At 40.8% G+C, this 576,716-nt stretch overlaps 4 protein-coding genes, 2 long non-coding RNA genes and 2 pseudogenes across 43 annotated transcripts; 5 read left to right on the top strand and 3 right to left on the bottom strand.

The window, feature by feature from the left end:
• The first annotated feature begins 6,088 nt into the window (after positions 1-6,088).
• Positions 6,089-221,956, top strand: PPM1L (protein phosphatase, Mg2+/Mn2+ dependent 1L). 5 transcript variants are annotated; one of them, XM_070583054.1, is made up of 4 exons: positions 6,089-6,475; positions 143,705-143,879; positions 213,137-213,298; positions 216,464-221,956. In XM_070583054.1, the coding sequence occupies exons 1-4, from the start codon at positions 6,470-6,472 to the stop codon at positions 216,808-216,810; spliced, it is 690 nt and encodes a 229-aa protein (XP_070439155.1). In that variant the 5' UTR covers positions 6,089-6,469; the 3' UTR covers positions 216,811-221,956. The 5 variants fall into 5 exon arrangements, with proteins under 5 accessions (XP_070439155.1, XP_070439158.1, XP_070439157.1 ...); XM_070583057.1 differs by lacking the exon at positions 6,089-6,475 and adding an exon at positions 13,017-13,118; XM_070583056.1 differs by lacking the exon at positions 6,089-6,475 and adding an exon at positions 63,081-63,233.
• On the top strand, positions 14,893-25,022 carry LOC139077084 (uncharacterized). The gene is made up of 3 exons (XR_011529298.1): positions 14,893-15,125; positions 23,685-23,823; positions 24,852-25,022. It is a non-coding gene; the product is annotated as an uncharacterized lncRNA (long non-coding RNA).
• Positions 221,957-239,168: 17,212 nt separating the features above from the next.
• On the bottom strand, positions 239,169-258,617 carry B3GALNT1 (beta-1,3-N-acetylgalactosaminyltransferase 1 (Globoside blood group)). 30 transcript variants are annotated; one of them, XM_070583040.1, is made up of 8 exons: positions 258,443-258,603; positions 257,127-257,220; positions 253,491-253,516; positions 250,573-250,736; positions 246,694-246,758; positions 244,178-244,240; positions 243,884-243,974; positions 239,169-241,267 (listed from the first exon to the last, which is right to left on the bottom strand). In XM_070583040.1, exons 6-8 carry the CDS (start codon positions 244,184-244,186, stop codon positions 240,231-240,233), a joined length of 1,137 nt encoding a protein of 378 aa, XP_070439141.1. In that variant the 5' UTR covers positions 244,187-244,240; positions 246,694-246,758; positions 250,573-250,736; positions 253,491-253,516; positions 257,127-257,220; positions 258,443-258,603; the 3' UTR covers positions 239,169-240,230. The 30 variants fall into 30 exon arrangements, with proteins under 30 accessions (XP_070439141.1, XP_070439142.1, XP_070439134.1 ...); XM_070583041.1 differs by having other exon boundaries at positions 253,477-253,516; positions 258,443-258,487; XM_070583033.1 differs by lacking the exons at positions 250,573-250,736; positions 253,491-253,516.
• A 62,599-nt stretch (positions 258,618-321,216) lies between these two features.
• Positions 321,217-322,967, bottom strand: LOC103567359 (RCC1 and BTB domain-containing protein 1 pseudogene; annotated as a pseudogene).
• A 59,420-nt stretch (positions 322,968-382,387) lies between these two features.
• Positions 382,388-384,192, top strand: LOC139077069 (small ribosomal subunit protein uS2 pseudogene; annotated as a pseudogene).
• Positions 384,193-387,121: 2,929 nt separating this feature from the next.
• On the top strand, positions 387,122-426,678 carry NMD3 (NMD3 ribosome export adaptor). Of its 3 annotated transcripts, none has more exons than XM_070583022.1 (16): positions 387,122-387,282; positions 387,637-387,827; positions 388,704-388,838; positions 390,612-390,708; positions 400,969-401,049; positions 402,051-402,179; positions 402,440-402,530; positions 410,887-410,965; positions 411,646-411,742; positions 413,907-414,024; positions 415,006-415,151; positions 421,203-421,315; positions 422,157-422,229; positions 423,501-423,607; positions 424,542-424,612; positions 425,310-426,678. In XM_070583022.1, the coding sequence occupies exons 2-16, from the start codon at positions 387,784-387,786 to the stop codon at positions 425,438-425,440; spliced, it is 1,512 nt and encodes a 503-aa protein (XP_070439123.1). In that variant the 5' UTR covers positions 387,122-387,282; positions 387,637-387,783; the 3' UTR covers positions 425,441-426,678. The 3 variants fall into 3 exon arrangements, with proteins under 3 accessions (XP_070439123.1, XP_070439125.1, XP_070439124.1); XM_070583024.1 differs by having other exon boundaries at positions 387,163-387,282; positions 400,929-401,049; XM_070583023.1 differs by having other exon boundaries at positions 387,219-387,292.
• A 23,676-nt stretch (positions 426,679-450,354) lies between these two features.
• LOC139077085 (uncharacterized) lies at positions 450,355-455,877 on the top strand. Its single transcript, XR_011529299.1, has 2 exons — positions 450,355-450,635; positions 455,731-455,877. It is a non-coding gene; the product is annotated as an uncharacterized lncRNA (long non-coding RNA).
• A 60,222-nt stretch (positions 455,878-516,099) lies between these two features.
• Positions 516,100-545,048, bottom strand: SPTSSB (serine palmitoyltransferase small subunit B). Of its 3 annotated transcripts, none has more exons than XM_008533950.2 (3): positions 543,416-545,048; positions 533,938-534,030; positions 516,100-517,679 (listed from the first exon to the last, which is right to left on the bottom strand). In XM_008533950.2, exon 3 carries the CDS (start codon positions 517,645-517,647, stop codon positions 517,417-517,419), a length of 231 nt encoding a protein of 76 aa, XP_008532172.1. In that variant the 5' UTR covers positions 517,648-517,679; positions 533,938-534,030; positions 543,416-545,048; the 3' UTR covers positions 516,100-517,416. The 3 variants fall into 3 exon arrangements, 2 of the variants coding, with proteins under 2 accessions (XP_008532172.1, XP_008532169.1); XM_008533947.2 differs by having other exon boundaries at positions 533,934-534,030; XR_011529060.1 differs by lacking the exon at positions 516,100-517,679 and adding an exon at positions 532,054-532,294 and having other exon boundaries at positions 533,934-534,030.
• Positions 545,049-576,716: the final 31,668 nt, after the last annotated feature.

The raw sequence follows: 576,716 nt of genomic DNA on the forward strand, positions 1-576,716 counted from the left end.
TTCATTCATTCATTCATTTAAAACCCATTCACTGAGCACCTTCTCTGTGTCAGGCACTGTTCTAGGAGCTGGGATTAGAGCCGTAATCAATGCAGGCAGAAACTCTGATCTTATGAGATCTGCATTCTAGTGCATAGGTAGAAAGAGATGAAAAGCTAGAAAATTTCAGGTGGTGATTAGCAATGTGATAAAAGTATAAACAAGGAGAAATAGAAATAGAGTGTTAGAAGTGCTCCTTTAGATTGAATGGACAAGAAAGGCCTCTTATATAAAGTGATGTTTTATTGAGATTTGAATAACAAGAAGGAGCCAGCTATGTTAAGATCTGAAGAAGAACATTCTGGGCAGAGGGACCAGCAAGTGCAGAGGTGGCAATGAGCCTGTTATGCTCCAGGACGAGAGGGATGGAGCTGTTCAGACAAGGGCCAGATCTCAGAGGCCAGCATCTGGAGTTTGGTGTGAAGGGAGTTTGGAGTTTTTCACAGGCCTAAGATCTATGGGTGTGTGTTGATTTTCCTGGCTGAACTGTTTCGTAGTAGTCTAATCTCAGCATGCACCCAGATAATACACATAGTATTATCCTTTGGGGAGAATGTTACGTAGAGGCAGAGAATTCACTGCTGGGGAGAGAGACTGCCACAATTCAGGTGCTGCATTTACAGGCTTCTGTCTCAAGTTGTTATCTGTGGGGTGTGAGGTAACCCTGAATAGAGCTGTCAGTACCCCCCAGCCCTCTAATTTGTTTTGTGATAGCAAACATGGTGAGAGCTGCTGCTTTGCCATGTGTAAAGTGGTGTGCATGTTATTTAATTTCAGCTCAGTAAAGGAGTGTGTGTTAATTTCCATGAAATTTAATTCTTCCGTGGATTGACTTTTAGAAGTTGAATTTTGGAGGTTTTGTTATTGTTGTTTTTATCTGGGAAGATTCAACTTCTGGCTTATGGAAGGATTGTTTTAATGGTAATGTATCATGTATGTTCAGGTTCTGTAGTCTGGGATGTTAAATTGCTTGTAGAACTACTTAGGGAAAAGATGATCACCGTATTAAATCTGATAGTTGGTGAGACATGGAAGTGCTTTCTGAGTTGGCTGGAGGATTTGAGAACCCTGCTGTGACTGGTGTCTTCATGCAAACAGCTCTCATGATAAAACTCTAGCTTCCAGCCATATGTAAATAATATGAAATTTTAAGTCAGAGTATTCACTGGAAGCATTTGGTGTGGGGGAAAGAGATGTTGTTCACCTCATGCTTTGATTTGCATCTTTTTATTATTATTATTCCTTCAAGTGCTCCAAGCAGCAAGCATCATTAGTAGCATCCAAAAACTCTCAGCCCCTTTTGTCTTCATTATAAAGCATGCAGTTCTTCATGGGCTGATTAATCCAAACGGCAGCCTTTGAGAGCAAAGTGTTATCTTCACTTTTCTGAGAAGACACCCAGGGTGCGGTGGTGAAATGCTCCCATTTGAGGTAGTGGCTGAACCTGGGAGAGATTAGCCCTGTGCCCTGACGGGGTCCAGGTCTAACTGAAAAGAAAAGCTGCTGCTTCTGCTTTAGCTGGTGAACCTCACCCACTAGGCAGGGAATAACTCACCTGGGGAGCACTGGTGCTTATGGGCTGGAAAATGGGGAAGTACCACCTAGATATTGACATGCCTTTTCTTCTTCAAAATTCTGATCCATCAGTATTTTTTCCAACTTTATCTTTTTTTTTTTTTTTTAAACAACAGATATTCCCCTTTTCTAATTAACTTTTAACCAGGGTATCTGATCCTGGACACTGTTAGCATTTTGGGCTGGATGAGTCTTTATTGTTGTGGAGGCTGTCCTGTGCACTGGAGGATGTATAGTAGCATCCCTCCCACCTGCTCAGTCCCCCTCCCCCAAGTTGTGACAAACAAAACTGTTTCCAGACGTTGCCAGATATCCTTTAGGGAGTGAGAGGGATCAGATTTGGCCACCTGAAAATGTGTCTCTTTGGCTTGATTATTTTTAAGAACAAAAGACTCTGAAAGAAACTTGGACCTTCCCCCTAACTGCCTAAAAAGAATTTAAAATAGAAGGGCCTGTTCCTGGAAAGAGCCAATACCATAAGATAACTGTAATGTAATGTAAAATGTGTTTCTCAGGTCACATTGCCCAGGTCACATTGTCCATAGTTGGCCCGTTTACATTTACATCTCCATGTAAATTGCTTTCCTCCCCCTTGATGTCCCAAACTCCTACCCCCAACACCCTCCTTTGTCTTTAGCTGAAAATGGTATTTAAGGTGGCTACCTTGGCCATTCTTGTGAGTTATTCAGTTTTTCTGGGTTTCTCCCATGTATACGTGTTATAAAGCTTTGTTTGATTTTTGACTGTTATTCTGTCTCACGTCAGTTTTTTTCTTAGGCCAGCCAGAAGGACCTAGAGGGTAGAGGAATTTTCTTCCTCCCCTATAGGGGCAAAATTGCCTCTAGGTGAGGACCCCTGCTGTACCGTTAGCAAAGTAAACTTTCGACCCCAGTTTGACTGTGATATGTAACTTGGCAGTGCCACGCATCACCACCAGCCTCCTTTTCTCTAGCTGTGAAACGGGGTACATTGTGTTTCTGGATTTGGTTTAGAAGATAAAACACTAATGAGTAACTTTGTACAGCAAATTTATTTTGACAGAACGTTAAACAGTTTTAAAGTAATCCAAATCAGTTATACAAATTAAGTATGTTTCCCCAGGAGAATTTAAACTATCTGCAGTCACTGCTTGATTGTAATCTTGTTATCTTTTTCCTTTTAGGAAAACTGCAAACATCTCCCACTTAACTCTTTGCAAAGCGTTACAGGGCTCCCCCTGCAGTTTTGGTGCGCAGCTCTTTGATCTCAGAGTGGCTTTGCTAAGCAGTCATGCTCAGTGCTAGTGGTTTCAGCTAGTTATTTCCCTGGAGAAAGTCCTGATGGGGTCAGTCTCAGAGAAATCCCTTTACTACTTTCCCCTCTGCACTTAATGCAGAGAAAGGGAATACTTTCTCTTCAATCAGGGAACCAACCAGCATCCATGGACTTCCTCCTCTCAACTGCCTCCTAATTCAAATCCAGGAGCTTAGGAAAATGCTGGTCTGGAAATACTTAAAGGAATAAATCTCTACTACTTTCTTGGAACATGTTATGCACGTTGGAGACACAGGTATATGGTGTTTGCTTGGATGCCCTTATGGAAAAATGCAGTAAAGCAAAAGAAAAGCTGCAGACATCTCTTGCCTCCATCATTTTTTCCTTTAGGATTTCCATATTTTACCTCTCTTTCTGGGAGGTTGCTTCTGCCCAGAGGCTGGAGGGAGGGTGGGCCTGGAGGAAGGGGTGGAATGAGCTATCCAGATGCTGAGACAGGTATTTTTGGGCTGCATCTCTCCTACCTTGCTTCCTAATCCACCCTTCATCCTGAATTATCTTTTACGTCAATTAACATAAGTGTCTTCTTTTGGGTGATCTGAAAAATGAGAAACCCTGAGTAGCGTGTACATGTGGAAGTATTGCATGGGTATCAACCATGTAATTTTTCTTTTCTCTCTGTGGGACCTCAGTTAGTTTGGATGCTCTCCATTTTGCAGCTGGCACCTTTGGCTTCCTCAGGGAAGCAAAGGAGCATGATGATTAAGGGCTTCAGCTTTGGAGTTGGAAGGATCTGCATTTAAATTTGTTTCTGCCCATTGGTGGCTCTGTCTCCTAACTTTGCCGTGCCTTGTCTGTAAAACAGGTGTAACGACACCGTTTGGTAGGATAGGAGTGTGGATTAAATGAGATAGTGTTCTTTATCAAGTACTTAATAGGAGCTCAGTGAAATGTAGTTCCTGTCCTTTCACTCTCTCTTCTGCTTCTCTTACCCTTCACCTGCTGAAGCCAGTTAATTCTAGATACTTTGGATAATCCAGAATAAACAAAAGGGCCTCATCTCCCGCCACTCCGCCATGCTCACTCTGTGTACCCTTTCTAATCCTCAACTCCCTAAGTATGTTCATACCCCAGGGTCTTTGCATTTGCTGTTCCCTTTGCCTGGAACATGCTTCCCAGATATCCATATGGCTTACTCCTTCATTTCCTTCAGGTCTCTATTCATATAACACCTATCAGAAAAGCCTTCTCCGACCACCATATATAAAATATGACCTGGCCTCTATTTCCTGGTTCTTCCCATCCCCCTTACCCTGCTACTTTTTCTCTGTGCCACTCAGTGTCTACTATTGGTGTATTTTTGTTTCTGTATCGTCTGTCTCCCCCCACTAGAATGTAAGCCTCGTAAGGACAGGGACTCTGTTAATTGCTGTATGCTTAATGCTGAAGGACAATACTTGCCTGTATTTGGTACTGAATAAACATTTATTGAATGCATGAATAAATATTTTTTATTCATGCTACATTTTTATTGAGTTTTTCAAGAATAAAATGTGTGTATTGATTTTAAAAATAGTTAAAATATTTAAATTGTCTCTTATTGTTATTGCCTCAAAATTATTCAATTTAGAGGTGACCATTTTTAGCCTTCGCTATTTTATATTAAAATATGATTTCATCTGAGGCTTTTTTCCTTTATACGGTTTTAATTTTAGAGAACTTTTAATTGTATCATTAACATTCCTGTCTGTAGGTCACTGTTGTGTGGTGGATTGGGAAAACGGAGAGACCTACGTTCTACTTATATCAATTTTTTGTGACCTTCAGCTGATTGTCAAAATCCCAGAATTTTTTTCTTTTTATGGAGAAGTTGAAAATACATGATACGTTGAGGTAGATTTTCTTAATAACCTAAAATGGTACTGAGAGGTATTTTGTGGTATTGAGAGATGTATCTTTAAAACTCTCACCTAAGAGGCTGTCTTATTTCTGCTCTCTTTGGTCTTTTACCTCTGATTGCGCACCTAGACTCCTTTGGATTAGTAAAGTACTCTAAGAACAGGAATGTCTGGTACCCTTATAATTTTATGGCTTTCACATATTTTCTGTATTTTCATTTCAGGTAGAGAACAATTATTAACAGTTTAAACAATTTTTTAAACAAACTTTGATAAGATAGAATTTTTTTAATGAGCTAGTTCATAAATTCTGTATTATTTTTATAAGACTGCATAAAGTTTTCATTTTCTACTTTAATTATTGTGTATAAAGCCTGTTCAGAGAGTGTTGCTATACTTTGCTATAGGTCAGCTTTCACGATTTATTTGAGAAAACATAGACTAATAAATGTCTTTTCAAAGTGGGAATGATGAGAGAAAAAGCAAAAATATTTACCAGATTATTTCCTGTATCTACTGAGACCATCCCAAACATTGGTGATTTTTATCTGGGAGATTTATCTATTGTAGGGCCAAACAAACTTTTCTGAATGTGAACATAACACCTTTGCTTTGAAGGACATTTTGCACTTGGAGCAAAGCAAAATTTGTTAAGTAAATGGATTTTCTATCTTCCAGGGCTGCAGAAGTAGTAATATTTTATTTCTGGCCATCTGGGGTGGAGAACACTGTCCAGTTTAAGACTTGTAGTCCACGGCCATTCACATGATGAGGAGTGTTTAAAGCAGAACCATCTGCATTTCCGAAGTGTTATGTACATCAGCAAAAGATTCAAACTCTGTTCCCACGTGCCAAGGGGTTCTTGTGTCCATGGGGTGAAATTTGGCACAGCAGTCTTCAGTGGAGCAGTGCCGGGCTGTGCCCAGGTAACTTGTACTCTCTTGACTTTACTCAAGGGAATTCTGCAGGGTTTTGTTTTTTTTTCCTTTCCCAACTGTGTCCCCCGCCTCCAGTGCATTTCTGTTTTAGTATTTTTCCTCTCCCACAGTGTCTCAGCCTGAGATAATTTAACTTTCTATAGTGTATAGGAATTTTCGGGCATATATTTACAGATTAGGATGTTACATATGTTCACATTGCTCAATTCTGATTGGCTCGGTGTCACACATAGTTTGAACTTATATAGTCATTTCCGGCTCTCCTTCCAGTTTCTCCTTTGAGCTGCTGTCTAATCTGGGCTAGAGCTATTTCTGTCGCCTTGGTCACTGGGAAAGCAAGCTCCACCCCGTCCCACGCTTAGCTTCAGAAGTGCTTTCTTTGTCATTTCCCAGGAGGCGTCTTGGTGCCGAACCTGGGTTGTGCCCGGCATCCCCTGCTTAGAGGTCTTGTTCTAGGAATTAGTTCTACAGAGCTCTTCCTCCCTGAACTCACTCCTTACAGTGGAAAGGCCCATCTTTGTCTTTTGGTTCCTCGACGTTTTGGAAAGCTGTAGTTTTCTTACAACTCTGCCCTCAGGGTTTTGCCTTACTTTCTCTTCACCAGGGTCCCCCACCCCACCCGAGGTCTTCTCTGGGGTCTGTGACAGTGTCTACTCATGTGATTAGGAGAGAAGGATGTGGTCATCATATGGCTAGGCTGTGGTATGCCATCCAAGCAAGTGGCCAGGAACCTACCAGCCAGAGTTCAGAAACGAGGTGATTTTTATGCAGGTGAGCAATCCACTCTGCCTTAGAATCCCCCTCCTTTTTAACAGGGAGGCAACAGGGTCTTAGGAAGAACACTAATGTTTACTGAGCCCTGTTCTCGTTCAGCCCTCACAGCATTCCTCTGGAGGGGCAAGTGAGTGGCAGATACATTTAGGAATTCATGCATGTGGGTACAAACAGGTGCACACATTACTTATACTGTAAATTCTAAATGTACCAAAAAAGTCACAGTGTGGTATGGTAGAAAGACAGTGCGGTGTGATAGGGGCTTTGAAAAGTCCCAGATGCCTGCGTTTAAATCTCACTTTTATCCCCGGCAAAAGCAATAGTCCTCTTGGGGCAATGTACTTTTTAAAAGTTAATTTTTTGAAAAAATAAGTATAATTAAAAGATGTTTTTTAATTAAAAAAATCTCAGTAGTCATACCACTGGTGTAAGGTTGTACAGGCTCTTTGGAGGTAGAACTGGACTCTATTAAGAAAGAGTATAGTAAATTTCCTCCGTGGATTAACTGCGGTATTCTTAGATTTTTTAGGAAACCCGAACAGGTGAAAATGGAAGAAACAGCGCTGGCCAGCTGGTCTGGCTGCAGCATTGAAGGGAACCCTGGGGGAACACAGTCCTGTGGTGTAAAACCTGCAGAGGGGAAATTCAGGGTGCTACTCAAAAGTGAGTCTGGGAGGAGTGGAAAGAGCTCTGTGTGTGTGTGTGTGTGTGTGTGTGTGTGTTTCCCCAGTAGGCAGTCTCATACTCAGACGGTTCATTTTCCTTCTTGCCCTTGCGGTGTCACTAAGCTAGGCATCTCTCGTTGGCTGGACCATCCCTATTCCAGCAACTGATGATTTGTGTAATCAAAGTTACATTCTCTCTGAATAAGAACTTCAGAAATTAAGAACTTGTGCCATATCTTAAAGAAGGCCCTGGTAATTTTTGCACAAATATTAATTTCTGTATCAAAAAAATTAGCATATTGGACAAGTTTAGATAAAACCTTATGAAAAATGGTGTGTTACTGGTACCTTCTAATATAATACATCTTAGTACATGCTTTATGTGTTCACTAAGATGACTCTGTTTTCTTGCTGAAAAAAAAACCTAATGATTTTACTGCTATTTCTTTATTTACCTATTTAATTATGCATGACAGTTGACGGATGGAGAACAGTTTTTCAAATTAAGCTTTAAGCCTTCATATTCAAAGGTATTTTCCCTTCTCTGCCTTCAGAGATCTTTTCGGAGTTTATGTAATAGTTAATTTTTAAAAAATATTTGAGAGACTCTTAGAGATTGTTAAATGTGATTTAACTTTAAATAGCCTTTTCCTTGTGCAGGAAAGGACCATTGTTTTTGCTGAATTATAAATGTTACTGTATGATTTCAGGCTTTCAGAGATTCTCATATCTTGTAGTTCACCAACCCCTCTTTGAAAGTCAGAATGCCTGAGAGAAGCCTGTTTCCATATCTAAAATTAGAAATGACATGCAGACGCTACAGGCATTTTACCAGACATGGTAATGATATGTTTTCTCTTTCCATTAAGACCTGAAGAAAAAAACCCAAGCAGTTAGCTCTTTACTAAATAAACTTTCTTTGGACAGGACTTGTGTCCACTTATTTGTTTTGAGAATCAGTTGTAGCTGTGTATCTATGATGTGTTTCTTACCACTGCCCTTTTTTTTTTTTTTAAGATTGGCACCTGAGCTAAGATCTGTTGCAGTCTTTTTCTTTTTTTTTCCTTCTTCGCCCCAACCCCCCCCCCCCCCCCCCCCCCAGTTATAGTTGTATATTTTAGCTGTAGGTCCTTCTGGCTGTGCTGTGTGGGTCACCACCTCAGCATGGCCTGATGAGTGGTGCCATGTCCGCGCCCAGGGTGTGAACCAGCGAAACCCTATGCGGCCAAAGCAGAGCGCTCAAACTTAACCACTTGGCCATGGGGCCAGCCCTGCACTGCCCGTTTTTTGACTTAGGATTTTTTTCCCCTCATGAAATCTATGAGGTCATACAAATGTTATTTCCTAATTTTGTTTATAGACAACTATATTTGTGAAATATACCAAATTTAAGCCAAGTGCCTTTTTATAGATTTTTAGAGAATCTTCTATAAATGCTCTGTTTACCATGCACAGGGCTTTGCTTTGTGACTTTAAATAGATACCAACTTCTTAGAGAAAATGTGGAGAATTCCCATTTGCAGTTGGGCCTTATAGTATTTGACAATTGATCACCATGTGTAAGAGATTGCCTTCTCCCTTACATTTGGGAAATTAACCTTGGGGAGGAGGTGGAGGTGGGCTCCAAATGGAGGAAGCAAAGATGTCTCTGGGGACTCGGTGACCTTCTCCTGGCATCTGGGTTTTTCCACCCCCTCCTGTCTGGCTATATTCCCAGCCTACAGAGGATCATTGCCAGGGACCTAGAGCCCTAGCCCAGCTTGGCAGATCATCTGTGATTTTTGATTACCACCTCTGTACTCCAGCAGCACGTATAATTCAGATCTGACTGTAGTTTACATCACCTTGAATCCTAACAAGTCTGGTCTTTACCTGTATCTTAATATTTACCAGATTGGTTTTTCTCCCTACAGTTAAAAGTAAGAAGGTCATGGGGCTGGCCCAATGGTGCAGCAGTTAAGTGCACACGTTCTGCTTTGGCGGACTGGGGTTCACCGGTTTGGATCCCGGGTGTGGACATGGCACTGCTTGGCAAGCCATGCTGTGGTATGCATCTCACATATAAAGTAGAGGAAGATGGGCACCAATGTTAGCCCAGGGCCGGTCTTCCTCAGCAAAAAGAGGAAGATTGGCAGCAGTTAGCTCAGGGCTGATCTTCCTCAAAAAAAAAAAAGTAAGAAGGTCCTGTATTGAATCTGAGAAATGAAAAAGTAGGGGCCTAATTTCAGAACAGTGGCACCTTGACTAGTGTTTCTGTGGGGTGGAAAGCTTTGTACTATTAGAATTGTCAGATTGCTGTCCGCGACACTGCAGTTCAGTTTCACATTTAAAAATGTACTTGAATCTAAATTGGACGTTACCACCTTCGCTCCTTTAATTTTCCGTAATGTAGTGGAAAGGTGTAGCCCATACCTGCAACCTGTTAGACAGTATCTGACCTGCAGACTTGTTTGTTTATCCTGCTGAGCATTTAAAAACCTGTAAATTTCACATAAGGACTAGATTCTCGGTATGCCTTAAAAATCTGCAAGATGTGTCAATACTGAGCCTTTATTCTCACATTGGCTGGAGCAAAGAAGCAACAGTCCCCCTCCCTCTGCCTTGGGTTAGGCAATCCACCACTCCAACTATTGCCTTACACTCAGAGGATGTGGTCCATTTACATTACCAATTATGGCCCCCTAGGCACCCTGGGACGCCCCTGCAGCCTCATTTACCTCTTGTACTCACATCCACCCTCTACCTCACCTGTAACTTGCAGAGCTCCAAGGAAGGGGCCATGCTCTTCAGCTCCTGGGCCTCTTTGCACATTCTAGTCCCTCTTCTTGGGATTCCTTTCCCCACTCTCTCCTCCTGGCAGACTCTTACTTAGCCTTTAAGACCCAGCTCCATCACGGTACTGAGAAGCTGTCCCTGACAGCACTCCCTCTGCCCGGTTGTGTGAGATGCCCCTCTCCTGGGCTCCCCTCATTGCTCCCTGAGCCTGCTCCTGGCTATTAGCACACTATGCCGTAACTGTTGAGTTGTTGACTGAGGGCGTTGAGGGCAGGGTTATCCTAGACTTTTCCTTTTCCTCAGTAACTCACGATTCTTGGCACAGAGTAAGCTCACAATATGTAATTTTTAATTGATATGTTTCATAATGTCAAAGGCAGTGGTTGTCCACCTTAACTGCATATTAGAATCACTTGGACAGCCCTAAAAATCCCAGTATCCAGGCCTCACCTCGGGCCAGTTACATCAGAACCTCTGGGGGAGTAGGGCTCCAGGCATCAGTAGTTTTTAAAGCTCCTTAGGTGATTCCAACGTGCAGCCAAGGGTGGGAGCCCCTGGTCTGAGAGCTTTGACTAGGGTAATCCAAAGAAAAGCAGTTTGCCGTGAGTTTAGTTTGGGATTAGAACATTTGGTAATGGTTTTAGAAAAGTCCACCTGGGATGAAGATTTTTATTTAACTTTGGTAGCACATGGGCATTTAAACAAGTAGGAACCTGTCTTTAAGAAATCAGTTTCTCCTACAACAGTCAGATAATTCTGCAAGCTATAATGGGGCCAGATAGCTAATCAGCAGTGTCACTGCAGGACGTTAACAACTTTTGATAATTTGGGTAGTTTATGTTGTGTGGCCATGTGCCATTTTCCACCTTGCTGCATTTTGATTTAAAATTCAAGTGGGTGATTTTTGAGTCACTCTGTAAATTAGCTTGGGCTTTTGTTGAGTTTCCAGCACCAACTGCTTCTCTTTTCTGCACATTCTTCCTTGTTTTATGTTGGAACTGCTAGTTGGAAAATAGACAAAAACAAAACATTAACTGGTGTTGTGTAGAAAACACACTTGGGATAGAAGCCACTTTAACCTAGTGAAAGCTCTGACCACCTGTTTTGTCGAATAATTAGATGATCAGTCCTGAGCTCATGACTAGTTTGGAGAGGGTTCAGAGAAAAAACAAAAAAGAAAATAGTGAAAGAATTGAGGAAACATTTATGAATTAGGATTGTCTTTATTTTGGAGAATAAGAGACTGAGGTGAAAAAATTTCTGTCTGGGTGCTTCTTTTCTGGATAAATAACTTTTGTTTCCACTGAGTATGAGGTAGTAGACGTTTGGTTTAAAATTAAGGGAGTTTTAGAGATTTATGGCTAAACAATTAGTTGGTGTTTATAAAGACTGTTAGATAGTGGTGTTAATTGTGTTCTTTCTTTTCTAGGAGAGTTTTCTGAAGAAGACTGCCTATTGTCTATCTGACCAGACAACTTCTTGAGATTTCTTTTATCTCTGTTATCAAAAAATCTCTTCCAATTTATCTTTTATATTTGAAGCAAACTATCTTTTACAAACTGCCTTTTTTTTTTCCACTGAGAAAGCTGATTTGTCTAGATTGAATCCGGCAATAGTTCCTTATTGGTGTAGTGTTTTAGATTTTCTAAAAATTTTCTGCTTATTCAGCTCCGTTTCCCTTCGGGCTAACGGAGGTTAGAAGGGAGGGATCTGGTTGTTCTGAGCTGCCTTCGCTGGAGGAATGAGGGGGTTGCTGGGCTCCCGGAGACATGCTGTGATAGAGTGAGATGAGCGGCTGCTGGAGGAACTGACCGGGAGCTTTGGCCTCACCTTCCAGCCCCACGCCTTGACCCCGGCTGGTTTATTCCCAGGCCAGTAGCAGTGGCATCACTGACCTGGAGGGAGAGGCAGCCAACCCAGAAAGGGCAGACTCAAAGCTCTGCCCAGCCTAGCTGTCACCTTCAGGTACCTGAGGACACCCAGGCTGCAGATACCTGCCTTGAGACGTTGGCTTCCGTCAGAGAGCAGAGAGGGGACTGAATAATCATCTAGTTAGCCAGAGCACTCTCCTGGATGTCTCTTCAGTCACTCACCTCATGAATCAGGGTTGAATTTTGCAGTCTTGTCCCCCTCCTCCCATATTTGTAGATTATCCTCCTCCTTCTAGAGAGAAGAGGAAGGTCACCAGTGGGGACATTTGCTTTCCTGGACACCTGTCCTGCTCACTGCTCCTGCTGCCAGCTTCCTTCTCTTCCGCTTCACATGATCCAGGTCTGGCTTAGTCTGTTTGGTCAGATGACTTGGGTAAAGAAGTAGTGGCAGTAGCCCACTGCCACTCTCACCTGCTCTCACCGAGGAGCACTGCCAGCTGCTCATATCGGCGTGCCTGGCACCAGTGTTCGCCCAGAATCTGCTCCCAAGGCCCAGCTCTGCCAGCATGAGGCTGCTGTTTGGAAACACAAAATTCTGATCTAATTCTGGCAGACTACTTTTTTTTCCCCTTGAGTTTGCTTAGATTATAATCTTGATTTCCTTTGTTCCTTTGATTGTGGAGATTTGGCGTTCTGTAGAGGTCATTGACATGAGGAAATGTAAAGGAAGGTTGACTGTATTTGCTGTGGCCCTGAGCTAAAAAACTGCCAGTTCTGCCTCATAACCCTGCCCTGCTCCCTCTTCTTCCCCACGTCGAGGTTTTCACCTGAAGGCTTGACTGTAGTTCCTGGACCAATCTGTAGCCAAGACAGTATTTAAACAGCATCAGCCTCTCAGTCGATGGGGTCCAGGTTACATTTCCGGACAGGTGACCCCCTTGGCCTCCTGTGGTACCAGCTGAGTCTCAGCTCTCCCTCTTCCTACTTGGTGCCCTTGTCTCTAGCTTCTTGTTGACAGCACTGGGCCTTGGGAGCTGACTTTGGGAAGATCATTGGTGGCAAGTATGACATCATTTGCAACTATTGGACTTACGTCCTGGCTTGCTCTTGCCATCTCTCCGTGGGTCAGTAGATTCCTGGCCTTAGCTTGGCCCCTGCTGCTTAGCAACACCACCTGCCTGCCTGCCTCCTGAATGTCATCTACTCCATGCTCTGTTCTGGTATTTTTTCTGTGGGAGACGAAGCCTGATAGAATGAAAGGGTAAATTGGATCCCATACAGACCCAGTTCAAATGCCAGGCCTAGCACTTCTTACTTGTGTGATCTTGGGTAAGTTTCTCTCTGAGCCTCAGTTCTCCATCTGTAAAATGGCAGTGCTTTTTCCTGTCTTACAGGTTAATGACGATTATATGATATACCATATGTGAAATGCATATTCACATTTATGTGGTTATAAATGCCTTTAGGAGGAACTCACATCTAGTTCCTTTCCTTTCTCTGCTTGGTACCTTCATCATGACTGAAGTTGTCATGCCCTTTGTGCGTGGAAGGATGTACACAAGGAAGCGCTCTCCTGCCTTGACTATGCCCTGTAATTGACTTTTACAGTGCGCATTTTTTCGGTTTTGTTTAATCTGAGTTAGTAGGTCTTGGGCCAGGTCTTTTTTCCTGACTGTCCTGAGTTTCACAAGAGGGGATTATGCAATTGGACAAAAGTGGCAAAATCCAAGAAGGGAGCTGCTTTTATTGCTTTCTCTCCTGTCCCAGTGATTAAAATCAGCCTGTATATATTTACCTGTAGGATGGGCTGTGTGGTTCCACACACAACCTTATGGAATAAGGTACCAGCCTTTGGAATCTGCAGTCTTCTGGTATCCAACTTGTTTAGCTCAGCAGTGAAAATAACATTTGTTGCTATTAAATTGGTCTCTAGTGACCACCTTCTGTTTCCACTCTGTAGCTACCAAGCAGCTGGGCATGAATCAGCAGAGTTGAAAATATTTTAACCAGAGATGCTTGGACCTGGCGCTAAAGTTGTATTGCCCAGGCCAAGGCAGAGAGGTCAGCCAGCCAGCAACTGACAGGGCACATGGCTGGTGTATGCTTATGGATGGTCCGAGAGCACATCCTGCATGCAAGTTCAGTGTCTAAAGAGAAAAATTAAAGAGGTCATAAATGGTAGATTATTTTGCCTTGCACACCAGAATCTGAACGTCATTTACAATACTTCTCATATATGCTCTAGTGTTGATGAACTGGATCCAGTTTGCGACCTCTGTTAGGTTGACTTGATGGTTACTGCAAATTGCAGGGAGTGTTCAAAAGCCTGTTTTACAAGTGTCATAAAGTGAGTGGAAAATATTTTCTATAATTTCATATAACAGAACCCCAGAGGCCTTTGATCATATTAAAAGAGCCCATGGTCAGCTCAAATATTCCTAAGTTTCTGTTCATTATATTATGGCCCTCTAAAATAGTTTTAATTAGACTGCAGAAAGCATTGATTTTCAGTGACATATTAGTGCCTAAGTTGGAATATGCAAAGGCATGTAGATAGAATAGGAAATAAAGGAAATAAATGCCACATAGCCTCTAAAACTATCTAATGAAGGAGTCTAAGTAAGGGGCCTCTATTCCTTATACTTTACTTAATAATGCAATGTGTATGAAGTGATTAGATAGAGTCCTGATTCTCTTCTAGCCTCCTCTTTTCCCCCAATCCTGAAATGAAAAGTACATTGGTAAATCAGCACGTTGAGTCATTGATACAGGTCTCATCCATCAGAATCACTGAGCCTTGCTTGGACCATGCATTCTAACACAGGGTCAGCAAACTGTGGCCCATGGCCAGTTTTTGTATAGCGTGATGAGCTGAGGTGGTTTTTATGTTTTTAAAGGGTTGTAAGAGAAAATGAAAATGAATATTCAACAGAAACCGTAGTGGCTTGCAAAGCCTGAAATATTCGCTGGCCCTTTATGGAAAAAGTTTGCCAACTCCTGTTTTAATATATTATGATTAAGATCTTTCTCTTTATGAGCTTAAGTTGAATGTTCTAAACTCTGCCCTCTGTGAGGTCAGCGCAGTGGAAGAGAGGTGGGCTTCAGAGCTGGGCAGACCTGGTTCTGAATCCTGGCTGTGTGCCTTTCTACCTGAGAGCCTCAGGAGAGTTACATTGTTCCTGTTGGCCTCAGCTTCCTCAGGATTGTGGTAACTCCGTGCCTTGCACATAGTAGGATCTTAGCAAACGATAATTCTTGACCACCTGGAAAGCCTATGAAGAGCTGTAAACAGATTGCAATGGGCTTGTGTACACATGGGCAAAGAGGACATGCCAGGCACGTGGTGTGGCAGTGAGCGGGCACCATCTTAGTCATTTCAGTCTCGAAGTGGGTTCCCCTGGACTGTGGTACTGCTGTTGCTCTTCCCAAGCTAGCTCTGCTTCAGACCTCACTGAGCTTCAGACTTTCCTCTAGGCTCACTGCTTTGTGCCTTCCGTTGCCCTTCAGCTGCCTGAGTGTCCCATGTCTTTGAGCCTCAGTACTGGGCACTTATCCAAATATATGTGTACCTTTGGGCCTTTGCTAGTGATTTGCTGCCAAGAACTGTTCTGTCTTCCCTCTTCTCTCCTCTCCCTTTTCCTTAAAGACATTGTGTGCATTAATTGGGTCAAAAAGAATTTGATCCTTCTTAACTGTTCCTTTCCTAAGTTGTCACTGTGATTTCCAAGTGACTTAAGGTAAGGCAAGGGGGTTAAACTGGTGTTCCTTTTTCTTTCTTCATAAAGTGAAGTGGACAACATCTCTACTTTGTACTAGGAGGATTCAGAAGCATAGCATTCTGGGACGGGTGTGCCTGGGTACCTTTCTGTGGAGGCTGTGGGCGTGGCTTTATGCTTGGGGCTGAGAAGTTCTCTGATTGTGTAGTTACACACTGCTTGATTTTCTGAGAAAAAGTTTGATAGGATTGTTCCTTTCAAGATAAGATCAGACTGTTCTCCTTTCCCTGGAAGGATGGTGCTGCTTGGCAAGTTGGTCCTTACAGGAGTGCTTGGTGTATGACATCAGAGATGGGCCGCTGGTCAGGATTTCTGACTCTGAGTACAGGTAGCAAATGCTAAATCCAGGTTCTGCACCCCTAGCACATGGCTGCATTTAGCAGAAGTGAAGAAACCTAAATGTAAGAAAGTCCCAGGTCCCGCCAACCTTATAAGAAAGTAGAAGATGTTTATAATGCCTCTTACTTATGTAGCATTTTCCCATCAAGGACAGAATGGCTTTGTTAAGATGTTAGTTAAGGGGCTGGCCCCGTGGCGCAGTGGTTTAGTTCGCACGTTCCACTCCGGCGGCCTGGGGTTCACCGGTTCGGATCCCGGGTGTGGACACAGCATGGCTTGGCTTATGTTGTGGCAGGCGTCCCACATATAAAGTGGAGGAGGATGGACACAGATGTTAGCTCAGGGCCAGTTTTCCTCAGCAAAAAGTGGAGGATTGGTAGCAGATGTTAGCTCAGGGCTAATCTTCCTCAAAAAAAAAAAAAGATGTTACTTAAATAGTCTGTAAGGGTCTTCCTTTTATTCCTTATGTACTATTAATAAATAGTGTTTTGTTGTTGTTTAAGGGCCAAATGGCAATTTTTTTCTGAATTGGCTTGAGAAACCCAAGTTTTCTGGACGTCAAAATCTATTTTAGTACTTAATGCCACCAAATTGTACATTTAAAAATGCTTAAGAGAATTTCACTCGTATGTGGAAGATAAAACAACAACAGCAAACAAGCACATAGATACAGAGAACAGACTGGTGGTTACCAGAGGGGACAGGGGTGGGGGAGGGTGAAAGGAGTAGTGGGGCACATGTGTACAGTGACAAATGGCAGCTAGACTTTTGGTGGCGAGCACAATGTAGTGTACACAGAAGTCTAATTACAGTGATGTACACCTGAAATTTATAAAGTGTTATAAACCACTATTATTCAATACAAAAAAATGCTGGCAAGATACAGCTGACAGGAAAAAAGAGGCAGCCATTGCCTACTAAGAAGTAGGAAGACACCAACTCAAGATTTTTAAAAAATTGCATTGATGATCAGGAGCTGACTGCCTACCAAAATAATTAAAATTATTCTGACCTTTAAGACTCAGTCATCCTATGAGGCATCTAAGCTTATAGGAGACTAATAAGCTATTAATCTTCGGATGATCCCAACATTTTTGCCAGTCCAGGGTCTACAGAGACAGGCATGATCCATCTCTTTAGACGCAATGACTTTGGGCCTTGAATCCAAAGGTCAAGATAACCTCTCACAGGAGCATCTGCCCCCCCCCCCCCGCCCCCATCTTCCCATTTCCCTTACACATCCTTTATTGGTAGCTTTTCCCAACCAGGAATGAACCCAGAGTAATTACTTTAAAAAAAATGGTTAAGAGAGTAAATTTCATGTTATGTGTATTGTACCACAATTTTTTTTTTGAGGAAGATTAGCCCTAACATCTGCTGCCAATCCTCCTCCTTTTGCTGAGGAAGACTGGCCCTGAGCTAACATCCGTGCCCGTCTTCCTCTACTTTATATGTGGGATGTCTACCACAGCATGGCTTGCCAAGTGGTGCCGTGTCCACACCCGGGATCCGGGCCAGCAAACCCTGTGCTGCCAAAGCAGACGTGCGCACTTAACCGCTGCACCACCAGGCCGGCCCCTGTACCACAATTTTTTTTTTTAAAGATTTTATTTTCCCCCTTTTTCTCCCCAAAGCCCCCTGGTACATAGTTGTATATTCTTCATTGTGGGTCCTTCTAGTTGTGGCATGTGGGACGCTGCCTCAACATGGTTTGATGAGCAGTGCTATGTCCGTGCCCAGGATTCGAACCAACGAAACACTGGGCCGCCTGCAGCAGAGCGCGCGAACTTAACCATTCGGCCACGGGGCCAGCCCCCTGTACCACAATTTTTAAAAATCTATTTTAAATTACCAAAAATTAGTTTTAAAGAAATTACTAAATAGTAGTTATCTCTTGGTCGTTTTAGTTTTCTCTTTTGGGTTTTTTAGGTTTCCAAGTTTTTTCTTTTTTTTTTTTTAATACAATACACATGTATTACCTTTATAATCAGATAAAATAAAAAAGGCTTTTTTAGCACTATTCTACAAATGCTAGAAGTACTCCCTATCCTCTCCCACTTCTAGAGCAAATTTGGCCCATTGGTTTAGCTTCATGCATGCATTTAAGCCATAATTTTTTTTTTTTGAGGAAGATTAGCCCTGAGCTAACATCTGCTGCGAGTCCTCCTCCCTTTGCTGAGGAAGACTGTCCCTGAACTAACATTCGTGCCCATCTTCCTCTACTTTATATGTGGGATGCCTACATGGCTTGTCAAGCGTTGCCATGTCCGCACCCGGGATCTGAACTGGCGAACCCCAGGCCGCCGAAGTGGAAGGTGCACACTTAACCGCTGTGCCACGGGGCCGGCCCCCAAGCCATAAATTTTTGTTTTCAAATTCAGAAATAGTATTCTCTAATAATTCTTGCCTTAGAGATGTAGAAGTGAAGGGATTGAGTTTGAGTGGAACAGTCTGCACATTATACATCTACTTTATTCTAGAAAGCAGTAATTTTTGATAACTTGATATACAGATCTCTACATTTGAAACAAAGTGGGGCAGTAGTGTATTTTACACATTTGAGAAACTTTGTTTATAGATACATAGAAAAGTAAAGATCTTTTTACTCTCAAGGATTTAATCTTTTAAATTAAAGAGTGCAACTGGGGGCACAGCCCGGTGGCGTAGTGGTTAAGTCTGCACGTTCTGTGTCGGCGACTCGGGGTTCACCGGTTCGGATCCCAGGTGCAGACATGGCACCGCTTGGCAAGCCATGCTGTGGTAGGCGTCCTACATATAAAGTAGAGGAAGATGGGCATGGCTGTTAGCTCAGGGCCAATCTTCCTCAGCAAAAAGAGGAGGCTTGGCAGTAGTTAGCTCAGGGCTAATCTTCCTCAAAAAAAAGATGATAAACTTTTTAGTTCTTAGAGTTACTAGGGATTAGAAGTTCCTCTTGGTGCCGTCAGCATATATGAAGGTGAAAAAGAAATTAAGTATAAGAAAGTAATAGAAAAGAGGTAAAGTTATGAAGAGAAAAACAAAAAGAGAATAAAAAGGATGCTTTTAGATGCGAGTCGATTCTACCAGTTATTTTTTGGTCTCACACCTGCATGGATACTGTCACTCTGTGAACTGTGAGGATGTGTCTGAAGTGGAAGGGCTCCCAAACCCCAACGCCAGGGGTGGAGTAGAAGATTATATGCCAGACTCAGGAGTTTGAGGAGTCGTTGGAAGTCTTTGGGTAAGTGAATGGCATAATACGTTTTAGACACTGGTTGATGTCAGACCTTGATGGGCAGAATGGATTGGACGAGGAGCAGGACTTGCTGAGCTGTGAGGTGATGAGTGCCTGAACTAGAGCAGTGGTGTTGGTGAGCAGAGAGGAGGGGCCGGCTGTGAAGACAAGGATTGCCAGAATGGGGTGACAGTAATTGGATGTGTCTGATAACTGTACATCTGGATTTTTAAATGGCACGAGTGTCAAATATTCTTTCCTCAAACTGTGGTAATATTTGGGAAATCCTAATATTTTAATATTCAGACTTCTGCTTTGATTGCTTTACTTGTAGGGTGATACTTTTCTTTTTGCTTATTTTTGTAGATCATGTGCAAATTTTGGCTCTGTAAGTAAAGTTTATACTTTACCTATATGGACTGAAGGAGACACAGAGGCAGAGGTGACTCTGCATATTTGTGTCTTAGTGACCAAGAGAGCTCTGGTCCCATTGACAAAGAGACGCTGAGAAAGGGGGTTGGTTTGATTGGGGGAGGGCGGTGGTTTGGAAGGCGGAGAGTTCCGTTTTGACCATTTAGATTGAACCAGATAAGGGTGTCGTACTGGCTATAGCCTGGAATGGATGGGAGAGACAGGGACTGGAACTTGCAATTTCAGAATCAACTGGGTGGAGTTGTTGGTTAAAACCATGGAATGCAGTGTGCATCAGTGGATAATTAGCAGATGGAAGGAAAGGAGTATTTAAAGAGAGATGGAATCATCGTATGGGAAAAGCAGAAATGTATAAGTCAAGGAAGCTCAAGGAGGAAAGAATTTGAAGGAAAAGTTTAATATTGCCAGATGCTGCAAAGATATCAAAATGAACTAAGTACACTGGATTTGGCAAGAAGTTTGAAAATCTTCAAGAGCAATATTAAACACAAAGGAAAGGCTGTGGAGCCAAGATAGAGCTGCAGCCTAAGAAAGGTTGGTGGTGATGTTGAAACCAGTGTAAATTTAACAAGAACAATAGTCCAGGGTGTGTTGTCTAAAATCAGTGCCTCACTCAGACTGCTGGGACAGTGTATTTGTCTGGAAGCCTTCATCTGGTGTTTGTGACATAGTCCTAGTAAACTGGAATGTCTTTGATCTGATGTCCAGCTAAGTTATTGAGCTCACTTCCCTACATTTCTTTCAGTTCTTTACTCCTTTTAGTAGCATTTCTAGTATGTCAAAATATTGACTAAAATAATCAATTGATAATTTTTTAAACTGTGAAAATTAATACAGCTCACAGAAAAGTGCAACAGTTGTTCTGTAAAAATCTGACTTTTCTTGGGGCTGGCCGGGTGGCATAGTGATTAAGTTTGTGCACTCCACTTCAGTGGCCTGGGCTTTGCGGGTTTGGATCCTGGGCGTAGACCTACACATTGCTCATCAAACTATGCTGTAGTGGCATCCCACATATAAAACAGATGAAGAATGGCATGGATGTTTGCTCAGGGACAATCTTCCTCAAGCAAAAAGAGGAAGATTGGCAACAGATGTTAGCTCAGGGTCAATCTTCTTCACCAAAAAAACCCAACAACAACAAAAAACCAAATTTGACTTTTCTTGCCTTTCAACTTCCATTGGTGTTGTCAGACAGCTTTTCTTTCTGCTATCATTTTATGGCATCTTCTGATATGTTTTGGGACAAGCAAGCACAAACAAGCCTTCCTTTGTTTTACCTGTGCACAGTTCTAACTTATGCTGCCATCTCTCTTTTGGTGAGCTGCCAGAAGTCTTGCCTTGATATTTAGTTTGGTCAAAGTGATAAAGAGAACCAGTCCTAATTGCTTAGTGGTTAAAGTTTGGCATGCTCCACTGTGGCAGCCCAGGTTTGGTTTCCTGGCGCAAAACCATACTACTCATCTGTCCGTAGCTGTGCTGTGGTGGTGGCTCACATTGAAGAACTGGGAGGACTTACAATTAGAATATACAGCTATGTACTGGGGCTTTGGGAGGTGAGGGGAAAGAGGAAGATTGGCAACAGATGTTAGCTCAAGGTGAATCTTTCCCAGCAAAAAAAAAAAAAAAGAGAGAGAGTGCTTTTTAATTACTTGGTTGGCAAAGTTGAATAGCAGATGAAAGGAACTGCAATATTATAAACTGGGTATCATAATTATGGTACACAGTAGCACTGAGTCTAAAATGATATTCTCAGTCCAAGAATTCTAAACTGGTTTTAAATAGGCCTGCCTTCAGGCAGATTGCTTAATGTCAGTAAATCTAAATTTCTTCTTTTTAATTATGTATATATTTTTAAATTGAACTTTGTAAGGTACGCTGAGATGTGTGGTTTAGTGACATTACGTAGTCTCATTTAATATAGGATAAGAGACTGAGTAGTTCAAGTCATAAGAATCACTTGGTGGAGGTCTAAACTGCAGCCTTAGTTTTCATTTGGGTTCCAGCAGTGTTGGAAGGCAAGGTGTTTGCCTTTCCAGAATTCATTTTCCATTCATTATCTAGTATGTGTAGTAGAGAAGGCCATACTACAGATTCAGTGATAATGGCAATAGCAGTTAAAATTTGTTGAACACTTATTTTGCCATATATTGTTCATTCATTCGACTAATATTTATTGATTGCCACTGTGTGTCAGGCAGTATTCCATGTGCTGGGGATACAACAATGAAAAAATTCTTGCTCTCTTGGAGTTTATATTTTAGAGATGGTAACCGGTCAGTAAACTAAATAAGTTTCACTGTCTAATGTATTGTATATTTGGTGTATTTATTTAATTGTCTTTATCCATCCACTATCATGTAAGATCAATGAGGGAAGGGAGATTAGCCTGGACAGCTAGGTTGCTATCATTATTATGATTCTTATGTTTTTTTTATGAGGAAGATTAGCCCTGAGCTAACATCTGCCGCCAATCCTCCTCTTTCCACCGAGGAGGAGCCACCCCGAGCCAACATCTGTGCCCATCCTCCTCTGCTTTATATGTGGGATGCCTACCACAGCATGACTTGCCAAGCCGTGCCATGTCTGCACCCAGGATTCGAACCAGCGAGCCCCGGGTCACTGAAAGGAAACGTGCAAACCTAAGTGCTGCGCCACCGGGCCGGCCCCAATTATGATTATTTTTAAATAGACCTCAGCAAATATATAGAATTAGGTTAATCATAAGCTTTACTTCGTGACAAACAGCGTCATTGGTCATTTTATGGTTTGTTTATTTATGTACTAATAATGTAAGGAAAATCTATGAACCCATCACTGATGCCAAGAATTATAACACTGACAGTAATTTTGACTTTGTAGGTAAGTTTTGTATGTGTTTTATTTTGAAGTGATTTTTTAAAAATCAGCAGGCAGTGGGGGCAATGTGGAGTCCAGGTAGGAGGTGGGCAGAGACTAGTTAGTTGAGGACACCAGTTAGAGGTGAGAGATGATGAGGCATCCCTTAGCAGAGACAGTGGCGTGAAGAGCTGGATGGGGTTGGATGTAAGAGAGAGTACCTTAATACTTTGTCATCATGGCAGAGTTCTTAGTCACCAGCTCCTCACGCGTGTTCAGATAAGGTGCGTGATGATGAAATCGTCCTTGGTTTTTTGCTTTTGTACTTTCAATATTTAGAGCTACAAAGCTCTCTAGAGAATCTCAGCATTTTTGAGATTTAAATTTTTATTGTAAAATATTTGACATAAAAAGTATGCAAAATGATAGGAAATTTACTGCTTCAGACCCTTATAGTCACACTACTTAGTATAAGTTAAATATATTAGCCCCTGTATTCTGCTCTTTGATGGCGTTTCTTTCTCGTCAGCCTCAGTAGTAATTCCACTATTTAAATTGGCTGTTTATAGTTTCCTTAAAAAAAAAAAGCCGAAAACGTTTACTGCATATGTATATATCCCTAAGAAATGTATCGTATTATTTTGTATGGTCTTAAACTTTATGTTAATGGTGTTGTGCTGTATATATGCCTTGGCAGCTCTGTTTAGCTCAGAGGTTATGAGATTCATTCATGTTGATGCATGTAGCATTCATTTTCACTGCTGTCTATTGTGTGAATATACCATGATCTGTTTATGTCTTTTCCTGTTAATGGACATTTCAGTGTTTTCATGTTTTGGAACTATAAACAGTGTTACTGTGGATATTATTGTCCACTTCCTTGTATACACGTGCAACAGTTTTTTAGTATATCTTTGTAGGAGTGGAATTATTAGGTGATAAGATATGCACACCTTAAACTTTACTAGATATTACTAAATTGTTCTCCAAATTGGTGTCACCAATTTACATTCCCATCAGTAGCGCATTGTAGTGAGTGTTCTTGAACTTCACAGCTGGAAAGAAAGCTTATATTTCATAGACTAGTGATTCTTTTTTCTTTGTCTTTTAAAGGATTCCATATGCCTTTCCTTCTTTCTTTCCCTTTCTTTGTTTCTCTCCTATTCCCCCCTCCCCCCCCGCTCCCAACATCTGTTACAGTCTTCCTCCTTTTGCTTCCTCCTTTTGCTTGAGGAAGAATGTCTCTGAGCTAACATCTGTGCCAATCTTCTTTTTTTTGTATGTTGGATGCCACCACAGCATGGTCCAATGAGCAGTATGCCGGTCCATGCCCAGATCCGAACCCATGAACCCTGGGTCACCAAAATGGAGTGCATGAACCCAACCACAACACCATCGGGGTGGCCCCCAACCAGCGCTTCTTAACAGGGACAAGGCGGTATGTGATGTATGAGAATCACCTCCCGAAGTACACCCCTTTCCCTCCCTTTGTTTCTCTCTGGGTTTTGACCCCTTGGTGTGTATGTGTTGTTGGTACTGGGAAGTGGGAAATGTCATTATAGAAAGTCTTACTTTGGTGAGCCTTACTTGCTCTTTGAGAACCTTCAAATTAGTGGCTAATTGATTTAATGGCTTATTACCATCCCTGAAGACATTGTAACCACTCATTTTCATTTGTTTTGTTTGTTGGTTATTCTGCCCAATCTTAATCATTTGTGTTTTCTTTATTTCTGCAGTTTTAAAAAACTGAAATGTGGTAGAATCCTTGGCTCCAGTCTTATTGTCATATACTGCCTGAAGCAATGGATTGCAGTTTTCATATGTAACCTTAAAAAAATTTTTAAGCTGGCATTTTAAAGACAGGAACATTTTAATATAACAAAACTATAATAAATAGTTAGTTTCTCTGGTAAATTTTAGTTTAAAACTGCAGCTAAGAGTCCTGGAAGAGGTTTGCTAGGTTAGTTTTGACTCATCCATCTGTTTTCCAGCTTCCAAAATTTTGTTGTTTTTGTCTTCTCTTTTCATTATTTTTGTAGCTTGCCCTCTTTGTTTTTAATCCCATTATATTCTAGAAGAATTTTTGGAGAGTACAAAACGAAATATGTCTTCAATGTGCCTTCTTTTAATAGTACTGGTGTTATTATTTAAGGAGCCCTTACCATGAGTCACGCACTGCACTAAGTACGTTATCTATGTAGTTTTATTGAGTCCCCTTGATAGCTTTGGGAGTAAAGAGGCAAAGGTGCAATCAGACGTGAGGTTTTCTGGCTGCAAAGCCTGTTTCCTTCCCACTATACCATAGAGCCTCCAGACTTTTTTTTATAATTTGGAAAAGATTCATAATACCATGTGTAAGTGTTTGCTTTTTGTACTTTTTTGTAACAATGTTAATTATAAGCTATTTAAGATTGAGGAGAAATCACCCAACATAATTGTCATTCTTTTGAAATCTTTTCCTTTTAGTTTCTCTTTCTAAAAGCTGACTTCTTGGCAAATCATCAAAAAAGATATTCTTTGTATGAAGAAATTAGTGCTCTTTTAATGAAAATATGAAGTCATCCCAGGATTCTGGTTCTAAAGAAGACCTCAAGAACTCAAGAATGGTATCATCTGAATAAACTGAAATATTTCTTATCTTCCCTCATCTTTGTTCCTTTAATTATTGCTGTTCCTTACAGGATACCTGCTATGATTACAGTCCTCACAGGAAAAAGCTTCTAAGGATATTTTATATATATTAGAATAAATATACATATAATTTATATATGTGTTTATGTATAACAAGTGTGTTGGTCCACAAATTTTGGTTTGTGCATTTAGTATTTAATGTAATGCCCTTGTCCTTAGGGTCTTTAAAAGTCTCTGTCTTTTTAAAAAATTGCCTATTTATTGTCCATAAATAAACTTCCTTCCTAACTTTATTGAGCATCATAGTAATTATCCATCCAGCAATATAGATGGGAAGGCATATTTCAATTTGAAATGCTGTCAGGTAGAAATTCCCCTACTGCACGTGATAATTTATGTAGTCCCAGGATGGTGGAAATGTGTTAGTAGTAATGAGCACTAGTGTGCACCCAGATCTAAGAATGTTGCAAGTGGTTAAGAGGACCACAGACCTGTTGCTACAATTATTTAACAAATAGCTAAAATATCTACTATGTTTAAGGCACTATCCCAGGCCCAGGAGATAAAATTGAGTGCTAAATTAAAGAAAGTTGAAGTAGAATATTGAGAAGGAAGAATTTTTTAACAAGGACTGTGTTTTGTTCTTCTGTTTTTTTTTGTGTCTTTTGAGGAAGATTAGCCTTGAGCTAACTACTGCCAATCCTCCTCTTTTTGCTGAGGAAGCCTGGCCCTGAGCTAACATCCATGCCCATCTTCCTCTACTTTATACGTGGGACGCCTACCACAGCATGGCTTGCCACACGGTGCCATGTCTGCGCCTGGGATCTGAACCAGTGAACCTCAGGCCGCTGAGAAGCGGAACGTGTGCACTTAACCGCTGTGCCACTGGGCTGGCCCCAACAAGGACTATGTTTAAGGAAGGTAACATGAGATCAGAAAGTGAAAAGCACACAAACAAAAACTATGAGACAAAAGGAATATGAAAAACGAATCTTAGAAGACAAAGAAAATTAAAGTCACTACTTATAACAATAAGATGGAACTGTCTTTTCCTATCTCAAGAGTGAAACAAGCCTGATTTACATAAATTTGTATGCATAATTTGTACAGGCACTGGATGCCTGGAAGGTTGCCAGCATAGCCTTTGGTGAGACAAAGTTCAGGGGAGTCTGAATTACAGGAAACCAGTTAGTGGTGTTGTCTGTTCTTTATCTAGTTGCTTACTTCCTTGGTTTTTCTTAATGTTCTTCTTGATTACAGAGGGCTAGAGTAGTGAGGGAGGTTTAAAAAATAGCTGATGTGTGATATATTAGTATGAAGTAATGTTAAGGCTCTTAATCTGTTGTGCAAATGAATAAACGATTATACATTTTATCTTCATATATAATTATTCCTCTTTGTAATGTTTATCATTCATTCTCTATATTTATAACATCGTTGTTAGTATAGATAAGACCAGTGGTAGTTAGTGTAACACTAATACTAACTCCTCTCGTTTCTTCAACATTTACTATGTGCTGGGTCCTCTGCTAAGCACTTTTCATATGCAGCAGCCTATGAGGTCAGCATATTAGTACCTCGCCCCCGTGCGCCGACAGATGATGGAAGTCTGGCGCACAGAGGTTAAGTGATTTAAGTTCCTGTAGCTACTAGGCTACCTGGGATTTAAGTTCAGCAGTCTGACGTAGGCCCTTTTATAACTGTGCTCTCCAGTACAGATGACCAGGTCTGATTTACTCTAAAGTTGGTTTATTTGAATCACTGAAGACATAATATCCAGAGACCAGAAGAACTCTCACTTTTATTATGCAGTTCATATCTAGACATAAAGTTCTCGTTGAGTTTCAGAAAAAGTTACTTACTAGTGCTTGTTGAAGTACTGAATCATGACTGGGACGGTGTTTTGAAGGCATGATTTAGCACTGTTTGAGTGTGATTAGGGCAGGGAGTTCCCTTGTAAGGGAAAGGCCATGGGCTGGAATCCTGTGGGTGTCAGTTAGCTTGCTCGCCCTATGGCCAAAGCCTGCCCTTTTAACTCTAGCTCTCCCCCAACAAAAAGGGGCATGTCAGTATAAGGGGTGCCAGATGTGAGGATGTAGATGGGCCAGTGCCCATCCGTCACTAGGATGATGGCCAAAAATCAAAGCTCTGTCACTGAAAGCCTCAGTGAAAGAATAGATATTTTTATATATAATATATACAAATATTTTTATTTACTTGAAAATATATTTTTTCATATAAGATGACAAGATGAGACATATATATATATAGTCTCATATTTTTATACTCTCCTTTCTGTTTTGGGCCAGATTTTATTTTCTTTTAACCTAGACTTATTTTCGAAATTCCCCCTTTTGGGGTCTCTAAACCTCCATATTTGAATTTAACTTTCCGTAAGTAGGACCTAGGACAGTGCCATAAGCATAGTAATGGCTCAAATGGTTAAACTGTGTAGCAGAAAAATCTTGTGGTCACCTCAGCCATTTGTAACATCTTGTATCCCGATGTAGGCTGGCTTTCCTTATTCTTGACATATCTTTATGGGAATATCAACAAAAGATAGGTAGAAAGATTGATAGAGAGGCCCTTGTAATGGAGTAGTTTTCTATTTGTTAACATTTCCGAGTTGAAATGAGAGCATCTGGGAACCTAAAGTAGGAACTTAAGTCAAAAATCTGTCAATAATAATACTATTATTAATATTAATACATTGATCATAATTATTGATATAAATTTTAGGTTGAACCATATGAAATTGCCAATATTGAACCATTTTGACCTATGAAAATGGCCGTTTTTGTGGTTTAAACTAAAATGCTGGTAGCAGCTCCCTCGTATTGATTGCTTACTATGTGCCAGGACTGTTCTCCCTGATTTCGTGCAGAACTGCATCCTCCAACCTCATGAGGCACGTAAAATTACTTCCCCCATTTTACAGACAGTAGAACAGGTTAGGGAAGTTAAGTAACTTTTCCGTAGTCATTTAGAGCAACACTTTAATGTTTAACTCCGCTGTTATTTTCCTTGCGATGCTCATTGAGTCAGTAGAACATGATGAGATGAGAAGGAAGATAAGAATGTTTTACTGTTAGAACAGCTCTGACACTTTTGAACCAGTGTCAGCTCTGAGGCGTTTTGAGCCAGTGGTGTTGTGAAGTAATTGTATCATCAGTTAGCAGAGAAATGCACAAAGGCTTTAGCTTCTGTTTGGCTCTGGCACTCGTACTCAATAACTGCTGTAAATCAGGGCAGGGTACAGCAGCTTCTGCCATATGAGCAGGGTTTATTATTACTTCTCATTCTGGTTGCCTTTGCCAGCCTTCCACTTTTCTAGGTGAGAGCTTGCCTTTCTGCTTAGACTTTTGAAATGCAGCTGCTCCTAACTGCCCAGCTGATCTGCATCACTTTCTGCCTAGTCTTTTGCTGTCTTCTGGACCCTGTGTGTGAGAGGATGCTTAGTCTTGCCCCTCCTGGTTCAGCCCGCTACCCTTGCCTGGACTTGACTGTAGAATTCCATTGTTTTCAGACATGGCCTCACTGCGGGTAAAAGCAGTAGTCTTGCCTCTGAGCTGAGTCTTAGGACGGACGTGGGAATGCATAGGCATTTAGATGTCTTACCCGTAATCGCTGAAAGAATGTGATGAACTACGGCTTGGGCTTTATCGTGGCTTTTGGTCCAGGGCTCAGACCATGGTTTGGGGTCTATTTTAGACCCTAGCTTAATGATGCTATTTGTTGTAACTTTTTCTTTTCTTTTTTTTTTCCCACTTCTTTTTCTCCCCAAATCCCGCTAGGACATAGTTATATATTCTAGTTGTGAGTGCCTCTGGTTGTGCTATGTGGGATGCTACCTCAGCATGGCCTGATGAGTGGTGCCATGTCCGCGCCCAGGATCCAAACCAGCGAAACCCTGGGCCACTGAAGCAGAATGCGTGAACTTAACCACTCGGCCACGGGGTTAACTTTTCCCATCATTAGAGGCCATTAGGACAGTTGGTAAATTGAGTATAGTAAATGAAGTAAAATGTTTTGTGAAATTAATGAATGTAGAGGTATATTAATAGCAACAACAAAAAAGTCACACTTGACTACTGAGTATTATAGATGAGTTTCTTTTTCTTTCTTTCTTTCTTTTTTTTTTTTTGAGGGAGATTAGCCCTGATCTAACATCCGCTGCCAATTCTAATCTTTTTGCTGAGGAAGACTAGCCTTGAGCTAACATCTGTGTCCATCTTCCTCTACTTTATATGTGGGACGCCTGCCACAGCATGGCTTGACATGTGGTGCATAGCTCTGTACCTGGGATCTGAACTGGCAAACCCCAGGCTGCTGAAGTGGAACGTGTCAACTTAACAGCTGCACCACTGGGCTGGCCCCTATAGATGAGTTTCTTTGGCAGTTTTACATATTAATTGCTAAAAATATGTCAGCGCCTTTTACATGATTAACTTACCAGGTGCAAATGAATTCCTTCCTTCATAGAACCATTATTCAGTCTATTTAGATTTATTCTATTTTTTGTCTCTTAAAGTTCATTTTTAAGGTAACATGATCTTGGAGTAGGGAATGAAGCAAATTTTGGAAATATTATCTCATGATACTACTCAGCCTAGTTTTTCTTATTGAAAAGTACTGTCTTAAAAAAATGTATATTTACAACACTTACTGAAACAGGTTTATTGGATAATGGCAACAGTGCTTGGGTTGAAAACAGCAATGCAAAATTTGACTTAGTTTTCTCACTCTCAGGAATTTTCATTAGATCCCCTGTACAGCATTATCAGCTATAAATAGAGATCAGCTAATTTGATAAAGAGGCTGTAGGTCTGCAGATAATTGAACAAATATATCATGGTTTAAAAAAGCTCACATGAGATGACAGTAATAGTGAATAGGACAGAGGAGAGAAAAGAAGGGGGAAAGAAAAGAAAAAGAAAATAGGAAGGAACAATGATGGATTTGTATGCAACAAAATACAGTGCCAATACCGACCTACTTAACACGCTTTCTCACTAGGAGGCCATTGTTCTTTCTCAAACTCTTTTTGCTTGGCTGCTTTCCTTCCCCGTTTAGAAGGAGGACAGTCCCCCTCTCTCCCCCTCTTGTCCTTTGGCCAGAGGCTAATGTTGTGGGGGGAGTAATGGAATTTTGCATCTGCAAATGTGGTCAGCCTCTGCAAGGGCTGGCTTCCAGAAGAAATCCTCTTATCCTCTGAGTTACTTTTACATTGGCTGATTTTTTTAATCTTAATGTTTAAAATAGGCTTCTTTAGATAGATGAGTAATATTTCTTCTTGTTTCTCTCTCCCTTTACGCCCTTTTGGGGGTATGCATGTCTTGATATACATAATGCCTACGGGGAAAGTGTTTTGGTATAAGGTGTGTGTATGCGTGTGCTAAATTCCAAGGGTAGGAGTGGCAGGACTGGGGAGAATATGTGCATACTGTGGTATCCAGAAAGACTTCTACTTTTAGAAGAGACACTTGGAGAGTTAGGACAGAAAGTATAAAAATATGTGGCCAAATCACAATGCCCGACAAAGGGCTGGCTGTTAGATGGTGTGTTCACACAGGCCTCTGCACTCCATCCAAGTGACTAATCACTTAATGTCATTAGTGTAGATTAACGTGTGTAGAAACCATGTGGGTTAGTGGGTTGGTACTTCTTGATGCTCTGAAAGTATAGGGTTTAAGTATCTCTACAAATAGCAGACAACAGGATACTTTGGACCTTGAGTAGCAGATACCAAGCTGCTTTACCTGTACACGTGTGTATTCCGTGTCTTGCTTGACCATATTTGCCAAACCCTAACATGACACATGCTGTAGGTAGGGATGTGCTTATGGGGACAGCGCGATAAAGTATTTAGAATTGGGACTATCCCATAGAATTCATACATTCTGCATGCATTCAACAAGTACTTACAGAATGCCTACTATATGTCAGGCATCATTATGGGTGCTAGGGTTGCAGCGGTGATAAAATAAGAAAAATCCCTCATGCTCTAGAGGGGGCAAGAGACAATAAATAGATAAATAAGTAAAAAAGTAGGGTAGGTCAGATAGCGATGGGTACTAGGGAGGAAACAAAGCATATAGAAGGGGGCTAGCAATTGTTGCTGGGGTGTGTAGGAATTGCAGTTTGGTAGGGAGTGAGCCATATTCCTCCCTGGGACATGTGGTCCTCGTAGTACCTATGTGCTCTGCCCAACCACAGCTCTTAAGTCTCCTGCATTATTTCCCTTAGATTCCCCAACCTGCTCCCACCTCAAGAAAAGAGAACTTTTCAGCATATAGAGGTAGATAGAACGACTACAAATTAAATCAAAGCACAACACCCCAAACTCCTTTTGTTTCTGGCATAATTAGCTAAAATAACTCAGTAACAAATATCCAGATACCCAGAGAGAGATGTCTGGCAGGTTGTTAAAAAAAATTGCTCTTAATCTGAACATTTGAGTCTGAATCTTTGTAGCTCCAATAGGATTGTCATTCTTAGCTTGATTAAGGAGACCAGTGATTAGAGGGAACTAATATTTCCAGGCCAGGGATCTCACACAGTGAGAAGATGATACATGTTGTCATTACTGGACCAGGGAACAACAAGCACTGTAGAAGCCCCTGGTCTCCTTAGTGTCCAGAAAATTCTGTGCTCTTGCTGCCTACCTCTGCGTATGTTGTTTCTCTACCAGCTAACAGGGTTTCTTTTACCTGGAATGCCCTCCCTCCTTGTTTTTGTTATCAAATCTCCACCCGTCTCCTGGAGGATAGGGACCCAGCTCTTTATCTGCATATCCGTAATAGCTTCTGTGGTATCTGGCCTCAGTTAAGTGGTCAATAAATGTGTAATACATGAATGAGCAAACGGAGTGAAGAAGGGGAGCACAACTGGCATTTACCTACCTCACTTTTCAGTCCAAAAATCACTGTTAAAGCAGCATTTCCAAGCTTCGTCCTGTCTCTGGCTCGTCTCAGGCTCTCTTTCCTTTCATGTTCCTCTAATTAAAACAAAGGAAAATTGCACTTAAGGAAGCTGACAGACAACTCACTCGGCTACCAGAGAGGGAGGCTCCTTTGCTTTCGTGCTTCTAAGTGGACATCAGATACAGTTTACTCCTTTCCCATCTACCTTTAAAAAATGGCTGATTTTCCCTTATCAGGGACCTTCTTTCTCTTCTTGCCCTACTGACTCCCTTTGCATCCTGCAGGTAGATGGGCTGGAACAGGATTTCATTTGTAGCCTGTCAGCTCTCTTTGTCAGCTGGCAGAGATATGGCCGAGCACTAAGAGGGGTTTGGGAGGTAGAATTATTAAGGGAGAGGAGCAGCTTTGGTTTATCGGGGTGAGAGGTACAGGATGAATACACATTTTCCAGGTCAGAAAAGAGAGCAAAAATCCCAAGCTTTGGTCCCATCGGCACACCTTTCCTGGCTTGTTCCCTAATGCATTGGGGTGTCCGTCACACACGCTGCACCTCAACCTGCGAAGGTGCAGCCTGGCAGCTGCTTCTCAGCCCTGGGAAACTCAAGTGGATAGGCCTGTCACATAAACAGGACTGAATTCCTTAAGGCAGTTGAGAAAACAAGAAGGAATTTCAAAAGCCTGGAGTGATGACTCTTGGCATTTTGAGCTGACCTTGCTCTCTGTTTAGGCATTTCATTGGGTACAGTGGTTTTTAGCTTAATTTAAAACAAATATAAGGATTTTGTCTTGTTATCATCATCTTTCTCATCCTCTTTATCCTTTCAGTCGTTGTCATAGCTGCTGTTTATTGAATGTCGCTTCTGAGCTAGCCAGGGTCCTCATGTTTTACATGGACTAGCTCATTTAATCCCCCAGTAACCTTCCCAAGGAAGGGTTGACCCTGAACTTTAAACCATACTCCAGTTCTAGATCAGAAAGAAAAACCATATAAATTTTCCTATGGAGGCATAAGTTTGAAGTACGGTAACACCACAGAGGGGAGTCATTTTTAAACTTTTTCTTAGGAGTGAGAGTATTTTATATTATTCTCACCCTACCCCAAAGTTTAGTATTTAGTTTTCTAAATGGATTAGAGAAGTTTAGATTTACATAGAAGAATGTCAAATCAAATTATAATTACACTTTTTTGCTCTGGAAATTAGACTGTAAAGTCTTTCCATTTATTGCTGCATATTTTGGTCTCAAGATCCACATGAGATTGATGGGTCAGATTTGATCCTCAGTCTTCAATTGCATATTTTGCAATGGGGGAAAATTGTACCTCAAAATTGTACTCAAAGCTTTTTTTCTAGTGAATCTTGATGTTATATTTTCTCATGCAGTTTCAAAACTATTGTAAATAGTTTAAAAGTAGCCTTAAGTCTGCTATTTGTAAGTGTGCATAAGATTACAACAGTGTAGACTTGAGTGTTTAAGAACTATTTAAAGAAACTTTTTAATTGCCCACTTTAGCACAAATTATAAATCAACAAAATATTTTCCAAATTCCTGTTTCATGCCAGGAACTGTTAGGTGTTGGGATGGAATTCAGTTGCTTGGTACCAGCTATAGCCTGCACCTACCTTGGACAGCACCCAAGAGGGTTTAATTTGGATGTATTGGAATGCACTTGTTTAAACACGTTTTGTATGTTGCCAGGGAGAACTCACGTTTTTCATTAGTGGCCACATGGTTAAAAATCAACCTATGTGTGATCTGAATTAATTTTTCAATACAAATCAGTGATGAGTTAGGGGCAAGGGAGTATTAGGTGTGATGTGAATATGAATTAATGGCAGTAGACACTTTGTTAGTGTATATATATATTTTCTTTTTGTCATCAATTCTTCATGGTGTCCCAGTATTGTGATCTGTTTTGAGTGGAATTCAGCTTAAACAGCTCAAAATTATATAATTAAGACATTCTGTTTCAAATACTATTCCATGTTACTCTAAGTCAACTAGTGTGACTTCCTGCTACACAAAGACTAGTACAAAAAGGTTGAGGGGCAGCTGGCTATGGTCCTCTGCATTGGTAGTTCATGGGAACTGATTTGATGTTTTGTTTTTTTCCACTAATAATCTGTTAGGCCATCTTCTAGGGTCAGATAGGTTGTTTATGCTCAGGATCTGTGAAGCAATAAGCAGAGGTATGAGAAATTGAGACTTGAGTCCCAGCTCCCTCTTATTTACCACCTATGTTAATGGGGCTTAAACTCTCTGAGATTTGGTTTTCTCATCAGTAAAATGAATATAGTAGTACTTACGTAGAGGTTGTTGTGAGTATGTAATCCAAAGCACTTAGCACAATGCCTGATGTGTTCAGGCTAGTGTTGGCAGTCTCTTCTTGACTCCTAGTTACCCTCAAGTGGGAAATGGTGCTAGGACAGGTACCATGTAGTGTTCTACAAGTAATATTTATGTTGTTAATAACAGTCACCAGTTCTTATATTGACTGCAGTTTGGAATATAGTATTTTCATTATAAATCAGGTGTAAATTAATCCGCATTTCCGTATTGAATACTTTCTATGCAGCAGGCTTTGTGGAATATGAGAGATATAAAGATGAATCAGACTTCATTTTATTCAAAGAGTTCGCAGTGTATTGAGGAAAAAGGATGCTAAGTTAACTAACCAGAGTACAATGTGGTGAAATGTTTTGCTCTCTGAATGGATGCACTGCTGTGGATTATGGGGATGGAGGAGAACTGTCAGAAATCTGCCTGGTAGGGTGGGGGAGCTCAGGCCAGGCAATGCTTCTCAGAGATGTCCATGAACTGGGCCTTCAGATATGATGGAGTGCATTCTAGGCAGAGGAGAACGCGTGGAGGAGGCGTGGAATGCTGGCCAGGGACTCAGGAGCCTTCTGCTCTAGTCCTGATCTTGTAGCTCTTTAGCAAGAAGTTGTATGCTGTTAAGCAAGTCATTTAACCTGATTTTCATAACTTGTAAAATATAGGGGCTAGATGAAATTTTTTAACTTTAAAATTTTGGTATCTGTGATCCAGAGATGCAGAGAAGCTAAATGAGTGGTTTAATTTCATAGTCCGTTTGGGCTGCAGTAATAAGGTACCTTAGACTGAATGGCTTAAACAGCAGATATTTATTTTTCATAGTTCTGGAGGCTGGGAAGTCCAGGATCAGGGTGCCAGCAGATTTGGTGTCTGGTGAGGGCTTTCTTCCTGGTTTGCAGATGGCTACTTTCTTGCTGTGTACTTATGTGTTAGAGAACCAGTGAGTGAGCGAGCGTGTGAAAATTCTGGTCTCTTCCTTGCCTTATAAGGGCACTAATCCCCTCATAGGTGCTCCACCCTCAGGACTTCATCTAAAAGTACCTGTCTCCCAAAGGCTTCACCTCCAAAAACCATCACATTGGAGATTAGGGCTTCAATGTATGGATTTGGGGGGACGGGACACAAACATTCGGTCCATGGCACTTAAAGTTACATGATTCACCAGTGGCAGGGCCAGCATTGAAACTCTGTATCATTGCTGCATTCCATTCCCCTCTGTCCTCCTGGTCCCTGTAGTGCCTGCCTTGTACATGGATAGTAGATTAGTTGAGTAGAGGTTGGACACCTTCTGTGCTTTCTGAATGGACTCCTTTAGCCCACCAAGCTTAGTCGACCAAACTCTCTTGGTTATTACCATGTACATTCCTAGCATTTAGGCTCCTTATACTGGTAGGTTTCCTTTTGACCTCTCAGTAGATTTTTAGCAGTCTCATTTGATAAAGGTTATGGAAACCCTAAGTAATGTTCTCTAAATGCAAATTAATATTCTACTTCTCTTCTTGAGAGACTTTTACTCCACTAGAGTAAAGCTTATTTCATCTTAAGAATCAGAGTTCTCTTCCCCTACAATCTAAAGCAGTATTTTCTACATTTAAATTATTTGAGTCCTACCTTGACATTTTTTCCCTTCGAGTGCCACCCCTACTGTTATTTCCTTAATATTTTTCATTAAATTGACTTATTTTATTTTACTTAAATATATTTAAAAAATTTAATAACCATGAACTCACAGGTGGATTTCATTATATTGTTCATTATATTTGTTCATTGTATATTATATATTGTTCATTATATATATTTGTTTCATTGTATCGTTTCCAAATCACTTTAAAGTAATTAACTACATATGAAAAAGCATCCTTGTACCATCTAATATCTTCTCATGTGTGTGTATACTATGCTGGAAAACCTTACTGAAGACCATCTGGGTCTATTGGTTAGATAGTGAAAGAAGGAAAGAATAAAAAAGATAAATAAAAATGATACATCGTAAGTGTATAAGTTAAATGGGTGATAAATGAGAATAAAATGGATGAATGAATGAGAATTAAAATGGGAGTTTATAAAAGACAAACAAATGAGTTTCCCTGACTTCAAGCCACTGTTATTGTTGAGGTAAAGTTGTGCATGTAAAGAAGGAAGTCTAACTAAATCACATTCATTTTGGGCCTTAAATGCTTGCCTTCTCTTTTTTTTTTTATCACTCTTGCATCATTGAATAGCACCGAGGTCATAAGACCATATAGATGTAAATGCTGTGCTGTACATCTTGTCAAGAAGGCCTGTCTTTGTGCCAGTGAAAGAAATGCATGTCCCTGTTGCAGAAAGGGAAACCAGAGTCGGAAGCAAGTGAGATCAGATTCAGATTGCCAAACCAGGGCAGGACCCTTTGAGGCCAGAAAAACAGATTGGAGAGTTTTGCTAAAAGGAAGGGAGAGGGTAGGGCTGGCTTCATGGGCATGTGACCTGTGTGGTTGCACAGGTTCCCATATTTAGAAGAGCCGTGTACTTGGTACACTTGTAATGCTCTGCTCTTGCTGTCTTGAAATTGTTATAATTTTTGAGAAAGGGGCCCTGCAAATGTAGCCATTTCTTGGGGTGGAGTAGGGAGATATTTATAGAAGACTTCATAGTTTAGGTTCATGGGGTAGAGATGGAAGAGTGAAAACTAGAAACGAGTTGCAGAAAGGTTTCAGGTACTACCCGGTGGGTCCCTTCTGATTGATCTTAGCTCGTAGGTTAAGGATCTAATACTGGATTCCAGGATTCTTTTTGCTTTAAACTCCTAGGCTTGCTGGCTGCCTTCCTGTCTTCCTTTCCTGTTTACAGGGTAGTAGAGGGATCAGCAGATTATACAGGGAAGACTTGGGCAGTGCGATGAACTCACCCTTAAGAACTTGAAAAAATTATGCAGTAAGATTGTTTTCTGTGAATTAAATTGTAAAATCAACCCGTGGTGGATCAAGCAGGGGCTGGCAAATGTAAATACCCACCAAGAGTGGCTGTAAGACAACAGGAAGTGGTGGGCAGTGGGGGTGGGCACCAGAGGAATCATCACCTGTGTAAAGGAAAAGCTGTGTTCTGCTCCAGCCTGTTAGGGCCGTGTTATGTTCCCCCATGTCATGTCGAGTGTGGCTAAACCCTCCAGGTTTTTGAGAGGAGCCAGAAATCTGGATTTTTTTTGACTGTGACATTTTCCATTTAAAAAAATAGTGTGTGAACTAAAAAAATGTGTTTAATTCAAGTCACTTCAATCCTTAAGCAGACATTTAAAAATAACTTATTTTTACAGGTAAACATGGGAAGTGACCAAATTACTGTTTTAGGGGAAGGAGCGATAGCTGTGGACCTAATTTTAATATCTTCGATGAGACCATCACTAGTAAGGAGATGGAGTTAGGGCAAGAGTTGCCCATGGATGTTGAGGATTATGATACAGAAGGAGCCCCAGGTTTTCTGTATTGGAGGGGCTTAGGGGTTAAAAGGGAGATTGGTTTTGGGAGACCTATTTCGGAGCTGTGTTTGTGTGGCAAACTCACTGTTTTTACTTAAATTGTATGACATAGACCATAAATAACTGAAATTTGTAATACATTTTCCCCACATTTTAGATAAGATTTAAAAGACTGCCAATCTCCAGCAGTGGACAGAGGAGTTTTAGGGCTGTTGGAGATTAAAGAGGAGTAAAAGCTTCTCATATCCCAGACCAATCTTTTGCCCATTCTTGTTATGGTTTATTGTTAAAACAAGATATTATGAAGAGGACACATCTGGCTTTCTTAGTCTGATGCTATTAAAAATGCAGTTTGTCTACGACGATTTCCCCCTGATGTGTTCTCTCCTTCTGAATATAATTTGGCTCCCCAAGTAGATCTATCAGAGGAGGGATGGGTGGGTTCTGCAGGTTAGAATACAGGTGTTTCAGTGACTATTTATTGTTAGTTGTAATTTAATAAATTAACATTCTGGTGTTGTACTTATGACTGTGCTTCCTGTGGATCTGCCAGTGAAATTTGGAGTCTCTGGTATGCTGATAAACTCAGTTTTGGACTTGTACAGCTCAGGGCCAGACCCTATACTATGGCCAATTTGCCAAAGTAGTGAATGTCACTTTGGGAGGCCCTTGGGAGGCCTTTCCCTAAGAGACACCAAAAATATACATTGAATGTTTGCATCTTTCCTATTTGAATTTCTGTAGTGATAGAGATGAGACACATAGAGCATAAAAATCATGAGATGAAGACGGATAGCCCCGGAAGTATTAATAGAATTTCAGGTAAGCTTAGGAAATGCTGGTTTGAGTGACGGTAAATTGATTTCTTTTCTTTCTTTTTTTTTTTTTGGTGAGGAATATTTGCCCTGAGCTAACATCTGTTGCCAATCATCTTCTTTTTGCTTGAGGAAGGTTGTCACTGAGCTAACATCTGTACCAGTCTTCCTCTATTTTGTATGTGGGATGCCACCATAGCATGGCTTGATGAGTGATGTGTAGGGCTGCACCCAGGACCCGAACCTGTGAATCCCGGGCCGTGGAAGCAGAGCGTGTGAGCTTAACCACTATGCAGTCAGGCTGGCCCCTGATTTCTTTTTAAGAGGATTTTTTCCAGAATGTTTCATCTTCTAATGAGTGAGCTTAGTAGGAACACATGGTAAGTAGTGTTTCTTAATTTCATTTGCTCATGGTACCTTAAAATGTTTCCTTTGGCAGTGATTTGCTAAGCATGGTCTTAAGAATGTACTGAAATTGAAGTATTTCTCGAATTCTCCTGGCGGAGACATGTGTGTCTAATCACTTTGGGGGAATTTTTGTTCAATCCCAGTTTGGATTTCATAAGATCTACCAGTTTGGGTTTCATAAGATCTGCCTGAGTGTTCTGGAACCCACAGGAAGGAAGACCTGTTAGGACCATTTGCTTACTAGGTATCTGAACCTGGAATTGTCCCAGTGTAGACCTGGGCGGAAATGGAACTTGGCAATCTGGCCTTGAGAATTTGATCCACATATTGTGAGTCAGCCTGAAATTCCCAGAGTGCAAGACTTCCCTTTTCTGTATGTGTCTTCTCCTGGTAGCTCACTTCTTAAAAGGGAACTTAGGAGTTTGCTTTTGAGACTTGTTCCAGAGCTCAGCCATATTCTCATAGGACCTAATAAACAGTTAACTAGCTTTATGGAAATTATTTTCAGAGATCAGATTATAGAGTAATATGGTTTTGTAGACACTCATGTCGTTTTCTTTGATTCTAGAATAAGGAAAATGAATGCAGAACTCTATTTCCAAATATGAAATGATGATTGTAGGTAGAACTCAATTGTGTATTCTTAGTGTGTAATGACAACATTGAAAGGAAAATTGATTAGTATTTTTAAAACAGCAGGAAAATTATTTCCTGCCTAAACATTGATCAGTCTTTGAATAGGCTTCTTATAATCCTTTTTTTCCATAGACTGCAGGGTGCAGCAGAGTCATATTTTATGTGGAGTCAAGCAGAGAAACCTACTTGCTGCAATTAGACTTAGTGCTGCTTTTTCAGCAGGTGCAAATAGCTTTGTCTTCAGTAGTTACACTTTCTTGGCTTGATAACACATCAGGACTTCTTTAGTTTTATTTTGATTAAAGAGATTAAAGATACTATTGTCTTATATTATGAAATGTGGAAACAATGAAATATTGGAATTTTCTGATGATACATATTTCCTCCCATTGGCTTCTAAATAGCAATTTGCTTAGCATCCTTGCATGAATGCTTTAAAATGCTATAGCTGAAGCTCATGTAACATTAATTTGTTCCTGGTTAGATGTAAATATATGTAAAATATAGGGATAAAGAAGACTGAAGTCCTTCCCCCCCAAGGAACTTAAGATCTTTTTGAGGAGTTAAGACATTTGTTGTTAGTACTGTTGAGTCAATTCCGACTCCTGGCGACCCCGTGTATAGCAGAATTGTGCCATCCTCTCACCTTCCACACTGTATCAGATGATCCTCCGCTCTAGTCATAGGGTTTTCATGGCTAATTTTTCCGGAAGTGGGTGGCCAGGTCCTTCTTCCTATTCTGTTTAGTCTAAAAACTCCACTGAGACCTGTCCACCATGAGTGACCCTGCTGGTATTTGAAATACCTGTGGCAGAGCTTTCAGCATCACAGCAACATGCAGCCACCACAGTATGACAAGCGACAGACAGGTGATGTGATTCCCTGATGGGGAAAGGAGCCCAGGCTGTTGTGGTGAGAGCGCGGAATCTTAGCCAGTAGACCACTATGGCTGAGAGAGCATGAGCGTTACAATGAGTCCCACATGAGTGGTTTAGAGTATTACCTAACTGACATAGGATTTCAGAGGGAGAGAGACTTTGTGTGCATCTCAGGTGGTTGGGGAGGACTCATGCAGGAGCTGGGATTTGAACTGGTCCCTGGAGACAGGAAGGATGTAGCCAGGTGGAAGGTTTGAGGGATGCTGGTGACATTACCTAAGGCATCTAGGCTGGAATGTGCATGCCTAGACCTGTTTGGCTCTAACAGAGGACTCATGAAGAAGAATAATGGGAAATAAAGCTGGAGAGGTAGGTTGAATTCAAATTGGAAAGGGCTTTGAATGCCAGGCAAAGGAATTTGGACTTTATTCTGTAGAAAATGGATAAACAGTGAAGGTTCTTGGACAAGAATAGGTAGAACATGCAAGAAATGGCCTTGTCGTTAGAGCAGAAGCAGCACACAGCTCTGAACTGAGGTGCCGTGTGGTGGAAGACAGTGGTGACAAGAACTGTGAGTGAGCTCGGCCTTCATTTCTGATGGGGATGTAGGAATTAGCTGTTTAATTTTCATTCTTCTCTCTATTTTTCCTGTTCTCTTTGAAGGCTTGTATAAAACCTTTTTCAGTCTTAAAATAAATTAATTCAAATTTGACCTTCCTTACTGCATGAAGTTTGAATACCCAAAGCTATTTTCAGTTGTTCCAGATTGTCGCAAGCATTTGATGTCCAGGTGCCAACTGGAAGGGCCAATCCTGGCCTGCGGAGGATTGTTTTTAAAATCTGATACTAAATTAAGCACTCTGGGACAGAAAAATGAGATGTGGCCTACTTCTAACTTACCATTTAACTAAAAGTATATGTGTTTTTCTTCTCTGCCTAAATATTTGTCTGACTTTTTCAGACTCAAAAGGCATATAACTCAGAGCCAAGAATATTTAGATTCCCCTTCACTCCATTTTTTCCAGAGTAGTTTTGGCTCCCATTGTACTTAGAAAAATACCTGTAAAGGAATTTCTCCAAATATTAGATAATAATTATTTTAATTTTGTTTTATTCCTGGTCCTCCTATTCCATATCTCACAAATTATTGAAATGGATTTTAATTTCTTTGAAGTGTGAGCCATCGATAGAAGTTAGACTTTTAAACATCTAAAATCAAGTTCTAAATGACAGCGTCCATATTAGCAACAGGAGCTGTGGTGTGGGAGGTAGATCCTAGTGCAGGCTTTAGAGCCGGAAAAGCCTGGTTCACATCCTTCCCCTGTCAGTCACTACCTGAGTGACCCAAGTGTATTACTGTCACTACACATCGTTTTTCAAGCTCCATGGGTAGAACTTAAAGCAGGTTCTTTTCTCTCTGTATTATTGGAAGACTCACATGACAGAGTATGGATAAAAACAAACAGACTTTTAAGGGTGTCTCAGCCTGGAGACCTGCTGAAATACAGAGTGGAGGAAGTAGAGAGAGTCTCTGGGCAAAAGGGGAAGCTAAGGGTTATGTGTCCTCAGATTGCAGGCTCTTATCCTCTCTGAGCCTCAGCTTCTTCATCTTTAAGACGGAGAATAATACCTTACAAAGTTGTTATGAAGATAAAAATAGATTTTAAAAAAACAATGCTGGACCCATACTAGACACTTAGTAAAATAGTAACTGTTACTATTGCTGGTGGTAGGATTTGGGTGGGTTTAATTTAATTTAATTTATTTTTTCCAGCTGTGCCACTCTTTTTTGTGTATTTTATTTACTTTCCTACCATCCTAGAGGATGTGAATGTGTTCAGAGCCTAGCATCTTGAGCTAGGAGAAAGAAAAAACCCCAAAAAATCCCCTTAGGGACCAGAGTAGTCTTTTAAGGAAGGTGCCAACAAACTATCATGTGGTACTTACACTTCCATCCCATTGGCTAATACTTAGCCACATGGCTGTACCTGCCTGCAGTGGAGGCTGGGAAATGTAGTCTCTTCCCTGGGTGGCCATTACCATGGAAGAAGGGAAGATCAGATTTTGATGGATAACTAATAGTCTCTGCCAAGGTATTCAGTATGCTCCTGTGACTTAGGCCATCATCCCCATGAAAACAATACCAATTATGATGTTTTTCTCCTGGACATATAATCATCTTAAATATTTTGTATGTGTTTCCATTTCATTGATAGGCTTAATGTAGAATATTTTACCCTCAGTTTTTAATCTACTGTAAAGCATTTTGACATTCCAGTGTTAAAGAGGTTAAGATTTTGTTTGTAGTCATTCAGTCTAGTATTCCCATTATTCCTTTTTATAGTAATGAGGTCTTAGAATCTGGGATCTCTTCTCCTCAACAGAGTCTCTCCTCCCAGTCTCAGTTAACATATGCTTTGTGCCAGTTTCTGCTTTGCAGCCACAGGTACACGTATATGTCTCAAAATGATTACCACAGTAGGGTTAGTTAACACCTCTATCACCTCACAGAATTGCCATTTTGTTTTTGGAGTGAACGTTTAAGATTTACTCCCTTAGCTACTTTCAAGTAATACAGTATTGTTAACTATGGTCAGCGTGCTGTACATTAGATCCCCAGAACTCATGTATTTCTTATGCTTTTTTCTAAAACTTTTGTAACTTTATGTTTAAGGCTGTGATCCATTTGAGTGAATTTTTATAAAAAGTGTGTCCAGTTGTGCCAGTACCATTTGCTGTACTGACGTAAAATTTTCAGGTTAAAATTTGACTGTTCTATATGCAATTAAACTTCAAGCTGGTTTTCCATCTGAGATGGAATCTCCTACTTATTAGCCTTTAAAGAAAAAAAAAGGAAGTAGAGGTATCTAGAAACTAAGAAGTAGGTGTACCACCTCAGATAATAATTTCTTCTAAAATAAAAACATGAAGATTAAAATCAGAAATACCGATTTCTTGTTATAAAGGCACTTTATAATGCCACTCAAAAATAAGACTTATGAATGGAATAGTATTTGATAAGATTACCTCCCAATAAAGAAAATGAAAAGGAAGTTTCTCCTTGAAGATGAAAACAGATGTATTATTTTAAAAGTTCTAAAGTCTTCAAGCTAAAATAATGAACTACAATGAAAAAAGACTTGGCTTTTCATATTTCATGCCTTTTTGTCTAGAACTTTGTTCATTCGTGGCCTTTATCAGATTGTTTGTGAACAGTTGGTGGACATATGGTGAAGTTACACCTCATTAATAGAATGTAAATTTTCCATGTGGTTTTCTAGCGTCTTTCTGTGCAGTTGTTTTGCTTTAAGACAAACTTCTGTTTTATAAAAATTTGACCTTTCTGTTGGGAAATCTCTGCAGATCCTTTGTATTTGTTTTAAATTACCCATCGTCTCTTAAGTTTTGCAGTCATGCATTAGATACTTTATGCTTGATTGTGTACCGTTAAAAATTTGTATCATTGGGTTCCTCAATTTGAAAGATATATTTCAAAAAATGATTATGACATGTAAGATAAACCTTTAAAAGTACAGCAATCTCCTGTTTTCTGAGGAATAGCTGAATAACAGAGAACTACCGTATGTACTGTAGATGAGTTACCAGTGAAATCAGTTGGTTAGTTATACGGTATATTTGACAATGTGCATGGTGCTTTTCCTATACTCTTTTTGAAAGATTTTTTTATTGGCATATAATGTTATAATTTACATACCATAAAATTTACTGCTTTAAAGTGTATAATTTAGTCTTTTTTAGTATGTTCACAAAGTTGTGCAGCCATCACCACTATCTAATTCCAGAACATTATGATGTTGATTTTTCATTCCCTTATGACATACTTTTTGCTAATTTTATGTCTAGTTTACTTTAAAATAGATTTGAGGTGGTTTACAATAACAGACTCATCATAACAGGGCCAGTATGATGTAAGAGATAAAAAACATTAGTAGCATGGGAGGAGTAAATATGCCAAAAACTCAAGCTAATCTAATGGAATATTGCTTTTAAGCAAAGCTTGTAAATCTAAAACTCCTAATCTGCTAGTATTTCATTCTATCATGGATCCGCAATTACATTCCTAAAAACAAATCACATCACACTGCTTCTCTCTGTAAAACTCCCTGCTGATTTCCACAGTCAAAAGTCACATTTCAAGTTAATGTATTAGACTCATTCAAGATCTCCTATGTTGAAACTCTGGTGGGTGGGTAGGGGTTTGTGTGTGGGGCTAAACATAGAGCATCTTCTTGTTTTTACCTTCTTGTTTTTATCAATTTTACCTAAAATGTTTATAGAAAAATCAATATTTTTTATTAACTTGAAAGTATTGCTTACATAATAAATAGGTATGGGGAAGAATGCAGAATTTGCATGAATTGCAACATAAGACTTCAAATAAATGTTGTGCTTCATTTCAGTTGATAAGAGGTATAATCCCAGGAAGCCTTTCACCCTTCTTAGTACACGTTCTTTCTTTCCCACTTGTGGTTCTGCCTTGGAAATAACTGTGAAGTTCTGGCATACCAAACCAAACAAACTCCAAAACTCTACCCCCAGATCCTTAGACTGGATCCTTCACAATGTGCTAAACTTCTCACACACCTGGGCCAATACCCAGCTCTTTCCAGATTCTTTCTGCCTGGAATGCCCCCACTGTCAACCCCCTCGACCCGTCCTATTCCCAGTTTGTGTAATTTCTGTCCAAGTGTCCCCTACTACTATGCTCCCCAGTACTTTCTTCTTGCCTGTTGCTGTAATGACCACGGGCTGTTATCGTGGAATCGAGGACAGTCTTGTTAGATAGAGAGAGGGTAATGGGTGTGTGTTCCCCACAACTGTAGCCTCCTCAAATGCAGGGCTCATCTTTTATTCATGTCATATCCTGTGCCTCGTGTGGGTTCTGACACATAGTAGTAATTTAGTAAGTGTTTTCTTGAATTAATGAGTGAATTCTGAATGACAGTGATTTGTGGAGTCTGGTAGTGCTGATGATTGTGTTTATTTGGGCTTGGTAGATTTTATTTTTTATTTCAGGATAAATGGAGTTTGGTATACTTCTTATTCTCTCTTCATCCACTGTGCGCAGATTCCTAGCACCTGTCAGAGTACTGAAGTTGCTCTTGCTAGGTCAACAATGACCCAGTTTCCAAATCCAATGTGCCTTTTTTTTTCCCATTGCTCTCTCTCTGAAACTCTCTGCTGTATTTGACCTATTATAACTTCTCCACTTTGGAGGCTCTTTACTCTTCTTGTTTCTGGAATGGTGCTCTTTCCTGCATCTTCTTGTGTCAACCATCATGTCTCCACAGGCTCCTCTTCCTCTGCCTGCGTCTTAAATTTTTGTTGATGTCCCCAGGTTGTATCTTCGGCTCCCACCCTGCTCTGCACTGCCCTGGGGCATCTCAGCTACTCTCCCTGATTTTCTTCTCTGACCATAATCCCCGGAGTGGGGTCCTTAGTCCAGTCCCCTTGAGTGAGTATTCTTCTCATCTCTGTAGCTGCCTCCTTGCCATTGCCACCAGGATAGTACAAAGCTTCACAAACTCTACATGTCTAAAATACAGTTCCGCTTCTTTCCTGCTGAATTAGTTTTTCTATATTCTCTCTCTCTCAGTTAGCGAAACCACCATCTACTCAATACCGAAGCTAGAAATGAGCAGTTCTCCAGGATCCTTCTTTCTCACTTATACCCTTCAAATTAACCATGAAGACCTCTCAATTTTATTTCCAGATATTTTACAAATTAATTTAATTATTCCAGAGCTACTCCTTTCTTTCTCCAGGACTGCTGCAGAGTGGAGAGTGCATCTAGGGAGTGGAGAAATTTATACGCTTTGGCCCAGTGAGTTCATTAGGAACCTCAGGCTGGTACTTCAGAACTCGTCAGTTACATGAGCATGTATCAAACATTAAAATGTTGTTTTCTGGTCCTGACATTTCTGGGATTACTCCCTCTTTTTTCTCCTCTCCTATACATGCACTGATTCTTATTTTTCCTTTCTTTTCTCCCCAAAGCCCCCCGGTACACAGTTGTATATTTTTAGTTGTGGGTCCTTCTAGTTGTGTCATGTGGGACGCCGCCTCAGCATGGCCTGACGAGTGGTGCCAAATCTGTGTTCAGGATCCAAACCGGCGAACCTCTGAGCTGCTGCAGTGGAGCACATGAACTTAACCACTCGGCCACGGGGCCGGGCCGGGCCCCATGCACTGTTTCTTGATTTCCCTGCTGGCCTGGATGGCCCTAAAATTCTGGTGCTCCCCTAGACCTGGAAAGACGTGGGTCTTTCCCAGAGCCACCTGGCATCTCCTTTAGGGAATGTTCTCCAGACCTTCTCTCACGTTCAGCCTGCCCTGTATTTGAGTGGCAGACAGAGGCCTTTGCTGTGTCCAGGAGACCTGCATTCTCTTGGTTGTCCCAGAGCTTGGGCGGAATTGGAGACAATTTCAATTTTTTTCTGGGCTGGGCAGGTGACTGGGCTCTTAGCCGCCTCTCAGTCTGTGGCTCCCTGTCGTGGCTCCACTGCTGATTCCACGGGAGGAGGGAGCATCCTCATTTTCAGGATGGTTGCTTTTTCATCGTTCTTTGTTCTCTCTGTGTCCTTTCCCATACTTGTCAGGGAGTCATTGCCTTCCTCACTCATTCCTGCAAGGGTTTCTACGTCCCTTCACTCTCCGAGTCCCATCCTTCTCTTAAAGTCATCCTTGTAAATATTGTCATTTTACACATTCGTTTTTATTCTCCTCCTTCTGTCACAGAGGATATGAAATATTATACAGTGGTAAACCCTGACAGATGTTAAATTTTCCATTAAAATTCACTTATCTTGTAGGCAGAGTTTGCTGTTTCAACAGGAGTGTGTGATGATCTTGTTTAGGAAACCAGAGGTACCCCTGCCATCAGAGATGAGTAAAAATTAAAGACAGTACCTGCTTCCGATTAATCTGTGTTTACTGAGGTGGGTGTATTTTTGATTTCCTATTGTCTAGGGTTAGAAAAAGGCATCAAAGCAGTGACTCTGTTCTTTTCTTTGAATGAATATAGTCCAAACTTGAGGTAAAACCATGTGAAAATAGGCAATTCAAATGCCTGTTTTTTTCTTAGAAATAAATTACCTCTGCCAGTAGATGCCATGGCTGCTTGACAGGAGTAATTTACTCCAGTACAATGCTTTCCAAGTTGAGGTAAATTATTCCTTTTAGTAAGTTAGATCTTCCTGGAAGAAGTAAACACTTCATCTTTGAGAAAAATAACTTATTAAAATATTGAAAGCGTTAGTTGAACATCTAACATGAAGCTTTGATGGGGAAGAAAAAAGATAACTTTTAGAAAATAGGACTTTTTATTGAGAGGAGGCCTTGGGCAAAGTGCTTAGTAGGAACTCTAGTTAGCTAGAGGGAGTGATCAGGGAATGGAAGGAGGCAAGGCGAGGAAAGGGGAAGGAGGAGGAAGGTGAGAAGGCACCCGAGACACACTCTGCTGTTACTCCTTACAGTGAGCCTTGAGGAGCCCGTATTCTTAGAGTCCAGGCCTTCCATTCTCTTTCAAGTGTGAGTCCTGGTTTTGCTCTTCATAGAAAATAAGTTCAGGGGCCGGCCCTGTGGCCAAGTGGTTAAGTTCGCGTGCTCTGCTTCGACAGCCCAGGCTTTCGCCAGTTCGAATCCTGGCCACAGACATGGCACACTCATTAGGCCATGCCGAGGCGGCGTCCCACATGCCGCAACTAGAAATACATAACTCTGTGCCAGGGGGCTTTGGGAGAAAAAGGAAAAATAAAATCTTTAGAAAAAAAAAAGAAAGAAAATGAATTCATTGTTGTTTTTGACATCATGTCAGTTTTTTCCCCTAAGGCATAGATAATTAGAACTCTCTGATGAAGGAACAGTCCTATGGTCTGTTTTATAGATTATCATTTTCTGAACCATCAAGTGAAATTCAGCTTTAATCTTCAGGGCAAATGAAGATTAGTTAGGTTATATTAAACCGTGAGTGTAATGTTCATGACAAGTGTTTTGTAAAGGAAGATGCTGGCTATTATCCCTCCTCAGAAGGAAACTGTTGATAAGAAACCATTTTGAGGGGCCAGCCCTGTAGCCAAGTGGTTAAGTTGGCCCACTCTGCTTTGGCGGCCTGGGGTTTTGCTGGTTCGGATCCTGGGCACAGACATGGCACCGCTCATCAAGTTTTTCTCACACTGAGGGGGCATCCCACATGCCACAACTAGAAGGACCCACAACTAGAAATACATAACTATGTACTGGAGTGGGCCTTCTGGGAGAAAAAGGAAAAAGAAAAAAAGAGAGAGAAAAAAACTTTTTGAGAGTAAGATTTATGGCAACATCAGAAGCCAGAGAAGCTGGGGCAGCTGAGCATCCGGGACAGTAAAGGCACCTGGGACAACTGAATTTTTCTTGTGCAGTCTTCTGTCTTACCAAAAAGAAGCATATTTTTATAGTCCGCTCCCCGCAAAGCAACCAAGGAAAATATTTACTCTTTAAAAGCAGTACTCTATTTTAATGAAACATGTTAATTCCTGGCAGAGATGGTTCAGTGAAAAGGGATACTGCTGAGAGAGCTTCCCCCATTCTTGTCTTACTATTTTTCCCCTCAAATAAAATCCTTATATTTGAATAATCTATTGATTCAGGACACAATGGACTGGTAATTTTTTTTTTTTAAAGATGGGCACCTGAGCTAACATCTGTTGCCAATCTTCTTCTTCTTCTCCCCAAAGCCCCCCAGTAAATAGTTGTATATTCTAGTTGTAGGTCCTTCTGGTTCTGCTATGTGGGTTGCCTCCTCAGCATGGCCTGATGAATGGTGCCATGTCTGCACCCAAGATCCGAATTGGCGAGACCTTGGGCCACTGAAACAGAGTGCGCAAACTTAACCACTCGGCCACGGGGCTGGCCCCTAGATTGGTAATTTTATCTTGACCTCATTCTTCCAAAGAAGCATATGACCCAAAGGCAAAAAGTCAGACCCTTATGCTGCAAAAACCCAGCTCATCCCCTTTAAACAAACTGGTTGGAAGGATCTCAACTTTTCCTCTCAGTCAGCAACTGTGCTTTTAATATTCTACTTTTCCAATTGTATTCCATGGACAGTTGGTCCTCTCCAAAGGTACTTCAGGTGGTTTATTATAGAATTTATGTTTATAATGCAATGGTATCTATATTTTATTTTCTTTGGAGTTCACCAAAAGCAGTGCGATTTCCCCAATTAACTGAAAACAGATATCATTTTGGGTACTGTATTAGTTCCCTGTGGCTGCTGTTACAAATTACCATAACTTTCGTGGCTTAAAAGAATAGAAATTTATTCTCTCACAGTTCTGAGGCCAGATGTCTGAAATCAAGGTGTTGGCAAGGCTGTGTTCCCTAAGAAGGCCCTAGGGGAGCATCCGTCCCTTGCCTCTTCTAGCTTCTGGTGACTCCTGGCACTCCTTGGCATGTGGCTACGTGCTCCAGTCTCTGCCTCTGTGATCACATTGCCGCCTCCTCTGAAAATTCCCTCTGATTGCGTTTAGAGCCCACCTTGATAATCCAAGGTAAACACCTTTCTCCAGAGCCTTAATTTAATCACACCTGTTGCTCTATAAGGTGATATTCACAGGTTCCAGGAAGTAGGACGTAGACATGGCTTTTTTGGGGACCATCATTCACTCCGCTACAGATACTTTGTCCTTTCTTATTGGTCTGTAAGATTTAGAATGTTAATCTACCTATTCTACCTGAATTAAGAATGTATCATGATAATCTTTCTAAAATTCTGAGTAGATCTAGATGGAAGTAAAAATATGAACTTTTGCCTTTCCCAATCAGCCTAGATTTAATTATCCATGCTATAGACTGCATCAATGCAATAAAAAATAGAAAATCTGAAAGGGAAGATAATCTCAGTGTCATTTATATTTGACCTTGGTCAATTATAAAAGTATAAAAACATTAAAATCATTAAAATATTAAAAAAACATTTTTACCATTATTTATGCACCTGGAAAGAATACTTTCCATGAGTGATAGGGGATACATTTGGGTTATGCTGAATGAGTGTTGAAAATAGTTTATTTGGGGTCAAACTTTTGTCAATGAAATAATCCATAAAGTATATACATTATGAGCAAGTTAGCAGGAGTATTTTGATGCAAAATGTTTGTGAAATTAAAGATAGTTTGCACTGGGTTTGTTTACAGTTTAGTTCATTTTGACAATGCCGACAAAATATTTCTCCTTTTCATGTGTTCAGAAACAAGAGAGCATGTAATGTCAAACCTTCATTAACCTTCCTCTGCGTCTACCTGGTCTTTCCCTACACAAACAGGTATTTATGTTATAATTGCAAATCCACATACATCGGTTGCTGATAGCAGTGTCAAGTCAGTGTACCCGACTAGGGAGACTTACTGAATTTTCAGGTGGTCTTGGCATGTAGGCAGGCAGTGCCAAGTTATATAGACAGATCTCTCTTCTATGCCTTAGAAATGTCTTCTACGTGTAAACCAGATGGATGTCTTGACCCCATTATGAGGTTCAGTTAGTTTAAAAATAAAGACTGGGGCCTGGGGAAGAGTTAGTCTTCTTGCTCATGTTTACCTGAAATTCAGGGAACTTGTTTTGAAGGAGCCAGAACTGGTTGGTATATCTCTGGGGACTGTCTTTAGGCTCTGGGCTGGGTCACATTTTCCCAGTCCTTCTGTATAGGGTAAAGGTGGTGGAGTGTACAGGGTGAGGTGTTTTCAGGATATACCTCTCTGGGTGCCACAGAGAACACAGTGTGTGGGGAACAGTGAAAGATGAGGGTGGAACCATTCATGGAGTCCTAATCATGGAGGGCCTTGAATACTAGGCTTAGAGATTTAGATTTTCTTCCTTTTCTGATCCTCTCCCTCTCATTTAATCTTTCTCTGTATTTATTTTCATCTTAGATGACAGTGGATTTACTTACATTAATTTTCCTTTCTATAATTTTAAACAAGTTTCTGAAACTCCTTTCCAAAAATGTATTTTGATGTTTAATTCTAAACTTCCTATCCTTTACTTGGCCAAAAGCAGCAAGCAAAAAAAACCTGGATCTGGAGGTGGGTTTTTTTTTTTTTTTTTTTTTTTTGCTGAGGAAGATTCACCCTGAGCTAACATCTGTGCCAGTCTTCCCCTATTTTATATGTGGGTCGCTGCCACAGTATGGGTGACAAGTGGTGTAGGTCCACTCATAGATCCGAACCTGTGAACCTGGGCCACCAAAGTGGAGCATGACAAACTTAACCACTAGGCCACTGGGCCAGCCCCTTGGATTCTGACTTTTAAAAGTTTTCTACCACTTTAAAAAAAAGAAAGAGGTTAGTATTTTTGATATTAAACTTCTCTTTAAAAAATGCATTTTTCAGACAAAATACGGGAATTTTGCTTCCAAAAGGTCATGGTTTCTTCTTTCTAATTACGTTCTTTAAGATTCTGACAGTGTGTGCCCTGAAAATTATCCTACTATAACTCTGAAATGTACTTTTCACAGAATTCAACACATTTCATCTTTAGCCCAGCAGTCTTAGGACTTAAACCATTATTCATAGAAACCACAGGTTTAGAATTAAAAAAACCAAAATTCCTGCTTTGACATACAACTAAAATTGTTCTGGTTGTGTTTCTGGTTGGATCCTCAAGGTTGGGCTTGGTGACTAAGTGATGTAATTAAGATGACTGCCTTAAAAATACAATGTAAAAACCAGTCATCTCTTGTCTTTTGTCTTACAAGTGGGACCATATCGTTTTCTGAACTTGGTGTGTATAATGGTCCTTTTGTGTGTGGATTCCATTCATTTATATTCTACTGTTTGTTCATTCATTCTTTCATATTGAGTTCTATTCTACACCAGTCCTGTGAATACAGAAATGCAAGGCATGATTGCTGCCCTTAAAGAGGTTACAGGCTTGTGGGAGAGGCAGGCATATAAACAAATAATTACAGCCTAAAATAATAAATGCTATTATAGTGGTAAGACAAAGTCCTCCTTGTGGCTTAAACTCTCTGCCCACATTCCTAAACTGATTATTTTCTTCTGTGCATCTTTTCTCCTTGTCCCTCAACCTCTTTTTCAGATAGACGTGTGTGCATATTGCTTGCAGGCTCTTTCCTGCTCCCAGAATTCCGTGTTTTAGGTGTGAAGCCTTTTCCTGTGACTGCTCCTTTGCTGACTCTTTTGGTAGCCCTCTCCAGTATCCCAGCTTTGCCTTTAAATGTTAACAGAGAGAAAAATAATGTGTCTTCTCATTAGTGATGCATTTAGGGTGTCACAGTTGATAGGAAAAATGACGAAGCCTACTGTCCTGAAAGAGAAATCATCTGTTGTGTATAGTGTGAACTTTCTGTAGAACCTGGAACCAGGTCTGTACATATTTGTACATCTATATGCAGTAAGTAAAGCAGTGCCTTCATTTTAGGACAAATAAAATGGAGGATTGTCTGTGTAGGTGGTATTAATTTATCTGTGTGAATTCTGAATGAATTACTGAAAGCTTGAGCTATAGCCCTCCCTCTCTGAGCCTGGGCACTTCGCTTTCGCACCTGCAGTAAGGGGTTGGTGTCGTGGACATTTGTTTTGTCTGCTCTGCTTCCATTGCTCGCTATTCTTAGGGAGTTGCTACTTTCCCTCATCTGGTCCTCATTGTTCAGGTGAGTCCAACCCAGTCCAGGCCCTTTTATCCTTTTATCCACGTGCATGTGACCTAGGCCAGGTAAATGAATCACCCCCTCCCTGGACACTGTGGTGGGTTAGGGCCAGCAGGCAACCAGGCTCCATGAATCAGAAGTCGGCTTCTGGGCTTCGTCTGCAACAACTGAGAAGAAGCTTATTTTCCAGGAAGGTTCATGGAAAGCTGGAATTGTAGGGAACCTCCACAGGGGGAGAACTGGAGATGGAGCCTACACAGAGGAAAGGAGATCCAATGGATATCTACATCTGCTACTGCCTTTTCACATCTTTGACCAATAAAGGCTTTTTTGTTGTTTTTCTTAAGCTGATTTGAGTTGTCCTTGTGGCTGTCACATGCAAGTGGCAAGGTCCAGGCTAATTCACCTGGGTTAGTTAACCTCCAAGCCCTTTCTGTTTTCCACAGTCGGTGATTCTCTACCTTGCTGTATCACATGCAGGTTAGCTTACTTTGATAGAATGAGGTTAGGCAAACAGTAACTGGACCTTCTCAGGAGGAGCAGCTTCTCCATCCGAGAAGTATCAGTGGAAGGGGCAAGAGTAGTAGTTCTATATTTTGATCTCATTTATATTTATTTTACAGCGTACTTCACCTTTTATGACTCTTATCTACTACCTTTTATCTAGTTATATTCACGCCTAGTAGGGCCTATAAAAAAAAAAAAGAAAAGCAAAATTCCACTTGAGGGGATGCCCGGTGGCACAGCGGTTTAGTGCGCACGTTCCGCTTCGGCAGCCCAGGGTTCGCCGGTTCACATCCCGGGTGTGGACATGGCACCACTTGGCAAGCCATGCTGTGGCAGGCGTCCCACATATAAAGTAGAGGAAGATGGGCAGGGATGTTAGCTCAGGGCCAGGCTTCCTCAGAAAAACGAGGAGGATTGGCAGCAGTTAGCTCAGGGCTAATCTTCCAAAAAAAAAAAAAAAAATTTCACTTGATGTTAGAAATGACAAGCAAAAATTATCCCTTTCTGAGTCACATACACAAATGATCCCATTCTGAGCCACCCCACCCCTCGGTTAATATGTGCGTTTGTGATGATAACTTTTTAAGACTAAGAAAACCCTGCGCGATGCCTGATAAAACTGTCAGGTGTTTGTGAGAGGGTTCATGAGGTAGGGAGGTGGAGTAGAAAGAACATGGATGCAGAAGTCCGAGGGGAGTCCTGGCTCCACCCTTATTTAGCTGTAACCTTGATCGAGTCATGTAAACTTCCTTCGCCTTTGAAATGTTCGGGTTGTTGTGAGGATGGTGTGTGTGAAAGCAGTTTACGTCTGAAACCTGATGATGACTGAAATCAGTAAGGAATGAATGAGCCCAGCTATTCAGTGAGTTTCATTAATGAATTTGTGATAGAAGCAACAGACTGGGAAATATTGGGAGATAAGATTAGGCATGAAGATAGTTTCAGATTTTGAAATCCCTCCTGAGGAGTTTGAATTTATTTAAAGAAGCGAGTGTTTGTTACCTCTCCCAGGTACCCTCCTCCAGATCATTTCTTAAATTTTTTTCCTTTTTCTTCGTTCCCACAGCCAGGACAAACTCCTAACTCATCCTGTGGATCCCAGCCTATTCCTTATCCAACATCCTGTTACCACATTTTCTTCCTAAAAATAATATACCCTATTTACATGAAGAGGGCAGCTGGATATAGTGTCTGATAGAATATAGAGGTGAAAGATGGACTGAGTAAAAATCTATCTGAGAGATGGGATAATGGTGTCCCTGTATGGACCTGGAAGTTATGAAGTCAGTCCACTTTATGAGTCCGAAGGTCCTGTCTTAGTCAGTTTGGGCTGCTATAACAAAATACGACAGACTGGGTGACTTCAGCAGCAAACATGTATTTCTCACACTTCTGAAGGCTGGGAAGTCCAAGACCAAGCTGCTGGTTGATTCGGTGTTTGGAGAGGGTGCTCTTTCTGGTTTGTGGACGGCTGCCTTCTTGCAGTCTCCTCACATGACGGAGAGAGAGAGAGAGAGAGAGAGAGAGAAGAAGCAAGCACTCTCCTGACTCTTGAGGGCTCTCATCCCAATCATACGGGCTCTACCTTCATGAACTCATTATCTACCAAAGGCCTTATGTCCGGATGCCATCACATTTGGGATTGAACTTCTACATAAGAATTTTGGGGGGGACACAAATGTTTGGTCAATAGCAGGTCCTTAAGACATGGCTTGGCTTTAATTTTTTTTCAGATAAGAGGTTGAATCAAAGTGGAAGGTCACATAGTGTATTGTTAGTAGCACAGCTAGGAAGAGAATCTTTATTTGCTGACTCCAGGGCCAGTGTTCTTTCTTCTCCATCATACAGGCTCCCTGTGACATCAACCGAGAGATTACAGTGGAAGCTTTAATATTAGAGTAAGGATTATAACGAGGGCCAACTGTATACTAGGCAGAATATAGTATAATTTCCTACCATTGGCTGGATACAAATCTGAAGATGCTGATAGCTTTGGCATGAAAAAGCCAAGATGTTGGACCCTTTAGGTAGGGTGGGTGATAGGGAAAAGCTGCCTTATCAAGTGCTTAGTGGCTGAGATAAAGAAACACTGTCATTCTTTTTTTCATGCCAACTCATCTTATAGGCATTATAATGTAACTGTTATCTAGAATGTGAGTTTTGATGCCAAATAATCCTGTATTCGATTCCTGGCTCATACTTGCTGTGTGATATACCTTTGAGCTTCAGTTTCCTAATCTGTAAAGTGGGGATAATAACAACTATCTCATAGGGTTTTTGTATGTATTGATGATTATATTAGTTTCCTGCTGCTGCTGTAACAAATTATCAAAAATGTCGTAGCTTAAAATAGCACAGTTTATTTTCCTAGTTCTGGAGGTCAGACTTCTGAAAATGGGTCTTATGGGGCTAATTGAGGTATGAGCAGGGCTATGTTCCTTTTGGAGGCTCTAGAGGAGCCATGTAAGGTAACATATTCATAGGTGTCAGGGATTAGGTAGAGGAAATGTAACTCTGATGGTCCTGCCTCCTCCTTATAAGGACCCTTGTGATTATGTTGGGCTCACTCAGATAATACAGGAGAATCTCCCTATCTCAGTATCTTTAACATCATCACATCTGCAGAGTCCCATCTGCCATGTAAGGTAACATATTCGTAGGTGTCAGGGATTAGGTAGTGGACATCTTTGGGGGATCATTGTTCTGCCTACCACACTGATGGTGACAATACTAAGGAAGATGATGGAGCATGGTAGCTACTACTATTAATATTTCACTTTCTTCCCAAATTACTTCTAATATTTTGTCAAAGAAGATAAGCTCTTCTATCCCAAAACATGAAAGAAGAGCAAGGGTGGCCTAATAAGGGGCTTTGATAAAAGCTTCTTCACCCTGCAGTCGAAAATGGCTCCCTTCACAGGGCTGCCTGGAAACCCCTGCAATGTTTACATTAGTTGTCCTTTTGATTCAGGCAGTGAAAGGCTAGCAAAATGTAATTATGTTTTCTGGAAGGAAACGAACTGTCAGTCTAGCACAAATGACTGTTAGGATTGACTGAGGCTCTGAGGAGATGTGACAGGACGTGGGTTTTGATTTAGAATGAGATAAAGGAGTCGTTCATAGCAGAGGGCTAGTATTCGTATTGGAAATATTGGCCAGTCTGTTTGGCTCAGGTCCTGGTGAGGGAACGATGTAACACAGAAGATGAACAGAAAGTTTTAGTCTCCATCCCTGATCCTGCACACTGGTGTGTGTACACACACACACACAGTTCTAAAACCATAATATTGCCAAATTCCCAAGTGAGCCTTAGTTTTTAGGGAAAACTATGGATAAAAATGAAGAGGCCAAAAAAACTTGAGAGAAGTGGCAGCAGAATAAAATGATGATCAGCTTTTAAAAAATACTCGTGTAAAGAATACCTCCTGCTGGGGGGCCGGCCGGGTGGTGCAGTGGTTAAGTTTGCACGTTTCTCTTCGGCGGCCTGGGGTTCACTGGTTCGGATCACAGGTGCGGGCATGGCACCGCTTGGCAAGCCATGCTGTGGTAGGCATCCCACAGATAAAGTAGAGGAAGATGTTAGCTCAGGGCCAGTCTTCCTCAGCAAAAAGAGGAGGATTGGTGGCACATGTTAGCTCAGGGCTAATCTTCCTCAAAAAAAAAAAAAAAGAATACCTCTTGCCTTAATTTCCTTTCTAATTTATTATAAATTGTAAGTATACTGAGGAGAAAAATAAAGAAAAGGCTGTCATTTTCATTAAAAACACAAGTCACACAAATTGTTACACAGTAGGCGGATACTCCACTAATTTTGACAGCTACTCCATGTGTTCATTTTACTAGCCTTTCTCAGATGCAATACCTGTGTGGCTTTTAGGTCAACAATATGCATAAACCACACATAAACCAGACATGTCCACTAACGCATTTTCTCATGGCAGGTGTTTTTGTCAATTGGTGACAAGTATAAATTAGAATTTTTTTGGCTTCAAATGAAATACCACAGGTTAAAATAGTGATTTTAAACTAAAGTCTAGAATTTTAAAAATGAAGACTTGGAGACCACATTAAAAACAGTCAATAGCAAACCAGAGGCCCTTAGTTTCTGGTCCTACCTTAGCTTTCTGTCCTTCTTTCTCAGCTTCTGGGCTATCAGTGTTGCCTACTGGTCAGCTAAGTTTCCTTTTTTCTGCCTGGCATGTGTGTATTTTCCTTCCCCCTCTAAATGCCTTTTGTGATTAAATTATTACATCCTACAGAAATTTCACTGCATCTCTATTATTGCTATCTTGAGAAAGCTTTGCTCTCATCACCCACTGGTGAAACAGGTTACATTTGTTGTTAATGCTCCAACCCCTCGTCCTAGCTCAGATAAATCATGTGCTGTTGTGCAAAGTGTGTAGTGCTTGTACACGTGTGACTCTGAAGTTATTAAGCTGTGAGAGGGGCACCCTGTAGACTGGACGTTGTCAAGTGTGTTGTTGCAGTTTTAACCTTAACAATTTATAATTACTAGTTGGCTCCTTGGTCACACACATACGCCTAAGTCTTCACGTGAGCCGTTCCTCCCGCCTGAAGCCCTCATGCCCTCTGCTCTCCTTGAACACTCTCATCTGCCAGATGCCAAGGGGGTGGATTGAGGGATTTCTCGTCCCCTGAAGGACGCCTGTGGAGAACTCAGGGTGAGAATGTCCATTCTGTGAGGAAGTTAACTAGTCTAATTGAATGTTGAATTGGAAAACCAGCTGGATGGAGGTAGGAAGATGAAGGAACCCTGTGTAGGTAAAGAAGCTGGTTTCAGCCTGAAAGTCTTGTGACAGACCGTCTCCGAATCTGTACCTCCCTCGCTCGTAGTTTTACGTAGATTTGCTACCACCTATATTGAACTGTGTAGGGATCCTACTGACTCTTTTATAAAAGTCACATCCCAAGGAGATCTTAGAACCTCAGTTCTCCCTTGTCTTTCTTGACCAGCATCTGCTTCTGCCCCAGAAAGAAGGTGTGAAAGGATATATAAATGAAAATTAGAATTCCAGAGTAATCCGTTTATCTCTATTTAGTCATAGTTAATTTCAAATCTTGATCAATTCTTTCAGCAAGTATTTTTTTGAGCAGCTGCTATTTGGCAGGTGCTGGGCATAAATGGATGAATAAGACATGAATCTTGTCTACATGGATAACCGCCACTGCTGACATGGTGCTATTTCTGCGAGAGATCCTTCCTGTCCCCAGGGAAAGGCCTAAGGCTCAGTCTTCATTGGGGAAGACTGTTTATTCTCAACAGGCAGTAAAGGGTAGAAGGTTGCAGAAACTTCTGGATAAAGTATCAACCAGGATTGTCTAGGAAGTTTATGTCTTAGGAGGGGCTAGGAAAATTGGCAATGACTCAGAGTTGCAAATTTAAAGAAATACGTAACTTAAAAAACCCAATGATATTTATAAAAAATTGAACTTTAATCTACCATGTGTTGTCTGCAGATGAAGACAACCCAGTGTACCAGTTTACACAGGTCAGGAAAAGCTAGCCAAATAAGGAAGAGTGTTTTGAAAAACAAAGCAAATTTAAAAAATTCTAGTATCTTTGTCCTAGCCATAATTTGTTTCTGATGTATCCAGTTCTGATGCCAAATATCAGAAAGCAGAGAGCTGAGGTGTTCTGGAAAAGTCAATAATTGAGGCTCTCAAATGGCTTCAGTATAATGACTAACCAGGAAGACTGACTTTCCAGAAAGATGAAATTTCAGAGGAGACATGATCCAGGTTTACGAAATCATGAAGTACGTGAATAGGTCAGATATGAACTTGTTCATCAAATTCTAGAAACAGTTTAAAGCTTTGAAAAAGTAATTTTAGGGTAGATGAAGGTCACAGGGATTTTAGTTTATTGTTGACCTTAAGGCACAAGCTGTAGGATTGCCTAATAGAAAACCACTTTAAGGTAAGTATCTTTTGCTATTGTAGTAATTAGCTCCCCTTAGATTAGTTTCAAAGTTGTTTGGCCTTTTTCTGAATTTAGTTATGAGCCAAATGAGTCTTTTAGCAGATTTTCAGATCCAAGTAGGAAATTCTTTATTTCAGTGAGTGATATAGACTTATTAAATTGATACCCATTAAGTACTGGATGGTGGATTGTTAAAGAAATAATGTTAAATAGAAATAATGTTAATAAGTATCTCTTAGTTTTCATGGAGAGCACATGTATTTTTTTCTTAAAACGTGTTTTGATATTTCTGTTAGAGACCAAATACCAAGTTGACTACTGATCTCATTCAATAAGGAATCTTACGTTATCCTGAACTGTTACAGCCGGTATGGCTTTTTTTCTCCCCCTATTAGACGCAGTCGGGGAGTTTTCTCCTCTCCATGTCCGGAAAGGTACTGGCTAAATTTTAGCTCTTCTGAATATCAAGAGAGTAAAGCCTTCGACTTACAAAATACCTGCTTTGTATTTAGTACCATGCAGAATGGTCAGGCAGACGCCCTCTTTGGGTTTTTAATATTAATGAGATGATTTCACTTTATTAGTTTTATAAATTATAAAGGCCAGTGGAGCTGTTTGCTAGATTTTACCATCGGCTCAAGCTAGTGAAGCCTTAGTCCATGAAAACATGACAAACTTTTACAATGTTATTCTGCTTTGTTGGAAAGATCCATGTCACATACACACTTGATGGCTTACTCACATTTCCTTTAGAAATACCGAACAGTTAGTACTTGATTCCTAACATTTTAGATGATGTGCTCATGATGAGAATAATACTGAAATAGTGATACATATCACTACATAGTATAAGCATTGAATGTCTTTGAATTTTAAGATTTCTATCTTAAAACCACTTTAATAGATCTCTCTTAAAAGTTGAAGGTGGGGGCTGGCCCAGTGGCTCAGCGGTTAAGTGCGCACGTTCCACTTCGCTGGCCTGGGGTTTGCCGGTTCGGATCCCGGGTGCGGACATGGCACCGCTTGGCAAGCCATGCTGTTGTAGGTGTCTCACATATAAAGTAGAGGAAGATGGGCACGGATGTTAGCTCAGGGCCAGGCTTCCTCAGCAAAAAGAGGAGGATTGGCAGCAGTTAGCTCAGGGCTAACCTTCCTCAAAAAAAAAAAAAAAGTTCAAGGTGACGTCCATGGTGCTGTACAACGGTGTGATAATGGTAAACTACCAGTCCCCAAACAGCACTCAGGGGCTGGCTCCGGGGCGTAGTGCTTACGTTCTCGTGCTCTGCTGCGGCTGCCCAGGGTTCACCTTGTCAAGCCATGCCGTGGTGGTATCCCACATGCGAAGTAGAGGAAGATTGGCACAGGTCTTGCTTCAGGGCCAGTCTTCCTCACCAAAACAACGACGGCAACAAAGCATTTATCTCCCCTTCTATTTTAGGGGCCTTATCTTTATTCATGAGGTATTTTGAGCATCTAATATGACATCTGATTACCTTTTTCTACTTCGTAATCTCTCAGACTAAAGCTCTTTTTCATTGCCTTTTATAGTCTTGGAATCCATTTATCTTAAACTTTTAAAAGAACTGAGAGAAAAGATGATAAGCAAATATGTAATTACTGGAAATTACTTGACTATTTTTGAATTTTTCATGAACTCTTAAAAGTACCCGTAGTCTTAATTGATTCAGCAGGAATCTTAAAAATCAGATTTCTATTTACTATTTTGGCCGAAAAAATCAGTTCCATATTCTGTTTCTTGCAGTAGGGCAAACAGGCTTGTTAAGTTGTTTGCATTTCTGTCCTGAGGACATACATCTAAGTGTTACTCCAGGTTGTCTGTCTCCCCGTCTTCTCTCCTTCCCCCATCAGACACCTTGTACTGTTACAATGTAACCAAAATCATACTAGTTCTGGGGAATTTTCCTTGACACCTCCTATTTCCTAGTCTTCTTCCCTTCCCTCTGTTTCCTGTAGATGTTTAAATGTAGAAGAAACTTTTGTCCTAAATAAAATATTTTTTAGTCAGTATTGCAAACAGGCAATTGTAAACCTCATCTTTGCTGAGGAAGTACTTGGAAACAGGATTCATTTTCTCCTTTGTTATTCTGGTTAAAAAATAGTGCTGATGCTTTGATGAATGGCTGGTGAGAGCAGCTGGCACAACGTTGGTGGCATGCTGTTCTGCTAAAGGTTAAACAGCTGTGCTGAAATGAGTCATTTTGGTTTAGTCCTTTTAATTGGGAGCTTTTTGGAGGCTGAATTGCAAGATACAACGTCTATGACACTAACACATTTAACATATTTTCAAAAACTATCAGAACTCAGGCAATATAATCTAAACCACTTGACTTCCTACTGGATTAGATTTTGGTTGTCAAGAAAAAATAAAGCCAGTTTTTAAGAGAGCAGGCTGGTCTGCAAAAAGGCTATGAAGAAATAAATCTTTGAATTATAAGCGTTAGGCTGATATTGTAGAATGGCTTCTAAGACTGAGGAATTGGAGATATTCTGTTTTAATCCTCTGTAACCCAGCCACATGCGTCAAACCGAGCACTCTTAAAACCTGATATTTTTTAAAAGGGTATAAGAGACCTATTTTTCTTTATACGGTGGATAAATACACAAGTGACACCTATTGCCCGTCCCCTCTGTTCTCCCAACCCTGGTCTCAGGGAATGAGGTCCTGCTCTTTTTCACCTAGGGATACAGGAGGCTGGTGGCAGATGTAATATTTGTGACTTCCTGGAGTGTGGCTTGCCTTCACGGTACCCTGCCAAGACTTCACTGTGGGGGGATTTGGAAGATGAGGGTCAGGAAGCAGGGTCTCACCTGTACAATGTGGCTGTAACATCGACTCCAGCAATCCTGGCATGTGTCAGACTATTTAGTTAGCACCCCTTCCCTCTGGCCACCAGAGCAGGGCCTGCTTGTCACTGGTCCCTCTTCCTTGGATGTGTTTCAATAAAAGTATGGATTTTTTTCCATTAGCTTATTTCCACCTAAAACCCAATCTGAGGAATAAGGATCTAGTTATTCTTGATGCAACTGCTTTATTTTTACTAAAGTGGACAGAGTTTTGTGACACTTAAGAATCAAGTTTTTTTTCAAGTCATGGTTTCACTATTAGTACAAAGTTAATCTATATTTTAAATTAAACACAATCTTTGAATCTAAACGTATTTAGTATGACACTTAACTTCTCCTTTTCCAAACTGAGAAAATTGCAAGCAGAACTGAAGGAAATTTCTCATGCAGCTGGATACAAACATTTCAGATTCGTGAAACGTGATCCCTCTGGCCTTAAGTTACTGCTTTGAGTTTAAAACTCTGAGGTCCAGCCCCTTGTTCTCAGGGGAGATCTTTCATGAGTAAGTTTCTGAAATTATGCTGTGATCAAAAGCTGTTTCAGAGTTGGAACTTGGGATCTGGGCTGTATCATACCTGCTTGGGGAATTTGCTTAAAGCCCCAGCCTCTCTAGTGCTCGATTTCCTGCCCTGTACAGTGATATCTAGCTCAGCGGGGCTGTGCGGTTGTACTGAGCTCCTGTCTGTGAAATCTGCTAGTCCAGCCCCTGGGACGGAGGAGCTTCTTTTCCTCTTTCCCTTTCTTCAGCCTACGTTAAGAACTGGACTCTGAGGAGCGTTAGGGTAGAGGTAGGGCTTTAAAATTATTATTAGCATAATAATAACAACATAACTATTTAGATATAAACATTTTCGGTTTCTTATGAATTTCCCATTCATATCCTTTGCCCATTTCTCTATTATTTGCTCAGCTTTAGTGTGATTTGTAAAAGCTCGTAGCTATTAAGGATATAAACCTTATCAGGCATATTGTGAATATTTTTTCTGTTTTGCCTTTTAACAGAATATATGGTGTTCTCTACTATGGAAAAATTTAAAATTTTGTTTTCATGTCTTGAGATCTGTTGTTTTTCCTTGAATATAAGAACCATCGATTGCATATATATATTGATTTAGAGATATCAAAATGTGGAAAAACAGTCTTAGATTCAATGAAGTAGAATGCTAATCTTTTCTAGTTCCTGCCTTTCACGTTGCATATGCTTGTGTGTGTCTATACAGAGGTTTGAATGTATGTAAATTGGGCTTATTTTCAATACTCAAAAGAAAGATATTGCAGATATGACTGAGTATAGGAATGTTCTCTCCATCCCAGAAAATTCTAGAAAGAATGCAGTTGCATACAGCCCAGAAGCCCTGGTGACTTCAGGTATTACTATGGCATGCTTTAGTCTTGGCTTGTCCGTTGTTGCCAGAATCACATTTGCCCTTGCTGCTGCACTTGTCCATCTGTCACTGTAACTCTGTCCCTCCTAATATCTATCTCCATGGTAGCAACAATTCAGAATTTGCCCTCAGGACAGGGTTAGTATGTCCTGCCAGCACCTGCCACTTTCCCTTCCAGACCCCGAGTATAGGAGAAAGGGGAGGAGGAGGATGACAAACCCTATAAAGCACAAAGTAGACAGCTAGAACACCGGGTAAGGACTCAGGGCAGAGTGCTGTAACTCCCCCCTCCCCATTGAAGAAAGTTGGCCTGATCTCCTCTCCAGGAAAGACTCAAGGTTGGTTTGTGTCCTCCTAAAGTAATGCAAGAACATAAGAGTATAATAGAAGATTGTTTATGTGGGAGTCAAGACACTAGAAGTATCTAAATGGTTCAAAAAGGACTTTAAATTCATTATCCATTTAAAAAATCAGGGGCCAGCCCTGTGGCTGAGTGGTTGAGTTTGCGCGCTCCGCTTCGGTGGCCCAGGGTTTCGCAGGTTCAGATCCTGGGCGCAGACATGGCACCACTCATTAAGCCATGCTGAGGTGGCGTCCCACATAGCACAACCAGAGGCACTCACAACTGCAGTATACAACTATGTACTGAGGGGCTTTGAGGAGAAGAAGAAGAGGGAAAAAAAGGAAAAGAAAAAAGATTGGCAACAGATGTTAGTTCAGGTGCCAATCGTTAATAAAAAAACACAATCATGCCACTGTAATAATTAAGAGCCACTTTCTCTGGTGCAGGATGTAGTAATCACCATCACATCATTAGTGGATGATGTCATGGTGGCCTGAGACCCACAGTACAGACAGGGTGTTGGACATCCATCGGAACATTGCTGTGTCTCCATGCTAATCATGAACTGCGAGAGTTCTTCAGCATTTCTATGTTTTGGCAGGTAGTGGTGGCTTTAAAGCCACTGAATCTAAAGCCTTAAAATTGTAATTCATTGTCTGAAGCTGATAATTAGACTTACTGAGGTCCTCCCACATGAAACAGGTCTTTATCCACAATTTATGAAAACAGAATAATTAATAGATAATTATTTAAATTTGTCTTCCGTTAAACAAATGTAGCATGGTTTTAGCTTTTGGCAAATCCTGAAATAATAATAAAAAAAGAGTGAAGGCAGCTGTGGCAAAGAGTTTTTTTTTTTTGAAAGAGTAGTTATTTTGAAATCTCAGTAGACAAGTGGGACCTGCCCACTCATCCATTGAGCACATCTTTGTAATTTCTCAGAAATTAAATAGCATGACCCTTTGATTGAATCCAAAGCTGGAAATTTAAATAGGTAACTTCAGAGTAATTGGTTTGAGATCCAGGGATCTATTCTAGAAAGCTTTAAAAATGTTTATTTCCTTTTTACCCCAGCTTTAAAATGTATATAAATGTCAAGGCTTCCGTTTCAAAGTCTGCTGCTATCGTTCTTAAAACTATTTTCGTATAATTGGCACTGTTCAAATCCTTTTCAGAATAGGATTTGAACTTGAGTGGGAAGACAAGATGCTTTGGAAGAATGAAGAATTATATAACAGTGAATCTAAAAACCAAAACAAAAGGAGGTTGAAGGGACAGATCTGATTTATTCCAGAGGAGCAAGAGTAGAAAGGTGGTATATTATCATAACTGTCTTGATGCACATGAATTGTTTGATTTTAGACTTTGGGGATTAGCTATTCTTAAATAAAAGGAAATAGATTTAAGGCTGAAACATGAAGAGGTTAGAATTAGGCAAAGAATCATTCTGTTTGTTAAACTGAGTTCCTCAACCATCTAAACACGCTGCAGTATACCCATAATTCTATCCTATTGGTCTGATTAGGTTGTAGAATCTTGAGTCATCCCTGGATAGCTTTTAAACTGACCTGAGATGCTTAGGTATGTCTCAAGGTTGTTTCTAGCCTTAAGATTTAGTGATTTTATTTCAGCAGGTGCTGTAGCTAAGTTATATGCTTGTTTCCCTCCCTCCTTTCTTCCTTCATCTTTCTTTCTAATTTTGTATAATATTGAAGAGTATTTCATATTTAGGTGTCATTTCAAAAAATTCGTATTAAAGCGTCCGTTTTTACTGTGATTCATGTTGTATATTCAGATAGCATAATTGGAACATTTTTATTGAGCAAAAATTGTCCATTTTTGTGTTCTAATTAAAGCCTCCTTTTAATCTATTATTTATTTTTTCAAGCAGTGCCTGAACACTAAAGTTATGTTATATGCAACACAGGTCTCTTCTCTATCTTATTCAGAACCATAATTTACAGAGAAATATTTCAGTCTTTGCCCAAAGTGAGACACTCTTGTAGTGTTGAAAGGTAATGCAGGCTTTTAGTGAATACTAGCTCACTAAAATCACTCAGCAGTTTAAGTGTATGTTGGCCATTTTCTGTCATTTTGGGGGGCAGAGGTGAGGCAATTGAAATTTTGGGGACAGCGTTTAGGGGCTCATAGCATCCAGCTGTCCATAAGAAATGAATGAACCGTCCTTACAGAGCATATCATTGGCCTGAATATCTTTACTAAAATAATCCGTTATTACTTGCTTTGCTCTTTTTGCTATTTTCTTATCCTTTCCCTCTTCCATCCCTTTAAAGCTTCGACAACCACAACTGATCAGTCGAGCACCTGCCATATGCCCCATACTAGGAACCTGGGCTTATAGCAGCGAATAAGACAGACAGGTCCCTGCCATCATTTCTTGTTCTCCATTATTTTGTGCTCACTTATATGGCAAGGAGCAAACTAGAATTTTTGCCCTGGTGGTCTAGTGGTTAAGATCTGGCACTCTTGTTACTGGACCAAATGTGGGTCACTTCTTGGGAGTTAAATCAAACTGCACCAGAAGTAGTTATTTCACAAAGTAGAATTTTTATTTGTGGCATGCAGCAGAGAAAGATGGAGACCATAGAGAATAATTTCACAAAGCTGTGGCCCCCCGAGCACAGGAAGATGGGTATCTTTATTTGGAGTAGGGAATGAATATTCAAAGGGGAAGCTTCATCATTGCATATAGAGGTGGGCATAAGCTTGCATATGTGTGGTTTGAAATCATGCTTTTATATACATCACGTAACAAAAAAAATGGCTACTCTGCCCCTCCCAGAGGAGGGTAATTTACAGTGTTAATGAGGGCAGGTTACTTTAGTACAACTCTCTGCCTGTCTATGCAGGTGTCAGTCTTGCAGTTGTGGTCTTGGCCAGTCTGGGCTGTTTCAGAGCCACTGGGTCCAGGGTGGTTGTCTCTTAGAGCTTCTTCGTGGAACATAGCTGAAAACCACATAGGCTCAAGGCCTCAAGGTGTTAGATTAAGGAACACCTGCACCTTTCAAAAAGACAGGAGAATTAGGTCAAACACAAAGGTCAGAGTTTAGGCAGGACAAAAGAAATGGGTTAGGGTCCATATCTGGCGACACTCTCACCGCCTGCTCTCACCAAGCATCCGGCATTGGTTTCCTGGTCAGGGAACCACACTACCTGTCTCTTGGTTGTCATGGCAGCTGTGTGTTGCTGTGACACTGAAAGCTGTACCACCAGGATTTCGAATACCAGCAGGGTCACCCATGGAGGACGGGTTTCAGCGGAGCTTCCACACTAAGACTAGGAAGAAGGCCCTGGCCAACCACTTTCAAAAAAGACTGGCCCTGAAAACCCTATGACTAGCAGTGGAGCGTTCGTTGTCTGATAGAGAGCCAGAAGGTCAGAGGATAGGGCAGAAAGACTGAGCAGGGTTCCACTCTGCTGTCCACAGGGTCCTAGGAGTCAGAATCAACTGACGGCACTAACAACAAAACTAGAATTAGTGACTGAGACATAGCACACAGTAAATATTTTGACTGAATTTTAATTTATTGTTAAAGTGATATAAGAAAAACAGTAAATACTAGTTTTACACATTTGAAATGTATATAAAGATATTAGCTGTTGTGTTTAGGATTTTAGGAGAATCAGTTACTTGTCTGTCAATATTTGCTTTCAAAAGTTTGTGGAGGATCTGGATAGATCTTTTATCCTAATATGTAGTAGTGTCTCAGATGATTTTTTTAAAAACGTGAATATATGTGAATTTCCTTCCATACGATCAGTCATCTTGGCACGGAAAGTGTTTTCTTCCCACCACAACAGGGCACCTCCTTCCTGCTGCCAGTGAAGCCAAGCAAGGAGAGTCTCCCCTGCTGATGCCAAGGCCAGGGTATTCTGGGTTCTAAGGATCATGTGGGCAGCCTTCCCCCACAAAAGTCATGTTCTAAATACTGCTTATATGCTGTATACAGTATTACTGGCTGCAGTCAGTGGCATAAAATTTTAAACTAATTAGATGCTTATATGCCAACCTGGCAATTTAATAATAGTTTGGAAATTTTTGTTTTAAAGTCAGAATAACTGCCCTCTGTATAGGTGACCTCTGTATAGATGGACTTTGGGATGTTACCCACCCTTGCACTGGGTAAGTGCAAGCCCATCCTCTGTGAAGAGCACAAGCACATCTCGATTTGTGGGATGTCCATAGTGTTAGACTCCAACCTTGCTCCAGTAGAATTATGATCTTAGTTAACTTAATACACTTCACTCTGAGGAATTTTCTTTTTTTTTTTTTTTTTTTTTTAAAGATTTTATTTTTTTCCTTTTTCTCCCCAAAGCCCCCCGGTACATAGTTGTGTATTCTTTGTTGTGGGTTCTTCTAGTTGTGGCATGTGGGACGCTGCCTCAGCGTGGTCTGATGAGCGGTGCCATGTCCACGCCCAGGATTCGAACCAACGAAACACTGGGCCGCCTGCAGCGGAGCGCGCGAACTTAACCACTCGGCCACGGGGCCAGCCCCTCTGAGGAATTTTCTTATCCTAATGGATTGCATCATGGATTGAGGATTTACAGGCTAAAACCTGCTTACTAACCAGGCTCTGTTCTTACTCTTTGCTGCCCGAAGACAGTATGATGTTTCATTTCAAAGGGGTAAAGGACTGTTTTCCCTGTGGATCAGACATTTGCTGGACTTTTGGCTACCCAGCATCTGAACCTCTATTCTTATTTGGGTCAAATTCTTTGTTGTATAGGCCTTTGTGGGAGGTAGGATTTCTCCTCCAGAAGGGGCTAGATCCTGCCTCCTCTTGTCCCAGGATACTAGGTCTCGGGCATGTGACTTAGGCTAAGCCAATCAGAATCACTCATTCAGAACTTTGAATCTTGAGGGCATGACTCAAAGAAGTGGAGACAGTTGATTCTTGTTAGCAGTGGTGGGGTTGAGCGTCCAGCGACATCACCATCCAGTCACAGCAGTGGTGGTGAGGGAGGTGTGTTAACAGGCCTTTCCTGTGACTGAGGCTCCTTTTCCCGGCCTCCCTTCAGTCTCTTGATTCTGGCTCATTTCCAGGCCAGGTTTCGAGCTTTTCCTTTGAGTCTTAGAATTCTCAATATCCCTCCGATAAACTCCTGTTTGCCTTTTCAGTCTGCCAAAGTTGGTTTCTGTTGCTTGTAAACAAGAACCTGACTAATTCAGTGTGTGAAAGCTAATGGTGGCAGGTTATATTTTCCCAAAATGGTCCCACCATTGTATACCCTATCCTATGTGCCCTTCTTACAATGTGGTTTTCCAGTCTTTCAGTGAGAGGTCGGGGGTCTGTGTTTCCACATGTTAAACCTGGGTGGTTTGCTAGACTGTGGTGGAGTTGATGATGGGTGACTTCCAGGGTGAGGCCATGAAAGGCAATAGAGTGTCCGCCTGGTTCTCTTTCTTTCTTGTGACCTCTGCCTTTCGAGCCCTGAGTCCAGGTGCCCTGAATCTGCCATGTTGGAGCGATCACATGGAAGAACTACGTACAGTTAGAGGGGATGCCGGAGGAGCCCCAGCTGTTTCAGCTCCCAGCTGTTTGAGTTTTCTCAGTTTAGTTGACAGACATGTGAGCGGGTGAGCTCTCAGATGATTTTAGCCCCCAGCCTTTGAGCTGGCCCAGCAGATGCCGAGTGGAGCAGAAATAAACTGTCTCCATTGAGCTCTGTCCAGATTGCAGATTCGTGAACAAAATTAACATTGTTCTTGATTTAAGCCACTTTGGGTTTATTATGCAGCATTATATATCTGGGACTGCAGCTATTATAAATATTCAAACTAGAACACCTAAGTTGCAATTCCTAGTGTAGACTCCTGCCTTCAGATTCTTAAAAGACAGGGTTATTGATATGGAATGGACTTAGTGATCTAGTTTCCCCCTTTTGTGGTTTACAGATTGAGTGGTACTTATTTGGTCTTTTGTAGAATTACTTGGCTGGAATAACATTACAGAGTTTTAATGTTGTTGGAAATATAAAATAGCAAGGCTATCTTCAGTATCGAAATGTTACAAATATTAGTTTTCTGGGTATTTATAACCGCTCTACGTTTGATTCCACTGTGGCCGTGATAAAATGTTGCTTGGCATTCCCCTGTTTAAGGATGTCTCTAAATGTAAATTCATTCCCTCTGTTAAGACCCTAACACATCCTTCAAGAAGCAAGATGAAAATGCTGCTTTTCTTTTGGGTCGGTTGTCCCAGACCTACAGAGGGATTTAGAGGGAGTTTTAGAAATGAAAGAAAAATAGCCGAAAGTTAATGGGGATTTACTGTGTGCCAGGCCCTCTGCTAAGTGCCTGCAGGTCTTCTCATTTAATCATCACAAGAATGTTATGAGGTAGGTTTTATTACTCTATTTTATAGGTGAGGAAACACATTTAGGTTAAGAAAACTTGCCCAGGTCACATAGCTGGCAGCTGGGATTGGAGCCCAGGACTCTGTGTCTCCAGGGTCAGTGTATTTGTAACCACCATGCTGTACAGCCGGAATGCCTGTGAGTGATACTTCAGCACGTTAGCTCCTGCTTTCCCTCTAAGGTCCCTCGTATTCAGTGAGTGCACACACAAACTCTAGCCGTTTCACGCATTTCCCTTTCACGTTCAGACAAGGATGCACTTGTCACACCTTTCCTATTTGCTATAAGCCCTGGACTTGAAGGGGCGCCACTTACTCTCTTAGGAAAAGTGTGAGAACGTAAGCTTTATGGGGATTTTTTTAAAGATTGGCCCTGAGCTAACATTTGTTGCCAGTCTTCCTCTTTTTTTTTTTTGTTTTGTTTTCTCCCCAAGGCCCCCAGTACATAGTTGTAGAATCTAGTAGTAGATACTTCCGGCTGTGCTGTGTGGGATGCCGCCTCAGCATGGCTTGATGAGCGGTGCCATGCTGGTGCCCAGGATCCGAACCAACGAAACCCTGGGCCACTGAAGCGGAGCAAGCAAATTTGACCACTTGGCCACAGGGCCAACCCCTAAGCTTTATGGATCTTGATGGCCTCTGTGGCACCTTGTTTCCACCAATTCTTTGAATCACATGTACTTTTTGTAGGAAGCATATAAGTTATATACAAATGATGCAAAATAATTTATCCTTCGTGATGACACTAATTGCTCAGTGTTTAAAGTAGAAGATTCCTACCTCTAATCAAATTTGAATGACTTGTGACAGTAATTCCAGGGTTCGTGGGCCTCTGAGGGAAGAACTTGGAGGCTCTTCTGGTTTTGTGTGTGTGTTTGTGTACTCTCCCGTCACACTTGTTAGCAGGAATGATGGCAAACTGTTCCCCCCTGGAGTCCAAAGAGAACAAGGAAAATGATGTTGAATGAGGTCCTGATTACCTTAGTGTCTTTTCATATGTACGTCATGCCTAGCTTCATCAGCATAGAGGATTTACAGGAGGAAACTGGCAAACCAGATATTAGAAGAAATTCATCTCTGTGCTCTTCACAAAGCCCAGGTCTCCTCTCTGACAGTACTCCTGTACGTTACTGCAGACACTGTGCTGTTACCATATGCTGTCACCACTGCATTTTGTATTTAGAGGAATTGATTTCCTAGCAAAGAACAAGTGCCGGGAAACTGAGCACTCCCATGTACTCTGCACTGAGTTACCAGAAGTCCTTTTAATGCAGAGGCTCGATGACGGCGCAGCGACAATGGTTGAAGTGCTGTATTGCGAGAGGGGCATGTTCTGTTTCCCCAATAACACAGAGGGAAGGAAAAAAGGCTTTATGTTGTTTTTGAGTCTTGCACACAAGAACCTGGGCCTAGCATGTAACAAGAAGCCTTTGCTGTTTCTATATCCTTTGAGAATGACTTTTGCACCTAGGCAACCAGTCATCGGCTGTGGACCCCAACTATGGGGGAAAAGGAAAGTTTTGCTAATTAGCCACAGAGACGTGGACATTGCCTTATTCTAGAGCATCTGGGTTTGCAAGAATCTAGCCAAGGACAAAGCTTTCTTTTGTTTTGTTAAGGCTGATATCTGCTCTGGTGTTTCACTGCAGAGACCTAGATTTAACCTGCATACTCCTCTAAAGACAATTTATTATGAGTCATGTGTGTCCTAGGTATAAATCTGTCTTCAAACTCAGATTGGTAGGAAATACTTACAATTAAAAAATTCTTTTTGGATAGCTTAATTTTCAGCAAAGGACCTTTCCCCTTCCTACCACACTGGAGAAAAATGACTTTTGTCATCTTTAGAGTTCTTCCCAACCCCACATTCATGGCAACCTGGGGATGGCAGTTGTTTCAGCTGAGATGACTCTTGCCTCAGAGTGCACATCCTCTTCAGCTCTGGCCACTCTGTTGCTTTCTGATTATGCCTGGCTCATAGAAATCACTTTGGCTTTTGAGGCTGAGCACCCTGTGCCTGCCATCTCTTCTCCATAGGTCACCACTTACATTGGCCCAGTTGGACTGCATGCAGTTAATTCAGCTCACACATGTGCTGACATAGGCAAACAGAAGGTTTTCTTATCTTTACTAAGGATTTGGGGTCAGAGATCTAGTGAGAAGCCATGGAAGAGAAATTCAGAGTGGGGGGCGCTATTAATCTGCTCAGGCTGCTATAACAAAATATAATAGACTGGGTAACTTAAACATTTCTCACAGTTCTGGGCAATCCGAGATCAGGTGCTGGCAGATTTGGTTCCTGGGAGAGCCCTCTTCCTGGCTTAGAGACAGCCGTTGTCTCGCTTTGTTCTTACGTGGTGGAGAGCGTGTGAGCAAGCTCTGGTGTTTTATGAGGGCACTACTCCCATCATGAGGGCCCCACCTTCAAGACCTCATCTTAACCTGATTACCCCCTAAAGGCCCCATCTCTAAATACTGTAGGGGTTAGAGTTTCAATGTATACATTTTTGGAGCATACAAAGATTCATTCCCAAATAGAGCCCCTTTTCAGATTGGCTTAAAGAACTTGGAGATGTAACTGGAGAAGTAGGAAAGCCTAGAAGCCTAACTCTTAAGTGTGTGGGTACTTCTCAAAAATACCAGGTGCAGGGCGGGGGAGGCACAGGTGATCCATCATAATGTGGAACGTCCCTGCACAGTATTTAATAGGGCACATACTCAATGCCAGCAGAATACATCTGAGCAAATTCCGTGTATTTATTATGCCAGGTGGAGGAATTCCCCTGTGGTTAGATCCTCCCCAGGATCCACCGCTAAGCTCCCAACATTTGTTAAACTCAGAACCTAAGTCTGCTAGCAACTGAGCAACTAGTTCAGCTTTGCTCAAGGAGAGTGATGCACCTGTGTGCAGGGAAATATTTATTTGCATTTCAGGTTTTGAATGTAGCTAAGAAAGAGAAGGCAAACAAAAACAGCATTTCACATTAAAAGAGTTTGGAAGGTTACATCCTGCCACAGGGGTAACTCAGGAACCTTCCCATGTATCTGGCCCCACCGGGTGCTTCTGAGAAAGAAGTGCAGCCTCTTCTTCCTCCCCTCTCTGTTTGAGGTCGCCAAGCTGTTGGGGGAAATATTTTATGCAATTTTAATTTGTTTTCCAGTTGGATTATCCAAATTCTGAAGCTAAGCAGTTCCATCCCAAGAATGAATGAATCCTCTCTAGACTGTAAATTGGAGAACTAGGGCCTTTTATTTCTAGCTGATAATTAAGGGAAATAGATAATCTCAGTTGGATGGAGTATCACATTCAAAAAGGGAGAACTCTCCCCAAGGCCCCTCCCCTGCTCCTGTCAGTCTGAATGCTTATTATGTTTCCTTTAGCTCATTAGCTCTGTGGAAGGTACTGGTGGGTCAGGGAAAGCAAAGGGGACAAGGGAAGAGAGAGAACTTTTGCCCCAAGGATCTTATAAATTAGTTGGAGAAGGTATACACGTGAAAATGTTTAGTAACAATTCTGGCAACATATGATTAAAAGCCGGAAAGAATTGGCAGATAGTAGGTTCCTGTGGGACATGGTTAATCAAATCAGAATCTGTGGAATGCTTGTTGAAACAGATTCCTGTGTCCTACCCCTAGAGTTTCTGATTCTGCAGTTTAGTGTGGGGCCCGATAATTTGGATTTCTAATAAGTTTCCAGCTGGTGCTGATGCTGCTGATCTGGAGACCACAATTTGTAACTGCTCTGGGAGGTCAGGAATGGAGAGATGATGACAAGGGTATGATTGATGCGTGTGGAGATGGTGCTTCCTGTCGTCACGCACGTGCTGCAGTTACACACGCTTCTCTTTCCTTGCCCCATTTTAAGAGGACAGCTTGTAGCACTCTTTAAAATATCCACATTTGGTATCATAAGCAGAAAGCCTGCTCTTTCCTATAATTAGGTAATTTTCCAAAAGGAGAGGAAATTTATACCATCTTCTTGGCAACAGTAGGAGGAGAGAAACAGCATTCTTGCTTTTGCTTTGACCATTATTGTTTTATCTTTTATCGTTCTCCTGCTTCCAGCATTTGCCCCTAGATTCCCTAATGTACGTTAAGAATTGTTTTCTGTAGCCAAATGCAAATAGGAAACACATGTTTTTGGATTCACAACCAATTAAGTTAAAATTAGGGAAATGGAGAGGAGAAAAATTCAGAAGTAATGTAGGGTGAAGAGTTCAGAAAACAAGCTTCCTGAGAAACGGTTATTTGGTGCTTTTGAGAAGAACACTTGCTGATTGAGTATATACATTTCTGGAGAAGAAATGAATAAGGTTTTTCCATCCTCTAGACGGGGATTTGTCATAATGTTTCCTGCAGCAAAGTGGGAGGTTTCATTGCTGTTAAGTCAGTAGCAGTCCAAATTATTCTACTCCCAATATGTGTTCCTCCTACTTCATATTACTGCAGAAATAGCATTCTGCAGTGGTGGTTGTTTTGAAAGCAAGGAGTTGTTACTTAAATGCATTTGAAGTTTCTATCAAATACCAGTACAAACAGAAGAAAAAGTTTTCCTAATGTATTTCTGTCCCTTGCTGAAACCAGCTCCTAATTTTCTAATAATTTTTAGGTTGATCTAATCAAGTTGAATTGGGGCATTTTGAGCAGGACCAAGTTACCACAAGTCCTCCTCTCCAAACCAGATTTTCCTCCATTCTCTTCTAATGATACACATTCATCTCCCCAAATACAGTGATCTTAGGATTTGGGGATATAGTGAAACTTACCGTGTGTTTCATAGGACAGTAGGTCTTTGTTTTACTTTATGGTAATTTTTTAAATGCTTGTTGCATGTGATTCTTAATAGAGAGAGCAGCTTGTTATTTTTTTCCCACTTTTTCAGCAACATTTTAAAAATACCACTCTTCTAAGGTATTGTTCTTCTATCTTGCAGCATACCAATGCATACATGTAGTTAGGCCCTAGGGAGGAGGCTACTATTTTTTTGCCAAAATTTTAACACAGGATTCAACAATAATCTTTTGAATGTGAAGACACACGTTATATGATATCTTTCACTTTTGTTCTATTTTTACTTCTAAGAAGATTGAGGAACTGGTTCTAAGAGAGGACACCATTTCTTTTAAATGTTTTCTTCCAGTTTTTTTCATGCTAAGGTAACAACTGAATTATGCTGTCAATTCTGGAAATGGAGTTATCAATTTTTTTTTCTTAATTTGGCAATAGCATAAAGACAGAAGGTTAGGAGAGAAGACAGTGTGAGGAAGTGTGTGGAGTCTGATTTGTACATAATTCTGTTCTTGACCAGCATCGTTTCAGAATAATTTTAAGACACTCCTCCCCTTCTTTCTTAAGATGGTAGAATCCTCCAGCATGGCTCATTCTTCTCCAGTTTTCATTCTCTTAACACTAGAGTTTTAATGATTTCAGGATCTGCTTCCATTTTCAACTATTCTCTCGAGTGTTTTGTCTTTTTAATATTTATTCTTCCTTTTCAGAATTCTTGAAAGGGTTTTCATGCCATGGTACATATTCAGTGACATCCGTCTCTTCTAATTTGTGTCCGATTTTCTCGAGATGCATCTTGAACCAGTCAAGTAATTAATTTATATTTCATATCCTTAATCTTTGAATAGAGGGAAGGAGAAAGATCATCTGTCTCATATTTATGGTTAAATAGCACTTAAAAATTTGATCTTAATATATATATATATATTTTTTCCTTTTTCTCCCCAAAGCCCCCTGGTACATAGTTGTGTATTTTTAGTTATGGGTCCTTCTAGTTGTGGCACGTGGGATGCCACCTCAGCATGGCTTGATGAGTGGTACCATGTCCGCTCCCACAGTTCAAACAGGCAAAACCCTAGGCCACCGAAGCGGAGCGTGCAAATTTAACCACTCCTCCGCGGGGCCGGCCCCTGATCTTAATCTTAATTCCTCAATATACCTGACTAATGCCTTCCCTACGAGTTGATGTAATCTGTTTCCTCTATGATTATTAGAGTAGACATCATCCTAAAGGACAGGAAGTAGCTGATTTCTGGATTCTCTAGAACCTTTCCCAGGCTACTACAGCTGGCACAGCGTAGCACTTAGTTGAAGTTTGAGTGAACAAAGGAACATGTAAAGCTTTGAGGAAAAGTATACATATTTTCGTCATGGGTTCCATTTGATTACTAAACTGTAATATAAAAAAGGGCATAACTTTTGGCTTACTTTATGATTTAAAAATACTTTTTTTATGAGACTTTATTTTTTCGAGTAGTTTTAGATTCACAGCATAATTGAGTGGAAAGTACGGAGATTTCCCGTATACCCATACCCCCTACACATGGATGGCCTCCCCCATCATCAACATCCCCCACTAGAGAGGTACATTTCTTACAACTGATGAACCTGCATTGATACATCATTGTTACCCAAAGTCCATAGTTTACATTAGAGTTCATTCACTCTTGGTGTTGTACATTCTGTAGGTTTGGACAAATGTGTAATGACATGTATCACCATAATAGTATTATAGAGAGTAGTTTCACTGCCCTGAAAATCCTCTGTGCCCTGCCTCTTCATCCTTCCCTCTACCCTAACCCCTGGCAACCACTGATCTTTTTACTGTCTTTACAGTTTTGCCTTTTCCAGAATGTTATATAGTTGGAATCATACAGTATGTAACCATTTCAGATTGGCTTCTTTCACTTAGTAATATGCATTTAGTGTTCTTCATGACTATTCATGACTTGATAGTTCGTTTCTTTTTAGTGCTAATATTCCATTGTCTGGATGTACCAAAGTTTGTTCATTCATTCACGTACTGAAGGACATCTTAGTTGCTTCCAAATTTTGGCAATTATAAATAAAGTGCTATAAACATCCTTGTGCAGGTTTTTGTGTGCATATAGTTTTCAGCTCCTTTGGGTAAAAACCAAGGAGTGTGATTGCTGGATTGTGTGGTAAGAGTATGCTTAGTTTTGTAAGAAACTCTCAAACTGTCTTCCAAAGTGGTTGTATGATTTTTCATTCTCACCAGCAATGATTGAGAGTTTCTGGTTGCTCCACATCCTTTCCAGCATTTATTTGACGGGGTGTCTGCGTCCTAGAGGGTAGCCATTCTAATAGGTGTATAGTGGTATCTCATTGTTTTAATTTGCATTTCCCTGATGACATATGATGTGGAGCATGTTTTCATACACTTATTTGTCATCTGTGTATTTTCTTTGATGAGGTGTCTGTTAAGGTTATGCCATTTTTAATTGGGTTGTCTGTTTTCTTATTGTTGAGTTTTGAGAGTTCTTTGTATATTTTATGTAACAGTCCTTTATCGGGTATATAGTTTGTTAATATTTTCTCCCAGTCTGTGGCTTGTGTTTTCATTATCTTGAGCTTGTCTTATTTTAATTTGATTAATTCTTGAATGCATGGTAGAGTCACATTGTGTAAAATTTCAAAGGTAGCATAGTTTCCTAGAGTTGCCATAACAAAGTACCACAAACTGTGGGTGGCTTTAAACAACAGCAGTTTATTCTCTCGCAGTTCTGGAGGCAACAAGTCTGAAATCAAGGTGCTGGCAGAGCTGTGGTCTGTCTGAAGGCTCTAAGAAAGAATCCTTCCTTGCCGGTCTGGCTTCCGCTGGTTGGGGGAAATCCTGGGTGCTCCTTGGCTTGCAGCTGTATCACTCCAGTCTCTGCCTCTGTCATCGCAGAGTCCTCCCTGTGTGCCCCAAGCTGTGTCTCTATCCAATTTTCTCTCTTTTTATAAGGACATTAATCATTGGATTAGGGCCCACCCTAACCTACCATGACCTCTTCTTAACTTCATTATATCTGCAGAGACCCACTTTCCAAATAAAGTCACCTTCACAGATATGAGGGGGTGTTAAGACTTGAACATATCTCTTTTTGGGAACACAGTTCTACCCCCTACAGATACAAAAGTGTATAAATGAAAGGTGTCCCTCCCACTGCTGCCCCCAGGTCACCCAGTTGCCCTCCTCAGAGGTTACCAGTGTTATTTTAGACTTAATGTGGAAAAAGTCTCATTTTCTCCTAGAAGAGTCAGTCTTGTTCTCATGTTTCATTCATCAAAACTTCTTGAGTTTTAGTCATTGAATTTATCCCATGTCCTTACCGGGGTTCAGAGATGGGGAAGAAAAGGTTCAACGTTCAAGTAGAAACTAAATATAGTGAACCTGTATTAATCATTGAGTGAAGCCAGTGTAGGTCCACGTGGCTCCCTCATTCAGTGTCAGACATCGTGTGGGTAGCACTTCATCACTCACTTGCTGGCACAAAGTAGGTTGGTGCTAGCTTTAAATCCTAGTAACATGAAATCCCATAGTATTTGGTTGTGAGATTTCTTATTTAGGTGCATGTTATTAAACAATTTTGAAATGAATTTGTTGCTGTGCATGCATTATATTGCGAAAATGATGCTGTTAAAATAAAGCTCTTTGTTACGAGGCACTGCTCAATTGAATTACATGAAATTTATGAAGGATAGTTCTGTTCCACGATATATAACAAAATTTGTATTAATATCCTGTGCCTGCTAAAATATATATATAAAAATGATGTATAATGCTGCACAGCATATTAAATGATCTGTAAAATCCTGCAGTAAGCAACCAACATGTTTAACTTTGTTTAGCCTACAGTTTTCCATCAAGCTCTTTTTAAAAAACAGTTACATTTCTCATTACGACAAATAAGGTCTGAAAGGGGAAGGTAGACTTAAAACATTGAGTCAGAAGCCAGGCGGTGAGTTAGGGCAGAAGGTGGAACTTTCATGCTGCCTGTCTCCAGCAAGGAGGTGACTTACGTTCTTCCTGTTGCCGTGGGAACCATTGGCTTGCTGTTTCAGAGGTGGAGGAGGGCGGTGGATAGGGGAGAGAGCCTGGGCTTGGGGCTTAGACAGATCTGGTGTGAATCCCAGCACTGCCGCTTACTAGTTACGTGACCTTGGACAATTTACTACGTTTTTCTAAGCCTAAATTTCTTCATCTATATAGGGGGAAGACACAGTTCCTGTCCCTAAAGAGTTTACCACCCTAGTTGGAGGATGAGTTTCAAAGACGTGTGGTTATGTAACGAGAATATGATTGTTGCTTTAAGAGATGTCCACAGTGGTTGGAGGGTTTTAAAGGAGGTAGAAGCCAGCCAATCTTGGACAGTCTGGAAGGGTTGTGTGGAGGAACTGGCGTTTAGGTCGGTAGGTCTACATGGGTTAGTAAGACTGACACTTGGAGACCTAATAATGGGGAGCATGTTCCAGGCAGAGCAAAAAGCAAGAGCAAAGGTATGGAGATAAGAAAGAAAAGACATTTAAGGACTAGCAAGTGGCCTTCTTTCTCCAGGGACGGTAAGGGTTAGGCAGCTATTTTAGCTTCATGGCCCATATGCTGTAAGGGACCCGGTGGTCCAGATAGTTTCAGCAGTGCTAATGGTGGCTTTTGAGTAGACTGATACACTTAATGATCACTCTGACACCATTGCCAAGTAAATACCCTTGTACTTGAATAAAATGTAGCTTTTTCTGGATGTTCTTAAAAATCTGATCACTGTACTATGGTGCCAGTACACGTATAATCTGGCACAGAGCCCCCAAACAATGGAATAGGGCCATTTTCAAAACTATTTCAGGATTTCTAAATTATCTTCCCAAATTAGTGTTGAGAGAAAGCTTAATAGATGAGTAAGATTTTAGCACTATTGGGGCCAGCCTAGTGGTGCAGCAGTTAAGTGCGCACGTTCCGCTTTGGCAGCTTGGGGTTTGCAGGTTCGGATCCTGAGTGCAGACATGGCACCGCTTGGCAAGCCATGCTGTGGTAGGCATCCCACATACAAAGTGGAGGAAGATGGGCATGGATGTTAGCTCAGGGCCAGTCCTCCTCAGCAAATAAAGGAAGATTAGCGGCAGATGTTAGCTCAGGCTAATCTTCCTCAAAAAAAAAAAAAAAGAAAAGATTTTAGCACTATTAAATAAAGTAAAACAGGTTTCTTTACTCCTAAACTTCTCTGAAGGCTTACTGTGCTAATGTGCAATGTGAGTCCCCTGGAGGGAGATTAGTGTGTGGTATTTCCTGAGCTTGTTGGACCTCAGAACCCTCTGTTCCCTGAGTTTATATTATACCTCTCAAAGATGTTCTCTTCCAGTTGTCAGGGTCAGCATTCTTATTACCTGTGGACCTTTTTTCCTTACCACTTCCCCTTCCAGCATATCAGACTCTCCAGTAGGGGTGGGACAGGTGCTCAGAAGGGTAGGAGCGATGAGGCTCCCTGGGAGTCTGATGTCTCCTGTCCACCCCTCCAACTTCCCACTCCCCATCTCCACCCTTTCTCTGACCCAACCTGTGGTGTTAGAAATCGTTCGGTCAGGTGCGTGAACAATTAAGGCTCACATTCTCCTAATCCCTAATTGCTAAACTTTTGCAGGAAAAACTTTATTAAAAAGTTGTGAAGAAAAATATAAATACGCCATGTAAGCAAAGGCGGAGTAAGTTAGAGCTCCCCTCCAGAATAGCAGCAGACCATTGGGATAGGGTGTACCGTGCCTGGACTGTCATCGTGCGAGGGCAGTGTGCTTGAGAGGTTACAGGCTCATTTTTAAGCCCAATTTACATTGATAGGAATATCTTAAACCCACATTAATATATCTTCCGACCAAACAATGCAATGTGTAAACACCTTTCTGCTACAGATTGAGGTTTGGTTTTTTAAAATTTAAATAAAACAAAGAGGTAGTTTGGTTCAGGATTATCAAGGATCTGCTCTGCAACTGATATACTTCTCTTGGTTGTTTCTTTTGTTTCTTAGGTTCTTAAGACTTTTTTGAGAGATCGGAAAGAGGATAAAATTCAAGTTTTTACTACATGTTAACATGTAGGAGAAGAAGAAGCAGGGGAGAATACAATTAATCATTAGATTCCTGGAATTTATTGATGATAATTATCGATCATTTCAGTAGAAATCATTATTCTTTTGGCTGTATAACTGTATTTCTCTCTTTGATCTGTTTGGTATTTTGACAAAGATCTCCATACATATACATAATATGTATATACATATAAAATAATAATCAATGCTTGTTAAATGTAGCATCATGCAGTAGGCCAAAGAAGGCTGTCTTCAGTAATTCTTTTTCTTTTCTTTTTGGTGAGGAAGATTGGCCCCAACTGATGTCTGTTAGCAAGCTTAGCTTACTCTTTTTCTTTTCCTCCCCAAAGCCCCAATATGTAGTTGTATATCCTAGTTGTAGGTCATTCTAGTTCTTCTATGTGGGATGGCACCACACCGTGGCTTGATGATTGGTGTGTAGGTCTGCACCCGGGATCCAAACTGGCGAACCCCAGGCCACCAAAGTAGAGCCCTCGAACTTAACCACTCCGCCACAGGGCGTCCCCGCTGAGTAATTCTTAGAAGGAAGATGTTTTCACTTCCAGACCAAGTACCTCAAAATACACTGCAATTGCTTTCCTCTCATCATCCAAATGCATATACTTTCTGTTGGAAATTATAACATCTCTCTCTCCTTTTTATGTTGGATAAAATTTTTCTCTACATAGAAGGCAGGGAACCAATATAGGGAAATGCCTAAAGGAATGTGTATAAGTTGCCAAAATTTATACCTCCTGAGACGTTTCTGAAAGCATCATAAATAGCCTATAGTGAATGCCTTCCCTCCAGCTGAGCTTTTGAAATGGCTCACTCAGCATTTTTGTTAAATAATATCCTTGGGACATGAACCAAATAGCATTTCCTGTTTGGTCTCATGTGTCATTTTCCAGATTCCACAAACCAGTCTCCAGATGTCAAAATTTGAAGGTGAAAGTGAATGAAATGTTTTTATTTATAGAGTGCTCTAAATAAAACCAACAGACCAAGAGTATCCCCTGCACCCTGCCCTAACAAATTGATCAGTGGTCCCAAAGTAAAGGCTTGACCCTCAGAGTTTTAAATCATCTTGAACCTTTGTTGTAGTTTAAAACAAGAGTATACTGAGAGGCCATTTTAGCTGAGTTGTGTAATTTGTTTTATAAATTTTGCCATAGTGAAACAATGATGGGCCCTGGGTAATCATTTGTAACAGATACTTCTAGGACCTTTACAAATGCTCCACTGACACTCTGGTGCTATTTTAATATCTCCAGCATTGCAAGAAAGGTTTAGGTCGTTGGTTTCTGTTTCTCTTGCAAGTATTTATGAGTGCGGCTTCTAGGGGTGGAGGAAACATGAAAGTGCTCTGTGGACACCCAAGTGCTGTGTGAGTATTGAGTCTTATGTTGATTTTGTGGAGCTTGACTTATCTGTTCTGTGTTTTCAAATGTGCATGTTTTATTATATTCTGTTAGATGAAAATGGCCTGTATAGTCTTTTGAGTTGCCTCTCATATGTCCAAAAGCTTGAGAATTAATAGACTCAATTTTAGAAAGAAGGATCCATAAATATCACCTAATTGTGTTGACGAAAATAATCCATAACCAATCTATAAATGAAAATTTGGGTGAGTTTATTCTGAGCTGAAATCTGAGGACCATGGCCTGGGGCCTTTCTTCCCAAAGGAATAAAGGGCACCAAAGAAGTGGGGTGCACAGAATGGTTATATACCCCCAGAGAGGATGTTTCACATAGGATTGAAATGTCCCTTTTACAATAGTCACGAGACTGCTCTGTCGGCACAGCGATTGATGGAAACAGCAGGTAGGTCTCCTGTCTCGGTGAACACAGCAGGGTGGCAGTCTGTTGTCTCCAGCTGAGTGGTCACAGGTGAGCTGGGTGGTCAAAGGTGAGTGCAGCAATCAGTTCCTAGCCTAAGGAAAGATGCTTATTCCTAAGGAAATGCCAATGTGGGGGGAAGTTGCATCTTTATCTCAAGGGCCTTTGTTCTGGACATAGGAAATGTCTAAGCAGATATACAATGCGTGCTCAATAGCCACAGTCAGGCCCTTTTGAATAAAACCAAGTCAGGCTGAATTAGGTTTATACCAAATGGCTTCCTCGTATACTCCAATATATCCTATTGCTTGCCATTTTTATTTGACCCATAAATATCACCTAATTGGGTTGCTTCATGTCTCATATCAGAAACAAAGGCCTCGAGAGGTGTCCTTTGCCTCAGGTCACAAAGCCGGTTGGTGGCAGAGCTGAGAGAGGAACCCCCGAATCCCCAGGTCCTGGCTTATTATTCGTTCTTTGGTTCAGTAGATGTGGGATCTTATTTAGCAGCAACATCAACACCACAACGCATGTTGGCTTTGCCCATTTTATTCGTATACTTTTTTGGGGGGAGTAAGTCATATACTCAATAACAAATTCAGCAGATTTGATTTTCCCACAGTCAGGCATCATGATCAGTTTAGAAGTGTGGATCTAAAGATTTTGAAATTCTAGAGTCCTATGATATTTTAATTCATTTCATAAGAACTTGTTAACTTATCTGTTTTTATTCCTTCTTGCTAAACTACATGTCTTCTACTTTTTTCTCCCATGCCTTTTATTATACTGAGCCTTGGGGAGGAAAAGGAAGTTTTCATAGCTTGTATCTGATGACACATTAGCATTATTGCTTAAGAACAAGGTTCGCTGTAACTTGGGACTTGACTGTGCAGGTGCAGCCTGACTCTGAGTTTCGTCCTCACGTTGGTGAGCGGGTGAGAAAGCGCTCCACGCGCCGTTGGAAGACTTGGCTGAGTTCCTGCCCTGCTGCTGTTCACTTGCTGTTTTCGTTTGGGATGTCGTTATCCCTGCAGAGCCTGTTTCGTGATCGATACAATGGGAACAATACTTATCCATTCTGTATTTTAGAATGTAATGCTCACAGAATTTCTGAGAAATTTATAAAAGAGTGCTTTGTTTTGTTTGGGGTCCCTGGTCCTTTGGGTATGTTTTCTCAGTAGGCACATCAAGAGTGTCACCCCAAACTCCCAATATCTGTTCATGAAGAAGGGGGGGGGGGAGAAAATGTTCTGTAAGTTATAAAGTGTAGCCTGAAGGCAGTGTGAAGTGGTCTAATATTGTTGGCAGGATCCCCCACCCCGCCCCCAAGTTTTTAAACTGATACCTTAGGACCAAGAAACGCTGCAGTCTATTTGCCATCTCCTCTTCTCTTTCAACGTCTCACCCTTCCCTGAAGCCCCTCTCTTCTTCTTCACGCTGCTCTGACTCCCCTCTCCCTCCCTCACCAGGTTGGTGTGCTGTTATCTTTCTGTACTTGGTCCAGACCTAGATTAAGAGCTCCTTCTGGGGCTGCTCTCCTACAGCATTTAGGAGAAAGCCTTGTACATTGTAGTTACTCAGTAGTATTTGTTAAGTTGATTCTGGGGGAAGATGCGTTTTTAAGTATTGTTTCTCAATTCCTTCCTTATAAGTTTACTTTGAGCTATTTACTTAGAGTTCAAACAATAGTGTGGGGAAAATATCTTTAATTTCAAGTGCCTTTTAGTATATATTCTTTTAACTGGAATTTGAGAGGTTGGAAAAAGGTGATATTTTAGAGGATTGTAGTTTATTTTATAAGTCAGTTCTGCTGCACATCTTTTTTGAAAGTCATAATTTTTAGATCTTATTGTCCTTTTTTCTCTAGTGATCATATTTAAGTATTCAACATTAAGAGCTGAGTCTTGGGCAAGTAACTCCTCAAAAATTCTATTTATTTTTAAAAAGGAAGTTTATTTACTCAGAGCAAACTAATTTTTTGGATAAAAATGGATTGTCTTAAAGATTGATGACATGTTCAAGATGGTAATCAGAGCCTTCCTACCCGCTTCCTACCCCTTTAAAAAGTGAGCATAGGAGCTATTGTGAGAAATGATGCTTCACATTTCATTTTCCACTGCTAGAATGTTTTAAAATGATAAAAATCATTTTTTATAATATTGTAAAAAAGAAAAGATATTTATTGGCTGAGAGCCTTGTGTTTCTGATAGCTTTGCCTGGAGTTATGATGGAAATTTTGACAGAATCATAACTTAAGTTGACATTAATAACAATCGCTTCATTATGATCTTGTTTGGCCTTATTAGAAAGTCATTTGGAAATTTTAGATAATCAAACGGTTCTGTGACCAAGTAGAAATAGTGCTTTACTTTTTGTGTTTTAATCTTTGCGTGCTTCCACTAAGTGTGGCTTTAGTGTGTACCCTGCCTTTACTGTTAACACCTCGTACAGCTATAATGATTACTCGTCTAGGCACAGTGAATGGCTGACATTTCTTTTATTACTGACTTTTGTAAAGATTCATTATCAGATGATGACGGTAATCCTGAAGTCTCTGACTAGGTAGTTCCTCTTTGTTCTTCTTAGTCTTCTGCTGTGACCCCTCCGTGCACCTCTGTGGTGGAGGTGGTCCTTACTGTCTTAAGGCATGTGGAACATGGCAGAGAGAATAAGAGAGCTCAGTGCTAGCATTGGCTCTGACAGCTAATGAGCTTTAAAGCTTTGTGCAAAGGACTTCTCTTCTCCAGACTTCATTTTCTAGATCTGTAATATGTGGGTTGTATTAGGTGATCTCAAAGATGCCTCTGACTCTAAGATTCTATAATTCATAAAGTTCATCTGCCAGAATGGCACTGTGGTAATTAGAAAGACTGACAGCTGGGTGCAGGGAAATGGCAGAGCTGAAAGCTTCAGTCTCCGCTATCCCTGGTGAACATTCATGTTTCCATATTTTAATGACAACATTCTTAGCCTCCCACCTCCACCCAGTCCCACACTTAGCAAGAACCTTTCTCTCTCTCAACATTTTACAACTGGATAATTTAATGAAATCCATTAGTACCAACAAAATGGAGTAGCAGTGATATTTTAATATACCTTTAATATCATATCTTGTATTTGAGAAACCAAATGAAAGATTTTTAGCTTTGATTTTAAGGAAGGAAAAAAATCACCCATCTTTATTTGATAAAGGAAAAAAGATCTCCAATAAAGATAATGCCCCAGAATTTTCATTGGTGTCCCACTTGCTCCTCTCTTGGCATGCAGAGCCTCATGTGTTCTTAAGCATATAATGGAAGGTGACACATTAAATTAAGAGTCATTCTGAAAAATAAAGTAGACAAAAATCACTTTACTCTCAAGGATAGTTGCGGAGTAAAAACAAAAATAATAGCTTATTCATAGCTAATATTTGGAGGTATTCCTTAAGTTCAGAAAGGTCAGAGGGAAATCCGGTAGATGTCAACACTGTTGGTCAGGTGGGGAGACTCATAATGTCTCTGAGGAATTTAATTTACATTAATGAGAAGCGAGGCCTGCCTAGGGCTCTCTCAGAAGTTGCTCTGGAGTCAATTTTAACGAGGTAGCTTCATGAAAAGGATTCCTAACAAATTACTCAGCAAGACAACCTCATACAAGATTGCTTTTTAACTGTGAGCCCTCAGTTACTCTGACCCCTGCTGAAGTCACATACTGGGCCTTCTTGAGCACCTGCCTTGCTAAACTGATAACTGGCTATCATTTCTGGCCCTTATTGGGTTATCAGGGGACCAAGCCAATCCAAATGAGATTCTAACAGTAAAGATACATTCAATTCGGCAGACATTCATGAAGACCTGTAATTGAGGCAATGTGGGAGTGACAACAAGACCTATTTATGAGCACTTACTGTGTGCCAGGCTCCCTACTAAGTGTTTCTTATTCCCAGTTTCTAAATTTTACTTAATTACAGATGAGGAGAAGGAGACTCAGAGATGTTAAGTCACTTGCTGAAGATCACACTGTTAAGTAACTGGCAGAACCAGGATTTGATACCTCTGTTTCACTCCAATATCCATATTCTGCATATTCTTAGGTTTTTCCTTTATTCATTTAACTTACTAATGTTCATAATAGTTTCCCTTCATCTGGTACCAGCTATGTTCCAGATACTGTTTTATTCTGTAAACCTACTAAATAGATGATACTAGTTCCACTTATAAAAGACAAAGGAGGAGCTAGATGGTTAAAGCAGGTTGCCCCAAGTCGTATAGCTAGAAAATAACAGAGCTGGGATGCTAACGTAGGTCTATCTTACCTTCCAAATCTGTGCCCTTTCTCGTTAGAGAACAGTGACTCTAACAGCGCTGTGCCTGGAGTTGGTAGAAAGGTGGTAAAGCATAGTCCTACACTCTAGTAGTGGGAGGTCCACTGAATTGAGATGGACATGAACTCAAGTGTCTGTAAAGTCGCACAGAATGATGTAAATGTGAAATAAAGTGATTTTAAAAGGTGCTGGGGAAGTACAGATGTAGGAAAATTAATGCCAGATAAAGGGTCCAGAATGGTTTTGACAAGATGGAGGCATTTAATGAATTGGATGTCAAAATACAAAGAGTGAAAGCAAACACATTTTAGGCTGAGGAACTGGTTTCCCCTTGAGTACAGCTTTGGCCTCATTTCTTAGATTTGAATGCGTAGTGTTTGTGTTATTAATTTCAAATCGTTTGTAACTTGAGCTTTAATTTTCTCATTGGCTCAGGACTTAATTTTTAGTTGTCAGAATCTGTAATTCGTTAGATGATTTTTGTTATCAAGTTGTTTTTGTTTGTATTGCCTTTGGGTCAGAGAAAATAACTGAACCATCCTTAGTTTAGGGATTTATTAAGATTTTCTTTGTGGCCTATTACATGATCAATTTTTATAAATGTTCCATGGATATTTGAATTGAATATTCAAATGTGGATGAATTTTCTAAGGAGTCAAAGGCACAAACTTGTTTATTGATCAGGTTTATTAATTGGATTATTCTGATCCTTGCATATTTTTTCTTTGCCTGAGGAGCTAACAAATTCTGAGACAAGAGTCTCCTACTGACGTTTTGGATTCATGACATTCTTCTCATACTTGTTACTTTTTATTTCATGTAATCTAATACTGTGTATTTTGTTGTATAAAAGTTTGTAGTTATTATGCCTTCTTAGATTATACCTCTTATCAATATGAAATATCTTTGATCTATTTGATGTTTTTGCATTGAATTTACTGTAATATGAACATTGTGTAATATAGCTATATTATATATATTAATTTTAGCTATAGGTAATCTGTTTATATACAAGATACATTATTCCCACCCTCTTGTGTCATTTGGTTTTAAGGTTGTCTTTTATATTAACAGCTTTTTACTCAGTCAGATGGTCTTTACAAAAATTTAACAAATTAACCTTTATTTTGATTGCTCAAACGATAGAGCATTTTATTCTGTGTTTTTGGATATTTTTTTGGTGTGTTTCATTTTAGCCTCATTTTCTTTGTTTGACTTTATTGGTTTCTTAAAAAAATGCATGAAAATTATGTATTCTTTTTCTTTTTTATAATGTTGGCCTTTTAGTCAATACATATATACTTTATCAATATCAAAAATAAAAATATCTGTAACCTCCGAAAAAACAAGAAAACATATTTAGCATGCTTTAATTTATCCTTTCTTCTTCCTCCCTTCCTTCAATTCTTCACATATTTTATAGAAATAATCTGAAATTTTATTTCCACATCACTATCATGTAGGTATATTTTACTGATATGTTTTGTCTCTTTTAAAAACATTTTCTTGACAATTATGTGAACATTTACAGCCATAGTATAATAATACGTATATTTAACTTTGACTTTTACTGGGTTAATTGCCTACAGTCATTTCATGCCTGCTGTAACATCTATTTCTTGAGTTTTTTATTTGGATTAACTTCTCATTTTGTTGGAACGTTTCCTCAAGTAATTATTCCAGAAAGGGTAAATGAGTGCCCAGTATCATTGGTATCACCAGTGACTTCCATATCACTAGGGCTAACAGTCCGTTCTTTGTCTTCATCTTACTTAAGCTCTCTGTAGCAACTGAAAAACTATCACTTTCTCTTGTCTTCGTTTGCCTTCTGAGATGTGACTTTCTTTCGATTCTCCTTTTTGCTCACCGGACACTACTTCTTTGCTAGTTTTTCTTCATCTCCCCAGTCTCTTTATGTTGAAATATCCCGGGGCTTGTTCTTTAACTCTCTTTCCTTCTGTTTACTCTCATTCCTTAGGTGATCTCATCCAGGTTCGTGGCTTTAAATGCTGGCTGTACAAATCCAGAGTGTACGTCTTTAGCTCAGATCTCTCCGGTGAATGCATCTCTCCTATTGTGTACTTCATATCTCAAACTTAACATGCCCAAACTGAACTCCCAGTTTCCCCACCAAAACCTGAAGTTTCCTGAGTATTACTTATCAAGTGACAAATCCAGCATTCCAGTTGTTCAAGCCAAAAACATTGGCGTTATCTAGTTCATCAAGCAAAATAAAATCTTGAGATTATCAAATTCATTGGGAGGTCTCATAAGCTCTACCTTGCAAAATATATCCAGAATTAGACCGACCGTTTCTTCCTCCCATTCTAGTTACCACCCTCGTCCAAGCTACTACCATCTGTTGCTATTACTGCATAGCCTTCTAGCTGGCTTCTCCACCTCCGCCTTTGGCCCTCTACAGCCCATTCACACAGCAGCCAGCCAGCATCCGTTTCACTGTAAGTCCATATCCTTATAATGGCCTATGAGATCTCTACCTGCTCCCAACTCTGAACTCATCGTTTCTTAGGACTCTCCTCCTTACCTACTCTTCTCTAGCCACATTGATCTCCTTGTTGTTCCTCCATAGCAGCAAGTATTTATTTCAAGGCCTTTGCACTTGCCCTTTCTTCCGTCTCAATGCTTTCCCCCAGGTTTCAACATGACTCCCTCCTTCACTTTCTTCAGGACTCTGCTCATAGATCACCTTATCTCCAGTGTTTGGAACTCACCTCATGTGTTGTAGTTCCTCCATACATGTTTATTGATGTCTGTGCATAGTTGAAAAATGTTTTTTTTATCAAGACTGGGTGTAAAATTTTATGTCCTAATCTTTTTTTCTTAGAATTCTGATCAGACCAATTTTTAAGAATCTTTTGGGGAAAACTGTTGACCTTACTTCATAAGATGTGAAGTCACTTCTGTGCTTCTTTTGGGTAGCAGACAACTTTGATTAATCTGGGTCGGGTTTTTTTTTTTTAAACTTCTGGTCTGTTGGTGATGAGCAATTTAAGACTTGCACAACTTCAAATAGTAAAGCCTTCAAATACTTCTTCTTCTTCCTCTTTTTTTGGTGAGGACACTTGGCCCTGAGCTAACATCTTTGCCAATCTTCCTTTGCACTTTGCACGTGGGACGCCACCTCAGCATGGCTTGATGAGCAGTGTGTAGGTCCATGCCCAGGATCCGCACCTGCCAGCCCTGGGCCACCTCCAAAGCAGAGCCCTCAAACTTAACCATTATGCAACCGGGCCACCCCCCAACCTGTTTTTGGAGAAGTTTGATCTTATTTGTTCATATCTTCCAAAAAATTCTTTAAAATTTCCAATGTATGGATGGCTTCCCGAGTTTTTGATGCCATAGTTCTTCTTATAATTATTGTTTGTTATTTTTGTCATGTTCATAGGATTTTTTAGAAGGATGGGAGGTAAATGTGTGAGATCAATTCTGAATCTTTAAAATAGAAATATATAAAATGTGTTTGGATTTAGTCAATTACAATCATATCTATCCATTTGAAAAATTAAGCATTTCTCAGAGTGTTTGTTTTAATTTAATTTATTAAGTCCTATAACAATGCTCAGTGGTGCATTTGGATTTTCAGAACCTTTTGCCATAACTCTACAGCCCTGGAATTTGGAAACCATTGCTACAAATATATAGCAGAAACATAATTGTTAGGAATGGTGTCTCTCATATTGGTTATCTCTAGAAAATGGAGTAAGATTCATTTTCATCTAGAGGAACCCAGTCTTCTTGTTTCACATTCAAAAACTATTTTCGGTCATTCCCTGGTAGTATCTTAGAAAATTCAAGGTAAGGAACACAGATGCAGGAGAAAGAAAGGGCAGACACCTCTTTAGAGACGTTATACAGATAACGTTTTCTTTTATTTTCTGATGACTGTAGAGAAACGGTTGACAAGAGAGCTTGAAAGGTACTGTTCTAGCATAGTATGTGAACTATACCTATTTATGACACCTATTTTACTTTTCCATTTTTGTTGTTATTGTCAAAAGAAAGCCAGAGTTCTCCATCGGCTAGATATCTGAGACAGTTCACCCTCAAACAGTTCTATGATGCTAAATATTTAAGTAACTTTTTGTGTGTTTTTTGATCCTTCTGAATATGGAATTAGCATGTCCTAAAAATGAATTTTGGAAAGAGACAGCTTTTTTCCAAAAAGCCTTGTTTATTTACTTTTTTATACGTTTAGTTTTTCTTTCAACATTTTTACATTCAACCATCAGATGCAGAAGACGTTTTTGCATCTGTGTGGTTAAGCTTGAGTTGCATCTGCTGTGTTGGTTGTGGATGCCGGTTCCTCCTCTGCCTCTCATATATACACCACTAAGGCATTCCCCTCGCTGGACTAACACTGAATATCATAGTCTGCAAAGTTACACAATTGAAAGGCTTTAGATAACATTTCAGTCACTCTGAAAAGAGAGAGAGCATGAGAGGAAAGGCATGAATTCTGGAATCATACAAACTGGAGTTTGGACCCAGTCCTGCTACCTGTGAACTCAGTTGTGGAACATTGGGCAAATTAATTAATCACTCTAAGCCTCACTTACGTATCTGTAAAAAGATGGATAATACCACCCACCTTGTTAGATTGTTGTGGAGACTAGAGCTAATGTATATGAAATTCATTGCCAAAGATTAAGTATGGAATATTTGGTGTGTCAGTTAGGCCTCTCCAGAGAAACTGAATCAATAGGATGTGTGTGTGTGTGTGTATGTATATTAAGAGATTAATTTTAAGGAATTGGCTCATGTGATTGTGGGGGCTGGCAAGTCCAAAATCTGTAGAGCAGGCCAGCAGGCTGGAAATTCAAACAGGATTTTTGTGTTACAGTCCTTAGGAAGAAGTCTTTCTTCTCTGGAAAAGTTGTCTATGCTCTTTAGCCTTCAACTGATTGGATGAGGACCACCCACATTATTGAGAGTAATTTCTTTTACTTACAGTCAACTGATTATATATGATGTATAACTGATTAAATTGATGTTTAATCACATATACAAAATACTTTCACAGCAACATCTAGACTAGGGTTTGACCAAACAACTGGACACCATAGCTTAGCCAAGTTTACACATAAAATTTAGCCATCATAGTAGATATTTAATAAATGATAGCTATTATGTTTAAGGATGATATTTTCTATTACTGATTTTTTATTCAGTAAACATTTAGTAGGATCTACTATATATCAGGCATTTTTTTCATTCATTTTTTATGCAGTAAACATTTAATAGGGTCTACCATATATCAGGCATATATTGGGGTGTGTGGGAGGGATAAAGCTGGATAAGATATGTCACTTGTTCTCTAAGAGTTTATGTTCTAATGAGAAAGACAGCAAGTCAAAGGAAAATTATAATATACTAGGAATTATGGATAGATGTATGACACTATAAATACGTATGTGTGCTATTGGTATATGTTTATATTTATATCTATACCTGTATTATCTTTACCAAATTCTATCCATGTATCCATCCATTCATCTAATCAGTGGGACTTTGTTTCCGTCTTTGCCATGAGTTGAAGTAGAAGAGAAAAACTGTCTTGGATGAACCTACTCTGGATAAGCATAGGTGGATATCAATGGAGGAATGAATCCCTACCATGGTTATAGTGGGTCAGGCAGCTATGTTATTTAAAAAGGTGTTGCAAAGACCCTTTTCAGAAGCAATGCATGAGTAAAATACTCTTCCTCTGTGGACCAAGGCTGAAGTTGTACTCTCCATGTGTTTTGTATTGTTCATCTAGATAATGTGTACTGTTAAATTATGGTTCATCCATGTGATAAAATATGAGGTTATCAAGTCTTTCTTTCTTTTTTTTTTTTTTTTAAAGATTTTATTTTTCCTTTTTCTCCCAAAGCCCCCCGGTACATAGTTGTGTATTTTTAGTTGTGGGTCCTTCTAGTTGTGGCATATGGGACGCCACCTCAGCATGGCCTGATGAGTGGTGCCATGTCCACGCCCAGGATTTGAACCGGTGAAACCCCAGGCCACCAAAGTGGAGTGCGTAAACTTAACCACTCAGCCACGGGGGAGGCCCCTATTAAGTCTTTCTAAAAGAATATTTGACATTCTTAGAATTTCTAAGTAGGGGAAATTGATATAAATTTTTAGTGTAGTCTTTATATGAGTTAGAAATGACTAGAAGAGAGTACACCAAAAAGTTCACAGTAGCTATTTTCAGGTAAGGGGATTATAGTTTGTTTTGATTGACTCCTTTATGTGTTTCTGTATTTCTTAAATTTTCTAACGTGAATGTCTATTACTCTTTTTCCTTTTTTTAAATTGTAATAAAAATCCCTTGTATGCATTGATTCACTTCTCTCTGCTTTCAGGATTTGCTTTTTGTTTTCTGAAAGTTTGATTATAGTGTGAGTGGACTCTTTGAGTTCATCTTGCTTGATGAACTCATTGGGATTCTCAGATGTTTATATTCATGTCTTTCATCAACTTTGGGAAGTTTCCAGCCGTTATTTGTTCAAATATTCTCTCTTCTCCTTCTGGGACTCCCATGATACATATGTTGGTTTGCTTAACGGTGTCCCACAGATTCCTTAGACTCTTGTTCACTTTTCTTCACTCTTTTTTGTTTGTCTTCCTCACTCTCAATAATTTCCATTGTTCTATCTAAGTTCACTAATTCTTCTGCCTGCTCAAATCTGCCTTTGAATACCTCTAGTGCATTTTTCATTTCAATTATTGTACTTTTTAGCTCCCAAATTTCTTTCTCATTTCTTTTTAGGGTTTCTATCTCTTTATTGATATTTCCATTTTGTTCACATGTCGCTTTCTTGACCTTCTCCACATCTTCCTTTAGTTCTTTGGGCATCTTTCAGACAACTGTTTTAAAGTCTTTGTCTAGCAGATTTTCAGGGACAGTTTCTGTCGATTTATTTTTTTCTTTTGAATGGCCTTACTTTCCTGTTTTTTGTATGCCTTGTGATTTTTTTGTTGAACACAGGACACTTGAATCTAGTAATGTGGTAACTTGATATCAGATTTCCCCCCTTCCTCAGGGTTTGCCATTTTTTGTTGTTGGTTTTGTTTATGTTTTTGTTGTAGGCCAACTCTGTGCCAGGGATCAGCCTAACGTGTAAACTTAATGTCTTCTCAGGTCTTTTCTGAGCCTTTCCCTGGGCATGTGAAGTCACTTTCTAATTTTCCTTGTGTATACAGTTGTTTTTGAATGTTCTGGTCTTTAACGTGTGGCTTCAAAATGGGGAAAAGTGAAAAATGAAGAAGGAAAAAAGGGCGCTAGCTTTTTTTTTTCGAGGAAGATTAGCTTGAGCTAACATCTATGGTCAGTCCTCCTCTTTTTGCTGACAAGGACTGGCCCTGAGCCATCCATGCCCATCTTCCTCTACTTTATATGTGGGATGCCTACCACAGCATGGCTTGCCAAGTGGTGCCATGTCCACACCTGGGATCCGAACCGGCAAAACCCCGGCCGCCAAGGCGGAATGTGTGCACCCAACCACTGAACCACTAGGCCGGCCCCAGGCACTGGCTTTTTAAGTCTCCTGAAAGTCACTTCAGCTAGAGGGGGAGGGGCTTGGAACAGTGGCGGGAGGTGCAATAACAATGGCTGCCTGCCTTTTTGTCTGCACCTCTGTGATTAGAAGCAGCAGTCAGTGACTGGTCCACAGATTCCCATTATTTGGAGGACAGTGTTTTTTTTGCCTATCCTAGCTCCCACAAGCTGTGTTCAGACTGTTCCAGGAACAAGTGCACAACTACCTGCTATGTGGTGGAGGTAGGGGATGGGCAGGTGCTACTGTGTTAACAGCTGAAATTGATTGTCCAAGTCTTTCCCTGGAAGTAGGAAGCCTCCAACACAGTTCAGAATTCCAAAATAGTTATAGCAGACAGATTCTGCCAGTGTAATTGTTGTTTTAGTGGGGAGACAGATTCTTGGTGCTCCCTACTCTGCCATCTTCCCAGAGTCATCTCCTATTACTTTTGTATCAGAAAAAATATATATATAATTGAAGGGGAGCAGTTAAGTTTCTTTGATATAATAATATATGCTTAAGCAAAATACACAAGTTTGTATAAAATACAGTCATGCGTTGCCTAAGTATGGGGATATGTTCTGAGAAATGCATTGTTAGGCAATTTTGTCATTGTGCGAACATCATAGAGTGCACTTACACAAACCTAGATGGTATAGCCTACTATACACCTAAGCTGTATGGTGGTACTAATCTTATGGGACCACCATCACATATGCACTCCATAGTTGCATGAAATGTCATTATACAGTGTATAACTGTAATGTGAAAGCTACCTGTATTTACAAAATGTCTTGGTATTTACTTTAAGTACTGCAGCATTTGGCATTACTAAATTCAAAAAAGGAAAGACAGGCACCATATACAAATTTTTGTGAGCTTTTTGAATTGACAATAATGAGTGGAAGAGAGGCTGCCTACCAAAAAGTAATCAACTTTATTAAGAAACTTATTACTTAGAGTTTGTGGGAAACCTGCATAATGAAAGCATCCATCTTTCACTTTATAATGAAATGAACTTGAGGGTGTTATAAAATTTTCTTGTGAATGAATGAAAGCCAGAGAGAGAGAAAACTGGGTATTGCGTGGGTGGATAAGAATCTGTTTGATTGCTGGTTATCTACCCGAACCCTTCCAGGTCTGGAGACAGTGTGGATGGTGGATGTGGTGTACCATCCAGCATTCTAAAACAATGTTGTCAAAATGTAGTGCCCTCATTAGCTCTATCAGCACCAACATTAGCATCACCAGGGAACTTGTGAGAAAGGCAAATTCTATTCAGGGAGAGAGTCTTATGCATTTAAGAAGTTCTCCAGGTGATTCTGTTGCACGCTAAAATTTGAGAACCATTCTTCTATAGGAAGGGGTCTTTAACTTGAAGTTTAATATCTATGCTATTTTTCTCTGTTTTTTGCTCTGTTTGAAAGTTTTTCCTATATATGTATTATACGAAGGGGATATTTCATATCTTTTTACTTTATCGAACTGCTCTTTGCAACATCTGGCTGAGGTTGCCAGGAATCTGAGGGATAAAACTTAAATAAATATTCAAAGGCTATGGAGGCAGTGTCAGAAATAGGATCAGATCTTCAAATTCTAGGTTCAGAACTCTATCCACAGGAACAGTATGTGCTCAGATTTTCCTCTCAACAGACAAATTGTAAAAACTAATCATGGAAGATTTTCGGGTTTTTTTTCTGTTTTTCTTTTATTTATTCAAAAGTTAATTGATATTAATTAATTAAAAATCATTAATTAGTTAAAAATTGTTTTGCTATCTGTATTGTCACACCCCATCGCTTATTCTTAGTCCTAGGTACCCTGCACTGGAAAGAAAACCATTTTGGGGCCTTAGGATGAGTCTAGGGAACCAAGACCCTCTAGCTGTTACTTTTTTTTTTAAAGATTGGCACCTGAGCTAACAACTGTTGCCAATCTTTTTTTTTCTGCTTTTGTTTTTTTCCTCCCCAAATCCCCCCAGCACATAGTCGTATATTTTTAGTTGTGGGTCCTTCTAGTTGCAGCATGTGGGACGCCGCCTCAACGTGGCCTAATGAGCGGTGCCATGTCCACGCCCAGGATCCGAACCAGCGAAACCCTGGGCTGCTGAAGCGGAGTGTGCAGACTTAACCACTCGGCCACAGTGCCGGCCCCCGTAGCTGTTACTTTTTAACTGAGCCCTGTCTTACCTTCAAAGGGGAAGACAAATCAAGATCAGTGCTTTAAGATGTTTACTTGATCTCATCTTTATTTTCTATCTTCTTTTGAAGTTATGTTTATTTTCCAGTAGCTGTGGTGAAGTAAAAGTCAACAAAAAAATCAAGAACATGGTGTTGGAGGACAAACATCAGTTGAGATTAGAGCAGCGTAACGTGTGAATAAAATATACTCAAACTCATGCCACGTAGAGCACATAGGTCGAACAGCGGACACTCACTGTGTTCCATGAGTAATATGAGTGGAAGACTCATCAGCTAAAGCAGTTTACCAGCCAAATGAATCCTTTTTCTTGCACAAAATAGATACAGAGTATATACCATATAAGAGCAAGGTTTTCTTAGATTAATATTCGCTAGAAGAACAGGTTTGTTATTTTTAATACTCATTTCATTGTCACTGAGTTATATTTTCTAAAGTTGAAGTGGTTCTGTGTTTGGAGATTAAATTACTCTTTGATGGACAGAAGCTAAGTAAGATAAACATGCTTTTATGTTCTTTCTTATCACAATACCTTTTAAAATAATTTATTTTTAATTAACTCTCTTGTATGGCATAAAAGTTCTTGTCCTGAACATATTAGCAGAATTTGATCCTAGGCATTTTCATCTCTTTTTCTCTCCCTTCCTTTTTAAGTCTACCTTTTAAACTTAAAAAAAAAATTGATAAGAAGAGAGTATGTGATTTTTATAGCAGAATAAAATCCCGGATAACCTTTGACTTTTTCTGAAGTAGGCAGATGATCTCAGTTTTAAACAGGTTTTCTATTTCCATGTGAGCACAGGCAACTATCCGTACTTTGGAAGCCTGTCCTAGACCCTGAAGCCAGAATCGACACAATTCCTTGGACAAGGTTTGGTTTGGAGAGTCATGTGGATTCGCACAAGGAGCTAATGAGGCAAGGGTGTTGTCCTTTGCTTCCCGTTCTTCTGTTCTGTAGGTAAGGCCCGGGGCTTGGAGGTATGGAGACCGTATGGATAGTGGACCCTAACCAGACATTTAATACATTTTTACTCCAGTAACAACATCATCATCCTCAACAACAATAACAACACTTATTTAGAGCTTACAATGTGCTAGACACTGTACTAGGTGATTTATATATATTATCTAATTTATTGTCACAGCTATCCTATTACAAATGGGATATTATTGTCTCCATTTTAAAAGAGAAAACAGAAACTCAGAGAGGTTAGCAACTTCCCCTATGTCACGATTAGAAAGTGGCAGCACTGGGATTTGAACCCAGATTTATTGGACTTCAGAGCCTAAGCTCTTAAGTATTAGGCTGTAACACTTCACAAGAGATTTATTATAGTACCAGAAAAAAAGAATTCAAAACATGATACAGTGCAAGATAGAGACATAATCCAAAGCTGAAAATTACCTTGGAGAGATCACTGTCTGGAATAATATGCTTATATTTCTGAAAAGAGAAAGCTGAGGCCTAGAAAAGTCACGGGACTTGTTCTTGTTCACACAGCTAGTGTAGGGTAGAGCTGATCTCAGAGCCCAGGTCTCTTGACTTGTAGAGTGGTGCTGTTTCCATCTCCCCTTGATGTGTCTATCCTCCACGATAGGGGAGTATTTATTATAGTCCCAGTGTAGAAGAGGAACAGATGGTAAGAGTGTGACTTTGGCCTATTGTGTTGGGAAGTTGGGTCAATGAGCCAAATTCTTACTGACCTTGTCTTTTGAAAGTATCAGTGCTGCATTGCCGTCAGCTGCTGTTGTAACTAAATCTTTTTCACCCTGTTCAGCTGTGGTGGTTTATTGTCATATGCACATGATGGCATAGGAGTGGAAAGAGAGAAAGAAGACAGAGGGAGGGAGGGAGGGGGGGAGAGAAAAAGAGATTGAGAGAGAGAGAATATAACATCTTTCATGTTATGAGTGATTCCCCTGTGCTCTTCCTGGAGCGAGACTGTGATGTGAGATGTGAACCTGCTGTTCCTCAGTCATCTCGTGCCTCTCATATTATGAACCTCTTGCCATGATGGGTGTGATTTTGGTGTTGAAAGATATGTGATTTTGTACAGCATGCTCCAGCTTCTTCATCTCATTCACAGTAGAAAAGTAAAGGTCTGTTCCAGTCCTGGAGGAAGGACTGGCTGAGTTGGACTCCCTGAGAGATGTTACAATTTATGTTTCCATGATTCTTTCTAAGGGATCTTAAGGGTAGTTTTGACTGTGTGATTTGCTAACCTAACCTCATAGAAGGTTACTCTACTGAATTTCTTTTTGTGTTTTCCCTACCAGTTCTAATATATAACAATGTCTTTTTGAATACATGTTCTTTCCATTGTGGCCCTACTTTGATACCACTCACCAATTATAAAGAGCATGTTCTGCTAATTGGTCATTCTCAATCTCATTACGCCACAAATTGAATCCTGTTCACCTTGGAACATTACGTTCTTACAGGTTGACACTGGTTCATTAATAAGTGTGGAATATTGACCTTCCAATCACTTGAATGCCCAGGTAATAGTTCCGAGAACTATATCTTATTTTCCTAGTTTTTTACTGACTCTTCTCCCTCCTCCCATCATTGAAGTTAAGCCTCCAGATCAGTAACTTCTAGGATTATTTTCTTTTGATAGTCGTAATAAAAATCATCGTAATTTTTGTACATTATAGATATTTTGTTTTAAACGATTAGGACAAGTGGTCATCAAGAGACTTAGGCAATTTATTTTAGTACCCTAAGAGCAAGTCGTCACATCTACAGATTGAAATCTACAAAGCTTTTTAGATTATATTTCATTAATTCTGTTTCTTCCTCAGTCCTTGTTCCCTTTAAGAACACTTTTCTGTTCTTAAAATTCTAGTATTGGTTAACCCTATTCCCATTTGCTTTTTGTTGAGAAAAGTAGAACTAAAGAAAACATATTTTAAAACCTTTAAAAAGTATCACATTATTTGTAACACAATTTTTTCTTTTCATTTGGGTGCTTTACATTTTAATTTCTCATGTAAGCCTTTTAAAATCTTAGCTCTAGTTTTCCTTTATTAATCAGTCTTAGCCTCCCATTTCTCTGTTGTTTCCTTTTAGGCTTCTATTCATCGAACAATTCCTAATTTTAGCTCAATTTCTTTCTATTTCCTGACCCTTCCCAGCATTAAATTTTTTTTTTAAGCAAAAACCACATGTTCTGATGTTTAAAGTGTTATGTCCTTCACTTAGTGCTATTAGTTTCTGCAGATTGTATTTCTATGGGAATATTAATTTAAGAAAAAACCTGCGATGTCGGTGATACATGGTCTATTAGTCATTTATTGCTACATAACAAACTACCGTAAAAGTTTACAGTTTAAAACAACTACTTATTTTCTCATAGTTTTGCTGGAGTAGGGCTCAGTTTACCTGGATGCTTCTGACCCAAGATACCTCATGAGGCTGCAGTCAGGGTGTTTGTTGGAGTAGCAAGGTCTGGCAGTAGTGCTCCTTTATTCAGAGAATAGCATGGAGTAGCATGGGGACAGGACCCAAGGGCAGTGAAGAGCTGCAGCATGGGGACAGGACCTATGGGCAGTCAGAGCTGCAGGCATGGGGACAGGACCCATGGGCAGTGAAGAGCTGCAGGCATGGGGACAGGACCCATGGGCAGGGAAGAGCTGCAGGCATGGGGACAGGACCCATGGGCAGTCAGAGCTGCAGGCATGGGGACAGGACCCATGGGCAGTCAGAGCTGCAGGCATGGGGACAGGACCCATGGGTAGTGAAGAGCTGCAGGCATGGGGACAGGACACATGGACAGTCAGAGCTGCAGGCATGGGGACAGGACCCATGGACAGTAAGAGTTGCAATGTGTTCAGGGTAGGGCTAAATTTAAGGCAGAGGTATGTGAATTATCTCTTTACAAGACAAAGGAAAGATTATGTAAAAATGTCATTAAAATGGTATCAGTGCAGGTGGGATCTGGTTATTGGGTGGTCCTATAACTTTAGATAAGAATCAGATCAGATCAGGTCAGGACATCCTATGCTTCCTGGAGGATGATATGGATCGGTATATATGGCAGCACGCCTTGGGCTTCTCTCCCTGGGGCAGCTTTGATCCTCATCATGACCTAAAAGTTCCTTTTACTGTAGATGTTTGACCTTAAAATGACTTAAAAAGAAGAAATATAGATCCTTGTTACATTTGGAACAATAAGAAATGGATTCTATGTTGTTTATACAAACAAATAATTTTTGTCGGATAGTTTTGCTACCGCCCAAGTGGGCTCTTCTACTTGCCGCAAGACATGCTAATAGTCAGGAGGCAAGGTGGTAGGAGAGAAAGGACTTTATTGCAACTTGCTAGCAAGAGGGAAGATGGCCGACTCATGTCCAAAAGCACCGTCTCACAGAAGAAAGACAATAGGCCAGTTATATATGAGGCCAGTCTCCAGGTGGGGGAGGTGGCTGGTCTCCGGGTGGGGCAGACATCTGGTCCCAGTTCCTGATAGTCCTTTGTTTTACTGCATGTGCATCAGAGAATGGACAACTGCCCTATACCCTTAACTTTCAATTGTCATTGCTGATGGCTATCAACATAGGCTCTCTGGCCAGGGGTCATCACATTCCTAAGGAACTCAGAAGAACCAATGTTATCTTAAAGCAGCTTAGAGGGGCCCCAAAATCTACAGAGCATGTCTGGGCTAGTTAGTCAGAGGTCGTTTAAAGTTAGAATATGGTTTCTTTTCTACAATATGGCTTCCCTTATGTCAACCTTGTGTTGAACTGGTATCAGTTGTTTATTAGTTTCCTTAAGCCCTGTTTTATAAATACCTATAAACCTGGAGAAGAAAGCCTACTTGACAGAATTTGAGATTCTGTGTAATCTACTTATCGCTACTTTCCTTTTTTAAAAGCATATCTTATATTTAGAAACAGTGATCATAACACAGAAGCAAAGAGGATTGATGAAATCTATTCAGCAAATATTTGTGGAGGCCCGTCTACTTAATGTGAATGTGCAGAGATAAATAGTGTAGGAATATCAAATCATCTCAAAAAAATCTTTGGTGATTACCAAAACAGTATCCTTGCTCTTAAGCAGTTACCACCAAGTAGGGCCGTTCAATGCATAAACAACCAACTATGATGATGGGCAGAGTCCCATACATACTCTGTTAGAGGTACAGGCTCTCTGCACTCCTTTAGAAGAGTACAGAGTGAGCACAAAGGGACCAGTATTTGAACTGAGCCTTGAATAGTGAGTACATTGCAGTAGAGGAGAGGGGGATTCATTTTGGGTTCTGGGAATGGCATGAATAAGGCACAGCTGAATAAAAATAGAAAAGTGAAGGTGAGTGAACTCCTGTATGTACAAGCAATGACCATCATGAAGGGTGCTCGGAAACATTTGACAGACGATTAGGCCAACAAAAGAGAATAGTAGGGCTGGCTTGTCAAGGTCCTTGAATACTTGGCTAAGAACTTTACATGTTCCATATAGCCTCTGAGGATTTTTTTGAAAAGGGGAGATCAATAGTGGTAAAGTAAGGGATAAGCTGGAGATCACAGAGGCTGTTAGCAGTAGTGCAGAAGGAATGAGGAGGGATTTTTCATGAAGGCCGTGGCATGGGAAACCACAGACATGAGACATCATAGGTGTTGATAATAGATGTTGGGGGGCGGGGTTCTTGATTTTCATTTGAGATGATTGGTAGAAGGTGTTGTGTTACCTGACAGGCAATAGAAGAGAAAAAGCTAACCCTAGAAGAAAGTTAACAAGTTCAATTTCAGACTTGCTGAAATTGTACATTATGTCCTCTTCCGTGCCTGGCTTGTTTTTGCTCAGCATGTGTCTGAGGTTCTTCCGCGTTGTTGTGTATGTCAGTAGTTCATTCCTTCTCATTTCTGAGTAGTATGTATCCCTTCAGCTATTGATGGATATTTAGTTACCAATTTTTGACTCCCATTAAGAAAGCTGCTATGAACATTCATTTACAAATCTTTGATTGAAAATGTGTTCGTTTTCCTTGGTTGAATACTTAGGAGTAGAATGGCTAGGTCATATATTAAGTATATGTTCATCTTTATAAGAAACTGACAAACTGCTTTCTAAAGTAGTTGACCATTTTTCATTCCCACCAGCAGTGTTTGAAAGTTCAAGTTCCTCTACATCTTTGCCAACACTTGGCATGGTGATTCTTTTTAATTTAGCTATTTTAGTAGGTCTGTAGGGGTGTATCATTGTAGTTTCAATTTGCGTTTCCCTGATGACTAATGATGTGCCTGTTGGCCATTCGTATTATCTTCTTTTGTGAAGCGTCTGTTCAAGTCTTTGGTCAATTTTTTATTGTGCGTTTGCCTTCTTATTATTGAGTTCTAAGAGTTCTTAATATATTCTGGATATAAATTCTTTACCAGGTATATTGCTGTGAATATTCAACCTAATTTCTGGCCACTAGAAATTACTGAAAATCTTGCTACAGAGTGGTTTTAATGCATAATTGAAATAAAAATAATGGTCTAGATGCTAAAATATAGCACATCTGCTGTGATGTAGCTCATTTGAGTATAATAGAAAAATACAGATTAAAAATACTCTTTTTGTCATCTTCAACTTTCATGATCTCAGATTTCAACCAAGATGCCTGCCTACATATCTCTCTTATGAGTACTCTCCAAAATTCACCTTATTAAAAAATAAATATATTTTTTAGACAACTGCCGGATGAGTGCCAGTTTTATATTCCAGGATTTTTTTTTTTTTTTGGCGGCACCTTTGGAAAACATATGCTTCCAACTTTAGCAACTGCTTTTTGCTCCATGTGCTTTTTTGTTTGATTTCTAGGTATGAAAAAGGCATTTGGACAGAATATGTGTGTGATTAAGATCATAGACCTTATTGGTGGAGTCAGGCTTTCCAAATAAGAGTGAAAAGAGAACCTGACCACCACCAATTTTAAAAAAGTGACTTAGAAACATATGGCACCAAACCCTTTTCTGACAGTGACTTTAATTTTTAAGCTGTAGGAACACTTGCTCGTCAGCTGTTTTGTGCCATCTCTGTGCATTGTTCTAAGATTAACTTCATGTGAGAGAACACAGACACTTCTCTCAAGAGCTTAGAGAACAGGTGCTGAAGACGAGAAAGGGAATTAGGATTCTTGATTGCTTCTAATGCCATTCATTTCTGTTCCTCTGAGACTCTATATCGTCTGCTCTCGTTGACATAGAGGCTTATATGACAGTATCTGGTTCAGCGACATTGAGTAGGCATTCTGCAAATGCATTAGTGGGACAAATTTGATCTCACAATCCCACTAATGCTTAAAAGTATTAAGGAACTCTCCCAATCTACTGGCATTATAAACAGCCTGTTCTAGCTAGATTCATCTAAACTTACATTGTTATGTAAACTATAGAGTGACAGGTCAGTGAAAGTGTTTCTGCTTTTAGAAATTGTTGACCTTTCTAGAACTTGTGTTTCTGGCCTTGATGACTTTGATTATACCTAGTCAACGGACAGTAAGCAAAGCGATCATCAATGTTTTTTTTGTTCTTTGTAATAAAATTCTAGATAGATTCCAAACCAAAATGATTAAATAAAAGTTGTTATGCATCGAGATTTAAGCTCTTGACCATCAGGAGAACTTTCTCCTGTCCCTGTCCTGGTGTTTCTGTGCCCTGTCTCTGGTGCCCTGCACACACACATGTACACCCTGACTCCTCACCCAGGTCCCACCTGCTAAAGGCATTTCCGCTAGGAAAACTGCGTTAACTGCTCCTCCTGCGAGGGCCCTTTGCTTGTACTCTCATGACATTCAGAACCCTGTATGATAATTGCCTATTTACTTACTCATGTTTCCCACCAGACTAAAAACTGTTCACTGATGTATATGCCTGGCGCTTAGCACAGCAGTACCGGGCACATAGTAGATGCCTAATAAATAGTTCTTGAGTAAGTGAATGGCTGAATAAATGTGAGTGAATCCAGAAAACTTCTGGGTAGCCAAGATTTGTCTGTACAGTACTTTGGAAAAGCAGCATGCCCAAAGCTTTTGAAAATTTGTGTTCTAATCTGTTTGGAAATTTTTATTACAAAGTATCACAGTGGATAAGAATTCAGAGTAGGATCAGGGATATCTTTCAGATGTGAAAAACAAAACTGAGACTAAAAAGTGGTGCTATGCATAATTAATATAATAGAGAAGTTGCGGATTACAACTGTATCTTTCCTTAAGAATTCTTGTTTGGGGGCTGGCCCCGTGGCCGAGTGGTTAGGTTCGCGCGCTCCGCAGCAGGCGGCCCAGTGTTTCGTTAGTTTGAATCCTGGGCGCGGACATGGCACTGCTCATCAGACCACGCTGAGGCAGCGTCCCACATGCCACAACTAGAAGAACCCACAACGAAGAATACGCAACTATGTACCGGGGGGCTTTAGGGAGAAAAAGGAAAAAATAAAATCTTTAAAAAAAAAAAAAAAAAAAAAAAGAATTCTTGTTTGATATTAAAATATCCACATCAAATTGCAAAATTGGGTAAACTATATTCCTATAATTTAAAAAATTATTTTGGAAAGTGATGCTTTAAGAACTATTAAGAATTCATCATTGACTTGGCCAAAAGAGAACAATAAGAAACATGTTATTTCATGGTTCTTGTAACTAATAAAATGCTCTTATATGGAATAATTTGAATCCAGAAAAGGGAAAAAGCTTATTGCTGACAAGTTTGCTAATAATCAAAATTAGATGGTGGTAGATAACATTAGCAATAGCAGTAAATTTCAAAATGCCGTGTTCAAGTCATTAGACTTAGAAACATAATGATACATACAAATGAGGAGGAGACTGGGTTTAAAGTACAGTGCCAGGAATAACACAGAGATTACAGAGAAGGGTTATTAAACCCTGGATGGTTAATGAAAAAGGTTATGAAATCTTCTCAAGTTTGGATAGTGGCTTTGAAATGCCTTTTATTTGTCTGAGTGAGAACCATAACCTTTAGTACTATTTAGTTTTAGAATAAAATTGGTGAAACCCACTAAATACAGGAAGAGTTGTGTTAGACTGGATATTTTTAGAGCCAGCTGTATGAACCCTTTCATTTAGCAGGCTGACTGCCCGAGAAGCCTTTTCTGAGGGCTTTTTCCTTCTTTCTTTTCCCCTCCGTCTGGCTTGTGTCAACTGTGTTCTACTGCTTCTCCATTTTTCTGAGAGCATAATTGGACCACTTAAGAACTGGGCTTTCTTCCAAAAGAGGATATTTGATTGTGGCCATTTTGACAGTGTTGTCTTAAAGATAAAAAGGCACACTTTTTGTTTTTTAAATAACCAGTGGATATAATAGGTATGCCCAGGTGCTGTCTTCATGCCCCCTATAGTGGGCACTCTTATAGGCTTGGGATGGAGGAAGGCCCTTGGAAAGGGAGAGGATGGCTGTTGTACATATTGTCTTACTTGTTCCAAAAGCTCAAAGTTTAATAGTTTTTAGACTGACGAAAAATTTCCCTGTCAGAAATAGCTGTACTAAAATGTCAGATACCTGCTTTCTCCTGTTTTGCATTAGAAAGTTAATAAGTAAGTAGCTGGTATGAATTGCTCTACGAAACTCCGGTTCAAGAAAACATTACTTGTCTTTATTTTTATCGTTGAAATTAAATTGATTTTTGAGCCCTTTTTTTCCAGAGCTGCTGAGGAATCTGATGTCAGTCATTATTGGGGTTCCCCCCTCGCCGCACAGACACACACATTGTATTGTCCTGGCCTCCTAGGGCTTACATGGTCCTGGGAACACAGGGAGAGGCCTGTCTTGAGCCTTTGTCATGGTCACTATGTCTCCGTCCATCCACTTGGCCAAGGCTGAAATGGCACTCCACTGCTTAGGTGAGGGGAGCTCTCAGACGTGCCTGCCCACGGTCCTTGTCCCTGTAGGCCGGCTCCACAGTGCCAGCCAAAGGCAGCATGCTCCAGAGCCAGCCATTGTCCACATCCATTTGTGGGTTGCCCTGCTCAGAGATCTGCCACCTCCGGGAGCTCTGTAGGAAAAAGGTCCAGGCCCTCCAGACCCAGCTCAAGGGACCCACTGCACCCCCAGCCTGTCCCTCTCCCTTCCCAGCCTCCTAGGACCTCAGCTCTGGAAGAACCTTTCTTGGCCTTTTCTTTCACAGTGAGGTTTAATGACCCATCTGGAAGCTCTAAATGGATAAAACTCTAGGACTACAAAAGCCTGTTTACTTTTCCTGCTTATAAGATCTTAGTTTTTAGGAATCTAGTATATGGTCTCTCATCCCCCAAGGATGGACTGCATGTTTCCTTGAGGCAGCTGAAATCCAGGAATTGCATTTATGCATTTAATTTTCATATCCTGTCACATTAAATTCTCAACCACCTGCATATTTTCCTCCATGTTTTTGCAGAGCTAATCATGGCGTGCTCTATAGCTTAAGGATTTAGGGTCTTGTACTCTTTACAGGTCTGTGGCTGTTGATAATCTTAACAAAGACTGACCTGTCTCTCTCTCTCTCTCTCTGTGTCTTTCTCCCTCTTTGTCTCTCTCTGTCTTTCTCTGTCTCTGTTACACGCACACACACATACTTTTTAAAAACCCGAGGATATTGTTTTGAACAGCCTGTTTTAGTAACTGTGGGGACCTGAAATTGGCCACCCCAAGATATGTCTCTTTGGCATCAGGATTATTTGAGGCTGATTGCTTTTGATAAACTGGGACAGGGAAGGAGGCTCTGAGGAATGGAATTTGCCCTTCCTTAGGACACATTTACATTTGTAAGGTAAATCTCTATCTGTAAAAGCTGCCTCCCTCTCTGTACCAGGAAGAAGAAAGGAGATGACCTTCTCTCTAAAAACTCTTAATCAATACCAAAGGCAAGGACTTAAAATCTGCATTTTATTGTGCTTGTCTGGTAACCTCCTGTAACTGACTTCCCTCCCCCTCCCAACGTTGGCATCTCCTTAAAGTTTAAGCTGGGAACGGATTGCGGATTGCGGTGCTCATCTGTGACCCCCCCCACCCCAGCCCGAGGCAACACACCTGCCAACCCCCCCCCCCCCCCCCCCCCCCGGCGTTCACTGGGACAGCAGACCTATCTGTCGTTTCCATCAAGCGCTGTGCTGACAGAGCAGCCTTGTGACTATTGTAAAAGGGACATTTCAGGGGCTGGCCCCGTGGCCGAGTGGTTAAGTTCGCGCGCTCCGCTGCAGGCGGCCCAGTGTTTCGTTGGTTCGAATCCTGGGCGCGGACATGGCACTGCTCATCAGACCACGCTGAGGCAGCGTCCCACATGCCACAACTAGAAGGACCCACAACGAAATATACAACTATGTACCGGGGGGCTTTGGGGAGAAAAATAAAATCTTTAAAAAAAAAAAAAGGGACATTTCAATCATATGTGAAACACCCTGTTTGGGGGTATATAACCACTCTGTGTACCCCACTTCTTCGGTGCCCTTTCTTCTTTCGGGAAGAAAGGCCCCGGGCCATGGTTCCTCATAAAGCTTTTTTAAATTTTCTCTTGCTATTCTGTCTCATGTGAATTTAATTCGTTCTCTGGCCAGACGAACCCACATTTGGGGAGAGGAAATGTCCTCCTCCCCTGCATAACCAAAGAGTGGTGGTGAGGGAATCTTTACTTCAGAATACTAATGATATGAAGTTATTTTACTTATCCCCCAAACTTTCTTCATACACTGGAAACTGATTATAACATGATCCAATTTTAGTACAGAATTTAGCACGCCCAGGTGTTCCCGGCAGCTCAGAAAGCATAGTTACTAGAAGGCCCTCAGGCTAATGTGGCCATACTTGTGAGACAGCACACAGTAGTGACCGTGACAGCCTTTCCTTCTATTTTATTTAGCTTTCCAGCCCTATCTTGCTTAGCTTACATCATAAATTTTCAAATCCCTTTTTTAACTCTAATTTTGCCCAAGACATACAAATCTGATCAGATTTCACTAGTCATAACTCATTGAAATTTCTGAAACTTAGATATCTAATAAAGCAAACATACAATCGTGATCCTCAAGTTTTCTCTAATGTCCTAAATCATCAAATTCCAGAAATATAGATTAGACAATCCTAGCTTTTCATTGTAGTGTGTTCCTATAAAGGATGTCAGGAGTTTTGGGGCATAAAAGACACAACTACATTTAAGGAAGGTAGTTAACATCTCAGTTAAACTAGGATGCTTATGATCAGGGATTTCCGTCAGTCAGTTCAAGTCCTAGAGTTGCAGAGACCCAGAGCACTTCTCACCACCAACTAAAGGAATCATCAAATGACAAGTAATTCAGGGCCATTTCTTGGTTTACTGAGGTTATGCTAATAACCAGAGATTTCCATCTGGATGCTAATTAGATTCCCACTGATTAGGTATCAGTCAACCTGGATGGGACTTGTAGAAATTATTTTATAGTTCTCTCAAGGACTTCAAAACAGGCATTTAGTCTTTTATGTCCCTATGTTACTGGATTTAAATTATATGCACATTACCAAGTTCTGATTACTCACAAGAGTCTCCATCATACACCAGTTTCATTGCTTGCATCCTTTTAGTTCCTAAGTTATATAAATGACTGTTCCATCTAAGTGTAAAGACTTTTGAACTACACGAGATCTTATATTCTTTCATATTCTTAGGACCGTACAACTCTAACTTAAAATGATATAGATTGAATTTGGATATTTCACTATCTACCTTGAAGTCACCTCTCATGAAGTCATGGTTCCCATAGCAGTAAAAAGTGAAAAGATGTATGCATCTTTGGTATTTGCAGATAAGCAAACTTATGTAATAACTTTCATTTTTTAAGAACCATCTGTATGTCGGACACTGTGCTAGGCAAAAGGGATGCAGTCATAGTGAAGACAGACTTGGATTCTGTCCTCTTAAAATGAGAGAGAAAGTGAGGTTGACCATATCCTAATAGTGAAATTTTGGGAATATAAGGACAAGTATTTATGTATTGGGCCTGATTTCTGCCAATGAGTAGACTACTACAGGTACTAATTTTTCCGTTCTCTGGAGTGAAGCTAATGCCTGTTCAGTTGGATTTGCTATCAAATTAATTTGGAGATTATTACCAGCAAAGTAACTAGAATTTGTGTCTGGTTACATCAGGAGTACCCTTCTAAAAGCAATCGATTTATTCCCTGTTTATTGATGAGCTTTATTTTAAAATGAAGCTGCTCTGCCTTTTCAGATCTCACTATAGATTGTGGTCAAGCTTGATTATAAAGAGTTCGGGCAGCTCCTCTTGAATCCAGTCAGGAAATTGGAATGAGTCACACATTGCAGAAACCAGTTATTTCCTTTTCAAGATATTTTGTAAATGAATATTTTATTGTTCTGAAAGAGCTTCATGGAAACCATATGTTTTGTTTCCTGATTCTCAGAAAAGGGCTTTAGAAGTTGTTCTAGTCAGTCAAGATGACTTATAAAATGTAGCCTTATTTTAGCAAGTTTTAGGTCATTGAATAGAGTATGCATCTGGTTTATTAAGTGGGTTCAACTCATGGCAACACTTGGGAAAGAGCTTTATTCTCTCACCACTGCTCTCAAATTACATCACATCAAAGAGTATTGAAATGGGTGATAGAACATTAAGTAGAATAATAGTTAGCCGTAGAAAACAACTGCTTCCTCTTCAGTCATCCTCCCTTGTAAGTGAATATTAAGGCTGAGTTGGAAATTCAGACAGTGTAGAATGTTACCTGTGTTTAATATGACCCAAGAATGATTCTCTGCTGGGCAAAATAGTCTTTTTCAGCAAACGATGTAGGGATGCATTTGAACCTTTGAGGATGGTAAGGTCTCAGGACAATCTTCTCCTTGGGCTCTGGGACTCCTGACACCTTCACAAGATGATTTTTTCTTCTCAGGGGAAGCAGATGGAATTAATAAACTCTATCATCTGCTGTTCTTAGGCAAGTTAAACCATGGTCTGTGTGCCCATTTCCTAGAGGATGAGCAACTTTAGCAAAAAAGTATAAATTTTTCTGCAAATGTCTTGTTAAAAGGCTCTCTTTAGAAATTATATCCACTTGTTTCCGTTTCTTTTAGGAAAGAGGTTAAGGTTTACCCTCTCTCCCAAATGATGAAGGAAGATGTGATCGGATGCTGCCATCGAGCCAGGATTTCCGCCCTAGGGAAAATATCCTATTTGAAAGTCTACTGGTGCTTCACACAGTGCTTGGCTGTGAGCTGTGAGCAAATCCAGCCACATCTGCTTAAAGCCTAGAAATTTTGGATGCACTGAAGAATCTAATCTTTTGCAGAGTTAGAAGTAGTGTGGATAATAGCTAAATGTTGTATTTGAGAGAGACCTTCAAAACTTGTGGCTGTTCTCTATCTCTTTATATTCTGAAACATCCAGAATCAAAGGAAGGTCTAGCCCAGAGAAGGAATCATCTGTGTTTTTGGCAGGTTCCATCACAAGGAGTGAGAGAATCAAGCGTAGCCAGCCAAACTAGCCTGATAATGAATGGGACAACCTCCAGATGTGGAAGTCAGAACCTACCTACACATTGTTCTCCAGGACAGTATAAAATAGTTTAATAAGCCACAGAGCTTTAAGTGTTAGAAAAATGCAGGATCCTCTGTATGGTTGGTGCTTGGAAAACATTTACTATTTCAAGGCTTGATAGAGGTACTGGTGCATGCCCTCCTTGATCTAAGTGTAATATGTAGCACTTTGTGGCCTGTCATAGACAAAAATTTCTAGAGCAGATGGAGCAGTTGTAGCATAATTATGCTAACTTCATAATGGGACTGAGATAGGTCAATTATGATGTTTTTGCAAAGTGAACCTAAAATTACAAGGTAAATTCTGACTTATGTCTGATGATAGCAAATAATTCACATTTAGATTTCCTTTCAGATATGTTGTCCTTCTGTCAGCTCTTTACTGACATAAAACCTCATTGTAGAAGTGCTAGAGGTTCATTTTTACCTAGCTCAGCACAAATACGCAAACAACTACTCTCTCCTGTGTGTTTTATTTTCCCTTTAAGAATAAACTGCATCTGTTCAAACAGACTCAACTTGTAAATATCAGAAAATCAGGAAGCTATTCCTAATCATTGAAGCCAGTTCTTAGAATTCTAAATGTGAAAACTACGTGTTATTATCAAATGAGACACAGTCATCACCATTTGCAACAGCCGCTCTTCTGCAAATCTGATTTACCAGTTCACTAAAACCCCTATTTATAAGCGTCACATTTGGTGGCATAAAACTGAACTTCTCATTCCAATTCATGCTGTCAGTGAGTTTTGGAAGTAAGAATCCTGAAATTTTTGAGCGCTTTGAAATTTATTTAGTATCTGTATGTTATAGAGCACATAGATGGAAGTACAATCTAGTTTTACTTTAAGCTAGCCATTTGGTGACCAAAATAACAATTTGGTTGAGTTTAACATAGTGTTCTCATTTGGTCATTATTAACAAAATTTGTGGTCTTGAATGTTTACAGCAGTTGTAAAGTGTGTTAGTGAGTCTTTGTGTTCCCAGGAGGCTGTTTGTTTTGCTGTAAACTAGACCACGGTTACTAGAATGCCAAACTTTTTAAATTCATCATCTCGTAAGTGCTCACATCTATACCATTAATAATAATGATAAAAATAACCACCTTATGTTTTTAGAGAACCTTAAGGTTTAGTCACACCTGTTATCTCGTGTAGTTTCCTCACATGAAATTGGTGATATAACTAAAGCAAATATTCTGAAGGGGGAAGCTGAAGCCTAGGGAGGTAAGTGGCTGGTCCCAGGCTGAAAAGTTAGTTAAGGGGAGGACCAGACAGCAGATAAAAACCTCACTTTCTAGTTCTGCTCATTCCACTCTTAGAGGTGCTAGCATTCTTTAAAGGATGGTCTTGACAGGGTTGATGGTGGTAGAAAATTAAGCCTGCCCTAGCCGTAAGGCAAGCTAATCTCACAGCCATAAACCTCTGGATTCAGAAATCTAGCAGCAAGGAATGCTATTTTTCGCAAAGGTGGAGGCAGAAGTGAGGAAAGCAGGGTGAGAGAGAGATAGCCTGTAACTAGGAACTTTGAGACAAGGGTCCTGACTTAGCATCTCCTTCAGTGACCTAACGTAGATGGAGCCAGCAAACCTGGCTCTGTACCTACGTGCTCCTTTGCCCCTTTCATCTGGTTTCTTTTTCTCTGCCAATTCATATCATAGCTCAAATGAATCCCTCTCTTTCTGGAGGGCTCCAGCAGCACCAGCCCTTTATGACTTCTGAACCTTAAAAGATTATACCATGCATTTTGATGCTTGACTAGAATTCTAGAATTTGGGAACTGAAGTTACAGATCATCTAGGCAGGTTCTTTGTTCAGAGGAGGGTATAGAGAGGAGACTGCCATGTTTCAGGTGAAACCACTAATAAATAGTAGGCCTGGAACCAGACCTCCTATCTCATCTCTCTTTCTGCCGCAGGATTGCTCTCTGTAGTTTCTTTTCGATAAGCCAGACTTCATACCAAGAATTTAAGCTCTTTGAGGACAAGGACCTCTTAGATCTTCCCATGACAGCTACACAGTGCTGAGTACATTCCAAGGTCATGAAAGTACATATTGAACTGACTTGGGAGAAAAAGAATTCTGCTAGCTGTGCAACCTCTGGTGCCCTCCAACCAAGTTGGAGGATATTTGTCTTAATTTGGGAAATCGCTTTTCTGGCTCCGCTATGAATGAGCTGTGGCAGTGACATCTGTGGGTGATAGGTACAAAGTCCCGTACTAATGTCAAAGGACTGCACCACAACCCAAATAGATGGTCATCGTAAAAATATCCTCCTGAGCCCTCTTGACTTGTTTGGAATATTGGATGTACAGAGCATGAGTTAAGAGGAGAACTTCTTTAAAAGGAGACAAGGCGCTTCTGCTTCTTTTATTTGAAGTATGTTCCAAGGAGCTTGTGATAACCCTATGAATAATTATTGATCCTCCTGGGATGCCTCACAGCAAGGATTTCTGTTTTGCAGATGAATCAAGAAAGCCAGAGCTGTTAGATTTTCTGCCTAAGGTACATGGGTGGATATTGTAGATAGTCCAAGCAAGTAGGTGCTCTGAAGAACGATGGGGCAGGGGACTGTTTCTGCATCTTTGCCTTTGCCAGCTGTGTGTACAAGGAATATCCCATGCCTGAAAGGAAAGACAGAAAAAACCTAATCTGTGTCACTTTAATACACCAACATCAGCTAAGGCCCAGAATCAAAGCCAGGCCGTGTTATCGCTTCTAACCAGAAGCTCTTTCAAAAAAGTACAGTTGGAAAAGCAAAATAATTTCCAGTTGTGTCTTTGAAGTTGTCTGGTGTGATATCATGGGTGTTTAATACTTACTATGGATGTTTTTAAAATAGGGAGAAATTATAATGTGATAGATAGGGGAACTGTTTGAACAACTACATTTAAGACCGAAAACATCACCTACATAAGATACTGTTTTTCTCCTTTACTTTGTACTGTGTCTGCACTCTGATGCTGATGAATCTCCTTTTTAAATTTGAGACTTATGCATGCCGGTGGTGTAACTATTATGCATTATGTGATTTTTATACCATGATTTCTTGGTTTCAGGAAATATACCATTTCCTGTGTGTGTGTGTGTGTGTGTGTGTTTGTGTGTGTGTTAGTGATGAATATGTCTGTAAGAAAATTTATTTGCTTCTGTCTCCTCCTCTGGCTGGTGAAATGAAACTTGCCACTAATGGCTAGTTTTAATTGGTGACCATATGAATTTATTATACTAATTTTTCCATTTTTTTGTCAGGTGGCTGCTATGTGGCTCAGTGGTTTAATTTGGGTTTTGGGCTCTAGATGAGCAATATGGCAAGACAAGAGTGCCTGGCACATAGTAGGTACTCAGTAAATGTGTACTGAATGAATTAAGTCATCAGAGGAATGAATGACTTCAGAGCATACCACAAAATCTGGAATAAATCAGTTAGTGACCTATTTTAGAATCATGGAATGTTACAGCCAGAAGACGTTAGAGGTCACTTAAGCTAGTTCCCTATTAGGAGATATCAAATAAATTATATCTGTTTGCTCTAGAAAATCTTTAAAAGAGAGATTTGGAGTATTGGAAAGGATACTAGATTTACATACTGTTAGATTATCTAGTTCCATAGCCAGCTAACCACTTGCTTTTTTGTATGACCTTGGATATTTACTCAGTTTTTCCCCTCTAAAGTAAGGACAAAATGAGACAATGGATGTAAATTGTGGGGTTCATGTATTTAATCTGCCTGGTGCCCTTCCTCGCTTCTAACAATGGACAACACACCCCTGGTGTGTACCTCACCCTATCTGAGCACAGTGATTGATCTGGGAGGTGGAAACATGATTGAAACAGGAGCAGCTGGAATTTTTCTGTGAGATTCTTCAAACCAAACTGACAAGGCCTTTCTTCTAGTACAGTACTGCTGTAAGGCTTTGCACTTGGATCTGCTGGTAGTCAGTCCCTCCTTTCCTACTCCCACTGTTGAAGAGAATCAGATGACAGGGAGTGGTAGAGATATAAGGCAGATGGGGCTTAAGTTCCTTGGCCCTGAGGCAAACCTAACTCTTCTCTTTACAACAGTTTTCCTTGTTCTTAACCTCAAAATTCCCGCTTAGGATTTAAAGTAGTATATTAGTTTGCTGGGGCTGCCATAGTAAAGTACCACAGACTGGTTGGCTTAAACAACAGAGATTTATTTTCTCACTATTCTAGAGGCTAGAAGGCCAAAATCGAGGTGTTGCCAGGCTTGGTTTCTTCCGAGGCCTCTCTCCTTGGCTTGCAGGTGGTGTCTTTTTTCTTTCTCTTCACACGGTCTTCCCTCTGTACGTGTCTGTGTCCCAGGCTCTTCTTATGAGGACACCAGTCATAGCGGATTGGGGCCCACCTTAGCGACCTCGCTTTAACTTAATCACCTCTTTAAAGTCCTGTCTCCAAATACAGTCACATTCTGAGGGACTGAGGGTGACAGCTTCACCCTATGAATTTTGGGGCATACAACTCAGCACATAACAGGTATTTTGTTGGGTTTCTATGACTTGCTACTAAAAGAGCTTCAGTTAACCTAGTAACCATAAATTGAACAAATAAGATTCATAGAATGTAATCAGAAAGCTGCTTTATTTTTGTTTCCCACTGTCCAATTAGAATGTATTCAGTAGAGGAAGTTCTTCCCCTACCCTGGGATGAAACCTGTGGCAGGCCTATGACGTTTTTGATAATTTGTGAGTAATATCCTTGACTTTTAAATTGCAAATACGGTCTCAGATCAGAGAGTACAATGGCCAGTTCCATGAGGTCATCAAAACTTCAAACTTGATTTGAAATCGAATCTTCTTCCTTCTTCCCTTCCCCAGCTAAGGCCTTTGCCAATTGGGAGCCCTACCTTAAGTTTCCGATCTTGTCAGAGTATGCTGAAAAGGAAGGAGAAGAAGACTGAAGGTGACACAGAATAACTTCATGCTCTCAGCGCCTTGAAAGTATTTAATGCTGACTCTTTCTTTGCTGGTCACTTTTGTGAGTTTTTCAGCCACTCCCCAGCCCCCTACTTGTAATGTAAGCAATGCATTTTCCTTACCTCCTGCTTTTCAACAGTCCATTCCATACAGACTTCATCGTGGACTCCTTTCACCCCCTAGGCAGTCCTCTTGGGCAGGATCTAAGTGACTCTCCCCCTTGTGGCCCGCATCAGCCACAGGAAGTACTCAGGATCCTCCGACAGACAGTGCTGGGAGCACGGGCCAGTCTAGCCCAGCCGCCTCAGCCTCCCGCCTCTCCTTCAGCCCTTGTCCTTTCGGCTTTCCCAGGGAGGAGTTGGACATGCATCCACTGTGTGCGCCTAGCTGTAGGGGCACGTGCTGGGCTCTCTGGACGGTTCATTGAAGCCCATCTCTCCTGACATGAAGTGGAGGGACATGCACCCCCCACCTTCACCCCTCCCTCTGTGTTATATGTAAGACGGGACACACAAAACAGCACTCTTCCAAGAAATCTTCTTCAGAAACCCTTAATCTTTGTAACTCCCGACCCTTTCCTTTTGAATGTGGGTTAGGTCTTTTTAGAACCACAAAGCTGGTTGTTAAATGTTTCTTTTACAAATTTGCATGTGGGCCCGGCACTTCAAGTTGGAATTTCATGACTATTATATCTTGTTATCTCAGTTAGAACTTCCAATTTAACAGACCTTAATAGGAAAAGTACTTCCTAAACTGTGAAGTGCTACACAAATGTAGGGAATTAACTTCCTTTGTTCTGAAGAGGTACAAGGACCAAATAGGAGAGAACAGAGAATAAGATGTGGCTGTACTTCTTGAAGAAGCGAACATTTCCAACAGATTTATATGGGTTAGTCTGGGTGATATTATTTTGTGTCTGGTTAATACAAACTTTATTACTTAGTTAAGGTAGAATTGTTAATAATAACACAGCTTCCAATTTGTGCTGCTCTCCTAAATCAGTGTATAAATGGCGGTAATCAAGGCAGTAGGGGATGAACATTTGAAATGAAAGTGAGAGTCTCCCAGGGAGCCAGTGTTTCTCTGCTGTTTAGTGTATGCAGCCTGCAGCTTAACAAATACGCGCCGTGTCCACACTTTCAGTGGAGGTTTTTGTGGTTGCGGTACTTTGCCAAGGTGCACAAACTGACAGACCATCCTACACCTCACTCGAAGAAGCACTTTCTTCACTCAGGGGATGGGGATATTGTCAGAGAAAAGTAGAGATCCAGAGGGAAGCTACACCCATCGCTTGGAATCCACAAGTCCCCGTTCATTTATTTAGTTCATTCAGCAGTTATTTACTGAAAACCTGCTATTTTTCTCAGGCACTTGTGCTAGCCACTAGGTCTACAGTGGTGAGCTAAACACACAGCTTGCAACTTAATAGGAGAAACAGGCATCAAACACTTAAATGTACACTTGCAGATTGTGCTAAGTGGAAAGAAAAAAAATTGATAGCATGGGGGAAGGCAGGGTCTCCTACCTTAGTCTGGGGGCGGGGGGAGGCATTCATGGCAGAGGCAGTATGAGGGGTGGGTCCCACTATGTGTCCAAGTTTGCAGTTCACACGTACTCCTAATTAAATGCAGTGGTCAGTAATTCTAAATAAAACATTACGTTTGATTAGGACAGTGTTTTCCAGGGTACGACCTCAGCCCGATCTCCCAAATGTTGTCTTCTTCAGGTGGTGCTTGACCCTCTTCCCAGGTGGAGCTCAGAATTTGTTTGAAGAGACTGCTTTGGGAATCATCACTGTTTATTGGAATAGAAGTGTGTGTATATTATTTTCTCTAAGTGGTTAATTCTGCCGTTGCAGCTTCTTGTTATCCGAAACCTGAAGAGCTCTCACAGAGGAGTCGTTCATCTGTTTTCTGCTTTCTCATCCTCTATGGTTAATCCCTCTGTTCATTTATTCTGTTTCAAAGCAGGGATCCTGGGGAAGTTGAAGGGGTCAGGAAGGATGTGAGGAAAGCCTTTTTGGCTATGAATAGTTTACTAATAAGAATGTTTTCTCTTAAACAAATGACCCAAGGTTTTCTTTGTGAAAGCAAGAAAATGAATATGGTTGTGAGCGTATTGTGAACATTGAACAATTTGGCTAGACTGAAATGGGATGAACTGAGAAAAAGCCTTTATTTCCACTGCGATGTAATGTTTAAAGTGTGGACTCTGGGGAATGCTTGACCCCTGTTCAAGCTATGAGTTGCCGGTTTAGTTTTGATAAAAGTTTAATTCCCAAATACTGTATGACATAGAGGTAGCGCTGGACAGCACATTAAGAAACTTGGTTTCTGGCTTCTGTTTTGCCTCTCACTATCCCTCATCTTTGGTGAGTCACCTGGTGCTCTGTACCTCACTTCCTAGCTGCCAGATGGGGAGTGGGAAATACCTGCCTCGCTGCCTCTCAGGATTATTGTGTGGTCAGTGAAGTAACCTTCAGATGTTTTTGATAATAGAAACCTTCACATTTGATAAATTACTCTCAGTGCCATTTGTCTTTTTTTTCAAGTTTTATGTTCGTGACTAATCTTAAAGCCTATAAAGCCGTTCTGCCCAAGTTCATTTATCCTGAGGCCAAGATTCATGACATCTCACCTGTGTACCTGGCTGGCTAAAAGTTTCATGACGTGGCTGCTGCTAATATGGGTATTCCTGGCGGTCATGGATGTTAGAAAAGTATGTTTTTTGAAGCAGGAAAGAACTGGGTTTGAATTTCAGCCCAATCGTTCACCGCTAAATGGCCCTAAGGAAATTTACTCGTTCTGTGCTTCAGTTTCCTCATCTCTGAAATGGCTTTGAGGATTAAATGATAAAAATTATGAAAGCACTTACCACACTGCCAGTTGTTATCATAGGCTTTTAATAAGTGCTAGTGTTCTTCCTCTTTAAAACAAACAGTATAGGCCCAGTATTTGCAAAACAGATTATTTTTTTCATAAAAGGATCTGTGAGGTTTTATGATTAACAGAAATTCAGTTCCCTTTCAGATTTGGCTGCAGCTGAGAAAATAAGGCACATCTGTGCTTGTTTTCTAATAAAATCATATTTTTAAACATTTTAGTCTTTACCTATTATTTATAGGGAACTGGGTATCGCTATTTTTTGATAGAAATATTATAGGAAGCAATTTATTTTTATTTTATTACAATTTGAAATGTTATAATGAATAAGTTTTTGTTATTCATGTGGGATTTATATCCTACCTATTTTTGTAAAAGTTTTAACATTGTTTACAAAATTGAGCCCAATAGAAAACAAGGTAATTAAAAGCGAAATTGGAACAAAAATGAGAAAAGCAGATAGGTCTCTTCAGACCCCTGTGATAAGTGATGCAGCATAGCTGGAAGGGAGGGGAGAAGAGGTCTTGTTTGTTGTGTTTCCGCTGTTCGGCCACCAGTTTTCATTGTCCCTCTTTGAGTGTCCCCACCTCCCTCCCTGCCCCGTGCCCTTATCCTTTGCAGGAATGGGAGCTGTGGGAGCCTAGGAGGCTGGTGGGAGATGGCCCACAGCTAACCAAAAGCTCGCAGCTCACAAATAGAAAGTGTGCATTCTTTTTGTTGCCTTGACAATTTTTCCTGAATTGAGAGCTTCAAATATTGCATCCGCAAGTGTGGAGTCTCTTGCCTAGGATATAACCTAACTTTCTCTCTTTATCTGAAATGTTTCTACGCAGGAATGGTGGAACAAATGACTTTAAACAATGTGATTACAGAAAAAAGGATTTGAAACACAGCTTTCTGTTTAGGAATTTAAAATGAAAATGAGGGCCTGCCCTGTGGCACAGTGGTTAAGTTCTCACGTTCCGCTTCTCGGCGGCCCAGGGTCCGCCACTTCGTATCCCGGGTCCAGACATGGCACCGCTTGGCAAAAGCCATGCTGTGGTAGGTGTCCCACATATAAAGTAGAGGAAGATGGGCATGGATGTTAGCTCAGGGCCAGTCTTCCTAAGCAAAAGGAGGAGGATTGGCAGCAGTTAGCTCAGGGCTAATCTTCCTCAAAAAAAAAAAAAAGAAAATGAATTTCTCTTTAATAAAAGTGCCTCTTGAGGAATGTGTTTAATGGAGGTTTATGCTGTTCGGATATTTCAGTCTAATGGTGTAATTACCTTATGTCATTAATCCTATTCCTACAGGGAATTGGTCTTTCTTTTTCTTTTAAAGCTAGAGGGTAACAAGAGCAAATGTTTTCAGCTTTAGCACATTATTCATTTTAAATGTAAGTTGACAAGTTGAGAATATGAAAAACAAGAAATTTAGATTATCTGTTTCTTAAAAAGTGGAAACCATTAAGCTGTGATCAAAAAGAACGTCTCCCGGCATCTGTCCCGTGTGCTGGTATTAGCGTAAGACACTTGTTGCTGCAGCTTCTATTTTTAGACTTTGATTTTCTGTGGATTACATCTGTGCCTGCTTTGTTCTTCCCCACCCCAAATAGCTTTTTGGTAGATTCCCTACTGTCACCAAAATCAAATGATTAGAAAGGAGAGAAGGGTAACATTTAAGGGGTAAATTTCAGAGATTACATAGGCAGTGTTCCCCTGCTCACTCTCCTCTGGGAGAAAGAGGTGGTATGACCTGTTGTTTTTTCTTCCTCCTTCTCTTTTTTTCATCCAAGGTTATTTTATTACAAAAGTAATATGTATTCATTGTAGAAATCCTAAAAAAAAAAAAAACCCAAAAAACCTAAAGAAGAAAAAAAATAGCATGTAGTTCCTCCACCCAGAGAGAACCACTCTTGACAGTGGTTCTATGTGGTGGTATACATCCTTATTTTAGGTGTGGGTGAGTTCACACCATAGGACAGTTTGGTAAACTTTTTCAGTTAGCAATATCCTGTAAATATTTCGTGTTATTAAAACTTATTTTACATCATCACTTTTGGTGGCTGTATGGTGTTCTATCATATGAATGTATCTAGATAGGGATAACACATATTTATCTGAAAGCAAAAGCCTTCACACCCCGGACCCCAAAGGCAGGTCACCAACCGTATAACCCAGGCCCCAGTGAGGACCTGTGTGTTCTTCCCTGAAGGCCTGGCTGCTGGAACGGTCCAGAGAACTGGTAGGACTTTGAGAAGGCTCTGGACTGCTCCACCTCTGCTTCTTCGTGCCTGATGCCTCACTTCCTTGGTGGCTGAAAAAAGCCTTGGGAGAGGGTTTCTCAGCTATCATTGCTCAATGCAAAGAAGAGAATTTACATGCAATTTTTCTTTCTTTAAAGCCATGAGAATGTGTAGTCTGTGGGGACTGTTCAACTCTAGATAATGACTTCTGTGAACTTTACATTGGCAATCACTTAATTCACTCATCCTGCAGGATGTAGTTTAGATTCTGTTCTGTTAATCTAATCTCTACTCCAGCTCTGCCTTTAAAGAATTGTGGAATTTGCAACAGCTAGGGTAACTTTCTGGTGGGGAGGAGGCTTAGGGAGTGACTGGCTGCATCCATCTGTATGTATATAAATGCCTCTTTTTTGTGTTTGGTGTTGTGTAGTCAAGAGTCGTGATCCGTCAGTTACAGTTTGCTAGGCCAGAAATGCTGCACTGCAGCAGAGACACTGGAAAATGTGACGATAGGGTGTGCTGGCAGTGCTGAAGGAGCATTGCATAATTGTGGATGCTGTTTGTTTTTCCCAGCTGACGTGTCCTGGGGCCTGGAGCTGTGCACCTTAGGAAACTGAGAGCAGAATGAACCTCAGTGAAGGAGTCCTAATTGCACCAAATCAAAGCTCACTGAGTCAGCCAGGTCATTAACTCCTTGATATTTAATTACTAGCTGCTCCACTGCTGGAAAATGTCATCAGGCCCTTGTACTAAATCTGCTCCTCAAGAATGCATTTCCGTTTTGAATGGTTCATGTTTTATTGTACTATGAAAAGATCAGAAAAACATTTTGACAATCTAGTAAAGCTGGAGGTGCCAGCTGCTGTGTCCTCAGCCACCATTGCCCTTCCAGGCCCACATCTGACTGCCGGCAAGGCCCTGCAGAAGAAACACAGTCCAAGATTTGGCAATAACCTGAGACTCACCTGGGTCTAGTTTGAGGCAGATCCTTGACCAAGGCATTTTGTCTGTTTCTCTCCTCATGTGTTGGAAACTGGGGGAGAATTTTTAAGCGAATTTCTTCGCATGATTTTAACGGCCCAAGGTTCATTCCACGTTAGGGATCAATCTAATGACACGTGAAGACCTTATGCAGGATCTTTTCTAAACAGCGTAAGTAGAGTTTCTCAGATGTTTAGTATTCCCAAGAGTGTGTTTTGTTTTGTGTTTTGAAATATAGTTTCCATGTCAACAGAATTATTTCTTAACACACTGGGTATTTTACTTGTGTAATTATACCAGTTAGCTAATGGCAGAAATGTTACAATGTAAAACAACCTAAAAAATGAAACATTAGAAATAGTTGTGAGATTGATGTTTCCCAAATGGACTTAATAAATCCTGCCTAATATTATTATATTTCATTTTTAGGAGAGTTTATTTGTCATCGTAATTATTTTATTGATCATGACCTTTTAAATGATTTTCTTATAGTTTTCATCATTTCACATAGGTGGAGCACCATGTGTATTAATAATTATGCAGTGTTTGATATAGCTCTGAAGTGGAATGAATTTAACTTGAGAAAACCAATCTAGTGTAATTTTTGTGTTGACCAAGTGGGTTTTTTTCCTCCCAATTTTAGTTTACTTTCATTGTGAGAATACACGTCTGGTTCTTAGCTCAGTGCCTGGCCTATGTAAATGGTCAATAATGTTAGCACTTGTGAACATTTTCATTATATACCAAAATATTTCAGTTCATTTTTTACCTTTAGTAGCAGCTTGTATGTTTTTGTGTGAAATAATTAAATCTCCAGCTATTTACACAGTCTCACAAAATTAAAGGAAAAGTAACCTCTCAATAAATTTTAATAAAATGTGTTTCCTAGGAGCTAATAAAATAATTTAAATTCATTTCATAGTCGTCTCTGAATTAAAACTCTTCTCATTTATCATCCATTTCATTTAATGATAAAAGAAGGCAAGGCCATGTAAGGGAAATCTTTGATACAACAGGAATAAAATGCCTATTGTCTGGTTAAAGCATTGTACTGTTTTTAAAATTCTCTATTTGTCTAGATCCCAAATGTTTTGTGCCCCAAAGTGCAATGAATTAGCATAAAGAGTACATTGAATGGTGGAAACTGTTGTGCCACAAGTTCAGGATACCTTCTAATTGTGTGTATTTCACTATTTAAATTATTATTCAATATTATTTTCTACAGGTATAGATCGCCATAAAATTAAGAGTGTGTGGCTCAAGTTTGATGATATGTCAATCTTTTTAAAAAACTGGCATCAAGAGTGCTTGCCCTAAAGTGTTATATTTTTAAATTCTTACAGGTATTTTTCCTGCTTCATTCTTATATCATGACTGCTTTATTAATACCACACTCTTGTAATGTTGAAAATCAGTCACATTAGGTCTCCTTTTTGCTGCCTTAGTTAAGACTCATTTGAACTCACTTGAAGATCCTCCAACCCAGTCTTTTCCCTTCAGCCCCCTGCCATGTCTTACAGATGAGGAGACTAAAGGCCAGAGAGGTTAAGGAATGTGTTCAAGAGCACACAGCAGCAGAGCTTGCCAGTCGTATTGTGACCTGGAACCCAGGTTTCCTAGTCTTCTTTGGGACTTCTTCCAGAAGAAGCTGGAACAATGGAAAACTTTATTGTCCCACAGTTTACTATGGAATAGAATGAATTGCCCAAGGAAAGCATGCCTAGCACACTTCCAAAGGTTTTTTAAGTAGGGGCAGGTGGTGGAGATAGACTGTTATTAGAGTGAGTCCACAGTGGGAACCCAGGACAGGCCCAAAATACTGTGTAGAATAAGTTCTAGGAATTAGCTGTGAATTTTTTTTTTTTTTTTTGAGGAAGATTGGCCCTGAGCTAACATCCGTGCCCACATTTCTTTGCTTTATTTGTGGGATGCCTGCCACTGCATGGCTTGATAAGTGGTGCGTAGGTTCATGCCCAGGATCCAAACCAGTGAACCCCGGCTGCCAAAGTGGAGCACGCGAACTTAACCACTATGCCACCAGCCAGCCCCGAAATTTATTTTTAAAAATAGCATCCATAAATTGGTTCAAGTATTCTTTAAAGATCATAGAGAGACGACAAGTCCATTCCTTTATGTATTCTCACCCTTTGATCCAGCACATTTCATTCACAAGTCTATGAAGTAGCTCTGCAAGAATCTTATTTTTCTGCCTTCTTCCACCTTGCGTTAGGAAAGTTATCCTATAGGTCATCCTTGTAAGTCATCCTTTCCCTGTTTATTGCCTCCGTAAAGAACAATTGAATTGTATAATTGAAATTTGCAGAGAGAGTAGAACTTAAATGTTCCCACACACAAAGCAGCAGCAGCAGCAGAAGATAAATATGAGGCAACGGATGTGTTAACTAACTGGGCGGGGGAATCGTTTCATAGTGTACATATATCAGAGCACCATGGTGTAAACTTAATATCTTACAAGTTTATATGTCAGTTGGACCTCAAAAAGCTGAACAAAGAACGACTGGAACTTGACTCAGTTATACTGTGGAACTTCTCTGGGAAATGTGTAGTTTATAGGGCCCGAAAGCATAATTAACTATGCAGCCTGGAAATTGTTTTAAGAAAAATTTTTAATCTCAATATGTTAAAGTCATTTTAAGACCTCGGTAGGCAATTGTGTTTGAAAATAGTTTATCTGTTTCCATCTCACTTAATATGATGAACCTAACACATCTACCTCAGCTCTCCTTTCTGGCCGATTTTTCCTGTGTCAGTGCCTCCTCCACACCGCTGCCCCACGTGCTGTTTGAAATCGCAAGCCTAGTGGTCCTTTCCTTTATTTAAAACACTTCAGAGATTTGTTTGTATTGTAGACTTTGCAGGAAGATTCTTTACAAGCTATGGATTTACTTATTTGGTCCTAGAATCAGGTAGTGACTTGGGTTGAAATCCCAGCTGTACCATTTACTAAGGTAAGCAAGGTAACTAAGCTTTCTGGGCCCTATCTGAAAAATGGGTATAAAAATAGTACGTACTTGTGAGAGTCCTGATGAGGAGTGAATAAGATAATGCATTTGAGTGCTTAGCCTAGCTTGCAGCATGCAGACAAGTTTCAATAAATATCAGCTACTGCTGTTTATCATCATAGAATTAATATCCCTAAGTTACGTACGTGGTTCCACGCTGGTGTTAGTTCTTCATCTTCTGCCCTTTCCTCCACCTTTCCCTCTCTCTTGAAACACTCATACACACTCTTCACTCCAGCCTGAAAACTCAGTTTTAGCCTCAAACATAGCAAGCTTTTCGTGCCTCTGTCTTTTGTGGGCTGTGCTCCCTGCCTGGACGGCTCCCCGAGCCCACTGTTCTGCTCTTCCCTGATTCCCTCAGCCCTCCGCTCTCCTGTCTTCTGACATGGTGCCTGCAAGGCTTCTCAGTTAGAGAATTTATTGTACTCTTCTGTAGTGATCGCCGTCCCAGCCATTAGCTTCCTTAAATCATAAGCTGTTTGAGGGCAAGGACTCTGTCCTTTTGCTCTCTGTATTCAGCATGATGCTGGGAGCTTCATTAACACAAGAAATGTTGAAAAATGAATACTCAAATGAATTAATGGGTTTGCTTTGTAACTCAGTGCAGGCACCCATCTGCTTTTCATAGCTGAATTTTGACAATTGCTGGTCTAGTAGACAAGAGGACAACCACTTCTTACTACATTTATTCAGTTCCCTCTGGAATATCATAGAAGTTAGGCATTTCACTTGATTCAGGGATGCCATCTGGTGGAGAAAAGGGTAACCACGGGGGCAAGCTTACCCCAAATCACTTGGAAATTAGGTTGATTACTCTTCATTAATATGGAAGTTTCCACTGTTTCATGGCGGTTTCCAGAAGCATAGTCAGGAAAAACTCCCTGATAATTGTTCTTTCATTCTTGTACATTTGGTTTCTTAACATTTTAAGAAGTTGGTCAATCATGAATAATGTTTGAAAACAATTTGGCTAATAAGATATATGTAACTAAATATTGTTTACCTGTTCACTCAGTGTGTGATAGAATAAAACTGGAAAGTTTTATAATGTTTGTTTATAAAAATACTTAAACTGTGTGACTTTAGGAACTTTACAGACCCTAATTGCTTTTCTGATTGCTTTAGCTCACATAGAGAATAGTGAAAATCAGTGGCAGAGATCCTACAGCAAATGGTCCATCCAGTGTATGCAGCTCTAACTTCCTAGATTACATAGATTTTTTTCTTATAAAATAGTGAAAAATACAGTGTATAACTTAAGCAATTCAAGGTAAACTGATTATCTAAAATTTGGATATTGAATTTTCTAAATGTTTCGGTGACACTGAAGTCTTTTGATTCATTCATTTACCAAGCATTCATTGGGCACCTACTGAATGTCTGCTACTGTCCAAACTGCTAAAGAACCAGAGATGAAAGATATAGTTTCAATTTGGGCCCAAATAATGAATAATTTAGGTAAGAATGTAAAGCTGTATAAGACAAAAGGATATATTTGCATGCTCATTGTTTCATTATTCTTCTTCTCCACCTCCAACATGCAAGCATTTAATTCATATTATTATTCTCAGTACTAATTTTTTCATAATATACCAAAAATGTCATTTGATGAAATCTCTATCTGCCAGAGAACCAAAAAAATACATGTACCACATTAGGCAGCATTTAGGCATCCATTTAGGTTTTCATAAGAGTTCCTTATGTTCATTGACTCAGCCATGTGCATTATAAACATCATACATAGAAAGTTACCAGTTTTATTCATGCCATTTTGATGGATTTTCTTAGAGTATATGAATCTAAAGGGAAATTATGGTTTCTGATAAAACTACATATGCATTCAACATTCACATTTCTGACTTCTTGGACTCCACTTACCTGGAGGATAGATTCCCCCCATTTCAACTATGTGGAGCACTATCACCAACCAGGGAACGAGTGACGAAGGACGAAGGGGAGAGTAACAATCACAAAGCCTGTGCGTCTTTCTCCAGTAAGAAGCTTAAACATTTCCCAAGTCTCTAGGCTAGATAATTGTGCATAAAGTAGCCGCTTAGAAGCAGGATTCTCTGCCTGTGCAGGGAGATCAAGAGCTGCTTACGGTATCGGGTAGGTTGGTGTCAGGAGATGTGCCTCCCTTCATGCTCCAAAGACGGCCTTAAATACTCAAAATCTGCTGGGTTTTCTTCTGTGTATTCTGTGAGAAACTGTGAAGTATGTGTTTCACTTCAGAAACATTCCATCAAAAGAGGTTAAGGTAACTTTGTATCGTTTAGAGCATTACAGTTGAGTTAAACGGGACATTGACTTAGTGGGACTCTGCATTCCCTCACGCCACTTGTTAAGTGAGGTGTTCCAGAATTGAGCTCTCATTGGTAGGACTTTCATTTGAAAAATTACATAGGACATGTGCATGTATATCCAGATCTAATTTTCTCTTTATCTGAAGAAGTAGAAAGGACCCTGAGAATTCCCCTAGTTCTTGGGAAGGCTGCCATTAAAGTACTCTATTAAAATGTGTTACATATAAAATTTTGTACAGCTCTTGAAGGAAAGATTTCACACAGAGCTGGCAACTCACTTATTTTATAAACAGCTATTCAAAGCAAAAATGGCCAGCCACCTGTCTTCTAAAGTTCTGTTACTTTCATTATTTACTTGCCTGAATGTGGATATATGATTTGTGTTAGAAAAGAAAGCTTGGTTTGTTGAGTGTGTCTCACAAGTCCTGTTGACTTGCTTCATGACTTCCTTATCCTAAGGCACTAGATCAACACAACATGTTTTGAAGAGGAATCGTAAGTACCACCTTGGGGAATAAAAAGAAATTAATAATTGAGTATTGTAGATTGCAAAGTTGATAGTTTTTCTAGTCTGACAATTTCCATACTGATTTATGACATTTGGAAATTGTTTGTTGCAACAGTAAATCTTTAGGTAGATCTTCCTTGGATGTGGACCGTCTGGTGTAGGAGATAAAGACAGGATGCTGCTCCACAGCAAATGGTTTTTTGCTTGCCATTTCAGAGACACCAGCCCTCACTAAGCAATTTATTATTTTCTAAAGTTGAAGCAGCTGTGGATTACTATAATTATGAATTTATTATGTCCTTGCCAATCTACTCTGAATCCTAATTCAGATTTTACATGTCTCTTTGGAACTCTGTTAATTTTCTTGTGATTATGTGGTTCCTAGCAAATGACAGTTTTGAGAATCCAAAGTTGCTTAAGTTAGTTTTTCATGTGACATCGCCTAGTTGCCTATTGTTTTTAGAATGCCTGATCACCTTTTCCTTTAAATGTTACATCATGTTGAAGCAGCCACTCTTTATAATGTCTGGCTGCATTTTTATTCACCCATTTCCTCTAAGGATTGCTACGGAGCTACAATTTCCAAGGCTCCCTCTGACTTTTTAGGTTGTATGGTCAAATGGAAAGCAATAGAATGTTTAAGAAATCTCTCTGGGGTGTTAGAATTTTTAAATCACTTTGTTGGGTTCACATAGTAAACTATACATACTTATGTTTTAGAACTGATCAAATTGTTTTAGTTATTTGTTGTCTTTAGTTATTTCTGTAGCTAGATTGTGAGCTATTTCAAGGTGACAACTTTCTACAACTTATTTTTATACACCTAGAACCCAAGACAGGGCTCAATACATGAAGGCAAATAATAAATGCAGGTGAACAATATAAATAACATATATATATATATATATATATATATATATATATATATATAAACACACACACACACACACCCCTGCTAATTTTGCTTTGGTTTGGCCGTTCATCTATACCAGGGTTTGGCCAACCGTTTCTGTAAAGATCCATATAGTAAATATTTTAGGCTTTGTATATCATACATACTCTGTCTCAGTTGCTCAGCTCTGCCGTTGAAGTTCAGAATCAGCCATAGACAATACGTAAACAATTGAGTAGCACTGTGTTCTAATAAAACTTTATTTATGAAAACAAGTTTGGGCTGTAGTTTGCCACGCTGGATTTAGCCCAAGTCTCATAAACAGGTTTCATCTCGTGTGCTAACTTTGATTGATTGGTGGAATACTGTGTTGAGAAAGATTCTCAGGGTGGGTCTGGGCTCAATGGTAAATTCTTTGATTAATAATGTCTGCCATAAGCATTATTTTGATCCTTACTATGATTTATTTTAAGGACTCTGTGACCTATGTAGATGGTTGCCTTTATTTCTTTGCTTTGGCTGCCAGGAAACTCAGTTTCTAATTCATCTCTAACAAACAGAAGGAATCTTAAGGCATATATTTTGTCTCAACTTTATCCCTGTCTTCATTTCAATTTTGCTGTCTTATTTTTCTTAGCCTCAAATTTCTAAAACTTGCCTTCGCAAAATATTTATGAAACTATAGATTTTGTTGAGGAGCAGAGGACTATCAGAGGTGTACAGGAGCACATGTGCAAGACCCTGTGAGGATTAAATGAAGTAATTTATATAAAGTACTAAGCATAGTACCTGGCACACAGTACGTACTCAATATATGGTAGCTGTTAAATATATGTCAGCTAAAGAGCTGGGCCAGCTGACCTATAAGGGTAAATTACATTATTTATGATTTCTCCAGCCCTCCTCCCAGCTGGGAGGGAAAAACCCAGGAGATGTGAATGCTCTCTCAATTATCCAGATTTCATCTTTCTGAATTAAGTTCCTCCCAGTGGGAAATACTAGGCTACACCATACATTTGAGTCTTTTTTTTCCTACTCCTCTGTTTGTGAGGAACTTTCTGCATGGAATAGGACCGTGTATCCACATGGAGGACAGTGAAGTCGGCTTTGGAGTGGGGAGACCACTGGACTTCTTTCTTACCCTCCTGTGGCAACTTCCATACATTTCTTAAAAGAGAAAAGCACATTTTAGTTTTATTCCTCTTTTTGGCACGAGTTTTACAACTTGGGACAAATGATTCTAAGCTAGTTGATTATATCAGTTGACACTATTTTAGCTCACTATTCTTTCATAAGTAAACATCTTTTCTGACTTAAAAAAAGTGAATAATGTAAGTTACCCAGAGTCTTATGACTCTGTGTATTATTGCAAAAAGGTCAAAACTTGGTGTAAATTTGACACTTGAGAGTGGTGTGGAAGAGAGCTAAGGCTGTCCCACTTGCTACACTAAACAAAGATCAGCCACAGTGTGAGAACCAGGTGAGAAAGAGAAAGAATGAAAAAGACATGAAGTGTTGACTGGGGCGGGGGTGGGGGAGCAGTCGAGAGCTTCTGGGGACCTAACGTGGTTGTCAACTCAGATTCTTTATAAGAAACCCATTATAATGAAAAGAAATTGAGAAACTAATCGCCTCCCCACACACATCAGAACTTATTATTGGTTTTGTTTGGGCAGGCATAGTCACATCGCTCCCTTCCTTAGGCTCCTTGACAGACCCAGTGGCTGGTGTCTGACACCTCAGAGCACGAGCTCGTCTCGAAGCCTTCCCTCCTGTAAAATTGCAGCTTTTATTCACTGTGGCTCTCGTTTATTCACATTTTTGAAGGTTCATGTCAATAAAATCTGCTTGTCCTTACTGCCTCTGTTGACTTCCTCCTCCTCCCCCCTCGGTCTGTGAGCCTCCTGATGGTGTTTTAGACCTCAGCTCAAGTGGCTCTGTCTCAAGGAAGCCTCCCTTCTCCCCACCAGGCTGTTTAGGTTCTCTTGTTACATCCCCTCAAAGAACCTCTTCCTCTCCTTAAAGCACTTCTGCATATATCTATATATCTATATCTATATCTATCTATATATATATATAGCATATAGATCATAAGCACCATGAGAGCAGAGACATGTCGACTTTTGCCCGCCATTTATTTCTGGCACCTAGCACAGTGCCTGCCATGTAGTAGGCACTCAGTAAATATTGACTGAAAGGATGTTCTAGCCCGTGCCCATCCACGTGTTGTCTTTTGGAGCCGAAGCAGGACTTGGGAAAGGATGTATTTTTCCCTGTAAGGCCCATGAACTGTTTGCCCATTCATATTTTAAAATATATCATCTTATATGTACACAAGCAGGTGCATTCGCTGCTGAAATTATAGCTTTTCCACCCAGTTAGGTATCCCATTTTCCTCTTACTAAAATAAGATACGCTTTCAAACTCCGTATGCAAAGTTATGCAACGCTGCTGGTGATGCCGATTGGCTTTCCTTTCTGCTGCATTTTGCTGCAGCTCACTGGGCTTCAAAATTCCACTGGCAGTCCCCGGCAGAGGGCAGGTCAGTGTTCTGACCGTGCCTGGGCATGGTCAAGAGGAAATCGCCTTGCTTTCAAGGTGCTTTGCCACAGGTCACTGAGCCCTGTTTCACACAGCTTGCTGAGACTTGCTTGATTGCCCACAAGCTGTTGGAAAAGGGTTCCAGGTGCTCCTGGCAGCAGAAGTACTCAAGGTCAGGGAGCTTGCTTCAGGGAAGGGGTCCGCCTTTCAGAGGCCGAGCAGATTGGCAATTCTATACGATCAAAAAAGCCTGTGGCATTGAGGGTAGGCACATGGGAATGTCACTGCATACACTCAAGGTTTTTACAAGAATTAAAAACATTTGCTTTCCAAACTGAGTCCCGGGGATGCAGAATGGCTGTTATTGTGGGGGGTCTGGTAGAACTCGGGATGTACAAAGACTCCATTGTATAGCTTTGTAAAAATACACGTGCCTAGACCATGTAAAATCAGAACTCTAGGGGGTGGAAACTGGGGGGCTTCACCCTTTTCGTGAGCCTGTTAAAATACAGCACAAACTAAAACAGATTCCAGAGTCCATGGAGCAGGCCCCATATTCTACAATTTTAAGAAGATATCCCCTGCCCCCACCCCAGGTGATTCAGAAGCAGTTGGTTGGAATCACCACCCTTGAGAAACGCTGATGCGCTCCACCACCTCATTTTGTAGGGAGAACTAAATTGGCCTTGTTCCTAGGGTCCCTCCCATGCGTGGATCTAATGAGGCCGCTGTTCCTGAACTTCATAGCTGGGTTCCTAAAATGGGACACTAGATACTGTGTATGTGTGCACGTGTTTCTGAGAAGAAAATCCATTGCTCTCAGATTTTCATTTAGGTTCAAAATTACACAAAAATAGTAGGAAACTTTCTTAGTTTCTTAGTTTCTTATGGGATACAGCTTGCTCTGGCCCTGCCCAGACCGGCAGTCCTCCTCCTTGTGGTATTAAACAAGACTCGTGCTCGAGAAGTAGAAGACGGCATGGCATTTTTATGCCATATGGCAGAAGAGTGGCCAAGGTCAGAGGGATGGGAAGAAACACAGTGGGCCTGGGCTTTTGGTCTTTTAGTTTGTGTCATGTAGAATTATTGCTCACGGAGTAATAAGCCTCATTTTACAGACCCTTGCCCATCCTTTTCTTCCAGCCTGCCTACCCTGGGCTAAGTGTTAGGGAGGACCGTGGATGGGGAAAAGCTTTTGTTCTACCGGCTAGTTACTTGTGAACTAGTGAGGAGGCAAAGACGTGACCAGATGGAGGCATTATGAAGTGACTGAGAGCTGGAGTAGCGGTCTCGACAAAGGACAGTGCGGTGGCAGCCCAGGTGAGGGAGCAGGAGCTTTTGCTCTGGAGAAGACTGCTTTTGCAAGCCAAGTGGTGACTGCTGTTTGTACAGAAGTTTTAAAACTATGTGCATACAATAGATGCTACTGAATGCATCTTTTATTACCCCTATGTGAGATGCAACAAATTGTTTTCTTTGTCAGGTTAGCCTCAAAAAAATTTTGATCATAGGTCTTGCAGGTAGAGCCGGAGATGGAGAAGAGTAAATGAAACCTTAAAGCAGTACTGACCTTGGTGTTTTCCTCTACGGACGGTTACATTTCAGAGTAGGCAGCGTCTGCCTTTCCTGGCCTACACTTTCCCCTTTATACCTCACTCCCAAGAAGTTCTCTGGGTGCTCTGCTGCTGCTTATTCCACTTTCCTGTGTATAAACATCTCGGCAACTCGTCCATACTATCTGGGTGTTTTTTGTTTGTTTTTGGTGAGGAAGATTGGCCCTGAGCTAACATCTGTGCCAATCTTCCTCTATTTTGTATGTGGGACTCTGCCACAGAATGGCTTGATGAGCGATGTGTAGGTCCACACCCAGGATCCACACCCATGAAGCCAGGGCTGCTGAAGTTAACCGCTACACCACCAGGCCAGCCCCATAAAACATCTGCTTTTGATAGGGGAAGGAATAGCATAAACTAGAGGTTGAAAGCTGTAATGACTGAATTTTGGAGATCAAAGAAAGCCAACAGGGAAAATGATTTGGAGCAGGGATCCATTTTGGGTTACTCAAATCACATTACATAAGACAGTTACCAGGTTCCTGGACAGAAAGATGGACCCTTCTCCACACCCCCGCCGCACAGACAGCAGCCTAAATCCAATGCTCGTTTTGAAGACACTTCTTAAAGGCCTGTGAGGCTGGGGACGTCAGCCCAACTGGCACTGGCTTTCAGCTTCCCTGACACCGTGGCCACACCTGCTCTCTGGAGGTGCTCCCTAAATAGGCTGATGGGTAACTGTGGAGCAGAACCCAAGTGAGGCCCAAGAGGGCTTCTCTGGCTGTATTGGTAGCCAAGAAACATTTTGTCTGACTCTGTTTTGGCTGCCTCCCTGAGGGCACTGCTCTATTGTCATGGCTGTAGAGTTCTTTTTGGTTAGTGACACATGAGTGTTTTATAATTCATTTATGACAGTTGGTCCCATTAGCTCCCTGAATCCTCCAGGGCGTTTTCAGTTAGCATTCTGTATGGAATCTTCTAGAACACATTTGGATAGCACTTAGGGAAGTTAATATTTCCCCCAAGCTTTATTGCCCAAGATTCAGAAATGGAAGGAAATTCTATCAGTAATTAACCATAATTTCCTAGAAATATGAAACATTTTTCTGTCTGTAAACAAATATTACCTCACATTTTTCTTCTGTAGAGCTCAAGCGTATAGAATGTGAAACAATTTCTTCCTTCTATAACTGTTGACAAAATAGGAACTTACCTTTCACAGAAATTTAACAAGCCTGTTTTGACTGAGTGCTACTTGTTTTCTCAACAGATTTATGATAAAAAAGAAAAAAATTATGGGGGGGTTGGCCTGGTGGCATAGTGGTTAAATTCACACACTCTGCTTCTGTAGCCCAAGGTTTGCAGTTCGCAAGTTCCAATCCTGGGCACAGACATATATACTGCTCATCAAGCCATGCTGTCGCAGCATCCCACATACAAAACAGGAAGATGGGCACAGATGTTACCTCAGCAACAATCTTTCTCAAGCAAAAGGAAGAAGATTGGCAACAGATGTTATTAGCTCAGGGCCAATCTTCCTCAACAACAACAACAAAATAAAAATAAAAATTATGGGGCTGGCCCTCTGGCATAGATCAGTTCAGTGTGCTCCACTTCATCGGCCCAGGTTTCTGGATTTAGATCCCAGTGCAGATCTACACTGCTTGTCAGCCACGCTGTGGTGGTGACCCATAAATAAAGTTGAGGAAGACTGGCACAGATATTAGCTCAGGGCTAATCTTCCTCAGGAAAAAAAAAAAATTAAAAGGAGGACCATGGAACTAGTATAGCCTTTTCCCCCTGATTCTCTGGAATATGTGTGGTCACTGAGGGGCAAAGAATTCATTAATCATCAGTTTCTTAGTGGGGAAATAACTTCAGCTTTTCTTCAGATTGTAAACAGATGTATGTTTCAATCCCTTAGAATTTGAATGTAGATTTGACCAAAATAATAAGATTAGGAAAACAGACCACATGGGTAAACAGCATTTGATACCTTAGCTAATTATATGTCACTGGGATTAGAGAGTAGGGATCTAGACAATGGAGGTATATAGACAATGGAGGTAAGTTAGTTTTTATGTATAGAAAGCAACCGTCTGCAGCCTGGGAAGCCATCATTCAGGCGTTGGAGTTTGAGTTCTGTTTTCACACTGTGACTGGGTTGGTGCTACCATGTGAATATGGCCTCTGATTAAATATTGATCAGATTACTGATAAAGTTACTAAGGGTTTGTTATTTGAGGAACCCCAGAGAAATTTTCCTGAATAACCCATAACTTGGCAGTTGTCACCTTAATGTTTAAACTAAATGAAAACTTCAGGCTCCATATTAAGCAGGATATATGATTTCAAGTTCCTTGCATGCTGGGTGTTAGGCTCTCTGTGGCGGTTGTTTTGCCGCATGACTGATAGCATCTGCATGTCCACAGCTTTGGTTCTTCAGAGGAATCTCAAATCTCCAGAAGAAGCATAGGATTTCATTTCTGTATTTCAGGTTTAGGCCTGGGACTTTCTCCTGTTGCTGTCCCTCTTGAAGGAATCAAATTTGCTTTCTTGAGGCAGAATTATGAATTCAGGACTGCAAGATGGTCCTCTGAAAGATGCTTTTCTTATTTAAATAGCCCCTCCAGGTTAGAAGTGTCAAGGACTGAAAATAGCAAGAAATGATGCTCTTGGCAGGCATGAGAGAGGAACAACTCTCTGGCCATGTGTCCTCTGCCTGGTGGGCAAGGGCACTCACTCGGACTTTCCTTTAAAGTGCCTGGAGCCAAAGAACATGTGTCAGAAGTTAATGACATGTTACTGTAAGAAAGATGGACTCCAAGGTGGACCTCGGGAAGTTACCATTTGGTCTGTGCCGGCTGCTACCTGATCAGCACCTGCACAGTCACTCCCTTCAAGGGCAGGGAAACCTTGTCTGCAGTAAAAATATGACTTCCTTCTCTCTTCTCTCTTCCTGTGGCACAAATTTTGAAGGATCTCCTTTATCTCATGAATACCTAGCAATCATCCCTGAGCTACCATTTCCCAAAATTCAGCTCTTTTCCTACGCAGGATTTGCAGAATTGATTTCCCATCCTAGCTGCCCTGTATGTCTTCCTCGGTGCCAGAGTCTGCTGCTCACCCAGAGGGTCCCTGACAGGACCTTGGAGCCAGATCCAGCCCCTTATTGTGAGATCAGTGCCAACTCTGCCATTGACACAGGTCTGAGGATCAACCCCTTTGCTTTAGGCACCTTTCGATCCAGTTTAGAAGCCTGTGTCCGTTCACAACCAACACTCAGATCCGAAGCAGTAGCACTGTGTTCCAACTCAGGCGTCTGTGTGGTTGGTGTAAGTATAAAGTGAAAGGCGCAGCCAGCAGTTCTCTGTCCCATTCATTTCAAGGAGCTTGAGGATTTTGAGGATTTCTCTCTGCCACATTATTCTGCGTGTGTGTGCGTGCGTGCGCACACATGCGCGCGCGTCTGTGTTAAATAAAATGAAGAGGAAGGGTTATTTATAAAATCAGAGAATTTGAAAGATATTAAAATTCTGAAACTTACTTTTATCTTGGCAAAGCACACTCTAGACTATCCTTGAGGCAAAAGTGGGTATTTTTTCTGAAGATGCATTTCCTAGTTTTGTAATCTTAGAATCTCATCTGTTGGTTTTTCAAAGTTGCTTTGAAATTGTGTCAGGACCAACATTTATAACATAACTCATTACAAACTTAAGTGATAAAATCCATTCCTTGATTTTAAAAATACCTTCTAAGTAAGAATTTATTGAATATAGGGAAAGCTTGCTTTCTTTTGAATATTATAGCTAAAACTTCTATGTATAAAATTACATACTATAGACTAAGTCTTAGAATTGGTAATAAAAGTGAACATTTGATTTAAAAGGAGGGGGCAAAAAATAAAAAACTCCTGCAACGATGAAATATACAGTATTAAATAAAAATTATAAGGCATATTTTCATGGTTAAGGACATCAGAAGCCTGTTTTTACTTTAAGCATATTAAAGTTCAAAATGAATAGTAACTTGATTTTTGTGAATTCCCAGAGAAAAAATAATAAAAGTTATTTGAACATAGGTCTAATTTACTTGCGATCTTTCTCTAATGGAGGCTGTATTAGAATTTAATTCAGTATCTCTTAATATGTTTTCTTGAAAATAACTTTTGCCTCCCTGGAACTTGTAACCAAAATCATTAGTCTGGTATTTTTCTTTGGAGTTCTATGAAATAAGTTTTCTCATGTAGGTTTTTCTTTTTTGAGGGGTGGTGGTGAGTATTCCATAAAATACAGAGAGGTGGATAGTTTTCAGGCTTACAGTAAATGTTCAAAAGTAAATTTAATACATTATGTTGCACCGTACTGCATTTTCCCCTTACTCTCAATAGCACCACTGTCATCTTTAGCTTCTGGTTTTGCAACATGGAAGCCATTTGACTGTTCTTCTTTCCCAGCTGTCACCAGGCTTTGCTCATGTGCTCATCTGTTCTCTTCTCAAGGGCGCTATCCGCCCTGCGCTGCTTTACCTTACAAGTGAGTGACCACAGCATGCGTCTCTTTCTTTTTAAAAAATTGTGGGTTTTCCCTTTCTTTTTCTTTTCTGTTTCAAAAGCTGTTGGCATTTTCTGCTCCACCACTCACTGCATAACCAAGGGTAAGTTACTTAACTGTCTCTTCATCTGTAAAAACCCATTATGGTTGTTGGGAGGATTACATAAACAAACGTACAATAAACATAAAGCATTCAGCACAGTACCCAGCACATAGAAAGTGGGCAATCGCTTTTCTGTTATTTTTATTTTAGAAAACTTGGAAAATGCAAAAAACCACATGGAGAAAAAAATTATCACCCACCCAAACTCTTTACTCTGAGATAACTAATGATACATATTAATATGATTCAGCCAGTTTTTTTCTCATACATGTAGTATTCAAACTATTTTGCAATCTGCTTTTCATTATGGACATTTTCCCATAATTTAGTATTCTTTCATAACATGATTTTTAATAGCTGCATTGTATTGCATTGCATGGCTATCTCATAATTTAATCAATTTCTAGACAGATTTTCATTATCGTGAATAATACTTTGATCAACATGTTTGCACACAAGTCTTTATGCTCATCTTTAACGTTTTTCTTAAAATAAATTCCTAGAAAGATTGCTAGGTAAAAGGCGTAACTGTTTTAAAGTTTTTGTTACATCTTTTTCATTTTCTGTCCAAAACGATTGTTCGATTTATACTGCCATCACAGTATAGAAGGCCAGTTTTCCTTTCCTTCAGATGTGTTACTTGTCTCCCTCCTTCTATCTCATTCTATTTTAGAGCCTTTTAAACTCAGCTCCAGGCACATTCTTCCTCAAACAAGATTTGATCATTGATTTCCCTTTTTAAGATGTTTAGTGGTTTCCTGTTACGAACTGCTGCCAATCCAGACTCCTGGTGTTAAACCTGTTAAAGGCAGTTAACTTCCCCAGCTGCCAGCTCTCGCATATTCCTAGTTTTATCAGCTTCACTTCTTCTTATTTCTCCTATGAACTCATATTCGCTGCTTTCTGGATTGCTTTTCTTTTGTCCAGTAAGTGCTTCCTACGTCAGAACTGATCTGTAAATGCCACTGGAATGATTTCCTGACTGTTTTTCTTGTTCCCTCTCCTTAATTTCTCTCCTCAGAGGCTGCTCAGCACTTAACATAGCTCTTATATTTAAGTAAATGTGTTAATTCCTCTCAAGATTCATGCCCATTGTTGTATTGCCTTGTCAGATGTGTTTTCCAGTACTGCACGTGTGGGTTCGGTGTCTACGTTATATTGCAGGTCCCTTCGTGGCAGAGGTTTGTTCTCCCAACACTGTCGAGTCTAGTGTGCTGTGCTCACAGACACTCAATAAATTGGAATTGGCTGGCGGACAGGTTTTCTTTCTAAGATGAGTTGTGAACCATTTAGCACCTTTTAAAATACACTCCTCCTCCCCCTGCCAAATTCTTTCATATATGTTGATTATTTCTCAAAGAACGTACCATTGCGATAGCAAATCGTTTTTTAGCATAATGACTAGTATCAGCCTTCTACCTACTAGGTTCCCAGAATCTAGATTCTTGATCGTTCCACCTGTTTTCTTCTGTCCTTTTCATCCATTGAGTACTTTTTTGCAGGATCTACTCTAGCCCTTCACTGTCCTCCAGACTGAGGTTGGCATGGGTAATAAAAATGGATGCAAATTCTGTAAGAAGGTGCATTGGGCACCCTTTGTGCCCTGCCTCACAAGCTGTTTATTCCAGCTGGTAACTGTCGTTTCAGGTACAACCGGAAGAACCTGTGAACTATGCAGCTTCCGCTTTCTGCCCTGAGTCTCCTCTATTACTGCCAGGCTGTGTTTGGGAACCTACTCAGCAGGTCAGATGAGCACAAACCTGAATGTGCAGGCAGAGTTAGCACCCCACAAGACAACTCTTAACTCAGGGGCACAATTCTGAGGTACATTCTACATGACTCCTCAGGGGGCCTCTAGGAGAATCAAGCGCATTGCCAAATGAAGAAATAAAGGCAACAATGGGGACGATCAAACAGTTATGGAGAGGAAAGCATTAAAGCTTCATATACAGCTTTGTATGTGTCAAGTACATAATTTATCATTTTTGCATCTGAATGATGATTTGGGTTTCAGCTGTTTACTTTCCTAAAATAATGGCATCAATAATAATTAAAGGTGAAGTGTAGGGGCCTGCCCTGTGGCCGAGTGTTGGGTTCTCGCACTCTGCTTCGGCGGCCTGGGGTTTCACTGGTTCGGATCCCGGGTGCGGACATGGCACTGCTCATCAGGCCATGCTGAGGCAGCGTCCCACATAGCACAACCAGAGGCACTCACAACTAGAATACACAACTATGTGCTGGGGGGCTTTGGGGAGAAGGAAAAAAAGACCAAGTGTAGTTCCATTCGCCAGTAGAAAACCAGACTCTTATGCTGTATCTGGAATCATGAAAGGAGGTTCTTATTGCAGGCAAAGAATTATGAATAGTCAGAAAGCTTTCTCCAACAGCTATCTCAAAGTCTCTGATTCTTGGATACAGTCAAGATATTAAGCTTCTATGGTGCAAAACGCTGAACCAGATGCTGAGGGGGGAACACAAGAATGTGTAAAATACAGTCCTTATCTCAGCCAAACTGGAGAGCTAAAATACCTATACCTATACGAAGACCTATATAAATACTTGAAAGACTGTTGGGTGCTATTAGGTGTGTTCACTATCGGTGTTTATAGCGTTTGAGCTGAACTTTGAAGGATGTGAAGGATTAGCCAAAATCAATAATTTGTCTACTTTCACTCAAAGATACAGATTGATAACAGATAAGAAGAAGCTGTATCTGTGAAGATACAGAATGATATCATAAATTACTCCAAAAAGTATAAATTACTACACAATGCAACATACTAATATCGGTAACAATAATATTGTTTCTGGCACAGTTAGGTAATGAGAATATGCAATTTAGGATTTAAACTCCAAGTAGCATTTATCATAGATTAAAGAATAAATAAGTAATCCTATATTTTAATTTTGTTTTTCACTTCATTTTTAGAATTCCAGTGAAATTCTTTAAATTGCTCTTTGTATTGTTTATTACTTGTGGAATAATTCCAATCTCAGCTAATAATATTTCAGCCTTCTTTTTAACATAGTTCCTGCTTGAACCTAAGGTTTATCTGCCATCTGAGTACATTTGGAGTACTACCTCAGTATAAAGGTGACTTCTTGAAATATATTGACAGAATCTAGTATTTGGCTAGAGTTGTTTCTTTCTGTTCCTCTTAAGAACAGACTGTTTTCGAACTGAAATGCCAAAATATAACTCCAATATAGTAAAAAATATAGGCCCTATTCAAAAACTATATTATGATTTTAATTAGAAAAGTAATGTCCGTTTCAAATACAATCAGTGGGCATGACTGGAAGGGAATCTGTGGTATGCCTTCAGTGATACGGGTACTGGCAAAATGCGCGTTACAGAATTATTCCCTGAACCCCATAGTTTTTTCCAAGGAAAAAAATTAAAGACGTCTTACACTGAATAGCAAGGTGTAGTATGAGTTTAAAAACAGTTATTCTGCAGTATGCCTCTTCGTTTTCCAGTGTCGGGAGAAAATTTGTTCTGAAACTCTAGAATTAAATATGTTGTGCTAATGTGCTGAATCCATTTACATTTTATGGAATAATTTTATTTGTTCTGCACTTGCTGGCTGGCAGAGAAATTGAACAATGTTGGTTGTATTTAAAAGTTGTAGTTTCATCAGCAGCTGACTTAGGGAATCTAAATATAAATCTGGAAACAAAAAGTGTCATGTGCTGTATTTGGCTACTCTGAAGACTGAAATAGAACTTTGCCCACCGCTTTTCCTGGAAAGTCAGTTGTCCTTGTTCTGGCAAGTTTCTTTGCATCCTAAATTTTGCTAACGTTTGAAAGGAAAACTATGAAAGTTACCCCCCCCAAAATTTTAAAGATAATTTTTAAAAGTTGAAATAATGAGAAGTTTAAAATAATACAGAAATGTGGAAAATAGAAAGTGAGTATTTTCCACAACTGGAGTATATCCTTCCATATCTTTTCCCATGTGTATATGATAATACAAAATGCAGTATATACATATACGCATGCATTACATAAAAAAGATATACTATCACTGGTATTGTGCAGCTTCATTTTTTAATCTTAACAATAGATCATGACATTTTTCCTTGTCAGATCATAAAGACCTATCTCATTTTTTCCAAAGGCTTTAGAGTATACCAGTCTATAAACGAAAAAAACTGAGCTCCTGTTGATGAGCATATGCTGGATATATATTTTGTGTCTGTTTAACTCAAACTTGTCTTAAGTTATACAATTAATAGCTGTACAGGGTTTTTTAAAAAATATATTAAACTATGTAGATGGGTCTTCACCATATTCTAGGCTCATACCCCAGAGACACTCCTTTTTAACAGTTTCTTTTATTTGTGTTTTCTAGTGGTTGTGAGTATAATTTTAAACAATATGTGTGCGCCTTCGTTTGTTGTTTTCCCACTTTAGACCCTATGCATGTGGTCCAGGACTGCACTGCAATGAGATGCCCCACTCTGGGCATTCTCAAGAGAGACGTTTTAAGAATTTCGAAATTCCCCTAATCTGCACATGCCACTCTATCAGTTAATTTCTCCCTTGAAGTTCTATTTAACTTTAACTGTGATTCTCAACTGGGAGGGAGAAGAGGTTGCTCTCTTCCCAGCCCACCAGAAGAGCATATCAGAGTCTTTGGGAAGGTCTTTTTCAAAGTAGACATGCCTTCCTTCCTGCCTCTGAGGGCAGCATGCTTGCCTGGGTGAAAGTCACTGCTTGCACTTTCACATGGTACTAGCTGGGAGTCTGTTGCGCAGATAGTATGGAAGCAGGAAAAAAATGAGTGATATTTATAAAGGCCAAGACATTTAAGTAGCAAACAGTTCTTTTTTCAGGTTAAGGGCTATCATTGTCTTAGATTTCGTCATTTCCATTTATCCCATTATTCCATTATTAGCCCTACCAAAGAGCCTCTTCTTTCTCTTCACTTCACAAGAGTTCCCGTGTACACATTAATGAGTGGAGAACAACAAGGCAAAGCAGGCATGGGGGTGCCATAGCATGGGTGGGTGCACTGCTGAGGTGAGTGACGGGTTTCTGCATTCTAGACAAGGGCAGGTCAGATTTATATCCAGTAAAATTAGTGCCACGGGGCCTTCAGTGTTCACTAGAATAGTTGAAACTCTGAGTCCTAACTCTGTAGAATGCCAAACCGAATCCATCGTCTTTTATACCTTTAAACCTGATAGAAAACTCTTAGACGTCTGTGATTCTATTTGAGGATCCACCTTATTTGGCATAGTGGAGTCTAAAAATGACAATGACAAGGATATGCTTGTCTGGAGGGTCGGCTCCACAGTGCTTTGAGTTCTCACTACAGCACCTGAGGGGAAGTGAAAAGCCTAAGATGAGAAATTCTAATGGGGTTCTCTGTCTGTTTTATCTGCAGACTGCAGCTGAATATGTAAAATCTCGACTCCCAGAGGCCCTTAAACAGCATCTTCAGGACTATGAGAAAGACAAAGAAAATAGCGTATTGTCTTACCAGACCATCCTTGAACAGCAGATTCTGTCAATTGACCGAGAAATGCTAGAAAAATTGACTGTATCCTATGACGAAGCAGGTATGTTTGCCTTTAATACACATGCATGTGCGGGCGCGTGCACACACACACACAACTTTTTTCCCCTGCACAAATTTCTTCCTAGACCTTGGTTAAAGGCCCTTTTCTGAGGTAGAAGATGAAGGGCACTCTGGATTCAAGGTCATATAAACAGTAAGTTTCTTCTCTGCAGTTTTAGTATCAGATATTTCATCAGGAGATTCCTAAAAATGGCCCTTAAATATCAAATCCCCTTTAAATTTTTGATCTTTTTAAAATGGGATTTTTCGGGCCCTTTATCAACCATGTACTCCCATTGATTTAATCTTTTAAAGTGTCACTTCAATTTTGAATTCCAGCTGAAAACTCTTACATCCGATAATCTAATAACTGTTACTTGCTTCAAGTATTATTTTTTTAATTCCAAAGATTTTCTTTCCTCAAGAGGAACTATTTTTTTCTTGAAGTTTCAAGCTGAACTTGACTTTCTTTTAGCTCCTTAGATGAATCCTAGCCCCTAATACCACACTGCCAGACTACCAGACTTTGGTTCACTACCTGCCATAAGTTCATTCCATCCAAGGGACTTATTAATGAAGGCATGGACAGACCTCCTTATAACACCATTTTAATCTATTACATAGTCTGTCAACTAACACTCAGTTTTAATGAAACCAGTGCCGTATTACTTGGAATTATTAAAATCCTTTTTTTTAAAAAAAGATTTTATTTTTCCTTTTTCTCCCCAAAGCCCCCAGTACATGGTTGTGTATTTTTAGTTGTGGGTCCTTCCACTTGTGCTATGTGGGATGCTGCCTCAGCGTGGCTTGATGAGTGGTGCCATGTCCATGCCCAAGGTCCAAACCGGTGAAACCCTGGGCAGCTGAAGCGGAGCGCGTGAACTTAACCACTCGGCCATGGGGTTGGCCCCTAAAATCTTTAATGAAATTAAACTTACTCTGGAGCAATACCCTGATTAAAATTGTCATACCTCCTCTCCCCCAACCCCCAAAATAGAGAAAAAAGTACAGGAAAATATATTTCTGATGGTCAAATGTTGGTAGCATTAATCCATATTTCAATACCAGGAGCTTCTGTTTTTATTTCCACAAGAAAGTTGTTAGTATGCATCTTATTTTCTTCATTATGATCTAATCAGTCTCAATGCTGATATTCTTAACATTTCATTTCAAGCTTAAATAGCAAACAGAAGAGCAAATTAAAAAAACAAAACAAAACATTATGCTACATATGCCTAACCACTAATGCAATTTTTCTAGTTGGTAAGCTGTTCTCATTTACGTTCCACCCTCTGACCCTTTTACAGCTCTCTCAGGCAGGATCCACATTTCTAGCCTTGCCCAGGACATCTCTACTCCTTCTGATCCTCCTTTGCTTTATGAATTTTCCAGACACATTGGCTTTCTTCTGCCTGTTGGGTGGTTAGTTATTTGGTCTCTGTATTTATCTTGTTTTTAACATTCTTGACTGCGGGATTCACATTCGTCTCCTCTCTCATCCCTAATGGAATAAAGTAAGGCTATGATCAGCCCAATCAAGATAATAATTAAATATTCATAGCATTTTAGAGATTGTAGAACTCGTATAGCCCCCCACTTCCAATCCCTATAACCACTCTGTGGGGAAAGAACTGGGACCCGCAGACTTGTCTACAGTAACACAGTTGCTTAGTTGTAGAGCTGGAGCTCCAACCTCCTAATTACCAGCCGGCCTGGGCTCCACCACACTAGATTCTCACTCACTCAGCAGGTGTGTGTTGGACGCAGAGCCATATACCAGGCAGTTGGGAGAAAGAGGAGTGTTCAAAAGGTGGGGAAAATCTGAAATGTGGAAAACATCGATTTTCTTTAAAGTCCAGCTGGGGAACTAAAACATAGATGTATGACTTCTAGAGAAAAACTCCTGAGGAATCAGAGAATAAATACACTTTGTAATATCTACAAGATTCTAAAGAGAAGCTGAGCGGGTGTGGGGTAAAGGAGGAGTGAAAGTGGCTCAGGTTTTCGGTGGATTCTTTAGGGGAGGGCATGAGTTTAACCCCTGCAGGACAGATGAGGAGCGTGGGTTTGTGGAGAGAAGAGAGACGCTGTCTGTGTGGATGAAGGGGTGGGAGTGAACATCAGCCGCAGCCTCCCGCCACCCCATTCTCCTTCTTCGGAGTCATTTTCTGCTCACCTGCACTGTGGCTGAGCAGGTGCTGGTCCTCAGAGGAACACTTGTGCACGGCCTTTAGGGGCCAATACTTTGCACACAGTTATCTGACAGTAAACTGCAGCAGGAAACGGTGGAAATAAGTGCAGGGTTGAGTGTTGGAGGATCTAAATTCCAGGTCTTTCCTGTAGCTTAATATTGGTGTGATCTTTAGCAAATTAATCTCTTAGGGTCTCTGTTTCTTCATCTGTGAAGCTGGGCTAATGATGTCCCACAGGATTATTATGATAATAAAATATAGCATATTGGGGGAAGTTCTTAGAAATCCTATTGCAGATGCTGATCATGCTGAAGGACAGTAGACTTGGATCTTGTCTGTTCTAGACAAATTTAAAGACTCTTGGAGTGTTGTCTTGGCATATAGTGTTTGGAGAGGCAGAGGGAAATTTTAAAAAATGATCTTCAGAAGCTTTGACAAGTCAAGCAACATCTATTAAATCACCCACTCTGGGCTCTGTTTGCCCTTGGTCATTCCTGCGTGAGGTGACACATTTGGTGGGGGCTGCGTGTATATATGAATAAAATAAAAGAATGTCACTGCGTGTTGTAAAATCTAAAGGTCGCTCTCTCCTCCTCCATTACTGTATATTAATGATTTTTTTTCAGGGAAAGGGGAAAATATGAAAAGATGTTACTACTTAAAGGAAAAATATTTCATTGTAATACCAAGGAATCAGGATAGATTATTAGTGATAGTATCCAATACCTTCAGATGTAAGACACTCACTTGCTTAGACTGGCTTAGCTTCTTTCCGTGCTATCCCAGTTTTGACTTCCCCACATTCCTAATTCAGCTCTCCCAGTTTTGGGAAGTAGTTAGCTGTTAATTGGAAGATGTTTCACTCTCTAGAGAGGTTAATTTGTCTCTAATGCTCATCTACTGATAAATCAGCCTGAGTGACTTAATGACAGTTACACCATCTGTGGCTTCTAAACTACTGAAAACCAATTAATGAAAAAAATATTTAGACACTTGTCTAAAAGGATTGGCTCAGAATCTTTCTCCCTCCCTTCTCTTTCTCTCTCTTTCCCTCTCAGCGTCCTCTCTTCTCCTTTACATATCTACATACCTTGATGCTTTACTCATCCACAGTTCAGCTGTCCAGCAACCTGACATACCTGAAATTCAGCAAAGAAATGGAAAGTAAGCAAGAACCACGTGCAGCCATACCGTGTCCCAGAGTTTGTGGACAAGCCTGTACAACAGAGGCTTTAGATTCTCACCTCGAATCTATATATTTTTATTTTATATTGTTCTGACCAGTTAGGTTGTATTTTCCAATGTGATAGTTTCTTTTTTAAAATTCTTTTTCTGACTTTCAGAGTGTTACACTTTTATTTCAGAAATATATAGAAATAAGTAGAAGGGTATAATAGAATAATAATTATCAATAATCCTACCATTGTAAACATTTTTGTATATTTCATTCTAAGAATTTTTGAAATGTGGTTGATGTCTTGCAGTTCTACATTCTGCTTTCTTCACTTAACGTTATTACATAAACATTTCCTCATTTTATTAAAACCTCTTTATTTGAAGATAATTTTAATGGCTGCATAATATTCTATTCTTTGAAAATACTGCTTATGGAACATTCTTCTGTGTTGTACATTTATGGTTTTGTTTTTGCGGTTATGAATAATGCTGCACTGAATACGGCGGGCATTTGCATTTCGTATTACTCTAAGGAATAGAGTTTAGAATTAGAATTAGGAGGTGGGGAAGGGGCTGACACCTTCAGCAGAGACACTGACAGCAGCAGGGAATAAGAGCAAAGGGTAAACCCCTAGAAAGGTGTAAAAAACAGTTATCGTATCTCCATTGTTTCACTATACTCTGTCACATAGCATTTACAGACTCTGTATTATAGAGTTGACATCATTGATCTTCATAATGGTAATTTTGATTCACAGAGAAAAGGTTCAATAATAGTTATACTCTGTATATAAAAATAGGAATTGTGTAAACAGTTTAGAAAGATTGTCATCCAAGTAGTTTATTTTTAAGTTTTTACTATTACAGGAGTAAAGATGTTGTGTGGTATAATTGAAAGAGGTCTTGGAACTAAGAGACTCAGATTCTAATCCTAGCTCTGCTACCGTCCAGATATGTGACCTTGAGTAAGTCACCAAACCTCCGTAAAGCCCGTTTTCCTGTAAATTGAAGTCATGAACAGAATCTCATAGATGTCTTCCGTTTCCAAACTGTGATTCTGCTGTCTTGACAATGGAAAACTCAGGTAGCCATAGTTTCTGCAAGGTTGTATGTAGCTTCATCTTGAACCTTCTGCCCGCTCTATTGCCTTTTTCTCTGTCCTCACACAGCCTGTGTAATTGGTACATAATATCTGACAAAAAGAAGACCATTACTCAGCTTTCCTGGCATCTGTACATGAATATGCTCAGGCATACTTTCGTTGGTGGAACGGGGAGTGAGACTGTATGAGTCAAGCAAAACTAGGTTCTGGAAGGAGAGGTTCTGAGCCATCATTCATGGATCCTCTGTAAGATAGTTTAAGATATTTTTATTATCCTTTACTAATGCTAAGCACAATCCAGATAAGAAATAAGGTATGGTTTGCATTTGATCTATTAATGTCTTTACTTAAATTGAAGTGCAAGTTCACACCCATTTCAACAGACTGGGCTTAGCGTACAGAACTTTCAGGAAAGTAGTGGCATGATTTGAGAAGAAGAGATCAAAATAGCACTTCACACTGTCTCAAAGAGCATCATTAACCTAAACATTCACTTTTTCTCATAGTGGGCAAAAGTTGAAGGCCTGAAATAGCAGGCGAGGGGCTCTTTCCTTGCGTTATTTATTTTATGCTAGTATATTATTGTTGTTTCTTTAAGTAATCTCAAATTGTTTCTAATTTTTTTTTTAAGTTTAGGTATGAATAAATAACCTACATAGTCCCCTGTTCAGAATAAAGTAATATGGCTTGTAATGCCTTGTGTTTGAGGGAATTGTGAGGAGAATAGGCCTACTTATTTGCGAGTCGGATTCTCTGTCGCACAATCAAGAACCCTAAGGCACAGGAAACGGGAGTAAGAAGCTGCCTGCTTCTCCCATTGGGAAAAGCTCCTGGGTAGACTGTCCTGTGGTAGTATCTTGCTGGAGGCCTTGAGACAGTTGCCTAAATTGCTGCTTCGATCTCCTTCTCGGAGTTAAGCCCGAGACCAGCAAGGGCTTTATTTCTGTTCTTCAGTTCGCTAGAGACCCATCTAGCTTTCCAAGGAGCACAGGTTTCTACCACGTGGAAGGAGTACTTACAAGTAGAAAATGAACCAGATACTGCAGATGAGGGAAGGAGAGAACTTGGCTTGCTTTTCATTGTGTTCACGTGGGCATCAGTTAAAGCTGGGGACCTGCACATGCATTTACAAGTGTCAGGCAGTCACATACAACTTTCCAAGAGGAGGTGAGAAAGATGGAGCAGCATTAATTTTTCAGCCTTTGCTTTGTGATTCTCGGATGCATCCTCTACATTAGAAATTCTCAGAAACTGAGCCCAGGCAAAGCTACCTGCTGTGAAGACACACCAAGTACTGTAAAGTACTTTTTGGAAAAGTAGCTTTTAAAAAGAGTCGGGGAACCTGCTGTAAGCAATTTAGGAAGTATCTGTAGGGTTACCTCCTGTTGAGCTTATTTGATGCTTCTTAAAATGGATGGTACCTAAAAGTTACATCTACGATTTAATTGAGCCATTAGTGTCAGAGTAATCAGTGATCTCAAAAGGAAAGCCATTTACTGTCGTGGGGAAAAAATTGAACACACATCAAGAAACCAAACCCAGGAAAGAGACTATAAATTATTTAGGGCCCTTTCAGGTTTTCTAAGAACATAAAAAATGCAGTAAAAGGTATTTGCAGGAAGTTCTTTACTCTAACAAATAAAGTGAATTTCTCAGTATGTTTCCCAAACAGGTCCTAAGGGAAGAAGTGGCACTAAGGTTTCCTTATGTTATATCTTCAATCAAGACCTCATTTCTGGGCTCAAAAGATATTCTTGCTTGCTGACAAGGATTTGGAAGGAAGAGAAAAACAGGGACTTAAAAGAAACTTACAAAGGGAAATTCAATGTTACTTGTGCACTTCTGACACCATCTTCTGCCTTTCTGTAAAAAATTAAATGTTTTATTTTTCCATTATAAGAGTAATAAAAATACATTTTAGAACATTTTTAAACTATGGAAAAATAGAAGAGGAAAAGATAATCTCTAATTCTACCTCTTAAACATAACTACCATCTTTAGTATATTTACTTCTAGTCATTTTTCTCTGCTGGGTTTTAATTATTTATGCCCAATTTTATATTTTTTTTTCATTTAACACTGAGATATAATTCTATTTCTCCATGCTCTTATGAACTACTCATAAAAGTAATTTGTAATGGCCATGTAATACCCTATTGAGTGGATATGCCACAGTTACCATTCCTGTAACCTTGTGATATTTCAGCATGGTCCTTTTCTTTTATCCATGTTTCAGTTCTTGTCACCATATAGAATCCCTGAATTTGGAGGTCTGTTTCTTATCTGTGAAAAGATGAGAATGGTAGAATGATTAACAAAAACATGATGAAGACTTTTGTAGGATAGCCAATTATTAGTTGTATATCAGTGGGAGCAGAGGACGAAAGTAGGTGGTCAAAATCCACTTACAAAGTGAGAACTTCTCTCTATCCAGTAATACCAATCATTTTAACCAAGCTGATTTGGATTTCAGTTATAATTCTTAAATTTCCCCCCTTTTTATCATGGATTTAAAAAGCCAAAAGATAAGGGGTATGGGAGTTGTAACTAAACAAAGTGACTTTGCCATCTACAAGCTAAAAAACCGTCCACATGGCTGTTTGAAAGCATGCAAACATGTGCTTCGTAAGCCTTGGGGTCAGTTTCCACGTCTGTGGCAAGATATTGTACCCGTCTCTGCTTGGTTTCTTCAACTGTAAAATAGGATGTTGGATTAGGTATTTTCTAAGTCTCTTACAGCTTTAACAATGTGTGATTCTGTCTTTGGTTCATTTAACGTTAACATTCATTGGTTCGTTCATTTATTCATTCTGTAAACATTGACTGAGCACCTACAAGCCAGGCCCTGTGCCTGCCACTGGAAATGCTCTGATGACCACGTGGCCCTTCACCCCAGGTATGTGTGTCTGTGCATACATGTGTGTGCATGTGTGTGTGGTAGTGGGTGGCCACCCACTAGAAACAGATAACTAGAGTACGGTGGAATTGTTGCTCTAGGGCGTCTGTTCAGAGGCCAGTAAATGCGTAGAGGAGGAAGGAGTTAGGTTTGGGACTAAGAAAGAGTTGTGAAATACATCAGAAAATCATAAGAGATCCTGTAAGTCTCTTGAACTGTTTATTTTGAGCTTTAATGTCAGTTGCATTTTTAAAGGCAGGCTTATTGTGAGTAATGTTTTTTTTTCTTCTTTCCTTCTGAAACTGTGGTTATGTGCGAGTGCCTCATACAGACCTTTTCTTGCCCTCTGCTTATGGCATCACCTTCCACATTCTTAAGTGTTGCTTTCCAAATAATATTAAGTAGTTTATACTAACTAGCTTATATTAATGTGTTACCAGCATTTCCTGTTTTCTTACAAGATATCTAAAATTAAAAAAAAAATTCAGACTGAATTTTGTAAAAGTGATATGATGGGGAGTTATTCAACAAAAGAAAATCAGGGGAGTTATTCAACAAAAGAAAATCACTGGAAACCACAGGCTAACACTGAGATTTAGAATCAGGAAGTACCACCCCTGGTGATTACAAAATTTGACCAGATCTGTGTTTGTCATTGTTTGCCACAAGGGAAGAAGTTTTGCTACCTGCTGTAAAGTAGTATTTGATTACTAGGACTGGAGAAAATGTGTACACTTCAAAGAAAATAATTGTACCAGGTGGTCACAATTTAGACAGCATTGGCTAGCCAAAGACAGGGTGCTCATGCTATCTGTATCTCTTTCTTTCTGTCCTATTGGAATTTTGTAACCAAGATTCAGTACACTTTGTTGGAATGCTCGTAACAGATTTTGGTGAATCCAAGTTAATGGTAAGACCGTCAGTCTATAGGGAAAGATAGGATAGTTTTTAAAGTGCCAGAATTTTTAATGTGCTGTGACTGTCCGTGTGTAGTAGTGAGATGTAAGCAAAATGCATCCTCTGGCTAACTTTCAGACTCAGAAGAACTGTAATCGTAGGCAGCTGACTGCTGTTTAATGTCATTTTGCAAGAAAGTTCAATCTTTGGGACCAACCAGACACTCTGAAGTTTCATCTGGTGAATTGCCTCCTGAAGGCACTGTTTTCAAGCCACCTTCTAGTGCCCAGAGAAATTGTCTCTGTGTTTCTTCCTTTAGTTAATGTCCTTGTCTCAAGGCTGTGTGGTTTTGGCCTCTGATGAGGCTAGTTTGATGAGCAGTTTCTGCAGTATATACCCTCAAGAAGCACCTGAATGTGCTCCTGAAATTCTGTAATCAATCCAAGGGAGCTGTAAATCAACCGTGGAGAAATCACGAGGACCAACACCGTTCATTCAACACAAGCATGTGCTGTGTACCGCGTTCTGGCCATGTGCTGGGAGTCTAAGAAACGGGGAAGGACAGACGAGTTAGTAGTCTTTTCACTTTGAATTTATTTCTGATCTTCACTGTTGTCTCCATAAATCCATCTTCTAAGACCTGCTTCAAAATGGCACCTTAACTTAACTGGCTCCTTCCTTACCTGAGTCAGAGCTTTCCATTCTCTGACCTCAGCCGTTGTCATTTACAGAGGTAACACAATTGACATGTTTGTAATTTATACCCTACTTGCTTCCTGAAAGTTTGATTTGCCATACGTACAATAATAATAGAAAATCAAAGCCAAAAAAAGAGAGGAAAGCAAATGTACTAACCATGAAGAATAGACAAAATAAAACAGTTTTTCACTGGAGACAACTTCTCTTCTAGTACTAAAGTTTATGGAGACATTTTCACAAGGTGCCTTGTGTACTGGACATTGCCCAACATTCCCTCAGCCTGAGTGCCCCAAAAGCAGAGCCTGAAACAAAGGCCTGAGTGCAGATTGTTAATTTAGGAAGGCAGTCCCAAGGAGCAGGAGTGAGGGGCATTGGCAGGAGGAGGGGAAAAGAGAAACAAGGGAAGGAAAGCTCCTTTGAGGACACTTTATGGAGTTGGCCTCTCCTGAGGGCCACCGCTGCGCTGGCCCACCAAGGGAGCTGATGAATAGCATCCCAGAACCATCGCCACGAGGGGAAGGGGGAGGCGTGTAGCTACTAGTCTCATCCCCTCATTTGTCAAGGGTAGCTCCACAGACATTAGCTTCCCTGCACTTCTGGCTTCCATATGCCTAAGTGCTGCTTGGGTTCTGCGGGCATCCCTCACCTTGGCATCAGAGAAGCTTTGGGAAAGGGAGCAAGTGATAAGTGGTTCAGGCCAAGGCTGCATCTGGGCTGAACTGTTCCCTGTGCCAGTGGCTGGTTTAAGAGGTGGGACCAAGAGAGTGTGAAATGGTACCTAGGGGATGTCCCATACGAGCACAACAGGTGAAATCTTAAAACAACTTTACAGGAAATACGTGAGTTCATCTTACCGGCATTTCTTATGTAACAACCATCTACGAAAGGTGAGGTTGTGTTATTCATGTTTTTCAAAGCTGCTGTAGAGCATGCGGCTATGTCCAATGCAGAGAGTGTTCAAATGACTTTATTGAAAATCTTACACATAGCAGAAGACAAAAGGAGAGGGAGTTTTGTTTGATCTACCAGTTGGCAGCTTCCCAGCTCAAACCAAAATAATTGACTAATCCTCATTTTTATGATGAATAGAGTCAAGTCCCTGGGCCCTTCAGCCCACGTGGCACAGTGAGATCCAGCTTTCAGACTGCGTATTTTCATATGTATAAAAAATAATTACTTTCTGTAGATAACTTAGGACAGTAGTTACTCTAGAGAGGAGAAGCTGGGGAAGGAGACAACTTTTCACTGAATCCTCTTGTTATGTTGTTTGAATTTTTAACTTTATTTTCTGGGTTTTTCTTTAAGCTTTTTTGGGGGGGGGGGGTAGATTAGCCCTGAGCTAACATTTGCTGCTAATCCTCCTCTTTTTACTGAGGAAGACCAGCCCTGAGCCAACATCCGTGCCCATCTTCCTCCACTTTATAAGTGGGACGCCTGCCACAGCATGGCTTGACAAACAGTGCCATGTCCACCCCTGGCATCCGAACTGGCGAACCCCGGGCTGCCAAATTGGAACGTGCGCACTTAACCGCTGTGCCACCGGGCCGGCCCCTATTTTCTGTCTTTTTTTTTAATTTACAAAAAATTAATAAAACTAAATAAAACCTTCCTGGTACATTTTTGCTTATCTTCCCTGCTGGAAATGGAGTATAATAAGGCAGAAAACCGTTCTACCTGTTTCCAATAAAACTTTTCACCTCTAAGTCATATATACCCTTGGAATAAGCCAAGAAGGGAACTCAGCACAAGGCCAGTTACCATGGAAATGCAATGTCAAGGTCAGAGAAGGTCAGTAGTGAAACCAACTCAGTACTGTGCTAAGTGAGCACCTAGGCTTCAGGGCTTCTGCCATAGGGTTCTTGGGAGTCTTCCTCCCCTGAGCCAGAGCTGGTCCTACAGTCCAGGGAGGGCTGGCCTTATGGCAAAAAAAAAAAAAAAAAAAAAAACATTGATCTGGAAGAGAACAGGATTCATGGGCATGAGCTGGAAGGTTCAGCAGTTTCTGATCCCACTTCCTGTTGGTTGCCTCCGCTTCACCCCAGACCTTGATCTTCCTGTGTCTGACAAGTTACCTGATTTACTGCCTTACTTGGCCTTTTTCCTGAATTGCAGTCAAACCTCTACTGATTTTCTTTCAAGGCAGTATAGTGGAAAGAGCCTAGGTTTTGAAGCCAAACTGACTTGATGATAATTCCTTATGATATTATGCCTAAAGGGGCTTTTTATGAAGATTAAAAATAATGTATGGAAGATCACAGACATATGGTAGACACTCTAACAGTGATGGCCTTTCTGTTACCCATCTTTGCATTTACTTAACTTGGCGTGTACTTAGCCTAGTATACAGGGTATTTTTTCAATCCCCTTCATAGTGGAGAGGATTGTACTTTGTACTTGTACTTTGTGTAAATTAGCTTCTTGCCCAGGACACAACAGAACCCAGCAAAATACTGGCTCCAACAGCCTCCTCTTCTTTCCTTGCCCTGTCCTGGATGGAAAGGCAGTTCCTCAGGTTAAGTGTATTTGTACTAATCATGACCTACTCAACTCCCAAAGGCCCCACCTCCTCATACCATCATGTTAGGCATTAAAATTTCAACATGAGAATTTTAGGGGGACACAGACATTCAGACCATAGCGCCCAGGACCTCTATAGTCGTGAAATCGCAGTTTTTCATAGTTTTTCATAGGAATATCCTGAAGGCTTTGAGATTAAGGCATGTGATGCTCTAGATGGTAACAGTCTCTGTCTCTGTCTCTCCCTCCCTCTCCTCCTCCTCCATCGTATCCTTACTCCCTACCCCTCACTTTATTTTTCTGTTTCTTTCCTTTATCTTCTAAAATTTATCACATATTAAATTTTTATACTTATTAAATATTTTGAATGCTATACTGTTTTCAATTTTGAAAATGAATGAGTAGAATAACTAGATAAATTGTTTTTATATTTGACCCAGCAGTTGCCTTCACTAAAAAAGGTTCTGATCTTTATTGCTTCTTGGCTGCCTCTTCCATTGTGTGGAGAAAAAGTAAAGAAGCAGAAATGAGGAAGTCACTGACTGTCTTGTGCGTCTATTCCACTTTTTACTGTGCCATAATTTCCCTTATTTGTGGTCTTCCACCTTTCTACCAAATCCCCATCTTAGGGTTCTTTGTTCTCAAAGAAAACTGCAGTAAACAAGTAAGCGTCTCATTGTGTCAGCATTGGTGGGAGAAGACTGTGGATGGAACTAACATGTCACCTTCCCCCATTTCCTAGAGACTGCTTCATTGTGGCTAGATTTTTTTTTTAATGTTTTGAGAAAAACATTATTTTTGAGGGAATTCTATTTTTAACCTATCACTCTCTTTAAATTGCTTTCTGATTTAGAGGAAATTCAATCTGAGATTAAGCATTAAAGAGCTAGGAAAAATGAAAATGCACTCACAGAATTAGAGATGCATTTGATTTTTCCACTCAAGACTCATCTTGTGAAGAGTATTGGCCCACATAAATAGAAAGAAATAAACTCAGCCAAATATGCCCACTGTCTGCAGGCCTCTGTGTGTTTAAAAATCATACCTGAAAGTGTTAGGGGCCTGGTGTAATTGTATTTGCAAATAAAGTGCAGGAGGGTCTAGTGCTCAGAGTACAATTAGGCATGTTAATTTTCCCTTTTTGCTGTAACGTCAGTAACTTCAAACCACTTTGGTTGACTGTACTCCCTTCTAAACCTTCCCCTCTAGGGGAAATCAGTATTCCAGAGCCAGCAAAGAAAATGAGCTTGTCTAAAAATAGTTGCCTGTTGACAAGATTTTAGCAGATTTTTTTTTTTTAATCATATGAAAGCTTTACAAAATGGAATGAGGTCAGCTATGACAGATGTGGTCAAATCCACTTCTAATCTGTAAATCCCTGTCTAGCTGCAGTTGTGCTAATGTTTAAAGGGGTATTTTGAAGTTGTACTGAATTTATGACATTGTCAGCATTTTGCTGTATTGCTAAGCATTTGGGGGTTCTCAGTTGCTTTCTGGGGTTTGGCAATCAGTGTACGTTCACTGGCACCCACTGGCTCCTACTTACTAGAGTCTGAAGGTTGTGTTTTGCTCTGCTTTTTATTTGTCGGGAATTGTTTTCTAACAGCCCAAAATGCTAAAACTGGTTTACTATAATACTCTTTATATCAGTGGTTCTCAACGAGGGGCGATTTCCATCCTCTGACATTGGGCAATGTCTGGAGGCATTTTTGGTTGTCACAACTAAGGATGGAGAGTGGAAGGAGGGCTAGTGGTATCTAGTGGGTAGAAGCCAAGGATGCTGCTAAATAATGCTGTAATTTCAGGACAGCCCCACACAGCAAAGAATTATCTGGCCCAAAATGTTGATAGTGCTGAGGTTGAGAAACAACTTTAGAGCAATAGTCCTCAACATTTGTTAGCATATTAGAATCGCCTTGAGGGGCGTATGCCCAGACTGCACCCAGGCCAGTTAAGTCAGAATCTCTGAGCAGTGGGACCCAGGCCTCAGTATTTTTGATTCTCCCCAGGTGATTCCAGTACAGCCAAGCTGGGGAACCGCTGCTTTAGAGCAGACCTTTGGAGGGGGCAAGATGAGCTTAGGCATCATCCCAGATAGTGTCCTTACAGGTCTCTTTAAAAAGTGGTTTGATTTTCAGACAATGTCCCATTATAGTGTTTTAGTGAGGTTCAGGTTAATTTTTGATAACTTTTTGTATTCTCTAATGCCAGTGCTTAAAACTTGAGAAACTGGTATTCTTAGTGCTATATTGGATGTTTAGTTTCCCCTGGTTCTATATGATAAAATATGTTCTTTCTCCTTCTATTGAGTGGAGATAACAAGTATTTCCTGGTAGCTTTAGTTGGTAAAGTTCTCCCTGACAACGTTTGGGGTTTCAAGCATTGGTGATGGGCTTTCCTTTAAGGTTTCTCATGTGTCCTTTATTCCTTGATGAACAGGCCTCGTCATTTGTTTGTGCCTGAATTGGCATGCTATTTAAAGGAGCTAAAGTGTCTAGAGAATATTTTATTCAAATTTTTGCCCTTTCGTTCCTTTCTTAACCTTTTTCTCTCACCAAAAATTAAATCTTAAAATAGAGCGGACAGTCATTCTAAACTCTAATGGCACAGGTTCTCAGGGAACCCCCCAAAAAATCATAAATGCATCCTAAAGCTTTTGATAGTCGGGGTAGATTGAACAATTCTTTGTGATGTATTAGATGGTAAACACAATTCCATTTATAAAAACCTGCCCAGTAAGCAGTAACACTGTTCTCTTCCACGTTTGTCTCAAGCCTCAGTAGAGAAAAGTTTGTTGAACTCTGGAAAACATCCAGCTTCTTCAAAGAAATAGAGCATGGTGTTACTCATGGAGAGCATTTGATATTTGGTTCTTTAACTTGCTCTGCTACCTGCACCCCACAAGCTGTCAGTAGATGCTGGAGAGGATCGAAAGGGATGGGAGTGAGGCAGGCAGTGGGGTGACTGCAGAGCCCAGAGGCTCCGCATCCTGTAGGTTAGTCGGCTTCCTCAGGCAGCACAGGGACAGGCTCAGGTTTTCTGTGGCCTGAGATGTACACAATTTGGAGAAGGCTCTTTAAGAAAAAACAACAAAAATTATGCACAAAATACAGATTTATTTAGGATGAGAAAATAAAGCACAATAAATTGCAAATTTAAAGAGCTAACAGATACCCAGCTGTCTCAGAACCTAGAAAAATAACAGTATTTTTATTAATTAATTGCCTGACATGCTCTAGTCTGACCTGTGTCTAGTTTTTCTCACATCTTTTGGCAACATACTCTTTGGTTGCCTCTTTGTTATGATGACAAGTTTGTTACATTATTTCCTGTAGAGGGATAGGAAGATAATTCCATCTCTCCTTTAGAATGGTTGAACAAAACTTGTAGGATTTTGTTTCTTTTGTTTTAATTGATACTTTAGAAAGTCTCAGCTTTTCAACTTGATATTGATAACATTGTCTAAATTTTTAGGATTTCTGCCAAACCTGAGAAAATGTCTATCAAAGTTTCTTATATATATGAGATAAGAGATTTTAGGTCATTTGAAGTTTTCTGATGCAGTGAGCAGTCATAAATACTCTTTGAATTTGTAGCCCTCATTAACCAATTTGTTGTTACAGTTGATACAGTATGAGTTTTATTTATCTTCACTGAATGTCAAATTATCACTAAGAACCTGTTGAGATGTAACAGAGTGAGGCCATTTCAGGTCAAGGAAGAGCACAGGTATGAGCTAGCAAGGGCGCGGTGTCCCGTTTGGATGGATGAAGCATACAGATGGCTGCAGTGGGCAACAGGACTAGGAAGGTGTTCTGCAGCCAAGGGTGCAAGTGGGAAAGAGTGTCAAACTTGGCAGGTGCCTCAGGGTAGACTATCTGTTGTACCTTTAATTTAAGGAGTACAAGGCCATTGGTGAGCCACCAAGCATATGAAAGGCAGCACAGTGAAATGTTAACATCACTGGCCTTAGAGCCAGCCACATTCTGGTTTGAATCCTAGCTCTTTCCCCGATGGGCCTGTGAAACCTTGCTAGCAAGAATTAACTAGATGCGAAAGTAACTGTGAACCCCATAAATATATTCACTATGCCCAAAATTGATGTATCACCAACTCAGGTCCCCCTCAGCTGCATCCCAACTGGAGGCCATTCTAACATCATTCTGTTCGAGGGGAAGTAGGACCAATGGGAGGGCAGAGTGAAAAGAGACAGCGGTCTTACCAGATTACTTCGCCAAATTTTCCAAAAACATCTGACTCAGGGCTTATGTAAGGGAGGGGCCCCTCAAGTTTAAGCCTAATTAGCTTCAAGTAAACCTGCCTCTGGTGGGGCCTTACTCTTCCTCTCCTATGTAGTTTCAGAGTCAGACAGATGATTTTCAATGCAGTTACTTAGGCTGTTGCTATCGTTGCTGACAGTACTGTAGGAAAGACATACTTGGACTACATTTTAGACTAGCTGATAAAATCCAAGCGAAGGAGTGTAAATCTCTGATTTCAAGACTCAGACAGAAGGCAGGGTGCTTATTCAGCACAGGCCAGAATCTAGTGCCAATCACAATATGATCAGCCACCCTTTCCAGTCCAAAAGTGAGAGCTGTTGACAAGTGGAGTCTAAAGGGTGCGGCAAGACAACACGATTGAAGCAGTAGTTGATCTTAAAGTTTCTAGAGGAGAGCAGAGTTGTAGGAGTAGGAGGCCCATAGCAACCAGGAATCTGGGCTGTGAAATGTAGTCCTCAGTCACTCAGGTGTGAGCCCTGTCCCAGGAGCCTATTTAGCTGTGGGAAGCGGAAGCTAGGGAAAGAGACACATTAGTGCTTTAAAACAGTGGCCTTGAAAAAAGACAGTTTACTTGTCTTGTACAAGAATTTTGAAAACTACAGTCCCTTCTTGCACATTTATAAATTTACATAAAAAACCGTTCATCGTAAGTTTAAATAATTACGAAGGGTGTAGTTTCTACCATATTATATATGAGCTTTAAATATTTTAATCAAAATCTTGAGCTAAAAATTTAGATGATAAAATTTGGGGGAAATAGCTACTATTTAGCCTGATTGTCAAAGTCAGTCCTTACTGTCAAACAGAAGGGCTAAATTAGACTGACTTTCTATCAGAAAATATCTGTCTTCATTTTTCACTTCAAAGTAAAGATATTAAAACAGCTCCCTATAAAAATCATCTTATGTCTGAATTCTAATTCTAAGATATCTGGATGATGGATGAATGGGTAGATGGATAGAAGGAGGGAGAGGAGAAGGGAGGAGGAAGGAGGGAGCTAGGAAGCTAGATGGATAGATAACGTCTGAGTGACACCTTGCCATAAGTATGTCAGCTAGATGAAAGAATGCACTTTCAGAATCTCCCTTTGCTGGTCCTCCAGTAAGTTTTTACACTCTGGGCAATATCACATAGTAAGATTCTTGATCGATGTGGAAGATACTATTCTTTTATACTGTGATAGTGTAACCAAGTGAAAGGGGGCTCGTTCTGCTCGCTGCAACCTGGTGCCAGTCACTTGCAAACGAGCCAGTGGTCGACAAAGGAAAATTTATACAATTAGCTAGTATAATTGGAAGATAGTGGACTAGTGTCCTAAAGAACCATCTTCCAATCGTACAGAATCTTGAGGCAGTTATATAGGGGAAAGAAATGGGCAGGAAAGGAGGGGGTTAAGGATGTCGACTGTCTGGTGTGACAAACTTCAGGGCACCACATTATCTCTTTCTTCTGTCATTTGTGATGGGTACCACCATAGGATTTTTCTTTCTGGAGGTCGTCATGTTCCTGGGGAACTCAGAGAACAAAGTTGTCTTGTCACAGCTGGGGGATGTAGATAAGCAAGAGTCTCAGAATGAGCAGATGATGTATTTTGCACCAGGGAGAGGTGCTTAATCACCTAGGCTGCGTGCAGGCGAGAAGGTATTCACAGAGACTAGTGAGTCAGGGTCCTGGTTACAGAATTGCTTCCTTTCCTAAGATGGCTTCCCTCATGCTAACTTAAGATCTAGCTGTTACAGGAGGAAGGCACTTATGAAAGGGAAGGTGGGCAAGGAGAACCAGCAGAGATGTCATCTCAAGCAGACCTAAGTTGCAAGAGAAAAGTCTAGGAAATGGGATCTGAAAATTGGTTTCATTAAAACTCTATGTCCATGTGTGTTCTCGGGAGTTTTTATATCCCTAGGCATAAAATTAAGGAAGTCTACTCTAAAACAATAGCTTTTTACCTGGCTGAACATCAGACAGAAGCCCTTAGGGAAGGACTACCTGGATAAATTTGTTTTGATACATTTCTCAATATGATAAGAAATTTGTATAAATCTGATAGTGGTAACTAGCCTCTCATATCATAATCCCTTTGATAATATTTCAAAGTCTAGTTAGACTTTTAGAATAAGTGTTCCTAGTTTAACCTAAATTGGCTTTAAATCCTGGCACATCCAGTTATCAGCTATATAACCTTAGGATAATTATTTAACTTCTCCAATTAATAGTTTCTTCAGCTGTGAAATGGAGCTAATAAAGAAGGGTACCTACAATATAGGATTGCTGTTAAGATTAAATGACATAATACATGCAAAGCAGTGTGCAGGGGTTACATGCATGGGATATTTGTTTGTTTATGGCTAAGGGGAGAGGAATGGATCTCTTTTTAAAATGGGTTCCTGGGGCCAGCCCAGTGGTGCAGCGGTTAAGTTCGCATGCTCCACTTCAGCGGCCCGGGGTTCACCAGTTCGGATCCTGGCTGCAGACATGGCACCGCTCATCAGCCATGCTGTGGCAGGCGCCCCACATATAAAAAAGTAGAGGAAGATGGGCACGGATGTTAGCTCAGGGCCAGTCTTCCTCAGCAAAAAGAGGAGGATTGGTAGCAGATGTTAGCTCAGGGCTAATCTTCCTCAAAAAAAAAAAAAAAACATAAAATGGTTTCCTAACATATAGGATGGACATGCACCCAAGGACAATGGAGATGTGATAATGTCATGCACGGATGCCTTCTGAGTCACCACCTGGCACATCTCAGAATTCAAGACAAGTTTCTCAATGTCACAAAGCTTGGAGTAATAAGTAGGCTTTATTAGGGAAAGAGAGAACTTACAAGGCCAAGATTAGCAAGAGAAAGTCTAGGTTCCCCATACTCTAGCACCCTGTGGAGAGGTGTGTCTGTGGCCAGGGCCCTCTACTGGACATGTCATGATGTCTGTATTATGTGGAGAAGCCACACCTTCACACCCCACATTATTTTCCTTTTTCTACAAGCAAGTGTGAGAGCATTCTTCTCAGTAATAAGACATATAAACCTCTCAAGCAATATAAATTTAGGTGCCAGCTTTTTACAGTTGTTAGCTGAGAATACCAGCTTCTAGCTCCTGGAAACCTTGGGCCATGGGAAGCTGTAGCCCTTCTGGCTGGAGGAGGAAACTTCTGATACCATGGGAAGCTGAGTTTGGCTCAGCCCTTCCTGCTGGGAGAATCCTCAGTTGTAACTAGCTCCTCATCCAGGCAGTCACAGTGAGCCCTCAGTGTTACTTTTAGACAGTGCTTCTCCTCCAGTCACAGATATTATCTATTCCCTGCCTAACTCCTAGACTGGACCTGAGTTCCACTGGGAATAGGGATTTGGGCAAGAAATTTAAAGGAATTTAAAGTCTCTTTCTTGTGAGGGTCTTGGGCATAGTTAGTGCCGCTTTAGGACCAAGGAGTCAAGGAGCAATAGAGTAGAGGACCAAGTTTCACCCCACTGCATGGGACTGTCCTGACATCCATCAGGCTTCTCAAGAAGTGGCAGCTTTTCTTGCAAGGGGAGATAGCACCTTTGTCATGGACAACCTTGTGATGCGCATTCCTTACAGCATGTTGGACTGTAAGGAAGAAACCTATTCAAGTTATCTCAAGACAAAAGGAGATTTATTAGAAGAGAATCTTTCGGAATTTAAGGAAGGACTAAATAGCCAGAGCTAGAGAAGAATATAAGCAGGGCAGCTCTAGAAACTAGGTTTAAATGCTTGGACTAGGGAATCGGATTGGCTCAGCTCATTCTGTAGATGGGTTCCTCTGGTCCTCTCAGCTGTGGCAAAGGGGGCAGGTGTACATAGTTCGACTTCCCTTCCCTGGCTCTGCAAGAGGCAGGTTCTCTAAGAAGAGTTTATCATAGAGGAGGAAATAATAGGATCTCTAGTATAGACACTGCCAAGAGTGGCAAGTGTTATGACTGCCTTCCACAAACAGTTTGCGTGATGGAGGGAGCTTGGCAGAGAGAAGGGATAGGGCAAATGCCCTGGGTGACAGAAGCTCGTGGGAGGCACAGGTTCTGTCAAGAGCATGGCATTTAAGTTATTTATGTTTACATGACATCCACAAGAAAGTGAGGTCTGGAAACATTCAAGTGAAGCGGTAAGTGAATGATATGAGAAAATCAACCTTGTTGTTGAAATGAGAACAGGTTTGACCTTGAGCAAAATCAAAGAATGATAGAACCACTTCACAGCTGCTATAGATTTTCGACTTTTAGAAGCAGATGTTGAATATCAGATTTTCTTGGCTTTTAGTCTGTCAGTCGCAGTCAGTAATTAACACCACCGAATAAAACATCTTCCCTCTGAAATTTTCAAGCCGCTTAACTGATCAGCTTAGCTTGGTTAAGCATGCTGGGGTAGTAAGCAAAGGGAAAATATGGCTCCAATTTTGGTGTGCGGGCTAGTAGAGCAGGCACTAAAAACAAAATAGAACATTTTCTAATCTTCCTTTCTGCTTGGCAGAACTAATTCACGGGGAGGTTATGTGACTTAGTCAGGGTCTCAGAAAAATTCACTAGAATAGAAGAGCCAGTCCTTAACCACCAAAGCTTTCCTGGGAGCCACAAGTTGTGCTCTACTAACCTGCTTCCTCTGTTCAGATAGAATTTATAGTGGTAGCGCAGTTAGCCGAAGATGTCTGTGCGATTCCTTATGCTTGAGAAGACGGCAGGAAATGTCTGTGATTTCGTAAACTAGTTCTGTGGATCTCATGACCAGCAGATTTTAAGGTAATCAGAACCTTTACTAGAAACAATATTTGCCACAAAATATGATTCTTTTTTGTAGACAGTATCAAGCCAGAGCCAGCTGATGAAAAACCTGATGTATTGATTAAAATGAATGTTGTTACTCACTTCTTATGTCAAGGGGAAGAAAGGAGGAAGTAGACTGAAGTGGACTCAGCGATCCCCTAGGACAGTCTGATGTCTGACTGGCATGAGGACTTCAGTGCCTTTTGTTGAAGCCTGGCCCTTCCTGTCAACACTTCTTTACCTGTTTACTTACCTGCCCATTTCTCCTTGTTTTTTCTTTTATATTTACAGCACCTAGTCTTGTAAAACCAATGATGATTGCCCTCGAATAAGTTCCTCTGCAGTGGGAAGTCGTAGAGCAAAACAGCTGAGTATTTCTTTCCTCTCTATTAAACTCTAAAGCAGTAGTTTTCACCCTTAAAGAGCCAACACTTTCTTTTTATAACAAATATTTTTAACACTGTATTTCCCATCCTGAAATGAAATTCATAGGTAATATAATCTACCTATATGTGTGATGTTTTCAGAAATTCAGTGAAATGCCCTAATAATATAAGGGGAAAACAAAGGGAAAGTAATGTATGATAAAACTACATGTATTTCAATATGTAAATGTTCAGACACCAATACATTAGAAGTCGTAATGGAGTTGCCAGATGCCTGCACTTAGATGCTCCTAGTATCTCGGTAAGCACAACAGCTACAGATGCAGACTGACAGCGGATTACTCTGACACTCAAGTACAGTGAGTGGTGCTGTTGTTGTTGAAGTGATTTTTCCCAGATATAAGTCTTTGTAAAGTTCTAACACAACAAAGTGCAGGCTCCTTTTCACAATTTTCACAGCAGTTTCATTCCTGGAAAATTCAGTGTATGATAAAGCCGTTCCAAAAATATTTTTTGTTTACGTGTAAAACAGAAGGTCCTGGCTCATGTGATTATAAACAGGTTTTTCACCTCTGTTCTTTGAAAAGTATGTCTTTTGCAGGACTGTCCATTGCGTTGCAGAATCTCTAATGTCCCAGACTCCTGTCTCTTTGTGTGGGTGTGGGTGGGGGTGGAACCCAGACTCATTGTGATAACCAAAACTGCCCCCACAAATATTCGAAACACCCCCACGCAGAACCAGTGGTCTAGGAGCTGAAGAATTATCTTTAGATGAGAGAGATTAAGGACTTTCAGGACTCTTTCTGAGTCTATTTTAAATGTTTTTGATTCATTTTCTTTAGTATTGAGGAATTAAAGCCATTGTGTCATTTTCAAATATTGGAACCTTAAGATCCTAGGATCTTCTTAGGAAAAAGAAAGATGGTATGATGGTTTAGATATGGCACGTTAAACTTAGAGCTTTCACAAAACCATTTGATTTTCATTAGAAGACCTAAGAAGGCTTTGGTTAGGGAAAGAAGACTCCTAATTGTAGTTATTTGTTAAGTCTGAACACATCCTAAGGAGCCTAGAAAATGGAGCCAGTTCTATGTGGGCAATTGTGTAACTATTTTAGGAAACTTAAAAAAATTATTGTTTCTAGGATTAATCTAGATCACCTGTAAGTCTGTTAGACTCTCCTGAAGGTCACACTTCTCATTTTCTTTGGAGTCTTTGAAACCTGGCCTTAATTGTAGTCCCAGGGCTGTTGCTTATGGGTGTGACCCACAGGAGGAACCTGAAACCGCTCGTGTGCTCAGGAGAGTCCAGAGTGCCTAACTAGCAATTGACTAGCCTAATGTCTACAGGTTTAACTATTCATCTCATTATATTGCATTCTGTATATGCATTTATACCTACCTGCATATGGATATACCTTTCAGTAAATTTATGAAGAGAGCTCAATCTCTAGGTTCCCCTAGAGCCTATAATAATAATTAATAATGACAACTAACAATTATTGAGCACTTCTATTTGCTGGACACTGTTTTAAGCACGTCACATGTTCAGTTCTCTCAACAGCCCTAAGTGGTAGGTATTATTAGTATCTGCATTTTACACGGTGAAACTGAGGCACAGAGAGGTTAAGTAACTTGCATAAGGTTCTACACCTAGTAAGTAACAAAGCCAAAATTTGAACCCAGGAAGTCTGTGTTTCCAGAGCCCGAGCTCTTAACCTTTGTGCGACATGTATTTAAGAAATAACAAAGCTTAGTAAAGGATATGGGTTGGCAATTCGTAATACACAATAAGGTACCTATTTAAATACCATCCTGCTCCCAAGTCTAAGCAAGCTAAATGTTTGGAGGTGATAATGGTTGAGAAAACTGATAGTACTGTTACAGCTTTATTCCTTAAGTGTCTACAGGGAACTCCCAGTGTCAATTCCCATGTAACCAGGAGCACATGAGCAGCATTATCTGTAAAACTGAGAAAATGGCAAGGGTAACTTTGACTCAAGTCATCAAAATTTGGGCCCAGGGCTCTCCATGCCAACTGATAGAAATTCAATTCTAGCTTCTTTAAGCAAAAAGAAAACTAAAAAGGGAGTGTGAGATTGATTCCGTAAGAGTAAAGTCCAGGGGGTACAGTCAGTTTAGAAATGGCTGGATTCAAGTCTCAGATAACATCAAAGGCCTGTCTCTCCCTCCCTGAGCTCTGCCTCTCTTTCCATGTTAACCTTATTCTTGTCCATTGCAAATAGCTTCCTCCTTGGAGCCACAAAAGATGTTCACAGCTTGTGATTCCAGAGGAGGAGACAGACTCTTTTTCCTGGTATCCACAGGGAAGCTTTTAATTGGCCAATGTGAGTCACATGCTCATCTTTGAACCAAGAACTGTGGCCAAGGAGGAGGAACTCTGAGTGGCCAGCCTGAGCCATGTGCTCATCTGCCTCATCCCTCTGCAGGAGGGTGGGCAGGCACTGGGAACCTCATGGCTTGGAAGACAGGTGGCTCCCCGGGGAAAGCAGTGCTGGACAGGTAAAAATAACAAGTGAGTGCTTCAAGGACCCAAACTGAGCCAGACCTGACTGCTGCTGTTTCTGCTTTGCCAAGCCACTGCATCTCTCACTTGTAACTGAATTCTTGATCCAGGAACAGTGTGCACTGGTTACAACGAGGGTTTTTTCCTTTGTTTTGTTTGTTTTGTTTTATACATGAGGATATAGAATTATAAATGTGCCTGGCATAGGGTAATAATAGTTCAGTAGTTGTTAGCTGATATTATTGTTCTTATTATTCTGTGCTTATAAGTAAGAATGATATTTCTGCTATCGCCTCAATAATGAATGTTTAACAAAAACTTATCACAGTGTATACTGTAGTATGCAAGTGATGCCTAGTGACAGTATTCCAAGGCTTGTCAGCAGCTACATGAATTATGGAGCTGGATTTCCTAATCTAGTTTCCTTTTGAGTTTGATAAATGATCTGATTCTCTACAGCAGAGTTGGGGAGGGGAAAAGGCAGTCAGATAAGAAAATATGGAAACTGATCTACAAACTTTCATACTAGAGAGAGTCAGAGTAGAAATGGTCATAAGGTGGTAACAAATTGCCTCTTGCCTGCCCCAGATCTGCCAGTGGAAAGCGTTGTTCTGGGGATGATTCTAAACCAGCAGCAGCAGTCTACCCACTTTGGGTGACTTGAGGAGCTTTGTAAAACTAGAGCTCACAGGCCCCAACCCCTGCAGACTGACCTGGTAAAGGGCGGGGACCCAGAGTCCCAGGGTAAGACTGATGTGCAGCTAGACGAGAGAACTGCTGTGATCAACGTTTGTAATTTATAGAGGAGCTGTCAAGGGTAGCTGAGAAACGGAGGATCTGGGCTGTTCGCAATTGCATAAAGTCGAACAATCTACATGCCCGTCAGTAGGGGATGACTGAAGTAAGCTAAATTTGCCAAATAACCAATGATAATCTAAAAATCTGCCCAGTGAGGATTAGTCAGAACAACTTTAATGCCTCAAAATAAGAGATTAGATAGAAAAATATGTCTAATAATTAGAATGACCTAAATGTACTTCACCCCAAACAATTGCCTTAAATGAATTAGAAAAACTTCTAAAATAGAAAACATACCACATATCCCCTGTAATCTCAGATTCTGGGGGGATGTGGTTTACTTTTTGATATTTCATCTTATTTATTATGAAAGCAATGGATGTTTATTTCTATAGAAATTGGAACATACAGACAAGCAAAAGAATATTTAAAAATTCATAATTCTATTTAGAGAGCAATACTGCTTCTACCATAGTATGTATTTTTTGCCAGAACCCCTTTTCTTTGCATCTATAATCGTATACTATTTTTTTCTGTAAAAATGGAATCATTCTGTACATGCTATTTTATAACTTACCAAAACTTTTGAAGCCACCCACTAATTTTGGGTATTTCAGTTATTCCAACTAATCCCTATTATGGTCCTTTAATTTGTTCTAATTAATCAAATTCGTTTGCTTGTTAGACATTTAGATTGTCCTAACTTTTCACTATTGACAATAGGAATAATTGGTCAAACATGAATTAGGAATTATAGGAGAGAACAAAAATAAATAAGACAAGATAAAAAAATTTTCACTCTATTTAGAGGTTCTCCTAACCAGCCTCCACTTAACTGATTTGTCAGCTGAACTGACTGTTTCTGGTCCCTGTGTAAAGCATGCTGACTGACACCCATGGGAGCTGAACTGTCACAGGAGATGGCTGCTCTCTAGTATACACACTTTGCTGGAATGTCAGCTCCACCAGGGCTGGGATTTTTATTTGTTTTATTTAATGATGTATCTTAAGTGCTTTAAAACATACTTGGCCTTGACTGAATGAACAAATAAATAAGGAGACATATATAAAAATCAAGAAGGATTCCGCTTGCAAATTTTTGCACTTGTCTTTAAATGGATGACACTCTGCTCTGCTTACAGCATCTGAAACTGGACATTTGAGATCAGTGGTTCTCAAACTTTAGCACGCATCAGAATCACCTGGAGGGCTGGGCCCCACTTTGGGCTTTCTGATTAAGTCAGTCTGGAGTGGGCCCTGAAAATGTGCATTTCTGTCAAATTCCCAGATGATATTGATGCTGCTGGTCCAGAGTCCACATTTTGAGAAGAACTGTCCCAGATAATACCTGATGGATGTGATTTTTTCCAAAAGACAAGGTCGAACTTAGGTATCAGGCAAACCACTGATCTCAAATATGCCATCTAAGGAGTTTCTCTTGTACTTAGAATTTGATAAGTATGGGAGACGGTGTCAAGAAAGAGTCACAGATGCTACCTTGGACTGGGTTTTTGTTTTTGTTAGTTGTTTCAATCAACAGAAAAAACCTCTAGCTAATTTAAGCCAAAAGGAATTTACTGGAAGGCAGTTGGGTAGATTTGCAAATTTGCTGGAGAGGCTGGGGAAGCAGGCTTGAAAATTACGCTGGAACAGAGGAGGCTGCATACCAGAACCGTAGCTAACTTGTCCTGGATCACAACTGAACTTGTCCAATAAGGACTCTCCTTCCACAGCTTATATCACCAAGAGTGGGTGCTGGACACTATTACTGTTATTGTTTCTCCTGGAACCTGGCTGATATTACCGCTGCCTGAAAGGATTCTCCCCCATCGCTACAATTTTTCGTGCTTAGCTTTGGATTTAGAGTCAGGCCAGGTGACCTGATCAGCCAGGCCTTGCTCATGTGCAGCATCCTGGCTGGCAAGGAAGGCTGCGAAAGTGAGTATCTGGGCTTTTCAGTTTCTGTAGTAGAAGATAGACTCTACCTCCCACCAGTTATTAAAATGATGAGGATATCCTGAAATATGTTAAATGTCCACTGGAGATGACTTTCGAGTTTTTCACCTTGAGTGAAAGGGAGAATGATAATGCTGTTGGCAAAAATTTGGATTCTGTTGGGGGAAACCAGATTGGGATACTATTTTGGTGTTCTTTAACATGTGTCAGTTATGGCTATGTAAGTGTCATAGGAAATCTGGGCAGTTCCAAGCAGTCACATTGTCAGATGCCAGATGGACTGGTTTAATGACTAACTCATTGTCAACTTAAGGACAATCTTAGGTCAGGCTTGAACAAGACTGAGTAACTCCAGGTGTTGATAGCTGGTCTTTTTCTGGTTCTAAAATTCTCTTGATGGGATTAAGATAAAAGTCAGTTGGATAAGCAGGAAGCAAAGAAGGAGATATATTTTTCAGTTTTGTTGTTCTCATATTATAAATAGCTTCTTCTCTTCTAGATTAAATAAGGACAACCTATTGCTAACAATCTCAAAATAAAATTATGCGTGTTCTAAAGAGCCTACCAGGACTTAGAACAGCTGAGAACCGCGAGAAGCAGGATCCTAGGTCCCTACACAAGGAAATAGGTTTGATGTCAAATTTCGGAGGCGCAGATCACAAAATCTATTTGGAAAATATAATAGAAGGAAAGTAATCTGTAACTCAAAGCTCCGATCATGCAAATTACTTTGGATATACAAGTAGCTTTGCATTCAAAACAAATAACATTACTGGAAAAATTTCTCTCTGTTGGAAGACATTTCCACAGTAAAAACAACATAATGCAAGTGCTTAAAATTATGTTGAAATGACCACCAACACCATCCTTAGGCCCACCAGGATTGATTTTCACCTGGAACTCACTCTTCCAGTTGTTTACAGCCGGCATCTGTTCTAATTATTTAGCATCTGTGCCTTGCTGATTGTTAATGTTTTTAAGATCACCTTGCTAGAGTCTGTATTTATTTGCCAAATAGCAAAAATTATGTATAAATTAATATAACAGGAACAATACACATAAAATACTATTTAACCTGAGTGGTTCTTACCATTATTATTCTCGTACCTCCCTTCCCCCTCCCTCCCTTTTTTTCTTTTACAGCAAATCATAAAGGTGACTTTGTCATCACCTTCATCAGTCACAGAATTCAAAAGGACTTTTCGAGGGAGAGTTTTGACAGGCATCTTTGAAGAGATGTCTGGAGAGACTTGGAGCCCCTGGATGACATTTTAGGAAATTGAGCAAGAATGAATAAATTTATTGGCAGTATTAGCAAGACTGTTAGAAGTCTTTAGTGTAAGATTTTGTAAGCAAGAATAAATACTGACTGTTAAGTTATGTCACTATAACACCAGGATCATTTATAAAGCACTGGATGGAAAGGGATATGTTCCCAGTAAGCCCAGAACTGACAGGGTTGTCCTGAAAGTTATTTCATAATTGCGTTTGTTAGTAGTTACAAAAGTACATGGTTTTTTAATAAAGAACTTGAGCTGGTAAGAGAATGGGTTTCAGTTTTTATGACTCTATTTTTTATTTTTTTAAAAAGCTGCTTGTGAAAGGAGCCATGTTTTCTCAGTGAAGGCCACTCGAACTATGACATGGTTGCTACCTCCTGGCAAAATAAACACAGTTTTGGTGCAAAATGGGGTGAAATGTAAAAACCCTAATAAAAGCTTAGATTTTTTTAGCACTTCCTATGCATTCTACGTGTAGTAACTCATTTAATCCTCACAACCACTCTCGAAGGAAAGAATAATTAATAATGAATAATTAATATGTCCATTTTATAGATGAAGAGACTGAGGCACCGAAGGATCGACTAACTCGCTCAAGACCACATTACATGTAAATGGCCGAGCTGGGTTTCTGCTGCAGACAGTCTCATTCCAGAGCCTATAGTTAGTAAAGCTTTGTATCATATTGTGATCACACTTAGTAAGCCGTATTTCACTGCCGTAATCTGCCTGTGACTCACAGTGTATATTTGGAATCCAGATTGTTGGACTGTAAACTGTGACTGGCCAGAGCGGGATAGGAACCTCTCGCACCGCAGCACTGGCTTCCCAGGACACTGCTTCCCGGGTGCTGCTCCGCCTGTGCTCAGTGTGCTCTCTCCAGCCCTCTCAGCTCACTGCTGCGGTGTCTGCTGCCACACCGCCTCAGGAGACTGCTGCTCAGCCAGGAGTAACCATTTTTGGGATGCAACCACCTTCATCCCTGAACCCTCACCTCAGGAAGGACACAGCTTCCTGCAATTCCTCAGAGTTCAACTGAGATCACCCAGTGACTTTCAAAGTCCTGCTCACATGCCTGGTTTACAATGCCAGTGTCTCAATCTGAAGCCTCTATAATTTGGGTCACTTGGCTTCGTTCAGGTCTTCAGCAAAAACAAAGCAAAGGTTCTTACCTTTGGCTCACTAAAGTGTCCTTCCCAGAATCAAGAGGCTGTGCAACCCAGTTCTAATTGCAGCCTTTAAAATGGCAGTTTTATGGCTTCAAAATCTGTTGAGTATTTGTATTCTAAGTACTGATTTACGGGTATTTTTCTTTCCTGAGACTCTGAGGGACTCCAGAGCAGGATCTCTAGTGTTCACTTTCATGTCCTCAGATTCTAGCAAATAATAGACATTTAGTCTGAGTTTGCTATGTGAGGAGATGATTGAATAACAGCTCTTTGGTACAGCGGGTTGATGGTGAAACAGTCAAATATCCATGTGCTTTAAACAGTTAGAGGTTAGAGGCCAGAAATTGGAGAAGAGGTCAGAGCTCCACAGACACTCAGATTTCCAAGAAAGAGTTCCAAGTTGAAGCAGAAATTCAAAATAGGCCTTAAAGAGAAAACAGTGAAGGATGGGGGAGCAAAGAGTGAACCTTGAAGAACACACAGCAAATATAGAGAACGTGATCTTGCAGAGGACTCGGTGAAGCCGCATTCGGAGAGATTAGAAGCAGTTCAGGAACAGGCATGTATCCGAAGCTGAGAAAGGAGTGAGTTTCAAAAGGTGACCAGTAAAAACAAACAAATGAAACGCATGACCAGTAAGCAGGGTTAGCCATGTAAGGCAACAAGAAAAATGTGGGAGGGCAATGAATTTGGCAACAACAAAAAAGTCATTAGAGGCCTCGAAAAGTACATTTCCAGTGGAGTAGTTTGTTTTTCACATTTCGGAGTTATTTATATTGATTGCCTTGATGTCTAACAAAAACTATTTCACAATTGTAGCCTTTTGTCATTTTTATGAGATATACTAAAGAGGTTTGCCAATTTTAAATAATCATTTGGGTTGATCCCAGCTTCACAGGAAGCATTTTAGGAATTTTTCCCCAGTAGCACTGTGTAGAGAGTACATTCTTTAATAGGTCATTGGGTTTTTTTTTCCCCCTGTAAACACTTTACACAACTCAAAGGTACATTTGACTAAAACCTTTTTAATCCATTAGTGACCACATTCAAGGCTATGCTGGTGCTTTTTTTCAGGGAATGGTAAGAACATCAGATCACTGAAGAATTAATTTTACTTTCTAAGATTCAAGTGTATGTTAAACTCTTCCTAGGAATTTAATTTCAGGAACATAGCTTGAGTCTACTACAAACTATTAAGATTTAAGGATCTTCTATAAATAATTGTAATTTTTGATTAAGTCTAATAACAGTGTCATTTGTTCCTCTCCGTCGTTATTCTTCTAAGAATCACAGACCAATTATTTGGCCATTCTCAAAGCATCGTTATAGACTAGATTGCAAGAAAACACCGCAGGAACTAAGAGGCTGTAGTTTTAAAGCAAACAAAACCAACTTTCCCAATGATAGGAAAATATATGAAACTCTGTCTTATATGTTTATATCAACCCAGCCATAAAAAAATTATTTCTTAAATATATGTCCCCAGGCCTTCTTGTTTCCTCCTATCAAAACATCGCTAGCCAGCAGTGCCCTCAAGCTCTCTTTCTTCTCCATCCTATTAGAATTTAGGATTAGAAAAGGATCTTTTATCAATCCTTTATAACTTAATATCAATTTAATATGCACTCTCCCAAGGTATTTACATTGTAAGCATTTTTCTAATTTATTTATTTATTCACCCAATAAATATTTATTGAGCTTTCTGCATAATACTAGTTTCTGTGAGAAATATAAGGTGAATTAGATATGAAAGCTCCCTTTTAAAGTAGCATGAAATGTATGCAATGAACTGTGATCTAAGATTGTTAAAAAGTGAGGAGTACAGGTTTTCTAGAGTTCAGGGGAAGGAGGGGGCCATCTCAAGCTCAGGGTGGGAAGGTGTTAGGAAAAGGATGAAAGGTGAGAGGGTAGCACAGCATCAGGATTAAAAACACAGGATCTGCTACCAGCCTTGCCTGGGTTTAAATCCTGGTTCTCTTACTAAATGACCCTGGGCAGGTTACCCAGTAAGCTGTCTGTGACTCAGTCTCCTCATCCAGGAAGAGAATAGTAGTATTTACCTCATGCATCTCTCCTGAGTATTAAATGACATGTAAAGCATATAAAACACAATATAAGTCCTCCATAAAGGTTAGCTGTTTCTTTAAACTGGACCTTGAAAGATAGGACAAATAGGATTTAGCATGCAAAAATGAGTCAGAATGAAATAAATTTCAGAAGGAGCAAAGATTAAAATGTAAAAAGTTAAATCATAGAAGAAATCTGGATAATTTTTACCTAGAATGTCAGGGTAGGGAAGACCTTCCTGGGTATGGCTCTAGATCTAGAAGCTATAAATGAAAGAGCTGATAAATTTACAATTAAAAACTGCATTAAAAATACAGAAATAACACTAAAATTTTGCAGAATTGAATAAAGACCAACAAAGATAAACTGAAGTATTAACTAACTGCTTATGTGATTATTTTTAAAATGTAAACTTAGAGCATAAAACTCCTAGAAGAAAACATAGGGGGAAAACTTTGTGACATTGGATTTGACAATAATTTCTTGGATATGACACCAAAAGCACAGGCAACAAAAGCAAAAACAGACAGATGGGACTATATCAGACTTTAAAACTTTTGTACATCAAAGGAAACAATCAGCAGAACGAAAAGGTAACGTACGGAATGGAGAAAACAATGACAAATCATATATCCGATAAGGAATTAGTATCCAGAATATGCAAAGGACTCCTCCGACTCAACAACAACAAACCTAACTAAAAAACGTGCAGAAGACCTAAATAGACATTTCTCCAAAGAAGAAATATAGTCAACAGGCATATGAAAAAAGCTGCTCAACATCACTAATCATTAGAGAAGTGCAAATCAAAACCCACAATGAGATATCACCTCATACCCATCAGGATGGATACTGTCAAAAAAACAAAACAAAAAAATAGAAAGGGTTGAAACCAGAAAATAGCAAGTGTTGGTGAGGATGTGGAGAAATTGGAACCCTTGTGTACAACTGGTGGCAATGGAAAATTCTGTAGCCACTATGGAAAACAGTATGAAGGTTCCACAAAAACTAAAAGTAGAATTACTATATGATCCAGCAATCCCACTTCTGGGTATACACCCAAAAGAATTGAAACTTGAAGAGGCATTTGCACAACCATGTTCATTGCAGCATTTCACAATAGCCAGGAAGTGGAAGCAGCCCAGATGTCTATTAACAGATGAATGGATAAAGAAAGTGTGATATATACATAGAATGGAATATTATTTAGCCTTTAAAAACAAAGAAATCCGATCTCATGCTACAATATGGATGAACCTTGAGATAATGTTGAGTGAAATAAGTCAGTCTCAGAAAGGACAAATACTGTATGGTTCCACTTATGAGATATCTAGAGTAGTCAAATGCATGGAAACAGAAAGTGGAATGGTGGTTGCAAGGGGTCAGGGGCAGGGGAAATGGGGAGTTGTTTGACAGGTATAGCGTTTCAGTTTTGCAAGATGAAAAAGTTCTAGAGATCTGTTATACAACAATGTGAATGTAGTTTACAGTACTGAAATATACACTTAAAAACGGTTAGGATGGGGGCTGGCCCCATGGCCGAGTGGTTAAGTTCGCGCGCTCCGCTGCAGGCGGCCCAGTGTTTCGTTGGTTCGAATCCTGGGCGCGGACATGGCACTGCTCATCAGACCACGCTGAGGCAGCGTCCCACATGCCACAACTAGAAGGACCCACAACGAAGAATATACAACTATGTACGGGGGGCTTTGGGGAGAAAAAAGAAAAAAATAAAATCTTAAAAAAAAAAATGGTTACGAGGGTAAATTTTATGCTGTATGTTTTTTACCACAATTAAAATTTTTTTTTTAAAGTTTCTCTATTTTTTTTTTAAAGATTTTATTTTTTTCCTTTTTCTCCCCAAAGCCCCCATGTACATAGTTGCATATTCATAGTTGTGAGTCCTTCTAGTTGTGGCATGTGGGACGCTGCCTCAGCGTGGTCTGATGAGCAGTGCCATGTCCGCGCCCAGGATTCAAACCATCAAAACACTGGGCCGCCTGCAGCAGAGCGCGCGAACTTAGCCACTCGGCCACGGGGCCAGCCCCAAAATTTTTTTTAATTTTTAAGTAAATTTTGAATAATGCTGAAGGTGAGGTGGGAAAATTTTTTTTTTTTAATAAATAATTTGATTTCCTAAAAATTCCATTCTTTTTCTCTTCAGTCTGGTATTTGAAGCTTTTATGTCACATAATAGCTCCTGAAATTCTACCCTCTCCAATGTGATTCCTTCCCTTTTGCCATTAGGAAAATGAGCCACTTCTAATTACTCCTCTTACCATCCCAGTCATTCATTCAATATTTATTGAGCACATACTATGTGCTAGGTGTTGTTTAGACAGGAGTTTAGCAGTGAACAGAACAAAATCCTTACACCCATAGACTTATAATCCAATGGGAGGAGACAGATAATAACAAGTAAATATATAGTATGTCAGATGGCGTTAAGGGCTCTAGAAAAAAATAGAATGAGGAGAAAAGAATGCCAGGGCATAAGAGGAATGCTGTTACATATAGTGTAATCAGAGGAAGCCTCACGTACAAGTTGACATTTGAGCAGATATATCTGAAGAAAAGGAAGATGAACTGTGGATATCTGGGGGAAGACTGTTTCGTGTAGAGGGACCATAGACAGCAAAGGCCCAGAAGCAGGAACAGCTTGATGGGTTTCAGGAAGAGCAAGGAGTCCAGTGTGACTTGAGGAGAGTGAACAAGGAGAGGAATGGGAGGTTAGTAGTTGGGGACAGGGCATTGACTTTGTCAGCCATAATACAAACTTTGTTTTTACTGTGAGAGAGGAGCCATCAGAGGATGCTGAGCAGAGGAGTGATTCTCTAACTTATTATTTACATGGTCTTTCTGGCAGCTGCGCGGATAATAGACTGTAGGGGAGAGAACAGGGAAGCAGAGAGGCAAGACAGGAGAGAAATGATGATGGCTGAGACCAAATGGTAGCAACAGAGGTGTGAAAAGTGGACACACTGAGAAGGTAGAGCCAGTGGCGATTCTGAGGGATTGAATGTGAAGTGTGACAGAAGGAAGAGTCAAGGATGACTCCAAGTGTTTTGGCCCAAGCTACTGTGGGCTGCAGTTACTGTATAATGAAGCAGGGAATACCACAGGAGGAACACATTTGTTGGGATAATAGCAGGATATTAGTTCTGGGCGTATTAAGTCTGAAATAGTAAAGTAGGTCAAGTAATAAAGCTCAGTGGAGAGATCAGGGCTGGAAATAAAAGTTTGGAAATCATAAGCAGATAGATGATATTTAAAGCCATTAGACTGGCTGAGACCAGCTAGGGAGTCAGTGTAATTGAGGGAGAGTTCTGTGGACTGAGCCCTAGGGTGCCCCAGGGTGGAGGAAATAAGGAAAAAGCTGCAGGGGCTGAGGAGCAGCCAGTGAGGTGGGAGACTTTTGTCTCAGAAAATAGCCCTTTGCGAGTGACTCTTTGCTTAGTCGATGCTAATACCTATTTCTGCAGTGTTCCATAAGTTGTCGGTAGGATCTTTGCTCCTGGTTATATGGGTGGTGGTGATCTTGGATTACTCTTGAAGCTAAGACCAGTGGGGATAGTTTACCCACAGTGTTTTCTCCACAAGCGGTTTTTTTTTTCCTTTTTGGAATGAAACATTTACACTTATGTAAGCTTCCATATGGAAAGTTAAATTTATCCAGAAGTTTAAAAAAATACATGACCACATATTACCCATACCATTTAGAGATGCAGTGTTTTTTTTAATAGGATGCAAATAGATTTTCTACATCATCTCAATGAAAATAGTGCTTTGAAACCCCAGTCCATCTAGATTTGTTACCTCAGCCCTCTTCTCATTCATCTCCACCCTCTGTAGTCAATGCAGCCTTTCTGCAGCCTTTTAAGATGCTGTGCAGTAACCTATTGATTTCACTTGTTACTTCACCTCCCTCCCTTGCCTCTGGCCGCAAATTAGTCCCTGAGTCAGAAAAGGTGGTGAGTTAAAAAGCCTATTTATAGACTGTCCTTTTCTGTACTTTCCAAAAAGGCTTTTTTTTTCTTTTTGAACTAGAAGGTGACAAAAGCAAAGCTCAAAACCAGCTACAAGCTATGCGTCCTACTGCATCCTTTGTACTTTAAAAGCAAACATTTTGGCTTGCTGCACTGTATTAGTTAAGCACAGGAAGCAGTGCTTGCCATGATTTATCTTTTCCTAAAAGTATATTATAGAAGATATTCAGTGTGTCATTTAACAGAAATAATTGTTTCTAACATATCCCCCAAAATGTAAAAGATCCATGTGATTTTTATGTCTCCATTCTCTAATTTAGGGAAGAAGGAATTGATGCCATCAGCTCATGAAGCCGAACAATATCACTTTCTTTCTCCAGATCAGGATTTTTAATAGTAATAGAAAGTAGTAGACGCACTAAGTCTTCAGCTATCTCCGTCCCTGCCTTCATCTTTTGGTTTGGGATGTTTGGGGGGTTATATTGTACTATCTCCAAGCAGCTGAATCTTACTACTCATGAGCGAAATGAGCATGCCCTTGTTTCCCTGGTACTGTGTGCGGGCAACTCCGCTTCCTTATATGAGGAGCTGGCAAAGGAGAGAGCTGCTCTGTGGGGAAGGTCACACTTGTAAATCAAGGAGCATTAAGTCTAGGTATGTGGAAAGAGGGCTGTTGGCGGGGAGTGGGGGGAGCAAAGGGGAGTGAATGGGGAAAATTGTTAATTCTCCAACCTCCCCCTACACACACACACACCAAAAGCTTCATAATATATGGTTTTATTTGGACATACTCTAGTTTTTAGTTAATAAGCATCCACTATATTGGGTTCTACTTTCCAGGTTTGGGCATTTGGACCCTAGAATCCCATTATAGAGCCTGTCTCATTTGTGAGATAGTGTTGGTAATCCTTCTTTCGCTTCAGTGCTTCCAAATGAGCTGGAAAGCTAAGTAGTTATTTACAGGGTACCTCAGTGAAATTAGCAAGAGACTGAAGTAGAGTTTTGCCACAGATATGTGCAAGTTCTTCATAAAACCTCACTGCTGGGGCCCAGAGATAATGCAGTTGTAGTAAAAACAGTTTGTCACATGTGATGGGAAATCCTAAAGGGAATTTTCCAGCAGATGTGTTCTATTATGCTGGCGCTGGCTGGGTCGGTCAGAAGGTGTGAGCCGCATCTCTAAGCTGGTCATTGTTTATATGCTTGGGCTGCATTCACTAATTAATTCCCCTGAGTTCTCTCAGGCACCTACCACCTGGGACCCATCTCCAGACGAAGGCTTTCTGGTAGCAGCAGCTGAGCCAGGTCTGGACCCTTCTGTTTCATGTCAAGGAAATATTTTAGCTCTGATTCTTTTTGTCCAGTTGGATTCGTTGGTTTGCTTTACTTCTTCAGGATGAGTTTACTAAGCTAGCTTCTGTTTGGACTAACTAATTAAAACCTGCTCAGTGTGTTTGCAGGCAGCCTCCAAGCCAAACACGGCCCTGCACAGAACCCAAGTGCCTTTTTTATTCGTTAGAACACATGGGCCTTGTGAGTTACCCCCAACCAATCTGACCCCAGTCTTTGCTTGTTAATTGCATGCCCTTGTGGGAACATATCCCCACATGAAAAGAGGAGAACCCAGGATTCCCAGTCTTTGAAGAATCCCATGGAAAGGAGAGATGTGGCCTGAGTGTTCCTGAGAATAGTTCTGTTAACTTTGTGGTTAGCCAGGTCACCCAGAGATGTGGCTCTATCACAAATGACATTTGGCCCCCTGAAGCACTTTGGAATTAGGTATTTATTCTTGTTTATCAAGATTTCATGCAAAGTGGATAACCAGTTATGGGAGCTTTGCCAGCACTGCAGTTCTGCTGAGTAGGGGCACTCTAGGCGGCTGGTGCACAAATATTGTCCCAGTTAACTGCACTTGACCGTGATCTCCTTCAACATCAAACGTTTATTCACCTATGCGGGATTGTGTGGCGCTGTGCTGTGAGAGAGACCCATCATATTCCCCCAAGGAGCTAACAGTCTTGTTGATGAAGCAGCTGTGCAAACAAATAATTCTACTACCATGTGATAAATTTTCTCTGAGATTTCTAAGTTAGGTAAATAGTGGATGCTAATGCCCTAACCAAGATAGAAAACACTGAAGAAGGAACAGGTTGAGGGAGGGGGAAGAGATGGAGAGAGATGTTAATTTGGGTTTCAGGGGCTCACGGGGCATCCAGGTTGTAGTGTCTGGTGGGCAGTTCTAAACTTGGCTTAGGAGATGAATGAGAAATTGCTTCTTGCAGGAAACTCTTATTTCATCATGGCCCTGTCAGAGAAGTAAGGCATAGTACAAATAAGTTTTGATAGAGGAGAGAGAGGGAAGTAAAAGGTTGAGAGTAGAGGCTCCACTGATAGGACAGGAGGTTAGGGAACAATATGTTTGTCAAGAGCAGCTTTACTAATTCGCAATTTTATTTAGAGTGGGCCCTGATTATAACAGTATGTCCATGATTTGGAAACTTTCTGAGAGGTTAACCAGTGGATGAGTCTTTAAGAGAGCAGCATATGCTCATGGATTGAGTGCTCATTTGGAGAAGATTCTGTTTTTTAGTTTCTTAGAAGATAATATTTGGAATGTTGTCTGAACCAAGGGCAAATCACTTTTTTTTCTTTTTGTCCTACCAGATCATGAAAGAACTAGTGTGAAATATTTCAACTGGTATTTCTAGCTGGAAATGAATGAATTTATGAAACATGTCATTACTTTTAAAGTAGAACTGTGAATAGAGGTGATTCATAGTCTTCATTTTTATGTGTGACTCCTTAGAAAGAGGGAGTTGAGAGTGTCTCTCCAGTCATCTTAAGGAACATGGCGAAATTCCGCCCCGCCCCCCCCAAATAACCCCAAGTTAAAGAACATTTTTGAATCAATGCGATGGTCAAAATTGAAGAGGAAAGGGAATGTCCCAGAATACAATAAACAGCAAATTGTCAGAACTCTAAGGAGTTTGAAGGAGATTAGATATAGAGCAGTGACACATTTTTCTTTTTTGCCCAATAATGGAGCCTGAGCATCTTGACTCAGCGGATTATGCTGATTGGCTCTTTAGTTGTATGTTCATTTCTTCACCAATTTTCCTATTCTCCAAAGCCCTTCAGAGTTCTAGCACATAGCTTAATGACTGCCTTCATTTTCGTGTTTATTGAAGGTCTGTTGGGTTCCATCTTCATAAGTAAATGCCAACCTCAGAAGTAAGTCCCCATTATGCCGATTGTGTTACAACTTTACTAAGCTCAGAATTGCTGTGGAAGGTTGAAAACATTTCAGTGGTCAAAGAGAGACGGTAATTAGCTCATTTAAATCCTCTTCCCCTTCTGTCCTTGGTACAAAGGTGCCACCTGTCTTTATAGGAGTAAATGAGTTAGAGAGCCTGGCATTATTTCATTCAGCTATCAATCTTAAAAGAAACTGAACCGATTATAAACCAAATTAAATTTGCATGCAGACTGGATATGAATGTGTTTGCCTCCTCGTAGATTAAATGCTGGCAGCCCTGTTCTCGGCAGCCGTTCATCAGGAAGGGCCATCTTTATAGACGAGCGCTCCGTGGCACGTCACAAATACAGGATTCGCATTCACACATAAAAGACCATGGCAAGTCGATTTTTAACAGCGCTCTTTTCATTTTACAGATAAATTGATTCTAAATAAGAATTTTTCGAGTAGAAATCTTCAAATGTATTTTGTTTATTCAACAGTAATAGTATCAAGTAGTTTGCATATTTTCTCTTGTTTTTCTATTAATATGAAAGGTAGCCTAAATATTTTTATATATGAAATTCTAATATTATTGCTTTGGCACTTTCTAAACTTTGGTTTTAATATACCATATTATGTAAAATGTCAAACCACACTTTGATGACAAAAGAACATTTAATTATTTAGGATTAGATTTAATTAGCATTTTAATGAAGTTGGATTATTTTTTTAAAGAAATTTTGTAGAGTTTCAGGATTGTTGATTTTTTTTCCTTGAGTATAAATATTTATTACACACTGTCTAATTACTATAAAACTGACATAAAATTTAAGTACAAGGATAACATTTCTTAAAAAATGTTAATAGAAAAAAATTTAAGAAAACAAAAAATCTTATTACTGTAGGAAGCTGGTGACAAGAAAATCAAAGCAGAGCTGTACGTTTTCCAGTATATGTTCCTTGGGACCCAGGTATTCTGGGGATTAAAACTTGGGGGTGTGTTGCATACTGTAGCCCTTTTTGGGATCCATCATTTGACAGTACATTAAAGGCTCCATAAAGACTGATAGTTTAACTTTGATAACTTATTATTTCCCAGACTTACTAAAGTATGAATGCTTTTACTGAATAACCCCTATTTACATCTAGCTGAATTGGTACTCTATGGAAGTCACTTTGAGAAATACTCAAGTAGAGGGTAAGATTTTTTGATGAGTTTAGTTACAGCACTATCAATTTTAGATAATACTGTATATGATGCTGAAAATCTTAATCCAAATTCAGACACTTTGAGAAATTCTGGCTCTTTTTTTAAAACTACTAAGGTAGGTTCTAGATACTTTTTGGTGAGTTCAATAGCTTAAATATTTCATACATAAGGAAATTCATTCAGAAGCAAAATGGAATCAAAGCACCATTTAACAGTAAGAGTTTTGTGTATAGTATAAATTCACAAATAAATACATTCGAATAGGTTTGTGTTACCTGCCAGTGCTGTATCATCAGTCAGTCTGCTCATATTTGCTGAGCATCTACTGCCTGATGTATGTCCACTAGGATCACAGTCACACATTAACAAGATGATACGTCATATAGCAAGTTGGCCTTAACCTCTAAAATCTTATGCCAAGCTAACTGTAAAAAATTGTGGTAAGCCTAGAAAAAACAAGCCGTCTCGTAACTCAGTTTTATACTCTAATGTATTCTGGCACTTCAGAATATTTAAACATGTATTTAAGTCCTGAACTCTTACATAGTCGAATTTGTTCATTGTGTATTTCTTCAGTAGGAGATCTAAAATAACATCCTTATTTTCCCTATAAAGTATATGAGCACTTGAGAAATAAAGCATAGGAGACAGTCAAATAGCAATCAAAATAACAGCTTTATTTTGATAAAGCTGATTCAGGAATCTGACTTTAACATGAGCAGATATTTCAGAGAAGAAGAAATAGGAATATCCCTTTTAAAAATGTTCAGTCTCAGTTCTAGTCAGGGAAATTCAAATTAAAATCACCATGAGATACCATTTCTTCACATCAGCTTAGCAAATGAAACAGTCAGCAATATGACCTGTTGCTGAGGATGTGAAGCGATAGCTGAGCGTGTGATTTGGTGACTCTCTTTGGAAAACAACTTGGCATTGTCTAGTAAAGCTGGAACTGTGCATATGCCGTGACCCAGCAGATACATGCCTAAGTGTATTTCTTAGAGAAATGTATATATTTCTATGAGAAAATGTGCAAGAATATTCATAGTTGCTTGCTTATAATTAGGGGAAAAAACCCTGGAAACACAAATATTCATCACCAGGAAAATGGATAAATAAAACATGGTGTATTCAAAGAATAGAATACTACATACATCAGTGAAAAATGAATGAATTACAGAGAAAGGCACACTGAAGGCTTCCCAGGCACTCTGGCCTGCAGCCCCAATGGTAACTGGCATACTGCACTGGTGGCGCATAATGTTTAGGTTGCCTTTCACTTTTGTGGCACTTAATTGATATTTTGTTGGATATGAATGTCCTTGATAGGGAAAAAGAAAGGATTTTCTTTTGTTGGTATGGAAAGAGAAGTTTCACATCCCACAATCTCCAGTCAACTGCCTGGAGTCCCGTCACTCAAGTTTCTCATTTACCTGGAGTTCTTCCATAAATTACTTTGTTGATTCCTGACCCACAGCCAAAGAAACCATCTTTGAATGGCTAATAATAAAAATGTGGAACAACCACAAGGGAAAAATCTAAACCTTTTCCTATTAAAATGATGAATGAGTCGGTCTTCTTTTCACACTTGCCAAAACCTCCTCTGGTGGTCAGAACTCTAGGATGCCCCAAGACTCCAGCCCCCTAGTGTACACACCCTGCATGATTTCCTTCCTTTAAGTGTGGGAGGGACCTGGGAATATGCTGGGCCACTGGTTCCCTTGATTGGATTATGTTTTATGAGCAAGGTTATGGGGCAGTCATCTCCCGATGATGTTATATAAGACTACTGCTGCTGGCTGTGAAGCTGCCATGCTGTAAGAGGGCCATGTGGCTAGGAACTAAGGGCAGCCTCTAGGAACTGAGAGGGACCTGCCTACCAACAGCCAGCAAGAAAATGGGGACATCAGTCCTACAATTTCAAGGAACTGAGTTCTGCCAATAATCTGAATGAGGTTGGAAAGAATGCCAAGGTCCTGATGAGAACTGCAGCTCTCCTGACACCGTGATTTCACCCTTGGGAGACACCGAGCCCAGACTCTTGGAACCCAAAGAAATTATGTGATAATGAATTTGTGTTATTTTAAGCTGCTGAATTTGCAGTAAGTTGTTATGCAGCAGTGGAAAATTAGCACATACAACCCCTATTATTGTATCTAACTGCTAAACAGCCTGAGCTGCCAACCTGTTTTTGGCCCCTCCCTTTTTTCCTTTCCTCACATTTCTGAAGAGTTACCACTTTCAGGATCTAAGCCAGAGTTGATACCCTGTTTCATCATGAAAAGGAAAGAAGATTGCCACAGTTTAAAGCCTGCACTACAGACAGTCCTTCCTCCCTTTCTCCCTAAGAAAAGCCCTCATCATGTGCCAGGCACAGACTGCCCATACTGTAACATGGGTCATTAGACAAGACAAGTCAAGCTGGCTTCCTTCTTTCCTCCGCTCCTCTCTTTCTTCTTTCCTTTCTTCCTTCCTTCCTTTCACAAACATGTTTTGAGCAGCAGCTGTGCTATGTCCCATGCTTCAGAGATAAAGAAAACACAGTCTTTTTCTTTATGGAGCTCGCTAGTTAATGGTGGAGACAAATTACCACATGGTAATTTCTCTGCTCTTGGACAACAGCTAAAGAGTGGGAGAGAGCAGGAGGTAATTATGCTGGAATCTCTTCCTTTCCCTGTTGTCACACGCCCATTCTCTCATATACACTCATTAGCATCCTATATAAATAAAATCTTTGGTTTCAGTAGAGGTTCTCTGTTTCAATCACTAAATTGCTGTTCAGAAATGACGAGATATTTAAAAAGGATTTATGAATCGTTAAGCAGGAGGAATGCAGCGAGAGGAGGAAGCTGATTTGGTTTTTAGGCCTGCGTTTCCCTGTAAGTTTGAAGATATCGTTCATGTTTTATTTTTAAAGTGTGGAGTTTGTTTGTCCTAATAGTCAGTTGAGTATGATTTCAGAAACACCATCCTGAAACACTGAAAGTGGCAGGAGTACAAAACAACCATTCGTCACTAATGTCTGCAGCTGTTTCTGTGGCTGACGCTGCCAGAGTTTATAATTAGAGTGTTTTACGCTTGCACCACGTCTCCTATCTAGAAATGGCCGTGTTAAACAGGAGGGTGATAATCAGTTGGGTTCTTTAGATAGCTGCAGCATACCTGGGCAATTTTACCCAGAGACAAAATTAGATGAATAGGATGGAAATAACTTGCTGCCATCAAAAGGAATTTGTTTACAGTGCTTAGATTTTCAAGTAAAAATAGAGTCCAATCAGAATCCCTGGATGACAACTGAGGAAAAGCAAGCACAGAGCTAAGCAAACCCAGACATTTCTTCTCCTCTTCTAAATCCCAAACGGATGTCCCATTGCTAATAGGTGGCATTTCTAAAAAACCTCTTTAAAAAAATGTAAAAACAGCTGTAGAAGAGAGCTTAATCTTGGCCTTCGGCTCAAGGACTGGTTTTTATTGCTGTCCTTTTACCAATGTTCAGAAATAAATTGTTTGATGCCTCTGTGGAGTGAACATTAAGAAGATGAAGAGGCCGCCAAAGGCATTCTGTTATTTATGAATTAGCTTTCGTGACTGTGCTACATAAGATTTCATATTAAGGTCCACTTATGTGGAGCCTTTCATTTCATTTCACAATGATCATTCTGCTCTCCATGCTTTAATTATAGACACTCTGCTGCTCTCGTTGCAGTCCTCTGCATTCTCCTTCTCCATTTGACTTCCATTGTATAAATGTGGCCATGCGCTACTGTGTTCGCAGAGGCTGGAATGGAGGGGAGAGAGAGGCAGCCTCTGCACAAGACATCCAGTCCAGGTTAAGGGGGGCCATCCAAAGGGTCCATGTACACAGCTGCAGAAAAGATGAGGTAATGAAATGAACCTCATCACAGACTCCCAGGTCGGGTGCTTAGCTTCTAGTTCATATTATTATTCCTGCCAGATTTCGTTTTCTAAAGGAACAAATGTGGATGTCTGATTTTTCCTTCTTAGCAAGGATTATTCAGGGTCTCAGGAGATGCCAGAGTAATTTTAAGGATATGTATATATAAAACAGCCTTATTAACATATAATTCACAGATCATAAAATTCATGCCTTTGAAGTGTACAATTCAGAATTTTGTAATATATTCACAGAGTTGTGCAGCTATCGCCACTATTTAACTATAGAATGTTTTCATCACCCCCAAAATAGACTGCATACCCTTTAGCAGTGACTGCCTGTTCCTCCGCCTCTGTACCCTCCAGCTTTAGGTAAGCACTAAACTACTTTTTATCTTTATAGATTTGCCTATTCTAGACATTTCTGTAAATGGAATCATACAGTATGTGATCTCTCGTGGCTGGATTCTTTCATTTAGAATAATGTTTTCAAGGTTCATACATATCATAGCATATATCAGTACTCTTATTCCTTCTTACAGCTGAGTAATATTCCATTATATGGATATACCACATTTTGTTTATCCATTCAGTAGCTGATGGACATTTAGGTTGTTTTCATGTTTTGGGTATTGTGATGAATATACAACATGTACAGTATGTGCAAGTTTTTGTGTGGACATATATTTTCATTTCTCTTGGGTATATACCCACAAGGACAATTGCTAGGACTTGTGATAACTCTATATTTAACTTTTTCAGCAACTGCTGAACTACTTTCCAAAGTGGCTGCATTATTCCACATTCCTGCCAGTAATGTGTGAGGATTCCAGTTTTTCCACATCCTTGCCAACAGTTCTTATTGTCTATTTAATTTTAGCTGTCATACTGGGTGTGAAGTGGTATCTCATTTTGGATTTTATTTCCCTAATGACTAATGGTGTTAAGCATCTTCCTATGTGTTTGTTGGTCATTTGTACATATTCTTTGGAGAAATGTCTTTTCAATTCTTTGTCTATTTTTTAGTTGGGTTTTTTTTGTCTTTTTATTGAGTTGTAGGAGTTCTTTATGTATTCTAGATACAAATCCCTTATGAGACAATATGATTTGCAAATATTTCTTCCCATTCTGTGTCCTATCTTTTCCTTTTTTGGAGATACCCCTTGAAGCACAACAGGTTTTAATTTGATGAAGTCCAGTTTATCTATCGCTTGTGCTTTTGGTGTTATAGCTAAGAAGCAGTTGCCTACTACAAGGTCACAAAGGTTTACTTCTATATTTTCTTCTAAGAGTTTCATAGTTTTAGTTCTTACATTTCAGTCTATAATCCAATTAAGTTAGTTTTTGTATATAGTGTGAGGTAGGGACCCATTTGGATCCATCCCTTTTGCACGTGGTTATCCAGTTGTCCCACCACCATTCGTTGAATAGACTATTCTTTCCCCATTGAATTGTCTTGGTACCCTTGTCAAAAATCCATTGACCATAAATGTAAGGGTTTATTTTTGACTCTCAATTCTATTCCATTGATTTGTGTGTCCATCCTTATGCCAAAATCACACTGTTATGATTATTGTAGCTTTTTTGGGTTTTGTGTGTATTTTTTTTAGGACAATTAGCCCTGAGCTAACATCCATGCCCATCTTCCTCTATTTTATATGTGGGACACCCGCCACAGCATGGCTCAATAAGTGGCACCTAGGTCCACGCCTGGGATCTGAACCAGTGAACCCCGGGCCACCAAAGCAAAGCATGCAAACTTAACTGCTATCCCACTGAGCTGGCTCCTGATTACTGTAGCTTTCTAGTAAGTTTTGAAATTGGGAGGTCTGAGTCCTCTAACTTACTCATTTTTTAAGATGGCATTGGCTATTCTGGGTCCCTTGCATTACCATATGAATTTTAGGAGCAACTTGTCAATTTCTGCCCCCAAAACACAGCTGTCATTTTGGCAGGGATTGAGTTGAATCTGTAGATCAATTTTGAAAATATTGCCATGTTAACAATGTTAAGTCTTCTAATCTATGAACATGGAATATCTTTCCATTTATTTAGATCTCAAAATTTCTTTCAACAGTGTTTTGTAGTTTTCAGTGTACAAATCTTATACTTCTTTTGTTAAATATGTTCTCATGTATTTTACTTTTTTAATACTATTATATATGGAATGAATTGCTCTTTAGCATAAGATATAATCCTCTTCATATGTTGTTGGATTATGTTTGCTAGGATTTTGTTGAAGATTTTTACACTATTTTCATAGAAGATTATGGTCTGTGGTTTTCTTTCTTACGATATCTTTGTCCGGTTTTGTTAATCATGGTGACACTAGCCTCAGAATGAACTGGAAATGTTCTTTCCTCTTCTCTTTTTTGGAAGAGTTTGTGAAGGATAGTATTAATTCTTGGCATGTTTCTTAGAATTCACCAGTGAATCCATCTAGACCTGGGCTTTTCTTTGTGAGAAGTTTTTTGATTACTAATTCAATTTCTTACTTAGTACTTATCTTTCCTTATTTACTTCTTTATTTATTTAGGCAGTTTGTATTAGGACTTTGTTAATTTTATCTGGGTTATCTAATTTGTTGGCATACAATTGTTCATAGTATTCCCTTATAATGTTTTTTATTTCTGTAAGATTGTTAATTATGTCTCTTCTTTCATTCCTGATCCTAGTAATTTGCGTCTTTTCTCTTTTTTTTTCCTTCATCAGTCTTCCTAAAGTTTTGTCAATTTTGGTGATCTTTTCAAAGAACCAACTTTAGTTTTTGTTGATTTTCTATACTGGTTTTCTATTCTCTACTTTTGCTCTAATCTTTATTGTTTTCTTTCTTCTTTTGGGTTTAGTCTGCTCTTCTTTTTCTAGTTTCTTAGGCTGGGAACTTAGATTTTTGGTTTGAGAACTTTCTTCTTTTTTAATATAGGCATTTATAGCTATAGCACTCTTTAGCTGCATCCCATAGACTTTGGTGTGTTGTGTTTCATTTTAATATATATCAAAATATTTTTAATTTCTGTTGTGATTTCTTCTTTGATTATAGGATATTTGGTCATTGGTCATTTAGAATTGTCTTCCTTACTCTTTTATTATTGAGGTAACATTGGTTTATAACATTATATAAATTTCAGATGTTACATCATTATATTTCAAATTCTGTGTAGACTACATCATGTTTACCACCCAAAGAGTAATTACCATCCATCACCATACACATGTGCCCTTTTACCCTTTCACCCTCCCCCCCGCTGCCCCTCATCATTTCTTTTTAATATGTGTTGAATTTCCCAAATTTATTCCTACTATTGATTTCTAATTTCATCCTTTGTGGTCAGAGAAGATACTTTGTTGATTCCCACCCTTTTAAATGCATTGATGTTTGTTTTATAGTCTAATATATGGTCTATCCTGAAGAATGTTTCATGCACAGTTGATAAGAATGTGCATTCTGCTGTTGTTGGGTAGAGTTTTCTATAGATATTTGTTAGGTGTAGTGGTTTACATGTTATTCAGGTCTTCTGTTTTCTTGTTAATCTTCTGCCTAGTTGTTCTATATGTTATTTAAAGTGGGATTTTGAAGTCTCCATCTATTATTGTTGAGTTTTCTATTTCTCCCTTCCGTTGTGTCAGTTTTTGCTTCATGCATTTTAGAGCTCTGTTGTTACATGCATATATATAATTGTTATATATCCCTGGTGAATTCACCCCTTGTCATTTTAAAACATGCTTTTTTGTCTCTAGTAATAATCTTTTTCTGAAGTCTCTTTTGTATGATATTAATATAGCCACTCCAGTTCTCTTTTCATTATTTTTGTATGCTATACTTTTTCCCCTTCTTACTTTCAACCTATTTGTATCTTTAAGTCTAAACTATTTTCTAGACAGCATTTAGCTGGACCATTTTTAAAATGCATTCTATCAATCTCTGCCTTGGGATTAGAGTATTTAATTCATTTATGTTTAATGTAATTACTGATAAGGTAGGATTTATGTCTGCTATTTGCTATTTGTGTTCTGTATGTCTTTTTGTTCCTGTTTCATCATTATTACATTCTTTTGCATTAACTAGGTATTTTCTCTTTTAATTCCTCTGTTGTTTCTTTTACTATAGATTTTTAGTTATTTTCTTAGTGATTGCTTTAGAGATTACAGTTAACATCTTAAAAGTATATAGTTCATATTAATTTCAATTTTATACAAAAACTTTGCTTTAGTATAGCTCATTCCCTCCCCCATTCTCTGTGCTATTATTGTCAAATTACATTTTATGCATTATAATCCCAACACAGTTTTATAATTATTGCTTTATGTAGTTGTCTTTCAAATTAGAAGAAAAAAAAGTTACAAACAAAAATACATTTATATTGTCTATTATATTTACCTATTTAGTTATCCTTATCAGTGTTTTTCATTTATTTGTGTGGATTCAAATTACTGTCTGTGTCCTTTCATTTTAGCCTGAAAGAGTCTCTTTAGTATTTTTTGTTTGTTCAGGGTCTCAGGTGGCAAATTTTCTTAGTTTTTATTTGGGAATTTCGTAATTTCTCCTTCATTTTGAAGGATGGTTTTGATGGATGTAGAATTCTTGGTTAACAATCTTTTCCTTTCAACACTTTGAATGTGTCATCCCATGGCCTTCTCACCCCCATTGTTTCTGGTGAGAATCAGCTGTTGATCTCTCTGAAGATGCCTTGTACATGATGAGTTGTGTCTCTCTTTCTGCTCTCACAATTCTCTTTTGGTCTTTGGCTTTTGACAGTTTGATTATGATGTGTCTTGGTGTCAGTGTCTTTGTTTTTATCCTACCGGGAGGGCATTAAGCTTCTATGATGTGTACATTAATGTTTTTAATCAAATTGGTAAACTTGGGCCATTATTTCTTCAAACATTCTTTCTGTCCCTTTCTCTCTCTCATCTGCTTCAGTGACACCCATTGCACATATGTTGTTACATTTAATAATGTCCCACAGGTCTCTAAGGCTCTATTTTCTTTTCCATTCTTTTTTCTTTCTGTTCTTCAGACTGGATCATTTCAATTGGCCTGTCCTCAAATTTTCTGATTCTTCTGCCTGCTCAAACTTGTTATTGAATTTTTCTTTTACTATGCTTTCCATTCCAGAATTTCTATTTGGGTTTTCATAATTTCTCTTTATTGATATTCCTATGTGATGAGATATCATTCTCATACTTTCTTTTAATTCTTTAGACATAGTTTCCTTTATTTCTTTAAAGATATTTATGATAGCAGATAGAGTCTTTTTCTACAAAGTCCAACATCTGAGCTTCCTCAGGGATGGTTTTTTATTTTTATTTTGACTGATTTTCTCCCTGTGTATGGGCCATACTTTCCTGTTTCTTTGTATGTATCATAATGGTTTTTCAGTTCTTGCTTGTGTAGGGTCTTAGGATCAGGTAGAGGTAATACATTTTCAGGTCTTTCCTGGACATACACATAGTCCTACACATGCATGTAGTTTTCTACACCCCCAGGAATGTGTTGGAATTTCTCAAAGCCCAGAAAGGTGGCTTTGGCAGCATTATGGAGAGGGCATGGGGTGGGGGCCAACAGGTCTTTAGGCTGTGGGTGCAATCAAGGTGTAGGCCTAGGAGCAGCAGTCAGCATCTCCTGGGAACTTGTTAGAAATGCAGATTTTCTGGGATGGTGCCCAGGAATCTACCGTTCAGCAAGCCCTCCAGGTGAATCTTATGTGCACTCAAGTTTACAAATCACTGGTCTAGCTGAGAAGAAATGAGAAATTAAATAAAACATATGAAGGGCTCCCCATGCCCCAGGTATGAAACATGAACTGGTTTAAATAAGAAATCAGATGTTATTCCCATTTTACAGATGAAGAAACCAAGGCTTAGAAAGAGTAAGGTCCTTGCTCATGACCACACGGCTAATAAATGGTAACACTAGGAATCAGACCCAAAGCCGATGATTTTAACCACTCTGCTCTTCTTCTCCTAATCGGAACATAACAGAGAGGAAAGTGGGAATTTCACAGATGGTAAATTCCTGGAATTAGCAAGACTTACTGGATGATTAGCTGTGGGCATAGAGGGAGGTGTCCATGTTGATTCCCAGGTCTTTGGATTTGGATTAGTGTTGATGCCATTCTCTGATTCAGGCTACAGGATTGAAGAAGCAAGTGTAAAGCAAAGACAGTTGTTTTTAGAATATTGAGTTTGACATCCTATAGGGAAAACAGAATGGGGGCAGGGGGCGATAGTTTGGACACTCAGGCTGGAAACAGAGATCTGCATAAGTATACAGGTGGGTGTGGCTGAAGATGTGGATCAAGTGAGACCATCCTAGGCAAGTACATCAAGAGGCAAGAAAGGGGACCAAGGGCAGAACCCAGGGGAACAGGTGGAGGAAGAAGCTTCTGCAAAGTAGACTGTAAAAAGACACTGAGCAAAAATAAAGGAGAAAAGGAAAAGAGGAAGGGCCTGGAAGTCCAGTAGAAAATCAGCTCAAAGTGCATGAAGGGAACTGGGTGAGCATCAGCAGTTGCTGAGAATCGCAGCCGTACTGCAAGACAGAATCTGATAACCATCCCTTCAACAGGGATACTTGACACCACAGACAAAAAGGCTCTCCCCAACGGCTGAATGTTAGGAGAGAGTGCCCCAGGCCTGAGGCAGTCATTAATAAAAACTTATCAGGATGCTGACAGAATGCCAGTGTGCATGCCCCATGGAATTTTAATTGGTGAGATTGTACTCCTTAACATGCAGCTCTGTGTAATAGCAGTAATCTTGATGAACTCTGGTCAGTGTGGATTCAGGGAAGTCATCTGTACTAATAGAAGCCTGGTGCATCACAGTTAATGGACTTGAGGTTTGTTATCACCCTCACAGTGCCGTTAAGCACTTACAGTGTTCATGATGCTTATTGCTTTCTCATCTCAGTTCTAGTGTCAGAGCCAGCATATACGCAAACAAAAAACCCTAACTGCATAGTTGACTGGCAGGTCGTGTGTGAAAGGGCAGATGTGGATCAGAAGTCTCACACAGAGGAAATAGCACTTACTGAGTGTTCATTATGACCATCATCTTACATAGGTTATCTCATTTTATCCTCTGAGGCAATTATTGGAAAGAGCCAGACTTAGTGAACAAATAAAGTTGAGTTTCAGAGCGCTAATAACTTGCCAGGGTCATACAACTGGTATGTATGAAGCTAAGATCTGAAACCCCTGCCCATCTTGCTCCAAAGCTCATTATTTCCATTGATGATACCAGATACCAAAATGGAATCAGTATTAAATCAGCCTGCATACCTTATAAGTATGTCATAAAATTCAAATAAATAAGCTATGTGAAAGCACTTTTAAACTTTGAGAAGAAAGCTATATGCAGACAGGATATTTTTAATTTCCACTATTAATATCAGAAGTGGTATCTGAAAATATAAAAGATGCTTCAAAATTATCTCTAAAAGTACATTCTTGTTAGTCCCCAAAAAGAGAATTTTAACATATTACCATTTTCTCTTGACTTTGCTGTTTGTCACTGTCTCCAAGAGCTCATTTCTATACATACCACTTTGTGGAACCATCTTCCCCTCTCCCATCACCCTTAATATACACACCCCGTAGAATTTCTCCCTTCCTTGCTTTTCTGCTAAGATAGAGAGCAGTACTGGTGAGACGAGCCAAAAGAGAGCGAGCCTTTAACCTCTCTGCCTGGGTGGCTATTTTATAAAAGGATGTGACTTGATTATATTCTTGATATCAGAGCCCCCTGCCACCACCCTATGGCCTCCCTGAGGTTCTGGGCAGCCACAGAGAAAAGACTGGGCCCAAGCTGCCCATAGGAACTTGGGAAACTTTCTTGACCTCATGACTGCCAATGCTAGGGGAGCAGACTGGGCTGTTTCATGCTGAGCTCAGACAAAATGTTATAGGCTCTCTCCTGTTTTCCATTTTACAGTCACCTCTCCATCATTTCCCTGTCAGCAGACTCCTCCTGTCACCCATACAGTCACATCTATTAAGAGGTGCAAAAGTGGGAACTTGGATATTTAGAGGACCACCAGTTAAAGTCAGACTTCTAGATGGGCCCCGGCTCCTAATGCTTTTGTTTCCAAATGTGTTTTTCAAAGATACATATGTCCTTCTGCATATATAGCATCCATACCTCAAAATCCTAAGTTATATGAAATAAGAGAAAGGAGTCTCTGATGTACCTACTATATTCTAATCACAACACAAGTCTTAGAAACAACTTCCCTTAAGCTAAAAAGGAAGTTTTCCAGAGGCCATTCCCTTGGTATAATCCACTAGACCTTAGAAAAGGAACAGGAGGTCAGACCAGACTTCTAAGTAAGAGAACAAAAGGAGAAAGAAATCTTAGGCAAGTAGGCTTGACCCTAAAGACTGCTCCCCACCCTCCATCTTAAAATGGAGACCCCAAATGATTCACCCCATGCTGTTTTATTACCTTTATAAGCTGCCACCACAGGCTAGATGACAGCTAAGGTCTCTTCCTCCAGAAATGCAGGCAGGTCAGAAGATTGTATTGCTGATAATTATGAAGGAAGCATCAGATGACCTTTATCTGTCTAAGCAGGCAAGAGGTCAGGTGTAGTTAAGGTAGAAGGTTCAGGAAGATAACACAGGTACAAGCTGGCGGTAGGGGTTATAGTGACTTTGTACTGATCCGGAAAGAAAACCACAGGGAACAAACAATCCTGGAGCAATGACTATGTGGCAGATAATTTCTTAGGCCTTAATATATATTGCTGAAAGCAACAGAGCTTAGGTCATTTGCCTAAGACGTGTAGCTAGACTGTGTGGCTAGATAGTTTGATCTAAAGCTCCTGTTCTTTCCATCACACTCTGGCGGAACAGCTCTTCCCTCTGGATGGCAGCCGTGTGTTCTGCATCCTGAAGCAGCAACAGCAATAGTCTATGGGTGATATGGGTGCAGCCGATTTAGCTCACCTGCTGATGGTGCTTTTTAATCCCAAACAGCTTTTCTGTAGGGCCACAGGACATGAAATGAGGCAACAAGGGTGCTTCAGTGGCGTCTTCCTCTGCCTAGGGGGAGAAATGGGAAGGAGAGAGTGAAGTCTAACAGAGCTGACCTTTCCTCCTCTGTCTCCTTCCCCCCTCCTATTTTCTCCCAGACCACTTTATTTTAGGACTTGAACACAAGAGGCCAATTTTTAAAGTACTTCCTTGTAATAGTATTAAGTATAGTAGATTTAACCAGATGGTTAAAGGGGAGCCAGTTCTTTTCCCCATAAGTGGCAGCAATGAAACTGCCTCCATTGTATCCTGTTAGGGCTGGGTATTCTAGTATTTCAAAGAGAGATCCTACCCTAACCTTAGTTCATTGCTCCATCATTCAATAGGTCACCCCTGAGTAATGTGTGAACACTCAAAGTGACTCAAAAATTTATTACAAGGGCTATCCTTACACATGAATGAAGTTAGTCATCACCTACCTGATAACTCTGAAAAGCTTAGGAAAGACTTCCTTACTCAAATATATATCTCCTACTTGCATGGGACATTCCTACCATTGCGGAATACTGACCTTGTGTTAATAGATCAAGTTGCTGTTATTGTGTTCACCAAACACCTAGGATCCTCAAACCAGGGAAATAGGAATCCTAATGAGGGGGTGGTGGTAGAGAGGGAAGGGGTAGAAGTGGGAGATTTTGGAGGCTTGGAGCATTGTTTGTGAAGATCAGACACAAGTAGAGTGCCTCAGTAGACAGAAAAGCCTTAAAGTATTGGATGCTAAGGGATGGAGTCAGCCCCCTAGCCCACTCCCCAGGACGAGATAGAGTATGAGATTCTTTGAGACAAAATGGGGCCATTGCACAGTTTTGCCTAAGCTTGCTTCTGCTTATTAAATAGGTAATTGACCTAAGTAAAGGAAGTGGCAAGCAATGCAGGAAGCTCTCAAACCTGATGTAAAATATGTAGTTTTCATGGTTTATGTGGTACAGGGCTCGTTGGCCAAAGAGGAAAGACCTAATTTTGAGAGCAGTAACCATTGCTTTTAAGTCTCTAGAAAGTGGTTTGGAATGTATTCAAAAGTGTGGAGGGCTTGTGTAACAATATTTGAAGGCGAGATACAGCTTCTCTTTGTTCTTGATATAGAAGTACTTGCTGAAAGAATGAATAAAAAGAATAGGAGATGCAAGATTAAAATGACACAAATGGGAGAAGTATAAGGCTAAAACCTACCTCATGTCAGAATGATTGGTCTGTTTCCCAACTAAATAAAATCATGTTATGGATGAGTATAAATGGTGAGTCTTGTTAGGAATACTAGAGTTAAAGTGACACGACAGATTGTTCCAATTTTCCCAGTTCCAAGCCATTCCTAATAGAGGATTTTGTGATCTTCAGGACAGCCTTCAGGTTGGAACACGTCAGCTCTTTCTTGCAGTGCTTTTTGATTTATAACCTAACATACTCAGAAAGGGTCCTGGTAGTCCAGCTAGCTTGCCGATTTCAACATTTCATGGTTCTCCAGTTCTTAGTGTCCAGTTCATAGGCTGTATGTGTCATGTCCTCTTTTATTTTCAGCACAAGACACCAAAGATATAAAGAGGAAACAGTATACCAGCAAGTCTGAATCAAGCTGTGGCTCAGATTTCCTAAGAAAGAGAAGATCAGAATCTACTTTGACCTATTCTATCTTAAATACAGAACCACTTTGGGGGCAGCATTAATTATCCAACTCAGTGGAGATAGCATAGATCTTCCCTGATCATCCTTTGTGTAGGTTATACTTACTGATTTGACATATCTTTATTTCACCTCTGGGGAATGGCCGATTGTAAGTGTATTTATGGAATAGTATAGGGAGAAACCAGAATCTAAAGTTTTGGGGTTAAGTACAGAAGATCAGGCCCTGTAGAAGTTAATAGCCTGGACCTTGGATCCAGGGTGCCTGGGTTCAAGTCTCATCTTCTCTCTTTAATACCTATGTGACCTTGGGCAAATTACTCAACCCCTTTGTGTCTTAGTTCCTCCATCTGTAAGATGGGAATAATGAGAGTATTATTAATAGAGTTGCTGTGAGGATTATATGAATTAATGTGTGTAAAGCACTTAGAACAATGCCTGGTACAGAGTAGGTGCTCAAAAATGTATTGTGGTTATGTTTCAGTAAATGGAGAGTTTTACATATAGTGTCATAGAGTTTGGTTAAGCCAAGTCAGGTGCTCTTCACAACATGGCAGAGCTGTGGGAGAGTTTTTGTTGCAGAGTACACATTCCTTCATATTTATCTATTTTTTCTTCCTTTTTAATGTTACCTTCAGTCTCCTGGCTAGTCATCATCAACCTCTGGTCACCAGTCAGGGAATTACACTTGTATTTAATACTTCAAATTCAAGGGCACTTCAAGATCAGAGATCCATGATTTTAAGGGATTCCCATTAAGGCTAAAAAGATATGTGACAAGCCCATTTTTCCTGCCAAGAATTAAAGTTGCCACCATGAAATCCCCTGTGACTATATTTCTTCATCTAATGAAGATTAGTTCTCTAGGAAGCTCCCCAGTTTTGAATCCTAAAAGGACAGTATTCAAAAATCATTGATATTCTGATCTGTGCTTTGCTAGCCCAGATTATCTGACTCTGGTAACCATTAGCAAACATTTACTGAGATGGCTTTAAAGATATGTCCACGTATCCTTTGATACTTCTTCCATCAAGAGGTAGAGCTTAATTCCTCTCCCTTTGAGTGTGGCCTGAACTTGGTGACACCATTCTAGTGAGTGAAGATTGCAGAAGTGACAGGATGTCACTTCTGATATTAGGTCATAAAAAGACTGTGGCTGCTGTTTCGGTTGTGCTCTCTTGCTCTCCCTTTGTCTCTTGAATCACTTGCTCCGGGGGAAGCCAGCTGCTATTGTGAGGCAGCCCTGGGGAGCGGGAACTCAGCTGCCTTGTCATCAGGTCACTTGAACACCCAGTGGAGAGACCAAGGCAGAGGAACTGAAGCCTGCCAAAAGCCATGTGAATGAGCTTGGAAGCATACCCTCCCCTAGTAGAGTTTTGAGGTGACTGAACAGCTTGACTGCAACCTCACGAGAGACCCTGAGGTACAACCAGCCAGCTGAGCTGTTGCAGGATTCTTGACCCTTAGAAATTATGTGCGATAATAAATGTTTGTTGTTTTAAGCTGCAGTTATGATGAATTTATCTTATGTCCATTTCTTCATTAAGAGATGAGGTCACATTGCCTCATAGAAATATACAGCAGAGGGCTAGTTATAGGTTGCATATAACAATAAGTGTAGTCAATAGTGTTATTTTTCTTTAAAAAGCAAAGTTGACTCCATCCTGACATGTTTTTCATTTGTTGTTGTAAGCATATCTCCTTAGCTTATATTATAATCCAGTCTCTCCTCTTCAGTAGTCTGAAAATCACGTGAAAATTCTCCCGTTTTCTTCAGTGGTTCTGCCTCTCACCAATTAAGGAAGAAATAGCCCTGGGGACTCTCCTTCTGGAAAAATGACCCAGGTTCTCAGTGCTCTGCCCCGTTAGAAAGCAGGCTGACTGCTGGGGCAGCGTGTATTTTTTTTGTCCGAAGCTATTCTAGTATTGGAATGTCCAATGTTCAATTTCTCTGGTATTTTATGAAACTCACACCTCAACATATTTTAAATTATAATCCCTAGCTTCTACCATTTAGCAAATTTAAGTAGAAAGCATTGGATGAACCTGCTTCCCATCTGCTGATCAAAGTGGAGCCTGACGTAAGTAAACTTCTCCAATATAAATGCTAAAGTCTCATTTCCACAGGCCTTTGGATCTTTCAAAGTTGACTTCTGGAAAGGTAGTGCTGGATCGCAGGCAGCATACACGCCCTATGGAAATCTACCAGGGTTGGGTCTAAGATGGGTTATTCCATTTGTATACCCTCTTTAAGGCCACAGGAGTTTGCCAGATTCACAGTCATGCTTTGAAAAGGATTAGCTGGCCAATTGCTTGGTCTTAATGAAATAGTACACTCTTTTATCTCTGAATAACCCTTTACTTTCTTCTTTACATTAAGATATTTCTTTCAAGGAGTGAAAGTTCAGCATTTTTAATCAGAATTTTTAAGTACCATACATAATTTTATAATTATTTCTAAATTGTAGCCTTAGAGATTTAATTCTTAAGTAGTTCTAAAACACTCCTTCCCATCTTTTAAACTCCTCAGCTGGCTGTCAGTCAGCCATTGGAACAAGGGACTGATGTAACACGTGAACATGTGTTAATTTAAGAGCCTTAAGGCTGGGGATTTCCCTTTGCACTTTAGTCTAAATTTGCTAGCAGGCAAGAGCACTGTTCACTAACTCCCTGTAAGGTTAAACATGAGAACTGAAGATAGAGCAAGAGAAAATCAAGTACAATAATTTACTCTCTACAGTGCTGCAGTTCAGCGCTGCAGCATGTGGTCAAAGCACTTACTGTTAATTAAGCAAGAAGATTTCATGTGGACGATTTGTGAACATTCTAAAGTCGGGTTAGGAATTTGGTTCTTTTTCATGTTTTCTTTCTTGGCACAATTTTCTTAAATAGTGTGTGAATCTGTATTCATATTTGCAACTCAGTAGTGTTTAAGAGCTTTGACATTTCTTAATGTCAGTAATTTCCATATTGAGGTTTGGCATATATTTGGACTCATGGTAAATCAGATGTTGTAGTTATCATCAAATTAAAAGACTATCTTTAAAGATCTTTCTCAGGGGGCCAGCCCAGTGGTGTAGCTGTTAAGTTCACACATTCTGCTTCGGTGGCCCAGGGTTCACCAGTTCAGATCCCAGGTGTGGACCTAACACCCCTTGTCAGGCCATGCTGCAGCAGACATCCCACATATAAAGTAGAGGAGGATGGGCACAGATGTTAGCTCAGGGCCAGTCTTCCTCAGCAAAAAAAGGAGGATTGGTGGCAGATGTTAGCTCAGGGCTAATCGTCCTCAAAAAAAAAAAGTCTTTCTCAGGGCCTGCCTGGTGACATAGTGGTTAAGTTTGCATGCTCCACTTTGGTGACCCAGGATATGTGGGTTCAGATCCTGGGCACAAACCTACACACCACTCATCAAGCCATGCTGTGGCAGCGTCCCATATACAAAGTGGAGGAAGATAGGCACAGATGTTAGCCCAGGGCCAATCTTCCTCACCAAAAATTTAAAAAAATCTTTCTCAAGTATGGAACAGAAAAAATAATCCCCTTTCATTCATATATTTATTCAACTCCCCCCAATACACACACACACACACACACACGCAATCCAAGCCTTTCTCCTCACCAACTTTGTTTGGCTAACTCATATTCATCAGTCAAAACTCAGCTCAGATATCTCCTCCTCATACCACTGCTTGCCTCTCTCAACTTTAACCACAATAGAATTGTTTTTCTATTCTCTCCCCTCTGGCATCCCATTAAAACTGTGACTTCTTCACTTAGGGACTACACCTTTTGTTTCTGAGTCCCTAGCTCCTATTAGAATGCCTAGCATAGCAGAAAGTGCTTATTAAAAGCCTGCTAAACGAGTGACTAACTTTAGCCTCCAGACTAGCTAGCGATGAGTTCAGAGGCTATATAAGCATCATGAATAGCTCAGGCAGAACCTTTTTGTGGCCAGAATGGCAGGAGCCCAGCAAGTCAAGGACAGTGCTGCCCTGGGGGTTGTAGCTCCCTCAGGGGCTGTGTGAGGCCAGACCAACACGGAAATGATGTGCTGAGGTGCCCTCCCACCCCGGATCCCTGCTGCCTAGCACTTTTGCCCTGTCTGTAGCCCAGTACCAGCTCTGTGTGAGTGAGGCTGCTGCAAACTTTTAGCTTATTCAGGAACGGAACTCCAAGAAGTAAAATAGGTAGAGAGAAACATTCTCCTGGTGGAGCCCTGAACAAAATTCATTTATGTGAATTATCCTTAATGTTTAAAAACCTTGTTTCCTATTCAAGTTGGAGGTTGACTTCATTACGTTTGCCAGGAAAATAGACTGCTGACAAATGAAATAACTACCTTCAGAGGTCAGTTCAACTTGGGGTAGCTCCACAAGGGCAGCGGGGCTGTGAGAAGCTTCACTTCTCACCTGTCGCCCAGAGGAGTACTTCCGGGGATCCTCAGAGCGGCGTTGAGTGGAGCGTCTGCCCCTTCAAGTGTTCTTATTTTTCAGGTCGAAAGATGTCTCCTGCAGGTCACAGATGAAACAGTTGGGGGTCAAGAGGGGATTTAGACCTACTTAGAGCACAGTGGTCCCCATTTAATTATAGAGTCCCCTTCATTCTTAACTAACCTGGCAGCTCCTTTATCAGTATGTGCAGGAAGCTCATGCCTTAAGTGTCCATTTAAACCCTTGGGCCTCTAACAGCTAAGGCTTTCTTTCCCACTTGGAAAATATGAGCGTTTAGGTTGTATTCAGCAGAGGCTCAGGCTAGCAGCCTGGAATATGCCCGAGTTCTAGGGAGGTGCAGCTCAAGTCTTGGTTCCACTGCAGGTCTTAGTCCCTGTGCCTGTTGCCTTATCTGATAAATGGAAATTAATAATATCCCTCAGGGTCATTGGAAGAAGTATTTGATAGCACTTTTCAAATTCTGAAGACTATTGAACTCTCTCCAGTGCACTCCGCACATTACCTTCTGGATGCCCAGAGCTCCTTCCAAAGTGACTCAGCATCGGGAACCTGGGAGAGGGTGTGTCTGAGGCTGTTTCCAAGCTGATCAGCTCCTCTCCCTCACTTATTTCTTGGGCTTTTTACTTTCTTATTGTTCCTGGCCTAGAAGAAAATCATATATTTATCTTCCAAGTCAGCTATGACTTAAAAAGCAATTCTTAAAAACTCTTTATATATTATGTGCACACTGTACCAGAAAGATTTCTCTGACTATCTAGATTGTATGTTGTCCTCCATTGTTCTTTAGTGGAAGCAAATATAAACTTTAAAGAATCCTTAAATAAAGCAATTTGCTGCCAAAGCTGACTGCTTCCTTGACACAGATTTTAAAAGCCTGATTGAGGGTGTCAGACCTGGTTTCAAATTCCAGCTTTCCCACTCAAAAGCTATGTGACCTTGAGGAGTTTCTTGTTCCTTACCTGTAGAATGGAGGGATGATGATGATGATGATAACGATAATAATAATAATATACACCTTGCAGGATTTCTGTGAAACTAACAGAGGTCAGGTATTTGTGAGCAGCAAGCAGTGTGCAGTGTGCCTGGCCCATTGTAGCTTGTTTAGTTAATGACATTTCCCTTCGTGGCTTGAGATACTGGCATCCTGTAATTCTTCCTGCTTTGTCTCCTGCCCCTGCCCCCATCACACTCACCTCCTTCAATGTGACACCCACTCAGCAATGGCCTCTAGCAGGAAGAGACTCACCACCTGCTGCTTTGGAGAACTGGCTTTCCCTGGTCAAGGCTTCCTGTGCAGCAAGTGTGTCGGAATCAGCCTGTTCCTGGTGGCTTCCACCCTCTGTCATCATCCCTTACTGCTTTCTGGGCAGCAGCATCAAATTGTGTGGTGTTATGGTGTCACCAAAGTGTGGTGTCAGCAAACCCAGAGCTTTCTGAGTCCTACTCATGATGAGCCTGGCACCTAGCATTCCCCCTGACACTGTTCCCTCTCTCTGGAACTGCATTGGCCAAAATGGAAACAGGGGAGGCAGTAAGGTTTATCAGTATTTCACTTGCATAGCCTCAGTCTTGTTATTGAAATGGCAAGTTGGTTCAGTGAGGAAAGTAAAACAAGTCAGTGAAAAATCTAGTCATCATTGTAGACCATGGCAGAAGACCCTGAGTAAGAAGGAAAAAGATGCCTGACATCAAGGAAAATGAAAGTAAAAAGCACTGAATTTGGTAAAAGTGAAATAATTACTATAAATGAGTCACATTAAATGTAGGAAATTTGGGAAAATTCAGAAAAGTCTTTTTCAAAAAATTTAAATTAGGGGCCAGCCTGGTGGCACAGTGGTTAAGTTTGCACGTTCCACTTCGGCAGCCTGGGGTTCACCAGTTCAGATCCCGGGTGCAGACCTACACACCGCTTGTCAAGCCATGCTGTGGCAGGCATCCCACATATAAAGTAGAGGAAGATGGGCACAGATGTTAGCTCAGGGCCAGTCTTCCTCAGCAAAAAGAGGAGGATTGGCACTAGTTAGCTCAGGGCTAATCTTCCTCGAAATAAATTAATTAATTAAATATATTTAAAAAATTTTATGTACAGTTTTATTCCATTTTTCACTTATGAGCACTTTCCCATGACAATATATATTCTCCAGAAACACTGTATTTAATACTCATATAATGCCTTATTATTTGGATATTTCATGATGCATATTATATCTACTCCATCTTGGTTATTTCCGTTGTCTTGCTGTTTTAATTAGTTCTGTGAGGTCAATCCTTGTTCATGAAGGAACGTCTGATTGTTTCCTTTGGAAGAAATTCCAAGGATTGGCATTACTGGGTCAAAGAGTATTAACAAGTGTTTGTCTATTCTTTGTTTTGCAAGTGAAATATAAAGAAATCCCTTTTAAAAAGCTGCTGCTTTCATTCATTCTTATTCTACAGAGTCTTTATTTACCTCCTCCTTTGTGCCAAGAACCATATTAGGCTGTGCGAATTTCTTACCCTATTGTATCTTCAAGAGAGTTGCGGTCTCACTTCCTCCCAGTGGTCCTCCCCACCACCCACCATCTCCCTCTCCCTAGACTGAGCCCAGCCCCCTCTCTGCCATCATCCCCATCCGCACACCCAGGCTCTCAGCGCTGTCATAGCTTTTACCACGCTGGACTCGTAAGTGTCTGGTTCCATCTCGCCATTAGGCAGTAAGCACCTTGGGGCTGAGGACTCTATCTTCTTCATCTTTATTGTCCCAGCACCAAGCCTAGTAATTTGCACACAGTAGGCACTAAGTGAGGGAACGAAAAACATAAGACTGTTTAGTCAGCCTGCGCGCGCACATGCGCACACACACACCACCCCTAATCTTACATTTTTATTAAGTACAGGAGATAGAGGTATGAGATGGAGAGAGGAGAAAATGTTATTCATTTTCATGAAGTAACATGGTTGTATTTTCTCAGCTGTAGATGTATAGATAGGATATCACTTTTCGGTATGTTTCCAGATGGGCCAGATGGAATTAAAGTCAGAATTTTATCAGATCCTTGGGGCAGCAGTCTTCCTGAAGACATAGCTTTAGAGTGAGTTTTGTAGTCCACTGAGCCCAAATCAAGCTGAAGAGTTAATGATTATTGGATCAAATGGCCCCAAAATCAGATTTGGTTTTATTTATTTATCCCAAATGAATGTAATTGTACAACCTTTATTTTGTTCCTTTAAATGAGGATATAAATGACTGTGTTCTGTTTGGATGGAGAAGATCATCTGGAAATAATTTGTGTGTAACTGTAGAACCTGCCAGTGGCATGCTTCGCAAGCGCAAATTTGGCTTTGGAAATTATTTCTCCTTCCAGCTGGAATTCTTCAGTAATATGGATGTGCTAACTCAGTGGCCAGGGAAGTCACGTTTAGTTTCAAACAGTATTGGTACTGGCTATAGCATTTTTAAAATTAAATTTCATAGTTTCTAGGCCAGGGTAAAATTTAAAATGTGCAACATGCAATAGATAGATGGATAGATAGATAGACAGACACACACACACACACACATTTCATAGCTACAAAATGAACACATGTAGAAATGTAACTTAATTTATTTCTCTAGAACTGAATGTAACTTAGATTTTGAGTTATATTGGACCTGATACTAAAATCTTGCTGTATTCTCTTCCAAGTATATTCCATAATTTTCTGATTTTTCTCAGATTTTTATGTGTAAATACCAAGTTGAGTTTATGTTTTCATCCCCCTTTTCTCCAGGGTGAGTGTTACTGTCCTGGCATCTGCTGGCATGACGCAAGGTCTCCAGGACCTGAGGTTGGAAGGCTCGCAAGCCCCTGAGTTGCCATTCCTCTCTCAGGGAAGCCCAGCAGTTCTCTGCTGTTCTCTTTGCTTCACAGTAGGCTGTCCGAGTGAGCTTCTCTTTCATCCATGGCTTCTCCAGACTGGGGCAAAGGTTTATGGTCTTTTGGGCTGTGCCCTGGAAAGCGAGGTCTGGGTCTTCTGTGCTTTGATCTCCATATAATTCTTGGAAATCCACACATCAAAGACTCCTTCTTGTTTTCCTGTTTGTCTTCCCTCCATCTCCTGCACCCCACAACACGGCCCTCTGCCTGGCCAGCCTCACTTGTCAGGGGGAGCAGGAAGAGAAGACTCATGGGCAGGAAAACTCGCTGCTCCATCTTCATGTGCCTGTGGTTCAGTGCAGAACTGGGCTGATGAATGCTCAAAAAGACTTTTCTCTTGAGAACATTGTTTTTGTGAGTTTCCACAGTCTCCTTGCATCTCAAAAGGTAAACATGACTACTTCTTTCTCTTTGCTCTTCAGCCAGAGCAATCCTAGTCTTCCCTGGGACAGCGAGGGCCTCAGACTGAGTGACGGAGAGTTATGTACACTCAAGGGGCAGGAACTTCAATTAATATCTCCACAGGTCGTCCTTCCAACACGTGCATATGTAAATAGGTTTATAGCTGTATGGTAATTTAAATAAAGATAACTTAATAACCTCAGAGACTAGGTTTGTTTTTAATTGAAACAATAGGGAAGAGGGTTGATTCTACCCTGAGAAAAAAGGTCGAAGAAAGTGTAATTCTTTGTTAAGCACCAAATGCATCAGGCTGCGCCTCTTGTTTCCAGCCTTCTTCCCTTTTCTCTTTCTTTCTCCTCTGAGCCTTTTATTAAAAAGCAAATGCCCCTTTTAATAGAGCTCAATTTTAGAAGTTCCTATTATACCCCACTCCCATAGCATTCATAAAGAAGCAGAGACTGTACTTGTAATTTGCTGGGAACCCTAAAGAGAAGTAAAATATCTCACTGAAGAATTCTCGAATAGTATGAAGACATGAAAAATTATACCCAGTGCATCCCTGGTTTATGTAGAAAGAATCAAAGAACCATGAAATTAATTTTATTTACCACTAAAAGATACTGGCCTTAGAATCCAGGTTGTAATTATGTAATTATAAATTAATTTCAGTAGCATGCTACCATCTGAACTAAATGTCAGCAATAGTTATGTCTGTTAATGAGCATCACAAAAGCTTGTCTGCTTCCTTGTACCTCAAAGTCGTCATGCCCCGAGTACAGATGGCGGCTCCTGCACCAAGGACCTGCTGTGGTTTTCTGAGACTCCCCAGTGCGTGTGACCAGTTCAGTAGGAGGTGACTCTCTTTAACGTGTTCATTCTTAACTGAAGAAAGATTAGAAGGGTGTCCACAGGCCACAATCAAGTGTGAAATAAATGTTGTTATTATAGCAGTTGAAATGTGAAGTTGAAGAACATTTCAATTTCAAAATGGTGTTCAATAGCATTAGAGGACACATCTTAACTCTGGTGAAGTGGGAAAATTAAATGAATACTTCATCACATTCTAAAAGCCTGAATTATGACCTCACCCCCCACCCCCCATTAATCGATTGTTTTTCTTATTTAGGGTGGCACACTTCGTTTGTGGAGAAGACCTTTCTGGCACTCATGCACTGTTTGTGATTTCTTCTAGTCATTTTATTAATTTCTATATGTGTGCTGAGGAAGAGCCCAAGTATACCTAAATCTAGAATTAAACTACATAGCATCAGGGTTTAAGATAATAGAATTTGTCATCAAGTTTGACTACCTTACGTTCAGCTAATGTCAAACTCAGTGGCTGATATTTTTGCTTATGCAAATATCTGAGAGAGGAAAAGAAAATTATAATTTTTAAAGACCTTCTTCTCACAAAATGTTTTTCCTCCCACTCTGCCCTCCAGCATGTGGTGAGGGGAAATTGAGGCAGCTTCGGTTGCAAAGGAAGACCGAAAGAGGTGCCATTTGTAGGGGGCCGTCTGTCCGTGCCCAGTCTGGGGAACTCACATAAGCCTGCCTGTGTCCATGGGAGTGTCCCACCCCGCTCCTCTGTTGGGAAGCCCACAAAGAGAGGCTGTCCCAGGCCTTCAGGTCTTGATGGAAGAAGGCTCTGATGTGTTATTGGTCACACTCACATGGGGCCTCTGGTGTGTTGCTGTCGCTATCTCACTCTTCCGGCGTGGGCTTTAGAGCTGCCACCAGTCTCTGTGTGCAGTAGAAACCCTCCAGTGTGCTGTTGGGCTGAAGTTCCTCATTGAGTGACCCTCTCTGTGGCATCTTTCTTCCTGGGGCGGGTGGGGGCAGGGTAGGGCCTCCAAGCAGGGTTGCCGGTATCGTGCACGTTTGACCGCACAGCTCTAGGAGGCACCATTCACACTGCGGTCACTGCCAATTTGAGTACGTAGTCACTGCCAATTTGAGTACGTATCGTGGCCACTTTGTGGAGGTGGTAGTGAAGTATCCTAAGGAAGAGATACCTTTCTCTGATTTGCACAAAAACATTAAATACAGGCCAGTGACAGCCTACTGCAAGGTTGAAAGCCACGCTCTGGCAACCCACTGGGTGGGTCTGCCCTCACTAGCTGCGTGACCTTGGGCTAATCCCTTAATCTCAGTTATATCATCTGTAAAATGGGGATAATAGTACCTCAGAGGCTGTCAGGATTAAAGAAAGTACATATGCCAAGGACTGAGCATAGTGCCTGACACATAGTGAATGGTCAGCATATCGTAGCTCCCCTAATTTGGCCTGTGCTTGTCTCTGTGCACACATAGATCTCTTTCCAGTCACTTTCCATTCAAGGCGCTCATAGCATAAAATAACTTTGAAACTCTTCCTACAAGACTCGTTACTGTGGAGCTGTTGATTCGTGGTAGGAATGGTTCATTAGTATTAATTCACTAGCTTGCACAGAGTTAGACTAGTGTGTCAGGTAATTCTCCTTTCTCCCAGCCCAGCCACGCTCGCTGACATAACTCTGAGGAGGGCCTGCCTCCAGGAAAATGTACAGCAGGAGGTGCACGGACTCGGGCAATAGATGAGTGAAAAGGAATAAAGAAGGAAAGCTCACTCTAGTTTTCCAGACAACAGATCGTCCCTGACAGGTCTGCCCCACAGTGGCATTACCTATTACAAGACTGGTGAACAAGCTCTAAGGAGGTCAGACTTGGGCGAACTTAGAGATTGTGCTGACAGGGGATGGGGGCCGGGGAGCCTTATCTGCCGGCTGCCTGGCTCTTTGGCTGTGTTTCAGGCTCCTCACAGTGCTGGGGCTGGGGGCGGGCTGGCAGCCCTGCTGACAGGGATCCTATCATCCCCGTGATCCTTGTCTTAATGACTGGCTGTGCCTGCTCTTTTTCCAATATGTTGCACACCAATATAATTTCTGTGAGTTACCAGGCCCTGATGTCATCTAGGCCCTGAAATTGTGTTATTGAACTAACATTCATTGTCAAACCTTTACAAGATAAACCTGTTTCTCCTCATCCTATAAATGTGTCGTCTCCTATGCTGTGTATAAGGAATGGCCTTTAGGCTGTTGTAACACCTTCACTGAAATCCTGTCTCTCTGTCTCTCTTTGTCTGTGTGTGTGCTTTTCCCCCATGTCCCTCTTCCCTTCCTTATCCTTTGTCACCCCTTCTCTCCCCACCCCCAATTTCTTTCTCTCTTTCCTAAAGAAAAAAAACCGGCACCTTCCCTTACTCTCTCTTTTTATTTTTTCCTTCTTCTTCTTCCCAACGCCCCCCAGTACATAGTTGTATATCCTAGTTCTAGGTCCTTGTATTTGTGGCATGTGGGACGCCGCCTCAACATGGCCTGACGAGCGGCGCCATGTCCGCGCCCAGGATCTGAACCAGCGAACCCCTGGGCCACCGCAGCAGAGCACCCGAGCTTAACCACTCGGCCACGGGGCCAGCACCTCCCTTACTCTCTTACAAAAGACTGTATGTCACAGAGGGAGTCACTGTTAGCACGGGCAGCGTGACACGGATGGGAGGGTGTCCACGTGCGGTATGAAGCAAGGCACCTCAGATGTTCATTCCACCCAGCTCTCTCCACTCTGCCCAGCTTGCCACCTCCACCCCAAGAAAACAGGGAGCTGCAGGGTCACTTATAAGAAAATGCTGCAGTAGGGTGAACGCTCATACAATAAGGATTCTCATGACTCCCGCTTTTAAATCATGGCTGTGTGCCTGCAGAAAGAGGGGGCAGTGGGTGTGAGGGTGCAGGGTGTGTTTTGATGGCTCCCAGGGCAGGGTGTTCTGCTGTGAGTAGGCATTGTGGATGGTCCTGCTCAGGGATGAGGTGAGGCTGTGCAGCGGGAGCCTAAAGGCAGCTGAAGCTCACGTGTCTGTCACCGAGTCACTGATGGGTAAATGGTCGCTGATGGTCGAGTCTGAATCTTCCACTGTGGACAGTGCTGCTGTGATCATTGTCACTGCTGTTCCTCTGGGCCTTTTTTCTACCTGTGCCGTCCTACTACTACGATTGTCGATTCTGTTTTTCTGTTTTATATCTTGCATACTTTGCTTCATGCAGTGGATGTGCTCCAGAAATGTTGTGAATAAATTGTGGTTTTAAATAACATGTTAAATTCATCTTAATACTGAAAAGCATAAAGAAGAAAATAAAGTGGTCTAAAATCCCATCACCTAGATAACCCTGTTAATATTTTTTTAAAAAATAAGTGTCTCTTTACTTACACGGTTAGAGTATATATATTTGCACAGTACAAAGGTGTGACTTGTCCAGATACTACAATTAGTACAAGTTGTAAATTGAAAAGCACCCCCACTTTTCTCACCGCCACCCCAATCCTTACCCCTCCCCAGCATAAGGAGTCTGTGCCGTGTGCAAAGCACTATTATAAGAATACAGCAATGAGTATTAATAAGAAGTACTTTGTTTTAAAGGACTTTCTAATAAAAACAAAAAACAGCAATGAGTAAGGCATCACCCTGGCCCTAAAAGAAGCTATTAGTCTAATGGGTCAAAGATTATTTAACCTACAGTAGGTTCGTGTGCTCCGCTTCGGCGGCCCAGGTTCACAGGTCCGGATCCTGGGTGTGGGCCTACTCCACTCGTCAGCCGTGTGCAGCATCCCACATATAAAGTAGAGGAAGACTGGCACAGATGTTAGCTCAGGGCCAACCTTCCTCAAGCAAAAAAAACTTACATGCAGTTCAATACTGCTAACCATTGATGTAGAGGTGCCATGGCTGAAATGGGAGTAGGGCAGGGGCCTATAGCTCAGCCAGGTAGATCCCTCCACTTCCCTCACATGGGACCCCAAAGCCTTTCCCTGGATCCCATGCAGTACAGGCAAATGGAAACACCTACTAGACAGCAATATGGACCTCAGGAGTGCCAGTCAGCTAGTGGCGTAGACTTAGAGGGTGGTGGGAGCCAAGGTCAGGAACGTGTTCTGGCAGAGTGTGCAGAGTGAGAGGGAAGAGGGCCCCACAGAGAGACAGCTCCAAGAGTTATCTAGAGATATGCCCCTGTTTCACCTTTCATTCACACTCTAAGAATGCGCCTTATAGGAGTAGTTGTGCTCTGTGTTAGCCGAGTTCACCCAATCAGATGCTTGAGGACACAGTGAGGTGGTTGAAGATCAAAATGCAACTAATACCGAGAACAGAATAATTTCTAATCGTATGAATGTTCTTGTATTAACATTGTCATTCTTACAGATTTTTTTTTAGGTAAAAGATCTGTGATTTGCTTTGGTAATCTCTAAGATGTCTTTTTCTTTTTCTTTCACAAGACTTTACGTATCAGAAATCTTAAGTTAACCAACATTTCATGTGTTTCCATTTCTGATCAAGGCAATTTTGAGTTAAACAGGTTTAAGTTTTTGTCTTAATTTCAAACAAAATTACAATAACTGGGGGCTGGCCTGGTGGTGCAGCAGTTACGTTCACACACTCTACTTCAGCAGTCCGGGGTTCCCCGGTTCAGATCCTGGGTGCAGACCTACACACTGCTCATCAAGCCATGCTGTGGCAGATGTCCCACATATAAAGTAGAGGAAGATGGGCATGGATAGTAACTCAGGACCAATCTTCCTCAGCAAAAAAAATGAGGAGAATTGGTGGCAGATGTTAGGTCAGGGCTAATCTTCCTCAAAGAAGAAAAACTATAATAACTGAGTATGCTAATTATTCTCCTTGCTCATGATATTGACCTGTATTTATTCTTTATGTCTGTTTAAGAATTCAGTCTTTTTTGTTTTCTGTGAAGATTAAAGAGCTGTTTAGGTGCAGTTTACATTCTGTTACGGAACATGACCTTCTTAATGAGGAGGGAAATATTAAAGAAGACTAACTGATAAATAGTTTTAGCAAGTAAAAGTGTTGTCAGTTTGAAGCAGGAATGTAAGGTGCATTTCAGCGGGTATTTGTGTACTCAGTGGCTCTGTTGGGGTGGGGATGGGGGGACACGGTGGACAGAGGGCACGAGGTGGGTCCTGAGGGCAGTCTCCACATAGAGCGGCCGGCCCACTCTGCGTGCTCGTGTGCACTCTCACTCCAGGGAGGGTTTGAGGAGCGCGTGTCCTTTTGGGTCTCGTGTGGGTTCCAGGCAGGCAGGTCTTCGTCTTGCTCCCCTCCTGACTCTGACCTCCCAGCCCCACCTCCTGTCTACCTAGGCCTCATTTCTGTCTTCCAGGTAGGTTTCTCTGCTTCTATGTTTGTAGTCCCCCCCTGCCACCCTGGAGCTGAGCTGGTTGTGACCAGTCTTTGCTGTCAGACGTTACGTAGGCAAGTTTGTATAACAGCCCCTTCACAGCTCCCAGTGGCTCCATAGGGTCTGGCTGTTGGCATCTGTCATTTACTGGCTCTTCCAGGCTCTCCAGCTGAGGTGCCCACCCAACTCCCATCCTTCCCACTTTCACCTTCGACTTCCCAGAAACTCAGCACCGACGAGAAGCAGAAAATATGTATCAGTTGTCTGAAGCTTCAAACTGATTTTGATTCTCTCCTAATCCTTTTAAATGTGATATGTGTTTAAATTAAGAGCAGCAGAGACAAAATGATTTGGGAAATGATGGTGTTATCCTAGCCTATTTCAGTGACACTGTAACATGGTTAAGAAAATCGTCTGTCGGATTCGATCAGTGTCGTTGAAGTGAACAGCCGTCATTCCCGGGGCGGCTGCAGTCACATTCTCACCCAGCAAGAGTGGTTTTAATGACTGAAGAAACCAGTAACCACAGACGCAGCCTAACCTCAAAGCATTGCTGACCTCCCACATTGCCTCTTTCTTCGATTTTTCAGGTACAACATGTTTGATTGCCCTCCTATCAGATAAAGACCTCACCGTGGCCAACGTGGGTGACTCGAGAGGGGTCCTGTGTGACAAGGACGGGAATGCCATTCCTTTGTCTCACGATCACAAGCCTTACCAACTGAAGGAAAGAAAGAGGATCAAGAGAGCTGGTGAGCTTGTGAAGGCCTCTGAGGATGGGCTGCCGTCCTGTTCCGTGCCAGGCTGCTCGTCTGGATGACCCTAGGGGGCAGAGGGCAGGGGGTGCAGTTACCCAGTGATTAGCAGATGCATCACTGGGTGCTGCTGAGGGGGCTGAGACCGCGCTTCGTAACATCTCCTGTCAAATCAGGGGCCACTGAATTTGCCCTTCTTCCTAGCCAAAGATTCCAGAAGGGCTAAAAATAGCCCTTTATTAGTTTGAAGGCTAATGAGACCTTGGGGCCCCTGCCTTCTGCCTCATTCCTGCCTCTTGCCATACTCTGCTTCCCTCAAGCCACACCGCACTCCTAACCAGTCCCCAGAAAGACCCATGTCTCTGATACTGGTGTGCCTTTGCAAGTGCATCCCCACTGTCTAGTGGCTAACAGTTACTTGGTCTTTAAGACTCAGTTTAAGGGAGTGCTTTTTTGGAAGGCTTTCCTGTCGCCCTGTGCAGAGCCCCCAGTCTGGGTTAGGTCCCCTCAGTCTTTCCCTAGCATCCTAGTGGACCTCTTGAGCCCTCTTTCACGGCATATGGACATGCCTGGCTCTCTCATCTGCCTTGCCTTCCCAACTGTGAGCTCTTTGAGGGCAGGCACTTGGTCTGTTCATCTCTCTACTCGCAGCACCTGACTCAGAGCCTGGCATAAATTAATATTCCAGAGGGTAGAGGGTGCCTTTTTCATTCGTTTTTTCAACATCCAGGGACTTGGGGATACAAAGTTACATTCTGGAATTGGGATGGGGGTGGGGAATGGAGTAGACAGACATTAACAATAAAATAAGTGAATTATCCAGTATATTCCGAGGTGGTAACTGCTGTGGAGCTACGTAAAGCAGGTAAAGGAACGAGGAGTGTCAGGTGCCATTATAATTAGGGTGGTGAGTGCGGGCCTCATTAAGGCGGCATTGGGAGAGGACTTGAAGGAAGGTTAACAGTTGATGATTACATTTGCACGATCCTCTGGGAGGGCATCCTCTGGGGGGGTCGTTTCTAGGACCCTCCTGCCCCTCCCCAGACTGAAGGCTGCAGCCTGGAGGCTCCGCACACCCACCACGCACCAGGCCCAGCTGCCAGGGGAGCTCGTGCCCCTGGGGCTCTGACCAGGCTGGGTCCCTGCCACCTGTTGACTCAGTCTCTATGGTCAGCTTCTGTCCTAATCAACATTGCCTTTTCGCAGTAGAAAGCTGGACTTTTGAGTCAAAAAGTGTTGAATTTTATTATAACCTCCTGCTTCAGTGACTGCTTGAGATGCAGAATAATTTTTGGTGAAAGCTTTGGTCAGGTTTTCAGTTGATGGGATGAGACAAATGATGTTTTAGGAGCATCCGTCAAGCTTTGATGGGCAGCAAGCAGGATGAGCAAAATACGCTGGCTGCTTCTGTGCGAAGTCACCATGTCCCCGTGAGTCGGCTGTGGGCCTGGACTTCAGATACAGTTAGCCTGCTCTGTGTGAGCGTAGGCAGGGATGAGTCTGTGATACACCTGCAAGTGTCCTCTGAGCATCCAGCACTCTCTTCTGGAATGTCACTCCCATCTCTGCCTCCCTCCTCTTCCCTGCCACACCCTGCCCTGCAGTCATTCTTTGCAGAAGCAAATTTGAACTCCCTCTCCAAGGAGGTCAACCTAACCTGCTGTGTCAAGGCTGTATTTTATAGCAAAGCTTAAGGGACAAAGATTGATTTTATTTTTTATGTGTATTTTCTCTGACCTCAGCCTTCCTTTCAGGATTTCTGTCCCCTTCCTACTCAGCATGACAATACACTGCAACCAGTCTGGGCCACATACACATTGGTCCTGCCTCCACCCCTTTTGCTGTTTCCAACAACAGTGATATCAGCTGCCATACACTGTGTGCTCACTCTGTGCTGGGAGCCAAGCCTCGCGCTTTACAAGTATGCTTTCTCTTTACCTTCCTTCTGAGGTTGGTAATGTTATCCTCATTTTACACCCAACAAAATGGTGCCTCAGAGAGGCCTGTGTGCCCAAAGACACACAGCTAGTGAATGATGAGACCAGAACTGAGACGCAGGACAGCCTGGCTCCAGAGCCTTGCTCTTGCCACCAGACCACATTCCTGGAATGTTCTCATACATCTCTGCCCATGGAAGTGCTCCCTGTCATTCAAAGCCCAGCTTCAATGCTCACTCCTCCCTGATCATCACAGCCAGAAATCATCCCTGCTCTCCACCTACAGCATTTAGGGGTACCAGCCTCCCCGGAAGCAGACTGCTTTGTGCCCGCAGCTGTGAATACATGTGGTTTCTCCCTCCTGCCAGACTGTCTGCTTCTTTAGAGAAAGGTCTGGATCTTGTATAACTTTATAGCCTACAAAGGGCCTTACATGGAGTATATATTTAATAAATATCTGACAAATAATATGTGAATGATGGAAGTTCTAGCTCCCTTAAAGAAAAAAATAATAATAGATAATGTTGAAAGTGCATATTATAGCCAGGCACTGTGCTAAGTTTTTATTTGGAATAACTTTTTTTCTTGCAACGATTCAGCGGAATAGGTACCATTATTATCCCCATTTTGCAGCCAGGGAAACCCAGGATGAGAGAGAGTTTCTCCTCCAAAGTCACACCTAACTACAAGTGACAGAGCCGAGAATCAAATCCAAGCAGTCTGACCCAGAGCCTGAGCCTTTAACCGCTGTGCTAGAATATGCCGTTCTTTAATCTGATTCTATTTGGGGAGCGGTTTTGGGATCTACATGGTCACACCCAGGGGCAGCCTCCAGCTAAATGAGGTACCCTGGTGGTTGTCTCCAATGCCCATCCCCCTGCCTTTCAGCACTCCTTTGCCACTCTCCTCGAACTCCCACCCTAGTGCCCCCCCACTGTCCGTCACTGAGCTGCCAAGGTATTGTTGAGTTAGAACTGATGCCCTCACCCATACGTGTCTCCTAGCCTCAATATTCTTATTGATATATTCTTGAAGCTCTTTAAGATGCCAAGGATAAGGGCATGAGGATCTGTTGCTGTTGCGTGAGGCCCCCAGCCATGCGGCCGGCATGCTGCTCCTTCTTGCAGTGTGCGGGTGGGCTCAGGCTTTTGTACACACACTGGAACTCTACCAGGTGGGTGAGATCTCAGTTGGTCAAGCTAATAGGTTCATTTTCTCTTTCCAGGAGGTTTCATCAGTTTCAATGGCTCCTGGAGGGTCCAGGGAATCCTGGCCATGTCTCGATCCCTGGGGGATTATCCACTGAAAAACCTCAACGTGGTCATCCCAGACCCAGATATCCTAACCTTTGACCTGGACAAGCTCCAGCCTGAGTTCATGATCTTGGCATCAGATGGCCTCTGGGATGCTTTCAGCAATGAAGAAGCTGTCCGATTCATCAAGGAGCGCTTGGATGAACCTCACTTTGGGGCCAAGAGCATAGTTTTGCAGTCATTTTACAGAGGCTGCCCTGACAATATAACAGTCATGGTGGTGAAGTTCAGGAATAGCAGCAAAACAGAAGAGCAGTGAACCCTTTGGGGTCTCAGCTGCCTTAGACTAAAGGACTTTCAACACACTGATCTCTTTTAATGTAGTGCAAGGTGTGGGAGTTGCAGTAGGATCATCCATCCCAGACATGGGCCCCCTCCCTGGCAGCCTTAGGTCTGTATGCAGTGATGAACAGAGGGTGCTCTTGGCCAATGTAGTTGAGAGGCTGGAAAATGGTTTCTTCATATTTTCCCAGCTCTTTCATCCAATGTTCCAAATATATAAATATCTAGCTGTAGATGCACATGTATGAAGTGATTGGCATATGTGCCATATAGTCTCTATTTTAAGATTCTGTTCAAGATCCCTTACAGGGCCTTCTCGGCATCAGACTTTGTGTCCTCTCTTTGGAGCAGTGAACAGGGCAGGCTCCCAGAGCTGTGGGAGACAGGCCACAGGTCACCTGTGAGTTGGGGCCTGTGTGGCAGCGCCCTTGCCGAGAAGCAGCTGTCTGAGGATGCTCTGTCTGCCCGAGCCCAGGTTTTCTGCTCAGCAGCAGCTCAGACAGATTTGGGATGGTTTATTATTCCGCAGCCTCTCTTGGAGACTGAAGGAAGCGGGGAGGATGAGAGCTGCCTGCACAGCAGAAATAACCTTTTTCCCTCCCTCCCTTTATTAGTTAAATAGACTTTGTGTACCACCCGACCAGTCTTTGCGCGTTTATCCTAACTGTGCATGACCTTAACCTTTGGCTTACCCTCACCTTAGACGAGGCTGCTGTTAACTTCACCTCCAGACACCATGAGTTTTGTCTTTCGTTACCAAGAAACCTATTAGAGGAAATGAAAAAAGCAAATCACTATACCACAATCCCTTCCATCTTTAAGGGCAGATAGAGGAAAATAATGGCTGAATAAGTCCCAGTGCCCCTTGGGAAGTCTGCTCTTTGCACTGGGATAGAAAGCTGGCGAGGTGACCCCTGCGCCGAGCTCCAGCTGCCAGTTTTCGTGCAGGGTGTTTTCTCCTAGCCCAGCAGCTTTCGAGTGTCTCTCGAGCAGTGATCTGGGGAGCAGTGGCCGGGAGCTGCAGGTTTGTTCCTTGCCGCCGAGGCCAGTGCCCAGCGCAGGTTGGAATTTAGTGGTGAACTGCTGGGATGTGCTGCTCTTGCAGCGGACGGGCCGCAGCCTTTAACTGTTGGTCGCAGATTTCCCGCGGCCCCGGGCAGCTTCCCCTGCTCCTGCCCTGCGCTCAGTCCAGAGTGGGTTGGAACTCAAGCTTGAACCTGTACTGTTACGCCCCCCAGAGTTATCTTGGGGCCAGGCTTGCTGCTCTCCATTTCCTATCACCAAAGTCATGTTTCCAATCTCAGTATTTTAGCAGTTAATTGACAGAAATGCTGGGTCAGCCTGTTTGCCTGACTGAAGTGGCTCAAACAGCCAAACAAGATTTTCTTTGCATTCCCAGCTCCCTTGTCTGAAATGCCGGGGTGTCCTCCTGGTTTTGGGGTGGGCATTTGTCGTTAGGCCTTCTTGAAGGCCCCATTCACTGGCCGCCTCCTGCCCATGCTGTCCCTCCCCTGCCCTTCTTCAGCTGTGGAGCTTTCCAGAAGCAGCTTCCAGGAGAGAACTCGAGAGGATGAAAAGCTTCCGTTGTGGCTGCCGAGGACCGCAGTCTGTTTAGATTCCTCCAAGCACTTAATTTTGTTTGATTGTAATGAGAGTTAACAATGATTTCCCAAGAACTTTGCTTACTTTTGTAAACTGTAACATTAGGATTTCCAATATTAGAATTAGAACCCTGGTTATTTATTTTTTTAGCCATAGAATGTTCTAGACAAGATACCTGCCACCATTTTAGATTGAAGTGTTTGTCGAAAGACACTGAACATTGGGATGTGTCATTTGGGGTGGGGGTTGGGAGGGAATGTGGGGAACATAGGGGTTGTGATCAGTAATGGGACAGTCAAGCCTGGTGGCCTGAGTGTTCCTGGGGATTCAGGACATCCTGACTCGGGGAGTTACCAAACCCCACATCTAACTGACGTTCAGGACTAAGCAGCCTCAGCATTTCATGGTACACAGTCATTTTCCTTCTTCATTTTTAACTTAACCCCAAAATCCATAAGAAGGGAAAGACATTTTTAAATTCCTGTGATGAATGTTATTGTCTAAAATGAAAATAGTAATGTTCTGGTGAAGTTGAAAAAGCAAAGCTACTAAATTAGTAAATTAGTGTTTATTTACCCTGCAAAATGTCTTAACAGACGGTGCTGAGTGCAGGGGCGTGTGACTTTCCCTCTAGTTCAGGTTCACAGGCATCTTCTAAATTTTGCTTTGTAGAATTAATCCATTTCTGACTTTAACCAAGTACTGTGGGTATTTCCTAGTCCCTTTCTGCCTCTTTTCCTCCCACTTTGGCTTGTAGATTTTTTGACGATAGAAGTTTGAGAAGTAGAGTTGATTAGTAGTTAGGTCTAAAGTCCGAGTCCTCTGCTGTCTTCCCCTGTCCCCCTGGGCCTTCTCCCTGCCCCTCGTCCAGCTGTCGGTCTGCAGGCCTCAGCTCAGTGCCCTGAGCGCAGGCCACTGCCCTGTTCTGTGGCCTCGGGCAGGTGGAGTCTGGCTGTAGGGACAATGATTTGAGAAGACTGCCTCTGAGGCTTCCCTAGACAGCACTGCCAAAGCTTTGGAATTGTCGCCTGAGGCTACCTAGACTCCCTTACCTGAGTTCAAGTTGCCAATAGCCCCCATGGTGCCAAATTTGGGGATGATTTTACAGTCTTTTAGAAGTGAAGCTGGGAAAGAACAGGCCGTGCTCATGAGCCCCCAGCAGGATGCCAGCCCAGGTCCTCATAATGCACTGCGCTGCTGCTACTGCTCCCCGGTAATGTGGACTCTTAAAATAGGTTGGGATTTAGCGGGGAGGGGGGTAGGCAGGAAAATCTTTTAAAAAATTCATTGTATTTGCAATTCTCTAATCAAAGGAATAAACAGTACTTATGTGGAAACTCCAAAGCTAGTTCCCAAGACCTGCATTTATTTTATGTGGCCAACTTGCCCAAGGCACTTAACTCTGAAGTCCTGTTCTAATATGGCGTGACTGACCCGTGTGAAGACGTTACTGCTCACCAGTGGCTACTGGTGATTCCTCGCTGTGAATCAAGGTTCTGGCCTCTTGAATCTTGTCTATGGAACAAGAATATTACAGAGAGCGTTTTATAGAGTGAAGGAGCTTATGAAATCTGGGTAGTTTAAAACAGGCCTAATCTCATACACCTGTAACGAACATTCAACCCGCGTACATTTTGTGCAAACAGCATTGCGTTTCAGTTCTATCTGAAGTGATTCTAGGAAATTGATTACACTGTTGAATTGATCCCTGGGGAATCTGGTTATTAATACATGAGGGAGTCACAAAGGCAGGGCTCCCTTTTTCCTTTGCCAGGCACACCTGGATCTTCCCGATTGTTTTCCTCTCAGCTGCCAAGTCTAACTCTTGCAACTGTGTCAATGCAGAAGGTTTAGAAAGGGCAACATTTCATTTGAAAGTATAGGAATACATACTCTGGGTAAAGCTTTATTTTCCAATGATTTCAGAAATTTTCTTCCTCCTTTTGACCCATCATTAAACTGATCTTCCCTTAATATTCCCCCAAAACTGCCTTAGCTTGTCACACCAGCATTCTTGACCCAGCTCTGCAGAAATGACATGACTGTTAGATGCCATGCTGGGGCCTATTTAATTGCCTCTGGATTAAATTGTTGATATCTAGACTTTTTGAGCTAGTTGGCTGAACACCGCAGGAGTGATAGAATCCAGTGTTCCCCAAAGTGTGTTCCACAGAACACAAGTTCTAAAGATGCTCTTTCCTCCAAATATAGAGTTCCAGGGTCAATGACTTTGGGAAACATATTATCTTAGAAAGTTCATACATATAAGCACAGTGAAAATTCTAATTTAAAGGTCCTAAAGAGGGAAAAAACACATCACAAATGTCATTTCAGTTAGCTCAGTGTTTTCCAGATTAATATGACCACAGAAACTTTTTTGAGTGACACCTAGTGACAGGAGCTCGTGTTCCATCCGCCCCACTTTGGGAAATTCTGGCGTATGGCAACGTTACTGTTTTCTCATTCACTGTGACTCTTGATAGTAGCAGCACAGCGTGCAAGTGAGAAGCACTGAGCCTTTCACTAAGAGGCCGATTGCTGTGAAAGCCGTGGTGGGAAAGAGTATGATTTAGTTTGCCCATCGGCCTCACGTGGACGCAGGAGCCCAGCAATCCAGCTTGAAGCTCTAAACGCCGTCTCCCCTCTTATGTGAGTAATAATAAGCAAGAGCCGTGCCATAGCTAGGGCTTTCTCAAATTCATTCCAAGATTGAATCGAAGTAAATATTTTTACATTTCATCACTATGTGAGAGTGAAGAAAATAATTGAAAATAATAGGAAAGAGGGAAAAGGCATATTTGGTTTTAATTCATTTTTTAAATTTTAAGTAGATTTTTAAAATTATGTATCCATTGTATAATAATGGAAATGTAAACTATTAACACTTACTCTCTTTCCTCTGTCATTCTTTCCAGATTCAATGAAATGATTTGAAATCAAAGCTCTTTCGTTCTAAACTCCCATCCCGCGTGGTCCCACCTTTCACATTTTATGGACTAATTGAGTTTGGCAAGTTACCTCTTGCCTGACATGCGAGGCTTGACTCCCGCTCCCTGCTCATCACTCAGCCTGGGGGGTTGTTTGGGAAGCTGTGAGCGAGAACCCCAAAATAACGAATGAAACAAATCTAGTTGAAAACATGGTACAAAGGGAATTTAGAGTAAAATCATTAACTTAAAATCCTATTTAATATATACTTGCCCTCTGGACATTATCCAAAATAGTAAAAAACTGAAAGTAAAGTCACTTAGGCTAGGTGGCAGATTTTAAAGGGCAAGCAACCGTTGACACCACAGGGCTTCCGTTAGGTATGTGCTTCTGAAGTGTTTTCTAATATGTAAACTTCTTTGCTAATTCTTAATAACGTTGATGCTTTGTCCATTATTTTTTATTTTTACCACTGTTAAGCTGCAAACTATTTAACCAAGGGTTGATTATGATGATTTTTATGTGTTTGGTAATAACCACCCCACCATCTGTACCATCATTTTAATAAATCCAAGCTAAGGACCTTGAAGAGAGCACGTAGTAGCTGTTCATTTTAACAAACCGTCACAGGCATTTTCACAATTCAAAACTCCACCTAAAAGCAAGCAAGCCGCAAAGGCGTAGATTCTGTTTAGAGATGGTGGTTCCCTGTAAGTTCTCTAGTCTGGCAGTATTTAACCACAAAGTCCCCTCTGACATTTGCCAAATCCAAATTCATCTCAGAAACCTCAAGGGTCCCCAGCTCTGGGCACAGGCGGGTTCCTGGGAAGGCTCTGGTGGCAGATGGTGATGAGGGAGGGGCAGGACGATCTGCCCTGGTGGCTCACTGCCTCTGGAGGGACCGGCCACCCTCTCGCATCGCCTTCTGTCATGGGGAAGTTCAGAGGTTACGTGCGGCATCATGCATTGTCTCAGCATATTTCTCTATCAGTCAGACAAGGCATAGTTGAAACTGCATTCATGCGGAAGCAGAGGTAGAAGATAGTCAAGGAATTGCGGGGGAGGAGCTCTGGGGATGCCGCGACGTGAAAAATGAAAACTTAGGTTATCAGAATTGGCGGGTCAGACCTTTCGCATGCCCACGTCTATTTAACGGTGGTCGCTGACGCCAGCACAGATCAGTGGAAGGTGGCTGCCCCCGCCTTTCCCCTATTCAGACACGGGCTGCCCCTCTGGAGTAGTGCTTACATGTTACTGAAGGCAGAATTTTAAAGCTTCCTTTTCATAGGGCTGATGGCACAGGCGGAACCACATTTAAGAAAAATAGTTTAGAACATTTTTTAATAACGAAATGCAGAATTTGGGGCCGGCCCCATGGCTGAGGGTTAATTTGGTGCGCTCCGCTTCCTCGGCCAGGGGTCACCGGTTCGGATCCTGGGCGCAGACCTGTGTACTGATCATCAAGCCACGTGGCAGCATCCCACGCAGAGGAACTAGAATGATCTACAATTAGGACATACAACTATGTACCGGGGCTCTGGGGAGGGAAAAAGGAAGATTGGCAACAGGTGTTAACGCAGGCCAATCTCCTCACCAAAAACTGCAAAATTAATTTCCAGTGTGGTCTAAGTCAGAACGTAAAGAAAAGCATTTTTAAGAAATTATAAAGTCAAAGGAGAATATAAAATGAAATGTTTTACATTAAGAAAAGTGACATTATATTACATCATGAATCATGCTTTCTGATATTTGTGCTCTTTCTGAAGTGGAGTAACACTGAAGTAAGAAAATGAACATTCTGCGTTATTTGTAAAGTTAGTAAAATTACAGTCCCTATTCCATTCTTTCCCAAAGAAAATGGACACATGTGGCCTTATTTACTGCTGTCCTGAACACCTTTACTGTCCTAGGTTCTGTTCACTTTCCAGAGCCTAGACATGGTTTTACCCTGAATCCTTAGAATTTTTGCATTTTTGAGGAGGAAATGCCCCTTTTTAGAATTGTAAAACATAATAAGATGGGCTAAATAACAGACCTTCATTTTAGAGTGCCCAAATAAAACTGAAGTCAGATAAAGAGAGTCACAGCTACAAAGAGAGGGAGTTTTAAGATGCTGGTAATTTTCCAAATGCCAGTTTGAACACAGTGAGTATTCAGTTTAAAACAGTTTCATGAGAACAGACTCCAGGGTGATTTCCTGCTCTTGCTTCTTGGAGGGTTTTCTGATCCATAGAATGCCAAGGGTCATGTTTGCCCATATAATAAAGAAAACACATCCTGGGCCGGCCCCGTGGCCGAGTGGCGGCGTTCGCCAGCTGCGCTTCGGCGGCCCAGGGTTTCATTGGTTCGAATCCCGGGCGCTGACCTAGCACCACTCATTAGGGCATGCTGAGGCAGCGTCCCACATGCCACAACTAGAAGGACCCACAAGTAAAAATACACAGCTATGTACCAAGGGGCTTTGGGGAGAAAAAGGAAACATAAAATCTTTAAAAAAAAAAAAATCCTGTAAGAATGACGTCATTAGCCATCTCTAACCCAAGAGAATGGTGTCTTGTGCAAATTTTAAATTCCCATCCGTCTTAGCATGTGCAAGGACAACCAGTGACTGGTTAGTATGATAATGAAAAGGTGTAAATCCTGCCACATGGGTTAAAACCAGAACCGTGGGACATGAAGCAAGAATACTCCCTCTCTTCAGGCTCCAAGACGACAACCAAACCGTCTTTATGTGTTGACCACCTTGATTCCCCTTTTATCTCAGGCATGTATTCCGAAAATGGAGTAATAACAAAAATGGAGAAAATCCAATAACTGTTGCTTCTATTTTAACAAGCAGTGTTTGCCCTTTCTAATGTATCTGAAACACATGTTCAGACTGCAGCAGTCACACCCACAGCATCGTCGTCAGTCTGCAGTCGCCACAGCAAGTGGTTTTGGTTTGTGGCAACTTCAGTTCAGGCCGCAGAGTTGGAATCTTTTGCAATGCCTCAACATTCCCAGCAGCCAGAAAAAAGAAAACGAAAAGGAAAAAAGGAGAAATTTTAATGAGTTCAGAAGAATGATTATTCTGACAAGCCTGGAAAATAGTAAAGAAACAATTAATTCCGAAACACCCCAATGTGGACTATATTCACATACGTAATTTCTATATGCCAAATGCACAAAGTGTTTCTTTTATTATAAGCATGATTGAATTTATAACACTGGTCTACCTTATGAACAGATTTCACTGGGAACGTCTCTATTTTTGCTATAAGGACATCTGCTGTGTGTTTTATTCTTTCCTGTATTAATGCTTTTTCCTGACACCCGCCACGTGCCGAGCAGACAGAGTCTAACCGAGTGCATCCAGTGGTGAGCACTGAGCACTCAGGCTTCATCCCTGCCTTTTTGGCACTTGCGGCCCAGTGGAGGCTTCACAGATGCTATAACCTCAGTATTGGCAGAATGAGGTGAAAATTGGCATCTTTTATTCCCCCAATGGGCTTAGATTTGTGAGAACAGGGCAGAATTAGAGTAATTCTTTCCTACACGTAATGGAGAGGGAGTGGTAAAAGATGGGGAACATCCAGGCAGATTGCGTCAGATAATTACTCCGTGTGAGGTCACCTAAAGTTCCCAAGGCTGGAGTGGGGAGGTGAGACTGGGAGCCACTGCCCACGGGGGACAGCAGCAGTGCAAGCGCTCAGCAGTAGCACAGTCAAAGCCAGGGTGTCTCTGTCTCCAGGATTCTTCTGGAAGAAGAGAGGATTACAGAAAAGGAGGACAGGGAACATAGAGAACCTCTTTCCATGGCCTGCTTTTATTTGTGTTCCCAAGAGGCCATATAGTGTGACAACCTCATGCCCTCAAATTGAACCCAGAACTGAGAGTGTTTATCATCAGTGTCCCTGAGTGTATAAACTAGCGGATTTGTTATATAGAAATTAACATATTTCAGGAATACAATTATTTCTTGATTTCTTGATTTTAAATATGAACAGAAGACTAAATGCCAGATTTTGTTTTTTAATCATAAATCTGGTATCCATAGTTACTTTACACATTCCAGAGCCCGGGCATGGAATTTAAGTTTTCTATGTTGAACAAGAATAGCAACATCCATTTTCGGTATGGCAAAGCAAAACTAAATGCCAGACTTTTATTTTTAACCACAGAAGCCATCACTTCTTTCTAAATTCTTTGCCTGGTTATCTTACCTAAACATCTCTTTCTTTATCCAAGTAATATTAGCTATTGCCAAGTAGCATTAGAATCCTACTGAATTAAAATAATAGAGAATGAATGATAGGAGACTGAGAATATCTCACTGTGATCACAAGTGGGGGAGTTATTGTTTCTAATCGTATAAAAGGAAATCCAAATTAAGTCAAACCAATTTCTGATTAGGTATGATTAAAACCATAGGTGGAGCCCAGTTATTAAGGAAGGAAAGGAGGTTGGAGAGAGTAAGAGAAAACAACACTTAAACATGTAGTCTTTTTCATGAGTGGTGTATTTCAGACGCTCTGATCGCGTTCCCTGCTGCGTTTGGAAAACGTGACTTTGTATAAGCTTTTAGCGCACCTGTTTCAACATCTTGAAAAAGCTTCCATCAGCATTTCCTTGCTATTTTCAAGATCAGAATAGGTTGTTTGTTTATAAAAAGATACCAGGATCCATAATTTTCAGACAATGCTTTCTGTTAGGACTTCAGGATGTATTTAGTGATCAAATCACAGGTCAAAAGGACTGCTCAGATCAGTTAGGCTTTCCGGTAAGTTCATGCCTGAAAACTATCCGTAATAAACACACCAAACTTTGGCAAAATCATTACTCCTGGTGCTCTTCAGAGGTCTTTCTATCCACTATTCTATATTTGTCTCTAAGAGATGTTTCAAATAAAGTTAAAATGTCGGTTTGGTGTAGAGCTCAGAGTAGATGGCAGTGCACGGTCACTCAAGACACATGGCATGTCCTTCAGGTCCCTTTGACGTGTGCTGGGGGTAGATTCGAGCCTTGTAGACACTCCTGTGTTCGTGCAATCACTGATTCTCTGTTGTTGTACAAAATGAACAGCTAAAAATTCACCCTTGATGACAAGATCAAAGCAAAAATAAACACATTAAAGTTAATGGACTTTATACATGGGACTGCTGCCATTCTTTTCTTTTGGTTAAACTCATTTTCCATTCTAATATCTGTTCTGGAATTCCGTAACTTCTCAATGCTTTTGGGTTGGAGTGGCTGTTGAGTTGGGATTCCACATAGAAAGCAAAAGAACAATTCATGGGTGGAGACTAAGACCAAAGCACACGGATGCAAGAGAACACGACATAATTGAGACTTTCGGTGCTTTCATTTGGAACAGGAATAAGCCTGCCTCTGGTTCAAAACAAGGTAACTTTAAAAAATGTATACAAATGGGGCGCTGGCCAAATGGTGCATGGTTAAGTGCACACGTTCCACTTCGGCGGCCTGGGGTTCACTGGTTCGGATCCCGGGTGCGGACATCTCACCACTTGGCAAGTCATGCCATGGCAGCATCCCACATATAAAGTAGAGGAAGATGGGCACAGATGTTAGCTCAGGGCCAGGTTTCCTCAGCAAAAAGAGGAGGGTTGGTGGCAGATGTTAGCTCAGGGCTAATCTTCCTCAAAAAGAAAAAAAAGTATACAAATATACACAGCAAAAATTGTTCATTGTTAGCATAACACAGCTTTTACCCAGCTTTAGACTTCACCAACAAAGTTTATATAGCGTAACCAGTATTAGGCGGTCAGGGTTGGATTTGCTACACACATGTGTGAACTCCAGCAACATGGCATGACACACCTCTGAGAAGAGTGTTCAGAAGAGAATGGCCATCGCAGAGGTTTTCACAAGACACAGGAACACGGTGGAATTTGGAGACAGAGTGAACTAGATAGAGAGACAGACCCAGCGGCACACAGGTAGCACTATTTTTAGGTATTCTAAAGATGAAACGCCCACATGTGAACAGAGCCTGAGACCAGATGAAGAACAATAAACATGAATCACCAGGTGGCTGAATTTGGAATTGGGGGTAACAAAGCAGAAAAATGTGGCCTTAGATTATTTTTCTCCTTGCCTTTAAAAATAATATTTGATATCCAATATAAAATCAAGAAATTACCAGACATGCAAAGAAACGAAAATGTGACCAATAGTCAAGAAAACAGCAGTCAATAGTAACCAACCCTGAGAGGGCTAGATATTGATCTTAGCAGACTTCACAGCAGCTGTATTAAATATGTTCAAGGAACTAAAGGCAGCTGTGGTCTTAACGAGAAAATAGATAAGGAATCTCAACAGAGAAATGGAAAGCTGAAAATTCTAGAACAGAAAAGTAAATAACTGAAATGAAAAATGCACTGGCTTGGCTTAACAGAACTTGGAGATGGCCAAAGAAGGAAGCAGTGAGCTTGATCAGCACCAGTTACTTGATCTGAAGAAAAGACGAGAAAGAAGATTGACGGGAAATTAATGGAAACTCAGGGACATGTAGGACACTGTGAAACAGTATAAGATACATAGTACTGAAACGCCAGAAAGAGACAAGAGTGACAATGGGGCAGAAAAATATTTGAAGAAATAATGACTATAAGCTTCTCAAATTTTATGAAAAACACAAACATATAGAACCAGGAAGATCAGCAAACCACAAGGAAGCTAAATACAAAGAAAGTACACCCCACAAAGACTTATCTGACCCAAAATGTCAATACTGCCAAGGTCGAGAAGCCCTCCTCTAAAGCAATCAATTAAAAAAATAATTTAAGGGGCCCACCCAGTGGTGTGGTGGTTAAGTTCTCGGGCTCCGCTGCAGCAGCCTGGGGTTCACTGGTTCAGATCCCAGGCACAGACCTATGCACCACTTATCAAGCCATGCTGTGGCAGGTGTCTCACATATAAAATAGAAGATGGGCACAGATGTTAGCTCAGGGCCAATCTTCCTCAGCAAAAAGAGGAGGATTGGCGGCAGACGTTAGCTTAGGGCTAATCTTCCTCAGGAAAAAGAAAAATTTTTTTAAAGAGAAAAAGGCAGAGAGAGCTAAGAAGGCAATCAAATAAATTAAATGGAATACTAGTGATTAGTCAGTTAAAAGAAAGCAGAAGAGGAGCCACAAAGGTGCAAAATGGAGAGTAGGTAACAGGATGGCACATTTAAACCCAATCATATCAATAACTACATTAAATATAAATGGACCAAACAGTCTCTAATGGGGAAAGTCTTTTTTTTTAATGTTGCTGAGACAACTGGATATTTGTATGGAAAAAATGAATTTCAAACCCTTTCTCACTCTGAATAAACTTTTTTTTTTTGAGGAAGATTAGCCCTGAGCTAACTGCTGCCAAGCTCCCTCCTTTTGCTGAGGAAGACTGGCCCTGAGCTAACATCTGGGCCGATCTCCCTCTACTTTATATGTGGGACACCTACCACAGCATGGCTTGCCAAGTGGTGCCATGTCCGCACCTGGGATCCGAACCAGTGAACCCCGGGCCACTGAAGCGGAACGTGCACACCTAACCACTGTGCCACTGGGCCAGCCCCTGAATAAAAATTTAAATTGGAGATGGATTATAGACCTAAATGTAAAACCTAAAACCACAAAGCTTCTGAAAGAAAATATAGGAGACAATCTCTCTGACCTTGGTGTAGGGAAAGATTTTTCTGGCAGGGCACAGAAAGCATGAACCATAAAAGAAAAAATGTGTAGGGATATACAATGGTAAAAACAATGTTGAGAACTGTTGGCGTTTTGCAATAGGGTTACACACATATCTACCCCATGGCCCAGCAATTCTGTTCCTAGGTGTTTACACAAGAGAAACAAAAACATAAATATACAAAACAACTTGGACGCGGATCTGCATAGCAGTCTCATACATAACAGCCCCAAACTAGAAACAACCCACACAGAAGACCAAGTCATTGTTTACTCATATGACGGTATAATACTCAGCAATAAAAAGAACAAACTTTTGACACACAAAATAACATGGATTAGTCTCAAATACATTATGTTAGGTCAAAGAAACAAGATTCAAAGTAAGACATCCTGCGTGAATATGTTTACGTGAAATCCCAAACATGCAAAGCTGAGCCCACAGTCATGGAGATCAGGAAGTGCTTGCTCTGTAGTGGGCTGGGGGGGGGGTGGGGGGGCGGGGGGGATTGACTGGAAAGCAGCATTAGGCACCTTTCTGACGTGATGGAAATTTCTGCATCTTATTTTAGGCGATGGTTCTACAGCTTTATAAAACTGCCCAAGCTCGCTGGACTGAGCACTTAAGTTCTGTGCATTTTATTGTATGTTACTTACACTTCAGTATAAAATGCCATTGACAAGAGCATCAAAAAATATAAAATACTTAAGAATAAATCTAATGAAAGATGTGCAAGACCACTCCATTGCAAACTTCAGAACACTGCTGAGAGAAATTAAAGAAGATCTAAATAAATGGAGAGAGAGTCCACATTCATAAATTGGAAGGCTTGATATTGTGAAGATATCCTTTTCTCCTAGTTTTTAGATTTAATGCAATCCCAATCAAAAGCCCAGAGGACTCTTTTATAGAAACTGACTAGATGATTCCAAACTTTTCATGGAAATTCCAAGGACATGTAATAGCCAAAACAATATTGCAAAAGAAGAACAAAGTTGGCGAACTTATATTACCAGATTTCAAGACTCAGTATAAAGCCAGAGTAGTCAAGATGCTACGGCATTGATGGAAAGACAGACTTAAAGAGCCATGGAGAGTTCAGAAAAATACCAGTGTGTGTACACACACCCAATTCATTCTTCGCCCTTGTTTCTCTGCTTAGCATACACTACCGGCTCCAACCTCTCTCCTCCTGCCTGCTGGTGACCCTTCTCAGCTTCGGGCCTGGGAGCAGCAGCGACGTCCACCGCATCGTGCCCTTCACTCTGTTCAGCATCCTTGAGAACAAAAGGGTGATTAACGACATTTCCCAAGGGCTGAATGCGTCCTGCCTACTGGCTCCTTCATATCTCCCACTGCCCTGAATGCCCACAGGAGCCCTCCAGGCAGACACTCACGGCCTCTCTGCCACGGGTAAGGCAAGTGACGCTCGGAGAGGAGGAGGGCAGCCCAGCTGCTAAGAGGTGGTGCGAGGCTTTGAACTCAATCTCAAAGCTCGTGCTGGTACTTCTCTCAGAGCTAGACTTTTCAAGCCCAAAGCCTGTTTATTCTCAACTCCTAGCTTCTTTGCCAGAGGACTCTCCAGCTTCTCTCCCCTCCTTAGGATTGGAATTCAGTTTCCTGAAGCAGCCTGCCCGGTCTCTGCTTTTCTCTGCTCCTTCACTAAAATCTCTCTCCCTGTCACTCTCCCCACTGCTCTGGGTCCTGCCTTCCAGAGTCACTCTGGCCGAGACTGTTTCCTCTGCCACAGGCCTTGTCTTCCCCAGGCGGATACCCCCGCCACCTTCAAGTAATCATCTGACTCTTGGAATCGGATGAGAATGACAGAAGTCCCCCCTTATCCACCATGGATCTGTTCCAAGACCCCCAGGGGATGCCTGAAGCCACTGATAGCACTGACCCCTATAGATTCTAGGTTTTCTCCTATACATAAGCACCTGTGAGGAAGTTTCATTTATAAATTAGGCACAGTAAGAGATTAACAAAAATAACTAATGATAAAATAGAACAATTATAACAATAGTTATACTAAAAGTTACCACAAAGCTTAGCAACATCAGCGTACAATTTTTTTTCTTTCCTTATTAGGTTGAGAATTTTCACTTAGAGGAAGCATGTTACGGCTTCTCTTTGGTATGTCCAAACTGCCAGCATCACTACTCCTGCACATTGGGGTCATTCAGTTATTAAGTAAAATCAGGGTGACTTGAACACCAGCACTGTGATACCGCGACAGTGGCTCTGATAACCCGGAGGCTACCGAGTGACTGACGGGCGGGGGGCATGTACAGCGTGGGGCCTCGGGACAAAGGGAGGATTCACCTCTCAGGCCTGACCACTCAAGATTTCATCACGCTACTCAGAATGGCATACAATTTAAAACTTAACGATTGGTTTATTTCTGGAATTTTCCATTTAATATTTTTGGACCGTGGTTGACCACGGGTAACTGAAACTGTGGAAAACAAAACCGTGCATAAAGGGGGACTGCTGTACTATCCCTCTTTATAGACAAGGAAATGGAGATCCAGGAAAAGCCAAGCACGTTCCAGGTAGAGGAAAGAGCTTAGGCAGGCAGGCAGGCCAGGCAAGGGTCTGGGTGCCTGAGAAACGATGGGCAGAACGGAGAAGGCTGGCATGCAAGGTGTAGGGCAGAGGTTGGGGGGCCCTGGGCTTCATCTGTAGTTTGGAACAGTAAACCACCTGAAAGTGCTGGTCCCCCATCGAAGCGTTGTGATGCCAAATGTAAAGTCAACTCTACGCTTACCCTCCCAGCTCCTACCTGGCCTGCCCAGTAAGGAGGCCAGTCTGAGGGTGGCATCCATGGGAGTCCTCGCCGTCTCTGTGGGGTCTGAATGGAGGAGAAGCTTGTAGAGCCTCAGGCCCACAGCCTGGTCCCAGGCCCGCCAGGGAGAAGGAAAACTGGCCCCAGCTAAGGGCGTATTTGAACGTGGACATTTTGTCCGTCTCTGTGAGTGACTGCCCTTCCGGGAGCCCCAGACTCCGGCCCCAGTGCTTTCCAGGGATTACAAACTCAGCCTCGCTGACAGTCCACCAAGAGTCCAGTGGAAACTACGGACTTTGGGTGATAATGCTGTGTCCCTGTGGTGCCATCCAGTACAATAAACAGGTGCTCCCGTGAGAAATGTTGATCGTGGGAGGCTGTGCCTGCCTGTGTCGGGGCGGGGAGTATGTGGGAAATCTCTGCCCCTTCCTCTCAGTTTTGCTGAGAATCTAAAACTGCTCTAAACAATGAAATCTATTTTGAAAAAATAGCGCAGTTTCCCAGATTTGCATCTCCTTAGTGGAGAGAGTGCTCAGATTTAGCTTGGAGTGCTCGGCCCTGCTTCTAAATTGAGACGGACTGCAGTGGCCCGGGTAGACAGCTGTCTCCAGGGTGCTGGGTTCTAGGAGGGGGCTCCTCCTGGCTCGGGTCACACAGTACCAACATGGTGACTTGTACTAACTATGCAGATGGAGTGGTGGATGAGACAATTCTCAAAGGAGAAGTCTCTAGAAAAGGAGGTTGTTCAGCAAGCAAAACAATAATCCCCCACTCTGCTTTCAGATTGAAGGCTGAGAAACATACGGGTTCATTTCTACAGATGAACGCTTCCTAAAGATTTACTCTTTCTATGTTAGGGTTCACTAAAGGAGAAAGAAACAAGGTGCCAAATTTTTAAAAGGTGCATGTAAGAAGAGGGTCAGTAACCAAAGTGAACACAGATCACTCTCCTGGTCCCACTGTTCATGGAGCTGTGAGGCCCGGGGGATGACCGCTTGATCTTTGAACACCAAATTAGCCGCTATTTGAACCACTTTGAACCCCATTAACCACTTTGAACACCAAATTAACCTTTATAGCTTTTCACGTGTTCCTGTCCTGAAACCCTAAGACACGTCACTCTGAATAAAGGAATTACAGGGGCCTGGAGGCAGAGAAGAACGGCGGGAGCTGTGTCCGGAGCAGCCATTTCCCTGTGCATTTGCCAAAGCCAGAGATTTCCCAGCTTCTCGTTGATGAAGAGGGCATGGCGGACTTGTCACCACCAGGCCCCGAAATTTTGTGCCAAGTTCATGAAACGTGATACTCAGTGAGTCAACCGTAAAAGGCAGACAAATGTGGCCCCGGCCTGGCCTCTCTTCTCCTCCTGGACCGGAAGACCCGGTTCCACTGGTGAGAGACAGAGGACCCTTCAGGGCTGCCCCTACCCGGCTCCCTCCCAGCTGATGAGCTGCAGTACATGCAGGGTGGGCCCACCGGGAGGAGAGGCAGAGCCAGAGCGGGAGAGGGCGCGAGGGAACCGTGCCCTCCGGCGGCATCCACCCGGCCCTCAGAGCCCCCCCTTTGCCCCAGAGGGGAGTCACCTTCTCTCTTACCACCTCCCCGCTGCCACGGGGACCAGCCTCCTGGAGGGAAACTGTTCTCACGCCCACCCTCAGGATGCCCTCAGCTGTCACAGACCACTGGACACACCTCAGTGGTTCCATCACCTCCGAGGGTCTCAAAGGATGAGGCCCCAGGGTTGGGCCCGGATCACCACCTCAGCCCACTGATGGGACCTGTAGGCTTGTGCCTCAGGGCATCAACCTGGTAGCTGTGGACCTGCATCGGCATCATAGACAGAACATCTGACCAGAGAAAAGGAGCCTTTCTCCCTCATCTTTATTAGGGAGGAACAGCCCCAGGGGCCCCCAGCAGGCATCCCCCGGGGTCCCGCTGGCTGGGACTGGGTCACACCTGAGCCTCTGGGGTGGGGGCAGATGAGGGGGCCCGGGCTGGGGGCTCCTCGCCCTCAGGACATTCCTGACCCTGCTCTTTCCGTCGCCTGCGTTTGTTAATAGAGTTGTTAAAACATCTCTTATAAACGTTTCCCCATTGTTGAGAATGAAGTAATAGGTGCTTTAAACGCAGGACCAGTCTGCGAGGCGGTTCCTGTTCCCATCTGGCCTGTCCCCTTCGGCTGTCTCCGTGCAGCGTCTACATTCCTGGCGAGAAGGGGCAGAGTGGCATTTAAATCCGTCACCGCAGCTGCCGCGACCTTTTAGGAGAATGTCATAATTCATCTTGAGGGAAGTGATTTCTTTTCATCTGGGAAATGTCTTGAATGGGCTTCTCTGGGGGAAATGCAAGCAGCACTCACCTCCCCCGCCTGCCCTGCGTCTGAAAGGCCACACGGAAAGAGCGCTGAATTGGAGGACATTCTAGAAACAATTCCTTGATAACCTAAAACGGGGCAGGGCTTGCAAGTACAGGGTAAGGGCGAGCCGGGAGGTGGGAGGGCCGGCGGGAGGTGGGAGGGCCGAGGGGCTATGGAGGGTCCTGGTCCTTTTGGACTGGGCGGCGGTGAGGCTTGGGAGGGAAAAACGGAGAGTGGGTTGTGATCCTCCACGAGGAGGCGGGAGAGGGCACGTGGCCACAGGCCCCAAGGGCCACAGCCAGGAAGGGGCAACGGAAGGAAGCAGGTGGAGGCATGGACCGATTCGTGGGAATCAGAAGCCGCTGCGCCATCCTGAGTCCTCGGAGCGCTGCAGCCGGGCGCGCGTCCCACAGCAGTGACCGGGACGCAAAGGCTCCGTCTGGCTCTGGACGGGAGAGGAAGGCCCGAGAATGTGGCGGTTTCGGGGCACATGCAGTTCAGAACAGTTACACACGCACATTTGGATCTCAGACTTTTTATTTTAAATAAATTTAGGCTCATGACAAAAAAACTTTTCATAAACATCATTCTTAAGATGTTTAATTCAAACTTATGACAACACTGAAATCTAATCAATGTTCTCAATGTTGAGCACTGAGAAAAATTTTAATTCAAAAGAACAACACTGCAATGAACATCTCTGATCAAGTCCTCAGGAAGACTCCTAGCTTCTCTGCCGAGGCAGTGGGATTGTCGGAAAGGCAAAGGGCCAGGCCGCCTGTCGGAAACATGACCCTCAGCCGCCCCCAGCGAAGGAAAGGCCCTCGTACCCCAGGCGGGCGACGTTAGGCCACGCCGTTCCCTTGCTCCCGCGTTCTGCTCGGGCACGCCCCTGCGGGCACACCCCATCCTCCGCGTCACCGCCGAGCGCCCTCCCCACGAAGCACGCTGCGGGCGCGCGGGAGCTCGGGCCCTCGGCGCAGCGTCCGCGCCCGGCGCGGGCTGGGGCAGCTCCCCACCCGGGAAGGGGCCGAAACGAGCGGGCTGGAGTCGGGCCCTCCGCTTCAGGAGACGGGAGAGCCCTCCTGAAGCCCGCAGCCGCGCAGGGCGCCGGCACCGGAACGCGCGTGTCCTAACGGGGCCGCAGGAGTCCTCATGGGATGGGCCCGTGGCCTCCTCTAGGCAGGGGACGGGCCAGTTACCCCCTCACGATGCCAGAGGCCTGATCCGACTCCCCCCCGGCAGGGCCTTTTCCACGGAGGCACCAGATGTCCTGCGCCGCCTCCTGCTCCTCCCTCCATTTTCCCAGCCCGAGTGCTGGGTTCAGACTCCGCCAGGGAGCAGGGGACGTGAGGGAAGAGGCAGGAGAGCTGTGGGGGGCCCGGGAGGGAGAGGCCGCAGCCTGCTTCTGCGTTTGCCAGAGAAATGCCTTCTCCAACCAGCATGAAGTGTGGGTACTCTGTGACAGATCCTGAAATAGGACTTCCGAGGCCCAAGTGCAGCTTTTCATTAATAACAATAATAACTAGCAGTTACATAGCATTCGCTCTGTGCCCTGTTGAAACCGGCTCAACACAAGGTTGACATAAGGGAAGCCATATTGTATAAAAGAAACCATGTTGTAACTTTGAATGACCTGACTAACCCAGCTGGATTTGCACCCTCCAGGAGATCCACCCATTCTGTAGATTCTGTGACCCCTGCTAGGGCACATCCCTCCCAGCTGCGATAAGACAAGAACTTCATCCTTTTGAGTTCCTTAGGAATGTGATGACCCGCTCCATGCTGACAGCCATGATCAATGACAACTGAAGGATCTGGTGTGGCGACTCCCATCTGTCACACCAGAAGGTCAACATTCCTAACCCCTCCCCTGTAACCCACTGGCCTATATGACTGCTTCACGCTTCTGTGCTCCCTTAAGATGGTTCTTTCAGACAGTAGTCGGCCATCTTTCCTCTTGTTGGCAAGCTGCAGTAAAATGCTCTTTCTCTGCCGCCATCTTGACTCCTGACTGTTGGCTTGTCTCATGGTGAGCACATCGTGCCCTTTGTGCCATAACACTATGAGGTACATCATTGCCCTCTTTTTTGTGGGTAAAGAAACTGAGGCACAAAAAGGGTAAAGTAACTTGCTAAAGGTCACAGAGCTGGTATTCAGCGTAGCCTGCTCACACTCAGGCAGCCTGGCTTGGGCTTGGAGAGCCCATTTTAGTGTTCCTGGCATTGGGGTCTGAAATGGCAAATAAAATACATTCCCTATTACAGGCAGCCGCAGGGTTGCAAGAATCAGTCATTGGAAAATTGTAAAGTTACTGTGTTCTTTTCTTCTGGGCAATGGATACCCTTTCCTTGAAATTGTAGGAAATGAAGCAGGCCTGCAGCACAGAGACCCTGGTCCCGTCGGGAGCCGTCTCACCGATCGGCCAGTGCCCGCTCCCAGCACCCTGGACTCCACGAGCCCATCTCCCACACGGGCCAAGGCACTTCTGCACGCTGCGCCCGACCTGTGGGGAGGACACACCTTACTCTGGAACGCGCGTGCGGCACGCTTGGTGTGGTGTCATCAGAGATCCCTGAGGCTCTCGCTGGGGCCTGGCTCCAGGAACTTGTCCCACAGGGACCCTACCGCAGGGGCAGCACTGTGGAGCCCCTGCCCCACGCCCCACTCGCTGCTGCCCACTGGCATCTTCTGACTCCTGTCTGTCGCTGTGACTCCCCCAAGATGTCTGGCGGCCACACCTTTCCTTAAATCCTTTGGACAGTGCAGCCTGGCACCTCAAAGTTCCCCTCATCCCTGGTCAGGGGTAATCCTTTCTGGAAATCTCTGCAGCTCCACTGAGGGAGCTCCTTCCGAGCCCCTCCAACGTAACTCAAGGGCAGCAAGGGAACAGCAGAGGAGCTGAGCCTGCAACATTCTGGTCCTGACTTGACGATGACCTTCGACAAGTTACATGACCCCAGTGAACTTCGGTGCTCTCATATCAAAGAACAGGAGTTCCAAGCCTTTTCTTGGCAAAGGTCCCTTCCATTGTCCTTCCCCTTCCTTAATGAACCACCGTTTATGACTCTGTACTTAGTAAATTTAGTTTGTCCACTTTATTAATCACACCAAAATAACCCCAAACCAAGCTTCTGTTTAGCTTCAGCGGACCGCGGCTCCTGAGTTGATTCAATTCTAGCCAGCAGGAACACTTCTCTCAGCTCGGGCACCCTTCTCTCAGGTCAATGTGTGGATTCCTCTCCCTTTGGAAATGGTGTCAACTGTGCATGAACTCCATTAACTGCGACCCCTAGCTGTGTTCAGCACACCCAGGTCTCAAAGCCCATCCGAGTGCAAGCTTTGCGCCTCTCTCACTCACCTTAAATACAGCGGGATGGCATGCACCCTTGCTGGGCCCTTCTCTGTCCTTACAAGACCCACGAGCCAGCCTTCTCCGGGCGCGCATCCTGTCGAGGGACGGACTGCTCCCTCCAGCGGCCCCTTGGCTCTCAGGGCGTTTCCCACGGTGCGTCTCTCCTGCCAGCACCCGCCGGCACAGGCCCTCTACCGTGATGGGGTCCTCTACGGTCTGGGCCCATGTTAACCAGGCGTGGGATAATCAAGGAGTTGACTCGACGTAAAGATTAACTCTGGCGAATTAAAGGCTAGAAGAACCGCGGGGGGCAGGACCTGCCTGCCACATCCCTCCCATCCCCCGCCCCCTCAGAGCTGGCCCCCTTCCAATTCCTCTCTCCCCGTGTCTCCTGCAATAACTGCCCTCCCGACCCCAAGAGAAACGTTTATCCCCGACCTCCTACTCAGAAGTACTTGGTTAGAAATAGCTCAGTTCCGGCCGCTCTGCGTCTGGAGAGCGGGCTGGGCGCGAGGATGCCAGGACCCCGCAGGGTGGAGCCAGGGAACAGCCGGAGACCCCGGATCCCCAGCCGCCTTCTCCGTCCCGCACGCACGAGGGGTGGCGGACGACATCCCCGCCCCTAGCCGCTCGCCGCCGTCCTGGAGAACCACACATCCTGCGCCAACACGACCCGCGCCGCTTCCCCTGGGAGGGAACTCGCCCCGCACCGGCGCGCGCGGGCCCCGCTCTGGTCAGCGGATCCACCGGCACCGCCTCCTCCCCGGGGAGGCGCCGCGGCCCACAGGCGGCCGTCGGCCGGCGCGGGGGCAGCGGGACCAGCGGCGCAGCGCGGGCGGCCGGCGGCCAAGACCGCGCCACCACAGGCAGCATCTCCCACCCGCCAGTCTAGACTGCAAGAAACAGAGTTAAAAACAAAACACACACTGACCCAACCTTGTAATGTTCTTCATAATCGTTCAACTTTTCAGGTCTTTAAGGCACCAATCTCTGGTTGAAAAGGAACACTCTTCTGAAACTTGGCAATTATTCTTACTTTACTTCTGGTAGAGTTTTTTGGGGTCTTATGTTAAACTGAAGGAAAATTATTATTTTAAAAGTCCTCTCTAAAATTGAGTTAGCTTCCCAAAGATCAATATAAACTTCTGCAAAATAGATCAAAGCAAATCATACCATAAAAATAACCACCATCTGTCTTAAAGAAAACGCCTTCTACATGAATGGGGACTAGTGAGGGCAGAGGCTGATCCACAGTGTTTCATTTAATTGGTTTTATTGTCACTGGATCAGGTCTGAGACCAGGGAAATGGATAGAGCCTTGTTACAGAGTCACACACTGTAATAGTTCTAAGTGAAATTAAGTTTTTCTTGTGGGAAAATTATAAATATTTAAGTATCACAAGAGCTGACTACATACTTTCAAGTTTCTATTTTCTGCCAAAGGATCTGATCTTTTGCCATCATGTAATCCGACACAATAGCCACAGGAGGAAATTGCACCATCCCAGAACACCCCCTGGGGGCAAGGAGCGTCCTCTCTGACCCACCAGCGGGTCCAGCAACAGATCACACTCGCTTTTAAACCACAAACGGAGCTTTCCTCCTGATGTGAAACTAATAGCAGCAGCAGCAGAATGGTTTTTTTTCTCTTTATTCTCAAACTGACCGTGAAGGAGAAAACACATGGAACAGGTTAACAATGTGACTCGAATCTTTACTCTTTTCTTTCCGTCTCAGGGACTGAAACTGACACGCTTTTCATAATATCCTGGTCACCAGGTCCTCTTGTCTTTTTCCCTTCAGTCCTTTCCAAGAGGAGACGCGGGGCCTGGCATCCTGTATTATTCCTAATTTCCAGGTGGAAAAATGAGACAGACGAAGCGACATCTACAAACACCAGGGATTATGTTTTTTAAAAACAAGACAGATCTTCTTGCTTTAATTCTTCTCTACATTACCACGGCAAAATATTTATCAAAGTCCAAGAGATTACTGATACACAATAATGACCAACGACTTCGCATTAACGGAGCTATCGATAACTAATTCCCCAGTGAAGTAACTGGAAAAAGATTCAGATGTACAGGGTGACTCACTATTCTGTTTATACAGTTTTGAAACAACCATAACATTCAAACACCCAGAAAGTTCTAAGTAATATTAAATAATAACTCTGAAATACTGCAACATCTTGAGGTACTCTCTGAATGACCAAAAACAGATGAAATTTTGCTTCGTATCACTTAAGTTTTTTTACACAGAATTATTTTTAAAAATTGGTAATCCATGTAAGACATACACAAACCCCTTAACTGACTAGATTCTTCAATAAATAGAACTCCACGTTGCTTTGCTGTATGAACTAGCAAGCTTATAACTCAACAAAACCCTTTTAAGAAGTTCTAGTCTATAGAAGGACACGTTCAAATGGTTTGGTCCTATTAATTTTATTAACAAAACCCCCCAAATTCCTTTCTATTTCATTTCTCTGAACATTCTTTAAAGGGCCTGACTTGATTTCTGTCAAAATGAACCACAAGCGGAAGCCTCCAGTCTCCAGTTCTGCATGAGTCTCAGCTCAGCGTCAGCCAGCATGGCGACTGCTCGTGAATTTCCCATTGGAGATTTTTCAGTACCAACTTTAAGACTTTCCACAAAGTATCCTGTCCTTCTCTATGATTTTGGTAGAATGTCAAATTAATAATGACACGTGGTGTTCCTCAGCATAACCTGCCAAAATGTGATAATTTCCTTGGAAGAAAAGCCATGGGCTGCAATGACACGTCTGAGTTGACAAACATCCAAATGGATCCTATATAAAAAGAAAAGGTTTGTGTCTTCTGGAATATGAATGTCCACTTTTAATAAATTCAAACAGATGCCAACATAAACATCTTCAAACTTGATGGGTTTTACGTGACTCATCATTTCATAGATCCTGGGCACCAAATCTCTGGACATTATGTAACCCAGCCCACTGCAGTAGGGAGGGAACACCTTGAAGGGATACTCCTGGTATGAAATATGAGATTTTTGGTAAAATCCTCTATAGGAGTAATTATCAATGAGGGGATAACCTGTGAAAAATTTCTCTGACTGGTTTAAATTTAAAAGATACTTCACTAAATTGCCAGTGTTGACAAAAACATCAGTGTCTGTCTTCATGATGTACTTGGCATTGGGGCAAAACTCAGTTACCCACCTGAATGCCATAATTGTTTTCAAGGTCAGGTTATTATATGTGTCTAAAAAATCCTGTCGTATTATGTCGCCATAAAGAAGGTGTTCGTCCTCTAAGGACAATGCCAACACTTTGTCTTCCCTTTCAGCCTGTCGGCCTAGTAAGAAAAACGTAAGAACCTCATATCCCCACCAAGACTTTTTTTCACCCCAGGTAACTCTAATAGCCTGCCTGGCTTTCACATCTGAGGGGTGTGAGGTCACCAGGATGACAAGAAATGGGTTTTGAAGAGAGCAGTTTGAATGCTCTCGAAGCGTGAAGTGGAAGTCTTGTCTGTAAATGGGCTCATACTCGTAGAAGTACATCCAGTTGACGCGCTCGATCACGTTGTAGTGGGGCAGGCTGAGGTACCACATCACGAGGAAACTCAGGAGTGACAGCAGAAGGAGGCTCCACTTCAGGGATCTCAGCGACATCCTGCTCGGAAGGGTGGTCCCCGGAGCCAGGGCCACGCACGGCAGCTCGAAGGATGCGAGCCTCAGCTGCTGGAAAACTTACCAAAGACCCAGTTAGTGTTTGACCACCCAGGAAACATTTCCAAAGGGTACCTGATGATCAGCTGAAGGAGAGAGTCCAAAAACACACTCTCCACAGCAAACCAAACTCCTGACCTGGATCTACGGCACTTCCCTCAACTACAGGAGAACGGACACCAACAACCAAGCATGTGCTTTAGCTTTTAAATCAAGACCAAGCTTAAAAACATCTCTTTATTTGGGGAAAATTAATATTTACTGTTTGACCTAAAATAACTGTTGAAATATGATTTTGTCCCCAAAGACCAGAGGGACAGAAAGAGATGAGTAATGGAGGGGCTAGAAGATGTCTCTAATAAATCCCCCTACATAAAAGCCCTGCTTCCCCTCTTTACCGCTAAGAAAACAAAGGCCCGTGAAGGATGAGGCAAGAGGCCCAATAAACCAAGGGTCTTTCTCAGCTGTGTAATCTGACATGGATTCCAGAAAATCAAGAGTAAGAAAAACCCAGTAGCTACAACTATCCATGGCGACCTGCTGGTGTGGGGTGAGACAAAGGTGGGGCCTCCTCACCCAGAGGCGAATCCTCTAGACGCCAACGGGGTAACCAGGTCGGGCATTTAAATCTCAGACATGACATAGCTTCTACTTGCCCTAAACACCACCCAGGCCCATCTGACCTCACTGGCTGCACTCAACACTCAGTCTGCAGGGTGGGTGCTTAGAAAGGCCTGTCTGCAGTATTGTGCTGTTTTGTGTTTCCCATTCCAATCTATTCAGAAACCATGCACCAGATCAGAATCACAAGACAGAATCTCCTAAAACACTTACTTTTATACAGAACCTCCAGCTGAGACAAGACAACAGCTGGGAGACACAGAGCGGTCACTGTGGAGTGACAGCCACGGCCTCAGCTCTGCTCCAGATCCTGAGGACGAGGGTGGATTACAACGTGGGATCCCACAGTGCTCTCCTGGCCCTATGATCGCAGGCCTCAGTCTAAAGACACTCACGCACTAAGTATTTTCTAGACATCTTCCCCATCCACACACTACACCAGGCACCAGGGAGACCCCAGGAGGCAGGAAGTGGGAGGAGAAGACAGTCCCCAGGTGACATGTAAACACGGCATGCAGTGTAGCACAGACTGTTCCTATCGGCTGCTCAGGACTTCAGAGCAGGGGACACACCAATGCCATGAGGGGCCGGCTAAGGAGTTTCTGAAGGCGGCCTTTCATCCGGTCATCTGGGAACCTAGAATCTGCTCTGGGGGGGGGCGCATGTTAATGTCGTCATATGGGAAGGCTGGCCTGCACAGGTTCAACCTAGGGTCAATCCTAGGTCTGGCACACAGCTCTTCCACCTGTTGACACGTGCAAATGACAGCATCTCAAGACTCCTCATCCTCTCATCTGGCCAGGTCTTACCTGCCCTGATTACTTCTGGCCACAGTAACCTTTCTTATGTCTTGCTTTCTGTATGTGAAGTCATGCAAAGCAATGGAATATTTCAGCAAACTCTCTCCAGTATACGTGGTTTCATGTATATGTGTCTTGCTTCTCCACGTACATTCTATGACCTTCTTAGCAAAGAACATTTTTCTCACAATAGTCAAAGTGCAAGACAGAGGGCAGCCTACAGCAGGAGTGCAAGGAACACTGACTTGATATGCTATTTCCATTTATATGAGGAAAAATGTAGGTGGGTCCATCCTACCCCCTACCCACCCTTCCCCTGCTCACTAGCCATACACAGCCAGCCCCTGGAAAAACCGCAAACGGAAGAGATCCAGAACAAGAATGACGGAATAAATTAACCCCTTCTTACACTTTCTCCTCAGCTGGCTACTAGACACTGCACAACCCTAGGAGCTCGCTTACCTGCCAGCCGTCGACAGCCTGCACATTCATTACACCAGCTGTCAGACGGCAGTTTTACATCTCATTCTAACAAATCAGCCCATGATAACAAATTTCAGACAAATGGAAGGAAGGTGTCCCGAGAAAAGAGCACCATTTATAACTGCGTGTGGCAATGGAGGCCGTGCTGCTCTTCAATACTGGGAAGAACTCAAAACAGCAAATATTACTGTAAAAGCTGTCTCTGTAAGTCATGGTTTCTAAATGTGAAAATGTGACTGTGGTTATGATGTCTACTGCTTATGGGCCCATGAAGAAAATTAAAAAGCAGCAAAAAGAAGAGGAACTATCTAGTCCAAGAGGAGGAAAAGGCCTTTGAAGGATGGGCCAGAAGAGACTCCAGGTGGCACCCAACTCAGGCGGCTCTAAGGCAGAGACCAGAGTCCACACTCAGCTCCACCTTCTAACAACCAGGGTGAGCAAGTGTGTTATTTAATCTCTCCGAGCCTCAGTTTCCCCATCTCTACACTGAAGATGTTAACACAGTGCAAATTAGTGATAATGTACGCAAAGCATCTGGCCGGTGCGGGGTGATCAACAAACAGGCTGTCATCAACAGCTGTGGTCGACCCTTGGCATCTTTCCCAACCTGTTTGTGTCTCTAAATTGACTTTTATTCTCAAAAGGGATTATTCTAAACAAATAATCTTGATGAATTCTTACTACTTGAAGAAAAGTATATTTCAGAGCCATAAATATATTTCTATTTCTTACCTTCTTGATTTATTTCTCCTGTGTGAAAGACCTTCAATTTCCTCAATTGAACATTCAGTAGTAAGGAGTCGTCAAATAATGCCTGGAATTTCTGTAAGATATATAAGAAACTTAACATCATTTACTTACGGGTCAGGGAATTAGAGATCAGAGGGGAAGAGAACATCCCCCAATTCCTTTCTGAACTAGGAACAAAAGTGGAAATAAAAAATTTTTTAAAATACCACTAGTCTACAGAACTCAGAGAGCTCATGCTTCATCACGGTAAAAGGGCCCTTTGTATGCACAACTTACAATGTGCATGTGAGTTCTCCTGCCAGCGGGCGTCTCACGTCAGCCTACCACAGTTCCACTTCCCTGCAGAAAGAACTCAGGGGTCACGGGCAGAAGTGAAACACGGAACTTCTACGAGACACCCTTCTGGTGTCCTCTCTCTAGTTCTCTGTTCCACACACACACACACACACACACACACAGCACATGCAGCAGGCAACCCTGACGTGCGATTACCAACTGGCACTTCCCAACCCAGCCCTTCCCGTCTGCACCTCCATCTCTACTCACAAATACCCGAGACACATTAACAAATGGAAAGGCAGTGAGGCACCTCTCACTTCCGGTCACAGTTCGGAAGGCTCATATCTTGGTTTTTACTAGCCATATTTAAAAGCCAGAGTAGGATGTGAAAAACCTCCAGAGGTATTGAGACATATCACTCCTTATACCAAAAAATACTCCAAATGGATTAAAGATTCAAATGGGAGAAAAATGAACCTGGAAAAACACTGAAATAAAATATGGACGAACATTTCAATTATTTTGAAGTGGGGAAAACCTTCCAGTCACTCCACTATAAGGAAACAATCTAGAAACCATAAAGGAAATTTTGATCAAATGAAAATTTCAAGGAGTTCTTGAATAAGGCTGAAATGCAAAAAACACCCAAAACCAGAACAAAGCACAAACAAGGCTGAAAGAGAATAAAAGGAAAAAAATGCCTGAGATATTTATGACACAGAATTTATAAGCCCAATAAAAAAAGAGTTCATACAGATTAAAAATTTAAAAAGATGAACCCTACAAGAAAATAAATGGCCAAAAGGGAAATTCTCAAGAACTAAAAATGATCCATAAAATAGATGTTCAAACTCACAAGCAGTGATACTGACAAAAATCACAAACTGGCAAATTAAAGGAAAAAAGAGTGACAATACTCAGTATGTGTGAGGGGAAAAGGCATTCTTGTGTACTTTCTGGAGTGAAATTTGAAAACATCAAAATTTTAAATATACACATACTTTGACCAAGCAATTTAGCTTAGAGAAATAATCAGGCAACTGTGCATAATTTATAATACGGAAAATTTGATTTAAATGCTCCCAATAGGGAACTGGTAAAACAGAACTATGATACATCCATACCACAGCATATACTTATTCATTCTATGCGATGAGGTTTGTCTGTGTTCCCCTGACATATTACTAAGTGAAAAATGCAGACGCAAAACTGATATGTATAAGATATGATTCCTTTTGAACGATGGAAAGATAAGATTCTATAAAGCCAAAGTGCCACCCGTGCAAAGCAAAGGGTCTGGAAGGAAGCGCCCCCATATGTCAATGGTTTCTATTCCGTGGGCTTTCATTCTTTTTTGTTTTTGTGTCACTTGGATTTGTATTGCCTTTGTCCCCCTGAACGGCAGTCACCCATCGCTAGCATGAGGATCCTGAGTTTGATCTTATCCCAGCTCTTCCCCCCAAAGTGCGACCATGTACAATTCATGACATTTCTATTAAGTATTATTCTTTATTATTTCAGCAAATATTATCTCATTATAATAAGGAATGCTTTTTAAAATCCATTGAAAATACAGTAATTCTAATATAAATCTAACAGGATTTACATTAGCTACTAATAACAGCATTATACACACACACATATACATAGATGAAACAATTTATATATAAAGTGTTTACAACAAATGTTATTAGTCCCCCAGTAACCCTAAGTAGTGGGTAAGGTGGCTTTATTGTACCTATTTACAGATGAATTTTAGGGAATTCCAATAAAATGAAGGTGAAATAAAGACGCTTTTAAACAGACTGGGACTTATAAAGTCTACAAACTCTAGCAAAAACAAGTAGCAAAGGAATGTATTTTATGAAGAAAAATGAGCTCTAGAGGAAGGAATGCAATGCAAGGAAGAAAAGTAAGCAAGGAGATGGGGCTGGCCCCGTGGCCGAGTGGTTAAGTTCGCGCGCTTCGGTGGCCCAGGGTTTTGCCGGCTCAGATCCTGGGTGCAGACATGGCACTGCTCATCAAGCCATGCTGAAGCAGCGTCCCACATGCCACAACTAAAAGGACCCACAACTAAAAAATACACAACTATGTACCGGGCAGCTTTGGGGAGAAAAAGGAAAAATAAAATCTTTTAAAAAAAAAAAAAAGTGAAACTAAAATACTATATAAAATTGACATGGTGGTTGTAAAAAAATTTTCGGAGGATAATTAAAATATGTTAACATTCTTATCTAGTTCACGAGGAACAGAAAATAGTGATAAACTTTAGCATTTTGCAGAAAAATTCATTTCAGGATGCATTAACCTAAGAGTGACCATTGAAAGGACAGATATGGAACATGTACCTTCCAAACTGATTGAGAAATGAAAGAAACAAAGCAAGCTACAACTGAATAGACGGTTGGAGCAGAGGACAAAACAGAGATGATGCAGGGCAAACAGAAAACACAAAGGCAGGGGGCAGAAGGACATCTAAAGGTGTTCTCGGAGTAAATGTGAACGGGACTCACCTACTGAAGAACGGGCCTCTCAGAATGGCTGACAATTCTGCAGGTCCCGCTCCTCAGACGCATGCCTGAAGCAACACACACAGAGAAAAACGAGGAGAAGAAAACATGTACCAGGAGCGTGCCAATCAAAAGGCTGCTGTAGCTAATTATTAAGATCACACATTCTAAATAAACAGCGCTTAAAAAGAAATTTTGCTACTCATAAAATGAACTATCCAACAAGATAATTTAACAATCATGAAGCTAGACAACCATAAAAACATAGTCTCCACATATATAAAGCAAAACCTGAGAAGTATGAGTACAAATGAAAAAATTTATAATCCTAATGGGAGATTTCTAACAAATTTCTCTAAATAACTAATACATCAAGCCGAAAAAAAAAAGATACAAATGATTCAAATACTATTATTGCTATCTTGATCGAAACACTTAGCACCTTTCGTTCAATAAAAAGAACAGGAATATTCGAGACCACATGAAACATTTATTAAAAATTGATGCTATAGGTGGCCTAGGTCATCTCAACAGTGTTTTTGTAAAGATTGGCATCTGAGCTGCTAACAACTGTTGCCAATCTTTTTTTTGCTTTTCTGCTTTTTCTCCCCAAATCCTCCCAGTACATAATTGTGAGTGCCTCTGGTTGTGCTATGTGGGACGCCGCCTCAGTGTGGCCCGACGAGCGGTGCCATGTCTGCGCCCAGGATCTGAACCAGTGAAACCCAGGGCCACTGAAGCGGAGCACGCGAACTCAACCACTCGGCCACAGGGCCAGCCCCCTCAACAGTTTTAAAAACTCAACTTAACACAGGCCACATTCTCTGACCACAATATAACTCGACCACAAAAACATAACTTGAAAAATAAACAAAAAATCTGTTTAGAAACTCAAAATCCTCACACAATTTGTTTAATCCATACATTTAAAGAGAACACCATACTGGACATTATAACTGAATACCAGCAAAATACGTTTCAATGAGGCAGCTATTGCACTAACTCCTTACTTGAAAATTACTGAGGGGAAGTGGGAGACAAGCTATTTTTTCCTGCTTTAAATAATGATCTATAGTTCAGAGGCGGCAAATAGCTCCAAATGAAAAGGAAATGCTCTTCTTTATAGAAAAATGCCAATTATAAATGCAGGTGGAATGTCAGATTAAGAAAACTATCATTTCGCAACCTCTATAAAATTATTCATTCAGGCAATGATTATCAATAAGTGTTTTGATCAGAAAATGAAAGATTGATTGAGAACTGGACATCTGTATGGTGCCAAAGTAATACTACTAAGATTACTTTCCACTTGCAAGGACTGAAAAAATATAAACTTCATACTGGAGGAATCAGAGTGCCACCACCCTCACCCGATCATCAATCTTAGTATTACAAATGGTGCAACAAACACACACTGTGTGTCTCCTAATGAGATACAACGTGCAGTGTACAATATCATCTCTGAGGCATCCTAGCCAAAACGTTTAACTGGAATCTACTCAAGTTTTACAAGAAATACAGCGGATACAAGAACAAGCTAAGGAACATCACAAGGAAGCAAGCAGACAAATCCAGGAGTGGGGTGCTCTATGGGGCAACCAGCATGGTGTCTTCAGCCAGTCAATACCCTGAAAAAGGGATGGCTCTAGATTAAAAGAGATTAAGGGACATGCACAATTGCAGAGTATGGTCCTGGACTGGATCCTGGAGAAGTCTGAAGACAATCCAGATATTAGGTGATCTGGAGGATTATTAATTTTGTTAGGTGTGATAACATTAACTGGGTACAAAATAAAATGTTCCCAGATAAATAAATGTAATCTATTCACACCTGGAATATTATTCAGGTATAAAAAGAAACAAAGCACCAGTACAGGCCATAACCAGCATCAGTTGTAAGAATTCAGATCAAGGATGAACCTCAAACACACTATGCTAAGGAAAAGAAGCCGAACACAAAGACCATACATGGTAAGACTCCACGAACACGCAATGTCCAGGAGAGGCAAGTCTACACACAGTAGGCTAGTGGTCGCCTAGGGGTGGGACCAAGGACTGTCTGCAAATGAACATGAAGGACATTTTTGGGGTGAAAGAAATATTTTAAAATTTGATTGTGGTGATGCTCGCACAACTCTGTAAATTTAGTAAAAATCTTTGAACTGTACAATTAAAACGAAATAACTTTTCAGTATGTAAATTATACCTCAATAAAGCTGTTAAAAACAATTTAAAAAGTTTTTTAATTTTCCTATTTTTAAGAGTCATACACTGATATATTTGGAATGGAATGTCAAATATCTGTATTTACTTTAAAATATTTCAGTAATCGAAAGTAAAGAGAATTGAGAAAAGAAAAAAGTTCCCTCACACATTTTTGGTGGAGTATAAAATGACAACACCTCTCTGGAGGGCAATTTGGAAATACTTACACAAACCACAAACATATCCACTCTTTTATCAGTAATTTTGTTCCTGGAATGTATTTTAGACATAGCTACATATGTGTAAAATGATGAATGTATATAAGGGTATTGGCTGAAACATTGTTTGTTATAGCAAACAATTAGGAATAACCCAAGGGGTCATTAATGAGGGATTCCTTACATAAACCATGAAACATCCACACAATGGAATACTATGCAGCTGTTAGAATGAGGACATTCTCTATGTAGTGACGTAGAAAGATTTCTAGAATATAGTAAGTGAAGGAGATACAGAACAATGTTCATAATGTGCTAACTTTTGTGTTAGAAAGGAAGAGGAAATAAAAATATATATTTGTATATGCATGAAAAAAACAATGGAAAGACACACAAGTGTAGTAGGCAGTGAGGAATGGGGAGGGTCAAAAAAGGGGTGAGAGCACCCCTTTTGATATTATTGTTATATTACTTAATATTACTTAAGTAATATTACTTTCTCACATATATTATTTTTTATATTATTTTGATTTTTAAAACACTTGAATATATTAAAATTCAAAACAAAAAACTTTTTCCCTATTAAAAAAAGTGCTACATGCAAAAATGCACTGGCCGTAACTACAGCAAGTCCTTGCAGAAAATTAATAACCTTTTAAAAATAATCTACCTTTTTAATTACCTTTATATACATTTTTTCCTTTTTTTTTTTTGAGGAAGATTAGCCCTCAGCTGATATCTACAGCCAAGCCTCCTCTTTTTGCTGAGGAAGACTGGCCCTGAGAGAACCTCCATGCCCATCTTCCTCCATTTTGTTTTTGTGGGACACTGCCACAGCATGGCTTGATAAGTGGCGCATAGGTCCATGCCCGGGATCTGAACTGGTGAACCCTGGGCCACTGAAGCTGAGCATCTGAACTTAATCACTGTGCCACCAGGCCAGTTCCCCTTTATACACACTTTTTGTATCCACTTGACTTTTTTTACTGGCATATAACTTACATACAGTACAACTCACTCTTTTTATTGCATTGTTCTGTAAGTTATGACACTCATGTAACCACTGGCACAATCAACATATAAAACAGCATCATCACAATAAAAATTTTACTAGCATCCCTTTAACGTCAACCCTTCCCCCTTCTGCCAGATAACCGCTGGTCAGTTTTTTCTCTCTATAGTTTTGCCTTTACCAGAATGGTACATAAATGGAATGATACAGAATGCAGATATTTGAGTCTGGCTTCTTTCATTTAGCATAGCAAATAATACGTTTTTAAAAAATAAGTTGAAAATAAACGCGATGAGTACTTAGCTCAAGAAGTTAAAAAAAAAATTCCAATGTTATTACAAAGAAAATAGAGAGAATAATAAAGCAGACACTAGTGAAAAGCAAAAAAACCCAATAAGGATGATTATTAAAACACAAATATTAAGAATAGAAGGGAAGTTCTTTAACCTGTTGAAGAAATTACAGCAAACTCAATGATGAAACTTCAGAAGCATTCCCATTAAAGTCAGAAAGAAGACAATGTCACCAGCTACGGCCTCTACCACTCAGCATGGTCCCAGACAGCCTCACCAGCCACTGGATCGGGAAGAGGAGGTGAGACGCAGAAATGGCTAAGGAAGAGGAAAAAGCACCACTGTTTTCTAGTATACAATCGCCTACATATAAATCTCAAGGGGAAAAGGACAATGTGTAAAAACTAATAAGTTTACCAAGATGCTGGATAGGAGCTCACCGACAAATCAGAAACAATAAAAAAAAACAAATAAAAATCTAACAGGAAAAACACAACAGCAATAAAAACTACAGTGTCAAATAAAGCTAACAAAATGATGTGGAAAACTCAAAAACTTTTCTGAAGAATATAAAAAAAGATGTGAATACACAGGAGAGATAACGGATTCAGGGCTAAGAAAACGTACATGGAAAGATTCCACTTGCACGAGTTAGTCAATACATTCACAGGGTTACGAAAGGCACTTAATCATCTGGGAATAACCAACACAATTTGGAAAACAGAATGAAGCTGGGGCGTGGCCACGGATTGGGTTTAAATCCTCCGTAATTAAAACAGAGTCACAGATCAAACAACTGAAGAGCAAGGCCAGAGAGAGAGCCACGCACACAAGGACTTGACAGATGGCCATGGGGAAAGGATTCAACGAAAGGTTTCAGAATAAATGTGGAATAAGTAAAATTGTATTCATGTTTATTTCCAAAATGAAATTCCAGGTGTATAAAATAACTAAATGTAAAAAAAAGCAAAACTAAAATTACTGCAGGAAAATATAGCACAATGTATTTGTGACCTTTGTGTGGGAAAAGCCTTTGCAAACAAGTCACAAAAAGCATATCCCATACAAGAGAGGAGAAATACACTGGGTCACATTAAAATATAAAAGTACTTACAGGACAAGGCACCAAAACACACCGCTCAAAAATGAGCCACAGACTCAGAGAAGATAATACAACAGATAAAGGACTGGCACCCAGAATCTCTTCTGGATACACAGTATCCATTGTTACATAGGATATATTTGTAATAATCTGCTATTGTAGTTGACCCACAAGAGCTGAAGAAACATCCCAATAACAGAAGAGCCCAGAAACCTCCACAGACAAAAGAGGCTGTCAGCTTCCAGATTATCAAGTGTGCCAATGCTCTAACCATCAAATAGAACTGCCATCCTCGGAGAAGTGACCAGCATCTCAATTACTAAGCCCCAGAACTGACCGCAGCCCCGGACGGCTGCCTCTCGGGCCGCCAACCACAGGCTGCATCTGGGGCTTATCTACGGGGGTTCCAGCCTCACAAGGGCTCTGTGGACCAAAAAAATTGGAAATCATTCAAACAAACAAACTACTCTATTTTTAATGGAAGGCTTTTCACAGTTTTTAATATATTAATGTGCATTCTCTGAGAAGAGGATACATAATGCAACGTTTCTCAAATTTATCTGAACAAAGAACCTATTTTAATTTTCAGAGCCTCTGGTAGGACTAGAATTCCACATTTTGGAAATCGTGTTCTAGAATATTTTTGTGTTCACTGAACTGAGAAAATAGTTTCTGTGAATTACTAAATAAAAATTTAAGAGTACTTTGGAGTAAAAAACAAAAATGCACAAATTGGTTCAATTACTTTGGAAAACTTTTTAGTGTTATTCACTAAGGCGGGACATACACACCCTGTGAGACGGCAAATCCGCCCCTAGGTAGAACACTCAACAATGTGTACACACAGAAGGAACCAAAAACGTTCAGGAAGGTTCTAATAACACACTATTCACGGGAGCCCCGACTTGGAAACAACCCACAGCAGAAGGGAAATAAATTTATGTAACAGCACATTATACAAAATGAAAACGGACAAACGACATCAGGGAGCATCTCTCAAACATAACGTTGAGCTGAAGGAGCCAGACGCAGGAAGAACAGACCCCAGGGCCCCACTGACGCACAGCTGACAGGCAGGCGAGAGTAAGCTGGGCTAGGACTGAGCACGCTGCGAACTCGGGGGAGGCGGAAGGTGACCGAGAGGGGCCGGCAGGGACTTTCTTGGGTGCTGGCCACGCTACTTCTTGACGTAGACTGTGGCTACAGGGCAGTTCCCTCTGATGATTCATCTTCCAACCTGTGCACTTCTTTTTGTATGCCACACTCAAAGAGGTGTAAAAGCGTGGGCAATCCAGTCGGTGGTGTGTGTGTGGGGGGAGGGCTGACATGCGCAGCTGGTGCCGGCAGTGTCTCCAGGACATGCGGCCCTGGTGCCCCACTCGTGCTGAGAGCAAAGCAGGTGCCACCAGGCACTCCCTCACGGAATCTTCAAGAGAGCCCACACACTTCAGCACTCTTAAACCCTTCACTGTTACGTTTACAGGTAAGGCTTGGGGAGAGGCAGTAACTTGCTCAAAGTCACAGGTTGGTAAGTGGTGGAGACAAAATCAAAGAGATCTCGCATTCTTGGCCACACCTTCCTATCCCAGGGGTCTGCGGCATTCCTTCTGAACACAGCTGCTGAGTGCGTTCTCATTTCCGCAACCACTGAACCCTGACAGAAACAGCACAGCAGCACCACAGCCTGTCTTCACACAGCAAGACTCAAGATACCCACGCTCAAAACCTGAGACTTGAATTATAAGCAACAGCAATAACCAATCATTCATGCAGATACAGACCTTTTTATTTTGCATCAAAAACATGCTGAACACTAGAAAATAAACTGGCAGCGGGGGGGGGGGGGGGGGCGGGGCGGTGAGGTTGGGGGGTGCATGAAGAATCAGTTCAAATGCAAGGACTCCGAGAAACAAAACAATTGTACTGCAATAGTACAATTATATAAGCCAAAATAACCTGAAATTCTTTACCAGGATGTAAAAATGTTGGTTATTTTCTGCAAAAGAAGAGCAAATTTAACTATTTAAAAGAGTATAAATTTTTTTCAGTTGCAAATCTAAAGTATGTTCATTAGAGAAAATTTTGTAAATGCAAAAAAAGTACAATGACAATAAAAGCTTAACGGTAACAATGTCAACATTCCCGAAGCAGCTCCATCAGGTCTGTCTCTCCATAGGAACATACAAGCTCCATCTCATCTGCTGCCACTGCCCCCTCCCATCCCGGTGCAGCCAGGACTTCCCTTCTGATCCCCAAGTACGTCAAACTCTTTCCCACCCTTGGGGAGTCGGCGTCTGCTGTCCCTCTGACTCAAAAGCTGGCTCCTCACACTTCGGGTCTCAGCAAAACCTCATTTAGGAGTCCTTCCCTGGGCTCTCATGTCAAGGACTTCCCCAGCCCGTACTTTCTATTGCATCCCTCCTTACTCTCTTCTTAGCATTGAAGAGGCGGGGACGTTTCTGTCTATTGGTTACTGTGGTTCCCTTCCCAAGAAACTGAGGTTCCTGAGGTCTTTGCAAAGACCTAGGCCATCCTGTTCACGCTGTATCCCCGGGGCCCAGCCTGCAGGAGGCACTCGGTGGATATCTGAAAACCGTGCAAATGGTCTGGAAACATGCTTTTATCTACTTATTAAGAAAATATTCCCAAGGATAAACTGAACCCAAAAATAACCCCCTGATTTTCTGTTAGATGATATTTACTTTTCTTCAGCTATCTTTTAACACAAAGCCTTATTCTAACAGGCTACAATGATTCTGATCACGCGCACTTTAAAAGGTCCAGACAGGGAAAACAAAAAAATAAATTTCAATGAAATTCTAAGCCCAAGCATGCTAGACTCAGGGTCATCCAAAGAGAAAAGACGTGCTAAAGAAAATTACGAAACTACTGCCAGTTGCACAACATTATGACTTTTCTCCATAAAAAGCAATACTGGGGGCCGGCCCCATGGCTGAGTGGTTAAGTTCACATGCTCTGCTTCAGCAGCCGGGGGTTAACTGGTTTGGATCCTGGGCGCAGACCTACACACCACTCATCAGGCCATGCTGAGGCAGCGTCCCACATAGAAGAACTAGAATGACTTACAACTAGGGTATATACCTATGTACCGGGGCTTTGGGGAGAAAAAAAAGAGGAAGATTGGCAACAGATGTTAGCTCAGGGCTAATCTTCCTCACCAAAAAAAACCCCAACAACAACAACAATACTGCAGAGTGGGTAGAAACCCAAACTGTCTAAAAAACGTCCTGTGCACGCTGAATTTAAAACAATCATAATTACAGACATCAACCACTTCCCGTTCCTTGTAAGAGAGGGGACCACATATGAATACACATCTTTGAGGAAAATTTCCTTAGAAGTACCCTCTCAAACTGAACACAACAATTCACAAACACAGCAAAACTCTTCCGCTCTGATTGCCTCTGATTATCTCAGAAACATCCAGCGAGGTTTGACCACTACTTCTCTCTTCCCTCTTCTTTCTTTAACCCAGCGGTTCTCAAACTTTGCTGCACATTACAATCTCCTGAGAACTTGAAAAACTCTGCACACCAGGCTGCACCCAGGAACAACTAAGTCAGAGTTTCGCAGGGCGGTGAGGCTCAGGCAGCAGTATTTTAAGCTTCCCAGGTGACTCCAACGTGCTGCTCTGGACCCTTGAAGGGCAGCGCATGGGCACCAACCAGGAGCTGGGCGGAAACGCAGGGCCTCAGCCCACAGACCTACAGTAGCAGATACTACATTTCATCAGACAACACGTTTAACATTTAGGACGGGGCTGGCACACAGAGCTAAGTAGAAGGTATTGCTGTTAATATGAAAGTTCACACTATCTGCTCCATCTAACTTCTTCTTATTTGCCCATATTCCTTCCATTTACAAACTCTGCTGCTAGCTCCCAATGTCTATGCCATCACATGCTCTATGACACATTTAAACAGGCAAATAAATCCTAGTCAATCCACCTTCTCCCTCCAAATCAGTATGCCTTCTTGTATTTTTTGCCGAGGAAGATCAGCCCTGAGCTAACATCTGTTGCCAATCTTCCTCTTTTTTTGCTTGAGGAAGATTAGCCCTGAGCTAATATCTGTACCAATCTCTCTCTATTTTGTATGTGGGTTGCTGCCACAGCATGGCTGACGAGTGGTGTAGGTCTGTGCCCAGGATCCGAACCCACAAACCTGGGCCACCAAAGTGGAGCGTGCCAAATTTAACCACAAGGCCACCAGAGCTGGCCCCAATGTGCCTTCTTTTAGAGTCCAAGGATTATGTTTCCTCTAGGATCTTGAAATTCCTAATGGTTCTGCTACCCTGTCCATATATGCCCAGAAGAATGACCCACAGAGGCCCACAGTGCCAAATGTGGACTTTCCTGGTTCCTCCTTCATTCGCACGCCGCCCTCTCCCACGATCCTTCCTTCTGCACCATAGTCTTCCTACAAGCAAAGGACATTCTTTCTCTGGGCATGATTTGCACTGTGAGAAGACGTACAACAGATACTTCTGGCAATCGGGGGAGAACTAAAAAAGAACCTTTGCAAACCGAGGTGTGAGATGTTCAAGTGGCATCAAACTGCTTGAAAGACTGTGCCTATGTGACAAGGCTTCCACCCTTCTTCCCACCTTGAAGCACACAGCTGGGTGGATAACGGAATCAAATTTTCTTCACTGAAACAACGAACTGCAACCACTATATCTGCCTAATTTAATGACGCTTAAAAACGAACTACGCTTTACTCTGTCAGGGCAAACAAGTGTTTACATTAAAAAGAACCTGCTTTGGGGGCCAGGCCCGTGGCCAAGTGGCCACTTCAGCGGGCCAGGGTTTCACTAGTTCGGATCTCGGGTGTGACCTAGCACCACTCATCAAGCCACGCTGAGGTGGCGTCCCACACAGCAGAACCAGAAGGAGATACAACTAGAATATACAATTATGTACTGGGGGGTTTTGGGGAGAAGAAGAAAAAACCCAAAAAGACTGGCAACAGATGTTAGCTCAGGGCCAATCTTTAAAAAGGAGCACCGTGTTTGAGTGCACACATTGGACCTCGTTCGTGAAGCTGTACAGTGTGGGTCTCTAGCACACAGTGAACAGGCAAGAGCTGCAACAGAAAAGCGTCTTTGGCCCGGACAGGACACAGGTGTGAAAGGGACAAAGGCATTGCCTAAAACTGCATTCTATCTGTTTCATCCAACAGTGGGCAGAACAGAACTGGACAGCTGGCACTGAGAGAAGGTGAATCATTTGAAAGGGAAAGAAAAGACAAAGAAGTTTCCACGGGAGTATTTTTTTAGGGACAGAGACATGAGTCTCAACTTGAAATGGAATATGATCAGCAAATTAAGTTTATACAGCTAAGTCTTTCTGAGGTACCATAGTATTTTAATAATAATTCACTTTTTAAATATATCTATACATAATCCAAAATGGTTTAGTAGAGCTTAACTCTTGTACCTCCTCAAATCCTTTGGTGAAAAATATAGACTAAAATATACAACAAAATTTGTAGCTGTGTAAATGATCCTTAAAATCTTGTAAAGGAGACTACGTATTATGATCAATTTGAACAATCAGAATAATTTCTAAATTAAGATAAACTTACCTGTAGAATTTCAGAGGAGACTAAAGCTTTAGCTGAAGTTTTTTGTTGTTTTCTGTATTCCATGCTTTAGTTAAAACAGATTTGCTGTGAACTACTGAACCGAAGAACAAGAAAAAAATATGTATCTTAAGTCACAACTTAACACTGGACATCTAAAATCAATGTTGTACACCTAGCAAGATGCCATGGGAGCAAACTATTATACATCAACACACTTCGCTTTTGGAAAAGCCTTGGTCCTCTCTTCCTCCTCCTTGCTCTCAAATAGCCTCGTGCATCTAATCTGGAATTATATTTGGCCCCTGTTTTGACAACAGATTTTATTTTCAGGGCTGGAATTACCCAATGCCCACTCAACTGAACGAACTTTCTAGTCCAGGAGAGAAAATATCATAAACTCTTGTCCCTTAACATTAATTAGTTCCCTTCTCGCGAGGCTGATCCAAGTTCGATTTGCACTTTTATCGGGCATCACCACTGTGAAAGCCCAAATCAGCGCCTGCCTCCGTGTAAGCCGCCCGGGCGCTAAACCACGACCCTGGTCCCAGCAAGGCTGCAAACTCAAACCCTGCACCTCTGAAAACAGAAAAAAACACAAGGTTTGCTAATTTGTGCCCTGGCTGTAGCTCTTCCTGACAAGGCGGCCGCCCCCTAAGCGCTGGCACTGTGCGCAAAACACAGAGGGGCAGCCCCCCGCCCTGCCTGCGAAGCCCCCGGGAGGCCCCGCGGGGCGCGGGAGGGGAGCACGGAACGCACCGGTGTGTGCTGCGGACATCTCTGCTCGCACAGACACTCCGCCGCCCCTGCGCGAGTTCTGGGAAAACGCCTCCTCTGCTCCTTAAGATCGCCTCTTACAAATCAGGACCCCAAAGGTGCCCTCCTCCTCGGGCCCGCGTCCCGCCAATCCCGCCCCAGCAAGAGCCCTCCCTCAGTCCCACTGCCGGGCCCCTCCCGGCGCCGTGCGAGCGCGCCCCCCGGGCCTGCTGGGGACCCGCCGGCACCCCCACTCCCCGCGCCCCTTACCCGCCGCCGCGACCCACCCGCGCCGCCAGCTCCCCGGGCGTGGCCGGCAGGGCGCAGGCCTGCGCCCCCCGCGCGCCCCTCTCGGGCCTGCCCCGGGAGCGGCCGGCTGCCCGTCACGGAGGCCCGGGCTCCAGGGCGCGGCTGCTCCCTGTGCCCCGGGGCCGCGCTCTGCAGAGGCCGAAAGCGTGAGACGCGCCCCAGCCCTCGGCGGCCGGAGGAGGGCGGGGCCCGGCAAAGCGGCGCGGCCCACGCCCGCCGCCCAGCCCGCGGTGTCCCGCCCGGCCGGCGCTCACCTCCTGAGCGCGGCGCGCACGCAGCTCCGACGCGGCCGGGCGGGCGATGCTCCGGACCCGCGCGCACACGCAGCCTCCCCGCAGCCGCACGCACGGCCGGGCGCGCGCAGCCCCGCGCCGCCCCGAGACCCGCGCTCGCCGGCTCGCTCGCTGGTACGCACGCGCGGGCTCGCACGGCTCGCAGCCCACGCCCTCGCCCGGGCGCGCTCTCTCGGTGCTCGCCATCGCTTCGCCTATCCGAGCCCATGGGAGTAGGTGTGCCTTTTACGCTGGAGGCTGGCCGAGGATAGGCGACTAGTGGCCGACTTGCGACAAGGATTTCTGTTTAAGACTCGCTCCTCTTTGCCTGCTTGCCGTGTTCCCAAGCTGCGTAAATGCACGGCCTCGAGGCAGTCCTGGAGGGATTTACTTATTAAAATCCGCATAGCGCCATTAAGAAAAAATTGGGGGAAGTTCTTCGCTCTTTCAGAAGAAATGCGCCTTCTCCTTCGAGAAATCGATGGAGAATGAAGGGTGGGGATACGTTGGTTACAGTGGTTTGGTGCATGAACAGGAGTCCCAGAGAGTTGCATGCTCTCGGGAAATGCTTCTGGAAACTCTGCTGTGGTCTGGAGAAATCAAAGAGGGTCCCTCCCTGAGTCGTCACTATTAGTGCTCCCTGGGAGGAGGGGAGACGCTTTTAGGCGCGGGAGCTTGGTGTTGCAGTGTGCGTTGTGGTCCAACTGGTCTTTGGGTGCAGCTGGTTGAATTAATTCAGAAGTATTTCCTGTCCTCTCCAGGCGCTCCTAGAATAGTGCCGTGTGAAAACAGTTTCCCATTCTGGCCGCTTGGCCATGGTACTGGCTTGCCGCCACATTACCGCATGGAAAGTTGAAAGAATAGTTCAGTGAACACCCATGTACATTCCTCCAAGAGTGGATAACTGTTAACACTTTGCCATAACTCTTCTTTCTGTCTCTCCCGAATACTTCAGGCTGCATTTCCTAAGAATAAAGACATTCTTCTATGCAACCACATGAGAAACAATCACATCTAAGAAACTTAATAATTTGATACACCTAATACTTAACCCATATGTAAATTTCTCCAATTGCCCCCAAAAAAAAGCCATCTGTTGGTTTTGTAGAAAGATAGTCCAATGAAGATTCATGCATTGCATTTGTTTGTTAAAATTAAATACAAAATGGAGACCGGACTTGAGAATTCTCTGAGCGGGCAAAACCATTTAAGCCACTTAAGCAAAACTAAATCTAGCTTATTTCATGAACATAAGAGAAACTTAGGTTATTTCTTACAAATTCTCCTGACAATCATAAAAGAAACTGGTCATCTTCCCAAAAGTGGTAGGAAATAATTACTGTTAACAAATCCCCTGCCTTCCAGAAACCCACATTGTAGTGACCACCGACTGTAAAGGGTAAACAACTTTCTTATTTTGATAGCAAAGTTAGGTGGTCTCCTTTGCAAATAGATTAATATTTGGAAAAAAATAGACGTCTGTATTTGGAAGGATGCTTTAGAACATTGATACTGTATCTTACAAATTCTGTATTTTTATTTTAATTACATCCCTATACCTATTTTTTAAGTGTTTTGAATGTCCCATGAATAACTGGTGGGTGTGTGTGCTCATAGCTGCCAGACCTCCCTGGAGTGCAAGACAGAGCCGTGACAGCAGATTGGGGTAAGAAATTCTCCCAAATAAAATGAGTAGCAGAAAAGGTCCAAAACCTTTAAGAGATTATTTCCTTCCAGGCAGTCTCCTTGTTCTTTATGTGGCACTTATTAGCTTGTGATTCAGTTATCTATTGCTGTAGAGCAAATTGAAAATATCCATTTAATGTTTCTCGCAGCTCTGAGGGTGGGTGGTGGCTCGCTGTGGTCTTGTCTGGGCTTACTCACACAGTTATATTCAGCTGCAGCAGGGGTCAACTACCGCTCACCCCCATAACGTGTTCACTGTAAAGAGCCAGGTAATGCATATTTTAGGGTTTGTTTCTGTCGCACATTCTTCTTTGTTATTTACAGGCGTTCCCCCTTATCCGTGGTTTCACCTTCTATGGTTGCAGTTACCTGTGGTCAGCTGCGGTGCGGAAGCAGGTGGCCCTCCTCCTGACATATCGTCAGAAGGTCAGCAGTAGCCTAACACTCCATCACGATGCCCACGTGGCTCACCTCACCTCCTTGTAGCACGTCGGCGTTCTGTTATCTCACATCACTGCAAGACGTGTGAGCACGGGACAATGAGATGTTTTGAGAGAGAAAGAGAGAGAGACCACATTCACATAAGTTTTATTGCAGTATAATTGTTCTACTTTATTATTAGTTATTGTTGTTAATCGCTCACTGTGCCTAATTTATAAATTAAACTTCATCATAGGTTTGTATGTATAGGAAAAAATATAGTGTATATAGGGTTCAGTCCTGTCTGTGGCTTCAGGCATCCACTGAGGGATTTGGGATGTACCCCTGTGGATAAAGAGGGACTGCTGTATTTATTTTATTTTTTACAAAGCTTTAAAAAGCAAAAGTTATTCTTAGCTCATGGGCCCCGTGGAAAAAAAAGCTGAGGACCAGAGCTGGCCCACAGGCCGTCGTTTGCCAACTCCCAAACTAGAAAGTCAGCTGAGCTGAAGGTCCAAGGTGGCCTCCGTCACACGCCCGGCAGTTGGCGATGCTCTGCGCTGAGGGCCACAGTTCTCTTCGTGCGGAGGAGGATGCGGCCTCTCATGCTCCACGGGCTACGCTGTGGGTCTGTAGGCAGCATCCAGGAGAGTGGAGGCAGGAGCTGTCAGACTTGGTAAGGCATAGCCTTGGGAGTCAAACAAGGTCACATACACCACATTCTGCGAATCAGAGGAAACCAGGAGGCCAAGCCAGATGCAAGGGATGGACAAACAGACTCCCTCTGGATTCTGGGAGGAGCTGTGGATAATTGTGGCTGACGCTACCAGAACCAAGTGGCAGATTTCTACTGTGTGTCCCACCAAGGCAGACTGAGGGCTGATGCTGACCTTGACATTAGACTGGCCTTATAGACTGGCCTCAGAGCCTTATTCAGATGACTTCGATTTGAGTCATAAAACTTTGAATGTATGATCTCTGACGGCACCGGTTGTTCTTACCCTCTCCTTTGCCCATACTGCCCCAGCCTATTTCTAATTCTGTGAGCACGCATTCACTTCCCTCAGTACTTGTTTACAGGTGTGTTACCGTGAGATTATCAGCTTCCTAGGGGAAGAGACCACACAATACCACTCCTAAACCCAGGGAGGATCTCCAAAAGTTTTTTTTTGAGCAAGATTAGCCCTGAACTAACATCTGCTACCAAGCCTCCTCTTTTTGCTGAGGAAGACTGGCCCTGAGCTAACATCCGTGCCTATCTTCCTCTACTTTCTATGTGGGACGCCTACCACAGCATGGCTTGCCAAGTGGTGCCATGTTCGCACCTGGGATCCAAACCTACGAACCCCGGGCTGCCGAAGTGGAACATGCGCATTTAACCGCTGCACCACTGGGCCAGCCCCTGTCTTCAAGCCTTATGCAAATCCTTCAACATCAGCTCGAATGCCCCCATGTCTACCCTTACAGGAGGGCCCCCATGTGGGCCCCTCCCAGAGAAGACAGCACTCTGCGGGGTTCTCCAGTAAACTGCTACCAGTCCTTGCCTTAAATGGCCAAGGGAAAGCTAAAATTACAATTAGTGTGAGACCTTGCCAAATTCTGGCAGTCTCTACTTTAAACCCCACTCTCACAGGACAGCAAATCCCTCAGAGTGAAAAAGAAGTTCCTGTAGTGAGGGTATCTAATAAAATTCACAGTTTCCATGTCAATAGTACAGATGACGCTGGGGCCTTTCACAGGAAAGCATCCCTTTTCGCTGTGCACTACAGCTCCAGTCGGTCTGTTAGGTAGAGAGCTCCTTTCTAAATTAAAAGGCTAATATGTTTTGCCTCCAATGGAGACTTCGCCTTAGAATCTCCTGCTAACCTGGAGCTGATCTTTTTATGTTCCTTACAATCTGTCCTTGACGTAGAAGAGTAACGATTCCAGCAAAAGATTCCTATTTTAATCGAGGCACCCAAATATCCGTGGGCTACCTCTAACATCGACATTGGGAGAGTAGAGAATGCATTACTTGTAAAAATTCAGATAGACACAACTAAACCTCTTCCCAAATTACCTCAATAACTGCTAAAGCCTGAGGTCACACAAGGCCTCACACCAACGGGACAAGACCTGCCTGCCCAGGGTTGGTCATTCCCTGTGCCCGCCCTGTAACAGCTGATCATGCCGGTCCAGAAACCTAACGGGCGGGGATGGCCGTTTGTCCAGGACTTGAGAGCTTTTAACAACACAGTTATTCCGTTTCCCAGCTGTTCCAAACCCAAACATCCTTTTGTCACAAGTTCCACCAGACTCAAATGGTTCACTGTTGTGGGCCTGTGTTCAGCGTTCTGTAGATAGGCCAATATCTCTTTGCCTTTACTTGGAGCAATCAGCAGTATACCTGGACAGTCATGCCTCGAGGGTTCACTGAGGCCCCTTCTTATTTCTTCCAAGTGCTGCACCAAGATTTCAGTACCCTCCCGTTCCCCAGGAGATCGACCCTTTACAGTGTGTAGGTGATGTCTTGCTTTGCTCAGTTACCAAAGAGGCATCCAGGAAGGATTCCGTTGGTGTGCTGCAACAGTTAGCGGAAAAGGGACGTAAAGTCTCCGAGGAAAAATATGTAGAAAGAAATATTTATAATATCTTATAATATAAGAAATAATTCTATTATTTCCAGACACTGTTCATTACCACGTCATAATCTAAGTGCTGAAGGAATCCAGCTATCTCCAAAAAGAATCAAGAGGATCCAAGAATTCCCCAGGCTCACAAGAAGGCGACAGCTTTGTGCGTTCCTCGGCCTGGCTGGCTATTGGAGACTGCGTTCCTAATTTTTTCTGTCAGCTTCCCCACTCTGTGGACTTACTAACATTTCAGTCCCTGAATCCCTTCTGTGGGAAAGTAAACCTGAGCAGGCCTTTGGAAGACTAAATAGTGCCATGTGCAACAGCATGGATGGACCCTGAGGATATCATGCTAAGCAAAATAGGTCAGACAGGAAAAGACACATACGGTATAATTTCACTCATATGTGGAAGATAAACAAACGCATGGATAAGGAAAGTAGATTGGTGGTTTCCAGAGGGGAAAGGGGTGGGGAGAGGATGAAAGGGATAAAGGGGCATGTGAATATGGTGATGGACAGAAACTGGACTTTTGGTAATGAACATGATGCAATCTATACAGAAGCTGAAATACAATAATGTGCACCTGAAATTACACAATGTTATAAACCAAGGTGACCAATACAATAATTTTCAAAAAAGAGAGCTTAAAACAAACTCTGCAGCAATGGCCTGCCCTAGGGCTACCTCACTCTTCAAAGGCTTTCACCCTATTTGTGCGTGAAAGAGATAAGCAAGCCCTGAGCATGCTTGTCAGCAGGCAATCGACAGAGGCTTATTGCTGGTGATAGCGATGGCGATGGCGTACAACTTGCTTCAGCTCCTCCTGCCTGTCCCAGCTGCCTTAAGGCTACAGCTGCAGCTGAGAAGTTAGTAGCAGCCTCAGTGGGTTTAACCCCAGGAAATGATATTCACGAACTTCACACTGTGCAGTCAGTCATCTTCATTCTGAACTGACTCAGCATTTCTCTTCAAGCAAACTAACCTCTGGAGATCTTTCTGCTTTCACCACCTAATCTGCATCTCAAACCTTGCAACATTCTTAATCCTGCCACATTACCACCCCTGCCTGATGACAGTGAACACCGTGGTGATGAGGGCGCAAAGCCCCATCTTGTGACATCGCGTTCTGATTTACAGGATGCCCCTTTGACTAATCCTGACCTAATTTTGTTTGCTGATGGGTCATGCTGTGGAACTGAAGAAGAGAATTTCTAAGCTGGCTATGCTGTTACTACTCAATATGACCTATTTGAGAAAGGAACCCTCCCACAGACTAAATTGGCTCCACAGGCAGAGCTCCACGCTTTTACTAGAGCATGCCAGTTATCAGAAGGATAAGGTGTTGATGTTTATACTGACAGCCAGTATGCCTTTGTGGTTGTCCATGATTTGGGGATGTTACAGAAACAAAGGGGTTTTCTTACTTCCACTGGGACCCCAATACAAAATGGACAAGTAAATCAGCTGCTTGCTGCTATTCTCTTACTTTCCGAGATTGCTGTCATCAAAATTGAGGTTTGGGGGCCAGCCCCGTGGCCCAGTGGTTAAGTTCGTGCGCTCCGCTTCGGTGGCCCAGGGTTTCACTGGTTTGGATCCTGGGCGCGGACATGGCACGGCTCATCAGGCCATGCTGAGGCGGCATCCCACACACCACAACTAGAAGGACCCACAACTAAAAAAAATATGCAACTGTGTACCAGGGGGATTTGGGGAGAAAAAGCAGGAAAAAAAAAAAGATTGGCAACCGTTGTTAGCTCAGGTACCAATCTTTAAAAAAATAAATAAATTGAGGCTCACACTAAAAAGACTGAATCTCAGGATGAGGGAAATGGCCTGGCTGACTTCCACGCAAAGGCAGCAGCAACAGAATCTGTAGAGCTTGTGGCTCGCATGGACGAAGTCCGTCCTGCTTCTTCAAGAAAGGACCCTTTGTTGCCGGACTTCTGCCTCTTTAACGCCCCTGAATTTACATTGTTGAGTTAGAAGGGTTCTACCACAAGGCATTCATGACTCAGGAGCTGATTCCTCTGGCAGATCCCGACTTCCCTGTTTAGGAGTGAGTACAAATGAGGCTACAATCAGGAACCTCTCCTTAACTCTTGAAGATATTGCAGAATCTGCTGCTAAAGCAACAGCTGCCCAACAAAAATCCTTAGGCTCTCTGGCCAAAGTTGTTCTTGATAATAGTACAGCCCTTGATTATCTTTTGGCAGAGCAAGGCTACCTGGTGCACCTGGATTAATACTTTTGGGGAAATTGAAACTCAGCTACATAAGATCATCGAACAAGTTGGCTTAAGAAAGTGACTGCTTCAACAGGGTCTTTCTTTGACTTATTTTATCTTATTTTTTGATTCACCCTGAGCTAACATCTGCTGCCAAACTTCCTCTTTTTATTTTTTTTCCCTGAGGAAGATTTGCCTTGAGCTAACATCTGCTGCCAACCTTCCTTTGTTTTTTGTTTTTTGGTTTTTTTGCTGAGGAAGATTAGCCCTGAGCTAATATCTGTGCCAGTATTCCTCTACTCGGTATGTGGGTCACCAACATAGCATGGCTGATGAGTGGTGTAGGTCTGTGCCTGGGATCTGAACCCACGAACCTGGGTCACAAAAGTGGAGCATGCTGAACCTAACCACTAACCATGAGGCCAGCCCCCTGACTTATTTTAATTTGATTGTTTTGGGTCTTGGGGACCATGGCTCCAGTGTGCACTCCAGACATTAGGAATTATCCTGCTTATAATAATCACAGTAGTCTCCCTGGTGCACTGTATTCCCTGAAAAGCTTTAAATGCACGTTCATAGCCACTAACCACCAAGCGATGATCTCCCTAAGACTAGAACGTTGGAGAAGGAATGAAGAGAATCACCAGTTTAAAAATGTGAACCTGAAGTCATGACCTGCAGGTACCACAGAGATTCAGCAAAAAGATGTCATGACCTGTGAATACCACACAGAGAGGAAGAGCAAGGACTGTTGAGAACGTGAGAGAGGTAGCTGAGAGTGGCACTAATGCCTTAAATTTTGATCACATCTCTCAGTTAGGCTGAGAACCTGATCAGAAGGGGGAAATTGAAAAACAAGACAACAAACAAAACAGAGCCGCTTACACTAAGCCCCAAATCAACAAACTGAGCCTTGACTTAATTACGTTTTCAGCTCTCCCAGAAACTGAATCTTAAACCAGTCAATCAGCAATCACCCAATCAGGACTAGGTAGGTATTCCACCTGCTAAACCCCTGCTGTCCCCTAAGGAAAGTAACCTTGTAATAACCAACCTACCTTTTCACCTGGTATGACCTCCTTTCCTTTCTTCCTTCTGCCTTTAAAAGTCTCTTGGGCCTGCCCAGTGGCACAGTGGTTAAGTTCACACATTCCACTTTGGCGGCCTGGGTTTCACCAGTTTGGATCCAGTTCTGGACCTACACACTGCTTGTCAAACCATGCTGTGGCAGGCATCCCACACATAAAGTAGAGGAAGATGGGCATGGATGTTAGCTCAGGGCCAGTCTTCCTCAGCAGAAAAAAAAAAAAAAAAAAAAGAGGAGGATTGGTGGCAGATGTTAGCTCAGGGCTAATCTTCCTCAAAATAAAATAAAATTAAATTAAATTAAAAAGTCTTTCATTTCATACTGCTCCCCGGAGCTCCTTTCTCTCTGCTAGATTAGATGCCGCCTGATTCATGAATTATTGAATAAAGCTAATAAGATCTTTAAAATTTACTAAGCTGAATTTGGTTTTTTTTAAACAATATGTATGGAATTTAATTGAATAGTCTTATTGAGGTTTAAAGTCAGGTTATTTGCCCACTTCACAAAAAAGCAAAACAAATTTAAGAATCCAGCACTACCGACAAGTTCTAAAGAACAACAAGCATCAAAGAGTTACATTTCACACCGAAATACAGTCTAATCGGCAAGATGGTTAAACTTCCTAGCAGTTTCCCAAGGCTGTAAGCAAGAGTTAGGAAACAGGACGCTGAGTGATAAGTTTGAAATAGCAGTCACCTTTAAGGACATATTACACTTTAACTTTAAATTTGTCTGCAGATGAAACTTGAAACATTAACAACAGTTTGTAACAGATGTTGTGTATGTTCCAAGGCAGAAGGGACTCTGGAGAGGGTTTCTCATCTACGGTAAATGATGCTGCTAATTGCTCAGTTGAATTTTTTAACATGTGTTTTCTCCCAAATTTCATTGTAACTCTGTCTTCTTCCACTTGATGGAAATGTCTGACAGTTTTATTATGTTTAGAAGCAGGTGGGGTAATTTCTAATAGATGATTTATATTTCTACCTTGACTATCCACATTCTTCATTCTTTTCAGCCTTTTCCTCCAGTGTCTCCTGTCTCCCTGAATTACATGGATGGTGCTGCTTTTGTGCGAATGCAGGCAGTATCTCAGCCTCTCCTCTGCCTCCTTCCATCAGACTGCAGATACAAGCAGGACTGACACTAGGCAGCATGCACGTGGCATGCAAACATTAACACGGTGTATTCATAGGGACTATGTGATTATCAACACATCAGTCCTATGGGATGGGTACCACCACTCCGTTCCTTAGGCAGGTGGGCAAACTGGTGAACAAATCTCCCCGAATACCTCAAATTTAATGTGTTCAAGTCAACCTCATAAAGTCTGTTTATTCTCCTGGATTTCTGATTTGCTTAAAGCAGCCCCATTTATTGGTCACCCAAGTTTGACCTTCAATTCATCCTTCTCCCTTACTCCACACACACAGTCAGTCACCAAGATCCTGTGGGTTCTCTGAAACCCCTGCCCTTCTGACCCTTCCCTGGGTCCCCAGAAGTCTCATCTCTCACGTGGGTGTGGGTCAGAGCTTCCTACCTGCTCCCCTGACTTCCAAGTTGCCTACCTGGTCCTTCACATTACCGTGAGGGGTGTGTTCCTCAAACCTAGACCTTTTCATGCACGCCTGTCTTAAATGGGTCTGTGGCTCCCCGTAGGGCACAATCCCAAGGGCTACCGAGCTCTTCACTCTGCCTCAGCCTCCCTGCTCCTGCCGCTCTCGTTCCTGCTGGGGCTGCATTTCCAGCCACTTGCCTTTGCACTCACTGTTTTCTCAGAACACAGTTTCCCTCCCTGATTCTTCCACCCTAGAACCACACCCATGTGACTCACCCAAGGCCGACGTCTTCTATAGAAGTGGGGCTCGAACCTAAACATGCATGAGAATTGCTGAGAGGTGCAGGGGATCATGTTAAAAACATACTCTGATTTAGTGGGTCTTGAATAGAGCAGAAGATTCTGCACTTTAACAAACCGGCTGGTGATAGGATACTGCTGGTTGGGGGACCACACTGAGTCTAGAGCTGCACCGTCCGATAGAACTTTTTGTGATGATGAAAATGCTCTCTCTGTTCAAATACTGTAGCCACTAATTACTTGTGCCCACTGAGGACTTGAAATGGAGCTAAGGAGACTGAGAACTGAATTTTTTATTTTACCTAGTTTAAATTTAAGTAGCCACATGTGGCTAAGTGGCCACCATTTTAAATAATGCAGCTCTATATGAATCCCTTTTCATCTTTCAAAACTCAGTCAAATGCAGCTCCACCTCAGGACCAGCTACGTAATTTGTGCAGCCCAGTGCAAAATGAAAATGCAGGGACCCTTGAAAAGAAAATTATTAAGAATTTCAAAATGCTGACAGCATAGCATTAAATAAAGCACAGGACTTTCTAAGTGGGGGCCCCTCTATGACGGACCGCACAGTGTCCAGACCCATGAAGGTGGCCCTGCTTAGATCGGTAGAAAAATTGGCAAAGGATATGAACAGGCAATTCACAAAAGAGGAAATCTGCATATCTAAAAAGATGTATTTTCATAGGAATCAGGGAAATGCAAATTAAAGTGACATGAGATACAATTTTATACCCACTCCTTGCCAGAAAGTTTACTATTTCATTTTACTTATGTCTACTTTTTATCATTAGTGCACTCTTGTTTTGAGGTAAAATTTGTTTACATTTTAAAAATTTCCAGTGTACATCATTATATTTCAATTTCTGTGTAGATTATATCATGTTCACCACCCAAGGTCTGATTGCCACCCATCGCCCCTTCCCCTCTGGTGATCACCAATCTATTCTCTATAGCTGTATGTCTATTGTTGTTCTTGTATTTATCTTCCATACACGAGTGAAATCACATTGTATTTGTCTTTGTCCATCTAACTTATTTCACTTAGCATAATGCCTTCAAGGTCCATCCATGTTGTTGCACATGGCAAAATTTCATCTTTCTTTTGATGTCTGAGTAGTATTCCAATGTATACATGTAGATAACACATCTTCTTTATCCATTCATCCGTTGATGGGTGCTTAGGTGGTTTCCAAGTTTTGGCTATTGTGAATGATGCTGCAGTTAACACAAGGGTGCATATATCTTTTCAAATTCGTGTTTTTGTGTTCTTTGGATAAATAGCCAGAAGTGAAATAGCTGGATCATATGGTACTTCTATTCTTACTGTTTTGAGGAATCTCCACATTGTTTTCCATAGTGGTTGCATCAGTTTACATTTCCACTAGCAGTGTACAAGGGTTCTTTTGAGCCACATCCTCTCCAACACTTATTTCTTGCCTTTTTTTTTTTTTGAGGAAGATTAGCCCTGAGCTAATAGCTGCCAATCCTCCTCTTTTTGCTGAGGAAGACTGGCCATGAGCTAACATCCGTGCCCACCTTCCTCTACTTTATACGTGGGACGCCTACCACAGCATGGCTTGCCAAGTGGTGCCATGTCCGCACCAGGGATGCGAACCAAAGAACCCTGGGCCACAGTAGCAGAACATGCGAAATTAACCACTGCGCCACCAGGCCGGCCCCTCTTGCCTTTTTAATAATAGCCATTCTGACAGTCATGCAGTCATTCTCATTGTTGTTTTGATTTGCATATCCCTAATAATTAGTGATACAGAACATCCTTTCATGTACTTGTTGGCCATCTGTGCATTTTCTTTGGGAAAATGTCTGTTCATATCCTCTGCCCATGTTTTAATTGTTTTTTTTGTTGTTGTTCAGTTGTGTGAGTTCTTTATATATTTTGCATATTAACCCCTTATCAGATGTATGATTTGCAGATATGTTCTCCCAATCGGTAGGTTGTCTTTCCCTTTCATTGATGGTTTCCCTGCCATGCAGAGCTTTGTAGTTTGATGTAGTCCCATTTGTTTTCTTCTTTTGTTTCCCTTGCCTGAGTAGACATGATATTCAGAAAGATACCACTAAGACCGATGTCGAAGAGTGAACTGCCTATGTTTTCTTCTAGGAGTTTTATGGTTTCAGGCCATGCATTCAAGTTGTCAATTCATTCTGAGTTAATTTTTGTGTATGGTGTAAGATAATGGTCGACTCCTTTTTTTGGCTTGTGGCTGTCCAGTTTTCCCAACACCATTTATTGTGGAGGCTTTCCTTTCTGAATGGAATGTTCATGTCTCGTTTGTTGAAGATTAACTGTGCATAGATGTGTGGGTTAATTTCTGGGCTCTCAATTCTGTCCCATTAATCTGTGCCTGTTTTTGTGCCACTACTATGCTGTTTTAATAGTATAGCTTTGTAGTATATTTTGAAATCTGGGAGTGATACCTCAAGCTTTGTTCTATTTTCCTCAGGATTCCTTTAGCTGTTCAGGGTCTTTTGTTGTTCCATATAAATCTTAGGATTCTTTGTTCTATTTCTGTGAAAAATGTCATTGGGTCTTTGATAGGGGTTTCACTGAATCTCTAGATTGTCTGATGTGATATGGATGTTTTAAGTATGTTAATTCTTTAAATCCATGGGCAAGGAATATCTTTCCATTTCTTTGTGCTTTCTTTGATTTCTTTCAAAAATGTTTTATAGTCTTCAGTGTACAGGTCTTTCACCTCTGGTTAATTTATTTCTAGGGATTGTATACTTTTTGTGTTGCTTATAAATGGGATTGTATTCTTGATTTGTCTTTCTGCTATTTCATTGTTCATGTGTAGAAACACGACTGATTTTTTTTTTTAAAGATTGGCACCTGAGCTAACAACTGTTACCAATCTTCTTTTTATTTGCTGCTTTTTGTCACCAAATCCCCCCAGTATATTTTTTAGTTGTGGGTCCTTCTAGTTGTGACAACTGATTTTTGTATGTTGATTTTTTACTTTGCAAATTCACTGTATTCGTTAATTATTTCTAATAGTTTTTTGGTGGATTCTACGGTTTTCTATGTATAAAATTATGTCTTCCACAAATCGTTACAGTTTTACTTCTTTTCCAATTTGGATCCATTTTATTTATTTTTCTCACCTAATTGCTCTGGGTAAGACTTCCAATATTATGTTAAATAAGAGAGGTGACAGTGGGCATCCTTCTCTGGTTCCTGTTCCCAGAGGGATGGCTTGCAGTTTTCCATCATTGAGGATGATGTGGCTGTGAGTTTTACTATATGGTCTTTATTATGTTGAGGTACTTTCCTTCTATACCTATTTTACTCAGAGGTTTTATCATAAACGGATGCTGTATCTTGCCAAATGCTTTCTCTGCTCTATTGAGATGATCATCTTATTTTTATTGTCCATTTTGTTAATGTGGTGTACCATATTGATTGATTTGCAGATGTTGAACCATCACTACATCTCTGGAATAAATCCCACTTGATCATGGTGTATAATCCTTTTAATGTATTGTAATATCCCATTTGCTAATATTTTGTTAAGGATTTTTGTATCTATGTTCATCAGTGACCCTGGCCTGTAATTTTCTTTTTTTGTGTTGTCCTTGTGTGGTTTTGGTATCAGGGTAATATCGGCCTTGTAGAATGAGTTAGGAAGTATCCCCTCCTCTTCAATTTTTGGTAGAATTTGAGAAGGATAGGTATTAAATCTCCTGTGAATGTTTGGTAGAATTGACTGGAGAAGATGTCTGGTCCTGGACTTTTGCTTTTTTGGGAGGTTTTTGATTACCATTTGGTCTCCTTACTAGAGATCAGTCTACTCAGATTCTCTATCTCTTCTTGATTCACTTTTGGAAGGTTGCATAATTTTAAGAATCTATCCATTTCTTGTAGATTGTCCAATTGGTTGGTGTATAGCTTTTCATAGTTCTCTTATAATCCTTTGTATTTTTTTGGTATCCCTAGTAATTTCTCCTCTTTCATTTCTGATTTTATTTATTTCAGCCTTCTCTGTTTTTTTCTTGGTGAATCTAGCTAAAGGTTTGTCAATTTTGTTTATCTTTTCAATGAACCAGCTCTTAGTTTCACTGATGTTTTCTATTGTCTTTTTAGCCTCTATTTCAGTGATTTCTGCTCTGATTTTTATTTACTCCTTCCATCAATTTTGGGCTTTGTTTATTCTTTTTCTACTTCCTTTAGATGGATTGTTAGGTTATTTGCAATTTTTCTTGTTTCTTTAGCTAGGCCTGTATTATTATAAACTTCCCTCTTAGCACCACTTTTTTGGTATCCAATAAATTTATTATGTTATATTTTCATTTTTCTCAAGGTATTTTTTGATTTCTCTCTTATTTCCTCATTGACCCAATAGCTGTTCAGTAGCATTTTGTTTAATATCCACGTATTTGTGACTTTTCCACTTTTCTTCTTGTAATTGATGTCTAATTTCATATTGTTGTGGGCAGAAAACATGCTTGATATTATTTCAATCTTCTTAAATTTATTGAGACTTGTTTTGTGGCCTAATGTGTGATCTATCCTGGAGAATATCTCATGTACATTTGCAAAGAAGGTATACTCTGAAATTTTTTGGATGGAATGTTCTGTATATATCTATTAATGCCATCTGGTCTAATGTGTCATTTAAGGCCAATGTTTCCCTCTTGATCTTCTGTCTGGATGATCTATCCATTGATGTAAGTGGAGTCTTAAAATCCCCTGTGGAATTGTGTTACTGTCAGTTTCTCCTTTTATATCAGTTAATATTTGTTTTTTTGTGTTTAGGTGCTTCTATATTGGGTGAATAGATATTTACAAGTGTTCTATCCTCTTGTTGGATGTTTCCTTTATCATTATAATGCCCTTTGTCTCTTGTTACAGGTTTTGTTTTAAAGTCTATTTTGTCTGATATAAGTATTGCTACCCCAGGTTTCCTTTCATTTCCATTTGCATCGAATATCTTTCCATCCCTTCACTTTCAAGCTGTGCATGTGTTTAAGTCTGAAGTGTGATTCTTTTATGCAGCATATATAAGGGGTTATTTTGTCCCTTCAGCTACCCTATATCTTTTGATTGCATCATTTAGTCCATTAACATTTAAAATAACTATTGATAATTATGTACTTATTGCCACTTTGTTACTTTTTTTGAGGCTGTTTTTGTAGTTCGTTTCTTGCTCTCTTCCCTCGTGATTTGGTGGTTTTCTTCAGTGTTATCTTTGGGTTCTTTTCTCTTTATTTTTTGTGTATTTATTATAGGTTTTTATTTGTTCACCATGAGGTTCATATATATTAATCTATGTAAACAGTAATCTATATTGAGATGATGTTCTTTTACCTCTTATAAAAAGCCCTACACTTTTACTCCTCTCCTCATATTTTATGTTTTTGATATCATATTTTATCATTTTTGTTTGTGTAACCCTTAACCTCTTATCATAGACACAGATGATTGTAATACTTTCATTTTTTGACTTTCATAGTAGCTTTATAGATAGTTGGTGCACTGCTTTTACTATATATTTGTCTTTGCTGGTGATATTTTTTCTTTGATACTTTTCTTATTCCTAATCATGTCCTTTTCTTTTCCTCATAAATAGGCTTCTTTAACATTTCTCACAAGGGCACTATGGTGGTGATGAACTCTTTTAGTTTTTGCTTGTTTGGAAAATTCTTTATCTCTCCTTCCATTTTGAATCATAACCTTGTCAGGTAGAGTATTCTTGGTTGTAGGTTTTTACTTTCAGCACTTTGAGTATATCATGCCACTCCATTCTAGCCTGTAAGGATTCTGATGAACAGTCAACTGATAGCCTAATGGGGTTTCCTTTGTATGTAACTTGTTGCCTTTCTCTTGCAGCTTTTAGGATTTTCTCCTTATCTTTAATTCTTGACATTTTAATTATAATGTGTCTTGGTGTGGTCCTCTTTGGATTCATCTTGTTTGGAGCTCTCTGTACTTCCTCTACTTGGACATCTGTTTCCTTCCCTAGGTTAGGAAAGTTTTCAGCTATTATTTCTTCAAGTAAGTTCTCTGCCCCTTTGTCTCTCTCTTTTCCTTCTAAGACAACTATAATGTGGATGTTAGTATGCTTGATGTTGCCCCAGAGGTCCCTTAGACTGTCCTTGTTCATTTTAACTCTTTTTTCTTTTTTCCATTCAGCTTGGGTGCTTTCTTCCACACTTTCATTCAGATCACTGATACATTCTTTTGTGTCATCTACTCTGCTGTTGTTTCCCTCTAGTGAATTACTCATCTCCATTATTGTATTCTTGAGCTCTACCTGACCCTTTTTTATATTTTCTAATTCTTTGTTGATGTTCTCACTGAATTCATCTATTCTTTTCCCCAGATCAGTGAGCATCCTTATGAGAATTAGTTTGTACTCTTTATCAGATAGATTGTTTATCTCTGTTTCATTTAATTCTTTTCCTGAGGAACTGTCCTGTTCCTTTATTTGGAACATATTCCTTTGTATCCTTGTTTTGCCTACTTCTGTCTGCTTATTTCTATGTGTTAGGTAGATCAGCTCTGTCTCCCAATCTTGGAAGTGTGACCATGTGTAAGAGATGCCTTATGGAGCTCAGCAGTGTGCTCCCCTCTCATCACCCATGCCAAGTGATCCGACAGTGTCCCCTGTATGGGCAGTGTGTGCCCTTCTGTTGCTGCAGGCACACAGTTAGGCTAGGCTGGCTCCCAAGCTGACTGGTTGTAAGGCTCAGCTGAATGTGGCTGCTACAGTCACTTTACTGGGCAGAGAAAACCCCTGGCACAGCTGGCTATGAGGTCTAATAGCACAAAACTCTTGCAGTTTTGCTAGTGAGTCAGGCCCCCAATGTGGCTGGTTGCTAGGCTCAGGGACACACAGTAGCACAGGTTGTTGTAGATTTGTTGTGTCCATGGGAGGAGACAAGTTGGAGATCCTCCTACACTGCCATCTTCCAAAGTCCCACCAGAAATTTTAAATTACAATAATGCCAAGCTGTCAGGATATAACCATGCTGAAGAGTGTATAAACTGGTAAAACCACTTCTTCAGTAAAATTGAAGATGTACATATCCTGCAAACCAGAAGTTCCACTCTGAAATATCTTCCCTGGAGAAACTCTTAGACATGTGCACAAGAAGATATGCAGAAGAATGTTTATCATAGCTGTCCTTTAACAGAGAGGCATCTGAAACAAACTAAAAATGTACAAATGAGGAGATTGATAAATAAATGCAGTATATTCTTAGGAAGAATTTAATATAACAGTTAAAATTAATGGATTAAAGCTATATCTCTGGTTGGATAAATTTCAAAAATATAACATTGAGCAAAGAAAGCAATTCCAGAAAGGTGCTATTTAGGATTATGTTTTATAAATGTGAAAAACATCAGTATATATTGTTTGTAAATATACACATATATGGTAAACACATATAACAAAGCACAAGAGTGATAAACACCAAAATCAGCACAATGATTACCTCTATGGAACAGGGTAAGGGGACAGAGACTAGAAGCATGGAGTGCTTCACTAAATCTGCAGTGATTTATTTCTTGAGAAACAATGGTTTGACTGAAACACACAGAGGACACAATGCAAGTACTAGAAGAAAGCATGGAGGAATTGTTTTATAACAATTGTTTTATAACATAAGAAAGGGAAAATATGCAAAATATGATTCAAAACCAAGAAGCAATAAGATTCATAAATGTGGCTATATAAAAATTTTTAAACATTTCCATGAGGAAAAACTACAAGCAAAGTAAAAAACAATGACAACCTGGAGTAAATGTTTGTAATGTGTATCATTAGAAAGCTAATATTTTCCCCAATATTTCATTATGAACATTTTCAAACATATGGAAAATTTGAAAAAACTTTATAGAGAACACCCATACATCTACCACCTAGATTCCATCATTAGCAATTTACCGTAATTGTTTTATCACATGTATATTTTATCTCTCTGTTCATCCATCAATCCATATTGTTTTTTGATGCATTACAAAGTAAACCGCACACATCAGTGTACTGCTGTCTAACTACTTCTGCAAGTATATCATTACAGAGTTCATTTGTTTACCTTCTGAAATAAAAGTTAAATACAATGAAATGTACAAACATTAAGTGTACCTTCACTGACTCTTGACAAATGCATAGACCTGTGTAACTGAAACCCCTAACCCGACAGCTAATATATAACATATAAAGAGCTCCTGACAATTGAAAAAACTACCAACACAATATAAAAATGAGTGAAAGATATGAACAGACAATTCCACAGAAAAAGAAATGCAAATGGCACCTAAACATGAAAAACATACTCAACCTTCCCATAATAAGAGAAAGTTTAATGAACAATCCAAAAAGGAAATTAAGAAAATGATTCCATTTATAATAGCATCAAAAAGAATAAAATGCTTACGAATTACTTTAACCAAGGAGGTGAACAACTTGTAATGTGAAAACTATAAAACATTGCTCAAAGGAGTAAAAGAAGATATAAATAAATGGAAAAACATCCCAGTAACATTTAAAAAAATATTCTTAAGATGTCAGTAAGAATGTGACAGTAAAAAAAGTGACTACAGATTCAATGAAATTTCTATCAGAATCCCAATACTTTTTGCAGAAACAGAAAAATCCATCCTAAAATTTCTATGAAATCTCAAAGGATCCCAAATAGTCAAAACAATCCTAAAAAAGAAGAGCAAAGGGCTGGCTTGGTGGCGCAGCGGTTAAGTGCACACGTTCTCCTTTGGCGGCCCGGGATTCACTGGTTTGGATCCCAGGTGCAGACATGGCATTGCTTGGCAAGCCATGCTGTGGTAGGCATCCCACATATAAAGTAGAGGAAGATGGGCACAATGTTAGCTCAGGGCCAGTCTTCCTCAGCAAAAAAGAGGAGGATTGTCAGCAGTTAGCTCAGGGCTAATCTTCCTTTAAAAAAAAAAGCAGAGCAAAGTTGTAGGTCTCACACTTCCTGATTTCAAAAGTTATTACAAAGCTACAGTAATCAAAACAGTGTGGTACTGGCATAAAGACAGAACAATGGAATAGAATAGGGAGCCCAGAAATAGCCCCTTGTATATGTGGTCAAACGATTTTCAACAAGGGTACCAGTACCATTCATGATGAAGGACAGTCTTTTCAACAAATGATGCTGAGAAAACTGTATATCCACATCCAAAAAAATAAAGCTGGACTTTACCTAACATTATATACAAAAATTAAGTCAAAATGGATCAAAGATATATACATAAATACTAAAACTCTTATAAGAAAACATAAAGGAAAAGCCTCATTACACTGGATTTGGCAATAATTTCTTGGATATGACACAACTGGCACAAGCAACAACAGAAAAAATAAACAAATTGAACTCATCAAAATTAAATACTTTGGGCCGGCCCCATGGCCAAGTGGTTAAGTTCTCACGCTCTGCTTCGGTGGCCCAGGGTTTTGCCAGTTGGAATCCTGGGCACGGACATGACACCACTTGCCAGGCCACGCTGAGGTGGCATCCCACATGCCACAACTAGAAGGTCCCACAACTAAAATATACAACTATGTACTGCAGGGATTTGGGGGGGAAATTAAATACTTTTTTGTGTCAAAGAACAACATCAACAGGGTAAAAAGGCAACCCACAGAATGAGAAAAATACTTGCACATCATATATCTGATAAGGGATTAATATCCAGAATACACAAAGAACTCCTAAACTCAACAACAACAAAATAACTCAATGCAAAGATGGGCAAAGAACTTGAATCGACAGTTTTCCAAAGATATGAGAAGATGTTCAACATCATTAATCATTAAGGAAATGCAAGTGAAAACCACAAAGAAATAGCACTTTTAGATGCATTAGAATAATTATTATTTAAAAAACAAACAAACAGAAAACAAGTGTTGGCAATGATGTGGAGAAATTGGAACCCTTGTGCATTGTTTGTGGTAATGGGAAATCATGCAGCTGCTATGGAAAAAAATATGACAGTTCCTCAAAAAATTAAACAGAGAATTACCATCTGATCCAGTAATTCCACTTCTGGGTATCTACACAAAAGAACTGACAGCAGAGATTTGAGCAGATATTTACACACTAGTGTTCATAGAAGCTGTATTCACAATAGCCAAAAAATGGAAACAACCCAAATGTCTATTGATAGACAAGTAAACAAAATGTATGTACGTACTATGGAATATTATTCAGCATTAAAAAGGAATGAAATTTTAAAACATGCTACAACATGGATGAACTCTTAGAATATAATATTAAGTGAAATAAGCCAGACACAAAAGGACAAATATTGTATGATTCCACATATATGAGACACTTAGAATCCTCAAATGCATAGAGACAGAAAGTGGATCAGTGGTTACCATGGGCTGGGGGGAAAAGGGGGAATGGACATTAGTTTAATAAGTACAGAGTTTCAGTTCAGGATAATGGAAGTTCTGGAAATGGGCAGTGGCGATGCTTGCACAACAGTGTGAGCATAATTAATGCCACTCAACTGTACACTTACTTAAAAGTGGTTGAAATAATAAATCTTATGTATATTTTGCCAAATAAAAAAATGTCTAGAGAGTGATGTCAGCATCATGGTGGAGTGAATTGTTCCCATCGTCTCTCTCCTCTAAATTACAACCAGTAGGACATCCAGAGACCAACAAAGGGCTCCCTGCAGAGCACACCAGAATGCCTGAGAGATACATACGTCTATACATCTGAAGGTGGCTGGACTAGACCTCCCAGAAATGGTAGTCATGGGAGCAGTGGGAGCAGCTCCTTAGGCCAGAGGACCCAGGAACTGTGGTAATGCCTGCAAATGGAGGCCCCAGGATCTGAGATAATCCACACAAATGCAGGCCCCAGGAATCCAGGCAGCCCATGCCCCTGGAGGAACCAAGAACTGCTGAGGGGTCAGCCCCGTGGCAAGTTTGGCATGTTCCATTTCAGCAGCCTGGATTTTCAGGTTCGGATCCTAGACACAGACCTACACCACTCATCAACCATGCTGTGGCAGCAACCCACATATAAAGTGGAGGAAGATTGGCACAGGTGTTAGCTCAGGACTAATCTTCCTCGGCAAAAACAAAATAAAATGCTGCTGAGCCTGTGACTGGAGGCTTCAGGAACCACAGTGATAGCTGTGACCCAGCGCCTCCCCCAGCCCAGTGGCAGTGCCTTTGACCCAGGCCCCCCAGCACAGGGGGCTGCTCCAAGATCCCAATATCCTGGGCAGCAGTGGAGGTGCTCATGACCTCAGGTTGCAGGAGTCATGCTAGCACTTGAAACTAGAGGCTGCAGTAACAACAGTGGCAGTCATGATGCAGCAACCCCCCTCCCCAGCACTGGACAGAGGCACCTGCAACCCGAGGCTTCAGGAACCTCAGTGGTGTATGCAACTTAGCCTCCTGCCCCTCCTCTGGCAGTGGAACCTCCAACACTGACTTTTCCAGCAGTGGGGGCTGCATACAAGACCCTGGGCCCCTGGCAGCAACAGCAGTGCCCATGACCTGAGGTGCCAGGAACCATGCCAATGCCTCAGACCAGAGACTTCACGAACCCTGGTGGCACTTATGACCAAGGTACCCCTACTCATGGCAGTGTCACCCATTATCCCTCCCACCTGGCAGTGGCAGTGCCAGCACCCCCAGAAAACCTGGGAGCGGTAACTGAGATGGCACATGTGGCAGCAGTGCCTGAGCTCATGGAGAGGCCACAGAGAGCCAAGTAAGATCAACTGCAGAGCTCATGACCCCAATCCCCCCAGCTAGATGTACCCACAACTTTGCGTCCCCCCACCTGTAGCAGCATCATCTGCAGACCCAACAAACCTGGACATGGCAGAGGTGCCCATGACTCTGGCTCCTGCCCCACCCTTCCATCCCCCTGCTGCAGTGAGGGACATATGATCCAGGTGGCCCTGGAAGAAGGAGAAGTGCTTGCCAGCCTGGTGAACCCTGTGGTGACACCCACAACTATAGACACAGTGTAAGCAGCAAGGTACCAGCAACCTCTGAGACACAAGCAACACAAGGAGGGCATTAATAACACCTCTTGCAGGAGCAGTAGAGGGTGGAAAGCACAGATTCTCAAATACCACCAGAAGCAGATTGGACTCAAAGTAAACAAAGCCTTATGTAAAATAGAAAGGCCCTTGCTACAACAAATGTGCCAGCAGAACTACTCATCAAGCACCATGAAAAACTGCCATAACACAGAATCACAAAAGAAAAGTCACAATTCTCCAGAAACAAAACTTGAAGTCCTGGTGGATTGCAATCTAACTAACAGAGAATGGAAAATAGCTGTTCTGAAGAAACTCAGGGAGTTACAAGAAAACTCAGTTCAATGAGCTCAGGAATAAAATTAATGAACGAAACAAGTACTTCACCAAGGAGATTGAAATTCTAAAGAAGAACCAAACAGAAATTATGGTGCTGAAGAACACAATAAATGAGATGAAGAATACAGTAGAAAGCATTGGAAATAGAGCAGACCACATGGGAAAGAGAATTAGTGAACTCAAAGGTAGAAATCGAAAAATGATTCAGGTGGAAGAGGAGAGAGAACTAAAATTTTTTAAAAATGGGGAAATTCTATGAGAAATATCTGATTCAATTAGGAAAAGCAACATAAGGATAATGGATATTCCAGAAGGAGAAGAGAAAGAGAAAGGAGCAGAGAGCTTATTTAAAGAAATAATAGGGGCAGGCCCTGTGGCCGAGTGGTTAAGTTCATGCACTCTGCTGCGGCAGCCCAGGGTTTCACCAGTTTGAATCCTGGGCGTGGACATGGCATCGCTCATCATGCCACGCTGAGGTGGCATCCCACATGCCACAACTAGAAGGATCAAAAACTAAAAATACATAGCTATATACCAGAGGGTTTTGGGAGAAAAAGGAAAAATAAAAAGAAGGAAGGGAGGGAGGGAGGAGGGAGGGAGGAGGGAGGAAGGAGGAAGGAAGGAAGGAAGGAAGGAAGAAAGAAAGAAAGAAAGAAATAATAGCTGAGAACTTCCAAAACCTGTGAATGAACTGGGTGTGTATATATATATATATGTATATATATATATATACACACACAGGAAACTAATACAACACCTAATTATCTCAACACAAAAAGACCTTCTCCAAGGCACATTATATTAAAACTATCAGAAGTCAATGACAGAAAGAATATTAAGGGCAGCCAAAGAGAAGAAAATAATAACCCACAAAGGAACTCCCATTAGGCTATCAGTGGATTTCTCAGCAGAAACTGTAGAGGCCAGGGAAGAGTGGAAGGATACATTCAAAATATTGAAAGATAAAAACTGTCAGCCAAGAAGACTCTATACAGCAAAGTTATCCTTCAGATATGAAGGAGAAACAAAGGCTTTCCCAGACAAACAAAAGCTGAGGGAGTCATTGCTGCAAGACTTGCCTTACAAGAAATCTTAAAAAGAGCTCTCCTATTTGAAATAGAAAGGCACAAGTGTACAAAACTTTGAGCAAGGTGATAAATAGGCAGAATCAGAAAATTGCAACTTGCTACTGGAATAGGTTAGTAAACAATTATAACATAAAGACTAAAGGGAAAGAAAACATTAAAAATAAACATAACCACTCAATTTGGTAACAAACTCACAACACAAGAAAGGATAATTTGTGAGAACAAAAACATTGAAGGGGAAGAGGAGAAGGATGGAACCTACATAGTCTAATGGAGATAAGATACTATCAGCAAAAAAAGGGTTATCTCATCTATAAGATTCTTTTATACAAACCTCATGGTAACCACAACACAAAAATTCCAAGCAGAGTCACAAGTCATAAATAAAGAGAAAACTAAGAAACATAGCACAGAAAACCACTAAACTAAAATGGGAGACAGAAACACAAAAAAAGAAACAATGGAAATATAGAACAACCAGAAAACAAAAGATAAAATGACAGTATTAAGCCATCATCTATCAATAATCACTCTAAAGGCAGATGAATTGAATTAACCAATCAAAAGATATAGACTGGCTGAACGGATTAAAAAAGAAGACCCAACAATATGCTGCCTGCAGGAAACCCATCTCAGCTCTAAAGACACACATGAGCTCAAAATGAAAACATGGAACATGATACTCCAAGCAAAGGACAACCAAAAGAAAACGTGTGTAGCCATAGTCATATCACACAAAATAGACTTCAAGCCAAAAAGGTAACGAGAGACAAAGATGGACTTTATATGATGATAAAGGAGACAATCCATCAGAAACCTTAATATTTATTAATATATATGCACCTAACATTGGAACACCAAGGTATATAAAGCAACTATTAACAGACCTAAAGGGAGAAATTGACAGCAACAGAATAATAGTAGGGGACATTTAGTACCCCACCTACATCAATGGATAGATCACCCAGATAGAGTCAACAAGAAAATATGAGCCCTAAATGAAACACTAGACCAGATGGACGTCATTGATATATATAGAACAAGCCATCCAAAGTAGAATACATGTTCTTCTAAAGTGCACATGGAACAATCTCAAAGATAGACCACATGTTCAGAAATAAAACATGTCTCAAATTTAAGAAGACTGAAATCATATCAGGCATCTTTTTCAACCACAGTGGTATAAAACTAGAAATCAACTACAAGAAGAAAGCTGGGAAAATAGCAAATATGTGGAGACTAAACAACATGCTACTGGATCCATAAAGAAATCAAAGTAAAAATCCAAAAATACCTGGAGACAAATGAAAATGATGACACAACATACCAAAATCTGTGGGATGCAGCAAGAGTGGTAGTAAGAGGGAACTTTATGTTAGTATAGGCCTGCCTCAAGAAACAAGAAAAATCTCAACTAAACAATCTAACATTACACATAAAAGAACTAGAAAAAGAAGAACAAATGAAGCCCCAAATCAGTAGAAGGAAAGAAATAATAAAATTCAGAGCAGAAATAAATGAAATAGAGACTAAAAAGGCAATACAAAACAATAACAAAACTAAGAAAGCTGATTCTTTGAAAAGGTAAACAAAATTGACAAACCCTTAGCTAGACTCACTAAGAAAAAAGATAGAAGGCTCAAATAAATAAAATCAGAACTGAAAGAAGAGTAATTACAATAGATACCACACAAATACAAAGAATTATAAGAAAATAATGTGGAAAGCCATATGCCAGCAAATTGGATAAACTAGAAGAAACGGATCAATTCTTAGAATCATACAACCTCCCCAAACTGAGTCAAGACGAAATAAAGAATCTGAATAGACCAACCACTAGTAAAGAGATTGAAACAGTATTCAAAAACTTCCCAAAAAACAAAAGTCCAGGACCAAATGGCTTCTCTGGAGAATTCTACCAAACATTCAAAGAAGAGTTAATACCTATCCTTCTCAAACTCTTCCAAAAAATTGAAGAGGATGGAATGCTTCCTAACTCATTTTATGAGGCCAACATTACCCTGCTACCAACACCAGACAAGGGCAACAGAAAAAAAGAACTTTACAGGCCAATATTGCTGATGAACATAGATGCGAAAATCCTTAACAAAGTATTAGCATATTGAATACAACAATACAGTAAAGGATCACACACCAAGATCAAATAAGATTTATTCCAGGGGTGCAAGGATGGTTCAATATCTGTGAGTCAATCAATGTGATATACCTCATTAACAAAAATAAAAGTCACATTATCATCTTCGCAGATGTGGAGGAAGGATTTGACAAGATTTGACATCCACTTATAATAAAAACTCTCAAAAACATGGGTATAGAAGGAAAGTATCTTAACATAATAAAGACCATATAGGACAAACCCACAGCCAAAATCACACTCAACAGTGAAGAACTGAAACACATCCCTCTGAGAACAGGAACAAGACAAGGGTGCCCACTCTCACCACTCTTACTCAACATAGTACTGGAAGTTTTAACAAGAGCAAATAAGCAAGAGAAATAAGTAAAAGGGATCCAAATGGAAAAGGAAGCAGTAAAACTGTAACTATTTGTGGATGACATAATTTTATGTGTAGAAAACCTTAAAGAATCCACCAAAACACTATTAGAAATAATTAACAAAGACAGTAAAGTTGCGGGATACAAATCAGCATATGAAAATCAGTCACTTTTCTGTACACCAAGAATGAACTAGCAGAAAGAGAAATCAAGAATACAGTTGCATTGAGGCTGGCCCAGTGGCATAGTGGTTAAGTTTGTGCACTCTGCTTCAGTGGCCCAGGGTTTTCAGGTTTGAGTCCTGGGCGCAGACCTACACACCACTCATCAAGCCATGCTGTGGCAGTGTACCGCATGGAAAATAGAGGAAGAGTGACACAGATGTTAACTCAGGGCTAATCTTCCTCAAGAGAAAAAGAGGAAGATTGGCAACAGATGTTAGCTCAGGGCTAATCTTCCTCACCAAAAAAACCAAAAACAATCACTTTTACAATTGCAAAAAAAAAAAAAAAAATACCAAGGAATAAATTTAACCAAGGAGGTGAATGACCTGTACACTGAAAACAATAGGACATTCTTCAAAAATATTGGAGCATACATAAAGAAATGGAAAGATATTTCATACTCATGGATTAGAAGAATAAACATAGTTAAAATGTCCATATTACCTAAAGCAATCTACAGATTCAATGCAATCTCAATCAGAAACCCAATGACATTTTTCATGGAACTAGAACAAAGACTCCTAAAATGTATGCGGAACAACGAAAGACCCCAAATCACCAAAGGAATCCTGAGAAAAAAGAACAAAGTTGGAGCTATCACACTTTCAGATTTCAAAATAGATTACAAAGTTATGGTAATTAAAACAGCATGGTACTAGCACAAAAACACACACAAAGTTCAAGGGAACAGAATTGAGAGCCTAGAAATAAATCGACATGCCTATGGACAGCTAATTTTTTTTTCTGAGGAAGATTAACCTTGAGCTAACATCTGTGGCAATATTCCTCTATTTCGTATGTGAGTCGCCACCACAGCATAGACTGATGAGGGGAGTAGGTCCGCACCCAGGACCTGAACCCACAAACCTGGGCTGCCAAAGTGGAGTGCGTGGAACTTTAACCACTGGGCCATAGGGCTGGTCCCTATAGACAGCTAATTTTTGACAAAGGAGCCAAGAACATGCAACAGAGAAAGGAAAGTCTCTTCAATCAATGGTGTTGGGAAAACTGGACAGCCACATGCAAAGAAGTGAAATGAAATGAAATGAATTTCAATTTTCATAAAATGAAAGTTGACCATTATCTTACACCATACACAAAAATTAACTCAGAATAGATTAAAGACTTGAATGTAAGAACTGAAACCATAAAACTCCTAGAAGAAGACATAGTCAGTACACTCTTTGACACTGGTCATAGCGGTATCTTTCTGAATATCATATGTCTACTTAGGCAAGGGAAACAAAAGAAAAATAAACCAATGGGACAACATCAAACGAAAAAGCTGTGCATGGCAAAGGAAACCATCAACGAAAGGAAAAGACAACCTACCTACCAGGAGAAGATATTTGCATATCATATATCCGATAATGGGTTAATATGCAAAATATATAAAGAACTCAGACAATTCAACCACAAAAAAACAAACAACCCAAGTAAAACATGGGCAGAGGATACAAACAAACATTTTTCCAAAGAAACTATACAGATGACCAACAGGCACATGAAAAGATGTTCTACATCACTAATTATTAGGGATATGCAAGTCAAAACAACGAGATATCACTTCATGACTGTCAGAATGGCTATTATTAAAAAGGCAAGAAATAACAAGTGTTGGAGAGGATATGGAGAAAAGGGAACTCTCCTACAGTGCTGGTGGGAATATAAACTGGCGCAACCACTATGGAAAACAGTATGGAGATTCCTGAAAACATTAAGAATAGGGGGCCGGCCCAGTGGCGCAGCAGTGAAGTGAGCTCGTTCCGCTTCGGCGGCCCGGGGTTCGCCGGTTCGGATCCCAGGTGTGGACATGGCACCACTTGGCAAGCCATGCTGTGGCACCTGTCCCACATATAAAGTAGAGGAAGATGGGCACGGATGTGTGCTCAGGGCCAGTCTTCCTCAACAAAAAGAGGAGGATTGGCAGCCGATGTTAGCTCAGGGCTAATCTCCCTCAAAGATAAATAAATAAATAAATAAATGTTAGTCAAAATATTTTTAAAAAAAGAAAAAAACGTTAAGAATAGAACTACCATATGATCCAGCATTCCACTTCTGGGTATTTACTCAAAGAACATAAAAACACTAATTTGAAAAGATATATGCACCTTTATTTTCACTGCAGCATTTTCACAATAGCAAAGACTTGGAAACAACCTAAGTGCCCATATCAACCGGTGAATGGATAAAGAGGTTGTGAGATATATATATGTGTATATATACATATATACACACAATTGAATACTACTCAGTCATAAAAAAAGATGAAATCTTACCATTTGGAACAACGTGGATGGCTCTTGAGGGCATTATGCTCAGTGAAATAAGTTAGATGGAGAAAAACAAATACTGCGCGATTTCACTCATATATGGAAGATAAACACACAGATATAGAGAATAGATTGGTGGTTCTCAGTGGGGAAGGGGCTGGGGGAGGATAAAAGGGGTAGAGGGGGACTTTTGTATGGTGGCAGATGGCAACTAGCCTTTTGGTGTGAACATAATTTAGTCTATACAGAAGGTAAAATGTAATGATGTACACCTGAAATTTATACAGCTCGATAAACCAATATTATCTAAATTTAAAAAATGTTTAAACCAATAAATTTTTTTAAAAAGACAGGAAGAACAAAATGCCAATTAAAACTACACTGAGATGCCATTTTTTACCCATCAGAGTGACCACAAAATGCAAAAGATTGATTGTGTGAGGTTCTGAGGAAACAGGCCTTCTCTTCGTTGGCAGCAAGGCAACAATGTAGACCCACTATGGTGGGGGCGTCAGCAACGTTCAGAATAATTACACGAGCGTTTACCCTTCGATTCCACAATCCCACTTCTAGGAATTCTCCTAAAGATATACTTGCGAAAATATGAAATTACAGGCATAAATTACACTTATCTATGTAATTACACCTAAATGATTACACCTGCTTATGGTGGCATTATTTAGTATAGCAAAACAACTGGAAAAACCTAGATGTCCAGTGACAGCAGTGGAGAACTATGCAACCGAGAAAAGCACTGAGGACCATCTCTCTCTATTGGTGGGGAACAATTGCCAGGCTATGTTGTTAAGTGAAATAAAGCAAAATGCAGGACAATGTTTACGGTTTGTTACCTCTTGTGTGAGAAATGGTGGGAAAAGAAATAGATAAACATATTTGTTTGTATTTTTCAAAAAGTAACAATGAAACAATATATCAAAAACTAGCGAAAATGGTCTCCTATATTGGGAGAGAGGGTGCAGGATTCAGGGACAAGGACAGAAGAAAAAGTTCCATGGGTGCATATTGTTAGAGTTTTGGCTTCAGAACAACACAAATGGTGTAAATAATTGGAAAACGAGAAAAATAAATCTCTAAAATTGAAAACAAATGGGAGCAAGTGAAACTAATCCTATACCAATGGTGCCATAGCTACATAGAGCAAACAATTCCTTCATTTCAAAATATAGCACAAGTCTGGCAGGATATATTCCAAATAAAAATGAACCAGGAAGAAATTTTACCTTGCATTCAGTCGCCTTACTGTAGTACCGACTGTGACATGATGTAGAAAAAACGCAATAATGTGTTAATGCCATTAGAAACTGAGATTTTCATGGTAAGAAAAAAGTGATACAAGTAAAAAATAAACAGTTAAGTGAAAACAGAATAATGACTGCAATGGATTGAAGTATCAAATATATAAAAATCTGGAAAAAAATCTGAGTTCATGATGATATTTTAAAAAACACATTGGTTACCATTGGACGTTGCTGGATTACTAAACGTTGATGAATAAGGGGGGGAATCAAATATGCTACCTTCCTGAATAAATGAAATAATTAATGAGGAAAAGCTCTCTTCTATAGATGAATTCCAGCTAAGGAATAAAGAAGCAATGATAAGAATGGCCCGTCATCGTTTTGCAACCTCTGATGAAGTAACGGCTGTCTAGGAAACCACCCCTAAGGTTACCGAAGCTGCTAGGTACACTGTTGACAGGGAACCTGAAAATGGAACAGAAAACCAGCTGACGCCACCAGAACCCAAGGATCAATTTTAGCAACAACAAAACCAGGACACCTGGTATGTGTGCCGAGTAGTGTGATGCAATTTGAAGGACACTGCACCACCACTGAAATATCCTTGTGTAAAAATCTAATCAGGATTCTAGATCTACCTTCTGTTTTACAGGAAATATAAGGCATAGAGGAACAATTAAAGCAGTGATGGGAGAAAAATCAGTAGCCTAAAATTTTATCAGTAAAAGTGGAAAAATGAAAATAAATGTGCTAAATTTTCAATTCCAAACCCAGAAACAGAACAGTAAAATGAGCCAAAAGAAAGGAGGAAGAAGAAAATAATAAAGGTGCAAAAGCAGAAACCAGGGGCCGGCCCAGTGGCGCAGTGGTTAAGTTTGCATGTTCTGCTTTGGTGGCTCAGGGTTCATTGGTTCGAATCCCGGGTGCAGACGTGCGCACGGCTTGTCAAGCCATGCTGTAGCAGACGTCCCACGTATAAAGTAGAGGAAGATGGGCATGGATGTTAGCTCAGGGCCAGTCTTTCTCAAAAAAAAAAAAAAAAAAAAGCAGAAATTAATGATTGGAAAAATAAAAATAAAAGAACTAGTAAATAAGTCTTTGGAAAAAATAAACTAAATAGTTCTTTGGAAAAAAATAAATAGACAAACCACCTACTAACTTAACCAAAAAAAGAAAAGGAGAAGATACACAAAATGAGATACGACAAGGGAGATATAAGCATTGAAACAGAAGAAACTTTTAAAGGTTTAAGAGACTATTTTGTGCAACTTCATGCAAATACATTTGAAAACCTAAGTGAAATAAATAATTCCCTAGGAAAATAAAATTTCCAAGATTGCCCCTAGTAGAGATAAAAGTTTAAACGAACCAAGTTTCATAGAAGAAATAAGAGAACAATCTAAATGCCCATCTACATAAACTAGTGAATAAATGACAGCATCTCCAGCATGGGATACTCTGCAGCAAAGATCTTTCCGAAATGATAGGAAGTGTTTTCAAGGAATATCTTGTTAAATGAAAAAAACCAAGGAGAAGAAGAGTATATATAATAGAAACATTTTTGTAAGAAAAAGGGAGAAATAAGACTACATGTATAGTTGCTGATCGTTAAACAAAAAAATACAAGAAGGATAAACCAGAAACTAATGAAAATGTTGAAAATCAGAGTGCAACCTCGCTTCTGAGTTTATCCGTTTATACAGTTTCGACTTCTGAACTATGTAAATATTTTTCATATTAAATCAACCAAAATTTAAAAAGCAAACTCTAATATTGAACACAAACAGCCACAAACTAGCCTAATTTGTGGCTTAAGATTGATAGCATAAGCATTCAGAAAAAAGAATTAATTCAACTAGCTTTTGAGCACAGTACTCCCTTAATGGACTGTATTTTAAGTACAAAAAGAATTAAAAGAAATATTGATCTTTTCTTAGCAAGTTTGTTTTTTCTAACGATAGCACTGAAGAAATTCTGAAATAATTTTGTATGTATTATAGGTTACAGAAAATTGTTGGAAAGCAGTGTTTTGCTCACTATGGGAGAGGGGAGGTGCAACTGCAATATAGAAGGTTAGGAAGAACCAAGTTTTCAAAAAATTTAATTTGATTTGAATTGGAGATATCAATATTAACTCACCATTCCTTAAAATTTTTATTTTCCAGCTCTGTCTCCTGAAAAAGCCTAGATGCAATAACATTGGGCCACCTAGAATGTGGATGCTGATTCCTAAATACCAATCTCCGCTGCAAGGAACCCAGGTTCTCTGCAGAAATGGCTGAATCCAAGTCTGGGATAGGGGAAATACACGGGGAGTTGGAAAGAGCTTGTGCGAAAGCAAGGAGGTGCTCAAAATTAATGGGGACGTGTCAGGAGGCTATCAGAGCCACTTAAAGTTATTCCCACTGGCCAATTTTGTGATAAATTGAACATCGAAAAGAATAACGATGGTTAATGGATTATATTACCTTGAGTCAGAAAAGAACCCTGTCGTCCATAGCGATGCTCAATATAAAGGTGATGGTGGAGGTGAGCTTTCTTCTTTCAAAGGCTGCCAGCTAACAAATGTAGAAAAAGTTATAGAATTAGAAAAATTACCATTTTGTAACCAACAATGTAATAATCCAGGCAAGGATCACTGATGGATGCTAATATTATTGGGTGAAAGATCTTTGAGGATTATTGGGCAATGATATGCACACAGCATCATGTATCACCACATAGATTACTTAACAATCACAATATAGTACACACACACACACACATCCCACGGTGTGTTGAGACTCTACCTTCATCTTTGGAAACCTTCGGTTGCCCAGAAATGGGAGCAGCTCTTTTGAGATCTTCAACAGTCATGTCAGTGGAAGAAAAGACTTCCCTTCGTCTCTGCAGATGTCGTTTCAGAATGCTCCTACCTTTACAGACTCAAAAGTATTTTTCCTGAGGGAAACTGAAGCCGCCAGAGTAGAGGTGTTTAGGGTGAGAAGCTAACCCAAGTGCTTTATTTGTAGTGTAAATTGGGTGTGTCTTATCTGTTACAGAGTGGTGTTTCAGCAAAGCCAAGACCTCGTAGGCTTACATCTTTCGCAGGAGAGAGGATTCTTTTCCAGATTTAGATTTAGATTGTGCCCTGTCGGGTCTTTACTGCTGGAGGTGTGTGTCTGTTCTTTGTGGAGTAACGCACAGAGATCAGGAGCAGAACCCCTAAAGCTTCAGGAGGGAGACGCACACCTGATCATCCTCTGGGACTTTGAAGAAATGACCTGGAATTTGGCCCAGTTTGGCAGAGTGGATTGTGGACACAGATTCCCTCACATCACCCAGAATGTGCTGCTGTCGGCAGCTGCTGTGTTGTAATTGTCCTGAGGGGTGGCAGGGTGGAGACAGGATAATCGTAGCCCTGAGGCTCAAGGTGGGGATTCTTGTGACTGGGAAACATAATTCCTCTGACAACCATCCACCACATAGTAGTTGTAAACTACTGGGGTGCAAAATTTGAGGGTGGAATAGGGACAAGTACTAGAGAGGAAGAGCTTTTCCTCATTTGGATCATTGTTGAGAATTTAGCGTGGACCTTGAGGCATCAAGATAGACGGGAGCCAAACAGGGAGGCCACCAAGGCAGGGTCCCGCTGTGGGGTGGCATCTCTGAGAGAAGCCACTTCTAGGAGCATGGGAAGTGACTGCCATGCTGGGCTTCCCTGCCAGCCTGTCTCAGCTGTGCTGGAGTGTTGAGGGCAGGGCTTGCCCCTGGGGGGATGGGAGTAAAGGCAAAGCAAGGCCTCTCCCCTGAGGCCAAAGCAGAGATGGCAGGGACATCCCCAATTAGCAAAGACACACAGATATTCCCCAAAGGGCAGAGGTCGTCAGGCATAAATTCTGCATAAATCGATTAATTACACAGCATGTACCTATTACCCATTCGTTCTGTTCTCCCTTACAATACGTCGACAATCCCCTATCAACAATCTGAAATCCCAATGATTTTGAAAACAACATTTTTTCACAAGTTTGCAACTATCTCATTTGGTAGCAAAACTTGACTAGATCTTAGGTGAGATTATTTATACTCTTTATCTTACTTGATTTCTGAATATTTATATACTTTGCTGCAGAAAAATCGATAATAGGGCACTAAATTTTTAATTCTTATTCATTAATTCATTATAATTCTTAATAGGGCACTGCCTCAGAGCTCTCTTGGCAAACTCCACAGCAGGGGTCCCATAAATGTGAAAAATCTGAAAACCTCTGCATTCCAAAGGCTGTCTGGTGACAAATAAAAATGGCAAGCAATAGGATATATTGGAGTATATGAGGAAGCCATTTGGTATAAACCTAATTCGGCCTGACTTTCTTTTTCCAAAAGGGCCTGACTGTGGCCATTGAGCATACATTGCATATCTGCTTAGACGTTTTGAGACAAAGGTGAAACTTCTCTCCCCCTCCCAGAGTTGGCATCTCCTTAAAGATTAAGCATCTTTCTTTAGGCTGGGAATCGATTGCAGCGCTCATCTGTGACCGCCCAGCTCGAGGCAACACACCTGCCACCCCGTGGCGTTCACTGAGACAGCAGACCTATCTGCTGTTTCCATCAATCGCTGTGCTGACAGAGCAGCCTCGTGAATATTGTAAAAGGGACAGTTCAATCATATGTGAAACATACTCTTTGAGGGTATATAACCACCCTGTATACCCCCACTTCTTTGGAGTGCTCTGTTCTTTTGTGGAAAGACTCTTCTGGGTTATAATCCTCCGATTTAAGCTCAGAATAAACTCACCCAAATTTTCATTTATAGATTGGTTATGGATTATTTTTGTCGACACTGGCCTCAAGGGGTAAGGATTTAGACCTGGGTAATGGGTTTGTACTTGTATTAAAGTTCAACTAAGCTGGAGAGCAGCCTCACGGCCCTTTGATCCTTGGATACAGTCACCACCCCCCCCCCGCCCCCCAGCTCTAAAATACCACCAGCAGACTGGGGGAGTACCACTTGGTCACAGATCTAGCCTGGTCCACACAGTTTTAAAATATTTGAATGTGTTGCCAACCGTTAAAATTCAGGAGGTTACTCATAAAAATATAAATTTCTAGTGTCTCTTGGGAAACTGGAGAGCGGGCAATACTGAGTCTGCGTTCCGGCAGATGAGGAATTTGCTGAAACTGATCAGCCACTGCTTTGTTTAGATGGGACAATTGTTCTCGATGAGCCACAGTTTCCATCCTCCCAAGTGAGCTATCAACTCTGATATGAGTCTCAGATTAGTGACAGAAATCTGTCTTCTTTAAAGTCAGTAGCAATTTGTTTTCAGGGGGTTAGGAAAGAGTGGTGGGGCCAAGGCCTCTGTTCACCAGCTCACTTCACTGATTTTCATTCTCCCTCGAGCCACTGGAGGCATTTCAGGTTTTGGTCCTGGCATATCCCGGAGTCAAAGTTGTCTTCCTCATAGTCCCTGGAAACCCCACACCAGAGAAGCATGGCTTTCAGTACAGTCTTACATGTTTTAGAACAAAGAACAGACGTTAAACACACCCAGGGTACATTTTCAAAGTTTGAAAGAGGTATTTAGTTGCAAATTACCAGGTCAACATGACCCAGCAGGTGGGCGTTACCACTAGGGCATAGGAGGGGAAGTGTTTATTCCTATCCCGGGAGACTGCCTTCCTTACTTGAATGGTTAAAACAGAGGAACAACTGATGGGGTTTTTTTTGGTGTGTGTGTGTGTGTGTGTGTGTTTGAGGAAGATTAGCCCTGAGCTAACTGCTGCCAATCCTCCATTCTTTTAGCTGAGGAAGACTGGCCCTGAGCTAACATCTTTCCCCATCTTCCTCTACTTTATACGTGGGACACATACCACAGCATGGCTTGACAAGTGGTGCCATGTCCGCACCTGGCATCCTAACCAGCAAACCTGCGCTGCCAAAGCGGAAGGCGCGCACTTAACCGCTGCGCCAACGGGACAGCCCCACAATGGATGTTTGATGGGCCATAAGCTGGGCTTTTTAGTTCAAGTTGACTCAGTTTTGAACCTGAATAATTACCCTATATACCTCAATATGTGAAAATCTCTAGTCACCAGTAAGAACATTTCTTTCTGCCTGCCCTGTAGCCTCTCAGCCGGTGCCCGCTGGTGCCCTTTGCCTGCCTTCACACTGTGGGCCTGGCCCTGGCAGGCAGTGTACGCTGTGGAATGGGGGACCCCCTCCTGTGTTTCTGCCTTTGACGTGATGCTTGTTCTGATCTTCCACACTCCTAAATGACTTCCTGTTCTTCTTTGTGTTTCCAGCCCCAGCCTGGTCACCTGTACTTTACTCGGGAGCTGGCACTTTTGTTAAGGTCACCACAGGTCTCAGCCAGAAGGACCGAGGCCTCCATCCTGACACAGGATGGGAGAGAGCCCTGAGCAGGGAGCCAGAGACCGGCTACTACTCTCAGCTGCACCCTCACTGGTAGGAAGTCCACGAATGAGTCACTTTCCTCTCTGGCCCCTGGATTTCTGAAGCGTAACACGCAGCAGCTATACTCCAGATGTACTCTATATCCTTTTCATCCTGCTTCGCAGGCAACCCTCAGTGGCTACAACATGATTGATTCATTTCTGCGAGGCCTCTCTTTTCTCCTGTTGGTCTTGGTTGGGGCGCCTTGATAGAAGAAAACACTCATCTCCTGGTTTGGTGCCTGAGGAGTTTCTCACTGTGCTAACGTAAAGTACGTATTCCAGAGCTGGCCTCCCTCCTGGGTGCTGACACGGAGCCTGAGTAAGACCAGACCCAACAGCTAGGGTGGGGTGGGCGGCAGGCCCAAGTCGATGAGAGCAAATCCTGGGCAGGCAAGCGCTCTGCAGAGCAACAGGTGGAGACAGACGTAACTTCACGACATCATTGCTTTCTACCCCTCCTTCCTGGCAGTCTGCTCCTGTTCTTGAAGACAGAGATTGGCCTCCTGCTGGCAGACCTCATTTCTAATGGTAAGGGCAAGAGCAGGGACCTTGGATCAGACCCTTGTTTGAATCCACTTACAGCTGTGTGACCCTGAGCCATTTACCTCACCTCTCTCAATCGGAAAAATGCAATCATAGAGCCTTTTGCATAAATGCAATTATAGTGCCTTGCATACAGTGCCTTTTGTCAAGATAAAATGCCATAATGTATGTAAAGCTTTTAGCACAGGGCCCGGCACATATCAAGTATTCAAAGGGTGTTACTCAGCTTTGTCATTATTGCTTTATCTGCAAAATAGCACATTTTATTCCCTAAGTCTTATCAGTGAAAATTTATATTCCATCTCAGGAATCTCAGGAGTATGCAAAAAAATTTCTCAAAAATTAGCTTATGAAGAAGGCTGTCCATTTAACTCCTGCCCTTTGCCCTCCTAGTTCCCACTGACAACCTGAGTAGATGCTTCCAGTTGCTCCAATAAACCCAGAAGAATCAATTCCAAAGTAAAAGGCCACTGCTTTATTCGACCTCACATGCGGCCTGTAGCATAAACTACAGGTATTTTTAATGATCTTTCAATAAAAGAAGAACATTTCAGTGATCATGACATATTCATTCCTTTTTAAAAAATATATATTTTGGGGGGCCAGCCTGGTGGTATGGTGGTTAAGTTCACGTACTTGGCTTCAGCCCCTCAGGGTTTGTGGGTTCAGATCCCAGGTGTGGACCTGCTCATGAAGCCATGCTGTGGTGGCGTCCCACATACGAAAAAATAGAGGAAGATTGGCACAGCTGTTAGCTCAGGGACAATCTTCCTCACCAAAAAAAATTAAATTAATTAATTAAAAAATATATTTGTTTAATTCCCATTTAAAAACAAATGGGAATGTTTTATTAACTCCAGTGAGGGTTTTCCTGAATTTGTATTTATTTTCAATTACACATATAATACTTTAATACATTCTGATAAAACAATTCAAATAAAACAACACAAATAAAATGGAAGTGTGAAAGTCCTTCTTAACACCATTCCTTTCCCTGCAGCCCCACCCGACCTGGGCCCCTCCTACACCCAAACCCCACTGCCCCGCCAGGAGAAGCCACTGTTGTCAGCCTGCTGTGTAGCTTTGCAGGTTCTTTTCCCCACATTTGAGAGCTGGATTTCTACACGTATGTAAGTGAGTGTGGGCTAGACTTAGTGACTTTCTTCTAACCAATAGAATAGGGCAAAAGTGATGGCTTGTTGCTTCCATGATTAGGTTACAAAACACCTCTGGATTCTGTCTTGTTCTCCTTCTCTTTGAGCCCTTGATCTGGGGGAATGTAAGCTGCCACATTATGAGTAGCCCTGTGGAGAAGCCACGTGGAGAGAAATGTGTTGATCTCCAGTCAACAGCCAGTTAGGACCAGAGACCTGAAAACAACCACAAGAGTGACCTAGAAATGGATCCACCCCCACTCAGGCCTTGAGGTAACCGTAGCTGCGGCCAACACCTTGACTGCAGCCTCCCAAGAGACTCTAAGCTGCTCCTGATTCCTGATCCACAGCAGGGAGACAATAAATGTTTGCTGTCTTAAGATGCTAAATTTTAGAATAATTTGTTATGCATCAGTAGATGTGATGGTTAGTTTTATGGGTGAACTTGACTGGGCCACAGTGTACCTATTGGTTCTGTTTCACTGGAGAACCCAGACTAATACAGACTTGGGTACTGAGAGTGGTTCTAGAGGAACAGAGTGTTAAGGATGAGTTCTCTGAATTGGTTCTTGGGTTTCTGGAATTGGCTTTCTAATCTGATTAGATTAAAGGACACTGATGATTCTATTTCCAATAGGAAAGGGAGCACTGATAGTCTGTGGCATGATCTGGCAGTAGAGAGATGTAAAATATCTCCATCGGATAATCCTAATCCACCACTTATAAGAAACAAAGAGCTGAGTGACCGTGTATATGATACTTTCAAACATTTTTGGAAAGCTAACAAATGTAATGAGGTTGGCTGTTTACTCCTAATGTCTCTGGACAAAGTGGTGAAGGAAAATGATGATCCAAGTTCTCAGCTCAAGCACCACATAAGTGACCTGAAAGCTTCTTTGTGTGCCCTGAAGGAGCCCCTGATCTCTCACAGCTACAGGGCTGAGACTGCTGAAAATCAAATGCAATATATGTTGCTCCTTCTCCCACAGCCTGGATTCATGTGTCAAGGGGTGGAAATGGGAGTGCCCCTGCTCGCTATTACCCTTAGTGACCCACTAGAAAAGTTTTTGCTTCTTGTTCCCATGACTTTATGCTCTGCTGGATTAGAGGTTTTAAGCTGAAAGGAAAAATACTTCCATCAAGCGTCACAACAGGGGCTGGTCCCATGGCCGAGTGGTTCAAGTTCTGCATGCTCTGCTTTGGTGGCCCAGGGTTGGCAGGTTTGGATCCTGGGTGTAGACCTGCTCCACTCATCAGCCATGCTGTGGAGGTATCTCACTTACAAAGTAGAGGAAGATTGGCACAGATGTTAGCTCAGGGCAAATCTTACAAAAAAAAAAAAAAAAAAAGAGTCACAACAATATAATGTACACCCAAAATTACACAATGTTATAAACAATTATGATCTCAATAAAATTACTCAAAAAAAAAAAAAAGAAAAAGAAAAGAATTAAAGATGTCCAGAGGGAAAAAAGGACTCCTCATGGCTCTGACTCAGCAGGCAAAGAAGGGAGTTACTGTGCTAGCTGGGGTGATTGATCCTGACTACCAAGGGGACACTGCACTTCTTCTCCACAGCCAAGGCACAGAAAAGTGTGTCTGGAGTAGAGGAGGTACCTCAAGGAGGCTGTTAGTGTTACCATGCTCTGTGATTAGGGGCAGTGGAAAACTACAACTCAATCCAGGCAGGATTACTAATGGCCTGCACCCTTCAGGAATGAACGTTTGAGTCACTTCAATGGGTAAAGAACCATAACCAGCTGAGATGGTATCTGAAGGCAAAGGAAATAGAGAATGAGGAGTGTGATGGGTGTTGAGGAAAATAATAACCAATCTATAAATGAAAATTTGGGTGAGTTTATTCTGAGTTAAAATGTGAGGACCATGGCCTGGGGCCTTTCTTCCTGAAGGAAAAAAGGGCACCAAAGAAGTGGGGTATATAGAGTGGTTATATACCCCCAAAGAGGATGTTTCACATATGCTTGAAATGTCCCTTTTACAATAGTCACAAGACTGCCCTGTCAGCACAGTGATTGATGGAAACAGCAGGTAGGTCTGCTGTCTTGGTGAACACAGCAGGGTGGCAGGTCTGTTGTCTCGAGCTGGGTGGTCACAAGTGAGCACAGCAGTCAGTTCCCAGCCTAAGGAAAGATGCTTATCCCTAAGGAAATGCCAATGTGGGGGGAAGTTGCACCTTTATCTTAAGGCCATTTGTTCTTGCCATAGTAAATGTTTAAAGCAGATATGCAATGCATGCTCCATGGCCATGTCAGGCCCTTTTGGAAAAACAAAGTCAGGCTGAATTAGGTTTACACCAAATGGCTTCCTCATATGCTCCAAGATATCCTATTGCTCGCCATTTCTGTTTGTCATGGGGTTCTTTGAAAATAGTCAGCAGGAAAGTAAAGGAAAAAGAGAATTAAAGACAATTCTTCTTGCTCTACAAGTTGAATCTTTGAGAAGCAAAAAGGCAACTCTGAAAGTCAACTAAAGCCCACTCAGAGGCCTCCCTATTGGCCCCCAGACAATTGCAGGTATTGCAAGAAACCAGGGCATTGGAAAAGAGAATGTCCTGCTCTTAAGAGAAGGAAAAGTTTGAAAAATATCCCCACTTGGCCCCAGAACCCCCAGAAGACTCGTTTTTCTCCTCCTGAGGGGCATTTCTCCCTAAAATGATGGGACCAGCCAATCCTCAGTTGTACCCCCGAGCCTACTGTTAAACTTAGAATAGAGGATTGGGAACTGGATTTTTTAGGTGATACTGGTGCGGCTTTCTCCACTATCCATTCGGGGGATTTATCTCTACCTGTCACCTCTGAGTCTATTCAAGTTGTGGGAGTCTCTGGGCAGCCTATTTCACTGCCCATATCCCAGCCCACTCCGGTATCTTTAGGCCCCCTGAACACTCATCATGCCTTTCTGGTCTCTGTTCTTGAGCAAACCTCTTTGGCAGAGATTTGTTATGTAAATTTAATGCCACTACAAATTGTAATGAAAAAGGTGTTCTTATCTCCTTGCTCTCTGACCAAACCCCAAGTCTCCTGCTTACCTTGCTAGAAACTCGTCCTTATTTAAATTCTTCTGAAGAGGATGAGTCTTTAAAAGATTTCTCAATTAGTCTTTGGGCTACACATGCAAATGAGGTAGGATTGTTGCTTAGTGCAGAACCCGTGCACATTACTTGGAAGAAGAATGAACCATTTCCATCAGTAGACCAATACCTGCTCTCCGGAGATGCAGAGCGAAGAATTGAACCCATAATAGACTCTCTTTTGCAACGGGGTGGACTAGTTTTTACTTCCTCACCCGGTAAAAAAAGAAGGCAAATTTGACTCAGATGGGAACCAAATGTACAGATTTGTACAAGACCTCAGGGCCATAAACTCTCACTGTTTGGATATCATCTGCATGTTTAGTGGATGGACTGAATGCTATCTGGACATACAGATGCCACAACCGTGGGAAAGAAATTAATAACTGAAGTTACTCCTCGTTTTGGCATCCCTTTATGGATTGAATCAGACCAAGGAACTCATTTTACAGCAGAGATAAACCACTTGCTTGCAAAAACTCTGGGGGACTCATTAAAATTTCATACCCCATATCACCCCCAGTCTTCAGGGCAAGTGGAACCTAAAAATCTAGACATGAAAAGGACTTTAGGAAAGGTCTGTCAAGAAACTGGACTTAAACGGCCAGAAGCTCTGCGCTTGGCCCTTGTAAAGATTCAAAATACTCCAAATAGGAGACATGGATTGACTCCTTTTGAAATAGTCTTTGGACGCCTGATGCCTACTGGCATATCTAAACCTTTGATTCCCTGATTAAGTGAATATTATGGGAATTTAAGTGAACAATTTGATGCCAAGACTAGCTATATACAGAAATTAACTAGCATACTTGAAGCATATCGTCTGCAGGTAAAAGATGCATGGCCTCCATCTTCTGACAAGCCTTGCCGTCCCTTTCAACGAGGAGATCGGGTGTACATCAAGGTCTTTAAAAGAAAAAACACGCTGTCACCACGCTGGCAAGGACCTTATGAAATCCTACTGACCACCTACATGGTCATCTAAATAAAGGAAAAATCTTCCTGGATCCATGCAAGCCACGCCCAAATAGACCCAGGACATCACTCTCAAGGCAAATGGGAGACAGTCCCCACAGATGACCTTGAACTAAGGATTTCCAGGGCCAATTCTCAGGCCCCAGAAGCAGCCAACACCACGAAGTAGACAGCTTTTCCCAAGATCACGGATCAAGAAACCGCACTTTCACCTATTTCCTCACCTTTGCATTTAAAGGCTCCCTACACACACACACAGACACACAAACACACACGAAACTATTAGCAAATATATATTTTCCTTTAATCATTTATTAAAAAGCTGACCGGAGAGTGCTGGTCTCTATCTATCCTACTTCTCTCTAAGTCTCCACTATGGGCTCTTTTCCAACCTGTGTCTTGCTTTTACTAACCTTCTCTTTTTTAACAAGTCCAGCACAAACCAAATACCCCCTTATACTGGTTTACCAAGCCTTGACCATGCTAACTAATCAGTCTGACTGCTGGTTATGTCAACAGCTAGATAGCGCAAAGGAACCGGAACTGGTCTTTGTTCCTGCTGAAGTGAACACCTGGCGGACTAAGTACAGAAGACAGATGAACAGCAGGGCATGGCGTCCACGACAAGGAAAACTTCACTCTGCCCCTCCTCCTGGTGAGTCATTTGGGCCCCAGAAAGACTCTAAGGAAGCTCCAGGACTCTCCCTTGCCCAGGTAAAGACAACAGGTGAAAGATTTTCCCTCTGCATCGAAAGTAAACATGACACTGGACCTTTCCTGGGTGACATACCAGGACAATATTGTAATCAAACTCTGTGGTTCGATTCCACAGGTGGCATCTTCAAACCTCTAAAGGGAGTTATAAGTGACTCTAAAGCTACTCCCCTTGGCACAAACATCTGCCAAATCACCAAATGTTCTGGAAGGCTCATGAGACACCCATGTACAACTTGGGGTATTGCAGCTGCCCACATGGTTAAGCTGCCCAATACTGTAAACTATATATGGGTGGATCAAAAATCTGGACTCACTTGGTCAGGTGACAAGACCAGGCTTTATAGCTGCCGAAATCAGACTTCAGGCCTCCTGTACAGCTATTCTGCGATCTGTTCTGTTCTCACAGATTGACAGGAGCGCATGGAAAATGGAGATTTTTAGGCTCTAACAGTACCAGTGGCATAGCTCATGGAATTCTCCAGACTGTGGGAACTCTAGATTTAGCTCTAACTTTGTCTATAAACCACACTGGTCTTTTTATTTTATGCGGCAACAAAGTATATGAAAGCTTCCCACCTAATTTGTCAGGACGCTGTGGACTCGGATACCTGGCCCTTCTGTCACTAAATACTCCACCCTAAATGCCAGCCAAATTGCAAACCTGGGTTCCTTTGTTCATAAGATTGTGCCACATAAGCGTGCCCATCGGGAAATGGTGGAGAATCCGCTTGTGTATCACAACTCCAAGTTCTTGTCAGCATCGAGAGTCTTATTCCCCTGCTTCGGAGACTACGAGTTGGAAAAGGCGATCTTAAATCTCTCCATGGTGATGGAGCAAGAGTTCAACACCACCATGCAGACTTTGAGAATACTCCAGTCACAGACGAGCAGCCGAGCCTCTGTGGTCCTCATAAATCGACGTGCTCTGGATACACTGACTGCCCAGCAACGAGGAGCCTGTGCAATCATCGGTGAAAAATGTTGCTTGTATGTGAATCAAACTGGGCAAGTAGCATCTAACTTACATCTATTAAAAGAGAAGATTGACATTTTCCATCAGATAAATGAAGCTCACACATTTTATTGGACAGACTTATTTCCAGGATTGGGGAATTGGTTTAATGGAGTGTGGGGAAATGTGCTACAGTTTGTTGTTTTCTGCTTGTCTATCCTCATTCTAATCTACGTTCTTTTCTCTCTTTGCAGATTTCTTACCACTCACCTACTAATTCGATTTCTCTCTCCACAGCCACCAGCTCAGCTTTTTATATGTGAAACTTCCAGGGAAGTTTCAGAGGAGGGAACTGTGGGGACCTGGAATTGGCCACTCCAAGATATGTCTCTTTGGCATCAGGATTATTTGAGGCTGATTGCTTTTGATAAACTGGGACAGGGAAGGAGGCTCTGAGGAATGGAACTCGCCCTTTGTTAGGACACGTTTACATTTGTAAGGTAAATCTCTATCTGTAAAAGGTGCCTTCCTCTCTGTACCAGGAAGAAGAAAGGAGATGACCTTCTCTCTAGAAACTCTTAATCAATACCAAAGGCAAGGACTTAAATCTGCATTTTATTGTGCTAGTCTGGTAACCTCCTGTAACTGACTTCCCTCCCCCTCCCAACTTGGGCATTTCTTAAGGATTAAGCATCTTTCCTTAGGCTAGGAACTGATTGATTGCTGCGCTCACCTGTGACAGTCCAGCTCCAGACAATCCACTTGCCTCCGGCTTCGCCCTCTGAGACAGCAGACCACTACCTGCTGTGTCCATCAAGCACTGTGCTGACAGGGCAATCTTGTGACTATTGTGGGAGGGACATTTCAATCACATGTGAAACACCCTGTTTGGGGGTGTATAACCACTATGTGCATCCCACTTCTTCGGTGCCCTTTCTTCCTTCGGGAAGAAAGGCCCCGGGCCATGGTTCCTCATAAAGCTTTGTTTAATTTTCTCTGGCTATTCTGTCTCATGTGAATTTAATTCGTTCTCCGGCCAGATGAACCCACATTTGGGGAGAGGAAATGTCCTCCTCCCCTACACTGTCAAAGCCTTTGTACTATAACCAATGTGTCCTGTTATAAGGAAAACAGATTCTTATTGAACTTATGCAAATAACTATATTGACACGAAATAATCATACTCATTTACTCTCAAAGTTTCCAAATTCTGGAGAGATCGGGTAGGGAGAAAAAGATAAATGTTTCAGTTTGCTCACAAAGGTATGATTTCACCAAATTGCTGTAAGTCATAGTTAGCATAAGAGAAAAAGATTTCCTTAAATCTGAGAAAACAAGGTTCAGAGCAGGTGTCCCCAAGATGCACCACTGTGGTATGCGGATTATTTAGAGCTGCAGACAATAAAGGCTCAGACTCAGCAAGAACATTCGACCTTTCCCCCCTAACTGATTAAAAGAAATGTAAAATAGGGCTGGCCCCGTGGCCGAGTGGTTAAGTTCGCGCGCTCCGCTGCAGGCGGCCCAGTGTTCGTTAGTTCGAATCCTGGGCGCGGACATGGCACTGCTCATCAGACCACGCTGAGGCAGCGTCCCACATGCCACAACTAGAAGAACCCACAACGAAGAATACACAGCTATGTACCGGGGGGCTTTGGGGAGAAAAAGGAAAAAATAAAATCTTAAAAAAAAAAAAAAGAAATGTAAAATAAAGGCCTGTCCCCAGGAGAGGCCATCACCATGGATAACTCTGGGTTTCCGTAGACTGGGAGGATCCTTGCTAAGCCCACCCTTATCAAAGTTCTATTTACCAAACATTTGCTTTTCCATTTCCATGTGGGTTGCCTTCCTCCCCTGTGAAACCCCGAATCACTACCCCAAATGTCCTCCCTGTCTGAGCTTAAGAGACTCAAACAGGCAGCCTCAGCCAGTTGGCTGAGTTACTCAGTGTCCCCTGAGTTTCTCCCATGTATACATAAGAACCTTCAGGAAGAGGTGGGGGGGAAATTCTCCCACTTCCCCGACAAGTGGAAGAAAGTGGTTATAAATACCAGCTATGACCATGTGACCAGTTATGGAAACGAGGACTGTAACTGTCATGAGTATTCCTCTTTATTTTGTTATGAATATTGTGGGGGACTGGAATTGTCCACCCCAAGATATGTCTCTTTGCCATGAGGATTATTTTGGGCTGGTTACTTTGAAAACAGCAGACAGGAAAGAGACTCTAAAAAGTGGAATTTACTTACCCTTTGTTAAGAGACATTTACATTGTAAGGGAAATCTCCATCTGTAAAGGTGTCTCTCTCTCTGTACCAGGAAAGAGGGGGGATGAGCTTCTCTCTAGAAACTCTTAATCAATGCCAAAGGCAAGGACTTAAATCTGCATCTTGTTTACTTTACTTGTCTGGTAACCTCCTGTAACTGACTCTCCCCACCCTCAACATCCTCCTTTGTCTTTAGCTGAAGATGATATTTAAGGTGGTGGCTTCAGCCATTTTGGCGAGTTGCTCAGGTTGCCTGAGCCTCTCCCACGTATACATGTTATAAAGCTTTGTTTAATTTTCTCCTGTTACTGTCTCATGTGAATTTAATTTGTTCTCCAGCCAGAAGAACTCACAGTGGGTAGAGGAAATGTCTTCCTCCCCTACAGTTTGGCAACTTGGATGGGATAAAATTTCACTGGCTGGACACTGCTCACTCCTGGACTGCTGCAGGCAAGAGATCCCAGACCCCTGACAAGAGCCGGCAAGAGGTAAGAGTTCTTACCACATTAGTCTCCTGGATCTCTGCCTGCAGGGTGCAATGGAAGCAAGAGTAGTGAGGCTTTTTTTGCTTTTCTAAATTTAGATTAGCAGTAGCAAATGTTGGTGAGGCTAGCTTCTTGGATTCAGTGACTCTAGGATTTGGTTGAGTACTCATTGATTGTAGATCCTTTTCCTCCCAGAGATAGTACTTTTCCTTGTCTCTGTCTGTGTTGTTTGTATAAGCCTGTTGTTTGGGCTTTTTGTCTTGTTCTATGCCTTGAGAGCTTGGCTTTATGATCTTTCTGGTCTCCGCCATCTGGAGGATGCATGTACCGGCATGCATCTTGGCAGCCAGTCAAGTACACAGGGGTTCTGGGACACAATCTCTTTGCTAGGCTGTGCTATCTCTCAGGGGAGTTTGTCATAAGGGATCCCGATTGCTTTCATAAGGGGCCTTTGTCATCTGAACCTTTGTTGCTTGCTGTGCAATGAAGGCCTTTACTTTCTTAGACTATTTTTGGGAGTGAACTTTCTGGATCTCTTTTGGAGACTTCTCTTGTGTCCATGGTTAAGCTTATTGGTTGAGTCACTGTTAAGATCCTACTCATCAATGTGGCCAGATGATGGATCATTTAAATTCAGAAAACTTCTAAATTTGGGGAAAAAAATTGTGAGAGCTCTCATCATAATTTTTATTGGTACCTATGAAAAGGCCAAATTAAAAAGGAAACACACACGCAAAAAGTCTAAGTGTTGATAAGATTATAAAGGTTGGAATGCTTGAGCTGATTATTTTTCTTTATAAAAAGTTTATGATGAGGATTATTTTAGACTGGTTACTTTTAAAAACTGCAGACAGGAAGGAGGGTCTGAGGAGTAGAATTTACTTACCCTTTGTTAAGAGACATTTACATTTTAAAGGAAGTCTCCATCTGTAAATGTGTCTCCCTCTCTGTACCAGTCAATGCCAAAGGCAATGACTTAAATCTGCATCTTGTTTACTGTACTCATGTAGGTAATCTCCCATGATTGACTCCCCCTCCACTCCCAACATCCTCTTTTGTCTTTAGCTAAAAATAATATTTAAGATGGTGGCTTCAGCCATTTGCTTAATCCAGTTTGATTCTTATCTAAAAATTATAGGACCACTCAATAACCAGAGCCCACCTGCACTGATACCATTTTAACTTTCTTTTACATACTCTTTCCTTTGTCTTGTAAAGAGATAACTCACATATCTATGCCTTAAATTTAGCCCTACCCTCAAACTATGTTTGCAGCAGCTCTTTACTGCCCATGGGTCCTGTCCCCATGCGATGCCACACTATTCTCTAAATAAAAGAGCACTACTGCCAGACCTTGAGAGTCCAAGAAATCTTTCTTTCGACTCCTTGGTTCACCGACCCTGCATCAGTTATAACAACTTTGCCTGAGTATGTTTTAAAATGTCTTCCTGGGAATACTTCCCTATCAATAGTATATGACCAAGACCTATAAAGTCCTGCCCATGGGTCCTGTTCCCATGCTGCAGCTCTTCACTGCCCATAGGCCCTGTCCCCACACTATTCTCTGAATAAAGGAGCACTGCTTCCAGACCTTGAGAGTCCAAAAAAATCTTTCTTTTGACTTCTTGGCTCACCAAGCCCACTTACTTCACTGGCTTGTGAGCTGAAGTTCTAGTCTTCCTTGTGCCTTTCTCTCTTTTCAAGGATGGATCTAAATTTACTTCTCCATTGGGAACCTTCTCGGACAGCTGTACGAATCCACATTTGCTGCCCATGGCTACTCTATGGGGCAAACCATGGCATTCAGCCTGAAGAGAATCAGTACCTTAAGCCTCAGGGTGATGAAGAATGAATTAATCCATTCCTTCCTAATCCTATCTCTAATAGATAAATTTTACATGGATGCAGGTGGACCACTTAAGTCATTAGGATGGTTGCCAATCTCCAAGACTCCCGTGGCAGGTTTCTTTTCCTAAGGCTGGATTGGAATCCCTCCCTATGGCTCCTGACCACACTCTGAACCTCGGGAAAGTCCCAACCGGGACTCTGGTTCAAGGAAAGTACTAACCTCTAACCTTTGGTTGAGTGTGGGAACCCCTTCTTGGGAGAACAGCTCCAGGATGCAATTGGGTAGAATGTCCCCAAGACAGGTGGAAAATTCTTCACTGTTTTTCTCTATTCTTTTATCTTTGGGATAATTCACCTGGTACTTATTACTGCCAGGCATAATAGAGAAGGTATACAAAGGATACAATGCAGGGAAATGCCCCCATCACCCACCCCTTGCTATAGGAACCCCATAGACACAATGGGTAGGATGCTGCCCTAGGTTTAGGGGATATTTTCAAGGCAATGGGTCCTTTTCTTTCATGTCCCTTAAAGTTACAGTGGTCATTTTGGGCTCCTTTTGAGTTTGCAACAGAGAAACAAAGAAATCTTTAAAGTGTCAAAGGCTCCACCCCTGGGTGCCCCCACTCTGGTTTCCGGGCCTGATCACCCCAGCAACCAAGAGGGGTGCCCTCTCTTGGTGGTTGACTGGTTGAGTATTTTAGGTGCCTACTGAGTCAGTTATGAGGATCAGACACCTGTGATTTATTCTGTGAACTGTACTGCCAATGTTGTGTGCCCCGGCACAGAAATTGGTGTGTGCCCCTTATCTTGATAACCCTCAGGAAGAAGCCACGAGGGTGAGGCCTGATCTCTTCTTTTCCCTGCTTTGTCTGTCTTGTTTGTCACCTCCTCTCTTGTTGCCAAGTCGAGGTTAAGTTCAGGCTGGACCTGAGCAGACACTGGACCTTCTGTACTTAACTCTCAACTCTGGCACAGGGATCCCCAGGCCCCAGCCAGCTCGAGGCCTTTGCCTCCTTCTTCCTGCCTCGCCTAGTGCTGTCTCGGGGACTAAGTGCCCAGGCTAAGTGGGACTTAACTAGGTCATATAACTATGTTGATGGCTGCAGTCAGGTGTCTTTGCACTCTTTCTCTGGCTGCTGTCAGTCAGATACCAGCTTTACTGCCATGGGGAATGCCTCAACCATCCCTGCAAACTCACGCCTTGGGTGCATTTTAACTAGTTAGAAATGCTTTCAATTGGGTGGGTTTTGCCCCAGAAACTCCATCTGTAAAAAAACTTGAATGGTTGGTTTATGCTATTGTGATGTAGTTAATTCCCAGGACTGAAAAAAAAAAAAAGAGGGGAAAAGGCCATAAGCATGCGGTTGCCAAAAAATCTATCTTCTTGAGTGTCTTCTCCACAATTATTTCTAAAAAGGCTCAAAACAAAATTTGGATTCCTAACTAGGGAGCTTTGTATTGTACCTGATTCATGGCAGTGATTTTTAAAACAATAGCTGTGGAAACTCTCTGTCTGTGTGTCTATATGTATGTTATATATGTGTGATTTTACCTCTGGATAGTATGGCCAAAACTAAGAGCTCTATTTAATTGACTTAAAGTAAGCACTTACGTAAATTCTAAACGTAATAGAGATTAACCCAATGTCTTTTAAGTTAAGATGATATAGATTAATCTTCAGTTAATGAAAGTTTAAGTTTGTTGGTTTGGTTGAAAAAGTATATCCTCAAGAGTTGTCAGTGTTTGAATATGATGCAAACATGCAGCCTGGGTTTACTAGTCGAATAAGCTCACGTTGTCTGTTAGAAATTTCTCAGCAATGCAGTTCCAATGTAATTTAACAGACCAAATAAACCTAATTACTTTACAATCTTCCTCCTTATGGGAAGAGAGAGCAAATTTCTCTGTGAAGTCCCAGTGGCCTCTGAAAATGCCCAGAGAAATCCTGTTCCTTCATCCAGGTCGAAAGAAAGCCTTGGTTCAGGGCTTGAATATTTTTGAGGGAGAAGCTTGTCAAAAATATCAAAAGGTTTTAAAACACTTACTTAAACAAGATCAAGAGGTTGCTGATTTTGTCATTGTAAAACAAGGGTCACTGAAACAATGCTTCATAATAGTTAACCAAAGTGACAACAGCAAAAAACCTTAATATAGAGACTCTGTCTTTTTCTGAACCTAACAAATTATTTTAACAAACCAGATTCTGTCTTTTCAGTAGACTTAGAGCAGGCCAAAAGTTCAAGATAATCATCCCTTTGAGAGAGAAAACCAAATTCTAATTTTTCTATCAGTTTACTTTTTCATATTAAAACCCATTTACTTAATTAGATTCATTTCAGTCTTAGCCAACTTGACCAGGTACAAAACTCTTTTCAGAATTTCTGTAACTTTCTTTTGCATTCAGAATTTGTTCCATGCTTTCTTTCTTACTTTCTAGTATATTAGGACAAATTTATCATTCTTAACCCATCAAACAAATATTTCCATTCTTTACACCCTCTTTACTAAAAACATACATTTTACTTTCCTTGAATACAGAGCTGTTTTCCTTATTAATTTCCAATAGCTTTAATTACGTATGTTAATTAGACTTTTAACCCTTACAGACCCTAGTAAAAAACTAAAAACTAAGCAATTATGAACTGTCTTTTATATGAACATTCTAAACACTTTTCATAATTTCTAGAAACATGCCACTTTACAATAAAACACGAGGCACACTTTCTGATGGACCCAAACGCTTTTAGCCTCAAAGTTTCAAGTTACCAAAAAGATTTTGGAAGTTATTTTAAATACACATACCATAAACTATAATTATTGCTAAAAAAAAGTTATCTATAAACTCTTATTTCATTTATGTCTAAACCATTTGTTCCCAATAATTATGTTTAGATTACCCACAAAAACTTTGAGACATTAACAAACAGCTACCATTTAAAGTTATTATGCTGACAAATTTCTAACAGACAACATGAGCCTTTTTTGACTAGTAAGCCCAGGCTGCATGCCTGCATCGTATGCAAATACCGACAACTCTGACAAGAAGACAGTTTTCAATCAAACGAACAAACTTAAACTTTCATTAACCAAAGATTAATCCATATTGTCTTAACTTAAAAGACATTGGGTTAATTTCCATTGCATTTAGAATTTATGTAAGCGCTTACTTTAATCCAATTAAACAGAGCTCTTAGTTTTGGCCATATCACCCAGGGGTAAAAATATCACGCGCATATAGACACACAGACACAGAGCTTCCACAGCTATTATTTTAAAAATCACTCCATGAATCTGGTACAATAATATAATGCTCCCTAGTTATGAATCCAATTTTTTTTTGAGCCTTTTACTAATATTTGTGGAGAAGACACTCAAGATGCTAGTTTTTTTTCTCAGCAAGGGCACGCTTATGACCTTTCCCCTCTTTTTCTTTTTTTTTTTTTTTTCCAGTCTTAGGAATTAGTGATGGGCTAGATAGTAGTTCCTGGAGAGGGGAGATGATAATCCTTTTTGAGATAAAGGAACTGGGTGGAATCTGAACTGCCTCTAGAGCTGTATTTCCAGTCTTGCAAGGATTTTCCAAGGACAGTTGGAAGTTACTGGGTTTAACTTAATGACATTCTAGATTGACCTGCCTGTCCAACTACATCACAAAGGCACAGAGAAACTCCTCAAGTTTTCTCCAAGCTGGAGTTTCTGGGGCATAAACCATCCAACTGAAAGCGTTTCCAACTTTAAAATGCACCCAGGGGGTGAGTCTCTGGGTTGAGGCATTCCTCATGGTCATAAAGCTGGTGTCCGACTGACAAGGCCAGAGAAAGGGTGCAAAGGCGCCTGACTGCAGACATCAACATAGTTATAAGATCTTGTCAAATCCCACTTAGTCCCTGAGCCAGCACGGTGAGCCAGGCAGGGAAGCAGGAGGCAAAGGCCTGGAGAACAAAGGAAAAGAGGTCAGGCCTCACCCTCATGGCCTCTTCCCCAAGGGTTATCGAGATAGAGGTCACACAGCAGTTCCCGTGCCGGGGCACACAACACCATCAGGACAGTTCACAGAATAAATCACAGGTCTCCTATTGTCATAACCAACTCAGTAGGCACCTAAATGCTTAACAAGTCAATCGCCAAGAGAGGGCACCCCACGTGGTTGCCGGGGTGATCAGGCCCAGAAACCAGAGTGGGGGCTCCCGGGAGTGGAGCCTTTGACACCTTAAAAATTTTTGTTTCTCTATTGCAAAGCTCAAAAGGAGCCCGAAATGGCTACTGTCACTTTAAGAGAGAGGAAAGAAAAGGGTCCATTACCTTGAAAATCTCCTGAACCTAGGGCAGCGTCCTACTTGTTCTGCCTGTGGGGTTCCTATAGCAAGGGGCGATGGGGGCGTCCCTCTGCATTGCATCCCTTGTACACCTTCCCTATTATGCCTGGCAGTCATTAAGTGCCAGGTGAGTTGTCCCAAAGATCAAAGAACAGAGAAAAACAGCGAGGAATTTTTCCGCCGGTCTGGGGGACATTCTACCCAATTGCGTCCTGGAGCCATTCTCCCAAGAAGGGGTTCCCATACTCAACCAAAGGTTAGAGTTTGGTACTTTCCTTGAACTGGAGTCCCGAGTGGGACTTTTCCCACAGTTCAGAGCATGGTCAGGTGCCAGAGGAAGGGATCCCAATCCAGCCTTAGGAAAAGAAACCTTCCACGGGAGTCTTGGAGATTGGCGGCCATCCTAATGACTTAAGTGGCCGACCCGTGCCCACGTAAAATTTGTCTATTAGAGATAGAGTCAGGAATGAATGGATTAATTCATTTTCCATCACCCTCAGGCTTAAGGTACTGATTCTCTTCAGGCTGAATGCCACAATTTGCCCCATACAGTAACCATGGGCAGCAAACATGGATTCATACAGCTGTCTGAGAAGGTTCCCGATGGAGCAGTGAATTTAGATCCATCCTTGAAAAAGAGAAAGGCACAAGGAAGACTAGAACTTCAGCTCCCAAGCTGGTGAAGCAAGCGGGCTCAGCAAGCCAAGGAGTCAAAAGAAAGACTTCCCGGACTCAAGGCCTGGAAGTAATGCTCCTCTATTCAAATAGCATGGGGACAGGGCCCAAGGGCAGTGAAGAGCTGCAGCATGGGGACAGGACCCATGGCCAGGACTTAACAGGTCTTAGTCTTATTGCATAAGGAAGTAGTCCCAGAAAGACGTTTTAAAATATACTCAGGCAAAGTTGATATAACCTCTTCATAAAAAGAAAATGAGCTCAAGCATTCCACCTTTTACAATCTTATCAACACTCAGACCTTTATATTTCACCAATTCAAGTATAACCTGAGTCAGGGTTTAAACTGACAAATAAAAATGGCAAGCAATAGGATATATTGGAGTATATGAGGAAGCCATTTGGTATAAACCTAATTCGGCCTGACTTCCTTTTTTTTTCCTCCAAAAGGGCCTGACTGGCTATTGAGCACGCATAGCATATCTACTTAGACATTTCCTTTGGCCAGAACAAAGGCCCTTCAGATAAAGATGCAACTTCCCCCCGACATTAGCATTTTTCTTTAGGCTAGGAACTGATTGCTGCACTCACCTCCCAGCTCACCTGTGACCACCCAGCTGGAGACAACAGACTGCCACCCTGCTGTGTTCACAGAGACAGAAGACCTACCTGCTATTTCCATCAATCGCTGTGCGGACAGAGCAGTCTCGCGACTATTGTAAAAGCGACATTTCAATCCTATGTGAAACATCCTCTTTGAGGGTATATAACCACCCTTATACCCCCCACTTCTTTGGAGTGCTCTGTTCCTTTGTGGAAAGACTCTCCCGGGTTATAATCCTCAGAGTTAAGCTCAGAATAAACTCACCCAAATTTTCACTTATAGATTGGATATGGATTATTTTCGTCGACAAAACCTAGTTACCATTTTCCGTGTTTCTTTTTTAATTTGGCCTTTTTTCATAGACACCAGTAAAAATTATGATGAGAGCTCTCACAATTTTTTTCCCCAATTTAGAAGTTTTCCGAATTTAAATAATCCATCGTCTGGCCAAATTGACGAGTAGGATCTTAACAGCGACTCAACCAAAGCTTAACCAAGGACAAAGAGGCATCCCCAAAAGAGATCCAGAAAATTCACTCCCAAAAATAGCCTAAGAAAGTAAAGGCAAGCAACAAAGGTTGAGACGACAAAGGCCCCTTATGAAATCAATTGGGACCTCTTATGACAAACTCCCCTGAGAGCTTACACAGCCGGACCAAGAGTGTGTCCCGGAACCCTAGTCTACTCGGCTGGCCGCCAAGATGCGTGCCGGTACATGCATCCTCCGATGGCAGAGACCAGAAAGGTCACAAAGCCAAGCTCTCAAGACGTGGAACAAGACAAAAAGCCCAGACAACAGGCTTATAGAGATGCCTGTGTCTTATGACAGACAAAAAGACAGAGACAAGGAAAAGTCTATCTCTGGGAGGAAAAGGATCTACAACCTGTGAGTACTCAAATACTAGAGTCGCTGAGTCCAAGAAGCTAGCCTCACCAACATTTTCTCCTGCTAATCTAAATTTAGAAGAGCAAAAAATCTCACCACTCTTGCTTCCATTGGAGCCTGCAGGCAGAGATCCGGGAGACTGACCTGGTAAGAACTCTTACCTCTTGCCGGCTCTCGTCAGGGGTCCGGGATCTCTTGGCCGCAGCAGTCCAGGAGCAAGCAGTGTCCAGCCAGTGAAATTTCATCCTGCTGACTACGCCAAAACTGTAGGGGAGGAGGACATTTCCTCTCCCCAAATGTGGGTTCATCTGGCCGGAGAACGAATTAAATTCACATGAGACAGAATAGCCAGAGAAAATTAAACAAAGCTTTATGAGGAACCATGGCCCGGGGCCTTTCTTCCCGAAGGAAGAAAGGGCACCGAAGAAGTGGGATGCACATAGTGGTTATACACCCCCAAACAGGGTGTTTCACATGTGATTGAAATGTCCCTCCCACAATAGTCACAAGATTGCCCTGTCAGCACAGTGCTTGATGGACACAGCAGGTAGTGGTCTGCTGTCTCAGAGGGCGAAGCCGGAGGCAAGTGGATTGTCTGGAGCTGGACTGTCACAGGTGAGCGCAGCAATCAGTTCCTAGCCTAAGGAAAGATGCTTAATCCTTAAGAAATGCCCAAGTTGGGAGGGGGAGGGAAGTCAGTTACAGGAGGTTACCAGACTAGCACAATAAAATGCAGATTTAAGTCCTTGCCTTTGGTATTGATTAAGAGTTTCTAGAGAGAAGGTCATCTCCTTTCTTCTTCCTGGTACAGAGAGGGAGGCACCTTTTACAGATAGAGATTTACCTTACAAATGTAAACGTGTGCTAACAAAGGGCGAGTTCCATTCCTCAGAGCCTCCTTCCCTGTCCCAGTTTATCAAAAGCAATCAGCCTCAAATAATCCTGATGCCAAAGAGACATATCTTGGAGTGGCCAATTCCAGGTCCCCACAACCAGAATGTCATATTGGAGAGAAACATACAGGCTTGGATATGACAATACTGCCTTTGAGGAATAAGGTTGACTTTCTGGAAATACAGCCACTTGGAAAAATGGACCTGGTACCTTATTTACAGAGAGAGATTCCAGCAATCTTACCTGGTAAGTAAGGAAGCTTGTTTATCTGGCAGGTGCAAGGAACCTCGAAATATTTTGGGGAATCTCAAGAAAAGAGAGAAATTCACACAAATCTGTAGGTACTGCAGGCAAAATCCGATGGCAAGTCCTTGGCTTGGCTTTTTTGTTCTTGAGAGGTCTTTAAAGTTCAATCTGAGATTCCTCATAAAAAATTCCAGCAAAGCAGATTTAAGAGCCTATATGATCAGTTGCTATACTTGCTGCACTTATGTAAATAATTGAGCCAAGTTTATTGAAACTAAACTTATATTGCAAACCAATTAGTCTTAATTTGGCTATCTTTGGTAAAAATGTGGGTGATTTTTTAGAGAGAAAAATTATGCTTCAGTGAAAAATTATAATACACATTTGTGGATATTAGATCCTAGTTCTGTTAATTGTCTTTGAGGTTTTTCTTTCTACCTGTGAACTGGACTGGATCCTGAATTCTTCTACTGAAATATCTGGTTACAAATCTCCAAACTAATGTTTTCAATTTTTTCCTCATTTTCATTTGGAATCATTGAGGATTGAACTTACCCTTTTTTCTGAAACCTTGTACCCTAAAGCTGAACAACTTGATAGAAACTTAAGAGAGATTCCTGTCTGTTGCTGTGTAAGCTGTAAGCCACTCAGCAAGATACCTGAATGCCCGATGACATCGTCAGAGACATTTCAAGCTGCAAAAGATGCTCTGGCTCTGACATCTAGAAACCTTCTTGACTGGCTGCCCCCTGGATTCAGGGACTAGTTTATAATTTGCTCCAACCATTGACCTTGTTTTTCTTTTTTATTTCTGTAGAAATACTTATTAAATACCTGATTGCTTGCTTCCAAAATATAGGCCTAACTTTGGGATCCCACCTGTATCACCACCTTCAAAAATGGATTTAACTGGACTGACCTATTACCAGGACTAAGAATTGTGTTCAGTGAGATGAAACAATCTACCACTCAGCTTCTGGACTATGAAACTTCTTGAACTTACAAAGGACTGTGAAACCTAAAAGTTTCAAAGATGGGACTGTGGGGGACGGGAATTGTCCACCCCAAGATATGTCTCTCTGGCATGAGGATTATTTTGGGCTGGTTACTTTTGAAAACAGCAGACAGGAAAGAGACTCTAAAAAGTGGAATTTACTTACCCTTTGTTAAGAGACATTTACATTGTAAGGGAAATCTCCATCTGTAAAGGTGTCTCCTCTCTGTACCAGGAAGGAGGGGGGATGACCTTATCTTTAGAAACTCTTAATCAATGCCAAAGGCAAGGACTTAAATCTGCATCTTGTTTACTTGTCTTGTAACCTCCTGTAAGTGACTCCCCCCACCCCCAACATCCTCCATTGTCTGTAGCTGAAGGTGATATTTAAGGTGGTGGTTTCAGCCATTTTGGCAAGTTGCTCAGGTTGCCTGAGCCTCTCCCATGTATACATGTTATAAAGCTTTGTTTAATTTTCTCCTGTTATTCTGTCTCATGTGAATTTAATTTGTTCTCCAGCCAGAAGAACTCACAGTGGGTAGAGGAAATGTCTTCCTCCCCTACAATATTCATATGTGTGTGTGTATTTTTAAGTAAATATCTTTGTTTTCTTCCCTCCCTTATTCCCTTATCACATAACATAAGATTTATTGACTTTATATTATAGTGTTTAGATTACAGGATCTCAAGGAGAAGAGTAAATGTCACTCAAAGGACTTACCTCTTCTGGCGGAGGGATTAGTACATTTCTAGTTGCCCACAGAATAGCTGCTTCACGTTAGATGGATTCATGAGCTTGTTATTATCTTTATTTGGAGATTAAGTCTAGCTTAAGAAGGTGTATCTGAGCGTAAAGTTGACAAGGAGTAGAGTTGTGATGGTTAATTTTATGTTAACACATAAAATTATGTGTATATATTTCTGGCCACAGGGTGCCTAGATATTTGGTTAAAAATTATTTCTGGGTGTGTCTGTGAGGGTGTTTCTAGATGAGATTAACTTGAATCAGACTGACTAAGGCAGATTGCCCTCGCCAATGTGGGTGGGCCTCATCCAATCTGTTGAAGGTGTGAGTAGAATAAAAGGCTGAGTAAGAAAGAAATCTTTCTCTCTGTCTGTCTTCAAGCTGAGACATACATTCTTCTCCTGCTTTGAACTTGTACTCAGACTTGAACTCACACCTCTCTCCTGGTTTTCAGGCCATCAGACTTGGACTGGAACTGCACCATTGGCTCTCCTGGGCCTCCAGCTTGCCAACTGCACATCTTGGACTTCTCAGCTTCCACAATTACATGAGTCAATACCTTATAACAAATCTCCCTCTCTCTCACTATGTGTGTAGATAGATAGATCTATATCTATATCTATATCCATATCCTTATCTATATCTATCTATCTATTTAGAGAAGAGATATTTATTGGTTCTGTTTCTCTGGGGAGCCCAGACTACTCCACTCAATGACTAACACACTCCTCCTTCCGCCCTGGTCAGGGAGCCCTGGACTTTGCACACATTTACATCAGCCTCATTGTTCATAACTACTGCGCGACATCCCTAGTTCTATGGTAATTTAAGCGTTTCCTTATTGATAGATATTTTAGTTCTTTCTGTGTTCTGCTCACAGAATAACTGCACACAGCATTACTGCAGAGTGAGCTGCGTCCATGACAAACCGAGCATTGCTGCGTTAGCTGGGGTGCAGGGTGAAACACACATGAGAGGAAAATGGCGGTCTCCACAGGCAGGCTGAGTTCCTCCTGTACCACAGACCTTAGGACCATGGCTCCTGTGGCTTTGTGAACTTATTTTGGCAAGTAAGGACATTACTAAAAGGCAAAACAAAAAAGTTTCTACCCATTACCATTATAATTTTTTTTAAAAAGTCTGTTTAACATAAAAACACAGAGACAACCTCAGAATAATGGATGGTCTAATTGAATAAATTCAACTTTATTCAAAATTCACTACACTGTCATTTTTCTCTCTTTGTAGTCAGCAGTAGAATACTTTCTCATTGACTATTTCAGTTTTTATCTGCATTAGAAGCAACTGCCTTAATATTGTTCAGATTTCTAAATTAACAAAGAATGGAGAAGAAGGCTAAAGTGAGAGAGTTCTTGCCTTCTGATAAAGGGGAAGATCACAATTTAGGAAAGGAGGGTTAAGGATGCTTCCTTGAACTCTGACCTAGGAAATGATTCTAGGATGAGCTGGAGAGAATTCAAACCTTTGTTCTTAAAATCTCAACCAGCAAGAGGCCTGGGACAGAAAGATGAGCATGCTTTGGGCTTAGGGCTGCCTGAAGAGACTGAAAACCCATTGGAGACGAAAACACTGTGACTTCCTGCTGGCTCCACGACGGAAACCGAAGAGATGTTGTAAAACAATTATAGGTACTGGAAGTCTATTTAGAGAATAACATCTGAATCTATTAAATCATCTTTATTCTGCTTCTTTAACATATCTCCCTTCTCTAGCATGAAAAAAATTGTGAGAAAAATATGAAGTTTATGCGAAGTGAAAAAATTGGTGATTTTTTTTGAAATAAAATATCCACTTTTATTGGTTGTAGCAGCTGTTCTATTTTCAAACAGAAGGAGAAGAAGTGTGAGAAATGCTGCCCCAGCAGAAAAGTGAGTGTGAGAAATAAAAAGACAGGGAAGCACTTTCTGTGGTTAGAAAAGTCCCTCCGTTCTTTCTAACATTCAACTTTTAGCTCAAATGATCTCTCTCATCAGAGAGACGTCTGAAATAATTATGTTGCTGCTAAGCTGCAATATACATATTTTTAACATTTTAACATCTCTGAACCTGAGATGCGTTTAACAATTGTTGTGTCTTATGGTTGCAATTAACCAGGCAGCTGGCATTACGTAGGTATCATTGCTCTTGCAGATGCAAATTTGGATGCTACTCCCAGTGGACCTACTGGACATCTGCCTCCCCTTGACAATTCAGCTAACAAATCAGGAACCCCAGATGCTGGAACCTGCATATCTAAGAGAGAAGACTCAAGTGGTATTTTAAAGATCCAGATCTGTTTCAGGAAGCATTTTTTTAAAGATTATTTTTTAGAGCACTTTTAGGTTTACAGCAAAATTGAAAGAAAGGTACAGAGATTTCCCATATACCCCTTGCCCCCACACATGCACAGCCTTCTCCGTTATCAACGTCCCCCATCAGAGTGGGACATTTGCAGGAAAATTCTTTGTCTTTGAAAATGGTGAAGCAAATGCCAATTTTCCTCATCAAAAACGAGAAAACACAATTCAGTCTCTGGAGGTATTCAGCTTTGATAGAAGCCCACTCAGGTATACAACTGTGTTTTTATACAATGTAAATTTATGCATATATTTTAAGCTTCGAATTTGTTTTAAAAACTTATGTACCCGACACATATGAGTAATACGCACTTTTCCCAGGAACACTTGATCAAGAATATGACAGAAGAATTGAGATTCGGAGAAGCAAAATACTTGAGACATTGACAAAATGAGTGATGATGAGCATATAATTCTTTTTCTAACAGATTATTTATTAATATGTCATTCTAAACATTACATAAATACAGCCTATATGCTAGTGTATCGAACATTCTCCCAGTGAGAAATTCAAGAACACATTTAGGGCTATTTTAAGACATATGAATACTTTGGCTTTCCTTATTACATCACGAAGAAAGCAATTCAAAGAATAGTTTTTATCTCCTGCTATGATTAACAACAAAATCAAATAGAAAAATGAGATAAGTACAAAGTACAAAAGTACAAAGATAAGTACTTTTTGAAGGACTTATCCCTGTTCTCTTTACTACATACATACTCAACTTGCTCACTAATCTGATAGGAGAAGTGGTTCTTTACCTATTTTAGGAACCCAGTAAATATTTGCTGAATGAATGAATTACCTATGGAAATAAATCTACTACTTTAAAGATTTTTTTTTTCCTTTTTCTCCAAAGCCCTCTGGTACGTAGTTGTGTATTTTTAGTTGTGGGTCCCTCTAGTTGTGGCATGTAGGATGCCGCCTCAGCATGGCCTGATGAGCGGTACCATGTCCCCGCCCAGGATTCCAACGGGCGAAACCCTGGGCCGCCAAAGCAGAGTGCGTGAACTTAACCACTTGGCCGGCGGGCCTCTGAATCTACTACTTTAATTTGTGCCTTTTGTGAAGTTTTTTCAAGGACGAGCAATGGTAAACATACTGAAGTTCTTGTTCTGTCCAGATCATAAGCCTACAAACCGCTGATCGTTACAATTCTACCCATCATAGCTAATAATCAAATTAATGTGCATTTATCAACCTGGTAAGAAAAATTCTATCATGTTGCAGAACTAATTCTAACCTAACAATTCACTGGGCTTCAGTCACTTGTGACATGGTCAAGAAAAGGGGCTGGGGCTTCTGGGTTTGTATTTACGTCATCTGTCAGGGGATTCCTATCTTTGGGTCCACCCAAAGCATCCCCCCCCCACCCCCGACCCCTCTTAAAGACATTGCTAAAAAGAGCAGCTGCAGCATCTCGCCACCTTCTTGTTAGTCCGGCTCTGAAATGTATTTGAGCTCCAAGTTCAGATGGGGGACCTTCCAAGCAGGAAAGAGTTCGCTAAGGGAGCCCCCGCAAATGGAAATGAGTCCGTGGGCCGGAGAGCAGAACAAAGCTCTGTTCTTAAAGTAAGCTCAAAGGACACACGTGATAAAACTCAGAGGTGAGCACTCTTACCTCCCAAAGTCACACCTCATAACCAGACCAAAAAACCCCCGAATTTTGATCTTTTTTCAAAGTTAAATTATGCTGAATATTATACCTAGCACAATCAAAAGGAGAGGAAAATCAGAAGTGAAAGCTGGAGAAGTTTCGGCTAAGCCAGCCTGTGATGGTGCGTGGCCCAGACAAAGGGAGAAGGCAGACCCCATCCAGTGCTGTGCGAAAGCTGCTGTGAGAAAGGCTGCTTCGAGTGAGACTCAGCAGGTGTGACGGTGCAGCAGCCATGATTCAGGAGGGCCAGAGCACGACGAGTACGTCATTATTTCCCTCATGATGAGCATTTGTAAGGGAAACGGGGGGCAATTTAAACTTGAGTTCTCAAATTTTATCTTAATAAAATAAAACACACTGGATAGTGGTGGAGATTTTAGTTTATAAAATATTCACCTTTGTCCAAATGAAGTTTCTTTCATTATCAACTTTTCATGGAGAGTTACAAATTACTACTGTTTATGTGCTTGTCTTTTTTTTTGTTTTTTTGAGAAAGATTAGCCCTGAGCTAACATCTACCACCAATCCTCCTCTTTTTTTGCTGAGAAAGACTGGCCCTGAGCAAACATCTGTGCCCATGTTCCTCTACTTTATATGTGGGACGCCTGCCACAGCATGGCTTGATAAGCGGTGCATAGGTCTGCACCTGAGATCAGAACCGGTGAAGCCCGGGCCGCCTAAGCAGAACGTGCGAACCTAACCACTGCACCACCAGGCCGGCCCCTGTGCTTAAGTCTTAAGAGAGATCTTGGCTAACCTAGAAATTTATCTTTACATAATTATCATTTCAATAGGTTTAACTCATATTAAACTGAATATTATTTTGATACATCGTGAAATTAAAAAAAGTCATCAGTAGTGCAAACACGTAAACAAAAGCGTCAAATCATCCTAACTCTTCCTTCCCAGTAAGGCCACGGAAGTAACGACTAACACAGCACTTCAACAGGCCCTAAGTGGGCATCTTCAGTTCATGGTGAGGCCTCTGTGTCTGGCTCACAACTCACAAACTCTCTCAACTCCTGGTGTCAAAAGGGTTGCTGATATGTGAGCCGGGAGAGTGCCACCAACTTCCCCGTCCCAAGTTCACAAGTTCCTCTAATCAAAAACCGAAACAAAGAAAACAACCAGCTACACTTTCACCCTTTAACAATGTTCCAGCCAAACGTAAGGTCACATTTAAAATGCACATATCCGGAAACGAGAGTTGTTTAAAACGGGTTCAGGAAAAGCCGTACATCCTTCATATATTCCTACACAGAGAACTGGGTCTTGGACGTAAAAAAAGCCAGTTGGTGGGTTTCCTACCTGCAGAATTATATCACCTGCGGAGCACAAACGGCACACCGGCACCCATCGCCGGCCCCAGCGCTCACACAAGACCCAGCAGCTTTGGGCTTCGGTTCTTAAAGGCTCCACGTTTACTGGCTTTGCAATGAATTCCTTTAGCAGGTCATCCATTTGCAGTCTGTGTAACTTCTGTCAAATGATTGATGCAAAACTTACAGCAGAATTCTTCCAAATCCTCTGCGTCATGTCTGACCGCAGCAGAGAACAATGAAAAGGCATTCTCCACAGTGCCTCCTCGCTCGATAATGTGCTGGCAAAGTGTTTGCAGTCTGTTTTCACAGTAAGAGCTGGCCAAATCCAAAAGACCTATAGCACCTTTGGGCGGCAGATGGACTGCATCTGTGTAGAGGACTGGGGAAAGCCACGATTCACTGGACAAGAAAACTGGTCTCTTTCTGTCACTTCCTTCATGTCCTCATTCCAGTAAGACTGAAAATGGATCACAAGTGCTCACACCTGGTTTTCAAAACAGCTTTATGGACGTGGATATATTTCCCATTAATTTGGAACTTCAAATCAGCAGTTTCAGGACTATCAAATTCTTTCTTCAGTGACTCTGCAACTGTTAAAAAGTTTTCATGCTCTACAGACAGGAGGTGTCACGAGACGGCGGGAGAGGCACAGCAGGCAAACACGTCATCTGGCAGGAGAAGGGGGCGAGGTGAGGCAGGATGACCCATCGCACAGGCGTTGGCCCCCTGTATACACGTGCCCGCCCTGGGTTTTGGCAGCAGATGTGTGGGCAGAGTGGCAGGCTGCAATCTCTACCTTTCTTTCTCCACCGTGATGTGTGCTGGGTTTAGTAGGTTATTTTTATTGCCAGTTCCCAGCTGCCCATACGTGTTAGCTCCCCAGGCACAGAGCAAGCCCTGGTCTGTTAGTGCTAGAGTATGTGCATAGCTGCAGACAATCTGGTGCACACACATTGGGCAAAGCTGCCACTCTCGCACGGGTCAGCTGATTGCCATTGTTTCCCAAGCCCAGCTGACCATTGCCGTTGTAATGCCACCATTGTCCAGAACAGTCACGGACGAGGTCTGACTGCAGGCAGTGCCAACCACCCTCTCAGTATGTAAACAGTTTGTAACTTTCTGAGGAGTTGGTTGATTTGCTGTAGATCCTGACCCCACCTGGCCACAGCTGTTATCGCCCCAAGCAAATCCCTCTCCAGCGGCAGCCAGAGCCATTGAATGATGTGAGCCACAGTCTACTTCAACCACTTGCTTGATCAAGAGATTGGCGCAGACTTGGATGGGAGCAGTGCCTTAGCTGGTTGTCCCATTCCCAAGCTGGCTGTATCCATTGTGGCCCCAGGCGTAAACAACTCCATCTTCACTGCTGAAAAGAACACGTGGTCCACTCCCATAACGAAGGCTTTTAACCTTCTTTCCACACAGGGCTTCCAGCTTTTTGGTATAAGTGTTCCCTGGTTATCTCCAGTTCCTAGACAGTTACTACAGCTCAGTCCAAATAGGGAGACCTCATCATTGTCAGTAACGTAGAGTGCTTCGTTGGCTGAGGTGCCAAAGACATGCTTTCCCAATAGCTGCAATTTCTTGAGGTGAGAGCGGAGTGAAGATTGGCCACTTTCCTACATCCACCATGACTCTGGCTTCAAGTAATTCCTATAAATAAGCAGACATCTCTTCGGTTAAATGGATCCCTCACTTTCCCCGGCAACGTGCCCAGTACTTCCTCCACCTTCTCAGCTGGGCCTTTTCATGGGGAGAGGGAGTCTAGACACATCAACAGACGCTCACACCAGTGCTCTGATGCAGAGGTTCGGATGCTATGGAAGCAGCAGAATTGGGCGGTGTCAACTACCTGAAGAGAAGGCAGGCACCCGGGAGGCCAGCTGCTGCCACCCTGTCCAGCTGCGTCCAGCCGCTGGGAGAGCTGAGGGGATCTGGGAAGCTTCACGGGCCGAGCATATAATTTCTATGCAAAACTGAGACTAAATGAGAGATGTAAGGAAGAGAGCATAGTGTGTAATGGCTGAATGCTCTGACAATGCAGACGCAGTACAGTTGCAAAAAAATGTGATGAGAATGGGGAGAGCACGTGCAAAATATTTGTAACTCTTTCCGCTAATCACATTGGTGGTATTGTTATTGGCTCTTACTGACTAAAGATGGAGTAATTTAAGTATCACTAAGGATAATAACTGCAATGGATCACAGCACATCAAATATATTTAAATCCATGATTTCATCTTGATGCAAAAAACTAATTAGTCATTGTTAGAGGATGCTAGGAAACCAACTCTTTATTTCGAGCACTGGTAAGTAAAACAATCAAGCATTTATCCTGCCTTTCCTATATAAACTGTGACACTAGGTAACCAAATAGTAGATGATGTGACGTTTCTCTTTATGGAAGTAGTCCATCAGAAAACTGAGGAAGAAAGAATAGATTCTGAATATCAACATTTTTGACAGTCCCTAGTGAATTATTCAATCTAAGCTTTGAGCATCAATGGCTGCTAGCATCACAAAAAGACAGATAAATATTTTGTGCCTGCAAGAACATATGACCACCTGTAAGGCAGTATTGCCTCCCCAAATTAACAATAATCAAACCTAAATGTGGTGCAGCCTGGAGATACAGGAGGGTACTTTGCATTGCAGCCTGCCTGTTGCAGCCGCTCTGTTTTGGAGCTTGAAGAAACCAACTGCTTCTATGTCCCAGACTAAAGCTGTTCTAAGCATTTGGTGGCTGTAAAGCAGTAGCCTTGCTGAAGACTGAGTCCCAACCTCTTTTCCAGTACATTCTCCTAAAAATCTTCAACTAGAAAATAGGAGCAGTCTCACCAGTAAAGCTCAGATTAACAGTGCGATCTTCCAAATGGTCTGAAGCTAGCTATGCCTGAGAGGGATGCAGAACGGAGAGGCCAGTAAGGAAATGGTAAGTATATACATTAAAATCATGTCTGAATAAAGTCTTTGGCTGTGGTTCTCCCAGTGGACCAGAAGTCTACTAAGTTTTGGGGTAACCACGTTGCCAAAAAATTTCCAAGTTGTTCAAAGCAACAGTTTATGATCTTGAACCCTTAAAATAATCCCAAGCTTCAAATCTGCACCCAGCATGAAATGAAATGCAAAAGTTGTACACCCCCAGGAAAGTCGGCCTCCCAGATGACACCTTGCATGAAATCTTGGAAGAAAAAGACCAGGAAACTCCTCAGGCATAGCTTATGGAATTTTTCTCATTGAGATATTTGATCTATCTTAAATTTATTTTGGTAAAAGAAATGAGGTTGTCTCAACTCCATCTATTGAACAGTTCTTTTCTCCACTAATTTTTGAAATACTACTTTATAACATATTAAATTCTCATATGTATTTGTGTCTGTTTCTGGATTCCATTCTGTTTCATCGATCTACTTATTTACGTAGCATTACTAAATTTAAAAATGGTACCGTGAGGATGCTGTAGTATTGCATGAGATACAGGGAACTACTGAAAACCTAAGCCTCAGGAACGTCTGAAATCAGGCAGCTTCGAGGAATAGGAGACCATCTTTCTAGAATTCTGCCATTAGGCTGACTCGCCTCTAACAATTCATGTTCTGGGTGACATTTAGTCCAAAACTTCAAATTCCTTGGAAGATCTGATTAAGTCAGCTTAGGCCGAACATCAATTCCGGAATCAATGATCTATTCTTGGGGGGCAAGTTTGCCATGGTTGCTGGGTGCCCAACCTTGTATATCAAGGGGTGTTTCCAAAGAAACCTAAAGTGTTGTGAGCTAAACATAAGCAGTACTCCGCACACTGTCCACTCCACTATGCCCATCCACTCATCTCATACATCTGCAGCTTTCCCATCTCTGCATGGTGCACCCCCCGCCCCAGACAACTGCAGCCACCCCTTTCCAATAGGAGATGAGGCAAATGTGTCCATTCTTGTATTGATCTAGAGGCAATGATCACAAGCTGTAAGCCAAGGATTTCCTAGAGCGTGCTTACGCCTCAATTCTGTCAAAATATCCTTACGTATTTGACAACCCATGAGTTAGCTGGAAAATGTAATCGTTACTAACACATCCTAAGTAACAGTGGTTTTCAGTCTGGGGTACAAGTACACTTAGAGGTACATAAAAACATTTCCAGGGGCGTTCCAGCATGGAAGCTTTTGAGGGAACCACGTCCAGCTCTTCAGCTTCGGTATGGAGTCTCTCTGATGACCCGTCTGCCTGAGACGCATTTGAGTGAGAGGACTCTCACCTCTCCGCTTTCCCATCTCCTCTTGTACAGTAGACTTTCTTTACTTTACCAGTATACCTTTCCATCATCACAGATCTTACTATGGTGCGTTTAACAGAGCATAAAACCCCAGAAGGACCAAACAACAAGCTACTTTAGGCTATTGGTGTTGGAGAAGCTTTCTTTAATTAAGGCACATAAACTCACAAAAAAGTTTTGTCCCTTTTGCTGTCTAACATGTTTTTCAGTTGACAGTGAAGCATGACGTTAGAAATAGGATGTTCTGAATTCAGATATACCAGGAAGTGGTACAGCAGGAGAAATGAAAATTTCCTTTAATGGCTTAGTCTCTTTCATCCCCTGCCTCTTATAAAAGAAGTATTCCAGGGGCCAGCCCGGTGGCATAGCAGTTAAGTTCACATGCTCCGCTTTGGCGGCCTGGGGTTCGCCAGTTCTGATCCCCGGTGGGGACCTACGCACTGCTTATCAAGCCATGCTGTGGCAGGCATCCCATGTATAAAGTAGAGGAAGATGGGTGCAGATGTTAGCTCAGGGCCAGTCTTCCTCAGCAAAAAGAAGAGGATTGGTTAGCTCAGGGCTCATCTTCCAAAAAAAAAGAAAAGGAGAAGGATTCCTTTCGTGGGAGGGTCTCTTGAAAGCAGAGCAAAGACCATTGGCAGCAAATGAGGGCTCTGGCACCTTATCTCACCCGGGTGACAAACACGTGACAAGTCTGTGTCCTAACTTGGATTCTCAAGGTTTGACAGACCAGTTTGAGCAATGCCCATTTGCTTGGAAGCAAGCTCTCTCTGCATTTACAACACTCTCAACCAGCGTGGCGGTTACTTCCACGCGGTTGTGTCTTGGTGTACGTCTCAGTTGAATGCTTTTCAAAATTTCAAGACAGAGGAAGCTAAAAATTTATTTTTACTTCTGAGTAATCGATCAATATTGTACCTTCAAAGAAAAGGAGTGTATATCTGAGGGTAAGTCAGTGTTTTATCTTTGTTGACCACTTATTCAGACTGACAGACGAATCATATTCATTAACTTTTAACAAGAATGTTGCTTACTCCAAATCCATATTTATTTTTACTTGGAGCGAAGTCTACTGCTGACTGTCACTCATTAAACAATTCTCTGTTCATTAATTTATTCCTAAAATATACTAATTAGATATATATTAACTAGCAGTAATATGTTTTGAATTTTGTAGAACTAAGACATTTAACAAGAATCACTGAAATGCTTTGTTTAGATCAGCTTTACTAGTAACCCAGTACTTTCTTTTATTTTGTTGTTAATTTGCACAAAATAGATTAAACTGTATTCTTAGAAACCATAGTTGTGATAAATGTTACCTAAATGCAATCAAGATGTAATGCCTGAATTAAATATTTTAACAACAAAGATTCATTCCTCTTTTGCAGATGATGATTTGCTGTTCTAATTCTGTGAAATGCATAAGTACAAACTTTATCATTTTCAGCCATTAAATGAAACTGCATATATATAGATAGATTATCTACATATATATCTAATATCTGTATATATCATATCAGTATCCATCTCTTTGTCCCTCTATTACCTTTTTAAGGCATGACGAGACTATCAAATATTGAAATTTACTATGAATATTTTCTATAGTCAATAGTAAAATTCATAATGTGAAATTTCCAAACTTATTGGGTTACTTTTAAACCATTTCTGCTCAATTTTATCTCAAAAATAAGGTATTTCTAAATAAGACAGGTGCAATTAATAGTCATTTGATAGGCATGGGTTGGTTAAGCTTTTTAGGTATATTTTCCAGAAATGAGAAAGTGAATAACCCTAATAACTGGGTTTAAAAATTCCTTTGCAAGTCAAGTGCTTTCTAATTCTTTGCTTGCAATAAAATTGAAGGAGAACTTAATTGTGTGGTCACTTATTAGAATCTTAAAAATATTTTTGATGATGGATACCATATGATTTTAAAAAAAATTAACTCACAAAGAATTCAAAGAACAAAATGATACCATTAAAACAAAACTCCGTCTAGTTCCACCTGCTTATTTATACGAACAAGATTTCTAAGAAATAAAATCGGTAACAATTTAAAAATTGGAATATAATTAAGGCCGTACCCTGTCTCATTCCACTAATGAGTATTATTCATCCATAAATCCATAAGTTAGATATTTTAAAAAGCTGTCTAATTCAATAAGTATCTAATAAATTTTTATTTTTATGTTTATTATTTTTCATCAAAATATATTTATATGTATGTTGTTTTGATCATTTGTGTTTGCATAATAATCGTAGGGTTGATTCAATCTAGAAGACATTTTTTAATTTTAGTCTCATATTCACAGAGAATCTCAAAACGTCAATTTCAATGTATACACATATTTCTGTTACACAGAGAATGGTCAATAAAGGACACTCAAGCATAAACATACAATACATTAGGATAAAATTTTGTGAAGGAAGTAGAATGCAAATATGAATTCAAAGGAAAAAAATGATGCAAAACTTTTGACTATTAAAAAAGAGCTTGTTCATATGTTTTTAAATGGATGCTGGTAGTTTTCAAATTGTTATACTGTTAAGTTTCTATTGAATTTATTTAAAAGATGATGTATTTATTTAAAAATGTCAATACTTATAAAATAGCACAAATTACAACCACTTAAACTTACTCTGAAAAATTTTAGGTAATTTAAAATTGTATGATGGAGTTTTTCAAAATTTCTTTTCAGGAATTACTGGCAAAGGAGTTTGAAGACTACTGCTGTAAACAACAACAGAGAAAAAGGAAAAGGAAAGCGATAAAAGATTTTTGTTTAAATTATGTTAATTCTTACAAAGAACAGAGGGAAGGGGCAATTACTCAATCTTCTGCACAACACCCACATACCAGGCAGAAGTCCGAGGTCTGAAGAAGGGTCAGTGAAAGCTACTGCCTTCCCTTCAGAAGCACAGCTCAGAAGCTGAACCCATCACTTCTACTTCCATCCACTAAACCTTAGTTCATAGCTGTAGACAGCTGCAAGGGAGGCTGGAAAATGTGTCTTATTCTGAAGGCCAGGTACCCAGCTAAGAAAATACAGTAGAGGCCTTGTTCTCATTTTTCCAACTGATCATGCAGCTTTGGTTTGGTATTAGTGATTTCCCCCGTCCTTTATCCATTCCGCTGTTCTGTTCTTTAAGGCCAGAGTACATGACAAGGACGGCAGGAGCATTATACCACTGCTTCACATTTTTTTGCTGTAAAATAAACTCCTGTTTGGAGCTAATATTGACTAAGAAAGCATGGTGGTATACAGGATATTCAATAAGTACACAGATGTTAGTCCTGGCAGAAAAATGAAGGGTTGGGGAAACCTATTCAAATACAGAATTAAGCATCTATTCTGGTTATGGTCTGCATAATGAAAGGGGCCAAATAAAACCAGCCTGGCAACAGGTAGCTAGCTGTCAGAACCCCAGAGGTATGGTACCATCCTGATGCCAGGGTTTGCTACCCTGCTGGAAAATTAGGTACTCAGCAGTGGCAAGGTTGGCCTTCATGAGGGTAAGTCCCTGACTGAGCCTATTCGTATGTCATCTCTGCCAACAACTATTGGTACTTTGTTCGTTAGATGATTGAAGACACACCCAGCAGGTTGAGGAAGAAGGATGACTCACGTCCACGGAAACAGTTCTCCTGTGCGTTGTGCGTATGGTTATTAGGAGCCTCTTTCCCCTGTAGGCTAATGTGATGTGTTAAATGCGATATGTGTTAGTTTGTGGATCTGTTTGTAGTAACATCCAGTTTAACAGTGGCTTAAGTAAGATAGAAATTTAACTCTCCCATAATAGTTTGACCATAGACAGTCTGGGGATGATATGGTATTGGGGATCCGGGTTCATGCCATCCTATTGCTCTGTCTTCTCTAGAATCTCGCTTGCATGCTTGTGGTGGAGAAGACTCAGCACCACGCTCGCAGGCCCGGCAGCAGTCTGAGGTCGGAAGGAGGGAAAGTAAAAGCGAACTCCCTTCCCTTCAGAGGCACATCCAGAGGTGGACTCCGTCGCCTGCCTCTACTTCCTGTCCACTCCACCGTAGTTCACTGCCCTCAGCAGCTGCAGGGCAGCCTGGAAAATTCAGTGTCTCAGTCATTTCGAGGGCTCTCATCCCCTGCTGCTCTCCTGGACAGCACAGACACAGAAAACTTTCATCCTGTGCAGAAAGTGACATCGAACAGAGCTGCTTTGGCTCAAAGTACCAGTTTATAGGAAGTATGAAAGCGAGAAGAACATATTAAATGATGCCATGAGGAAACAGCCAGCAAATTCTGAATCTGGGGCATTAGATAGGACAAATGACTTACTTTTTTCAACAATTCAATGATCTTAAAAAAAAGTGTTTTGAGAGACATAACAATCAAGTGTGATAAGTAATTTTGAATACTGATTTAAACAAACCAACCATTAAAAGACAATTTTGAAATAGGAAAATACGAATATAGACTATATATGAGATGTTATGAAGGAATTATTGCTAATTTTTAAAGATATAATAATGGCATAGTGGTTATGTAAAAAATAAAATCTTTTTCAGTTACAAAGGGATACTAAAATGTCTGGGATTAGCTTTAAAATATTTAAGCAAAAAAACAAAAAACAAGAAAGGGATAGGCGAAATGAGATTGGCAAAACTTGAATAATTGCTGAAGTTATGTGATAGGTACATGAGAATTCATTGTAAATATTCATAATAAAAATTAGAAAAAGCAGTAAAGGTGGCAGCTGCTAACAGGCCTGAGCTGATTCCTGCTACGCAGGAACAAAGCCTCCAGTCGCCAGATCTCTACATTTTTCAAGAGAAGTGAAAAATCCAGTTTTTTAAAAGATAAAATCTCTTGATTTCATAAAACAAAAACAATGTGCCCAAACAAAACACATCTGTGGACTGCAATTTGTCCTTGGGCCATCCGTTTCTGGTCTAGGAAAACTGGTTTTGTTAATGAGGTGTTTTCCCCTGGATTTAGAGTGTGTTCAAGCTTTCAAATAACTTCTCGGAACCAGTAGTGTTGGTTCAGTGTCTGGTGACACAGAGATGAGTGACACATTGCTACCGCCCGAATGGAGCTCTGAGTCTCGTCAGGGGAAGGGCATGCAGCCAGAGGCTTAGAGCACAGCTAAGTGCACACGGGGAGGAACAGGCAGAGATGCAGTGGCGGCCCAGCTGTGGGGTTACGGGCTGAATTGTATCCCCTCACAAATCCATATGCTGAAGTCCTAACCCCCAGTACATCAGAATGTGACTGTATTTAGAGATAGGGACTTCAAAGAGGTAATTAAGTTGAAATGGGGTCATTAGGGCAGGCCCTAACCAAACACGGCTGGTGTGCTTATCAGAAGACGAGATAAAGGCCCAGACACGCACAGAGAAGACCATGTGAGGACACAGCAAGAAGATGGCCATCTGCACGCCAGGGAGAGAGGCCTCAGAGAAACCAAACCTGCCCACACCTTGATCTTGGGCTTCTAGTCTCCAGAATTGTAAGAAAATAAATTTCTGTCATTTAAGCCACCCAGTCTGTGGTGTTTTGTTATGGCAGGCCTTGAAAACTAATATACATGGGAAGCCTTAATTTTGCTTAAGAAAGTCTGTGAAGGTTTCATAAAGAAAGTGCTACCCATGTATTTGCAATAAAAGTCCTGATTCCCTCATGCCACTTGAGAATATTCTGAGGGCGAAGGCATAGTCTCTGCATCTCTCTAGGCAAGGTCATCTCTCCACGACTTTAATTGCTTTCCATACGTCTGACTTTAAAATCTGTCTCTCAAGCCTCACTTTTTCTCTGCACCTGATCATTCTACTGGCCACTAGACATGTGCACCTGGAAGTCTCATAAACTCTCAATGAAAATATCCTCCTCTTCTGCCCACCCCCTAAACACTCTCCTCCTCCTGTTTCTCACTTACTCTTCACCCCCCAGAGAAGCAGAGAGATCTGGACTCAGAGCAGACCCTTCTCTCTCCTTTACCTCCACTAGTTCCAGCTCAGCCCACCTCCTGATGACCCTGTCTTCCCTTCCTATGTCAGCCCTGCCTCGGTTCAGGCCCTCACCGTTTCCTCTCCAGATTATTTCCTGGCCTTTCGGACTCTCTCTTCTCCAATCCTTCTCCATTTTGCTTTGAAGGAATCTTCAGAAAATGTAAATCTGACCATGTCATTCATCTGTTTAAAATCCTCTGATAATATCTCATCACCCGTAGCGTAAAATGAAAAATCCTAGGCCTGTCAGGCAAGGACCTGCACCAAGAGGACCCTGCCTGCTCTCCTTAGTCTCACCATATTTTTGCCTGACTAAATTTTCTGTTAGAAAAGCAGTAGAAGTTTCATGGTCTGGGGAGAAAATAAGAAATGAGAGAGGTGCTAGGGTTTGGGGAGGAGGTATGTCAAGGGAAAGCTCTAAAGGTTGTCCTGCTCTGAGGACACAAATGTGAGAACTCCAAAGATGCTTATATGAGGGCAGATCAAGCCCAGGTCAGGTCAGTTTCGGGAGCTAATGCTCCGCACTTGCCAGTTGCTGTGCTGAGCACGGCCAGCCTGCCTCACGGGAAAATTGTCAGTGGCCTCCTGGCATCAGAGCAGGATGGAACCCCTGCTGGATGTCTCTCCAGCATTCTGCCCAAGGCCCAGTGTGTCAGGCTGGTCGAGGCCTTGAATGGAGATCCTGTGGGAGATAACTAGGGCTCGGGGTGGGCAGGGAGAGAGAAAAATGAGGTTTCTCTTCCCCTATAGTTTTGCCAGGACTAGTGGTAGGAAGGGCCTGGAAGTCCAGAGAAAGCAGTTATGCAGGAGGAGGACAATTTAGAAGGTGAAGTAACTGCATGAAAAGTGGATTCCAGGGAAAGATTCAGAGGCTCCTATGGCCATGGGTAATGGAACCAAGTTACTAGAAAACAGAAGACATAGTTCCCTTTCCCATCTACGGAAAGCAATGGGGCAGGAGGGTCAATAGGCCTGGCCTGGGTCACACGCTCACCTCTGTAGAAGATAAGGAAAGTTAGGGGCGCTTCAGCCCTACCTAAACCAGGTGGAATGGCTTTCTCACAGGGATAACTCTGTTCCTAGAAGAAGCCTTCCGCTGGATGTGCGCTCTGCGGAGTGCGCATCTCTCTAGCAGGCCATTATCCCCAAATCAATTCAACCTGTGAGCACAAAGCAGCGCCTCACACTCAGGCCGCGCACCACCTAGAGATGTACCTGTCAGCCAGCAGAGTTCAGTAACAACCAAGGCGGTGCTTTGTAGGACTGCTTGGTCTCATCTTCTCACTTCTCCATGTGTACACAATATCACCGTGCCCGACTACTGGGAGTTCCTCCGATAAGCCATTGTTTCACATCTCCTTTGCATATCTGGTCTCTCTCTTTTTTCCCCCGTTCACCTGGGGAGCTCCTTCACGTCGTTGAAGACTGCACAGATATCACTCCCTTTACGGAGCCTTCCTTACCTGCACCTTCCCAGGCACACTCTGTTCTTCAGGATGGTTGATGGAGACCAACCAGCACAGCAGGCAGCCAAATGCCAGTAAACAGCTCTGCTTAACTATGCCTAAAGCCACCCAAAGGCATCCCTGGGAAAGGTGCTGATTCTTCCAGGATGTTACATGCTACCACCAGAGGAACTGGCAGCCAGTGCTCTAGCTTTGCCTCAACAACGAAGGCAGGCCATCCTGCTGATTCAAGACTTTTCACATGGTCTATGAGGACTTTTGGTGGCTCTCCATTCAATATGACACCCTCAGGCACAAAATTAAGCTACATACATGTACCTGTGCCCAGTTCATTGGGACACCATCACGAGACTGTCCAGGCCCTGATGCTAGCCTTTCGATGGTGAGCATCATTGCTAGAATGGGCCTGCCTGCCTGGCCCTTCCCATCTCCACTCCAGTGGAGCAGCCACTGCGGTTGATCAAGAACATCATCTGCCCCTCAGATGTCAGAGCTACCTGCGCTCCGGCCACGGCCCCTTCATTCGGCGCTCTGGCTCTGGAAGTGCTGCTTTATACCCTCCATGTCACTGCCGCTTATTTATACCCACCACTCACAGGCCCACCAGCCAGGATTCTAGAACAGGGCACCTCTAGGAAAACACCTCTGTGGCAGAGTAATCACTGGAGAAGTTCAACAGCCAACTCCAGATCAAGTCCGGTGTCTGGTTCTCCGTGAAAGATCTGCCATCCGTCTCTTTTGGGCCCAGCAGGAGAGAAGAAAAAGTCTTTGGAAGCGAGATCTTGTTATTGAAGGCCTTTTTGGCTTTCTGCATAATCATTTCCTTTTTGTTCTAAGAGTTTGGGAAACAATTTAAACATGCCGACTTGTCACAGCAGTGCTAAGTTGAACAAAACACAGAAAGTGACTGACTGCTGGGTTATGTCAATAAGAGCTCAGTCTGCAAGGGAGGCCACTGCTCTCACTGAACTGAGGAGGACAGAGCACAGTGACACCAGCTGCAGACTTTGGTGGCTGACAGCAGCAGGATGCCCCATGGTGTCTCACTGGGACCAGCCACTCCATCTTGGACCATGGAGAACACAGAGGACACAGCGCCATCTCCCAGGACCTTGTCTCCACCTCCTGGCCATGACCTCATGTAGCCATAGACCTCCCTGCTGGAACCACAGCCCACCTTGGAGAGAGTCTGGGAAAAGGTGTGAAGCTCTGAAAAACAGCATATACTTGGGTCATTCACGCAGAGACTGAGTTACAAGAAAAAGATAGTTTAATTTGTCGGATTGGATTACGTTTACCAGATTGGAATAAAATTTAGCTTTTTCTTCTTATCCATTGGGTTGAGGACTTTTGGAAAAGATCAGATAAGTTATGAAGAAATTTTGAAGGCCATATTTTCGCTGACATCTGATCATAAAATGAGTAAATTTGTGACCACACTATTATGCTTATTTTACTGTTGACAAATAGTGTGTGTTCATTAATGAACATCTGCAAAGTTTGAAAATAGAAGAAAAATATGACTCACTGGCAAACACAAACACAATCATTATAATTTTTTTTTTTGAGGAAGACCAGCCTTGAGTTAACATCTGCTGCCAATCCTCCTCTTTTTGCTGAGGAAGACTGGCCCTGAGCTAACATCCATGCCCATCTTCCTCTACTTCATATGTGGGACACCTACCACAGCATGGCTTGATGAGCAGTACCATGTCTGCACCCGGGATCCGAACCGGCAGACCCAGTCTGCTCAAGCAGAACGTGTGAACTTAACTGCTGCCCCACCGGGCTGGCCCTCATTATAAATATTTTTATATATTCCCTACCAGTGTTTTTTCTATGAGTACATCTTCATTACATAGTCGAAATCATATGATGTATGTAGGATTTTACTACTTTTTAATTTAACATTATATCAAAGAACTTTTGTCTCTATACCTATAATTTAAATGAGTGTAGATTATCCATTAATGTTCCATTGCCTAATAGCTCAGAGTTTACTTAACTGATCTTTTAATGCTATATCATATTCCTTAAAGAGAAGGAAAACGTCAAAAATATGTCTATGGTGAAATGGACTTAAAAAGGACAATAATTTCAATTACTTCTTATCCTACACAGATCCTTGCCCTGAACTATATCTTAGCTTATAAGGAATCAAGTTAAAATATTGGTCCAAAGCACGTAACAAGCTCTAAATGTGAAGCAGCTCATGCTTCAGCACTACAGCGCTTGTCCTTCTGGCCGATTTGACAGGTCACGTGGGCCAGGAAGAGTTAGCTGGCAAGCGTGGGCAGCGTCTCTTCCCAGCTCACACCACCCTGGGTTGTTCCACGAACCCATGGACTGGGCACCTTGTGAGTTGGTGGACTGGATATCTGCTCTGCTTTGTTTGTGCAAAACTGGCCAGGTCTGTACAATAACCTTTGAGACTAACAAGCTCACAGAAAGGGTTTGAAAAGACTGAAGAATGCTGGAGCATTGTCATTTTCTTCTTTCTTTTTCATTTTAAAACACATACAATCTACCCAAAGTGCTTTCCATAAACGAATTCCATAAGGAGACTACATATATATAATATATATACAGTTTCCATGTGAGTAGATTTTTGAATTTCTTACTCAACAACGTCTCCTTCAGTCTGCACTAGCATCAAATTTCTTGGCTGACTCCTCTTCCTTGCCAGAGGTGAAACCAAGTGGCGAAGACAGTTAACATTTTCCATTTCTTTGGTCCAAATGACCTGGATTCTGCATTTCACTCTGCTCTGCATTACTAGCTACACAAATATGCATATAAAAAATAAAATAAAATTGAACTAGGAAAGAGTAGGAACAGATGGAATGCTGTCTTTCCTTTTGTTTGGTGAAGCAATCAAGCTATTCTCTAAATATTTCTCATTGTGGTAAAAAGCATGCACTATTGTACAGGCACTGTGTTACATTTCTGGTCACATATGTACATTTAACTGCACACATAAAAAAGGTAATAGTTATATGGTGCAACAACATGTAAAATCTGTTCTTAAAATTTGTTTCTTGTAACATAGCCTCTCTGTTGTATGCAAGCTAAATTTCATGTGTAAAGTATTTCTTGTTTTAGCACTGACTAGTATGTAATTTATTTATTCCAATTTGGGGAGGAGTTTCAGAATGGAAATGTCTAAATAATGGTTAAATTTTCCTGTAGGTCAATTCTGATCCAGTATGCAGGGTTCAATTAAAATGGGAGCTGTACTTTGGCCCTCTTATTAAGGTCAGCAAAGATAGAATTCTATACATCTTAATCAAGCCTCCTGTGACTAAGTCAGTCCACAGGATTGTGCTTGTAAATATTTAACATGTAGCTTCCAGTAATAGCGCTCATTCTATAAATCAATATCAAATTAACCCCAAGATTACTGAAAATCTGGAATAAAATCTGAAATACTGAATCGTTCATTTTTAGTAGCCTAGGTAATAAATGTGTATTGCTCTGAAAAAATGACTCGACTTTTTAATGTAAAATTTACGAGACAGTTTGGAACAGAGGAGAAAGTTCCGCCCTCTCTCCTCCATGTTGGAGGATCAGCTCAGTGGGAACAACTGGCAGCCATCATGCATGGAACGGTGGTCTACCTGTGTCTTGCATTCCTGAGGCTGCCCAGTGCAACCTGAGGAAGTTCTATTCAATGTCATGTTGTCTAACACTGCAATTTAATGAGCCAAGCACAACTCTTGGTTGTATTAATAAGGGACCCCTTAGTCGTAAGGAAGGACAGTTCTAACTCAGTTTGCTTATGTGAAGGGTGAGCGTGCAGAGAAGTCTCCTAGAGCCTATGCTGGGAAGACAGCCAGGCCTCACAGGAACTAGACAGCTGCCAGACATCTGTCTTCCTTCCCTTTTCCTGACTCGTACGCCCTCTTCTGTTCTGTCTTCTGTTTCCTTTTCTCTTTTGCTGCATGGCATCTTGTCCCTGCCATATTTCTGCTTCCTTCTGCTTTCCTCTTCTCCACTCTTTGACCCGCTTGTACATGACCCTCAGGGCTACCCCCAAATGATAGCTGCAAACATTCAGCCTACATGACCTTCCAACTAGATTTTGTTTGTGTGTTTGTGTGTGTTCTATTTCCAAATTCAGAAGGAGAGAATCTGATTGGCCTAGGCTTAGTCAAGCATCCATCCTACTCCAGTTAGCTGTTGCCACTGGAAGGAGGGCTCAAAGTTGATGTATGATTAGTGATGCCCCTTTTATACTGTGGACTGCACAGGTAAATTATCCAAGAAGAAATGAGAGTGAGGAGGATGAATGAAACACCAATTCTGGTCCCTATGTTTCAGTCTTATGGAAGAGGTCAGTACATATATCATTTTAGCACAAGACAGATTGTAAAAAGAGGTTCGAGAAGCTCCTGGAGTATGCAGGAGGGAAATATTGAGACAACAAGAGTTTAGGAAAGCTTCTATGGTTGGTGAACAAGCAGTATATCAAGAATACCTTGAATGACAGCCTGGAGATGAGGAATGTGGAATGAAGTTGAAGGAGGTGTGGAGTTAAGAAGGTGGACATGAGCTAAGAGGTAGCTGGGGTTTATTCTTCTGCACTGGGAAATCATCAAAGGTTTTGGATCAGGAGAGTCGCATGGTCAAGTCTGTGCTTCATGAAGTTGGTTAAGTAGTTAGATAAATTGGAAGTGATGTAGGGCCTGGAGCTTCTGTCTTCCAGGAACTAGGCAGATCAGCGAATCTGCATGTGGGGTATTAATGGTCTGAATTAGGAGAAACACCGTGGAAGAGAGTGCTTATGAACAATCATTATATTTAACAAAGATGAAGTAACTTCTCTGTGGAATGTATGAATTATAACTGGAGTTTAAAATGCTAGCAAGATATTAAATATTCCTGGTAAAATCTGGCACGATTTTAAAGATATTACTTTTCCTTTTTCTCCCCAAAGCTCCCCGGTACATAGTTGTATATTTTAGTTGTGGGTCCTTCTAGTTGTGGCATGTGGGCTTGATGAGCGGTGCCATGTCCGTGCCCAGGATCTGAACCAGTGAAACCCTGGGCCGCGAAAGAGGAGCGCGCGAACTCAACCACTTGGCCACAGGGCCAGCCCGCTGGTACCGTTTTTAAATAGTTAATTTTTAAGTTCAGGAAAGAGGAAGAATATGAAGATGGAGAAGTGTTAAGCTGGCTGTTTTTGGTTAAAAAAAGTGCTTTCTGTCAGTCCTAGAGGACTGCTGGCCTCAGGCCGGTGGTTAGGACAGATTCCCCTGCTGGGTCCAAGCCTGATGCGATGGGGTGCCATGGCTGGTGCCTCAGTGGGGGACAAGGAGCCCCACAATTAGTGACAGAGTTGGTGTGAGGAGAAGAGGTGCTATGCAGCCACCAATGCAAGAGACAAATCTTAAATCCTGGATTAAAATGCTGACCAGGAAAGAGCTCCAAGGGCTATGAGTTGGAGGAGCCCATTAAAACAATAGGGTCCCAGTTCTTTGAAAGACAGTAAAGACAGAGCGATTGGACTCAGGGGACACTGAGAGAGGATTATGATATAGAGAAAGTCAGGCTTATAGATCTGAAAGGTGTCTTGTACAAATGTTATCGGCTAGGATATTCAGGCTGGGGCCCTCAGCTCCATCCTCAGTCACATAATATGTTCTTAGTGAGCATTTAACAAAGCAAAGCACCGAACGGGCACCAAAGGGCCCACTAAGCCGGTGGGGCAGAGGGCTAACATTTTCTGAAGACCTACTATATTCAAGCTACATTGCTTGGAGGCTTTGCAAATGCTATTTACTTTAACACAATTTTTTTTTCTTTACTTCTAGACCTTTAAAATTTTTATTGCAATTAGTAGGACTTTTTCTCTGTCCAATCTCCTTGCTCACTTTGTGCCATACTCTAGAATTGACTACTTTTCTCCAAACACACAAGGGTGGGAGAACTTCCTTCCAGAAGTCAGCGGTTGAGATGAGGAACTTGCTTTGTCCCCACATCATCTGAATTTCCCCCAGCCCGGTTCTGACTCATCCTTCGTACCCTCAACACCTCCTCATCCCTTCTGCTCTGGGCTCTGGCCCTTCCTGGGGGCACCAAGGCGCAAACTGAGCTGCTGCTGCTTTTTCTCTGGCCACTGCTTCCTTCTAACCAGAGCCCACAATCTACCCGGGGAGCTCGGCCTTCTGAAACCTCGCCTTCCAATGCATGGGAAGCACTCTTCATCACAAAGGTGATAATTTTCAAAAATACAAAAAACTCTGTCATCTACTTTCAAACATAGAATTTTGGAAAACAAACCAAAAAGCACAGTGAGAAGATAACACATTGCACTATTTATTCTCTCAGGCCTCACTGCTTTGTATCTCATCTCTTTATTTGTTTATGCAAATAAGAAAACCTTTTGCATGAATTCCTCTCTGTAATAATTGGTTTCCAGTTTACTAAGTAGAAAGTCATTTGAGATTACAGATAGGTAAAGTATGTGCACAGAAGGATAAGGCCTGGAAGAATGGGAATCTTTTAAAAATTAAAAATAGTTGTGGAATGATTGAGAGGACGTTTTTGCTGTTTTCAAGCTTTGATCCCACGTTACTATTTGGATTTACAAATAAGTGTGTGTTTTTGGAAGTAATTTGAACGTACAGTGCAAATGTGGATTTGTTTTTCACTTGCACTAGTGCAGGATTCTCTCCAGCTGGTTTCTCATCCACCCAGATGTGAGTGAAAACCACAGGAATGATGAACCCAGTCTTTTCCCTAAGTGAAGGATTTTCTGCATTCCAGCCCTTAGCTTATTCTAAATATCGTATCTTGAACATAGCGAATTATGCTGCATAAAAAATTTAGTATTATAGTGTAGATCATTTTAGCAATCCACCCTTTTAATGAAAAGAATATACAATTACATACAATTAAATGGGAAATATTTTCTACATATTTAGATATTTTAAATCAATCAATTCTTTTCTCTATCTAGAATGATCTCCATTTATGTATATATAAATTCCTTCTAAATTAAAGAATACTCACAAATATATATATTACATAAGTACATTCTTATGACAAAAACGCAAACAATACAGAAGTTTATGTAGAAAATGTCTTTTCTCCCTTATGGTAAAAAACTATGATTATGTTTGGGGTATCAACGTACGAAATGAAAAGCTAGGTTTTCCACGCTTCCCTTGTGCAATGTGTGGCCACATGACATAGTTCTGGCCAATGAATTATAAGTTTAAGTCTATTAGGAAAGGCTCCCAGAAAAGTTGTTTTTCCCCTGAGAAAAAGAGATGAACTCATCTGGCGCACATCTTTTTCTCTTTGTCTTTCTATCTTCTTCATGACTGGAATTTGGAGGCAATGCCTGGTGGTGAAGCAACAATCTTGTGAGTGTGAGTATGGAAGACACACTGGAAAGATGGTGGGACCAAAGCTAGAAAGAGTCTAGAGCCTTGAGGTGCCCTCACCTAGACAGCCTACCTCTGGATTTATGTGAGCAAAAATAAACCCCTTCCTTGTCTACGTCAGTGTTCCTGTTCTCGGCGGCTACATATTACCTGCTTCAAGCCCCCAATTCCATCCCCACCCCAGAGACAAACATCGTGGGGCTTTTTGGCTGTTTTTTTTAAAGATTTTTATTTTTTTCCTTTTTCTCCCCAAAGCCCCCCCGGTACACAGTTGTGCACTTTTTTTTCAGTTGTGAGTCTTTCCAGTTATGGCATGCGGGACCCTGCCTCAGCATGGCCTGATGAGCGGTACCATGTCCGCGCCCAGGATTCAAACCGGCGAAACCCTGGGCCGCTGTAGTGGAGCGCACCAACTTAACCACTCAGCCACGGGGCCGGCCCCACAGATAAACATTCTTAATATTCAGTGCGCATCTTTTGAGACTCATCTATATTCATACCACATTAAATTTTTATCCAATTTTTTCCCCCACATAGAAGACTACTATATGTATTACTCTGAACCTCCTTTTTTGAAGTAACATGATCTAGACATCTTTCCATGTCTGTAAAAGAGGAGCTATCCTTCTTAAAAATATTATTTTAAAGAAAAGAGATATTTTTTCTCTTAAAAGTGACACTTGCTTGTTCAAGCAATAGAGAAAAACTTAAAGTAAAAAGCAGCAAATGCCCCTAAAACCCACTATCTTGAAATAACCAGTATGATTATTGGTGAGCATTACTTCTTTCAGCTCTCTTGGAAAATACTGAAGTCATTCTCTCCCACCACCACCTGCACGTACATGTGCATACACATTCATACACATGCATCATGCACATGCACACACAAAGGTACATATGCACAATACACACATAGACACAAATATACACATGCAAACAATACACAATCACACACTTACAAATACGTCACCTACTCACGAGGGAGAGGGAGAGAAAAGTAACCTTACAAAATCAGAAGCTATTAAAAAGTGTTTAATTTTACTTAAATTAAACAGAAGAACTAGTAGAATGCCTTTGAAAGTTATGACTAAAATAGTCACAGAAAGCCAGAGAGAGAGATGCAAAATTCATACCAGGTATCATTTCAATACCCATTAGAGTTATAGAATTAATAACAGAAATAGTTGAGACCAAAACACGTCATATTAATATTTTCTTTTGCTAAAGCATCTGGATATATTTACCATTTAGACTTGTAATATTAACAAGAATTTGACTGATTAGATTAACAAGGCAGCCTTATGATTTCAATTTAAAATATAGGATTGATGGGGCCAGCTCTGGGGCTGAGTGGTTCAAGCTCCGTGTGCTCTGCTTTGGTGACCTGGGTTCACCAGTTTGGATCCCGGGCACAGACCTATACCACTAGTTAGCCATGCTGTGGAGGCATCCCACATACAAAATAGGGGAAGATTGGCACAGATGTTAGCTCAGAGCTAATCTTCCTTAAGCAAAAAGAAAAAAAAAAAGAGGAAGATTGCCAACAGATGCTAGCTCATGGGGAATCTTCTTCACCACAAAAAAAGAAGAATTGAGTAATTGATTTAAGTTCATGAATTTAAGTAGAAATGTTACTGTTTATATATAGTATTAGAACATTTAATAGAGTTGAAGTTTCACCATATTTTTAAGTTTAACTAATTTAATTCATAAAGATGACTTAATTACTTGGAAAGGTTTGTCCTTCAGACAATTGAAGGATAAAAAAGACAATACATTAAATTTATAAACCCATTTTAAAACATTTAAAAGAGTTTAATAGACTAAGTTTGAAATTTTAACCAAATATTAATTGAAGGTCAATAAAAATGACAGTTCAAATCTGCTAGACTTATAATCGAAGAAGGAAATGTATAAACTGAACTTAAATGCTTAAGGAAGAATTAAATTAGAACCTGTGAATTAATAAATTGAGTATTAATTTTTACAACTGAAGTAACTTCTAGATTGCCTTTTCTGGGATCGTAAAGGAATTCACATTCACGCTGAAGGAAAAAAAACTCAAGTGAAACAAAGAATTTTTGACTGTGGATAAATGTTTCTTCACCAGCCAGACGTACTGTGTCTTATATCCCTTATGGTTAAAACAAAAGATTATGAAAACCATTAAGGATTTGTAGTCATTTTGTTCTTACTGTTTTTCTAAATTGTTTTCATTTTAGGACGGAATGTTTTCCTGTTATGACAGATAACAAGGTTAACACTGGGAAGACAAGGTGACCAACCATCCTAGTGTGCCTGGGTCTGAGGGGTGCCCTGGAACTCGGGACTGTCAGTGCTATGACCAGCGTCGTTGGTCACCCTGTGGAAGGCATCATGGTATAGCGCTAAGACTGTAGGTTCCAACACCTACATTTGGGGTTGGCTCTTCAATTTACTTCCTTATTATCACGGGCAAATGACTTATTTTTGTGCCTCTATTTTCTCCTCTGTCGAATGTTGATAAAACAGTGAATATCTATCCCAAAGAGTATTGTGGAAATTAAACAAGCTGCTCTGTGGAAACGCCTCCAATAGCGCCTGGAATGCAGTAGGCACTGATACATGCTACTTGCGATTGCTGGCTCTGCACCCTCTTTTCCTGATGGTGTAGCTCATATTCTTTTACTCCCCCAGTTAGCGATCCTTCATTTCACACTTAAATAGATTCAGTGATTACCACCAGTCCTTTTACCATGGCTTGTCCAATCCTGAGGGTTTGGTTTAATCTTGATTCATTTCTTGGTTGGCTGGGTTTCCTGATTCCTAAAGACTAGATTCTTTACAAGGAGCTCATAGGTGCTGTCTTGTCTGATTCTCTGGTCTTTGAAAATGTCTGTTGCTTTGTTTTGTGACTGAGTGATATCTCGGCTGGATATAGCATTCTTGAGTCCCTTTTTCTTTCGGCTCTTGAAGACAGTGCTCCATTTCTTTCTGGCATTGGAGTTCGCCATACTGAAGTCTGAGACCAGCTTGACTTCTTTTTCTCTTAAAAATGACTTATTTTGCCTGAATGCCTGAATAATAATTTAAATTCTTTTTAAAGAATTAATATTTTTAATTTTTTAAGTTTGATAGCTTAAACGCATTGTATCTTGTTCTGTATCAATTTTTTCTTATATATAATGTCTTAACTACAGATTCAGTTTCTCTGTTTCATTGAAATTATACTGTATTTTACTTTTTAATACTTTTTCTGTTTGTTGTTTCACCTCAGGGGCATCAGGTAAAACTGATGAACAGGTCATCTTTGTCTGTCCTTCATTTTATCATGTTCTCTGACATTGCTTTAACCTCTTTGCTTTTCCTGAAGTCTTTCTTTCACAACATTGAACAGACAGTGATAGTTGCCTACCTGATACAAGTTCTTCTCTTCTTCCTCACTAACAGAACTCCATTTTGCTTTTGATGGCAATATATAAGCTTAAAAACTTGATTCACTAGGCTTTCTTGAAGCTAGGGTTGGACATATGACATACGACACAGTTCTGGCCAAGCAGATAGAAGCCTACCATGTGGGATATTTGGGAAAACTCTTTAAAAGGGGTCTGCCTAAGCCGGCACATGTCTTTTGTCTTTCTTCCTTCTCATTATTCCTTCCTGGAACGTAGCTGCAGGTTGAAAGAGAGCCGTCTGAGTATCAAGAGGTGTTCACGAGGATGAAAGCTACACACTGGAGACACGAGAACAGAAAGCTAACTAGATCTTTGACAGCTCCTTTGAAGAATCAATACAAATAACTACCATAATTTTTTAAACAATTGTTTGTTAAGTTTCCTGTTATATAAAATTGAAAATAATTCTTACTGTTATGGACAATTCATTTAATTTTTGTCAATATAAAAAATGTGCAATACTTTGGTAGTTTTCAAGTCATTTTGAGTCAGAATCACGCTGATCCCATTTTTGGGATTTGCTATAATTTTGATGTATGTTCTACTGAAAGAAAGAAGATATTGTTTTTTCTTTAATGGTGAAAAAAAGTCTAAAAGGAAAGAAATCAGGTCACCAAGAGCAAGCAAATCTTGTCATCTTCAGTGATAATGACATGAGTCAATGGGGAGAACCACAGAAAGCGTGAGAAAGACTGTAATGGGCTGTTCTCAGAGAAATGAGCTCTTTCTGCCAGGCTTTCAAATTATCATTTTCAAATTTTTGACAATGAGATGTTTCCAAAAATTATTTCTGTTTTCTACCGTTTTATAATGTGTATATTGAGATAACAAATTTGATAATGGGTAATTAAAACAAGAAAGCATGAGATAGTTCAACTCAAGAAAAATGGCCAACATTGGCTTGAGATTTAGAACAAATCTACCTTTTGTTGTCATTACTGAATTACAGTTGCCTGGTGGCTCTACCCAGCTGTTAATTAAGCACTTAGGCAGCCGCAGTTGTTAACTCCTTCAGGTCCCCGGGATTCTACTTAGTTACTGCTTCAATTTGCTCTCCTAAGCTTGCTAATAGACAATCCCTTAACACATTGAGAATATCGGGCTCATAATATGTTTAGTCGTCTATATGATTAGATGGAAAAAGCAATTCTAACTTAGGTCCTAGTTCATTTTAATTTGGGTTAGCAGATGCTCTATGCGTACTGCAGTCAACTATTTAATTTGCATTATGGAAGAGCCTGTAACAGCAATTTATCAGGCTTTTTTGTTTCCTGTTATAGTGTGGTTTTAATTTCTTCCAAAATGTTGCTATAAAAATAGGATACATTTTATTTTCTAATTCATGCAGAATATCCCAAGAGCAAAACTGGGCTCATAAAATTCAAACAATATTTTAAAATTGGTTTTGTTTGAAGAGGGAATGAGGGAAACAGAGACAAAAAGTAAAGCAAGGGAAAGAAGGGACATAAAGTGAACAATGAAGCTCTCAGCTTGCCAAGGTCTCACAGCCACCGTGAGGACGGGTGGTGGGAAGTTCATGTGGAAAACATGTCTATTTCTAGTTCAGTCCCGCAGCGCATAACGATGTTTCGGTCAACAACTGACTGCATATACGATGGTGGTCTCATAAGATTAGTACCATATTGCCAAGTCTGTAGTAAGCTATACCATCTAGGTTTATGTGAGCACATTTTATGATGTTCACACAGCAATGAAACCGCCTAATGACACATTTCTCAGAGCATATCCCTGTTGTCATGCAGTAATAATATTGTTACTTTTCAAAAATGTATCTTGCATATATATTTCACAGGGTATGTATATATTGCGGAGGAGTTTTATACAAGTTACCATCTGGATAAATGGAAGGGAATGTACACATCAGCATTTTAGTTTTGTAATCATATAGGTTCTCCTAAGCCTTATTTAGGGTTAATCAAACAATAACTGTTTGTTGTTTTAAGCTTCTAAGTTTTGGGGTAATTTGTTTATGCAGTAATAGATAATGAATACAATCTACATCATAAGATTGTCCTGAAGACTAAATGGGAGCAAGTGAAAAATACATATTATCCTTATTGGTTTGGTGTATCAGAACTTTGGTCAGGAAATTACTTTTTTTTTAAAGATTGGCACCTGAGGTAACAATTGTTGCCAATCTTTTTTTTTTTTTTCCTGCTTTATCTTCCCAAATCCCCCCGGTGCATAATTATACATCTTAGCTGTATGTAGGTCCTCCTAGCTGTGGGATGCGGGACGTCGCCTCAATGTGGCCTGACGAGCAGTGCCATGTCCGCGCCCAGGATCCGAACCCTGGGCCGCCGCAGTGAAGCGCGCGAACTTAACCACTTGGCCATGGGGCCGCCCCCAGGAAATTACTTTTTAATACAGGAAATTACTTTTCAATACTTTTTAATACTTTTTGCACCTATTCTGTTGATGAGTGCAATTTTTTGGTGTTCTGATAACTTTTAGTTCTTGTTTTTAGTTTCTCCAAATTCTCCTGTCACTCTTAACTTAGGGGTCGCAGATGTTTCTCCTTTCACTTCACATTGGAAACATGATTGGCAAAAACAGTGAATTCTTAGATATAATAAACATTAAAAAATTATATTGAAAAAGAATTCAACTACTCTCTAAAAACCTGTATATACAGAGTAATACAGAAGAAATAGTTTGGGGCTTGTATGCTGAAAAGCAGCTCTAACAAGGCTTACATATTCCCTGTAGTGGTTTGATTAAAGAGTGGTTACTCCCATAATCTCCTATATATGGGCCTGGCTCTCAAAGATGACTGGGCCTTATCAGTAACAACTTCATCTTAACACACACTGGTGAATGACACCTACGAGATATTGTTTTGTCATATAAGGCCTAGATCTCAAACTCAGTTCCTTTAGGCTAAGCAGGTCAGGAAAATGGATGGAGTGAGCTGGATGGGGAGCACAGGTCGCTTAGGAGCTGTAAATACTCAGTTCCCCCCGAGTCTCCTCATGCAGGAATGTGAAGGCTAGTTTGCCAGATTCTCCAGATTTCAAGAGAAGATAGAAATCTGGGTTTTTGTTTATGCTTTTTAAAAATGTTTTGAGGGAAATATCTCCATATTTTAAAATATTGTTTTATTTTTTAAAAAACTTCTACATCAAATAAAATATGCCTATAGACTAGAGTCATTTCCCGGGTACCAAGAGATGAGAGAGAAGCTAAGTGTATGGCCTGGAAAGTTGTTATTTTGTGGACAAAGCCTGCATTTACTGGAAGAAAATTTCAGGGCCAGCTCAGTGGTGCAACGGTTAAGTTCACATGCTCTGCTTTGGCGGCCCAGGGTTCACCAGTTCGGATCCTGGGTGTGGACCTACACGCTGCTTGTCAAGCCATGCTGTGGCAGGCGTCCCACATATAAAGTAGAGGGAGGTAGGCATGGATGTTAGTTGAGGGCCAGTCTTCCTCAGCAAAAAGAGGAGGATTGGGGGCAGATATTAGCTCAGGGCTAATCTTCCTCAAAGAAAAGAAAATTTCAGAAGCTTGTATTCTGTACATTCCCAGGTGTTGGATAAATAATGCATGGTTTCTATAAAGAGGCCAGCATTGACTCTGCATCATTAGACAAATGTAGCATTTAAAGTCCTCATCAAGGATTCTCTTTCATACAGACAAACTAGTTAAAATTTCCAAGAAAAATATTTCCCCTGTGTCTGTAATCACTTCCCTGTGGATTCACAGTGGCCGGTGTAACAGCATTGCTATTTAACCAGCTGCAAAAACAATAAATGGAAGCCACTGCAGAAAGGGTCACCTGTCAGTTGGCCAGCACTGATTCATCATCACAAGGGCCGAGAAATGTGGGCTCCTATCACCATCACCTCAGCCATGTCAGCAGCTCGGAGGGTCCAAAATCAGTGTGCACTACTTTTAACCTTTCCTCTTGCCACTTTTGCAATGTTTATACATTATTTGGCATGACTGCTCATGTAAAATGTGAGTCATTTCCTTTAATATTATAAACTCATAATTACATAGAAGGAGCTACCTCTGAATTGTTGGAAAATGAAAGATGATGTCTTCAGCCTCTTCCAGGTTGGTTCACTTTCTGATATTTCTACCATATGGATTGTTCTTACAGCAACTATTTTGGACCTTCTTAATTTCTGGCTATTGAAAAGAGTAATGTAGAATACTTTGTTTTGCTGCTAGGTCTCTTGCATAAGATTTATTGCATTGTAAATTTTGACCTGGAAAACACACTTTACCAATTAAAATAGCAAAGACAATGACTCCATTAATTTGTATACATTACTCATTGTATAAAGCTTATTTTAAAAACTTGTGTCCACACTTTCCCAGACTGCAATTGATGATAAAATGTTGAGCAAGACCCTAAATTAGTCAAGTCAATCCAAGTGGAAGGCAACTGATGACTAACAATATTTCTTTTTACATGTAAGAAAAATCAATAGTTTTATCTGTTTTAAATATATTAAGACAATGGACATCTTTCATTAGCTTATTGATAAAAATGAACACATTTAATATTAGCAATTCTCCAAGAATTGGAATATTTTGTAAACAGCAAGAGTAAGCAATTTCTGTACAGATTTTGATCCTCTTCATATTATGTATCCAGTAAGGTAAACACGTGAAAATGGTGGTCCATTGTCACATTTCTTTTGTGTTCTGAAAGAGAATTGTGAAGTAATGTAGCTTCTATTAGTCCAATTCTCTTGCATATGACAACTATGAAGTCTGGGCAAAAATAAACAACTACCTGAAGGCGTTGGAGACTAAAAGTAGGTAGAAACTGGGTCTACAGTTGGAAGAGGAAAATTACTCTGGTGACTTTCCCCATTTTTAAAGACTTTTAGCTTGAGAACAAGCCCTAGAAGAAGTAGCTAAGACTTCTGTGCACAGAAATCCACAATTTTACTGGTTGAAGAAGCCAAGGACAGAGTTCAGAGGGACCACAACAGCAGGAAAACAAAGAGGAACATTTTGGAAAGGAGAGCACCAGAGAGGGGGGACCCCCACATTCTGCATAGGAACTCTGCCCAAATCTCTGGTTGGGCCCTAAGCTGTGTGTGCCTGGGGAAGGCTCTAAGCAGTCCAGCTAAGCTGAAAGAACTGAACAGTGACTTCAGATGCACACCCACTGCAGGGAAGACCAAGGTTGGAGTTTGGTTCCATCCAAGTGAACTGCCTACTATATCGACAACAACAAAAATCAACACTTTTCAGAGGAATGGGACCAGCATGGTGTCGCATGCCCCTGTCCTAAGTGCAGCTAAGCTACTTGGCCATTTTCAGTCTCTTGGGTGGGAAACAGACTCTTCCAGAAAGGAAGAAGAGGGTTGGAAAGTAGGTGGGTAAGTTAGAGAGTCTGTAACTTTAGGCAAATTTATAGAGCATCAATGGAGCAACAGAAGCATGTCTATTGAATTGGATTAGGACCCAAATTTTAACTCACTATCTGGTAGTCATCCCTGCTGTATACTTTAAAACTTTTTATTGTGAAAATATCAAACATAAACAAAAAATGATGTTATAAATCTTCACATATATATTACTTGCCTTCAATAATTATCATTTGCCAATATTGTTTTCTCCTGTGTTTCAAATTTTATTTCCCCTCAACTTTTAATTTGAATAATTTCAAGTATATATAAAAATGGAAAGGATAGTACAGTGAATACCCATAAATCTTTTACTTAGATTTACTAACTGCTAATATTTGGGCATATTTGCTTTACCTCTCTCAAATATATATATATATGCTCTCTCAAGAAATATACATATATTTAAACATATACACATACTTTTTTTCAGAAACATTTGAAAGTAGGTTGTAGACATCATTATACTTTACCACTATATCAGTTAACGTTTGCTATGAAACAAATCACCTAGAGTTTTAAAACAACCATTTCTTTGTCTATGATTCTGTGGGTTGGTATTTGAGCAGGGCTTAGCTGTGGTGATTTTTCTCTGCTCCGTGTATGTTTATCTGGGCTCAGTCACACGTTTGTGATCAGTTGTGTTAAAAAGAAACAACAGGCCCAAAATGGAGCTACTTATGCTAAGCCCTACCAAGACTTATTATCTAACCTAACTGAGGTTTCAGCCTTTCCCAGGAGTGGAATTCTAAACCAATCAGTCTAGAATTTCCTGATCAGCACTACTGAGGTGATCTGCCTGATAAGACCCCCTGCATTTTCCTACTGGAAGGTGACCTTGCCTGAAATAATCCACTCTTTTAACTTCTTTGCCCCACCCTCTTGCTGCATATAAAACACCTTCCATTTTTGTATAATTCCTAGGAGCTCCTGTCTATTTGCTGGATGGGATGCTGCTTGATTCATGAATCACTGAATAAAGTCAATGAGGCCTTTATATTTACTCAGTTGAATTTTTGTCTTTAATACTTGGCAGGTTGGCTGAGGAATAGCTGGTTCTCGATGGCCTCATGCATATGTCTTGCAGTTGATTAGGGCCTCAGTTCTTTTCCATGTGACCTCTCCTTGTCCAGTAGGTCACACGAGGCCTCTTACATGGCAGTGTCAGGCAGGGTTCTAAGAGGATGAGAGCAAAAGTTGCAACATTACTTGAGGCTGAGGCTCAAAAGTCACACAGCACCACTTCTACCATATTCTGTTGGTCAAAGCAAGCTAAAGACTAGCTGAGAGTCAAGAAATGAACTGTATGCCCTATGTTATGCCTGAAGAATTCATATATCAGAGATACCAGAGGTTAAGGTATAGTATTGAAAACAAGTGGATCTCCTGAACTCAGTTTTCAGAGAGGTAGACCCTTACTTCTCCACCTGTGCATGTAGTGACTATCCCAAGTCAACAACCCTAGGCTTATTTTCTTTTTTTTTTTTTTAAAGATTTTATTTTTTCCTTTTTCTCCCCAAAGCCCCCCGGTGCATAGTTGTGTATTCTTCGTTGTGGGTTCTTCTAGTTGTGGCATGTGGGACGCTGCCTCAGCGTGGTCTGATGAGCAGTGCCATGTCCGCGCCCAGGATTCGAACTAACGAAACACTGGGCCGCCTGCAGCGGAGAGCGCGAACTTAACCACTCGGCCACGGGGCCAGCCCCGACCCTAGGCTTATTTTCTGAGGAAACGGAACCAATGAGTAGGTTGTAGGCACACCGTGTGTGATAGAGGGTAGAGGGGGAGGACAGAGCTCCTAAAACCCTTGGAATTTCCTGAGTGATAGTGGTGTCTTTGTTATTCTCAATGAGCCTCTTTGTACACACCTGAATTTCTACAAATGAGATGACTTAGGGAGCCCCTAGATAGCTCAGGGAGTGGGCTGGTCACCAAAAGACTAAGGGGTTAGAGGGTTGGAAATTTCAGCCCCACCCACCAACCTCCAGGGAGGGAAACAAGGACTGGAGATGAAGTTTATAAAAACTCTTGAAGAGAAGATTTGATGAGCTTCCAGGTTGGTGAACATATGAAGTGCTGGGGGGGGGGGGTGGTGGTGGAAAGCTTAGAGAATCACCCCCACCCCATATCTTGCCCTATGAATCTCTTCCATCTGACTCTTCCTGAATTGTATCCTTTCCAATAAATTGGTAATTACAGGTAAAGAGTTCTGTGAGCCACTCCAGCAAATTATCAAACCTTAGGAGGCGATCATGGGAATCTCCAATTTATAGCAATAGCTTCAAAGTATGGGTGGCCCAGACTTGGGATCAGAATCTGAAGTGGGGGTGGTCTTGTGGAGGTCTAAGCCCTTAATGAGTGTGGTCTGTGCTAATTCTAAGTAGTTAGTTTCAAAATTGGACTGTAGGACACCCAGTTGGAGCCTGGAGAATCAGAGAATCAGTTGTTGGTGTTGGAAAGCACTCCAGACATGCATACACATCTTTCCCCTATATACTGATTACCAACATCTTATTAAGTCAGACATTCTTACATTTTTTCCCTCTTTGAATCAATTAGAACATTCAGTAGTTTTCATTGGAAAGTGGAACTTCAGAAAGATTTCCACTCGGTTTCCTGGCAGGAAATTTTGGCAAATGCGTCTGATTTCTGCATCAGAATGATAATCAGCAATGCTATTATGCTCCTTGTTGAGGTGTCAGAAATTTGTACTTTTCCTATTTAATAGATTTTGGGGAGCTACTCACATTTTTTCCTTCTCTTTTTTCACAACCTAGTTTTATTAATTGTTTAAATTAGTATCGGTTGAGAATATGTCTTCATTAATTCAAAGTGAATTTAAAGAGTATAACAAAGAAATCAGAAATCTATAGAAATTAATTATAAAGCTCTGAAAGTAAAGTTAAACATATTTTCTAAAATTTCATTTACTACCTAAGCTTTTTTTTCAGATTCCAAAAACTTATTGTTCTCCTTATTTCTTTTTGGAGTTTCCAAAAATGTTCTACACAGAGAACATATTAATCACACACACAAAAACGGCAATCTTTTTTTTACAAAGATGGAGCAGGGAAGAAATAAAGCACAGAAAAAGAAAAGAGATTGGAAGGAGGTGCATAAAATTATTAATCATGATTTTTCTCAGCTAACTGGAAGGAGTAATAATTAAACCTGAAATGTACCATCAATCCTTTCACTCAAATGATATTTATTATCATCATATTATCTCCTGTTAAATGCGCAGACAACTTCAAAGACGTCAGTGTCTAAAGGACGATGGAGAGTATGAGAGGAGAGAGTGAGATCCCAGGCAGTAGAAGCATCCAAGGAGAAAACAGAGTATCACTGTTGGGGATAATGTATGAGGGACTCAAGCATGGTGGATAGTGTGACTGGACAACATCTCGAGTCTTCTAAGCGTTGAGCACTGGCTCCCGGAAAATTCTACCAAAATAACCTGTTGATAAAACAAAACTGAGTTTCTTGCTTACAATGGTAGAGGAGAATATTACCCTGAAAAGTCTCAGCGGGGTTTCAGAGTGAGGAGCGCAAAGGCAGGATATTTGTGAGATATTTTAGGGTACTGTTTAAGTGGGCCTTGCAATGCAGGGGGAGAGGGACGAGGGAGAGGACTGGGGTTTGTGGAGTGGAGGGGAGGATTGGCAAAGTCGGGAGGTAATAGTTTACGATTGGTGGATACAGCAAGGGGAGGGTTTCAAAGCAAGTCTCACAGTTGATAAGCTGAGCTGAGCTGACTATTGTTATTAGCTTAGTACTTTCAGGAAATTCCTAAAAGAAACCACACAGTTAATTGCAATTTTATTTTCCTGGGCAAGAATTTCTTAAAATAGTAAATTCATTTTCTTACAGACAGTCAAATGGTAAAATCATAAGGACCAGGCACTCTTAGCTCTTAATCCTATGATGCTATGTGGTTGCATTCAACCCTTGCAGTCCTGACAGTCTCTGATTTCTCTCCTTCAAATGGTGGCTCAATCGGGAGTGGGATGAATGGGAGCTAAGGAGACTGGTTGTCATTTAGCCACCTCTTTCCCAGAGAGAATAGACCTTAAGTACATTCCATTTATTTCAAAAGATAACTTTTTATTATAAATCAATACACGTTCATTATAGAAATTTTAGAAAAGTTTAAAGAAGGTGGGGTAGGATTTTCTCCTTTACGTTTTTCTCTATTTTCCAAAATTTCTATAATTAACTTCAAGTAATTAACTTGAAGTGAAATCTTATATTTGAAGACATCTTAGATTCCAGGAATGAAGAGAAACGGGGTGAAGGGCATAGTTTATTATGTAAATGTAATAGTTCATTACATTTTTTTCCTACTGGCTTTCTACACAAACATGTTACAGGCTGAATCATGTCCTCCCAAACTCCACTTGTTGAAGCCCTAACCCCCAGGACCTCAGAATGTGCCTGCGTTTGGCGACAGAGCCCTTAAAGAGACAATTCCGTTAAGCTGGGGTTATTAGGTTGGGGACCCTAATCCAATCTGACTGGCATCCTTATAAGAAGGGGAAATTTGGACACGAGGAGACACACCAAAGTGAGGGCACACGGAGGAAAGGCCACCTGAGGACACAGCAAGGAGGCGGCAGTCTCAAACCAGGAGGCCTCAGGAGAAACCAACCCTGCCAACACCTTGATCTTGGGCGTCCAGCCTTCAGAACTGTGAGAAGATAAATTTCTCCTGTTTAAGCCACCCAGTCTGTGGCATTTTGTGTTGACTGCCTGAGCAGACTAATACAATGCATCTACATAATGACCTCTTTGCTCTTCAGGATTGCAATTGAGATCCGAGCCCAGGCCCTTCCCACATTTTGGGTATGAAGATCTCTGCAGATCCTCATGGAGACATGGTAATGTCCAGAACCCACGCTCTTGATCGTCATTTCTCTGACAGCCTTCAGGCAGACAGTTGCAGACAGTTTTATTTTGAAGCTTATCAAGGAATTTCAGGGTTGGACTGTGTTACCTATTTGGTTAAACTCATAGGTTTCGTTGCATTCCTGAACTGAATTCTATTTTGGAGGAAGATAAATAGCTTCTCCTAAAAATCAGCAAGAGGCTTTTGACAGATTGATGGTCAACGTCTCAGAAAGAGTCCTTCATGAAGCACGGAAGGGTCATACCAAACTCCCCTAGCCTTGAAAATTCTATGATCTATTCCAAAAACTCTGATAATTTCTCCAGCCTTTTGACAGCATTTCCTGGCATGTGACAAGCCATCATTTTGGACTTGTATTAGTGACAATAAGAAAGGCAGCTTTATCTATGTGTGGTCTTCCTTAGTGGCTAATATTTCCTTCACCTAGTGTGTACTTTCTGCAGCTCTATCTCTGTGCTCTTTGGGTGCAGTTTTCAAAGACAATTTAAGAAAATTACGACCCCAAACTTACGTTAAAATTGAATCTTGAATATGGTTATCAATGCCAAATTACTACTCAGCTAGCTACTGATAATATATATTTTAACTCCTCTAGTCATACAAAACCAAAACCTTTGCTAATTTCATATATAAAAGTGGTGTCTCATCTCTTGATAGCAAATGTAAGATATATCTCAATTTTTAGATAAGATGTGAATAAAAATAGATATCTTAGAACAAAGAAATATGAAAAAATCAAAGAAAAGAAATTATTTTAGACCAAACCTGAGTCTAGCCGTTTCTGCCTTTGAGGGGGCTGGAGGGGAAAGATGGTGTAATTCACATCAGCAGTTGAGTGGTACATCTCTACTTCTCTCTTTTTTCCCCTCAAAGATTAGTGGGAAAGGAAGACAAGATTGACACTGCAAAGCCTCTGCCATTTTTCCCTGCAGATAAAGAGTGGGATCTGGAGTTGACGCCCAGGTGTTAAAGTATTTGAGAGTGGAAATGTCTTTCGATGCTCCAGAGCCTAATAGTGGATGGAAAATGAAATCGCTTTGCATAATAATGCACGGGAAATTGAGTTTCTTAGGGCATATCTAAGGGAGAAAGCTGTCCAAAGGGGAGAAGCAGGGCATGTGGAGTCAGATAAGGAATAAGAAAACATGTCAAGAGGCCAGATCCGGCTGAGATAGAGGTGGTCCGGGCCAAATTCAAGTCTCTGGGGTGGCAGAAGACTTCAACAACAAGGAAATTTAAAGTTCAACTCTCACTTGTTTGCCCGGTGCCCCATCACGTGGTCCTGCCGTTCATATGCATCATTCCAAAAGTCTGAAAAGCTGCTGCACACATGTGGGGATAAATAAAAATGATTTCTCTCTGCCTACAAAGAGGAAGAAGAACGTTCCTCCTTCCTTCTGTTTTGAAAAGGTCTCTAGAAACAGAACGGTCCTTGAGTCCCTACTCAGTCTTTTTGGAGTGTAGATCAATCTCTCCAGGGCTAGATAAGCCCCATCTTTTGTTTCTTTATGCAGAGATGTCTCCAAGGTCTGGGCTTCATACCTCTTGAAATATCCACACACAACTCTGGAGTTAACCTGGTAGGCTATCTTGAGTAATTTTTTGTCTCTCAAGGAGATAAGAGAAGTTTAATGATTTTTTCTTCTGCTTTACTCAATTAATTGTATGAAATTGCATCCTGACTTCATAGTTACTCACAAGCTAAGTGTATGAGCTACTGTGTTGTGCTTACTCAGCGCTAAATTAGGTTCCTGGACCCAATTCCAACATGTGTGTTAGAGTATGCTTCCCACACACCAAGCAATTCCCAGGCACCATCAGAGTGTCCGAGAATTAAACTCAATTCTGACACTACCCGAGACAGCATCAGATTCCACAGACTAAGGGTTCAGTCCTACAAGACTGCTCCCCAGACCCCCTTCAGACCCCAGTTCCAAGTGCAGGTTGTTACCTCTACTTCTGACCAACTGGCTATAAATCAGAGGTTCCCACGACCTCCTTGTGTTTGATTGATTTACAAGAGCGGCTCACAGAACTCAGAAACATTTCATTTCCTAGATTACTAGTTTACTCTAAAAGGATATAACTCAAGGATAGCCAGATGGAAGAGGTGAATAGGGGAAGGTGTGGGGAAAGCGTGTGGCACTTCATCCCTCTCCAGGTGCACCACTCCCCCTAGTCACCACATATTCATCCACCCCATGGTAGCTCTCCAAGCCCCATCCTTTTGAGTATTTAGGGAGGCTTCATTACAATGGCACCATTGAGTCCACCTCGAGTCCCTCTCCTCTCCCTGGAAGTTAGGAGATGAGACTGAAAGTTCCAACCCTCTAATCACATGATTGGCTCTACTGGCAACCAGCCCCACCCTAGGTGCTTTCTAAAAGTCACACCGTTAACATAACAGAAGACACTTTTATCACTCTCCATACTTATGAATTTCCAAGGGTTTTGGGAGCTGTGGACCAGGAACTGTGAACCAAGACCAAATATATATGAGAAATATATTTTGGTCATCTGAATAACTAAATACAGATTTCTTATAAATCACAATATCACAAGTATGAAATCAGTTTTCTTTCTTTCTGCATTCACGTGGAGGGGTCTGTCTTTGTTGATAGGACTTTTATTTCCCCTAAGCATGCAAATTACTTATTTTATGCTTTAGAAGGAAGTCAAGAAAAAGGAACATGGGAACCATGTTCTAGAGAAGAGAGATGCATCCTTACATAGAAACAATTTATTAAGAGCAAGAGTTTAGATCCAGAGATGATAAGCGGAAATGTAGTACTCCCTTCTCCACCCGCTCCTCCACCCCAACAGACGCATCTCAACTCCTACAGCTGTTACAAAGTTGAAATCAATTTTTTTTAAAGATTGGCACTTGAGCTAACGTCTGTTGCCAATTTTTTCTTTTCTATTTTCTTTCCAAAGCACCTCAGTACATAGTTGTATATTCTAGTTGTGAGTGCCTCTGGTTGTGCTATGTGGGACGCTCGCTGCCTCAGCATGGCCTGACAAGTGGTGCCATATCCATGCCCAGGATCCGAACCGCTGAAACCCTGCGCCGCTGAAGTGGAGCACGCAAACTCAACCACTCGGCCAGGGGGCCGGCCCCTGAAATCAATTTTATTGGGAACTTCTTACCTTATTTGACATCTGGGACAACTCATAAGCTAGTTAATGTTTGACTTAATTGGGATCATTCTGTATGGATTGTTTTGATTTCTACTTTTCTTTTTTTTTAAAGGACCATTTATGTAACATGCTCTCATGTTATGGAATATTTTTAAAAACATTAGTTTTGATGACTGTTTGATAACATTAAAAGGATACATAAAAACTTATTTAATAGTTCTCCATTTTTCTTTATTGCTATTATGTATATTGTTTCAATAGTAGCTATTTTTTGTTTTGCTTTATTTTTAACTTTGGATATAATTTCAAACTTACAGAAAACTTGCAAGAACAAAGAACACCAATATACACTATACCAAGATTCACCTATCATCAACATCTTGTCTCATTTGCTTTATCATTTGCTCTTTGTTGGGGGGAAACTTTTCCTCCAGCAACTTAGGTCAGAGTGCAGTGGTGGGGGCCTGCAAATGAACAAACAATAGCCAGATTCACAGGAGAAAAGACAAAGTTTATTTACATATATGTGGGTATACTCATACAGTTTATACAACTGCTTAACAGGGAACAAGGGGGTGTTAAGGGCTTCAATGGGAAAACATGGATGATTTTATTGGGCTTTTTCATATTGATTTTAATGGGCCGTCTCCTTCCTGGCTGGAAATCCCCCTGGAGGAGAATTTATGGCAGCTGAATTCTCACTTCTTGGTGCTGAGAGTGTTTTCTCCCAAACAGGAAACTCCATCGGAGGGGGGTTAATGGTGGCTATATTTTTGGGGGACTCTGCTTTAGTCAGTTAAGGGAAGTTCAGATAAGATTTCTTTATGCATCTTTTCTAGCTCAAATGTTTCCCATTTAAAGTAATCTTTATGCAATTCTGGTGGGTCATTATTCCCTTCATGTATCTCTGTCTCTCTAGATAAATAGAGAGAGAGTTTTAAACTCAGAAAGAGAATATGCATATTTTTCTGAACCATTTTCCTATCATATTTACCCCTAATACCCAAGGAGTCCACTCGTCACCATGGTGACCCAAGCCTCAGAGATGTTGTCTACAGGGTGGGTTTTAGTAATGCATTATCTAACTACTTTTGCAAACAAACAGCTGAGTATAGTTGAAGCAAGTTGGCCCTCCATTTCAAAACTTGAATATTCCTTATTTTGAGTTTGTCTAACATTTCCTCATGGTTAGTTTCAGATTATGCATCCTAGCTAGAATAGTACATTAGTGATGTTGTGTCCTCAGGCGACCACATCTGGAGGCACACAATGTGTATGCCATCTGTTCCTCATTTGTGAAGTTAATTTTGATCTCCTGGTCAAGGTGTTGGTCTAGGTTGTTCACATTATAGTTAGGCATTTTTTTTCTCTTGTTGCCAATAAGCAGTCTGTGAGAAAAATTATGTTCACTAGCACATCTTTGGTGAATACTAGATTCTAGTCCTGGTAATTGTCTTTGAGGTTTCATTCTTTACCTGCAAACTGGACTGTATCCTGAATTTTTCTAGTTCCCTCAAGTATCTGCCTATGACACTCCAAGCTCACAGTTCCAATTCTCTTCCACCCTTCCGACTTTGTCACTAAGAACAAACACTGCCCTTTTCCCTGCAAAATGAAGCTGGACGACTTGATAGGAACTTCAGAGAAATCACTGCAACAGCTCATGTATGGACAACCTGCATGCTTGTTGCTGAGGCACTCAGAAAGTTTACCGGAGCACCTGATGACATCACCAGAGACAATCAAACTCCAAAACGTGCTTCGAGCCCAACATCTATAAATCACTGGCCGCCCTCAGGACTCAGAAATTGGGTTTATAGTCTGCTCCAAACATTAACATTCGTTTTTCTTTTGTTTCCATAGAAATGCCTTTTGTTAAATACCTGATTTCTCGAATCATATAGGTGTAACTTTGGGAGCCTGCCTGCATCACCAGCTCCTGAAATGAGACACAACTCGTTAACTGAACTGAGCTATTCTCAGGACTAAGGAACGGGTTCAATGAGCTGGAGAAATCCACCAACTCATCTTCTGGACTGAAAATTCTTACAGAAGTTTCAAAGGCAGGACTGGAGGGGAGCAGGACTTACCAGCTCAAAATATGTCTCTTTGGCATAAGAATTATTCTGAGCTGTTTATTTTTTAAGAAACAGCAGACACAAGAGAAGCTCTACAGAGCAGAATTTACTGTTTTGTAAAGGAAACCTCCATTTTTAGGAGTCTCCTTCTCTGTGCCAGGAAGAGAAGGATGACTCCAAACCACAAGAAACGCTTATCAATGGAGAAAGAACAGACTTAAATCTGCCTAACAACCTCACCCTCGCTCACCGCGTTTTTCCTGATGACTTTCCGTAGCTGGCCTCCTTACTTCTCCTACCCTCAACATCTTTCTTTTGTCCTCCCTGAAGATGGTGTTCAAGGAGGTAGCTTGGGCCATTTTGGAGAGTTTTAGTCAGGTTTCCCGAGCATCTCCCACGTATAAATGAGGCATGCATGTTAATAAATTTCCGTTTGTTTTTCTCTTGTTAATCTGTCTTTTATCGCAGGGAAATCTCGGCCATAGAACCTAGAAGGATAAAGAAAAAATTATTTTTCCCCCTTCTCCCTTACAGTGGAGGTCTTACGTAAGACCATGAAAATATCCTGCTCTTCATCAAAAATGTCCCTCTAGATTTAGCACCTATCGATGACTTTTGCCTGAACCAGTCTTGACCGTGTGGGCCAGCAAATGAAGATTTTCCAGTTCAAGCTTTTCACATTGACAATCAGCACTTTCTTACACCTACAGTGCATGAAATTATGCTCCCTCCACCCTCATTAACATTTATTATCTTTTCCCTAACTTTATAGGTTAGGAAGCATATCATAATTTTTGTGTTTCCTAGATTATTAATAAGGGTTATTAACTTGTTAACTGCTTTCATTAAATTACCTGTTCACACTGTCTCTACTTTTACCAGGAGCTTAGTGTTTTATGCATCTGCATGAGGTGTTCATAGGTATTAAGGCTGTTAACTCATTCTACGTATTTGTGACAATTATATTTGTGACAATTATTTTTCTAGTTTGTTATTTGCAGTTCAATTTTGTTTATACTTTTTAAATATTTAATTTTTGTATGGAGTCAAATGTATTCTCATCTTTTCCTTTGTGATTTTTTCCATTGATATAATACTCTATTTTATAAAGTATATAACAAATTATATAATAAATATATTTTGATGTTGATTATATTCAGGCTGTCCATATTGAAAGGGGCTTTTTTTGTGGAAAAGAGGGGATAAGGAAGAATGACAATTTGTTCCAAAAACTATTTCATAACAATAACAGTTGTTAATACTGGAATTGTTAGTGAAAAAGATTGTGTGTGTGCGTGTGTGTGTGTGTTTGCATGTGTGTGTGTTTCTAAAAGTTCTTTTAACATCAGGATCATTCACAACTTTCTCCTTAGGGTCAGGTGTAGTTAAAAGGTAATGGAACAACATTAACAAAAGATTGGTTGCTGTTATTTACTGTGCAAAAGACCAAATGGGATAAAGATGCCCTCTAGTGGGAGGTTAGGCCCCTTCTACAATTCGACTGAAAGAACAGAAATTTACTATCTATTGTTGTGTAAAGAGCTTCACACATGTATTTGCAATATCCGGCTCTTTCTTTCTGAACAACAGAATCAATAACAGAATTAAGAAATTAATGTCTTTATATAAGAAATTATATTCTCATTCATATGTTCTTCCTGAATGGGTTTTATTTATTTTAATTACTTCTGTTAGTGCACAAAAATGGGGTCCTCCTATCCAATACACATAAAAAAGCCAATTAATTATGGCATCAACTTTTGGGAAAAGAAAAGTAGCCTTATTTACAAGACCGATCTGCAAGGAGACAGGAGAGATGCGCTCTCAGAGCTGTCTCCCCAATTCAGGATTTGGGGTGAATTTTAAGAGGTTAGGGAGAGCAGGCTGGCATGCGGAAATGCTGGTGGGATACGTTTTAATTGATGGGCTTTAAGCATTTACGGTGAGGTTTTAAACATTCATGGTAAGGGGTGGAAAGAGTTTTAACACCAGATCTTCCTGGATGATGGACCCCTCACTTCTGGTGAGAGGCCAACTTTTAAGTTTCAGTCACGTCTTGGCCCTTTGGTTCCGTGCGGACAAGAACCTTTGGATTCATGGTCATTTCAGGTCAAGATTTCTTCTTCTGCACATCCTCTGGCTACATGACTTTGTGAATTTTCTGAAAAACAATTTTGCTGTTTTTTAAAGACTGGCACCTGGGCTAACAATTGTTGCCAATCTTCCTTTTTTTTTTTTAAGGATTTGGCACCTCGGCTAACAACTGTTGCCAATCTTTTTTTTTTTTTTTTCTGCTTTATCTCCCCAAACGTCCCCTGTACACAGTTGTATATCTTAGTTGCTGGTCCTTCTAGTTGTGGGACGTGGGACGCCGCCTCAACGTGGCCTGACGAGTGGTGCCATGTACGCACCCAGGATCTGAACCCTGGGCTGCTGCAGCGGAGCACGCAAACTTAACCACTCAGCCACAGAGCCTGCCCCATGAAAAACAATTCTTAATCACTCTGTTGATAAGAGACAGGGTCTGTTTGAACTGGCTCTAATGAGATGGTGGTTACACCTCTAAGGTGTGTTATCCTGTAAATGGGAACAACCAAATTGTCATGGTCAACAAAGTCTGTTATTCTCTCTTTTCAAAAAAGACAATCACTCTTTATTGACAAGTAAATCTACTCTTTCTCATGAGCTTATACAAGTAAATATTGACTGATCAATAGATAATCTGAATGCATTATCAGAATTTGCTTTAATTTTATGAAAGAAATTGTTTTAATTTTGCTTTAATATTATGACAGAAAATGGAAAACAGTATGGAGATTCCTAAAAAAAATTAAGAATAGACCTACCATATGATCCAGCTATTCCACTGCTGGGTATTTATCCAAAGATCATGAAAACATGAATGTATAAATATTCATGCACCCCTATGTTTGCTGCAGCATTATTCACAATAGCCAAGACATGGAAGCAACCTAGGTGCCCATCAAGGGACGAATGGATAAAGAAGATGTGGTATGTATACACGATGGAATACTACTCAGCCATAAGAAATGACGAAATCCGGCCATTTGTGACAACATGGATGGACCTTGAGGGTATCAGGCTAAGTGAAATAAGTCAGAGGGAGAAAGTCAAACACCATATGATCTCACTCATACGTAGAAGATAAAAACCATGATAAACAAACACACAGAAACAGAGATTGGATTAGTGATTACCAGAGGGGAAGAGGGGAGGGAGGAGGGTGAAAGGGGTGATTAGGTACACGTGTGGTGATGGATTGTGACTAGTCTTTGGGTGGTGAACAGGATGTAATCTACATGGAAATCAAAATATAAGGATGGACACCTGAAATTTATATAATGTTATAAACCAATGTTACCGCAATAAAAGAATATTATGACAGAAAACAGTTTGCAAAGTTATCAAAAGATCTAATGATAAATATCTAGAAAAGAAAGACATTCATAGAAATGCTTATTTTTATGATTTTCAGTGTCAATGTCTTTGAAAAAGAGAGAAAAGAATAAAGGGACTGAGTGTATAGAGGTGATTTTGGAGGGGTACACTCTCAGGGGCTGCTAGCCCTGAGTCTTGCTTATAGTAGGAATCAATAAACATTTGTAATTTGAGGTGAAACTGGTTATCCCCTAACCATCTGAAATAAAATCTCTTCTGGATGAATTATTAAGATGATTGGGGTAGTAAAATACCTTTAAAATAGACTTACAATTGATTTTTTAAAAACTTGTCCTCTAAGACTCACACACAGACAGCTCCTTGGTTATGATAAAAAGAATACTGAAGTGCAACGGTGAAAGGATGGTCTTTTCATCAAGTGATTCTGGGCCAATTAGATGTCCATCTGGTCAAAAAATAAATCTTCGCTTCTATCTCATACCATAAAGAAAAATAGATTCCATGTGGCTTGTAGATCTAAACGTGAAAGGTAAAACAGTAAATCTTCTAGAAGAAAACATAGACAACTAAGGGATAGCAACTTTTTCTCAGACCTGGCACAAATGGCACTAACCACAAATGAAAAGGTTGAGAAATTGTACTAAATGAAAATTAAGAATTTTTCTACACAAAAAGCACCATTAAGAGAATGAAAAGGCAGAGGCCTGCCTAATGGAGTAGTGGTTAGATTCACAGGCTCCATTTCAGCGGCCTGGGGTTTGCTGGTTCGGTCCTGGGTGAAGACCTATGCACTGCTTATCCAGCCATGTTGTGGCAGGTGTTCCACATATAAAATAGAGGAAGATGGGCACAGATATTAGCTCAGGGCCAATCTTCCTCAGCAGAAAGAGAAGGATTGGTGGCGGATGTTAGCTCGGGGCTAATCTTCCTCAAAAACAAAACAAAACAAAAAAAGAGAATGAAAAGGCAAATCACACCAGAAGAAAATATTTGCAATACCCATATTCAGTAAAGGACTCTTATTAAGAATATGTAAAGAATTCCTACAAATAAGAGAACAGAATAAAAAAAAAAAGGGCAAAAGACTTAATAGAGACTTCTCAAAAAAAGATATTCTAGTGACCAATAAACTCATGAAATGTGTTTGTAGGGGAGGAAGGAATTTTCCTCTGCCCTTCTAGGTTCCTATGGCTGGGCTAAGAATTAAACTGATGAGTGAACAGGAGAAAATCAAAGTTTAGTAATATGTATATGTAACCACGGTCCCTCTAGGACTAGTTCAACTGACCTCGTCTTATCAACAGAGTAAATAAGAGTGGCTTCTCAGGAACTGAGACAGCTTGTCCAGTTCAGGTCACTTGAGCCCACCAACCCATCAAGTGGGCCTGCACAAGTGCCCAAAAAGCGATCTTTTTGATGTGAAAGGGCTGAAAACCCCAGCCTCAGATCATGCTAACACCACTGTTTTGTGAACATACATCCTATGAAGAGCCGTGAAGCTTAACGACGCTTGTGCAGAGCATCAATTATCTCACCTCTCCTCACCTCCAATCATCTCTCTTCACACTTCAGCCCACACTGCCCTTCATCCCATAAATCGTACCCCAAGCCCTGGATCAAGGAGACAGAGTTGAGAGCTTATCCTTCTCTCTCCTCACCAATTGACTGCGTAATAAACTGCTGCTTCTTTCAAAGGCCAGTGCACCATGGTATTGGCTTCTGTGTGCATTAGGTCGTGAGGACTTGCTTGGTAACATATACATGGGCGAGACGCAGGAAAACTGAGTAACCTGCCAAAATGGCTGAAGCCACCACTGTAAGGATCATCTTCAGCTAAAGACAAAAGAGGAAGTTGGGGGTAGTCGGGGGTAGAACTTCAAAGGGGAGAAAGACAATTCACATGGAGATGGAAAAGCAAATGTTTGGTAAACAAATGTTGGCAGAGACAATGGGACATGGAGAGGACTCCAATCTCTAGGCCCTGCCCAGTCTCCCCTACGTTTTACCCATGCTCTTTGTAGATATCTCTGGTGATAGCTCTGTTCCTGTTAAAGGCCATTTATCTAAATTCTTTTAGGTAGTTAATAGGGAGGTGACAAGAAAAACTTTCTGAGTCTTTTATTTCTTAAAAATAATATGGTGTTTTCAACAAGTGATTCTGGGCCAATTAGATGTCCATCTGGAAGAAAAATAAATCTTCGCTTCTATCTCATACCATAAAGAAAAATAGCCCCATGGCCAAGTGGTTAAGTTCGTGCGCTCCGCTGCAGGCGACCCAGTGTTTCGTTGGTTCGAATCCTGGGTGCAGACATGGCACTGCTCATCAAACCATGCTGAGGCAGCATCCCACATACCACAACTAGAAGGACCCACAACAAAGAATATACAGCTATGTACTGGGGGGCTTTTGGGAGAAAAAGGAAAAAAATAAAATCTTTAAAAAAAAAATAATCAGCCTAAAATAATCTTCAGGTTAGAGACACATTTTGGGGGTGGCAAATTTTCTTCCCCTTCACATTCAACCTCCTTAGTCACCAGGGAAAGTAAACTCAAATCGCAGTGTCACAGATAGCACTGTAACTGGAGATGTGCTGGTTAATGTTTGACAATTGGGTTTCCAGAGGAAAAAAAAGTACGTTATGTGTGTGTAATACAAATTGACAAATAATAATAAAAAATACAATATTCTTTCTGGTAAATTCCATACAGCCAATTGATTCTTACAGAATATTTTTGTTGATTTTAGCTTTTCTCTTGTATTCTTATCTAAGGTCGTAATTTAACCAGGCTTTAATAATTTTTTTTGAGTTATTCACAACATATCTGCTAGAAACATGGTACTTTTGTGTTTGATCTGCATTATTAACGTTTTCCCCATCACTTTCTTAAGTCTATATAAATCAACAAAAAAATAAATCAAGCCTTGATCAGCAGCATGTCCCAGTTCCCAAGGTGTAGACGCCATTGGGGTCAATTTCAAGCTACCCATGTGTCTACGAAAATAATCCATAACCAATCTATAAATGAAAATTTGGGTGAGTTTATTCTGAGCTAAAATGTGAGGACCATGGCCCAGGGTCTTTTTTCCCGAAGGAAGAAAGGGCACCAAAGAAGTGGGGTGCACAGAGTGGTTATATACCCCCAGAGAGGAAGTTTCACATGGGATTGAAATGTCCTTTTTACAATAGTTGTGAGACTGCTCTGTCGGCACAGCGATTGATGGACACAGCAGGTAGGTTTGCTGTCTCAGTGAACACAGCAGGGTGGCAGGTCTGCTGTCTTGAGCTGGGTGGTCACGGGTGAGCTGGGTGGTCAAAGGTGAGTGCAGCAGTCAGTTCCTAGCCTAAGGAAAGATGCTTATCCTTAAGGAAATGCCAATGTCGAGGGAAGCTGCACCTTTATCTTAAGGGCATTTGTTCTTGCCGTAGGAAATGTTTAAAGCAGATATACAATGCATGCTCAGTGGCCATGTCAGGCCCTTTTGGAAAAATAAAGTCAGGTCGAATTAGGTTTACACCAAATGACTTACGAATATATCCTATTGCTTGCCATTTCTATTTGTCACGTGATATTGCTGAAGAGATGAACAGCAGCGCACCATTACATAGTATTTCCACCATACAGCTACAGTGATATAAATAACCTTAACAGTATAGGTGATAGTCAAATGTAGTAAAATAATAGGAGGTGGTGTATTTTGAATACTTATTACCTTTGTTTTAGTATAACTTATCTAAGTATATATAATTTAATTTTTAATAATGGTTTTGTTTAACAACCAGCTCTCAAAATTTAACCATTGGATCCTGAGAGTCAGTATGAGCCAACTCCAGCACACTATTAAACCTACCAGAACAAAGAGATAGCCAATACCAAGTGAGGCCTTACGACCCGACAATCCAATACCTACATATATCCTCAACAGAAATGCACAGATATGCTCACCAAAGAATGTTCATAATAGCCCTGAACTAAAAGCAACCTCTAATCCATCAATAATAGAATAAATAAATTATGGTATATTCAACAAGAATGAACAAGCTATTGTTACAGATGAATCTCATAAACATAACGTAGAGTGGAAGAAGCCAGACCCAAACATATGCATGTACATTTCCATTTATATAAAGTTCAAAGACAGGTAAAAGTAATCTATAGTATACAAGTCAGGAGAGTGCTCACCTCTTGGGGTTGGGGTGCAAAGCGGGCATCTGGGGTCATTATTCTTGACTGGCACTGTTTACACATGGATGTCCAGTTTGTGAAAATTCATCAAACTATACAATTTAAAATCTGTGTGCTTTTCTGTGGACGTTGCATTTCAACAAAGAGTTTACTTTAAAACATTTTTTTAAAACTTACTCCCCAGACTCAAAAAAAAAATAAAACTGACCTAACTGGTAGTTCCAAGATAAGGCAGGTTGACTAATTTAATTATATGTGGAGGAGTGGAAACCAGAAGGTTAAGTGATGGAGTCCCATTGTCTCGCCATGAGACCCTGTCAGAGGAACTGTGTTCTTTTTGTGACTCAACCCTCCCTACTACAGAACAGCGGCGTTGGTGCATTACACAAAGCAGAAAACGACTGAGAGAAAAAGCTTACCAAATATCTGTAGCAACCTTAAAATAGCTAAATTATGTCAAGGAGTAATGTATCCAAAAAAATCTACATTGTCCCTAAAAATATGACTTTGCTATGAGAGTGAACTGGCCTTTTTAAAAGTTTCAAAGACATAATAACCTTGTTCATTCTTTTCCTTTGGCCTGAATCCACAGAGCGAAACAGCTGCAAGCTAATAAAATGAAAAGGAAAGGAGTGCTCCTTAGTAAAATATACGGGTAAATGGTTAAATGGATGTTGGAAATGGAGTCAGGGCTCCATCAACCGTAAACACAGTGGAAGGCAAGGAGCAGCCTTCTGCTGAGTGGAAGTCAATTTAAGGTCACATATTGCAGATGAAAGTATTTTCCAGAGATTATTAATTCCTAAAGATCTATAACTAGATCTTCAAATTAGTACCACATTACTTTTGGTTTTTTCCTTTCATATATAGCATATCAAGATATTACATACAAAAGGACGTCAGGCTCTGTTGCTACAGACTCTCCTGGAAGTTTTACTGCTGCAGCACATTTCACATTTCATAAATTTTTATGCCTGTTTTGCCCTAGACTTTCTTTTCTATGTGAGTTACTTAGCAGAACTTAGTTTAAGTATATGTCATATGTCTAAGAGTATAATTTTAGGTGGATGTGATAGAAAGTGATCCTTTCTTGCAGGTTCCTGTGAGCCTTACATTTTGGTCAAGGATGAGAACCATCACTGAGCATCAGTTTCACAATAAATCTACCCACCTCCTTTGAAAGGAATCTTTAATCAGCAATCAAAGATCTTGGAATTATTTTAGACGTTTAGCTCTGCACACATACTAATCCGACAAATGAGAATAATAGGCTCAGGTTGACTGAACAACCAGATGAAGACATCACTTGGGTAAATCAAACAAGGTTTGCATATTTAAAGGTTCAGCAGGAAGTCAGAGCGGTACACAGCAGAAAGATCAGCCCTCACTTCCTGTTAACAGACAGAAGTGCTGTCACCTGAGGATCCCTCAAAGGGCCATACCAGCAGATGCACACTTGAGGATGGTAAGTCTGAGCAAATGAGGCTCATGTCAGACCTTTCAAAGCTCAGCTGCCCCCTTCAGACGTAGTCTTACATACACGATGTTAAAGAAGTCTAGGGTGTGGTCTTGCTTGAATACATACTGGAGGCAACTGCACCGGGCCAGGTGTACCTCATTTATCCCAGAGTCACAGGACATACATTAGGTTTGCAGTAGCAGAACATACAATACTCATACTTCTGAATAAACTGCTTGTTCATCACTCTTAAAGTCTCCAAGCGAAAATAGTTTGGGCCAGATATAACCTTGAATTCCACGCTGTGGAGTTAGAGCAAGCATATGTTACCCAGATTGCCCTGGGAGTCACGCTAATAGACCCTTGGACACGCCCTAGGGTCTAATCTGCAAGTCCCGACTTACTTATGTTGACAAAGAATAACGAGATTAAAGAAGAAGATTAAAAAAAAAAGACTCCAAATATCTACCCCAGCCATAGACTGTCCAATTATGTAGTCACGAGGCATTGCAAGACAATTTTTCTACATCATTATTTTATATGTGGTTTTATTTTATTTGTTTTTTGCCTTCTAAACCTATGCATTGAGATATGAAGAAATTTGTATCCAGCATCCTTCATCACCTGGGGGCATCATTTCATTACGTGAAACACTCACTTGCTTTGGGCATGTCCTTCCTTTCAACTCCGTTGTGAATGATAGGATGCCAAATTATAGTGTCTCAATGAAATCCCAGCAATTTGCATTCATCATTAGCTTAATCCATGATATTTTAATCAGGGAAGAATTGCTAGAGGTGACACACCTCTGCCTAAAGCTTAGTCTACCTTAGCTACACTTTCATGCTGAAACTCTTTCTCATCCTGGATCACTCTGCTGAGGCAGAGAGCTGATTTGGACCAGAAGCCAGGCTCAGATCCTGATCTACCTCAGGGGTTTGTAGCAACAGTAAAGATAATGTTTGTAACCTTATCCAGAACAGTGCTTGACAAATAGCCCATGCTCATTAAGTATAAATGGAGTTTAAATCTGACAGTTTAGTCTTCTGGAATTTAGCATGTGCAGAAATTCTTTATTGTCTATGATTTTTACTGCCATGGATGGGTTTTATTGAAAAACCTCTAAATTTCAGCAATAAATTAATTGCTAGGGTTTTAGAGGATGAGTTTGTTGTGTTCTGAACCAAAATAAAAGTGCTTTCCGCTAAAAGTATTTCCTTGTACGTGAAATTAAGGTATGTGACTACATGCCAAGCAAAGGACAAATAAATATCATATTCTGGGCCACGACTTGCCCTTTTGGAAGCTTTTTTGAGAAAATTAATGAATGTATCCATGAATTTGTTGGACTCAAGCAAATTTTCACTGAGCTGTTGGATCGCTGACTGTTAGATGGATTAAAGGTTATTGGAGAGGGGCCACAGTTGACAGTGTAGCTGATGGACCAGGAAACAGTGAGCCTGAACAATGATGCAGGCGAAAGAAAATCACTCCATATAGGGATTAAGACTTTAATTGGCTTCTCAAGGCACTTGCAGACTCTATTAAGGAGTTAATTCTGAATCTTAAAGGAATACTGGAAGAGTGCAGTCATGATCATTTAGGGCTTTCTATTTTACATTCATAAATATTAATTGAACCTATTACCACTGTCTAAAAGTGGTCTAATAAATATTTACTAAGAGCAGCCGGTTATTAGACTTCTCAGTGCTTCCAACCGTGTTAATTTTGGCAACCAATGCACAAATTACTAAGGTTGTTTAGGGATTCTAAACTTGGAAGGGGCAAAGGTGGGTGCATAGGAGGGAGTTATTTGAAAATGAGCAGGCAAGGGACAGGATAGTGGCAGGTGGTGGCTCAACTCCCTCCATCGATAGTTACCGCCCAGTCTCTTCATCCACTCACACGATCCAGGCTCTGCTGATCAGAGGTGTCTGCCTTGAGCTTCTGAGCCAGTGATGCAAAGAAGCAGGGACTACAGGAAGCCTATGGTGGCCAAGTGGGAGCAGGGACAGCAGTGCTAGCAGCAGCAGCTGTGTCTGCAGTGCAGGCTGCAGCGTGTGTCCCGCGAGAGTGATGTCTGTGCAGTCGTAACCGGATAAGTTGGCTCTGCTGTGTGATTTTGGGTGGTGTTCCTGGCTGCATGGCCTGAGTCTGCTTTTCCATCCTCCTTTGGATTCTGGGGCCCACCAAAAGCATGTTCACAAATTTCTTTCTGCTAAATAAGCCAGAGTCAGTTTCTCTCGCTTGTAACTAAGAATATAATGTGATGAAGAAATTAACTCAATTTTTAAAAAGCCAGTGTTAGGCTGTCAAAAATTTCCATGGATTGGATTTGGTATGGCACAGCAGTTTGAGACCTCCCTGATAAATTATAAGCTCCTTTATGAATCAAGTGGGAGAAGAGAAAATAGGAGCAGAATCCATACATTTAGGTTTCTTCAATTTTTTCTCCTCATTATCAAAGCAATACATCATCCTATTTTTTTAAAATGTTATTTTTAACAGAGGAATATTATAAAGTAATTGTTTAACAAATTGTTATAGGTTCAAAGAAAAGGCAAGGGTCAGGGATGGAATGGCTGGTGCACAGGGCATGTCTAGTTTGCCCAGTGCCTGGGACACACCACGGTGCCTGTGACAAGCTAGCTGGAAAATGCATATTCCAGAACACCGAGAACCACCGTGCAGCCTGGTGAGAAAGACAAAGGAGGCTTCTCCTTTTCTTTCTTTTAACAGTCATGCCAATCAGTAAATGTTTTCTACTTTGGGCAAAACATTTGCTAGCAATCTGGAGAAACTCAGAGAGGTCTGAGTCACCTGACTGGCCTTAAAGGAAACCCATTCACTCATTCATTCATTCATTCATCTTTCAAATGTTTGTTAGCCTCTACCATGTTCAACCCGATGGACACAAAGGTGGGGTAGGTATCACCCTTGTCCTCTGAGGCTTCCAGTTAACAGGTATAATTGTTCACCTGCCTAGAGGCCTGTGTGGCCTCCTGGGGCCTCACAATACACATGAGCCTATTAGATACATTTATTTACTTATTTTTGGTTAACATTTTAAGCATGTACAACCAATTACCATAGCCTATGGTGGCTTTTTTTAAAAAATTGATATTCACGGCAGTATCTTGAGTTCACAGATTTAAGCAGTATATAATCAGAAAGTTATAAATATCTGAGATTATACAGGCAGAGGTATGTTCCCAAAGGTGACATGTACAAGTGCATTAATTAAAAGCATGCATCTAAAATTATGACCAAGCTCTTTTTAAAATGCAGAAATGTAAAATTACACGTTTTTAAAAAAATTTTTTTAAAGATTGGCACCTGAGCTAACATCTGTTGCCAACCATTTTTTTTTCCTTCTCCCCAAAGCCCCCCAGTACATAGTTGCTTACTGTAGTTGTGAGTGCCTCTGGCTCTGGTGTGTGGGACACGCCTCAGCATGGCTTGATGAACAGTGCCATGTCCGTGCCCGGGATCCGAACCCGAGAAACCCTGGGCCGCTGAAGTGGAGTGTGAGAACTTAACCACTTGGCCACGGGGCCGGCCCCTATATGTTTTTAAAAAGTGAACAAATTATCTGTGCACTTCCAAAATCAAATGTGGCTTATATCAGAGATGGATAACAGCTACAGGCTTGTTTTCTTCAAAGCCAACTATCTAATATTTTTCTTGTTACCTAAACAATAGCAATGGTGTTAAAAGAAAATTACACCTCATTTTAATCGCCAGTCTAGTGTTAAGGAAGTTCTGCAAGAAAGTAATGCAACTAGGGGTCGGCCCAGTGGCACAGCGGTTAAGTGCGCACGTTCTGCTTCACGGTGGCCTGGGGTTCGCCGGTTCGGATCCCGGGTGCAGACATGGCACCGCTTGGCAAAGCCATGCTGTGGTAGGCGTCCCACATATAAAGTAGAGGAAGATTGGCATGGGTGTTAGCTCAGGGCCAGTCTTCCTCAGCAAAGAGAGGAGGACTGGCAGTAGTTAGCTGAGGGCTAATCTTCCTCAAAGAAAGTAAAGCAACTGAAAGGCTTCAAACTTCAAATTAAAAACCTTCCAGGCTCAGATTAAAATATGGAATGTTTCAGATGAAAAATAAACATACAATTGGTTTATTGAATGGAATCCAAAGTTGTTGACATTTATTTGAATCTTGGAACTACTAAATTTCATTTCTCTAAATATTTCTTTCTATTACTTTCGTCTTAGTGCTGTGCGTTTTCTCAAATAGCTTATGAAGTTATTCTCTGCAAAGCACTTCTGTTTGCTGCTAAGACTGAACAAAAACTATTTTGCATTAACTTGATACATGTATTTTTGCTATCAAATTTTATCATGACAGATATCTAACAATTTTTCCAATAACAAAAAATAGTATAATTTTGTTCTATCAGCACTGCATTAAAAAATGTTAACGTTAGCACAAAGAACCAACATCTTCTGTGGTTATTAGATGTTGAGTTGGATGCACCTACAGTTCTCCTGTGTTTCAGCTTCACTCTCATACTACGCCACACTTGTAACACTTCTGGTCACCAAATGTACAGGGATTTTCCCCCAGACCAAGCACTTCTCCAGGACACAAGCTTGGTATCCTATAATTTAAGTCAATTCTGACACTGTCTACCTGGAGGTAGCATCAGAAGCCACAGTCTAAGGGCTCAGTCCCACAAGACTGCTCCCACCCTACTTCAGAGGTCAATATCAAGTAGTAAGTCCCCAGGTTACCTACAACTTCTGTCCATCTTGGCTACAAATCTGAGGTTCCCACAAACCCCTCCTTGGGTTCCATTAATTTGCTAGAGCAGCTCACAAAACTCAGGGAAACATTTACTTACATTTACCAGATTATTAAAGGGTACAGTAAAGGATACAGATGAACAGCCAGATGAGATCCACAGGGCGATGTCTGGGAGGATCCTGAGCTTAGGAGCTTCTGTCCATGAAGTTGGGGTGTGTCACCTTCCTGGTACGTGGACGCCTTCACCCACCTGGGAGCTCTCCAAACCCCTTACTACTGGGATTTTATGGAGGCTTCCTCACGTAGGCACGATCAATTATTAACTCCATTTGCAGCCCGTCTCCCTTCTCTGGAGGATGGGGTGGGGGATGGGGGGCTGCAGATCCTAAGCTTCTGATCACGGCTTGGTATTTGCGGTGACCAGCCCACATCCAGGGCCCATCCAGGAGCCCACGCAGAGTCATCTCATTGGGACAGAAGATGCTCTTATTCCTCCTATCACTTCGGAATTTACGAGGGTTTAGAAGCTCTGTGTCTGGGCGTGAAGACCAAATATGAATTTCGTATTATAAATCACAATATCATATATATATTTTAAATCTCTTACTAGAGAGAAATCCTATGAACAGAATGCAGAATTTCTTGAAATTTAAAGACTGAAGAACCTCAAAAGGCAAAATCCAATCAAGCGATTGAGCAGCCTGAAAGGAGGTTAAAGACACTTAAATATCTTAAGACCTAAGTTAGCGTCTGGGCTTCCCCTCCTTCCAGGTACTGCACCCTTGCTAAGTAACAACCTCTCCGAGCAGTTCCTCCACCTGTCGAATGGGGATTAATACCCACTTCACAGGACTGTTGTGAAAATTAAATTAGTGAGTGTAAGATGTCTGTCTTGTGAGACAGGGCCATCTGCAAGGACTCTGGCCTAACAAGATAAGGCATCTAACCAATTAATATGTTAGGAGAGTCAGGTAGAGGCCACCGAGATCCACATTCCGCAGTTTGGGCACTTTCCTGGGCTTACACGTGGCCCCGAGCACCTAGGAGTCATGTGAAGGTGACCCTAGCCTCCTTACCATAGTCAAAATCCCACTCAGGGGTGGAGAGCTAGCGTGCTGATGATACATGCAACGCACGTGGTGGCATGTCGAACAACAGCGCAAGCGCAAGGAAAACCCCATCTCCACGAGCCATGATACTACACTCTACAGGCACTCCTCCTCAGCCTTCGCCTAATAAAACCCCCATAATCCTGCTCCCTAACTAGTCAGTCACTTGCCCTTTCCTTTCCCACAGGCCCCCTTGCGCCTCCCTTGTGCACAAGCTAATAAACTTTCACTTTTCTACTCCCGTCTGTTGTCTCTCCTGATTTCCATCCTGGGGGACAATAAAAACCCAATGTGCTGGTAACAGTAGCAAGTAACTCAACAAATATTTATTCTTTATCTTTCTTTTCTTTAGGAGCTTAAGATCCAGTTGGGATGATAAACTGCAAACCCCTGAAGAGGTAACGAAAAATCCAAGCGGTAAGCCACAATTCACATGCACTGAGGTGGCTGGAGAAGATGATCTTTAGTGTCCCTTCCAGCTCTAAACATCGATTATTCTCTGGCAGCCGCATGAAAAGTGTCACCGGGCAGTGCATGATGAATTGGCAGTTGGGAGGTGCAGACACTAAGGGCTGTGAGGTCGAAGAAGGGAGGGGCTGCCCCTGGCCAGAATGGTTTAGGAAGACCATTAAAAAATTCCAAGCTGTCTGAGCTGCAACAAAGCCCAATTCAATTAGAGCGCCTGGCAAGAGTCTGATGATAATACAAATTCAGGCCAAGCTGAGGAGAATAAGAAACATAAAATACCATAGAGAAAGAAGAAAGGAAAAGGCAGTATCAGCAATTTGGTTTGGGAAACACACAAAGAATACTAAACAGCTTCATACTTTTCATCCTGACAATAGTCTTGGAGGGTAGGCAAGTATATCAGCCCTGCTGAGAATCCCCTGTGAGTGAGCAATCTGGTAGAAATATGTTCGATGACAATAATAGACAACCTGGCCAACAATGGCTTAAACCAATCAAGTGGGATTTTTCCCTAAAAAGAAAGAACTCTAAAGGTGGACGGTCCAGGGTTGATGCCTGTGCATTATAACACAGCCAAGACAGGGCTCCTTCCAGCTCTCTGCCTCCTCTTCCTTCGCATGATGGCACTTGTTGCCTTCTGGTCAGCAGATGTCTGTTGTGCCCGCAGGCATCACATTTGCAATTCAGACAGGAAGCAGAGAGAAGGGCAAAGGAGCAAAGCATGAGGGCAAAATGGCATACCCACTGAGTCTGTGCCTTTTTATTAAGAAAGCTAAAGTGCTCCTGGAAGATTGCCCAGTAGATTTCCTCTTGCAGCCTGCTGGCCAAAATTGTGTCTCATGGTTGTTCCTAGTGGTAAGGAGAGTGAGGAGAAGGGGAATGTGGATGGGTTAGTCAGGCGACCAAGGATGAGGCAAAAGTGTTGAAGCCTTCTGAAAAAAGTTACTACGAAAGATAAAACCAGGGAGTTGTTTTCCTCAAATAGAAATTTATATCCTATTTTTTTTTTCTTGGTGAGGAAGATTGGCCCTGAGCTAACATCTGTGCCAATCTTCCTCTATTTTGTATGTGGGACACTGCCACAGTATGGCTTGATAAGCAGTGTGTAGGTCCACACCTGTGATCTGAACCGGTGAACCCCAGGTTGCTGAAGCAGGGCATGTGAACTTAACCACTATGCCACTGGGCCTATTTTTTAAAAAATCAAACTTTTAAAAACCTTGTGATAATTGGAGATTCACAGGTAGTTCTAAGAAACAATACAGAGAGGTCCCCTGAACCCTTTAACCTATTCCCCCTGTGGGGACCTGGAATTGGCCACCCCAAGATATGTCTCTTTGGCATCAGGATTATTTGAAGCTGATTGCTTTTGATAAACTGGGACAGGGAAGGAGGCTCTGAGGAATGGAACTCGCCCTTTGTTAGGACACGTTTACATTTGTAAGGTAAATCTCTATCTGTAAAAGGTGCCCCCCTCTCTGTACCAGGAAGAGGAAAGGAGATGACCTTCTCTCTAGAAACTCTTAATCAATACCAAAGGCAAGGACTTAAATCTGCATTTTATTGTGCTAGTCTGGTAACCTCCTGTAACTGACTTCCCTCCCCCTCCCAACTTGGGCATTTCTTAAGGATTAAGCATCTTTCCTTAGGCTAGAAACTGATTGCTGCGCTCACCTGTGACCACCCAGCTCCAGACAATTGACTAGCCTCCTGCTACGCCCACCGAGATAGCTGACCATTACCTGCTGTGTCCATCAAGCACTGTGCCGACAGGGCAAATCTTGTGACTATTGTGGGAGGGACATTTCAATCACATGTGAAACACCCTATTTGGGGGTATATAACCACTCTGTGCACCCCACTTCTTCAGTGCCCTTTCTTCCTTCGGGAAGAAAGGCCCCGGGCCATGGTTCCTCATAAAGCTTTGTTTAATTTTCTCTTGCTCTTCTGTCTCATGTGAATTTACTTCGTTCTCCAGCCAGACGAACCCCCATTTGGGGAGAGGAAATGTCTTCCTCCCCTACACCCCCAAGGGTAACATCTTGCAAAACTACAGTACAATATCACCACTGAGATTGACATGGATACAGTCCAAAGACAGAACATTTCCATCACCACAAGGATCCTTCATGTTGTCCTTTTACAACTACACCTACTTCCCTCCTGCCCTTTGCCTTAATCTTATTTTCCGGCAACCGCTAATCTGTTCTCCAGCTTTCTAATCTTGTCATTTCAAGAATGTTATATAAATGAAATCAAACAGTATGCAACCTTTTGGAATTGGCTTTTTTCACTCAGCATAATTCTCTGGAGATTCATCTGGGTTGTTGTTTGTGCAATAATTCATTTCTTCTTGTTGCTGAATGGTATTTCATGCAGTGGATGTAACACAGTTTGTTTAATTGCTCACCTGTTGAAAGACATCTGGGTTGTTTTGGCTGTTACAAATAAAGCTGGTATAAACATTCGTGTACAGGTTTTTATGTTAATATAAATTTTTCTTTCATCACTGTAACTGTGTAGGAGTACAATTGCTATGTTGTATGGTAGTTGCATTTTTGGTTTTTTAAGAAACTGCCAAGTTATTTTCTAGAGTGGCTATACCATTTTACGTTCCTACCAGCAGTGTACTAGCAATCTAGTTTCTCTGCATCTTTGCCAGCATATGGTGTTATCACTACTTCTTTTTTTAGCCATTCTGATTGATGGGAAGTGACATATCATTGTGCCTTTAATTTGCATACCCCTAATCACTAATGATGTTAAACATTGTCGTATCTGCTTATTTGACTACTAGATGCCCTCTTCAGTGAAATGGCTCTTCATATCTTTTGCTCATTTTCTAACTGAAGTACTTTTTCACTTTCAAGTTTTGAGAGTTCTTTATATAGCCAAGATACTAGTCCTTAGTTAGATATGGTTTACACATATTTTCTCTTGGTCTGTAGCTTGTCTTTTTATCTTCTTAACATAGTCTTTCACAGAGCAAAATTTTTAATTCTGTTGATGTCCAACTTACTAATTTTTCCTTCTATGGATCATGCTTTTGGAGCCAAGTATAAGAATTCTTTGCCTTGTCCTAGATCCCAAAGATTTTCTCCTGAGTTTTTTGTAAAAGTGTTATAGTTTTACATTTTATCTTAAATCCATCATCCATTTTGAGTTAATTTTTATAGAAGGTGTGAGACCTAAGTCAAGGTTTATTTTTTTCCTTATGGATGGATATCCACTTGCTTCAGCACCATTTCTTGAAAAGGCCATCTTTCATCCATTGAATTTCTTTTGTACTTCTGTCAAAAATTGTTGGGCATATTTTGGGGGTTCTATTTCTGGTTTCTTTATTCTGTTTCAACGATCTGTATGTCTGTTCCTCCACCAACACCACACAATCTTGAGTACTGTAGCTCCAAAAACAAAATCTCGAAATTGGGTAGAAAGATTCCTCCCACTTGAGTTTTTTTTTTTTTGATTTTATTTTTCCTTTTTCTTCCCAAAGCATCCTGGTACACAGTTGTGTATTTCTAGTCGTGGGTCCTTCTAGTTGTGGCATGTGGGATGCCATCTCAGCATGGCTTGACGAGGAGTGCCATGTCTGTGCCCAGGATTCCAAATGGCGAAACCCTGGGCCGCCAAAGCGGAGTGCGAGAACCCAACCCCTTGGCCATGGGGCCAGCCCCTTCCCACTTGAGTATTTTCCCCCAAATTGTTTTAGCTATTCTCTTTCCTTTGCTTTTCCACATAAATTTTAGAATAATCTTGTCTACATCTACAAAAAAACCTTATTGGAATTTTGATGAAATTTCATTACCTTTATATGTTAATTTGAAGAGAATTGACGTCTTTACTATGTTGAGTCTTTCAGTCCATGAATAGGGTGTGTCTCTCCACTTATTTAGATCTACTTTGATTTCTTTCACCAGCATTTTGTAGTTCTCAGCATACAAGTTTTGGACATTTTGTTAGATTTACCTAAGTTTTTCCTTTTTTGAGCAACTGTAAAGGGTGTTGTATTTTAAATTTCAGTGTCACATGTTAATTGCTAGTGTATATAAATATAATTGACTTTTAATGTTTATCTTGGATCTATGACCTTAACGATCTCACTTATTAGCACTAGCAGATTTTTCTTTTCTTTTTTTGTAGATTCTTTGGAATTTACCCATGTAGGCAGTCACGTCCTTTGCATTTAAGGGCAGTTTTATTTCTTCCTTTCTGTTCTGTATGCTTATTTCCTTTTCTTGCCTTACTGCTCTGGATAGAACTTCCAGCACTATGCTCAATAAGAGTGGTGAGAGTGAATATCCCTGTCTCGTTCCCAATCTTAGGAGAGAAAACAGTCACTCTTTTACCACTAAGTATAATGTTATCTGTAGATTTTTTGTTGATGCTCTTTATCAGGTTGAAGAAGTTCCCCTCTATTCCTATTTTCCTAAGAATTTTCATCATGAATGGGTGTTGAGTTTGTCAAATGCTTCTTCTGCATCAATTGATGTGATCATGCGATTTTTCTTTTTGAGACTGTTAATATAGTGGATTACATTGATTTTCTAGTGTTGAACCAGGCTTGTATCCCTGGAATAGACCCCACTTAGTCATGGTGTATAATTCTTTGTATATATTGCTGAATTCTACTTGCTAATACTTTGTTAAGGATTTTTGCATCTACATTTATGAGGATATTGGTCTGAAGGGTTTGTTTTGTACTGTCTTTGTCTGGTTTTGCTATCAAGGGAATAATAGCTTCATAAAATGAATTGGGAAGTGTTCCCTTCTCTTCTCTTTTCTGGAATAGAATTGATGATAATTTTTCTTTAAACATTTGGTAAAATTCTCCAGTGAAATATCTGTAGGTTTTTTAGGACAGAGTGGGGTTTTTAAAGTACAAATTCAATTTCCTTAGTAGTTATCAGGTTATTCAAATTATCTACTTCATTTTGGATGAGGTGTGGTAGTTTGCGCTTTTTGAGGAATTGGTCTATTTCATCCAAGTTTTCAAATTTTAGTGTGTAAATTTGTTTGTAGTATTTCCTTATCAAAATCCAACTCTTTACCAGTTGTCTAAATCTTCAAGATATTCAGAAACACTGCATATGTTGTCAATTTTTAGTTCCTTGTAGAAATCTCTCACAGCCAGTCTGGAGTGAAACCCCTCTGTGCAGCACACAGCTGTCACCTTGGGATTTTGCTAAACTTCTCTCTTGTTTCCTGAGTCCTGTCTCTTCCTTTTTCTTGGTTTATATCTATCAGTAACTTCCTCAGAAGGGAAACTGAGAATACCAGTTCTACACTCACACTTTATTGATAGTTTGATGTAGAATAGAATTCAAGGTTGGAAATAATTTTCCTTCAGAATTTTCAAAGTATTTCTCTATTGCCTTCTTGTTTCTGATGGTGTTGTGGAGAAGTCTGAAATTATTGTGAGCTTGATCCTCCGTATGTGACCTGGTTTTATCTCCCTGGAAGCTTCCAGGATCTTCCTTTCATCACAGTGCTCTAAACCTCATGATAATAATCTCTAGTGTGTGGGGGCCAGCCCAGTGGTGCACTGGTTAAGTTTACACGTTCCACTTCTTGGCGGCCCAGGGTTTGCCAGTTCAGATCCGGGGTGCAGACATGGCACCGCTTGGCAAGCCATGCTGTGGCAGGCATCCCACATATAAAGTAGAGGAAGATGGGCACGAATGTTAGCTCAGGGCCAGCCTTCCTCAGAAAAAAGAGGAGGAGTGGCAGTAGTTAGCTCAGGGCTAATCTTCCTCAAAAAACAAAACAAAACAAAACAAAATAATCTCTAGTGTGTACTTATTTTCAGCTATTTTGATGGGAATACGGTGGATCCTTTCAATCTGTAAATTCATGTTCTTACATTCTGGAAAGTATTTCTTGGATTATTTCTTCAATAGCAATAATTTTTATAACAACGTGGGAGAGCAAATGGAAGGCTTTTCAACCAACTGAAAAGCATCCTAAAGTAAATCAGCTACACACCTAGACATTTCAGAAAATACTTTTTTCTGACATCCAAATCTGCTTACTTACACTCCCTGTACATCCTTGGAATCTCGCCTGAAACTTAACTTCAAATGATACAAAATGTCCATGCATGGGCCGACCCCGTGGCCGAGTGGTTAAGTTTGCATGCTCTGCTTTGGCGGCCCAGGATTTGGCTGGTTCGATCCCTGGGCGTGGACATGGCACTGCTCGTCAAGCCATGCTGAGGCGGCATCCCACATGCCACAAGTAGAAGGACCCACAACTAAAAAAAATACACAACTACGTACCGGGGCGCTTTGGGGAAAAAAAGGAAAACTAAAATCTTTAAAAAAAAAAAAGTCCACCTAGGCAAAGTAAGTTCATTTCTAAAGTGTGTGGGGAGGCAAATTCTCCCTATCACTGCCACACTGGCTGGTGATACAAGTGCAGTTTTGCTGTCTTCTGCATTCTTGCTACACAGGTGAAATGAGAAAACAGAGCACCAACCATCTCTGAGACCACCTGAGGGGAGGAGGGGAGGAGGATTTCAGCACGATTGAGACAGTGACATGATAGCAACTGCTGAAAAGAAGGATCAGAGCAAAAATGTCAGTCGCGTATCCCCGGGTTCTTAGTTCTGTGAGACCCAGTGCATATGAAGTTTTATTGTTGGAAGTTATGTTGGTGCATCTAAATTTGTTCATTTCTGGTTTTTTCTTTGTTCCTCTTCTCTTTTACCATATCTACAAAATTTATCCTTATAAAATATTTCTTCATCTATGACTATAGGAGTGGTTCTCTCCCATCACTAACATCTAAAAGCTAAAAGTCATTCAGAGATTCTGTCTTTTAAAAATTGCAGTAAAACATTAAAAATTCAATCTCTGATATTTTGGAATTTGCAAAAGTGGAGAAATTTCTCAAGTATTACTATTGCAATTTTATTATTTTTTTCTGTTTTATTTCTTGGGATTCTATTTATTTCCTGAGATTTTATTTATATCTTTTAAACTTCTTGTTGAAGTGTAACACACATGGAGACAAACACACAATCATGTTATAGCTGAATGAATTTCACAAAATGAATACTCAAATTTTATTTTGTTTATAATTTCTTTATATCATAATATAATTTCTTTATATTGTAAACTAATAGTGAAGATTGCAAGGGAGATGTTTCCAATTCTGTACATTGGATGTATCAAATACAAACCATTCCTTGCTATTTAACGCAATTGTTGTTAAGGAGCTCCACCTGAGAATCACACGCCTCCATCCATAATAGCTTTTTGCAGTTTACCAAGCACTTCTTTTTGTGGCTAACTAACGCTTCTACATACCTTATCTCAGTCTGTTCTCACAACTTTATGAGGTAAGGGTTATTTCATGGTTTTAGAAAGAAGGAGACAGAGGTTCAGGGAGGTAAAGCAACTCCTTCAGGCCACAGGGTCTATAGGTCACAAATGTTGGGCATGAAGCAAGGCCCTTAAAGCTTGGGTCTGGTATCAGCTTGAGGAGACACTGCTTTTCTGTGGTGAAAGCTGTGAGGTGCTGCCCAGACCCTCTTCAGGAATGAAGGACTTACTCCTTATTCCTGCTGCTGCAGGAAGCTCTCCGTTTCACCCACTTCTGTGACCACTTGGCTGAAGACAGAAACTTCACCCAAAGTTACGCCTCCTTCCGGGGGCAGTCGCATCCAATGACTCCTGGATGAGCAAAGGCCTAACCCCCTGGGGAAACTCTGAATGGTCCTCTCAGCTTCAGAGCTCCCTGTGGTTGGGGATGGCCACCCTCAGACTGCCCCGCTGCACGACTTCTCCCTCTACCCAATTGTGGTTCTGGTCCTTCCCTCCCACAGGTGATGATTCCAAGTGTACTTCCAATAAACCTCTCCTGTGCTAATCTCCAATCGAAGACATCCCGATATCCCCAATGTGCTGTCACATTCGATAGTGTGAAAAAATCACACCACACATTTGAAAGTTCTGTGCAGAATTTTATTGATTGGCAGACATTAATTGAGCATTTACTACTTGCTAAGTATTGAAGATACTTAAAGTTAATAAAAGTCTACCTATTTTAAAACATTCATTCAATCTATCTACTAGAAAGTTATGTTTAATTTAAAACAAAAGAGGTAAAAATCAATACCTATATTTACCTAATCGTATGAGGAGATTTTATGGATTCTGATCTAATTTCTTTTCATTAGTTTGTGGATAACGAACCTGTAATGTGCTAGAAGGTCATAATCATCTAGTCCTTCTACGAATTCCATTTTAACACCAACGTCAAACACACAGAATTTAAGATTGTAAAAACATACTAAAGCTAAGATTTGAATAAGGACAGATACATTGAATGTAAGGACTATAGGACAAAAGAACCCATTTTTCCAAGGTGAGATTTGAGGATTAAATAAAAAACTGCAAAATGAGTTTCTCCGTGGTATAATTTGCCAATATTATCCCACTCTGAGACTAATCCTAGCAAGTTCATCCTAGGCTTGTGGCACTAAGCACTTACTTCTGACATCTGGAGATCTTAATATGAGGGGTGGGAAGTGAGAAGAAAGATACAGGTACTTCCTGCCACATGAGTATTTCATTTATCAAAAGCCTGTGGCCTTTTAGCACTAATCAGAGAGGGGTCCATATGGCACTGTTCTGAGTTCCCTCTTGTAACTTAAAGGGAAACTTTCACCGTGTCTGGAGCCTTTGATGTCCTGCAAATGAAGGAGGAGGATGTCTTCAAATACTTTGCAGCAGAACCCACTTAGATGGTGGCCCCAACCTTGACTTCCAAATGGAAAAGTACATCTACAAAAGGAAAAGTGATGGCATTACCTCATAAATCTGAAGAGAAGCCTGGAGAAGCTTCAGCTGGCTGCTCGTGCCATTGTTGCCATTGAAAACTTGGCTGATGTCAGTGTCATGTCCTCTAGGAATACTGGCTGGTGAGTTGTGCTGCCACTGGAGCCATTCCTATTGCTGGTTCTTCACTCCTGGAATCTTCATTAACCAGATCCAGGCAGCCTTCAGGGAGCCGTGTCTTCTGGTGGTCACTGATCCCAGGGCTGACCACTGGCCTCTCCCAGAGGTGTCTTATGTTAACTTGCCTACTCTTGGCCTGTGTAACACAGACTCTCCTCCGTGCTTTGTGGATATTGCCATTCCACGCAACAAGAAGGGAGCTCACTCAGCCGGTCTGATGTGGTGGATGCTGGCCTGGGAAATTCTGTGCTCGTGTGGTACCATCTCCTGTGAACACCCATGGAGGCCATGACTGATCTCTACTTCTCCAGAGATACTGAAGAGACTAAAAAGGAAGGGCAGGCCACTGCTGAAAAGGCTGTGACCAAGGAGGAGTTTCAGGCCCCGAATTTACTGCTACTCAACCTGAGGTTTCAGACTGGCCTGAAGGTGCAGGTGCCCTCTGTGCCTGTTCAGCAGTTCCTGCTAAAGACCGGAGTGCTCAGCCCACCACTGAAGACTGGTCTGCAACTCCCACTGCTCAGGCCACTGAATGAATAGGCACAACCACTGAGTAGTCTTAAGGTGTTCTTCCACAGACTCTTAAATGGAAAATGGAAATAAGGTTGATGAAAAATAAAGAGTTTCTTAAAAAAAAAAGCCTGTGGATAAGAATAGACGGCCTACGCCTCGGAAGGGCAGGCGGTCTTGTATGGTGGTAAGGGCACGGGGTACAGAGTTAGACAAACTATAGTTCAGGCCCTGCCTCTGCCACTTAGTTGCCATTAGAATTTTCAGCAAATTACCTAATCTTTTGGAATATCAGCCTCCTCTGTAAAACGTAAGCTCCATGAGGACAGGGACCACGTCTGTGTTGTTCACTGCTGTATATACAGTACCTAACAAGCCTGGCGCTGTGGCACTCGGTGCCAGTCAAATATGGTATTATAGGGGTATAGTGAGAAAGAAACAAAGAGCAGCCCCTGACATTCAGAGGCTGGCCTGGACTCACAGGGAGGCCATGTTATTTTCCTGTTAGACAAACAAGTTCGTCAAATACCAATCTCAAAGTTACCCCGAGACTATGATAAAAGGAGACAAAGCAAGGCCACTGCATAACTTTGTCTAAGCACAGATAAATACAAGGTCACTGTGCCACCCACAAGATACCAAACACTCCCTCTGTTGGCCAAAATGAGTGACTGCTACTTCTTTACTAATTGTGCCTTATCCTTCTGGCTCTCTTCCTATACATATGATTTATTGAGATATCCAGTCATAGAATTGCGTCTGCTTTCTGACAGCATCCAATCCAGAGAAACCCCTGCTTTTTTAGACCCTCCCTCAGTCACCCAACCAAAGCCCAAATTCGGTGATAGGTTTTTTCCTAACAACCCCTTACTGCGATGCTCCGTGATTCCTCAAGGTGTGTTTGCATTCACTTCGATAAATAATTAACACAATCTGTTTAACTAGTGGTGTTCCCAGTGGTATTTGGGTGAAGGGAAATGATAATGCAAATGGAAAAAATGGGGAGATAAACAGTGTCTCTTCAGAGCTGTTGTGAGTATCAAATGGATAATTAACTTACCGACATATGTTGAGGGTCTCTTTTGTGCCAGGCACTGTGCTGGGTGCAGGAAATACGGAGAACAAGACCCGGACAACTCTCCAGGAGTTTGAACCTGTGGGACTTGCAGAGTAGGAAATTTATGATCCAGTTTAATGTTGTTAGCACTATTACAGAGGCATACACCTGCTATAAACATGTTATAGTGATGAGGATTTTTAGGCTGGTTACTTTTAAAACTACAGATAAGAAGCAGGCTCCGAGGAGTGGAATTTGCTTGCCCTTTGATCAGAGACAGTTGCATTTGTGAAGGAAATCTCTATGCCTCCCTCTCTGCGCCAGGAGGAAGGGGAGATGGCCTTATCTCTGGAAACTCTTAATGGGGAAGGCAAGAACTTAAGTTGTTTACTGTCTGGCAACCTCATGTAACTGACCCCCCACCCCAAAATCCTCCTTTGTCTTTAGTTGAAGATAATATTTGACTGGTGACTTCTGCCATTTACTCAATCCGGTTTGATTCTTATCTAAAAGTTGTGGGACCGCCCAATGGCCGGACCCTACCGGCACTGGTACCGTTTTAACTTTTATTGCTTTGTCTTGTAAAGAGATGACTCACATACCCATGCCTTAAATTTAGCCCTAACCCTCAACTTGGGGCAGCAGCAGGAGCTCTGACGGCCCGTGGGTCCTGTCCCCACCCACCAGCTCTGCCTGCCCATGGGTCCTGTCCCCATGCCAGCGGGGGCAGCAGAAGCGGTGGCAGCAGAAGCTCTGACTGCCCATGGGTCCTGTCCCCATGCTATTCTATACTATTCTCTAAATAAAAGAGCACTACTGCCAGATCTTGAGAGTCTAAGAAATCTTTCTTTTGACTCCTCGGCTCACCGACCCCGCCTCAATAGGACCATGCATAACGGAGGAGCGTGTTTTCAGACTTAGAACTTCCATTAACTGTAAGATAAAGTTGTGTTGTTTTAAGCCACAAAATTTGTGATAATTTGTTACAGCAGCAATAGAAAACTAATACAGGATTCTCGAGCTTAATCTTTAAAGTGGAGCGCCACAGGTATAAGCAAAGGGAGACCAATTCCTGCAGGACCTGCCAGTTTTTCTGCACAGCTGTGTGCTTAGGAATGTGAAAGAGTACGTCAGGGTTAGAAGCTGACCAGTCTCCTATGCAGAGAAATTGGAAATAATCTGGAAGGCGATTAGAGACCACTGAAGGATTAAAAGCAGGGAGTGTGACAAAATCAGATTAGCGTTTTAGAAGGATGGATGGAGCCTGGAAATAAGGAGAAGGTATGGGAGACTCCTTAAGTCCCCTAGGCAAAAAACCGGAGGCCGCCTTTGATCACCTTCGACAAGACGACCTTACTTATTCCTTGAGATTTGGGGTGAGAACGCAGAAAACATACGGTTGTGCTCTTCAAATATTTGAAATTCTGTCATGAGAGAGTGACCGACACGGTCTGTGCTGCTCTAAGATCAGGTACAAAGTCATAAGGAAATATTAAGGAAGCACATTCTAATAATGAGAGTCGTCTAAAAATAACAGACTTCTTCACAAATAATTATGCCGTCCGTTTCTTTCATCTGTTCAACACATCATTTGCAAGGTTCGGATGTGGCAGGCATCAAGCACACGATGGTGAACAACAGGCGAAGGCGCTGCCCGTGGTGGACTTTAATTCTTTGTGTGACGCGGGGCTGTTTACAGATAACTTTTATACAGTCATTTGACTAAGAAGCAAGCTCCCCATCCGGATATCTGGAAAGTGCTTTCTACACGTGGGCCAGGCTGACTTGGAGTGAACCCTGGCCAGGGAGAACCGGCAAGGAGAATAACCCAGTGGCGGGGCTGGAAGGTCTGCGCAGTCTCAGTCACCCTAGGACTAGGGAACCCAGGGCGTGTCCCCCCGTTCTCCTCCGCAGCTCCCGGCTCTCGTCCCGCCCCACCCCTGCCGCTCGCCGGTGCCCCGCCTTCCCCCGCCCACACCCGCCCCTTTACCTCGCGTCGCTCGGCCCACGGGATTTCGAGCTCTTCTCTCGCGAGATCTTCACTGTACCGGTGCTGGATGCGGTGGCCCCCTAGGCGGCGGTAGGGAAGGGTTCCGTCGCGATTTTTCCGCTCACCTGGGTCTGGGCCAGAGGCCCTGGGTGGTTCTGGGGGCCGAGACCGTGCGGCTGTCGCGCGGGGTCCCGGAGGAGAGCGTGGGGCGGACTCACCGGGCTCGGGCCGGCCTGGGCCGCGTGCGCGCCGCGTGTGGCCGCCGTGTCGGGCGGGTGGCCGGCGGGCGCGGGGACACTGCCCAGAGACTCGGGCGGCGGGCTGCGCGGTCCGGCCGCCGCAGGGCCAGGGCGCCCAGACGACGCCAGGGGTCCGCGGGCGGGCCTCGCGGGGCAGGCCCCGCCATCCTCTGGGCGCTGGTGTCAAAGGAGTTCCCTCTTCCAGAGTCCCCGCCCGGAATTGCCGTCTGTTTGCCGCGTTGTGGCGCTTGGCTGCCTTCCTCGGAGAGGCGGGAGGAGGATCGGGTCGAGAGGGGAGCAGACGAGGCTGAGATCCCGCGGCGCGCTCTCGTAACATCGGGGATCCCGGAAAATGGAGTACATGGCGGAGGCCGCCGAGCGCAGCCCCGGACACATGTGAGTCGCGGCCGGTTCCCAAGCCGCTCCGACGTAGAGATGCTAAAGTGACTCTTTGACACCTACGGGGGGGAGAGCTTTCTTTTTTTAGAGGGGGGATTTATTTTGTCTTCAGTGGGAAAAATGACAAGCCGTATTTCCTGAGAGAATCGAATTCATTTTTAGGTGGCAATTTGTTGTAGTAAATACTTGCTTTGAGAGTGGTGTTCACCATACATTCTTCTAGCGTGGCGCTGGCCCCTTCCATAGCCATTAGCTCCTGTGGCTGTTTAAATGCAAAGTAATTGAAATGAAATAAAATTAAATATTCCCTTCCTCGGTTATACGAGCTACGTTTCCAGTCCTCGTGAGCCACGTCTGCTTGGTGGCCACCATACTGGACATCACCAATTATAGAGCGTTTCTTTTCAGTGATTCTTAAACATGTTCTGCCCCCAGTGCACTTGGGGTGATGACAACCCCGTCGCTGGTCCTGAATCACTGAACACGGTACTCTTTCCCTGTTTTAAAACGTTTTCTGCTCTAGGTAAGTGTTTACACTTGGGCAGTCCCTGTGTGATGCTGAGGCTTTAAAAAGATTGCCTTTGGACCGTAAAGCTGTCTCGTGATTACTATCAGAAATAATTTAGACTCTTTAGACATGGGCCGTATTCATTCAGGATTTTTGCAGTTGTGGCCATCCTTGTTTTTTTGCCCTAGTTTTCCAGGCTTGTTCTTTATCTGTTACATCTTTGAAGATTGCTCTAAGTCAGTTTTTAAAAAAGGGCAGAGATGCGATAGCCTAACTTGAAAGCCTTTGTTTGTTTGATAGTTTTTGAATTTAACCAGTGCATTTATGAAATCTAATTTGAGAAATTTATGCTTTATTTATTTAAGCTTGTGCTGCGAGTGTGGTGTCCCAATTAGTCCAAATCCTGCCAATATTTGTGTGGCCTGTTTGCGAAGTAAAGTAGACATCAGCCAAGGCATCCCAAAGCAAGTCTCTGTGTCTTTCTGCAAACAATGCCAAAGGTACGGTGCGGTATTATTTTATCCTACTTAAGCTGGGATTCATATACAGGAGAGCCACAGGGATATGCCGAGGTTACGCCAAGAGACAGAGAAAAAAGCATGTAAAATTGAGATTTAATTTTTATTTATGTTGGTGTCACCAAAGATTTTAGAGTTTGCAGTTTTGTAGTGTACTTTTCTAGTTTGTCCTGCTAATCTGGTAAGATACTATAAAGGTATTTGAATCTGTCTTTTTCTGTTAAGGGAGTAATAGATTTGATGTGTACAGTTAGTAGATATGAGTTGATGTTTGTGAAAGTGAGAGCAGATCATTAAGGACATGTTACTGTTATTGCCATGATGGTTTGTCACTGGAAGCTATGTACAATAAAAAGCACCTTATGTTTTAAGTAATTTAATAGTGTGTTTTAAGAATTATATCTGTTAATGTTCCCATGTAACCAAAATGACTGTAGTTGATGGAAAAAAAGCTCAGTAAACCGTATCTGGGGTGGTCTGAAATAAAGACTGGATTTGAAGGCAGACGTCTTCTTCTGAAAGTTAGTGTCTTATCCCTTTGTTTTCTTTAGTAGTTGGCGTAAACAGCTTGTATCTAGTAGGCCTTTGAGTAACAAAACTGCCCAGTGAAACTGCCCCTATAAAATTATAATTTTCCAAATGGATTAGGACTCGAGTGGTTCTTAACTTTTTTGCGGGAGAGGGGTTCCTGAGAGAATTTGGAAACTCTCTCTCCAGAAAAATGCTTAAAACATGTACTTACGTGCAAACAGGTGAAATCGTTTTAGGGAGTTTACAGTTTGCAAGCTTGGCGAGTGTGAGGCTTAATCTGTTGTAAGTATTTGCTATTCTTAAAAGCATGCTGGAATGAGAAAGCACTGAATCAGGAGACCTGATTTGTCTTGGATTTCTCACAAGTTAGTTTTTTGAAACTCTTGGCCAGTTAACCTGAGTCTTAATTTCCTCATCAGAATGAGGGGGCTTTGTTAGATGACACATGATGCTCTTTCTAATGCCAAAAGCATGCTTATAACAAAGGGACCTGTTTAAAGTTTTTGAATAAACCTTTACAGGTAAAAATGAGAACATTCACTTAACAAGTATGGCAAAAAGAATATTGACATGACATTTTTAGGAGTATTATGTATTTAACAAACACTGAGCACTTACTGTGTGCTAGGCACTGTCCTAAGGCCTGGGCGGGCTGGGCTAAATAACTTAAAGCACATGCATGAGGGATTTAAGTTTTAATTTAGTCAGGCTTTATGTGAGATTCTAAAAGTTGATTTTTACCATTTAAAATTTGGAAGAGACTTGAGATAGACGAATAGTCTGAACTGTTGTTGATACATGGTGTGAGGTACTAATTTCCTTGTTTTGTGTGTGAGAAATAAGCAGTTCTCAAACATTTTAGATGTACATTATAAACTGGTTTAATGCTGTTTTGAGATGATTTCTACCTGTTTTTCAGAGCGTAGCTTCAAGGAACTCTTGGGCATTTTGTCATCCTCACTGGAATTCTTACTGGTGTCTAAAGTAATCAGACTTCTTTAATAGGTTATTTCAGATTGGCTTTCTCAAATACTCAGAATTTTACCTTTTCAACTACGGCGACTGGTCTAATTAAAAGTTTTCTGGAACTATTAAAATTTATTTGGGATAAGTGCTTCAGATCACTCATGGGTATTGTTATATCTGGTTAATAATCAGTGTTATTTGGGTATTTTTGTGTTTCCTGAGAGATGCTGGGTTTCAATGTATTATCTTCTCTTTTAGATATTTCCAGCCACCAGGAACTTGGATACAATGTGCGTTAGAATCCAGGGAACTTCTTGCTTTGTGTTTGAAAAAAATCAAAGCTCCTCTGAGCAAGGTAGGTCAAGTAGCTAAAATCAGTTTTTATAGGTGTGTTGTTTTCTTTTTATAATCTATCCTTTTCAGGAAATCCTTGTATGAGTAGGTCTTTCAGTGGTTGCTAATAAATACTATTGGTAAGCACGCTACTACAAATGCTGTTTTCATTTTTAAAATTATATATATTATTATGGAAATGAAAATCTTTTTACTTTACAAGATTTAATATAGAATCAATTTTTTATTCATCATTTATTGAGATCCTCTTATATACAATATTTTTTTCTGAAAATATTTATATAAAACCATCACTAAACATAATTTAGGAGGTTATAGTATTAGGGCTCTGGTATTCAGTTTCTTTTTATTTTCATTACTGCCCTGGAAAGAAAACATTTGTGCCTGTCACTTAAAATCAGTGCAAGGGGCGGGCCCAGTGGCTCAGGAGTTAAGTGTGCACATTCTACTTTGGTGGCCTGGTGTTTGCCCGTTTGGATCTGGGTGTGGACATGGCACTGCTTGGCAAGCCATGCTGTGGTAGGCGTCCCACGTATAAAGTAGAGGAAGATGGGCATGGATGTGAGCTCAGGGCCAGCCTTTGTCAGCAAAAAGAGGAGGATTGGCAGCAGATGTTAGCTCAGGGCTGATCTTCCTCAAAAAAGAAAAAAAAAAAAAATCAGTGCTTAAATGTCTCCAAAAGTCAAATAGATTTGTCAGTCCAGTTTACCTCTCTACGTAACACTTTCAGTTTTCTTTATGTTAAACTTTATGACTCACTTCCACTAGGTGCGTTTTTAGTTGAAATGGACTCTTTTGGTTTGAAGGCCTTCAGATTGTCTTTTAAGCTCTGATAACATTTCTTGTAGTAGTTCTTTGAAATTTCTCACTTTATTTTCCTCCCTGGAGTTTCTGTTATTCAAATGTTGGCCTTACTGGCCTAAAACTTTGTCTTTCTTTGTAATCCTTTGGTCTTTTTTCCTGGGTTCCTGGATATTTCCTTTTCTTTATCTTCCAATCTTTGTATTGATTTTTTTCCAGCAGTAATATTTTTAAGTTCCAGACTCTTTAATGTTCTTGATGCATTTTGTTCTTGAATTTTTCTGAAAGTTTGATAATTTTTTTTTTTAATTTCTTTCTGTTCCCTGATTTGTCTTTGGTTTTTTCCTGGAGTCAGTTTGTTGTGTAACTTGGTCTTTCACTTTCATACGTCAGGCTTTCATCAAATGTTTACTGAGCTTTAATATTTCATTAGTTTATTCAGAAGCTGTTTATTAGGTGTCAGGTCTGTGCCAGTCTGCTTTTGGTGTTGGGGATTTGGCAGTGAATGAGAGAGACAAAAATCTCTGTCTTAGGGAATTTTTATTTTAATTGGAGGGGAAGGTGTGGAGTAGGCAAGGAACAAGATAAGTAAGTATAAATTCTGGGGAGGAAAAAACCAGGAAGGGGATAAGACTGGCACAAGGAAGAGTTGCAATTTAAAATAGAGTTGTTGCGGAGGCCTCACTGATAAGGTGACATTTGACTAAACAGTAAAGGCCAGTAAGGGAGGGAGCTGTGCAGAAATCTGGAGAAGAGCATTGTGGGTAGAGAAAAGAAGTGTAGAGGCCAGAGGCAGGAGCATACCTGTGTGGTTAGAGCGGAGTGGGGAGGGGAAAAATAGTTGGGGATGAAGCCGGAGAAGTCATGGAAAGCCAGAGTAGGTCAGGCCTTGTAGGCCCTTGTAAGGACTGGTTTTTACTCTGAATGTAATGGGCATAGAGGATATAGGAGTACTGAGATGAATGATTTACGATTTATCAGGATCCCTCTGGCAGCTGTGTTTAGAATAGATGTGACGGGGTTGGGGGCTAGGATGGAAGGTGGGAATCTTTAGATTTTTTTTATTTTTCCTTTTTCTCCCCAAAACCCCCCAGTACATGGTTGTATATTTTTAGTTGTGGGTCCTTCCAGTTGTGGCATGTGGGATGCTGCCTTAGCATGGCTTGGCCAGCAGTGCCATGTCCGTGACCAGGATTTGAACCGGTGAAACCCTGGGCCACCGAAGCGGAGCACGCGAACTTAACCACTTGGTCACTGGGCCAGCCCCGGAGGTGGTGAGAAGTGGACAGATTCTGGATCTGTTTTGAAGGTAGTAGGATTTAGTGATGAAGCTGGATGGGTTTATTGAGACGGAAGGGAGTTGCTGTTAGTGAGGTAGGAAAGGCTTCAAGAGGAGCAGGTCAGGGCGGGAGAGATCAGAGGTCATCTCAAAGTGTTACTTAGATGGCTGTTAGATATGGAAGTAGGAATACTGAGTTGGCAGCTAGGTAAATAAACAAGAGAGTGGTCTGGACTGGAGATAATGAATTTGAGATATAGATGGTATTTAAAGCTATGAAACTGAATAAGATATCCTAGAGTGTATTGATAGAGAAGGGAAGAAATTTGAGGACTGAATCTTGGGGTCTTTAATGATAAAAGTGTAAGAAATCAGCAAAGGACACTGAAAAGGAGCTGCTAGTGAGGTAGGTGAAAAATTAGGTGAATGTGGTGTCTTGGAAGGCAAAGGAAGCATTTTACAAAGGGAGTGACTGGCTGTGTGATTTGCAGCTGATGGGTCAAGTAGTGAGTTCTGTAGGTTTAGCAATGTAGAGATGGTTGGTGACTTTGAACAATTTCTTTAGTGGTGGAGGTAAAGACCTGATTTGAATGGAAATGAGAGAATAGGAGGACAGGAATTGGATGCAGCAAGTGTAGATAATTCTTTTGAGATTTGCTGCAAAGGGAAACAAAGAAATGGGTTAGTGGATGGAGAGAAATAAGGAGAAGGGACACATTTCTTAAGATGGGAGGCGTTACAGTATATTTGTAAGCTACCTGGGAAAGATAGAGTACAGAGGGAAAGATTTGTGAAACTGCAGAGGGAATAATTGGCTGGGGGATGTCCTTGAGGAGTGGAAAAGAGACAGAATATAGCATACTAGTGGAAGAGCATGTTTGTTTGTTCATTCAGCAAATATTCAGCACTTACTCTCTGCCAAGCACCATTTTGAGAGCCTGAAATATTTCATGGAACAAAACAGATCTCTGCTCTCTAATGGGGCATTCTAGAGGTTGCTCTTGATAGGCACATGGACAGCTCATCTGTGGTAACAGATGTGGTAAGTGGCAGCATCTGGAGAATCTCTTCTGATTGCTTTTTTTATTGAGGGGACAGAAACATGGGCAGTAGCTATGAGGGAAAAGCTACTATTAGATGTTTCAGGAGAGAGGAGAAGGTATGAAATAGTCCTCTAGGAGAGTAGGAGAGAGAATTTTTCCAGAATGATGATGTATGGTTGCTGGGCAGTGCTAAGGGTTACTGTTACAAATTTAAAGACTAACATGGTGTGTATTGATTTTTCTAGGCCCATCAGCTGCACAGGTAAGCCGTAGAGCAGGCAAGAACATTGGATTTAACCAAGGTTATGATTTAGCCAAGTGACTAAGGTGAAATGAGAGAGGGACCAAGGGAATTGAGTGTGTGAGTGGGAATGATTTTGATGACTGATCTTGAGATTAAGCTGGGATAGTATGGAAGTGAGTACATAACGGGGATGAGGGATGATGAAAAGTCAGTAGGATGAATAGATTTTAGGTTGCAGTGGATTGAAGGGTTTCTGGTGCCCAGGAACTGGAGAAAATGAGCTGGAAAAATGGGAGTGGTAGCCAGGGAGTGAGGTGTTTGGAATTGAGATTTTGGAGAGATTTCACTTACTGATAATAAAAGGGTATTGAGTAGCTGAGATAGGAAAGAGGACGGGATCTTGAGGGGAGAGGAATTCAAAGAATGGAAAGGCCGTGGTATTGTGGGGATTGTCTATGAGGATATTGAAATCACGAAGTGTTAATATTATTGTTGGAAAGAGTGACAGGGAGCCAGGAGCTAAAGTCTTTGAGAAATGAGAGCAGGTGGCCCAAGGATTAACAGATGACTATAACAAAGAGAGGTGGGTGGCATAGCCTGAAGACTTCAGGTTCAAAGCTGGATGTATTTAAGGAGGAGTCAGGGAGAATGATTTACAACTAGCAATTAAGAGCAAGGAGGGCACCTGTCTGGCTCCTGGTCCAGTGATAGGAAGAAAATGAGAAAAAAAAAATCACTTATTACTTTAATTAGCCACAGGGGGAGCAGTGTATATAATCAGGACATCTAAAAGGTGGAGGGAATGTTCAACAAAGAAATTGAGGATTTAGGAGGTTTTATTGTTAGTGAATGTTGAGTTCCAGAGGGCACAGTAAAAGGGTTTCAGGATTTGGGGACAGAATGGGGAGTGTGTGGAACCATGTGGAGATGGGAGTGTGGGAGATGAGGGATGGCTGAGGTGTCTGGGACTGTGGTAAAGAAGGATAAACGGTCCAGTAGGGTTGGTTAGTCCTGCTTGGTTGAGGACAGATAGAGTGGGGAGGCTTTGTTGGGGAATGGTGAAGTAGATGTCCAGGGTCCTCTCTCCATTACTGCAAATGGGGCTTGGAGGCTGAGGGAAGGACAGGTTTAGATAGTGCCCGTGGGCCTTCCTCTTGACCCCTGCAGGTGGAGACTGCACCCTAAGAAGCTGCCTGTCACCTTTGTACCTGGTGTGGCTTGTTGACTACTAGGCTTTGTTTTGGGGGGTAAGTCATAGGAGGAGGGTTTTCCTCTAGAGTGCTGCATCTACACCAGCTGGTCTAGTTCTCAACAGATGCGACTTGATAAAATTATTGTCTGCCCACTGATGTCTCCCAAATCTGTCATCTACAGTTCAGATTTCTCCATAGAGCTTCAGACCAAATGTTGATCTTACTATCTGCTGAAAAACTTCACTTGGATGTCTCATAGATAAATCCTCTTAAACTCAAATGTCTGAAACCAAATGCAGCATCTTCTTCCCATCAAAACTGTTCTTTATTTGTGTTAGAAAAATAGTATCACCTAGATGCCCAAGCTGGAATCTATTGAGCATCATTCTAGAATCTCCTTTTCCTTCTTCCCATGTCCTGTAATCATTAAATCCTATAGATTTTATGTCCTAAATAGCTCTTGGATCTTTCCACTTCTGTTATTTCCAGAGCCTCTCAGTCACTTAGAATTCCTGCCCAAATTATTGAAACAACCTCCATTCTTCTTCCCCCACCCCTTTCCTCAAAACACCCATTTTAGCTATATTGAGCTGCGTTCACTTCCTCACATATAGCTGACTGTTTTTGGCGGCCTCCTATCCTGCTGATTTAGCAGTGAGTTACCATTGTGGATTCAGTATTCAGTGCATGAGACAAACTCTAAGGAATGTTTATTCCTTTTTGTTTTTTTAAGTCACATAGTTAATGTAGCAAGAGTAATCCAAGTATATACTTTTTCCCCCCAGTAATTTTATTGAGATCATAATGGTTTATAACATTGTATAATTTTAGGTATACATTGTATTTATCAATCTCTTCATTGTGCTCACCACCGTTAGTCTAATTTTTGTCTGTCACTGTTCATTTGTGCCCCTTAACCCCTTTTGCTCACCCCCTTTGCCTCCGGTAACCACTGATCTGTTCTCTTTATCCATGCATGTGTATCTTCCACATATGAGTGAAATTATGCAGCATTTGTCTTTCTCTGTCTGACTTATTTCACTTAAGATCATACCCTCAAGGTCCATGCTTGTTGTTGCAAATGGGATGATTTCATCTCTTTATGGCTGAGTACTATTCCATTTGTATATACCACATCATCTTTATCCAGTTATCTGTAGAAGGGCACTTAGATTGCTTCCATGTCTTGGCTGTTGTGAATAGCGCTACAGTAAACATGGGATGCATAAATCTCTGGATCATTGATTTCAAATTCTTTGGATAAATACCCAGTAGTGGGATAGCTGGATCATATGATATTTCTATTTTTAATTTTTTGAGAAATCTCCATACTGTTTTTTTTTGGTGGCTGCACCAGGTTGCATTCTCACCAGCAGTGCATGAGGGTTCCCTTTTCTCCACGTTGTCTCCAACATTTGTTGTTTTCTGTCTTGGTAATTATAGCTATTATGACTGGTGTAAGGTGATATTGCATTGCAGTTTTGAATTGCATTTCCCTAATAATTAGTGATACTGAACATCATTTCATGTGCCTATTGGCCAACTGCATATCTTTGGGAAAATGTCTGTTTATATCCTCTGCCCACTTTTTGATCGACTGGTTTGTTTTTTTGTTGTTGAGTTGTGTGAGTTCTTTATATTTTTTGGAGATCAACCCCTGGTCAAATAAATGATTTGCAAATATTTTCTCCCAGTTGTTGGGTTGTCTTTTCATTTTGTTCGTGTTTTCCTTTGCTTTGCAGAAGGTGTTTAGTCTGATGTAGTCCCATTTGCTAAACTTTTTCTTTTGTTTCTCTTGCCTGAGTAGACATGGTATTTGAAAAGATGCTGCTAAGACCAATGTCAAATAGTGTGCTGCCTATATTTTCTTGTAGGAGTTTTATGGTTTTAGGTCTTACATCCAAGTCTTTAATCCATTTTGAGTTAATTTTTGTGTATGGTGTAAGATACTGGTCTTTCATTCTGTTGCATGTGACTATCTAGTTTTCCCAACACCATTTATTGAAGAGACTTTCCTTTCTCAATTGTATGTTATTGTCTCCTTTGTTGGAGATTAACTGTCCTTAGATGTGTGGTTTTATTTCTGGGCTTTCAAATCTATTCTTTTGATCTGTGTGTCTGTTTTTGTGCCAGTACCATGTTGGTTTGATTACTATAGCTTTGTAGTATATTTTGAAGTCAGCGATTGTCATGCCTCCAGCTTTGTTCTTTTTTCTCAGGATTGCTTTGGCTATTCAGGTCTTTTGTTGTTCCTTGTAAATGTTAGGATTCTTTGTTCTATTTCCATGAAGAATGCTACTGAGATTCTGATTGGGATTGCATTGAATCTGTAGATTGCTTTAGGTAGTAGGGACATTTTAGCATATCCATGTTCTTCCGACCCATGAGCATGGAACATCTTTCCATTTCTTTATGTCTTCTTCAATTTCTTTCAATGTCTTATTGTTTTCAGTGTATAGGTCTTTCACCTCTTTGCTTAAGTTTATTGCTAGGTATTTTATTCTTATTGTTGTGATTGTATTCTTGATTTCTCTTTCTGCTAGTTCATTGTTAGTGTATAGAAATGCAGCTGAGTTTTGTAAATTGATTTTATACCCTGCAACTTTGCTGTAGTTATTGATTATTTCTAATACTTTTCTGTAAAGAGTGAGAACTTCACTTATTCCTTTCCAATTTGGATTCCTTTTATTTCTTTTTCTTGTCTAATTGCTCTGGCCAATACCTCTAGTACTATGTTGAATAGGAGTGGCGAGATTGGGCACCCTTGTCTTGTTCCTGTTCTCAGAGGGATGGCTTTCAGTTTTTCACCATTGAGTATGATGTTTGCTGTGGGTTTGTCATATATGGCCTTTATCATGTTGAGGTACTTTCCTCCTATACCCATTTTATTCAGATTTTTTATCATAAGTGAATGTTGGATCTTGTCAAATGCTTTTTCTGCATCTATTGAGATGATCATGTGATTTTTATTCCTCATTTTGTTAATGGGGTATATCACATTGATTGATTTGCAGATGTTGAACCATCTCTACATCCCTGGAATAAATCCCACTTGATCGTGGTGTATGATCTTTTTAATGTATTGCTTTATTCAGTTTGCCAACATTTTGTTGAGGATTTTTGCATCTGTGTTCATCAGCAATATTGGCCTGTAATTTTCCTTCTTTATGCTGTCTTTGCCTGGTTTTGGTATCAGGGTAATGTTGGCCTCATAGAATGAGTTAGGAAGTGTTCGTCTTCTTCAGTTTTTTGGAGCAGTTTGAGAAGGATACATATTGAGTCTTCTTTGAAGGTTTGGTAGAATTCTCCAGAGAAGCATTCTGGTCCTGGACTTTTGTGTTTTGGGAGGATTTTGATTCCTGTTTCGATTTCTTGGTTTCTTCATGATTGGTCTATTCAAATTCTCTGTTTCTTCTTGATTCAGTTTTGGGAGGTTGTTTGAATCCAAGATCCAAGAATTTACTCATTTCTTCTAGGTTATCCAGTTTGTTGGCATATACTTTTTCATAGTATTCTCTATAATCCTTTGTATTTCTACAGTTTCTGTTTTATTTTCTCCACTATCATTTCTAATTTTATTTATTTGAGCCCTCTCTCTTTTTTTCTTGGTGAGTCTGGCTAAGGGTTTGTCAGTTTTTTTATCTTCTCAAAGAACCAGCTCTTAGTTTCATTAATCCTTTCTACTGTTTTTTTTAGTCTTTATTTTATTTATTTCTGCTCTGATTTTTATTATTTCCCTCCTTTTCCTGACTTTGGGCTTTGTTTGTTCTTTTTCTAGTGCTCTTAGGTGCAGTTTAAGGTTACTTATTTGAGATTTTTCTTGTTTGTTGAGGTGGGTCTATATTCCTATGAATTTCCTTCTTATGACTGCTTTTGCTGCATCCCGTAAGAGTTGGTATGTTGTATTTTCATTTTCATTTGTCTCCAGATATTTTTAAATTTCTCTTTTGTGGTTCAGTAGCATGTTGTTTAGCCTCCACATATTTCTAACTTTCCCAGTTTCTTTCTTGTAGTTGATGTCTAGTTTCATAGCATTGTGGTTGGAAAAGATGCTTGAGATGATTTCAGTCTTAAATTTATTGAGGCTTACCTTGTTTCCCAACATAAGGTTTATCTTTGAGAATGATCCATGTGCGCTTGTTTGTGTATTCTGCTGTTTTTGGATGGAATGCTCTCTATATATCTCTTAAGTCTATCTGATCAAGTGTTTCATTTAAATCTACTATTTACTTGTTGCCTTTTTGTCTGGATGATCCGTCCATTGATGTGAGTGGGGTATTGAGGTCCCCTACTATTGTTGTGTTGCTGTTGATTTCTCCCTTTACATCCGTTAAAATTTTCTTTATGTACTTTGGTGCCCGTTTGTTAGGTGTGTATATATTAATAAGTGTTATGTCCTCTTGGTGGAATATCCTTTTCATCATTATATACTGCACCTCTTTGTCTCCCATTGTCTTTTTTAACTTGAAGTCTGCTTTGTCTGATAACGGCAACATCTGCTTTCTTTTGTTAGCCATTAGCTTGGAGTATCATCTTCCCTGTCTTCACTCTCAGTCTCTGTTTGTCTTGAGAGCTGAGATGTGTTTCCTGGAGGCAGCATATTGTTGAATCTTGTTTTTTAATCCATCCAGCTACTCTGTGTCTTTTGATTGGGAAATTCAACTCATTTACATTTAGAGTGATTATGGATATTTGAGGGCTTAATATTGCTATGTTATCTCTTGTTCTTTGGTTTTATGTTTCCGTTGTTTCTCTTCCTTTGTATTTCTGGCTGCCATTTCATTTTGGTGGTTCTCTGAGGAGGTTTTCTCAGTTTTCTCAATTTTTGTGAATTGTGGCTCTACTCTAATTTTTTGTTTAGTGGTTACCATGACATTTGTATAAAAGATCTCATAGATGAAATAGTCTATTTTTTCATAGTCTCTTATCTCCATTAACCTAAGCAGGTTCCATCTCTTTCTCCTTCCTGAGTTATTGTTGTTAGAAATTATTCTGTTTTGTTTTTGTTTTTGAGGAAGATTAGCGGTGAGCTAACATCTGCTGCCAATCCTCTTCTTTGCTGAGGAAGACTGGCCCTGAGCTAACATCCGTGCCCATCTTCCTCTACTTTATATGTGGGACGCCTAGCACAGCATGGCTTGCCAAGTGGTGCCATGTCCGCACCCGGGATCTGAACTGGCAAACCCTGGGCCGCCAAAGCAAAACTTGTGGACTTAACTGCTGCGCCACCGTGCTGGTCCCAGAAATAATTCTGTTTTTAATTGTGAGTTTGTGACTAATTTGAAGTATTTATAGTTACTTTTGAGGCTTTCTTTCCCTCCAAGTATATACTTTTGCTCATGCGATTTCTAGTAGATGATGAGGTTACCAGGTCTTTGTTTTCTTCTGGAAAGTATAATTTCCATTCAAAAAACAGTGCACTTTTTTTTAGGGAAAAATGTTTTTTTCCTATGCAAATATTTTACTTTTTGCTTGAATTATTCCAGTTGTATTAAAATAGTCATCAGATTGTCCTTATTCGCGATTTTTGTTGTTGTATCTCTGCTGATAAATCTTTTTTTTTATTGGTGGTGTTGGGTAGTGATGTTAATCACAGATTCCTTAAGCATCTTATGAAATCCATTTACCAATGAATTGTTCTTTCATCTTTTTTCTCCTCAGATTGGAACTTATGTTGCTTCTTGTTTGTGTTTTGTTGAAGGTACGGCTTGTAGATGCTGCCTTTGTTTGGACTGAGCCCCATTCTAAGAGACTTAAAGTTAAACTAACTATTCAGAAAGAGGTAAGCTATATGTAATTTTCTCAGCATGGTTAAAGTGTAGGGAGTGCACACGAGGGGCTGTTGGTGCAAATGAGTGGCTATTGGTAGGTTGGCTTCAACAGCTTAAAAGGAAAAGAATACACTCTTAATTTTAACCCTTTGTTTGCAGAAGCTATTGCTCATGGTTAGTGGGCTAAGATAATCTTTTCAGTTAGTTTCTTTAGGAAAAAGATTGAAGTAAAAACATGAGCTAAGGCAGTGCTTCTCAAACTTGGCTGATCATCATGACTCACAGTAACTGAACCAAACTGGGTTCAACTAGATATGAGTTGGAATCTATATGTTTAAAAAGCTTCCCAGGTGATTTCTGATGATTAAGCTATGATTGGGAACAATTAAGTTAAGGATTGTTTTCTTTTTTGAGAGTTTTTTTTTTTGTCTTATTTTTTTTTTGAGGATGAATTTCACATATAGACACACACACATAGATATCAAAATTCTTCAAAGAATATTCTTACAACCTCTTCAGCTAAAGGTAAATTTGAAATGTTAATCTAATAGATCCTGCAAATTAAACCTGTATGTCTTTCTTGAAATAGTATAACTTATGACTTTAAATATAACTGATTTATTGTTGATGTCTTCAAAGCATTTATGGAAAAATATTTTAAGTTAAATATGAAAGCATCTTCTTCTCTTTTATTTTGGTGAGGAAGATTGGCCCCGAGCTAACTTCTGTTGCCAATCTTCCTCTTTTTGCTTGAGGAAGATTATTCCTGAGCCAACATTTGTGCCAATCTTCCTCTGTTTTGTATGTGGGATGCTGCCACAGTGTGGCTTGACGAGTGGTGCTAGGTCCACACCAAGGATCTGAACCAGTGAACCCCCGGCCGCCGAAGCAGAGTGTGTGAACTTAACCACTCTGCCACTGGGCTGGCCACTAAAACATCTTCTTTTAAGAAAAATATTTGTTGTTAAACAGAAAGGAAAGAATGAAGGAGTGTGATTGTTTTCTTTATCAGGTGATGAATGGTGCTATCCTTCAGCAAGTGTTTGTGGTGGATTATGTTGTTCAGCCCCAAATGTGTGGAGATTGCCATAGAGTAGAAGCTAAGGATTTCTGGAAGACTGTGGTTCAAGTCCGGCAAAAGGTAATGAGAGAATGATGATGAGTGATTCCTCCATCTTTGTTTTATCTTTGTCAGTCATAAATAGCTGGTAAAACCTCCTCCTTTCCCTTCTGTCCAGATCCTTCGGGTACCAGGGATGGTCTAGGTGTATGGAGTGTCTCCCTTTAGAAATAGGTCACTGTAGACTTTCAGATAACCTCAAAGACTGTTCAGTGTGCTGTGTCTATTGACGGCCTTTCTTTCCATTTCACCTATTAATCTAATAATGCATTTGTGTTTAGACTTTGCACAAAAAAACTTTCTACTATCTGGAACAGTTGATTTTGAAATATGGAATGCATCAGAATACACTTCGTATCAAAGAGATTCATGGTGAGTTAAAATTTAAAAGCATTTGAAGTGATGTTAGAATTTTATTTCAGCTGACCTGTGGAGTGTTTTTTTCCTGTACTGTCCAAAAGAACTTTCTGTTAGAGAGAAAAAAAATCTTAGTTCTTTTGCACTGTCCAGTATGGTAGCCACTAGCCGTGTGTGGCTATTGAATACTTGAAATGTGACCAGTGCTACAAAGGAACTGAATTTTTAATTTTTTTCTATTTTAATTTAAATTTACACCAAGTAGCTGGCGATTGAGTAAACCAGTATGTAGCTATGTTAATGGAAAGTAAAATGCTATGATAGAAAGCTCATTAAAAACTTGTTTTATGCAGAGATCAGTTTCTGACTGGAAGAAAATTATTTTTGACATCTGTAAGTTATTTTGTAATATTTTTGTTTTTTAGATGGCTAGAGGCATCTGTGATGTATACATTAAATCAGAAGCCTAAACTCAGTAATAATAAACAGTGATGTACAAATGATTTAACTAGATTTCTTGAAGATGGAATTAAAAAATTTTGCATTTAGTTTTATAATGGCTTCTTAGAATGTGTTCTATCTCAGCATTTACTGTTGATGTACCACACTTATACATGCTAGTGATGGATGAATATATCTTTAATTAATAGTAGAAAACATAAATATTCTTTAGCAAACTCTTAAGTTTCTTGCTAAAGTTTAATATTTTTAGATGGTGCTTGCTACTGGTGGACATGTATGTTATTTTCCTAGTCTCTAAAGAACAGGTTTAGAGAGAGCTGTTCTTGAAGGAGTGACCAAATTCTTATATTACACTCCTTATTTTTTTATTTTTGTTTTTTGATGAGGAAGATTGGCCCTGAGCTAATGCCTGTTGCCAATCCTCTTTTTGCTTGAGGAAGATTGTCAGTGAGCTAACATCCACTCTAGTCTTCCTCTGTTTTGTATGTGGGTCACTGCCACAGCATGGCTTGATGAGTGGTGTAGGTCTGTGCCCAGGATCCGAACCCACGAACCCTGGGCTGCCAAAGTGGAACATGCTGAACTTGACCACTATGCCACCTGGGGGCCAGCCCCTATATTCCTTATTTTAAAACTGAGTTCTGGGGCTGGCCCTGTGGCTGAGTGGTTAAGTTTGCATGCTCCACTTTGGTGGTTCAGGGTTTCACTGGTTCAGATCCTGGGCACGGATATGGCACCGCTCATTAAGCCATGCTGAGGCGGCATCCCACGTGCCACACCTAGAAGGACCCAGAACTAAAAATATACAAGTATGTACTGGAGGTATTTGGGGGAAAAAAGGAAAAAAATAAAATCTTTTAAAAGAAAACAAAACATAAAACCTGAGTTTCCCTGTTAACTTACTGATCTGTTAATTCGTTTATCTTGTATGTCTTGGCCAAAGTGCTCAGAAGTTGGTCTTGGGTCCTTAAATAGGGGGAAAGTGATTATCAGTTATGTCACCTGGAGAAAATCTTTTAAGCTTTCTCTCTGACCTGAGTGCATTACCAGTACATATAAGGTTAACAGTCTAAATTGGTGAAACACAGTTTAGTGAATACTTCTTGTAGGTAAGGTACCTTGCTGCCTGTTTGAAGTAGTACCTGGTTGTGTGTGGTTAGCCACCAGGCAAAAATAGACGCTTGTTCTCAGTAACTTTGTTTTGAGTAACATTTTTGGGATTAAGGAGATTCAAATATTCTAGCTAAGGAAGCAAAACACTATATACTCACACAGTATATACTCACAGAAATATACTCACACAGAATTTTTTTTTGTAGCAAAGACTTGCATACATTCTGGGATATACGTTTGTAGTCACTTTCAAAACCAAAAATGTTACAAGTTTAACAACCTTTTTTTTCTTCCAGAGGAATCAATCTCTTTTCTTCCCCCTACTGGTTCTTGGTTTGATTTAAATGAATCTTTTGTTTGGTTGGTTATTTGTAACTTTGTTTTTAAAATCATAATAATCGTAAAAAATTAAACATAGAAGCATGTATAAAGGACTTCTATGTCCCATTTGTATGCTTGTTATCCCCAGAGGTAGCCCTTAAAACAAGATAGTACAATATGTGCTCTGTATGTAAATCGTTAGTGTTGGTTTCCCCCATATTTAGGATCGTTCTGTAATATTCTGTGACTGCCATCTTACGTAGTATATTTGGAAACATTTCCGTGTCATTGCGTATAGTCCTATTTCATTATTTTTAACCAGTGTGTGTGTATTCATTAATTAATGTATATTTATTTAGTTATTCCTTATTGATTGGCTTACAAGATGTTCCATTTTTTTACTGCTACAAACGGCATTGTAATAAATATCCTATGCATATTCAGTGATTTTTCTGTGAGATTGAGTTCAGGAATTGAACTTACTAGGCAAAAGTATGAAAATATTCAGTTTTTATATGTATTGCTAGGTTGTCTTCCAAAATCATGTTAGTTTACGGTCCCATCACTTGTGAGAGTTTCCATTTTCCACACACTTGCCAACAGTGCATAAGATTGTATTGGCCTTTCTAAGTTTTGCTGTTCTAACGTTAGAAGAAAATAATGGCATCTGGTTTTAATTTGCATTTTCTTGATTACTAACGAGGGTTAACATTTTTATATGTGTATTAGCCATAATGTTTATCTCTAATGTGAATTGTCTGTTCTTCATGTATCTGTTTTTTCCTCATTTATTTTGTGTCTTATTCAAGATATCGATCTCATTATGTGTGTGCGCATAGAGAGAGCGGGCCAGCATGCGTTTGAGCATGAGCCTGAGAGAGCAGATACTTTCTTATAGTCACGTCTTTTATCATTTGAATTTTTCATTTCTTAGTTATGTAGCTGTGGTTTATGACTTTTGTGTCTTACATAGGACAGTTTTCTATACTCCCAAGATTATTTTTAAAAAAGTAAATTATAGTTTTTGTTTTACTTTTCGATCTTTAATCTTACCTGGTAGGAGTTTTTCCCAGAAGGTTAGCTTGCATTATCTCAATACCTGTCTGCTGAATAGTTTATCCTTTCCCCACTGAGTTGAAATATCTCCTTGTATGTACTAAATTCGTTTATATACATGGTTCACCTCTGGCTTATTTTGTCTTACTGTTTCTGCATACTTTGTAAATTATGCTTTATGATATGTGTTCCCTTACTAGTATTTTTGCAAAACTTGGTTGATACTGAGTAAGAGCATGGATTCTGGAACCAAATTTTTTGGATTTGACTCTGTCCCACCAGTTTTTTGTTGTGTGACCTTAGGCAAGTTAATTAACTTCTCTGAGCCTCAGTTTTCCCATCAATAAAATAGGATGATGATAGCACCTACCTCATAGAATTATTAGTACCATGCTTGGCTCATAATCATGTTTATTCAGTTCTTTTCTCTACTTCAGTGGCATTTTATAGTTTTCCTCATAAGTATTTTGAGTATTTCTTGTTGGTTTTTCGGCTATTCTATACTGTTTGTTCTTATGGATGGCAACTTTTTTCATCAGATTTTCTAATTGATTAATTGGAAAGCTCTTGATTTTATATGTTGATCTTTCTGAAATTTCTTAATATCACTCATAGTTTCAGTTGATATTCTTTATTTTCTAGGCAAGCAGTTATCTGCAAACAATTGATAGTTTTATTTCTTCTTTTGCAGTATTTTGTCCCTTGTCTTTTCCTTTCTCTTTTTCTATTTGGCTAGGAGTGGCGAATAGCATTGAGTGGTAAGGTATCAGGCGTTATCATGTTTCTATGTTTCACCCCTAAGTATAGTATTTGAGATTTTTGTTTGATATGAATGCATATGTAGTTATGTACATATTTAAGCTGTTCTATCCAGTCTTGCTATCAGTTATGTTAGTGACATTGAAAGAGTTGGAAAGTTTACTCTCTTTCTACCTAGTGTTTATCAGCCTCTTAAAGTTTTCTGAGAACTTGCCTGTTAAGCCATCCTGTTTGGTATGGGGCGAGGAGTAAAAGTTTTTCAATTTCTTTTATTAGGATATTAGTCTCTCTCAGATATTCTATTTCTTGAATCAATTTTAATAGCGTTTTCCAAAGAAATAAACCATTTCATCTAGCTTTTCACATTTGTGGCATAAAATTGAATGTAGTATGCATATATATATCATAATGTTAACTCTCATCCTTAACTATGTTATGTCCTCTTTATTGTTCTAATGTCTTTTCTCATCTTCCCTCACCACCCCATCAGGGCTGCCAAAGTTTTGTCTATTGTGTTAGTTTTTTCAAAAAACTAGCTTTAGTTTTATCAGGAAAGTCTTAGTTTTTCCTTTTTCTTAATTTTTGCTTTTATTACTAATTCCTTCTACTTTTTAAAAATTTACTTTTTTAGTGAGATATGATTGACATAACATTCTGTTAGTTTCAGGTGTACAACATAATGATTCAATATTTGTATATGTTCTTAAATGATCGCCACAGTAATTGTAGTTACCATCACCATGCATAGTTACAAACATTTCTTTTCCTCTACTTTCTTTAGTTTTATTTGAATTAATTGAAAGCTTAGTTTGTTTCTTTCAGTTTCTAATAAATATGCTTAAGGTTACAGATTTTCTTCTGAGTACCATATTGACTCTAGGTGGTATTTATGGCTACCGTTATCCACTAGCCATTGCTATTTCTTTTATTCTCAGCAAACATCTCAGCTATTTTATTCTCTTGGGTACATACCTAGGTGTAGAATTGCTGAGTATATGGTAAATTTATGTTTATCTTTTTAAGAAACTGCCAGACTGTTTCCAAAGTGGCTGTACCATTTTACATTCCCGTCAGCAATGTTTGAGGGTTCCGGTTTCTACATGTCTTCCCCAACACTTATTATTGTCTCTTTTTGTTTATGGCTATTCCAGAGTGTGTTGTGAAGTGGCATCTCATCATGGTTTTAATTTGCATTTCCCTAATGACTAATGATGTTGATTATCTTTTCATGACCTTATTAGCCATTCTTGTATCTTTTTTGGTGAAATAGCTATTCAAATCTTTTGCCCATTTTTCAGTTGGATTGTTTGTCTTATTAAGTTGTAAGAGTTCTTTTTAATATATTCTGGGTACAAACCCCTTATCGCATACATGATTTGCACATGTTTTTTCCTAGTCTATAGCCTGTCTTTTCATTTTCTTCATGGTATCTTTTTTTTCCAGTTGTGGTAAGAATACTTAACATGAGATCTACCGTCTTAGCAAATTTTAAGTGTATAGTACGTTATTGTTGACTGAGTGCAGTGTTGTACAGCGGATCTCTAGAGTTTACTCACCTTGCTCAACTGAAACTTTACGCTCATTAATTAGTAACTCCTCATTTCACCCTCCTCTCAACCCCTGGCAACCATAGTTCCACTCTTTGATACTGTTAGATACTCTATGTAAGTGAAATTATGCAGAATTTGTCTTTCTGTGACTGGCTTATTTCACTTAGCATAATGTCCTCAAAATTCATCTGTGTTGTTGCAGATTGCAGAATTTCTTTCCCTTTTAAGGATGAATAATATTCCATTGTATGTATATACCACATTTTATCCATTCATCTCCTGTGGAAACAACCTGAATGTCCGTCATTTTGGCTGTTGTGAATAGTGCTGCAATAAACATGGGATTGTGGGGCTGGCCTAGTGGTGTAGCGGTTAAGTTCGCACGTTCCACTTCTCGGCTGCCCGGGGTTCACCCGGTTTGGATCCCGGGTGCGGACGTGGCACCACTTGGCAAAAGCCATGCTGTGGTAGGTGTCCCACGTATACAGTAGAGGAAGATGGCCATGAATGTTAGCTCAGGGCCAGTCTTCCTCAGCAAAAAGAGGAGGATTGGCAGTAGTTAGCTCAGGGATAATCTTCCTCAAAACAAACAAAACAAAACAAAAAACCATGGGAATGTTAATAGCTCTTTGAGATCCTGATTTCAGTTCTTTTGGATAAATACCTAGAAGTGGGGTTATTGGATCACATTATGGTAGTTCTATTTTTAAATTTTTGAAGACCCTTCATGCTGTTTTCCATAGGGGCTGCACTATTTTGCGTTACGGGTTCCAGTTTCTCCCAATCCTCATCAATGCGTACCTTTCTTTTTTTTGATAATAGCCATCTTGACAGGTGTGAAGTGATATCTCATTGTGGTTTTGATTTGCATCTCCCTGAAGAGTTGTGACATTGAAAATTTTTTATATACCTGTTGGCCATTGGTATGTCTTCTCTGGAGAAATGTCTATATAGTTCCTTTGCCCATTTTTTAATTGGGTTATTAAGTTTTTTGCTAGTGAGTTGTGGGAGTTCCTAATATATTTTGGAGATTAACCCCTTATCAGATATAGGGTTTGCAGATATTTTCTCCTATTCTGTAGGTTGCCTTTTCACTGTGTTGGTTGTTTCTTTTGCTGTGCGAAAGGTTTTTAGTTTGATGTGGTCCCAGTTTTTCATTTTTTTGCCTATGCTTTTGGTGTCATATTTATGAAATCATTGCTATGACATATGACATATCATTGATATGTCGTGAAGCTCTTCCCCTGTATTTTCTTCCAAGAGTTAACATTTGAGTCTTGAATCTATTTTGAGTTGATTTTAGTATATGGTGTAAGACAAAGGTCCAATTTCATTCTTTTGCATGTGGATATCCAGTTTTCCCAGCGCCATTTGTTGAAGAAACTGTCCTTTCTCCACTATGTATTCTTGGCACCCTTGTTGAAGATCAGTTGACCATAAATGTATAGATTGATTTCTGGGCTCTCTGTTTTGTTCCATTGGTCTGTAGGGCTGTTTTAATGTCAGTACTATACTGTTTTGATTACTGGAGCTTTGTAATATATTTTGAAATCAGGAAGTGTGATGCCTGCATTTAGTGGTGTCTTTTTGAATTGCAGAAGTTTTAAATTTTGAGAACCAATTTATCAGTTTTTTTCTTTTATCTGTCCTGCTTTGGTGTCATGTTTAAGAACTCTTGTCTAATCAATGTCACAAAGATTTTTCTCCTGTTTCTTTCAAATGTTTTATAGTTTTAGCTTTTATATTTACCTCTAACCTTTTTGGGTTAGTTTTTGTGCATGGGGTGAGATAAGGGTCTAAATTCATCTTTTTCCATGTGGATATCCTGTTTTCCCAGTGAAAAGACCATCCTTTCTCAATGAATTGCCTTGGATCCTCTGTCAAAGATGTATTGACAGTAAATGTGAGGGTTTATTTGTGGATTCTCAAGTCTGTTCAATAGGTCTGTTATCTAATGTTATGCCAGTACTACCCTGTCTTGATTGCTTAGAGTTGTCAAGTTTTGAAATTGGGAAGTGTAAGTTCCCAACTTCATTCATCTTCAAAATTGTTTTGGCTATTCTGAGTTATTTTAGTTTCCTAGTTAGCTGAGTTGTTTGGAAGAATATCTGTAAACATTTCTTAGGTAGGTTTGCTTTTAGTTATCCCTTTGTTGCTGATTTTTAATGCTTCTGCATTGTGATTGGATAATATCTAGTAATTTCTACCATTTGGAATTTATTGAAGTGATTTTTTTTTCTTTTTTTCCTGAAGAAGATTCTCCCTGAGCTACCATCTGTTGCCAAACTTCCTCTTTTTTCTTGAGGAAGATTATCCCTGAACTAACATCTGTGCCAGTGTCCCTCTATTTTCTGTGTGGGTCATTGCCACAGCATGGCTGATGAGTGGTATAGGCCTGCACCTGGGGTCCAAACCCACGAACCTGGGCCACCGAGTGGAATGTGCCAAACTTAACCACTATGCCACAGGGCCAGCTGTCTTGAGTTTTTTCTTTAATCCTAGTACATGATGATTTTATGAATGTTCTATAAGTTTTTGGAAATAATATATATTCTTTCTTAGGACCATGTTTTATAATCGCAATTAAATCAACCTTGATAGTTGGTTATTCAAGTTCTATGTATCCTTCTTATTTTTGGTCAGTTTAGTTATTTTGGTATTGATAGTCTTATACTAGTTCCCCACAATGATTATGCATGTTTTAACATTTGTTAATTTCTTCTTTTCTTTTTAATAGTTTTTGTTTTCTGCATCTCAGTGCTGTGTTATTAGATGCATTCCTATTGTCTTTTTGGTAGATTGTTCCATTTAGTACATAAAATATCCTTCTTTGTTCTGTTTAGTGTTTTTCTCTCCCCCCTTGACCTTGACTTTTATTTTGTCTGAAATTAAAATTGTGAATCTTGTTTTCTTTTGTTAGCATTTGTCTATCCTTTTGTCACACGTCTTAAGTGATGTATTATCCCTAATCTGTTATGACTGCAGTGTAATATTTTTTATATTTTCCTAATAATTTGGTTGTTTATTTAATTTCTGATATAGTCATGTTAATTGAGGAAAATCTTATTTTGCAGAATTATTTTCATATGCTTTTTTTTTTTTTTTTAAAGATGGTCTGGATTTCTATTATTCCTCAAAACAACATGCTCAGAAGATGGTAGAATTTCTTCAATGTACAGTTCCCTGTAGGTATGTTGTGAACCATGTATGTGGATGTAGATCATGTCCATTCTTCAGGCTTAGACAACTTCTCTTATGTTAATACATTTAAAATTGTGGTAGGAATACTTACACAGTTGGCAAGAAGTTATTGGATTAGCCACCTTAAGAGTTAGCCAAACAGCATGTAAGGCTCTGGGGAGCTAGACCTCATCCTGTGATAATAAGCACTGTAGTACTTGAATTGAATTGAATCAATACATTGATTGAATGTATTTAAATAAGAGAAAAAGAGAGATGGGGGTAGAGGGTTTTGGGGAGAAGCTTCATGGAGGAGGAAGGACTTAAGCTCCTGAAATGGGAAATTGTCAAAGGTGGAGTTTCTGTTGAAAGGTGAGATTAGTGTGAACAAAGACTTGTGGTGGGCATTAGTGTGGCTTTTACTGGATACCATATATAGACGAGATAGGTCTGAACCAAGGGCACGTTTTAGAGGTTTTTGGTAGATAAAGGTGAAAATAGGTAGGGTGCAGTCAGATTGGTGAAGGTTTTGAAATGTAAGTGGATGAAATCAGGCTGCACCATGGCAGACATCAGGAATCTCAGACCTTGGACAGTGGTGATTTGATTTGATAAATAATCAATATTCTCCAAACTATTCGAGTAAGGACCTTTGCCTTTTTATTGCTATTAACTTTTTCTCTTAATAGATACAAAGCCTCACAGAGACTGATCTCTCAGGATATCCATAGTAACACATACAATTACAAAAGCACTTTTTCTGTGGAAATTGTTCCAATATGCAAGGTACTTTTCCTCATTTAATTAATCCATGTCTATAAAAGAGTACAAGTAACTAATTGGTTTATATGTAATTATTAGCTCCTGGTTTCCTTTGGGATTGGTTAAAAATTTAGAATAACTTCCTTCTTAAATGATTTCTGACACATTCAGCCATGTTAAAATGATCTTAAAAAGTAGTCATGCTTAAAATTATAAATTGGCTTACCTTTCATTTTGGTGTACTAATTAAAAGACCTGGTTACAGTTCTTAATGTCCTTATTCCTTAAAATTTGTCATCCTAGTGGACACATGACAGTTCTCTGAAACTTTGAATCTAGGAAATGACATTAAAATAAATATCTGTGAACCACTTTGTGGAATATGTGCAAACTGGATTTAGCATGGTGAAATTAGATAGTATTGTGGAAGTGAGATCATTTTTGTGATTTAAAAACAGTCTGAATAACACTTAAAATGTAGAATATCATTTCATTTAATTGTATTAAGGTAAAAACCCTACTTCAAAAATATAAATGAATTAAAATTCAACAAATATTTATTGAGGATCTACTGTATTAGAAGACTGTGTGTTAAGGATTATTTATCTAGAGGTCTTTGCCATATAGGAACTTATATGTCCATACTTAAATCACTAATAGATAAGTGCCATGATTTATTGTGAGCATTCTATATAAAGTTAATATCTGAGAACTTGGGTATATTTTACCTCTTCACATCTCATAATAGCTAGTGTAAATCATATTGTCATTTTGAAGATGAGGAAATTGATGCTGAGGGAGGTGAGATGACTTGCCCAAAATTACATGACTACAAAATGATGAAGCCAGGATTTGTGCCTAAGTCTGTGACTCTAAAGCTTTAAAGCTGTCACTATTTTATGTTAGCACAGTACCAGAGATGAAATGATGGCTTAACACAGGGTCAGCAAACTTTTTCTGTAAAGGACTAGATAGTAGAGATTTTCAGCTTTCAGGCCACATAGTTTCTTTCGCAACTACTTAGCTCTGCTGTTGTTGCAAAAAGTAGCCATAGATAATAAGTAAACGAATGGCTGAGGCTGTGTGTCAGCAAAATTTTATTTACAGAAATGGGCAGTGGGCCTAATTTGTTCAGGGGTCATATTTTGCAGACCTGTAGTTTAAAACAGTGAACATTTTCCTGGTGCAAGGCCTAGGAAATATGATTCTAGATGTGAGGGCATGTTTAGGCCTTGTGTATTAAGTGCTTTGAAGGATTCATACAAGTAACTGGATGAATACACACTGTGGAGTATTTTCATTCATCTTTGGAGACTCTTATTAAGTTAAAAGTGAAGAGCCAGACTAGGTGCTATTAGGGATGCATAGAATGTGCCTTCAGTGGAGGAGCCTATGATCGTGAATAGATACACCTTAAAATGTAACCCAGATCCTTTATATATATATATATATATATATTATATATATATAGGGAAGATGAGCTCTGAACTAAAATCCGTGCCAGTCTTCCTCTACTTTATACGTGGGTCGCCACCGCAGCATGGCTGACGAATGGTGTAGGTCTGTGCCTAGGATTCAAACCTGTGAACCTGGGCCACTGAAGTGGAGCATGCTGAACTTTACCACTACATCATGGGGCTGGCCCCCTTTTTATGTTTTAATATAGTTTAAAAATAGATAATCATATGGCTGGTAGTTTCTCCCAATGTAGACTTAGAATATGTGCATTTTTGAGCATTAAATCTTCGTTTCCATACTGGTACATGTAGCCATGAAAGAGAAACGTGGCTCCTCTGAAGTTTGGTTGTTTTGGAGGTACAAAGAAGTCACAAGTAGATTTGGAAAATCATTCTCCTCCTGATGTTTATAATCCTTGGCTTAGAACATGATAAGCAAACATTCACACTTCAATAAAATTGACATAAACTTCATAACTTGGCAAATAGGATCTGGGAAAATTTTTTGATAGCATTTTTAATAAGACATATCCCCATCTGAAGAAGGTGTAGCTTATTTTCTGTTTCTGTAAGGTCTGTTCTTTTCTTGAGGCCTTTTATTGATACATAGAATTAATAATAATGTTTTGGTTTGGGCGAATGCACTTGTATGCCTTTTACGTTGATGAGTGTTTATTGGAGACTGTTATTTAGGATTTGCTTCACTCTAAAATGTTGGTTCTTATGCCTAGGATAATGTTGTTTGTCTGTCTCCAAAACTGGCACAAAGTCTGGGAAACATGAACCAGATTTGTGTGTGTATTCGAGTAACCAGTGCCATCCATCTCATAGATCCAAATACCCTACAAGGTAAGTTATAGGAACTGTTTGCCTTGACACTTCTAGCCACTAAGTGGGGATAATATATGTTAATTTTATCAAACTTTGTCAGTAATATTGTTTTGAAAAACTAGTTAAAACTTTTACTTCTGTTTAATTCTTACAAAATACTGGAATTTTAAAAGCTCTTCATAAGTTACCCTTGTATTTTTTATTTAAAAAAACAGTTCTGTGCACTTTAAAAAATTTACTAGTTTCATTCCCTTTAGTTTTACTGAAATTGACTTATTGCCTCTTTTAATTTTTGTGGTTAATTATTTAAGTTCATTGCCAAATTTTAGTGTAGCAGATATTTTAGAGTTTGGAATATTTGACTTTTTGTAATCCAGTAGAACATTTGGTTTTCAATATGAATTTTAACTAACTTCATCCTTAGTTTACATAAATTTTAACATTCCCTTTATAAAAACTGATTTTTGAAGAAGACCCCATATTGATACTTGGTTGCATCTCCTACTTCTTAATCTTTTTCATTTATTTCCTATAATGTAAATATATATAAAAAATTGAGTTTATTTTGATATTTTCCAGAAAGTCATTCATTATGCTTGTCAATTAGAATTCATCAGTCAGAGGTCTGTTTGCAATATTGGGATGAACATCTGTCAGGTAGACTTTATTTCCCATAAACTAAGCAGCTAGGATGACTGATAATGTTTCTAAAATAAAATGCTAGCACATGAACAACTTTTAAAGGCACTTTAGCTCTGTGGTGTTCTGATAATAGTTCCTACTTAAGAAGTGTTTGACGCCTGACACTTCTCTTGTGCTGTGAGAAGTTTGGGGCTGATTTATAGGAATAAAAGACCTAGAGAGAGGGTTGCCACTGTGGTTCCTGTTGACCTGATGCTTCCCAGTTCATATATAGCAACTTCTTTCTAGCTAACACTTTTGATGACTTTTGAAATACTTTCATTCTCTTGTTCTTTGATGTTCTCTGTTTGTTCTTAGTTGCAGATATTGATGGCAGTACTTTCTGGAGTCAGCCTTTCAATAGTTTATGCCATCCCAAACAGCTGGAAGAGTTTATTGTGATGGATTGCAGCATAGTTCGAGATCTAAAACGCAGTGCAGGTGCTGGAATGATATCAAAAAAGGTAAGTTTCATCCTGCCCACCTCCTTCCCACCCCCGCAACTTACTGTTTTGGTCCCCTCTTTTTTTGGATATTTTTGTTTTATTTAAATCTATTTGTAATTCCAAAAATGTGGTTCTAAATAAAATTAAAACCACTTTAGGTTAAAAATGTATTGCATGTTTGATTGTTGTTTGCTCTTGACATGTGGTCATTGTGGTGAAAATTACCAGATTTATACTATCTGATAAGTTAATTTTTTCTCTTTGATTTTGCAGACATTTTAAAAAATGTTTACTCTGTTGTTATGAAAAAGCGTTTCCTTCTTTTGCTTTTGTACAGGAGGACCAAATGACAAGCTAATCTTTTTGACTTTTTAAAAATTTTGAAATATTTTGAATTAAATATATGCTATATTATCACTAAATACTGAGTACTTCAGTATGCATCTCTAAAACATAGGAACATTTTTCTATACTTCAAAGTATTATCATACATATAAAGTATTTAGTTTGTGTTCAAATTTCCTCATTTGTCTCCAAATTTCTTTTATGGTTGGTTCAAACTAGTATCTGTTACAGACCATACACGGAATGTGAACATTATACCTCTTAAATCTTGTATTTAGTAATAGCGCCCCCCCCCCCCTTTTTTTTTTCCATGATACCAGCTTCTTAAGCAACTAGGTCATTTATCTTGTGGATATATCTTATTGTTTCCTCATGATGTCATTTAATTTGCTTCTTAATCTCTTGTCTTTCCTTTAAACTGGAAAGTAGATCTAAAGGTTTGCTTAAATTTAGGTTAGTTATTTTTGGCCAGAACATTTCAGAGGTGATTCTGTGTGCTTTTTATGATATATCAAGAGACAAGTAATGTTTGGCTATTTCACTGATAGCCAGATCTCTCTATTGTAATGTTAGGATTTTTTTCCCTTGTTACTTGCCTGCCTGCCTGCCTGCCTTCCATTCTGCCCCAAGTTTAGCCGTGGGAGCCCCCTCAGAATAGTTTCTATGTCCTTGTTTAAAAAAAAATTTTAACAACTTTTACTTTTTTAGAGCAATTTCAGGTTCCCAGCAAATTAAGAGGAGGTAAGAGATTTTTTCCATATACCCCTAGTTTCCATACATGCATAGCCTCCTCTATTATCAGTATCCCTCCATCACAGTAGTACATTTGTTGCAGTTGATGAATCTGCACTGACTTGTTGTGATCACCCAAAGTCCATGGTTTACATTACATTTCCCTCCTGGTATTATACATTCTGTGGGTTTGGACAAATGTATCATGACGTGTGTCCATCATTATAATATCATACAGGATATTTTCACTGCCCGAAAAATCCTCTGTGCTCTGCTTATTCATTTCTCCCTCCCTCCTAATCCCGGGCAATCACTGATCTTTTTACTGTCTCTATAGTTTTGCCTTTTCCAGAATGTCATATGGTTGGAATCATACAGTCTTTTCAGACTGGCTTCTTTCACTTTGTAGTGTGCGTTTAAGCTTCCTCCATGTCTTTTCACGGCTTGAGAGCTGTTTTTTTTTTTTTAAGTGCCCAATCATATTCCATTGTCTGGATGTACCATAGTTATCCATTTACCTACTGAAGGGCATCTTGGTTGCTTCCAAGTTTTCGCAATTATGAAGAAAGTTGCCATAAACAACCTTATACAGGTTTTTGTGTGGACATAAGTTTTCAGCTCCTTTTGGTAAATACCAAGGAGCATACTTCTTGGATTGTTTGGTAAGAGTATGTTTAGTTTTGTAAGAAACTGCCACACTGTTTTCCAAAGTGGTGGTACCATTTTGCATTCCCATCAGCAATCCCCTCTTGATCCACATGCTCATCAGCATTTGGTCGTGTCAGTGTTCAGGATTTTGGCCATTCTAATGAGTGTGTAGTGGCATCTCATTGTCAATTTAATTTGTATTTTCCTGATGACATATGATTTGGAGCATCTTTTCATGTGTTTATTTGCTGTTGTCTTCTTTGGTGAGGTATCTGTTAAGGTCTTTGGCCCATTTTTAATAGGATTTTTTTTATTGTTGAGTTTTAAGACTTATTTGTATATTTTGGATAACAATCCTTTATCAGATGTCTTTTGCAAATATTTTCTCCCAGTCTGGATTATCTTCTCATTCTGTTGACATTGTCTTTTGCAGAGCAGAAGTTTTTAATTTTAATGAAGTGTAGATTATGAGTTATTTCTTTTGTGGATAGTGCTTTTGGTGTTGTATCTAAAAAGTCATTGCCAAACTCAAGGTCAACTACTTTTTCTCCTATGTTATCTTATAAGAGTTTTATAATTATGTGTCTTACACTTAGGTCTATGATCCATTTTGAGTGAATTTTTGTGAAAAGTGTAAGGTTTGTGTGTAGACTTTATTTTGCATGTGGATGTCCAGTTGTTCTCCAGCATTGTACTGCTTTTCTTCGTTGTCAAAAATCAGTTGACTACATTTATGTGGGTCTATTTCTGGGCTCCCTATTCTGTTTCATTGATCTATTTATCCGTTCTTTTGTCAGTACCATACTGTCTTGATTACAGTAGCTTTATAGTAAGTCTTGAAGTTGGGTGCTGTCAGTCCTCCCGCTTTGTTCTTCTCCTTCAAAATTGTATTGACTAATCTGGATCTTTTGCCTCTTGATATAAATTTTAAAATCAGTTCTTCGATATCCACGAAATAACTTGGGATTTTGATTGCATTGATTGTATAGATCAATTTGGCCAGCACTTACATCTTGACAGATTTTTCTTTTTTTTTTTTTAAAGATTTTTTCATTTTTTCCTTTTTTCTCCCTAAAGCCCCCCAGTACATAGTTGTATATTCTTCGTTGTGGGTCCTTCTAGTTGTGGCATGTGGGACGCTGCCTCAGCGTGGTTTGATGAGCAGTGCCATGCCCACCCCCAGGATTCGAACCGTCGAAACACTGGGCCGCCTGCAGCGGAGCGCGCAAACTTAACCACTCGGCCATGGGACCAGCCCCTTTTTTCTTTTTGTTTTTTTTTGCTGAAGAAGATTCTTCCTGAGTTAACGTCGGTTGCCATTCTTCTTCTCTTTAGTATGTGGGTCTCAACCACAGCATGGCTGCTGATAAGTGGTGTAGGTGTGTGCCTGGGAACTGAACCTGGGCCACTGGAGTAGAGTCTGCTGAACTGAACCACTAGGCCACAGGGCTGGCCCATCTTGTCTATTGAGTCTTCCTATCTGTGAACATGAAATATCGCTCCATTTACTTGGTTCTTTGATTTTGTTCATGAGACTTTATCAGAGTTTGATAGTTTTCCTCAGACGGGTCTTATACATACAATCATGCACTGCATGGCGACATTTTAGTCTACAGTGGAGTGCATATATGATGGTGATCCCATAAGATTAGTACCACATAGCCTAGATGTGTAGTGGGCTATACCATCTAGGTTTGTGTAGGTACACTCGGTGGTGTTTGCACAATGATGAAATCGCCTGACAATGAATACATTCTCACCATTAAGCGATGCATGATTGTATTTTGTTAGATTTATACCTAAATATTTCATTTTTGGGGTGCTAACATAAATGGTATTGTGTTTTTAATTTCAAATTACACTTGTTTGTGTTGATATGTGGGAAAGTGATTAACTTTTGTTTATAACCTTGTCTCCTGTAGCCTTGCTATATAGTTCCAGGAGTTTTTTTGTCCATTTGTATTTTCTACATAGATGATCATGTCATTTGCAAACAAAGATAATTTTATTTTTTCCTTCCCAAGCTATATACATTTCATTTCCTTTTCTTGTCTTTTGCGTTAGCTAGGATTTCCAGTGGGATTATTGAAAAGGAGTGGTGAGATGGGATATACTTGCCTTGTACCTGATCTTAGTGGGAAAGCTTCAAGTTTCTCACCATTAAGTATAATGTTAGTTGTAAGTTTCTTATATATATTCTTTATCAAGTTGAGGAAGTTTCCCTCTGTTCCTAGTTTACTGGGAGTTTTCATCATGCATGGTTGTTGGGTTTTGTCAAAGGCTTTTTCTGCATCTATTGATACCATCGTTTGATTTTTCTTTTTTAGCTTGTTGATGTGATTAATGGGTTACACTAATTGATTTTCAAATGTTGAACCAGCCTTGCATACATGGGGTAAATCACACTTGGTTGTTGTATACAATTCTTTTATATATATTTTTTTGTTTGTTTTTTTGAGGAGGATTAGCCCTGAGCTAACATCTGCTGTCAATCCTCCTCTTTTTTGCTGAGGAAGACTGGCCCTGAGCTAACATCTGTGCCCATCTTCCTCTACTTTATATGTGGGATGCCTTCCACAGCATGGCTTGCCAAGCGGTGCCGTGTCCACACCCGGGATCTGAATCAGTGAACCCTGGGCCGCTGAAGCAGAACGTGCGAACTTAACCACTGCGCCACCTTGCTGGCCCCCAATTCTTTTGTATTTTGATGAGGGTTTTTGTATCTAGGTTCATGAGAGATTATTGGTCTGTAGTTTAGTTTCTTTGTAATGTCTTTGTCTGGTTTTGATATTAGGGTAATGTTGGCCTTGTGAATGACTTAGGAAGTATTCCCTCTGCCTCTGTCTTCTGGAAGAGATTGTAGAAAATTGTTATAATTTCCTCCTTAAATGTTTAGTGGAATTGACCAGTGAGTTTATCTGGGCCTGTTGATTTCTGTTTTGGAAGGTTAATTATTGATGCAAGTTCTTTAAAGGATATAGGTTTATTCCTATGTCTTTATGACATGACTTCCTAGTCTTTGAAAGTGTCCTTATTTTCTGGCACAACATCGTAACATTCAGGTGTTCCAGAATCACCTTGTATAGTCTTACCTCATATCTGAAATAAGGTATTTTTTTCAAGGATACAAGTCTAATTTCTTTTACTGTGAAATAGTATTTAGAAACGCCCAACCTGGATACTTATGGTGCTTGTTTCTGTTGAGGTAATAATTGTGTCTTGAGATAAAAATAACTTCTGATGATTTGGGGAAATCAGTGGAAATGGAAGACAGATTACTTTTCACATTTTTATTTAAAATAATTTAATAATATGGTTACAAGCAAACTTTTGTCGTTTATAGTAAATGTTGAAGAACACCACTTCTCCCTAGACGTATATAAAACCATATATTTCTTTGGTTTTTGAAAAATACATTTAGCTTGAACAGTTTTATAATAGAAGCAGTCTAGTAGCTAGAAAGTGAATCCTGTTATAAAGAATTTAGTCCCTTGTAATTCACTTTTTTTTCCGGTTCTTTCCTCAATCTGAGACCTGTCTTTTATTTCAGTTTGTCCCTCTATCTCTACCTCTGCGAGATTCTTTAATTCTATCTATAACTCTTAGTATTTTACTCTCGTTCCCATTTCACTTGGATCTGTTTTGTCAGTAGAAAGTGTTGCCATGTGCTATGCTTAATTCAGCCTGGAAGTTTGAAATGTCAGTTTTAGTTAGTCATGCAGTCCTATGCTGGAAATAGACTCCAGTGGTTATCTAGTTTAAAATCTCAAACTTGGAATGTTGTTTTTGCAACAAATAGAAAAAAAAACGGGGCTGGGATTATACTTCAAAATAGTAGACATCAAAAAAATTAATTTGATAAAGATTTGGTTCTCCAGTAGTAGTAGAGCCACACTGGGACTGCTCGATTGTTGTGTCTCAACCCTGGTTTTTTGAACCTTATGTGTAAAACCAAGGGATTTCTGAAGATATTTTCTGGATTTAAGATTCCCCTACTTGTTCAGTTATTTTTTTTGCTCAGCCTATATTGGCTCATTTCCCTGTGAAAACATTCTTTTAAAAATTCTACGTATGTCTGTTTTTAGGTAACATTGCTGATGTTTTTGTAAAAGCCTTGAATAAAATCTTAACAAAAATATTTATGAATTTCTTGTGGGTCTTTTCCTTACTCATAATTCAGTAATTTGTTAATTTTGGCATTGTTTCAGAGATGTGAAAAATAAAACAATATCTGTCTTTAAAATGAAAATTAGAAAACCAGAATCAACATTGTATTTAACTTCTATGAGATGTGTTTTGAGTTATGCTTAGATTACTGAAGAGTGCATTTTCTTTCCTGTTAAGCATACCCTCGGGGAAGTCTGGGTCCAGAAAACGTCTGAAATGAATACAGATAAACAGTACTTTTGTCGTACTCATTTGGGACATCTTCTGAATCCTGGAGACCTGGTGTTGGGGTTTGTATTACTTTATAGTATTTTTAACTGCCAATTAGCATTGCAAATTTTCTTTGGGAGCCAGCAGAGCTGTCTGAAATACTGATGTTGTTTATTCTAAAAAGAATTTGAGTTCTTGGGAGACTGATGGCTTGTTTTATCATTGATAACTACATTAAACTGTTGATGGGACAGACAGAAGCCTATGGTTGCTGCATTTTGACCATCATCTTAAAGAGTCGTCTGTTCTAAGATTTTTGAGTAATTGAACCCTGAAGTTGCATGGTTAGATTATATTTACATTTTTCATATTTCACATTCAAAAATTTACACATTTGCATCTTTTGGGAGTGGGTAGTTTTTTATTATGTAAATGCTACTGCTCAAATATTTCACTTTTAAAATATGGCAGCCTTATATGTAATGGGTCTTTACAAGCTTAGGTTAGTCCATTCTGATACAAAGCTTATCAGCATGCCCTAAACTTTACTTTTGCTCTTATCATTTCAGTTCCTTTTATTAGAGAATGAAGTTTTAATTTTTTTTATAAACTAAATGGAACCATGTGACTGAATCTTAGTGTTGGACTGATATACAAGTCTGTTTTGTTTCTTGTACAAGTATATGGTAAGGTGGACAGTAACGGATAACGTGAAACTCAGAGATAAGAGCGCATTATCATCCTTGCTAGGGTCTGTAGAAGCATGTTCGCTATATAGCAAACTGAAGAACTTTTCAAGTGGGAGAGCATATCACATGTTTGCTCTTAGGAGGAAATTGTAGGGGATAATCCGTAAAATTAAAAGTTACATGGGAAGAGTAAATGTTTTTGTTGTTAAGTGTTTGATTGTTTTCATTTCAGGTTTGATTTAGCCAACTGTAACTTGAATGATGAGCATGTCAACAAAATGAACTCGGATAGAGTCCCAGATGTGGTAAGGCTTTAGAGTTTACTGTTTTTTCCTCTGGTAAAGAGGATTGTTGTAACTCTTCTGGGTAAGATGCACGAGTTCACATTTTTGAAAATAACGGGTCCATTTGGAGGTTTCTTTTGAAATTGCAGTTAAGGTATAAGAACAAAAGCCTTCATTTTTATATCATTTTTCTTGGTGGGAAAAATCAAAGATTTATTGAGTTTTTTTGTTGCTCTTATAATCAGATTTTCATTCTCTGTCAAAATGCTTGATACTATCTGTAGAAGAAAAATAAATTTGCAGCTAAAAATGACCTTTAGAATTTATTCAGGTTTATTTTTTTAGGCTCAGCTTAGTTCATGTATTGTTCAGTTAAGAAGGCATTTAGAGTTAAAATTGTTATTCAGGTTTGAAAATAATTGCAGTTGAAAGTAATCTTCACAGTATCAATTCTTAGAGAAAGAATGTTACTTCTGAAAAACCTGTTAAATTCTGACATGAGTTTATAAGAATCCTCAGCAATAGTGAACGTGCAAGACCCTCTCTCCTGTGTGCCTGATCGTTTACAATAAACATTGATTTCTTCAGCTTTGAGCAAAAATAAAGTCATGGTATAAGAAGGACTCTCCTCAACACTCAGCTGTGCTTTTATTAGTTCATAAAGTAGGCAGTAGAAGTATGGTTTAGTCTAAATAGGTATTTATGGTAAGTGTAAATAGGTATTTCTAACAAGGTCATAAGAGGACTTCAAGATGGTCTTACAAGATTTTGTATTGTATAAAATTATTTTCATTTATTCATTCTACAGTTTATTAAACTGTTCTAGGACATAGAGTTTTGAAAGATATATATTGTTCTGTAAGTGCTTATTAGTAGGAATAAAAGGGCAAAAAAGTGCTTGCCTGTGATAATGTTTCAGAATGATTTATATGAATGGGAGCTGAAAACTGAACTTTGGTGTAAAACAAAACAAAACACCAGAAACCTGAACTCTTTGTTACAAAAATAATTTGATTTTCAGTCACTGGAAAATTTCAATTAGTAAATTTTGACAGTTATACAAATAATGTTTGAATGTATACTCATAAAAAAGTACACACAGAAAAATGTTAGAAGTTCTCTTGACACTGCCTCTTGACCCCTGCTCTGTCGCCAAGGTGTAACCACTGTCATCAGTTTGGTGACTTCCTGGCGTTCTCCTAACCTTTCGTTTTTTAACTTTATTGCGTTTTGAGGCCCTATTATCTAGTTCCCATTTTTCATAACTTTGCAAATATTTCTGTTACTTTTAGGTGTTAATTAAGAAAAGCTATGACCGTACCAAACGTCAGCGACGTAGAAACTGGAAACTGAAGGAGCTTCCAAGAGAGAGAGAAAATATGGATACAGATGATGAAAGGTCCCACTTTTCTTTAAACCTTATATTTTTGTCTCAGAGGAAATCTGTGTGATACATCTTCATGGTTTTTATATTATAAAGAAATAGTCGTCACACAATTGATCCTTGTACTCAATATTAATTTTGTATTCTTACCAATGTGTTGATAGAATCAGTAATAAGAGAATATAATGACATTTAACACAGATTTGGTTATTATTTCCTGGGTTATGACCTGACAATTACAGTGTTGTTATAAACAATTCATTTGAAAAGTTAAAATATAATAAGTAAATTACCTTGTGGATATCACAAATGGCAAATGAGTAGTTGTAACTTGGGATAAAAAGAAAACAACTCATTAATAACAAATAACGCCATTTTCCAAACAAGTTAAGGAGAAATTAAGATACTGTGTTCTGGAAAAGTGGACTGGATGATTTGAAAAGTGGCCTTGATGGTGAAGACACTGTGTCTCAAAAAATGAAGAGTTTAAATAAAATTGTATTATGAAATATGAATAGGAAACAGCAATATTTCTCAAATATAACCCTCATAATGTAATTTAAAATAAGTACATATAAATATATAATGTTAAATTAGATATGATAAATACATATTTGACTGTTTCATCTGTAGTCTTAGAAGTATATGTATCTCAATTTGGCCTTAAGACTTTTGGGGGAGGGTAAACTAGGAAGAGGTCTTTTCATTGTCTTATATTTAACGTCCCCTTATATTCAGTTGTGTATTTTTTTGTCATGTAATCTTGAAAGAAAGGATTTTTTTTAAACTTCTCAGTATTTAACTAACATCCATATTTGACCTTCAGCTATTTTTAAAGATTTTAATACTTGGAACAGATTTATCTTACAGTGCTGAAAATGAAGATAACATAACTTTATACTTTCTTGGCAAAGATGAAATATTTAAATGTTTTTTTATCCTTCTATAGGCAATACCAAGATTTCCTTGAAGATCTTGAAGAAGATGAGGCAATTAGAAAAAATGTAAACGTATACAGAGGTTGGTATTTTAGAAGTGTTTGATTTAAGTTATATCTTCTGTATATAGATATATTACCCCAGTATGAGTATTTTAGTATCTTAAACTTTGATCTCATAAATGACTTTTATTGTGGTGTTAAAACTACCCCAGTTAAACATTTACCAAAAAAAAAAAACAACATTGTGGAACAGTAAAACTTAAAATGTTGTTTGCTGTGTGTACCACACTTGATATCATTTGCATCCTAGCATGATCCCTATGCTAGTGGATAGTTATTCATATATTTATGTAGTTCAGTCATTCAATGAATATTTATTTTTTTGGTGAGAAAGATTGGCCCTGAGCTAACATCTGTTGCCAATCTTCCTCTTCTTTTTCTTTTCTCCCCAAATGCCCAGTGCATAGTTGTATATCCTAGTTGTAAGTCATTCTAGTTTTTCTATGTGGGATGACACCACAGCATGGCCTGATGAACAGCGTGTAGGTCCGCGCCTAGGATCCGAGCCAGTGAACCCTGGGCTGCTGAAGTGGAGGGCATGAACTTAACCACTCAGCCTCTGGGCCTTCCCTATCAATGAATATTTAAATGCCTGCTCCAGATTTGATACAAGAGCTGTGCATATAGTATGATTAAATAATAGTAATGATGGTGGGGACAGGTATTTGTATATTTCCATATTTGCATTTGTTTGATATACTGCTTGTAATGTTTCAGATTCAACCATCCCGGTAGAAAGTGACACAGATGATGAAGGAGCGCCTCGAATTAGTCTGGCTGAGATGCTTGAAGACCTTCACATTTCCCAAGATGCTACTGGTGAAGAAGGTGACTCAATGATGACATAATGAGATCGTGTTGTAGACGGTTTCCACATCTGTAGGGTTGGGATATTGAACAAAATAACTTATTGTCTATCCCATCTATGTCTCTATGTTAAAAGAGGAGAAATCTAGTTTTAAACCTAAATAAATGACTATTCTGATATCTCACTCAGAAAACTGAAAAAGATAGATGGCTTTGAAGTTTTAGATAACGATAGATTATGGAGAATGTAATTATCGATATTTAGGCCATTTTATGTTTTGAATATTAGTGGTTCGCTTTATATGAGATACCAGTATTTTCACATACTGTAGTGCTGGATTTAAAAGCTCAAAAATTGTGATTTCTTGGAGGTTACCTAAATTTTCAAACATAAAGCAAGCTTTTATGTTCTTTTTATATTGATTGCTTTAGTGAAAGAAAGAAAGAGTTATTTTTAATTTGAACTTGCTATGCACTTTGCTCCACGTTAGATCATTTTTTATGTCCTTGGGGCAGGGAAGTTGGGGTTCATTTTATCACTGGACATTCAAGTGGAAAGTTAATCTTTTTTATTCATAATATTAACATCTTTAAAAGCTGATAAACTGTTAATTTTTATTACAGAAGAAAATATATTTAAAATATTTATGGATTTGTAGCAAACATAGACTAATTATTTAAAGGTTAAATAACAATTTGTGCCTTTGTTATTTTTGTCTGTGCCAGCAGCTTAGGACAGTAGCTGCTTATGTCATAAAAATGTCTTGCTATCACTTCAAGGATTTTGCTTTTAAAATTTTGATTTACAAATTGAGGAGGAAGGAATTTTCTCTATTTATTTGTATCATTGAACATGTCACTATCAAGAAGAATATTAAAATCCAGCATATAAGATGATGAAGTAATAAAAATCATCTTCATTCTTCATAAAATTATGAATCAAATTTGAATGAGGAATGAGTTCCACATCCTTGAAAGAAAAACCTTGGCTTGAGTTTTAGAGTTTTTTGAGAGTGAAGTATTAAGATCCTATTTCTATAAGCAAGGTCAGACTTACTAAATATTCCATAACTAAGCTAATTCATAAATTCTGTGTTTACCACTAAATAATATTAAGATTGAACTTCTCAATTCTGAAGTTAGGAATAAAGGCCTGAACTTTCCACAGTGGCTCCTTTTCTGTCTGCATCTTTGGTTAAAGTTTTCACTTGTGGTCTGTGTTTACCTCTTCTATGTCAAGATGTTAAGAAGCATGAAAAATAAAAACATTCCCCCCCTTTTTTGTGTCCTTGAAGTGATTGTATCAGTGTCATATTTAAATGACAGAGTATCTCTTGCAGTTTTCCAAAGTAAGATTGTTAAGTACTTGTCACATGATTTTCCCACTGAAATATAGAGTTTCTCACCAACCTTATTTAGTCTTAGGATTTTTGATGTTGTGTTTTTATGAGTAATGAAACCTGTTAGTTGAAAGAAGGCTGTGACAAGGCAAAGGAATGTAGCTAAGACAAGAGCTGTTAGCCAAGAGCTTGCAAGAGTTATACAGCCTTGATAAATCTATCATTTTAGAGTATAGTTGCCAGGCTTATGGGTCGCAAAATACTCTTGTTGATGTCCCAGAGTTGATACAATTTGGAAAGGCTGGTATTAATCATATTCACAAGAAGCTGATTTATAACCCAATTTCTAAGTATGAGTAATTTCTAAGTCGGTATAATCAGTTATCTTCTTTTGTATCCAGATCTGCACTTGAAGCTGCTGTTTTACAGGCAAAAGTTCACTTGATGAGCAAAGAAACAGTTGAGGAGAGAGAGTTGCTTGTGTGATTCAGATGTTTAACAGTATCAAGTATCAGCTAATTCATTGCTGTAGTAGAACCTAGAACTCCAGTCTGTGTGCCAGGACACACTTCTGTGGTCAGTACTGAGTCAGAATTAATTCTTTATTTTTAATTTTGACATAATTGCAGACAAAGAAAAGTTGCAAGAATAGTATGAAGAATTCCTAGATACCCTTCAGTCAGTTTGCCAAATGTGAATACTTACCTCATTTACTTTCTTTCTCTCTAGTTATTTTTCCTGAACCATTTAAGAGTAAAGCTCCCTAAATATTTCAATGTTACCCCCCACCAAAAAACAAGGAATTTTCTTACATAACCACAGTGCAGTGTTCAAAATCAGGAAATTGATGTTGACATAATACTGTTATCTAATTGATGGGCCTTACTGAGATTTTGTCATCTGTCCCAATTCTAATGTCTTATAGAAAAAATAAATCTGAGATTGTGTATAGCATTGGGTTCTCGTATCTCTTCAGACTTCTTTCATCTGGACCAATTCCTGAGTTTTTATGTTTTAGGTAATTGACATTTTTGAAGCTTCCAAGCCAGTTGTTTTGTAGACTGACCTCAATTTGGGCTCATCTGATGTTTTCTCATGATTAGATTTAGGTTAAGGCCTTTTAGCAGGACTACTCCAGAAGGAATGCCAAATTCTTGATGCATTGTATTAGGAGACCTGTGCTGTCCATTAGTCCAGATGTTCCCAAACTTTCTTGTTTTTGTTAGTTTTCTGTTTTAAGGAATTAAAGGATTTTTACAGTCATTATTTTCACTTGATTTCTCTTTTTAAATTCATTTTTGACTTAGTGAAGGTTACTCTTGATTTACAGTTTTATGAATTTTAACACATGTAGATTCATGTAGTCACCACAATCAAAATACAACAATTCTATCAACCCCCCCAAACCCCTAAAAATTCCCTTTGCTACCCCTTTGTTTTCACACCCTTCCCCCACCCTTAATTGCTGGCAACTTCTGATCTGTTCTCTGACCTTATGGTTTGCTTTTTCCAAAATATTTAAATGAAATCATATAGTATGCAGCCTTTTAAGTCTGGCTTTTTTCCCTTAGCATGGTGCACTTCAGATTCATCCAAGGTGTTATGTCTATCAAGAGTTTGTTCCTTTTTATTTTGAGTAATATTGCATTGTATGGATGTACCACGGTTTGTTATCCATTCCCCTGTTGAGGCACATTTAAATTTCCAGATTTTGATTAGGAGTACAGCTGCTGTGAACATTTCTGCACAGGTTTTCATTTTACTGAGGTAAAAAACTAGGGATGGATCTCATAATAAGTGTATATTTAGCTTTATAAAAATCTGCCAGCCTGTTTTTCAAAGTGGTTTGTGCCATTTTGCTTTCCCACCAGCAGTGTGTGAATGTTTCAGTTACTCTGCATCCTCGCCACCACTTGGTGTTGTCAGTTTCTTTTTTAAGTCATCCTAATAGGTGGATGGTGGTTTTTTTTGTGGTTTTAGTTTGCATTTCCCTAATGGCTAATTATGTTGAACATGTTTTTATGTGCTTATTTGTTATCTGTGTATCTTCATTGGTAGAATGACTGTTCAAATCTTGTCTACTTTTAGAAATTGAGCTGGTTTTTTATTGTTAATTTTTTATTTTTTTATTGAGTTATTGATAGGTTACAATCTTGTGAAATTTCAATTGTACATTGTTTGTCAGTCATGTTGTAGGTGCACCACTTCACCCTTTGTGTCCACCCCCGACCCCACCTTTCCCCTGGTATCCACTAAACTGTTCTTGGTCCATAATTTTAAATTCCTCATATAAGTGGAGTCATACACAGATTATCTTTCTCTCGCTGGCTTATTTCACTTAACATAATTCTCTCAAGGTCCATCCATGTTATTGCAAATGGAATGATTTTGTTCTGTTTTGCAGCTGAGTAGTATTCCATTGTATATATGTACCACATCTTCTTTATCCATTTGTCTGTTGCTGGACACTTAGGTTGCTTCCATGTCTTGGCTATTGTAAACAGTGCTGCAATAAACATTGGGGTGCATAGGACTTTTGGGATTGCTGACTTCAAGCTCTTTGGATAAATACCCAGTAGTGGGATGGCTGGATCGTATGGTAGTTCTATTTTTAATTTTTTGAGGACTCTCCATACTGTTTTCCATAGTGGCTGCACCAGTTTGCATTCCCACCAGCAGTGGATGAGGCTTCCTTTTTCTCCGCACCCTCTCCCAACATTTGTTGCTATTAGTTTTAGGTATTTTTGTCATTCTAACGGGTGTAAGGTGATATCTTAGTGTAGTTTTGATTTGCATTTCCCTGGTGATCAGCGATGATGAGCATCTTTTCATGTGCCTATTGGCCATCAGTATATCTTCTTTGGAGAAATGTCTGTTCATGTCTCCAGCCCATTTTTTGATTGGGTTGTTTGATGATTTGTTGTTGAGCTGCGAGAGTTCTTTATATATTATGGATATTAAGCCTTTGTCAGATATATGACTTGCAAATATTTTTTCCCAGTTAGTGGGTTGTTTTTTTGTTTCAATCCTATTTTCATTTGCCTTGAAGAAGCTCTTTAATCTGATGAAGTCCCATTTGTTTATTCTTTCTATTGTTTCCCTTCTCTGAGAAGACATGGTGTCCAAAAAGATCCTTTTAATACTGATGTCAAAGAGTGTACTGCCTACGTTTTCTTCCAGAAGCCTTATGGTTTCAGGTCTTACCTTTAGGTCTTTAATCCATTTTGAGTTTATTTTGGTGAATGGTGAAAAAGAATGGTCAATTTTCATTCTTTTACATGTGGCTTTCCAGTTTTCCCAGCACCATTTGTTGAAAAGACTTTCTTTTCTCCATTATATGCCCTCAGCTCCTTTGTCAAAGATAAGCTGTCCATAGATGTGTGGTTTTATTTCTGGGCTTTCAATTCTGTTCCATTGATCTGTGCACCTGTTTTTGTACCAGTACCATGCTGTTTTGATTACTGTAGCTTTGTAGTATGTTTTGAAGTCAGGGATGGTGATGCCTCCCGTTTTGTTCTTTTTTCTCAGGATTGCTTTAGCAATTCGGGGTCTTTTGTTGCCCCATATGAATTTTAGGATTCTTTGTTCTAATTCTGTAAAGAATGTCATTGGGATTCTGATTGGGATGGCGTTGAATCTGTAGATTGCTTTAGGTAGAACGGACATTTTAACTATGTTTATTCTTCCAATCCATGTACATGGAATGTCTTTCCATCTCCTTATGTCGTCATCCAGTTCTCTCAGAAAGACCTTGTAATTTTCATTATATAGGTCCTTCACTTCCTTAGTTAAATTTACCCCAAGGTATTTTATTCTTTTTGTTGTGATTGTGAATGGTATTGTATTCTTGAGTTCTTTTTCTGTTGGTTCATTACTGGAGTATAGAAATGCTACTGATTTATGCAAATTGATTTTATACCCTGCAACTTTGCTGTAGTTGTTGATTACTTCTAACAGTTTTCCAATGGATTCTTTGGGGTTTTCTATATATAAGATCATGTCGTCTGCAAACAGCGAGAGTTTCACTTCTTCCCTCCCTGTTTGGATTCCTTTTATTCCTTTTTCTTGCCTGATTGCTCTGGCCAGGACCTCCAGTACTATGTTAAATAAGAGTGGTGATAGAGGGCATCCTTGTCTCGTTCCTGTTTTCAGGGGGATGGGGTTCAGTTTTTGCCCATTGAGTATGATGTTGGCTGTGGGTTTGTCGTATATGGCCTTTATTATGTTGAGGTAGTTTCCTTCTATGCCCATTTTGTTCAGAGTTTTTATCATAAATGGCTGTTGGATCTTGTCAAATGCCTTCTCTGCATCTATTGAGATGATCATGTAGTTTTTATTCCTCAGTTTGTTGATGTGGTGTATCACGTTGATTGATTTGTGGATGTTGAACCATCCCTGTGTCCCTGGTATGAATCCCACCTGATCCTGATGTATGATTCTTTTGATGAATTGCTGAATTCTGGTTGCCAAAATTTTGTTTAGAATTTTTGCATCTATGTTCATCAGTGATAGTGGCCTGTAGTTCTCTTTTTTCGTGGTGTCCTTGTCAGGTTTTGGTATCAGCGTGATGTTGGCCTCATAGAATGTGTTAGGAAGTGTTCCATCTTCCCTAATTTTTTGGAATAGCTTGAAAAGGATAGGTATTAAATCCTCTCTGAAAGTTTGGTAGAATTCCCGAGGAAAGCCATCTGGTCTTGGAGTTTTATTCTTTGGGATGTTTTTGATTGCTGTTTCAATCTCTTTCCTTGTGATTGGTCTGTTCAAATTGTCTGCCTCTTCTTGAGTGAGCTTTGGGAGATTGTAGGAGTCCAAGAATTTATCCATTTCCTCTAGGTTATCCATTCTGTTGGCGTATAGTTTTTTGTAGTATTCTCTTATAATCTGTTGTATTTCTGCAGAGTCTGTTGTTATTTCTCCTCGCTCATTTCTGATTTTGTTTATTTGAGCTTTCTCCCTTTTTTTCTTTGTAAGTCTGGCTAGTGGTTTGTCAATTTTATTTATCTTCTCAAAAAACCAGCTCTTTGTCTCATTGATCCTTTCTACTGCCTTTTTCGTTTCAATAGTATTTATTTCTGCTCTGATTTTTATTCTCTCCTGCTGCTGACTTTGGGCTTCATTTGTTCTTTTTTCTCTAATTCAGTTAGGTGTGCTTTAAGGTTGCTTATTTGGGATTTTTCTTGTTTGTTAAGATGTGCCTGTATTGCAATGAATTTTCCCCTTAATACAACTTTTGCTGTATCCCATATGAGTTGGTATGGCATGCTATCATTTTCATTTGTTTCCAGGTATTTTTTGATTTCTTCTTTAATTTCTTCAATGATCCATTGCTTGTTCAGTAGTGTGTTGTTTAGTCTCCACATCTTTGTGCCTTTCTCAGCTTTTTTCTTGTAATTAATTTCTAGCCTTATAGCACTATGGTCTGAGAAGATGCTTGTTATTATTTCAATTTTTTTAAATTTGTAGAGGCTTGCCTTGTTTCCCAACATATGGTCTATCCTAGAGAATGTTCCATGTGCACTTGAGAAGAATGTGTATTCAGCTCCTTCAGGGTGGAGTGATCTATATATGTCTATTAAGGCCAATTGTTTTAGTTTTTCATTTAGCTCCACTATTTCCTTGTTGATTTTCTGTCTGGATGATCTGTCCATTGATGTGAGTGGGGTGTTGAGGTCCCCTACTATTATTGTGTTATTTTTAACATCTTCCTTTAGGTCTGTTAATAGTTGCTTTATGAATCTTGGTGCTCCTGTGTTGGGTGCATAGATATTTATAAGCGTTATTTCTTCTTGATGAAGTGTCCCTTTGATCATTATATATTGTCCCTCTGTGTCTCTCTTTACCTGTCTTATTTTGAAATCCACTTGGTCTGATATGAGAATTGCAACACCTGCCTTTTTTTGCTTGCTATTAGCTTGAAGTATTGTCCTCCGTCCCTTCACCCTGATTCTGTGTTTGTCCTTGGGGCTGAGGTGTGTTTCCTGGAGGCAACAAATTGTTGGATCTTGTTCTTTAATCCATTTTGCCACTCTGTGTCTTTTTATTGGAGAGTTCAATCCATTCACATTGAGAGTGATTTGAGTGATTATTGATGCGTGTGGACTTAATGCTGTCAATCTGTTGCTCATTATCTTGTTTTCCTCTGTTTCTTTTCCTGTATGCTTTAGACTACCCATTTCTGCAATTTCTTATGCTGGGTTTCTTAGATTTTTCCTTATTTATGATTTGTGACTTTGTTCTGTACTTTATTTTAGTGTCTACCCTGAAGTTTGTATTTAGAATCTCATGTATAATATAGTCTATTCTCTGGTGGTCTCTTACCTACTTGACCAATACTGATTTAGACCCTTTGCTCTTCCCCTCCTAAATAATTATTTTCATTTTTTATTCCAACTCGTCTTATTCATTTGTAGTTATAGTGCTAAGATTGTCCTTGTTTTGGTAGTTTCCTTACCTTTACCCTAATGCTATTAATTGAATATTTGCTATCCTGTTCTGGTTCTATCCATCGGTCTCCCTAGTCTGTGGATTGTGTCCCCTTTCTCCCTTTTTTCTTTTTTCAAGTATGAGAGCCTTCTTGAGGATTTCTTGTAATGGAGGGCTTTTAGTTACAAATTCCCTTAACTTTTGTTTGTCTGGAAAAGATTTAATTTCTCCCTCATATCTGAAGGAAATTCTTGCTGGATAGAGTATTCTTGGCTGAAGGTTTTTATCCTTTAAAGCTTTGAATATATCACTCCATTCTCTCCTAGCTTGTAGGGTTTCTGTAGAGAAATCCGCTGACAGTCTGATAGGGGCTCCTTTATAGGTTATTCTCTTTTTTTTTCTTACTTCCCTGAGTATTCTTTTCTTATCATTCCTATTTGCCAACTGTACTACTACGTGCCTTGCAGTAGGTCTTTTTACATTGACAAATCTAGGAGATCTAAAACCCTCCTCTACACACATTTCTCCGTTGATCCCTAGATTTGGGAAGTTCTCTTCAATAATTTCGTTAAGCACACTTTCTGCTCCATTTTCCTTTTCCATATTCTCTGGAATTCCTATGATCCTTATGTTCTTACTCCTCATTGAATCCATTATCTCTCGGAGATTTTCCTCATTTTTTTAAATTCTTAGTTCTCTTTCTTTCTCTGTCTGGTGCCATTCAGCCTGTCTGTCCTTGATTATGCTAATTTTCTCCTCTATGTTGTCTACACGGGCATTCAGGGAATCCGTATTCTGTTTTATCTGGTCCATTGTGTTTTTCATCTCAAGTAATTCTGTTTGATTCTTCTTTATGATTTCAATCTCTTTTGTGAAGTAACTCCAGAACTCGGCTTGTTTCTCTATCTTTCTCTCTACCTCATTGAGTTTTTTGATTATAGGTGCTCTGAATTCATTATCACTTAGTTTACCTAATTCCAAGTCCTCAGGACTTAATTCTGTGTTTTTATTGTTTTCCTTCTGGTCTGGGGCTTTTATAAATTGCTGGATGGTAGAGGAGCGGTTTTTTCTCATGGTGGTAGAATTCAGTTGCAGTTACAGCCTGTCGCCACTAGATGGGGGTCAAGAGCGGCGTGTTAGCTCTCCGCCTTGGGGCAAGATGGCTGCGCCCACTGGCTTCGCTGGGGGGGAGGGGCTGTTACTTACACGCGCCGGTCTGGGTTTAGATCAGTTCTGTTCTCTGGTCTCCCAAGGCCCTTGATTTATAGGGTCCCGACGGATGGAAGCTTTCCCCCCCACCAGCGGGTCTCCACTGAATCAGCGGCAGGAGTCCTGGATGATCCCCCCGTCGCACGGTCCCTCCCCTGCTCCTTCCCGACCCGCGCCGCAGCGATCGCAGACTCTAGGGGAGGGAGCGATGTTCTCTCCTACGTTCCAGCGCCTCCGAAGGTGTAAAGCTAGGTTTATGATCTCCTCCTTCTTGGTATTGTAGGTCTCTAACGAGCTGGCATTATGTTTATTCTCTGAAATTCAGTTCTTCCAATCTTTTGTTGTATTTTGGAGGGGAGAGAATCCTGGGTCAGCTCACCCCGCCATTTTGCTCTGCCCCCTCTCCTTATTGCCGTTAATTTTTTATTTTGATGTTCACATTAAATATTCAGTTTTAGTTCTTTGACTTGATACATTTTGAAAGAACTGCCTTATTGCCTAGGGTGAAACAAGATCTCTGTAGTGTTTAAAAATTATTAGGAGTGAGTTTGGGAGCCACTGTGTTTCTGTAGCAATGCAGCTTGCATTGTTTTATCTGATGGAGATTTTGTTTTTGGTGGCGTTAGCGCTTGTCACACATTTTTCTTTTGACTCAGTTTCACATTAATGTGGGTATCTATGACCCTTTTCATAGCGCTGTTGTGAAGTACTGCAGGATAATGTATGCACTAGCAATAGTTGATGAAGTGCCGAACAAGTGCTTGTTGTAGGGAAGCTGTGTTACACAGAAATAAAGGCATGTGTTGGAGCCTGCTTACCTGCCACCTGTTAGCTGTGTGACTTAAACTTCTCTGAATGTCTGTTTCCTCATCTTTTAGAAAGGAGGAGCACTGTTCACTACAGAGTATTGCTAACATTCTTAGCATAGTCAGTGTGCAACAGATTGTAATTATTCAATAAATAGTATCGGCTTTTAAAATATAATCATAGTTCCAGTGTTTAATATTTAAACAAGTTGAAAAAAAAGCCCTGTATGCGTATACTTTTTAGAGCATCAAAGCGTTTATTGTAGATAATGTGTATGGTGCAGAGAACTAAAAATTCAAAAGCATAAATTACCTATATTCCCACTATAGGGAGATTATCACTTAACATTTTGGTATTTTTTTCTTTTTTAATAGACTTTCTTTTTTAATAGTTTTAGATCTTCAGAAAAATCAGAAAGATAGTATAGCGAGTTGCCATATATGCCACACTTCTATTCTTATAATAATATATATAATATAATATAATAATACCATATATAATTATATATAATTACAATAGCTGCTTCTATTATTAACATTTTACATCAATATGATACATTTTTTATGCTTAAAGAGCCAGTATTGATATATTATTAACTAAAGTCAATAGTTTATTTAGGTTTCCTTAGTTCTCATCGAATGTTATTTTTCTTTTCCAGGATACCACGTTACATTTATTTGTCATGTTTCCTTAGGCTCCTCTTGGCAGTTGGCAATTTCTACAGCTTTTCTTGTTTTTGATGACCTTAACAGTTTTGAGGATTACTGTTCAGGTGTTTTGTAGGATGCCCCACTATTGGAATTTGTCCAGTGTTTTCTCATGATAAGACTGGGGTTATGGGTTATTGGGAGGAAGACAACAGGCAAAGTGCCATTTTCATGACATCATATCAAGGGTTCATACTACCAACATGATTTATCATTGTTGATGTTGGCGTTGATCACCTGACTGAGGTAGTGTTTCTCAGGTTTCTTTCTTGTAAAGTTAGTCTTTCTTTCCTCCTTTCTATAATGTACACTTTGGAAGGAAGTCACTATGCACAGCCTACACCTAAGAAGTAGTGAGTCATGCTACCCCTCCTTGAGGGTAGGATATCTACATAAGTTATTTGGAATTCTTCTGTATGGGACATTTGTGTGTTTTCTCCTATTTCCTAATGTTCAATCATTTATTTCTAGCAGTATGGACTCATGAATACTTAGGGTTATTATCTAATACCACTTAATTTTGTTGTTTGAGTTTTTCCGGCTTTGGCCATTTGGAGCTCTTTTGATTGACTCCTGTCCTATTTGACATAACTTGTGTGTATGGTTTTCTTCTTTTTCCTCCCTCCCTTCTTCCCCCTCTCTCTCTCTTCCTCTAGCATTTCTTTACTTTCTGACACTACAAATTGCTATGGACTAATTTTGTATACTTCTTTAGAATCAGCCGTTTCTCCAAGAAACTGGTTTCATTTTTTGGTGAATGGTTTTAGAAACCAATATCTAGGCGTAAGGTATGCTTGTTGCTACTGGGGTGTCATTTCTTTTGGGCCCTCTCAGCTGACCAAAAAAATGTTTTTATGCTAACCTATGTATTTACAAATATTTATAAATATTTCTATATATAACAGTCTCTATCTACATTAAGCTAAACATGAGTTCATACTGTCTCCAACTCTAATTCATTACTTCATGTATCAGTCTAGTTTCTTCCCCTTGTTTACCTGTAAACTCCCACTCCAACAGTAAAAGTCCTGGTTCCCATTATCTGCCATCCATCTACTTAATTGTTCAATTCCAGTATACATGTATAGCAGGATCAGGATTGTTTACCTGTAACCTCATGAAAAACAACTTTATTTATTACAGTTAGTGTTTATGGGCAGTTCCTTTTGCCTTTAGTCTTACAGACTGCACTCATCTCCAGAGTTATTTAGATCAGCACCTTTTCCCCAGTCCCCTTCAGTGAGGTGGTTTTGTATATTTGTAATACAGTTAGGATATCTTGTCAGAATCTGCATTCAATCTCCTGACCTCCTAAATGGTTTTTAAAAAATTTCCATACATTAAAGTTCATTCTTTGTGCTGTAGAGTTCTGTGGGTTTTCACAGATGCATAGTGTCATACCCACCACTACAATTTTGTACGGAATAATTTTACTGCCCTAAGAATCCCTGGTATGTCACTTATTCATCCTGAACTCCAAACCCTTGGCAACTGCTGGTCATTTTACTGTCTATAGTTTTGCCTTTCCAGAGTATCATATAAGTGGAATCATGTAATATGTAGCTTTTCATACTGGCTTCTTTCACTTAGCAATATGCCTGTAATGTTTTCTGGATTTTTGTGGCTTATTAGCTCTTTTCTTTTTATTGCTGAATAATATTTCATAGTATGGATTTACCGTACTTTGTTTATCCATTCACCTATTGAAAGACATCTTGATTACTTCCAGCTTTTGGTGATTCTGAATAAAGCTGTTGTAAACTTTCATGTGCAGGCTTCTGTGTGCACATAGGTTTTCATATCAGTTGAGTAAGGACCTAGGATCCTGGTTGCTGGATTTTATGGTGCCACTATGTTTAGCTTTGGGAGAAACTGCCAGACTGTCTTGCGAAGTGGCTGTACCATTCTGCGTTCCCACCAGCAATATGTAAGAGTCCTGTTGCTCTGCCTCCTTGTCAGCATTTGATGTTGTCAGTGTTTTGGATTTTAGCCTTTCTAATAGGTATGTAGTGGTATCTCGTTTTAATTTGCAATTTCCTAATGACAAATGATGATGAGCGTCTTTCCTTACGCTTATTTGCCATCTGTGTATCTTCTTTGTTGAAGTGTCTGTTCGTGATCTTTGGCCCATTTTTAAATTGGATTGCTTGTTTTCTTATTGTTGAGTTTTAAGAGTTCTTTGTTTATTTTGGATACAGGTCCTTTATCAGATATGTATTTTGCAAATATTTTCTCCCAGTCTGTGGCTTGCCTTTAGAAGTATAAATGAGTTATTTATATGTAATATATTTGTTACATGTGATTATGTAGAACTGAGATCATACTGTCTATATAGATTTTGTATCTTCTTTTACTCTTTAACATTATTTTATCTTGCCTTTTCTAAGCCATTAAAAATCCTTAAACATGTTTAATAATAAAACAATATTCCACTGGTAGATTGCAGAAATAGCCCCTATTCTCACTCTTCCCTGTGTCCATTCTCTTTATCCTATAAGTTATGACAGGACCAAATAAAAAACATTTAAGACTCTGCAGGTCATATGGTCTCTGTCACAGCTACTTTGCTGTTGTAGCATAAAAGAGCCGTAGACAGCATGTAAATGAAAGGGAATAATAGCTATGTTCTAATGAAACTTTACTTAAAAAAACAGGCAATAGGCTGGATTTTACCTGTGGCCTGTAGTTTGCTCCTTCTTGATGTAACTTTGTAGTGCCCTTTTATTTTTACTGTGTGCTTTAGTGATTAGAATGAGGTATAAGCTCTGAGCTTAGGCCTCAAGAGGGCTTGGGCCTCTGTCATAGTTGTCAGAACATGCCTGGTTGAATGTTGGAGGAAGAAATAAAGGTGGCACAGGCCAAGATGCCCCTGTCACCCTGGATGAAGCCAGCCAACCCACAGACACACGAGCAAGCCCAGCCAAGATCAGCAGAGATACTGAGCCAACCCCTAACTGTCCCCAGACATGTGAGCAGTAAATTTTTATGCCATCAAGGGGATGTGGTGGTTGTACAGCGTCATGTGGCACTAGACAATTGTTAGACTAATATATGTACATTTAATTAACCAAGCTCTGAAGTTGGGCATTTGTAGGTGTGTTTTTTCCATTTTCTATAAAAATGTCCATTTTACTTATTATTTTCTTAGGAATGAAATTACTGTGTCAGAAAGCATATAAGAATCTCAGGACATATTACAAAAATCCTTTCCAGAAAGATACATACCACATGGCACAGTTTATGAGAGTGTCTCTTTTACAGTCTTACTGTTCTTGATGCTTGACGTATTCTCTCTTTTCACTTAATGTTTTCTAGGCTTAACTCAGGCCCACTCCACAGTGATGTGTTTGTTGAACTTCTGTAGCAGTTATCGTCTGTCCTACTTGGTTAGTTTTTACATGCCTCCTGAGTTATTATCTATTTTACTATTACTACTATTTATTATCTATATTAATATTTTTCTTTTGAGGAAGATTAGGCCTGAGCTAACATCCACCACCAATCCTCCTCTTTTTGCTGAGAAAGATTGGCCCTGAGCTCACATCTGTGCCCATCTTCCTCTATCTTATGTGGGACGCCTGCCACAGCACGGGTTAATAAATGGTGCGTAGGTCCATGCCTGGGATCCAAACCTGTGAACACTGGGCCACTGAAGCGGAGTGTGCAAACCTAACCACTATGCCACTGGGCCAACCCCTCTGTGTTACTATTTTTGTATGTGTTTGTCTTTCTTGCCAACTAGACTACACTTCTCTTGAGGGTGTAGATACAGTGTAGATCTTCAGATACATAGTTGTAGTATGATCTGGTTTAAGTCAATATTTTGAAAAATGGGTGGAAATTTTTGTTGGGTATAGTTTTGGTTTAAATAATTCTTTATGAGTCTGTCCCTGAAATAAGAAATCAAGCAGGTCTTAATGGTATTGGAGAGGTGGTAAATGGAATTTATAGGGAGAGTTGTCCTTATTGGTCTTCATTTTATTTATAGAAACAAAACCTGCACTTAATTCTAAGGTTTGGTCAATTTTATGTGAGTAGTGCTGATTAGTTAACTGCGGAAGTCTGATGTGGTGATAACACAAACTGTTCAGTTTAACACAGCAAATTGTTTTCTTCCTCTCAGGTACTTCATTGTATGTAATACAAATGCTATTTGTAAATAACCATGTGGATAGAGAAGGTAACCTATAATCAGAGGCAGAACTATTGGGCAGTATTCGAGAAGTACAAAACATGTCTTATAGTTTTCCTGTGTGTGTACAAGTGGATCAGAATAATGTTGAAAGGCTGATTACTTGACAAAGGCTGAGATAAATCTGTGTTTATCTGGGTTCAAGAGTGTCAGCTTAAACGAGGGCTGTCAAGTCTCCGTGGAGTGTTGGCAGGCAGGTTCCTGGGGTGGTGACACTCTGAATGGTCTGGAATGTGGAATTCTGTGTTTCAGAGAGGACCATTAAAATATCTGTGTTCTGGTTGTAGAGTTCTGTTTTGGTGTTTTGCCTGTTGTTTTGTGAGAATAGACAGACTCTGATCCTAGGTGAGTTTGTATGTGCTTATGTACAATGTTGGAGGTTGTTCCTCAATCCCTTACTCTTTGTCTTCCCCAGTCATGTTTGCCCTTTCTCTCTCTTTAGGAAATGATGGTATTTGTAGTAAGGGTTAAATAAATAGTCATGAAGTACAGTGTTACTCCTGAGAAATTTTCACTTTTGTCAGAGACAAAGGCTTAAGCAGAGGCACATTTAGATGGAGGGAATATTTTGGGAGATAGCAAGTCTTCTGTGTGTGGTAGATTGGATTGTTGGTCACAATTCTTAATTCCTCTGTAGTGATATGTAGCATTACACTTATCCTGTCCTCATGGTGTTGGTGTGTTTGGATTTAACTGTGTGACTTGCTTTGGCAATGGGATGTTAGTGGATTTGGTAAGAGGACAGCATTAAAATGCCGTGTTATTTGCACTTGTGTTCTTGTCCTTTCCACTATCACCATAAGGAGAACATGCCCTGGGTAGTCACTGCCTCCCCAGCTGGGCTCAGAATAGAACATTTGAAGCAATGTCAGCGTAAACAACTGATGAACTCATAGGTGTGAGAATAATTATTATTGTTAAGCCATTGAGTTTTGGGATGGTTTCTTAGGCAGCATTACTGGCAATAGCTAACTAGTAGTCTCTGCATCTTTAAAATTCATTTCATTAAGCAGTTGTTGATGGATAATACTTTCTCTGATTATAGATACAGGCAACCTCCCTTCCCTCTACTTGCCTAATTAGGGTTAATGGCAATAGATGTGCTCCTGTAGATTCCCTTAGAGTAGCCTGACTTTCACCGTTGTTGTGAACAGTGCAAAAATTATATTGGGTTCATTCCCATTCATTCTCCTTTCTGTCTGTATTTTAGGTGTTACAGGTCTAAATAGTGCTCTGGAAGGTGCCTTGGGCAAGTGGGGGAGGCTAGGAGACCTTGCCCCAGTTGTTCCCATCTCTGCTTCAGGCTGAGTAGCTTCACTTTTATTTAGGTATTTGGTTTTCATGTAAGATTTTATTAGAAAAAAAGGTATTTTTTAGAAAATTTGAAAATTGTTACTATAAACAAACTTGTATATTCATACTGTGGAATATTACTTATCAATAAAAAGGAATGAACTGTTACTGATACAATAACTTGGATGCATCTCAAGGGAATTATGCTGAGTGAAAAAAACGAATTTCAAAAGGTTACATATTGTATGGTTCCATTTATATAATGTTCTTGAAGCAACAAATTTATGGAGAACAGCTTAGTGATTGCCAGGGTTTGGGGATGGGGGTTTGTGGAGGTTGGATGTGGCTGTAAAGGTGTAGCACAAGGGAGCTTTTTAGTGATGCAGCAGTTCTGTGTCTTGATTGTGGTGATGATCACATGAAACTACCCAGGTGATAAAATTGTACATACACAGACACACACACACGTTTGTAAAACTGGTAAAATTTGAATAAGCTCTGTGGATTGTGTCACTGTCAGTTTCCTGGTTTTGATCCTATTCTGTTAGTTATGCAAGATGTTACCATGGTGGGAGGCTGGGTGGAGAATGCACCGGGCCTCCTTGTGCCTTTTTTTTGGTTACTTCCTGTGAGTATATAATTATTTCAGAATTAAAAGTTAAGAATCAAAAACATTGCTATGTATAAGAGCTAATATTAGAGGGAAAGAAAAATAATTCTTCCTTTATTGTTATGAAGTGATTTATTTGAAAGAAATTTGAGTGAAAATTGACACATTTTTTGGGGGCAATTTATTCATCCCTGGTAATCTGAGATGTTCTTTAGAGACAAGTTAATGTGACGTGGGGCTGGCGCAGCGGTGCAGCAGGTAAGTTCTCACGTTCTGCTTTGGCCATCCAGGGTTCACTGGTTCAGATCCCAGGTGCGGACATGGCATCGCTCGGCAAGGCACGCTCTGGCAGGCATCCCACATTTAAAGTGGAGGAAGATGGGCACGGATGTTGGCTCAGGGCCGATTTTCCTCAGCAAAAAGAGGAGGATTGGCAGTAGTTAGCTCAGGGCTAATCTTCCTCAAAAAAAAAAGTTAATGTGACAAATGAGGGAGTGCTTATGTATGTGTGTGTGTATTTGCTTCCATCTAATGGAATTATTTATAAGACTCTCACAAAAGAGCCCATTTTTTTTGTTGTTGTTACTACTGATAGCAAAAAGGAAGAAGAGGATATTAGATAAGGGAAAAGAGAAGAGAAGGTCCTCATTTTATGTGAGGTTATTATTAGAGAGAAGGCAACTAGCAGAGGACTAGCAATTTTCAGTTTTGGCAATCCAGAGAGACTTCTGTGCTAGGAAATGAAAAGTACTTTCTTTCTATTAGGAGTGTTCCGAGCTGTGAATGTTCACAGTCATATGCTCCTTTGCTGTCACATATTTGGAAATAAACGAGCTCGCAGGAGTTGACTGGAGGCTGACTCGTTTGGGGAATAAAATCGTCTAACAGCTCCTGGCTTTGGATTCTAACCTATTTCAGTGATGATACCATCATCAATGTCCTCTACTTCCCCCCTCTTTGTTCTGTGCTTGAGAATTTCCTGTGCAAGCAAGAATAATAGAAATGCTTTGTTTTAAAAAAAATTTTAAAGATTATGATCTGACTTGTCTTAGTACTTCTTTTAGTTGTTTAAAAAAATAGTTTATGATGCAAAACAGTCTAGCATGGGTTACAGGTCTGATAATATTTTCGCCTGGTTTGGTGCTTCCCACTGACTAAACCGTGGAAAGTTTAGCGTGAGATCTGTAGTATGACATGCGGAACCACATTTAATTTTACCCCAAGCATATGAATGAACCTATCAAGAAGAAAGGGAGACCAGTCATGTCCTTTATTACATAACTGTTTTTTCACTTTTTTCTAAGGTATGAGGATACAAAATAAATGTTTACTTAAAAGGCCAACAGGCGTTATTTAGCTGTCTTTATCATACAGTCACATTTTTTTCTTTATATGGCATCATGTGGAAATAAAATTTTACTTATATGTGTGTAAAAGGGAGTATAGAATGCAGTTATGTGCCGAGGCTTACAAGCCAGATGTCCTGGATTCAAATCCCACCCTTGACCCTCAGGCAGGTACTTACCTTCTCTGACTCGTTCTCCTCGTCTGTAAAATGAGAATTCAGTTGTTTACGATTGTGAGGTCCTATTATTGTGAGGTTAATGGAAAAGCAGTATTTTTCAGACGGTTTGTACTCTGTACTGACATCAGGGGTTGGAAGTGCAACAAGGAAGACAAGTGGGGCTGCAGCAGTAGAAAGGAAGATGGAGGGATGATACCCAGAGATCAGAAACTGTAGATGCTGCAGCCCTTGAGTTGACCTGCTGCTGCACTCTCGGAGCACTGTTTGAGGCAGGCCTGGCTCTGCTGAAGAGCTGTCACTTACCCAAAGGGTACTGCCTCTGCCCTGGCTGCTCATTTGGAATCACTCCATTCCCATAGCAGCAAGAGCGTCTGCCAGCAACTGGCACACATGGGGTGCTGGAGCCCTTTTCTTCATCTTCCTCAGTTTTCTTCAGTGCTCATCAGGAAGCCACCTGGCGAGAGAGCTTAGAAATACAATTAAATGTCTCCTGGCCCCAGATGTTCAGAGTAGCATATAGAAGGATAGATGAAGTGAAAAACAGTAGGTAACTAACCTGTGCAAAGGCCTTATACATATGCTTATATTTTTGTAGTCAGTAACTATGGCTATCTAGGAAGGAGAACTCCAGGGCTTGAGCGCAGCAGTGGAGGGATGCATTTGTTTTACTCCTCGTCTTTGGGCTATTTTTAATGCCTTTAGATCCACAGAATTGAATTGATTATACTCATTTTGTGGCACATTGATTTTGGTCCATGCAAATCATCATGCCCATTCCTTTCTTCCATTGTCCCCCATGCCGTGTATGTCTACTTCCCATACTTTTATTTGGATACATTGAAATTCTTGAAAGATCTATATAGTCATGTGCTGCATAATGATGTTTTGGTCAATGACAGGCTTCCTATACAATGTGGTCCCATAAGATTATATCAGAGCTGAAAATTCCTGTCGCTTAGTGACATAGCTGTCATAATGTCGTAGTGCAATGTATTACGTGTTTGTGATAATGCTGGAAAACTAACCTGTGCTGCCAGTCGTATAAAAGTATAGCACATATAACTAGGTACAGTATATAATACTTGATAACAAATGACTGTTGCTGGATTATGCATTTACTATACTATACTTGTTATTTTAGAGTGTACTCTTTCTACTTACATATAAAAAAATTTACTTAAAAAAGTATGCCGTGTTGTGCCAACAGCAGCCTCATACATACATCATCTTGTTTACTGCACCTCTCGATTGCACCATTTTCTCTTGTGCTTGATGTAATCTCATATGGTTTTGTTCGTCATGGCCCCTAAGCGTACAAAAGCCACTGCTAGTGTTGCATTACATAATAGGCCACATTGAGTGATTGACCTGGAAACGAAATTAAAAGTGATTAAGGACTATGAAGGTGGAAAATCAGCAGTGGTTATTGCTCACTACTTGGACATGTCCCATTTCACTGTAGCTCCATCTTGAAGAACAAGAACAAAGTGATAGAAGCTGTTACTTAAAGGACTGATTCTTCGACGGCAATGAGACTAACAAAATTCGAGAAGGGCCTATATCAGACACTGAGAAACTTTTTTTTTAAAAGATTTTATTTTTCCTTTTTCATCTAAAGCCTCCCGATACATAGTTGTATATTTTTAGTTGTGGGTCCTTCTAGTTGTGGCATGTGGGATGCTGCCCCAGCATGGCTTGACAAGCGGTGCCATGTCCGCACCCAGGATTCGAACTGGTGAAACCCTGGGCCGCCAAGGCAGAGGGCGCAAACTTAACCACTCGGCCACGGGGCCGGCCCCTATAGCAGCTTTTAAGGCCTACTACCTGAGGGAGACATTGATGCAATTCTGGAGGGATGACAACATGTATGACTGCATCAAGGGCTTGGGGTGATGTCACCAAGGAGTGTGTGAATGGCATCTGGAAAGACACTCGAGGTTCGTCTATGACTTCAGAGGATTTTTCAAGGATGAGGAAGTTGCCAAAATCGACAAGGCTGTAGTTGAGATGGCAAACAACTTTAACCTGGGTATGGATGGAAGATGGCGTTGAGGAACTCGTAGAGGTGGTTCCTGAGGAATTCACTAGTGAGGAGTTGTTGAGACTGAAACAGGATGCGTAGCTGAAGAAGAGGCAAAAGAAAAGGAAACTGCAGGAGAAGGAAAAGAAGAACCTTCAAGAAAATTTGCAGTGAAGGGTTTAGCAGAAGATTTGCAGACCTCAACGAGCTCCTTAAAAATTGTGAAAATATGGATCCCAACACTGAAAGGTTTTCATCAATAGAGAGGAATGTTCATGGTGCACTATCTGCTTATAAGCAAAGCTGTGATTTAAAAAAAAAAAAAACAAGCAAACCACCATGGTCATATTTCTACAAAGAGCGCTTCAAAAAGAGCCTCAGGCAGGTCCTTCAGGAGGCATTCCAGAAGACGGCATCTTTAGCATAGGAGGTGACAGCTCCATGTGTGTTATTGTCCCTGAAGACCTTCCATTGGGACAAGATGTGGAGGTGGAAGACGGTGATATTGATGATCCTGACCCTGTGTAGGCCTAGGCTAATGTGTGTGTTTGTGTCTCAGTTTTTAACAAAAATGTTTAAAAAGTAAAAAAGAAAACACTTTTCTTAATAGAAAAAAGCTTATAGAATAAGGATATAAAGAAAATATTTTGTACAGCTGTATATTGTTTGTGCTTTAAGCTGTTACTACGAGTAAAAAGTTTAAAAATTTTTGAAGTTTATAAAGTAAAAAAGTTACAGTAAGCTAATTTATTCTTGAAGAAAGAAAACTATTTTTTAATAAATTTAGTGTTGCCTAAGTCTCCAGTAGTGCACAGTACTGTCCTAGCCTTCACATTCCCTGACCACTCGCTCACTCACTCACCCAGAGCAGCCTCCAGTCCTACAGGTCCATTCATGCTCAGTGCCCTGGAAGGGTTTACCACTTTTCTTTTACTGTACTTTTTCTATGTTTAGATACACAAATACTTAGCATTGTATTACAGTTGCCTGCAGTATTCGGTACAGTACATGCTGCACAGGTTTGTAGCTTAGGAGCAATAGGCTATACCGTTTGCCTAAGCATGTAGTAGACTATACCATGTAGATTTGTGTAAGTACATTCCATGTTCACACAGTGACGAATTTGCCTAATGCACATTTCTCACAATGTACCCCTGTCCTTAAGTGACATGTGACTGTAATGTTATTCATGGGTTAAATTTAAGTAAATGCCACTGTGCTAAAAATTTTATTTTTTATTATTTTTTTATACTCAGCATTAGGTTTTTGAACTGGATCCATCTTGCTGTATATAAATTTGGTTCACTATTTTTTGTTGCATAGTATTCTACCATGCTGTGCATGTATTATATTTTCTCTTCTTACCTATTTTCCCATTGATGGGCTTCTAATTTGCCTGAACTTTCTTGCACGTAATACTGCAATGAACGGCCTCATCCTTGTTTTATTATTGATCTCTTGAGAGTTTCTGGGGTATACACCCTGTTTGGTAGGCAGCCTCTAAAATGGCTCCTAACGGTCTCTCCCTCCTGATATTCCTGTCCTTGTTTAATCTCCTGCCCGTTAGTGTGGGCTGGACCTAGCGATTCTCTTCTGATGAATAGAACATGGCAAATGTGATGAGATATCACTTCCGAGATTAGTGTACCAAAGATCTGTGACTTCCCTCTTGCTTGCCATTTCTCATTGTCTCGTCCCTGGGGGAAGCAAGCTGCTATGTTGTGCACTGTCCTGTGGAGAGGTCCATGTGGCAGGGAACTTATGTTTCTGACCAACAGCCAACGAAGCTCTGAGGCTTGCCAACAGCTATGTGAGTGAGCTTGAAAGCAGATGCTTTCCCACCTACCTTTGAGGTAATTGTAGCCTCAGCTGACCCTTGATTGCAGTTTTTAGAGACCCTAACGCAGAGGCACCCAGCTAATCTATATCTGGATTCCTGACCCACAGAAAATTTAGGATAATAAATTTTTATCATTTTAAGCCCGTAAATTTTGGGGTAACTTGTTAATGTAACCATTGGATTGTAGGACACGTGCACACTTAACTAAGTCTGGCCAGATTTCCTTCATACCAGCAATACTTGAAGGCTTCTGTTTCCTTACACTTTCACTAGCTCCTGCTAATATCAGACTTTCTAAATATTTTTTTGCCAACCTGATAGGTGTAAAGTGATATCTCGTTTTAATTATATGTATTTGATAACATGCTGAGTATTCTGTCATATCCCTTTTTGGTCAGTGCTTATTCATATTCTTGCTCTTTCTTTGGTTTTTCTGTCGTGTTGTTTAGTAGAAATGTCTTATGTGAACAGCCCTTGTCGGTTTCAGTCATTGCAAATACCTTATTTACCTATTAAATTTGCAAATAATGCCCTTGATTAAACAACTATTTAACTTTGATGTAGTTATGTCCATAAATTCTTTCTCCTTAAGGTTTGTGCTTCTCTGGATCTTGTTTAGGAAGGACCACTGATATCCATAATTTAGATTTTTTGAATAAATAAAAATCTTTTTTCTGAAAACTGTAGGATGAATTGAAGTGGATATTAAAATATAGATGAACACTGTATTCTCTTGTTGCCCATTTCATTTGAATTTGCTTTGCAACACCACTGTCAAGTACTTATTTTACATGTAATGTGGTAACTTAACTCATTCACAAATCTGGATAAAGATGAGGTGTGGCTATGTGGTAGTGGCCTGAGTTAGGTTGATAGGAGAACCTTGTAGGAGTGAATTGATACATTGGTCCCCAAGTTACAGAAACTATAAGATAAAGTATGTTGCAAAATAATAAAAATGTGTTTTTGTACTTAAAAATCGGGAGAAAACCTCAAATTCTTTTAAATAGTAATTTTAGCTTTAAAAATGTCCACCAGATGGCACCAATACACGATAAGTACTTAGGAAAATCAGAAGCATTATTCTCATGCTTATTTTAAAATCTGTTAAAATTAAAATGTGTTAACAGTGTAATTAAGGAGATAATTCTGGCTCCCTACTAATTAGTCTTCAAGAAACCCTTTCTGAGGTTCCAGTTTGGGTGAGGTGTCTTCCCTCTCTGGTCCTGTAGCTAGCTAATAGCACCCACCTGATTGCTCTGTAATTCTCTTCTAGAGTCTGTTTCTTTCACTTGAAGTAGAGATGGGGACATTTTTAGCCTCACGAGGGCTTTTATTTATTTTTCTAGTAAACGTTAGGTTTGGAGTTAAAGCTAGGTTTGAGGCAAGTAAAATCTAAAATGTAGCCTTTTCAATTTAAACGTATCTTTCAATGCTTATAAAATCTGCAGCTTTGGGAAAATAATGGGAGTAAACATTTCATTGCTTTAATTTTATGTATTGAATTGATAATGAAAAAAATAGCCAACATTAGCTGCCTCATTCTCTGGACCGATCTACGAATCCCATCTCCTTTTGGGAAATGGGCACAGAGAAATTTATAGCCCTTGAAAAATAAATTCATGAATTAATATGCCCAAGGACCATAAAAGTGACTTCCAAGCAACAGCCTGGACTCCAAATATGAAACTTTCATACCGTTTGTCTTGAATGGCCCTAATGAGACTCAGGCTCTGTGTCTGTAATGTCTGAGGGTGCCAGAAAAGTTTCTGTGAGCTCCATCTCTTTGTCTTTGGAGAGGTGAGATTCTTTCTATATTGCTGATACGTTGAGAGGCCCAGCCAAGCATCAGGCTTTCCATCCCTGAAAAACATCTCTCCAGAACCTTCTTATTGCTGTTCACTTGTTGCAGATACCTAGTATGCTTCCATTATTGAATTCACTTTTAAAAATGATCGATACCAATATTTGCCAGCATGTAATTAGTGAAACGCAGTCTTTCCAGAAGCTACTTGAGGAACAAAGTGTTCTATAGTTAAGCATTGGCAAACAGTTTTCCTCTTCACAGCTCACATTATCATGTTAAAGACTCTCTGAAGCCCTATAGCAGTGATTCTCAATGGAGCAGTATTGCCCCCTAGAGAATGTTTTGTAAATTGTAAATTTGTGGGAGTGTTTTTGTTGTCTCACCGATTAGCCTAGAAGTCATAGGCAGTCCCATAAAAGCAAGAGTCATTCCTTGACCCCTAGGATTACTCTCATCCTTGTAATCATGTAGCTGAAAAATCTGTTTATAATTAAACTTAGGACCTAACTCTGTTGTACATATAAACATGAAGTAGTTGTGATTTTATAATAGTAGCCAGACACTGAATGTCTTAGGAATACAATGACCATGTAAATCAAGGGAAGATTGTATTTTCTTTTGTTTGGAGCTTTATCAAGAATTGTTTACTGTTTCAGAAAAGCATATCGTGAGCATATACCACTGGTTGTATTTGAGTTGCTGATATAGCACACCTCTGTAGCCTTGTGTTTGTAGCTGTCCTATTCACCATGATTCTCCACATAGATGCAAGCGTCTGACTACTTATGCCTTTTGGTTTACTCATTCCCAAGCATTTATGTATTAAAATACATATTATGTTATTGTTGGTCTTTTTGGAAATTATGTTTATGTAGGATATATCTGAATATTGTTTCAGGGTGGTAAAGGAGGCATTACAAAGATACATGTTTACAGCAAGGGCACATTGGATCTGATAGGGTTGGGAACCACTATCCTGGGTAGAGGAATCTGGAGAATTTTCTTAACTCAGTATTTGCAAAATTAATTGGATAATAAAACCTTTATTTTGTGTAACGTCTGTTAACTTTAGGGAAAACTATACTAAGTATGCAAACCCTGTCATTAATGAAACTTTATAGTATTGTATACTTCTCAAAATGCTTTCACATGCCTTATTTCAACTTATTTTTACATTTTACAAGGTGCATACCATAGGTATTCTCCTTCTGTAGAGGAAGTAGAACAAGAGAGAATTCAAGTAACTCACCTTAGGTCACTCAGAGGTCTGTGGCAGAGCCGCAGAGGAGAGGCCTGACTCCCAGATCCATGCCCTTCCTTCCACATCTTACGGCTCTGAAAGTTTCCCTGGGGGAAGCAAGCTGCTGTGTTGTGCCCTGTCCTGTGGAGAGGCCCATGTGACAGGGAACTTATGTCTCTGACCAACAGCCAGTGAAGCCCTGAGGCTTGCCAACAGCTATGAGGTAGGTAATAGTAACTTCTCCGTTCAGATGAGGAAACTGAGGCAAAAGAGGATTAAATCACTTACTCAAGGTTACACAGTTAGTATGTGGTGGAGAAGCCTTTAGTACTTTGCCCTAAGTCATAAAGCTGGTAAGTGGCAGAACCGAGATTTGAACCTGGGCAGTCTGGCTTCAGAGAAAAGCTTATGGATTTCCAAAGAGGAACAGACTGGGGTATACTCAGAACACAACAAGTGGAGTCTCGTGGTTTTCTTCTTGGATAATCATCGCGAGGACTTTCACTGAAGACTTATAACCAAGCTTGAACTTTGTTTTGAAGTCTAAAAGGCTATAAGAGGTCTTAGAAGGAACTTCCTGCCTCTAAGTCTCTTCATTCAGGTGTGATAGTCTCTTAAATTCTATCCACAAAGTATCAGACCTTTGAGGGTTTTTTTTAGTTCAACTGTTAGAAAGATATATTCTTTTGTTTTCCTCTGGAAGATTAGCCCTGAGCTAACATCTGTGCCAGTCTTCCTCTATTTTATATGTGGGTTGCCCCCACAGCGTGGATGATGAGTGGTGTAGGTCCACGCCCCTGATCTGAACCCACAAACCCAGGCTGCCGAAGCGGAATCCACCAAACTTAACCACTATGCCACGGGGCTGGCCCCTAGAAAGATATATTCTTAAAAGACTAAACTAATTGACAGACAAGTATCAGTGACTTAGTAGTTTTGAGCAAAGCTCCAAAGAGCTGAGGCTAGAGCCTCCTGGCAAACTAACTTCTTTCTTCCTTTCCTTCCCTCTTCCCTTCCTCTGCCCTTCTTTGGCTGTGCTTATAGCTGCAATCCAAGTAATATCAGCAGAAAATATCAACAAAAAGTAGATTTTAAAAGAGGAGCAGGACATTTTTCTTTTCACTTTTTATTGAGATTATGATAATTTACAACCTTGTGAAATTTCAGTTGTACATTATTGTTTGTCAGTCGTGTTGTAGGTGCACCACTTCACCCTTTGTGCCCAGCCCCGACCCCCTCCTTTTCCCTGGTAACCACTAATCTGTTCTCTTTGTCTACATGTTTAACTTCCGCCTATGAGTGGAGTCATACAGAGATGGCCTTCTCTATCTGGCTTATTTCACTCAACATAATACCCTCAAAGTCCATCCAGGTTGTTGTGAATGGGACGATTTTATCCTTTTTTATGGCTGAGTAGTATTCCATTGAAAATATATACCATATCTTTTTTATCCAATCATCTGTTGATGGGCACTTAGGTTGCTTCCACATCTTGGCTATTGTAAATAATGCTGCAATGAACATAGGGGTGCATGGGACTTGTGGAATTGCTGATTTCAAGTTCTTTGGATAGATACCCAGTAGTGGGATAGCTGGATCGTATGGTAGTTCTATTTTTACTTTTTTGAGAAATCTCCATACTTTTTTCCATAGTGGCTGCACCAGTTTGCATTCTCACCAGCAGTGTATGAGGGTTCCTTTTTCTCCACAACCTCTCCAACATTTGTTACTTTTTGTTTTGGTTATTTTTGCCATTCTAATGGGTGTAAGGTGATATCTTAGTGTAGTTTTGATTTTCATTTCCCTGTTGATCAGTGATGATGAGCATCTTTTCATGTGCCTATTGGCCATCCATATATCTTCTTTGGAGAAATGTCTGTTCATATCCCCTGCCTAGTTTTTGATTGGGTTGTTTGATTTTTTGTTGTTGAGTTGTGTGAGTTCTTTATATAGTATCGACATTAACCTTTTGTCAGATATATGACTTGCAAATACTTTTTCCCAATTGGTAGATTGTTTTTTTTTATTATTATTAATGTTATGATAGATTACAACCTTGTGAGATTTCAGTTGTACATTTTGTTAGTCATGTTGTGGGTACACCATTTCCCCCTCTGTGCCCTCCCCCACCCCCCCTTTTCCCTGGTAACCACCGATCTGATCTCCTTATCAATATACTAACTTCCACCTATGAGTGGAGTCATATAGAGTTCGTCTTTCTCTGACTGGCTTATTTCGCTTAACATAATACCCTCGAGGTCCATCCACGTTGTTGTGAGTGGGCCAATTTTGTCTTTTTTTATGGCTGAGTAGTATTCCATTGTGTATATATACCACATCTTCTTTATCCAATCATCAGTTTCTGGGCATGTAGGCTGGTTCCACGTCTTGGCTATTGTAAATAATGCTGCGATGAACATAGGGGTGCAACGGACTCTTGAGATTTCTGATATCAGGTTCTTAGGATAGATACCCAGTAATGGGATGGCTGGGTCATAGGGTATTTCTATTTTTAACTTTTTGAGAAATCTCCATACTGTTTTCCATAGTGGCTGTACCAGTTTGCATTCCCACCAACAGTGTATGAGGGTTCCTTTTTCTCCACAACCTCTCCAACATTTGTCGCTCTTGGTTTTGGATGTTTTTGCCAATCTAACGGGTGTAAGGTGATATCTTAGTGTAGTTTTGATTTGCATTTCCCTGATGATTAGCGATGATGAACATCTTTTCATGTGTCTATTGGCCATATTCATAGGTAGATTGTTTTTTTTTGTTTCAATCCTGTTTTCCCTTGCCTTGAAGAAGCTCTTTAGTCCGATGAAGTCCCATTTGTTTATTCTTTCTACTGTTTCCCTTGTCTGAGAAGACATGGTGTTTGAGAAGAAGAGGAGTAGGACATTTTAATTTGATGCTTGCTGCCAAGTTTCATTAAGGTGTTTTGCTGGGTTTTCCATTTGTCCCTCTGTGATTTTAGTGTAAATTTATTACCCAGCCACCATGTGGGCCAATGCTTCTTTTTAAGCTTGTGCTAATTAATAAAAGAGACCAAAGCTGGAACTTGGACAAGGCAGAGCTGCAGGTGGAACATCAGTTGGGGAGGGGGGTGCATATCTTGTCTTGTGGTGGTGGGTATGTGGGTGAGCCGAGGTGAGGTACAGCGGGACCAGCCTGGGAAATGCTGGGGAGCAGTGGGCGTGCACTGAGGGAGTGCCTGCTTGCTCCGAGTTGGGCACTGGGCACTTGCCATACAATGGCAAACAAGTTAAGGACTTTACTGGTGTTCTTGCTGATTCCCGAATTCAGATTTTAAAATAAGGCAGTTTATGGAATTTTTAAAAAGTTTCACTTGTGATGAATTGTTCCTCAGAATTCTTTAACAGCATATCTTAACTACCCTTAACATGCAGTTATCCAAATTCTGATTTTAGACATTTGAAAGCCTACAGATAGTTTGTTTTACATTTCTCTTACTACTTGCAAAAGGGAACATGCAGCATAAGGAAAAGAAAGATGAGGATGATTTGTTTCAAACACTACCACAAAACATTTTTATAATGTAGTAAGTGTTAAGAAGATAGATACTTAACAGTCAGCTGTTATAACATTATATCTATAATAACAGCCAGTTATCTCTGAAATTCATCACCAGACAGACTCAGATGGAAAGCATCTGGCAGATGAAATCTGGAAATGGCTAAGTAAAATGAGTGGATCAGGGGTTGGCCCCGTGGCCAAGTGGTTAAGTTTGCGTGCTCTGCTGTGGCCCAGGGCTTCGCTGGTTCGGATCCTGGGCGTGGACATGGCATGGCTCATCAAGTCATGCTGAGGCGGTGTTCCACATAGCACAACCAGAGGCACTCACAGCTAGAGTATACAGCTATTTACTGGGGAGCTTTGGGGAGAAGAAGAACAAGAAAAAAATGATTGGCAACAGATGTTAGCTCAGGTGCCAATCTTAAAAAAAAAAAAAAATGAGTGGGTCACAGTGGTTTTCCCAGTGGTCACACTTGAGCAAGATTAGGAAACCACAGGATGGGGAGTCAGCCTTCTTGGGCTTGACTTCTGCTTTGCTGTGAAACCTTGGGAGATGCAGTGAACCTCTTTTAGTTAGTGTCTTACCTGCATACCCCACCAGGGATTATGAGCATCATATATAATGGTGAATAGGAAACTATCTTGGAAACTGAACTTCTATACCATTTAAGATGTTGTCATTACTCGCTAATTCTAGTTAATAATGCAAATAATTTAGATAAGGCTTATTTTTCCTTAGGAATGGATTCTTTCCTCTGTTATGATAATATTCTATTGATAATACTTATTTAATTAACAGAAACATGATGATTTGTCCACAAATAGTAAGTAGCAGTGCTGCAGCTGGAGCCCTGATGAAGTTCGGGGGATCTCTGAATGTCCTGATTCACAGCCTAGGGTGCTTCCCTAGGGTCTTCAGATCACCTGCATTCAGTGCTGCTTGGGGTCTCACTTTCTCTTTAATTTTGTATAAATAGCTTCTTGCTCAGTGGAGTTGCTATATTTTTCTTCTAAATGGTTAAAAGAGAGAACCTTCTGGCTTTAATACATCCCCACAGCATCCTTACTGGTCATGGACTTTTTCTTCCATATGGGCTTCAGTATCTGGGTCCCAGCCTATATCCCATAGATTGTGTAGGTGGCTACAAGTAAGAGGGTGTCCGCTAGTTTATGTCTACACCCATATGTGCAGACCAGCCTGAGTCTCCAGGGAGGCTGTGTTCTCTCTTGGTCTCAGGAGCTGGGGCAGCTGCCGTAGGAGATCCCTGTCTGGGGTGACCTCAGAGAGCCAGCCACACTCTACAGGCTCAAGTGGTTCCAGGCCCTCTCTGGGGCACCAGAATTGTCCATCGTCATTCTGACTCACCTAGTCAGACTTAGATCCCCAGGGTCTGCCCATGACAGCCCAGGAACCCCCTGAGGGAGCCTTAGAACTGATCAGTGTTCTGAGGCATCTTCCAGGCTGAGCTGCATGGACCATTAGCTGACCTCAGGGGAGAGTCGTGGTTGTCATAAGCCCTCTGCTCCCAATGTATGTCCCCACTGTTCTTCTAGGACATCTACAATGTGTCCCGGACCCTCTGTGATAGAGACTGCTGTCAGCAATTAGCCCTGTCTGCCAGAAGGGCACTAGCAGCCCTGACCCTCACTGGGCTCTCAGGCTGGGGCTGTTCCTCATAGAGTCCTAATTGTGTGGTCAATTTCATTCTCATCGTGATAAGTTCCCTGAAATACAGCTTCCTACTTCAAGGCCCAGCTGAAATGTCACTCTTTTTTTCCTGTAGGCTCCCAACTTGAACGGAATAAATTACTCCATAAAGTGCTATCTGTCTGCCCACGGTACTTTATCCATACATCTAGTGAAACTCTTAACACACCAGCATCTAAAATGTGTCTGCATTTGTGCTTAAAGTAAACTTCTTGAGAGTAAAGACTATGTGTAACTTATTTCATGTTTGTATATTTGCAAGGCCTCGCACCATGATTGGAACAATACATGTTTATTGACTTAAATTCCTTTAAAGCACAGTAACATGGAGATCAAAGACAGTACTTCTCTTTTCTTAATTAATTAATTCAACAAATTTATTCAGAACCTACTTACATGTTAGACACTGGCACCCCTGAAGAGATAATTATGAATAAGACACACTTTCGTGTCTTAGTCTCAATTTATTTCTGTTGTTCCTGATAAATCAATTGTTGATGCTGGTGGTGGTAAGCTGAGCCAGTCCACTTCTTTTTGCTCACTCAGGACATGAAAAAGTTGTGGTGCTGGTGGTGGTAAAAGCAGCAGACAGCATGTCAAAACTGTGCCCTCCTTCTGACTGTACTTTTGATAATTGTAGCATGTCCAACTATCACTTACTATTGCCCACTGCTCCCCAAGGGGAACTCTAGATGAGCTCAGTGGTAGTCTTCTGCGTCTGGCTAATGAAGAGTTGGATCCTCCTGGAGTAGATATGCAGGATGAGTGGGGCCAGGATGTGAGGAGGGGATCAAATCAGAAAAGCCAAGTTTATCTCAGATCCAAAGGGCAAGCATGGGATGGACAATGGGGACAAAATTCAAAGTTTAGAGTCAGTATTGGACAGGGATGAAGCTGGAAGTTGTAGGAATAGAGCTGGAGGTTAAGACTTAGGTAGTTGACAGATCCAAGAATTTTGTGGCAAAAAGAGCTGGGATGTCTAGAGTTATCTGTTCTTGAATCGCTCAGCTTACTGAAAGATACAGTTCTGGCCTGTTTGGGGAGTGATGTTAGCCTTATGGCTGAATAAGATGTCCCTCACTTGTGTCCCTCCTCCCAAAACAAATTGGCATTCATTCATGGACAAAAGTGTCTTTGTAGGAGCTGTAGGATCCAGCACCATATGCCAAGGGACCTGGGAGGAGTTTCACCTACCCGTACATCAGGTAATAGGCATATGAACCTTGCTCCCGGCTGTGAACCCTGCAATGGCCTGTTAACCAACTCCAGCCCCTCTCTGCTGCAGTCCAGGAGCCCCTGGGAAGCACTGTCTTAGAAAATCACCCAGGAACAAGAGAGCCTTTGTGGAAGTCCAAGTTTCTAATGGAGAAGTTCCAGCACACCATTGGAACAAAAAAGTATGAGTTTGGGTGCATTGGAGAGGGTAAGGGGAACAGCTTGACTTTACCTGCATCGTCCTTCCCCTAAGGTGGCACAGCTTAGGGCCAAGAGAGATCTTCCTGGCCTGTGCTTTCTCTTGTGAGGGAAAAGGAGAGTGTGTGAGTGAGCACCTGGCTTCCCCAGCTGTGTGAGACATTGCCACAGAGGCTCATTTCTCTCTCACCCCATCCAGAGTACTGAGACATGAGCTTCATGACTGGGGGGTGGAAACAGGCTAGGAGAGCAGCAGGTTGGACTCTTAGGGGGCATTAAAGGGATGTAGATCCTACTAACTGTGTCATAGAGTCCATCAAGAAGCCCACCCATGGGCCACTGGGGACACCTTGTCAGTGAATCTCCCTGACTAGTCCATTGGTAGCAGCAAGAGCAAGCTTTGGCAAATGGGTAGTGAACTTGTGCCGAAAGCTGACCTGAATCTGTGGGCCAGGGAGAAACCGCAAGCTTGAACTCTAGTGCCACTTTTGGAGAAACAAAAGGTAGGCTATCATCACCCAGCCTGGTATGTTGCAGGATCAAGAGAAGGCACACAAGCTTAAGAATTCTTCCACAAGAGGGGACAAGAAATTTGGAGCAAGTGTATCCGCAGAAAGCCTCAGAATCACTAGTAAGGCTGATGGAAGGCTTTTATTTCCCAAAGGAATTTATTTAAGATTGGAGGTGGTGACTGCTACTTCAAATGAGAAGACAGCAATGCAAAACTTCTAGGACATGAAAAATCAAGGAAACATGACATCGTCAACGAATCATAATAATCTCCCAGTAACTGAGTAACTGATCCCAAAGACAAGGAGATCTGTGATTTACCTGGTAATTCAAAATAGCTATTTTAAGGAAACTCAATGAGCTAAAGAAAACACAGATAATTCAAGAAAATCAGGAAAACAATATATGAACAAATGAAAAGTTTAACAGAGATAGAAATCATAAAAAATCAAATTCTAGAGCTGAGGAATACAATGAATGAGATGAAAAATGCAACAGAGAACATCAACAGCATATTGGATCAAGCAGAACAAAAATCTGTGCATTAAAAGACAGGAACTTTGAAATTATGTAGTCAGAGGAGAACAAAGAAAGAAGAATTAAACAGTGAAGAAAGCCTATGTGATCTATGAGTGGGATACCATGAAAAAAGTAATTTGCAAATTATTGGAGTTCCAGAAGGAGAAGAGAAGGAGAAAGAGGTGGAAAGCTTATTTAAAGAAATAATGGCTGAGAACTTCCCAAATCTGGCGAGAGATCTGGATATCCAGGTTCGTGAATTTCATAGATCTCCAAACAAACTCAGAGAGCGCCTCTCCAAGACACACAATAAATCTATCAAACAGACAAAGAGAGAGTCTTAAAAGCAGCAAGAGAAAAGAACCTTATATCTTACAAGGGAACCCCCCTAAGACTATCAGTGAATTTTTCAGCAGAAATGTTACAGGCCAGGAGAGAGTGGGATGATATATTCAAAGTGCTGAGAGAAAAACACTGCCGACAAGGAATGCTGTATCTGGCAAAGTTATCTTTCAGAAATGATGGCGAGATAAAGACTTGCCCAGACAAATGAAAGCTGAGGGAGTTCATCACCACAAGACTCGCCTTACGAGAAATACTGAAAGGAGTTCTTCCAGCTTGAAACAAAAGGAAGGTAATTAGGAACATGAAAACATTTGAGAATATACCACACATTGGTAAAGGTAAGTATATAGTCAAGTTGAGAATACTCTAATACTGTAATATGGTAGTGTGGTAACCCCTTAAGTCTAGTGTAAAGGTTAAAAGACAGTATTAAGAATAACTTTATATACAACATAAAATAAATTTATACAGTAAATTTAATAGATTTATTATAAATAAAAATATAAATAAATAAAAATTTAAACACTATAAATTTATACACTCTATAAAAAGAGGTAAATTGCGACGTCAAAAACATAAAAGGGGAAGAGTAAAAGCGTGGAGTTTTTATATGCGATTGAAGTTAAGTTGCTGTCAGCTTAAACTGGACTGTTTTTGCCATAGAATATTTTATGCAAGCCTCATAGTAATCACAAGTAGGGAAAGCATTTCAGTTTTAAATATTGTTGTCCAGAAAGGCCTTGCTGAGAAAGTGACATTAGAGCAAAGGCTTGAAGGAGGGAAGGAATGAGCCCTTTGTATAATGGGGGAAGGAGTGTGCCAGGCAGAGGAAGCAGTGGATATAGGGGCCCTGAGGGAGGACGTGTCTGTTATGTTCCAAACCAGGCTAATGATAGCGTTAGCACACACAGATCAGCACTCCCTACATGCCAGACACTGTTGTAAAGGCTCTACAGCCATTATCTCATTTAATCCTCCATGTTGCCCCTGTCCCCATTTATAGATGAAGAGACTGAGGCACAGACAGGTTAGGTAACTTGCCCAAGATTATTAGCTGGAAAGTGCTGGAACCCAGGCAGTCTGGCTCCAGAGTCTGTGTGCTCAACCACTCTGCTCTGCTGCTCGGTGTCTAATCCTTTGGAGTTGTGGAGGGCATTGCTCATCACATTGTACTGTGCCACTTTGCTTTTAGGAGAAACTATTTTTCCGATCTTAATATTGACATTAGTTGTACTTGTCTTGAGCCACTGGTTTATTTCAATCTAATGAACACTATGATCTGTGATGATTGCTGATCATGATTTTATTTGGGCCACTGAATATTTAAAGGTGCACTCATTTCTTTTTCTTTCTTCGTGTTGTTGTATTTTGTTTATCATTATAATCTAGCTTGTATCCTCTTAGATATAGAGAATGATGAATGAATACAAATGAATTTTAAAAGAAGGCTCAGACTTAGCGGTTTAGAACTGAAAAGTAAGCAGCCCTGTCTCTGGGAAAAGCTACCCACCAGCTTGGCCTTGCACAACTAGGATTCTCATTTCTTCCTTCTTCCAGCCACAGCCTTCTCCTGTTGCTCCCTCTGGAGCTGAGGGAAGAGGAAAGAAGCAGCCTTCTCCCTGAAACCCCAGCTCTGACTATTGTTGTCCATGTGCAATTAGGAGCCTGGAGTGAGATCAAACAGTTCATATCCTGACCGCCATCTATCAGAGGTTGGGTCCTCAGCATCTTCATCTGTAAAATGAAGATAAAAATTATACCTACCTCTTAAAGTCATGAGGATTAAGTAAGATAATGTTTATACATGAAATGCATAGCACAGAGCTGATGCATATAAATACTATGGAAATCTTAGCTCTTATTATTATTAGTTACTCTTCTTTAATTAAACAAAAAAAACACTGGCTTGGTTGCGATTTGGCTGTCCATCTTATCCAGTCAAGTGCCCTGTGGGGCCTCTCTGTGATACTGATCCCTCACACCTTGGCTTCCCAAGTAGATGTGGCCTATTGGAAACAAAACAAAACCAATATGAATACAGGTATATGCTGGAGATACTGCAGGTTTGGTTCCAGACCACCACAATAAAGTGAGTCACACAATTTTTTTGGTTTCCCAGTGCATGTAAAGTTATGTTTATACTATGCTGCTGTAGTCTACTGAAGAATGCAATAGCATTATGTCTAAAAAAAAATGTACATACCTTAATTAAAAAATACTTTATTGCTAAAAAATGCTAACCATCATCTGAGCCTTCAGCGAGTAGTAGTCTTTTTGCTGGCAGAGGGTCTTGCTTCAGTGTTGATGGTTGCTGACTGATCGGAGTGGTGGTTGCTGAAGGTTGGGATGGCTGTGGCAATTTCTTAAAATAAGACAGAGTTTGCCACATAGATTGACTCTTCCTTTCACAAACGATTTCTCTATAGCATGAGATGCTGTTCCATAGCATTTTACCCATGTAGAACTTCTTTCAAAATTGGAAGTCAATCCTCTCAAATCCTGCTGCTCCTTTAGCAACTAAGTTTATGTAATATTCTAAAGCCTTTGTTGTCATTTCAACAGTCTTCACATCTTTACCAGGAGGTTTACGGTATAGTAAACATAACTCAAGAAACCACTTTCTTGGCTCATCCATAAGAAGCAACTCCTCATCCATTAAAGTTTTATCATGAGATTGCAGCAATTCAGGCACATCTTCAGCCTCCACTTCTTATTCTAGTTCTCTTGCTATTTTCACCACATCTGCGGTTACTTCTTCCACTGAAGTCTGGAACTTCTCAAAGTCATCCATGAGGGTTGGAGTCAACTTCTTCCAAACTCGTGTTAATGTCGATATTTTGACCTCTTCCCCATGAATCACGAATGTTCTTAATGTCATCTAGAATGGTGAATCCTCTCCAGAAAGTGTTCAATGCCCTTTGCCCAGATCCGTCAGAGGAGTCACTATGTATGAGAGCTACAGCCTTACGAAATGCAGTTCTTTTTTTCAAAGATTGGGCCTGAGCTAACATCTGTTGCCAATTTGTTTTTTTTCCCTTCTCCCCAAAGCTCCCAGAACATAGTTGTGTATTCTAGTTTTAGGTCCTCTTCATTCTGCTATGTGGGACGCTGCCTCAGCATGGCTTGAGCAGTGTGTAGGTCCATGGCCAGGATCCTAACTGGTGAAACCCTGGGCCGCCGAAGCAGAGGGCATGAACTTAACCACTTGGCCACAGGGCTGGCCCCCAAAATGTATTTCTTAAATAAAAAAGATTTGAAAGTCAAAATTACTCCTTGACCTGTGGGCTATAGAATGGATACTGTGTTAGCAGGCATGAAAACAACGTTCATCTCACTGTATATCCATCAGAGCTCCTGGGTGACCTGGTGCATTGTCAATAAGCAGTAATATTTTGGAAGGAATCTTTATCTGAGCAGTGGGTCTCAACAGCGGACTTAAAATATTCAGTAAACCATGTTGTAAGCGTATGTGCTGTCATCCAGGGTTTGTTGTTCCATTTATAGAGCACAGGCAGAGTAGATTTAGCATAAATCTTAAGGGCCCTAGGATTTTCAGAATGGTCCATGAGCATTGGCTCCAACTTAAAGTCACCAGCTGTATTAGCTCCTAACAAGAGAGTCAGTCTGTCCTTTGAAGCTTTGAAGCCAGGCATTGACTTCTCTCTGGCTATGAAAGTCCTGGATGGCATCTTCTTCCAGTAGAAGGCTGTTTCATCTACACTGACAATCTGTGGTTGAGTGTAACCGCCTTTATTAATGATCTTGGCTAGACCTTCTGGATGACGTGCTGCAGTTTCTACAACAGCACTCACTCCTTCACCTTGTACTTTATATCAGGGAGATGGCTTCTGTCCAAACCTCATGAGCCCACCTCTGCTGGATCACACTTTCTTGGGCAGCTTCCTCCCCTCTCTCGGCCTTCACAGAACTGAAGAGAGTGAGGGCCTGGCTCTGGATCAGCCTCGGCCTGAGGGAGTGTTGTGGCTGGTTTGCTCTTCTGTCCAGGCCACTGAAACTTCCTCCATATCAGCAACGAGGCTGCTCTTCTTTCTTATCATTCGTGTGTTCACTGGAGTAACACTTTTCATTTCCTTCAAGAACTTTCCCTTTGCATTCACAGCTTGGCAAACTTTGGCACAAGAAGCCTAGCTTTTGTCCTATCTTAGCTTTCCACATGCCTTCCTCGCTAAGCTTAAGCATTTCTAGCTTTTGATTTGAAGTGAGAGATGTACGATTCTTCCTTTCACTTGAACACTTAGAGGCCACTATAGGGTTATTAATTGGCCTAACTTCAATGTTGTTGTGTCTCAGGGAATAGGGAGGCCCAAGGAGAGGGAGAGACGGGAGAGCAGGCGGTTGGTTGAGCAGTGAGAACACACACAGCATTTATCGATTAAGTTTGCTGTCTTATATGGCCACAGTTCGTGGAGCCCCCTAAAATTATACTAACATCAGGGAACACTGATCACAGATCATCATAACAAATATCATAATAGTGAAAATGTTTCAAATATTGTGAGAGTTACCAAAATGTGACAGAGGCATGAAGTGAGCAAATGCCGCTGGAAAAATGGCACCAATAGACTTGCTGCATGCAGGGCCGCCCAAACCTTCAATTTGTAGGAAACAATATCTACAAAATGCAATAAAGCAAAGCACAATAAAACAAGCTATGCCTGTAGTGAATAAAACCAACAAGCATAGCCAGGTTCCAACTGACCAAAAGCTTCGGTAATGCTGAAGATAGGGCTTCGCAGAGATGACACGGGAGAGAGGACCAGGCAGAGAGGAGCTATGTGAGGCAGTGCCTTTGCTTTGTAAGCTTGTCTCCCTCCCCCAACCATTTTCAGTTGCTTAAGAATTGTCTAGGCTCCTCACAAAATTGGTATTGACTCTTTTAGGATTGCTTCAAGTTCTGCAAGAAGAAAATGATCCAGTTAAAGAGGCTTAAAAAGTTCTATTAAATAATTTTTGATTAGTTGTCTTAGAATAAAAGAAAGTCTTTTTCCAGTGGCCCACATGTTTGATAATTTCTTTTCGTCCTATGAGAACATTGAACTCGTGTGACCTTTATTGAGTGGCGTGGTGTCGTGGGAAGAGCATGTGCATTGGGCCTCACTCCTGGCTGTGCAGTTGTAGGCTGCAGACACTGTGGCCAGGGTCCCGAGGTTCCTACCTCCCAAGGCTGTGGAGAAGGTTGACTGGTGTGGCACTGGGAAAGCTCCTCGCAGGTAGCAGACTTTCAGTGATGTTGGTCTGATTTTTTGAGGCCTTTTCTTAAATTATTTCTCTTTTGCCACATCATTAGAACTGCTTAATTATTCAGGACTTTTTCATCCAGTTTATGGATTATTGAGGACCTTTTCTAATAAATCTGTCTCCTGCTGACTTTTAAAATTGCAGTATAACTGCCTGTCAGTCTGTCAATTATGAGAAATAGATTATTCAACATCAATATTATTGAATGCCTTGGTAAAATGGTCTTATGAAAAAATTTGAAACTATAGTTAAAATGGAGCTTCAGTTGAAAGGTTACTTTATCTATGGATAAATTTTACAAGTTTATAGTTTTCTTATTTTTAAGGTTGCTTTTCTTCTGATTAGCAATTATCACAAAAATGTGAAAATCAGATTAAAATCACTTATAATCCTTCTATTGCCCAGAAATAACCGCTGTTAACTTTTAATGTTTTCACTTTTATATGTACAGTTCTTTGTAAGACTTTTTCCACCTGAAAGTATTTTATAAATATTCTCTCATATTGCTAACATTTAAATTACTTTCATAATGGATGTACTGGGATCTACATAATCATTATCCTAATTTAAATATTTAGGTTGTCCTAAACTTCTCCACAAGGAATGTTTTGGGACGTAAGCCTTTGTCTGCATTTCTGATTAGTGCTTGAGAATAAATTCCTAGAAGTGAAATTGTTGGGTCAATGTCAAGTAATATTGCTGTGTAACATGTCCTTAAAACTTAGTCACTTAGGGGCCAGCCCCGTGCCGAGTGGTTAAGTTCCCACGCTCCGCTGCAGCAGCCCAGGGTTTTGCCGGTTTGGATCCTGGGTGCGGACATGGCACCTCTCATCAAGCCATGCTGAGGTGGCGTCCCACATGCCACAACAAGAAGGACCCACAACTAAAAATATGCAACTATGTACTGGGGAGCTTTGGGAGAAAAAGGAAAAAATTAAATCTTTAAAAAAACAAACGAAAAATCTTAGTCACTTAAAATGGCAGCAATCACTCATTTACTCATAATTTTGCAATTTGGGGACAATTTATCTCTGCTGTATGTGACTGGGGTGGCTTGATTGGGGCTAGAAGGTCCACTTTCTAGGTGACTCACGTGACTGAGAAGTTGATGCTGGCTGTTGGCTGGGGCCTCGAGTCTCCAGGTGGACTTCTCCCCTGGGTTCCAAGAGCGAGCAGGTGGAAGCTGCCAGTCCTCTTATAGGCCACGCTCGCAACTGGCACAGAGTCTCTTCTAGAACGCTCTCTTGGTCAAAGCAGTCACAGGCCAGACTCCAGAGGGTAGTAAATAGGCCACATCTCTTTCTGGGAGAAGTGACAAAGAATTTGTGGCCATACTTAATCTATCATAGTCAAAGAGCATATTGTTGAAGGATCTTTATAAGCAACACCAAGGCACTTTCAAGAAAGGTTGTGCTGATATGCAATTCTACCAGCAGTGCATAAGAATACCCATCATCATACTCACCAACATTAAATATGGAAATTTAAAAAATGTCCACTTACATATAAAATGTGGGATCTCATTGTTTTACTTTGAATTTACTTGATTATTAGTGAGTTTCCATATGTTTCATAAAAATTTATATTTCTTTGTGAATTATCTGCGTTTTTTTGCGATTTATGTATTAAACTTACAGAATTATGAGTTGTTTATTATTGACATTAAGAATGTGTCATATTTGTTGTAAATATTTTTCATTTCTTTTAATTAAAAATAAAAAACCTTCCTAATTGAGAAAAAAATTAGACAAAACTGTTTCCTATTAAATTCACTTGATTTTCATAAAAATCTGGCAATCATACATTGATCTCAAAATAATGTTACATATTATAATAAAATATTTTGAATCAATGTCAGTTTTACTCATCTAGCATCTCAACAGAATTCCAGGAAATAATATGATTTATTGATTATCTTCATTTCAGAGAGACTGAACCAAAAAAGCATTTAGATGCCTTTATCAGAACAGAAATGGAGGAACAAGATTGTGTCATTGTCCCTTGATTTTTCTCTTTATCCCTTAGCTGTCTGGTGGGCAAGCTTCTTAACCTCTCTGAGCCTCAGTTTTATTAACTGTAAAATGAGGATAATAGCAAGTGTGCTGTGAGGCTTAGAGAAGATGTTTATGAGGGGCCTAGCATGGACAGAACCTGGTAGAGGGATGGGTACCATCGTTATTTGCCTGTTATATTCTGTCTCATGAATCAAGATAGGCCTTACTGCCAGAATATCAGAGTAAGTTCTCTGAATGGCTTTCTAGGCCAGCATTTGGATTGTGAGAATGCTGTTATTCAACCCACCTCACTGTCCATTACTCACAGGTAGGTGTTTCCACATAGTATGTTGAGCTGTGGTGCAAATCAGGGACTTTGTTCCAAATGGCACATCACTATGGTCAGCCCACAGCTGGACCAAGTCTCTGGGAGATCCTATGATATACTCCTTGAGAATGACCCTTGGGGAGCTTCTCAGAGCAATCTGTTGTCCAATCTTAACACTGAGTTCCTACTATGACTAATCATACCTTTTCCTTGGCCAGTGCCTGACAGTTTTCACACCACTATCATGTGTTTTTGTCTCCTTTGATCTTCACAGCCAGCCTGGGAGGCCTGCATGTCAGATAACATTATTTCCCTTTTACACATGAGAAAGTCAAGACTTGGAGGGGTTGTGACTTGCCCAAAGTTACAAAGCTAATAAGTGCCAGACCCAGTACCAGAGGGCTCCTACAGCCCCATTTTCCTATGAAGCGTGTGCTGCCTAGCTCTCCACTAAGGACATTGCAGCAGGAGGCCCTTGGATGAGGAGATATATAGGATGGACTTTTTTCTGTCTTGCATTAAAATGGGTGGGAAAGTATAGTAGTCAATGTGGACTCTGGAGTAATTTTCTGCATTTGGATCCTGGCTCTATATCTTGTTAGTTGTGTGCCCTTCAGAAAATTATTTAACATCTCCATGCCTCAGTTTCTCCACCTATAAAATGAGAATAATACTGGTACCTCACTCATGGGACTGTTGGGGTTTTAAATGAGACCGTCTTTGAAAAGCACTAGCACAACGCCTGGCACCCAAGTAAATGCTAAAGCCCTGTGCTTACTTGCTGTGATGGGAGAAGCTGAAAGCTTACGTGCCTTCAAAATGCGCTGCTGGCCTTCCACTGTGCCGTGGACTTCAGGCATTGGTTTCAGGAGGGCTCTGTTGTAAGAGAACCATCTTCCATGGGAGAGACAGCTGTCCACACCACACTGCTCTGACTGTCTTCCAGCACGTTATCACAGTTTATCAGATTGACCCTGAGAGGATGGAGCACAAGACATGTAAGTATTGATGGTTTTGAAAAAAAAAAAAAAATCTCCCGTTAACCACTGTTAACATTTTGGTATATTCCTTGCCTGTCATGTATAACCTTTACAAAATTGGAATTGAGGGGCCAGCCCAGTGGCATAGTGGTTAAGTTCGCGTGCTCCACTTTGGCCGCCTGGTGTTCACTGGTTCAGATCCTCGACGCAGACGTACACAGCACTCATGAAGCCATGCTGTGGCGGAGTCCCACGTAGATGAACTAGAAGGGCTTACAACTAGGATATACAACTATGTACTGGGGCTTTGGGGAGGAAAAAAACAAGAGGAAGATTGGCAACAGGTGTTAACTCGGTGCCAATCTTCCTCACCACACACACACACACACACACACACACACACAAAATGGAATTGAAGGGGACCAGACTATGCCATCCCCAAATATGCCATTTTGGCATATTGATTATTTTGAATTAAAGTTAGTTAAGAAACAGCTGGTGAAAGAAGGACATTCTGACCCTCCTTTGTACCCTGGAAAGCAGGAAATGAATCTCCCATCTGAAAGGTACCTTCCCTGTACCAGGAGGGTGGAAGGCATCCTTAGCAGCAGAGATCGGGAAGTTAGGGCCGAGAAGGCTGTAGAAACAAACCTTGTTACTTCTTCACTAATTTCCTACCGCAAGCCCAAAGCCCTTTGATTGTCAATTCTTCACACAACTTTTTGTTTCCTTGTCTAAAGGGTATAAAAGCTGCCTGGTTTGGTCACTTCTTTGAGTCTCGTATATTTTATGGGGTGTCTATGTGAATGTAATTAAATTTGTTTTTCTCCTGTTAGTCTGTCCTATTTCAACTTAATTATTAGCCAGCCTAATAATTAGAACTTAGAAGGGAAGAGGGGAAATGTTTTCTGCTCCTACAGAATCATATTGTATAAAGACTGTGTGATTTGCTGTCTTGACTTCATGTTTACATTGTCTTTCCATCTCTTCGTAATCCTGAAAAGCTTGCTTTCATGGCTGTATTGGAGTCCAGATGTGGAGATGCTATTATTTATTAGTAATTTGGTATGTGGGAGAGTAGTTTTATTTTTCTATTATAAATAACGCTACAGTAAACATTCGTTTACACAAATCTTTGAGATCTTCTCTGATTATATTCTTAAATTCTTAGAAGTGAGATTGCTAAGTCAAAGGGTATATGCATTTTGAGAAATATTGCTGAACTGCCCCCTAGAAAATTGTTTCAATTTACTGCTCCCACCAACAGTGTATGTATCACTGATTAAATCATTTAAGGCCTTCCGCATTTTCTCCTAGTCGACTTTTTCCCCACCCTTTATGGCCAATGTATTCCTGTATGATGCCTCTACTTCAGATCTGCCCTCAGTTCCAGCTACGTTGTTTTGTTCAGTGTCTCTCAAACATCCTCCATGGGTGCCATCTCTGGGCCTTTGCCATGCCTTTGTGGAAATGTCTTCCTCTTCTTCCTTCATCTCTGAATCATATGTCCTCAATTCAAGTCCCGACCCGTCTGCAAAGCCTTTCCTGATTGTTGAGTTTAGTGAACTAGCTCCTTCCTCTGAAGTCCCTCCACCCTCTATTGTCTGTGCCCCTCATTTATCACTCGTCAGATGCTATCTTGTGAGTTGTCTTTTTATGTATGCCTGCATTGTTTCCTGAAGTACTCATAGTATACAAGATTACACTTAAAAATCCCTTCTATTACCCATAACATATACAAATGTAGCTTTGCCTATGTAACTATATTGTAATACATATAATGCCTGTAATAATATATTGTATAAAACTCCAATGAGGCATCATAATGAAAACTTAAATCACCTTTTGAGTAACTGCCACCAGATCAAACCCTCCCCATTGTTCTAGTCACCAGCAAAACACAGGTATTCCTGTCAGGCCCGTCCCAGACATTCAGGAGGCTCAAACCCCAGCCTCCTTGAACTTAAACCTCTTTTGTACTGTGCTTACCTAAATTAAAAATGATAGGGACTCTTTTCCACATGGCGCTTAAGGAATAGCTAGATTCAACTTTAAATCACAAAATGGTGGTAAGAATAATCTGATCAATGTCTAGAATCAGGAATCAAAGTCAGTTTGATAAAGGATATATACACACTACAACAAGAAACCTAAATATCAGTCTTAAAATATATTTAACCTGAAAAATATAGGAAGTCTAGATACCCTTAGTGATCAGAAATGACAACTCTTTCAAGAAATACTGAGACTGAAAACATGTTAAATAAGTTGCATTATGAAAATAATAGGTATCTACATAATGCAAACATACCACAGAAGCTGAAAATTCTGCAATTTTATGTTGCATTTAGATATAGCAAGTGCTTCTTCACCGTAACTAGATCCTCATAACTGGATGGTTAAGTGATCTGGTTAACATTCCTGGCAATCTTAGAAGACAAGTTATATGAGAAGATAGTTAAAACTGACATTTGTAATAGTTTATAGAGCACAGCTGATAGCGTCCATCATCCTGCTGGAGTAGCATGGCCACACTTTCTGATAGGCATTAATTGTACAAATGAGGAATTGGAGACCTGAGGAGACGAAAAACTTGATTAAAGCCGTACAGACAGTGAGTGAGGTCCCCGAGTGTCACACCCAGGTCTGTCTGGTTCTCAGTCGAGTTCACTCTCAGCTATAACTTACACTTCCACTGCGCGGTAAGAGCAGGTTTTGGGTGTAGAGGCCTCACCCTGCCTCAGGGTCTTTGCACTTTCCATTCTCTCTGTCTGCACAGTTCATCTTGCAGACATCCACTTGACTTGCTCCCTCACCTCCTTCAGTTCTCCACTCTGATGCTACTTTCTTTGTGAGTTCTTCCCTGATTATTTAAAATACCAATTACCCCCACTTCCCACACACCCTTAAGAATTGCTTTTTCTTTGCTTTATTTTCCTCAAAGCACTTATCTGCCTCTGATATATATTTGCTTGCTAACTCTCGCATGTAAGCTCCACAAGGACAGGAATAAAAATTTCTAATAAAAATTGTTCTGTTCCCTGCTGTATCTTAGACCTAAAGCAATGACTGGCATCTATAAGAGAATCAATAAATATTTGTAGGATTCATACAAATTAGGAAATAAATCCATGTGATTTCAAGTTTGAATTTTTAGCAGTAAGATTGGCTTCTGTGGCAGTAGTCTGAGTGGCCTGGTTTCTAGCTTTGAGTTCATTCATTCACTCATTCGCTTTGCTTTTCTTTTCTTCACATACCTTGTCATTGCCTGAAACTTTATTATATATTTATTCATTCATTTGCTTTTGATCTCTCTCCTTCCCTTATATAGTATACTCTCCAAGAAGGCAGGGACCTTGCCTGCTTGTAAAGTGCTATATCCCCACATAGAAACAGTGTCTGGCACGTAATAGGTATTCAAGAAATATCTCTAAGATAATGAATTAGTAAGTGTGTTCATTTCAGAAAAATTTGTTGAGCACCTACTGTATGCCTGGCACAATCTGTCTTTAGTCTCATGAGGGAGAAAAACAAGTCAACAGGGAATTGCAACACAGGTAAGACTTACTATGGAAGGGGGAAATGTGGAAAGACCCCAAGCCTGACTGTGTGGGGTCACAGGGAACTTTCCATGTGGGATTATCCTGAGCCAGGCTTGAAGGGTGACAGCATATGCAAGGGAACTGGGCCAAGTAAGAACATGGCAAAGTGTTGGAAGTGCAGATTTTTTTTTGAGGAAGATTAGCCCTGAGCTAACATCTGCTGCCAATCCTCCTCTTTTTTTGCTGAAGAAGACTGGCCCTGAGCTAACATCTGTGCCCATCTTCCTCCACTTTATATGTGGGATGTCTGCCACAGCATGGCTTGCCAAGCAGTGCCATGTCCGCACCCGGGATTGGAACTAGCGAATCCTGGGCCGCCGAAGTGGAATGCGCGCACTTAACCACTGCACCACCAGGCCTGCCCCAGAAGTGCAGATTTTTGATATGAGACTGGGACTCAGGGTTGGAGAAGGGGCCAGAGGAAGTGGGAGAGCCGAGGAGCTTGTGTGACATGCCAGGCTGTTGGACTTTATTCCGAGGTCAAGGGAAGATTTTAAGAAGGGATTTGACATGAGCAGATTCTCTTTATCATCTCACTGTAAGCTTTGGAGATGAAGGACAAGGCAGCACAAATCAATCCTCATGTCTGATCCACGAAGTCAGCAAATTGTGGGTTTGGCCGACAGCTGAGCTGTTCGGTTTGTCAAGCACGGGCATGAGATGGGGCTGCACAACCCAGTCATCCTCTGGCCCGGCGGGTGAGGAAACCCAATTACAGGCCCCGCCCTCCGTGAGTGGGAGGCTGGAAGGTCCCATCACTCCGTGGAGGTGTTCGAACTCCATACAGCTGTTGGTGACAGATGATGGATATCTTTGAAGTGCCTGCCAGGAGCTTTCTCGCTAGAGCGAAACCTAGAATTAAGTAAAGCTGTAAAAAATCTAACTATGTTGATAAGCTAGTAATTCACACTCTAAATAACTCTAGAGAGTAATTAAAAATTTTCCTTTCCCTACTTCAATCATGCATATGATTTTAAATAATACATACAAGTATTACATTTTGTATTTGGAGGAGATTTTCTTAAACAATAAGGTGGGTAAACAGAAAATAAAAGTGATGATCTGAATCAATTTTGACCGAATCTCCAGTTTCTTGAGACCCTGTGCCAATTTGTGTCAGCCAAGCCAGCCTTCACCTGCACGTAATAGGGAGAGAAATAATAGGGGGCCTCTGAATGGATATTGGGGCAGAGGGATTTGCGCCTCTCAGGGAAAACACCCAGCACGGTGAGAGAAAAAACGTGGTGAGGAGCAAATGTGCATTCAGTGCACCTGTAGTTGGCCTTACATAGGAAAAGCGTTATGTTAACCGTATACCTATAGAAATCAGGGCTGCATGGTATTAATCAGACCCACACAAATACATCCAACTGATTTGTTTTTAATTGATGTCAAGTTCACATAACATAAAATTAACCATTTTAAAGTGACAATCAGTGGCAGTTTGTTCACAATATTGTACAACCACCATCTCTATCTAGTTCCAAAATAATTTTATCACCCCAAAAGGAAACCCCATGCCTGTTAAGCAGTTGCTCCCCGTTCCCCACTCTCCCCTGCCCCTGGGAGATGGAACCACCAATCTGCATGCCATCTCTATGAACTTACCTAGTCAGGATATTTCAGATAAATGGAATGACACAATATGTGACCTTCTGTGTCTGGCTTCTTTTGCTTAGCATAATATTTTGGGGTTCATCTACCTTGTAGCATGTATTCGTACTTCATTCTTTTTTATGGCTGAATAATATTCCATTGTATGTATATGCAATATTTTGTTTATCCATTCATCAGTTGATGGACATTTGGGCAGTTTCTACCTTTGTGCTATCATGAATAGTGCTGTTATGAATATATGTGTACATATAGTTGTTTCAGTACCTGTTTTCAATTCTTTTCAGTATATACTACCAACTGATTTTTGACAAAGAGGCAAAGCAATTCAATGGAAGAAAGACAGTCCTTTCAACAAATGGGGTGGAGTGACTGGGCATCCACAGACAAAAAAGTGAACCGTGACCTACTCCCATATCTTATACAAAAATTAATCCAAAAGGATTCATAGATTTAAATGTAAAACTATAAAAACTTTTAAAAGAAAACATAGGAGGAAATCTTTTAGACCTAGAGCTAAGTGACGCGTTCTTAGACAAGACACCAAAAGCGCCGTCCATAAAAGGAAATGTTGATAAGCTGGTCTGCATCAAAATTTAAAAATTTGTGTTGCAAAAGACACTGTTAAAGGCATGAAAAGACAAGCTAAAGGCTGAGAGAAAACATTTGTAAACCATGTGTTTGACAAAGGTCTTGTATCCAGAGTATACAAAGTCCTCATGCTCAACAGTAAAAAACCAAAGAATCCAATTAGAAATATACAAAAGGCTCAAAGAGGTATTTCACCAAAAAGGAGATACAGACGGCAAATAAGCACATGCCCTTCTGCATCTGGCTTATTTGTATGCCAAATAAAATAAATAAATATGTTTTACATTTTTTTTAACAATGTAACAATGTTCAACATTGTTAGCCATTAGGAAAATACAAATTAAAACCACAAGAAGATATTATTATCCACATATCAGATGAGCTCAAATAAATAATAGTGATAATACCAAATGCCAGAGAGAATATAGAGAACCTGGATTTCTTATACATCACTGGTGGGAATGGCATAGCCACTCTGGAAAGAGACTTTGGTAGTTTCTTATAAAACTAAAGATGCACTTAGCATAATGACCCAGCAGTTGCACTCTTGGGCATGTATCCCAGAGAAATGAAAACTTATGTTTACGCAAATATCTATATGTGAATGTTTACAGCAGTTTTATTTGTAATAGCTCCGAACTGGAAACAGCTGAACCCTGGTGCATTCATACCATGGAATACTAGTCAGCAATAAAAAGTAACGAACTGTTGACACATGCGGCAATCTGGATGGATCTCCAGGGCTTTAGGCTCAGTGGACAAAGTCAACCTCAAAAGCTTACATACTTTATAATTCCATTTATATAACATTCTCAAAATGACAAAACTATAGAGATGGAGAATAGATCCATGATGCTGGGGCAGGGACAGACACTGGGAGGCGTGTGAATACAAATGGAGAGTGTGATAGCTCCTTTGTGATGATAGAACAGTTCTGTATCTTGGTGGTGGTAGTGGCTACATAAATATATATACATGGGATTACATATGCATCTATTGCATAGAAACACACACTAAGGAGTGTATGTAAGAATCGGTAAAAATTGAACACAGTCTGTAGTCTAGTTAACAATATTGTACCAATGTCAATTTCCTGTTTTGATATTGTATATGAGGTGTCACCATTGGGGGAAGCTGGATGAAAGGTACTATAATTATTTCAAAATAAAGAGTAAAACAACACTAAGTAGTGAGTAAAAATGCTTATAAAAAACAGAAATATCTCTATTTTACTGGTAATTTGAATAAAGGAAAAATTTTTCAACATAAAAACAAAAGTGTGATTTTAGGCCTTGCTGAACATTCTAGGCAAGTTCGAGGTCGTCTTTGTTCCCTAGGTACGTATGGGCAGTGGGGACGGTAGTTCAGTGAACGGGACGTTGTCTACTGGGAAGTGAGCATATAAACAACCACCTCTAATCTCTGAGTCAAATAAATTGAGTAATTCCAAGTGACGTGAGGCAGGAATTGAGAGGAAGAAGATTTTAAAATGGCCAGAGAGAATGGGGAAAAAATTCTTGGAGGAGGTGATTTCTGAAGTGAACCTTGAAGGGGGGCTTTGATTCTGAAGGTACAGAAAAGAGTAAGGAAATTTTTCATGTACATCTTAGATTTTTTTTGGTTAGTATTTTCTTAATCAAACTTCTGCTTTTCCCCCAAGCTTATTCTTTCATGTCTTTAGCCTATGGAGCTAGAAGTGTTTATATATGGTAAAAATGCACCATGGGGACTGGTTTGAAAATGTGCTTGTTTTGAAGCTCAAAGAGTATTTAGAGTCACTTTATAGTTCTTCAAAGAGAAGTACTTTGAGAGAGAATTTGAAGTCCTGGGTCCTGTTGCCGTTTGCCCAGAGGTACCAAGCTGCAGTCATGTAGCTGGGAACCCTGCCAAAATAAAAAAGTATTTCTTCCACCCTCATAGTTTTTTATCAGGAAGAACTTGAAAAACGAATAGAAAGTGAAAACCAAGTACTGCTGACAATAAGAATATTGCCCCAGGTAGGGACATGACACAACAAACTATTTGCTGTTAATAGAGTCATGATTCTGTATTTTCTTGCATTTGCTTAAATTTGGGCTCCAGCCCAGAGAAGCCAAATTCTAAAAGGAAGCTGAGCTGCAGATATAAATAGACTTGGAGCACAGGCAATTTATTCCACCATTTGTTGTAACAGAGGAGTTACACGGTCTGATTTATATTTTAAAAATATTTTGTTGAGTGACGTCAGCAACATGGCGGAGTGAATGGTTCCCTTTGTCTCTCTGCCTTTGAACTGCAACTAAGTGGACATTCATTGATCAACAGAGGATGCTCACACAGCACCTCAGGACACCTGAGAGACCCATGCTGCTATACATCTGAAGATGGATGGACTACCCCTGGGGAGGAGGTGGAGATAGGTGAGAACTCTCTGGCCCCCAGACAGCCCCCTACCTGTGAGTGACTGTTCTCCCAGCTCAAGTGCTCATAGTGCTGCTGCAGCCCCAGTGGTGGGTGTGCACTTTGGCATGACTGTGGAAACTGGTGACTGCAGCCCTGAGCCCCCTGTGATTGCTCTTTGGTCCAGTGGGAAAGCCCACAGTCCCACCGCAGCCCCAGGGAGAGACTCGTCTCAGCTCACTGGAGAGGCCCTGCCTACCAAGTGCAAAGGCTGGTGTGACCTTGGAGCAGAAACGGTGCAGCTGCAAGTCCAGGCAAATGAACCCCCTGGCTGCCTTAAATGCCCATGGCTCTGCTGCAGCCCCAAAGGGGCAAGTGAGACCCAACAGGACCATAGGAGCAGGTGGCAACAACCCTGAGCCCCAGTGTGATTGCTCCTTGGTCCAATGGGAACATCCACAGTCCCACCATGGCCCCAGGGAGAGACTTGGCTTAGCAGTAATGAGGAGGCCCTGCCCCCTGAGCACAAAGGCTGGTGCAACCTAGGAACAGGTGGTGGCATATCTGCAGCCCAGGCAAAAGTGCCCCTGGCTATAGCAAACCTCCACAGTATCACAGCAGCCCTGAAGGGACAGTATGATTGGCAGGACTGTGGGAGCAGACAGCAGCAGCCCTGAGCCCCTGTGTGATCTCTCTCTCAACCAGTGGGAGAGTCCACAATCCCACCACAGTCCCAGAGAGCAGCGCTGGCTCAGACCCAGGGGAGAGGCCCACCCCACCCCCCCCCCCCCGCCACCAAGCACAACCGCTGGTACAATCCAGGACCAGATGGTGGCAGAGCTGTGACTCTGGGTGAACAAGTTCCTGGCAGCCTTGAAAGCCCATAACACTGCTGCAGTTCCTAAGGGGAGAGCGCATCTAGGCAGGTCTGTGGGAGCAGGCGGCAGCAAACTGGAGCCCTCGTGTGATTGTTCCCACAGTTGGTGGGAGATCCCACAGGGCTGCTGTGATCTCAAGGAATGGCCCAGACTCAGGCAGGAACAGACGATGGAGAGTCTGATAGGCACAGATTAGACAGCTCCTGCCCCCTCCCCCCAGTGGCAGCAAGTGGAAGCTGCGACCAAATTCTATCTCTATGTGGAGGCGCAAATCCATGCTGTCAAGCAGTATGAAAAAATGTGTTAAATCTCCAGAACATAAGGAAAATGGCAAGTACCCAGAAATCAATCCTGAAGACACAGAAATGTATAATCTAGATGACAAAGAATTCAAAGTATCTATCATTAAAAAGCTCAATGAGTTAAAAGAGAATACAAACAGACAACTCGATGAGTTCAGGAGCTATGTCACAAAAGAGCTTAAAACTATAAAGAAGAGCCAATCAGAAATGTTGGAGATGAAAAACATAATAGACAAGATAAAGAAAAATCTGGACTCCCTGAACAGTAAGGCTGATATTATGGAGGACAGAGATAGCAGTCCGGTGAACAAGAATATAGAAATGCTTCAGACAGAGGAGGAAAGAGAACTAAGACTAAAAAGAAAGGAAGAAACTCTCCGAGAAATATCCAACTCAATTAGGAAATGTAACATAAGGATTATAGGTATCCCAGAGGGAGAAGAGAAGGAGAATGGAGCAGAGAGCTTGTTCAAAGAAATAATAGCTGAGAACTTACCAGACTGGAGAGGGAGTTGGAAATCCATGTAAGAGAAGCCCATTGACCTACAAACTTTATCAATGTAAAAAGACCAACTCCAAGGCATATAGTAGTAAAGCTGGCAAAAGTAAATGACAACGAAAAAAATATTAAGGGCAGCAAGGCAGAAGAAAATAACCTACAAAGGAACCCCTATCAGGCTGTCAGTGGATTTCTCAGCAGAAACCTTACAAGGTAGGAGAGTGTGGAATGATATATTCAAAATTCTGAAAGACAAAAACTTTCAGACAAGAATACTCTATCCAGCAAAAGTATCCTTCAAATATGATGGAGAAATACAAACTTTCCTAAATAAGCAAAAGTTAATGGAGTTCATCACCACAAAACACCCCCCCCCACAAGAAACCCTCAGGAAGACCATCATACCTAGAAAGAAAAAAAGTAAAGTAAGGAGGTTACAAAACACTAAGAAAGGAGATAAGTAGATAGGCAAAATCAGAAAATTGCAGCTCTTGATCAGAACAGGTTAGCAAATGCATAATTATAACATTAAAGATAAAAGGAAGGAAAACACCAAGAATAAATATAATCTTGTCATTTTAACCACAAACTCACAACACAAGATGAAATAAGATGTGACAATAACAACTTAGACCGGGAAGAGGTAAGGGATGGAACCGGCTTAGTCTAAGGAAATAAGAGGTTATCAGAAAATGGACTATATCATCTATGAGATTTTTTATACAAACTACATGGTAACCATTAAACAAGTAAGCAGAACAGAGACACAAATTATATATAAGGAGAAAACTAAGAAAACCAGCATAGAAAACTACCTAACTGAATTGGTAGTCTGAAATACAAGGGACAAGAAATAAAGGAAATATAGGAGAACCAAAAAACAAGAGATAAAATGGCAGCATTAGGCCCTCATATATCAATAATCACTCTAGATGTAAATGGACTGAATTCTCCAACCAAAAGACACAGAGTGGCAGGATAGATTGAAAAACAAGACCCAACAATATACTACCTCCAGGAAACACATCTCAGCTCCAAAGACAAACACAGACTCAGAGTAAAGGGATGGAAGATGATATCCCAAGCTAATGGTGAACAAAAGAAAGCAGATGTCACCATACTTATATCAGACAAGGTAGACTTCAAGACAGAACAGGTAAAGAGACACAAAGAGGGGCAGTATATAATGATAACAGGGACACTCCACCAAGGGACACTCCACCAAACATATGCACCCAACAAAGGAGCACCAAAGTACACAAAGCAACTACTAACAAACCTAAAAGGAGATATTAACAACAATACAATAATAGTAGGGGACCTCAACACCCCACTTACACCAGTGGATAGGTCATCCAGACAGAAAGTCAACAAAGAAATTGTAGAATTAAATGAAAAACTGGACCAGATGGGCTTAATAGATATATATAGGACACTCCATCCAAAAACAGCAGGTTACACATTCTTCTCAAGTGCGCATGGAACATTCTCAAGGATAGACCGTGTTGGGAAACAAAGCAAGCCTCATAAATTTAAGAGGATTGAAATAATACCAAGTATGTTTTCCAACCATAATGCTATAAAACTAGAAATCAGTTACAAGAAAAAAGCTAGGAAAGGGGCAAAGATGTGGATATTAAACAACATGATACTGAACGACCAACGGATCATGGAAGAAATTAAAGGAGAAATCAAATTTTATCTGGAGACAAATGAAAATGAAAACACACCATACCAACTCATTTGGGATGCAGCAAAAGCAATCCTAAGAGGGAGATTCATTGCAATACAGGCTCACCTCAACAAACAAGAAAAATCTCAAATAAGCAATCTCAAACTACACCTAAAAGAATTAGAAAAAGAAGAACAAACAAAGCCCAAAGTCAGTAGAAGAAGGAAAATAATAAAAATTAGTGCATAAATACATGAAATTGAAATAAAAAAGACAGTAGAAAGGATCAATGAAACAAAGAGCTGGTTCTTTGAGAAGACAAACAAAATTGACAAACCCTTAACCAGGCTTACTAAGAAAAAAAGAGAGGAGACTCAAATAAATAAAATTAGAAATGAAAGAGGAGAAATTACAATGGATACCACAGAAATACAAAAGATATAAGAGAATACTATGAAAAACTATATGCCAACAAATTGAACAACCTAAAGAAATGGCTAAATTCTTAGACTCTTACAATCTCCCAAAACTGATTCAAGAAAAATAGAGAATCTGAATAGACCAATCACAAGTAGAGGTTGAAACAGTAATCAAAAACCTCCCCAAAAATAAAAGTCCAGGACCAGACAGCGTCTTTGGAGAATTCTGTCAAACGTTCAAAGATTTAATACCCATCCTTCTCAAACAATTCCAGAAAATTGAGGAAGATGGAATGCTTCCTAACACATTCTACAAGGCCAAAATCACCCTGATACCAAAGCCAGACAAGGACAACACAAAGAAGGAAAATTACAGGCCAATATTCCTGATGAATATAGATGCAAAAATCCTCACCAAAATGTTGGCAAACTGAATACAGCAATACATTTAAAAGATCATACATCATGATCAAGTGGGATTTATACCAGGGACACAGTGATGGTTCAACATCCGCAAATCAAGCAATGTGATACACCACATTAACAAAATGAGGAACAAAAAACACACGATCATCTCAATAGACACAGAGAAAGCATTCGATAAGATCCAGCATCCATTTATGATAAAAATGCTCATTAAAGTGGATATAGAAGGAAAGTACCTCAACATAATAAAGGCCATATATGACAAACCCACAGTCAACATCATACTCAATGGGGAAAAACTGAAAGCCATCCCTCTGAGGATTTGAACAAGACAAGGTTGTTCACTCTCACCACTCTTATTCAACATGGTACTGGAAGTTTTGGCCAGTGCAATTAGGCAAGAAAAAGAAATAAAAGGAATCCAGGTAGGCAATGAAGAAGTGAATATATGAAATCATATATTCTATATATGAAATCATAGAAAACCCTAAAAAATCCATCAGAAAGCTATTGGAAATAATCAACAATTACAGCAAAAGGGGTACAAAATCAACTTACAAAAATCAGTTGCATTTCTATACTCTTAATAATGAACTAATGGAAAGAGAACTCAAGAACACAATCCCATTCACAATTGCAACAAAAAGAATAAGATATCTTGGAATAAATTTAACAAGGAAGTGAAAGACCTATACAATGAAAACCACAAGACTTTACTGAAAGAAATTGATGACAGCATAAAGAAATGGAAAGACATTCCATGCACATGGACTGGAAAAATAAGCAAGTTAAAATGTCCATACTACCTAAAGCAATCTACAGGTTCAACGCAATCCCAATCAGAATCCCAATGACATTCTTCATGGAAATAGAACAAAGAATCCTAAAATTCATATAGGGCCACAAAAGACCCTGAATTGCTAAAGCAATCCTGAGAAAAAAGAACAAAGCTGGAGGCATCACAGTCTCTGACTTCAAAATATACTGCAAAGCTACAGTAATCAAAACAGCATGATACCGGTACAAAAACAGGTACACAGATCAATGGAACAGAATTCAAAGCCCAGAAATAAAACCACACATCTACGGACAGCTAATCTTCGACAAAGGAGCTAAGAACATACAATGAAGAAAGGAATGTCTCTTCAATAAATGGTATTGGGAAAACTGGACAGCAACATGTAAAAGAATGAAAGTAGACCATTCTCTTACTCCATTCACAAAAATAAACTCAAAATGGATCAAAGACTTGAAGGTAAGATGTGAAACCATAAAACTTCTGAAAGAAAATATAGGCAGTACACTCTGACATTGGTCTTAAAACGATCTTTTTGGATACCACGTCTTCTCAGACAAGGGAAATAAAATTAAAAATAAACAAGTGGGACTTCATCAGACTAAAGAGCTTCCACAAGGCAAGGGAAACCAGGATTGAAACAAAAAGACAACCCGCCAACTGGGAAAAAATATTTTCAAATCATATATCTGACAAAGCGTTAATCTCCATAATATATAAAGAACTCACGCAACTCAACAACAAAAAATCAAACAACTCGATCAAAAAATGGGCAGAGGATTTCTCCAAAACATATGAACAGACATTTCTCCAAAGAAGATATACAGCTGGCCAACAGGCACATGAAAAGAGGCTCAACATCACTGATCATCAGGGAAATGCAAATCAAAACTACGCTAAGATATTACCTTATATCCGTTATAATGGTTATAATAACCAAGACAAAAAATAACAAATGTTGGAGAGGTTGTGGAGAAAAGGGAAAACTCATACACTGCTGGTGGGAATGCAAACTGCTTCAGCCACTATGGAAAACAGTATGGAGATTTCTCAAAGAAGTAAAAATACAAAAGCTGGGTACCATATGACCCAGCTATCCTACTACTGGGCATCTATCCAAAGAACTTGAAACCCACAATTCAAAGAGACTTATGCACCCCTAAGCATTATTCACAATAGCCAAGATGTGGAAGCAACCTAGGTGCCCACTGACTGATGATTGGATAAAGAAGATGTGGTATATATATACAATGGTATACTACTCAGCCATAAAAAAATGACAAAATCGTCCCACTCACAACAACATGGATGGACCTTGAGGGTATGATGTTAAGCGAAATAAGCCAGACAGAGAAAGACAAACACTGCGTGATTTCACTCATATATGGAAGATAAACAAACACATGGACAAAGAACCATTTAGTGGTTACTCAGGGGAAGGGGGATGGGGGTGGGCACAAGGGTGAAGGGGTACACGTATAAGGCGACTGACAAATAGTAATGTACAACTGAAATTTCACAATGTTGTAAACTATCATAACCTCAATAAAAAAAATTGCTGAGTGTGATGTGGAATGGTAGAGAAGAGAGTGGAAGCAGGGAGACTGGCACTGCAGTCAGGCCTGCAGGAAGGGTATGGCCTAGAATAGCATGGAGTCAGAGGTGAGTGGGAGAAGTGAATGGACTTAGGGTGTGTTCTGGAGACAGAATTATTAAGACTACGGTTGGATTGGATGTGGGTGTGAGGTCAAATGAGAGTAATCAGAAGGAATGAGGTTTTTAGCTTAAGCAATTGGGTAGGACCATTTCCTGAGATGGAGAAGGCTGAAGAGGAGTGGGTCGGGTGAGGAATCATCTATTAGGAAAAAAAATAGATATTGAGATCAAGAAAAATACAAGTATGTCCATTTTGGTAGGGCAGTAAAAGAAGGTCTCACTCAGAAGTTGACATTTAGGGTGAGATCCAAAAGATATGAAGAGCCAGCAGAGGACGTTCCAAATAGCAGGAACCACAGATGCAAAGGCTGAGTGAGAAAATGGCTTGGCAAGTCAGAGGTAAGTGAAAGGAGCCACTGGGGCTGCAGAACAAGGAGTGAAGTCATCAAAAGAGTGGTTCTATTTTTCATATTGCTCAGGGACAAGTTTAACACTATAACTTAGATGTACAAAGAGAAATATTGCTTTTTCTCCCTTTATAACTACCTGATTTTCCTCCTAGCTGCCCCCTGAATAGGAATTGAGACTGAAAAATGAGATCAATAATTTAAACCTGCCAATTTGTGGTAGATTCATTCCTTTTGGATGACTGCATTGCCTTTGCAAGGTGGCAAGGAAAAGAGAGGCCTCGAGTCCACACACCAGTTGTCCACTGCCCTCCGTACAGCAGTTGTCTCCATCTTGACGGGAAGCGCTGGGCTCACGTCTCGTCCCTGTCTGTCCACTCAGGTGATGGGGGTGGAGAACTTCGCTGATCTGTCTCTGGAGAACTCTCAGCCTGTTGTCTGGACTCAGTTGGCCTGGAGGTCTTTCCTGTAGACTTAGCCCTACTTCTGTTTCCTCTGATGCCACAGTTCCTTCTCCCTAAGGTCTGAGGGCTCCTGTGACTCCCAACTTAAGGCACTTCAGATCACCTCATCAGGGCTCTGCAGCATCAGGGCCAGCAGTAACATCATCTTCTTCTCACATCCTTCTTGAGGCCGGCAGGAACCTCTAGGTCTCTTCTGTGCCACAAGAGAGCCAAGGAAGGCTCTGCTAACTAGGTGCTCTCACTACCTAACTGGGCTGTCCTGCCATTTTTACTTTGTTGCTGTCATTTACTGTTGGCGCTCTATGTGGTGACATCTTCCCAGAGGAAGTGTAAAGAGGAAGTTGTAGCCGCTCCTCTACTCTTGACTTTCTTCTTGACCCCGTCCTATCTGATACCAGACCCTCTGATCTTACAGCATGCTGGTGATCCATAACACTTTTTCATCTGATAACTTGCTTTCCCTACCTCTCTTCTCTTTCTAGCACATTCTCTGAGCTGGAAGGGGGTAGTTGTCCTTCTTCATCCTTATGTTGATTTTAAAATATGTCTGCAAATTCTTTAATTCTATTTCCATCAAGAGGTGGAGTTTGTGTCACTTCCCTTGAACCTGGGTGGACATTTGTGACTTTCTTAATGAAAATAATATGGCAGAAGTGATGCGGTGTGACATAAGGGTAGATTAGAAAAGGTCATGCCGCTTCTGCCAGTTTCTCTTGGGACTTGATCTAGGGGACTTTAGCCACCATGTTGGAAGTCTTGCTACCCTGAGGCCATCATGAGATCTCGTGGAGATGTGAGAGAAAGAGGGAGAGAGGGAGGGAGAGATCTAAGGAGCTTGAGCTGTTAGCTGTTCAAGTGTGCCCCGCCTAGGTGCTGACATGCAAGTTAAGGAGGCTTCAAGATGACTTCAGTTTCAGCCACTGTCTGACTGCAAGCCCAAGAGACATGCTGAGCAAGAAGTACCGAGCTAAGCCCATTCAATGCTCAGATTCATGAGCAAAATAAATGATTGCTCTCGTTTTAAGTCACTCCCTTCGGGTGGTTTATTAATAGATGACTGGAGTGCTCGCTCCTCCTGTGGCTCACCTTCTTACCAGTCTTTTTATTCCATCTTAGGTACTCTCTGCACTGTGGCTCATTATTAAACTGTAGGTCCAGACCTGCAAGTACTGTGACAAATCACCCTGATTTGCCTGGACTGGGAGGGTTCCTGGGGTGTGGGACTCTCAGCGCTCACACTGGAAAAGTCCTGGGCAAATCAAGATAAGTCAGTCACTCTACTCCAAGCTTTGATTTTGTTATACAGGCAAACCTCATTTTATTGCCCTTCACTTTATTGCACCTTGCAGATATTGCATCTTTTACAAATTGAAGGTTTGTGGCAACCCTGTGTCGAGCAAGTCTACTGGTGCCATTTTTCCAATAGCATTTGTTCACTTTGTGTCTCTGTGTCACATTTTGGTAATGTTTGCAATATTTCAAATTTTCCGTTATTGTTATGTTTGTTATGGTGATCTGTGATCAGTGAGTTTTGGTGTTACTATTGTAATTGTTTGGCAGCACCACCAACCCCGCCCGTGTAAGACTGTGAACTTCACTGATAAATGTTGTGTGTCCTGACTGCTGCACCATCTGGCCATTCCCTTGTCTCTCTCCCTATCCTTGGGCCTCCCTATTTCCTGAGACAGAGCGATGTTGAAATTTGGCCAATTAATAACGCTACAGCAGCCTCTAAGTGTTCAAATGAAAAGAAGAGTCGCATGTCTCTCACTTTAAATTAAAAGCTAGAAGTGATTAAGCTTAGTGAGGAAGGCATGTCGAATACCAAGAGAGGCCAAAAGCTAGGCTTCTTGTGCCAAACCATTCACCAAGTTGTGAATGCAAAGGGAAAGTTCTTGAAGGAAATGAAAAGTGCTGTTCCAGTGAACACACAAATGATGAGAAAGCAGAGCAGCCTCGTTGCTGATATGGAGGAAGTTTCAGTGGCCTGGACAGAAGAGCAAACCAGCCACAACACTCCACCAGGCCGAAGCGGATCCAGAGCCAGGCCCTCACTCTCTTCAGTTCTGGGAAGGCCGAGAGAGGGGAGGAAGCTGCCCGAGAAAGTGTGATCCAGCAGAGGTGGGCTCATGAGGTTTAAGGACAGAAGCCCTTGCCATAACCTGGAAGCGCAGGGGGAAGCAGCAAGCGCTGCTTCCACTAGAAGGGGCAGCACATCATCCAGAAGATGTGGCTCAATCATCAGTGAAGGCAGCTACACTCAACGACGGACTTTCAACATAGACGAAACAGCCTTCTACTGGAAGAGGACGCCATCTGGGACTTTCACAGCCAGAGAGAAGTCAGTGCCTGGCTTCAAAGCTTCAAAGGACAGACCGACTCTCTTGTTAGGAGTTAATGCAGCTGGTGACTTTAAGTTGGAGCCGATGCCCATTGACCATTCTGAAAATCCTAGGGCCCTTAAGATTTATGCTAAACCTACCCTGCCTGTGCTCTGTAAATGGAGCAACAAAGCCTGGATGGCAGCACATCTGTTTACAACATGGTTTACTGAATATTTTAAGCCCGCTGTTGAGATCTACTGCTCAGAAAAAAAGATTCTTTTCAAAATATTACTGCTTATTGACAATGCATCTGTTGACCCAAGAGCTCTGATGGAGAGGTACAATGAGATTAATGTTGTTTTCGTACTTGCTAACACAATATTCATTCTACAGCCCATGGATCAAGGAGTAATTTCAACTTTCAAGTCTTTTTATTAAGGAACTACATTTTGCAAGGCTATAGCTTCCATACATAGTGCTTCCTCTGATGGATCTGGGCAAAGGACATTGAAACCCTCATGGAAAGGATTCGGATTCACATTCTAGATGCCATTAAGAACATTCGTGATTCATGGGAAAATGTCAACATTAACAACAGTTTGAGAGAAGCTGATTCCAACCCTCATGGATGACTTTGGGGAGTTCCAGACTTCAGTGGAAGAAGTAACCGCAGATGTGGTGACAATAGCAAGAGAACTAGAATTAGAAGTGGAGGCTGAATATGTGCCTGAATTGCTGCAATCTCATGATAAAACTTTAATGGATGAGGAGTTGCTGCCTATGGATGAGCAAAGCAAGTGGTTTCTTGAGATGGAATTTACTCCTGGTGAAGATGCTGTGAAGATTGTTGAAATGATGACAAAGGATTTAGAATATTACATAACCTTTGTTGATAAAGCAGCAGGAGGATTTGAAAGGATTGACTCCAATTTTTTTTTTTTTCTGAGGAAGATTATCCCTGAACTAACATCTGTGCCAGTCTTCCTTCACTTCATATGTGGGTTACCACCACAGCATGACTGATGAGTTGTGTAGGTCCATGCCTGGGATCCGAACCCATGAACCTGGGCCACTGAAGTAGAGTGCGCTGCACTTAACCACTACGCTATGGGGCTGGCCCCAGTTGATTGACTCCAATTTCGAAAGAAGCTCTACATGGGTAAAATGCTATCAAACAGTGTCTCATGCTATAGAGAAATCGTTTGTGAAAGGAAGAATCAATCGATGTGGCAAACTCTGTCTTATTTTAAGAAATTGCCACAGCCATCCCAACCTTCAGCAGCCACCACTCTAATCAGTCAGCAACCATCAACATTGAAGCAAGACCCTCCGCCAGCAAAAAGATTACTACTCGCTGAAGGCTCAGATGATGGTTAGCATTTTTTAGCAATAAAGTATTTTTATTTTTATTTATTTTCATTTTTCTTCTTCTTCTCCCCAAAGTCCTCCAGTACCTAGTTGTATATTCTAGTTGTGAGTGTCTCTGGTTGTGCTATGTGGGATGCTGCCTCAGCATGGCTAGATGAGTGGTGCCATGACTGTGCCCAGGATCCAAACTGGCGAAACCCTGGGTCGCCAAACTGGAGAGTGTGAACTTAACCATTTGGCCACAGGGCCGGATCCTGAACTATTTTTTTAATTAAGGTATGTACATTTCAAAAAAAAAAAAAAAAAGATTGGCACCTGAGCTGACAACTGTTGCCAATCTCCTTTTTTTTTTTTCCTGCTTTTTCTCCCTAAATCCCCCCAGTAGATAGTTGTATATTTTAGTTGTGGGTCCTTCTAGTTGTGGCATGTGAGACGCCACCTCAGCATGGCCTGATGAGCGGTGCCACGTCTACACTGAGGATCTGAACCAGTGAAACCCTGGGCTTCCGAAGTGGAGTGTGTGAACTTAACCACTCGGCCACGGGGCCGGCCCCTGTACATTGCGTTTTTAGACATAATGTTATTCTACACTTAGGAGACTACAGTAGTGTAAACATAACTTCTTTTATATGCACTGGGAAAACAAAAAATTTATGTGATTCACTTTATTGCGATATTTGCTTTATTTTGGTGGTCTGGAACCAAACCTGAAATATCTCCAAGGTCTGCCTGTATAAAAGAAGTTGAAAGAATTTAGAGATTTTAGAATTGTTGCATCACCATGAGTTTTAATAAGAAGCAGCTTTGGGAATGGATGCTGACCCTTTGTTCCAGAAGGTACCTGCCTTGACAAAGGGATGGATGCTACGGGGTCGAGTGGGCTAGCACAGGCAAAGATAATTACAGGATGTGAAAATATTTTTAAAATATCTCATAATGGACAGATGGGGAACTGGATCCAGACAAAGTCACTGACTTTCCCAAGGGCAAATAGTGACAAGGCCATGATTTGGGATGCTGATACTTGGACCTCGGTGCAAGGCTCTGACCTCCATATTGTCGTTTCCAATCCTTATCAATGTTTACCATGTGAGTATAGGACAGTAGCGAACCCTGGAAAATAGGCTGAGCGAGAGATGAGTTTGCCGGTGGGATAGTTCACCGTCTTCAGCTCCAGGCAGCTCAGATCAGCCTGGAATCTAATCTCAGCCACACTCGGGCAAACTAAGAACCAGAAAAGATATGCCGCTTGAAACAAAACCCTAAACCCACTTCATGTCTGTTTTGAAATGGAGTGTTTAACAATTTCATCAAAAATGTTAGTAAAAAATTGTAGACTCTGGTGCTGCTGCCCCAAGAGAAGCCCAGTTAACTTTGGATCCAGTTTTTGGGGCTCTTCATGCAAGTGAAGGATGAGGAAGCTTCCAGCTGGCAACAGAGCTGGTGTAACTGGATATGGGCAAGCGAGCCTGCCTGGGTGTGCCTTTTGGCAAAGAAACCCACACTGCTTTGGCTAATAAATAGGAGGCTGGTAACTACCTGTGCTGCCTAGAGCTGAACATGGTGGACTGGGTGCGAGGGAGGGTGGAGAAGGAGAGCATTCCTCTGAGGTCTGACTTGGCAGGAAACTCGGCCATTATGATGCTTGCCCCACCTCTCTGGTACGCCTGGGTGTGGGCTGTGTGTACCTAACAACTAGAACAGAGTTTTATCAAAGAAGGCAAATTTCTCACTGATATGACTCCAGTGACATGGCCACCCCAGAGCCAGCCTCATCCTGTCTGAGGAGCCAGGAGGAAGCTCTGGCCAGTAAGGCAACACGGTGACAAGGGCATGACTCATGCACAGATTAGATTCAGCTGCCATGTGAGCAGGCATGACTTGCGTTTCATATAATGATTACGAGGAAAAGCCCTATAATTTTGCACAACTCTAGGACTCATTCAAGCGAAACTGAAAGTTCAAAAAAATGAGTTAAAGCTCATTTTGAAATTTTTAACCTTTGCCTTTCTTCTGTATTTTCTCCTTTCTCTTCCTTCCGTTGCAGTAGGTGGTTGAGTCTATTCTTTGCATCTGTAGACGGGTATGGTTGGGAGAAAAGCAAACATAGTGTTCATGTCTTCCTGGCTTTGGGAGCGGACGTGGGGAAGGTGCAGGTCAGAAAGCACAGAAACAACAGATTGGCAAGAAACCTCCCCCCTCCCCAAAAGATTTCTCTGAGACTAGAGAAAGATTTCCCTGGGCTGGAAGAGGGAACGAGAGGAGAACAGAGAGCTCTGAAGTCCTGGGACGGAGAAGAAAGATGCTCTGAATTTTTCAACATTGATTGATTCATTCATTCATTTATTCAACTTCTGTACACCCCATGCACTCTTCTAAGAGCAGAGAACAAATACATAAAGATCCTTGCTTCATGAAGCTTACATTTTAGTGAATATCAAAATGTATGGGATTCTGATATGCCAGAAATACTATATTGAAGTGTGTGGCATATATTTATTTCTCACAATCCATTGAGATAGATACTATATTCTCAGCTGTCAAATGGGGAAATTGAGACAGAGAGAGCTTACATAATTTGCTGATCTCATCACTAACAAGTATCAGAGCTGAAAATTGAACCCAGGTAGGCTTGCTTCATTTCCCTTAACTGCTTGCTTAATTTCCAGGTAGGGCTTTGGGAGGGTGGCAAGATATTAGAGTTGAGGAAGCTGCTTGGGGCAGCTTCACAGAAACTCCCAGGCCCCAGGTAGTTTAGGGCAGCAGTGGAAAGACCTTGAAATTCTAGGGGCCACTGCCTGCAATGACGGATGTCTGAGAGTCAGTCTTTCCCTGACTGCCTTCCACTGCTCAAGATTCTGGGAGCCCAGCGTGACCAGAGCAGAGGAGCCCTGCCTCGGGGCTGTGTTTCTTCCCTGCCAGCAGGATGGAAGCCCAAAGCAGAAATTGAGCTGAGTTAAAAGAATAAGAAAATAAAATAGAAAGAATGACAAAAAATAATAAGAGAAAGAGAATAACTTTTTTTTTCTTTGGCTTGACTATTTTTCTTTTTAGATTGGCCCTGATCTAACATCTGTTGCCAATCTTCCTTTTTTTTTTCTCTTCCCAAAGCCCCAGTACATAGTTGTATACCCTAGTTGTAGGTCATTCTGATTCTTCTATGTAGGATGCCACCACAGGATGGCCTGATGAGCGGTACATAGGTCCATGCCCAGGATCCAAACCAGTGAACCCTGAGCTGCTGAAGCAGAGCATGCGAACTTTACCACTATGCCACCGGGCCAGCCCTGGGAATAAATATGTTTCGAAATCTTGAGTTTGTGGGCTAAGATCCAGCTGCATATTCTGGGAAGTATGGAATTAAGAGAGAGTTACGTACTGTCAGTGGGAAGAGTTAAAGATCTGAATCTCTACCCCACCTTTCCCCCCTAGTACTGGGGCATTGTAAAAGGAGGACCTAGGATTTCGTGATTCCTAAAGACGGAAACTTAATCAAGTTAGAATATTCACTTCTTTTTTTTCAGATAAATGAATTAGAATTCTACATGGATGTGGTATACTCTATCAACATTCTATTAAAAGTAAATGCACACACACACACAAATGCACAAGAACCAGCCCTGATGGCCTAGAGGTTAAAGTTCAGTGAGCCCCACTTTGGTGGCTGGGTTTGGTTCCTGGGTGTGGAACCACACCACTTTCCATCAATAGCCATGCTGTGGTAGCGGCTCACATAGAAGAACCAAAAGAACTTACAACTACACACAACTATGTACTGGGGCTTTGGTACAGGAAAAAGGAGGAAGATTGGCAACAGATGTTAGCTTAGGGCAAATCTTCCCCTGCAAAAAACAAACAAACATAAATAAATAAATAAATTCACAATATACAATGTAATGACTTTCTAACTGGTGCAAATATGTCAGATTATTTGGTTCCCTCACAAAACACAAGCCAGGATCTGCAGCAGAGTGTAGATCCTGTAATAAGCCGTTTAGAATTGAACTCCCTGTGATACTGGCTCTGATATCAGTTTCCCTACATTAAACTAGTATATAAGGTGTTAAAACCAAAATACTCATTCCCTGCTTACTCCCTGGCTTCCTGGCTCCAGAATCCACTATCCTCCATGGAGACAAATGGCCAAGGACAACCACCTGGATTCTTCATCACCTTCCTGCAAGGAGCTACAGGCTGGTGGGAAAGCTGCTGACCAGCAAGGTCATGGGCATCAGCTGGAGTTAGTGTCCCCAGTTACCTACGTTGGGGAAACATTTTCAAATCTATCCCACTAAATCTCTATCCAGAGACTTAGTAGTTGTGTAAACAGATACAGGTCCTGTCCACACAGCTGAAGCCTGTTCAGTTTCTCTCTGTTAGAAAAAAAAATTAGAAGTCATTGCTAATGCCTTGATATTTAAAGCCAACCTTTCCTGAGGTGAGGCCACGCCCCTTGAATCACTTTTGGTAATCCATCTAGGTGCTCTACACTCTAGATTTTTTTGTCAAATTGGATTATTGTAAATAATAAATTCTGACTCAGTTTGTCTTGCTCCCATACAACTCGCTTTCCCTGGGCTGTAATTGAAGAGTATGCTCTTGTTTTCTTGAGGTTTTAAGAACATCTCTGTAAAACTGCTGCTTGAAGACGTTCTCTATGTTACAAATTTCCCTTTTATAGGAATCCAATGCTTTGTTCCTTCACAAATTTATAGACAGACGAATTGGTTCCTTTCACAACAAGCAGTGTGAACACTTGCCTGATTTCCTCATTCCCTGCTCATGAGTCAGCCCCTGGAACCAGACTCTCTGCTCTCAGCACTCACTCTGCTCAGGGGACCAGTGACTTTCCATTTTCCACATTCCCAGTTCATCTCTTAGCACAGGTGCTGCGTAGATGTCTTGCTCATCCTCAAGTGTGCCCATGCAGAAGCTCACATCGCACTGCCTTGTCTGTTCCTGAAGAAGTCTAAGGCATAAGTTATCCCACAGGGTCAGACAGGGAGAGAGACAAAGATGTTTGCATTAGTTTCCAATTGCTGTTGTAACAAATTACTGCAAATGTAGTGCCTTAAAACAACTTTATCCTTTACAGATCTGGAGGTCAGAGGTCCCTAATCAGCTTCACTGGACTAAAGGCAAGGTGTGGGCAGGGCTGGTTCCTTTCTGGCAGCTTTGCAGGGAGAATCTATTTCCTTGCTTCTTGCAGCTTCTCTGGCTGCCGGTATTCCTTGGCTTGTGGCTCCTTCCTCATCTGTAAAGTTCATCACTCCAATCTCTGTTTCTGACAGTCCACCACTTTCTCTCTGACTTTGACTCCTCTTGCCTCCCTCTTACAGGGACCATTGTGATTATACTGGGCCAACCTGGATAATCCAGATTCAAGTTTCCTCATCTCAAGATCTTTAATTTAATCACATCTGCAAAGTCCCTTCTGCCTTGTAAGGTAACATATTCACAGGTTCTTGGGATTAGCATGTGGATAGATTTGGGGGACCATTATTCAGCCCACCGCAAAGGTCAACAGTGAACTTGGCAAAGCTGGGATCCCTCCAGCTCCGGGCATATCCAAGGCTGGGATGTTCAGTTGGCCCCCCTAAATGAGAACACTGCTCAGTGTTGTTCGGGAACCCCCAGCAGACCTAGTGCCCACTGAGACACAACGACAGCTCAAGGCACCTGGTCATCCTGTCTTCCCTTCAGAATCCGGCAATGCTGCTCCCCACTGCTTCTTCCTCTTTGTGCTCACATTCACCCATTCACCCTTCCCAAGGGCATGAGTCAGGGGTCACCAGAGAAAAAGACCAGTAGGATATATATAGAGAGAGAGAAAGAAAGAGAAAGAAATATTTATTACGAAGAATTGGCTCACACAATTATGGAGACTGAGAAGTCCCATGATCTGTGGTCTGCAAAAACCCAGTGGTGTAATTCAGTCCAAGTCCAAAGGCCTGAGAACCAGGGGAGCCGGTGGTGAAAATCCCATCTGAGGGCTGGAGAAGATGAGATGAGGTGTCCCAGCTCAGCAGTGAGGCAGGGAAAAAACGGGCAAGTTCCTCCTTCCACCTTTTGCTCTATTCAGGCGCTCAGTGGGTTGGATGATGCCCCCATATCGAGGAGAGCAGTCTACTTTACTGAGTCCACTGATTCTAATGCTAATCTCACCTGGGAACACCTCACAGGCATACCAAGAAATCACGTTAATCTGGGCCCCCTGTGGCCAGTCAAACTGACACATCAAATTAACCATCACACTTAGGGAGAGGCTGTGCCTGCACGGGTTTGTCACCATGCATCCTGAAGGGCCACTACTGGGTGTTGCTGAGTTCTTGTTCATCAAATTCCCTCTTGGTCAGATCGATCCAAATGTCAATTAGTAATGCACAATCTTAAAACTGCAGGTTGTTTGAAGAGCTCTTGAATAAAGCACGATGGCCTGTGTTTTATATTTTCTGTAGCCCAGAATATGTTTTTTTCTAGGTGCATATCTAGCCATATCATACTTAATGAATTTTGAACTTGAGATACCTCAATTACAATGTCAGCCCCAAAGAGGAACCAATTAAAATTTTACACAAATGTGTGTTTACTTAACTACACTGGCTTTCTCACTTGAAGGCCCGGGTGTTCTCTGTGCTTGTACTGTCCTCTGGCTTGGACGTCTAGTGCATGGAAACCCTGGCTGTGAATTCAGTCCTTGGCAGTCATCTGCTTCTCCTTCGGGGAGGGCACTACTCCTGACTCCAACAAGTGCTCCTATAACAGCCTGTACCTATTTCAATTGCTACGTTCATTTAATTGTCATCATTATGTGTCTGTCTGCCCCACTGGATGCTGGGCTTTTCAGGTCATTTTATATCTTCTGTCTTTGTATCCACATATGAGTGTGGCATCTATGGCATTGTAAGTCCTCCACAAATGTTTATTAAATGGATTCATTTATTGAAGGAAGAACTCATGTATTTTATTTGATTACATGATAAGAGCTTTGCATCATTTTCTTTCTTTTCCCTTGCATGCCAGAAAACTTCAAGCCAAATTGTGTGCTCTGTGACAATAACTATTTAATCTCAATTTTAAAAGATTTTTGACTTCTGTTTTTATTTTTCTTCAAGTTAACCTGACTACGTATTTTTATTGTAAGTGATATCAAATTCTTTTTAGAACTGCAAAAAACATAAATTATAAATAAACATATCTGGCAAATTTTGGTTCATCTCTGATTTATGTTTAAGAAAGATCAATGCCTTTCACTACAGTATAGTGAACCCAGTCACTACGATGGTAACATTAAGAAAAATCAAGGAGCAATAACTATTAGATAAATGTGGGGCAGTGTTATGTATTATGCTTTTGAACAGGAAAGACAAATGGGGACCATTCAAAGAAGACTGCTGATGTATAAACTACAAACAGGCGCATTTATTTGGGGGCAGTTGCTGAGGTTGACTTGGCACAGATGGATATTACACAGTTAGAAGAACCAAGTATTGAAAAAATTCATTTTACCTTATTTAATAGGGTTTTTTTTGGATATCTAAGGGAAAGAGAAAAGAACATAGAAAATCCAAAGGATTTCTCAGAGGAAAAGGAATATTATAAACCTGGTGAGATAGCTGCACAGTGGTCCAATTATGAGAAAGGCAGATGTAAGATACACGTACCAAGGTCAGACAGCAGAGTCCAAAAGGTGCCCCTCCATCACGATGAGAGAAAGCAGTCTTAGATTTGAGATCGGGGAACGGTTGCTTTGGCTAGTTACTGCGACACAAATCACACGCATATTATTTTGTGAAGTGAGGAGGATATTCTTTGTCAAATTACTCTTGGTTTTGTTACAGGCTTACCAAAATGCCTAGGGCCAGAGTGAAATGGAAACAACAGGAGAGAAAAAAATATCAGATCCCTTGATGACAGGGAAGAGCTTTATTTATTAAAGCTTTACTGTGGAAAATTAGAGAAAGTAAATAACGTCAGCAGTTTCTTGAGCCAAAAACAGACCATTGGTCTCACTTATAAAGCAAACAGCACTTTCTAAATGAAAAAATCATCAAAGAAGCAGTCATCTCCCCACCAAGGGAGTCAATATTTGCTTTTTATAGTGACCAGACTGTCTGGTTTGGTTTTTTATTTCTGATTGTATAAAATTTTATAAATTCTTACTAAAAGTTAAACAAAGGTAAAAGTTAAACAAAGCTTTAGTAAAAAATTGGAAAGAACTTCCTAACAGTAGAAAAGGGTTGCTCTCATTAATGAATTTCAGTTTTAGAATGAAAAGTGTCCTCATTTAAAACATTTGAGTTTGTCAAAGTTGATGGGAATGTCTAGATATTGGGAGATGGGACAGGAACAAGCCTATGGAAATTGCTGGCAGCTGTAACAGGACAGGCAGCTCCAAGGGCCTTGGCTGAGCTTGGCCTGTGGTGAGAGCCCTCATCCTTGACAGCTGCTCCCAGAGGGCACAAAGTCATAACATTTGACCTTCGTACATTCATTATCAATATGAGATTAGTCATAAGATTTAACATAAAAATCCACGTTTCTGATTTCTCCTGAAATGTCAATTGCCATCCATCTATGTGATTGCCTGGTCGTTTGTCTTATGGTAGAACTAATAGGATATTAGAATATGTCCTATGACCTGTCTGTATGAAAAGGGTGGTATAACAATGGAATACTACTCAGCCAGAAAAAAGAACAAAATTGTCCCATTCGCAACAACATGGGTGGACCTTGAGAGTATTATGTTAAGCAAAATAAGCCAGACAGAGAATGACAAACACTGTATGATTTCACTCATATGTGGAAGATAAACAAACACATGGACAAAGAAAACCATTTAGTGGTTGCTAGGGGGAAGGGGTGGGGGTGGGCACAACGGGGGAAGGGGCACACCTACATGGTGACTGACAAATAATAATGTACAACTGAAATTTCACAATGTTGTAAATTATCATAACCTCAATAAAAAAAAAGTGTGATATAGACCAAGATGCCACATGATTCAAGAACAATGGGAGAAGGCATGTTTCCCTGTGGAAGCGAAGAGTATCCTATTGATTGACGTGCATATGACAGATCCATACAGAAATCACCTGCCTGTTTCACTCATTTACTTGCTTATAGACTTTGGGTTTAGACTGTCTGCTTAGCTCTTGCCCCTGTGATCTCAGATTACAGATCACCCCTGAGCCTGAAATATGTCTCTTATCCCAAGAGACAGTCCCCTTTTCTTTCTTTTCAGTGAAACTCTAAGTTTTCTATGGTGGCAAAGTGCCCACAATTGGATCTATGCCAAAATTTTCATCACATTCCTATATTTGTCAGCCTGCCTTGTTGCCAGCCATGTAACCCAGATCTGACCACCAAGATCTAGGCAGAACATGCTGATGAGCAAGGGAAGTTTTTATTTCCCTGTAAAAGAGGACAAGTGCAGTTGATTTGGCCCTTGACCATTCCCCCTTTCTTCCTGCTTTGAAGTGGACAAGTTCTCTGGAGATACAAAAGCCGTCTTATACCCACAAGGAGACAGCCTTGGGGCAAAAGCCAGTTTGTGAAGGACCCTGAGCAGAAATAAAGGAAGAGTCTGGGCCTTTGGGTGCAGTTGAGTAGCTAAACCAATAGCCAGTTACTGCCTAGATCTGGTTATATGAGAAAAATACATCCTTCATTATTTAAGTCATGGTTGTTCAGCTTTTCTGTTACTTGCAGACAAAGGCATTCCTAGTTTATACATTTCTTTTCCCTCCCCACCACTCATGTACACAATGCTTCCCACCATTTCTGTACTCCCCACATCTGCCAAATTATGCCAACACTCCGATTCAGTTCCTAGTGGACAATATTTGCAAGGCATGGTGCTCAGCAGTTGGAATAGGTTCCTGCAAAGATGAGTAAGACAAATTCTTTGTCTTTAAGTAGCTTTTTATCTAGAAGGGAGAATTAGGTACATACACACATAATTGCAACACAAAGTAGAATAAGGACAATGTCATAGAAGACATGCAATTGTTCTGGAATGTTCAACGTTGGGGGGAGGGTGACATAAGTGCTATTGCACCCATGCTGGCTGGAGTCGTCAGAAGAGATTTCTTGGAGAAGGTGGAATTAGAAATGAGTCTTGAACGTTGGAGAAAATTTTAGAGGATTGCCTTCTAGGAAGAGGGGCTGGCAGGAGGAAGGGTGTGGGGACAGAAACATCTCGGGGAGCCCGAGTTCTGCAGCTCCCACTCCCACACTCCAGCCCACTGGCCTCTCTTGTTCTTCCAGTGAGCAGACCCGTCCCAGCTCTGTGCCCTCACATGTGCTCCTCCTCCTGCTCATGGGTCTGCCCTCTTCTCCTGTTTCCAGCTATTTTTTTTTTTTGAGGAAGACTAGCCCTGAGCTAATATCTGTGCCCATCTTCCTCTACGTTATATGTGGGACACCTGCCACAGCATAGCTTGATGAACGGTGCCATGTCCAAACCCAGGATCCAAACCAGCGTACCCCAGGCCGCCAAAGCGGAACATGCACACTTAACCACTGTGCCATCGGGCTGCCCTGCCAGTTAATATTTATCGAAGACCTGTTGTATCCAGACACTAGGCTCACCTTGTAGCTATATTAGGGAATAAAAAAGTCAAGCTGCATGCCCGTACCTTTGGATAGGGGGATAGACAATAAATAAACATTTATTGTCAATAGTGTCAATAATAGCACCTCCATCAGAGGATTCTGTGATGATTATAAAGATAATGTACATAAAGAGCCAAATAGAGTGACTGGCACACAGTCAGCACTAGTATTAGTAATTATAAATTTGTGTGTGTTTCTAAGAAAACTTTTAACTGAAATATATTTTCAGGAAAGAACACAAGTCAAAAGTGTACAGCTTGGTGAGTTTTTAATAAATGAAACACACACATGTAACCAGCCTCAGATCAAGAAACGGAATACGACCAGGACCGTCAAAGCTTCATCATGCTTCCTTCTGTCACTTCTCAACCTGAGTACATACATTATGACATCATAATGTATGTACTCCTTTGTGCTTGGGTTTCTTTTCCTCCTGAAAAATGATGTATTTGACAGTGTGGGAATTTTTAAAAAATGTGTAGATTCTGTTTAAAATATTGACATTCAAAGAAATAGTTTTGGATCTAGTCTAAAAATTTATATTTTACCAATTAAAATCAGAAGTGTTAATTTTATTGTTAAAAGAAATATTAATTCTTGTAAGTCTTAACTGAGATTTAATTTCTCCGTAAATGATTGTTTGCTCTACAAGCATCAAATATAAAGAGTAGTGTAGCAAGAAAATAAATGGGCATAAATAATTATTTACACAGCAAGAGAAATAATCAACAAAGTGAAAAGACAACTTATGGAATGGGAAAAATATTTGCAAACCATATATCTGATAAGGGATTAACATCCAGAATATATAAAGAATTCATACAACTCAATAGCAAAAAAACAAATAATCCAACTTAAAAAAGGGCAAAAGATCTGAATAGACATTTTTTCCAAAGAAGATATACAAATGGCCAACAGGTACATGAAAAGATGTTCAACATCACTAGTCATTAGGGAAATGCAAATCAAAACCACAATGAGATATCACCTCACACCTTTTAAAATAGCCGTTATCAAAAAGATAAGAAATAGCAAGTGTTGACAAGGATGTGGAGTGAAGGGAACCCTTGTGCACTGTTGGTGGGAATGTAAATTGGAGCAACCACTATGGAAAACAGTATGGAGGATCCTCAAAAATTAAAAATAGAACTACCATATAACCCAGCAATTCCACTTCTGGGAGTATATCCAAAGGAAACAAAAACACCAACTTGAAAAGATATCTGTACCCTCATGTTCGTAGCAGCATTATTTACAACAGCCAAGACATGGAAATGACCAAAGTGTCTCTCGTTGGATGAATGAATAAAGAAGTTGTGATATACGCCATGCACACACACACAATGGATTATTATTCAGGCATAAAAAAATGAGGAAATGCTTCCTTTTGCAACAACATGGATGGAACTTGAGGGCATTACGCTAAGTGAAATAAGTCAGACAGACAAAGACTAATGCTGTGTGATTTCACTTATATGTGAAATTTAAAAAAACAGAAAAATAAAACTCATAGAAAAAGAGATCAAATTTGTAGTTACCAGAGGTGTGGGGTAGTGGGAGAGGGAACCGGAGGAAGGTGGTGAAAAGGTACAAACTTCCAGTTATCAGATAATTAAGTACTAGGCGTAGAATTACAACGTGGTGACTATAGTTAACACTGCTGTATGGTATATAGGAAAGTTGTTGAGAGAGGAAATCCTAAGAGTTCTCATCACAAGGAAAGAAAATTTGTTTTTGCTTTTTCTTTTTATTGTATCTAAATGAAATGATGGATGCTAACGAAACATTGTGGTATTCATTTCACAATATATGTAAGTCAAAACATTATGCTGTATACCTTAATCTTATACAGTGATGTATGTCAATTACATCTCACTAAATCTGGGGAAAAAAAAGAAAAAAATAATTATTTAACCAGTTGCAATAATACAGACTACCTTTTCAAGGATTTTGGATACACAAAGAATGGGAAAATATTATCATAAGATTTTGCAGCATATGAAAGTCTTTGACCCTAATTAATCATCGTTAATACTGCTTTCTTTCAGTCGTGATGTACCGACGTTATCTCCTGTCAACTCATTAGATTTGTTATGTGAACCATAATGCAGGCATGTGTGCAGCTAGGTCTTGAATGCTAACATCTGCCATCGGCTGCTTTCGTGAGACACAGGACTTCAATGTCTATTTCACTTACTAAACTTTTCCTTTTTTTCTTCTGAGATGGGTCGTGCTATCCTTCTTGTGTTTTTTGTTTTCAGGAGGAACGGATGAGCTGCAAGGTATCCAAGGAGTGCGCTTGGCTGCTAGGACAGGCGTAACCGAGGCATGGCAGTAAAGACAGCCGCTCTGACACTGTGCTCCCAGGGGCAGGCATGGCTCAGGATACGCTGGAAGCAGCACCTCCCCTGCTCAGGGCATGTTCTCTAGCGTCTCTCTGGACTACCTTTGCCTCGAGTGGAAACTGCTGCTCTTGTACCAGCATCGGCAGCCTCAGTCTTAGCTAGGCCATACTGTTGCCTGTGGTTGTAGTTGTTCATCTTTATTACTGTATAGCATTCCATTCTGTGAACCTGCCATGATTTATTTATCCATTTTACTGTTCATGGATTCTTTTTTAACGTCTGTCATTCCGCTAGACTGCATCTCCATGCAAGGTTCAGTAGATTTTCGTTAGATGAATGGATATTGAGTCAGTGACGTGAGATAATACAGGACAAGCTAGTGGCGGCTGCATTGTGGAGAAGTGTAAAAGTCTGGTAGGAAGTGTGCACTAATTCCTTAGGCAGAGAAGCTTCAGGGACGAGAGGTTAAGAGCATGACCTATGGAGCCAGACTGTTTGGGTTTGACGGCCAGCTCTTACTAGCACTTACTAGCTCTGTAACCTGGGACAACTTTAACATTTCTGTGCCTCAGTTTCCTTATCTAAAAAAAATTGGTATGATAGGGATATTGTGAAGATTAAATGAGGTAATATCTACAAATTGCTTAGACCATTACCCAGCACACAGTAAGTTCTACAGCAGTAATTGTTAAATAAAATGAGGGTCCTCTGTAGGTTTTGGAAGAGGAAAGGAGCAGTTTTGGAGCAGAGTGAGAGGCTGTAATAAAGGCAGGATGAGCGATCCAGGTACAGCTACTGCTTTTGTCAGGAGTCTGATTCTCACTAACCCAAGGTGTGTCGCCTGTACAAAAAACGCTGGTGAGCAACTCACTTGTAGAGAAGAAAACTTGAAAATGGAGATGAGAAAATTATGTTTCCAAGATTCCATCTTTTCCTCCGCAGACAAGTTGTGAATGGGCTGTTTGGACTTATAACCTGTAATTAGGAAACTTTCATCTTTTATAACCGTTAATTAGTTGGCAGACTGTAGTTATCATAGTCGTGGAATTTCAGACCAGCAGAAGAAGAATTTTTTTCCATCCCACTAAAATGACACAATGTAAGAATCTCCTTCTGTTGCCTACGCGTAAGGCTGGTCTGTTGAAGTTTGCAGGAATTTCCATGGGAAGTTTCCTGCAATGCAGTTGTCTGTGTTGTGCTAGGGTATCCCACTGGAGCCAAACTATGGGACAGAGACTATGTAGGAGTCTGGGAAGAAACAGATGTTGCAGCTATGTGTTCTGGTAGTGAACTTGTGCAAGCTGATCAATGCAGAGGGAGATACATACAAGGAGTCCACTTCTTCTGTTTTTTTTTTTTTTCAGATTTTTAATTTTTTCCTTTTTCACCCCAAAGCTCCCCGGTACATAGTTACATATTCTTAGCTGTCAGTCCTTCTAGTTGTGGCACGTGGGATGCTGCCTCAGCGTGGCTTGATGAGCGGTGCCATGTCCGCGCCCAGGATTCGAACCGTCGAAACACTGGGCTGCCTGCAGCAGAGCGCGTGACCTTAACCACTCAGCCACGGGGCCAGCCCTAGTCCACTTCTTCTTGAGTGGGGCTAACGATTATGCCACTATATCTGAATTACTGTGTGGAGTATGACTCAATTCTCTAACAAATTTTTCCCTCTTCACATTATCGTTAAGCTTTTGCGTAGCACAAAATGAGACAAGTTGGCTTCTAGTTGACCTTGGTGCCTTGTTTCCATTCTAGGTCTGCCTCATTCTTTCCTCATTAGCCTGTTCCGTTAGAGTATATTTCGGCACACCATCATTTGCATGATGTCATATCAAAACCTCGGTTTATTAAGTAACTTAAGAAACTAAATTTTTAGTCCATGAAAATGTCTTTCAGTTTTGAGTTTCATGACAAATTTCAAGATTTATCTTTATAATTGGTTAAAATAAATCACCTAAATACAATAGCAGATATGTTGTCATTTAGATATTTAGGACGTGCCAACTCCAACGCATTCAATTGTGACTATGAACACACAAAGGTTAAATGCTATCCCTTCCAATGATTACTTGATAATAACCTGATTACAAACAGCAGTGCAAAAATGCAAGCACTGGAATTAGTGGCTGTTTGTGGGTATTAGGAGGTCATCCAGATTGACCCAGGATATGCCTATCTTATTTTTTCAAGAGTATCAATCATGTGAGAATAAAGAATTAAAATAATCTCAAGGTCTTTGTGGATACCCACCCCCCAATTCTGTGTGAGTGAGCATTCCCAGTCAGAGAATCACTGTGTTCTACTTTACAAAGGCAATCGGGACTGGGGGCAGGTGGGAGAGAATTGCTGGAGCAGAAAGAAAACAGAATCATTATCAAACTCTCATAGAGTTTCTGTCTGCTGCTGGCAAGGAAGTTGGCGTTAAGAACGGGATACTGTGGCCTGTGTGGGTTTCCACCTCCTCAAACCCCGGGCGAAGGAAATATTCCTCCCTTCTGCAGACAAGCTTAGACTAAACTCTTTCTGTGGATGTCTAGGCTCTGCTAGATTGATGTCAACCTTCTAAGTTACCAGTGTGCTAGTTTGTACTGTGGCTTGATGCTCTTTTTCCTTTTCCAGGGTATACTCACCCACTCTAAAAGATAAGCGGGAAAGCCATAATGGTGGTTGTACGGTATGTGATGGCCTCATAAATGTATTATCTTGCTGTGTAACTCACCCAGGTGGCATGAGTGCCAGAAATGTGTTTTGTTTCTAGATCTTTCCTTGGGATTCAGCATGGTTATATCCCTTTGAAAGGAAAGTGTCCCCTTAAAATGCTACTTGTTTTCAAAGTAAGAGAGTTAAGAAAAAAGCACAAAAGGTTAATTTTTCCTTTTTCTCCCTCTCTTGCACCTTCCCTCCCTCTCTCCTTTCCTTCTTCCCCTCTCTCCTCTCCTCCTTATCCTCCTCTTCCTCTTTCTTCTTTTTTTCTGAATGATCTCCTTTAGGCTAAGTCTTTTGACTCAGAAGTACAAACAGACACATTCTTGAGTTGATAAAGCTCGTTAGGGGCAGAGCTCTTACTGGACAAGGATCTTTGAGACTCCCAGGACCGTGTGCTCCATACTAGACACCTGCTGAGGAGCATAAATCAAAAATATATTAAGAAACACTCAGTCTTACAGAACGCCAGTGAATAAATACAGAAAGAATGAGGGAAATATAAAACCTCCATTAGGCAAATACCACAGTAATAACTGTTGCAGGCATGATCCTCTGATGGATAAAAGCGGTGGGTGAAAGTTGGAGTAGAAACAGGATATTAGCAAAATCTCAAAGTATCTCTCCCGAGGTATATATCAACTGTAAAAGGAAAATAGTAACTTGCAATGGAAAAATCCAACACACGCCACAGTAACCAAGTGGTCAAGGTTAATGTCACTGGCATTGGGTCATATAAATATCATGTACCTCTTGATATGAGGCACTGAGAAGGACACAACATCACTTTTGCAGTAATCTTGCCAAAAAGGCATAAAACGTCGTTTAATCATGAGAAAACATCAGATAAACCCAAACTGAGGGACACTGTACAAAGTATTTGCCTAATACTCATGAAAAGTGTCAAGGTCATGGAAGACAAAGAAAGACAGAAAATACCACAGACTGGAGGAGACTAAGGAGACAACCAAATGCAATGTGGCTTCCTGAATTGGTCCTGGAACAGCAAAAGGCCATTAAGGGAAAAACTAGAGAAATTCAAATAAGATCTGCAGTTTAGTCAATAGTATTGTACCAATATTAATTTCCTGATTTTGATAATTGTGCTATACAGCACGTTAACGTTAGAATAAGCTGAGTGAAGGGTATATGGAAACTCTCTGTACTATTTTTGCAACTTTCTGAAAAGCCTAAAATTATTTCAAAACAAAAAGTTAAAAAAAGTACTCAGGACAAAGACTCTCCTTTTGAGAAGGGAACAGAAGTTTGAATTCTTTAGGACGATCTTTAAAAGGCAAGTGGGCAGGACAAAGATCTTTGACAACATGTTTACATCATAGTTTGTGTGAGGAATGTTATTGATTTTATTTTGTGCTCCCTTTCCCGTTCTCCACCAAAGTATTTTGCTTTTCTTTGACAAGTGCAATTTCAAAATTGTGTTGTGTTTTAAATGTTATCATTATAAAATTCTGAGCACACAAGTTTTCCTGTTGATAACTCATTTCAAACTTTACAGGAAGATGAAATGAGTTTTGATTCCCCCAGTTATCTGTGGTATCTGCTTTTAGGGACTGTATCTCATCTTTCACATGAGTCACAGTTGTATCTAAATCTGATAAAATTAATCAATCAGCAAGTGTCTACTTGCCCCTTGCTGAGAACTCAGAACATAGCTGCAGTCCTCAATAAGCTCATGATCTCTCTGAGGAAACAAAGTGAACAGAGAGAAATCAGGGCAAAACCCTAAATGAAGCCCTGAGCGAGGTCACAGTGCAGAATTTAAACAATTGGTTTAAACAAAACAATTGTACACTTTCAATATATGCAATTTTTATTTATTTATTATTTATTTATTTTTTTGAGGAAGATTAGCCCTGAGCTAACATCTGCTGCCAATCCTCCTCGTTTTGCTGAGGAAAGTTGGCCCTGAGCTAGCATCTGTGCCAAGCTTCCTCTATTTTATATGTGGGATGCCTTCCACAGCATGGCTTGATAAGCGGGGTGTAGGTCTGCACCTGGGATCTGAACCAGCAAACACCAGGCTGCCGAAGTAGAGTGTGTGAACTTAACTGCTCCACCACCAGGCCAGCCCCTCAATATATACAATTTTCATGTCAAAGATATCTCAATAAAGCTGGTTAGAAAAAGAATTATTAGATCTCAGTCTAAATTGTGGGCAGAATTCCATAGATGGTGCTAAAGAGAAGGATTCCCCATAGGGAGAGAATAAACCACCACTTGAGTGGCCAATGACAAGAACAACCTGCCTGGAGTGGGCAGTGAATGTTGACGTGAGATTGGCTCGGCAGCCCGTAGTGGGGGAAGCGGGGAGACTGGATTATGGGGACTCCCAGAAACCAGGTCAAGGATATTAGATTGCAAGCCTGCAGCAGATAACAGAGAGTCTTTGTACATTTGCGAATAGGGAGGCTGCTGTCATAATCCAGATGGGACCTGAGTCCTTGCATGTTGATAGTGGGGATGGAGAACGCATATGACATAGAATATCATAGAAAACACTCAAGATTTGATGAATGTGATGGAGATGGAGAGGAGTCACGGAGGACTTGAAGATTTTAGGCTCAGGTAGGTAGGTGGTGGTACAATTGACAGCAGGACTTTCAGGAGGCAAAGGAATTTAGGGACAAAAAGATGTTTTGGTGTAAAGTTTGAGGTATTGCAAGAGATTCAAGTGAAAACATTTTAGTAATGGTTTTATAAATTCATTCACTCATTCAACCAAATTTCACCGGCTTTGCGCCAGGACTTAAGCTAGGTGCTGGAGACGCAATAACTTTTAATGTGGGTCTGATCCTAAGGGTGTCTGGGAGAGACAGACATACAGGCTATGATTGTAGGGAGGATGAAAAGGCCCTAGGAGCACAAAGGAGGCACAATTTTCCCAGGGTGTTGGGAATACGGGACTATAGATCAGGCAAAATATGGAAGATCAAAACATTTGGGAGTCATCAGCAAGAAGTACTAAGTGGCAGCCTAGATTGGCTGAGTCCAGTTTTAATGAAAGGAAAAAAGGCAGAAGGTCAAGATGTGAGTGCTGCTGAGACACACTGAGAAAATAGGAGAAAGTCGAGAGTCAGTAACAGAAAGTACTGGAAAAGCTGCAGGAGAATCTGTAGTGGAGTCACAGACACTGAAGAGAGAGTTTCAAGGAGGAGAGAGTTTGCCAATTTTTTGGATGTTGAAACAGCTTTGAGGGGATCATTTCAGGGGAGTGGGAAGTGCAGAAGTTGGAGAATAACTAGAGAAGAAATGAAAGTGTTGAGCACTCATTTGAAAAGTACGGTACTAAAAGAAAGCTAAAAAGTAGGAAGGTAACCGGAGAGGGGACCCAGAGGGAGTGAGGTAAAATCGTCTCCACTCATTCCCTCCACTCAAAAAATGTTGATTCAGTTGCCAGACACTGTGGTGGGTGCTTCCCATGTGTTTTCTCTCTTAGTCCTCACAACGCTCTGAGTGGGTACCATCTCTTCGGGAAACATTTATTGAGGGCTGCTGGGGACAGACTGTGTTTCAAGGGATGAGGATACAGTAGTGGACAAAAACAGACGCAGTTCCTGCCCTCTTGGCACTTACTGTCTAAAGGAGGAGTTGACGCTAAATAAGTGTTGCACACATTACGAAAAACTGCAAGCAGAAGAAAGTGTGCTGTTATGGGACTTGTCATTCAAATAGGAACAGGAGCTGTGCTCCAGTTCACCTTTGTCCTGTGAACCAAAGTTTTGCTAAACAAATTGATAAAGGAAGTTCCATGACATCTTTATGAAAAGTGTTCCAATTTGCAGAGAAGTGTGCAAATGGGCACACTGGGTTTGCTGCGACTTTTAGGGCCACTCTGATTGTGGGCACTGACGTTAGGTGACTTCAGGTGGAAACTTGTTCAGCTGCCCACTTGAATCTTTTGACTCATCAAGGCACCTTTCCAAAGTCAAGAATGGTGCCAAGAGTGTGCTCCGACAGTGCTGGAGCTGGTGTTTAGCACCGAACCTGGGAAGCTGGAGCAGGTTGACCAAATGTCCCCTCCACCCCACCCTCTCAGGGGCAGCCTGGAATTTGGAACCCCAGATGCTCCCAGCCAAGGGTGGGGACCATGGAGGGTCCAGGCAGCTCTTCCACGCCAGCCTCTGGAGTTACTCACTTGGTCTTCACACTATATTTCTGTTCGCCTAGCTCCTGATTATTTTCCTTTTTGCCCAGATCTTGATCTTGGTTTTTAACCCCTGCCTGATAAACTGAAATCGCCTCTGACTGGTTTCTTGTTTCTAAGTTGGTTTCTGTCTCCAGAAGAGTCAGGCTTCCACCATTCTGATAGGTTTCATCATTTTTTCCTTGCTCTTCATCTGGGAGGCAGGTAATATCAAGTTTCCAGGATATATGATCATCTTTAAAGCAGACTGACTTTTTTTTTCTTCTGGTGAGGAATATTGGCCCTGGGCTAACATCTGTTGCCTATCTTCCTCTTTTTGCTTGAGGAAGACTGTCCCTGATCTACCATCTGTGCCAGTCTTCCTCTATTTTGTATGTGGGATGCCACCACAGCGTGGCTTGATGAGTGGTGTGGAAGTCTGCGCCTGGGATCTGAACCCGTGAACCCTGGGCTGCCAAAACAGAGTGTGCAAACTTAACCAATATGCCCCCAGGCTGGCGCCTAAGGCAGACTGACTTTTGAACTTGGTTCCAGCGTTCTATTATGGCAATTAACCCAGAGTCATCTTGGCATGGCTTTGAAGAGGTGAGAAGCCATCATGTCCTCCCTGACATGTGTTCTCTGAGCTTCTCAGTGCTTTAGGGTCTTACCGGTGAATCTGTCTGAAAAGGCTTGTATCTTCGCATGTGTGTGGAATGAAGTCACTGTTTCGGTCAGGGTGAAAATTATTCATTATTATAATATTTGAAAAATATGACCATTAAATAAAAGGCATGATCACCAAAGCAGAAACAAATAAAAATAGGATTCCAATGTGGTCCTTTTCTATCCTCCCTCTGATCAATGTGCTGTCCTATTGGCTCAACCATCCCTAAACTAGGTCTCAGAGTATATAATTGGAACCAATCTTTATTTGTCTGGAACTCACCAAAAGGTAGCATCTTTTCTCTCACATCCTTATGGAGTTACTGGCTCATTACCTTTGATTTATTGGACAGTCTGAAGCTCTTGACAGTAGGAGAGAACTGTTTCCCTATGCTCTGCTGCCCTGAAATGTTTTCTCCTTTCCTAATCAAGAGTTTTATTAAATCTGTCCCTCCCTTTCTAACAATACAAGAACATCACCTGGAAGTGACGTTTTAAGCCTTTCATATGTAAAGTAAATTACCACAATTATGATAGGACTGAACCTTTTTCTTGCAGGTAATTTAATATTTTCTTTAAGTTTTGGGGAGGAATGGTCAACTCCATTTACAAAAGGATGTATTTTGGGGTCCAAGCAATATAGCCAATTGGCAAGAAAGAAGTTTATATTAGAGAACAAACTGAGTTTAATGTGGCTAATTGCCATTTATCCTTTAATATGTAACTCAGGCACCACTTTATGCAGGAAGCCTTCTCTTTTCCCGCCCCCCCCACCCAAAGGCACTGAGTGGTCAAACCAGAATGTATGGTCACTCTCTATAAAGTTCTGCCTCAATCTCAAAGTGTGTACCGCATTGATTGATATCCTGTGATCACAGAGAATCAGTAACTGGTAGAATGCAAAAAAAAAAAAAAAAGCACGGTGTAGGGGATGGTTGACATGGGTGTTCAGAAGCAGCCACCGTTTCATCCAACGGTTAGACACATTTCCTCTGGAGCAGACTGCCTCAGTTCAAATTCTAGCTCTTCACCGACTCTGTAACCTTGAGCAGGTCACTTAAACACTCTGTTCCTCAGCTTTCCCCACATGCAGAATGAAGATAATAACAGTGTCTACCTAACAGGGTTGCTGTGAGGATTTTACATATGCAAAGGCTCACAAGAGTGCCTGATACATAGTACACGCTGCGTGAATATTACCATTTGTTATTACGGCATGAGGTTGGTCCAGCAGATGAGGTAGGATTTGAACAGGAGCTGAAGGATAAGCATGACTGGTAAAGGCAGTTGTATGTCATTATGTTTGTGCACATTTTTATATGGCTGTAAAGATGAGGAGTTAAGGTGGTGTAAATAGTTGTTGTCATTTTCTCTCTACTGGTCTGCATGCACTGCGTTGGGTTGGGAAGGGAATTCTCTGGTTTTGGCCCAGAAGACCTTAAGCTCCATTTCCCTTCTCCTGACCTCATGGCAGCCATTGACATGTTGATAATGGTGTTCTTTCCAGGGAGCAGATGCAGCCTCAAAATGCTTCTCAACACTGCCCCCCAGGGAGGCCCTGCCAGTGATTGGAGGAACCAGAAGATAAAAACACACATGCCATTCCCAGGCTTGCTCAAGGTGACACACATCTGGCCAAAGCAAGAACTAGAACTTGAGTTTTTCTACTCTCTAGTCGGTATTTATCTTCCCATCACACATGACTGGTATTTATTTTCCTATCACACATATCACTTGGTTAGCTTAGTTTCTCATTAGAGTGGCTTCAGCCACCCATTACACTGGTGTAACTCGAGATGGTTAGAAAATATACATATATTTGTATATATGAGTGTGCATATGTATGTGCGTACGTATATTGTCAAAAGTTCAAAAATAGCAGAAATAAAACCAATGAATCACCGAAGTAGTAATTAGTGCAAGTTTACTGTGCACACACCGAGAAGACAGTTTGAGAACTGGAAGCACTCAACCCAAAACATGGGATGAGGCTCGGGGTACATTGTCGTAAAGCAGTTTATACAGTGGGGAGGCCGGGACTGTTTATTCTTCACAGTGATTGCTTATAATATTAGAATTTTCTTAAATGCTAGAGAATTGGTTGGTGGTTACCTTGTATCAATTTTGGGAAACAGTTTAAGTTTTGCTTATGATTTCCAGAGGCATCAGTAAGAAATGACCCCGGTCAAGTTAGTCTTGCAAAATAAGCTAAATTAAGCTTTGCTTGTATGACTAAACTGGTTTTGTCTGCTCAGGGAATTTCCAAGGCTGGGCTCTGTTTGTTTTTGATTTTAACAATATCATATATATCTATATATTACACTGAAGACGTAGAACTGCAAGCAATTAAAAACAAAAGGAAGCAAGGAACAGTCATTCATCCACGAGATGCCCGACAACATTCTAGTGAAGTGAGGAAGCCTTGCACGCTCTGCAGCAGTGCTGATGGCACTAGCTATCTGGCTTCGCCAAATTATTGTGGCATTATCTTATGTTCAGGCTGCAAATGAAAAAGCTCCACCAGGCTCATCAGCAGCAGACTGAGTGTACTTAGAACTTCATGCCTATAAGCATAAATCGTGATATTTTACTGCTTTTAAATGATGCATGATGAAATGATTGAAGACATCATTACGTGGAACGAAATCCAACGGGGAGTGTGATGTTCTCAACTATTTAGCTCTTCACGCTCCTATGGGAGTGTTGAGTACTTTTACTGAAGAACTATAGGGAGTGGTGTTTGCTACAATTAAGACTGTCCAGAGAAACAGTGGAGTTTTAACCATTTCATAGACATGTTCACTGAACCCAGCAAACAGGAGAGAGTAAGTGGCGCGTCCAGCTCTAAGCTCGATTTTAATGACTTAATTAGCATTCACTGAAACCCTGATAAAGTCGTTCTTAATGTTGGCTGAATGTTAGAATCATCTGGGGAGTTTTTAAAACTATGGTGCTGGGGCCCCCTCCAAGGATTTTTACTTAATTTTTCTGGGTGGGGCCAGGCATTGTGGGTTTTTAAAGCTCCTAGATGATTCTAACGTATAGCTGCCGATGAGAACATATGGTATGGCACCGGAGGAGAGGATACGTCAATTAGCCTTTTTGTATCCTACTCCTTTTTAACGTGCCCATGGGGGGATTGTTTTGAGAGTAAATGTAGGAGCAAGAGAGCAGGGGCAACAGTTGTGAGAATACAAGGGCAGGTCAGTAATTTCTTAAAACCTTCACCTACTCTCCTTATAGGTGAATCACTCAATACGGATTCTAATGACGAAGCATGTCTGGAACATGACTCTATGGCTCCCCACCGGGAATTGTAAAAGTACACCGATTTATTCATCAATCTGCTCATTTCATGAGCTTTTACAAGAATACATGGGGCAAAAAAATGTGACCTGTTCTCTCCAGAAGTGACATCCGCATGACTCTGTGGGAATTGACACAGGAGAGGCACAGAACGTGCATACGTGGGCAATGACTTTTCTTTTCCCCCTCTCCTTTTTTGGAGCCAGGTACACTCTCTGGGTCAGGAAAATGTAAACTCAGGGCTGGGTGGGTGGTACTGCCTTTGCATAACAAGGTGCAAGAGATAAGCTGCCAGAAGGTTATGTTTGATAGTTAGCTGATTTAATACTTTGCCTACTGGATAGATCAGGACATGAACTGCTGCCCTCTTTTTTGATTCTACTTAGAGCCAACTCTCCTCACCCTCAATGCCTCACGTTGATGCTGAACCCCTTAATCTGAAGTTCATGTGCCTGATGCCCAGCAAGCCAAACATTGAGACACCAGTGCTTGGAGATGGAGAAAGATTTATACAGATAGGCCAAAACGAGTAGATGGGAGCCTGGGTTCACTCAAATCCACCTCTCCAAGAACAGAAAGCAGGGGGGTTTCACAGAGCTAAGGCGCTTGGCAGGAGGGGCTGCAGGGAAACAAAGGGGTCACTCCTGATCAGCCTCTGGGCAATCTGACTTCCGGGCTTCACCAGCTGCTGAGGGCCGACCATCCCGCCACCCAGTGATCGCAACCGCCCTGAAGGTGTTCTCTTTCTCCTGTCCAAGCTCACAAATCCTCGAGACCTCTGCGTCACCCCTCAAGTTGAACAGGAAAAACAGCAAATTGATTTAATATTTACACTCCCCCTCAGGTACCCGGCTTCAATGTTTCTCCCATTCAGTGGTAAAAATTGAGGTTGCAGAGAATGACAGCAAAGCCTTCCTTGGGTTGCGTGTAAGAGCATGCAGGGTAAGGGAAATGAGGAGGTTAAACAGCCTGAGGGACTGTGGGGGGATGGGAGGAGGGGGTGCAGAGTAGGGGTGGCTGCTGACATGCAAGCTGAACCCCCCAGGGAGGCCTGTCCCACAAACCTGCCACCCAGTGAATGACCTAGATTTTCTCACCTGAGTCTCAGGTAAAGGACTGAATGGCTGCTCTTTGGGAGTTTGTGTGTTTGTTTGTTTGCTTGTTTTTATTTATGGACTATATTAGCCTTCTCCCACAACAATGATGGTTAGTGCCAGGCTTACAGAGGTCATAGAATTTCAGAAAAAGGTCAGGTTCCTATCAACAACCAGGGACATCTTTAGGAAGCTGAAATGCTGGGAGTCACTGGAAGTTCATAGACTATAGACTTTTTAATTGGAAGAACCTCTGGAGAGATTTAACTCCACCTCCTCATTTTCTAATGAGGTTATTGAGCCTCAAGAAATAGTGATGGAGTGGCGTCTCGGGTGGGGTGAGGCAGAGGGAGCCTTGTAAGCCAGGCCATAGAGGAGGGAAGACACGAGACCTACTGGAGGATGGAGAGCAGATCAGTTGCCTAGCTATTCACAAGAGCTGTGTGTGTGTGTGTGTGTGTGTGTGTATGTGTGTGTGTGAGGAAGACTGTCCCTGAGCTAACATCTGTGCCAATCTTCCTCCATTTCATATGTGGGATGTCACCACAGCATGGATTGATGAGTGGTGCACAGCCTGGGATCCAAACCCTTGAACCCTAGGCCGCCGAAGCAGAGCATGGGAATTTAACCACTAGGCCACTGGGCTGGTCCGTCAGAAGATTTATTTTAACCTTGGGCAAAAGTGAATTATTCTAACAAAAGAAACCAAAATATTAATATGAACAAGATGTAAAACATTTAGATATCGCTCATGGTGGGGAAAAAAATATATGACATCAGGGAATTTCTTTAAGGGAGAAGGACAGAGAAGAAGAATTGCAATTTACTTGGAAGTGGGGCATTCCCAGTAGAAACTTAGAAAACAAAAGGATAGTGCTTCTTCCTTCTTTCCTCTTCCCTCCCGTCCCCCAATCTTTCTCCTCTTCCTCCTTGTCCGTTTCTCCAGTCTAAGCGACAACTCGAACTTCCACCCTTCCCCTTCGCAGTGTGCCTGGAAATGAGGGCTATTCCGGCAGGCAGTTTACCTGCTGTGCGTGGGTGTGGCCGCGCCAGGCGGAGGCTGGGAGGGTGGGACCCAGGGAGCTCGCTCCCCTGTTTTGCAATCTCCCCCACCCCAACAATCAGACATGTGGGTTAAGTGCTGTCTTTGTTAGAGAGAAATGAAAATACAACAATAAAAAGGAGCAATTTGAATTTTGAATTTTATATGGAAATGATCAGAAGTGTAAATACTGTCGATAGAAAACGTCATTGCTCAGAAAAGCTCACAAAAAGCTACAGAAATAGGCTCTGTTGTTATAGTAAAGGCAACTATAATTTTATTTTGGAACTCTTTCTGCCTCTTATTTCCTTAGAATTTCTAAGCAAATAACTAAAATTAAAAATTGGTCAGCCATGCCCCTAACCCCACCATTAAATCTTCTCAATATTATAACTTTCATTATTATCAGCATAATAATTCAGCAATGAATCAAGGAGAACCCAAACCCTGACGTTTGCTCTCAAAGCCTTTGTAGGCTCTAGAGGAGCGCTGAGATGATTTAATCCCTGGGAACAACCACGCTACTGAGAGAGATTTTGGCTCCTCAGTTCTGATGATGCGAAGTACTGAGAGAAGAACATTGTTTCGTGCTGGAAAATTGGGGTCCTTTCTTCCAATCAGAAGTATAAAGACTCTCGAGACACAGTGAAGCTTTAAAAGCTGGAAAAAACAGTAAAAATATATAAAGATTGTTTCCTTCAACTTCTCAAAAAGGTTCTGTCCCCTCTTACAGGCAGCTAATCGGCTCTGGAAATAACTTTACCTAAATGAGGGGGAACTTTCCTTAGTTAGGCGGGTTAGATATTTAAAGAAAAAGATTTTGAGTATTTAATGGAATTACTCCTTTGATCCAAACTGTAAGCAGGATGTGTTGACTTTCTAGCTCCAAAATATATGTCAAATCAGACTGTCTCTCTCTGTCTCTGATGCCACCACCTGGTCCAGCTCTCGTCTGCATCGGGTCTCCCTGTCCTGCCCCATCCGCTCTCACAGGACAGCCAAGTCATCGTCTTACAGTGTGAAAGACACCCCCTCCCCCACACCTTAAGCCCCCTGCTTACAGTCTCGCGATGAGAGAAGTTTGAGTTTTACTGCAACGCAGTCCCCAAGGGCTCCGCCCTCCCCAGCCCTCTGTTGCTTTCTCTCCAGCACTCTGCTATTTCTTTCATAAGACCTTATCACAGTTCGTAAATATTTTGTTCACTTATTTTTTTCTTGTGTCATCTTGCTTACCAAATTGTGTGGTTCATAAATTCTGGGATGTTTCTGTCTCATTCATCTTTGTTTCCTAGTGGCAAGCTCACCGACTAGCACATGGTGGACTTTGGCTCCAGTGTTTTTTTAACAACCAATTTCAAACATATAGTAAAGAGAATTTTACAACGAACACCTGAATACCTACCACCTAGTTTCTACTGTGCTTTCTTCATCACATATCTAGCCATCTCTCTGACAAATAAAAATGGCAAGTAATAGGATATATTGGAATATATGAGGAAGCCATTTGGTATAAACCTATTTCGGCCTGACCTTGTCTTTCCAAAAGGGCCTGACTGAGGCCGTGGAGCATGCATTGTATATCTGCTTTAGAGATTCCCTATGGCAAGAGCAAAGGCCCTTGAGATAAAGGTGCAACTTCTCTCCCCCTCCCAACGTTGGCATCTCCTTAAACATTAAGCATCTTTCTTTAGGCTGGGAACCGATTGCAGCACTCATCTGTGACCGCCCAGCCCGAGGCAACACACCTGCCACCCCGCGGCGTTCACTGAGACAGCATACCTATCTGCCGTTTCCATCAATCGCTGTGCTGACAGAGCAGCCTCGTGACTATTGTAAAAGGGATATTTCAATCATATGTGAAACATACTCTTTGAGGGTGTATAACCACACTATATACCCCCACTTCTTTGGAGTGCTCTGTTCCTTTGTGGAAAGACTCTCCCGGGTTATAATCCTAAGATTTAAGCTCAGAATAAACTCACCCAAATTTTCATTTATAGATTGGTTATGGATTATTTTCGTTGACATCTCCATTCCTCTATCTAGCCATCAGTACATGGTTGGCTTTTAATACATTTGTTGAATGAATGAATAAACGAATGAATGTTATTCTTTTGGTCAATAGCTGGAAGCTGTCCATTCTGAGGTTGGCCCAATACAAATGCTGAGCTTCAGGAATAAGGACTAATTTCCTGCCTTCCAGGGGTCCATGCTCTACTAGCCAGAGGGCCTGAATATGTTAGTGTTGGAGGAAGAAAGAAGTAGAAAATGTGGACCAGTGACTTTTTTGGCACACACAATTTATTAATAAAGGCTCACCAATGTTATCTTGAAGTTAAAATTGCCTGATTTCTTGGCATTTTGTGTTTTTTCCTGCACAAGTAGAAAAGCAATTGTTGTCTTGGCCAATACCAGTGAAGGAACGTTTTATGATTCCTAGTTTAAGTGAGTGACAAATGCAAGCCCATTTGAACCATGAAACTTTTGGCTTTTCTTCTTTTAAAAGTTCTGTACAAGGGCTGGCCCGGTGGCGCAGCAGTTAAATTTGCACGTTCTGCTTCTCGGCGGCCCCGGGTTTGCCGGCCCTGATCCTGGGTGCAGACATGGCACCGCTGGGCAAGCTATGCTGTGGCGGGCATCCCACATATAAAGTAGAGGAAGATGGGCACAGATGTTAGCTCAGGGCCACGCTTCCTCAGCAAAAAGAGGAGGACTGGCAGTAGTTAGCTCAGGGCTAATCTTCCTCAAAAAAAAAAAAAAAAGTTCTGTACAAATCATTGAAATATGCAAATAATAGGAGCAAAGGAAAAGGATTTAAAAAGTGTTTCTAGTCTAGGCTAACCTTGGTCAAGGTAAAGAGCACCTTTGCTGAGGCCAGATTGACAGGGCAGGCAAGGCAGGTAGAGCTTTCGCCCTTCTGCACATGGATAGGTTATTTCCAAACTATGTTTGATTATATTTTTTGGACCCTGTATTTATTATTTTGATTGCTTAGAGGAAATGCTTACTTTGAAGTGACGTCCTGGGGCTGTGCTTTGCAATATCTTTTATTAAGCTTTACTGTGTCTATTAACATTTACTTTAATTCTTACTTTTAGAAGGAGGATTTCAAGGTCAACGCACTATCTCTGTGATTGAATTCCAAGAGTCCTTAGCAGGGGTCCGTGTATATAAGGGTGTGGAATCATTGTGAACTGAGAGTGCATGCAAGTTCATGCCTGAGACTCCTCTGTGAAAATATTTAAAAGTGAAAGAAAGCTTTCAAAATAGGCATATGGGTGGGCCTGAACAGCATAGAAATGGGTGAACATAGCACCCAGGCAAGGAGCAAAAGTGAATCTGGGACGTAGGCTTGTTGTTCCTCTCACCTCTGCCGTCTCCTCATACCCTCACCCCTTTTATTTGGTGGGGTTCTGCTTTCTAAAGTGTTGGAGACCCCCACCCATCAACTTTCATTTGCTCACGTTGTCCTCCCATGGGCTTCCATGTGGCCAATATCCTGAGCTGGATTTGCTTCCCTGCCTTGCCACTAGCAGCTAAAGGACCTTGAACAAGAAATGTACCTGTTCCAAGTTCCAGGCTCCTTACCTGTAACTGGGAGACCTTAATACCTACTTCAACATGTAAAATGCGTCCACCATGGAGAGGACCCTTGAGAAATGTTAGTTTCACCCTACCGTTTTAAGATCAGTTGCTGCATTGGATTAGTAAGAAACGATAAGTTTGCAGAGAAATACAGATGTAAGCACTTAGGTATTTAGCACAACATGAGGAACAGGCAAATCTGGAGGTGGCTATTTTATTTATAAAATTAAACCTAACTTTATTTTGCAAAAATCAACGAATACATGTTCAGATGTGGTGTATCTTCAAAACATGTTTTTGTTTTTTAACAAACATGCAAGTTAATTTGGCATGCCAAACATCTTTGTCTCTAGCTGTCCTTGGAAATTTTTTTTTATAACACAAACAAGGGTGCAAATATTATCCCAAAACTATTTACATTTTTACCCTCCAGAATTACTAACATTAATATTTATTGAGAGGAAAGAAAAACTGCAAGGTTTGGTCTTTGACGTTCACATTTAATTCGGCAATATAATTAAAAACTCGTATTTGTTTTTAAGATAAACACTGAAGGAAATTTAATAAATCTTTCTTTTGCTCTGCAAAGGAGCCACTATATCAAAGCATTTAACTGGAGCTGTCGAGTTCCTGCTGGTAGAATATTACTTCCAGCCTATTTATTAGCTTTTCTTCCTGTAGCCCAATACCTGCTTCCCCCCCCCTGCCCCCCTCCACTGAGTGAAAGCACAGAAAGAAAGCAATTTCTTTTCTCTTTTTCCCCCAGCATCATGCAAGGCAAGACAGCATCACAAGTCACAATATCTGAATTTACTTTGATTATATTTTGTTTCTTACACTTAAAAATTATTTCGTATTATAATACTTACTGGGTTATCTAAAATCAACATTGTTGATTTTAGACTGTTATAAAGCCAGACTTTTAGAGGCATTTGAAACAATTCCTGAACCATGTCTGAAAGGAGATAATTGCCTCCAGCCTATTCTTTTGTACTTGAAGTAAAAGAAGTTTAGGTTTCACCAATTTACTAGAAAATAAGACTTTAGGGGCCCATATAATTTATTCACATCTTTTTACATTTTGTAAACAAGGATAGGATACTTCTGACAGTAGCCTATGAGCAAATTTTTAAAAATATCTCCCTCACTATAGAATAGGTACCAAGGGAGCATTTTAATTATGATTCTGGTAGTTCTCTTATGAGCCTACTTTCCAGAAAAAATTTTATATGAAATTTCCTGATTAAAAAGGAATCTAAAGTCATAGATTTAAGTTGAGAGAATACAGTAGGTGAGGTAAGGTCATTGCATTATCTATGGTCTGATGCACAATGTTGCATGTACAAAAGAACCTAAAGAGACATCTATCTCAAAGTTCAGGCAAGATATAAGAGTGCATAGACAAGAGAGAGCTTTTCAGATCAGATAGTGAAAGAAGACACAGTGTTCACCTAAATCAATACGTTGTAAGCAACATTTACATGTGCAATGCCAATTCACAGAATGCAAACAAGATCAATTAGAAATTGTACTGTGATAGCCACACATTTTGGAGAAAAATTCCCAAGCCAGGCGGATGTGGATTGGGATAAAAACATAGGCAGTGTACACCACCATGGCAAAAATGGTTAGTAAGATGGTATTGAACATGGATTGCTCCCAAGGCTCCAAGACAGCACAGCAGCTAATGATTTGGTATTGATAGTAGAGCCAGGAGAAATAGTCCTTCACACGCCTGAAATCCATGGTTGGCTCCTTCAAGCTGCAGAAAGTCCGTCCTGTTAAAGAAGGTAATAGATTAGAAGAAAACTCAAATAAGGAACCAAAACAGAATCTCCTGAGATTTTCATGATCTCAGCATGTTAAAACCTTTCAAAAAATGCTAATGATCATTGACTGGATTATTAATATGAACATTACATAGAATTAATAAACAATGTACTAAGTATAGGGATTAATAATATTGCCACTACTACTAATAATTACTACTAGAATTAATAGCAACATTATTAATAAGAGTAATATTCATCTAAAAATGATAATTGCTAGTAATAACTCTAGTCATAATAATATCCAAAAATTGAGGCTGACCACATTTTCTTTAGCCATGTATACAGAGAGAGATAAAAGTGAATTTTCTATTTCATACCACATATATTCTGGAGGAAGATTTAAATCACGGTGTGCAGGAAAGTGTTAAATTAGCAAGCCTGAGGTTGCTCTCTTTAGAAGGGTCTGCCTGCAAGCTTGGCCCTTGGCTGGCATCTGGGAACTTGGCTTTTGGAATGCTCTCTCTATTCCCTAGTGGATAAGAGTGATTTTCTACACCCAGACTGTGCAAACTCTGTAATTTATGGTGAACACCTGCTTTTTTCTAGGGGTTTGGAATTTTGGTAATTGCCAGACAAAGGGTGTCCACGTGACCAGTCCTAATAAACACCTTGGCGCCGAGTCTCTAATGGGTTTCCCTGGGCAGAAACATTGGACATGCATCACCGCACTTTTTGCTGGTAGAGAAAGAAGCACACGATGTGTCTACTCATGGGAGGGAGAGAGCATCGGAAGCCTGTGAATGGATTTCTTCAGACTCCACCTGGGTCTTTCTTGCTTGCTGATCCTCTTATATGTATATCCTTCTGCTGTAATAAGCCTCAGCTGTGAGTACAAATACATGTGGAGTCCTGGGAGTCTTTCTAGTGAGTCACTGAATATGTGGGTGATCTTGGGAACCTCCAAAACAAATGGGAAGCCCAAAGTGTACCTTTGGGTGGTCATTTGGTTTTTGGGTAGAGAACTTATGAAAACCACATAAAAATGTTTTGTTGGCCCTCAGATAGGACCACAGTTATAACTACATGTAAAATTTCCTAGAAGGAAGAGCATCTATCATTTCTTAAAAAGATTCTTGGGAAGATTTTGCGGACTTTCATGGACACGGCGGGTGTCCATGGAGAAACAAGCTGACCTGTGTGCGTTCTGCTTACTCCTCAGGCTACGTGGAGACCCAGGATCCTAATGCCTGGCACAAAGACAGTCATCAGTAAATAGCTGATAAACGAATGAGTAAATGAATGAATGACAAGTAACCAACTTAAATAATTATAGATCGGTCACTCAGAGTCCCAACCTAACTGGGATATGGTTAACTATTGTTGACTTTCAACAGTGTGCTTTGGTAATAAGTAACTCTTTCTGATAAGGATAATTTCCACAAAAACTTAAAATGGAAAGTCTTTGTGTTACCATGTTGCGATTTTCTGTAATAATGGCCAGGATAATCCAAAGAAGAAGTTAACACAAACTGAAGTGGTTTTCTTCTCTATGAAAAGTCAGCCCCCCTTCTTTCCTAGAAGCCAGAGTGAGAACTAAGTAATTAGATTTAAATGCTTTGTCTGGTAGGTGGACCTTGGTCAGAAGTTACCTCCAACATTCTTTTTCATTCCTAGCTCTGGTTGCAGAGAAAGAGCAAAGGCCAATAGGGTAAGGTCTTGGAAGAAATGAGTGACAGAAGGAGTGATAGTTTCAGTGAGTGATATTATCCAAGCAACTAAGATTTTCCACTGATAGGCCGAAACAGAGAAGAGTAAGAGTAAGAGTAAGAGTTATCACTATTTAAGCTTTTAGGCTGTCCCACTAGACAACTGTATATTTCAAACTAAACTTAATTTAAAAAATCTCAGTCATGGTTACCCACCCTTGCTTCCTCTTCATTACCTTGACAGGGTTTAGGGCGGCGCCAGGTAACTGATCAGGACCATGAGGGTCCATTCATCAGGTATCAACTTCCAGGTTGTGCTGGGTGAAGGTGGGAGAAAGACGGCTCAGACAGGCACAGACCCTCCCCTTAGGAAACTTGGTCCAGCTGGGGAGACAGTTAGCAATCAAATAATATGCACAAATGTATAATTATACATTGTGCCCTAAAGGAAAAAGCAGTATATAAGGCGCTATAAGAAACCTGATCCAGTCTGAGCACGCCTCTGAGGAAGAGATATTTGAAACAGGATCCAAGGGATGATCTAAGTCAAACAGAGAAAAGGGGTAGTCAGGTGGGGAGAATGGCCAAGACAGAGGGGTCAGCTGTGTGTGCAAAGGTTAGAGGTGGGAGGGAGCCAGATAGGTGGTTGAAGGGGGCAGGGAAAGGAGCACAGAGATCTGGGGAAGGAGGCTGGGAGTATGTGAAAACTGAAGAGGAGGGGATGGCCAGAGTGAGGCCAAGCACTGAGGGCCGAGTTGGACAGGCTAAGTATTTTGTCTTTCTCTCGTGAATGAGGGGCCTCCAGAGGATTTTCACAGGGGAATGCTATGGGAGGTTTGAGAAGACGAGGCTCTAAGCTCACATGGACATGTCGCCTTTCCCACATTCTAAAGCCAAGCTGAAATGGTTTTGAATACCAATGTTTTCAGAAAATCTAGGCCTCTGCTCTCCCGTGGGCGTTACTTAATCAGAATTAACCTGAAAATCTGTTTAAAATATTCCTAATAGTCTTCACTTTTATAAATGAGATGTTACTCATTTAGAAATAAATATCATTGACTTTTTCCCTATAAATTTTAGCTTTTAAAAATGCACTAATTAATTGCCTGGCCATTGCTTTCTCTTCCAAAGTCAAATGTCTGGCTTGAGCAGCCTCGTGGACACTCTGACTGCAGCCTCGTGAGAGACCTTGAGCCAGGGGCACCCAGCGAGGTTGTGCCCAGATTCCTGAGCCATAGAAACTGTGACATAATCAGTGTTCACTGTTTTAAGCTGTAAAACTCAATCAATCAATCAATCAACCAACCAATCAAGGAAACGACAGATCTAAAGCATATTTGGAAGGCGGATACCTGGTAAGACCATGGTTACATCGTGCTAGTAAGTTAAAGAACTAAGATTAAAACATCGTTTTCTTGCCAGTTTCTACAGTCCCCTGAATCACTTCCCAGCCTCTCCATCGCCAGCTCCGACATGTAAAAAGTGCTCTTATTGTCACACCTCACTTCAGTCTCAAGAAGTCTGAGTCAGTCAATAAAAAAGCATTGATTTCTCCCCTTTCTTTGATTCTTTTTTCCCTTATTGATGAAAAGCAATATTAAAGATTGTTTAGTCATTGTTTCTTATTATCAAAAGGTGGGAAGAAAGAGAGTTGGTTATTACTGGTAAACCATCTGCTACAACCTATTGTTAGAATGTGCACTATATTTCGCTTCTGGATGTACTTAGGTAATATATTTCTACTTCCTTCTGAGTCCATTTTTAAATCTCCTATGGGACTACATGTAAGACTTTTTTAAAAAACCACTTTAGACAATTTAAGATGAGTAATGTGGATAGGAGAAGTCATTCATTCATTAAACAAATACATTTTGAGTGCTACTATGTGGTTTCTTCTGAATAGTAATGGCTTCAGAAGGAATCTATCCCAAAACGGCACTGCAGACAGGAGATGCTCTTCTAGGCAGCAGCAAACTGGACCATGTGACAAACTGCAGTGAACGAGGGGCCAGGAAGGAGCATTAACTGGGAAGAAAGGACGTGGGAAGGTGCTGGGAAGGAAGCTAGAAGAGACTGAATTTGGCGAACTAAGATGACAGAAATGCCGTGACATTATCTATAGGTGACCTAGAACCAGACGACGGCAAACATCTTAAAGTCTTAATTTTTCACAGTGAAATGTGAAATTAATTTACATACTTCCTTAAAGACCTAATACCATTTCCCAGCAAAGCTAAACAGAGAACTTAAAATGTTTACTTTATTTAAGCACACCATGAATCTTTTTGTTTCATGTTATGTGTTTTTGAAAGATGATTTCTTGTATATGGAGGGAGTAGTCTGTTTCTTTTTAAAAAATTTTTCCCTCTAAACTTGATGATTTTTAAAACCCTCTTGGATATTTAACCAGGTTGTGCATTCAAAGGTGGCGTTGCCCAGGCAGACAGTGTTATGTTTCCAGGGGCACAGAGGCCTGGATGTAGGACTCTAACAGCTGAAGCTGTGTGGTGACACCCTCAGGTGAACGGGCAGGGCCTGGAGCCCCCGTGGGACACAGAGATTTGAAGCCCCCTGTTGGAAGCGGAGGGTAGAGCAGAGGTCAGCGCTGTTACCCGAAGAACCGGGCTGTGAAGCCTGAGGAAAGGCTTTCTCTGGACTATTGTTTTAAAGAAACTGATAAAGTCTCTTTCTTCTGGAAGACCAGTGTAGTACCACATTCTAGGATGCCTAATGGATTTGATTTTTCAGAGTTCTCTAATAATAATAACAAAACAATTTATGTTTTCCTAGGATTATTTGTAGTTTAGAAAGTGCTTTTATTGCATTTGTATAATGCACAGCATGATTCTGGGAATAAAGATAGACATTGGTTCAAGTCCTGAATCCTCCACTTACTGGCTGTGTGACCTTTGCCCAGTTACTTACTTGTTCTGGGCCTCAATTTCGTCACCTGTAAAACGGAGATAATAATCCCTACTGTTTAGGGTTGCTGTGAAGATTAGCAGAAATTGCTTGAGGATTAGCAAGCAAAGAATCAAGTCAAGGGATGGGAGGAGTAAATACACAGGGACAGAAACTCTAACTAGAGAAGTCTTTCCTCCCTCCCTTTTATTTGTTGAAAATAATTATTCACATACTGGTAATTGCACCAGGAACTGGAGATTCCATAGGTGACTGAGAGAGTCATAGCCATTGCCCTCAAGGACTATAATTCAACTGAGTGTATTCCACCAATATATATTCTAGGTAATATTTACCATATGTATTAGGTAGCTAAAGTGGAATCCTAGAATGTTAGTGGCTAGATGGACTGTAGAGATCCCCCAGACCAAAGCACTCATTTTAAAGAAAAAGACCAAGCCTATGGGGCTAACACTGAATTGATATGAAATTGGTTGACATTAAATTGGTTTGCTAAACTGAATTGAAGTGATTGGACCAGGCGGGGAATATCTTGTGTTTTGTGAATTGATAATGGTTGAAAGAAGTAGAAATTCCAATGGAGGTTTTCTGTGGTTTTGGAAGACTCAAAGCTGAGCAAGGACAATGGAATCAGGTGTGGAGGATATCTGGGAGGTCTCAGCCCCATCCTCTCTGTTTCCCCAGAGTCTATTCTTCCCTCACTCAAGACTGTTTCCTGAAACCCCACAGTTCAGATTCTCCTCCAGCCAAATGAAGGTCTGAATGCCTATTGATTGCAAATATTACTGGGAATTGCCAAAAGCTAAGGTTCTTGTTAGCAATGTACATCTCAGCATGGATAAAAGACCAAAGCAGTGCTCTGCCAGGTTGAGGGGAGGAAGAGGGGCAGGGTTATCCGAATCCAGTGAACGAACGACAGGGACTCACGAGAAGGGACAGCGGAAAAGAGTAAGGACTGGGAGTCTCCTAAGAAGTTATCTCATAATTGATTGGAGCACAAGTGACTATTTTTTATTTCTGAATGTCATTGCCTTTTTATTAACAGGTAATGGGGGCTAGCCTGGTGGTGTACAGTTAAGTTGGTGCACTCCATTTTGATGGCCCGGTGTTCGCCAGTTCAGATCCCAGGTGCGGACCTATGCACTGCTTATCAAGCCATGCTGTGGCAGGCATCCCACATATAAAAGAGAGGAAGATGGGCAAGAAAATTAGCTCAGGGCCAGTCTTCCTCAGCAAAAAGAGGAGGATTAGAGGCAGATGTTAGCCCAGGGCCAATCTTCATCAAAAAACAAACAAAAAACAGATGATCATGTTTTTCTCTCACTGAATTTGTGTACAGTGGGGAAGGAGATAAGTTTCATCTCCTCTCCTAGAATGAGAGGGAGACCACTTGGGACTTATAACCCACATGACTCAGGGGCACGACTTTGTTCTGGCCTGAATGAGAAGAAAGTTAGAATAAATAGAGTAATTAAAAGCCTCCCACACGTTCACATGAGCCCACATGTATGAGTCACAAAACGAGAGCACCGTAAGGGGACCATGCAGGGAAGTCGACCAAGGAGAGGCTGGGCTCGCTCAGGAAGTTCTCTGCCGCTGTTTTCTGTCCCCCGCAACAAGAATGGTGGAAAGTTAGGCAAGTGCAAGGAAAGATGGGCGGCAGGCGATTTGGTCGCGTGGAATTTACCTTGGGAAAACTGCGCAAGACTTGACCCTGCAGCCCTCCTCCCCTAAAGAAAGTACTGCACGTTACGGGATTTTCTCAGTAAGGTATTTCCCTTCCTAAACATTAGCTTAAAATGAATCTTCCTTCTTGGGGAAAAAATCCCCTAACACATTTTGGTTTAAATTTACTTCTCAAATGTCAGAATCTGGGGCTGAAAAGAAAATTCGGAGGGACCTGTGCTCGGTTTTGGGTTAACCCCTTCTCAACTTACTTTGGGATTCCATGTCAATCACTCAGCTCTTTCTGTGCTTCATATTTGGAACGTGAAAACCTGGGGAGTGAGGAAAGTGTCCACCTGTTGCAGAGAGAGATGCTGTATGTAAAGGAGGCTGCGTCTGTGTTCAGAAGCTGCTTTCTTTGGAAAGAACTCAATATGAGTTGCTCGAGTTCAAGTCTTTCTTCATTCATTTAAAAAAGGAGCAGAGTGATCACCTTCCAAAGAGGACAGTATTGAAAGGGGGATAAAGAAGAGTAAATTTACAGTGGAGAAGACTGAGAGACGCTACCCCAGCCAGCTGAGGAAGGCCAACATCAACAATGATAAAGCATGTTGACAGTATGTATCCATGATATCATGGCATGAAAATGACACTTTCCCTCTGTGCTCTTTCTCCCAACCACCCAGAATCTCAGTCTGACCATGAGAAAAAACAGCAGACAAATTCCACCAGAGAAGCATCCTAAAAAATACCTGATCAGGACTCCTTAAAACTCTCCAGGTCATCAGAAACGAGCAAAGTGTGAAAAACTGTCACAGCCCAGAGGAGCCTAAGGAGACATGACAGCTAAACATAAGGTGTTATCCTGGGTGGAATCCTGGAACAGAAGAAGGATATTAGGTAAAAACTAGGGAAATCTGGGCTGGCCCCGTGGCCGAGTGGTTAAGTTTGCGCACTCCGCAGCAGGTGGCCTGGTGTTTCGTTGGTTCGAATCCTGGGCGAGGACATGGCACTGCTCATCAGACCACGCTGAGGCAGCATCCCACATGCCACAAATTTGGGGAGAAAAAGGAAAAAATAAAATCTTTAAAAAAAAAAAAAAACTAGGGAAATCTGGCTAAAGTATTGGCTTTAGTTAATGATAGTGTATCAACATTGGGTCATTAATTTTAACACACGTGTCATGCTAATGTCAGATGTTAAGAGGGGAAACTGGGTGCAGGGTATATGGGAACTCTCTGTACTATCTTCTGAATGTTTCTGTACATCTAAAACTGTTCTAAACAATAACATATATTAAAAATTTCTGAAGGCAAAAAAAATAATTAGGAAAGTCTTGAAAGGTCCTGAGTTATCCCTATTCCAAACTCCAATGAACTTAGCTTATGCTGTTCTGCCCTTCAGGAAAAGTCTTCCTAATAACTCTGAACACAGTAAATAATACCCCTCCACAAAAGCCTGGCTTTCAGACCTTTTTAAACACAATAGATAGGACAAATACATTTTACATTGTGATCCAGGCATATGACCAAAACAAACATCTCTCAAAATCATACTCTGTGATGGTACAGGTTAAAAATTTTCTTTTCTATTCTCTTCTATTTGATTCAATTCAATTCTACTGTATTCTTTGTTATTCCCTTCGCTCATTAAAAAATACCCTAATTGTGAGCCACTACCTTGATTTCTTAATCCACCTATTGCAACCTGCAGTTGGAAAAACCTTACTTTAAGGCTTAAATGCCAGGTTCTCTATGATGTCTCTGCACTGCTCAATATGGCAGCCACTAGGCACACGCCATTTAGATTTTTAGTGGTCAATAGCCACATGCGGCTCATGGCTACCATATTAGACAGAATGGATATAGAATATTTCCATCAATGCAGAAAATTCTATTGGGCAGTGCTGTGGACTCTCTCCATCTCTTGTTGGACTAATGAAATAGCCTACCAGCTTGTCTCCTTTTCACCTTACAGTCTCCCATGCTGCGGCTGGAATTAGCTTTCTAAAATTACAGATTCATTTCACTGCTTGAAACCCTTCAATGGCTCTCCATTTCCTATGAAATGAAACATTCATTTAAGGCCCTTCACGGTGTGATTTCGCCCCCTCTCCAGAATCGTCTCTGAACTCCGGCTAAATTCCATTCACTCTTAAGTCTCTGTTTTTGTTCATCTTCTTTTCCTTTCTAGAGCTGTCCTTATGCCCCTTCTCTTCTAGATAAAATTCTATTTACTTTCAAGGCCTAGGTCCTATATTCTCTTTTCTATGAAACAGTCTCAGGAGACCACCTCTTCCAAGTAAAAGAAATTGTTTCTTGTATGTGTTACCACTGCAGCAACATTTCAGAACTTACACTGTATCATAATTAGCCATGTACAATCTCTTTCCCCGCTAGACAATGAGGCCTTTGAATACTGGGACTATGCTGCAGTCGTCTCTTTATCACCAGTGCCTGGAACGTGGGATACTTGTACGCTGGCTGGTGAGCTGGTGGGCTGGCTGGCTAACTGACTGGATTATAAGATTGTTGAGGGCAGGGACCACACTTGTACTTACTTAATATTTCCATAGTACAATGTGGGGCACATACAAGGTACTTATGAACTCTCACTGTCAGCTTTCAGGCAATGAGTTTTAGACAGATTGTTTTCTGCAAATTCAGTACAATCTGTCTTTTTGTGGGATGGGAGGGAGCTGGCACTAAAATTTTTTTTAATATAACAAATGCTTTTTAATTTCCTCATACTGTTAAAAGTTCATGGACTCTGTGGGGAATAAAAAACACTTGTGAAGTGGTTTTAAATCCCATTAAAATGGCCTTTACAACGCTTACTCTAGGTAAGTAATAATTTAAGATTGATAGGTAGAAAAGTACTTGTAATGGAAAATCCCAGGATGGGAACACTTGGAGACCTGTTTTCTTCTCTTCTCTTTTCCTTTCTCTTTACTTTTTCCTGTTTTTGAAAAATTCCTTCACTCATTCATTCGATTTTGTGTCCTTGGGAAAGTTCTAAAATCTTTCTGTGTCACAGCTTCTCTGTGTGAAATGAAGATAATTGATAATTGCCTCTAAGTCTGTCTCACGGATGTGGTAAGGAGCAGAGGGATAGGTTGTGAGCTCTTTATAAGTGACAATAATAGTCACAGTAATAGTCATAGTAATTGTAGTGTTCATTATTGTTCCTTGTGGAGTGGCACAACTTTAAACTATTTGCAAGATTCTACTAAATTATACAGTCTTTGTGGAATATTCTGTAACGATTACTTCAACAATGGAGTGCTTTGTATATTTTGGAGGAAAAAACCCTCAGCCCTTATTTATGTTGGCTCGTTGAATTGCCTAGTACATTAAAATAATAAAACAATGCATGTATGTAGCCATTACCACAAACCACTCCTTGAAAGGTATGCAATCTCTAAACAAATTTTCAAATGTGTCTTGGGCATTGCCACCACATACCACTGTGTGGGCTGTGCCCTGCACAACCTTATGTGATGGTTCTTGTCTTGGGGACCTAATCACAAGCTGCTTCTTTATGTGAACACCATTTGATTCACAAAGTTCATATGATTAATGGCAAAACCTCACATTGTGTCCAGGTAAGAATCAGGCACAGCAGTAGTTTATTGGCTTCCCAGTTTCCAGATATCTTGCTATAGGTTCTCTGTGAGTGACTCCAATGTTTTCTGTGTCGCACAGAGAGTTCCATCCTCGCTTAACACATTCTTGGAAATTTCCTTTCCATCTTAGAATGCTCTCCACCCATCCTCTGGCAAGCACTTCCTCATGCTGATACAAGAGTGAATATTAGAAGGCAGACCAGAAGTGATGGATTTGGAGTCCAGGTCTTTAGAGGGTGCTATAAAAATCAGCTTAAAAGTTTGTAATGAACCAAAGCCAAAGAAAATCAATCAACCATAGGGCAATTAAGGAACTTTTTTTTATGCATTCATGAATTAGTTGGACAAGAGACTCACCAGACAGGATGAAACAAATAATTGTAAGTAAAGCGTGTTACTGCTTTTAGGCGACTAAGTTACTCTAATTAAGGTTGATAATCTTGTACTTAGAAATTAGTTACTGAAATAATGTACTAAAAGGAAAAATTCTGATCAAAAATTTAGCCAAGTTGTTGGCACAGTGTCAGTTTGAGTTATACACAAGAGCAGAGTGTTTTTGTGGCTATCTGAACCAACTGTATTGCCCCCAATTTTCACTACCACTAACCAAAGCAGAGCAACAGAAACCATGTATTTCCAGCCCAACTACCAACTGAGGCCTCTGGGAAACATGGTGTGTGTTGAGTAACTGTAATTTCAAAGCTGTCCTTGTTGTTTGGCATTTTCTGACAGACTCCAGAGGGATTTATAACTGAAGGACTTCCGGCTGGGAAAGAAAATTTAGAATTTGACTTTAATAGAAAATTTCATAAAAATTTAGGAAACACTAAGTTCAGATTATATCAATCTCAATGTTGCGTGGCTATCAGAAAGAAGATATATATTTTGAAACTAAAAAAGAGCAGCAAGTACATGAATGTTGAGGAGATGCTATGAATAGGAAGAGAAATTTGTAACGGGGGATAATACACCTTGTCTTGTTCCCGGTGTCCTTTCATTTACTCATAGAGAAACAGGGCAAGTACCCCTGTTTATTTCTGCCAATATTGGAGTGGAGAGTAGGGCTTCTGGGCCAGGTTTTTAACTATAATGTCACTTCTTAGGATGAGCTTATTGTTTACTATTTTATTTAAAAAAAAAAAGAAATTGTTATCCTGTGAAGAATGAAAAAGGAGAGTATAGCTTCTGGGTAGCTTTTTCCTTCTGAAGATATTATTCCCAAGGACTGCCAAGTTGTTTCTAGAAGGAAAAAGTAAACAGAGCTGCAACACTAACAATGTCCTTAACATCATTAAAAATCATTTTTTTAAAAGTCATTAAATGTACACGCATGTTAAAGCAGCGTTATTCACAAGAGCCAAAAGGGGGAAGCAACCCCAATGTCCACTGGCAGATGAACGTATAAACAAAATGTGGTATATACATGCAATGGAATATAATTCATCCTTAAAAATAAGGAAATCCTGACAACATGGATGAACCTTAAGGACATTATGCTAAGGGAAATAAGTCAGTAACAAAAAGACAAATACTGTATGAGTCCACTTATGTGAGATATCTAGAGTAGCCAAATTCAGAAGCAAAGCAGAATGGTGGTGACAGGGGCAGGAGGAAGGGGAAACTGGGAGCTGTTGTTCAATGGGTACAGCATTTCACTTTCGCAAGATGAAAACATTCTGGAGACTGTTTGTACAGCAATGTGAATATGCTTAATACTACTTAACTGTACATTCAAAAATGGTTAAGAAGGTGAACTTTTTATGTTACGTATATTTTACTGCAATTAAAAAATTGTAAATGTCAATGAATAACTCTAAAAATTATGAAGCGCTGAAATTTAAAAATACACTTTAAAATGGCATGCAAAAAATATTTTTAAAAAGTCATCGAGATTCTCAATTTGTAGTGGGACCTTACTAGTCTAGCAAAATCACATAGGTGTACCATCCAAAGCTGGGTAAACAGATAATCCCAAAAGTCTTCAGATAAAAATTGTGATGTCCTAATCGGGGTTCCCTTCTTCCTGGCTTTCAGGATCTAAGAGGAAAACTGGGAACTGCTAAACTACAAAGAACCTTCTGAGAGGAGGGCTGACATGTTTAGGCTCATCTTGGCATCAGTGAAATCCTAGTAGCTTAATCTCCTGCAGTACTTGTGGGAGTTATAAATTCTACGATATGCTTAGCTGTGTTTGACGAGGATGTGAAATAAGACGTTCATAAGATCCCAATACCCAGAGCACTTAAAAAGGAGTAAGAGTGGCAAAGTGGCTGAAACGCCTTTTCTACTGTCATTACAAATCCTTTTCCTGGCAACGGTACTCTGTGACATCATCACACCTCTGCCTTTCTCTTTCCTTGCCCAGCTCTTGGCCATCGAACCCACAATTTGGTAAAGGAACTACTTGCTTACTGCTTGTTTCTAAGGACTCAGTTTTCTTAGGAGCTAGAAGCCTGACCATGAAAACTTGGGCCTTTATTTCATCCCTGTCATCGTTATATTTGATGCGTCTTCAGAAACAGAAGACTTTTTTCCCGGGGAACAATTTGAAGGCGAGGCAGGTGAGTTACTGCCATCCTGATTTGTCAAAAGCGTCCCTGCTGAGCTTTCTTCCCGAGTTCTGCCAAAGGAAATCTGGTTGCACAGGCAGCTGGTCAACCAAGACTCTTCCAGTGGTATCTTTTTTTTTTTTTTTTTTTATAAAGATTTTTTTTAAGATTTTATTTTTTCCTTTTTCTCCCCAAAGCCCCCGGTACATAGTTGTGTATTCTTCGTTGTGGGTTCTTCTAGTTGTGGCATGTGGGACGCTGCCTCAGCGTGGTCTGATGAGCAGTGCCATGTCCGCGCCCAGGATTCGAACTAACGAAACACTGGGCCGCCTGCAGCGGAGCGCGCGAACTTAACCACTCGGCCACGGGGCCAGCCCCCCAGTGGTATCTTCTAATACCAGTTTTCTTTGCAATTTTTTTTTATAACATCGAATAGATTTGCCCACAAAACTTTTTGTTTGTTTGTTTTCTTTATTTTTCTGTCCCTCCTCCTCCTTCTCATTCTTCTGGCTCATTCTTTCCTTCTTATTACACTGTCTGGAAAACTTCTGATAACGAGGTTGGTGTTTTTCTTGTTTTGGTGACCAGCAACACTGAACTTTCATAGGTGTGATTTTTGTGACAACAGTAATATAGCCTGTTGCTTTTTCATTGCCCTCAACTGAGCCGCTTCTGTGTCTCAGCGATGGCTGCTTTTGGGAAAACGCGTGGAGAGTTGGGTTAACTCCAAGGCTCGTGGAGACAGACGTAGCATTGTTGAGGTGTTCTCTCTGCTAACCCCCAGATCAAGGGACATCTCCCTACCGGGCTGGTTAGCATTCCAGGTCAGCTAGTTTCCCGGGGTGGGAAGTAGGGGGAGGAGGAGGAAGTGGGAAAGGAAAGGCAGGAGTTTATAGAGTTATGTCAAAACACGTTGTTGCCTTTAGGCAATTAAATTACTCTAATTAGATTTTGCAATTTTGTATTTAGAAGTGAGTTACTTAAATGATTTACTAAAAGAAAAAAGTCTCACTGACAATCTACCAAGTGGATTTCTCATTCTCCTGGGAAAAACAGCATGGAGATGTCACTGTTGGCCTCATTCTCTTTCACCTGCTCTGAAGTGCACGGCTGCCTGCATTCTTCTAGCGGAAAATGAAAAGTAGAGAAATGCGGAGCTCCAAGCTTGTTCTTTTAAATGGGTAACAATTGTTTGTTTCATAAGAGCTTTTTGATTTTTACATAAATGTGGAGAAGGCTAACGGCAACTGAGCATATTAAGAAAAATATTTTCAACCAACAGATTTTGTAACCAATTTAACTATAGTCCTAGACTGGGTGAGATGAAATGTTCTTCTACCCTCTTTGAATAAACGTGGGCTTGTTTGTCAAGAATACTAGAGGAAATCTCCCAAGACATAAAGATATTTGGATTAAGATATTGTGGTAGGTTGAATGGTGGACCCCCAAAAAGATATGTCCACATCCTAGAATCTGTGAATGTGCCCTTATTTGGGAAAGGGTCTTTGTAGAAGTAATTAAGTTACAGATCTTGGCAAGAGATCATCCTGGATTACCCAGGTCAGTCCTAAATCCAATGACAAGTGTCTTCAGAAGAGAGACACAGAGAAGTCCATGCGAAGACAGAGGCAGAAATTGGACTTGTGTAGCCATAAGCCAAGGAACACCTGGAACCACCAGAAGCTGGGAGAGGCAAGGGAGAAATTTCCACTAGAGCCTTGGAGGGAGTGCAGCCCTGCTGACACCTTGATTTCAGACTTCTCGCCTCTCGAACTATCTGAGTAAATTTCGCTTGTTTTAAGCCACCAATGTTGTGGTACTTTGGTACAGCAGCCCTAGGAAACAAATTCAGATGTCTTCCTTGAAAACACTTAAAATGTGGAATCTTAAATCTTAAAATATGGAATTCTCTTCAGGGAACAGAAACAGCATTTATTAAGTACCACTGTGGCAGGGACTGGCCAGATGCTTAACTTAAATGATTCCTATTTTAAAGATGAAGAAACTGAGACCCAACCGTGGTGACCACATAGGGAGCTGGGTGAGAATCCTGCTGAGAGGCGGCATGGTGAGTAGTGACGAGCTCTGGCTCTGGATCCTGTCTAGGTTTGATCCTGGCTACGTCACTCAACCACTCTGACTCAATTTCCTCAACTGGAAAACAAGAATGATAATAGAACTTCATTCAGACAATTACTGGGAAGATTAAAAAGTGTAAAGTATTTAGAATAATACACAGGAAGGGCTAAATGAATGCTAACTGTTATAATTACTACACACTATACTAACAGATTACTACACCATTGCTAAGGCTATGACTACCAAGCATATAAATAAAAAATAAAAGAAAAGAAAAGAATGAAAGAGAATGAGATCATTTTTAAGGCAGACAACGTGAACTTTATCAGTTATTAAATTAGATGCCACTTTTTTTTTTTAAAGATTTTATTTTTTCCTTTTTCTCCCCAAAACCCCCCGGTACATAGCTGTATATTTTTTTTAGTTGTGGCTCCTTCTAGTTGTGGCATGTGGGATGCCGCCTCAGCACTAGAAGCCACTTTTAGAGAGAGACTGTCCTTCAGAATGTTTATACAGTTCTGGTGTGGCTGTCATAAAGGAGATTAAAAAATATGTTACTTGATTTCAAAGATGAGGAAACTGAGGCTCATTAAGTTTTTGTGCCTTGCTTCTTGTCAGAAGCCAAGGAGGAAACAGCGCTGGGATCAGTCCTAGGATTCTCTCCCTCTGACCTGGTGTTTCTGCCACTCCGTACCACCTCCTCGAACAGCTCTCTACAATGCTAAGTGTTCAGTAAGGATCTTCTGAGTTAGTCAAATCAAGCCTGGTTATCAGTAACTTTAACGTAATATGGGAGGTTCCCAAACTGTTTGGAAATGCAGAAATTGTTGCCAACTGTTTCAGAACCATAAGTCTCTTAAAACATTGTAGGGAGAGGGAAGGATTAAGAAACTATCATTCAGAAGATAAATCTATTTATTTTTGTCCACACCTCCCACTCTTTTTTCCATTTACTGTAGATTTAATGAAAGTGGGCGGGTAGCCAGTGGTCGTCTAGGTTTTTCACCCTCTCCTCCCCTCCCCCTCCTCTCCTCTTCCCTCCCCTTCCTTTCTTGCTTTCTTGAAAATAAAAGAAATACAAAGAAAATGAATGTTCTACGATGAACACTGACCATCCTCACTTTCATTGTTAACATTTTTTGCAAGAAAATGTTTTCATTTTATCATATTTCTCTCTTAATTTGTCCCATCTGGTTAATTAAACACTTATTAAAATATTTACTCCTCTCTTGTATGAAGTCTTCCGGGATAAGATGCTGCTCTATTTAAATAAAATATGAAGGGCGCCGAAACAGAAGCAGCCTTTAAGCAGCAGACCCATAAATAAGATAGCAGCTGGTGCTGTGCAGCCTGACATTGGCACGTGCACTGGGTGGCCAGAGGTTCTCAACCAGGAACGTGGTGGGGCTGTGGGCATCGACGAACCCCTTGAAATGTTTGCAAATTCTGCATAAACATTTTTCTGCATACACTTTAAAGGAGGCTATAGTGTCTGTAAGCTAAGAACCCTGTTTCAAGGCCTTATTACTTAAGTGAATTGCTACATTTTACTCCTTTGTATCATCTTAAACCCCATTATAATATCAAGTATATAATAAATGTTTGTTGGTTGCTTAAGCGAGAACCAGCAGCTTCATCTTGTTAAAGAAGTCATGTTGTAATCAAAAGGGTCACATTTCTAAAAGCAAGACTCCACGATATAATCAGAAGTTACCTGCCTAGGAGGGTCCAGGTCTGGTTTCTGGTCCTTGCTCCTCTGCAGAATGATCCTATGCGGGCTACTTCTCCTTTCTAGGTGGCTGTTTCTTCATCTGTGAAATAAAGATTTCAATTAAATAAACCCAAAGATGCCTTCAAACTTTAAAACAATTCTGTTCCATCTAAAAGATTATTAACCCTCTTAAATGGATGATCTCCCACAAAATTCTAGAATGTATTATAAAAACACAGCATGACAAGCTAGCCTTATTTTAAAAATTATTTTTAGAGGTTATAGTTTGAGGACATGCCATTGGTTAATGACTTCCCAAAGCACTCTGGAGACTATCAGGTACCTCATCACCATTTACCGCAGGTTGAGGGGAGGCCCCAGGTGGGACGAAAGGACAGAGGCTAAGAGCCCTCCACCTTGCTTCTATCAGAGCTGCCTGCTTTTAATCTGCTTTGTATACTGGGCTCCTGAGTGAGATTTTATTTGTTGAAAATGTTTCTTGATTTTAATTAGTCTCTGTTGATATCCATGGGGGATTAAAAAAGAAGGAGAAAGAGATTAGCTTAATCACTGTATTTAAAAATCTGTCTTTGAACAAGCACTGGAAATACAGTCAGAAGCCCCAAGTCTTGTTTTCTCTATTGTCGTTTTTTGTCAATTATTAGCTCTGTCACATCAGGCAAGTTAGATAGTCTTTCTGAATCTTTGACTCACATATATAATGATGATAGCACCTTATTCAGAGGGCGGTTGTAAGAATTAAATGAAATAATGTTTGTGAAAGCGTTTTGTAATCGGTGAAGCATCATAGAGATCGTCAGTGGGTGCTTAGTGGTTAGCCCAGGCCTCTGCCTTTCGTCCTGACCACTGTAGCATTTTTGTCCGTCTGAATTAAGTCTTAGCAGATTACAGAATTCCAAGAAAACTGAGGATAAAACTTTAGGGGAAATATAAAGTCTTGTTCTTCAGTTACAAAAGTCAATTGTCCAAGGGTAAGATGGGGAAAATGTGGCCTATGATCAGTTTAAGTAAAAAAGATTAAGAAGGGGCTGGCCCCGCGGCCGAGTGGTGAAGTTCGCGCGCTCTGCTTCGGTGGCCCAGCACTCACCGGTTTGGATGCTGGGTGTGCACATAGCACCCTCGTCAAGCCACGCTGAGGTGGCGTCACGCATAGAACTAGAGGACGTACAGCTAGAGTATCCAGCTATGTACTGGGGGTTTGGGGAGGAGAAGAAGGAGGAGGGGAAAAAAAGATTGGCAACAGATGTTAGCCCAGGTGGCCATCTTTAAAAAAAAAAAAAAGACTAAGGAATTTTACTTGCCTTCAAGTTCATTATGAGTCAGTAGTGTTGTGAAATGGTTGGCAAATAAACAAATAAGTGATCCAATTGTCTTAGTCCATTTGGGCTGTCATAACAAAACACCACAGACTGGGTGGCTTATAAACAACAGAAATTTACTTCTCACAGTTGTGGAGGCTGAGAAGTCCAAGACCAAGGTGCCAGCATGGTTGTGTTCTGGTGAAGGCCCTCTTCCTGGTTCACAGCTGGCATCTTCTCACTGTGTCCTCATATGGTGGAAGGAGCGAGGGGGCTCTCTGGAGCCTCTTTTATAGGAACACTAATCCCATTCACGAGGGCTCCATCCTCATGACCTAAGAATCTCCCAAAGGCACCCCCGCATACCATCACCTTTAGGGGTTAGGACTCAACAAATGCATTTTAGGGGGACACATTCAGACCACAGCACCAATATTCTTATTTATTTACAGAAGTACTGTGCCACAGATGAGAAAAGGGGGCTACGGTTCTGGACTTTGATTAGCATCATTCTCCTAGCTGTTGAAAACAGTCACTCCAGAAAGTCGAGCACATCCATAGGAAGCTAGATGGAGAAAGTCTGGAAGGCTCCCAGTGGGAAACATTGTGAGAGGATTTGGTGGGAAGAATGTGTCACGGAGGTCTTAAAAGATCTAAAAGGTTTTAAATGGTGTTACAGGTTGTCATGTAGGGGAAGGTTTAGAATTGTTTTATTGTTCTCAGAGGTGAATCTCAGGACAAATTTTAAACAATAAGAGCTCTCTAAAGGGGAAGGGGTTGCCTGGTTGAAGTAGGGAGAATTTCATTACGGAGACTGCTCAAGAGGCTGGACAGCACCTTCTGAGGGTTGTTATCAATCAGGAGGAAGGTTTTAAGAAGAGATTACTATGATTCATCAAATTGAACATCCCTATTTCTACAAAAGAATTCAATATTCCACTGGAGAATGATTTGCTTCATTAAACTTTTTTTTTGCCCTAATAAACGAGCATGGATTTCAAAACTGGCAAACTGGGGTTTGCTATTGTGTGATATTCAGGATGTTGTTTAATGTCTGTGGGCATCAGTTATGTCTTCACTAACACAGAGACGAATCATTATTTCTGCGTCGTCGTGAAGATTACACAACACAACATTGGTAAAGGATGCTTGAAGGTGCCTGGTCTTAGTAAGGGCTCAAAGATGGTAACTTTTATCACAACTATTATTTGTTCCTCTTATTTTCTACATGCATTTTATTTCCTCTCCTTCTAAGAGATTCCTTTCAGGTGACTACTTTGAACCTTTCAGAGACGTATGCTGTAAGTATAAGTGGGTAAGATGGTGATTTCATGAGTCTGGGAGAAAGAATTCACCCACAGTCCACAGGGTACCATATCACCTGTTTTTTGTTTGCATCCGTGTTTGTTTCCTCCTAAATGGAGGAAACCTGTAGAACAACATTTTTGTCCTAAATTATAACCTGATTTTCCTGTCCATCAAAACCAGAAGTAGGCCAACCTGATTGATTTTTTTTTCTTTGTTTAAAGTTTTGAGCAATAAAACATCCTATTAAAAATTTAAGGACTGAGCTCTCCCTTGTGGAGTAGATGAAGTATCTGCAGCCTTCAGGAATAAAAAGCGTTGGTAACTGAAGTATTGGGGTCAGTGACACATTCTTTCTATGCCTAATTTTTCCTACCAATAAAGTGACTCTAAGCTAATTTTACTTTAAAAATACTCTTCAGTGGACGAGTTAATAAAGGAGAAGGAGTTTACTATTCTTAGAAGAAGATAACAAAACATGAGATTCCCTCATGGCTGGGGAAGGCGACAAGCGGATTCTCTGATGGAAGTGGAGGGAGGCGTTAAAGCTAGGTGTCCACAGTTGCTCACAGGCTGGCATTTCATCTCACTGAGAAGGTGATGGATGACCGCATATGAGGAGGCGCTGTGATAATTCTGGCTAAAGGTCCTACACAAAAAGAGCATTCTTCAGTTTTCAAAAGAAACAAAGGTAAAAAGGTTTAGGTAAGACTCCACTTTGAATAAATTCTTTTTCACTTTTCTTTCTCTTCTGCATCAGGGAACACTTCTTGATGCTTACTGGCCACGACATTCTATGAGGCACAAGTATGTTCCAGAACAGAGATGAACTGTACTTTGGCCGTCTGTGGGGGGCTGTGGGTGTGAGGGCAGTCGAGGTATCATTGCCCCTGAAAAGCTGCTTTGGATATGCCATCTTGAGCTTTTTCCTTCTTTCTTTTTCTAGTCCTTTTAATTTTCTTGTTGAATATCTTACTTACATTCATTTCCAAATTCTCTTTTAAATTTTGGTGAGGAAGATTGTTCCTGAGCGAGCATCTGTGCCAATCTTTGTCTATTTTATCTGTGGCACACTGCCATAGCATGGCTTGATGAGCAGCTTGTAGGTCTGTGCCTGGGTTCTGAACCTGTGAACCCTGGGCCGCTGAAGTGGAGTGCACGAACTTAACCACTACACCACCGGGCTGGCCCTCCAAATTCTCTTTTCAATCTTTTCAAAGATCTTGAGAGCAAAGTGAAAACTTTAGCTTGGAATTCCTAACTGACATCCTGAGATCTTATGATGAAGCTGAAAGGGCAAGGACGCAATGTTTGAGTAGTGAACTGTCACCCAGGAAACTGCCCATTCTATATTAGTAATAATAGCAGATATTTATTGAGCAACTTATGTCCCAGAACTTTGCTGACCACTTTATGTGTATCACTTTATGCAGTTCACTTAACAACACTATGATGGAGGCGCTATTTCTAGACCCAGTTTACAAATGAGGAAACTGAGGCACTGGGAAATTCAAAAATTGAGCCAAAGCCTCACAGCTAATGTAGAGCATGCGCTCTTAACCACTCTGCCAGACGGCCTCTCAGTGCCAAGAGCTCTGATCATGACCTGACGAGTCATCCATCCATCCAACCATCCATGCAATCAAATATTCAGCAAGCATGTACTCGGGATGTAAATTATAAGTAAGACTGATGCCGTCACTCTCTGCAGGCCACTTTCTAGAGAGGAGAAGGGACAGTTACGCAAGCATCCCCACACGTGTGAGACGTGCTGTAAGGCACTCTGGGGCACAGAAGGCGGCCTTAGCCCAGTCTGGAGGGGGTGTTAGGACAGGCAGGTCAAAAGTTCTTGTCTTCATCACTGTGCGCTTCAACTATTTTGTAGCAAAAGGCATATAATGTAACCTCTACAAAGAAAGGTCTCTGCAGCCAGGTCCCCTTCTGTGTGGTTCCCCCAGCACCTGGCATATAGTGGCTGCTTGGCTAAAATCTGTCACATAAATGAACGAGAATTCTAATGCTCCATAATAACTCCATTGTAACAGCAAGTCTTCTGACTTATTTCTAACGTGACTCTGACCATTCTTAAATGCTTCTCCTCTAAGCCTGAAACAAAATGTTCCCTTTCGACTTAAAAAAATCAAGTTGCTGCTCCCTTTTAAGCCATTTTCTAAAAGCTCTATTGCAGGAAAGCTGCCACACCCATTATATTTTACTAGAACAATGTGTCCTCAGGTGTCTTTTAAGCCAGGTGCCCTGAGCAGAGATTCTGGGACAGTCTGGGAAAGTGGAGATGCGCAGGTTGCTTTCTCCCTCTTTTTTCCAGTTGATCTGTGGGGTTCCATGCCCCCTGCTGCAGTTTGAAAGATCTGTTCTCTCTCACCTTTCCAGAATGGCCTGGAAATTTTTCTTCCCCTCAACCCCTCCCCCACCCTCTCACTCTTCAAAATGTGTTAACTTTGGGGACACGGTTCTTAGTTATTTACCACACAATCCTCTGGCAGACTCAAGAATCCAGGCCAAAGTGAGAGAGAGAAAGGCCAAAAGAAAACTGAACGCCGGGGCGAATGATTTCCCTCAACAGAACTGCCGTCCTCACAAGGCAGGGTTCTGTCGAGGCTGTCGTTCTTCAGAGCAGATAGTAGGTTACGCCTTCCTTGTGCCTGCTTGGAGTGTGTTGGGACTAATATAATACTTTTCTTAGCGAACAGGCAGCAAATCAAGGTAGCAAAATAATGCTGTTGGGAAGCTAAGCAAAGGGGAAGAGAAGTGAACTTGGAGCTGGTCATCCTTCTGGCCCAGCCCAGAGTCACGGCGACCAGGTTTGTACGTGATCTTTACATTACCTAATTACATAATTCTACTTCCTAGCTTGATGCCACAGTTCAAAATTGTACCTCATTCCTTTGCCTGCTTAATTTTTCTCCAGAGCCCTCACCTCCTTCTCATACACTACACAATATACAACATAAAACATACAACACTATATACAATAATTCACCCATTATTATTATTTTTTTGTTTGATGTCTGATGTCCTGTCTAGAATTTAAGCTTCTCAAAGGCAGGAATTTTTGTCCGTTTTGTTTATTACTCATCCAGAGCCTATAATTGTCCTGTTACAAGGTAGATGCATGATAAATATCTGTTGAATAAATGAATTATTGATCCTGATCAAAGCAATATTAATAAATAATAACTATGATCAAGTTTTTTCTACATGTATTTAATTTACAGACAGCTGGTTGTACATTTAAAATTATTTTATAGAAATCTTCTAATCGACAAAATATGATAAAAAGACCTCTACAAAAGCTTTGATGGTCAAAAACCATATGGAACCATTTCCATCAGCATGGTATCCTCTTTTAAACATATACATGGAAAGATAAGCCTGTGCTGGTGAGAATGGGAAATCTCGGGGTTTCTGATGCTGGCTGACTTACTGATCCCTAAAGCTGAGGGCATGGTTTGGTTGAGTGTACCATAACTGCTCCTGGCAGCAAGTTCAGGTGCTGCTTACACCCCCATGAGACTTGGAGACTCACCAATTTCATATTCCTATTTCTGAACAAAGCATTATTATCCAATTCCACGGTTCTTAGTACAGGATTCGGCAATTTATGGGAACTCAAACCATAAAAGATTAATAGAAGAGTTTATTATCTGGGAGCTTCTCCTGTATTTGAGATGTCGTCATCACAGGAGATACTCCTCAGCAATGACATGTCAGCGCGCTCTGAGAACTACAGTGGCTGCCCCAGTTCTCCCAGGGCCAATCTAAGGTAGGCAAAACCTGGCTAACCTGAGTGGCAGACAAGTATGCTTCTGGCTGAGATTCAGGTAACTCCCCCTCTCACCATTGTGGCCTCTCAACTACTGGCCTAAAGAACTGATAAAGAAGTTGACTTATCTAGAAGCAGGAGGAACAACTGGCCTCACTGGGCTTGGATTAATAAGAGTTGGTGAGTCCAAAAAGATAAGGCATTGCAAGTGAATTCTCTACAGAACTGCTTTAATGACTTTTGACTTATTTCTAAACAGAGGAAAGACTGGGCAGGTCTGTAAACATATGCAAATCACATAGCTGTGTAACACCTGTGCCACTGTTAATTATTTCATGTATTTCAATGTGGCCTTTGGGAAAAACCCGCTTGTAAACTATTGGTTTGGTGGTACCTGGGGATTCATGAACTCCAAGTTCTAAACCCATCTGTTCTTTTAGTACGTTGGATAATATATAGAAAACAGTTTTATTGAGATATAATTCACACGCCATACAATTCACCCAAAGTACACAATCCAATGGTTTTTAGTATACTCACAGTTATGCAACCATCACCAGTCAATTTTAGACCATTTTCATCACCCCAAAAAGACACCTTGTACCTTTTAGAAGTCATTGTCCATTCCTCCCCAATTCCAACCTCCTACTCCAGCCATATGCAACCACTAATCTACTTTCTGTCTCTATAAGTTTGCCTACTGTGGATATGTTATATAAATGGAATCATACACTATGTGGTCTTCTTTCACTTAGCATAATCTTTTCAATGTTCATTCATCTTGTAGCACGTATCAGTACTTCATTCCTTTTTATTGCTAAATAGTATTCCATCATTCCATTCCATATCACGTTTTATCTATCCATTCATCAGTCAGCGAACACTAGGGTTGTTTCACTTTTTGGCTAGTATGAGTTATGCTGCTGTGAACATTTCTGTGCAAGTACTTACAGGGACATATGTTTTCAATTCTCTTGGATACACTCCTAGGAGTGGAATGGCTGGGTTATATGGTCACTCTATGTTCAACTTTTTGAGGAACTACCAAACTATCTTCCACAGCAACTCACCATTTTACATTCCCGCCAGCAATATTTGATGGTACCAATTTCTCCACCTCCTCTCCAACAATTGTTATTATCTGTCTTTTTGATCATAGCCATTTTGGTTGGTGTGAAGTGGTACCTTGTGGTTTTGATCTTCATAATGACTAAAGACTGTGTAAGCACCTCTTCATGTGTTGATTGGCCATTTGTACATCTTCTTTGGAGAAATGTCAATTCAAATCCCTTCCCCACTTTTAAATGGGTTATCTGTCTTTCCATTGTTGAGTTCTTCTTTTGCCTTAAGAATGGGGGATGGTTGGAGGAAGACTTCTCATCTTCTTTTGCCTAGAAGAGAGCTTCTGCAACACAAAGCTGGGGTGGATGAGATGCTGGTGGCCTGCTTTCCCAGGGATACAACACAGCCCTAGACAGGGATCTAGGTTGAGATGGAGCTCAGTGTCCTTGGCTGCACCCACCTGGAGTGGAGTACCATCACACCCAGCTGGAGGGGATGGGAATGGGAGTTGTGGCTCAAATTCTACAAACTATTGCTGTTCTTACTGAAATTTAGTAAACTGTCTTAAATAAACTTTTCTCTATTGTTGTATTTCCTCAGGACAATTTCCAGAGACTAAATAGTTGTTTATCCGTAATTTTCACCAGCTATTGTCGTTTTGCTAAGGAGTGGGTTCACAGAGCTCCTCATACCACCATTCAGGAAGCTGAGTCCATTTGGATAATTGTTAATGAAGATTTTGCATTTTGTATACTTGGTGGTAAAATAGTTTGTGCCAACATAGTAGATATAGAATTACAAAGGACAGTTTTTACAAAAGTATTCAGAAATTTACAAACAGTGGATAAAGAAAACCAATTGAAGTTGACTACCAGTTGACTTTCAACTTCATATCCAGTCAGACCATCCTTAATTTATTGTTCCTAAGCAAATAGTTGTACAGAAATATTTGAATAATGGGGGTGACAGTGTATTTCATATGAGAGCTTGTTGTTGCTCTAGTAATCTATTGAAAGTCAAGAGAACTTGCACAGCCATTGAAAGTCATATGATGCCTATTTTAAAAGGCACGGGAATAATTCAGATGTGAAAATCAAGACATTAAAACCTCATTAAGTTTTGATGCATTAATCTAATAAGCTCACAAGCAAAAATGACCAGATATTTCTCAAGTTTTGTTTAGTTCAAAAGAACTACTGTGCGACAAAGTCTTTTAGAAAAACTACTTTCCCAACTTCCCTGATACATTTATTCGTAGTTTTGGGGCTAAGATTTACTTTTAACAATTCTTCAAATTAATTATTTGATCATGGGCTGGCCTCATATGTTAATTGCCAACAAGTTGAATGTCACCTTAATTGAAACAGCTCTAGAATCTCTGCTCATATCTAAAACCCTTCTCTAGCCATCCCCCCACATCCCCACCCCCACAGCAAAGGTAACTGTACCTTTATCATTGGGTTTAGAAGTCTAGTTACTTATAAATGATCACTTAAGCATCTTTGAGAAAATACGTTCTGCTTAATAATCAAGGGAAAATGTAAAAATGTATTCCTTGCTGGAAAGTCTTCACTCTTTGGGCAGTCGACTTGTGTGTATTATTGCCTGAAGGAGCTTATGGGCAAAAAGTATTGTATAAGAGCATGAAACCAGATAAAGGTGAATATTTAAGAATGAAGCCAAGCACCCCAATGATACTTCCCTCAATAGCTATTACCCCAAATTATTACACAATGACAAGTAACTAAAGCAATTAACAAAGTAGTTGTCTCTTCTTTAGTCTGGGAAAGTTTCAAAAGTAAAGTTTGGCTTCTGTTGAGTGAAACATCTTAGTTTCTAACATAGTTAAAGGCAAATGGAAAAACCCATTCAATTCTTAAAATGTTAATGCAGTTAAATAATAAACTGATAAATTGTATTAAAGGTAGGTATTAATTTTTTCCCTTATAAAGACAGGAATTCTATCCTACCGAAGGTACTTTACGGTTCAAGCAGATATTTCGGAAGATGCTTACCTCTCGGCTGGGTACATCTTGCGTCTTAGGTGAGCACCGACGCTTGGCTCCTCCCCAGCGGCTGCGAGCTTCCCACTGCGCTGGGCGCCTGGGTGCCTCCTGGAGTTAGGTGTTCGGCCCCGCCCTCTGCACTACTGCTAAAACTCCAATTCTGCCAGACTGATTCCGGTGATTAATTATTGACAAAAGGAAAACACTCCCACGCAAACTTGCGTCCAACCGCACTGCTCCCAGCGACTCCTTGCAGAAGAGAATGCCGGCTGCACCAGTCCCCTCCCCCCTTGCTCTACGGTCCCAACTTCCCACACGCTGCCACTCTCAGTCCTGGGCGATCAGGCTCGTCCTCGGAGGAATGCAGCCCAGCGACTTCTACATTTTTAAATTGGGTTTTCTGCAGCTCGTTTCCACTTCTTCGGGGACCAGCCTCTCAGGAGGGGGCGCTTTCCGGATGCAGGGAAAGCCGGGGCTCTGAGAGCTACGGAGGAGGCTAAGGCGTCGCTGTCACCTCCGGCTGCTGCAGTAAAACCCCGAGCCGCGGCGGGGATGAGGAGGAGGGGAGAGGGAGGCGCCCTCCCCCTCGCTCCGGCTGGAGCCCCGACACTACCAAAGGGGCACGTCCTTTGGTGGTGGAGGCGGGGGGTGCGTGGCGGGCAGACAAACAGGAGGCGCAAGGTGGAAGGTTTGGGGCTTTGGCCTAAGCCAACGTGAACCTGCCCAGGGAAAGCCTGCGCCCAGCATCCATCCATCTGCAGACTTTGGCAAGGGGCGAAGCCCCGCGGACGCTAAGCAGGACTGCGGTCTGAAACTCAGCAGCAGGCTGCCAAGTGAGCCCGGGGCTCCGGGCCGGGGCAGCGGTCGGCCAAGCAGGCATCCCACTGCATTTGTTTGCCAAAAACCGAAGGAAGCACACCTTTTTAGCGTTGGCAGCTAATTTCGGTGACCTTGAACAAGCAAAATGCCTCTCCCCGCCCCACTCCCTTCATCCCGCCACCTTCCCTCCGCCCCGTGGCTGGGAGGTTAATCGTTGAAAAACTGGACTCCCCCCGGGGAACAGATGGAAGGATCGTGCCCGGGGAACTTGTGGGTGCTCACTCACAAATGAAGAGAGCTAATTTGGGCCCGGACTGCGGCAGGAAGGCAAATTGGGTAAAAAGGGCTGGGAGGCGGCTCGGCGGTGCAGACGCGCGCGGCGCGGCTCCGGGGCGGCGTGCACAGCGCTCGGGCTCCGCGCTCAGTCGTCTTCCCGAGCAGGCGCGGGACCGCGAGGAGCATCTTCCCTGGAAACCCGCATCCAGGACATCATCGATCCCTTCTCTACCCGGGTGGGAGCGTCAGATTTAACGCCGCGGCCGCTTGCTGAGAGCGGGGAGGGCCTCGAGGCTCCCAGCCCTGACACCTCCGCAGCCGAGTCTCTTTCTGCCCAAGACCCAGGGGCGTCCGGGGCGAAAGCCTCTTTTGATTAATGAGCGTTCAGGCAATATCTGCCAGTCAGCCCCCGCTGCCTCGCGGGGAGGCGCTGCACACCCTGGCCCGGGGCTGATCGTGCGGAAGCTGAATTTTAGCTTCTAGCAGGTTTCTGCTCATTTTCACAACACGCTTCCAGCAGGTTCCAAGCTGCCGGTGCTACAAAGAGGAAGACTCACTTTACTGGGAGGGGCTTTCTCCATGCAGAACGGAGGGTGTCCCTAAAGGAAGCTGAAGGTGGTTGGGGCCAGGGAAGGGAACCAATAGAAACGGAACGCCTCAGAGCCTGAGTTGGCTGTTTCACGTCGGTATCTTTTCCTTCTCTTGTATCTAAATGTTAGCAACCACTGCTGCTGTTTTTTTATTTCTTTATCACTTTATGTTGTTCACGTTCCTTATCTCTGGCTTATGCTGACAAACCTTGTAATGTTGGCAGAGCAAGTATGACCACCCCCATTGGAGAGATGAGGAAATAGAAACCCTGAGAACTGACTCATCCGCGGTCACCGCTTGTTGGCCGTTTTGTGATAGGGCCAAAAGCCAAAGGAATCCTGAGAAAAAAGAACGAAGCTGGAGGTATCACACTCTCTGATTTCAAACTGTACTAAAAGCTACAGTGTTCAAAACAGCATGGTACTGGCACAAAAACAGACACACGGATCAAAGGAACAGAATCTGGAGTCCAAAAATAAACCCACACATGTACGGACAGCTAGTTTTCCACAAGGGAGCCACGAGCATACGATGGAGAAAGGAAAGTCTCTTCAATAAATGGTGTTGGGAAAACTGGACTGCCACGTGCAAATGAATGAAAGCAGACCATTATCTTATATTGTACAAAAAAATTAACTCAAAATGGGTTAAAGACTTGAGTGTAAGACCCGAAACCATTAAACTTCTAGAAGAAAACATGGGCAGTATACTCTTAGATATCGGTCTTAGCATATTTTCAAACACCGTGTCTGGCCAGGCAAGGGAAATTCATGGCTGCTGTAGTGTTATGACACGTTTTTGTGGAGAATTTGGCATTCACTCTAAAGGTATTATTTTAATTGCTGTCAAATTGAACTTTTGGGTCATGGTTGCTATGAGGGATAAAAAGAACAAACCCATAGTGAAAATAAGACACAAGAAAATAATGCAACAGGAAAATTCAGACGTCAAGAGGAAACAACAACAGGAAAAGAAGCTCGTGGAAACACAATGGCAACTGAAAATAAAGCTATGGTCCTTTTTGGGTAATCCGTCCCAGTCTTCAATATCTGATCTAGTGATCTGTATTTGAAATTTGTATGACAGCTTTATGGGAGGCATCGGCAATTGGGTGAAGCATCTACAAACCACATAATAGTCACCTAAGAAATTCTTCCCAGCAGGACTAGACTTTTAAAATCAGGCAGGCCACAACATGCTATTGCTTGTGTAAATTAAAACAGAATCTCACCACAAATAGCCATCAAAAGTTTATATGGATCTCCATCTTTTTAGTTTTTAAATGGCTGTCATAATCTCCTACCTATTATTTATTTTTTATATTTTTTTTGGTGAAGATGATTCACTCTGAGCTAACATTTGTTGCCAATCTTCCCCCTTTTTTTTTTTTGCTTGAGGACGATTAGCCCTGAGCTAACATCTGTGCCAGTCTTTCTCTATTTTGTATGTGGGTCACTGCCACAACATGGCTTGATGAATGGTGTAGGTCCACACCTGGGATCGGAACCTGCAAACCTGGGCCACCAAAGCAGACCATTTAGGACTTAACCAGTAGGCCAAGGGGCCAGCCCCCTATTATTTTTTTAAATAGCATTGTTGGGGTATAATTCACATACCATATGATTCACTCATTTATAAAGTACAGTTCATTTGTTTTTAGTGTGTTCACAGCGTTGTGTAAACATCATCACTATCTAATTCCAGAATATTTTCATAACCCCAGAAAGAAATCCCATATTCATTAGCAGTCGCTTCTTGTTTTTTCACCCCCACCTCTAGTCCTAGAGAACCACTAATCAACTTTGTCTCTATAGACTTGTCTATTATGGGCATTTCGCATAAATGGAATCATACATTATGTGGTCTTTGTGACTGGTTTCTTTTATTTAGCATAATATTTTCAAGGTATGTTCATGTTGTAGCATGTATCAGTTATTCATTCCTTTTAATTGTGAAATAATATTCTATTGTGGGTCTGTAAACATTTTATTTAGCCATTCATCATTTAATGGGCCTTTGGGTTGTTTCTGCTTTTGGGCTATTATGAATAATGCTGCTATGAACATTTGTGTACACATTTTTGGGTGAACAGATGTTTTCATTTCTCTTGGGTATATATATCTAGGTGTGGAATGGCTGGGTCATATGATAACTCTATGTTTAACTTTTTAAAGTACTGCCAAACTATAGTTCAAGGTGGATGCAACGTTTTGCCTTCCCGCAAGTAGAGTACGAGTGTTCCAATTTTTTCACATCCTGGCCAACACTTGTTGTCTGTCTTTGTGATTTTAGTCATTGTGGTGGGTGAGAAGTGGTATCTCACTATGATTTTAATTTACATTTCCCTAATGAACAATTATATTGAACATCTTTTCATGTATTTATTGGTTATTTGTACATCTTTGGAGAAATGTCTGTTTCATTTCTTTGCCCATTTTTAATGGGATTACTTAATAGCATCTTTTTGTTGTTGAGTTGTAAGAGTTCTTTATATATTCTGGATACAAGTCCCTTGTCAGATATGTGATTTACAAACATTTTCTCTCAATCCTATTGGTTGTCTTTCACTTTCTTGTTTCTCTTTGAAACGTAAAAGTTTTTAATAAGTTTTGATGAAGTCTAATTTATCTCTTTTTTCTTTGGTCTCTTGTGCTTTTGTTGTCATGTGTAAGAAACTATTGCTGGGCCAGCCGTGGTTGCCTAGTGGTTAAGTTCAGTGCACTCCGCTTCGGCGGCCTGGGTTCAGTTCCTGGGCATGGGTCTACACCACTCTTCTGTCAGTGGCCATGCTGTGGCGGCGGCTCACATAGAAAAAGAAGATTGACAGTGGATGTTAGCTCAGGGAAAATCTTCCTCAGAAAAAAAAAAAAGAAAGAAACCATTGTTAACCTAACGTCATGAACATTTACTCTTGTATTTTCTTCGAGAAGTTTTAGGATTTTACATTTAGGTGTATGATCCATTTGGAGTTAATTTTTGTGCATGGTGTGAGTGAGGTAGGTATCCAAATTCATTCTCTTGCATGTGGATATCAAATTGTCCCAGCACTATTTGTTGAAAAAGTTATTTTTTACCCATTGAATTGTCTTAACACCCTTGCCAGAATCAATTGGCCATTGTTTTGGACTGAAGGTTTATGTCCCCCCAGAATTCATATGTTGAAGTCTAATTCCCAGTGTGATAGTATTTGGAATTGGGCCTTTGGGGAAGTAATTAGGTCAAGAGAGTGGAGCCCTCCTGAATGGGATTAGTGCCCTTATACGAAGAGGCCAGAGAGCTAGCTAACTCTCTTTCCAGCATCTGAGGATGTAACAAGTCTGTAGTCTGCAACGCAGAAGAGGGCTCTTACCAGACCTGGGTCATACTGGCACCCTGGTCTTGGAACCCCAGCCTCCAGAACTGTGAGAAATAAATTTCTGTTGTTTATAAGCCATCTAGTTTATGGTATTTTGTTATAGCAGCCCAAGCTGACAGCCATAAATGTATGGGATTATTTCTGGGGAATCAGTTCTATTCCATTGATCAGTATATCTAGCCTTATGCTATACTACACTGTTTTGATTACTGTAGCTTTCTAGTAGTAATAAAGTTTGTAGTAATAAGTTTTGAAATTGGCAAGTGTTGGTTTTCCAATTTGGCCCTTCTCTTTTAAGCTTGCTTTGACTGTTCTGGATTCCTTGCATTTTCATATGAATTTTAGAGTCAGCTTGTCAATTTCTGTGATAAAGGCAGCTGGAATTTTGATACAGATTTCCATCCCTTTCTACAGATTGAATCTGTAGATCAATTTGGGGAATATGTCATCTTAACAATATTAAGTCTTCTGAGCCAAGAACATGGGATGTCTTTTCATTCTTTTAGATATTCTTTAATTTTTATCAACAGTGTTTTGTAGTTTCAATGTACACGTCCTACATTTCTTTTGTTAAATTCTTGTTCTAAACCCCAAATCTTAACGAAGCTTAGCAATGTTCAGGAACTATGTCTTGGTCAACACTGAATCCCTCCTACCTAACTTGGCGCCTTGAACTTTGGTTGATAATCCCCGTCCTTATTGAAGTGAGTTGAGAAAATACCTTTTATATCTATAGAAAGTTTACAATATCCTTTCCTTTTTATTCTGCCATCCCATTAAGACAACAGAAAAAATATTAAACCCATTTAATAAGAAAGTTAACTGATAGATAATATATTAAGGCCAAGAAGATTAGTTTACATGGCCAAAGACACTCAGTCCACGTCAAACATAAAGTTAGAGCACAATTCAACATTTCCCCCTGGGGTTGTATTAATTCTGAAAGCTTTTGAGCCAAGAAGCACATGGAGGAGATCAGGAGTAAAGGGATGGCACTAAGTGATTTTTTGTTGAATTGCATTAAAAATGTATATTGTCATATCATCCAGCTCCTTTAGGGCTAAAAGAAGGGTTTCATTCAGGAGATGTATTTCTTTCTTGAGCCTCTAAATTAGCAGAGTATTTGGAAATGAGGCTTACAGTTATCTCCATGCCACATTTCAGTGACTCACTGATGCGAGGATACAAGAATCTTGATTTAATGAAAGTTAAGGTCTGACTACCAGAGATGGAGTTAAGAATCTAGCAAACCTCCCAGACTCTCTTTTCTACTTGTATGTCAAAGGTGTGGATCTCTTCTATGAGTTGACACCTTTTGGAAGGTGATCTCTGCTTCAGGCTTTAGAATTGAGCATCCAATGGGGAAACTCCTGGGATGAAACAGGTGTTAAATCACTGCAACTGAAAGGAGAGCAGGGTATGAGTGCCTAGCATTTACTGAGAACACTCTCCAACCAGGAAGATATTGTTAAGGAGAAGCAACCAAATGGACCAAGAAGAGAGTGCTAGACCTGGCTAAATATTACTCATTATACAACTCTCAGTAAAAAGGGGAAAGGAGGGTTTTTTTTTTCCTGAGGAAGATTTGACCTGAGCTAACATCTGTGCCAATCTTCCTCTATCTTGTATATGGGTTGCCACGACAACACGGCTGACGAGTAGTGCAGGTCTGCACCTGGGATCTGAACCGGTGAACCCAGGCCACCAAAGTGGAGCAAGCGAACTTAACCACTATGCCACTTGGCCGGCCCCTCACTGAGAGTTTCTTGATGATGAAAACAAGAGGTACGTTAAGAGAAATACCTGTTATCTAGGGTGCTAGACACTGTGGCCTAGAAGGAACCACTGTGATTGACTGATGCCTTTCAGGTCTGAACTGGACAAAGGATGATGGCTGCCTGGATCCAAGATAAAGAAATTTTCAATTATAAATGGTTAAAAAAGAAATGACCTAATACTCCAGGAAGTATTCACCAAGGAAGCCAGGTTAAAATCTGTAATAATAAAATACATTTTCTCTGTAGGAAAATGTAAGTAAAGGGACAGGGGCTTCTGAAATGGGAGTGAAATACACAAGAACTTGCAGATGGAGATTGAGCTGAACTGCTCTTAACCACATATTTATTATCTTATCAATTGTTTGAGAGTCAAACCAATTAATGTAAAGGAAAGGTAAATATGTGATGGAGGCCAGGAAATACACCCTTGGCATATGTGGGTGTAACATTTGTAATCCCACTACATTCAAATCATTCCAGAGGTCCATGAAATTTGTAATTTTGCTGAGTCATAAGCTTGACTTATGAATTTTGAGGTTGGGATAATAGAGGAAGTTACTTAGGGAGTGACCTCATTAGTGAATAGAAGATAATCTTTAAAAAGTTGTTTTGTTTTATTTTGTTTTTGTTTTTAATTTGACAGCAGCTCTGGTAAAAATAGGTCAGAGGTAACATGAACATTTACAGTCAAATATTTGAATAATTTGGGTTTTATTTCACATTAACCTTATTTTCCATTAACATAGATAAGTGAGTTTATTCGGAGGAGATAGTGTGGTTCCGCCTTTCTACTTAGGAGTTTCGTAGAGATAGCAAATAGTAGGAATGAAGACTTTTGTTACGAGCCTGCATTTCCATAGGAAGTATCCAAGTTTAATCAAGGAGAAAATGAAATAAAAATGAGAAGACTTTATTTTTTCATCTTAACTACTTTCCTCAGTTCTTCATCAACTAAGCTCATAGTTTCTTAAAAAGAAAAGAATCCGATTATTTTTGTTGCTAAAGAAAGATGAGAGAAACAATTTTGAGGAACAGGTTACCTGGGCTTTTTCTTCAAACTGTTGTGTGAGCAATATCTGATCAATGCCAGGTTATAAGGGTGGAAGCTATTTTTACTGCAGTGGCTTTTTGGATGCAACACAATTTTGTGGAGGATGTACTCACCAGTCTCTTTGAGATGTCTTTGGAAACTGCAAACTCAAACTTAAGTTTTTCTAAGAACTAAAGGTATTTCCGGTCCCAGGAGAACAGAGCCAGAGTGGGGCTCATTGGATTTGCCACAAAGGACTTGATTTTGAGGAACAAATAACAGAACTGTGAATCTGGACCCGTGGTAGGACCTGATGAGAGCTCTGACGCTGCGTGGAATCTGGGAGCACAGCTTTCTGTTCTTTGATGTTTATAAGCAGGACAAGTCGTTTCGGTCAGCAATACCTCAACAGTTGTGAGCTCCCTTTTGAGGCGTTTGCCTCTGAGGCTGTCTCTAAGTTTAGAAGCTGCAGAGACAGGAAGATACTATCCTTTGCTCCCTCAGCACCCACTCCCTGCGGGCAATTGAGCGATAAAAAAATGAATAAATGCTAAGCCCTCCTTCTCATTTTAAAATCAATAATAACTAAGGAGAGAGCAGTTCAGACGTAGGTCAATAGCTGAAACCAAACGAGCACTTGGAATTTCCCTTTCCCTTTGAAAAATGTCTTATATGAAGACAAACTGTTTTTTCTTTTCTGCTTCAGGTTTTCATTCTTTACCCTGCTGCAATGTAACAGTTTGAGGCACTGTATCTCAGTGATGGCACATTTGATCTGCCCCAAATCTTCTATACTGAGATTTTTCTTTCATCCTGCTATTTATTATTATTATTTTTATTCAATGATTGGCTTTCCAAGTGGTCAAGCGTTCCTAGATACATATCCTCCAGGTCTGTAAAAATCGTGCTTTTCAGAAATCCGTCTTCAAATTATATTTCATGGAGGCATAGAACAAGGTTTTCTGAACCTAGCAAATTTCAAAATAATTTTAGTAATTATAAAACCTTGAAGTTTTAAACAAGACTAAAGCTCGTTAAAAGACGCTGAGGCATTCTTAGGGGAGAACTATAAACTTTTCCAATCAAGGACTATAGAATTGAAGACTTCAATTCTATATCATGGCCCCTAGGGGAGAGAGGGAGGGAGGAAAAACGAGGATGCGCCTGTTGAAAAGACAGTTCACCCCTAGAATGAAAAGAGGAGTAAGAAGCCACTCAGCTAGGGAGAGACAGGACGGAGGATGGGAGACAGGAGGGAGGACTTCCTGGCAAATCCGCTCAGGGGGCACTCTGCTTTTTAACTGTCCTAGTAAACAAGACGCTTTTATTTGAGCCCTCTTAATACTTAAAGATGGGATGACCATCCTTACCCTCCTGTATCCTTCTAGAATGTCATTTGCGGGCCTTTAGATTGACTTTGTTGTTGTTCATGAGGAAACAACCCACGCCCTTTGAAATGCCTGCCCTCTCCAGCTCTATCAAATCGTCTTTCTGACTTGACTGGAAAATGTCTTTTTCACTCTTATATTCTAAAGCCAAGGTTTATTTTCTCCACTTCTTCTAATTGAACACATGTGCAAGGCATGTGTTAGGTGTTAGAAACTTTCTTTTCAATTTAGCTGTTGGATCATTTAATTTAAATTTAACACCAATGTTGCCTGATTGGCTTATTGTTGGTTTCAATAGAAATCTGGATGTCTAGATTACCTGGCTCTCTGAAAGTTAGTGCCTATCCATGCGACGAAGAAGACAATGTTTGTAAGAGCCTTTCCCCGTGCCACACACATAGCGGGTTCTCTGCGGTTATCCATCTTTGACTTCCTTAACAGTGAAGCGGGTAACGGAAGGTTTTTTGTAAGTGGCAAAATTACAGTCTAGGATTCAGCGAGTTAGCTAAGGCTCTAATTTTCTTTCTGAGCAGCCAATGTTCATATATACAGAGCGTCTTGCTAGGATCCAACTAAAATTAAAAATTCAAAAAATTTTACAATCCCAATATTTAATTTAATGTTTCATATTTGTGTCCAAGGCTTAACACACTTTATTTCCTCTGTTTTGAAGTGTCCCTTTGGTATCACTAGCAAGTGTTTTGGGTATAAAATACAGTTCTTTGGGTCTGAAGCCAAAACTTATGTCTTTGCAGCCTCGGGGGACCCTCAGCAATAGAACAAATCATTTAAGGTTATTACGTAAAGTTACAAAATGTTGTTACAGTTGTGAATACCTATGATGGTCTCCTTCATTCATTAATGTATCCAGTGAGCATTTACTGGGAACCTCTGTCCAGCTGTGCTCACCGTGTCCTACACTGGTGACCAAGGCGGGCTGACCTCCTCCCTTCTCCGAGCTTTTATTTTTGCGATAGGCAACTCGTTGAGCAGTCTTGATTGCCTTCCAAGGCTGTTTTCGATACCATAGTTTTGAAGGATTTATTTTGAACCTCATATCATGTGAAGAATAGGTCAGGGAGCCAGGTAAACTTACTCTGAAAGACAGAAGTCTTGAAGATCTCTCTTCATCTTTTTGAAGACTGTCATATCTACATCTCCTAAGAATATTGTAGGAAAGATTCTTGCAATATAGCCTGACAGGAAGTTAAACCAAAAGATTTCTAAGGCCACTTTCATATCTAGGATTTGGTGAATTGGTAACAAACCAAGGGGTGGTGGGGAGGGTCTCTTCAAAGTGACCCCAGAAAAACACAGAAACCCCCTAAAAAAGTGCCACTTGACTCTGTGTAACTGAAGTGAGCTCTAATGAGCAGGCAGGCGTGAGTTATGTCTACCACACTATTGACCCTTGTTCATCCTTTATCATTTTGTGCGAAGAAAGGCTGGAGACTAACGGAAAAGCATTCTGGAGCTTTTATTGATCTCTGCTTCTGACTGTGAACCGAAGCTGGAGACTTGTTAAGCTAAATGAGCTCAGCTGAGACTCAGGCTGTCAACGTTTATGCAGAACCCGCACATTAGCTTCTGGGTCTGCAGGGGTTTCTTCTGACCAGGCATAAACATTGTCTCTGAACAGTTTTGATCTAGGCTTTTTGGTAGTTGTTTAAAAAATAAAGTGTGCCCTTCTATTTTTTAGTGAAAGATAGCAACTTGTATTGTTTTTATAGCGGAAGTAAATATGTTTAGAATATATTATTACAAAGTGTTTCTCTACCTAACATTTGGGAACATTTCCTCATTGTCAGTAAGTAAAATTGTAACTTCCTGCTCTGTTGAGTGGGCAGTGTTAATTTCACTTCAGTGTCTCTTGTGGTTGGAGAGATTTAAGCAGAGGCTTGGTCAGGATTAATATCCAGCAGCGGTTCTCAAGGTGTGGTCTTTAGACCAGCAGCGTGAGCCTCACTTGGGGACTTGTTAGGCCTCCCCCTGTTCCAGGTGGTTCTGATGCACGCTACAGTTTGAGAGCCCTGAAATAGCAATGTGAGCCTTAGATCAGTAATCTCCAGGAGGAGGAAGGGGAAGGAGAGTATCAGAAACACTCGGGTTTCTTCTTTTCTCAGGCTCATAGGGTGTCTTCCCTTTCCTACCCCTCCTTCCGCTCCCCTCGCTGCACAGGGAGCCATTACTCTGAGAATCTAACGCCTCCTTTGGAGGCATTCAGGTGAACCCGTGGCCTCGATGAAAGAAATTTTCTAAGAGGTGGTCAGTCACGATGGAGTCACTTCCCAACCTTGTGACGTTTTTAGGATAAGGTTAATAAAGATTTGCATAGTTCTTTTGTCTTTGCACCTTCTGTAGATATACTGGTACCCCACCTGCGGTTATGAGTTAGACAGAAATAGGAGAAGATGCACACTGTTTCACAATCTTGGACTAGCCTCTGGTTGCAGACCTTTCCTAGGAAACTTGAAAATGTTCCTCCTCTTTTCTAAAATAAAGGGTTTAGTCCTATTACATAATGCCTTCACTTTGGGTGTCTCAGAGATAAGCCACCCATTGACCGGCATTGGGAAAAGACAGTCCACTGGTTGGGGTGCTCCCTGGCCTTTGAATCCAGGCTCTACTATTTGCTCCATGTGTAACCTTGGGAAAGTTCCTTTACTCCTCGTGATCAGTTTCTTCATGTGTAAAATCAGGCTAGTAATAATGTCCACCTCTTACTGAGTTTGAAGTAAGTTCAGCGAGTTAATAGCATTAAATTCCTGACACTTGATAAATGCTCAATAAACATTAGATGTTACTATTATAACTGTTGTGTAATGAGAAAATTATCTACAACTGTGAAGATAACTCAGAAGAACAATAAGTGAGACTGGAAAGTATGTATCATGTCAGGATAAAGAAGCTGTGGAGTCAGACACACAGACACACAGGTTTGACATCTTAAATGAGTAACTTAGCTGCTCCCGAACCTTGCCTTCCTTCTTTGTGAAATGAGATAATGCTATCTGCTTTGCAGGGCTATTGTGAGCAGAAACAAGAATATTTTGGAAGAGGCTGGTATACTCAATACAGATGGCTATTATTCTTTTTATTGCTGCTTGCTTTTCTTGAACTAAATTTAAAATAGCAACTTATTTCCTTTCCTATGGAAATCTAGGGAGTCTGATTTAGAGGAAACGTGTGTCTGCTGTGGAATGGCCCATATGCCACTTTGCTATTAGAATATGACTCATTCTTTCTAAACTTAGTGTTGCTTCGTTTGTATGCTGTTTGCTTTTCTCAGAAATCCCTATGTTCAGCTCCAATCATAAACTTTGGATAATAAAAGAAAGTAACCTCAATTAAGTGCAGTTTTTGGAGCCACCACAAGTCACTCTAAAGAGCTTGCCTGACCAAGCAGTGACAAAACAAGGACTAATATTTGGGTAAACAACTGTAGAATTTTTCATTTGTACAAAGCTCTTCCATTTACAAAGGTCTTAAAATTTAATTATCATTTTTATTGAGGTACAATTGACAAGGTGCAGATCTTAAGTGTGCATTGCACCAGTCTTGACACATGCTTGTACACGTCTATCAAGGTATGGAACGCTTCCATCACCCCAGAGGGTTTCCTTGTGTTCCTTCTCAGTCAATTTCCCCCACCCTTGCCCCAGGCAACCACAGTCCTGATTTATATCAACATTGGTTAGCTTTTCTTGCTAGAAAACTTCATATAAATTGAATCATGCAGTCTTTTGTGTCTCTCTTTTTTTCCTTAGTCTAATGCTTTTGAGGGTCGTCTGTGTTGTTGCATATATCAATAACTTGTTTCTTTTTGTTGCTGAGTAATATTCTATTGTGTAGCTACACCACAGTTCGTTTACACATTTTCCTCTTGAGGGACACCTAGGCTGTTTCCATCACTTCTTTTGGTGGTCAGTATAATGATGTTGGACAGTAATTTTCCAGATTAGGAAGCTGGGGCTCAGAGAAGTGAGGCAATGCGCAGTCCCACTGCTGCACATGGTGGCCCCTGGAGGAGAACGTGCTCTAGTTTCCCCGGCCTCTGCTTCCCTCCCATTTTTCAAGGCTGGCTTGCTTCCGGCCTTTACCAGAATTCTGCCCTGTCTGACTCCAGGATTCCGTCTGATTCTGCCTTATCTTTCGTTGAGAAAGACTCAGAACATCAAAATTGAGGAATTCAGCCGTACTATGGGGTAGCCCTGGGCAAAGCCTTAGTTCCTCAGGTGGGAGTGAATGGATTTCTGAGGCTGGCCCAGGGTTGAACGAGAGCAGGGGCCTGGATGACACCGGGTGAGATTACAGATCTTCAGAAGTTCTCAAGATGCTCTGGGAGAGGAGCTTTGTCTTCCATAGCGCAAAGGAGAACGAGGATGGACGCGGAGCAGGACAGGCTCTGTTAGCTCCCCGCTCTGCCTGAACTAGCTGTGGCGCTCAGGCAACTCCAACTCTGGGTCTGTTTCTCCATCTCAAATGAAGTAGCTAATGTTTCCCTCTCAGGGCCTGGTGGGGAAGTTCCCGCCAGAACCTGCCCTTCCTGTGTTCCATCAAGGGTGGGCTTAAGAGAGCGTGACAGTGTGCTGTTTACCTTGCTGTGGGGTTTCCATTGTATGGAAGAAGTAATACTCCTCTTTGTCCTGAAGGCACTAATTCATTATTTATAGACTTTGAGTAGAGACAAGCAAGTTTACTTGTTGGTAAAGTCCTCACAAACATAAAGCAAGGGAGGGGCACAGAGGGATTCCTTTGCTCTGATAGAGCTGGGAAAATGAATACAGCAAAATGTGCCCTTTGAAGACACTCTGTTCTTATCCCTTCTCAAGAAAAATGAGAACCTCTTCAGGAGGATACGCTTGTTCAGGATGCTGATTAGGCTGCCTGGTTAAGGAAGGCCTGTGGAACAGCAGAAGGAGAGAGCGGTTTACTGTCAGGCTTCCATCGCCCCATTCCTGCCTGTTATGGATTTTTAATGTCTCTGCGTCTCAGTTTCTCCACCAGTAACCCTTAAATAGAACTCCTTGTCACACACCTCAGGATTGGGTGTGTAATTTGATGAGTTCAGTTTTCCAGTAATTTATGTGGATGCAAAGATTTTGGTAAAAAAAAAAGAATAATATTTATGTGTATATTAACGTAATTTGAGGTTAAGTATGCTGTCCAGGAAAACCTTACAACCTATGAGAAGATTGACATGTGGATGACTTCATAGTAGGAGACATTAAATTATGGTCATAGCAAAAATAGGGAGAAGTCTTAGAAGAATCTAGAGTTGGATGATTAGCTTGTTTAGTAAGAGTTTCTTGAGGAAATTTCTAAGAGTTCATGACCTTATGAGATTCAAGGAGTATTTGCTGCTCTGCGGAGCTGCCTGCTTCATAGCACTTACCTTTAATGTTTCCATCAATATTCCCACGGAGAGGACATACTTCTAAAGACTCAGTGCTTGTGCTGGGAGAGGAAAAACAATCCTAACAGGCTGGAAGTCAGAGGACTTGCAAAGTATTTGTGCAGGACGCTAATGAGATGCTTCATTTATGGCTTTCCGTAATTGGCGTTTAAACACAGTCATTCTGCTGGCTCAGCTTTTTAATGTAACAAATTGTCTGTGTGTAGGAGGAAGAAAGAATGAATGTGCTTCTAAATGTGAGGGTGGGTGTGCCCTTTTTAATGAAGAACACCTGAGAGGAAAGAGATGCCCATAAGACAAAGATGAACCATGTCAAAAGGAGTAAGCATAGGATTGAGCAAAAGACGTCCCAGGCAATGGATGTTTATGTGGCAATTGTTTGGTTTGTGCTTTTTATTGGAGAACATTGTCTTTCAGAACTTACGTTCTTTTATGTATTACTTTCAAGTGTATTGCATGATTTCTGTATTTATTTATTTGTCTGTCTCCCTTCCGGGTAGAAACAAAAAGACTCATTGAATTTCAGGTGACAATAGGACATAGGATTTTAGCTGCTTATTTAAAAGTTAACATTTATTGAGTGTTTTTATACGTGCCAGGCATTAGAATAATCACTTTTATATGTATTACTTTATTGGATTCTCATAACCATCAAATAGGGAAAGTATAATTATTATTTTTGTTATTATCATGTTACAGATGAGGAAACTGAAGGCAAGAAGTTAGGTTGCCATGTTTAGACAATTTGTAAGGGGCAGATGTCACAGCCAGAGAATTTAGCTGTGGCTTTTTACTATAGTGAGGTTCTTGATGGTGGAAATCCTGTCTCAGCCCTCTTGGCATCTTCAGCATCCACTCAGTGTCTATAATACAATGTTTGTTGAATGATTTATAGACCTACATTTTTAAAGGGGCTTTGGCAAAACTATTGATATCCTTAGATCTTTTTTCCCACTATGCCCATAATCAAGAGGTAGAGATTATCAAAGGAAAATTTGGAATGCCTTTTGGAAATGCTGTCTTTGAGATTCCAGTTAAACATTGAAATGTGGATGTTGGTTAAATGATTGTATTTATGAGGCCAGAGCTTCGGGGAGAAGTTAGGGCTGGAGATAAAAATATGGTGTCATCAGTGAATAGATAGCATTTAAAGTCATGGACCTAGATGAGATCTATGGGGTGGGGGAAGTGGGAACAGGGGGGCAGGTGGAAGAAAAGAGGGCTGAAGACTCAGTCCTGGTCTTCTATAATTAGAACCTGGGTAGAGAAGACAAAAAAAGTGGATTGAAATAAGACAGCTAGGAGTGGGGAGCCATGGGTGCTAAGTGAAAAGAGTGATTTGGGAAGATGGATGTGGACAGCTGGGTTAAAATGTAGTGAGAGTTCTGCTTGGATGAGGGTTAAGAGCTAACCATTGGGTTTGGTGTGGCTGAAGGTCCCTTAATAAGAGTTGTTTCATGGGCATGGTGGGGATGAAAGATGGGGAGAGTGGTTGCAGAGAGAACAGAGAGTGAGGCTTAGCCAATCCTTTGGAGTTTCGCTGTAAAGAGGAGCTGAGGGGTGGGGCAGAAGCTGAATGGGGATGTAGGGTCAAGGGAGACAGTGATATTAAGGCATTTTTTTATGCTCAAGAGAATGATCTAATAGTGAGGGTGAAACTGAGGATGCAGGGAAGGGGGCAGAGGTCGCTGGGGTGATGTCCTTGAGGCAGAGAGGGAAGGGAAGCAGACCTCCTGTGGAGGGTGGGGCTTCGGTGGGAGGGGGACACTTCTCCTGAGTTCCAGGAGGGAGGGCAGGATATGTGGTGCTCATGATAAACATTCCTCCTGTACACTCATATTCTTAAACTCTCAAGAGCTGATGAACTTTACGTATGCCAAATGATGTGTTTATTCTTATGGGCAAATATATACACAGGAAATATTCAGTGGGAAACTGGTGTAGGAATAAGGTAAAATTGTCAAAGGCAATTCGTTATCAGACCTGCATTTAATATTGAACTTTAAACTGCTTGCTATTTTCTATGGCTGTTGCCTCAGATTAAAGGAAGGAATTTGCCTTAAAGGTAAATGCAACAAAATCTTTAATAAAATGGTAAAATGTGAAAGTTTTAAAATTAAGAATTATGTCTTCTGTTTTTGCTCAAATAATTTAAATCTTTGCAGAAGTAATAAGAATAATGATGTCTGTAATTAATTGTGACTTCCATGTACTTAGAACCTATCATATTCCTGGCACTTTTCAAACATTCTTTCTGATCTTCACAACAAAGCAAAGAGCTTTATCACGATTTGACAAGTGAGAAAACTGCCAGGGAGGCTCCGCAGGGTTAAAGGATTTGCTCAATGTCGCCAAGCTGGTGTGGGAAGATTTAAATGAAAGCTCATTCTGGATTCAGAGTTGCTTGCCCTCATCCACTGTCTTGACATAGTAAATGTTTTGATAGAAGTAATATCCCTGTTTAACATGGAAAAACATTTGGCTCAAAAAACTAAGTTCCTCAAACGTCTAAAGACATTGCATTTGTTTGCACAAACTATTTTTCTTCTAGTCTAGTGTATAGATATGGCTAAAAGAAAGGAAGCAAGGAAGGATGGAGAGGAGGGAGGAAGAAAGGAAAGAAAGAAAGCAGGAAGAAAGGAAGGAAGGAAATCTATGTAAAACCGGAGAGAATAGTATCATGAACCCTCATATGTCGTGTTCCAGCGTCAGCAGGGGTCGACTCCTGGCCAGTCTTGTTTCCTCTCTCTCTGGTCTTGTTTCCTCTCCCTTGCCCCATTAGATTATTTTGAGACAAATCCCAGGCATCGTATAATGTCATCCATTGGTATTTCATTGTATATTCCTGAAAAGATTATTTTTAAAACATAACTTTAATAGCATTACCGTGTTTAAAACATTAACAATAATTCCTTAGATTTGTCAAATATCCAGTCAGTATTCAAGTCATCCCAACTGTCTTATGAATAATTCTTATGGTCAGCTCACTCCATTCCAAGCAAGGGCTACATGGTGTAGCTGGTTGAATTGTTTCTGAAGTCTCTCTCTCTCTTTTTTTTTTTTTTTTTGCTGAGGAAAGTTCACCCTGAGCTAATATCCCAACCAATCTTCCTCTTTAGTATATGGGCTGCCAGCACAACATGGCCGCTAACAGAGTAGTGTAGGTCCACACCTGGGAATAGAGCCCGGGCCACCAAAGTGAAGCATGCTAAACTTAACCACTAGGCCACTGGGGCTGGCTCTCTGAAGTCCCTTTTTAATCTATAGTTTCTACAGCCTCCTTTTTTTCTCCCCCTTGCAACTTGTTTGTTATTTATCCTGTAGAGTTTCCATATTCTGGATTTTTGCTGATTCCGTCTCTGGGCTTTTGTTTAACATGTTTCCCTGATTTGATGTTTCTTGGAAATTGATTATTGATGCTTGATCAGATTCAGCAGTATAAAAGCAGGCCTTATACCGTATAGCTCAATATTTTAAAGTTATGAACTAAGGTATGTCCATGGTCAGCCAGCCATTCTCAGCCACAGGCCCTCTCCTCCTGGAGCTGAAGGAGCCTCAGGCTCCTGGGGAAGAGACTCGCCCCCTGAGCACCCAAGTGGCTGCCAGGATCCACTGGGGCAGTGCAGGGTGGAGTCAGGGCCTGGCCCTGGGTTCCTGGCTGAGACAGGATCCACCTGCACCCATGGGGGACTAGCTGGTTCAACCTCCCAGGGAGGGGCAGGCTACCCTTCCCACACCTTACTTCTCCAACTCAGGATTTCCAGGCAGTTTAAACACCTCCCAAAATTACACCTCTGGGTAGAGGGGGCGGGAGGGAGCACAGCTGTCTGGGGAAACAAGTCTGCTGAGACCCCTACTTCTGTCAACGCTCCACTCTCTTCCTGTTCAGCGTAGGCACTGCTGGCTGTTGCTCTCTTCCCTCTCTCCTCCTGGTCATCCTACAGTGATCCCTACCCTATGTTGGAATACTTCCGATGGGGGACTGAGGCCTGCTCTGCTCTGGACCTCTTTAGGAGGATTTTTCTAAGCTGTGTGACTCTTTATCTGTTGCCTGCTGAAGACACCACTGCTGTTGCACCAAGTGTGGCCAGCCGCAAAAAGTCTCAGAAATCAGTCACAAGAGCTGCCAAACTCTGGGAAAATCATGTGCTCACTTTACTTAAATGCCACCAAGGATGGATATGAATAATTTTATGTTTAATCTTTTGAATCCATCACCTTTAGCATCAAAAAGTCATACAGTTTGGAGTAGCGTTCCACTTCTGGGTACTTATCCAAAGAACAAGAAAACACTAAGTCAAAAAGATATATGCACCCCTATGTTCGGTGCAGCATTATTCACAATAGCCAAGACTTGGAAACAACCAAAGTGCCCATCAATAGATGAATGGATAAAGAAGATGTGGTGTATACATATACAATCGAATACTACTCAGCCATAAAAAAGATGAAATCTTGTCATTTGTGACAACTTGGATGGACCTTGAGGGTATTATGCTAAGCAAAATAAGTCAGAGGGAGAAAGTCAAATACCGTATGATTTCACTCTTAAGCAGAAGATAACAACAACAACAAACAAACACGTAGATATAGAGATTAGATTGGTTATTGTTAAAGGAGAAGGGAGAAGGGGGAGGGTGAAAAGAGTACAAGGGCACATTTCTATGGTGATGGATTGTAATTAGTCTTTGGGTGGTGAGCATGATTTAGTCTTCACAGAAATCAAAATACAATGATGTACACCTGAAATTTATATAATGTTGTAAACAAATGTTACCTCAATAAACAAAATTCATACAATTTGAACCAAATTTATTCATCTTAGTTTAAGAGATACAAAGCCGCTCTTATGTCTAGATTTACCTATGATTAGTATGGAAATAGCTCCCTTTGTGTCAAGATTTATGTAGACATCCTAGAAGGGCAAAGAATTTGGGGTACTGAGTTCTTTAAAGGCTTTGCAAGGTGGGGGAGACCAAAAGCAGACACTGTGTACAAACCTTGAATTTGAGCTGCTGATGTTTTGGTCGGGACCTGTCAGTGAACCAGCACTGGTTTGTGGATAGTGAGGGGGTTGGCTATGTTCTGCAGATCATAGCTTCTGTCTTCACAGTCGTTTTAGCCTCATACATACCAGTGTCAGCTCTGATGAGGTCATTCTGTTCATGGCTGGCTCTTCGATTTCAGAGAGTTATTTGTTTATAACTTGTAGCCAATATGCTCAGAATTATAAAGCATAAAGTTTCACTCAAAGTAAATATAGGGAAAAAGGAAGGGAATTAAAAAAAATGTACTGATGTCCAGGAAGTCTGAGTTTTGGGTCTCACTGAGTGGTCCTGGACTGGTTTTTTCGTCCTAAGGCATATGAGCCTTTAGCCTGACCTGGATGTATCTGTCAGGGTTCCTGGGCCTTTCCTGGCATGCATCCAAGAGTTAATATATTTACCTTCTCTCCCTTCTCCCCCAGTCTCTTTCACATGCTCCCAAATAGCCCCACACTAAATTTATTTTTATTCCCTTGTTTAAAATGAAAAATTTGTGCAGAATTTATATTCAACTGTATAATGTTTTGGTGTAGTGTTTTAATATAAACGATTTCAAATCAGTAAATTATAAATCTTCAAGTAAAATAGATGCTCCAGAATAATGTGCCCTGTACCCGTGGCTCTGAGTACAGCATAGCATACTGCCCATACTCCTAGTGGTACACAAAATTCCATCTGAGAAATAGCTGCAGAAGGTTACTTTTTGCTAAAAGCTGTGAAGGATAACTGCCTCTGGCCCTCTGTAATGTCTGAAATTCCGTTTGAAATGGTTTCTTCAGGCTCTGTGTTCTTGACAATGCAGCTAGAAACGGGGAGCATAATAAATTATTTATACCTTAGCAGTGGCTAGTGATAGCTCAAAGGGAGCATGCATTTAAATAATGATAGTTGCATAATAATTGGTTATTGGGGAAATCATGAATGGAAATTGAGTGGCAGTTCTACCTTTTAGAGATGAGTAAACCAAAATAATTACCTGTAAGTCATGGACCTAATTGACGAAGTCCTAGGGGGTCTGGACCTTGTTAAATTATTTCTGACTTCTTAACGTCTAGCACATGGGAAGTACTAAGTAAACGCTTGTTGAATGAACAACTGGGGAAAGTAGGAGTCACGTCTCAGGCCACTGTGATTTCTGTTTGGGGGAACCAGAGGTTCTCAGTGCCTTAGGAGAGGATTTCCATTAACTGGAAGAGGGTTTCTGCTTGTGGAACCACTCCTCTCCCTGGAACCAGGGGTTGAAGTCTCGCCTTTTCCACCTTTATCCACGCGATGTCCTGTTCCTGTGGCTTCTTCCTTTGCAAGATCTTTCATATTTCTTAATTTCCTCCACCCTTCTCTCACTCAGGCCCTGGTGGTTTCCCTGCTGGAGAATTATACTTGTCTTCCAGCCGATCTTTCTTCTTTCGGACGTTTCCCCTCCAAATAGTCCAGTGGGCTGTCTATGGGGTAGGATTATTAACTCACACATCATTCGTGTTCCCCCCGCCCCAAAACTTTATCGATGGCCTGTGACCTATTGAATCCAGTTGAACTTCTTTCCTTGGTGTTGAAAACCTTCCCACTCTCACCCAGCCTACATTTCAGGGGCTTATCTACAAAGCAACTGACATAAAACCTACATTCTTGAGAATCTAGTTGTTTTACAACATTTCTGCATGCCTGAGGAAATGGGATGAGAACACTTTATTAAATTGTGAGGTTAACTTTGACACTTGAGAGAAATCAGCTTGAAGATGGGGGATGTGCCTTGTACATCTTTGAATTCACTCTGACACAGCGCGTACCTCCGTGGAGATGCCCACCTGGGATGCCAATTTCAGCTTCTCCAAGGGGTCCTAATACAGCATGCAAGACTTGGATGTGGAGGGCTGTGCCTGATGCTGGGGCGTGGGGTGAGGGGATGTGAAAGACTGAAAGTGATGGGCAAGATTGGGGAGCTGGTGCTGAAAGCACATTTTATCTGTTTAAACTTCCTGGAAGTGTTGGATCACTGGCAATCTTGCTGTTCTCCAGCTTGGTGAAACAGCAGGCTTACAGACTGGCATGTGATGAGAAAGAAACACTGAGGAGGGTTCAAACTAATGTCAGGGAGAGGGCTCAGATGGGTGGAAACCCCACTGAAAATGAGTACACAGGTCACTAGGTTGAGAACTGGGAGGCATGAACCAGGCTGATGACCAGCTTTCCCAGACTGGGGACTAGGGTGCGTTTTTAGGGCAAAGACTGGCTTGGCAGGAATTGCAAGAGGCTAAGGCCTCATCTATGTGCAAATACTGATCCAAGAATTTTGGTATGCATTAAGTTAAAGTACACCAGTGTTTGAGGAAATTTGGCCATTGTTTCAGGTATGTGTGTGTTTTCATGTGTATGTGTGTAGGTAAGTGTATGTGTGTGTGTGCTTTGGTGGAGCCTAAGAGAAGAAGGCTGTAGACGATGCTAAGACTTCATGTAGCCACACATGGAAGAGCCTTGTGAAAGGGTCTGCTAACTCCAGAGCCAGAGTCTGGGTCTGGAACAGCTCTGACTTCAAACATTCTGCTAACTCTTCCCAAAATCGCATTCATGTTTATTATACTCTATGCTTTTATTTCTGGTGCCCAAAACATAGCTCTTTCCCATCACAGTACCGCTGTCATGGAATTTTCTTTGAATACAAATAGAATGTTTTTCCCTTTGCCTTCCTTACTTTCTCTCTTCACTTTGCCTTCTCTCATCACTGCTTGAGAACTTTCTTTTGCACTTTGCTAGAGGGTCAGCCCTCAGAATCAAATCCAAAGTGAAGCTTTGTTGAGGAGTGTGGGACCAAGAGGCATAAAAATTCTTTTGTTTCTGGCTATGCTTTTTTCAGCACATAGTAAGAACCCTTAAAGTTGTAAGAATTAGAATTTCTCTTGAGAAATTTTCATGTATGGTAGAACAAGTCAGGAGATGTCAACTGGTTGTCGTAAAGAGTAGAATCTTCTCCAGCTCCAAAAATCTTTTCAAAGCAAATATGTACATTTGATACCTGCAAGTTTTGAATGTGCAAATATTGACTCAGGAGATGGAGGAACCCAGGTTGAACAAGCTCTGTTTCTTTCTCAAGGGTTGGGCTTATTATGATTCTGACTAAGGGTATATTTCTTTTCCTCCACAACTAATGAATTTTCTAGAATGGATGGTTTCCCATCCCTATCTCCAAAATATATAACACCTGTGGGAAATGCTAAATAGATTTTATTACCCAGGGGCCTCCTTTGAAAACTTATTTTATAGTTTAGGCTAAATACCTAGTCTCACCCCATTGCTTCTTTAGTGACCCCTGCTGACGACTTGTGTCAGGTCGCTAGGGGATTTCCACGTTGTTTTATTCATTTGATTCCTAGTATTTTCATTTTGAGACTGGTAAAAAAACTGCCCTCGTATAAGCAAAGAACCTTGAATGATGGAATTTCAAAATGCTTTCAGAATTAGTTCTGGAGATAAAGATGTACATAAAATCCTAAACTGTAAAGTGATATACTTGCATAAAACCATAAACCATAAGGCAGTATATAAAGTTAGTTGTTCTTAAATATGATGTGCAAAGCAAGGTGCTCATGGCTGAATCATTAACATCGTTGACATTTTAGTAAAATCGTCTTTGAAAAAGTTAATTACATGAAGAGGCATTTTTAAATGCATAACTTTAATCTACGGTGTGTCTACAGCTATTGGCTCTGGGTGTGTGTATAGCTGCCAGTTCCTTGAGACCCACTGGGCACTCCCCCGTCCCTGAGGGAGCTTGCCCATCAGGCCCCACTGGTTTTGAGCAATGTCACGTGGCCCCGGATCCCTACCGGGGAAAAGCTGCAGTTGAGGAAGTGTTTTATTTGAGGCCTTGATTTCCCTGCACATGAGGGTTTTGGGGAACCAGGTTGCAGGAGGTTATCTCCTGCTTTATGCTTCTGGGCATATTTTTTCTTGAGGATCTTGGATCCAAACAGGTGATGCAACCATCTGTTTGAATTAACCGTATTTTAAATCAAATCTTACATGTGCCTGCATAGCATCGCTTTGGCAGTCGGCACCTGCCCACTGTAGTGGGCAGTGCAGGGGGTATTATTACCCTCGTTTTACGAATATGAACGTGGAGACCTGAAGAGGGCAGGGACTTGCCCAAGGTCTGACTTCAGACCTTACACCCCTTATTTATGACATTGATCTCAGATTGCCATTGGAAGTTTTCATGGACCTTGGAATTCTTGGCAATAATTCTTAAAGTCAATTCCTGGCGTATTATTTTTGAAGGACACTGAGGCTTTGGAAATTTTTGAGATTAAAGAGAGGAATCAGGTGTTTTGGAAATAATGTCTCACCTATGTGATGGCCCCATGTTGCCCCCTTATGGAACTTTCAGTATTTGCAAAATTCTTTACCGAATTAGTTTTTCATTAAACTGAGACAAATAAAACAAGATTTATAAGCATTAGCGTTTCTCAGGATAACATGTCATTATATTATATTCATAAGTTAAATCAACTGTTACTGAAATTTTGCCAAATTTAAGGAAAATGTGATTATGAGTAAGTCTGCAAAAAACTTTGTACAAGTCTCTATCTGTATGTTGTTATATCATAGCCCCTTTCACCCACATCCTCAGGACTACCCATTTTGTACACATCTTTTTCTTTTTTTACTGTATCTAACCAAATAGGGTAGTGGTCTCAATATATTACTAAACTTGGGGGATAAGACAGTGGCTTATTTTAAGTTTCATATTTGTGAAATGTTTGGAAATTTGGTCTTTTTTAAAAAAAATGTGAGTTTGAATTCCAGCTCTGGCCCTTGCTGGCTGCATAACCTCAGGTAAGAGTCTTAGTTTTCTTGAGCCTCAGTGTTTTCCTCTGTAAAATGGGGAGGAGAGTGCCGTTTGTGAAGCGCCTGGAACAATTCCTGGGCAGAGTATGCGAGCAATAGTGGACGTAGCAGCGGTGGTGGTGGTTGTGGTCGTGACCCCTGGATCTTACTCACCTCAGTTACTACAGGAGGAGATTGTACTAAGGGACTTCCGAGGTCCTCTCAAGTTCTTGCATCTCTGATCCTGTGGATGCAGGATACAAGGGGAAGGAGGAAGCAGCAAGAGCAGTGTTTTCATCTCCTCCTGCCTTTCCCTCCCCACCGCACCCGGGAGGGGCAGGAATTTCAGTTAATTGCCGGTAGGGGCTACTGGTGTGGATCACAGTTTCTGAGCACTTCAGAGAGTGAGATGCAACAGGGATGCTTCAGATACTAGACTCCCTCCAGGGTGTACAGCTAGTCCGCCCCAGGATCACAGTCCCCAGATGCTGTCACTGGTTGGGGAAAGACTCGGGTAAATGGAGCTGGTGTAGGCAGTGACAGTGGTTGTAGGGAGGTTGGAATGTGGGGCACTAATCAATGTCTAAGAAATGGACTGGAAGAAGGCACATGGAATGGATGATAGGGAAATTCTGCCCTTTGTCCGACTCTTGACTTCACCATTGTTGAAGATAAACAAAGCCAGACACTAGTTAAAGCAGTCAAAACAGATTTTATTCAGTAACTACTGACAGTGGGGAAAAGAGCTGAGTTCCATTCTGATTTGTGTAGAGGTGACCGGGTGTATTAAAGAGAGAAAGTCGGGGAGAGGGGGCTCAAGTGGAAAATGACGAATGGTTGGCCAGTGTAAATGAGATGAGGCCAGCTGTGTGTGCTAGCTGGCAATTATGCGAGTTAGGATTCCATCCTGCAACAGAGACCAGGACCTAGAGGCCCTCTCCATCCTGATGGTTACATTTCAAAGGAAGGGTTCTCAGGTCTTTGAGAAAGACACTCCTGAGTTGCAGGAGATGTGTATACATCTCAAAGGGACTGAGGAAGGATTCACAATTGTAGGATCTTTTTAGTAAATGCTCTAGGAAAGTGAGGTTGGGGGTGTATCCTCAGCTGTTGGCTAGAAAAGCAGTATATTTTCCTGGCAGCAGTGAGCTTTCTCAGGGAGACATTTTGATGGGGGTCTGGGGTCTTCTGAGGGACACAGCCTTAAGCTGCTAAAGGTCATGCTAGGGTTTGGTCGTCTCTTAGTGCAGAGGTTTGGGTGGGTTTCTGCACTTCTCACCAGGAGGCCTTCTCTGAGCAAGATAACTCCTCATGCATCTCCATCTGTGAACTGTGATGGCGTTTGGAAACTGGAGCGTTAGCATCTCATCCACGCACTCCACGAGATAGGTTGGGCATCTTCTATGTGCTGGTCAGAGTTCTAGAGTCAGGGAGTCTTAGAACTGTTTGTGTTGTTCACTGGTTGTTTTACTTGTGTTAGTCTTACCTTAACTAGATAGATGGTTAACTTCTTCGAGGTTAGAGACACTTGACTTCCACCATTAGTAATTTAGTAGAGCCCGATAAATAGTCAGTTGAATTTATTCAATATAATTGAACAACACAGAACACATGAAAAAATTAAAGGAAAATCCTTTGAAACAGAATCTGAGTAATTTGGGAGTGAAGTGGAGAAGAAAAAGTAATTGACAACATTGAAATGTAAGAGAGATTATTTTACTGGCCTTTGTGACAGGAGGAAAAAGCTAAAATTTACCCTAAAGGCCACGCGAACTTCTCCTGTATTTCTGAAATATTCTAAAAAATATTTGCTATTTGCTTCCTCAAATACAAGGAGGGAATGAATCTCTGAGATACATAAGCGATATTAAAACTACATTTTTTATGTGTGTGTCTGATTTAACATGGCTGAAATAGTAAAAAATTCTACTAGTTTAACATTTATCTAAACTCTAAGAATAGGTACCAAGAATTTTATTCCCTCTAGATGCTAGGACGATTGTCAGATCTCCCCAGCTCTGCAGCAGATGGAGGGGGTGGTTCTTGGGTGGCAGGTTTCCTGGAGGGAGGCCAGGCTGCAGCTGGCCAAGTTGTAATGTTTTCATCTGAGGTGCTGGCGTGAAGCCTTCTACCACTTCCTCCCCTGTTATTTCCAAAGGAAGGCCAAGGTTGGGTAAGGGTAAGGGTCAGGGCTGGCACAGAACTGAAAGACACAGGGCTGCTTTTACAAAGATGTGTGCATTTTATCTAGAAGCCTTTCCCCTATAACAGCTCCAACATGTCTTCTATTTCAGTGGTTCTCAACTGGGGTGATTTTGCCTCCAAGAGAACATTTAGAAGTATCTGGAGACATTTTTCATTGTCATAATTGGAGGATTTACTACTGGGCATCTAGCGGGTGGAGGACAGTGTAGGGAAGCGGAATGTGTCACCCCAAAATATGTCTTTTTGACATAAGGATTATTTTAGGCTGGTTGTTTCTAAGAAACAGCAGACATGGGAGAAGCTCTGAAAACCAAGCACAAGTTACTCTTTGTAAAAGATATTTACATTTGTAAGGGAAATCTCCATTTGTGTAAGACTGTTCCTGCTTTACCAGGAAGAGGGGAACGACCTCATCTCTAGAAACTCTTATCAGTGCAGAAGGCAATGACTTCAGTCTGCATAACAAACTTACCCTTGTTTACTTTGCTTTTTCTGGTAACTTCCCATACCTGATTCTCCCTACCCCAACATCTTCTTTTGTCTTTAGTTGAAGATGGTTTTTAAGGTGGTGGTTTCAGCCATTTTGGCAAGTTACTCAGTTTTTCTGGGGCTCTCCTATGTATACAGGAGCTATATGTGTTATTAAGCTTTTGTTTGATTTTCTCCTGTTAATTTGTTTCACGTTAATTTGATTATTAGACCAGCCAGAAGAACTTAGAAGGTAGAGGAGAAATTTTTCCTCCTGACAGTTGGTGAGCCAGCCAGGAGACTTTTACTGGCAAGGCACTGATAACTCTGGGACTGCTGTAGCTGAGAGATCCTGGACCTCAGACAAGAGCTGACAGAAGGTAACAGTTCTTACTTCATCACTCTCATGGATGTCTGCCTGCCGGGTCCAATGGAAGCAAGAGTGGTGAGTTTTTTTTCCTTTCTAAGTTTAGATTGACAGGATAAAATATTTGTGGAGCTAGTTTCTTGGGCTTAGTAACTCTGGTAAATTTGATGGAGTACTCTTGGCTTTATTGACACATTTCCTCACAGAGGTGGTCACTGTTTTTCTTTGTCTCTGCCTGTTGTGTCATTTGTCTTGTTCTATGTCTTGAGAGCTTGGCTTTATGACCATTGAGGATATTCTCTCTGGTCTCTGCCAACTGGAAGATGCACATACCAGCGTGTATTTGGTGACCAAGTGAAATAGACTGGGATTTCAAGCCAGTTGGTTGGAAGCACAGGTAGGAACCTAGGCTTGCAACTGATGTCTCTTTGTCTGACTGTGCCAGCTCTCAGAGGAATTTGTCATAAGAGACCCTAGTCCATGAGAGGCCTTTGTCATCTCAACCTTCATTGCTTTGTTAGTCCTGGAGGAGCCCATTCCAGTAGTGCCTGCTCAGTGTCACAAATTAGCAGATTTGTGACTGGAGGCATCTCACGTTTTTGTGGGAGATTGGAGAAACTGTTTTCACTACACCAACCTTCTGGCCTGTGCAACAAAGGCCTTTGCTTTCTTAGACTATTTTGGGAGTGAACTTTTTGGATCTTGTGAGGGCTGCCTCCTTTGCACTCTCTTACAGGATGGCTCTTGTGTTTTTGGTTAAGCCATAAAAGTTTATTGATCTGAGTTGCTACTGAGATTAACAGGTCCTACTTGTCAATGGCCAGATGATGGATCTTTTAAATTGAAAAAACTTTTTAATTGAAAATTTAAATTTAGAGAGCTCTCATCATAAACAGTTGTTTTATTGGTATCTATGGAAAGACCAAACTAAAAGGTGAATACAAAGAAATATAATGGCTAGCCTTAAAAACTCCCTTAGTGAAAAACAAAACAAAACAAAACAAAACAAAACGGTTTGGGAAGCCTTATCAAATTTGCATTCTTCAGCTTCCCTTCATGAGTCTTACAAATGCTAACAAAAAAATTAGGTTAATTAACAAGAGAATGGTTAGAGACTGAAGGGAGAGTCAAAGGACTCTTCCCAACAAGGTGGAGATTTTCAAAGTGTTAGGAAATAAGGTGAATCAAGCGAATGCCGAAAGAGGTGGAATCAAGAGGAATCAGAAAGGGAAGAGTCGCGGAGTCATCCCAGCAGGGTGGAAATCTTTAGACGGCTATTAAGAGATGAGATGAATAAAAACATTCATTGATGGGGTTAAAACAAAGGTTTTTTGTTTTTTGATTGACACCTGAGCCAACATCTGTTGCCAATCTTCTTTTACTTTTTCTTCTTCTCCCCAAAGCTTCCCAGTACATATTTTAGTTGTAGGTCCTTCTGGCTCTGCCATGTGGGATGCTGCCTCAGGATAGCTTGGTGAGTGGTGCTAGGTCCATGCCCGGGATCTGAACCAGTGAAACCCCAGGCTGCTGAAGTGGAGCGCACCAACTTAACCACTCAGCCACGGGGCTGGCCCCAAAACAAGCGCTTTAATACAGCACTACCTAAGGTTGGGCAACCAAAAGGACTCTCCCTGCTGGTCCCCCAACATTAAAGGGCCCCAGTAAGTTTGCTCTATTTTCCCCAGTTTAGAGAAATTTAAGAAACCTAAAGGATAGAATTACAATGAGAAACCTGACCAGCAATCACTTGGGGCAACAGGTTGATTAATCAAGTTAAAGACTGACAAAATGGCCAGGGTCCATTGGCTCAACCTCTCAGTGGAGACCCAAGGCCTTTTGTATAGGAGTAGATAAAATGCCTGGGGAGTAAAGAGGAGAAGTTTCTGGGACTCCTTGATGTGGGTACCCCATGAGCTGTGATACCAAATCCATTGACGGGACCCTGACTCGGGCTACAATTAGATTGAGAAGACATAAAAGTATCAGGGTTACTAGGGTTATAAAGGTTGAAATGTTTGAGCAAGTGTTGTGTGAAGAGGTCACGTCAACTTTGCCTCACTGTTTTATGGGAATGGATGTTATGTCTGGCTGAGAATGCTTCCCTTACCCAGTATTATAAGACTGAGGCTTGCTGATGGAGTCCTAGTGGAGGCTATGGTTAGAGTTATAAGAGTTGATGGAATTAAGGGGAAAGTTTGCAGGAAAATCAATGTATTTGAACAAACTTTATGTAAAGTGGTTGCATCTCTTTTGCCTGATTGTATTGTGGGGATGAACATTGTGTCTCACTGGGGAATGTTTTCCCTGCCTGGTATTATAAAATAGGGCATATACATCCACACTTCAGGCAATGTTAATTAAACATGAAGGGGACCGCTGGGGTTGCCTAAGTGTGAGGTAGGAGCTGGAGGTTGATATTCAGGGGCAGACAGGAATGACAGTGGAAGCTTTCCTCATAGAGTAAATTGGCCTGGGGTTGAATTGCACTTGGAAAGAGGGCCCTTATTGAATGCGTTGTACAGATTTTTTGAAGATATGCTACATTGAACCCTGAAGTTCTAGAACGTAGAAATCCTTTGATTTCCATCTTAGTTGGAATAGAAGTTTTCTCCCTGATATAAATAAGCAAACTGAAGATAATTTACTTGTATGATGGGTCAGCCCTTTGATATTCAGAGGGCAACTCAATTCTTTGAAGAATTAGAAACAACTGCCCTTGTCTTACAAATCGAGTCTTTATAGGGCCAGAGGTATGGCTTCAGAAACAATTAAAATATCCCCAAACTTCTGCTATTTATCTCAAAAAGCTTATATTGTAAAAATTCTGGCCTTAGAAAGCCAAAGTCCTTCTTGCAGGAAGTTTCTCTGTGCCTTTGTGATGTAAATTTTCTACCCCCATCTTCTCTAGGACCTAAGAGGAATTTTTCGAAATTCAAATTTTAGGGAGAAGTTTCTTATCAGAAAAAAAAGAGAGAAGGTATCTGGAAATTGGGCAAATGAAAACCCTTAAGTGTCTTCTCCATAAATATTGATAAAAAACTTCAGCCGTCTGAATAGATAAAACAACTTTTCCCAACTGTCAAAACAAAGTTTGGATTTGAGAGTTCTTTTATAAGCTGGTTAATTTTGTACTATTGTGCCCATCTTATTATTAAAATTTTTCTAAACAAATGCTATAAGATCTCTGTTTGTATTTGTCTGTGTGTGTGTCCGTATATAGATATATATATGTTGTAAATGTGAGATATCTTTCTACCTCTGAATGGTATTGCCAAACTTACTTTGTAAAAGAGCTCTATTTAATTGGGTTAAAGGTCAAGCACTCGTAAGGATTAGAAATTTTAATATTTTCAGAAATATAACAGAAACTAACCCAATGTTTTTCAAGTTCATGTGATCTAGGATTAATCTTTAGTAAATAAAAGCTAGTTTAAGGTTATTGGTTTAATTAATACAGACATGTCTTTAGAGTTGTCAACACTGAATATAATGCAGGTAAATGACTTCTATTCTACCCGGGTTTACTAGTCAAATTCATATCATCTCTGTGGCAAAACTTGTCAGCAAAAAAAAAATGTTATGATGGCTGATTTTATCTAATGTCATGTAAAGTTTTTGTAGGTAATTTAAGCATAATTGTTAAGAGCAAATGAATTAAGCAGATGTAAATGAGATAAGCGTTTATAGATAAACTTTTTAGTAACAATTATATTTGGTGTACTTAAAAATAGTTTCCAAAATCTTTTTGGTAATTTGAAACCTTAGAGTTTTGCAAGTTAAGTTAAATGATGTAAATTTATTGAGTATCTAGATCATTTTCAAATAAGATAAATTAATGAAACATTAATTACTGAACATATGGCTATCTACTTTGAGCTTTTTGTTTCTGAGAAACTAGACATTTGGGTCTGTTAGTAAACATATTTTACACCATACTGAAAAGTATGTTTCTAAAAATTATAAAAGATATTTATGAAATTTCCCAAGCCATAGAACATTAAAGATAGTTCACAATTGCTTACTTCTTAGTTTTCACTAGAAATTAAGATTGCTAAGGGTTAAAAATTCTAATATACATAATTGAAACTACTATAAATAATAAGGGAAACAATTCTATATGCAGGAAAAGTAGAATGTGTTTTTGGTTAAGAAAAGATCTGAGGTATGGAGATACATTTTTTTTTAAAGGGAAATGAGAAGTAATTTTGTCTAAAGTAGAACTTTTGGTTATGGTGGACAAGTTCAATAGAAAGCTGGGAAAGGAGAAAGAGAGAATTTTATGTCATGTAGCCAAGTTGGTCAAAAATTGGATTGTTATTATAAAGGTTTTGGAAATAGGCTTTAATATCAATAGTGTACTTATATAAAACTAAACCTTAATTCTTTTTCATCTGTTAATAGGACAGGGTTTTCTTGGACTATTGGTCTGCTCCTGATAAGAGATCGTAAGAGGTTTTTTGTTTTTGCTTTTGTTTTTAAAGTACCCCCCCCTAGAAATCACAGATTTTGTCCTTTATCAAAATAATTTCTGTATTTGCCTTTGAAATCTTTTTTCTTTTATCACTTTGGATAAACAGATAATTAAGTATTAAGGTTCATAATGATCCATGATCCTATTTAGGGAAGTGTTTTAAAATCTTTTTTAAAAAATTTTTTTGGTAGACTTCCCAAAATCAAATTCCAAAAATGAAGTGTTTTGACTATAAACTAACTTTGAAGTTTTCTGGAGGGGCCCTGGGACATTTCAAAGGATTTGTTCTCTCTTCTATAAAAAAGGTGATATTAAACTAATTAAAGCTTATTTGATATGTTAAAATAACATGGAAAGCATTATCAAATAAGTGATGATAAACTTTCTTAGGTTTTATTGCATGGGTGAATGTTATTAATATGAATGTTCAAGAAGTTGTATAAAATTCCTAAAAATTCTTATATATCCTGATATAATGTTGTTGATCATAATGCCAGTTATTATCTTAATGGTTGTGTGTTACAGAGACAACTACATTTTCTTGTGGCACCATAATGAACCCTCATCTAACCTTTCACTGTGGTCATTATGAAGTCTTTGTCATTTACAGAGAGTTATTGTTTTACTCTGATGCTTTTGCGTATATCTTTCATCTTCAGAGAGATTCATAGAAAGGACTCTGACACTTATTGTAGAATGCAAGTTTCTAATAAACTTTCAGATCATACCATTGAACTGGGTAAGAATTCGCAGAATTCTAACAGGAACTGATGGCTTCATAAAACTTGATAAGATCAAAATCAAGAATTAATTACACAGGACTGAATGGATTGATGAGGATAATTACAATTCTTATGACTTTTAAAATTTGAAATATTAATGATTTTTAATGTTTTCTTTTTCCAGATTTAACACAACTTTTTTCTTTTTTTCTCTTAAGCTAACTATGACTTAGAGCAATTTTGCAAATTATGCATTTATGAGTAGAATTGAAATGTTTATATTTTCTCTCTACTTGATTCCTCCAGAATTCAGAAACTCTTAGTGAGAATTCTTATTTTTTTGGCAATATAGTTATTAACATAAGTTCAATAAGATGTTGTTCTCCTTGTAACAGGACACAATTGGAAACATTGGTTATATTACAAAGGCTTTGACTGGAATGTCATATTTAAGGGAATCATGCATAAACTCAGATAAGACCACATGGCTGTAAGGAACTAAGATTGACTTTATGGGGCCAATAAAAGCCCCTTGGAAAAACAGCCTGGTTTCTTGCT

The sequence above is a fragment of the Equus przewalskii genome, chromosome 18 (genome assembly GCF_037783145.1).
Source record: "Equus przewalskii isolate Varuska chromosome 18, EquPr2, whole genome shotgun sequence".
NCBI lineage: Eukaryota > Metazoa > Chordata > Mammalia > Perissodactyla > Equidae > Equus > Equus przewalskii.

Coding starts and splice junctions, on each gene's coding strand:
- PPM1L (XM_070583054.1), top strand. Junction 143,880..213,136: donor TGTATCCTATGACGAAGCAG/GTATGTTTGCCT, acceptor TCGATTTTTCAG/GTACAACATGTTTGATTGCC. Junction 213,299..216,463: donor AAAGAGGATCAAGAGAGCTG/GTGAGCTTGTGA, acceptor TTCTCTTTCCAG/GAGGTTTCATCAGTTTCAAT.
- NMD3 (XM_070583022.1), top strand. CDS start 387,784: ATGGAGTACATGGCGGAGGCCGCCGAGCGCAGCCCCGGACACAT. Junction 401,050..402,050: donor AACTAACTATTCAGAAAGAG/GTAAGCTATATG, acceptor TTTCTTTATCAG/GTGATGAATGGTGCTATCCT. Junction 415,152..421,202: donor CTGGAATGATATCAAAAAAG/GTAAGTTTCATC, acceptor TTTCCTGTTAAG/CATACCCTCGGGGAAGTCTG.
- B3GALNT1 (XM_070583028.1), bottom strand. CDS start 257,189: ATGGAATACAGAAAACAACAAAAAACTTCAGCTAAAGCTTTAGTCTCC. Junction 243,975..257,126: donor TCTCCTCTGAAATTCTACAG/GTAAGTTTATCT, acceptor TATATCTTACAG/AAATTCCAGGCATTATTTGA. Junction 241,268..243,883: donor AGGAGAAATAAATCAAGAAG/GTAAGAAATAGA, acceptor GTCTTTGGTAAG/TTTTCCAGCAGCTGAGGCTC.
- SPTSSB (XM_008533950.2), bottom strand. CDS start 517,647: ATGGATTTCAGGCGTGTGAAGGACTATTTCTCCTGGCTCTACTATCAA.